Source organism: Felis catus, chromosome E3 (assembly GCF_018350175.1).
Source record: "Felis catus isolate Fca126 chromosome E3, F.catus_Fca126_mat1.0, whole genome shotgun sequence".
NCBI classification, from domain to species: Eukaryota; Metazoa; Chordata; class Mammalia; order Carnivora; family Felidae; genus Felis; species Felis catus.
Genome location: NC_058383.1, coordinates 36,979,486 through 37,467,072, shown reverse-complemented (window position 1 = coordinate 37,467,072; position 487,587 = coordinate 36,979,486). Strand labels below are relative to the sequence as shown.

General features: G+C 50.7%; 17 protein-coding genes, 5 long non-coding RNA genes and 2 other non-coding genes across 95 annotated transcripts; 10 read left to right on the top strand and 14 right to left on the bottom strand.

The window, feature by feature from the left end:
* Positions 1–356: 356 nt before the first annotated feature.
* Positions 357–428, bottom strand: TRNAR-CCU. Its single transcript has one exon. It is a non-coding gene; the product is annotated as a tRNA-Arg (tRNA).
* Positions 429–4,375: 3,947 nt separating this feature from the next.
* NMRAL1 (NmrA like redox sensor 1) lies at positions 4,376–14,545 on the bottom strand. 3 transcript variants are annotated; one of them, XM_019821018.3, is made up of 6 exons: positions 14,015–14,065; positions 13,415–13,487; positions 9,934–10,172; positions 7,327–7,576; positions 6,088–6,278; positions 4,376–4,662 (listed from the first exon to the last, which is right to left on the bottom strand). In XM_019821018.3, the coding sequence occupies exons 2-6, from the start codon at positions 13,452–13,454 to the stop codon at positions 4,483–4,485; spliced, it is 900 nt and encodes a 299-aa protein (XP_019676577.2). In that variant the 5' UTR covers positions 13,455–13,487; positions 14,015–14,065; the 3' UTR covers positions 4,376–4,482. The 3 variants fall into 3 exon arrangements, with proteins under 3 accessions (XP_019676577.2, XP_003998954.3, XP_044904116.1); XM_003998905.6 differs by lacking the exon at positions 14,015–14,065 and adding an exon at positions 13,777–13,937; XM_045048181.1 differs by lacking the exon at positions 9,934–10,172 and having other exon boundaries at positions 14,015–14,545.
* Positions 14,546–17,932: 3,387 nt separating this feature from the next.
* Positions 17,933–48,943, top strand: HMOX2 (heme oxygenase 2). 4 transcript variants are annotated; one of them, XM_045048180.1, is made up of 7 exons: positions 33,852–34,043; positions 41,085–41,165; positions 44,760–44,886; positions 46,103–46,220; positions 46,635–47,126; positions 47,985–48,111; positions 48,202–48,943. In XM_045048180.1, the coding sequence occupies exons 3-7, from the start codon at positions 44,801–44,803 to the stop codon at positions 48,327–48,329; spliced, it is 951 nt and encodes a 316-aa protein (XP_044904115.1). In that variant the 5' UTR covers positions 33,852–34,043; positions 41,085–41,165; positions 44,760–44,800; the 3' UTR covers positions 48,330–48,943. The 4 variants fall into 4 exon arrangements, with proteins under 4 accessions (XP_019676579.1, XP_006942446.1, XP_044904115.1 ...); XM_019821020.3 differs by lacking the exons at positions 33,852–34,043; positions 41,085–41,165 and adding an exon at positions 17,933–17,990; XM_006942384.5 differs by lacking the exons at positions 33,852–34,043; positions 41,085–41,165 and adding an exon at positions 18,210–18,360.
* Positions 48,944–49,778: 835 nt separating this feature from the next.
* On the bottom strand, positions 49,779–74,719 carry CDIP1 (cell death inducing p53 target 1). Of its 7 annotated transcripts, none has more exons than XM_006942377.4 (6): positions 74,592–74,719; positions 53,105–53,182; positions 52,524–52,628; positions 52,267–52,422; positions 51,245–51,518; positions 49,779–51,135 (listed from the first exon to the last, which is right to left on the bottom strand). In XM_006942377.4, exons 3-6 carry the CDS (start codon positions 52,606–52,608, stop codon positions 51,024–51,026), a joined length of 627 nt encoding a protein of 208 aa, XP_006942439.2. In that variant the 5' UTR covers positions 52,609–52,628; positions 53,105–53,182; positions 74,592–74,719; the 3' UTR covers positions 49,779–51,023. The 7 variants fall into 7 exon arrangements, with proteins under 7 accessions (XP_006942439.2, XP_044904118.1, XP_006942440.2 ...); XM_045048183.1 differs by lacking the exon at positions 53,105–53,182 and having other exon boundaries at positions 49,779–50,056; positions 50,999–51,135; positions 74,592–74,685; XM_006942378.5 differs by lacking the exon at positions 74,592–74,719 and adding an exon at positions 74,253–74,375.
* CE3H16orf96 (chromosome E3 C16orf96 homolog) lies at positions 74,543–129,967 on the top strand. 10 transcript variants are annotated; one of them, XM_019821010.3, is made up of 18 exons: positions 74,543–74,676; positions 89,753–90,397; positions 101,089–101,193; positions 102,386–102,466; positions 102,627–102,713; positions 102,822–104,238; positions 106,668–106,753; positions 107,044–107,154; positions 110,335–110,409; positions 110,854–111,018; positions 114,478–114,596; positions 115,295–115,357; positions 117,232–117,324; positions 118,172–118,352; positions 118,478–118,580; positions 124,493–124,573; positions 125,344–125,545; positions 126,899–129,967. In XM_019821010.3, the coding sequence occupies exons 2-18, from the start codon at positions 89,978–89,980 to the stop codon at positions 126,912–126,914; spliced, it is 3,405 nt and encodes a 1,134-aa protein (XP_019676569.3). In that variant the 5' UTR covers positions 74,543–74,676; positions 89,753–89,977; the 3' UTR covers positions 126,915–129,967. The 10 variants fall into 10 exon arrangements, 7 of the variants coding, with proteins under 7 accessions (XP_019676569.3, XP_019676566.3, XP_003999035.5 ...); XM_019821007.3 differs by having other exon boundaries at positions 74,589–74,701; XM_003998986.6 differs by lacking the exon at positions 74,543–74,676 and adding an exon at positions 78,741–79,813.
* On the bottom strand, positions 81,411–89,778 carry LOC123382651. 4 transcript variants are annotated; one of them, XR_006591328.1, is made up of 5 exons: positions 88,904–89,759; positions 88,740–88,789; positions 86,483–86,533; positions 85,488–85,544; positions 81,411–81,901 (listed from the first exon to the last, which is right to left on the bottom strand). It is a non-coding gene; the product is annotated as an uncharacterized LOC123382651 (long non-coding RNA). The 4 variants fall into 4 exon arrangements; XR_006591330.1 differs by lacking the exon at positions 88,740–88,789 and having other exon boundaries at positions 89,666–89,778; XR_006591329.1 differs by having other exon boundaries at positions 85,456–85,544; positions 88,740–89,759.
* Positions 119,551–122,579, bottom strand: LOC123382652. The gene is made up of 2 exons (XR_006591331.1): positions 121,230–122,579; positions 119,551–119,866 (listed from the first exon to the last, which is right to left on the bottom strand). It is a non-coding gene; the product is annotated as an uncharacterized LOC123382652 (long non-coding RNA).
* Positions 129,968–130,422: 455 nt separating the features above from the next.
* Positions 130,423–138,250, bottom strand: UBALD1 (UBA like domain containing 1). 3 transcript variants are annotated; one of them, XM_045048186.1, is made up of 3 exons: positions 137,441–138,250; positions 133,931–133,993; positions 130,423–133,625 (listed from the first exon to the last, which is right to left on the bottom strand). In XM_045048186.1, exons 1-3 carry the CDS (start codon positions 137,708–137,710, stop codon positions 133,272–133,274), a joined length of 687 nt encoding a protein of 228 aa, XP_044904121.1. In that variant the 5' UTR covers positions 137,711–138,250; the 3' UTR covers positions 130,423–133,271. The 3 variants fall into 3 exon arrangements, with proteins under 3 accessions (XP_044904121.1, XP_044904123.1, XP_044904122.1); XM_045048188.1 differs by lacking the exon at positions 137,441–138,250 and adding an exon at positions 136,963–137,180; XM_045048187.1 differs by lacking the exon at positions 137,441–138,250 and adding an exon at positions 135,604–136,899.
* A 5,628-nt stretch (positions 138,251–143,878) lies between these two features.
* MGRN1 (mahogunin ring finger 1) lies at positions 143,879–198,920 on the top strand. 2 transcript variants are annotated; one of them, XM_045047897.1, is made up of 17 exons: positions 143,879–143,972; positions 167,099–167,217; positions 168,848–168,936; positions 169,517–169,663; positions 171,646–171,763; positions 178,347–178,413; positions 179,066–179,115; positions 181,221–181,268; positions 181,868–181,936; positions 183,375–183,534; positions 185,758–185,867; positions 188,525–188,590; positions 190,168–190,394; positions 191,305–191,422; positions 191,690–191,735; positions 193,186–193,284; positions 197,127–198,920. In XM_045047897.1, exons 1-17 carry the CDS (start codon positions 143,879–143,881, stop codon positions 197,237–197,239), a joined length of 1,740 nt encoding a protein of 579 aa, XP_044903832.1. In that variant the 3' UTR covers positions 197,240–198,920. The 2 variants fall into 2 exon arrangements, with proteins under 2 accessions (XP_044903832.1, XP_044903833.1); XM_045047898.1 differs by lacking the exon at positions 188,525–188,590.
* LOC123382582 lies at positions 198,867–201,370 on the bottom strand. The gene is made up of 2 exons (XR_006591165.1): positions 200,400–201,370; positions 198,867–200,368 (listed from the first exon to the last, which is right to left on the bottom strand). It is a non-coding gene; the product is annotated as an uncharacterized LOC123382582 (long non-coding RNA).
* Positions 201,371–201,560: 190 nt separating this feature from the next.
* Positions 201,561–204,263, top strand: NUDT16L1 (nudix hydrolase 16 like 1). 5 transcript variants are annotated; one of them, XR_006591164.1, is made up of 5 exons: positions 201,561–201,839; positions 201,916–202,176; positions 202,901–203,123; positions 203,351–203,413; positions 203,974–204,263. XR_006591164.1 is itself a non-coding variant. In XM_006942375.5 (4 exons), exons 1-3 carry the CDS (start codon positions 201,690–201,692, stop codon positions 203,120–203,122), a joined length of 633 nt encoding a protein of 210 aa, XP_006942437.1. In that variant the 5' UTR covers positions 201,581–201,689; the 3' UTR covers position 203,123; positions 203,974–204,263. The 5 variants fall into 5 exon arrangements, 2 of the variants coding, with proteins under 2 accessions (XP_044903831.1, XP_006942437.1); XR_006591163.1 differs by having other exon boundaries at positions 201,916–202,246; XR_442171.5 differs by lacking the exon at positions 203,351–203,413 and having other exon boundaries at positions 201,916–202,246.
* A 271-nt stretch (positions 204,264–204,534) lies between these two features.
* On the bottom strand, positions 204,535–240,254 carry ANKS3 (ankyrin repeat and sterile alpha motif domain containing 3). Of its 9 annotated transcripts, none has more exons than XM_006942372.5 (18): positions 240,116–240,250; positions 239,872–239,985; positions 236,917–237,088; positions 232,857–233,055; positions 232,540–232,661; positions 230,437–230,518; positions 219,846–219,981; positions 213,847–214,005; positions 210,958–211,095; positions 210,297–210,406; positions 209,826–210,002; positions 207,548–207,672; positions 206,861–207,002; positions 206,224–206,396; positions 205,792–205,877; positions 205,245–205,328; positions 204,954–205,045; positions 204,535–204,881 (listed from the first exon to the last, which is right to left on the bottom strand). In XM_006942372.5, the coding sequence occupies exons 2-17, from the start codon at positions 239,960–239,962 to the stop codon at positions 204,966–204,968; spliced, it is 2,076 nt and encodes a 691-aa protein (XP_006942434.2). In that variant the 5' UTR covers positions 239,963–239,985; positions 240,116–240,250; the 3' UTR covers positions 204,535–204,881; positions 204,954–204,965. The 9 variants fall into 9 exon arrangements, with proteins under 9 accessions (XP_006942434.2, XP_003999033.3, XP_019676553.2 ...); XM_003998984.6 differs by having other exon boundaries at positions 204,535–204,861; XM_019820994.3 differs by having other exon boundaries at positions 204,535–205,045.
* Positions 214,005–226,272, top strand: LOC123382583. Its single transcript, XR_006591166.1, has 2 exons — positions 214,005–215,692; positions 225,831–226,272. It is a non-coding gene; the product is annotated as an uncharacterized LOC123382583 (long non-coding RNA).
* Positions 240,255–240,322: 68 nt separating the features above from the next.
* On the top strand, positions 240,323–253,794 carry CE3H16orf71 (chromosome E3 C16orf71 homolog). 8 transcript variants are annotated; one of them, XM_023246336.2, is made up of 13 exons: positions 240,323–240,663; positions 240,915–241,013; positions 241,191–241,311; positions 243,137–243,310; positions 244,487–244,615; positions 246,663–247,175; positions 248,911–249,025; positions 249,529–249,537; positions 250,344–250,482; positions 251,722–251,865; positions 252,234–252,332; positions 253,110–253,301; positions 253,579–253,794. In XM_023246336.2, the coding sequence occupies exons 4-13, from the start codon at positions 243,188–243,190 to the stop codon at positions 253,715–253,717; spliced, it is 1,602 nt and encodes a 533-aa protein (XP_023102104.2). In that variant the 5' UTR covers positions 240,323–240,663; positions 240,915–241,013; positions 241,191–241,311; positions 243,137–243,187; the 3' UTR covers positions 253,718–253,794. The 8 variants fall into 8 exon arrangements, with proteins under 8 accessions (XP_023102104.2, XP_023102103.2, XP_044903830.1 ...); XM_023246335.2 differs by lacking the exon at positions 240,915–241,013; XM_045047895.1 differs by lacking the exon at positions 240,915–241,013 and having other exon boundaries at positions 241,156–241,311.
* A 1,402-nt stretch (positions 253,795–255,196) lies between these two features.
* ZNF500 (zinc finger protein 500) lies at positions 255,197–269,158 on the bottom strand. Of its 5 annotated transcripts, XM_019821005.3 has the most exons (7): positions 269,022–269,158; positions 265,965–266,101; positions 262,121–262,619; positions 260,297–260,480; positions 260,016–260,080; positions 258,896–259,007; positions 255,197–257,145 (listed from the first exon to the last, which is right to left on the bottom strand). In XM_019821005.3, the coding sequence occupies exons 3-7, from the start codon at positions 262,520–262,522 to the stop codon at positions 256,460–256,462; spliced, it is 1,449 nt and encodes a 482-aa protein (XP_019676564.2). In that variant the 5' UTR covers positions 262,523–262,619; positions 265,965–266,101; positions 269,022–269,158; the 3' UTR covers positions 255,197–256,459. The 5 variants fall into 5 exon arrangements, with proteins under 5 accessions (XP_019676564.2, XP_006942426.2, XP_003999031.2 ...); XM_006942364.4 differs by lacking the exons at positions 265,965–266,101; positions 269,022–269,158 and adding an exon at positions 263,278–263,688; XM_003998982.4 differs by lacking the exons at positions 265,965–266,101; positions 269,022–269,158 and adding an exon at positions 263,278–263,688 and having other exon boundaries at positions 258,896–259,004.
* A 10,883-nt stretch (positions 269,159–280,041) lies between these two features.
* On the bottom strand, positions 280,042–290,355 carry SEPTIN12 (septin 12). Of its 7 annotated transcripts, none has more exons than XM_019820989.3 (11): positions 290,216–290,355; positions 289,631–289,822; positions 286,781–286,906; positions 286,620–286,701; positions 284,818–284,955; positions 284,559–284,676; positions 284,375–284,470; positions 281,483–281,579; positions 281,309–281,388; positions 280,516–280,613; positions 280,042–280,436 (listed from the first exon to the last, which is right to left on the bottom strand). In XM_019820989.3, exons 2-11 carry the CDS (start codon positions 289,791–289,793, stop codon positions 280,226–280,228), a joined length of 1,209 nt encoding a protein of 402 aa, XP_019676548.2. In that variant the 5' UTR covers positions 289,794–289,822; positions 290,216–290,355; the 3' UTR covers positions 280,042–280,225. The 7 variants fall into 7 exon arrangements, with proteins under 7 accessions (XP_019676548.2, XP_006942423.2, XP_044903853.1 ...); XM_019820990.3 differs by having other exon boundaries at positions 280,294–280,436; positions 280,516–280,567; XM_006942361.5 differs by lacking the exon at positions 281,309–281,388 and having other exon boundaries at positions 280,516–280,567.
* On the top strand, positions 290,339–296,704 carry SMIM22 (small integral membrane protein 22). Of its 4 annotated transcripts, XM_045047920.1 has the most exons (5): positions 290,339–290,403; positions 291,510–291,671; positions 296,082–296,229; positions 296,340–296,440; positions 296,590–296,704. In XM_045047920.1, exons 2-5 carry the CDS (start codon positions 291,579–291,581, stop codon positions 296,629–296,631), a joined length of 384 nt encoding a protein of 127 aa, XP_044903855.1. In that variant the 5' UTR covers positions 290,339–290,403; positions 291,510–291,578; the 3' UTR covers positions 296,632–296,704. The 4 variants fall into 4 exon arrangements, with proteins under 4 accessions (XP_044903855.1, XP_044903856.1, XP_044903857.1 ...); XM_045047921.1 differs by lacking the exon at positions 290,339–290,403 and having other exon boundaries at positions 290,411–291,671; positions 296,340–296,425; XM_045047922.1 differs by lacking the exons at positions 290,339–290,403; positions 291,510–291,671 and adding an exon at positions 294,320–295,897 and having other exon boundaries at positions 296,085–296,229.
* Positions 296,705–297,054: 350 nt separating this feature from the next.
* ROGDI (rogdi atypical leucine zipper) lies at positions 297,055–303,595 on the bottom strand. The gene is made up of 11 exons (XM_023246622.2): positions 303,406–303,595; positions 303,258–303,329; positions 302,105–302,193; positions 301,859–301,913; positions 301,083–301,163; positions 300,149–300,244; positions 298,796–298,894; positions 298,327–298,440; positions 298,183–298,232; positions 297,941–298,067; positions 297,055–297,620 (listed from the first exon to the last, which is right to left on the bottom strand). The coding sequence occupies exons 1-11, from the start codon at positions 303,448–303,450 to the stop codon at positions 297,579–297,581; spliced, it is 870 nt and encodes a 289-aa protein (XP_023102390.2). The 5' UTR covers positions 303,451–303,595; the 3' UTR covers positions 297,055–297,578.
* A 476-nt stretch (positions 303,596–304,071) lies between these two features.
* GLYR1 (glyoxylate reductase 1 homolog) lies at positions 304,072–337,978 on the bottom strand. 7 transcript variants are annotated; one of them, XM_003998897.6, is made up of 16 exons: positions 337,854–337,977; positions 336,778–336,814; positions 335,468–335,547; positions 326,796–326,934; positions 326,007–326,249; positions 321,196–321,282; positions 320,223–320,279; positions 319,418–319,468; positions 319,252–319,325; positions 316,653–316,752; positions 312,865–312,975; positions 312,126–312,227; positions 311,339–311,501; positions 310,842–311,021; positions 310,402–310,526; positions 304,072–306,257 (listed from the first exon to the last, which is right to left on the bottom strand). In XM_003998897.6, the coding sequence occupies exons 1-16, from the start codon at positions 337,889–337,891 to the stop codon at positions 306,183–306,185; spliced, it is 1,662 nt and encodes a 553-aa protein (XP_003998946.3). In that variant the 5' UTR covers positions 337,892–337,977; the 3' UTR covers positions 304,072–306,182. The 7 variants fall into 7 exon arrangements, with proteins under 7 accessions (XP_003998946.3, XP_044903847.1, XP_044903848.1 ...); XM_045047912.1 differs by having other exon boundaries at positions 312,126–312,224; XM_045047913.1 differs by having other exon boundaries at positions 312,865–312,957.
* LOC111558308 lies at positions 317,705–317,807 on the bottom strand. The gene has a single exon (XR_002739031.2). It is a non-coding gene; the product is annotated as a U6 spliceosomal RNA (small nuclear RNA).
* A 670-nt stretch (positions 337,979–338,648) lies between the features above and the next one.
* UBN1 (ubinuclein 1) lies at positions 338,649–377,479 on the top strand. Of its 6 annotated transcripts, none has more exons than XM_011290644.4 (18): positions 338,649–338,787; positions 343,089–343,376; positions 347,085–347,171; positions 347,721–347,816; positions 348,171–348,305; positions 349,019–349,122; positions 349,836–350,274; positions 356,600–356,670; positions 358,145–358,274; positions 358,442–358,560; positions 358,838–358,966; positions 359,152–359,298; positions 368,285–368,335; positions 368,430–368,472; positions 369,621–370,844; positions 372,339–372,582; positions 372,865–372,954; positions 375,240–377,479. In XM_011290644.4, exons 2-18 carry the CDS (start codon positions 343,128–343,130, stop codon positions 375,287–375,289), a joined length of 3,408 nt encoding a protein of 1,135 aa, XP_011288946.2. In that variant the 5' UTR covers positions 338,649–338,787; positions 343,089–343,127; the 3' UTR covers positions 375,290–377,479. The 6 variants fall into 6 exon arrangements, 5 of the variants coding, with proteins under 5 accessions (XP_011288946.2, XP_011288945.3, XP_044903846.1 ...); XM_011290643.4 differs by having other exon boundaries at positions 369,621–370,943; XR_002150681.3 differs by having other exon boundaries at positions 369,621–370,938; positions 375,240–375,292.
* A 146-nt stretch (positions 377,480–377,625) lies between these two features.
* Positions 377,626–423,158, bottom strand: PPL (periplakin). Of its 2 annotated transcripts, none has more exons than XM_006942360.5 (22): positions 422,921–423,158; positions 401,702–401,801; positions 396,237–396,391; positions 395,384–395,504; positions 394,711–394,836; positions 394,578–394,616; positions 393,061–393,222; positions 392,846–392,953; positions 391,197–391,292; positions 389,616–389,738; positions 389,369–389,515; positions 388,676–388,827; positions 387,677–387,774; positions 387,327–387,484; positions 386,457–386,635; positions 386,235–386,373; positions 385,239–385,432; positions 383,946–384,096; positions 383,102–383,185; positions 382,326–382,436; positions 381,750–381,842; positions 377,626–381,106 (listed from the first exon to the last, which is right to left on the bottom strand). In XM_006942360.5, exons 1-22 carry the CDS (start codon positions 422,980–422,982, stop codon positions 378,446–378,448), a joined length of 5,259 nt encoding a protein of 1,752 aa, XP_006942422.2. In that variant the 5' UTR covers positions 422,983–423,158; the 3' UTR covers positions 377,626–378,445. The 2 variants fall into 2 exon arrangements, with proteins under 2 accessions (XP_006942422.2, XP_003999028.2); XM_003998979.6 differs by having other exon boundaries at positions 377,626–381,109; positions 422,921–423,156.
* Positions 423,159–424,299: 1,141 nt separating this feature from the next.
* Positions 424,300–429,687, top strand: LOC109495317. Its single transcript, XR_002150682.3, has 4 exons — positions 424,300–424,666; positions 425,170–425,434; positions 425,941–428,210; positions 429,504–429,687. It is a non-coding gene; the product is annotated as an uncharacterized LOC109495317 (long non-coding RNA).
* Positions 429,688–438,240: 8,553 nt separating this feature from the next.
* On the top strand, positions 438,241–483,214 carry SEC14L5 (SEC14 like lipid binding 5). Of its 2 annotated transcripts, XM_003998895.6 has the most exons (16): positions 438,243–438,484; positions 439,250–439,363; positions 454,506–454,655; positions 455,056–455,187; positions 457,890–458,018; positions 458,675–458,867; positions 462,838–462,950; positions 464,771–464,960; positions 467,523–467,611; positions 467,703–467,773; positions 469,184–469,355; positions 473,874–474,008; positions 475,081–475,215; positions 475,576–475,803; positions 476,719–476,897; positions 479,445–483,214. In XM_003998895.6, exons 2-16 carry the CDS (start codon positions 439,301–439,303, stop codon positions 479,551–479,553), a joined length of 2,088 nt encoding a protein of 695 aa, XP_003998944.3. In that variant the 5' UTR covers positions 438,243–438,484; positions 439,250–439,300; the 3' UTR covers positions 479,554–483,214. The 2 variants fall into 2 exon arrangements, with proteins under 2 accessions (XP_044903650.1, XP_003998944.3); XM_045047715.1 differs by lacking the exon at positions 475,576–475,803 and having other exon boundaries at positions 438,241–438,484.
* The last annotated feature ends 4,373 nt before the right edge of the window (positions 483,215–487,587 follow it).

Sequence of the window (487,587 nt, the reverse complement as noted above, 5' to 3'; positions counted from 1 at the left end):
GGTGATGAAGACCTGGGCGCCGGAACTTGGCTCTATCACACCGGCGGGTCTCTGCTCTGATATGTTTCTGACCTGGGCCATTCTCCTGAGGCCTCTGGGTTTAGGTGGACTTGAACTCCGCCTTCCTTGTCATGAAGACGCCCCTCAAAGACGAGAATCCTCTCCAGTCCCACAAGCTTCTTGGCTACTGTGTGTCCAAGGATGGCCCTGCCCTCACTCTGCTCTCCTGCCACCCTGGGGCCTGTCCCCGAATTAAGTGAACACTCGCACCTCTTGCAGAAGGCGTGTTTTAGCACTGGGAAACCCGCACTTTGTATCTTGTAATTATTTATCTATAGAAAGATTTTTAATCTCTACACCCAACATGGGGCTCGAACCCACACCCTGAGATCAGGAGTCGCTCGCTCTACCGACTGAGCCAGCCAGGCGCCCCAGATCTTTTAACCAAAAGTTGTATTTATTTCGCATGATCCTCATGAAGGGTCACAGATGAGCCAGCCGGCAACTTTACATAAAGCGAGTGGGCCCTGACGTGCTTCCCAGTTGTGCAGAACCCAGGAGGCGGTGGGGGTGATGGACACTGGCTGCCCTGTCTCAAGGGGGTGGCTGTTTGGCTCCACCCGAGGGGGCCATGTGGGAATTCAGACCCCGTGCTACCAGATCGTCTGGTGCTCTGCAAGAGAAGCTGGGCTTCCAGATTCTTCTGTGGAGACGTTACCTCATTTTTGGGATTACCTATATTGTACAATTCACCCATTAAAGCATACAGTTTAGTGGATTTTAAGTCCAACGTTGTGCCTCCATCACCACAGTCCATTTTATTTTTTTATTTTATTAAGAATTTTTTAGTGTTTATTATTTTTGAGAGAGAGAGAGATAGGGTGAGTGCGGAGGGGGGCCAGAGAGAGAGATACACACACACAGAATCCAAAGCAAGCTCCAGGCTCTGAGCTGTCAGCACAGAGCCTGAAGCAGGGCTCAAACCCAGGAGTTGCGAGATCATGACCTGAGCCGAAGTTGGATGCCCCAGTTAATATTTTTTTAAATGGGTTTATTATAGACATTTAATTGGATCTTGTGTTTGTTTTGAGAGAGAGGCAGAGCAAGCAGGGTAGGGGCAGAGAGGCGGGGCAGAGAATCCCAAGCAGGCTCCACACTCAGTGTGGAGCCTGACTCGGGGCTCGAACTCACAAACCATGAGATCGTGACCTGAGCCCAAACCAAGAGTTAGATGCTTAGCTGACTTAGCCACCCAGGTACCCCACCACAATCCATTTTAAAACATTTTCATCACCCTGAAGAGAAACCCCAATTCCATTAGCAGTCCCTCCCCATTTCCCCGGGTCCCTCAGACCCTGGCAGCCACAAACCCACTCCCCGTCTCTAGGATTCATCTACTCTGCACATTTCATGTGAATGGGATCATACAATATGTGGTGGCTTGTTTCCTTCTGGTTTCACTTAATACGATGTCTCAGGCTTCATCCATGTTGTGGCACGGATGGGTACTTGTTCCTTTTTACGGCTGAGTCAATTCCATTCTGTGGATAGACCACTTTTGTTTTCCAGCCATTCACTGATAGACATTCGGGTTATTTCCAGCATTTGGCTATCATCAACAACGCTATGGAGTTGTCTCATTTTAAGATGTTGGCAGCGACTTACATAAGGTACTTGGGAGTCATCAAGCTCATAGAGACAAAGTAGAGTGGTTCGTGCAGGGGGAGGGGGAACGGGAAGCTAGTGTTTAACGGAGACAGTGTCAGTTTGGGAAGATGAAAAAGTCCTGGAGAGGGATGCTGGTGAAGGCAGCACAATACTGTGAATGTAATTAATGCCACTGAATTATATGTACACTTAACAATGACTAAAATGGTAAATTTTCTGTATAGTTTACCAGTTAAGAAAACGAAAAATGTTGGCAGCGAACTAATGTATTTCAGGTACCAAATTTCAGAAAACCAGGCACACGTGGCATCCACCCAGCTAGGGACGCCTCCACCAGCAGATGTCGTGGTGCTAGGAGTCATCCCCTCCGTGCGGTGCTGACACAGACTCCCCAGGGCTCATGTGAGGAGATCCACACATGCTTCCTTCCTGTAGTGATGCACAGGCGGGGCAGGAGCACCCTGGGCCAGGCAGGCACCTCGACTTGAGTATCCAGGGTATGGGAAGGGCCAGTTCCTCTCCAGCCCCATTTGGGGATCGATGGGGGCCAAGGGAAGAGGATTGACATGAATGTCTATTACAGATCAGATGGTTTAAATACTAGGACTGTTGTCTTTTAACCCTCTGGCCCCACGTGCACAGCCCCCCCTCCTCCCGTACTATCAGCACCTCCACAAGAGTGGGACATTTGTTCCAACTGATGAACATCATTTTATCTCCGAAGTCACGTTTTCATTAGGGTTTGCTCTTGGTGGTGTATATCCTATGGGTGTGGACAAATCTATTGTGACGTGTGTCCATTGTAATATCCTACAGAATAGTTCTACACCTGGGATCTGGTTTTTGTGTGCAGTGTGGACAGCTCATAGCACATGGAGCATCCTGACTGTTGTCTATTTATTTCACTGGATTTGGGCTGTTCCCACTGAGATCCACTGCTTTGGCCACACTTGGGATGGGGGCAGGGAACAGGCTGAGGGCACTGGAGGCTAGCAGGGCTTGACCATGTGTCTCAGGAGGGGGAGAGTGACCCGGGGATGTCAGACGCTGCTCTGCACAAATGATCTCATGGCATCCTCAGAACAGCCTGGCCAGGTAAGCGGACTGGCGAGGCTCAGCAATGTGCCCAGCTCCTATCCCTTTGGGCGAGGCGCGCCTGGGACCCGACACAGGCTTGCTGGTTTGCTCTGCATCTGGGCACAGTGGATTCCTCCCAGGCTCTGTACTGACCACAGGCCACTCCAGGATCTCATCACAGTGACTCAGCCCCAAGCTGGTGAGTTTCCCAACCTCGGTTTTGGGAGACTTGGGCATCACATAGGGCTGGACGCAGATGGCCTCTCACATTCTATTGCTGATGCTGCTTGCCTTCCCGCCCTATCTAGGGGCTTGCTGCCCTCCCCTTATACCTCAGTCTGTCCCTGTCCCCCTAAAGTAGGCCCTCTCCTCCCATTATTATTTGTGCTTCTTATTAAAAAAAATTTTTTTTAAATGTTTATTTCTGAGAGAGAGAGAGAGAGAGAGAGAGAGAGAGAGAGAGAGAGAGAGAATAAGTGAGGGAGGGACAGAGAGAGACACACACACAGAATCCAAAGCAGGCTCCAGGCTCTGAGATGTCAGCACAGAGCCCAATGCAGGGCTTGAACTCACACACCACGAGATCATGACCTGAGCTGAAGTTGGATGCTCAACCGACTGAGCCACCCAGGCGCTCTCGTGCTTCCTATTTTCTGCAGCCCTATGTCAATCTATAACTATTCATGCATATCTGTATCTGGTTCTCCCACCAACCAAAGCTCTTCAAGGTAAAGACCATAACCTTTTTGATTAACACTGTTCACCTGGCACAGTGGTAAGCTGTCAGATACTTTTTCAAGTCATCAATTCATGGATCAAATGAATTTGGTGGGACTGCTGTCAGTCTTCATAACTGCAGGTACCAAGGCTAAGGCAGGGTAGTAAAGAGCTGTGACGGACGATACGCAAATCCGTACAGGAAAAACATGCCTGCCGTGGAACCTCGGGCATCTGACCTGTGTTCTCTGGGTGTTCCTCCCTCTTCTGTAAAGTGAGCAAGAGAGGAGAGGTTGAACCACCCCTACCTTCCCGGTCCTATGTGGACACTACAGGCGAGGCAGTGCTTTCCCTTCCTTGGCTTTATTCCCCAGCCTTTGCTGTAAGCAGCGTGTTACTTTTTCTCAGTGGTGTGCAATTATGGTGACCTCTGGTCCGGTCTGTCACTGCCCTCCAGATGTTTTGCCTGGCCTGTTTTGAAGATGACCTACTTAGGGCTGCTGCCACTGGGGGGAGGAGAGACAAAGGGAGAAAGGGCCGGTCTTGCCGCCTTCAAGCTTCAAGAAAGAATGTGTGGTTGGCCTCACTAGCTCTCTGGAGATGAAGGCTGTATTTGCCTCGATGTCAAAAGGCATTGCTTATGGTTGGTATGCGGAATCCCCTCTGTCCTCAAACGTAGTACAAACAGTGGTCAGAGCCGCTCCTCTGGGCTGTGGTCACAGCACGGTCTCCCACCTGCCGGACTAAACTTACAGTTGCATTTAAGTTGTGTGTCTTCAGCCCTCGAGTCCCCTGCAAAGGGAGGGGGCTGCGTCTCCACCACTTGATGCTTCCTGTTGGGATATTCATGCCTCAGCAGCTGCCACCCCAACCCCAGTCCCTGAAACAAAGCCCTTTTCTTTTGGAAGCCATCTGTGAAAACAATGGCCTTTATTTAAAAAAATAACTTTTTGCAACACGAGAACGGATCACTGTGACTGTATCTCCTGTGCCCCCAGACAGGGCTGAGAGATGGCAGGGTCAGAGCCCAGCAAAGTCCCCTTTGTGCTGCTCCAGCCACTGGTCCAGTGTCTTGGCCTTGGGGTTGAGTCTCAGGGTCAGTTCGATGTCACGGTCAGGTTTCAGGGCATAGAAACGGAACATGTTGGCAAGGTCTCGGGCGCCAGGGAAGTCATACCTCTCGTAGTCCTCTGGGGTCGTCTGGAAGCAGAGGGGAGTCTTTTGGGTCTGTCAGCATCACTAGCACCCCGGCTGTTGGCAACTCAGTACCAGCCCAGGTCCTTACCAGTAAGTTCATGTGAAAACCCCTCTACTAAAAAGATTAAAGTTCTAGGGGCGCCTGGGTGGCTCAGTTAGTTAAGCATCTGACTTTGGCTCAGGTCATGATCTCACAGTTTGTGAGTTCAAGCCCCACATCAAGCTCTGTGCTGTCAGCACAGAGCCCATTTTGGATCCTGTCTCCCCCTCTCTCAAAATAAATAAATAAATGTAAAAAAAAAAGATTAAAGCTAAAAAACCACTGTTCTAAGTCAACTTAAATCTTGTTCAAGGGGTGCGTGGCTGGTTCAGTCCAAAGAATGTGTGACTCTTGATCTCAGGGTTGTAAGTTCAAGCCCCACAGTGAGTGTAGAGATTACTTTAAAAAAATCATAAATGCTGTTCTTTTGAGATCAAAAGATGGAAACTTCTCAGCCTTTTCCAAACCAGAACTCTGCAAACATCACTTTCTTGCTCAAAAACCAAAGCTGTTCCCAGTTCCTGACCAAACTGAACCTGAACTCCTCAGCTCCTGAAATCCTCCATGGTTGCCTCAGACTTTTGTTTAGATGTAATGCATGGCCATTTAGGGCACATTTTCTAGAGCACCTTATTGCGCTAAAGAAGTGCTTACCTCGATTATTCTGTTAAATTCTGACAACCAAGGAAGGGAATTCTATTCATCCACCCGTTTTACAGATGAGGCTACTGAGGCAGAGAGGGTCAGGGATTGTGCCCCAAGGCCCACATGCTGGTGGGCAGTAAGGGCTGGGAGCAGGACCCCATTCTGGGGGTCTGACCCACCTGAGACATGCCCTGCCATGGCCTCCCCATCACTGCTCTGCTCGTGTCTTGGAACTCTATAGGTGGTTTCTGTCTTTTAATAACGTGGGAGCTTCTCAGACTTTAATAAGTCTTACTTCCATAATGGGAAGGACAAATAAGAAACAAGGCACCTAAGGGGAAGACGGAGGGTCAGCGGGGACACAGCCAGGCCAGGAGGAGGCAGGGATGGGGCCCATCTCTCTGGCCTCCTTCCCTGCCCAACACGCCCTGTGTGTTCACTCCTTGCCTTGGCCCCTAGTGTCCCCTCTTCCTAGAAACCTTCCTTGCCACTTAGTCAATTGCCTAAGCCAAAAACTTCTCTCAGTGGCCACCCGTGGCTCCCAAGAACAGCATGACAAATGCTCACAGTGACGAATTCAGATTGACTTTGCCCAGGAGTGGGGCAGCCCTAGATATCATACCACTTCCCTACCAACCATAGCTCCCTCTGGGGATCAGAACGACCAGACCCGGGCTGCCGGAGCACCCTGGTGGGAGCTGGGACATCACCCAGCCCGGGCCCGGGGGCCAGCAGGGGCCCACCTTGGCACTGTGCACGGCCTTGCCGGTGTGCTTGGAGAGCAGGGCAGCATACTCTTCCGCCGTGTGCCTGCAGGTACTGAGCCCGATGTTCCGGCCGATGTATTCTTCTGGCATCTTCAGCAGGCTTAGCACCACGGGACCCAGGTCGGTCACAGATATGCCGTCCATGGGCACATCACCCATGGGCAAGCCTGGGAGGGAAGTGGGGGGAAGAGGGATGTGCTGGTGTTGTGGCTGATGTTCCCACCAGCCCATCGCCCAGACACGTGCACACGGCAGCACCCTCCGGTGTCTGTGGCGGCAGCAAGGCAGTGCAGCTCAGTAAGGAAACGGGATCCAATCCGAGCTCTGCCACCCTGACGGTCCCCTGTTGACACCCTGAGCCCTTGTTACTCCATTTGTAGAGTGAAGGGAACCCAGGACCTACGACCCCCTCAGGGCTAAGACCAGAACAGGAAGGAAATGGAGGGGCTGCTCCCAAGGCGCTGGACCCAGGGCACCTGGTCATATCTGGAATTCCTGCCGTGGAAAACCAAGTCTGCTAACAGGAGTGCTAGAGAGTCAAGGCCAGGGCCTGGACCAGAGCAGCACATGGCAGGTGCTCCATAAATGTGCTGAATTACTAGTGATTCCACCTGCCACAGTGGTCTGGTGGAGAGCAGGGCAATGTCTAGATTGGCGCCAGGAGCACGTGGGTCCCGCCACATTCCTCGCCCAGGCGAAGGGGCCACCGCAGTTGCCTGTTCAGGTCACCCAAAGACCTTGTAGGGACAGAGCTCCAACCAGAGACGGAACACAAGAGGGATCCCCGACCAGCTTTGCAAACTATAAAGGGCGGTGCCAGTGTGCCAACACTAGGACCAGACTGCTCACCCTCCCTGCTGGGCAGGACTCAAGCGAGGGTGAGCCTGTGTTCATGCAGAGGGTGAGGGGTGGTTGGGTCAGGACACCGACCTCACTGGACCTGATCTTCCCAACTCTCTTACTTCTGAAGGAAAAGTAACAAGTGCGCTCTGTAAAGCATCGCATCACTGCCTCTTGGCAGATTTTCTCAACGCCCCTGCAAAGGTCAGTTATGCCCATTTCACAGAGCAGGAAGCAGAGGCCCAGTGTCACAGGCCTGACACTAGAGAACCAGGGCTTGGACCCGGAACCATCTGAGGACTAGCCAGCTTTCTCCAACACCCACTGCTCCCCTCGGTGACAGCGGATGCTTGAGAAGGGAGGAAGGGCACTCACTCAGCAAGTAGCTCTTTCCATCCGGAGCTTTCTGGGGCAGGAAGTAGGAGAGCAGGTTCTCAAAATAGCAGGCCAGCCGCACGCTGGTCATGGGAACTCCGATGTCCCGGAAATATTCCTCCACCTCCCCTTTGCCGTCAAAGTGGCCCGCTGCCAGCCTCCCGGCCGTTAGCTTCCTGATGTTCTCCAAGCCACTGTAGACCACGTAGCGAAGGCCCAGGCGCTTGGCCACATCGGCCAGCAGCTTTCCCTGGTGGGCAGGAAATGAGAAATCACACAGCTGAGAGGGAAGAAGTGTATCCCCAGCCACAGCCCTGGCTCTCCTGCCCTGGTTGCCACCGTGCCTGATGCAAAGAGGCCAACACCACTTCACCCTTGTCCCTCTCCTGGAACGATGCTCACACGTGGTTCCACACGTGGACTGTGAGCCTTCTACCTTAGCGTCCCTTCTCTAGATCATCTGGGTTGTCCTACTTCTCAATATGCTCAACTGCGGCCCACATGTGTGCATTATGACAGGAGTGGTGGAAGGTCGGGAGAGGCCACACAGAGGTCTCCCAGCTCGGCCTACTCCGTGTAAAGCCATCGTCGATGGAAGGCTCCAGCAGTCCACTAGGGAGGTGGTACAGCTCAGCAATTAGGCACACAGACTGCTCAGGTGCTACCCGGGGCCGTGATGCACTTAACTGTCAGTTAAACAGGGAGAGCCACACCACCTGCTGCATAAGGATCTGTTGGATGGTGGCCTCCAGAAAGATGTGTCCATGTCCTAACCTCCAGAACCTGTGAACGTGACCTTACTTGGGAAAAGAAATCTGCAGATAGAACTAAGGATGATTCCAGGTGGGTTCTCAATCTGATGACAAGCATCCCTACAAGAGACCGAAGAGAACACACAGAGGAGAAGGCCCTGCGTGAAGGCAGAGATTGGGGTGAGGTGGCCATGAGGAGAGCCAGCAGCCACCAAAAGCTGGAAGAGGCAAGGAGTGGAATCACCCTTAGAGTCTCCTTCTGGAGGTTCCTGGATTTTCGACTTCTGGCGCCCAGAATGAGAGTAAATTCCTGTCGTTTGAGCCAGCTGGCTGGTTATGGCAGCCACAGGACATGAACCCAGGCCATCAGGATAATGACCTAACATTCCCTCCATCAACCAGAGAAGCTGTCCTTCTCTACTCTATGGGAAGGGCTCCCCTGTAAGTGGATTCAGAGAAAATGTCAAGGCTGAAAACAACTTTAAAGACCAGTGGGCCCGTCCAGTCTCCCTTTATTTTACAAAGGCCTTTTTTTCCCCTAATAAAGCCCAGGGCAGGGAAGGTCCATGTCTAGAGCAGAGCTGCAGCTGGTCATGGACGAGGGAGGGCTGAAAGATGAAGTGACAGACAGCCGGGGCCTCTCCTCTGCCACCAACAATACGTCCCACAGATACCTGAGTCTATGTGACAGGCTCTGTGAGAGTGTCCCCATCCTCAGAGCGAAAGATGGCTATGTCTCATGTTGTCCGTCCCATATTCCTCCCCCTGCCACCTGGGCTCCATAACTAGAGAGAATGTGGGCGGAAAACAATAAACAGAAACATACAACATACAAAGGGGACATGGGCTTTCTGGGATGATGGAAATGTATTTTGATTAGATTGGTAATATGTGGGTTTATTTAGGAGTGTTTGGGTGGCTCAGTCAGTTAAGCATCAGGCTCTTGATTTCAGCTCAGGTCATGATCTTGCTGTTCGTGAGACGGAGCCCCATGTTGAGCTCTGCAGTGACAGCACAGAGCCTGATTGGGATTCTCACTCTCTCTCTCCCCCTCTGTACCCACCCCCCCCAATAAATAACTAAGCTTAAAAATATATATATGAGTATATTGATTTTCAAATTCCATCAAACTATAGAATTAAAATGTGTGCATCTTATTTCCAGGAAATTATGGGTCAACAGAGTTGTTTTTCTAGAAAGTGTAAAAAGTCAATGGATGACAAAGTAGATTATTGGTTGCTTGGGGCTGGGGGGGAAGGAAGAATGGGGAATAACTGCTTTTTGTGGTGATGAAAACATTCTAGAATTAGGTAGGTAACAGTGATGGCTGCACAATATATACATATATATATGTATGTGTATATATATACATATGTATACATACACATTGAATTATACACTTTGAAAAGGCATAGTGTATAGTACTTGAATGATATCTTAAAAAAAATCAGGGGGCCTGGGTGGCTCAGTTGACTGAGCACTCAACTCTTGGTTTGACTCAGGTCATGATCTCACAGATCATGAGTTCAAACCCCGCACTGGGCTCTGTGCTGACAGCGCGGAGCCTGCTTGGGATTCTCTCTCCCTCTCTCTCCGCTCACTCTCTCTCTTTCAAAATAAATAAATACACTTTTAAAATTAAAATAAAAACCACCAGAAAAGAAAGCAGCTGCCTCCTATCCTCATTAAAGTCCAGGTCGACTGCATGGAAGAGGAGGGGAAAGGTCTGCAGTGGTCAGTGGGTCACAGGCAGGGTCAGTCGCTTTCTAACAAGTTGGAGCTGCCTCCCAGGGAGCTCCTAGTGAGAAGCCCTGCTCCTAGCCCGGCCTCCCCACGCCCTCCCCCCTGCCCTCACCTGCTTGACCTCCTGCTCCTGGCTGCAGTTTTCCCAGTAGTTGGTCACGATGAAGGTAGCATGGGCCCCGGTCAGGGCCAGCTCCATGCTGGCCTCGTCATCCTGGTCTCCCCGCACCACTTCTGCACCCTGCAGCCTCAGCTCCCTTGCTGCCCTCTGCCTAGGGTCTCGAGTGACCACTCGGACCCTGAATGTCCCATCTTCCAGGAGCGTCCGGGCCACTGAGCCTCCCTGAGCACCTGCGAAGAGTCAGAAAGGCCTGCGGGGATGGGCCTGCCTGGGAGTCCGGCTGAGGGGAAGCCCCTCAAAGCCCCTCAGGGAAGGCTCCACTACAGCCAGACGCCCAGGCCCTTTCCACCTGTGATCCTCATGAAGTGCCTTACCCCGTTAAAAAAAATAACAGCTTTACTGAGATAGAATCCGCTCACCTTTTACAGGGTATACGGTTTATATTTATTTAAAAAATATTTTGGCAAATCCATACTAGTGGGCTGATTTTAGCCAGAGTAAACAGATACCTCTATGAGGCAGCTGGGACTTGTGCTGCCGTCCACACACCAGACTTGCCTGGAATTTCACCGGTAAGACTCACTGCTTCAAGTTAAATAAATAAGGAAAGTGTACAGTGCAGTGGGTTTTTGTTTTTTTTGTATATTCAGAGCGTGCAACCATCATCCCAGTCAATTTTAGAATATTTCGTGCCCCCTAAAAGAAAACCCACACCCATCAGCAGTCACTCTCCATTCCCCTCCCTCTCAGCCCTGGCAGACCACTCACGTACCTTCTGTCTGTATTGATCTGTCTCTATGGATCTGACTATTCTGGACATTTCACACAAATGGAATCATATAACATGTAGCTATTGTGTCTGGCTTCTTTCACTCCGCATACGGTTTCCAAAGTTCATCAATGTTTTAGCATCAAACCTTTTGTAAAATGTTTTAAATGGGCGCTTGGGTGGCTCAGTTGGTTAAGTGACTTTGGCTCAAGTCATGATCTTAGGGTTGTGAGTTCAAGCCCCGCAGCGGGCTCGCTGCTGACAATGCAGAGCTTGCTTGGGACTCTCTCTCTCCCTCTCTCTGCCCCTCCCCTGCTCACGCTCACTCTCTCTCTCTAAAATACATAAACATAAAAAAAAAAGATAAAAAATAAAATGTATTACAAGGGCAGCTGACCGGCTCAGTAAGTAAACCATGCAACTCAAAGTCGGGGAGTTCAAGTCCCACTTTGGGAGCAGAGTTTACTTGTAAAAAAAATAAATCTATTACAAAATATTTAGCACATACACAAAGGCATGCCAACACCCATGTACCCACCGCTTAGCTTAAGAAATAAAGTATTACCTACATCTTTTCTCTAAAAGACTGAGGGGCGCCTGGCTGGTTCAGCTGGAAGAGCATGCAACTCTTGATCTTGGTGTAGTGAGTTTGAGCCCCATGTTGGGTACACAGATTACTTAAGAGAAAATTACAAAAAGTAAAATCATCAAAAGGAAGAAAATAAAAAATCATCCATAAATACATGTACGAGAAAAGTGAATGCAAATTGCACTACGTGCAATAGTGGAAATTTGTAGAAACAAGATGTCCTTTGGTAAGAATCTGGTTAAGGAAGTGATCAATCCACGCCAAAGTAATCACTGGCAGATTGGCAGATCTGTGCGTATGACATGGACAGGTGAACGTGACCTATCCTGGAGTGGAAAAGGGAAGCTGCAGAACCACAACAACCTTCACACAGTACTGGTGGGAACAGAAAATGGGGCAGTCACTTTCGAAAAGAGTCTGGAAGTTTCTCAAAGTGCTAAGCATAGAGTTACCCTATGATCCAGCAATTCCACTCTAGATATATGCCCAAGAAAATTAAAAACATGTTCACACAAAAACCTGTGCATGAACGTTCACTACATTGTTCACAACAGCCAAGAGCTGGAAACAAGCCAAACATCCAGCAATGGAAGAGTAGATCAACACAATGCAGTCTACCCATAAAGTGGAATATTATTCAGACATAAAAAAGGAATGGAGTACCGACACCTGCTACAAAATGGATGAACCTCAAAAACACGATGCCGAGTCAAGGAAGCCAGGCATAAAAGGCCACAGAGTGTATGATTTAATTTATATGAAATGTCCAGAATGGACAAATCTACAGATCGAGAGTAGACTGATGGCTGCCAAAGGCTGAGGAAAGTTTAAGAAACCGACAGTAAAGTAACGGCTGGTGGGTGTGAGTTTCTTTTGGGAGTGATGAGATGACCTTGTTCTAAAACTGCCAAGGATGAGCGTAAAGCTCTGTGAATATACCAGAAACCAGTGAATTGCACACTTTATTTTTAAGTTTATTTTGAGGGGCTCCTGGGTGGTTCAGTTGGTTCAGCCTCCAACTTCAGCTCAGGCCATGATCTCATGGGTGGTGGGTTCGAGCCCTGCAACCGGCTGTGTCAGCACAGAGCTCAGAGCCTGGTGCCTGCTTTGGATCTGTCTGTCTGTCTGTCTCTCTCTCTCACTGCCCCTCCCCTGTCTGTCTGTCTCTCTCTCTCACTGCCCCTCCCCTGCTCACGCTGTCTCTCCCTCTCTCAAAGGTAATAAACATTAAAAATTTTTTTTGAATAAGAATATTTATAAGTATTTATTTTGAGAGAGCAAGTGGGGGAGGGGCAGAGAGAGGGAGAGCAAGAGAATCCTAAGCAGGTTCTGCACTGTCAGTGCAGAGCCCCAGGTGGGGCTGGAACTCACCGACCTGGGGATCATGACCTGAGCCAAAGTCGGAGGCTTAACCGACTGAGCCAACGAGGCTCCCAAAAACCAGCGAACTGCACACTTTAAATGGGTGAAATGTATATATGATTTAGATCTTAAGCTGGTACACATATTTAAAAACATACAGTACAGGGGCGCCTGGGTGGCTCAGTCGGTTGGGCCTCCGACTTCAGCTCAGGTCACGATTTACGGTCCGTGAGTTCGAGCCCCGCGACGGGCTCTGGGCTGATGGCTCAGAGCCTGGAGCCTGCTTCCGATTCTGTGTCTCCCTCTCTCTCTGCCCCTCCCCCGTTCATGCTCTGTCTCTCTCTGTCTCAAAAATAAATAAACGTTAAAAAAATTTTTTTTAAATAAATAAAAACATACAGTACAAAAAAGAACAAAACATGATGGCAAGACACTTTGCCATTAAAAAAAAAATCTTTGTACATATCTAATCTGGTAGGATACTCAAGAAACGATGACAGAGATGGATGGGGTTGCTGAGACAGAAGTAGGAGGGAGATTTAATTTTGGTATTATGTGCAACTGTCACTTTTTCAAGAAGTTAAAGTAATTATTATTATTTTTTTAATTCAAACAGAATGTGCTCCCAGGTCCTGCTCCAGGGTCCCTGGCCGGGTCAGGGGTCCGAGCCACAGGACCCTCCTTCCAGCCCTGCCCCACCCCCACCCCCCTCGGTCTCCCAGGCTCTGCAGGGCGGCGCTGGGCTCGCTCACCTGTGGCTCCAAACACCACCACCAGTTTCTTGTCCGCCATGCGGGCCGGAGCGGGAAGTGCGGTCCCTGAAGCCTGGGAACCGTGGGACGCTCGGGTTGGCGAAGAGGACAGGGGTCCCCGCCTGGGACCACCCCGGGAGCGCACTGCGTGGGCCCGACGGGCGGCCAGCCCGGGAGAAGTCGGAGCCCCGCGACCCCCGGCCCGCTCCGCCCCCTCTCCGCGCCGGACACCCCGGCGCGGTGGCCCGGGCCTGCGGTACCTTCTTGCCTCAGACCAAGCGGGAAACTAAGGAGGAGGGAACAAGGGCCCCGGAATTTGCAGCCGAGTCCACCGCCGCGGGTGGGGGGAGGAGGGGTGGAACCTGAGAAGGCGGGTCCCGCCCGCAGCTCCAGCCTCGTCCTGGAAAAGCCACGCCCTCTAGGCCGTCCTGCGTGAGGGGACCCCAGGCCGCGCGGCTTCTGAACTCCCACCGTCCCGGCGCTGTTGGCGCGCGGAGCTGACCCACCACCCCCTTGGCGGGCGCGGATGGTTCGTTCCACCCAGGCTAGAATTCTCGCGGCGAGCAGCCCCACGGGCGTGCAGAAACCGGATTTGCTGACCTCGGGGCTCTTCTGAGTTCGCGTGCGGAGCGGGTTAGCGGGATGCTGGCGCTGAAGCCTGCGGAAGCCGAAAACCAAGACCAGAAACAGAAACGCACGTCTTTATCCTGCATGAACATCTGAACTTGCAGATATAGGTGTCACCTAAGGATAATTAAATCTGCATCTGGGACTCTCAACACCCAAGGCCTGAACTCATGTTTGAGGTTGCTTCTAGTTGTACGGATTTGAATTATTTTTTTACAGAAAAAGTGAGATTTCTTTGTGTTCAACTAAAACACTCCTCTCCTGTCGCTCCTCACCTGAAAATTTATTAATGGATAAGAGCTTTCATTTTTTTTTCTTTCATTCACTCACTCCTTCCAAAACGTATTGACCCGTCCAGGAATGTCCTCTTCATAACATCAGGTACATCTCTGTATTCACTGCTAAATTTCCAGCACTCAGCAGAGCACCTGGCACGTAGGCGCTCAGTAAATATTTGTTGATTGACCTGTTGTCTAAATACCCTGGCACTGGAGTTACCGGGAAACCCAACTAAATCTGCTGCTGTTTCCCCCAATCTACTGGTGGAGATAACTAACCCACAAGGTAATGTGCATTTTAGGCTTCCTTATGTTTTATCATTTTTATTTTTTTTTTAATGTTTATTTTTGAGACAATGCAAGAGACAGAGTGCAAGTGGCCAAGGGGCAGACAGAGGGAGACACAGAATCTGAAGCAGGCTCCAGGCTCTGAGCTGTCAGCTCAGAGCCTGACGTGGGGCACGAACTCACAAACCATGAGATCATGACCTGAGCCGAAGTCAGACGCTTAACCGACTGAGCCACTCAGGTGCCCCTGTTTTATCATTTTTAAATGTTTTTGTAATGTGTAATGTATATGTAAAATATCAGTCTTTATTTATTATAAAATGCATGTATAAAGTTTTGCCTGGCTGGCTCAGTCTGTAGAGCATGTAACTCTTTATTCCCAGGTCATGAGTTCGAGCCTTACGTTGGGCTTAGAGATTACTTTAAAAAAGGAAATAAATAAATGAAATTCAAATGAGATAATGTGGGGCTTAGCTTATGCCTGACACACAGGGGAAGCTCAGAGAAGGATTCCCACTGTTATCATTATGAGCATGTCACTGGGCTGGGTGAATTGGCAAGAACTTTGCAGGAAGTCTTCCTCAGATATAAAGTCCCACAGGAAGCACAGAGTCTCAGCTAAGAACATCAGTCGGTAGCCAAATCTTTCCCCTCAGGCCTCAAGAGACCACTTGGTTGTGGGCTGGGTGGGGCTTCAAGAGACAAAACTTTTGCCCAGGCTACCAATAATGCCCGCTCACTTCCAGAGAGACCCCTGGCACCCGCACCACTGACCAGAAGCCCAGGGGCAGAGACACCATTCTCTGCCACTCTTTCCTGCTCTGATTTCCAAGCTGTAGATTCAGCAAGGCCAAAAGGCAGTGGAGTTCCTTGTATCCTACTGTGGCCCTGTGCTACTCAATTAAACCTGGGCACTAGAGCTGGCTTCACGGGCTTGTAACCTGAGCAGTTGCACAGGATCCAACTCTGAGAAGGACACCCATGCTTGGTTTAAGGCTCTGCTATTGCTTTCTTGAAATTCTTGATAATTTTTAAACAAGGAACCCTGAGTTTTCATTTTGCACCAGGTCGTGCAAATTCTGTAGCTGGTCCTACTGCTTGTTTGGATTTCTTTTCTTTTTAATGTTTACTTATTTATTTTGATAGAGAGCACGAGTGGGGTAAGGTCAGAGAGAGAGAGGGAGTTAGAGAATCCCAAACAGGCTTCGCACCGTCAGCTTGGAGCTTGACCTGGGACTTGACCTGGGACTTGAACCCATGAACCATGAGATCATGACCAAGAGTCTGACGCTTAACCAACTGAGCCACCCAGGTGGCCCTGAGTTTATTTTCTTAAAGAAAAACATCTATAGGGGTGCCTGGGTGGCTCAGTCAGTTAAGCATCCAACTTCAGCTCAGGTAATGATCTCATGGTTTGAGTTTGAGCCCTGCATCGAGCCCACATAGGATCCTGTCTCCCTCTCTTTTTGTCCCCCGATTTCTCTTTCTCTCTCAAAAATAAACATTAAAAACCCCTCATTTATTATCATAGTAATATGCACTTGGGTTCCATTTAATAAGTACTTATTGAGCTTCTAGTAAGTGCTGGGCATTGTGCCAGGAGAAGAGAGATACAGAGAAACAAGACATAGGCCAGCTTTCGGGAAGGTCTCCTATTATGGTAGACAATTATACCAGTGGGATGGAGATGAAAGTAGAAAAGGAATAGTTAGCCTAGCTTAGGGATCAGGGAGGGCTTCCTGGAGGATGTGATGGTTAGGTGGAGTCATAAGGAATGAGTAGGAGTTAGCCCTAATGTGGTGAGCCCTGTCCAGGCAAACTTTATAGTCTGAGCAGAGAGGCATAACATAACAGGGCATGGAAGAGACTGCAAGAGAGTTGTGCAAAATAAACACATAGATAAAAATCTTCATTTATAAATATAAACACGAGTGAAGTATATTAAAATAAATACATGCATTTTATTATTTTTTTACTTTTTAAAGATTTTAAGTAATCTCTACAGCCAGTGTGGAGCTGGAACCCACAATCCCCAGATCAAAAGTCTCATGCTCGCTCTACTGACTGAGCCAGCTGGGTGCCCCTTATTTTTTTTAAGATTTTATTTTTGAGTACTCTCTACACCCAACAAGCGCTCCCCCCCATTATCTCATTTGAACCCTCAGAGCAACCCCTCCTTCAATCAGTGCCACTTGGTTTAATTCCATTTTTTGTGTATGTGTTTGAGGCAGGGGACAGTACAGTGTGTACTTCCAAGTTTTACTTTCTTAAAATTCATTATTTTTAAATTTTGGTTGCTTAAAAAAATTTTTTTTTAATGTTTATTTTTGAGAGAGAGACAGAGACAGAGACAGAGCATGAGTGGGGCAGGGGCAGAGAGAGCCGGAGACACAGAATGCAAAGCAGGCTCCAGACTCCCAGCTGTCAGCACAGAGCCCGACATGGGCCACCCAGGTGCCCCTTAAGTTGGGTTTTGATAGCTAAGGCATGTATAATGTGTTTATGCATCTCATAAAAAAATGCAAATGGTACAGATAAACCACAAGTGACCCTCGACCTCCCTCTGTCATTCTAGTGTGTCAATCTTCCTGGCTTTTGGATGCATTTAGATACCTAAACATGAACGTGTGGAAAGAACATTTTGTAGTTAAAAAAAAAAAAAAAACTTAAAAGAGATCATATTGGATATATTTTCCCCCAATTTTGTGAAAATATGTAGACATATAGAAAAGTTGAAATAACTGTATAATGAACACCCGTACAAATACCACCCACATTCTACAATTCTAAGCATTTTGCTAATATTTATCCATAAGACACCTATTATTCATCAACTTTCTTATTTTTTGATATATTTCAAGTAGATTGCAGACATCAGTGCTCTTCACCCTTAAACAGTTCACATACACACTAGAGTTCAATGTATTTTTTTAGGTTAAATTTACACACTATCAAATGTTATTTTTGTATTTTCGTACATCTGGCTTTTCCTTTCTGCTGAACATCCTAAGGTGGTCTCTGCCCTTCCCTTTTTAACGGAGGCACATCTCCGTTGAACAGATGTCCCCCTGTCAATCCCCACCCCATCTTCCTTCAAACAACGTTAAGATGGTTTCCAGATTTTCACCCAAATGGCGCATGCATCCCTTTACATGGTGCAACGACCTTCGTTGTTGCGTCTCTTTGGGTTCTTGCACGCGTTGCTCTCCAATAGCTACCGAGAAGTGGAATTGTTTGAGCACAGAGAAGACCCATTCTAAACCCTAATAGATCTCAATAAATTGTCTCCCGTTCCCCAGTAACTCCCACGAACACCGCATATTGCGCACATCTTTGTCAACAGCTGACTGCACCGGTCATTTAATCTGCAGCCAGCCCGAAAGGTAAGGAAATGACGAGAAGCCAGTGTGGCTGGAACAGAAAGGGCAAGGTTGGAGTCCAGAGGGAGAGGAGCCTGGAAGGTGGTGACACCGGGCATGGAAAGCATGTACCCCGGATCATCGTCATTAACACCTGCTCTTACCAATGAACTCTCTCGGGAGGTCCCCGATACCCTAGCAGCCGCGGGCCCCGCGAGAAGGGACACGTGTCCGCCGCAGGGGCGTGTCCTCTGCAGGGCCCGCCCCCTCTGCGTGCGCACGTCGGGCCGCACTCGCGCCGCCCGCTTGGCTGCGGCGGCCGCGGCGCCTCAGGGAGTAGGTGACTGACGCGCGGACGCTGGGACCTACCCACGGCGGAGCGGACCCGCGGCGGGTGAGTGGCTGGCGCCCTTTCCGGCTTTTTTTCGGGCTCCTCAGCGAGTCTAGCCCGCCCGGGCTTTCGGAAGCTGGGCCAGGCCGAACGCGGCACTCCGCGTCCCCGGCGCCGTCCTGAGGGAGACCCAGTGGGCCGGGGCGGGGGGCGGCCGGAAGCGGGGTGAGAGGGAAGAGGGCTGGGCTGGGGGTCCCCGCTTCCTGCGCGTCGTTTGGGAGGGCCGGGGAGGCCGAACGGCCGGTCAGCTTTGGTCCCCGTTGGGCCCAGCCCCTCGCGGCGTCACGAGTGCGTTGGGCGAGGTGACCCCAGGGGCGCCGCGTGCGGACTGGGTGTCCCCGGCGGAGGTTGCAGCCTTCGTCCGCAGTGGGCCCGCCGGGACCCGGGCCTGGCCCGGCGCCGGAGATCCGTGTCCCGCGTGGCGGCTGCTGCGGGCTCTGCCCTTCCTCCTGACTCACCTCACTCGGAAGGGCGCATTGAGTCACTGTCATGACTTCATGGGTGACCCGCGGCCGCCAAGCGATCTGGAGGGATCCACGCCCGGGGCAGCCGGTTAGTCTGGGCAGGGAATTTACCGGTCACCTCGTCGGCGCGGTGATGTAGGTGTATTGATTGCCTGCAGTTGCCAGGAACGCCTTGCACGGTCTTTGCAGGAGGATGTCTGCCCGTGTGTCACGCTATTTAAATGGATTCTGAGGAGGGGCGCTTGGGTGGCTCAGTCGTTTGAGCATCTGTCTCACTCTTGATTTTGGCTCAGGTCACGGTCTGGCGGTTTGTGGGTTCCGGCCCCGCATGGGGCTCTGTGCTGGTGGTGCAGAGCCTGCTTGGGCTGCTTTCTCACCCCCTGTCTCTTTCTCTCAGAATAAATGAATAGACTTGGGGGAAAAAAAAAAAAGGATTCTGATGAACCTGTTGTTGTGGCCGGTGGCTGTTCTTGTTCATGGCTCTGTGAACCAGACAAGGCAGGATGGGATTGGGGGACAGCCCCGTATAAGGCTCTGTCTGCTGTTTACTGTCATCCCCTTCCAAAACCTTGCGAATTGATAGGTTTTTCACTTATAAAATGGAATTAGTGATGAAACTGGTTAAGTGACTTCACTTGCATCGCACAACTGACACGATGCCACACATGGTCTTGATCCTGGTCGTCTTGCCTACAAGATCTGATGCTCTTTCCTAAATAGTGTTGTAGAGGTTGGGTTATGTCATTTAAACTCTCGTCCCTCTCCCTGTTAACTGTCATTCCAAGTAGAAGGAAAGAGGAGCTTAGTGGTTTTGTGTGTTTGAGTTTCTGGTATGGTGTTACTGTGTTTTTTTTTGTTTTGTTTTGTTTTGTTCTAATATTTATTTAGTTTTGAGAGAGAGAGAGCACGCCTCGAGAAAGCGTGAGAGGAGGAAGGGCAGAGAGACAGGGGGACAGAAGATCCCAAGCAGGCTCAGCACTGACAGCAGTGAGCTCCACATGTGGGGCTTGAACTCCCCAACCGTGAGATCATGACCTTGAATGGAAGTCAGACACTCAAGTGACTGAGCCACTCAGACGCCCCAACCAGTGTGTTTCGATTAAAATTTTAACTCCAGTAATAAAAATGTTAGTTTTTCTTTTGCAAGGAGTGGATTAAAGAATACACATTAGTAAATCTATGCTTTATTCTTTAAAAACATTTTTTTTAGGGGTGCCTGGGTGGCGCAGTCGGTTAAGCGTCCGACTTCAGCCAGGTCACGATCTCGCGGTCCGTGAGTTCGAGCCCCGCGTTAGGCTCTGGGCTGATGGCTCAGAGCCTGGAGCCTGTTTCCGATTCTGTGTCTCCCTCTCTCTCTGCCCCTCCCCCGTTCATGCTCTGTCTCTCTCTGTCCCAAAAATAAATAAACGTTGAAAAAAAAAACATTTTTTAAAAATTTTTTTAAATTTGTTTTTGATAGAGAGATGGAGCGAGTCAGAGAGGGGCAGAGAGAGAGGGAGGGGGAGAATCCCAAGCAGGCTCTGCACTGTTAGCACAGAGCCGGATGTGGGGCCTGAACCCATGAACCGTGAGACCATGACCTGAGCCGAAACCAAGAGTCAGACACTTAACCAACTGAGCCACCCAGGTGCCCCTAAAAAAAATTTTTTTTTAACATTTATTCACTTCTGAGAGACACAGAGAGAGCGCTAATGGGGGAGGGGCAGAGAGAGAGGGAGACAGAGAATCTGAAGCAGGATCCAGGCTCTGAGCTGCCAGCACAGAGCACAACGTGGGGCTTGAACCCAGGAACCATGAGGTCACAACCGTAGCTGAAGTCGGACACTCAACCGACTAAGCCACCCAGGCGCCCCAATATATGCTTTATTCTTTAGGATCTTTCTTGCTTTCTTTTATTTATTTTTTAATTTTTTTTAATGTTTACTCTTGAGAGAGCGCGCACATGTGAGCATGAGCGGGGGAGGGGCAGAGAGAGAGAGAGAGAGAGAGAGAGAGAGAGAGAGAGAGAGAGACAGAATCTGAAGCAGGCTCCAGGCTCCAGGCTCTGAGCCATCAGCACAGAGCACGATGTGGGGCTCGAATCCACAAACTGTGAGATCATGACCTGAGCCGAAACCAGACGCTTAACTGACTGAGCCACCCAGGGTGTGTGTGTGTGTGTGTGTGTGTGTGTGTGTGTGTGTGTGTGTGTGTGTGTGTGTGTGTGTGTGTGTGTGTCCTTCCTCCCTCCCTCCCTTCCTTCCTCTCTCTCTCTCTCCTTTTCTTTCTTTCTTTCTTTCTTTCTTTCTTTCTTTCTTTCTTTCTTTCTTTCTTTCTTTCTTTCTTCCTTCCTTCCTTCCTTCCTTCCTTCCTTCCTTCCTTCCTTCCTTCCTTCCTTCCTTTCTTTCTTTCTTTCTTTCTTTCTCTCCCTCCCTCTCCCCCCCTCTCTCTCTCCTTCTCTCTTTCTTTCTCTCTCTCTCTCTCTCCCTCAAAATCATCACAAGACAAAACATCACAAGCTGTCCAGAAGCTCATAGCTCATTTGGGCATTTAAAAGTTTACGTGGTGACATTGGAAAAACTTTCAAATACAGTACCTTAAGGCGAAACACTGGTGAGGGTGTGGAAATTAGAGGGGCCTTGGAAACACTCACTAAATAACCCCATTTAACTGGGGAGGAAAATCTGTGGTTCTCTTTTTGTCTTAGTTGCTTTGCGTTTTTCTATTGCTTGGGCCAGTAAGGTGAGATGCTGTGTCACCAGAGTCAGGGGTAGGAGCTACCCTAGAAATGACATTGCCTCAGGAGAAGATGGCATTCATTGCCTTTAGCTAGCCCCTTATTAAGTCTGTTGAAATGTATAACTGGACAGCTGGGGCCTTTGGGCTACCTTGATTTTTTTGGTTTCCCTTTTTTTTTTTTTTAATGTTTATTTATTTTGAGGAGAGTAGGAGCAGAGAGTGAGGGAGAGAGAGAATCCCAAGCTGGGCTCCACAATGTGGAGATCATGACCTGAGCCAAAATCCAGAGTCAAACGCTTAACCGACGGAGCCACTCAGGTGCCCCTGGTTTCCTTTTATAGCTGACTCTCTTCATAGGACAGTTGAACTCTGCATCAGTATTGTACCAAAAACTAGAATATCACTCCTTCAGGAGAAAGATACTTTTGAAAATTGGAATTGTGGGGGCACCTGGGTGGCTCAGTCGGTTGGGCGTCCAACTTCGGCTCAGGTCACGATCTTGCGGTCTGTGAGTTCGAGCCCCGCGTCGGGCTCTGAGCTGATGGCTCAGAGCCTGGAGCCTGCTTCCAATTCTGTGTCTCCCTCTCTCTCTGCCCCTCCCCCGTTCATGCTCTGTCTCTGTCTCAAAAATAAACGTTAAAAAAAAAATTAAAAAAAAAAAAAGAAAATTGGAATTGTGTATTTATAATAAGTTTAGAATTCAGCTTGTAACTCCTTGGAGAGAAAAGAGATGAAAAATTATAAATTACCTACTGGTATGTCATTGGCCACAGTTAACTAGAAAGTTATAAATAGACATTTAATGCAATTTTTTTTTTTGGTAAAGATTTTATTTTTAAGTTATCTTTACACCCATTGTCGGGCTGGAACTCACAGCCCCGAGATAAAGAGTGCTCGCTCTTGCAACTGAGCCAGCTGGACGCCCCCCAATATTTTTTTCTTACAGTAGTCAATGAGAGAATTAAGAGCTCTGGATCACATCTTCTTTTGTGTTCAACACAGTGTGAGTTATGTGCTTTTTAACTAAATGTATTGTATCTGTTAGGTTTGTGCAAAAACATAAGATGAAAGTTTTGTCTTTTGTAATCTGAATAATTTCTCAGGATATTTTTGCAGTACTGAGAAGCGGTGCCATTAGTGATTAGTTTTTGGGAAGGAGGGAAAAGTAGGAAGGAAGAGAGGGAGAGAGAGAGAGAGAGAGAGAGGAGGAGGAGGAGGAGGAGGAGGGAAAGGAGGAAGGGAGGGGGAATTTTTAATTGGAACAGTTAATTGCTTGTACCAATGTCTTTCCTTTTTTTTGAAATGCTGGAAGATATTTCACTCTGGTGATCACTCAGGTGCCCTGTAATATTGTTCACCATATGGTTTACTTCTTTTTTTTTTTTTTAATTTTTTTAATGTTTATTTATTTTTGAGAAAGAGAAACAGAGTGCGAGTGTAGGAGGGACAGAGAGAGGGAGACACAGAATCCAAAGCAGGCTCCAGGCTCTGAGCTATCAGCACAGAGCTTGACGCAGGGCCCAAAGTCACGAACCCCGAGATCATGACCTGAGCCGAAATCAGACGCTTAACCCACTGAGCCACCCAGGCGTCCCTGGTTTACTTCTTTATATTGACTGAGTTTATTTACCATGAGATGTCTCCCGTTGTATTACACATTTTAAAGCCAACTAACAAGGCAGCTAGGTCCCTCAGAAATTTCGTTTCTAAATTTCTAATAAATTTGACACACAGTGTTGAACTACAGCAGCCCATAGCTGATGATCTGGCCTAGGAACGTTATGTGTGTTTATGAATATGCGGTTACATTTATTTATATATATTGCAAGAAATCTTTTCTGAATGACCATTGTCTTTCCATTTAAGAATAACACTGGTTATTGGAGTTCGCTATAGATAATTTAAAGGTGTACACCTATTGTAAAGGTGTACACCTATTGTACAAACAGCCCATCAGAGAACTACATCCAAATCGCAATCATGGAGGACTGAAATGGAGCCAACAATGCTTTCTGGGTAGTCATATCAATGCATCTGTATTCAGACCTTGCAAGGCAATATTCTAAACTCTGAACTCAGCATTTCAAAATAGCAATTAAATTCATAAGGCTCTTATCAGTGAACAGGTTTTTTCTTATTGCTTTGATATAATTTTCAAAGGCTTTTTTATCAAACATGGCTTTGTCTTTGTGATAGATTTCTTTAAGCAGATATTGTAATAGTTATCCAAGAGTTGTCTAGTCCATTTGTGGAGTAGGAGTTTCATCAGAGTGCATGTATTCTTGCTGTTTAATGATGTGATGTTGAGGAAGGTTCTTTTTTCAAATGTGTGCTTGAATGCCTCACTCTATGAACATACACAGATAGACTGACTTTTTGTTTGTACTTCAGAGTGGTTGAATTGTTGGGGTGCTTGGCTGGCTCAGTCAGTAGAGCACATGATTCTTGATCTTGGGGTTGTGAGCTCCAGGCCCATGTTGGGCTTAGAGCTTACTTAAAGAAAAAAAAAAAAAGTGATTGAATTGTTAAGCACAAAATTAAGCTAATCAATTGGTAACAATCTTTTTCACTCACAGCTGTTCAAAATTAGACAATTTTGTTTTGTATGTACATGTATGTATCCAAATACATACATATTCATTTGTATTAGAGTGAAAAATAAATGGTTTGTTTCTCCCAAAAAAGGAAGTTGTGATGATATATTTTTGACCATGAGAAAAACATTTAAATCATTTGAGCTGCAGTTTTTGTGTCTGAAAAATGGGGTTAATACTTAATGAAGTTAAGGTTAATATGTTAAAATACCTTTTGTGCCTTGAATGCTGCTTATGGAATCTAGGGCAGGGGTTTTCACACTTTTCTATTTGGGTAAGTTTGGGGGCCTGGGAATCTGTGCTTTTTAAGGGTTTTCATGTGATTCTTGTTTAGGGCCACCTGTCACAAACACAGGCTGGACAGAAGTGGGAATGGACTGGCAAGAGGGTAGAGAAGTAAGTAAATGGGGTACATGAGGAAGGGGACAGCAGAAGAGGAAAGAAAGGGCTAATTGTTGCCTGGCGATAACTGCTGTCAGCTTGTATGCCAGAGGCCAAGCAAGTAGTCTCTTCTCTCTGCTTAGGGGAAAAATTAATTTTTGTCACACGAACAGATTTGTTTCTTTCCCAGGAGTATCATAGGCCTAATTATTGTCATAGTTCTCAGTAACTTTAAAAGGGCTTTGGAGAAGAATGGCATAACAGAGACAGGTGACTCGCACCCTGCGTGCCTGACTTTTTCTAAGGACTCTCAATGTCCTGCCTTTCTCCTGATGAGCTTTCTCAGTCTCAGAAGACTCAAGTTTCACGGTCTTGTTCTGTGGGTCAATGCCACAATTACCTGAGGGCTGTGGGAAGGCACTGGCATGATTTAAACAATCTGCCATTATGTTTTTGCTAACCTGATTGATTGGCCTGCCTCATCACTTGCTATGATGGGCAGATTTTTTTTATGCCAAACACTGGGACCCATAGTCTGACCATACAGGTGCACTAAGGTACTAAAGGAACTGATGAGACAGGATATTTGATTTGAAGCAGAACTGTCCTGGAAAATGTGGAACATAAGGTTCAGGTTTTTTGGTTTTTTTTTGTTTTGTTTTGTTTTGTTTTTTTTTTTGAGAGAGCTCCAGCTGGGGAGGAGCAGAGAGAGGGAGGGAGGGAGAGAGAGCGAATTCCAAGCAGACTCAGCACTGTCAGTGCAGAGCCCAGTGCTGGGCTCTAATTCATGAAACATGAGATCATGGCGTGAGCCGAAGTCAGACACTTGACAGACTTAGCCAACCTTAGGCTCTGCCTAAGGCTCAGTCTTTAAGCACTGTTGTCTGCACTGTACAATTAATGTTTGTACTGTGGTACACCTTGTGTTCTTTCTCTTTCTTGATTGAAAGGTACTTAAAGTTCAAAACAGGGCCTTAAGGCCTCTTAAGGTCTTAAGTCACAGAGCCCATGAGCATTATAAATGTTTGGTGATGATGCTGTGGTGTGTCACTTGCCCAAGTGTAGCCATCCCCTTCCTTAGTTATTGGATCTGCTCTTCTCTATAGCAGGACCACTACACACTGCTGCAGAGGAGCTGTTGTCACCTGGAATTATTTCCAGGACAGGCTGGAGGAGGGTGGGCAGGTGAAGGGAAAGAATTGGTGAGCAGAATTGTCTTTGGGTTGGGAGAGGAATCTAGGTAGTATTTGAAGGCAGTTGTAGTGAGTTGTCATTGACCTTCACTCCCTTGGTCTTCCACAGGAAGGCAAGGGGAGAGTCAGGCTTTCTCTTTGTTTAGTAATAGGTATCTCACTAATTAGGAAATAACTTTTAAACATTTTTTTAGATTTTTTTTTTAATCTTCTGAGTAATCTCTCCACACCCAGTGTGGGTCTCAAACTCAAAACCCCGAGATCAAGAGTCACATGCTCCACCGACTGAGCCAGCCAGGAGCCCTTGGAAAGTAACTTTTAAAACACTCCATTCCTGTACCACACACTTGTGTTTTTGACAACCTCAGCAAAATTTACAGGTGTCTGTATTCATTGTCATATTTGTCCTGCTTTTTGTGTTTGTGGAGTCATACTAGAGGACCTGAAAGGAGAAGAGGGGTTGATCAGGTTATTCTTTCTTGCTTTTATATTTGGCTTTTCCAGGGCATATGTCCGGTTTTAAAGAAGTTAACGTTCAGGTGTAAATGCCTAAGGTAGAAGGGCAAAGAAGCAGTGGCATCCGCCTCTTTGGCAGTATGTATTGCCTCTGTGGTGTACAGAGAATTGGCACTGAGGGGGTGTGCAAAACAGTAACAAACCCAGCATAGTCCTTGTTCACATGGAGTTGGCTGTCACCTTGGGGAGACTCAAAACTGTAAAATTGTAAGGCTTATGATAGTCCCTTGCACACAGTATTTTGGGAGGTCAGGGAAGTGAAGGGCTGAGAAAGAGAAAAGACAGGAGAACTTGAACTGAACCCATTGGGGTTAGGTAAAAGAATTCGAACAGAAAAGAAGGGAACTAAAGAGAGGGGAAACCCCTCTTTAATAACTATTCAGGGTTTCCTTAAAAACATTACTCACAAAGGGAATGTCTCTCATAAAGAGACTCTACTAGAGTAGGGATTCTTAACCTGAATTCTGGGTCCATGGGTAAACTTTAGGGGCTTGTGGTTGCTCTGGAATGGCATTGACCACATTTTTTATATGCATTTGTCCTGGAGGATTTGAAGCTGTCATCTGATTCTCAAAGGGATTTGCAACCAAAAAAGTTACTGATTTTTCTATTCTGGCAAATACCCTTCCTACCCATCTTTAGAAGTACATGTTTCTGAATTTCTGTCTTCAGATGAGGAAGTAGTTGGGTGGAAGATTAGAGACAGAAACCATAGGATTCCTTTGTAAACAAACAGACATTAACTAAATACCAACTGTCATGGGACTTGCAAGAGTGCACATAGAAAGGACAGTGAGTTCTCACTGGTTCCCAGGAACAGGGCACCTAAGCACTCTCACTTTCTAGTGTGGTTGAGACTCCAAGTCTGGCCTCAGAGACCTTACAGTCAAGTGTAGCTGATACAGAGGTACAGTTAAGTAGGAGTATTGGGGATGGAGTGAATTGAAGACACAGAAGCCACAGGTTTTTGGGAAGGTCAAAATGTTTTCAAGAAGCTGCTGGACTGTTGGAAACAAGGTGTGAAAGAGTATACGGAGCCCTGGCCCAGCAGTCAGAAAGCCATGGGCAGCTCTGAGAACAGTGGCTAATCCAGGGTCAGTTTCCTTCTGTTGCTTGGACACACACAACCTAAGAGACTGTCCAAGAGCCACTGTCACTTAGCACATGTAGCAGGAAATGGAAGCCGTCTGTTTCAAAGCAAGTGACCTAGTTGCCCTAGACCACAGCCGGCAAACTAGGCTGAGCTCAGAATTCCTAAGAATGATGGAGGAGCTGAGCTCCTGAGTACCCGCCACCAAAGCTGCTACCAAGGCTTTATTTTTTATTTATTTAAATTAAGTAAGCTCTGCGCCCAACGTGGGCCTTGAACTCATGACCTGGAAATCCGGAGTTGCATGGTCTACCTACTGAGCCAGCCAGCCACCCTGCACCACCACTTTAACTGTGGATGCTCCATTCACTATACAGTACTTGCTTTCCATATTGGCCTTTTGTGTAGGGTTTGGTTTCGAAAAAGGGTTGAGATACCTCTCAGAGCTGAGGAGCACACAGTCCCTGCCTTTCTTGGCCTATAAGCTGTTGAACATTTGCCCTCCCTATCTTGCCTACCTCTTTAACCTTAAAGTTATTCATTCATTATTGCCTAATCATGTCCTTGGGCAACAGTGGATGTTCTGGGCTATTTGAATTTCTTTTTGATAATGATTAATAGAGACAGTGATGTTTGACCAGTTCTTGGGAACTCTTCAGAACTATAGGTACCTACTTCATGTATCTTTAACTCATGTAGTTTTGGGGGCTGCCTCATAGAAGAGGAACTTACTCAGTTTTATAGTGGCAAACTGCTGCTGTTGTTTTTTTCAGTAAGTTGTGATCCCTGTAGCATTTTGCTTTATGCCCTGGCAATAATGATAACCTAATTCCTTGGTGTATTTCCTCCAAAATGTGCTTAGAAACAGGATATGGGCTTATTAGGAGGTTGTACAGCTATTGCCTTCTTTAGGTTGGCCCCTTTGCTGGAGTAACAAACATGAAGAAAATGCTCCTGTGCATCCCTTCTCTCTAAAGCCAGCTGGAGGAATAAAGCGTTTTTATATGGAGGTAGACATCAGGAAGTTTCAGGTAGTTTGTGCTTCCCTGAGGTGGTGGAGTGCTGGCAAGTGTTTGTTACCTTGACTGTTAAAATTTTGCCTATCATTTCTTTAAAAAGAAGGTGGGGGGGGCGCCTGGGTGGCGCAGTCAGTTAAGCGTCCGACTTCAGCCAGGTCACGATCTCGCAGTCCGTGAGTTCGAGCCCCGCGTCGGGCTCTGGGCTGATGGCTCAGAGCCTGGAGCCTGTTTCCGATTCTGTGTCTCCCTCTCTCTCTGCCCCTCCCCCATTCATGCTCTGTCTCTCTCTCTCTCCCAAAAATAAATAAATAGATAGAAAGAAAGAGGGAGGGAGGGAGGAAGGAAGGAAGGTAGGTAGGAAGGTAGGAAGGTAGGTAGGTCGGGGAGGGGGTGGTGCGGTAAGGCCAAGTGCTCTGCTCCCAGTCAGGCTTTCACAGTCCTTAAAACAAAATCTAAAAGGTGTGTTCTCAGTATCTGTATCCGTGGCATGTAAGGAAGCCGCTTTGAAACCAGTGCAAACCCAACATTTCTCCTTCAAACGTGAAACCATTATTATTTTTTTAATTAAAAAAAATTTTTTTTTATGTTTATTCATTTTTGAAACACGGAGAGACACAGAGCACAAGCAGGGGTGGGGCAGAGAGAGAGGGGGACACAGAATCTGAAGCAGGCTCGAGGCTCTGAGCTGTCAGCACAGAGCCCGATGCGGGGCTCAAACTCAAGAACTGTGAGATCATGACCTGAGCCGAAGTCAGATGCTCAACCGACTGAGCCACCCAGGCACCCTGAAACTATTATTTGAGCACAAAGTATTATATGCTTGGTCTCCCCACATGGCCATTCTCATCTCTCACCATCAGTAGAAATTTCTCCAGTAAAAACACTGCTCAAAAATGCTTACTCACCAGCCATTTTTCTTATTTCCGGGCTTCATTTTTAACTGTCGTATTTGTCATCCGCTCTTTGAGAATAATCTTGATTTTGAGAATACCTCAAATTCTGGAAATCATTCATTGACTCAGCAAACCCTGATTGGGTGCCCTGTGTTGGGTAGTAGGAGGGAAAGATAAATGAACTCTAATCTGGAATGGAAATAAATAAATACTGTCATGGGATACAAGTGCTATGGTAGGTTGTAAAAGGCTTGCTTAGGTCGCTGTTAATATAATATCAGGCCTCCAAGATGATCAGTGCATTGTTTTCTAGGCCTTATTTTTAGAAGTAGCACAACCCCATTTTGGGAGGAAGTATAGCAAGGAATAGGGGAGTTGCTCCAATGGAAACAGATGGGGGAAGCCCACAGCTTTTCCTGCTATGCCTCATGTTAAATGCCATCCTCCCTGCAGCTTCCTGAGGAATGCCTCTCATTTTATAAATGAGGATGTTGGAGTTCTAGGGAAGTCATAAAATGTAGTTAGCCAGTGTGGGCCTGGTCGTAGAACTTTAGTTCTCCTGATTCCTAGCTTACTTGTCAGTCACACACCAGACCGCTAAACAGTCATTAGATTTCTTCCAGTTTTTTGTTCCATTCCACAAAGAAGTCAGTAAACACATTTCTTTCAGGGGCTTCACCTCTGCCTGGCTTTGTTACAGAGCTTTAAAGGTTTTGCCTCCTAGTGATCCAAATACAAATCAGTCCTATTCCCAGGAAGGTACTGTGACCCCTTTCATTGTGATCTGTGGACAGTGCCAAGTTGCCCCATTTGGTAACAGCCTCTTCTGTTTTCTGGTTGAAATTCAGTTTCCCCAGAAATCTCTGTAAAGGATATTTGATAAAGGTGTGACAAACAGTGTGAAGCATAGTGCCAGAATCTCATATGTCTCTGTAAACTACTGAAGGGACAGGAAGAGTATTAGATGCATGTCCTTTCTTGAATGACCTTAGCACTGCTTCTGAGATTTAAGCAGAGTTCCTCGGCCTTGGTGCTGTTGACATTTTGGGCTGGATAACAGTTTGTAGTGGTGGTGGGTGTGTATGTGTACACACGTGTGCATGAATGTACTTGTGTTTGTGCTTTCTGTGCATTGCAGGATGTTGAGCAGCATCCCTGGCCTCTACCCACTTGATACCAGTTGAGTGGCCAAACCCCCTCCCCCTCCCACTTGTGATAATCAAACGTGTCTCCAGACATTTCCGGACAACCCTTGGGCAGGGCAGGCCGGGGGAGGGGGGGGGGGGAAGGGGGGGTGTTGCCAAAATGGTCCCCAAGCTGAGAACCATTGGGTTGGGGATTGAGTGTCATAAGATATAAGTGCAAATCAAGTTGATTACAGAGTCAAGTAAATTTTTCAGTTATCTAAACCTTTATTTATAGTGATGAGCTACTTAAAAGAAATAAAACAATAACATGCCCTTGGCCTCCATCCTGACCCTCCACAGCATGAAGGGGCCTTTATCTAACTCATGTTCAGAGTGTCCCTGAAAGAGTTTGAACTTAGGTGATCATCTTCTTTTAGAGCCTTTGCAAAGTTTATTTTGCTAGAAATTCCAAGATTTTTGTGTTCCTTTCTTGGTATCTAGTGTTGTCAGAATGAAAACAGAGGTTCTTCACAGTGAGCCTTCAACTCAAAGTCTGTGACCCCAGTACAGATTTGATGTTGCCTGTAAGGGTTTTCACGGACAGGGGTATTTCCATTTCTTGTGTAAAAGTATATGGGAACATGTGTTAACTTTAAGTGGCCCTTTCTTCAGTTTGTTAATCAATGCTATATGATATGTCGCAGTTCTATAAGTAACTTATCATTTAATTCTCATTACATACCTTGCATAGTTGTTATTACTATCAGATAAAGAAACTGACCCTCTGAGAAGTTAAGTACCTGGTCCAAGGCCACCCAGCTGGTATGTGGCAGAACCAGGGTTTGCTCTCAGTTGTGCCTGACTAGAACCTGTGCCATTTATTTATTTATTTATTTATTTATTTATTTATTTATTTATTTATTTTTAACGCTTATTTATTTTTGAGAGACAGAGCATGAATGCGGTAGAGTCAGAGAGAGGGAGACACAGAATCCGAAGCAGGCCCCAGGCCCCAAGCTGGCAGCACAGAGCCTGACGCGGGGCTTGAACTCACGGACCACGAGATCATGACCTGAGCCAAAATCGGACGCTTAACTGAGTGAGCCACCCAGGCGCCCCTATTTTTTTTTTAATATTTTTTAAATGCTTATTTATTTCTGAGAGACAGAGTGCATGTGGGGAGGGGCAGAGAGAGAGGGAGACACAGAATGTGAAGCAAGCTCCAGGCTCTGAGCTGTCATTATAGAGCCTGATGCGGGGCTCGAACCCACGAACCATGAGATCATGACGTAAGCTGAAGTCTGATGCTTTAACCGATTGAGCCACCCAGGCGCCCTGAGCCTGTGCCTTAACCATATCCCTACTCTACCTTTTGGCTTGTGTGCCAGTGTATTCTTTCTTGGCTGAGCTCAGTTCAGGTTAACATTTGTTAGGTGCCTGCTACAGGTCAACTCTGGAGATCATGCAATTCAGCCATTGCCTTACCTCCTTCTATGTCATGTCAGCATATTAGCATTGTGCTGTGTAGAAAGGACTTGTATGGATATGTCTGCTATTAGATGTGTCGAACCCATCTTATAGAAACCTCCAGGTGGAGGCATTCAGTCTCCATGTCATAGGATGTATACTGAGATACAGATATTTACATTTGTGTCTAAATTAATAGTATCAACATGGATGGGCCCAGAGGGTATTATACTAAGTGAAATAAATCAGGCAGAGAAAGACAAATAACATATGATTTCACTTATATGTAGAATCTGAAAAACAAAACTAATAAAACAGAAACAGGCTTGTAAATACAGAGAACAAACTAATGATTGTAAGAGGGAAGGAGGAGAGGGGATGGGTGAAATAGGTGAAGGGGATTAAGCAGTACCAATTTCCAGTTATAAAATAAGTCATAGGAATGTACAGTATAGTTTACGAATTATAGTCAGTAACATTGTAATAACTTTGTATGGTGACAGATGGTAACTACACTTAACAAGGTGATCATTTTGTAATGTATATAAATGTTGAATCCCTGTGTTGTACCTGAAACTAACACAATATTGTATGTCAACTATACTTGAATAAAAAGAAAAGAATTAACAGGCACATATGGCATTTATGCAGACATTGAGTTATTGCCACAACTGTTGCATGGGGAGATCGTGTCCTGGGAACTTCATACTAATGAGGAAAAGAAACCTCATGGTTGTAGAAATTTCACAGATAAGGCAGAGTAATTAATGCATGATAATCTGTTACTTTTTCCCCTCTATGCTAAAAGGCTTCGTTGAACAGCAGGAATATCTAGAGTTTAAGGGCATTTTGCTAAGTAACACCCTGTATCACTTTGATTTTTCTGCCTTTTAAAAAAACATGGTTTTGGGGCGCCTGGGTGGTTCAGTTGGGTAAGCGTCCGATTTCGGCTCAGGTTGTGATCTCAAGGTTCATGGGTTTGAGCCCCGTGTTCAGTTCTGTGGTGACAGCTTAGAGCCTGGAGTCTGCTTCGGATTCTGTCTACCTCTCTCTCTGCTCCTCCCTTGCCTGTGCTTTCTCTCTCAAAGATGAATAATAAACATGTTAAAAACTAAAGAAAAATAAAAGAGCATGGTTTTGAGGTTACAGTAAAGTTTATGACTGTCTTGCCTTTTAAGGATTATCCCTGTAAATTGGCTCTTATTCTGAGAGATTTTTTAGGATAGAAGAGAGGGCCACTGTTAGAACTAACTGTGGTAATTTCACATTACTTACAACATGTTTTCTCCATACTCTGGCCCCTGGCTACTCTTATGGGACTTAGTCATTCGTGTACAAATGAGGCTAGGTATACTGAGAGAGGAAAATAACTAGAGCCTCCATTCCAAGGAGCCCTTGTCACCTTGTTCACTAATACAGGGAGCCAGAGTAGGCAGCAGCAGGTTGACTGGTCTGTACCCCTTACCCTTCTACCAGTGGAGGTAGGGCCTGCTGGGAAAGCTGAACTCCTTACTGTGAGAAAGTCCTAGTAGCCACTGTTGCTGGTCCCCTGCTGCCATAGACCAAGCCTTTGTAGGATGGAACCAGCCTCTTGGAGTTAGCAATTCTGAGTGCTTCCTTGCCCCCCACTCCACCCACCCACCTCTTCCCCTGCTGTCAGAATCTAGACAGTCATTGTGAAAAAGCCTGGGAATAATACTTGACTCTGTAGGCCTGTGGAAACATGTTAAAATCCCTTATAGGTCCAAAGTGAGATTATAGGAGCCACCTTGTTAGATTGACCAATACCTTGGCCTATGGAGTTGCTAATCTTATATGAAGTTTATGTTGACACAGTTCTATCCATTGCACTACGTTTTCCAAGTAGACATATATTTTCAGTAGACAAAGATGGGACTGAATAGATTTTAAACAACACATGGAGGACACACTTATAGATTCTTGAAACCAGATCTCCTGTTTTTCTGTAGTTACCATGGCGATGGGTGCTATAGAGATGTGCAGACCTTACTGTGACCTCTTCTTGGTGCAGGGATGCCTGGCTTCATTGTCCACCTGGGCCTGGCAAGTCTGGCTGGTTCCCTCCATGCCCTGAGAGGTGGAGGTGCCGTCTTCCCCTCTGGGACCAGCTGTCTCCAGTCTTGGCCTGCCCTGCTGGTCCATTAAAAGCAGGGCTCGCCAGGGAACAATCTTCTCGGGTTGCCTGTAATCTGAGTGAGCCAAGGTAAGTGTTGTAGGATGGGCAGCAGCAGCTTCTGAAGCTTCCAGTGGGAGCCTGGGCATTTACTTCTCAGAAATCAAAGGATTGAGCTAATGTTTCATACTAAAAACAAAAACAAAAACAAAAAACAAAAACCCAAATGACAATCAGTGGTTTAGAAAACCCCTCCACTGCACACATAAATGCAGTATAGTACAGCCTTATTTTCCATGTTGTTAGTAGTCTGTGGTGACATCATACTGATTTCACATGCATGTTAGCTGGGACATAGGACGAATGACCTTGCATTCAGAAGGACTCCGGCTTGGTCCCAACTCCACTATTAACTTTCTAAATGATGTTGGACATATCACTTAAATCTCTCACTCTTCATTCCTTCAGGGTCAATGGGACCCTGCTTGAAAGTGACTTAGCCTGGTGTGCCCAGGTGTGTTAGACTTCAGTCTGGTGCTTTGTCTGTATCACCCTCCCAGGGTGAACTCAAGGACCTTCTGTGCTTTTTGAGGTTTTGAAGCACTCAAGGGGTGCTTTTGAGGTTCTGTTGAGTCTGTTTGTAGAGAGGGACACATCTGGAAGCTAGTAGCACTTCTAGGTTCTCCAAAAGGGGGATCCAGCAGAATGCACCGTATTGAGCCACTCTCTGCCTCCACCCCCAAATGCTGTTCACAGTCCTCATCCACGAGAGAAGCTGAAGCCACATGTGACAACTGTTGCACCTGAGTGAAAGGGAATATGATGACTCTACTTAAGCCACAGGACACATGCTTTCAAGATTGTTCCAAAGTTAGAATCATTTTCACTTGATAGTACCTAGGGGTGACCCATGGTCATGTCAGCATTTCCTCTGTTAACACCAGCCCTTGTGGGATGTCTGATGCCTGGGCTTTATTCTTACAAAATGTGGTCCTACCCATTTCAGAATTCAGTCAGGGCTTCTGATCCCACCCAGATGCCTCTCATGGGAAAGAGTCTTCTTCCTCTCAGCCCTGAGGTCTGGTCTCTCATATGAGGTGAGGAGACACTCAGAACAGGGCAAGTCTTAATTTGTTTCATTTGTAGTAGGGAGTCTCTTTACCAGGACTTTGGCAGCATTAACAGTAGACTCCTGGCCCGTACTCTGAGCTTTTTTCAGTGCTTCAGGTGTCCTCCCTGGTGTCTGCTTTGAATGCTTGCTCTCTTGTATTTGGACATGCTACAGATGAGCACACCCCTGTCCTCAGTAAAAAGAAAGCCTGCCAGAGCAGTCTTGAACTTCTGAGCGATGTCAGTTGTTGGGGTTACTAAGAGGCCGGTACTCTTGGACTAATTATAGTTGTATTGCATTCTGGTTGCTTATTGTCCAGATGTGCAAAAAATGTGTGTTTAATAAATCTGATGCAAGAATTTTGTGTCCCTAGAGTCTCTACTTTTCCAGGATTCTTTGTCTGAAACTGCTCTTTATCAAGAGGTTAATAGTCATCCAGTCAGTGAACTGTGGGATTGAATTCACCCAGTGATTAAAGTGAAAAGGATGAAGGTTGTGTGTAAGATTTCCTGAGCAGTGGCAGTGCCAGGGTTCAGAGGATACCTCAGGCCATGTATTGTATAAACTCAGAAGCTGTTGACCTAGACAACCTGGTTTCCTCAGAGTTTTGGGGAGGCCCCACTTGCATTCTAGCCTCCCTGAGGTCTGGGAGCAAAGCAGAGCCAGTTAAGTGGCTGTTGACCTGAGGCAGATAGCACTTCTCTGCCTGTCCATTTCCTGAGTGGCATGCAAAACTGGTGCTTGGTGAGGGGCTGGATTTCAAACAGTATTAAGGAAAACAAATTCTCCACACCACATCCAGGAACAGGGCTTCTTCCCCCTGTTGAGAGTTTCCTGGTGTCCTGATAAGGTTTGAAAAGCTCACTGGGAGTGTCTCCACGCAGACCAGCTGGTAAACAGTTCAGAGTCCGTTCTCAATTCCTTTTGTAACGCTTGTTAGGAAGTGGTTTCACGGTCATTATCTTATTTGATCCTCCAAATAGTCTTGTGGTATGGGACACTGGGCTGCAGGTGAATAATGTAGAGCTAGATTTGGAAGCTCTGAAGAGATTTGCCTTCCTGCGCCCGGTTTCTGCCCTCCATAGTAGCTCTACGGTTCTTTGTTCCCAGATCACATATAGGGTTTGTAAGTAGGATGTTAGAATTTATTTATGTAGCACGTATCCAGAAAAGAATTTTTTCCCCCCCGAAAAGAACTTTTGGGTAAACAACCAGTTGATTTATGTCTCCTGAGGCCTGATGGGACTATGTGGAGCCATTAAGAATTGACTTGGCCTGGGGAGCCTGGGTGGCTCAGTCGGTTAAGCGTCCCACTCTTGATTTCGGCTCTGGTCATTGATCTTACAGTTTGTAGGATTGAGCCTCTCATAGGGCTCCACACTGACAACACGGAGCCTGCTTGGGATTCTCTCTCCCTCGCTCTTTGCCCCTCCCCCTCTCCCTCTCTCAAAAAAAAAAGAAAAGAAAAGAAAAAAAAGAATTAACTTGGCCTGATTATGGTGTTGTTTTTAAAAATTTTTAAATGTTTATTTACTTTTGAGAGAGAGACACAGCATGAGCAGGATGGGGGGGGGGGGCAGGAATGGCAGGGGCAGGCAGAGAGAAGGAAACACAGCATCCGAAGCAGGCTCCAGGTTCTGAGCTGTTAGCACAGAGCCCAGCATGGGGCTCAAACTCACAAACCATGAGATCATAGCCTCAATTGAAGTCCGAGGCTTAACTGACTGAGCCACCCAGGCGCCCTTGATTATGGTATTGTTAAGTGGAAACAGGTATTCTCCAGGTGCCTGGGTGGCTAGGGTGCCTGGGTGGCTCATTTGGTTAAGTGTCTGACTTCGGCTCAGATCATGATCTCCTAGCTCATGGGTTCGAGCCCCGCATTGGGCTCTGTGCCAACAGCTCAGAGCCTGGAGCCTGCTTCAGATTCTGTCTCCCTCTCTCTCTCTCTCTGCCCCTCCCCCACTTCTTCTCTCTCTCTCCCCCTCTCCCTCCCTCCTTCAAAAATAAATAAACATTAAAAAGAAAAATTAAAAAAAAAAACAGGTATTCTCTCAAAGGTGAAAAGCCTTTAGGGCATATAAAGAAGGAACAGATCTTATAATCCAGGAAAGAGAGTCTGGGATTCTTGTATTCTGTGTTTATCTAAAATCATTTATGGGGCACACAATGTACATGGTTTCTGTAAGAGGTAATACATTATTTTTGAACTGTGACCCTCCTAAATGTCAAAAGATGTAAGTTGGTGAGGTGGGATCATAGACGAAGATGTATATAATTGAAAGGTATTTATTGAAACCAAAGAGTGGAAGACAGACACACACACACACACACACACACACACACACACACACACACAGAAAACCATGGGCTGCAGAAAAGAAGCTGCACCAATGACCAGAGGTAGACCTTTGGACAAAAGAAACTAGAGTCCTCTTTACTTCCAATGCTGGCTAAGAAAAGTAACCAGAGTCCAATGTAGTGCCTGCCCTTAGAGGCACATGGGTGAGGAGCAGCCTCCCTGGGCAAGGAGAGGATGGATGTGGAAATGGGCCTGTTTGGAGGGGTTGGAGTGGGGCAGGGAGCCAGTGCCCAGCTCTGATGTGGAGACAGCAGCCGAGGGCAGGGACTACAGGGGAGACCTGTAGGGAGGGGAGCAGCAGAGAAAACATAACACAGCCAGATAAACGCAGAAGCTAATCTCACTGGGCCCTAAGGGGTGAGAATGGTCTTGGCCAGCCTGAGGCATGGGAAATACAAACAAATCCTTAGTTAGAAAATCCAGACCCTAAGAGAGAGAGGAAGGGAAAGAAGGAGGGCAATCTGAAGAAAGATAAAACTAAATTTCATACCAGTTAGAGGCATAATACCCAATTAAAAATTTTTTTCCTGGGGCGCCTGGGTGGCTCAGTCGGTTGAGCATCCGACTTCGGCTCAGGTCATGATCTCGCGGTCTGTGAGTTCGAGCCACGCGTCCTGCTCTGTGCTGACAGCTCAGAGCCTGGAGCCTGCCTCGGATTCTGTGTCTCCCTCTCTCTCTGCCCCTCCCCTGCTCATGCTCTGTCTCTCTCTGTCTCAAAAATAAATAAAAACGTTAAAAAAAAATTAAAAATTTTTTTTCCTAATTAAAATTTTTATTGTATTTGGTATTTTATCTATTTAATTTTTAAAAGTAATCTCTAAACCCAACATGGGGCTCAAACTCAGAGCCCTAAAGTCAGGAGTTGCATGCTCTTCCAACTGAGCCAGCCAGGTGCCCCTGGTATTTAAAAAAAGTTTTTTTAATGTTTATTTTTATTTTTGAGAGAGAGAGAGAGAGAGAGAGAGAGAGAGAGAGAGACAGAATGAGAGTGGGTTGGGGCAGAGAGAGAGGGAGGCCCAGAATCTGAAGCAGGCTCCAGGCTCTGAGCTGTCAGCACAGAGCCCGATGCGGGGCTGGAACTCAGGAGCTGTGAGATCATGACTTGAGCCAAAGTCGGACGCCCAACTGACTGAGCCACCCAGGCACTCCATGCCCCTGGTATTTTAGAATTGAACCAATATTTTCTTGTCCCACACCCATTTAAGTTAGCTTTCTCAGTAGGCATTCTGTTTCTGCATCTATAACAGTTGTAGTTCAGGTTGGAGACTCCCCAGGGTGGGTTCTAAGTGATTTGGAACATGGCATTGGACTCCCGAGAAACTGAGCCTACGGGAGTCTTGATGATCTGTCTTGTAGGAAGCTTCTGGTTTACCTGGGGAAACAAGATGACAGCACTTGTGAAAGCCAAAGAATAATCTCTTATTAATGTGATGCTAGTTCTATACAGGAGTAAACTGAGCTGGGAACAGCCTTCTGGTAAGCAGGCAGGGACTCCTGGTGCCCAACCACAAGCTGTTTAGTGGGGAGGGGTGGGAACTGTGGCAGAGCCATACAGATGTCTGAGCAGCCGCTTTCCTTTTCCCTGTGGCTGTTTCCTTCTCTGTGCATGGGAATAACAACACTAGCTCATGTTGTGGGCATCTGTAGCTGGTAGCTGGTCACTGTCAATTCCAGAGTCAGGTGGGAGAATTGTTCTAATTCCAGGGAGCTGGTTGCAGTGCGTTTTCTTCCCCCTTCCCCCACCTTGCTCTTTAGTGCTGGCTGAGCTCAGCAGTCTGCTCCCTTCCTTGGCTTTCCAGGGCAAAGAAGAATCAAAATGAAAAAGAATTGTTATAGGTTAGGTCTTTTTTGTGCCTTTTTGAATCACCAAATGGGGAATGAGTGATAATGTAGTCTGTCTGGTATCATTGCACTGAGCTTTCTGACTTCTGAGGTTTGCAGGATGTGTGTCCATGGAGGAGGATTTAACATCTTTGAACACATGAGTTCTTTCAAAAGCCCTAGTGCCTTGAGCCTGCAAATTACCAGGAGCAAAGGCTTTGAACTGAGTGTTCTGGAACTCCTGGGCAGGTCCACAGGAACGAACTTTGCTGGAAGGAACATTGGTGATAGGGACATTGTTGCTGCTTCTATCAGACCTGATATGGGAGTGAAAACCTTTATCAGTCAGGTGAATAGGTAGTACAGGAGTTATGGAGGTATGGAGGTAGATTTTATAAACAGAGGGTCACAGTTTTCTGGAATTAAAACACAGAGGGCAGGTGGACCTTTCTGAAATTTGTAAGAGCAAAGTAATGGCCCAGGTGACTTCCTGTGGACTCATGTAGTGCAGGATCTTACCTTAGCTGGTTTGCTTGGTCCATTTCCTCTCTCTTTCTCTCTCTCTGTCTCTGTCTCTCTCTCTCCGTCTCTGTCTCTCTCTCTCCTTCCCTCTCCCTCCCCCTCTTCCTCTCTCCCCTGCCTTTCTTCCCCCTTTTCAAGAGAATTTGGCCACTTTATATAAAAGAAGTAGCCAGTTTGCCAAAAAGTCAAATAACAAGTTTTATACTCTTTTGTTTTTATTGATTGATTGCTTGATTGGAACTGGTACGTTGAGCTTTATTTTTTTCTTTTTTCTTTAATATAACTTATTGTGCGTTTTATACTCTTAAATAGCTTTCCTGTTACTGTCAGTATACTTCAGTACTTTTTCTTTTTTTTGCTTACATACTTTTGTGCATGGTTGTAGTCAGCGTTTTGAGTCCTTTATTTAAAACAAGTTTATGTAGACTTTTCCATAGTGGTTGCAGCCTATCAACTTGTCCCAGCTGTGCCAGGATTCTATTGTTTGCTGTTGTTTGAGCAGTCCAACCCTGTATTGTTAGGCTGTGTGACTTTTTTCTAACGTCATATTATGGCTACTTATCATTTTGGTACAGATTACTGTTAATCTTTTGGGATATTTTCTGTTGTTTTTCCTGGTGGAGTGAGGCAGCTTCTTGATAATGAGAGGTTGAAGTCTAGAAAGTCTACATTTATGATTTGACCTCTGATTTTCTAGGGATTCCAGGGGCTCCTGCAAAGAAAAAAGGATTCAGGCATAGAGGGCCAGTCAGACCAAATTTGGACACATAGCTTTTCAGAAGTGAATTCTTTTTCTGACATTGCAAGGTGGCTTCTGAATGCTGTACTACCCAGCCACCCCCTTGAGGAACAGTGACTAGGCCACATGATGGACACAGGCCGCCCTGCCTGGACCCTGCTCGTATGGGTTGAATGTGCTAATTGAGCCTTTCTCAGAGCATTCTTCCCATCTGTGCAGATGGTGCTTTGAGTCCACATTGGACTCCGTATTCTTCCTTTTTTTAAATATATTTATTTATTTTTGAGAGAGCACAAGCAGGGGAGGGGCAGAGAGGGAGACACAGGATCTGAAGCAGGCTCCAAGCTGTCAGCACAGAGCCTGACGCGGGGCTCGAACTCACAAACCATGAGATCATGACCTGAGCCAAAGTTGGACACTTAACTGACTGAGCCACCCAGGTGCCCCATCTGTATTCTTGCTTCTGAGTGAAGTAGGCCAGTACCTATCTTTCCTTCAAAAACGAAATTGTTAAATCATGTTTTGAGTTTAGAAAACTATTGAAGTAGTCAACAGCAGAGTACTTTTTGTTGTCCACAGGTGCCACGTTGTTGGCAGGATGCATGAGATCATTGCCTGCCTGCTTTCTTTCCTTCGGATTTTTTTAAAGTTTTTATTTATGTAAGTAATCTGTACACCCAGCATGGGGCTTGGACTTACGATCCCGAGATGAAGAGTCGCATGCTCTTCCGCCTGAGCCAGCCAGGCACACCCCCCTTCCCCCACCTTTGGATTTTTAATTTAACAAGTGTTTGTTGAGAACTTGTTATTTCCCGGGCTCTGGAGCTCCAGCAATGAAACAGACACCTGTGGCCCTGCCCCTGGGGCCAGAGTTGGACCTCCCTTGAGTTGAGAGGAGGGGATTAGGGGCTCTAGGGCAGGACTGAGGTTGAAGAAGGTGGGAGGAAGGTGTGCCTGAAGACTGGCACAAAGTGCTGATGAGGAGGCATCTGTGGCAGCCTGCTTTCCCTCCCCCTTTCATATTTGTAAGAGAAGCAAAAGGTCCTGTTGGTCGAGCAAGACTACACCCTCCCAGAGTGTGCAGTTATTATCAAACAAAACAATTAATGATCAGATTGAATTACATATATAATGACTGTTGTGCAGCATGATAATTAGGTGCAGAAAGTTTACCTAAGTTACTGCAGCTGGTAACCTAGGGCAGCCCGATTGCACACTTGTTCTTGTGTTGGCCTACTTTCAGTTTCACCTGCAGGCAGCATGGGAGGTGCAGTCCTCAGGTACCTGGGGTATGTCTTCAGCATGGCCATGTGGGCCTGCCACCTGTCTAGAGGCTCTGGGACCTTTTACTCTCCCCTCTTCCCTCTACTGGGTGGCCCATCCAGCACCTTCTCTTAGCAGCCTGAGGGCCGACTGGCCTGAGATAAATCTTGGCTCTGAGGGTCCTCATGGGCATAGAGCTCAGATGTTCTTTCTTAAGTCTGTAAAAGGAGGTCAGCATGGACAAGCTGGTGTGAGGCTTATTCTGCAGCCGACAAAGTCTGCCTTGGCCCTTTGGTAAAAGGACACAGGATGCATAGCTGGGCACCCTTAGGCCATCTCTATGGTCTGTCCCATTTTACTTTGTTTACGTTGTTCCTTGATCCAGAGGCCCTTCCTCTCCTCCACCCTAAATCCTGTATGGTGTTGAGGGAGCTGGGTAAGCACCCCCCCCCCCCCGCCCCCTTCTCCAGGAAGCCTTTCTGAATAGCCTTCTCTCCATGTGATGACCACCTACTTTCACATCCTGGACTTAACGTTAATGAACCATAGCCTTCATCAGCATTATTAGAGATGAAAGTATATGTGATTTGGGAGTCAAGGGAAGGTCCCATTTTCTATATATTTTGTTTTTCTTTTTCCAGCTTTATTGAGGTGTAGTTGACAAGTAAAATTATAATATATTTCGTGGTGCCTGGGTGGCTCAGTTGGTTAAGCATCCGACTTCGGCTCAGGTCATGATCTTGTGGTTTGTGGGTTCAAGCCCTGTGTCAGGCTCTGTGCTGACAGCTTGAGCCTGGAGCCTGCTTTGGATTTTGTGTCTCCCCCTTTCTCTCTGCCCCTCCCCTGCTGGCATTCTGTCTCTCTTCCTCTCTCTCTCAAAAATAAATAAGCATTAAAAAATTTTTTTGTTGAGGGTGACTGAGTGGCTCTGTCGGTTAAACATCCATCTTTGGTCAGGTCATAATTTCACGGTTTGTGAGTTTGAGCCCAGCATCCTGCTCTGTGCTGACAGCTCAGAGCCTGGAGCCTGCTTCAGATTCTGTCTCCCTCTCTCTGCCCTTCCCCAGATCACGCTCTCTTTCTCTCTCTCAAAATTAAATAAACATGAAAATTTTTATTTAAAAAATTAAATTATATGTTTAAAGTATACAATGTGATTTATAATTATGGATTCTCATAATTGAATGAACATCTATCACCTCAAATATTTTTCTGTGACAACGCTTAAAAGCTACATTTCTTACCAATTTCAGTTATGCAGTAAAGTATTATTAACTCTAGTCACCATGCTGTTCACAGATCCTCAGGTCTTATTCATCTTATAACTGAAAATTTGTACCCTTTTACCAACATCTCCCTATTGCTCCCACCCTTATCCCCTGGCAACTACCATTCTACCCTCTGTTTTTATGACTTAAGCCTCTTTTTTTAGATTCCACATACAAATGATACCCTGCATGTCTTTGTCTGGCTTATTTCACTTTCTGCTATTTATTTTCTAAGCATTCTAGGACAACAGCAGTTAAGCCTCAGTCAAAATACAAAGGCATTCATATCTACTATTTAGTGAGTGCTTACCATGTGGTAGGCACTGTGCTAAAAGCCTTATCTTCCCTGTTCTCACTTAATCCTGTCAATCCCACTGTATAAATGCTAAATATAAAGGTTCAGAAAGAGCATGCTGAGCAAACCATGTATTATAATATCCCAAAAGATAAGATGTAATTACATGTCTGGAGAAAACTCAGGATACGTACTAACGTTAACAGTGGGTGTATCTGTGGAGTGAGTTAGAAGTTGATTTTTATTTTCTTCTTTAAGCCTTCAAAGGACCATTACTTACACTTTTTTTGTCCCCCTTGACACCTATTTCTGGGTAGAGCATGTAGAAAATGCTCAGTAAATAGATACTGGTTGAGGTAGGAAAATAAAGACCTCTTCTTTCCTTGGCTTGATTGGGTAGTTCTGGTTTTGTGAGTTACATTAGTAACTGGTGAACTGTGCTGCTGTTCATCTGGAAAGTTTCCCAGATGGGCTGCTCTTTTGTGCTCCAGAGCAGAGGCCTCCAGGGGTGGAGGGTTAGCTTGTCTTGTGGGACCGTATTTCCCTGGTTTAGGAAGGTTCGGAAGGTTCAGCAGCAAAGGGAGAGCGGCTGGCTTGTCTTTCTTCCTTCAGTCCCTCAAAGTCTGGAGCAGGCTGGGGACAGTCCACTTGCTTGGTGACTCTGAATACCTGATGCAGCTCGTCGAGTGCCTTTCCAGCTGCTCTTCTTAGCGTCTTCAAATGGCCTGGCTCACTGTTCCAATTAACTGCCTGCCCCGCGGCTCTGTGCACAAGGCCGCCCTGCCTGTGACAGCTGGGACGGGTTGCTGCCCAACTCAGAGCCGCTCCGCTCGCTGCACCACTGCTTTTGGTTTTAAGCTTTATCTATGATGTTATTTGTTATTTTGTGTTTTAGGTTAACTTCTGATTTTGATATAATTTCAAACATACAGAAAAGCTGCAAGAATGATACAAGTAACTCTTGTGTACCTTTTATCCAAATTCACTGCCAGTGTTTTGTTTCATTTGCTTTGACTTGAGTGTTCCCTCCCTCCCTCTCCCTAACAGGTATGTGCACGCACGCACACTTTCTGAACCATTTTACAGTTAACTTGCAGAAGTGTGGCCTTTAATTTTGAATACTTCAGGATGTCTTTCCTAAAACAAAGACATTCTCTTATATACTCACAGCACAATTATAAAAAAAAAAAAAAAAAGCAAGTTCAGTATCAGTTTGACGCTATTACCTCATCTCCTGTCCATATTAAAATTTTGTCCATATCCAGATAATGGCCCCAGTAATGGCAGAGTTTTATTTTTAAAGAAAACACTCCTGAGGCGCGTGGGTGACTCCTCCGTTATGTTGGCTCAGAGGAGAGCAGAACCAGCAGGTGTCTGGGGGAAGTGATGCTGTGGGCGCCACATCACCAGCTCCTTGTGTCTCTACAGGACCAGAAGAGTGAGAGCAGCAAGAATCTCACTCGGCAACCATGTCAGTGGAACTGGAGACCTCAGAGGGGGTGGATGAGTCGGAGAAAAAGAGCTTTGGGGCCTCAGAAAAAGAAAACCACACCAGGTGAGTGGTGGTGGCTGGCTGTGTTGATTCATGTGCCCGGAGCCTTGTATGTGGGAGGCACCAGGGTGTGGGGAGTGTCGCTGCTGTTTCCCCCGGGACCCCTGATTGGGATTGCAGAGAGAAGTGGCATGCAGCACCCTGGGCTGCTCAGCTTTCTCCCCATTCGTTCCCGAGGAAGCAGGACAGGCACTGCTAGGAGTGCTGAGGAATAGAATTTGATGGTTTTCCTGATCCTTGTTTCTTTTGTGGTGAAAAAGGGTAATCAGGCAAAACTGGCACCTTTTCCAGTGTTTTCCACCCCTTAGGATGTGGGAGCAACTCTGACTCCAGCGATTTTTCTTACTGGGTAGAGACACTTCATGAATTCCCAGAGCCTGTTCTTCATTGTTCTTATCTTATTGAGCCCTGTCATTGACAAAGTGCTTTTTTATATCTCGAAATAATTGCTAGTAAGAAATGATTCTCAGCATGTAGGTGATAGGAGCCCAATCTCCTAAAGAAGCCAGCAGAGGGTGGGCTGTATGGGGCCGCGTTTTTATCTCTTTGGTGGATAGACCGTGTGGACCACACGGGCTACTGCGCGGCGCCTCCCGTCTTCAGGGTCATGGGTTCTTTGTTTCCCTCGCTGGTTGCTGCCTGTGGCACCTGTCAGCACAGCTCCATCCTGTATAATTTTGTTAAGCGGTACAAGCCCAGGTACTGGCTCCAACTTCCTCAGCCTTTGTCTCCTTCTCCTCCTGCCCCTGGGCCAACCCACATGCAGTCCTGAAGAGGCTGTGGGTCCCAGGTGGGAGGAGGGCAGCAAGGCTGCCCCGGGACATCCACAGTCAGTCCATCACAGCATTGTGGATTCCATGAGACACGTTCCCAAAGGCTCGCTGCTCCTGCAGAAGCCAGCACACGCTGTGCTGGGATTAGAGGTGGGCTTTTTATCAGGCACTAGGTGGTCACAGAGGCAAAGCATTGTTCATTCAGGTGGTTCAGACATGGACACTGTTAGGAAGTAGGCCACAGTCCTCCACATGTCATCCAAGTCCTGGGGGCCGACTCACATCTGCCTGTTCCATGCTCCCTAGCAAGACCCTGTATTCAGGCTGGGGTTGAGTTTCTCAGAAGCTCCTGCGTCCATCTCAGCGAGGGGACACCCTGAAACTAGGAAGGGCTAATTCACACATGCACGCGTGCGTGTGCGCACACCTTGCATCTATCTCCACAGGATGGCTGACCTCTCCGAGCTCCTGAAGGAAGGGACCAAGGAAGCACATGACCGGGCAGAAAACACCCAATTTGTCAAGGACTTCTTGAAAGGCAACATCAGGAAGGAGCTGTTTAAGGTTTGTGCCCTTGGTCATGGATAGGGTCAGGTCGGGGGCCTCGATCGTGTCAGGAACATCCCCTTGGAACAGTTCTTCAGTGGAAGCTAGGCCTTTTGCCACCTGCTCTCCATTCTTTTGACAGCAGGCTGTGGTTTTCAGGTAGCTTAAATAGAATAACATAGTGATGGTGTGAAGCAGAAGTATCCACGTTCCGTGTCATTCCTTTAAGAAACATAAAAAGTTGCCTGGGTGTGTGAAATAATCCACTGTATCAAAATGGGCCTGCGGGAATTAGAGGGGGCATGCGACTGGATGGAGCCTTCCTCTATGGCTGCTCAGACGCAAGGGCATTGGGCTCAGGAGGGGTGTTTGCTGGTCAAGGGCTGCCAGAACTGCAGCCCTCCCCGTGGTCTCCCCTGTCACCCTCAACAGCTGGCCACTACTGCACTTTACTTCACATATTCAGCCCTGGAGGAGGAGATGGAACGCAACAAGGACCACCCAGCCTTTGCCCCCTTGTACTTCCCCACGGAGCTGCACCGGAAGGAGGCACTGACCAAGGACATGGAGTATTTCTTTGGCGAGAACTGGGAGGAGCAGGTGCAGTGTTCCCAGGCTGCCCAAAAGTACGTGGAGCGGATCCACTATGTGGGGCAGAATGAGCCGGAGCTGCTGGTGGCCCATGCATACACCCGCTACATGGGGGACCTTTCAGGGGGCCAGGTGCTGAAGAAGGTGGCCCAGCGGGCCCTGAAACTCCCCAGCACGGGAGAAGGGACCCAGTTCTATAAATTTGAGAACGTGGACAATGCTCAACAGTTCAAGCAGCTCTACCGGGCCAGGATGAATGCCTTGGACCTGAACCTAAAGACCAAAGAGAAGATCGTGGAGGAGGCCAACAAGGCCTTTGAGTACAACATGCAGGTACTGCTGAGGTCAGGCAGAAGGGGGCCCCTGACTGTGGGGGCTGATCTGGAGCTGCCGTAACAGGCACCAGTGCTTTAGGCCCGATACGGGGCAGCCTTCCAGGGAGAAAATCGTAGGACCAAATAGGCCACAGAGGGCATGAGCCCATGATGGCTTCGCTTTGATGGACAGCTTTTGTGTTTTTGTTCCGAGGAGGGCAAGGCCCTAGCACGTAGAGGGAGGTCACTCCCTCTCACCACAGGATTCTGGTCTTGAGTGGATTTCCTCCTTTTTAGCAAGGCTGCCCCACTTGATCAGTTCAAGGAGAGAACCAAGCAGGGTGAGAACTCAGGTGACAAGTTTTTTTTAAACGGGGCTAAGCCTGGGGAGGCAGATTCTGTCCTGGAGTCCAGGTTGGCCCTCGGCACCAGGAGGGTGGCCGAGGCAGGGAAAGGAAGCACCAGCCCCGACACAGGCCCATCAGATCAGTCCCGCATCAGTGAGCCTCCGTGGGCCACTTAGGATGGGTCAGCCCTGCTGGGGCCTCAGTTCTCCCACGTTCCTCTCCATCATTCTTGCTGAAAATACCTAGCAACTGCGAATGGGGAAGGACCAATGTTAACGTGGTATTTTGGGGCAGCGCTTTTGTTCTCTCCTCATTGTTTCTGCCCTGGTAGCTCCAGCTGTGGGCTGTGTCTGGTCAGTGCCCAGGGAGGAGCTCCCACAGTCAGCAGCACAGGTGTGGCCCCACCTCTGAGCTTGTGCCAGGGAGCAGCGTTGGGTCCGTGTGGCTGCCCCCGCTGCAGATTCGGGCTGCTCCTTGACTGGTTTGCACTTTGGAGTCCACTGAAAGCTGTTCATCCCCTGCTCCTGCAGATTTTCGATGAACTGGACCAGGCTGGCTTCTTGTTGGCCAAAGAGACCCTGGAGGATGGGCTCCCCATGCACGATGGGAAAGGAGATGTGCGTAAATGCCCCTACTACGCTGCTAAACAAGATGGAGGTAGGTCTTGCCTGTCCAAAACTCTCCTCCAGGGTGGGCGTGTCAGCGTTCTCCACTGATGCCCTGTCCCCTGTTGGTGCCGCCACACAGGTGCCCTGGAGGGCAGCAGCTGCCCCTTCCGAACAGCCCTGGCTGTGCTGAGTAAGCCTAGCCTCCAGTTCATTCTGGCCGCTGGTGCAGCCCTTGTTGCCGGCTTCTTGGCCTGGTACTACGTGTGAAGGACCCATCATACCGCCTTGGCGCCACCCTCCCGATTGACCACTGGCCCATCCCCACCTGTGACTAAACTACCACCTCAGGTGACTTTTTTTTTTTTTAATGCTGGGTTTGAGAAAACAAGCAACCAATAAAAGCCAGACGCTAAAGCCTCTGCCTGTAGCGTCCTCTGTGTGGGCTAGATGCCGAGCAGGGTGCAGGCCCTCCATTCCTGTAGCCGTTGGGCCATGGTACCGGGAGCAGCCAGTGCAGCTCAGCAGGCCAGTCTGAGTCTCTGGAACCAGCTCTGCTCCCAGGGCACCCACACCGCTTATCCTGAGGCTCCTTCCCTTCATCATTCCTTGTGCTGGCATTTAGGTGGGTATTGTTCCCCTAGTGGGAACAGAGCATCCAGCAAGCCTAGGTTGCTGTAGCTCTGTGGGAGGGAGGAGGCCTGTCCTTGGGGGGGGGGGGGGGGGGGGCTTGCATCCTGTCTCAGAGGCCCTGGGAGCTCCATCCTGAGTAGCCAGTCCTCTTCCTGCTCAAGCAGAAACCCGAGAGGGGGGTCTGTTTAGCCATGGCGCATCCCCTTTGACCTGTGTAAATGCTACAGCACTCAATAAAGTGGACTCTGACAGCTGCCTCCCTCTTTCCTGGCGCCAACATTATCCTTCGCAGCCAGTCTTGGCCTTGTGCTCTCAACACTCCTGGTCACCTCACAGCCCTCTGCCCAGAGCCAAATCTATCATCTGGTCTTGTGATTTTCTCTCAGAAGTGCTTTGAAGGTTTCCTACATTTTGAGATAGTTTGTTTATAAATAAGGATCAAGAGCATTATGTAACAATTCATGGTCTAAAATACAGATGTGAATTTAAATACTTTTATTGATAGGAATCTATTTCCTGTTTTATATTTTGAGGATCTGCAAAACTTTTATTCAAAAAAGGATTAAATGGTGGGGAAAACTGGTCTTCAACTCGTGACCAAGCCAACCCACTTCACAGTTAAGATGAGGGGTAGGGAAGGAGCTGGCTCAACCCGGGGGCCGATTGCCTACCTCCCATTAGCCTTCAGACCAGAAGCCTCAGCCCCAGTGGCTTGCTGTCTTGCTTAAGGGAGCGAGGGTATTTGCCTGCAGGGTGGGATGACCCTGAGCTCAAGCCAGGGGGCTCCAGCCTGCAGACCGTGTGGGCAGATGCCATGGTGTGGAGACGGGTGAGACCAGGATCAGAGACAGTAAGGTGACCCTACAGTGCAGTGAAGTGGACTCATATCCCAGCCAGGTCACAGCTAGCATCCCAGGGCTCGTCCACCTCCACACTGGATTCCCAAGTGGCTTATTGTCTTCTCTGGGAAGTCAGTGGGTCATAAGCGCTAAGACCCTGAGGACTCAAGCCCCTGCCCTTTGACCACTTCTAGCCCACCCTCTTTCCCTTGAAGAAGGAAGCCAGGCAAGAGAGCAGAGGCCCAGGGCAGGGGAGTGAAAGGGCCAATTTAATGAGAAACTACAAACTGAGAGCAGCCATGATTCACAGTGACAGGAGGCCATGCAGTGGCAGTGCGAGACGAGGAGAGGGGCGGCGGGTACAGCGGTCCACGTGATCAAGTTCACAGACAAACCAGGAAATACAGTGTGGGCTCAGGCCCAGGGCAGGTGTCCACCAGGGCACTTCCGCCACGTGTGGCTGCTCCTTCCTCATCCCCAGCCTGTCCTAGTCCAGTGCCACAGCTGCTCCTGCTGCAGTACCTGCTGCTGAAACAAGCACAGTGACAGCAAGTCAGCCAGGAGAAGGGGCCCAGCGTTTACTGGGAAGAGGATCCATGAACGCACTGCAAATCTGAGCGTGTTTGCGAAGCGGTCCCTGTCCCCTCCGGTCCTGGCCGGGCTACGCCAGCCCCTGGGCAAAGGTCTTGCTCTCACACAGCAAGGATGTGGTACAGGCAGATGAGCTAGGCTCTAGCTTCCTTCTGGCGTTCCTTCTGGCACTAGCAGAGATGGGTTTGTGGAGGGGTGGCCAGAAAGGGAGCTGGGCAGGGGCCAGAGGCAAGTCCCTTCTTGGCAAGCGGGAGCCTTAACTGCTTACCCCATTACTTGCAGGTGTGCTAACCTCTCTACCTTACCCCAGGTGACTCCTGGGCACTTGGAAAAGGTGTTGAGTTTCTGAGTTCTGAGGGCCAGAGTCATTCCTTCTAATACTCATGCCCACCTCTGGCACCCCAAAACAGAGCCAGGCCTTATGTCCCTGTCCTGCTTGGGTCCACTCCCCCACTCTCAGCCCAGCAGATCAGAAATAACCGTGGCTACAGATACAGCCCCAGTGCAGGCCCCAGTTCTGCTCTGGCTGCTTTTGGTCCCAGGGAGAGTCAGGACCAAATCTATACTTTGTACAGAAGAGGAATGAGAGAGACCCCAGCAGGGAGACTGTGCGAGGAGACCCTTCCCACTTTATCTTCCTCATCACAAACACCAAGCAAACCAGCAACATGCGGCTCAGTGCCATCCCCCTGCCACTCGCTGACCCTTGGCCTTAAATCCAACAGAATTTTTGCCGAAGAGTCAGATGCTCAGGGAAGGGCAAGCCAAAAAGGACAGGACTTCCAGGGGACCGGTGGAACGGCTTCCATCCCCAAATGGGAGCGGGGAAGCGAGCCACTGAGCAAGGGGAGCAGAAGCACAGGGGGCCAGACTGACAGCAGGGAGTCCAGTCCCGGCTCCGTTAGCACAGGCGCTTGTACGTGTAGATGTAGGCTTTGCAGCTGGGGCACGTGTGCGTCACGTCCTTGAAATCGTTGATGAGGCAAGGGATCAAGCAGCAGCCCAGATCACACCTGAATCAGAGACCGGGAAGGCAGGGAGGTCAGAGGAGAAGGCATTGAGGGCACCCAGGGCACCCAAGCTTACTCCAGCCCCTACCCTCTAGGCACCCACACCACCTACCCCATGAAGCAGCAGAAGAAGCCCAGCACGAAGTTCATCAGGCCAATCTCATAGGAGATCTTGGTGGTGATGGCCTGCTGGCAGTGGGGACATACCGTCTGTACAGGCGCACCTTCAAAGATCTCTCCCTGCAGCACCGTCACCGTGGTGGCGGCCCCTGAAGGAACTAGGACTGTGGCAGTGTGGCCCCCAGGGCCAGGATAGGGCCCTGGCGGATAGGGCCCTGGTGGATAGTAGCCCATGGGTGGGTGGGGGCCTGGAGGAGGGTAGAAACCTGAAATGGCACAGAAAACAGAACAAAGACGTGGCTGGCTTGCCACCTGCCCCACGTGAGAGGTAAGCACAAGGCCCCAAGGACCCCAGGACACAAAATGAGGCCTCAGGGACCAGGTCCTGGGCCAAGGTGACCATGACAGTCTCCCAGCCCTTCCTGGTCCCGACCCTGTGAGCACCTCATGTGTGTGCTCCCTGCCTCTGGCACAAAGGGGACAGGGCGCCGTGTCCCACAGGAGGGAAAGCCTCGCCGCACACCAGCCCAAGCCCCTCTGACGCACACAGGGCTCTCCTTCCCACCAGCGTCAGATCCTGCACTGAAATACCTGGGGCCGCCTGTGCAAGAGCCCTGGGACTTTCTCCAGCCTGAGGAGTCCTTCTGGAGAACTGCTGGGTGAGCAGGAGCCCACACCTCCACCAGACTCCACGCCCTGGCAGGGAGAGGCCCCTGCAGCACCCATGAGTCAGTACCTCTCACAGGCCTGAGGAGCCTTCCCAGGAGCTAACCCTACCCCCAGCAGGGCCCAGGGCTCACATGGTTTGCCCACAATACCTGCACAGCAGCGCCTTGCTCTAGGACACTTGTGCCCCACCCCTCAACCGTCCACACTGAGAGGCAGCCCCCCCCCCCCCTTACTAGAGAACACACGGTAGGCAGACCACCTGCCTACACCAAAGGGTGGATGGCAGCCCAGATAACACACCGGGTGCTGGGCAGGGCAGACCCTGTGCTCCCCTATCCTACTTACCTGGAGGCATGTACGTGCCGTCTGCATTCATGTGCGGGGGGATGAAGCCGGGCTGAGGCATCGCGTGACCTGGTGGCTCATAGGGTGGGGGACCGATGTCTGCGGGGGGCATCGACATGCCTGGTGGGGGCTGCATCACAGCTGGGGAGGTGCGGCCTGGACAGAGAAGGGCAGGAAGAGGGAGCTCAGAGGGCAGTGGCTGCAGAGTCAGGCACTAGCTTCTAGGAGCTGGGACCATCAGGGGCACTGAGCCCTACCTGGGGTAGGTGGGGCTCCACTCTTCTCCTCCAGAAGGGGGGCCGTGGGGCCTCCAGGATAAGGAGGGGGTGGCTCGTTGGACATCTCTGCTGCTTCTCCTGGGCCTGGAACAAAAACCCAGACGTGAACCAAGCTCCCAGCCTCTCTCTGCATGCTGGTCAGGCATCGGCCTGTGACCGTCCTCGGAGCCCAAGCACACAGCCTCCCGTGAGTGCTCCCACAGGTGTGCCCTGCCCTTGCAGCTCAAGTCTATTTTACTCCTCCACGTAAATCTCCGTGCTCTGGGTGGGGACAGGGCTTATGGACTAGGACTAATTCCTTCAGGAAGGGGGTTTGGAGTCAGTGGGCTCCCTCTAGGCCCTGGAGATGCCCCACCATTGCCAAGGATATGCCAGGCCCAAAGCCACCATCCCGCACCATCACCCATGCCCCTGCATCTGAGCCAGAGGGCAAGGGTGCCCTGTGAGGGCAGAACATGGTAAGGCAGACCCTCCTCCCTCCCTCCCTCACGGCAGCAAGCTGCCTCCGTGCCGGAGCACTGCGTGGCTTGCCTGTGGGAGAGATCTGGGAGACTTGTTACCTCGAATCCCAGGCAGTCAGAAGGGGAAGCAGGAGAGGCTCCTTCCACTGCCACGCAGACACGCAGGCCTCTGGGGAGCTGTTGGGGGGGGGGGGCGGGGGAGAAGAGGCAGGCCTCAGCCACACTCCCTCCCCCATTCGGGGCTGGTTCCGCCCCTCCCAGCACAGCACCCTCCCACTTGCCCACCCACTCAGGTCCCCTTCCTCTCCGCTGCTGGTCCCAAGTCCCTCCCCAGCAGGCTCAGACTGGCCCCCACAGACCCGCAGCCACTGCAGGAAGAAATGAGAACAGGCGTCTCCCTACTCCCCAGCTCTCACAGCCGCTGTGCGTGCGGCACAGAGGCCCTTGTGCTTGTTGAGGATGGGTGGGAAAGAAGATGCAGAGTGAAACATTTCCCTCACTTCTTTCCCTCCCAAGGCTCCCTGAGCACCTGCTGCTGGGCCCTGGGGAGAAACGGGAAACCTGGGGCCTTCCTGCCCTGGGTTGGCATCCTGTCTCCTTCAGCAAGGCCCCTCCTTTTCACTGTGCCCAGCATAGAAGGCTAGAAATTAGCATTTTGAAGTAGGGCTTCATGTTTTTTTAAGTGAAATAAAATAATAGGAACTAACTCTAAACAGGACAGAGAGACATGCAGTGAAACCATCTCTGTCCTAGAGGCCCACGAGTGAAGTTCAGAGCCACATGGGGATGAAGGGCCCCAGACGACCCCACGGGGGGCAGAGGGAGCCTGGAGCCTCGTTAAATTTCACACATCAGTGGCAGGGCCTGAGAGACCAAGTCCAAGCAGCAAAAGAAATAAAATGGATATCAGTAAAATTAAAAGCTTGGGTTTCAAGGGCACCACCAAGAAAGTGGAGAGACTGCACACGGCACAGATCTTTACACATCCTCTACCCGCTAGAGAACTTGTATTTACAATATCTATATAAAGAACTCTAACTCATTAACAAAAAAACCCAATTAAAAAATGGCAAAGGATCTGAATACACATTTCTCCAAAGATAAAAACAAATGTTCAATGAGTACATGAGAAGCTGAACACCTAGCCAAAAGGAAATGCAAGTCAAAACCACAATGAGGTACCATTTCTTGTTACCACAACGAGAAAGTAACAAGTATTATGTAGAGAAACTGGAACCCCCACACTGCTGGGGGTGGGGCACACGAAAGCACAGCACCTTTACACTGCCTGGTGGTTCTTCAAAAGGTTAATACAGTTAATTACCACACGACCCAGGTGATTCCCCTCCCAGGTGTGTATACAGGAGAACGGGGAAAACACACAGAAACTTGTACACAAATGTTCACAGCAGCATTCTTCATAGTAGCCAAAAAACGTATGCAACTGACAGCATCCAACCACTGATAGGTCGATAGCCCAACTGTACATGTGCTGATGTGTGCCCACAGTGGAATGCTACAACCTGGATGAACCTGGAAAACAGGCCGCTCAGTGAAAGAGACCAGACACAAAAGGCTACATACGGTGTGATTCCTTACATCCAGAACCGGCCAATCCAGACACAAGAATCATATTCATGGGTGTCAGGGCTTAGGAGGTGGGGGTGGGCAGAGAGTGATGAATACGGAGTTTCCTTTTGGTTTCCTTGCCAACACTGGTAGTAATGATGGTTGCAAAATATATTAAAAACCAGTGAATTGGGGCGCCTGGGTAGCTCAGTCGGTTAAGCCTCTGACTCTGGATTTCAGCTCAGATCATGATCTCACAGTTCTAGAGTTCAAGCCCCTATCAGGCTCCACACTGACAATGCAGAGCCTGCTTAGGGTTATTTCTCTCTCCCTCTCTCTACCCCTCCCCAGCTCAAGCTTGTGCTCTCTCAAAATAAAGAAAATTTTAAAAATACAAGAGTGAACCGCACACATTAAATGGGGAAATCATATAATATTTGATTATGTCAATAAAACATTAAAAAAAAATTGCCCGATCTCACGCAGCCAGTCTCTCTGTATATCCCTGCCTGTCTTACGCATAGTCACCCATATTTTTATATAGTTGCTGGTGTGACGGTTTTAATATGTATCACGTGTATTTTCTCCATCTTACAAGACACCACGACCATCAATTTTAACATTCCCTAAAATGGGCCCATCACGGTTTACCAACCATTATTAAGGCATTTAGAAGGCTTCTTGTTACTTTCAGAAAAAAAAAAACAAAAAAAAAAAAAAAAAAAAACGCGAGACAGAAAACCTTTGGCTAACACTCTTTCATTTTCTTGGGTTATTTCCTTTGGTCAAACCTGCCAGAAGTGAAATTATTAGGTCCAAGGGTATGGCCACTTTGTGCTTTTCGGGAAGGATGATGGCAACTTACAGTACAAACTTTGGATACTACTGTTAATTGCTAATGTGTAATGTTAAAATGACAACTTGGTTACTTACTTCTTTGACCACTATGAAGCAGAACATCTCCCAAGAGTTTATATATTATGACCTGTTCTTTTGAGTTGCTACTTCTAATAATCCTTTAAAGACATGGAAACCAAGAAAAGATGGGGACTTATCCAAGGCCATGTGGCATATAAGAAGAGGAGGAGACTTATCTGAGGTCACATGGCATATAAGAGGTAGAGTCAAGTCTAGGACCCTGGCACGACTCTCCCACCAACCAACCCTGCCTGCAGGAGAATTTCAATAGTGCACGGTCAAGAAAGGGAGGCCACAGAGTCTCTAAAGGGCATCACACGAGGTCTGCTTAGGCAGGACTGGAATGTGTGTGCTGGGCCTGGGGATCCTTACCAGCCCACCAGGCGCCCTCCCGACGGCAGGAAAAGGCAGCATTCCTTAAGAGACTTGACTTGCGTCGGCGGAACACTCTGTATTACACTGAGTCTCTCCGATATGGGCCAATACCTGCCTTAAACTCCTATCCTACAACCATCTGGGATGCCCCTGAGGTGGCACCACTGTCTATCTCCAGGTCCCAGCTCACCAGGGACCCGGCCAGGAAGAAGAGCTTCTCGGGTGCTGGGAGAGAGGAACCAGCCTGGGTCTTCCAGGCACCCTCGTGTCCCGGGGCCACATGCGCACTTGTGCCACCTCTGAAGACACAAGAGTGGCCTGCCTTTTCACCATCATCACTAGATCTAATTCCATGGTTTCTGAGAGCACGTGATTCTGCTTCTGGAATTCCACCGTCATAATGATGGCACGAGCCCGCCACACAGGGCAAGGCCCTCCCCTGGTACCCACCTGATTGAGTCGACGACCGCTGTTCCTACAGCAGGCACAGCTGCCAGCCACATGGACACCTGCATTGTGCACAGGGACACTGCCACTCAGGCCACAGACCGTACCACCACCTGCCTCCATGCCTCCCTTGCACAGCAGGGCTCTATTGCTCCCCTGACTCACTGCCTTACCCCTACTCCCTCCCCTCCCTCTACATCCAAACCGAACCATCTTCCAGCTGCCTTCTGGAACTGTGACCTGTGGCAGTAGGCCCCTTCGGTACGGAAAAAGGTTTCTGAAAAACAGATCATCAACTTTTCTGGAATTCAATCTCCACCCCCCAGCGCCTCCCAATATAAAACCAATGTGCATGCCACAAAACTGCATCATGTGAGGTGTAATAAAAACTGTAAGACTGCTATGATCTTAAAAAAAAAAAAAAAAAAAACCCAACCCACATGTCCAAAAGCACAAGTTTTCCAATAAAAATGCACACTGCTCAAATTAAGCTACAAATGCAAACGTGTAATCTGAGATCACACCCTGGTCGGAGCATGTATCACCAGAGGCTAGGGAAGGCCACCAGACCCCGTCCCCATCGGTTTGTAGCTCCCAACAGAAGAAGGGGGTCTGGGGGCCAGGGGTCCTGGGAGCTCAGTGAAGTCAACATGCAGTCCCGGAAACCCAAGACTGGCCTCTCAGTCTCCCAGTCCGGTCCCCAGCAGCGCACGGGTGTGAGGGCAGAGAGATGGGGCACCCAGGACACCAGGACTCCATACGGGAGCAGAGGTGCCCTCCGTGAGCCAAAGCACATCACACAAGAAGGATGATTCTTTTTGTTGTTAAGTTTGTTTATCTGAGAGACAGAGTGAGTGAGCAGGGGAGAGGCAGAGAGGAAGAGAGAGAATCCCAAGCAGGCTCTGTGCTGTCAGCATGGAGCCAGATGCGGAGCTCAATCTCACAAACCGTGAGATCATGACCTGAGCTGAAACCAAGAGTCAGACGCTTAACCAACTGAGCCACCCAGGTGCCCCCCAAAAAGGACAACTCTTAAACGAAGTGGTCATGTCACAGAGTCACAGTGCAGGCACCCCAGTCAGGGGCACGCCCCATGCAGGCTTCAAGGGCAGTGTACTCCAGGAACACAGACTCCCCACACCTTGCACAACCTCAGAAGTCCAAGAGATGTTCCTGAGTGAGGACCTGGTGAGGCAGTCTCTGGACACTCCTGGGGTGCTTGCTATGGGTGTTAACCTGTCCTCCTCGGTCCCACGGGGAAGCCCTCCTACCACCCCACCTTGAGAAAGTAAGCACGCTCCTGTCACACCTAGGGTCACACATCCTTACAATCACAGTGTCAGGTGTTTTCAATGGCTTCTCTTTACCCTTCAGTTCCTGTTTCCCTATTTTCCAGTGAAGGTCTAGGGACACTGAGGGATTTTCCACTTAGTCCTGGATGAAAGTGATGCCCCAGCCCCAACAGCTCCTACTTTACAAGCCAATGACCCTTGGGAAACAGAGCTGCTTTCCAGAGGCTGAAACTAAGCAGGATCTGGAAATGTGTGCAGGGTGGAGGTTAGGTTACTGGTTGGCACCTGGTCACAGGACCCTCGAGTCAAAATGACAGAGGACATCAGTGTCCCCTTGACTGCATTTTCAGGATTGAGGCTGCCCTGGAAGTAACAGTCCTGACCTTTGCTGGGGGAGGGAGGCAGCTTGGGCCAGGTGGCTCATGAATTAGAAGGCTCAAGACTCCTGAGAAGGTGCTGTGGACTGTAAGATACACCCTGTGCTGCAGCACCCCCCGCGCTGTCCACTGTGATTCTTTGCACACTCATTTCCTTGAGATCGGCAAGAAAACCCTTAGAATGGAAAGGGCCATGGCCTGCCACAGGACAGTAAGGCCCTGGGGAGCTGAGGACAGATTCAGGAGAGCCCCAAAGGACGGGGGCAGTATGCCCAGGAGAGAGGTCCCGAGTGGTCGCTGGCAAGAGATGCATGGGCAGGCCTGCACATGCTTCTTGGCCCACTGAGAGACAGGATGGGGCCACCTGAGGCCCAGCCTGGGCCCCACACCCACAATCAACACAGGCTAGGACCCACTGTGTGTCCACGTAGAATGGAATTACTCAAGTCACCCTAAACTGAGATGAAAGCCACCTCCACGTCTGTCTGTCTGTGGACCTATGGCTGGCCTGTCTCTGCCGTGATCTCACTTTCCCAAGGGCAGCAGGTGCTAAGGCTTCTGGGGGGACGGCATGGATCTCCCGGGCACAGAGCCAGGCCCCTTCTGCAAAGCTGCCCACAGCTTCCCTCAGCCCCGTGGCGTCCTGAGTGCCACCTGCTGGACCAGCAGCCACTGGAGCCTGGCCCCACTTGGCACTCAGCGCAAGCCCACTGCAGAATACAAACTTCTGCCCTGCACCCCAAGGTGGGTTCCACCCTAAGCCGTACCACAGAGAATAATCAGGCCTAACGCCCATGGACAGGTTCTTGCTTCTCCTCTGATGAGCTGGAGGGGCCAAGTGAGGCTTCCCCAGGTGTGAGGAAAGAAATGATGTCCTGAGGTGCCTGCTAGGGGTTTTAGCCTGTGGGGCCATGAAACCAAGCAAAACTGTCTTACTGCCTCACCACCCCTACTCCCACCCCACCAATCCCAGGCCCTGTCTGCATCCAACACAATACTTTAAGCAGATGAGGAACGGGATAGCTCCAAGGACAGGACACGGTTCCAATGTGGGGGCAGGAAGGCAAGAACCCAAGACCCCACCCCCTTCTCCCATTCACAGCACGGCAAGGATCTGCCTCATGTCAGTCACCGGTTAACGGGAAAACAGGGCATACATGGAGAGTGTGGAGGTCTGGAGTCCGGAGTCAGCCCTGGCCTTGAAGCCGGTGGCCCTGAGCGAGTCACAGACCCTCTGTGAGCTTTGGTCTTCCTGGGACTAGAACCCCTGCCTCCTGACCAGGCTGCATGAACAGTGATAATGACACGTGCCTGGCAGACTCACTGTGCAGGGGAGCAGAGCCCTTTAGGGTCAAAACACACGTCTGCTGGGGGGAACAATAAGGCTCTGGAATCAAGACAGTGGTGAAGGTGGCAGAGCTCTTTCAACATACTAAAGCCACTGAACTGGGCACTTTATCTTTATTTTAGAGAGAGCCTGCAATCGGGGGAGAGTGGCAGAGGGAGAGAGAGCATCTTAAGCAGACCCCACGCTCAGCATGGAGCCTGACTTGAGGCGCGATCCCACGATCCTGGGATCATGACCTGAGCCGAAATCAAGAGCTGGACATTCAACAAACTGAGCCATCCAGGCACCCCAGACTGTTTACTTTAAAAGGGTGGATTGGATGGCATGTGATATATGTATTTATACATTATTATATGTAATTATAATATTACATCCCTCAAAAGCAAAACCCACCCAGGTGTAGCTATCTGTCTCTGTGTGTGCACCGTTATAAATCAAAGAGACAGAGAAGAAACACCCAGACCAAGATCATCGTCTCTGGGGTTGAAGTCTGGCAGTCACGGTCAAGAGAGGTGAGACTTCTTTCATTACACACATGCGCAAGCACACACACATCTATTAAACAAAGAGGTATCTGTATTATTTGCTTGACTAAAATCTTGAAAAGAATACACTTTTAGGACAGAGCAGCAATGGGCAGCTTTGGTCCCTGGTGACACAGAGGAGGCATTCACCTCCTGGTGCACCGATTTCAGCTGCTTTCCTCTGTCCCCTCACATCACAGGGAGGAGTTACAAGCACAAGACCTCGGGGCCCTGGGAAATGCCTCTGAGCTCCACTGTGCTCCCAACTGTTCACCCTTTGCTGCAGAAGCTGCTGCTGATCCAAGGCGGGCTTCCCACGGGAGCTGGGTGGACCCGGGCCCAGGCCCACAGGACACACTCCTGCAGACCTGAACCGTCCCCCGCACACCGCCACGAGCTACCCAGCCCTGCTCCCACAGGACCCCAGACCCAGGGCAGGGACAGAATGCCTGGTGCAAAGACCCATCCCTGCATGAGAGGGCTCTCTTGGAGGACGGAGGAGGGGCACAGGCGGAGGACAGTGCCCAGGAGGAGGAATTTGTGACCTCAGTCTCCCCAGGGGCCTGCAAGAGCAGTTCTCTAGTGTTGTGAGTCTCCGGACTCCCTCACACTCAATTACTGAGGACTCCAAAAAGGTTTTGTTTTTGTGGTCTACCAATACTTGCCATACTAGAAATGAAAAATGAGGACTTTTAAATTTATTAATTCATTAAAAAACAATAAATGCATTACATGTCAACATAAATAGTTAAAATAACTACCTTCCCAAACAACTACCTTCCTAAACAACTGTAATGAGACAACCGGCATTGTTTTACATGTTTGGAATCCTTTTTAATTTCTGGCCTACGAGAAGTCTGCTGGGTTCTCGTGTCTGCCTCTCCCTCCAGTCGGCTGTGCTATGTTGTTTTGGTTGAAGTACTAAAGAACATCCAGCTTCCCACAGATAAGTATCTGGAATAGTCCTTTCAGATCCGTAATTGTGGACATTCTTCCATACCACAGCCAAACCTGACAAGTGGTACCTTCTCAAAGGTTAGCTACAATATGGAATCTGAATCCTTAGTGAATTTTTCCCATGCCTGGTAACAATTCATTCCTCTACTCTGCATTTCGAATGGCTCTTTTACACATGCATGGCTTCTAACGGCACGCATGGCTCATCTGGAAAACACGGAGCCCCAACTACGTAGAACTAACAGCGGGGACACACCTTACGTTACGTAGCATTCCCCACACTCAAATCACACTGTAACACCTCCAATCTCATCAGAAGAGTCTGTAACTAATGGGAAACTGTCAAGCTCACAGTGGCAGATACAAGTTTCTCATAATTCTAACTTCCCCTTGAAAGTTCATTTTATCATTGGCCACAAACAGAAGAACAAATTTATCACTGGCGACAATTCTAAAAACAGAGGGCAATTGTTTTCCTTGAAGTAGCGGGCTCACTGTTCATTTTGAAGAAAATGCCCACTAAATCTCCAAGCCTAGGTAACCATGGTTTGTATATTAGTCGTTCTTTTTTAAATATTTTTTTTTCAACGTTTATTTTTAGGACAGAGAGAGACAGAGCATGAACAGGGGAGGGGCAGAGAGAGAGGGAGACACAGAATGGGAAACAGGCTCCAGGCTCTGAGCCATCAGCCCAGAGCCTGACGCGGGGCTCGAACTCACGGACCACGAGATCGTGACCTGGCTGAAGTCGGACGCTTAACCGACTGCGCCACCCAGGCACCCCTATTAGTCGTTCTTTTAAGGAAACGTGGAGCACCACGAAAAAGCTAGTTCAGCTCACAAGTCAAATGACTATACACGTGCTTCTTCCTGGGGCATCCATCATACTTGGTGTGTGCATTGATCTGTCACATGTTTCATCATGTAGAATGTTAAAAAGATGTGTAGTCGAGGATCAGCATTATTTAATAAAATTAATCATTTTTACTGCTTTCTCTCGTAGGAGTCATGGGTGTGGTGAACAGAATCCGAACAGCAGTTTGGTGCCCTCGCTGCTTTTGCACCACAAAAGCAAAGCCAGCATGCTGAGAAGGGCGATACCATGTCTTAGCGTCACTGGATTTGTGACTGTCAGACTCCCGGAAGCCTCCAGGAGACCGCACACATCACAGCTTCAGTACTGCTGGGCTAGGGGAGCCCGCAGACTGGAAGGGGCTCCACGGCCAGGGAGAGCTGGGAGAGCCGGAGTGGCCCAACCGGTGAGGCTGCCCCGCCCAGGGACGTGGGCTTTCCAGGAAGCATCTGACCAGCTCATACCAGCTGACCACTTTCCAGCTGTGTGACCTCACCGTGTCTCAGATTCCAGAGTTTGTAAATAGAGGAAAGCATGCCTACCTCGGGGGGTTGGAGCAAGGTTTAAGGTCAACGATGTGTGCAGTAGCTCAGGACCTAGCACAGAACACCGAATAATGGCACCTGCTATTATCATCGTTCACTCTGAACAACCTGCAACAGGAAAGAAAAGGAAACAGGCACCAAGGCCTCTGCCATGCAGCTCCTGCCCCTACAACTGTGGGTGTCCCGGTGCGTGCTCCCCACAGGATCCTGGGGTGACTCGGAATCTCTGCCACACAGCTCCTGCCCCTACAACTGCGGGGGTCCCGGTGTGTGCTCCCCACAGGATCCTGGGGTGTCTCAGAACCAAACCCCCTCTGAGTAGCTCAGCCCCGCAGAGTTCCTTGGTGACAGAGCCAAGTTGAGGCCACTTGCTCCGTGGGACTCCTGAAGAGATGCTATGTACGAGGTACCAGACGGCTGCTCCCAAAGGGCCCACCTTCACAGGCAGTGACGCCCCTGGAAAGGGTGCTCAGCCCGGACACTCTGGGCATCTGCCCGAAAGCCTGGGGCAAGGTGGCCGGGCGGCAGCAGCTGCGGGACCTTTCTGAAGGCGGGCTGGCCTGCGCACTGCCCCCCTCTGGAGGAACCACCTTCCTGGCAGCAGTGGCACTAGGAAGCCAGCTGGCCCCAGAGGGGCTCCTCTGTCCCCAGGATGCATGTTCCAGGTACCTGGCTTGGAGCAGGACTTTGGGATTTGTTGGGGAAACTCAGCTTTCCATGTTGCCCACAGCCTCCCACGTGCTGGACAGATGGGCACCCGCTGCCCAGGAAGGTTAGAGGCCCGGGGTACACAAGCCAAACACCCTCTCGGTGTCCAAAAGCCACCCAGAAAAGGGGGAAGGAGAGCCTGCGTTGCCCCCTGCTGAACCCCCTCACAGGAGGCCCGGCCCACATGTGAGTGCATCATCCCAACCTTACCTGACCTCCCTGGAGGCTGTGTGAGAACTGAGACATGGATGTGGAGAAGCCACGGAAGGACGAGGCCAACGGGAGGTGTCAATGACTGGGGGACTTACTTGCCAGGGACAGTCACAGACTTCCGGGGCAACACCATGCACTGTTCTGTTATCCCAAGCCCCCCGGGCTGGGCTTAACAGTCTGTGTGATCGCCACTTCACAGAGGTCCTTGCAGGGTGGGACGGTGCTTCTTCTGGGAGTAACCAACTGTTGGTTCACAGCGGTAGTTGTGTAGCATGCAGGAAGTGACGGCACAGTCCCTGCCTTCCAGAAGCTCACAATCAACCGGGGGAGGACAGGCATTAAATAACCACACCAAACGCCAAACCTAATTACAAAGTGTGCAGTGTAGTCTAGGGGACTTTGAAAGCACAGAAAAACTGGACACATTCTGGGGGTCAGGGAATGGCTCTCCGAGCAAGCCAGGAGGGGGTGGAGTTAATGAGACCAGCAGGCCAAGGAGGGGATGGGAGCAGTGGCTGGATGGGGAGTGACAGGTGAAGGACAGAGGCCGCACCGCTGTGGGTGGCCAGATCCCAGCCTGGAGCCCCTGTTCAAGCTGCACGGCCACAGGGGGCTGCTCTGCCGGAGCACACAGACGGTGGACCCCCATGGGGGAGCTGCACCAACAGGCAGGGTCAAGGGCCGGGAAGCCCACAGCACTTCCACAGCAGCGCCCTGGCCTCTTCTTTCCTGGCCTGTGATCCTAAATGGTGCCCCGCATCCCCAACCACTCAGTCTTCAGGAACAAAGATGTCAACTTTCTTTCTCAACCAGCAATAAAGTTTTGAGAGCACAGGGTTCAATGGCATCCTGCCCACTATGACAGACTGTAGGACCTTGGACAAGTTACTGAATCTCTCTGAGCCTCAGTTTCCTTACGTGGACCACCACACTCCATTTTTATTCAGGGCAACAACGTCTTAGCTAAGATACTCCCAAGCCTTTTGTCCAGTCACCTGTGACCACACGACTACACTCTGGCCAGTGAGTCATAGAGTAGTGATGTAAGGACTGGCAGGAAGGTGCTAGAGGGGAGCCACCTTTCGTCCTCCTGCCCTCCTGTCCGCTGCCTGGAATATGGATGCAGCAGCTCCCAGAGCCATGCTTGACCACGAGGTGACCCTGGGCATGGAAGCCACACCAAAGACACGTGACGGTGCCCAGGCCGTGGAAGACCAGAGACACCACACAGGCACTGAGATTACCACTTCCCGTCTCTTCCGTGTGAGAAAGAAACAAACTTGCTTTAAGTTGGTTTCTTTGGGTTTCCTCGTAAATGCAGCCAGACCTAATTCCAGTAATCAAAGAGAAACAGAAGTGCTAGTTTTCCAGCAATTCTCATACTACAGTCGGAAATTACTTGTGACTGGTAAATTTCAAGTTGATTATTCTCAAGGAAGGAATACAAGTGTCATTAAAAGTATACAGTGCTGGGATGCCTGGGTGGCTCAGTCGGTTGAGCATCCGACTTTGGCTCAGGTCATGATCTCACAGTTGATGGGTTCAAACCCCTCGTCTGGCTCTGTGCTGACAGCTCAGAGCCTGGAGCCTGCTGTGGATTCTGTGTCTCTCTCCCTCTCTCCCTCTCTGCCCCTCCCCTGCTCATGCTCTGTCTCTCTCTGTCTCTCAAAAATAAATAAATGTTAAAAAAAATTTAAAAAAAAAGTGTACAGAGCTAGGGGCACCTGGGTGGCTCTGTCAGTTAACTATCTGACTTGGGGTCAGGTCATGATGTCACGGTTCGTGGGTTCAAGCCCCGTGTCGGGCTCTGTGCTGACAGCTCAGAGCCTGGAGCCCCCTTCAGACTCTGTGTCTCCCTCTCTCTCTGCCCCTCCCTGGCTCATGCGTGCACTTGCTCTCTCTCTCTCTCTCAAAAAATAAACATTAAAAATGCTTTAAAAGAAGGTACAGTGCTAGTTAGGCTGAAGTATGTCGACAAGTGGTCCATAGCTGAAAAGCTCCCATCGTGGACTTCCCATGGACTTGGCTTTCTCTAGCCTCCGCACAGGTTCACCAAGCAGGCCCTTGAGCTGCCAAGTTCTAGCCCCAGAGGGCCTGGGAAATCCTGCCTGTGGCCCATTTCCATTGTTCTTACCGATGGAGGCGGGATGAGAGACAATCCTTCCCTCAGATAGCATCGCTGGTGGCTGCGAACGACGTATTTTTACACGTGAACAGGGGCTTATCTGATGCCAGGGGAATTCTAAATATTCAAAACAAGCTAAAGACACGGAAAGGACCAGAAAGCAGATCTGGTTTTCCCATCTGCCTCTCTCATCCCACCCAGCCTGCACGCTCCTCCCTGATCACGATCACCGCGCCAAACAGCTAGTACATCAGCCCAAGCCAATGGCCCCACGAGCCATCACCGGTGCCCTTTCACAGGGAGGCCTGTGCCCTCAAGTCCCAGGTCGAGCTGAAAGGACAGAATCCTCACCCGGTGCCCGGGCGCCAGACCCCACACCAGCCGTCTGGTCCCCCAGCTTTCTCATGTGTAACATGGCAGCAGCAGCCCCTGCCCCCGCAGACGTGTGCAGAGGCATAAATGAGGCTGGGAGGAGCACACAGCTCAGAGCCTGTCACACGGTGCTCAACACAAATTCTTGCTCACGTCACTTGTATTTATGGAGCCGCAAGCAGAGCATGAGAAGTCCACAATTAAAAGAGAGAAAATACACTGGTTGCTCTTAGAAGCAAAATCAAAAGGCAGACAGACAGGACTCAAAGAATGGGTCTAAACTAAAAAGCAGTAAGATCTCCAGGAGCTGTGACAATGACAACGGTAATAACTGTACAATTTACATCATGCTGAATTCTTGTCAAAGCCTCGGCAAACCACTCTGAGTCCCCGAGTGTCAGGAGCACGCGGGCCACAGCAGAGCAGGTTAGTAGGGCTTGTCTGGAGGACAATTTTGCTACCTCTTCATTCTATTTGACTAATTCCATTTCAAGGCACTTGTCCTAGAGATAAGTGAACACGTGAGCAAAGAGTCACATGCAAAGTGTTTGTATGTATCAACATCTTGTGTTCCACCAAAGGGACTGGTTACCCACGTGGTTTATCCATACAGCATAATATTTTTCACCCCAGAACATGATACAGACCCATTTCAGAGGTAGAAAGGTTGTCTTTTTTTTTTTTTTTAAGTTTTAATGTTTATTTTTGAGAGAAAGAGAGATGGAGACAGAGTATGAGTGGGGGAGGAGCACAGAGGGAGACACAGAATCCAATGCGGGCTCCAGACTCTGAGTTGTCAGCACAGAGCAGAGCTCGAACCAAGAACTGTGAGATCATGACCTGAGCCGAAGTCGGATGCTTAACCAACTGAGCCACCCAGGCACCCTGTGATTCTACTTTAAAGATATATATTTACATACAAATTACACACCAAATGTGAAGAATTGTTTTCTCTAGGTAAGAAGATTTTGGATCACTTGTTTATAAACAAACACACATACTGAAAGTTTTACCTGTAGTTTCTAATTTTTCTAGGATGAGCGGCTCCTTTGACTGGTTCCTTCCCAAAAAGGCTCATAAATGTAGGCATATTCCTCCTCAATCCTGAAAGATACCTCCAATTGTAATCGAATTTTGCCTACAGGAAAAGCAATAGTCCAAGAAGCACACCCGAGGACTGTCGATTTCCCAGCTCTCCTCTCAGAAGCGGTGTGACGGTCTTCATGCTGGTCCCATAAGAGTCTGCTAGCAGGAGCCGGTTCTCTGGACCAGGGCACCTTGCGTCCTCCAGTAAAACTGAGGGTCCGGACCCGTAAGCTGGAACATAAACGCTATCCAAGGGTGTTCTAACCTCAGAGACCCTGCCTGGGGAGCCAGCAGGTCACGTGGCAGAGGAGGGCAGGAAGAAGAGCCCAATGGACGCATGTAAAACCGAGACGGACAAGGTTACTGGGCTCGCCTGAGGCCAGCAGCTGGGGCAGGCGCTGGTAGTGCAGGCCAGGCCTCTGACCTGTGGTCCAGCATCTCCTCCGCCTTCGAAGATGCCTCCCGGCAGGATGGGCCTCCGGAGCCTGACAGAGGAGGAGGAGGAAACGCAGACCAGAGGAGGAGGAGGATGGAACGAGGGTGGAAAACAGAGCCGCAGCCCCCAATGAATAAACAAGTCATCTGCACCTGTCCGACAGGCAGGGCTTGTGAACTAAAGGGCCAGCTAATTTTAGAAGCAGAAGAATCTACAGAACCATCACTTAGACAACCATGAAGCCCTGAAAAGAAAGAATCCTTACCTGTGAGCTGACACAAAGCAGTCTTTGCACTGACTCCATTTTAACCAGTTATCTCAGATCAAGACATACCATTCTGATCCATGTAAAAGCACGAGGCCCTACGTGCAACCAAGCCACATGGCCACGACAGTCACGGCCACCCGGCTGGAAGAATCTTACTTCAGACACAAATGACTACAGCGTCGTTGCTGGCCCAGCAGGGGAGCTTAACCAGACCTTATCCAGGTCTCCCTGCCCAGAGCAGTGAGGAAGTATTCGTACATCATTTACATCCTTCCTGTTCCAGGGCATTCTCCCAATTATCTTAAACAAAGCACAGCTGGGTGCAGAACAGGAGTTGCAACAACCTCACCAGTGCCAGCGTGACATGCTGCTAGAGGTCGTCTGGATGGCACCAAGTGAAAAAAGCCAAAACCAGTCGACATGTCGCAGATGAGTAATTCTTCCTGGAGACCACTGCAATGGTTGGATGTTGTCAGAGACAAGCATCTCAGGAGCACACAGTAAGAAGCTATGTTGCAGGATCAATGGAAAAAGCTGAGAAACCAGAACAGTCCAGGGATACACTCTCCAGTTGAAGCGTGCCAGTCAGGCGGGGCTGGCGTCCACGACGACATGATGTCCACAAAGGTGAAAGGGAAGAGTGGGAACAAAAGTGCTCCGCACGTGAGTGAGGAATACACCTAACCCGTATTTTGAATTACCTTACAAGAAATAGTATATGGAAGGTTAACGAAATTCCTATCACTGTCAATGGACATCTGGCCCAAAGAGTTTACTCATGCCACTTGGGACAGAAGAATTATTTTCGATCTTCTCCTTGGGAAAATGGGAGCTCACGCTATATCTGGAGTTGCCTTATTTATGGCCATGTGCATACTTCTCTATGAGTCACACATCTAGAGACCACCTTTCAGGCGAGAAATATCATCACAGATCACAAAGTCCAGAGTCTCAGCTGACATTCGTTACTCTTCAAACATCGCCTAAACACCCACCAGAGGCAGGGGGCAGTGCCACAGCCAGTGACGGGCAAGGACAGGCAGCGCCCACCCCCCCGGCTGCTCTCGGACTGCGAGCCGGCCCAGCTTCTGGGAGAGGGGTCCGGCCTCGTGCCCGATGTGCATTCGACGCACCGGTCTCAGCCCAGTCTCTTTTCTCACACGTACTCAAAAGTATGCTCCAGCAGATCCCACACTCCCACAGAGGGCTGCGCACACGGGAATGCCACCATGAGTTTACAAGGATTTCACTCACCCAGAACTGAAGGAGAAAACAACTCAAGTGAGCTGACCAGTCCCCCTGCTTTTCCCTCAGTGAAGGCCGGGCTGGGGAGGACCAGAACGTGGGAGCGTGCGCGGCCTCGTCAGGAGCCCAGTTCCTGCAAGCCTCTGAGCTCACAGACAACTCAAGGCCTCTCCAGGGCAGGTGGGCCATGAGGTGTCTGCTCCACCAGCTGACTTTAGAACCCAGCCACTGAATGTTCAGTTGGGAATTCAACCCTGTATTCAACAATGTATTATTACCTGTACTTCACGGAGCACCAGGGCACACGCAGACCACGGTCCCTACACCTCAGGACTTTACCAGCCCTTACAAAGACAGGACAGCTGAAATGCAGACACACTATGCAACTTTCTTCAATACATAAACACCCAGCACACCTATAAGCCAGGCACTACCTACGCCCTGAAGATGGGGAAAGACATGTCTTAACAGACCTTACATTTGGGGGGAGATAGAACACAGAAACAGGTAAAGATTACAGTTGTCAGACAGTGATGCATGCCATGGAGGCACACAGAGCAGGGAAGGAAGTGCTACAGGGATGCAATTTTAAACAGGGAGGGTTTCTCAGAGTGGGCAGCCCTCAGGCCAAAGATGGCACAGGCCACGTGCACAGCTGTGCAAAGAAGGTCCAAGCAAAGAGGGTTAAGCGCAGAGACCTGCAGTGTGCCCACACCACGCTGGGGGCTGGGGAGCGTGGGTGCCAGGAGAGTGGGAGGAGCTGAGGGCAGAGAGACCGGCCCTCGGGGGGAGGCAGGCCAGGTCCTCAGGCAGCTAGAGGAAATCCACTTTTATTCCAAGTGAGATGGAGGGCTTGGAAAATCAGGTTGTCCGTTTGTCCCACGGCTCTCTACTTCCTGCACGATGCCTGGTGTACTAATGTGGGTCCCCAAAGTCCTGACATCAACAGGGGGCTGCTAGAGGTTGGGAACCCTTAGCACTCAGCCCCCACCTGTAGGAGGCATGCCTTCTTTTTGGCCAGTTTGAGTGGGGCCACAGAGAAATGGGACAGGCAAAGCAGGTAAATGCACACAGAAATACACATAACCACAGCTTGTCTACACAGGACAGAAACTGAGGCCTGAGCCTCAGACAGCAGAGAATGCCCCAAGAGTCCAAGAGGTGAGAAGGGGTCCGAGGGGGCCTTCCAGCCTGGAGCAGTGCGGAACTCTCCCAAGACCGGCAAGGGCCAGCATTACCAGCACAGCTGTCACTATCTAAGTCTGTCTTTTCTTTCTTTCAAGGGACTTAGATTCTTCACTCCTTAATTCAGCCAACATTTCATGGGCCCCTCCATGGAGGTCACTCATCTTGTGGTCCCCGCCCTCAGGGAGCTGCACATCCTGCGACCAAGCCAGCTCACACTCAGGAAGAATTTGAAAAAGATACTGAGCAAAACCCAGATGAGAACCCAGGACAGCAGGTGCTCCAGGTGAGAAGGGGCTTCTGTGGGTCAGGGCACTGGAGAGGCTTCAGGCCATGTGGGCCCTGCAGGAAGGACGGTGGGGATTCCAGGCCTGGGACACCAGAGTCACCATGAGCAGAGGGGAAACAGAACACTAGGGTCAAGGGCTCAGCTTCCCCAGCAGAACCAGCCGCTCCCGGATAGCACGGACAGGGTCTGGGGCCAGTATCTCCACAGCTCTGGGAAGCACGTCAAATACTGGCTGACTCGGTGGATAAGTAATGCAGCCTGGCTGGTACTCTGGGCAGGGGCTCTTCCCCATCCCATAGGCCCTATGTCATTAGCAGTACCCCGTCTCCAAGACGGATGTCTGAGAGGTGTTCCAGACTCTTTTCTGGCCCTGCTCTGGCAAGCCCTGCCAATGTCATGGTTCAGAAAGGTCTCAGATCCACTTTGTCACCTACTGGTCAAGGTCTAAGGGGGAAGAGTCTAGACCTGGCCCCATGTTCCCTGTCTCTCCACTGCACTCTACTGCAGCCACCCAGATTGCAATGCGCTCTTCTCCAAACAAAGCAAACCCCACCCCTACAGAAGGACCTTACCCAGAACCCTCCCTCAACCTCCACACACCTCCCCGGACCCCCTGCCTTCCCTGTGACTCCCTTCACACTTTACTCACCTCCCAACCAGAGCAACTGGGGGGGCTCTCCCACTTGGGTCCCCACAGGCCTTGCCCAGCCCCTGGCATGGGTATACAAAATAAGCGAGTCCATGAGGGTTGAGGTCGGCCTAATCAGGTTTCCTGTGCTATTCCTGGCCCAAATGCCCACCACCCACAGCCACGGGGCCAGAACACAGCCGTAGCAGAGATAGAGTCCCTGATTTCCTGATGAAAGCGCCTTTGTTTATGGTCAAAAATCCAAAAGACCCCTTTTCTAGAGTCACAGGCAATGCCCTGGAGCACTTTTCACTATGAGGCCAGGACAGCCCATGTTCCCCTCAGCATCACCTCCTTCAGCCCTGCTGTGCCACTATCTGGCCATCTTCCAAATCATCCCTCAGCTGTGAGACCCAACACAGGTGAGGACGCTGCCAGGTGGGCCCAAAGCAGGTACAGAGAGAACTCCCTGAAAACACAGCTGCATTCGTTGCTGCCTCCCCAGCCTCTAAGACGTTTGCCCTTAATACTGATTAGGACTGTGACAAGTTTCACTTCCTCCCGGAGGAACAGAGGGTTCGAATTCTCCCCAAACCCCACCCCGGACACACCTTCAGCCCTCTCTATCTCCTCTGCCTTCCCTGGCCTCTATTTCTCCTTCAAGGGAAAACAAAGACATTGAAAAGATGTGAATTCAGACTGAATCAACACTTATTGGACACATCATGTATCCAGCACATCCCCAGTTTTTACTGGACTTTCATGAGAACTCGTGGTAAGAATCAATGGTGCTGGGACTCCCAGTGGCCAGACCACAAAGGGGACACGAAGGGGCTCATAGTACCCATGGATAAGGAGCACCAAAATGACGATGACAAACGCTCTCTAGAAAATTGATCCGACATTCCCAAAAAACATCACAACCACTTTTATGGAAGCAATCAGGTCACTGGACTTCCTTACCCTGCACTGCATGATTCTGTGCTGGTTTTAGTTAGTCTGACATGAGGGGACACTAATCTTTTAGTGAGAACAGACACAGGACTATCTCACCTGGGTGTTGCTTTTCACCTATCACAGACGTAGCAAGTGACGTTCTGGGAGGGCAAATGCCCGGTCACACAGCTTGGAAGCGACAGAAGTGCCCCCAGCACGGTCTGCCGAATCTAGACAGTACTGGCCCCAGAACCCCACCATTGTCACCAGAACCTGATGACTCACAGAGCAGGAGAGGTGCTTGGTCTACAGGCTCAAGAGCAACCAGACCTGCCTCTCCCTGGGTGGGCTGCCCTCTCCAGGGAGACGCTTTGCCACAGGCCCAGGCCCAGCACCCCTCTCCTCTGCAGCACTAAATTGCAGTGCAGTATTCCCATCTCCTGGGGAGACGTGCCTGGGAGAGTCCCGACTGCAAGGATGAGAAGCCGGAAGCCGTCTATGGGGTTCTAGAAACTGGCACGCTCCCCCTCTGTACACTCCATTTCCAAGTCCCTTTGTGGAGGCATAATAAACCTCACGCCATCCCTGTGAGCTTGGCTCTCCTCTCTCCTCCCCACTGAGGGCCAACATTAGCTGCTGAGCTCCCCCTGCATGCTGCCTTCCCACCAGCATGACCGCTTCCATTCATGTAAGGACACAGACATCAATACAAGGTGCCGTGACTCTAACCGCCACAGTCCCCTGTGTCCTACATGGATAAAAAGATGTGCATGCCCTTTGAATGGTGTTTCTGAAACCGGAGACAAATTTCCACAGGACTGGTCACTTGTCTCCCTCTCAGACAACCAGAAAGGATTAAGGGTTGGTGTTTGTGGCTACAGAACAAAGTACTCAGCCCAGGGGACTCAAAGCTTGTCAACTGGGCTATGCAGCGCTGTTCCCTTGGAGCTTTAGAAAATACACCAAACAGGCAGGCTCAAACCAAGCAAGCTTACTCTGTGAAGAGCAGAGACAGAGTATTCAGGCTGGCAACCTATCACTATGGCTGGCATGATATGCCGGAACAATCTATTAGGATACATTTCATTCGTGGCCCCTCAAAACAGTTTTGGTCCCTGACATATTACTCTACGTCCCACACTCCATGTTTCTGCTCTTAGTGATTTTGGAGCCATGGGCCGCTGTTTTCCAAGTCTTTGTAAGAGCACGTGTAAAGTTCTTTCCTGATTCCACGGGTCTATCCTAAGGAAAAACCTCGAAACTCCTTCAGCTCCACAGGGGTGGGAGACAGAGAGATAAACCTTCAACACCCAGGGCTTCTGTTAGTTAAAAAACAACATGCAAGATTCTACGACTCTTTTATATACGTGTTTAACTATTTGGGAGGGACACAGACTGATGTCCACACTGACTTTGACATACATAAACAAACAAGGTGGCCTGTTGCTTAGATTTGTGATAAAATCCAATAAAATATTCTAAATTTTAGGTGGCGGCCTATGGGCATTCAGCGTAAAGTTCTCTCAACTTTTAGGTATCTTTCAAAATCTTCATAATCAAATGTGGGAATTGAGGGCAAGGCAGAGCTGGCACACCTCCTCCCACCCAACTCCTAAGTCAGCCCGGAGATAAGAAACCAAGTGCCAAGGAGAGAGGTCACACTTATCCTGGCACTGCCCGCCTTGCAGGAGGGACCAGGTTACATACAAAGCTGGTATAAATGCCCTGCCCCAGGACCTCCGTCCTTCACTTTGATAAAGCTTCTCAACCCCAAATGTGACTGAGAATTAGCTGGGGAGCTTATTAAACAGTCCTGGGCACATCCCATAACTGCTGAATCAGAACCCGGGGGAGGGGGGGCTGCCCCCAGGAACCAACCCTTTTAACAAAGGCCCTGCCCTGGTGATTCTGAGGCAGAGGATCTCAAACCCACACAAGAGAAACTCAGAGTCGCTAGCTCCTTACCTGACACCTGTTGAGAAGCCTCCTGGGAACATTTAGAGGAAAACAGAAACGCACACCCACGAACAAGTGCCCAAAGCCGGGCTAGAAAAAGCTGTGAGAGTTCAACTACACCGAGGTCCTCGACGGCACGAAGCCGGGCTCAAAGCCAGGCCAGGTCACTGCCTCCGGCCGGGCGCAGACGCGGAGACCTACAGACGTCGGCGAGCGGGGACGGGCGGGGGAGGGAGAGGCGCGCGGGCCCCTCGGGCCTGCCAAGGTCACCGAGGAGCTCAGCAGGGGCTTCCGTCACAAGGACCCTGCCCCCGACACCCTTTCCTCGAGGACAGAGCCGCCGCGTAAAGCTGGAGACGGTATTTCCCCGACCTTCCCTACTGAGGATGTGCGAGAGGTGATGAGCGAGTAGGACCCCGAGGAGCGGGCCGGCAGCCCCCAGGGCACCGGGCCCCGGCGCCCGCCCGGGCCTGGCGAAGCTGGAACCACAGCCCCGCGGGGAGCCGGCCAACCCAGCGACGGTGCGACGTCAAAACCCCGAGGGCCGCTCTGGATCGCATCAGCTCCCGCTGCGCCGCCCCCGGGGACCCTTTACCTCGGGAGGCCGGGCGCCCGAGGCCGAGCGAACGCCAAAACAGGCCGGGGTCCAGGCGCTGGGAGGACAAGACCCTCAGCCCCGCGGGGCTTTGCGCGCACACCGCCCCCCGCCCGCCCAAAGGTCTCTGGGAGATGTAGTCCGTCTGTGCGCCTGAGGCGCGCTCCGCGGGCCGGGGAGACCACAGTGCCCGACATGCACCGCGCAGGCGCCGCAGGCGGGGGCTGGGGGCTCCGCGGTCCGAGGTCATCCCCCCTCCCCCCGGGGGCCGCAAACGCCCAGCCTTGCTCCTGGGGGAGGCTCCCTGGGAAGCTGTCTCCAGTAGCCGAGGCGACTCACCGACCCCGCGGCACCCGCTGCGGCCGCAGCAGCAGGAACGGCCACCTCCGCAGCTCGCCGTCGCGCGTCTGTCAGAAGGAGGCGGGTAGGCTTTGGAGCAGGGCGTCACGGTGAGAGGCGGAGCCATGAGGTCAGCGCGGGGGCGGGGCTTCTGGCAACACGTGACGATCCCTGGTGAAGTCAGGGTGAGCAGAGGCGCTTCGGCGAAGGCTGGACACGTGGGAGGGCCGGGATAGATGTGTCCAGCGAAAGAGGAGCCGGAAGCTAAGGGAAGGACCCAATTAGCGCTCCCTCCCACCTTCCGGGCACCAGGGCATCCGTCCAAGCAAGGTGCACCTTCCTTCCATTATTTAGTCAACAAATGCTTATTGAGAGGAGGTGCTGTGAGTTCTGCGAATGTGCGCAGAATGGGAGAAGCTTTAGATGCCTGGTGTGGAGGGGCCAAGCTGAGGTCAGTTAAGGCAACATTCTGCCCTATTTTAGCTCTCATACCGTGAAGTCGTGTCTTTGTGTATGTTTAGTACCACGTCTTTTGCCTTCTTGCGCTTTTTGTTGATTTTCCTGTTTAAAATGGTGTCTGAGCATAGCCCCAAAGCACTGTCCAGTGTTCCTAAGCACAGAAAGGCTGTTATGTGCCTTCAGGAGAAAATACCTGTGTTAGAAAAACTGTTACGGTTATGTTATAGTGGTGTTGGCTGTTAGTTCAGTGTTATTGAATCAGCAGCATAGAGTAAATAAGATGTCTTTAGATAGAAACATTCATAAAACATGGTTATGTACTGATTGGTTAATGCAAATGTGACCGGATGCTGGCAGGAACCCTACCCTGTATTTCTCCTAGGAGTGGTAGTTCGCTACTCGCTAATCCAGTGTTTACAGTGACTTCATACAATATAACTAGCACTAATAATGAGACTCCAATGTTTATGATCAGTTGACATTTTAAGGAATCATTATGATTGCCATGTGGGAAATGGTTTATACCAAAAGAAGCTGAGAAACAAGCACATATGTAATTCTAAAAGTTCTAACCATATTTAAAAAAAAAGTAGAAAGTGGGGTGCCTGGGTGGCTCAGTCAGTTAAGCATCTTACTCTTGGTTTCAGCTCAGGTTGTGACCTCACAGTTTCATGGGTTCGAACCCCGTGTCGGCCTGTGCTCTGACAGTGTGGACAGAGCCTGCTTGGGATTCTCTCTCTCCCTCTCTCTCTGTCCCTCCCCTACTCACTCTGTCTCTGACTCTCTCAAAATAAATAAATCAACTTTTTTTAAAGTAGAAAGAAACAGGTGGTGTTAATTTTACTAATATATTTCATTTAAGCCAATATGCGTGCAAAATACTATTTTTCAGTATTTAGTCAGTATAAAAAATTATCCATGAGATATTTTATGGGTTTTTTTCCAACCCCAAGTATTGGAAATCCAGTGTGTTTTTAGACTTGAAACAGATCTCATTTGGGATCAGCTAGATTCCCAGGGCTCAGTAGCCACATGTAACTTGTAGATGCCATATTGAACAGTGGAGATATGGAACATTTATTCATTTGCTTGTTCAACCGTGCAAAGTTTTGGTCTCTGCCTGGAGATATACAGAATGGAATAAAGCCCAATATCCGTTCTCAAAGTGCACATAGTCCAGCTAGGGAGACGAATATAATAGTCTGTGTTGAAGACATCGAAGACATCAAAACAAGGTGCTCTGAGAGGTCAGGGAGGGAGCAATCAGATGAGGAAAGCTTCAGAGAGGAGATAGACATTTAAGATAGGACTTGAAGGATGTGTAAGAATTCCCCAGGTAAAAGAAGTTAGAAGGGCACTCCTAGCAGTGAGAGTTGCTTATGCAAAGTCCCAGAGAAATGACATATGGAGGTGCTTCTGGGGAAATGCAAGCAATTCTTTATGGCTGGATTGTAGGGTGTGAAAAGGGAGAGTAGTGGGTGGGAAAAGATGAGGAGGGTCTTATAGACGAGTCTATGGAAAACAGAACTTTATCCACTTCCGTAGTAATGGGGGTTGTGAAGCATTGTATCTTGAGTGATATGACCAGACCTGCATTTTCTACAAATCATCTGGCAATGTGCAAGGGGTGGAAATTGTGGGCAGGAAGAGCCATTAGGAAGAGAAGGGGCTGTAGGCAGGATCCAGAGGAAAATCCAGGGACACTAAGAGGACAATCAGAGAGAAAGGAGGGCAAAGGGTGGTTTAGAGTATCCTGTGTGATACAGGTCAAGTAGAAGATGGCAGGTAAACCTCACTATGCTAGAGGCTCAGGAGAGATGCTCTGACCCTCCAGAGTCCACCCAATAGCAGAGGGGGCCAGTGAGAGCCTAAAATTGAGTAAGATCAAACTGGAGTCAAGTCTTGGACCACACCACTGCATGGCCTTGTTGAGAACACTTAATCTTCTGACCGGGAAGTGGGGATAAACATAATAGTAGCCCCCTGGGACTCTCATAAGGATGGAATGGCTTACTGTAGCTAGGTCCCTTTGCACAGTGCTTGGCACAGGCTGGCACTTGACCCAGATGGTAGCTATTATTATTTGCTCTCCTTAGAGTGCCCTGGGCCCCAGTTCCCCTGCTTACAAAATTGGAACTTCCATCTCCAGCTTGCTGTTAAAGGAATCAAAGAATAAAAGAGATTATTGAACTGTATTTTTTTAATGTTACTTTTTATTTTTTAAAATTTACATCCAAATTAGCATACAGTACAACAGTGATTTCAGGAGTAGATTCCTTAGTGCCCCTTACCCATTTAGCCCATCCCCCCCCCACAGCCCCTCCAGTAACCCTCTGTTTGTTCTCCATATTTATGAGTCTCTTCTGTTTTGTCCCCCTCCCTGTTTTTATATTATTTTTGCTTCCTTTCCCTTATGTTCATCTGTTTTGTCTCTTAAAGGCCTCATATGAGTGAAATCCTTGATATTTGTCTTTCTCTGACTAATTTCACTTAGCATAATACCCTCCAATTCCATCCACGTAGTTGCAAATGGCAACATTTCATTCTTTTTGATTGCCGAGTAATACTCCATCATAAATATATACCCCATCTTCTTTATCGATTCATCCATCGATGGACATTTGGGCTCTTTCCATACTTTGGTTGTTGATAGTGCTGCCATAAACATGGGGGTGCATGTGTCCCTTCGAAACAGCACACCTGTATCCCATGGATAAATGCCTCGTAGTGCCATTGCTGGGTCATAGGGTTGTTCTGTGTTTAGTGTTTTGTGGAACCTCCATACTGTTTTCCAGAGTGGCTGCACCAGCTTGCGTTCCCATGAACTGTATTTGCACTTAAAACTAAAGGCAGGGGCACCTGGCTGGCACAGGGGGTAGAATGTGTGAGTCTTGATCTCGGGGTGTGAGTTTGAGCCTAACGTTGGGTGCAGAGTTTACATTTAAAAAAAAACAAAAACTAAAGGTGGGGTGCCCAGGTGGCTCATTCGGTTAAGCATCGAACTTCGGCTCAGCTCATGATCTCATGGTTCATGAGTTCAAAGCCCCACATCGGGCTCTGTGCCAGCAGCTCAGAGCCTGGAGCCTGTTTCAGATTCTATGTCTTCCTCTGTCTCTGAACCTCCCCAGTTTACACTCTGTCTCTGTCTTTTTCTCTCTCTCTCTCTCAAAAATAAATACATACAAAAAAAAAAAACAAAAACTAAAGGCAAATATTCCTCAGAAGATTAAACTGAGCCACTAACAATTCTACTCCTAGGAATATGGCCAAGAAAAAATGAAAATGTATGGTCACACACAAACCTGTATACAAACGTCCATAGCATTTGTTCATATGCATAGCACGAATGTTCACATTCACTCAAGCCAAAAAAGTGGGAACAACCCACCAACAAATAAATACACCGTGGCTTATCCATACAGTAGATTAGTCATCCATAAAAAGGAATGTAGTGTTGGGGTACCCGGGTGGCACAGTTGGTTAAGTGTCCAACTCTTGATTTGGGCTCAGGTCACGATATCACAGTTCGTGGGTTTAAGGCCCACTGTCAGTACAGAACCTGCTTGGGATTCTGTCTCCCTCTCCCTCTGCCCCTCCGCTGCTCACACGCGCATGCACACACACACACACACACACACACACACACACACACTCTCTCTCTCTCTCTCTCTCTCTCTCTCTCTCTTTCTCTCTCTCTGTCTCTCTCAAAATGCATGAATAATTTTTTTTTAAAAAAGGAATGATGTGATGACACAGGCTACACCGTGGATGAACCCTGAGAACATCATGCATAAGTGAAAGAAACCAGACAATAAGACCACGCATATTGTATGATTCCATTTGTATGAAATGTTCAGAACAGGCTGGTCAGTAGAGATGGGAAGATCAGTGGTTGCCAAGGGCTGGGGGAGTGCAGGGAAAACGGCAGGGGGTGATGGCTAATGGGTGCGGATTTTCTTTTTGGGGTGATGAAAATGTTCGAAGATTGACTGTCCTGATGGTTGTTGCATAATGTAGTGAAGGTACTAAAGCCACTGAATTGTACATTTAAATGGATGAATGCGGATTATATCTTAAAGCAGTTACCAAAACAAACAAACAAACAAACAACCAGGGAGAGACTCTACCCAAAGCAACTCAGGAAGAATCAGACACATCATAAGACACACCTCTGTGGAGAGTGATGTTATCCGTGTTATTTGCTCTCGAATCCTCATGGGGCGCATCTGAGACCAGAATCCCAGGACTGTCCCAGGAAGCGTCAGGAGCTGTCACTTGTGGCCTTGCAGCATAACTGGTGATCTCACCTTTTCCCAGGAGTGTTTGCTTTCTGCTGACACCTGCCTTTCTCACAGATGCACACACGAGGCTGCTTCTACATCACCTACTGCCCCCTCCTCCAGCCCCTGAGCCTCACACCTGTTCTCACACCTGTACTGCAAAGCCAGCAGCACTTTATTTTTAGTCCAGATTATACCCTATCTGGGTCAGCCGGAGCGCATAGCTTCAGTGGTCCTTCTGCTGGCCCTTGCCTCCAGATGGACACCTGTCGGCTTTCAACTGGACTGTCCTCCCCCGCCACCCAGCCCGCCGCGGGTTCCCACGTTTTACAGAATCAGCTCAAAGGTGGGGAAAGTGGGAGCTCCTCTATCCTCTCTACAACCACTGCCATCTGCTGGCCAAATGGTGGTGCAGCGGACATGGTGTCTCCTCTGCTTGCCTTTCCTTCCCGGACTTGGAGCCTGCATTACAGAGTCCTGGAGGTAATGTTCATCCCTCATAGTTCTCTTAGACCAGAGTTTAAGCCAGACCTCATTCTCACATCGAGACCCAGAAAAGTGCCCGTGTCTTACGTGTTGAGGCTGATGCGTTTTCGTGAACCTCACTCTTAGTGCAGCAGACACCAAGTGAAGACACAGAGAGCGACCATCCCCAGCAAGCTCCTCTGTGCCCCCTCCCACCACTCACTGTCCGCCCACAAGGAAGTCACCAGCCCGACTCCTAAGAGTAGATTCGTTTGCATGCATTTGTATCTTCATTGCAAGTTGGAGCCGGTTGGAGCATGCAGTGTGCAGTTTTTGTCATGCAACAAACACTCCAAGTGACCAAGGGCATTTTCAGTGCAGTTCTCTCCAATGGAGCAAACCCCAGGCATCACCAAGGGTACCTCCCTGCCCTTCTGCCACAACCCTTTGCCTCCTCCTTCACCGTCTCTCCCATCATTGGCTCAAAAGCCTCAAACAAAATCATGTGATCGTTTTGGGAGACTCAACCAACAATCACTGAGCACTTACTTGGCGCCAAGTACTGTGCTAAGCACTCTGCACGCACACCTCTCTTGATCCCACAAAGAGCCTGCACACACTTACCTAAACCTAAGTAGAGAGTTGCAACGCCGGTGGCTGGCAGACGTGACTCTAGACCGGTGGTCTCCTCACCACCCAAGCTGCTCTCCAGAGACAGCATGAGCCAGGAAACTGTCACATTTGTAAAAACCTGCCTTTATACTCAGCACAGGAAGGGAAGGGAGCGTGCCACCCCCGTGGAACCCACCTTGTGAGGTCAGTGATTTGTCTGAATGGTGGCGGCTTCCCAGACCTTTGATACGGAAAAGCGCTCTCATCGCAAGTGCACAGCACGGTGCATTTTCAGAAACAGAACACGTCGGCGTGCGTGTTTCCCAGCAGCCCGCCTCACCCTCCCTGGGTGTGAGGTCACCCCAGGGTCACCACGCTGCTGACTTCTAACAGAAAAGACCATTCCACCACGCTCCATTTTTGTGCTTTTTATAGAAAAGGATTCATACAGTATGAGCACCTTTCTATAAGGCTTCTTGTGCTCAATTTTCTATCAGTGAGTCATCCCTGCCGGTGCACAAGGCTGCCAGTGTTCATTGTCATTGCCATATGATGGTCCATTATGTGAACATAGCATGGTTTATCTGTTGTGCTGTTCCTGGGTATCTGGGTAATTCCCAGATGGGAATTCTTAGGGATTGTGAGATTGCTGTCACAGACATTGTAGTGCATGCTATGAGTCTCTTACTTTTGGCTGCCCACTGTGGGGTAGAACGGCTGGGTCATAGGGTCTACCTGTGTCCAGCCCTGCATACCCTGTCACAGACTTTCCCAAAGTCCTTCTCCCAATCTACACTCCACCAGAGGGTGGGAGTTCTGCTCATCATAGGCTCACCAACACCTGGCATTTCCAGACCCTCCACCCAACCCTCCAACGTAAATGCTAAATGATTCTAAAAATTTTTTAATGTTTATTTATCATTGAGAGAAAGAAAGGGAGAGACAGAGCATGAGCAGGGGAAGGGCAGAGAAAGAGGGAGACACAGAGTCCACAGTGGGTTCCAGGCTCTGAGACGTCAGCACAAAGCCCGATGAGGGGCTCAAACCCACGAACTGCAAGATCATGACCTGAGCCGAAGTCGGACGTCTGATCGACTGAGCCACCCAGGCGCCCCTAAATGCTAAATGATTCTAAATGGAAACATGAATGATTTCAGTGTTAGCTTCTGTTTTGTAATATTTCTGTCGTTGACACAGCCTGTGAGAGTGGACCGCTCCTTTGGAGCTGTCATCCACTTAGCAAACATTTACTGAGCCCCTCCTGGGTGCGGGGCTCTGTGTTCTGGTGCTAGAGAGACAGACAAAAGGAAGAAAGGTGTCTGTCCTGAAGGAACGCCAGGGACATCCTCTCTTCAGCTCAGATGTCCCTCCCGAGGCCTCCCTGAGCACCTGCCCGCGTCACCTCATGGCCCGTTTGTTGACATGTTTGCTGCTCTTGTGAGGGCAAGAATCTTGTCTGCTGGGGGTTCTCTGTCCTGGAGGGTAGTTTCTGGCCTGTAATCAACATTCAGTAAATATTTATTGGGTGAATGAATGATTGAATACGTAAGTGATAGGTGGAGTGAGACCTGAGATCTTAGATTCAGATCCTGGCTCTGCCCCTCATTAGCTGTGTGAGGCTGTCAGTAAATTATTTAAGTTTCTGATCCTCATTCCTCATCTATAAAACAAGGGTGGTTGAACTGGCAAAAGAAAGAACAAATGAGCTTGAAGCTAAATTGGTAGAAATTATATAATCTGAAAAACAGAGAAAATAGAATAAGGAAACATGAACAGAGCCTCAGAGAAATGTGGGACACCATGAAGTGCACCAACACATGTGTAATGGGAGTAACCACAGGAAAGAAGAGAGAGAGAAAGGAGCAGAAAAAATAGTAAAAAAAAATTTTTAAACATTTATTCATTTTTGAGAGACAGAGTGCAAGTAGGAGAGGGGCAGAGAGAGAGGGAGACACAGAATCCGAAGCGGGCTCCGGGCTCCAAGCTGTCAGCACAGAGCCCGACACCAGGCTCAAACCCACGCATCATGCGATCATGACCTAGCCAAAGTCGGACGCTTAACCAACTGAGCCACCCAGGTGCCCCAGCAGAAGAAATATTTAAAGAAATAATGCCTGAAAACTCCACAATGTAATAGAAGAAAACAAAAAGAAGAAAGAACAAACCCACATTAATCTACACATCCAAGCATCTCAGCAAACTCCCAAGTAGGAGCACTGTAAAGAAAGCCATGCCCGGATACATCATAGTTAAAAGACGAGACAAGGGAAACAAATTTTGAAAAGAGCCAAGAGAAAAATGACTCATCGCCTACGAGGGAACCCAAATAAGATCAGCAGCTAACTTATCCTCGGAAACAACAGAGGCTGCAAGGCAGAGGGATGATATATCCAAAGTGCTAATAATAATAATAATAATAATAACAAAAAAAACAAGGGTGATCCTTGTCTTGTAGTATTATTGTTTCAAGTAAAGGAACTGAAAATTCAGTGTCTGATCACAGCAGTTTCCTGAACACATTATTAAGGATCATACAATGTCGTTTCTGATTGCCTCTTTTGTGTTATTTAATCCACCCTGTGTGAGCGACAGGAGGAGTTCCCTGTGGTTGTGGCAGAAGGTAGAAATCAGCCCTTCTATACCCATCTGGAGGTTCAGCCAAAGGAAGCAAATGCCTCCTTTGTGGTCCTTCCTCAGAAAAAGGCTTTCTGCAAATGACTCTGTTTTATTCATTCAGTCAGCAAGTATTTATGAAGTATCAACTGTGTACTTGCTAGAAGCCATCTCCCGTTAGAACTCACATCTGCCTCCAGGAACTCAGAGTGGTGAGGGAGAATGGCACTAACCAGATAGCCACACAAATGACCGTGGCCAACATGTGAAGGAAAGACATGGGAAATACTAAGATACCAGAGTATGGAACGTTTATTCCAATCAAGGAGGTAGGGAAGGCTTCCCTTGGAAAATAATGGCTGAGCTGAAGTCTGAATGATGAGTAGGACTTTCGTTTCTCTCATAAATAGGGGCAGGAAAAATGTTTCAGCCACATGCCAAGGACAGGGGAGGGGCTAAGGAGCCTCCAGGTGTTCGGGTCCTGCTCATGGGTCAATTGGAGGTCACATCTTTTTGATCACATTCCTCAACAAGGACTAAAAGAAAGTTAATTGGAAAATTGTATGTCTGATAAGGGGTTAATATCTAGAATATATAAAGAACTCCTACAACTCAACAACAAAATTTTAAATGGGCAAAGGACTGGAATAAACATTTCTCCCGAGATATATGAATGGCCAGTTAGCACGTGAAACGATGCTCAGCATCACCAGTGACCAGGGAAACACAAATGAAAACCACGAGTTCTCGCCTCACACCCACTGGGGCAGCTGTTATCAGAAAATAGCAAGTTCTGGTGAGCACGTGGAGAAACTGGAGCCTGGTAGGAATGGTGCAGCCACCACAGAAACCAGCGTGTCAGGTCCCCAGACACCTGAATTCTCAGCAATTCCACCTGTGGGTTCAAGAACTTACAGCAGGGACTGGAACAGGCGTTTATACCGTCATGTTCACTGGCAGCATTATTCACAGGAGCCAAAATATGAACACAACCCAAAGGTCCATCGCCCATCAGCGGATGAAGGGATAAGCAAAATGTGTATATACGTGCAATGGAATATTATTCAGCCTCAAAAAGGAGGGAAACTGACACAGGCTACACCATGGATGAACCTTGAGGACACTATGTTAAGTGCGATAAGCCAGGCACAGAAGGACAAATAGTGCATGATTCCACTTACATGAGGTCCCAAGAGTAGTCAAAAACCATAGAGATGGAAAGCAGAACAGTGGTTGCCTGAGGGGGGGGGGAGGAGGTAGGGGGGGTTAGAGTAGAAGGAGCTGCTGGAATTAAGGCCAAAGAGGGGAGAGGTGGGTCCAGCCATGCAGCCTACAGACCACGCCATGTGGTTTGGTCTTTGTCCTAGGCAAAGGATTTCAGGGTTGCTGGTGGACAAGGAAGGGTGAGTGACATTGGTCGTTATTTAGGAAGAAAACAGGGCTCAGTGAAGGATGTGATGTGAGTGACTGGGAGAGGAAGACCCCCCCCCCCCCCCCGAGATCCTTGGTCATTTCTCAAGAGGTTCTGGAAACCTCTGGTCTGAGGCCTCATTAAGGAGCAATGCTCTGTCCAGGTCCCTGTGCAAATGTAAACCTACATTTTATGCCCCCCCCAAGAAGAAATGTGGGCACCCACAGCCTGCACTCCCACCTGGACACACCCTCCTGGCTGGGTGGGCATCGTTCAGGCTCGGATTGGCTGTGTCCTCCCTAGACGCACGTCCCCCTGACCTTCACTGAGTTCCATTTGTGGTTTCTCACCATTGCCAGCCTCACAAGTGAGCGCTTTGGATCAGTCGGGGCAACAGAACCTGAGTCTGGTTTCCTGAACAGAAAAGGGCTCAAATGGAAGGTCTGACTGCTCACAGAATTATGTTCCTGACTGGGGAACAGAGCTCACATGGGAACCAGGAAGCTGGGGCTGGTCATGAAGCCAACCCAGGACAGCCTGCCTGGAATCACAGAGTGCACCCAGCCACTGGCCCCTCAACCCCACTGGGGCCGTCCTGAAAGCTTCCTTCCCTTTCCATCTGCTCTTTACCCTAGTGAGATTAGAGCCATTAACTTTAGACACAAGAAAGCTGAGGCCCAGGGAGGTAAGAGGCCTTCGTTAGATCAGGTGTCTTGCCTAATGTGGCAAGTGGCTGAGTCCCCCGACCCCACACGCCACCCCCACGTCCCCCCAGCTTCCAGCAGACCAGTCCACAGGTGACTTGCACTTGAAAATATTGGTCCTGAATTTCAGAACCAGGAGCAGCAGTTGCTTTGTTGATTTTTCACACCTAACCACAAATGAGACAGAGGCGAGTGGGGTGGCAGAGATCTGACTGGACAGACAGTCTCTGAGCAGGGGGCAGGTTGCCTGCACCTGTCATGAGATCCCCCCCAACCCCTAATCCTCACCCCCACCCCAAGTTAGGAGAATGTCCAGATACCAGGCAGCCAGAAATGGCACGCGTTGACTAACCACAAACTCCGAGCCTTCACCAGCAGTACTCGCCCTGGCGTCCAGTTCTTCCTGGAGCTTGGGAGGAAAAGGCACCTGGTTATCCTTCTTAGCCATCTATGCAGCATGAAAAATGGCTGGTCTGGGAAAAATGTATGAACGGCATTTTACAAAACAGATTTAATCATTGATGTTAACTTATTTGGGAGGGAAAAAACGCTAATGGTCATTTCCAACCATGTTAATTGGCTTCTGGCTCCGACCAGCCGCTCAGAGAATGTCCAGTGACAACTTTGTCCTGAAATTGTCTGAGCGACAGTTCTGCTGTCAGAACTCAGCGTTGCCAAATGACTGGTGATGACCGGTGACCCAAGGGCAGGGTCGCTTCCTGGGGACAGCAAATCCTCCAGGAAGCAGGGAACACCCTGTGGAGCAGCATTGTGACCTCTTCCACTCAGGCAGTCTGGTCTTTAGGTCTTTTGATTTTGTAACAAGTGTTCTATCTCCAGACCTAAAATGACATGATATTTAAAGTTTTTGGATCTTCTCTAACACATTGGCTTTTTTCTTTTCCTGCATTTGATCACAACTGTTTTGATTCAGCGGCATCAAATCACCTGCAACATACACAGCTTTCTCAAATCTTGCCATTCTGTGATGTGAAGTGAGTGGATGCATGTGTGTCCATAGATGCAGACTGGGAGTAAACATTCATACGTTGCATCCAGGATACACTGGGGCAGATATACAGGGTTGTTGCTGCAGTGTGGGCGGGGCCACAGAAGGGGGTCTTTGCCAGGGGAGATCTTCGGGGGGGGGGCCGTCTTAGAGGCTGGCTACCCCACCAGCTCGCTTAAATTAGTGCCCCTCCCACACTCTCATTTTGTCCCGTCTTATTATGTTTCTAACTCCTATCCCTCCCTGACTTTAGTCTATTTCTTTCCTGTAAAATAAATGTCTCCCCCGCTAGCCAGCAAGCTCTGTGAGATCAGAGACCGCCCCCCAGACCTACTCACTGTGGTCTCCTCCATAATTAAGCGCAGCATGTGGCGGGGTGCCCATAAATACTGGTTGAAGAAAAGAATGAAGAGTCATTGCCAGGCCCAGTGCTTGGTGCTGGGAAATATATCCGTGTCTCTGCAGTCGGCTTGCAGCCCTATCTTGAAGGCCTGAGACCAGACTGGGTTCTTTGAGATGAGTTTCCACCTCTCTGAACTGTTGCAACCCGGGCTCATTTACTAGCCTCACGTTCTTAGACCCCAGAGGAACATACCCCTCGGGCCCCAGAGCTGCCAAAGCCAAGCACGGGGTCATGACCTCGCTTCAAAGCGAGCCAGGGAACCTGTGAGCTGTGGTCGCCTCCAACCAAGATTCCTAAAGTGGAGGCCTCCCCAGCCACTACGCGGGTGGTTCCGGATGCCGGGCATCCCCTGCAAATGACAAAGCACCCTCACACCCACTTGCCCACCCTGGCCCCCCAGTGACTGAGAATTGCTTCCAATTCTGTCACTCACATTTCTTTGTAAGGCCCATGGGGAACCCCTGGTCTGGCCCCGTGCTGACCTGTCCCGTCTTGTTTCTGTGCTAACCTGCCTGTTTCCTCTTATTTTCCCTTGCCTGTTGAGGAAAGCCTTGCCCGTGGTTCTGTAATAATACAGCTCCTCAGCCCCTTGCCTGCGGTTCCCAAAGCCACGAAACTCTGCCCACTGAAAGGTTTTCCGTTAAGTTCGCAGAATGAACCCCTCCAGCCAAGAAGCCACTGTGTTGAGCAAAGTTGGTCTTGTTGACTTGTTGCCACAAGAGAGAACCCACACAGTCCGTGTCCTGATTACCTCCCATTCACCCCTTTGGTGGGGCAGGGGGAGATGTGTGCCCTCAATAGTACAACCCCCAGGGCTGGCCAGGACAGCAGTTATCAGCCACATACGCTCACTGGTGGGGGAAAAAGAACACCGCCCGCCACATGGGGCCACTCGGGGTTGCAGTCAGGAACACAGTGAACCAGCATGGAGCTCTGGGCTGCTCTTTCTAATGAGGGGGTGGGGTGCCTGCAGGAGGATGTGATTGGCTTGCAGGCTGGCAGGGAACTGAAGCCCTGCATGCTGAGAACAGGGAGGAGCGTGGCCGGTGTGGCCACTGGGGGACTGGCTGGGGGGAGCCTCGCCTGACAATGGGGGTGCACATCTGGACGAGGGCGGGGGGCTGTGTGTCTGGAAGGTTTCAGGGCGGCACTTGAATTTTTGGGTCTTGTAGCACAAGGGGGAACCCACAGGACTCTCTGGGAGGGTTAAGTTGAAGGATTTACAGGACTTGGGTCCATGTTAGGTGATGGGGGAATGTCTTGGATCGGGTGCTGCGGTGCAGAGCCCCCACGTGGGGCTCCATTTCGTGAGCAGCGAGATCACGACCTGAGCCAAAATCAAGAGTTAGACTCTCAACCGACTGGGCCTCACAGGCGCCCCAGGGACCATGGCGCCAGGCCAGGTCCCGATGTCAGGGACCGCTTTTCTCTTCCTCCATCTCTACCCCCACGTAGCCAAAAGCACACACAGTCAGTCCTCAGAAACCTGGCCCACAGAGTCCCCAGCTTCGCTGTCCCAAGTGTTGCTGGTCAGGAGGTTGTTCAGAGAAAGCCATCGCAGCTGGGCTGTGGTTACCACCCCCACCGCTGTCCTGCACAGTGAATCGTCTTGTCCCCTCATAGGACAGCCGCTGCACCGACTGCCCAGAATATGTCAGCCACCCGCCACACAGTTCATTATCAGAAGCAAACCTGTGTCCTGGTTTGCTCTGGTACCAGGTCCTGAACTGGAGCCTTGATTGCCAACCCCAGGCTGTGACTATGTGCCCCAGACTCCAGCTGGTCTTTCCCTAGAGAGCCAGGGGGCTTTTTTTTCTTTTTCTTTTTTTTTTTTTTTAGAGAGGGAGAGAGAGAGAGAGAGAGAGACGATGAGAGCAGGGGTTGGGGGGAGAAGAGCGACAGAAGGAGAGAGAGAGTCAAGCAGGCTCCGCACTGGGTGTGGAGGCTTGATCTCATGGCCCCAAGACCATGACCTGAGCCGAAATCAAGAGTCAGACGCTTAACCAACTGAGCCACCCAGGCATCCCGGTGGCTTTTTCTTTTTCTTTTTCTTTTTTTAAGAGAGAGAGGGAGGGGCAGAGAGAGAGGAAGACAGAGGATCTGAAGCAGGGTTGGTGCTGACAGCAGAGGACCGACACGGGGCTCGAACTCATGAATTGTGAGTTCCACCTGAGTGGAAGTTGGATGCTCACCTGACTGAGCCATGATCATTGACTGGCAAGAGTGGAGTATCAGGTCAGTTCTGAGGGAAAGGAATTCTTTTGAGTCAGAGTGGCTGGCACTTCACATGTGTTATTGCAGCACACGTGCACACACACACACACACACACACTGCCCCTCCCCTCGGCAACCTCACATGGAAGGTTTTGTTTCCAATTAGGCAGCGGGGAAGCGGAGACTCAGAGAGGTTAAGTCATTTGCACAAGGTCCCACAGCTGTTGAGAAAGAGACATGCACACATCTCCATGAACCCAGAGTGGACAGGTGCTCCACCCTTTGTGGGCAAGCTGGGGGAGACCGCCCCTCAGCCAACTATACCCCTGAGCAGGGCTCATGCCGTGCACTGTGCAGAAGCAGCGTGTGTTGTGTGCCAGGGATGTGCCAGGAGTGGGGATCCTGGGGTTAAGCCAAGGACCTTCCCTGCAGACTTCCCCAGGAGACCAGGATGAGCATTCTTGTCCAAGAATTGACACAAGCAGGGCCTGACCACATAGGAGCCCAAGTGGCAGCTGGCTCACAGCCGTGTCCTCGGGGCATGGGGGCTTCTGGAGCCCTGGCTCTAGCGGGGAGCAGAGCAAGGTTTGGCAAGGGTGTCCTCACCCTGGTGGGGATGTCCTCACCGGGGTGGGCAGGGCCATGCAGAGTTCAGACCTGTGGAAAGCCAGCTGCCTCTTGCCCTTCCCACCCCCATCCCCACTCCCCACCAGAAGCCTGAACATCTGTGGGGCCTTTGGCTCATGTCTGGAGACCAGCTTAGCTCTTCAGACTCCTTTCTACGTCCTCTTTTCTCCTAACTCCAAGAACTGTTTTCCTGTCCTAATTCTAAAGGCTTCCGAAGAGCAAGCTTCCTCCCCATCACCTTCACTGCATGCTTCTTAGAAGGGGTCATGGGTCTTACATAACTGAAGGGCTTGACGTGAAAGGCTGACCGTCCTTCTGTTCACTCATCAACCTTTCATTGAACGCCCACCCTGCCCCACTCCAGGCCCCCGGAAGCACGCCGACCTGCCCACGTTCTTTGGTGTCCTAGCAACCAGAAGCTCTCACCTGAGCTCCGGCCAGCACAGAGGCCATTTTCTCTCTGACCGCCATGACCTGCAGCCTCCCTGGGCCTCTGAGGACCTGTCTGCACAGCTCGTGTATCCCCTGAAAGCCACCACTTGTCCCTGTGGACGCCCAGAAGCCCAGCCCAGCCTCCCCTCCTTGCAGAATGAGCTTCTCGCTCACATTCTCTGAGCTGGTCAACATCGCCATCCCGCAGTGCGGGGTGGTGAACTTCAAGGCCCTGCACCTCCTGCTCCAGGGCATCCTGGAGCACATCCACCTGGCTGAGCTCAAGAAGGTCCTCTCGGGAGACGAGGACTTTCTCCAAACCCCGCTGGCCGCGTTCATGCCCCGGGAAGCAGACGCCCAGCCCATCCTGCACCCCATGAAGAGGCTCAGCAACGTCTTTGACCACGTGGTGAGCCGCATCGACAAGATGGAGAGCCAGCTGGCCATGCTGCAGGACCTGCCATCCACTTCCCAGCTGCTGGAGGGCAGCCGGGGCAAGGGCCAGCCCGCCCAGGATCTGTGGCACCTGATAAAGCTCCGGAAGATGGTGGAAAGCAATGAAGAAGCCATCGCAAAGGTAAACCACCTGGTCCGGAAGCTTCCTGCCCTTCCTGCTCTCCACCCAGGCGCCTTCTCCCTCTCTCTTTGTGCCCCTTGCGATGGGCTCTCCCCCACCAAACGGGGGGGGGGGGGGATGGGACTTTGGAGTCAGGCAGAACCAAAGCTCCAAGCTTGCACCCTTTGTCAAGCATTGAGGAAAGAAGCCAGACACAGAAGGCCACCTGTGGTGTGAAACAGGCAGATCCATAGAGAAAGGAAGCCAACAGGTGGTTGGCAGGGGCTGGGGGAAGGGGGAAAGGGGAAAGATGGCCCAGTGGCTATGGGGTCTCCTTTTCGGGTGATGAAGAGAGTTCAGAAACACAGACCAGATTCTGCCATTCCCTCGTCTCCTCACTGTCCCCTTTGCCCTTGAGGCTCTGTTTGGCTCCCTGCCCAGGGAAGGGAAGTTTGGCTCCTTCCCAGTAGAAGGAGCACTCCCCTGCTCCGGGTGAGTTAGAGGCTTACGTCTGTTAACCCCTTTCATTTTCATAGCACCCACAGGAGACAGGTGCGATGATCACCCCCAGCTTAGGTGAGGCATTGAGGCATTGAGAAGTTTAACCCACTTGGGGCCACACAGTGTTAGCAAATGTCCTCATTTGCCGGCGCAAACCTGAGCTGGGAGGGGCAGGTGAGGGGCATAAGAATGTGGGGGTGCTCAGCATGGTGCTGCTTGCCCACTGGACCAGGGGGTGGGGGACGATCATGGTTTCCTCCTCCCAGGATTGCCTCAAGATTGGTACGAGACAAGGTAATGCGTCGGAAGTGCTTAGACAGAGCTCGAGGTATTCTGGGTGCCCAGGCAGCAGTCACTAGGAGCGTTATCCAGAGACTTGAACTGAGCAGGAAATTGGGGTCACCGTGAGCTCAGCGAAGTCAGGCACCGGGAGCCCTGAGGGACAGGGAGAGGGTGAAGTCTGGCCAAGGTGGGCTGAGAGGCAAGGCAATGCGGACCAATGTGAAATCCCATGCTAAGTAAAGCAGCCAGATGCAAAGACCACGTAGTGCATGATTCTGTGTCTCTTTTCTTCCATGTTTTCTTTTCTTCTCTTTTCTTTCCTTTTCTCTTTTTTCTTTCTTTCTTTCTTTCTTTCTTTCTTTCTTTCTTTCTTTCTTTCTTTCTTTCTTTCTTTCTTTCCTTTCATATCCAGGTTAACATATAGTGTAGTGTTGGTTTCAGGAGTAGAATTTAGTGACTCATCACTTACATATGACACCCAGTGCTCATCCCAACAAGTGGCCTCCTTAATGCCCATCACCCATTTAGCCCCTCCCCCTCCCCACCTCCCCTCCAGCAACCCTCAGTTTGTTCTCTGTATTTAAAAGTCTCTTACGGTTTGCCTCCCTGTTACTTTTCCCTTCTCTTCTCCTACGTTCATCTGTTTTGTTTCTCTAAAAAAAATTTTTTAAATGTTTGTTTATTTTTGAGAGAGAGAGAGAGAAAGAGACAGACAGACAGAATGTGAGGGGGCGGGGCAGAGAGAGAGGTAGACACAGAATCTGAAGCAAGTTCCAGGCTCTGATCTCTCAGCACAGAGCCTGCTGGTGCGGGGCTCAAACTTGGGAATGGCGAGATCATGACCTGAGCTGAAGTTAGATACTTAACCGACTGAGCCACCCAGGTGCCCCCATCTGTTTTGTTTCTTAAATTCCACCTATGAGTGAGACCATGAAACATCCAGAAAAGGCAAGTCCGTAGAGACAGAAAGTAGATTAGTGGTTGCCAGGGGCTGGGAGGTGGTGACTATGGGAAGCCACTGCTGATGGGTATTGGGTTTCTCTTCGGGGTGATGAAAATGTTCTAGAAGTAGGTCATGGTGACAGTTGCCAACCTTGTGAATGTACCAAGTGCCCCACTGAATTAATTTTGTTTCGGTATCCTGTGCATTTTACCACACATACACACACACACACACACACACACACACAGCAGAGGTTGGCAGAATCACTTAAAAGAAAAAAGGCGTGATTAACTATGCCGTGTCTATAGGAGACACATTTTAGATTCCAAGACAAATAGGTTGAAAATAAAAGTTTGGAAAAAGGTACTCCATGCAAGCAGTTATCAGAAGAGCTAGAGTGGTCACACTGCTCGTATCAGACAAGAGAGACTTTGAGACGAGAATTGTTGCCAGAGACAAAGAAGGCTGAATGGGTGCCCCAGCGTAGATTACAGAGGCCTCGGAGGCTGGAGAGGTGGACACAGTGTCCAAGCAGCCTGTCCCTGGCTTGCCCTAGTGGGTGGAGGTTTCTAGAATGCACAGTACCCAGAGTGACCCAGCCAGCACATGAAGGGCGCTGCTGGACGGGCTCCAGCATAGCTTCAGAGGACTATTTGTGCATCTGGGATTAGAGAACGTGCCCCTGGCCTGGCCTTGGCTGAGGTTGCTTGGGGTTACCGCAGCGACGGTCCCCATCCTACTCCCTCAAGGGGGTTGCTATGGTAACTGGTTCTGGGATGGTGCAAGCTGCTTACCTAAGTATCTGCAGCACCAGCCAGTCAGGCCTGCAGACCAAACACCGTGTGGATGTCCAGGTCACGTCCCCTGCCCCTGCCTCCCCCCACCCCTTTCTCTGGGGCTGGCCGGATTGGTGTCCTGTGCTGTCCTCTACGAGCGCCTATCAAGGTGCAAAGGCCCAAAGTGTGGAAAGAGAAGCCTGCTGGACCTGGCACCCAACCCGGACAGAGTGAATGGTGCCCAGAAAACTAGGGTCGGCACCAAGGAGGCTTCTTGAGAGAAGGTTTGCGGGGCTCTGCAGGCATGGTTAGCGCACGCCAGGTTTGGGGCTCGGGCACTGCAGGCAGAGATTTCAGCGGCCGTCACCCTCACAGATAATTCTTCCTCGTGAGGGTCAGCCTGTGCGCTGTGGGATGTTAAGCAGCGTCCTCTGGCTTCCACCCTCCAGGTGCCAAAAGTGCCCCCTCGTGGTAACAACCAAAACTGCCTGCAGACTCTGCCAAATGCCCGCTGGGAGCCAACTCGCTCCCCGCCCCGCTCCTCCCGCCCCGCACCTTGAGGACTGCCGAATTAGGAAAACTGTGCTCCCCATGCTCGCCCTGCGTATTGTCCCCGCAGCCCCCCCGGGGAGGCTCTGACCCGGGGCCTCCTGCGCCTGCGGGAGCGCCAGCCCCACCTGCGGAGCTTTCCCAGAATTGCAGGCTCCAAGGCCCTGCGCTCATCTCCCCGGCCGCCGGCCCTGAACGTGAGTTTTAGAAAGTGCACGCTGGAATGAGCCAATGAGCCCAGCCAGATTCTAGAAAGCTGAGTCTGGAGGTCCTTGACTGTGTCCTTGAGACCTCGGTTATCACAGTTGTGATGATAACCCCTGGCCATTAGCCTCACAGGAGAGAAGGAGAGACCGCATCAGCTGTTTATTTAGACTATTCTGGGGCGCATGGCTGCCTCCAGTCAGTAAGTAGAGCAGGCCACTCTGGATCTCTTGGGTCATGACTTCAAGCCCCATGTTGCAGGTGGAGCCTACTGAAAAACAACAACAACCACAACAACAACAATAAAATACCGTTCTGGCTGACCCTGTTTCCATAAATAAAGTCGAGGTCCCTGTAGGGATTGCTACAACCTGTTGTTGCTTTTTCTGATTTCAAAACTCCCTTCCCATTTGACTCGCTGAAAAACTCCTGATGTAGATCCCACAAATTGAAATGATTTTAAATTTATTTATTTTTAAAAATAAAGTTGATTTATTTATTTTGAGAGAGGCAGAGACAGCGCCAGTGGGGGAGAGGCAGAGAGAGAAAGAATCCCAAGCAGGCTCCGCACAGCCAGCGCAGAGCCTGATGCAGGGCTCAAACTCACAACACTGTGACATCATGATCTGAGCCAAAACCAAGAGTCGCATGCTTAGCCCATTGAACCAACCAGGTGCTCCTAAAATGATTTTAAATTTAAGTTAATGTTTGAAAATTTCATAATAGGGGCGCCTGGGTGGCTCAGTCGGTTGGGCGGCCGACTTCAGCTCAGGTCATGATCTCGCGATCCGTGAGTTCGAGCCCTGCGTCGGGCTCTGTGCTGACAGCCCAGAGCCTGGAGCCTGTTTCAGATTCTGTGTCTCCCTCTCTCTGACCCTCCCTCGTTCATGCTCTATCTCTCTCTGTCTCAAAAAAATAAACGTTAAAAAAAAAAAAAGAAAATTTTGTAACAAAGCTGAAAGGCGTGAAAGCACTCTGGGATTTTAGAGAATAGGGTCAAGGTTACTGCAATAACAGTAATGAAGTTTCTATGGGGCCAGCACCTCTTCATGGTGCTGGCAAGTACCTTTGTATTGCTGTTCCCTGGGAAGGAAAGGCAGGGAAGGAAAGGCAGGGAAGGCAGGTGTTAGCCTGCCTTCCCATTTCCCAAAGCTCTGGGGTTTGCCACCTTTTCTGGGTTTGCCCTGGACTACGTGTGTGTGTGTGTGTGTGTGTGTGTGTGTGTGTGTGTGTGTGTGATGGGGGTTGGGGGGGGGGTGACTCCTGCTCAGGTAACTTATAACTTAGGCCCCTGGTTGCCTCCAGGGAGACAGGGGGAGAGGGAAGCATTCCTGCACTGGTGTAAGATCTAGACTTCAGAGATTTCCCTGAAAAATGTTTTCCATCTACAGCAGATAAAGACTCATGAAACCCTTCCTATAATACCATTACCACTCCTGACAAAATTAACAACTCCCAAATACCATCCAATAGACTGTATTGAAATTTCCCCCAGTTTTTTCTAAAACAAAAATGCTATTTTTTGCATTTTTATTGAGATATACATATGTTCATGTGCATACCAAAATATTCATCCATTTAGAGTGTATGGTTCATGGAGTGCCTGGCTGGCTCAGTCGGTAGAGCATGTGACTCTTGATCTCGGGGTTGCGAGTTTGAGCCCCATGTTGGGATCACTTAAAAATAAAAATCTTTAAAAAGTAAAGTGTACAGTTCAGGGATTTTAGTATGCTCACAGGGTTCTGCAACAATTACAATCAATTTTAGGACATTTCCTACAACCTCCTCCCAAAACCCCCTTAACCATTAGCTATCATTCTTCTTCCTGCTCCTTTTTGAGCCCCACTCTTGCACTTACCATGATGTCTTCAAGGTTGATCCATGCTGTCACATGTATCAGTACTTTATTTTTTTTTTTATTGCCGAATGATATTCCACTGGGTGGATAGACCACACTTTTTTCTCAATTGGTGGACATTTGGTTTTTTCCACCTGTGTGTTGTTAGGAGTAGTGGTCACTATGAACAATGGTGTATACATTGTCCTGTGAGTATGTTTTCATTTGGGCATATACCTTGTGGTTTTGATTTGCATTTTTCTGGTGACTGTGCTGAGCATCTTTTTCAGGTGTCTAGCGGCCATTTATAACTCCTCCTGGGAGAAATGCCTATTCAGATTACTTGACCAATTTTAATTGGATTGTCTTTTTTTTTTTTTTAATTTTTTTTTAAACGTTTTTATTTATTTTTGGGACAGAGAGAGACAAAGCATGCACAGGGGAGGGGCAGAGAGAGAGGGAGACACAGAATCGGAAACAGGCTCCAGGCTCTGAGCCATCAGCCCAGAGCCCGACGCAGGGCTCGAACTCACGGACCGCGAGATCGTGACCTGGCTGAAGTCGGACGCTTAACCGACTGTGCCACCCAGGCTCCCCGATTGGATTGTCTTTTTATTGTTGAGTTGTAAGAGTTCTTTATATATTCTGCATATATGATGCCATGTGTGTGATTTATAAATGTTGTCTATCATTCTGTGAGTTGTCTTCACTCTCTTGACAGTGTCCTTTGCTAGGCAAAGTTTTAAATTTTTCTGGAGTACAATTTATGTATCTCTTTTGTCACGCTTTTTGATGGATTGTCGCTTATGCTTTTGGTGGCATATCTAAGAAACCATGGCCTGGCCAAGGTCTTGAAGATTTACTGCTATGTTTTCTTATACAACATGGGAGTAAATGGTCTATAGTTTATCTCTTAAATTGAGACATAGGAGCCATTTTCAGTTAATGTTTGTATACAGTGTGAGGTAAGAGTCGTTCCTTCTTTTGTATGTGGATATCCATCTGTTCAGTACTGTTTGTTGAAGACAGCTCTTCCCCTATTGATTTGTTTTGGCATTCTTATTGTAAACGTGACTATTTCTGGACTGTCATTTCTCTTCTACTGACCTATGTATCTTTTCTTATGCCAATACCACACTGTCTTGATTACTGTAGCTTTGCAGAAAGTTTTGAAATCAGGAAGTGTGAGTCTTCCAGCTTTGCTTTTTTTTTTTTTTTTTTTTTTGAGATCGTTTGGCTCTTCTGAGTCCCTTGCATTAACATAAGAATTTTAGGGGGGCGCCTGGGTGGCTCAGTTGGTTGAGTGTCCAACTTCGGCTCAGGTCATGATCTCACGGTTCGTGGGATCGAGCCCCTCATCAGGCTCTGTGCTGACAGCTCAGAGCCTGGAGCCTGCTTCAGATTCTGTGTCTCCCTCTCTCTCTGCCCCTTCCCCACTCACGCTCTGTCTCCCTCTGTCTCAAAAATAAATAAACATTAAAAAATTAAAAAAAAAAAAAGAATTTTAGGATCCAGCTGTCAGTTTCTATGAAAGAGAACAAACTGGCATTTTTATAAGAATTAAGCTTAATCTGTAGATCAATTTGGGAATTAAGCCTTCTAATCCAAGAACATGGGGTGCTATTTATTTATCAGTCAGCTTTATTGTGATAAAATTCACATACCAGGGGCGCCTGGGTGGCTCAGTCAGTTAAGTGTCCCACTCTTGGTTTCAGCTCAGGTCATGATCTCATGGTTCATGAGTCGAGCCCTGCATCGGGCTCTGTGCTGCCAGTGCAGAGGCTGCTTGGGACTCTCTCTGTCTCCCTCTCTCTGCCTCTCTCTCTCTCTCTCTCTCTCTCTCTCAAAATAAATAAATAAACTTAAAAAAAAATCACGTACCATACAGTTCACCCCTTTAAGAGTGTACAATTCAGTGGTTCTAGTCTATTCATAGAATTGTACACCCATCACCACAGTCAATTTTAGAATATTTTCATCCCCCTAAAATAAACCCTGTACCCTTTGTCACCAATCTATCCCCTCAGGCTCCACTGCAAACCACCCCACCCCCCAACCCTAAGCAACCACTAATCTGCTTTCTGTCTTGTAAATTTTTCTATTCTATATGCTTCATATAAACAGAATCATGCAATGTGCTGTCTTTTGTGTTTGGATTATTTTAGTTAGCGTCATGTTTCTGAGGTTCATTTTCCTTGGAATCAGTACTAGGTTCCTTTTTATGACTGAATGATATTCCATATTGTGAATATATGATGTTTTGTGTATCTGCCAGTTGATTGACATTTGGATTGTTTCTACTTGGATCTGTTATGAATAATGCTGCTATAAACATTCATATACAGGTTTTCATTTCTCTTAGATATATACCTAGGAGCAGACCTGCTGGGTCATTTGGTAACTCTGTGTTCTATCTTATGAGGAACTGCCACACTGTTTCCTAAAGTGGCTGCACCATATCACATTCCCACCAACAGTATGTGAAGGTTCCAATTTTTGTACATCCTCACCAACACTTACTATAGCTGACTTTTGATTGTAACCATCCTAGTGGGTATGAAGTGGTATCTCATTGTGGTTTTGATTTGTTTTTCCCTGATGACTGATGATGTTGAACATCTTTCCTCATGTGCTTAGTGGCCATTTGTATATCATCTTTGGAGAAATGCCTATTGAGATTTTTGAATAATATTGGCCTCATAGAATAAGTCTGGAATTCTTCGACTTTTTTGGAAAAGACTATAAAGAATTGGTATTAATTCTCCTTTAAATGTTTGGTAGAAGTGAGTGGTGAAGCTATCTCAGCCTGGGTCTCTTTTTTTAAGTATTTTTTTTTTTTTTTGAGAGAGAGAGAGAGAGCACAGGAGGGTCAGAGAGAAAGAGAGAGAGAGAGAGAAAATCTCAAGCAGACTTTGCACTGCCAATGCAGAACCTGATGAGGGTCTCGAACTCATAAACTGTGAGATCATGACCTGAGCTGAAACCAAGAGCCGATGCTTAACTGACCGAGCCACCCAGGCATCTCTGTCTCTCTTTTTTTTAAATCACTGTTTCAAATCTCTTCACTTGTCTTAGATCTATTCAAATTTTCTCTTCTTTCTTTCTTTTCTTTTTTTATTGAGAGAGAGAGGGCTCAACTGAGTAAGGGCAGAAAAGAGAGGGAGAGAGAGAGAATCCCACGAAGGGCAGGGAGGGGAAGAGAGAGAGAGAGAGAGAGAGAGAGAGAGAGAGAGAGAGAGAAATGGGACTCACCTGAAGCAGGGCTCATGCTCCCTTGAAGTAGGGCTTGAGCTCACCTGATGTGGGACTTGAACTCATGAACCATGAGATCACGATCTGAGCCAAAGTCAACTGAGCCACCCAGGTAACTAACTTGTAGGCCTACAGTTGTTCACAGTAGTCCTTCATAATTCTTTTTATTTCTTTTAAGTTTATTTATTTATTTTGAGAGAGAAAGAGAAAGCATGAGCAAAGGAGGGGTAGAGAGAGAGGAATGCGAGAGAATCCCAAGCAGTGGGATTCTGCACTGTCTGTGTGGAGCCTGACACAGGGCTCAAACTCAAGAACCACGAGTCCATGACCTGAGCTGAAATCAAGAGTCAGATGCTTAACTGACTGAGCCACCCAGGTGCCTCTCTTTTTATTTCTGTAGGGTAATGTTCCCTCCTGCATTTCTGATTTCTTCTCCTTTTTTCTTGGTCAGTCTCGCTTAAGATCTGCTAACTTTGTTGATGTTTTCAAAGAACCAGCTTTTAGTTTCATTGATTTCCTCTCTTATTTTTCTATTCTCTATCTCATTAGTTCCCACTTTACTCTTTATTGCTTCACTTTTTCTACTCGCTTCAGGTTTTTTTGCGTTGCTTTTTTCCAGTGTCTGAAGGCTAGTTTCAGCTGCATCCCATAAGTTCTAGTGTGTTCTGTTTGTTTTAATTCATCTCAAACTGGATTTTGATTTCCCTGGTGATCTCTTCTTTGACCCATTGCTTATTCAGAAGAGTGTTGTTTGGTTTCCATTTATTGGCAAGTTTCTAATATTTTCTTCTATTATTGATGTATTTGAATCCATTGCAGTCAGAGTACACATTTTGCATGATTTCAGTTCTTTAAAAAATGTGTTGACACTTGTGTTATGGACTAGCATATGGTCTCTCCTATAGAATGTTCTGTGTATGCTTGGGAAGAATGTGTATTCTGCCATTGTTGACTGGAGTGCCCTATAGATGTCTGTTATGTCTAGTTGGTTTATAGTGTTGTGCAAATCTAATTCCTTGTTGATCCTCTTTAGTTTTATTCATTATTGAAAATGGGATATTGAAAGCTCAACTATTCTTTTTTATGTTTATTTATTTATTTTTGAGAGAGAGAGAAAGAGAGAGGGAGGGAGAGAGAGAGGTGGTGAGCAGGGGAGAGGCAGAGAGAGAGAAGGAGAGAGAGAATTCCAAGCAGGCTCCACACTGTCATCACAGATCCTGATGCAGGCTTGAATTCACAAAGCATGAGATCATGACCTGAGTAGAAATCAAGAGTTGGTACTCAACCAATTGAACTGCCCAAGTGCCCCTATTTGTTTTTTCAAGTTTGTTCATTTATTTTGAGAGAGAGAATCCCAAGCAGGTTTCTCTCTGTTAGTGCAGAGCCTAACATGGGGCTCATCCCACTACCATGAGATGCTGAGCTGATACCAAGAGTCAGCACTTAAGCAACTAAGCCACCCAGATGCCCCTAATGTCTGCCTTTAATTTTTTTTAATGTTTTATTTTGTTTTTTTGAGAGACAGAGTGCGAACAGGAAAGGGGCAGAGAGAGAGGGAGACACAGAATCCAAAGCAGACTCCAGGCTCTGAGCTGTCAGCACAGAGCCCAATGCAGGGCTTGAACCCACAAACGTGAGATCATGACCTGAGCCAAAGTTGGACCCTCAACTGACTGAGCCACCCAGGTGCCCCTAATATCTGCCTTTTAAATGGGAGTTTAATCCATTTACATTTAATGTAATTACTGATAAGAAGGATTTCTGCCATTTTGCTGTTTGTTATTTTTGTTAGCTGAATGGCTAACTATGCACTGGGCTCTTTAAATACATCATCACATTTTTGTTTCATCATCACATTTTTTATATTCATTTTATGATTGAGGATCCTAAAACCTGGAAGCATGCAATAACAGCCCCAATGAGTGATGGAGCTGAGCTATGATCCCAGCACTCACTGTTCCCATCAGCTCTTGCCTGGAAGTTTCCTCACTGGTCCTCTGGCTTTCTCCCTTACCTCCGGGAGCCAATCTACACATGCAGCCAGAGGGACCCTTTTAAAATGTATATCCAATCATAACTCCCTTGCTGATGTCCCACCAAAAGGCATGAGATGCTTCCTAATGAGGGACTCCTGGTTACTGAATACATTGAAATATAGAGTTGCCTCCTTCCCACCCGGACCACCTGGGAGCTCAGCACTGTTGACTTTGGTGTCATATGCTAGCCTCTGAGTATGTTCCAGCCTGGGCCTTGGTAGAGCCAAGAGGACTTCTTAGACCATGGGCATCACCAAAGAGCTTCTGCACTTTACATACCTTTCCCCCCAGCCACACCCAACTTCACATTTTCCCCTCTTCTTCCCCTTCAGTCCATGAAGATTCTGCAGGATTTGCTCACTGACATTTATGCACTCAAGGTCTCCACTGAAACTCTCAGAAAGGATATGGACAAACTAAAGGACATACTTGAAAAGGTAGACCCTCTCTAGCATCCTCCATGCTGTCTGGCCATGCTGCTTGGACCTCAGATGGTTGGGGGGGACAAGGTAAATCTAGGGAGCCTGTTCTTAGTCAAAGAACACAGCCCTGAGAGCAGGAGAAGGGGTTTGACATTGACCATCCACTTAGCCCATCCCACTAAACTCTTCATGGCTCCCACCTAGCCCGTGCCACTAAACTGTCTGTGTCTCCCACCATGCTCCTCGCTCTGCTGTGTTAGGAGACCATTTGTAAGTTACAGAAACCTAGTTCATCCTGGCTTAGGCAAAATAAGAGAATGTAGTGTCTCATTTACTAAAATGTCCAGAGTTGCCTTCAGGTACAACCAGATCTAAGTGCTCATGCCACATCAACATCTGTCACTGATGCTCTTCTCTGGACTGGCTTCATTCTCAGACAGGTACTCCCTAAGTCTTGGTAACTCCAGGCTTATATTCCACCAACTTAGCAGGAAGATTACAGCTTTTCCTATTCTATAAAGCTCTGTCCATGCTGCAAAGTGGAATAAACCTAGCATAGGCATACAGTCTATCTCCCCTTGGAGTCACAAGGACATCAATCCAGGTGTATACTAACTCCTTACCATGATGTGGAAGGACACAGCATCCCTGAAGCATGAGGTCACAGCTGGTGAGTCAGAGCTGGGCTCAGAGGCCAGGTCTCCACTCCTGCAGGCTGGTATTGTGACTGAGGTTTTACGACTTGCCCCCAGATAGCATGGTTTAGTGTATTATTCCCAACTCACAGGTCACTGTACACATTTGATTGTTATGGCACCTGTGAAAACTCAGTCTGAGTAGCTCCCATCTGAGAAGAAAGGGCATCACGAAGCGCTAAAAAGATTTCTTTGACCAATCTATGGAGAAAAATAAATGCCTCCTCAGCCTACCTCTTGGAGATTCTTAATGTACTTTTGCCCATTAAAGGCTCTGAGAAGTTCTGCAGTACAGAAACCCATCGAATCCTTTTAAGCCCAGCATTTTCCAAACTTATTTTCCCAGGGAACCCTCTTCTACCCGTTTCCCACTCCCCGGGAAGCACTTGCTTTGGGATCTGTTCTTCCTTCTCCAATTCTGTCACCTAGAGCTAAGTCCTTGTCTTTGAGCTGTGGGAGAAGCAGGGCCAGGACCAGAACCTGCAGGCCCACAGACTTGGCTCATTTGACAGATGCACCCAGAAAGAATGGATACTTTCTTGGAGGATCTGAGAGGACAGACCCAGAAGATAAGTGTGCTGCAGCGGAAAGTGGTGAGGGCCTCGGTGCTGTCCTCCCTCCTGAGTCCCCTGACCTCCAGGCCCAGGGGGCTGGGGGGGGAGGGGTAAGGAGGAGAACACAATCAGGAAAGGCAAGTATGGACCAAGGAGCCACCTGAGGGCCTCGCCCATCATTCCCAACCCTGTCCCCCAGGTTTCTCTCCAGAGCAAGATCCTCACCATCCCCAAAGCTGAGGACATGGTGCTCTGGAGCAGCCTCCATGAAGCCATGTTCAGCCCCGTGAGTGAAGGGGGAAACGGAGGGGCAGCAGCTGAGGGTGCAGGAGCGGGCAGGGGGACCGCTGAGCTGGCCTGGAGCAGCCCTGGCCAGCCTCACCCCTGTCCACAGGGAACTTTAACACAAGGAACCAGTTCACTACGGTTTGATGATTCGGAGCTGTTGCAGATTGTGGATCAGCCCCCAAAGACAGATCATCCCCAGACCACGGAGTACCCTGAAGCTGTTCGTCGTGTCCCGGTCTCAGGGGTCACCGAGCGCCCCAGGTTACCGGAGTCTGCCTGGCATTACGAAATCCTGGAGGAGCTACAGGAGGAGGAATCTGCCCAAGCTGTTCTACTCGCCGGGGCCCAGGGGCCAGGGCAGCCTCAAGTGCCCGAGCCCGGATCTGCGCCCGAGCCTGAGCCTGAGTCCGAGCCTGGGTCTGCGCCCGAGCCTGGGCCTGCGCCCGAGCCTGGGCCTGGGCCCGAGCCTGGGTCTGCGCCCGAGCCTGGGCCTGGGCCCGAGCCTGGGTCTGCGCCCGAGCCTCCGCCTGGGCCCACGCGGAGGCCACAGCCTAAGCCCACTCCTGCACCAGGGCCTGTGGTGGGGCCTAGTCTGACACCTGGATTCCTACTAGCACCTGGGCCTGCCCTCAGACCTGGGGCCGCCCTTGCCCCTGAGGCTGTGTCTGGGCCTGCACCTGCCCCAGGGTTTCAGCCCACACCACCAGCAGGCTGGCGTCTTCCCAGAGGCTGGTCCAGAGCTAGCAGTTGGCCTTCCGGGGTCTCGGGCTCCTTGCAGCTTGGCCCAGACCCATCAGGCCTCCTGCCTGCACAGTCCCAGGGATTCAGGGCCCCCCCACCAGCCACGGAGTTTGGCTCCGCTTGGCCCTGTCCACTGTGGTCACAGTCCAGCCACGCACAGGTACATCTGCTGCCGGCTGTCTCAGAAAATCAAGAAGAATATTTATCCCACGACATGCCAGCTCCTCAGGCCAGGACCCCCAGGGCTGAGGACCCCAAAGCAGCACCCCCCAAGGCTCCCCCATCTTCCCTTCAGCGGTTGAAGACCACCGCCACCATTGCGGCTGCCGCCGCCGCCTCCTACGCAAAGGCCGCCACATTGGCAGCCCGGCAAGCTGAGGCCGCCACCAAGGCCATCAAAAATGCCCCGGCCACCAAGTTGGCCACCATAGCAACATCCGTGGCTGCATCTGGGCCCCTAGGGGTTTTTGCAGACATCCTGGGCGCGGGATCTTCCCGTGGGGCCTTGGCCTCTGTGTCCTTGGCTGAGGACACCAAGGCAGAAGACTTGCAGGGGTACAGCGAAGACTTCTATCCCCCATACTCTGCTGCCAGCATCTCCCCCGGTAAGGCCTTGTCCCAGGCCATGCTGGCTGCCCAGAATGCCGTGACCACCGAGGACAAGAAGGAGGCTGTCAGGTACTCCATGGGCCACATAGCCCAGATGCCCATTAGACACGACTCCCTGAAAGAAGATTTTGCACAGCTGTCGTCCAGCCTTCAGCAGCGCTTGACTTATCTAGGTAGGCTCTGCCTGGCTCCGGGGGAGGTGGCAGGGGCTCAGGCCCTCCCAGTGGCCTCCGAGAAGTCCCTCATCGCCTTCATTTAGCTCCCGCAGCAAAATCCGTATTAACCGTTAGCCATTCTTTCCTTTGGCTTCAGCATTAGCCTCTTATTGGTCTATTCTTTTACCATGAATGTACAGTGAGGTCTTATCATAGGGGAGAGGGGTGGTTAGGGTCTAAAGTTGGCCCCGAAGAAGGAGAATCCCACATCACACTTACTCTGGAAAACTTCCTTTCGACAGCCCATGTGATACAGCACTACTGTACGATGTGTTGATAAGTCTGGATCAGCCAGAATGTCCGAGAGCACAGAACAGGCCCCAGATGAAGTGGTCAGTTTGAGGTTAGGAGCCACTGCCAGGCAAACAAATGTGTCCTTAAAGACCACAGAAACTCTGTGGGTGGCAGTGGTACCTGTAGATTTGTGCTCCCATTTTACGCCCGTGCTGGACAGAGGCTCACTGAGGGGACTGGAGGGCAGGGTAGCCTCATTTACTGCTTCTCAACCTTGTGGTTCCCTCAGCATCCCCAGGAGACTTGTTAAAGCACAGACTGCTGGGCCCCACCCCTGGGGTTTCTGACTCAGTGGTCTGAGCAGGGCCCAAGAATTTGCATTTCTGACCCATTCCAGCAGCTGATTTTTTTTTTTTTAATGTTTATTTGTTTTTGAGCGAGCGAGAGAGAAAGAGAGCATTTGTGTGCACAGCACAAGAAGCAGGGGAGGGGCAGAGAAAGGGAGGGGACTGAGGATCTGAAGTGGGCTCTGCTCTAAGAGCAGAGAGCCCCTTATGGAATTGTGAGATCATGACCCAAGCCCAAGTTGGATGCTTAACTGACTGAGCCACCCAGGTGCCCCCTAGCATCTGATTCTGATGCTGCTGGCTCAGAGGACCCACTGTGAGGCCTGTCGCCCTATCCTATTTGAAGATTTTTTTTAAAGTAATCTCTGGGGTGCCTGGGTGGCTCAGTCGGTTGAGCGTTGACTTCAGCTCAGGTCATGATCTCACGGTTTGTGAGTTCGAGCCTCGTGTCGGGCTTTGTACTGATAGCTCAGAGCCTGGAGCCTGCTTTGGATTCTGTGTCTCTCTCTCTATCTACCCCTAAGCCACTTGCAGTCTGTCTCTGTCTCTCTCAAAAATAAATTAAAATTTTTTTTTAATTAAAAAAAAAAAAGAAGTAATTTCTATACCCAATGTGGGGCTCAAATTCATAACCCTGAGATCCAGAGTCTGACTTGATCTGCTGACTGAGCTAGCCAGGCATCCCAGCTCAGGGCCTTTTCTGAGACTGGAATAAACTCCAGAAAGGCCTCCCTAGGCCTGTGCTGTCTAATATAATACCAGGAGGCACTTGTGGCTGTTGGACACTTGAGATGGGGCAAGTTCAAGTGCAGGTGTACTCCAAGTGTGAAGTGCATGTCAGATATTAAAACCTTGATGAAAACAGGAATGTAAAACATCTCAATAATTTTGTATCATATATTCAAATGATACTTTTATATCATATATTGAGTTAAATAAAATATCAAAATTAATTTTATCTGCTCCTTTTAATATTTTTTTTAATGTATTTAGGGGCACCTGGGTGACTCAGTCAGTTAAGCATCCAACTTCGGCTCAGGTCATAATCTTCAGGTTCGTGAGTTTGAGCCCCACGTTGGGCTCTATGCTGACAATTCAGAGCCTGCTTTGGATTCTGTGTCTCCCTCTCTCTGCCCCTCCCCTGCTCATGCTCTGTCTCTCTCTCTCTCTCAAAAATAAACATTAAAAAAAATTTTTTTAAATACAGTTTATTTATGTTGAGAAAGAGAGAGTGGACGAGGGACAGAGAGAGGGAGAAGAGAGAGTCAGAGTCCTGAGCAGGCTCTACACTATCAACACAGAGCCCAATTCAGGGCTCAAACTCCCAAACCATGAGATCATGACCTGAGCCTAAGTCAGACGCTTAACTGACTGAACCACCCAGGTGCCCCATTTTAAGATTTTTTTTTAAAGACTGTAGCTGCTCGGGGCGCCTGGGTGGCTCAGTCGGTTAAGCCTCTGACTTCAGCTCAAGTTATGATCTCATGGTTCATGAGTTCAAGCCCCACATCAGGCTTTGCACTGACAGTACAGAGCCTGCTTGGGATTCTCTCCCTCTCTCTCTCTGCCCCCCCCCCTCCCGCTTTTTCACGCTCTCTCCCTCCCAATGAATAAATAAACTTAAAAATAAAAAAAGAAAAGAATGACTACTAGAAAAGGTAAATGACCTGGAAGGCCCCAGGCTCACAGTATCTTTCTGGTGGTCAGTGCCACCTCGGACGTCTCCTGGCAGAAGCAAGTGGAGCCCTAGATGAAGGGTCTTTCCCCATCTCTGCCCCTAACAGCCACCCCCTCCTTTGCCCTCAGCTAATCTGGGAGCCTCTTCTAAGCTCGGCACAACAGTGGATGTACTGCAGGAAAAGATTGGGAACCTCCAGAGATCCAGGATGAAGGTCAGTGCCCCGGGGCAGAAAGACACTAGGGGTTGGTGGCTTGAGGCAGGCTGACAGCTGAGTTGCTGACCCAGGACCAGAATTTGTTGTGTAGCTAAAAGGCGGCCTGGGGGAGTGAGTGGGGCAAAGGAGACAGACCTCACAGGTGCAGGAGTCCCAGTGGGTCGTGGCTATGTGGTCCCCCACCAACGAGGGTTCTCGGTACTGGCCTGGTACATTCTTCAAGCCCCTTCCCTGCCATGGTGACCTTCGATGCCGAGGGCTTCATGTCTGTGTCTCCCCCCTTTTAGGAGGAGGAACTTGAAAGAATTTGGGGCCACCAAATAGAGATAATAAAGGATCACCACCTCGTGCTGGACAGGGCAGTGGAAAAGCTCCAGACTCGCCTGGGTGACTTGAAGGTCTGTTTGGTTTTCTTAAATATTTTATTTTTTATTTTTGAGACAGAGAAAGAGCATGCACACAAGAGATGGAGAGGGGCAGGGAGAGAGGGGAACTGAGGATCCGAAGCAGGCTCTGCACTGACAGCAAAGAACCCGACCCAGGGCTGGAACTCATGGACTGTGAGATCATAACCTGAGCCAAATTCAGATTTCTCAACTGACTGAGCCACCCAGGCACCCCAAGTCTGGGGGTTTGGGTGGGGAGGTAGGGGGAGGATTCCATACTAGGATGTTTGGACCGTCCTTTCAAGGGTTCACAGCTACACCCAAGGCAGGGGAACCAGGGACCCTGCACTGGCATTTCATCTTGCATTAATTACACTTCAATTGAAACCAACAAATCTGGTCCCCCCCACCTCCGCCCCCAAACATATAAGCAAGAGGGCCTGGGCAACATCTGTGTTGTTGACCGCTGGGTCACCCGCCCCCGGAAAGGTGCCTGGAGCACAGCCAACACTCAACATGTGCTGAAGGCATCAGCGAATGAGTGAGGGGATTTCTTGCACCAACTGTTAGGTTCATAACATTTCCCCTAACCCAGCTCAGCACCGGTGGGTCTTCCCAGAATGGCAGGTTTACTGACATGACAATTGTGCAGACAGACACCAAGCACCTAGTAGGGGCCCCTTTGGACACCCTCTCCCACGGGCCTGGAGAGTCTGACTCAACTGGCCTGATGACCCTGGCCCCAAGGTCCTCAGGACCAGTCCCATCCATGCCTTGTCTCCAAGGTGTCCCCAGGCTTTGGAGGAGGGCCCGAAGTCCTTCCCAGCAGGAAGACAGGACCTTCCCCCAGAATGAAAGAGACAAAACCCCAAACAGAACCACACAATATAATTTCCATGGGGGCTTCTGATCCAAGTCAGGGGGCTATTGGTGGGGTGCACTAGGATGTAGGGGGCGCAAGAAAAAGGCACATCTGCCCCCCCTCCCCGCCCCCATGCAGGTACCAGGCTAGGACACACACAGGGCAACTTGGTGGGGAAAAGAACTTCTGGAAAGGGAGCCAGTTCCCAGCCCGAGTGAGGGCGGTGGGTATCTGGGGTTGCAGGCTCAGACCTTTGCGAATACCGAGGTCAGGAACGACTTCATCTCCTGCCAACTCTGGACCCTTACTTATCACTGCCCTCCGGAGAGGCTGGGCCGCCACGCCCTGCAGACATATCGATGGAGACCGGAGCCCGTCCGTTCGGCACGTCTGCTGAGTGGCCAGCACCCTGCCCTGCCCTGTGCACAGTGTCTGCCTCCAAGTAGCTGTCACTTGAGGGAAACTCCAGAGGACAAGGCCTGACCAAACGGTGCCAAATGGAACAAGGCAGCCTTTGTCCTTCCTGCCGCTGTGCCAACAGGAATTAGTTGCTTATAAAAGTTAACCCTGGAAAGACCTGGAGCAGACTTAGTATACAACACATGCTTCGCTAAATATTTCCTTTTTTTTTTTTTCAAGTTGTTATTTATTTATTTGCTTGTTTATTTAGGGAGAGTGAGCACGAATGGGGGAGGTGGCAGAGAGGGGGAGAGAGAATCCCAAGCGGGCTCCACACCACTGGTGCCGAGCCCCATGTGGGGCTTGAACTCCTGAACCAGGAGATCATGGCTTGAGCCGAAGTCGGACGCTTAACCGACTGAGCCACCCGGGCGCCCCAAAATGCCCACGTCTTAAGTCTAAGAGCTCAGTCCACGTCTGCCTTGTTCATGCAGCCACACCGCCACCACGCAAGCATGAGGGAGATGTTTCCATCCCCTTGCTGTGCGTCTCTCCGAGAGTTTTCCACTGAGAACCAAGCGAGAACAAAGTGGGGGCAGAACTCTTTCTCACGGGCTTTGTAGAAAACGTGATTTGCCTTTTGCAAGTGGATGAGTGTCTTTTATAAGCCAGAGGCTGCATTCCAGAACCACTCCTGGAAGAGACCATCATATTCTGAGTTGTGGCTCGGTGCAGGAGGAGACCGAAAAGACGGCCAGTGAGTATACCACTTACTGGGTGTATTCGTTTTCTGTGGCTGCTGTAACAAATGATCGCAAACTGGGTAGCTTGAAACGCTAGGTACGTATTCTGTCACAGCCCTGGAGGCCAAAAGCCAGAATGCAAGGTGTTGGCAGGGCCTTGCTCAGACTGAGGATCCTTGCCTCGACCAGTTTCTGGTGACTCCAGGGGTTCCTTGTCTTGTAGTCACATCACTCCAGTCTCTGCCTCTGTCGTCACATGGCCTCTTCCCTCTATGTGTCTGTCTTCACGTCACGTCTTTATAAGGACACCAGTCAATGGATTTAGGGCCTGCCCTGATCCAGTATCGTCTCATCTTTTTTTTTTTTTTAATGTTTTATTATTTTATCTTTGAGAGAGAAAGAGAGACAGTGTGTGAGCACAGGAGGGGCCGAGAGGGAGGGAGACACAGAATCCGAAGCAGGCTCCAGGTTCTGAGCTGTCAGCACAGAGCCTGATGGGGGCTTGAACTCACAAGCAGTGAGATCATGACCTGAGCTGAAGTCGGATGCTCAACCATCGGAGCCACCCAGGCACCCCAGGTATCACCTCATCTTAACCAATTACATCTGCAAAGACCCTATTTCCAAACAAGGCCACGTTCATGGGTTCTGGGCAGGCACAAATTTTGGGGAGGACATTAATCAACTCAGTACACAGGTGATCCTAGCAGAAGTTAGAAGGTCCCAGCTAATCACTCCTCTTTATTTCCAGATTTTAATTAGAAAGAGCCAAGTGGAGATCTAAATATTAACATCAGGCCTGATGACTCCAAAAGGTCAGGGATCCCTGCTGATGTGGGGTTAGAGGAAGCAATGACTTGAGGCCAAAACAGGACCTTCCTTCCACACCTGCATTTCCCATTCTAGACTTTGGGACCCATCTTTGGGGAAGGTGGACTTGGTGGAACTTGGCATTTATTAGAATTAGGTTCAGGGCACCCCGATGGCTCAGTTGGTTAAGCATCCAACTTTGGCTCAGGTCAAGATCTCACAGTTCATGAGTTTGAGCCCCATGTCAGGCTCTGTGCTGACGGCTCAGAGCCTGGAGCCTGCTTTGATTCTGTGTCTCCTTCTCTCTCTGCCCCTCCCCCACTGTGCTCTGTCTCTTTCTCTCAAAAATAAATAAATGTAAAAAAAAATTTTTTTTAGATTGTCCATGCTCAAATTAAAAACCTCGAAATGCACAAGGTGGACAAAAGTGTGATGGAGCAGGAGCTGAAAGAGGTGAGTGATCAGAGACTCCTCTCCCCTCCCACCCCTGCATCCTGAGCCCAGCTCTCCCACCCAGGGCAATGGAGTCATCTAGACAAGACGAGACCAGGCAGAGAGCCTCCCAGGTTCCTTCCACCTGTATCATATAGAAGGGCTGGGGAAGCTTCCCCAAAGTTGTCCCATCAACTCCTATTTTCAGTGACTCAGGGTGAATGACGGTTTGTTACTTGCGCTTAAAAATCAGGCAGCAGCTTCTCCATCACGGGAAAACCTTGGCTTACACCTGATAGCTGTGTCTGAGCCAATTAGACCCCGAGGTTGAATTTCAGCCAAGGCCAGGCGTTCAGGGTCCCAAACTCGAAAACACGGACCAGAGTGGTCTGATCCCGCCCCCCTCCAGCTTCCTTCTTCTGCCACCCCAGCATCGCTGCCGCCCTGAGTCCCCTCTGTCCCCAGAAAGCCGACAGGAGCACCCTGGCAGGCAAGGCGAGCCGAGCTGACCTGGAGACAGTGGCGATGGAGCTGAATGAGATGATTCAGAGCATGCTCTTCAGGGTCGTGACCCACGAGAATGACTGGAAGAAGACTGCGGAGAAGCTGAGCAAGGACCTGAGCACCAAGGTGAGTACCCCTTAGCAGTCGCCTCCTGCTGTGTAACAAGTGACCCTGAAATGTGACAGCTTGAAACGACAAACGCTGTACAGTTGCCGAGGGTCAGGAATTGGGGAGTGGCTTAATTGAGTGACTCGGGGTCTCCCATGAGGCTGCAGTCGAGATGCTGTTGGCGAGACACCTCACGCCCTCACCACACGGACTTCTCACAGAGTGGCAGCCAACGTCCCCAGGGCGGGTGGCCCAGGAGAGCGCAATGAAAGCTCCGTCAGCTTCTATGACTTAGCCACGGCGCATCATCTCTGTAGTAGCCTCATTCCACAGGCCAGCCCTACCCCTTGTGAAAGGGTGTGAGCAGGGACGATCTTGGAGACTGACTGCCATACTCTCATGCCTGGGCAAGCAAGGGGGCAGGGTGGGATGGGGTGGGGTGTCTGCTGATAATTTATTTATCCATGCATCCTTTACTGACCACCTGTGATAAATGTTGCTAACGAGTCACAGCCCCTGCCTTGATTTGTACCATCTAGTAGAGAGACAGGCACAGTCAGACCAACAGTTATACTTCTGTGTGGTTCCTGGAGCAGGGGCTACTGGTATGGCCAGGAGAGCGTGGGCTCAGAATCAGGCAGCCCCTCTGAGCAGCAGTGTGCCCCGAGTGCTACGACCTCGCTGAGCCTCAGATTTCTCATCTACAAAACAAGGATTTGTTCATTCATCAGCTATGCGCTGGGCACATATGACGCTTGTCACTGGGGATATAACAACAATCAAAACAGATATGGGATGTGTTTCTCATGGAGATGCCCTTGTCTTTCTTTTTTTTCCAAATGTTTATTTATTTGTTTTTGAGAGAGAGAGAGCGCGAGCAGGGCAGTGGCAGAAAGAGAGAGAGAGAGAGACATAGAATCCGAAGCAGGCTCTGGGTTCCAGGCTGACAGCACAGAGCCTGATACAGGGCTCGAACTCACGGACCGTGAGATCATGACCAGAGCCAAAGTCGGACGCTTAACCGACTGAGCCACCCAGGCGCCCCTGGAAACACATTTGTCTTAAAAATCACACAAATCAATGCAGAATTGCAGCCGGAGGAACTATGGTCATCTACAGAACAACTGACCTATTTTTCTTCAGTAATTCAATGATAGGGTGGGAAAAAAAGTGGAGACAGAGAGACTGTTCTAGATGAAAAGTGTCTCCAGAGACAAAACAACCCAGTGCAGTCCATGAGGAGTCCTGGCTTGTGTCCTGGTTCAACTGAGCCAAGTCTACAAAAGGGCTGGGAATGAGAACAGTCAGGAATTACTGTTCATGCATTGGGTATCACGTAGGAAAATGTCCTCACGAGTATGACAGTATTCCTGAGTGAGGTGTCATGGTCTTTGTAAGTTTTCAAAAGATACCCCATCAAAAGAATAAGGCAGATGTGGCAATCTGTTAAGAATGATGAACTCCGGATGGTGGGTGTATGGGGGTTAATGATTCTGGTCTTTTCACTTTTCTGGGTGTTTCGATTTCTTCCTAATAGAAAGCTTTGTAAATTTTTGTTTTAAGTGCTTTTTCTTTTCTTCCTGTATTTTTAATTGTGGCAGAACTCACACAACCTAAAATTAACCATTTGAAGTGACTAAATCCGTGGCATTCAGTACATTTATAGTGTTGTGCAAACACCTCACCTATTTAGATATTTCCATCCCCCACAAAGAAGCCTGTGCCCATTTATACAGACACTTTCCAGCCCGCCCTGCCCCCAGTCCCTGCCAACCCCTGGGCTACTTTCTGTCTCTGTGGCTTTGCCTATTCTGGACATTTCATGTAAGTGGAATCATACATCCTGTGACCTTTTGTGACTGGCTTCTTGACCTTAGCATCATGGTTTCAAGGTTCATTTATGGATCAGACTCCCCATTCTTTATCATGGTTGAACAATATTCCATCAGCCGGATAGACCACATTCTGTTTATTCATTCATCTGTTGATGGACACTCGGGTTGTCTCTACCTTTGACTATTATGAATAATGCTTCTGTGAACATACACGTACAAGTTTTTAAATCCTTTTTCAGAAAGTTTATTTATTTTGAGAGAGAGAGAGTGTGTGAGCATGTGAGCAGGGAAGGGGCAGAGAGAGAGAGAGAGAGAGAGAGAGAGAGAGAGAGGATCCCAAGTGGTTTCACACTGTCAACGCAGAGCCTGATGTGGGGCTAGAACTCAAACTGTGAGATCATGACCTGAGCTGAAATCAAGGGTTGGACGCTCTACTGACTGAGCCAGCCAGTCAGCTGCCCCTGGAACGAACACCTTAAAAATTCAAAAGTCTCCCCATGGAAAGCAGTCTGGCAATTTCTCAGAAAGTTAGATATAGAGTCCTATACAACCCAGCACTTCCAACCCCTGTAGCCAACAGAAATGAAAACAGGTCCACGCAAAAGCTCATACAGAAATGTTCAAAGAAGCATTACTCACAATAGCCAGCGGGTGAATGGATAAACAAATTGTGGTCTCTCTGTACAGTGGGCACAATGAGATATTATTCAGCCATAAAAAGAAATGAAGCCCTGATTCATGGTATAACCCATGAACCTTGAAAACATGGTGCTAAGTGAAAGCCAAACACCAAAGGCAACAGAGGATGTGACTCCATTTATATGAAGTATCCTAAACAGGCAAATCCACAGACATGAACGGGATCAGTGGTTGCCTACACCTGAGGGTTTGGGGGGAAACGAGGGGCCATCGCTAATGGGTACAGGGTTTCTTTGGGGAGTAATTAGGATGTTCCAGAACTGGTCGCACTCATGTCACACAACTCTGTAGATACACTAAAAGCCGTTGTAAGTATACTTCATACTCAGTGATATGTGTCGCATGTGTGAATCTCAGGTCTGGGGACTGCTGGGAGAAAGGTATCTTGGGCCTGAGGGCCTCAGTTGAGCAGTAGTGCTGATTTTATCTTTTGGGGGCAGTAACTGGCAGTATTTCTTTGCCTTGGCTACTGGGGAGCTCGCTTTGCAGCTCCATTCCAGCAACGGTGTGCGTTAGGGGTATGAACCGTAACCTAAGCTTGATCGTGTCCCCTTTGCTTGACCCCCTCGCGTTTGCTGTTTACTTATTTATTATTATTTTTTTATTAAATTTTTTTTAACATTTTATTTATTTTTGAGACAGGGAGAGACAGAGCATGAACAGGGGAGGGTCAGACAGAGGGAGACACAGAATCCGAAACAGGCTCCAGGCCCTGAGCTGTCAGCACAGATCCCGACGCGGGGCTCGAACTCACGGACCACGAGATCATGACCTGAGCCGAAGTCGGCCGCTTAACCGACTGAGCCACCCAGGCGCCCCTCGCTTTTGCTCTTTAATCTTGTTACCCAACATTGGGTAACTTTGCTGCAGATCCTTTTCTTGAGCAAGGTGGGGTATGAATTAGTTGACTAAACCCTCTTTTCTTCCCTTTGGCTGTGTGCAGCTGGCCCATAGTGATTTGGATGACCTGAAGAAAGACGTGGATGAGGTCTGGAAAACAGTCAGGAAGCTGCTGATTGAAGGCCTCCGATTTGACCCTGACAGTGCTGCTGGCTTTAGGAAGTGAGCCCCTCCTGGGTGGGGGTGCACCTCCCAGAGGCTGGGGACAATACCCTCTTTCCAGAGAGGAAATGAGATGGGTATCCCAGCAGATTCTGGAAGGAAGGATTCCAGACCTGTGGACACAGGGAGAAGGAGTGGGGCTTCCCAGCTTGGGGGCTGAGGATGGGATGGGGCTGAGGGCACCCCCGAGGGGGGCATCTCTGGTCTTGGCTGGCAGAGAGGCTCCAGGAATGTATCTGCTCCAAAGACCTTTTGCTGCGAATGAGGAAACTGAAGCTCACAGACGGTAGGGGCCATGCAGGGCCTCACAGGGAGCCTGGGTGGATCTGGGACTGGAGCCTGTCACCATTTCCCCCACCCCATCTAGAGAGAGTCCTAGGCAGAGGAAATCAATGTTGGGGGGGCGGTCTCCTGTCCTAAGATGACCCCTCATCCTTCCAAATATCCCCTGTGAAGGGCAGCTTTCCAGAAGGACCCTGGTTTTAAAGACCTCCATTATGTTTGGGCCAGACACATAAGCCGCACACACTTTGTCCCCCACTGCTGCACGTGGCCACAGGTGGGGATCCACAGGGACCAGCAGGGCAGACTTGAGCTGGGCCAGGCCAGCGGGAGTGGGTTGTGGAGGGAAGTCCTGACCCTGTGGTACAGACAGGCCTTCCCCATGGGGCAGCAGCTGATGGCCGGCTGTCTTCCAGGAAACTGTTTGAGCGGGTGAAATGCATCTCCTGTGACCGGCCCGTGGAGATGATGACCGGCCCGTGAGTACCGCCACCAGGGGGCGTCTGGGCCCAACCCCTCTCTTCTGGATTCCCCAGAATCGCCCAGCCCTACCTGCCCGGGAGGGGGGGAGGGGTAGGTACGTGATTTAGATGTTCATCCGGCCCTATACACCATTCTGTACACATCATGTCCTTTGCTCCCTGTCCTGGGCAGGAGCACCGGCATCCCCTCCTTTGCCAGCCCTGCCTGGTGTCCCGTGTGTGTGCCAGGGTCAAGGTCAGCTCCAAAAGCAAAAGGATGGAAGGAAAGTGGGGAAAAGCTGAACTTTGTGGGACTTTGATGCATGTATTTTTAGAGTCTAAAACTTCTGTTTATTGAGGTGAGATTCACATAACATAAACCATCTTCAAGTGAACAATTCAGGGGGCATCTGGATGACTCAGTTGGTTAAGCATCCAACTTTGGCTCAGGTCATGATCTCATGGTTTGTCGGATCAAGCCCCATGTTGGGCTGACAGTGTGGAGCCTGCTTGGAATTCTCTTTCTCCCTCTCTGTTTCTCTCTGCCCCTCCCCCTCTCCCATTCTCTCTCTATTTAAATAAATAAACATTTCTTTAAAAAGATACCTTAGGAGGCGCCTGGGTGGCTCAGTTGGTTGGGCGGCCGACTTCGGCTCAGGTCATGATCTCACGGTCCGTGAGTTCGAGCCCCGCGTCGGGCTCTGTGCTGACAGCTCAGAGCCTGGAGCCTGTTTCAGATTCTGTGTCTCCCTCTCTCTCTGACCCTCCCCCGTTCATGCTCTGCTCTCTCTGTCTCAAAAATAAATAAATGTAAAAAAATAAAAATAAAAATAATAAAAATTTTAAAAAAATAAATACCTTAGGAGCACCTGGGTGGCTCAGTTGGTTAGGCATCCGACTTCGGCTCGGGTCATGATCTCACAGTCCGTGAGTTTGAGCCCCACATCGGGCTCTGTGCTGACAGCTCGGAACCTGGAGCCTGCTTCGGTTTCTGTGTCCCTCTCTCTCTGCCCCTCCCCCACTCGCCTCTGTCTCTCTCTCTCTCTCTCTATCTCTCAAAAATAAAACATTAAAAAAATTTTTTTAAGATTTTTTTAAAAAGATACCTTATAAAATATAAGATGTTATTGTGGCTTAAATAATATGGTAAAGTATATGAATATTTTTGGTGCAACCTGGTGAATTTGTATGTGTGTATACACCTTTATAACCACCTCTCAGATCAAAGTGTACAACAGTTCCCGCTGCCCAGAAAGCTGATATTTTACTTTGTTTTCATTTTTGTTGTTATTTAGGTAAAATACACATAGCGCAAATCAATCATTTTAGAGAGAACAGGCCAGTGGCATTTAGTGCATTGACAATATTGTGTAATCACCACTCCGGCTGGCAACAGGGCATTTCCACCAACTTCTCTGTTTCAAGGATTTACCTATTCTGGTTTTTAGTTTTATAATCAGAACGGTTGTTCTTTATGACATTTCAAAGATCACTGGGGCTCTTCAGAGCCCTTGTGCAGTGGCCCCATGCTGCAGATGTCTCCAGAAAGTAGGCTGGGTTTGAGGTCCCTGGGTGGCTCAGGGTGGTAAAGCATCCGGCTCTTGGTCTCAGCTCAGGTCACGATCTCACAGTTTGTAGGTTCAAGCCCTGCGTCAGGCTCTGCGTTGACATCATGGAGCCTGCGTGAGATCCTCTGTCTCCCTCACTCTCTGCCCCTCCCCTGTTTATACATGCTCACGCTCTCTCTCTCTCTCTCTCTCTCTCTCTCTCTCTCTCTCAAAGTCAATAAATAAACTTGACGGCTGGGTTTAAGGGAGGGCTTCCTGGAGGAGGGAGCCCGGGGCCATCTGCTGGGCACTTGCACCTCCCACTTAACTCTTGTCCCCCAACAGGCAACTCATCACCATACGCAAAGCCCACCTCCTCTCGCGGCTGCGCCCCGCCAGTGCCAACAGCTATGAGTACCTGCAGCGGCAACGGATGAGGTGAGCGGGCTGGGGGTCTGTCCCATAGAGGGGGTCCTCAGGGGCCCGGGAGCCCTGCAGATACGTCAGCTCCAGTCCCGGGATCCAAAGGCGGTCCCAGGGCATTGTCAGCCATCTGCAAGGGAGCCGTTTTGGGACAGCCGTGGCTGGGGCAACAGATGGCCTGGGAGAGAATCGCAGAGAGGGATGGGCTTATTTACTGGGCATCTATTATGGGCCAAGACGACTGGGGAAGTGTTCTCATTTAAGTCTCATGACTCTTACGAGCTAGGATTGAGGTGCCTGCTTCCAGCTGGAGGAAATAAGCGAGGACCATGGCCTCAGGCTTGGTGTGGCCAGGCGGGCACTGCGCTGAGCGCTTGGGCATACCTGACCTCAGTGACTCCTCAAGCCTTCCCTTTGAGGTGTATTCTGTCATCACCCCACTTCATAGTTGAAGAAACTGAGGCTCAGATAACTTAGCCACCTGCCCAGGTGGGGAAATGATGGCTGAACAACTATCACAGCCACGTAAAGGGGAGGGCCATGGGGGGGCCTGTGCCTGACACCCCCCACCTTCCCGTGCCTGATTCCTTCTTGAGATCAAAGGTTCAAAGCCTTCCATTGGCAGGCCAGACTGGGGTCCCAGGGGTAGGTGGGGTCTGGGGGAGCACAGGACTCGATTTTTCCCCTCTGCCCCAACTGTGCATGTCCATATCCATTCGCCAGCCCATAGTGGCCCCTCAAACTCAAGCTGGAAGAAATTCCAATCTTGTCTTGCTATTGGTCAGGCCCTTGGGCCCACCCTGCTGCTCCTCTGGGGCAGAGGGGTCTCCCAGCAGCTGCTGTCCTACCTGTCCTACCCCAGGGAACACCAGCAGCTACAGCAGCTTCAGGATCTTGAAGACCAGGACAGGAGTCTGGATGCGCTGGGACCCCAGCAGGACTGGGGCGACGGCCCCGGCAATGATGCCAACCTCAAGTTCAAGTCCTATGACTTGTCAACATTCTACCCCTACGGGGACCCTGAGGTGTTGGACTATGACACAGTGAGTGCGGCAGAAGCCCTGGGCATGGGCGACCCCCGGGGGAGGCCGTGCTCTGCCTGGCCTCTGTGTGTCCTGGAGAGGCAGGCAAGCACTCTCCCTGACCTGGGGCCCGGGCCATCTAACAGGCCGAGGTGGACATTCTGGGAGTGGACGGGATCCTGTACAAGGGCCGAATGATCAACCAGGATGGGGCACGGCCTTCGACGGGCATGGAGAAGGAGCTGGCAGGTGAGGGGTATCAGGCCTTCCGGGGAGCCCCCACCCTCAATGTCCTGGCTTTGCTGGGCAGCATGAGGAGGTGCAGGTGGGGCTCAGAGCTGGCCCCATCCCTGACTTGGGGATCTTCAAATGGCAGGAGGCCTTCACACGGCTACTTGAAAAAACGGAGCCCTACTATATGCCAGGTGCTGCACCGGGCACCGGAGAGGCAGTGGGGAGCAAAGAAAGATGGGCTGCTCGGGGTCTCCACATGAGTGGGAGAAACAGAATGTAAGCAAATAACCTGGAGGGGAGGATCCATTGTTAGCAATAGCAATGAATAGCTGACCAGAGGGGAGCGCCCTGGTGACGAAGGATGCTGGCCTAGGGAGGGGTGCCAGATGGCCTCCCCACGAAGGATGCTGGGCTGGGGATGGGAGGGTTGTAAGGAGAATGCCAGTCCAAGGAGAGGCATCTGATGAGGGAATAGGGTAAGCTGGATGAAGGGGTCGGGTGGGAAGAAAGTGGTCCAGGTGGGGGGGAATAGCAGGTGCAAAGGCCCGCGGTGGGGAGAAGCCAGGCACAATTGGGAGTCAGGAAGGTGAGTCTCCCTGCGGTTTGGAGACTGGGAAGGGGTTGGGCATGATGAAGAGATAGCATAGACACTGGAGGCCTGTGTCCTAATGTCCCAGGTAGGTGAGGACTGGGTTAGGTGGGGACACATGGATCAGTCACTCTGATTGCTGCAGCATCAAAGCCCCTGCTCCAGCTGGCTCCTACCCGGGACTCCAGGCCTCAGCTCCAGCCATGGGCCGGCAGTGCTAGGAGGGGTACCTCCTCTGCACCACTCTTCAGGGTTTTCTCCTTCCGGAAGAGCCATACACTTCTCCATTGTAGAGGGACCCTGGAGTCCCAAAGAGGCTGGAGGGTTAAATTCTGCCCATGGTTTTCTTCCTCACCCTGCTTTGTCCCCATTGACTTGAGGACTAAATACCAGGTATGCAAGAAAAGGAAATGGGACTGTTTTATTGGGAATGGTGGGCAAAGAAGAGCCCGCGTTAGCGTCCTGGGACACATGCAACAGATGGCCGCAAACTGGGGGGCGTAAGACAAAAGAAGTTCTCAGAGTTCAGGGGCCTGGAAGTCCAAAATCAAGCTGTCACAGTGCTGTGTTCACAACCAGGGCTCCGGGGGAGGCTTCTACCTGTGTCTTCCAGCTCCTAGTGGCTCCACACGTATCTTGGCTCATGGCCGTGTCCCTCCAGCGTCTGCCTCCGTCTTCTTGTGGCCTAATCCCTGTGTTTTCTCCTCTTCTCCTGGAAGGACATTTGTCATCAGGTTTAGGGCCCACCTTAACCTGGGATGAGCTCATGTCGAGATCCTTAATTACATCTGCGAAGACCCTTTCTCCGAATAAGGTTACATTCCTAGGTTCTGGGGAGCATATCTCTTTGGGGACCACCATTCAACACACTACAGGTCCCTGCGCTGGCCCAGGAGGTCAGGACACCATCTGAGCCCTGCATTCCCCCGGCATGGGTCCGGCTCCCCCTGGACAAGCCTCAACCCCCCAGCAGTGGCTGCTGTTGGGAGGGGACTCAGGCTAAGCTTCAGGGGTCACCGGGCAGGGTAATAACCATGGTGGCTAATATTTAATGAGCCCCGAGTTCTTGCCAGGCCTGCACCGTCTCCTTTCAGCTGGCAACAACCCAGTGAGGCATTGCACCAACGAGCAGGTGAGGGCCGCTTGCTGGAAGGTGGGGGAGCCCTTATCTCCACTCAGGCACTAGACAGGGCCCCTCTCCACCTACCTCCCCTGGGCTGTCACCCAGAGGGCAGGGCTTCTCTCCCCATGGCTCAGTCATTCTTGAGACCTACGCAGCAAAGTAGGACTGAATCAAAGGACACCTCAACTGCTTTGTTCTGCTTGCGGACAACAAAGTCTAACTACTTTTAGAAGCTGGTTCGAAACCCGCCTGTGGCCAGATCTTTTGACCAGATTGCTCTTATCACTCATTTATTTACTCAAAAGAACATTCTAATCCAAAACGGACTCAGTATCTAAACCTAAATGAGCCAGTGTGAGCCCTGCCCAGGTCCAGCCTGGCCCCAGATGCATTAGTCTGTTCATATCACTGTCCAGCGTGCCCTGCCATTTACTCAGTTCTTTGCCAGCTGGGGGCCACTGAAGGGCATCTGGCCGGCCTGTGCCCTCCAGGTGCTTGCACTGAGTCAGGAGCTCAGGCCGGGGCAGAGGAACACCCAGTCAGTCCCCAGTGAGCCGTGTCCCCATAGGAGGGTGGTGGACGTGCCGAGGCTAGTGGTTCTCAGGCTTGACTTTTGAAGAAGTGCCCTGGAAGGAAGGCTAAGTTCAGGCAGGACTCAGGACGTAGGAGGAGGCAGGCAGGGGGCGTCACCAGCCTCAGCCCTCCTCACCAGCTTTGGATGAACTGCCTAAAACACGCACAGTGACCGGGCCCTCCCCAGCTCAGAACCTGTTGGTAGGAGTTTCCTATGGATGCTGTAACAAATTACCCCAACCGAGTGGCTTAAAACAACCCACATTTATTTTATCTTAGTTCAGGAGATCAGCAATCTGAAATGAGTATCACAGGGCTAAAATCAAGGGATCAGCAGGTCTAGTTCCTTCTGAGGCTCTAGGGGAGACCATTTCCTTACCGTTTTCACCCCATTTCTTGTCTTGTAGCCCCTTCCTCCAGCTCAAAATGTGTCTCTCTGTCCTTACCTCCCCTTCTCTGACTCTGACCCTCCAGCCTTCCTCTTTAGAACCTCGTGATTCCATTGGGTCACCTGGATCATTCAGAATACTCTCTGTCTTGAGATCCTTAACTTGATCACATCTGCCAAGTCCCCCTCTGCCAAGTCAGGTGACAGTCACAGGTTTTAGGGATTGGAACAGGGACATCTCAGGGGCATTGCCCCCAGAGTCAGGCTCCTTGGCTGATCTGTGGTGGGGGGGGGGGGGCTTGTCCCCTGTATGCCCCTCCCTTCAGCATCTCAGAACTGTTTGCTTGTCTCTCAGTGAGCCCAGCTATCTCCCACCTCTGCCCAGGCTGTGCATCTGCCTCCAAGCCCTGGAGAATCTGTCTCATCTGCCAGAGCTCAGGGTCCCCTCCTGTTGAGAGCCTCACGGCTCCTCAGCTTCTGGCTTATGCAGAAGTGGAAAAGCCACAGAGGAGGGCCCAGAAGGAGCAGGTGTTGGGGTCAGATGGCGAGTTTGAATTCTGACCTACAGAATCCAGGGCATCAGTAAGACCTCAGGGAGAGTGCTGGGTCAGAACCCTGTTTCCAAGCCTCGCTGAGTCTCGATTTCGAACCTGTGCCCTGGGCCCACGTCCCTCACCTTGGAGGGAAGCAATACGACAGTCTCACTGATTGGCTGGTTGGCTGGTCCGGCCTGAGACCTGTGGACGGATCCAGGTGCCACCAGGTGATCAGAATGGGGGCCTGAGAGCGCCCCCTTGATTGGGCATTTGCTTTTATGCAGAACCCACAAAACACATTGGAGTTAGTTCTTAGTACAGGCTCAAGGAACAGTAGATACAGACCTTAAGACATAGTTAGGAATGCAAGAGGTTTGGGGGTGGGGTGGTTAACAAAGAGGAGGGAGGAAAGGGAGGAGGCAAGCAGAGACCCCCCGTGGCCAGGCCCTGTGCTCCCGTCTTTGGCCTGAGGTGCTAACAGTCCCTGAGGTGCTAACAGCTGGACGCTCTTGGCTCCCTGTACCCCTGCAGCTGAACAGTGAGTTGTTTTTTTTTTTCTTCCTTCCTTCCTTCCTTCCTTCCTTCCTTCCTTCCTTCCTTCCTTCCTTCCTTCCTTCCTTCTCTCTCTCTCTCTTCCTTCCTTCTTTCATATAATTTATTGTCAAGTTGGCTAACATACAGTGTGTATAGCATGCTCTTGGTTTCCAGAGTAGGTTCCCATGATTCATTGCTTTATGTACAATACCCAGTGTTCATCCCAACAAGTGCCCTCCTCAATGCCCATCACCCATTTTCCCCTTTCTCCTGCCACCCCCTCCCATCAACTCTCAGTTTGTTCTCTGTATTTAAGAGTCTCTTATGAGTTTGCCTCCCTCCCTGTTTGAAACTATTTTTCCCCTTCCCTTCCCCCATGGTTTTCTGGTAAGTTTCTCAGGTTCCACATATGAGTAAAAACGTATGGTATCTGTCTTTCTCTGACTGACTTAATTTCACTCAGCATAAGACCCTCCAGTTCCATCCACATTGCTGCAAATGGAAGGATTTCATTCTTTCTCCTTGCCAAGTAGTATTCCATTGTATAGAAAAACCACATCTTCTTTACCAGTTCATCAGTTGATGGACATTTGGGCTCTTTCCATGGTTTGGCTGTTGTTGAAAGCCTGCTATAAAGTGAGTCTTTTCTTTTCTTTTTTCTTTTCTTTTCTTTTCTTTTCTTTTTTTTTGACCTGGGTTATTTCTTATTTATTTATTTATTTATTTATTTATTTATTTATTTATTTAAATAATAAATTTATTGTCAGATTGTTTTCATACAACACCCAGTGCTCATCCCAACAGGTGCCCTCCTCAATGCCCATCACCCACTTTCCCCTCCCTCCCACCCCCCCATCAGCCCTCAGTTTATTCTCAGTTTTTAAGAGTGTCTTATGGTTTGGCTCCCTCCCTCTCTCTTTTTTTTTTCCTTCCCCTCCCCCATGGTCTTCTGTTAACTTTCTCAGGATCCACATAAGAGTGAAAACATATGGTATAAAGTGAATTCTTTCTTAAAAGGGAGGTCCACAGAGCACATCCTGCTGCCACACGGCCCTGGTCATTCATTTGGTCATTCCTGAGCCCTCTTTGGTGTCAGGCATATTTTAGATACCACTGGGGAGACCCAATGTGGTCAAAATACAGTTACTGCCCCCTTAGAGTTCTTACCCCATGAAGGACCATAGGATATAAACAAATAAAAAGTTCACTGAGTAAGATGAAACACGGAAGTTGGGGAGAGAATGGCCAGGGAGGAGTCCCTGGTGAGCTCACGAAGCAGGAATTGTCAGGACAGCCAGGAAGGACACAGGTGTCCAGGCAGAAGGAACAATCTGGTGTCCATCGTGGGAAGGAGCTTGGTGCCTATAACTCGTCCTGAGAGCCAGGCCCGGGCCCTCCGCTCACCGCATCCTCACCCTGAGGGTTTCTCTTCTTGTGCAGCCTTTGGTCTGGGTGGCCAGTCATGGGGATTCTCGGCTGGATAGGGAGAAGGAGATGTGTTGGGTTCAAAAGTGAAGGACGGAGCCAGATTCTAGAGGCCAAATGTTGTACAATCCCTGGTCTGTGAAAGGCCCAGAACAGGAATATCACAGAGACAAGAAGCGGATTCGTGCCTGCCAGCGGTTGGGGGACGGAGGAAGGGAAATGAATATTTCATGGGCACAGGGTTTCCTTCTGGTGGGATGAAATGTTCTGGAACTAGCTAGAGGTGGTTGTCGCACACCATTGTGAATGAGCGTTAATGTCACTGAATTGTTGGCTTTAAATGGTTAATTTTGTGGGACGCCTGGCTGGCTCAGTCAGTGGAGCATGTGACTCTTGATCTCGGGGTTGTGATTTTGAGCTCCACACTGGGCACAGAGGTTACTTACTGTGTGTTGTGTGAATTTTATCTCAAAAAAAAATTTTTTTTTCACACACACAAGGTGAGGGATGAGAGGGTGGGGGTGGGGGCATGATGGCTGTGGTCTGGCCCCAGGGAGAACATCTACGCCTCCAGAAATTCTGGGTGGGAGGAGGGATCTTCCACGAAAGAGAGGCTGAGGGGCAGGTGTGTGCAGAAGGCGGGCAGGTCTGGGAAACAGTCAAAGGGCCTTTGCAGGACAAGTGGGGAGTCTGGGGTCAGGCGGAACTCTGCAAGAGTCCTCACCCATTCCTCTGTCTTCTCCTTTCTTTTTCTCTAAGCTGTGAAGGTTCCGCATCCCCCAACTCGAAGCCTGTGTGACCGTGAACGCCCGAGTACCTTGTTTGGTGCCATCTACCCCCGTGAGTACCTGCCCTCCGAACACCCTGGCCCAGCTGGGGTCCTGGCAGGGTCTCTGGGGCTCACCCGTCCCAGCCTGGGGCGCTCCTGACCCACCTCATCCGTCTCTCACCTGCTCTGTGTATGCCAGGTCCAAGAAGTCCCCTCAGGTGTCCCATCCCCCTGCCAAGCACCCAGCTCCCTGGCCATGGCTTCAAGCCATCCTGGGCTCCTGGTTTACCCTTCAGCGGGGCTTCCTGGCCAAGCACCATCCAGGGGGCCGAGACCAGGTGTCTGTCCCCTAGCTGCAGGGGTGGGATGAGGGGCCCATTCACCATCCTGGGCCTCTCTGCCTGGGGCCCCGTGAGCTGGGCTGGGGGATTCCTCTGATTGCCATCACCACGTACCAGGTACCTGCGGATGCTTTACAGCCTGTGCTGCGCTCTCTCCCTTCTCATCCACGCCGTCCTCGGCCCAGTTGGGTGGGTGTGCACTACTCTCCCAGCTCACAGTGCGGAGCTGAGGCACCGCAACCCTGACCCTGGATTCCACGTTCATGTGCACTTGAGCATCCGACTGTGGCGTCATTTATCTGGAGTCATCCCCGGGGAACTTTAGGGTGTGTCTGGGACGGGGTGAGCCATGGGAAAGCACTTCCGGTCTTGTCTACTTAATGGGTATGACCCATCAGGCCAGCCGCCCCCCTCCCCACCCCACCCCCCCACACCCCCCACCCCCCGCCTGCCCCATGATTGTTGCTGGGACACAGCATCGTCTCTCCTGCCTCTCTCAGGCCTGCACCCCCGGAAGAGTGTGTGCTCAGCCACCTCGGGCTCCCAGCCTCCGATGCCAGCTCGGCCTCCATCGCTGCCGCCCCTGCCCCTGCTGCCACCACTGACGCCATCCCAGGGGGACCCCCAGCAGGTCCCGCGGCCTGCCCGGCACACACGACCTCTGCGCCTCGAGTCCCGAGCCAGCACGCAGCCTGCCAACCCGTGAGCCCTGCGTCCCTCACCCCTCCCTTCATCCCTCCTCTCCCCCTGCTGGCAGAGACTGGGCCCTGAGCTCAGCCTGAGGAGGGTGCAGGGGACCTGGACATGGGTGAAAGGCCTCCATAAGGGACTGATTTTGACTCAGTGGCTGTTTTTGTTTGTGTTTTTTTTTTTAAGTTTATTTGAGAGAGAGACAGAGAGTGAGCGAGGAAGCGGGGCAGAGAGAGAGAATCCCAAGCAGGCTCCACGGTCAGCTCAGAGCCTGACGCGGGGCTTGATCTCATGACCGCGAGATCATGACCTGAGCTGAAATCAAGACTCGGACGCCCCTTAACTCTATCCACACACACACAACACAATCCTTTTTTATCCTGCACTTCGTGGAGAACACAGCTCTCTAGATTGAATTTTCCACTGAGCCAACATAATTCCTTGACCAGTCTTCAATACAACAGCTAACATGCTTTTAAAAACAATCACTTTCCTTTTTTATTTTGCTGAAATGATTCTATCAGAATCAGTTCCTAGCACAGCTACTGCCGACGTATGTTTTCTCTGGGGGCCGTTATTTCTGACCAGACCACTTTTCTCATGGGAGCCAAATATTACTGTGTGCCTCCTTTTGTATTTCATGCTGATCCTTCCCACCAGTCATTATAGTCATGCATTGGATATTTTTAAAACCTGATTGTTGATGTTTACGTTTTGGCCAGTCCTCGAGGAGTTGGGAGCAGAGGCCCCTGGAACGCCCTGGGCTGCCCTTTCCCCAGGGCCAGAATCCCGCTCGCCTGTTTGACGGCCTTCCGTTTCTTCCGGGGGGTGACTGCCCACACTCTTGGTGGAGCGAGGAGCAGACTGGGAGGTCATGATGACCTGATCTGGCAATCTAGTGGGCAGCCCAGGACCGCAGAGGGCGCATGCCTGCCTTCCAGCATTGTACACGCCCGGCTTGCTTGCCCTCCTTACCTCTCCCCTTCTCTTCCTCTCCCTGTCCACTCCATGGCTCTGGCTAGTTGTGCCCACTATGCTTTTCATACTTCTGACACGTCTTCCACATTTCACAATCTCTCCCTGTATGGTTTTGGGGCATGACTCCCCCACCCCACCCCACCATGCACTGGAGGCCCTGGGGAGGGCGGCTGAGTGGGCAAGGGAGTGGGGGGAGGGAGCTGCCCAGGGGTCTGCTCTGGGGGAGCCAGAGTGCTGGCATGGAGTAGGAGCCCTGGACCTGGAGGCCATCAGAGTCTGGGAATGCTGCCTGCCTACCCCCTTCGTGATGGTCTCCCGGCCGGCCGTGTCCCCAGCTCCTCACCTGTGACCACTCCCAGCCCCTGACTTCTCTTTTCTTTCTCCAAGGACTGTGTCTAAATGAGGCCAAGCTTTTCCTGACCCGGGTGACTTACCTGTCCCAGACACCTTGGGGGGCACCAGCTGGTGCAGTCCTGGACCCTGCACCCACCCCCGTATCACAGATGAGTATTTTTGGCACGTTCTCCCCATAATAAAATCTTTCACTTTTTTGACTGTGGATGAGGGTGACTGGCCTGGCACCCCCTGCAGAGGGGGCCTTGTCTGCCCCACGTGGGTGGGTGGACCTGCTGGTCCCTACTCAGGCCCCCACCCCAAGGTCAACCTCCCAGAGCCGCTGGCCAGAACCACCCTGGCTGAGTCCCAGCAGAGAATCAACAGCAAAGCTTCTTGCCTCTGCCACGTTTCCCACCACGGCAAAGTGTCCTGAGCCTGCCCTAGCCCTGTGTTCTGGGAAGATCGGAGGTCTGGGGGCAGGGGTAGTGATGTGATTGGCCCAGGTTTGCTCAGGGAGGCCTCAGCTCTCCAGCGCCCGGCCAGGAGCTGTCCTCTTTGGGTGTTGCTCACGGGTATGAGGTCCCCAACTTCCATCACCTCCCACGTCAGGAAAGAGAGGTGCAGCCCGGACTCAGGCAAAGCGTCCCATGCCAGGCTTGTCCCCTGCAGCCCTGACCCTCAGGCACCCACACAGGCAGGATTCTCAGACCCTCCTCTCCATCCCCGCTGGCCCCCGCAAAGCTGTCTTCCCAGCCATTTCTCAGATTTACAGAGGGAATCGTGCCTGAGTTGGTTCCTGTAGCTCAGGCATTGAGGAGTGAGGCCCAAGGAGGTCACGGTGCAACCATTTGCCCCGACAGGCTCCTTGGTGTTTTGGAAGGTGGGGATACCCAACAGCAGCCAGCCGGGAGCGATGCCAGAGGATGACAGTCCTGTCCCCCATAGGGGTTGTGGGGGAACAAGCCAGCTTTTGGTCTGGTCCCAGATGGGAGCTGCAGGCAGAATCCTTGCCCCTCCCCTCTTCCAACCCCAGAGGGTGGGGCCTGCAGGGAACTGGGAGGGAAGTGCTCAGGAAGTAGCCACCCCAGGCCAGCAGGGAAAGGTGCCTGGGGAGCAGACAGAACCAAGATGGGGTCAGCAGAGTGGGAATCTCAGGAGGTCCTGGGTTTGGCCTCCTCCTCTGCCAGGGGGACATGGTTCCTGGCCTGGGATGCAGCGGCCGTGCCGGGCTGGACCAGGAGGAAGGGAACCAACCGTGCCAGTCATGCGGGCTGGCCTGGTGTGGGGCTGCAAAATGAGTTGGGCAGGAGGGGGAGAGAGAGGCCTCTTGCCAAGCGGAGGGTCCTGCTTTGGGGGGCTGCTGGAAAGGAGATGCTGACTGACGACCACCCTGCACCCCCAACACAGCCCACAGCCCACCGCTGCAGGTGAAAGGGTCACTGAACATTTCTACCTTCCAAAGACGACGAACTCCGTAACTCTAAGGTATAAACAACCAACGAGAGCCGGTTCCCAAGGCAAGTCGCCAACAGCGGAGAGCTGAGGTGCTGGAAGGGCAGGCCTTCTGTGCAGGGACCTCCTCCACTAAAATCAGCGCACACCGGTGTCCCTGGCTTGACCCCCGACTCGCTGCGGTTCTAGGGGCTGTAGGCAGAGAACCACCAAACCAACACACAACCGCCAGAGAAAGGCTTCTTTTCGCAGTCCCCCTCATCTTGCTCGTGGCTTCCCCGGGATCCACGGAAAACGACCCCACCAACACGTGCAGCTCTTATCCCCCAGAAGAGGAGAAACGGCCCCCAAGAGCAGAGCAGATCGCTGCCATCGGGTTCCCAGCACCTCGTGCTGTGCCCCCGACACGCCCTCGGCCAGCCTGGGAGTGGGTCTGAGAGGACCCAGCGCCCCCCTCCCCTAAAGGAGCTGAGTTCTCCTAAGGCTCCTATGAAACACATATCGCCCAAACATAAGCTGTGGCTAAGCAACCAGAGACCTTCCCAAAGGCAGGAATTGCAAAGAACCTCGCATCAAGAGATCTCCTTTTGTCCGGCACAGGCGGCCTCCCCAGCACTGGCCCCGGGAAGTAACCAGCCTCAAAGCACTCATCTGTCCTCAGAGGAGTCCTGACGTAAAAGCCCCTCAGAGACCTCCAGGGCCGTGGCAGCCCTGCCCACTGCCGGGCTCGGGGGCCGGCCTTGGGGACAGCATGCTTTCCTGCGGCCGGCCACAACGTGTTCTTAGAGAAACCTGGGAAGACCCTGGGAACATCCCTTTCATCCGAGAATCCGAAGAACAAGCCCCTTTTTTCAGCTGTCTCAAGGAGGAGCCCTGCCTGCCCACAGAAAGCGTTTTAGCGTCTCCATCTACCAGGTGCCCCCCTCCGTCCCCGCGGAGCAGGGCTTTTACTTCTGAAGCTCTTCCTGGTGAAAAACAAGATCCCCTCCAGATCCCGATTTGGAGACAGGAACTGGACACACGTCTGTGGCCAGTGGAGGGGGCTGACTGATGACAGGCAGGCTGGCTGGGTCCCCCCTCTGATGGTCAGCTTCAGCCCGTTGTGACCTCGCGGGAACCCGGGCCAGCTGTTTATTTCCAAGATCGGCCAGAAGTGAGACTTTTTGTGCAGACTCCAGTGATTAAATGTCGGCAGGCCATCCTGAGAGAGATGGAGCATCGTTTGAGCCAAGCTGCACATGTCAGGGGACTATGGGTTTGCAAAGCCCCAAATTAGCATGCCCAGGCGCTTTAACGGCAGACCGGAAAGATGCACCCACTGCTCATCACCTGGGGAGGCTAGACCATCCCACGTGCTGCCATGTCCACTCTTCAGGAATGAGATACTCGGAGCTCAAATTGTCCTTTCAAGCACTTCAAGGATGCAGACAGGGTTTTTTAGAGCAGAACTTTGGAAACAGTCATTTGAGCTCAAGTCTGGCAGGCAGGTAGGGGGTGACCATGCCCAGAAGACGCTGGGCTTTTAGGTGACAAGGCCAGGTCCAAGGAGGTGCCAAGGTGGACAGCCAAGGATGGCTGTGTCTGTTCCCTTCCACTTATGCACCCAGTACCTTTGCTTTTCAGCCAACTTACACTTTGAACATGTTAATAGACGGTTACAGACTCGTTCGACTTTGCTTCTGAGCTTCCAGGCTTGGGAAAGTTGAAGAAGGTTCCAGATTCTGTTCCCACCTCTGGCTTCCCTTTGAGTTTGGCCCACTTTTACAGCCTTTCCCTTGCCCGGGGGGATGTTCAGACCAGGGGATCCTGGCACACCTGACAGGGCCTCTGCATTGCTGGAAACTACTAGAGCCCCCCGCCCTAGCTCCAACCCTGCTCTCTGTCCCCTCCTGTCCAGGTACCCACCTTGGCTGAGGCACTTAGGGAGAATCATCCTGGGCTCTCCTCCAGAACAGTTGTCTCAAGCACCCAGGGGACCTTCACGCCCCACAAACTTGGCGGTCACAAGGCTGGTGGCTCCCAGTTGCTGTGAGGGGGGGCGCGCTGAGGCTCCGCATCCCAATCACTTGAGAGCTGTTTTAGTAACAGCTGTGACGCTCTGTTAAGTTCACCCTTTCAACATGTACGATTAAGTAATTTTTATTCCCAAGCCGATCAACCAATAGCCTGGGGAACGTTTAAAATTATACCGTCGAGCCTTCCCCCCCGAGACTCTGATGCCGTGGGGTCTGGGAGTCTATGGTTTGTCTTTTTACGGAGCTCCCAGGAGGCTCTACTGTGCAGCCAACCATGGGAACCACAGGTCTAGGAGACATTCTGCCATGTCTACAGACGTTTTTGGTTGTCACAACTGGGAGATGCTGCTGGTGTCTAGCGGGTAGGGGCCAAAATGCTGGTCAATATCCCACAGGGCACAAGACACCCCCAGCAGACAGTGAGCCAGCCCCAAATGTCCACAGTGCCCAGGTTGGAAAGCCACGGCCTACAGGAACTCCCAGTCCTTTCTGGCCTGAGGTGACCACCTGCGACCTCCAGGCACAGCCCATGGCAGTCCCCCAGGAACAGAAAAATGCACCTCACCTCCAATAGATCAGCACTGAGTAGATGTCGTGGAGGAACATTTCTCAACGTGGAGCTCGAGGTCCTGCACCTCTAACAAGCTCCCAGGTGGTGCTGCTGGTCTGGGGACCAGACTGTGTAGCCGCCCAGGGTAGAGCCTATGTTTCCAGGAGTGCAAATTCTAGATGGAACCCTGGCTCTCTGGTGCCTCTGACACAGTCATCATTCCCTGGGGCAGCCCAGGCGCACTCACCCCTCCGCAGCAGGTAACCCATAAACACATACTTGTCTCTGCATTTCTCCCACCACTTGAGGGGGGTGTGGCAGTTATCTGAGAATTTTCCCTCATCAAAAAGAACGGAGCAGCAGCAGTAGCGAAGATTCAGGAGGGCCCAAGATGTCCTCACTCTTATCCATCCCGCCCCTCCCTACCCTCCCCACATGCACCCCAGAAACAGCTGTGCCCCGCCTCTGGACTTCAAGAGGAAGGCCCTTAGAAGGGTGGGTTTCAAGATGAGGACACAACTCCAAGACCTAAGCAACAGCTTGGGCGGGGGCCCAGTGGTCAGTCTTCAGTGACACCCAGAGGGTACAGTCAACCAGGAGCCTGTCCAGGGTCCAGCAGGGTGGAGACAAAGCTGGGGAGGCCAGGGAGCAGCAGTGGCGACACCAGCACAGGAGCATCCTCATCCCTGGGCGCAAGGGCAGGACTGCGGTGAGGAGTGCAGAGACATCAAACAGGAGACCTTCTGCAACAGAAGACACTCTCCAACCCAGTCATCATCCGCAGAAGGGGGCACCTGAGGGGCTGGGCGCCAGGTGGGCCATCCTAGGTTAGGGAGTGAAATCTGCCTCTACTGAGGATTGGGCAGAGACCGTGGCCTCCCTCCTTCCCCAAAGCCCAGTCCCTCACAAGGGGTGCAAGGCTGAGGCTGCCCTGGGAACCGTATCCCCCAGCGTGGGCAGCTGTGGGGGGAGGGGGAGGGGACAGACTGGGGCATCCCTGGCTTCTCCCTTGGGGTGAGAGCAGGTGTCTGTCCCAGCCCAGCTCAGGAGCAGCCCGGGATCCCATCTGCTCTCCCTGGTTTGCTGGTCTCCTTAGTGACAAAAGGTCTGAGTTGCAGGTTGGACTCTGCCCTGGGCTTGTCCTGTTCCTGTCACGAGCCCCCACTGGCTCTGCGCAGAAGCCTGCTATCTGACCACGGGCGCTGTGGTCTGCGGCTCCCCAGGGGAGGGCCCTGCCCTACCAGGCATGTTTGCTGGAGGTTGGGCTTGGAGTGTCCAGCCTGCAGCCTGCAGCCTGCAGCCAGCCATTGGGGCCCTAAAGACACACAAAAAAAGGTCCTTATGTGAAACCCAAGCAGACTGGAAGGAGTCGTTAGCCCTGGAGGTCAGGATCAGTCCAGCCGGACAAGGGAAGGATGGGCAGGAGGGCTGGGATTCTGGGAACACTGGCCAGAAATGAACTTCCTGGGAAGAACCTTGGATGGGCAGGAAGATTCCAGAGCCACGTTATGGTTGAAAAGACAGCAAGAGACAGCAGCAGTGTGGAGCCAGGCAGGACTGGGGGGGTGGGGGTGGGGTCTGGGCTCTGTCAGTGCCCTGCCTCTCCACATGGAGCCAGCTGGCAGCAAAGCTTAGGATACGAGGCAAGACCACAAAGCCTGGTGGTAGTTTGAACTCTTTTCTTCTCTTTTGTTAAAAGGGGGAAGGGAAAGGGTGTGAGGTACCCCCGGCTCTGGGGGAGGCATGCAGGCAGCCCCAGCAGGCAAGCGCTGGGGAATGGGTGGGAAGAGTCCTGGAGTTGCCCACAATTCTTTTCTCTGCAGGGAACAGCAAGGCTGGCTGACAAGGGGGTGGGAGAGAGGGGCGGGGCCCTGGGGAGAGGGGTGGCGGGCAAGGGGTTTGGGGGCTCACTCTAACATGCAAAGTCCAGCTGCCCCGTAAACTAGGTTGCGTCTTGAGGAGCGACATACATATAAATACATACACAGCTACACACACACATGCGGAGAAGGCTCTGCATTCCCGAGGGTGGGGATCTAGGCCTGCTGGCCCCCAAGGAGCTCCAAGGCAGGAGCCAGCCAAGTCTCCGCTGCTGTGGCGATTCTCCGCAGCCCCCTGGGGTGGGGCAGGGCGAGCGAGTCCTCTGGGGAAGGCTGCTTGTTCTGTGAAGTTCCGTCCACCAGCACCAAGACGACTCTGAACCACATCCATGCAAGCTGGGTGCCGCGGGCCTGCGCCTCCGTGTTCGCGCGCGGGCGGCCTGTGTGCTGGCACCAGGGTCCGGTCTCTCCCCTCCAGGGCTCCGGGGAACGGGGGTGCAGACAGAGGAGGGTGAAGGGGGCCCGCGGAGACATCCTCTCCCCCGCCCCACAGGGTCCTGGCCTCCGGGAGGGGGGAGGGGCCTCCCTTATCTCTCGGCCTCCATGGCGGGGTGGGCCCTCGGTTCTGAGGCGGCCTGTTGGGGGGCCAAGGGCGGCCAGTCTGACGCTGGGGAAGGGGGTGCCGGAGTCCACAGGGGCGGCTGCTGTGGCTGGTGGTGCTGTGGCCCCCCTGGGGGCGAGGCCGCGGTCGGCCAGCTGGGTGCCGCGAAGCTGCCGGTGGCGGCGTGGGGGAAGTGCGGCGGGGGGGACGTGGCCGTGGCGGCCATTGGGCTGCCACTGCCGCCACCGTGGAAACTCTCAGAAGCCTTGAGACGGGAGAACATGGTGAGGGCATCGGGGAAGTTGGGGGGCGTGGCGGGGGTGTTGGCAGGAGTGCACATCTGTTGGGGGGAAGAACAGAGTGGGGGGTGAGCACCCCTTTCCGGGAGCCCCCGGCCTCCCACTGCCTCCTAGGAGCAGACACACACCCAGCCACCGTTGGGAGCTTCTGTGCCTCTTCCCTGGATGCATCTGGCTCCGTAGGACAGTCCCCTAGCTGGGGGCTCCAGACCCACGGGCCATGTCCCCGGAGGACCCTCTCGTGCGAGCCAGCGGCCTCTCCACTGTGGAGAGCCATGGCGGCTTCCTTCCCCTGCCCTGTACCAGGAGCACCCCCTAGCACCCCGGGGAGTGGAGGGACACTTACCATCTGGTGGTGGTGGTGGCTATAGGGGATGTTGGTCTCCTGGAAAAAGGCGCTGAGGGCCGTCTGTGGGAAGAAAGGGCCCAAGCTTAATTACCCTCCGGCCCCCCACCCCCACCCCCTCCATGGACCTGTGCCGCCCTCGTTCCCAGGATCTCTGGGGCTTGGAGTGGCCCTGAGCCTGGCTACAGAGGGAGAGAAGTGAGTGTAAGCAGTGTGTCTGTCACAACTCAACGCCTGCCACCTCCCAAGGAGGCGCCACAGGCTCCCAGGCCGGTCTGGCAGGCGGTGAAGACCCTCACACTGCCTGCCTCCCTCCAGCTTGCACTGTGACCTCGGGAGGGGAGCAGGCAGCACCCCTTCCTGGTGTCACAGGGAAAGGCCTTTAGCAGAGATCAGCTGTTGATTTGGGAGATTCGAGCCAGACAGTCACCAACTCCATGGGTGGCAACTCCCTAATCTGAGCCTCAATCTCCTCATCTAGGAGCCAGGGAACAGCAAAAGTTCCCAGATGTTAAGTCTGTGACCCACCTGTCCCTCTCCTTGGCTGGCCACAGGAGCCTGCCATGACCTGGGCCTCAGTGTTTCCAACTGCACCACAAGGAGACCGGACCAGGTGGCTTCCACATTCCGGTCCCTTGCCGCAGTAACCTCTTAAGACCCCAGTTCCAGCTGAGAGAGCCAGAATTAAGTAGGATGGCCTGGGTTTTGCACTCGCTGGCCCCCTCACCCAAGCCTCCCTCACAATGTTCTTAAGGTGTCAGAGCAGGGGGATGGCAGACATGCGGTCGGGCACCTGGGGTGGTGCGAAGGGGAGCGGGAGGGGGCAGAGTGTCAGACAAAGGCCCGGGGAGAGGGGGCTCCAGGAGCCCTGAGGGAGGTGCTGCATTTGGTCTGTCCTGGCTGGGGCCCTGCAGGAGGGGCACTGAGGAGAATAAGGGAACCAGCTGCTCTTGCGAAAGTGCTGGGTGAGGGAGTGTGTGAAGGGTCTGCCGGGCCCTGCCCAGGCCCAGGCCCAGGCCCAGCCCCAGCTGCCCTCCATCACCAGCCCCCCCCCCACCCCCAGGCTCACCACCCTCCCCAGCCCAGCCCGGACCCAATCCCTTCCCCCGCCTCCAACACAGCCAGAAACCCAAGCTGGCTCCCAGGGCTTGCCCTGGGGTTTTGTTATTTTTTTACATTCAAATGAATTTTTCTGGGAATTTCCTGCTGTAGATGCCCTACCCCAGTGTCCCCAGACAGGGTGTGGGAACAGGCTGGGGTGGGTGCTGGTCTCTAAGCGCCTCCTCAGGACTCCTTCCCACCCAGGAGCCCCAGGGGACACACCCCAACTACTTCTTCCCAACAGCAAATCCAAAGGCCATTTGAGTGAGGATTCCAGCACCGCTGCTGCCTTAAAGCACCACCACTTAAACACACAGGTCCCCTCCCCCAGCAGCCTCCTGTCCTCATTAACACCTGAATCACAGAGATGTGACCCAAAAACACTGTGAGCCTGCGGGGGAGGGTACAGAAAGAGTAGCCCCGGGGAGCCCCTCACTCACTCTCACGCAAGGACCTAAGGTTTGGGGGTTCACAACCCATTTTCACCTTAAGTAAACCTCCCTAGAATCCATATCCCCCACTTTACAGATGTGAAACGGAAACTCCGCGAGCCCGAAGCATATGGCTCCTACCTCAGGAGGCCACCAAATCTGCAGGCAGCTCCGGCCCCTCTTGGGGACAGGGTCTCCCCCAGGCATTTCAATCCTCAAAGCAACACTTTTAATTCGTGTGGTGGAGCGACACCATCCCGTGCTGAGTGACAGCCCAGCTGGTGCCAGGCTCCCTGCGCTGGGCTGAGAGTCCAGACAGGCCAGGCCCTTCCACCAGACACCTGCCTGCCCAGCCCCAAGCAGGGAGGGAGCCATGTGTGCAGATGTGGGACTCAAGCAAACTGCCGTGAATGTGGTTTTGCAAGTTTTGCCACATCTAGCCCTTGAGACAAACAGGCTGTTTAGGGAGCTTCCTGCAGGGTGGGGCTGCAGGCCCTGGGGGCGGTGGGCACAAGGGAGTGGCCACTGGCTCTAGAGATCAACTCCCACGCTGGAAGTAGGGAGGAAACTGAGGCCAGAGGAGGAAAGGGAATTGCCCAGAAAGAGCAACCTCCCACATTGTGTGAAGACCACACAGGGTCGGCGGTCCCTGCTGAGAGCGCGCGGGTAGAAAGGTGTGAGCAAAGATTCCCCTGGCTGGATAGGCCACTGCTTCCCCAGGCTGTCCAAACCTTTGGGCTGGAATTCTGATCCCCCATCCCATTCTTAAGAAGCTGAGTCCTAGAGTCCTCAGTGTATCCCCTGCAGGCTCGAACACCTTTCCTGGGATGGCTCCCCATCAGGAAACCAGGCTCCCGGCAGGCAGGGCACAGACACCGTCTAAGCTGTGACCTTACACCTGTGAGGGGTGGAGCTCAAGGACTCTGGCCTCTTCCCTAGATACCACCCTGGGTTATTTCTGGGGCAGTTGAGCTAGGCAAAGCCAGGTGGCCTCTTGGCAGCACAAGATGTGGGCACTAGTGTTCTGTGGGTCAGGGAGGCCTGGTGGGTGGGGTCCTGACTGGGGCAGCCCCACCTCCTACCCAGCTGACCGAAAAGCCACCGAACCGTGTAAACCACGCCGTGCACTGTGCAGGTAAATTCATCTGGCAGCACAGAGGAGGCCACCCGAACACGCCTCTAGGGCGGGGTGCACAGATGCACACTCGTAGCTGTAGTGTGGGGCTCCCAGCACAGCACCCGTACACTCGTGTGTGTACACGCGTGGGCACCATCTGCAAAACGGCGACGTGTGTGTACACGGAGCACACAGCCCGCACCCGCGCGCCGGGTGGACTGCGTGTTTACACACACGCCGACATGCCCACACGTAGCGTGGCGCGTGCGTAAATACAAATGCACATGTACGTGGACACACGCGCCGCCGAGCTGCCCACTGGGCACGCAGACCCTCAAACCCACTCGTGCGGGGCGGCTCTGCCCACGGGCCCCAGAGCTCACCGTCCCAGCAGGCGGCTCCCGAGGTGGGGGCGGCGCGCGCCCAACTCGGCCCCAGCCCGGGGCGTCCTCCTTCCGGCCGCCCGCCGACTGTCCGTCCGGGCCGCGGCGACGCCCCGCCCTGGCCGTTACCCGAACAAAAGAGGGGGGACCCCGCATCCCGACCGCCGAGGGACTCGGGGGGGCGGGTATCTCGGGCCCCGGTGGGGGCGGGCCGCCCCTCCCGCCCACCCCTCGCGGGCGGCGTTTCCGGGGACCGCGTAGACGCGGCCGCACCGCCCGGCCGCACCGCCCGGCCGGACCCGCACGCCGCGTGTGCGCGCTGCGGCCCGGCCAACGGGGCGCGCGGACGCCAGGACACCGGGCCGAGTGCGCGGCCCCGGCCCGGGCGGAGCGCGCACCAGCACGTGTCCACACCGACCCAAACACGCGTGGCTGGCGGGACGGACCCCCGGTCCCCGGTCCCGGCCCGGCCGCGCACCTCGAACTGCCAGTGGGCCGCCTGCAGCAGCTGCTTCGCCTGGTCGGCCGCGCAGCCCGCCGTCAGCACGAACTGGTTGATCATGACCTGGTGCTTGAGCTCGTCCATGTTCACGGACATGGCGCCGCCGCCGCGCTGCCCGCTGCCTCCCGCCGCCGCTCTCCTCCGCCTCACGCGTCCACCATTAGCGAGCCGGCTCCGGCTAATACAAATATTTACTGTGCGGCTGTGACTCACCGAGCCTCGCCTGGCTCGGGGCCGCGGGGGCATGCTGGGAGATGTAGTCCCGCGCCGCCTGGCCGGCCGGGGGGCGCGAAGAGGTGTGTCTGGACTCTGCCCCTGCTGTGTGCGGAAGCAGGCGGCCGTGTCTGCGGGCCGTCACGCTCTCAGGGGTCCAGCAGGCGGGCCCGCTGGCGTCTTTGCCCGGTATGCCTGGCATCCCTCTGTTGAGTGGGCGCACACTTGGGGGTGGGGGTCCCCTAGGAATTTTGGCACAAATCGGCAGCTCTAGGACACACAGACCCGAAAGCCTGGCACACAATAGGCGCCAAAAAATACTCCTTCCTTGGATGAATGAATCTGCCCTTAAGGGCTCTGCAGAAAGTCACCGCCTCCAGGAAGCCTTCCAGTCCCCCACCCCAACACCCAGAGCAACAAGTTCACGTCGCCCACTCCTGATGCGGGTCCCTCCCCGGCTTGGCGCTCAGCCACACACACACTACGTCTGGGGATGGGATGGCGCGGACAAAACACGAGGTGGACAGACCCTGGTGCCTCCGGGTTCCCTCCCCGCGGGGCTCCCACTTTCCCACGCAAAATCTCGTGCGCTCTGCCGGAAATCTCGGCTTTGGGAAGCGGGCGCAAGGACCCGGCGGAGCCAGTTCCGGGGCGGCCCCGAACTTCTATTCCCAGAATGCCCCGGTTTATTTGCATCGTTTTGTCCCGAATGACGTCAAGTGAGTGAGGCCGCGCCTTGGCCAATGGACGGCCTCAGAGTGTTAGGACCTGGCCATATAAGGTAAACAAAGCTGGCCGCCCAATGAGGCTGCAGCGGGGGCGGGCGCTGGGCCGGGGCCGGCGGGGGCGCGTCACGTGGCGGGCGGGGGCGGGACTGGAGCGAGCGGGAGAAGGGGGGAGTTGCGGGTAGTGTTTACAGTTCCGCACGCGCCGCTTCCGGGTGACGTCTAGGATCGGGCGTGTGGGACCAGGGCGTGCTCGCAAAGGGATCCCGGGCGGGGAAGCGAGGAGGAGTCTGGCGCGGTTACCCCCGCTCTGACTGACCTTGGCCCGGTTCCTAGAGCTTCCTGGGCTCCAATTTCATCCGTTGGGCAACCGTTGTTTGGGCCCTTACTCTGCCCTGCCTTGAGCCAGCCGGGGTTACAGTGGAGAGCAAACCCGAGAAGGGTCTCCTGGTGGCGAGATTGGGTTGGGGCTGTGTGTCAAAAATCCCAAGGAACGGATGTACAATTGTGGAAATGTAGAAGTGTGAAAAGTGCCTTCTGGAAGCTGATACAGGCCCTGGGGTGTTAGGGTTACAAGTCATTGAGAGGTTTTACTAGATCTGATCAGTTGTCCACTTTAGGCTCAGTTTGGCGTCCAGATGGTGGCCGAAGGGTCCAGTCTGGATCAGGAAATGTTTTGGATGCGTCTGGTTCTAAGGGAGCACCCCGCCCTCCCTACCCAGCGCTTCACTGTTAGAATTGCACTGGAAGGAGGGAGCTATCCCACACCGGAGGGGTGGGGGGATCCCCTTCCTGGATCCTTTCATCTTTCCAGAGGTTCTGTCTTTAGCTGGTGGGAGGAGGATAACGGGAGCCTGGTGGACAGGGCCTGAAGGGATCCAGGGTTGTGGGGGCCTGGGGAGTGCTGGGGCACCAGGATAGCTCCAGGGAGACCTGCACAATGAGAGTGCTAAGCGGCCTCCAAGGGCTAGGTTCCCTGGCCTAGCCTACAGGCAGGGGGTGGACTCTCAGTGTCCTCTGCCAGGTGAGCATCTCAGCCTGGTAGAGGTATCCTGTCCTCATGGGAAATCAGATTTTGGTGTCTCTTCTGCCACATGGGGATCACTCAGGCTCTGCCATTTTTTGCAAACCCTGATAGTGCCAGGAGATTCCTGGTCTTGTTAAGAATGGCCCCTCACTGGGGTGCCTGGGTGGCTCAGTCGGTTGGGCGTCCGACTTCCGCTCAGGTCATGATCTCACGGTCCGTGAGTTGGAGCCCCGCATCGGGCTCTGTGCTGACAGCTCAGAGCCTGGAGCCTGCTTCAGATTCTGTGTGTGTCTCTCTCTCTGACCCTCCCCCGTTCATGCTCTATCTCTCTCTCTGTCTCAAAAATAAATAAACATTAAAAAAAAATTTTTTTTTAATAAAAAAAAAAATGGCCCCTCACCTTAACAAAGCATCGTAAGCATGAATTAACGTGGGTAAAGCACTCAGCAGAAGGTAGTGGGCTTTGGATGTGGTTTCTGCCATCACTATTCCACTGAGACAGAGCGTGATGGACGGTGAGATGGTTCTGGAGCCAGATAGATCTGGTTGTCAGTCTTGACTCCACTGCTTAGTGACTGATGTTGGATACAAGTAGTGCAGCCCTGAGCTTCATTTCATTTGTGGAACCCAAGGTAGGAGTGTGGAGCTCTCCCAGGACTGCTGAAGGTAGATTAATAGCTGTGAAGTGCTCAGCACTATTTCTGGTACTCACCTCTTTGCCTCCATCTGGACCACTCTAGGGAGCCCAAGCCTCATTTTACAGATGAGGAAACTTTTAAGGCTGGAATCCAAACCTCCTTACACTCTCGCCTGTGTTCAGAGCCAGTGGAGAAGAATAGGCACCCATTTGCCCACAAGGGTGTATGTCTGGCAAGTGAGAACGGGCAGTGTCCTGGCAGGGCCTGCTAGGGGATTTTCTTGTTCAAGGAAACGGGAAGTACCTTCACCTTTCCCCCTACCCTTATCCAGCAACACTCAGTTACCTGCCCAGGCTTGTCCAGCTCAGAAGGAGCTGTTCTGGCTGGGGTGGGGCAGATGAGGCTAGCAGGAGCAAAGGTCACTCTTTTGGTCCCCATGGCCCCGCTAGCTTGCTAGTTTTCCCAAGGGCAGCAGGGGAGGAAAAAACAACCTTGTTTTCAGCCAGGATCAGCCTGGCTAAAGAATGGACTTTGGATTTCTTAGCAGGCGCCTGACAGCTGGGACCAGTAGATGGGGGCAGGGGAATAAAAGGTGTTTCTAGCAGTACCATCTTACCTGAAGTTCAGGGAATTGGAGGCTCTGCCAGAGCCTCCCCAGCATGCCCTGGCCTCCTCCTTCCCACCTCCATTTTTTATTTTTTTAAGATTTAATATTTAAGCAATCTCCACACCCAATGTGGGGTTTGAACCTACAACCCTGTAATCAAGAGTCATATGCTCTGCTGACTGAGCCAGCTGCTTCTATTCTTTCAAACACTCCATAGATCATTGGGTGCCTGACTCTGGGAGCACAGGAATGAATAGGCAAGGATCCTGCCCCCTCAGAAGGCTCAGAAAGCTAGACTCAAGGGACTCACCGCAGGTGCCCATAAACGGTGCCCAGTGTCTTTCAAAAGACCCAATGCTATCGCTTTTAGGTCATTTGGCTAAAATGAAGTGTAAAAGACCCAATATCTTTTTGGGACTCAAGTCCCAAAGAGGGGACTTGAGATCTGGCCACTGACTCACTCTTGACCTCTGTTCTTATACTCTACCCCCCACCTTGATTTGGCCTTTGAGTTCCTGGATCCTACTCAGCTCCTTATAGCCTCAGGGCCTTTGCACCTGGTGTTTTCTCTGCTTGGAACCTGGATTGGCTTACTTCCTCAGAATTGCCCCCCCCCCCCCCACCTTTGCTCTTATTTGTATTTCAAGTCCTGGCTTAAATGTCACCTCTTCAGAGAAGCCTTCCCTGACAGCCCTATCAATAAGTAGGTGTCTCTTCTTATTTTTTTAACTTTATTGATTTTGAGAGAGAGCGCACACATGAGCAAGTGGGGGAGGGGTAGAGAGAGAGGGAGGGAGAGAATGAAAATCCCAGGCAGGCTCCGCATGATCGGTGCAGAACCTGATGCAGGGCTCGAACTCACAAACTCATGAGATCATGACGTGAGCCGAAGTCAGATGCTTAACCAAATGAGCCACCCAGGCACCCCTCTCTTATTTATTTGCACCTCTATTCTCCTATAGCACCCACCACATTTTGTTGACCTTTTTAGTGTCTTTCTGCACTAGCCTGTGTGGTCCACATCTAGCATTCTCGCAGTTGATCCCTGTTGCCTGGCTCATAGTCTGGCTCATTGCCCATCACATAGTACCTGAGTAATAAATATTTGTTGAATAAGTAAACGAATCAGCACAGATGTTGACAGGAGAACTAATAACAAATCAAAAAAGGCCTGCCTCCCAGCGGGGCATGGATAAGCACAGAACAAGTCCAAAGCTCTATTAAGAAGGATGTTTAATCAAACATCCAGCCCGTGGAAATGGCTGTCCTGGCCCAGGATGTATAGGAAGGACATGCTCCTAGGATTGTTTTCCAATGAGAACGTCAGGGTCTATGCTATCCCCCAAACAGGAAGGCCAGTAAATTGAATTCAGTTTGGGTATATGTGTGTGTGTATACACACAAGCGTTATGTGATTTAACAGAAGGAAAGATAGGGGAAGAAAGATCACAAAGAGTGGAGGTGTCTTCAGGCCCATCCGGTGGCAAGAGCCATGAAACATCGTACATCTGAATGTTCCTGCCTCTGGAGTAGTAGGGGAGTGTGGCGGTAAAAGGAGTGGCTTTGTTCAAGTTCCAGCTTTATTACCATGTATCTACAATGAAGCCTGAGTTGGGTACCTCACGTCTCCCAGCTTCACTCTCCTCTTCTGTGAATTGGGAATTAAAAGCTACATCAGAGGGGCACCTGGGCAGCTCAGTCGGTTAAGTGTCCAATTTAGGTTCAGGTCATGATCTCATGGTTTGTGAGTTCGAGCCCCAGCGTTGGGCTCTGTGTTGACAGCTCAGAGCCTGGAGCCTGCTTCAGATTCTGTGTCTTCCTCTGTCTCTGCCCCTCCCCCAACTCATCTTCTCCCTCTCTCTCTCTCTCTTAACAATAAACATAAAAAATAAAATAAAATAAAATAAAAGCTACATCAGAAAATTCAATGACTCTGTATAAAGTCCTCAACGTGATGCCTGGCACACAGTAGGTGCTCGGTAAATGGGGATCTTGATTGTGAAGCACAGATTTAATCCGGCTCTTCCAAGATCTGGAACTCTACTCGTAATCATGTAAGTCTTTCACCTCTTCTATTAACTTTGGCTTCCCAGGTTCCCTGACAATAGAAGGTTGTATTCTGGATTCTAGCCACCGGAAATGTGTAGGACTCACTTTAACGTGGAATGTGGTGCATTTACCATTTGAGACCCTTCAGCAGCTGCTGCTCTCCCAGCTTTCTTGATACAGCAGACTTGACTTAGAAAGTCACTTTCTTCTTGAAACCCGTTTCTCAACTGAAAAGTAGGCCAAACAGACCTCCACTTGGCCTGCTTACAGCATTTTATGTGACTCAAAAGCCAGGAAAGTACACTGCAATCGGCAAGCCTTGAATCCTGACCGGTTTTTTAAACTTGCCTTCCACACCTCATATGCGGCCGTCTCTTCTCTATATGTAAAATGAGAAGAGGTCTACTGCCTCGGTGTGGGGCTGTAAAATTATGTTTTCAGAGTGATTGTTCTGGACGTGGAGCCAAAGAGAAGCTTTGAGTTTTGGAAAGGGGCTGAAGGAAGCCCTTGGCTTCGCCAGGGAGCCCCACTCCTGACGGCCTTGGGTTCCACCCCAGCTATTGCCGGGCGGCAGGTAGAGGTATGCCCTCTTCTGGCCGGGGCCGGAGATAAACCCTGGGAAGTGGGGAGAACCATGGTGGCTCAGGGAGATATTTCAGACAGGGGGTAAATGGAAGGCGCTGGATTCCTATGAGGATCTGTATATGAACAGATGATTAGGAGGCTAAAGAGTTACGATGCTAGTACCGTGCTTGGAATGTAGAGGGAAGGTCAGTTTGCGGTGATGAATCCTCCCCTCTGGATTCAGGTCCATTTGGTTTGTTCCTGAACGCTGGTCAACAACTTCACGATGCCGTGGCGAAGGGCATCCTGGGACATGTAGTTCTTAGGCAGGGTGCCCGTGCCGCAGCCCGTCGCCCTGGGCGGCGAAGGGAAGTGAAGGGACTCCATTTCCCGAAGTGCCTCATGCCCGGGGGGCGGAGGGCCGCCGTGGCGTCGGGCCCCCAGCGGAGCTGAGGGTTGGGGCTCGGAGGCCGAGGCGCCCGCGGCCGTGGGCTAGTGTCCGTGTGGCCTGGTCCGGGCCATGTCCGCTTGAGGACGCCGCCGCCGCCCGCGTCCCGGCCCCGGCCGGCCCGGCCCGGCTCGCCGTGCACCATGGGCTCCATCCTGAGCCGCCGCATCGCGGGCGTGGAGGACATCGACATCCAGGCGAACTCGGCCTATCGCTACCCCCGAAGTCCGGTGAGCGGCCGCTCGGCTCCGGGAGCGGAGGGCGAGACCTGGGCCGGAACCCGGTGGGCAGGGCGCGCCCGCGCGAGGCTCTCCGCAGAGGGTGCGGTGGGGGCTCTGCCCGGCCCGCTGCCCTCCCTGCGCCTCCCGGCCCGGGGCTCCGCGCGACCTCCACTCGGGCCGTGGGTGGGGCCCCGGGCTGCCTGCCCCGTCCCGGCTGGGTGACCTTGGGTCAGTCACTTCGCCTCTGGGCGCCTCGCTTTTCTCGTCTGCACACAGGGGAGACTCAGCGGAGAGCCTTAGGGCTGGGATGAGGCTCGGGGCGCGATACTGGTGAGGGGTTAGCACGGTGCTCGGCGCTTAGCTTGCGCTTACAAAGTGGTCATTGTCAAAGGGATTGACATCACACCATCGTCAGTTTGGGCTTTCTTTGGTGGCTTGGTGTGAAGACTGGGCCAGTAGTTCTGAACACTGTCCATGCCATCTGGACAGAGGCTTAGCTCTCCTGTGTGTACGTGAATGGGGGGTGGGAGGAGAGGGTCTGGGCCCAAGGAGATTATTTAATGGGGTAAGGCTTGGAGCCCTTGCTGGAGAACAGGAGACTGGTTGGAGGAGACCTGTCTGGTTCTCTGGTCTCCTTTTCCGTGGCAGGGAGACCTGAGCCTGCAGCAAGGAAGTGACTTTCCCAAGGTCTTAGACCTGGGTGGAAGCACATCTAGGCACAGGACCACAAATCCGACCTCTGTGGACTTGTTTACACTCTGTTCTGCTGCCTCTAAAGAGTGTGGGCCGACCCAGGACTTTAGCTTGGGTTCTTTCCTCTCCATCTCCTCGTGGGGTCATTTGCCTTGGAAAGAAGAAAACAGAGAATTTGGACCTCAGGGGGGTCTTTCGGTTGGATCACCTGATCCTGGCTTCTGAAGAATCTGATCTGCTATCGGGGTCTTGTAGGCCTCACAGTTGGCCTTCACGCACCCACCAGGCCAGGTTTCCTTTGAGTGTAGCCGCGGACCACCCACTCCCTGGTAGGGAAGCTTGTTAAGCATGCATTTCCCAGGCCCTGCCTCAGACCTGCTGGGGCCTAGCAACCTGCGTTTAAACTCATTTGTCAAATGAGTCTGATGTCCACTCAGATTTAAGAACTGCTCTGTGCTGATTTTGGAAGCCCCAAAAGGGGGAGTGTCTGGGAGAATTAGAGGGGTGGAGACTAGCACAGCGTTTTGGGGCAGTCAGAAGGGGATGAGGCCGAAGTGGGCAGAAGCCACTGTTGCCTGCTTGTGTCCCAGGCATAAGCACAGGGCAGCCCAGCCTGGTGTGGGGATCCCTGGAGGCCTGCGGGCTGACATCCCCACATCGCATGAAGCAGTTGTTTGAATTCATTCTCTTTCATCTCCGATGTTCTTCCAGCCAGTCTTTGGCTGAGTGATTGGAGGCAAGTTGCGTAGCCCCCTGGGTCACAGTTTCCTCATCTGTAAAATGGGTTGAGCCCTGTACAGTACTTAGAACAGTGACTGGCACTGAAAGTCCTCCTAAAACGTTAATTGCTGTAAAGGTTTAGAGAAGAAATTAGGGGGACATTTCAGACCCTAATAGCAGTTAGCAGTAGCATGGCAGAGATATCAGAGTTTAATGTGGCATTTCCTATGTTAATCCAGGACGAGGGCCACATACTTGATGTTCCTTCATTTGGGTGTTTGGACGAAACCACAAGTACAAGGCCTTTATAACACAGCTTTCAGATTCTGTGTGGTAGACCTGGCTAATCATTCAGGACACTCTTTGTCACCAAGCCTGGACTTGGTTTCAGAAGCCATTAATGAACACGCCAGTCGGCCACAACTAATCGATTAGGGTGGCACGCAGGTGAATGTCATGGGCTACCTTAGAGCACCATAGCAGTGCTTGCCTGGACCTGTCCAGTCCAAAACCTGTCCCCTGGGCTTCCTTGTCCCTCGGGCCACCTTGCTCAGGGAGGGTCAGTCCGAGGCAGAAATGACCTTAGCAGGACCTTAGTATGTTTCTCCAAGGGTGGACAAGGTTCCCAGGGGTATTTCAGATGATTTTTAGGGGTTGGCCCTGTGGACCATTCAATCGCTTTATGAGAAAGTTATCTTCTCAGGTCTCTGTTAATTTCATCGATAATATTGAGGAGAGAAAAATTGGATGCTAATATATATATTTTTTTAATTTTTAACGTTTATTTATTTTTGAGACAGAGAGAGCATGAACGGGGGAGGGTCAGAGAGAGAGGGAGACACAGAATCTGAAACAAGCTCCAGGCTCTGAGCTGTCAGCACAGAGCCCGACGGGGGCTCGAACTCACGGTCCGCGAGATCATCACCTGAGCTGAAGTCGGACGCTTAACCGACTGAGCCACCCAGGCGCCCCTGGATGCTAATATTTTTTAACATATCTGTAGCACTGATCCCTCCCAGCTTTATTGAGACTTAATTGACATATAACATTGTGTAAGTGTAAGGTGTGCAGTCTAATGATTTCATACATGTACATGTCAGGAAATAAGGTGAGTTAGCATCCTCATCACTTTTTTTTTTTTTTTTTTGTGGTGAGAACTTTTAACATCTGTCCAATTTTCTTTCGTTTGTGGAAGTTTCAGCATGTACTCCAACAGTACCTAGCTGAAATTTAATTACATTTGCTTTGTTTTCGTTGTATTTATTTATTCATTTTACTTTTTAAGCAACTTTATCGAGTTGTATGTCATATGACTCATCCATTGTAAATGTGTGATTTGTTGACTTCCAGTGACTTTATACAACTGTGCAAATCAGTTTTAGACATTTCCATCACCTTCCAGAGTTTCATTGTGCCTGTTTGCAGTCCATCTCTGTTTCCACCTGATCTGGCTTCTGTCTTTAAAATATGCCCTCTCTGGACACTTCATATAAAAGGAATCATACAGGGGCACTTGGTGGCTCAGTTGGTTAAATGTCTGACTCTTGGTTTCGGCTCAAGTCACTATCTCATGGCTTTGTGAGTTCGAGCCCCGTGTTGGGCTCTGCGCTGACAGTGCGGAGCATTCTTGGAATTCTCTCTCTCCCCCCTCTCCCTCGCTCTCCCTCTCTCTTTGTCCCTCCCCTCCTTATGCCTGCTTGGGATTCTTTCTCTGCCTCTCTCTCCCCCTTTCTCTCTGTCTCTTCCCTGCTCATGTGCACATGTGTGCACTCTCTTTCAAAGATAAAAAAGAAAAGGAATCATACAACTTGTAGTTTCTTTTTTTTTTTAATTAAAAAAAAATTATTTCAATGTTTATTTATTTTTGAAAGACAGAGAGAGACAGAGTGTGAGTAGGGAAGGGCAGAGAGACAGGGAGACACAGAATTCAAAGCAGGCTCCAGGCTCCGAGCTGTCAGCACAGAGCCTGACGGGGGCTCGAACCCACACAGGGTGAGATCATGACCTGAGCCGAAGTCAGATTCCCAACTGACTGAGCCACCCAGGTGCCCCTTAAGTTTTTTTTTTTTTTAACATTTTATTTATTCTTGAGAGAGAGAGAGACAGAGCACTAGCAGGGGAGGGGCAGAGCGAGAGAGGGACACAGAATCGGAAGCAGGCTCTAGACTCTGAGCTGTCAGCATAGAGGCCGATGCGGGGCTCGAACTCACAAGCTTGTGAGATCATGACCTGAGCCGAAGTTGGACCCTTCACCGACTGAGCCACCCAGGTGCCCCACAACATGTAGTTTCGTGTGTGGCTTTTTGCACTTAAAACAACGTCTTTGGAGTTCTACCACGTGGTGACAGGTGTCTGTACCTTTGTGTACAGATATAGTACATGTTGTTTATTTACCAGTTAACATTTGGGTTGTTTCCGGTTTTTGGCTATTATGAATAACGCTGCTATGAACACTGAATATTTGTGTGGCCCTTTTTAATTGTCTATAGTATACACGTTGGAGTGGAATTGCTGGGTCATATGGTGATTCTGTGTTTAACCTTCTGATGAAGCGCCAGACTGTTTTCCACAGCAGCTGCTTCATTTTATATTCCCGCCAGCGGTGTGTGAAGGTTCTAATTCTCCACATCCTTGCTAACACTTATTATTATCTACCTTTTTTTTTTAAACTGGGCTCTTCGCCCAGCAGGTAGGTTCTCTGCCCATCTTGGAGCTGAGCTTCAACTCCGGACCCTGAGATCAAGAGTCACATGCTCTACAGACTGAGCCAGCCAGGCACCCTGTTGGCCTACCTTTTTAATTGTAGCCATCCTTGTGGGCATGAAGTGGTATCCCATTGTGGTTTTGATTTACATTTCCCCGATGACTGAAGACGTGGAGCATCTTTTCATGTGCTTATTAGCCATTTGTATACTCTGTGTGTGTGTGTGTGTGTGAGAGAGAGAGAGAGAGAGGCGCACATGGCAGAAGTCTGTTTTTGTCTTTTGTTCATTTTTTAAATTATTATTATTATTTTATTATTTTAAAAAAATTTTAATGTTTATTTTTGAGAGAGAGATACAACGTTCGTGAGCAGGGGGAGGGGCAGAGAGAGAGAGAGAACGAGGCACAGAATCAGAAGCAGGCTTCAGGCTCTGGGCTGTGAGCACAGAGCCCAACGCGGGGAACGAACCCACGAACCATGAGATCATGACCTGAGCCAGAGTCCCAACACTCAACCGACTGAGTCACCCAGGCGCCCTTGTTCATTTTTTTTAAAAAGTGGATTGTTAATCTTACTGAGTAGTAGTTCCATTATTCTGGATACAGTAATACAGTTCGTTTATCAGCTCTGTGATTTAAAGTTTATTTATTTATTTTGAGAGGGAAGGAGTGAGAGAGAGCACATGCGCGAGTAGGAGAGGGATAGAGAGGGAGAAAGAAAATCCCATGCAGGCTCCGAACTGTCAGCAAGGAGTTGGAACTCGCAAACCATGGGATCATGACCCAAGCTGAAACCAAGAAGTCAGATGCTTAACCAACTTAACCCAGGTGCCCCAATTTATCGATTTTTTTTTAATGGTTAATATTTTTGGAGTTATAGCTGGGAGATCTTTACCTTGTTCAAGGTTAGAAAGATTTTCTGTTTTTCCCATACAAGTTTTAGAAAAGTTTCAGCTCATGCATTTAGGTCTATGATCCATTTTGAGTTACTGTTTTCTTGTGTGTATGGTCTCAGGTAAAACTACGAGGTCTTTTCTTTGCATGCGGGGATTCAGTTATTTAATTATCGTTTGTTGAGAAGACTGTCCTTTTTCCATCAGGCCGCCTTTGCACTTTTACAAAAAGTCAGCTCCGTAACTGTGAGGGTTTGTGTTCGGCCTCCCTTGCCGTGACCACACAGCCGGCCGGTCTCCAGTTGCGGGTCAGAGCAGGACTTAGGCCACCACGGCGAGCTCCTAAAGAGAAGGTGCGGACATGCGGAAGCGAGCGCAGGCTGCGGCCACAGAGGACGTGGCCGTGGGCAGCTGCTGCCGCGGTCTGTCCTCCCGCTGTTCTCATTACTGTTAATTGTGTGTCTCAGAGCGCTGCTGGCTGCCCTGCCCTGGTGTCTGAGGGAGGTCGTGCTGGGACCAGGTCACCCATGAGAAGGGTCAGAAGGAGGGACAATCAGACATGTGACCTACCAGCCCAGGCAGGGGAGAGGGTGTGTGTGTGTGTGTGGGGGGGGGAGATATGCCCGAGATGTAAACCTTTTGTTTGTGCGTGTGCTCTCACAGTGTTTTCACCTCCTTTATCTTGCCGGAGCCTTGCCATGTCCTGTGACCCTAGACTTTTGTCCTCTAGTGGAGGAACTGGAAATCAGCCCGGGCCTTCGTCACCCAGCATCTGAGTCTCGTGTACAGTAGGCATTTGACAGATGCTCGTGCAACAGGCCTTGAAGGAAACGAACCTCACCTCCTCGGTGTACGGACTGCTCACAGCGGGCTTCCTCATATCCCTTGGGGTGTCTGGCAGGGGTCTGAGGACTCCTGGGTCTGCTGCCAGGTGGTGGAGGGGCCCAGGGCATGTGCAAGACCTTTGCTGTGAGCCTCGGTCTTGCTGGCAGTGTAGAAACATCCCGAACACTCGTGTCAGGGTCTCCCATTTCCAGGGTGGGGCCTTGCTGACTGATTTATTTGGCAACTGAAGAAACGAACTGAGGCCGAAGTTTGGGATGAAGGCGGACGTTCTCTATCATTAGGGGCATTCTGGGTCCCTGGGCCATCATGTCCCAAGGGAGTGAGCTTGTGCTCTGAGCCCCGTGTGTCCGTGACAGTAGGATAGTGGATGGGGAGAAGGAGACTCTACCTGTCCAGGGCCAGGTTCACCTTCTTGCTCAGAGACCTTGCACCACCGTCACCAGCGTCGTGTGGTTCAGCTGGATTCGCTCATAAGAGAACTAGTTCTGTGTGTCTGCTCATGTGAACTTGGTTTGGGTTTTATCGTTGTAAGAGCTGCATAAACAGGCTGTATTTTCTGAGCTTCCGTTATGCTTTAGGTAAAAACAGTAAAAAACCAACAGCAACAGGAAACAATTTGAACGGGCCATGGTGGGTGGGCATCTGAGCACCCGTTTCCCTGCAGCAGCGACCCTGGGTTACTGGGGTTCAGGAGCCGGCCACTGGGGCCCGGGAGCTGAGGTGTGGCGGGTCCCCCGGTGGGAGTGCCTCCTGCCCTCAGGGTTCTGAGAGGCTTGGAGCTCTGTGTTTGTTTCTGAGGTCCCTGCATCGTGTATTCAGTTCAGGGCACGCGTCAGGGCACAGTGACTCTGGGGACTTGTCACAGTTTCTCTGGGAATTGTTAACACACCATCACTTTTTGTTGACTTGAAAATAACAAGACCGTCAGCTCCTGCTAACCTCGTTGCCAGCCTCGCTGCCCTGGGCTTTGTTGGACTCTCACGTCCGTGAGCCGGCTCCACGTGCCTGTGCAGCCTGGCACTCGGGGAAGAAAACCCAGGCCTGTGCTGGTCTGGCCGCTCGGCCACTGGGCTTTTGATCCTATGCCAGGGAGGTGGCCGCTGCCATTCCAGTCAGCCGTGGCGCTGAGGGCCCGGTAGCCCAAGATAAAAGGGGTGTGGGTTTGTACTGGTGTGTGAGCGCATGCGTGCGTTTTCTTCCTCACAGTTGGGGCGGCCTCTGTTGTGTTTGTAACACACCCATCCGCAAACACGGAAAGTCACGGAAGATCAGTTTAGCACATGAGATCGAGCCTGTGTGGTGGGAGGAGCACTGGATTCAGAGTCCTGAGGCCTGAGTCTGTCCTCGATCTGTGGCCTTGGGCCAGGCGCTTGCTCTCCGGCCCCATTTCCCTGACTCACTGGGGTTAACCTCTGGTTCCCCAGGCCTCCTCCAGTTCTGACTCTGAGAGTCCACGTGAGCTGGCAGGGTGGGACCGTACCCTGCCCTGCTGAACTTTTGTTTTTCAGCGGGCCCAGAAGTTTCCTGGAGGCCGGCCTCCACTTCCTGGATGGCCCCCGTGGACAGTGACCACTGCCGCCTGCCTCGCTTCCCAAGCCTAGTGCTGTCCGGACCAGTCGTTCTCATGGGGTCGTGTTCCATTTGGCATTTCCTGTGTGCGTTTCTGTGTGGTTGTGTACAGTCCCTCACCCTCAGGATTCTGTGTCGCTCCATAAAATGGTGTCCCATAAAAGGGCAGATGGTGTCACATGCACCACCCATGCGGCGCCTGATTCGGCCTCAGTAAATAACAGGGGAATTGTTCAGTTCCGCTCACTGCCCCTGCGTCTGCCCAGCTCCTCAGAGATGGGAGAAGCAGGCTCAGCCCCTGCCTGTGCCTTAGGGGGTGGCCGCCCCTCCAGGATGGGAGTGGGAAGGAGGAAGAGTGAGGCCCACACCCTCTGCTGTTTGCAGAAAAGCTGATGGCATGGAACCGCGTGGGAGAGGGGCCCTCGCTGCCTAACACGAGATCAGTTGGTTTGCTTAGTCATGGAGCCAGGTGAGGAGGCGCAAGCCTCGAGGAATGACTGATGGAACGTCTCCCCACCTCTGTGTCTAAAAGAAGTCCTGGAGCCACTTTCCCTGCCCTTTCATCCTGCCTGATCCTGAGTCGTGCCCTCTCGCTTGGTCCTGGGTGCCCGACCCCCGCAAGTGGGCAGACCGCTGTGCTGGCTCCCTCCAGGCGGCCCTGGCATCCACCGTTGTGATAACTGCAGCCTTCTGTTATCCACACCTGACCCACAGGACATCCCTGAGTGACCAGGCTCCCTGGGGGCCTTTCGGGGTTGTGTTCGGTTGTGCATTGTTTAAAAAATGTGTGCGTATATCCACAATACACAGATCTTCCTCAACTTATGATGGGGTTGTGTCCCCATCGAAAATGCATTGAATACATCGAACCTGCCGAACCTAGCTTCATCTCCCTTAAATGCGCTCAGAGCGCTTTCGTGAGCCTACGGGTGGCCAAATCACCAACACGAAGCTGGTTTGGTGATAGTGTTTGACATGTCATGTTTGTTGAATACCATACTTACAGCGAAAACCAAAATGGTTCTCTGGGCTCAGAATGGTCGCAAGCATGAGTGCTGACCTTGTGACCGCATGGCTGCCTGGACCTGGGGCTCCTGCCCTGCCCAGCATCCCCAGGGGAGGGTCCTACCTCAGATCGTTATCTGGGGAAAAGATCCACATTCACAATTTGAAATGTGGGTTCTGATGAATACATATTGCTTTTGCACCATTGTAAAGTCTAAAACTCATAAGACAAACCATTAAGTGCGGGACTGTCTGCATGTGTTTGTTTAACATCAAAGTAAATAACAACTTAAAAAAAGTGAAGAGTAACACGCATTTAGAAAACGTGTAAATCGTAAGTTTGATGAATGATGACAAAGTGAACATGTTGAAGAAATGGAACAGTAGCAGCCCCCAAACCCCCTTGGTGCCCCCTCCCAATCTTTGCCTCCCTCCTCCCTGGGAAACTCCCTTCGAGTCCACCAGAGGTGATTTTGCCTGTTTTGAGTGTGACAGATGGAACTGGCCGCTCTTTGCTCCTCTGCAGTGATGAGGCCCTCATTCTGTTCATGGGGACAGTAGTCAGCTTGGCCTCTGCTGTGTTAGAGTCCAGTGTCTGTGGATGCCGCCACATCTTCATCCATGGGGAGGGGCGTTGGGGGAATTTCCAGTTTGAGCCCTTATGAAAAGCGCTGCTGTGCACACTTCTGTGGCTGCATTGGTGCCCGTGATCAGATTTCTTTGGGTCCATTTTTTCCCTAATTGTGGTAAAGTACACATAACAGTGCCCATCTTTTTTTTTTTTTTTTTTAATTTTTTTTTAACGTTTATTTATTTTTGAGACAGACAGAGACAGAGCATGAACGGGGGAGGGTCAGAGAGAGGGGGAGACACACAGAATCCGAAACAGGCTCCAGGCTCCGAGCAGTCAGCACAGAGCCCGACGCGGGGCTCGAACCCACGTACCGCGAGATCGTGACCTGAGCCGAAGTCGGACGCTTAACCGACTGAGCCACCCAGGCGCCCCAACAGTGCTCATCTTAATAACCGTTTGAAGTGCGCAGTTCAGCGACATCCAGTATGTTCCCCCTGTTGTGCAGCCGCCCACTGCCCTCTCCCTGTGCGGCTCTTTCCCTCTCGCACAGCTGAACTCTGTGCCCTTTACACACAGACTCACCGGTCCCCGGCACCCACCACCCTACTTTTTGTGTCTGCGAGTTTTCAGTCCCCTCAGGACCTGTCTCTTGGGGGCCGTGGTCCCAGCTGGCGGTGGGTGCCGAGCCGTTGGTTGTGTGTGCTGGGCTTGCAGCAGGTTTTGTGGTGTTGTGGGGCCGCTGCACCAACCTGCACCCTCATCAGCAGAGCAGAGTTGTGATTGTCGTGCGTTCTCTCCTGGGGAGAGTCGGGTGTGTGTATTTGGTTTTCTTTGTAACTTTAGCCATGGTTGTCTCATTGTAGTTTTTTTGTTTTTTGTTTTTTTTTAATTAGAGAACTTTAGCGGGGCGGGAAAGGCAGAGGGAGAGAGAGAATATCAAACAGGCTCTACGCTCAGCATGGAGCCAGACATGGTGCTCAATCCCACGACATTGGGATCGAGGCCATGAGTCTGTATCAAGAGGCGCCCCCCTCATTGTAGTTTTTATTTACTTTCCCTGATGACCAGGGAGGTTGGGCACCTTTGCATATGTAAATTACCATCCATTTCTCTTCCTCTTTTTGTGAGGTGTGGAAATCATTTGCATATTTTTCATATTGGATTGTCTCCCTTCTCACTGATTTGCATAAGTTCTTTCCTAAGTGCTTTGTGTTACGTTTTTAATTCTTGAAAATTGGCTGTCACTATGGCATTGATGCAGACTAGCTTAGGCAAGAACGGAATGTATTGGAAGCCTGGGGGGGGTGGGTCTCTGGAACTTGAGGTTGGGACCCAAGATGTGGAAGCCATCAGAACACAAAAGCCCCTTGTCCCCTCTGGGCTCAGTGTCATTCTGCTGTGCCTTGCTCGTACCTGATTGCCATCCCTCAGGGGTCCTCAAGGACCAAGTTCTCCGGTGTCTGATCCACTTCCACGGGAGAGAGAACCGTGTGTTGGTCCAGCACCGCCGGGTGTCCATCTTGGCCGACGAGCATTGTCGAGGGGACCGGAGCTGGGCCGCTGCTGGGGCCCACCCCTGTTGGTAGAGGCTGTTTCCAGAAGAGAGAAGGACCCCTCCTCTTACAAAAGGTGGCTACAAGCACTTAGTCTGGAACTCAGTGAAACGGTCTTTGCTTAAAGTTGTTCTCAGGTCATCTTTCTTTCCTCTGTGATGTTGGGGACTGAGAGATTTTTGTTTAAAAAAAAATTTTTTTTAACATTTATTTATTTTTGAGACAGAGAGAGAGAGAGCATGAACAGGGGAGGGTCAGAGGAAGAGAGAGACATAGAATCTGAAACAGGCTCCAGGCTCTGAGCTGTCAGCACAGAGCCTGACGCGGGGCTCGAACCCACAGACCGCGAGATCATGACCTGAGCCGAAGTCGGACGCTTACCGACTGAGCCACCCAGGGGCCCCGAGATTTTTGTTTAATATGGTCCAGCTGTGGTAAGGCTTTCATGCTTGGGAGGGGGGTGGGAGGGGCTGGGAATCGAATGTTTCTCAGATGCCTTTTCACATGTGCAAGGCTCCTTTGCATTATTGGCTCCTTTTATCCTGAGGATATCCTGAGCTGTCCTCATCAGTCTGCTCCCAGTGTGTTTTACTGAGGCCTGCGTGTTACTGATGGGGACACAGGCCAGGCCACACTAGGTCACCTAGGCTGCATGTGGCCAGCAGAGAAGCGCTCTTGTCTGTACGTGCATGACTTTGGCTCAGGGGGAATCGGCAGGGTGTTTCAAGAGCCTGAAGATGCTTTCCTGAGATCACTCGGGGACTGTGATGTTCTCATCTCGCATTGGTCAGGCCCAGCTGGGGCCTAGTGACAGCGGATTCGGGAAGCTGGTAACCGGGAACATCTGTCCTGTTAGGGATAGGGAATGAGAGGAATTTATGGCCTGTGGAATCAGTGAACTGTTCCCAGCCCCTGCCCACGCCTGCTCAGCGGCGCCCCCCGCCCTGCCTCTCCGAGCCCCACTGGAGTAGGGGAGACTGGGGCGGCCTGAGATGCACGCCCTGTGTCCCGGGGCCCAGCACCAGGTGTGTTTCTTAGCAGCGGGTTGTGCAGGGTGTCTAAAGTCCTGCTTTACCCGGGGGGGTAGACAGGGGACATTGTGATGTGTTTTCTCTGTTCCTGCCACAGAGCTTCTAAAAAACTCTTGGAATTTGGTATTGATACTCATAACAAGCCCCTTTCAACCACACCCGAGTTTATGCTGATGAGATTCAGGGAAGCACCTAAGGATGGGGCCTGGCTGCGTTTGGAGCCAACTTTGTGGTTAGAGGCTGGACATCGAGAGGGTCGCCAGCAGCCAGTGATTGAATCAGCCGAGCCCACGTAAGACGAAGCCTCCACAAAGACCCTGAAGGGCCGGGTTCAGGGGGCTTCTGGGTTGGTGAGCACAGCGAGAGGCTGGGAGGGTGGAGTGCTCAGAGGGGGCGTGGAAGCCCCGCGCCTTTCCCACCATCCTTGCGCTGGACATCTCTTCCATGTGGCCGTTCCTGAGGCGTGTCCTTTTATATTAAGCTGGTGACCTAGTAATCTGGTAAGTGAGCTGTTTTCCTGAGTTTTGTGAGCAGCTTGAGCAAATTAGTTGGGGGTCGTGGGAATGTCCAGCTTATAGCCGGTTGACAGGTGACCACCCGGACTGGGGATTGGCATCTGAAGGGAGGGGGCAGTGGTGTGGGGCTGAGCCCTTCGTCTGTGGGATCTGATGCTGTCTCCAGGTGGATGGTGTCAGGATAGAGCTGAATTTGTAGGTCATCAGTCGGTGTCCACCGAAGACTGGAGAATTGGATGGCGGTGTGGGAAGAGCACACAGTGGGCTGGAGTAGTTGAGCGTGCAGCATGCAGCTCTGGGGTCCACACAGGTCTTCAGTGAGGACGCCACCTCTGGCTGGTGTTGTGGCTTGAGCGGGTCATGTGACCGCTCTGTGCCTCCTATTTCCTCTGCTGTCAAATCGTAGTAACTGTGTCATCCACCTTCCTCCCTTCATTCAACTGGTTTTTACCAGGCTCCTGTGTGCAAGCCAGGGTGGTGGTCACTGGGATACAGGACAGTGAACATGCATGTGATCCCTGGTCGTGGGCGGAGGAGGACAGAGTGTGAACCAACCAACAAATAAAGAAAAACAGTGATGATCCTACTGTGAAGACTGTTGGGGCAGGAGGATTTGCTATGGAGCGGGCTTGCAGGGAGTTCGTAAGAGGCCTTACTGCTGAGTGGCAGGGTGGGGGCAGCCTCTTGGGTCACAGGGAATGGAGAAAGTGCCTGAATCCCAGAGGATGGCCCAGGAAGGTGGTGCAAGGTGAGGTAGGCAGCACAGAGGGCAGAGCAGAATCACTGGTTCGTGGCCCTGTAAGTTGAGGCATGGGGACGTTGGCTGCTGGGGATAGCATCACTGTCTCTGGTCTGGAACGTCTGGAGTGCAAGGAGGGAGCCTGTGGTACCTAGAACTGAGTTTGCGTGTCCTGCGTTACCTAGAACCACACAGAGACTTGAGGCCAGGAGGTGCGGGTGTGTTGGAAGGGTGGGGAAGGAAGGTGGGCCGCTGCTGAGAATCGCAGGGTGGGGGCTCCCCCCGGCCTGAGTCCCCACGAGGAGCCAGGGTGCGGGCAGGGGCTCTGAAGGAGTCCAGGCTCCCAGGTGTAGCCTCTAGGGGGCTCCCTTCACCAAAGCCCACAGGTGTTGCTTCTTCCTGAGACTGCCAGCTTGCTAGAACATGGCACTAGTCACTTCATTCTCCACATCATTCCATTCTCATCCTCAATGAAGAACTCTGGCCCTAGAGTTCCCAAGGTCCCTTGGGACATCCCAGCCTCCCTCCAGCAGTGCAGAGGCCCCTCGGGGACGACTGGAACAGATGCCTAGGAGGAGGAGCCCTCGCTGCTTCACCTAGTGAGGGCTTTTCGCTGAGGTCTTGGGTGACACCAAGAGTTGATGAAGCCCTGGCGGTGATGGTGGTGGCTGTCCCCAGGTGATCCCGGGTGGCTGGAGCCCGCCCAGCTTCTTTCTGTTGTGAGGATCCCATAGGTTGGTGGGTTTGCTGCACATGCTTCTCAGGGGTCCAGACTTGGGACCTTAGACCCAGTGGGTATGTCCAAGTCTGTCTGCACTGCTGTGTCTACACCACAGTCTGGGTGACTTATAAACAACAGACACTTATTTCTCACAGTTCTGGAGGCTGGTAAGTCCAAGATCAAGGTGCAAGCACGTTCGGTGTCTGGTGAGAGCCTCTTCCTGGTTCATAGACAGTTGTCTACTCGCTGGGCTCACACGGCTGGGTTAGGGGATTCTGGAGGGCCTCTTGTAACGGTACTAATCCCATGCATCACAGCACCTCCTCATGACCTAGTCACTTCCCCAAAGCCCCAGCTCCCAGTACCATCACATTGGGGGTCAGATTTCAACATGTGAATTTGAGGGGGGTGGGAAGTAAACATTCGCTCTGTAGCAGGGTCCCAAACTCTGGTCTCTTGATGAAACTTGGGTTTTGTGAATGTGTAGCTAAGAAGGGTTAGAGTGGAGTGGGTGTTTTGGGGAGAATGTTAGGATCCCACTTTTTCTCACTCCACTCCTCACCCTGCCTGCTGGGGGGCCCTGACAGTTTTGGTGTGGAATGTTCCGGGCTTTGACCTTTACTCTGATCCCAGGGACAGTTTGAGTGTCCTGGTGCCTCGCTCCTTAGCAGGGTTATTAGTTCATTTAAGTAATTTAGAGTGTTGCCTTTTTGGGGTTGTAAATGGTGATCTTGGTACACCATGTGTATATACCACCAGTCATTTGAGAGTGACCAGACAAAACAGCCCCAGGAGCCCTGGGACAGCACCTTCCCACCTGCACCAGCCATCACTGAAACAGCCTCTAACGGGAGCCTCGTGGTTTTGATTTTCCTCATCTGTATTTACAGATGATGAACACATGTGTCCGTCCATGTGTAAAGGACAACAGAGCCGTGTGTGGGAATGCTGGGAGGCCTCCAGGGGAGGGGGTCTCCCTTGGTCGTAATTTTGTGGCTGGTCACCTGTTGGTTATCCAGGTCACCTGGCCACCTGTAAGTAGGGCAGAGTGTGAATCCCTCTGGCGCACAGGAGGTGAAGTGTCTGGGTTCCCCTGCGGCCGTGAGGTCCTCGAGCGTGTCAGTGCCCCGTAGCCAGGGCTTCTGGGCCCAAATCACCTCTAGCGGGCCTTCCACGTGGCCATAGGATTTTCAGCCCTTCTGATGGGGACGGTCTTCCCACGCGGCTCTTTCCTTGTGTGCGAACAGCCGCCCTTTGCAGCCTGCAGTGAGATCAGTGAGATGACCCCATTCACTGGCTGCTGTCCCTGTGTGTGTTGGGGGTGGACGTGGGGGTGGCCTCAGCATGGGGCTAAGTCACGGGGCTTTGAGGGGACCTCTCATATCGTCCTGCATGGAGAGGAGGGGCAGGATCTGTGTCCCCTCCGTGGGTTCCGTATCAGGGGGCATGGAGGAAAGAGCCCGGTGGCTGAGGTGGTGGTTTGTCTTCTTCATCTTCCTGTCTGTCTGCCTTTCCGTTTCTCCCCTTCATGGTGTTTTCTTGCTCTTTTCCCTCCGTCGTCTTTAGAGCTCGGCCTGCTCCTCTGGGTCCTAAACCGTGTCAACACACACACACACACACACACACACACACACACCACGCACGCCCAGACACACACACATGCACGGCACACTCCTGCAGCTGGGTACACCACACACCTGTATGCACGCGCAGACACGCACGAACACACACTCCTTCCCTGGTCCTCTGCGCACACATTCTTCCTTTAAAAGTTCCCTTTTAAAAAAAAAATTTTTTTTAATGTTTATTTATTTTTGAGACAGAGAGAGACAGAGCATGAACAGGGGAGGGTCAGAGAGGGAGACAGAATCTGAAGCAGGTTCCAGGCTCCGAGCTGTCAGCACAGAGCCCGACGTGGGGCTCGAACTCACGAGCTGTGAGATCATGACCTGAGCCGGAGTCGGAAGCTCAACCGACTGAGCCACCCAGGGGCCCCTAAAAGTTCCTTTTTAAAAACGTGAACTTTTGAAAAACCTAGCAAAACACAGAGAATAACACAGCGAACGCCCTTCCTTCAGAACCCATGCTTCCCATTCCTCACGTTGTATATATGTCTTTCCACAGCACCTCCCCTGAGGTTACAGTTTTTATAAATAGTAAACCTAAATACGCATCGAACATAAAATACATCAAAAAGGTGTCTCTTAGGTGAGTGGGCTCCTTTCGTCCCTGATTGCTTCCTGTGGTCACGGTTGAACATAACCCACGGCTAGAGTGAGACCAGGTCAGCACAAGCTCGGGTTCTGGTTTTCATTTGAAGTTGAGAACCCATGTCACGTAAATAAGTAGATGGGAATTAGCAGGGTTTTGATAAAGAATAGCATCTAATTCCAAGTTTTGTGCCCCCCCCAAAATCACGTTAAAGATTAATAGCAAAAAACTTACTGATGAACTCCTAGCTGACAACTCAGGTTCCCCCAATCCCTAAGAATAGCTTTATTGAGGTATAATTCACACACCCTTAAGTCTCCTAGTGGACAATTCATTGGTCTTTCCAGAACATGCTTCCAGTTTTGTGATACTACCACATCTTGTACCATGTCTTTTTTTTTTTTCAAGTTTATTTATTTATTTTGAGAGACAGAGAGAGGAAGTGGGGGAGGGGCAGAGAGAGGGAGAGAGAGAATCCCGAGCAGGCTTCACACTGTCAGCGCAGAGCCCGATGTGGGGCTGGAACTCAGGAACTTGAGCCGAAACCAAGAGTCAGTCGCTTAACCAACTGAGCCACCCAGGTGTCCCTCATATATTTATTTTATTATTTTTATTTTTATTTTTATTTATTTTTATTTTTTATTTTTTTTTTTAACGTTTATTTTTGGGACAGAGAGAGACAGAGCATGAACGGGCGAGGGGCAGAGAGAGAGGGAGACATAGACTCGGAAACAGGCTCCAGGCTCTGAGCCATCTGCTCAGAGCCCGACGCGGGGCTCGAACTCACGGACCGCGAGATCGTGACCTGGCTGAAGTTGGACGCTTAACCGACTGCGCCACCCAGGCACCCCCCTCATATATTTTTTTACGTAATTTTTCTTGGACTGTGTGCCTGGCTGGCTCAGAGCAGGAGGCTCTTGATCTCAGGGTGGTGAACTCAGACCCCACGTTGGGCATGGAGCCTTCTTTTAAAAAAAAAAAAAAATCTTAAATTTGTTTTTTCTTCTTTTAAAAGTAATGTTAATTATGTTAATTGGGGCATCTGGAGGCTCAGTTGGTAGGGTGTGAGACTCTTGATCCCAGGGTTGTAAATTCAAGCCCCACTTTGGATGTAGGGATTACTTACAAATAAAATATTAAAAAAAAAAGTAATGTTAATTGTAGAAAATGTAAACAATATAGGGAAAACCAAAAAAAAAAAAAATCGTCTGTTGCCTCTTCATCAGGAGGTTTTAGATTGTAGCATTTATGCCTCCAGTCACAAAAGCTTAAAACTGGACTAAGATGTTGGGGCCTCCTGTGCACAGTTCCATCGGGTCATGCACAGTGCTGTGGGGGAGAGTAAAGCAGAGAGGGAAAATGGGGGCAGTTTGGTCGGCAAGCAGGGTAGCGCGGGTGGGCCAAAGGCCAAGCAAGGTTAAAGCCCAGGTCCAGGGTCAGGTGCAGTGACAGGCTGCGTGCCAGGCCTTGGGTGCCTTGTTCCCTGCCCCTACAAGGCCGTTGTGGGGAAGATGTCAGAGAAATTACTGCTTGTGCTTTCTTCTAGGATTTTTATGGTTTCAGGTCTCACATTTATTAAAAAAGTCTGCACCTTAAAGTGCACTGATAGTTCCAGTACGTAGGACCCAGTGCAGATCCTAGGTGATTTTGGAAGGGTCCTTGTGCTGCCCCATGTCTCAGTCCTTTAGTTAAGAGCACTGCATGGTTCATGTTCCATGGAAAGACCTAACAGTAAGCAGAATGTCTGCACTTTTGCCCCTGCCGCGTCTAGTCCCAACTGCCGCCTTTTGTTCGTTTTATTTCTTCAGTTCCACATATGAATGAACTCATATGGTAGTTGTCTTTCTGTGACTCACTTATTTCCCTTAGCATAATACTTTCTAGACCCATCTGTGTCATTGCAAGTGGCAAGATTTCATTCTTTATTTTATGGCTGTGTAACATTCCTCTGGCTGTGTGTACACATATGTATACCACGTCTTCTTCTTTATCCTTTATCAGTCGATGGATGCTTAGGCTACTTCCATAATTTGGTCGTTGTAGATAATGCTGCAGTAAACATCAGGGTGCATGTATCCCTCTGAATTAGTGTTCTTCTATTCTTTGGGTAAAGATCCAGTAGTGAGATTACTGTATCGTAGGGTAGTTCTATTTTTAACTTTTTTTTCTTTTTAATTTTAGAGATCGCATGTGAGCAGGGGAAAGGGGCAGAGAAAATCTTAAGCAGGCTCCATTCTCAGTGCAGATCCTGACACGGGGCTTGATCCTATGGCCCTTGGGTCATTATCTGAGCTGAAATCAAGAGTCAGATGCTAAACCAACTGAGCCACCCAGGCTCCCCTCTGCTTTTAATTTTTTGAAGAATTTTCTTTTTTTTTTTTTTTTAATGTGTATTTATTTTTGAGAGAGAGCACAGGCAGAGGAAGGGCAGAGAGAGAAGGAGACACAGAACCTGACGTAGGCTCTAGGCTTCAGGCTCCGAGCTGTCAGCATGAACCTGACGCGGGGCTCGAATCCACGAACCGGGAGATCATGACCTGAGCTGAAGTCGGACACTTAACTGACTGAACCAACCAGGCGCCCTTGAAGAATTTTCATACTGTTTTCCAGGTGGCTACACCAGTTTGCATTCCCACCAACAGTGCACTGAGGGTTCCTGTTTCTCCACATCCTTGCCAACACCTGTTGTTTCTTGTGTTGTTGATTTTAGCCATTCTGATGGGTATGAGGTGATATCTCATTGTAGTTTTGATTTGCATGTCCCTGATGGTGGGTGATGTTGTGCCTCTTTTCATGTGTCTGTCAGCCATCTGTATGTTTTCTCTAGAGAAATATCTGTTCGTGTCTTCTATTTTTAATTGGATTATTTGGTTTTGTTTGGTGTTGAGTTGTATAAGTTGTTTTTATATTCTGGATACTAACCCCTTATCAGATATGTCATTTACAAATTCTTTCATTCAGTAGGTTGTTGTTTAGCTTTGATCGTAATTTCCTTTGCTGTATGGAAGCTTTTTATTTTGGTGTAGTCCCAATAGTTTATTTTTGCTTTTGTTCCCTTGCCTCAGGAGACGGATCTAAAAAACTGTTGCTACAGCCGATATCAGAGAAATTACTGCTTGTGCTTTCTTCTAGGATTTTTATGGTTTCAGGTCTCACATTTATTAAAATTTTCTTTAATGTTTATTTATTTTTGAGAGAGAGAGAGAGAGAGGCAGAGTGCAAGTGGGGGAGGGGCATAGAGAGACAGGGAGACCCAGAAACTGAAGCAGGCTCCAGGCTCCGAGCTGTCAGCACAGAGCCCGACGTGGGGCTCGAACTCACGAGCTGTGAGATCATGACCTGAGCCAAAGTCGGACACCCAACTGACTGGGCCACCGAGATGCCACTCAGGTCTCACCACATTAGAAACTTAATCCAGGGGCGCCTGGGTGGCGCAGTCGGTTGGGCGTCCGGCTTCAGCCAGGTCACGATCTCGCGGTCTGTGAGTTCGAGCCCCGCGTCAGGCTCTGGGCTGATGGCTCAGAGCCTGGAGCCTGTTTCCGATTCTGTGTCTCCCTCTCTCTCTGCCCCTCCCCCGTTCATGCTCTGTCTCTCTCTGTCCCAAAAATAAATAAACGTTGAAAAAAAATTAAAAAAAAAAAAAAAAAAGAAACTTAATCCAGTTTATTTTTGTGTCTAGTGTAAGAAAGTGGTCCAGTTTCATTCTTTTGCATGTCACTGTCCAGTTTTCCCAGAGCCATTTGTTGAAGAGACTGTCCCTTTGCCATGACATATTCTTGCCTCTTTTGCTAAAGATTAGTTGACCATATAATTGTGGATTTGTTTTTGGGCCTTGTGTTACGTTCCATTCTACGTTGTCTATTCTGTGCCCGTACCAGACGTTTTGATCATGACAGCTTTGTCATGTATCTTCAGATCTGGAATTGTGATGCTTTCAGCTTTGTTTCTCTTTTTCAAGATTGTTCTGGCTATTTGGGGTCTCTAGATGGTTCCGTACCAATTTTAGGATTCTTTGTTCTAGTTGTGTGAAAAATGCCATTGGTATTTGATAGGGATTGCGTTAAATCTGTAGATTGCTTTGAGTCGTATGGACATTTTAACAATATTTGTTCTTCTAATCCATGAGCATGGAATGTTTTCCCTTTTGTTTATGTCATCTTCAGTTTCTTTCATTAGTATTGTACAGTTTTCAGAGTACAGGTCTTTCACCTCCTTGGTTAAATTTATTCCTAGGTATTTTATTATTTTGGTGTACTTGTAAGTGGGATTGTTTTCTCAATTTCCCTTTCTGTTGCTTCATTATTAGCGTATAGAAAGCAGTGATTGATTTTGTATCCTGTAGCCTTCCTGAATTCATTTATGAGTTCTAGTAGCTGTTTTGGTGGAGTCTTTAGGGTTTTTAGATATAGTATCATGTCATCTGCAAATAGAGTTTTACTTCTTCCTTAATGATTTGGCTGCCTTTTGTTCCCTTCTCTTGTCTGATTGCTTGGGTAGGACTTCCAGTACTATCCTGAGTAAAAATGGTGAGAGTGGACATCTTGCCTTGTTCCTGATCTTAGGGGAAAGCTCTCAGTTTTTTCCCATTGAGGATGATGTTGGTTGTGGGTTTTTCATAGATGGCCTTTATTATGTTGATGTTTGTTCTTTCTAAACCTACCTTATTGAGGGTTTTCATCATGAATGGATGTTGTACTTTGTCACATGTTGTATCTGCATCTTTTCAAATGATCTTACGGTTTTTATCCTTTCTTTTTTTGATGTGATGTATCACATGGATTGACTTGTGAATATTGAACCACCTTTACATCCTGGGAATAAATTCCACTTGATTGTGGTGAATGATTATTTTAATGTATTGTTGGAGTCTTTTAATTTTTTTGTAATGTTTATTTATTTTTGAAGGAGAGAGAGAGACAGAATGTGAGTAGGGGAGGGACAGAGAGAGAGGAAGACACAGAATCCGAAGGAGGCTCCAGGTTCTGAGCTGTCAGCACAGAGCCTGACAATGTATTGTTGGATTCTGTTTGCTAATATTTTTGGAAGATTTTTGCATCCATGTTCATTGGGAATATTGGCCTGTAGTTCTCTTTTTTGTAGTGTCTTTATCTGGTTTTGATATCAGGGCAATGCTGGCCCCATAGAATGAATTTGGAAGCTTTCCTTCTATTTTTTGTAGTAGTTTGAGAAGAATAAGTATTAACTGTTTTTTAAATGTTTGTTAGAATTCCTCTGTGAAGCCATCTGGTCCTGGACTTTTGTTGGGAGTTTTTTGATTACTGATTCAATTTCATTTCTGGTAATTGGTCTGTTCAAATTTTCTGTTTCTTCCTGATTCAGTTTTGGGAGATTGTATGTTTCTAGGAGTTTATCCATTTCTTCCATGTTGTCCAGTTTGTTGGCATGTAATTGTTTATAATATTCTCTTATAATCCTTCATGTTTCTTTGGTACTGGTTGTTGCTTCTCCTCTTTCATTTCTGATTAATTTGAGTCCTCTCTCTCTATCTCTCTCTCTCTTTTGGATGAGTCTTGCTAAAGATTTCTCAATTTTGTTGATCATTTCAAAGAACTGGTGCCTTGGTTTCATTGATTTGTTCTACTTTTTTTTTTTTTTTTTTTTTTTAGTTTCTATTTTCTTTGTTTCTGCTCTGACATTTATTATTTCCTTGCTTCTGCTGGCTTGGGGTTTTGTTCTTCTTTTCCTTGCTCCTTTAGGTGTAACATTAGGTTGCTTATTCGAGATTTTTCTTGCTTCATGAGGTAGGACTATGTTGCTACAGACTTCCCTCTTAGAACTGCTTTTGCTGCATAGATTTCGGATCATTGTGTTTTCACTTTCATTTGTCTACATGTATTTTTAAGGTTCTTCTTTGATTTATTGGTTGACCCATTCATTGTTTAGTATCATGTTGTTTAACCTCCATGTATTTGTGGTCTTTCCAGATTTTTTCTTGTTGACTTCTAGTGTCATAGTGTTGTGGTCAGAAAAGATATGTGGAATGACTTTGATCTTTCTGAATTTGTTGAGACTTGTTTTGTGGCCTAACGTGATCTAATCTGGAGAATGTTCCATGTGCACTTGAAAAGAATGTGTATTCTGCTGTTTTAGGATGGAATGTTCTGAATATATCTGTGAGATTCATCTGGTCCAGTGTGTCATTCAGAGCCACTGTTTCCTTGTTGATTTTCTGTTTGGATGATCTATCCATTGATGTAGGTGGGTTATTAATGTTCTCTACAATTATTGTATTACTGTCCATTACTTCCTTTATATTTGTAATTAACTTGTGTATTTGGTTGCCAGATATTTACTTCTTGTTAGTTTGTCCCCTTTCTGGTTATATAGTGCCCTTCTTTGTCTCTCGTTACACTCTTTGTTTTAAAGTCTATCTTGTCCCATGTAAGTATTGCTGCCCCAGATTGCTTTTCACACCATTAGCATGATGAATGCTCATCCATCCCCTCACTTTCCATTTGCAGGTGTCTTTAGGTCTGAAATGAGTCTCTTATAGGCAGCATACAGATTGGCCTTGTTTTCTTACCCATTCTGTCACCCTTTGACTTTTGATTGGAGTGTTCAGTCTATTTATATTCAAAGTAATTGTTGATAAGTATGTATGTATTACCATTTTTGTTACTTGTTCTGTGATTGTTTTTGTAGTTGTTTTTCTCCATTCCTCTCCTCTCCTGCACTTTTCTCTCATGGTTAGTTGGCTTTCTTTATGATATACTTGGGTTCCTTCCTCTTTATTTTTTTCATGTCTTTACAGGTTTTCGATTTGTGGTTACCATTCGGTTTGTATGTCACCTCTTCTGCATATAGCAGTCTGTATGAAGTTGCTGGTCGCTTAAGTTTGAACCCATTCTTTAGCCCTCTCCTCCCCATGTTTTAGGTAAATGGTGTCATACTTTATAGCCTTTTATTTTGTGAGTCCCTTGACTGAGTTCTATAGGTACACTTATTTTTACTGCTTTTGTGCTTCAGTGTGACCTCCTCTTGATTACATCTGTAAAGACCCTATTTCCAACTAAGGTCACATGCACAGGTGTAGGTGTGGAACTGAGACATATCCTTGAGGAGCACACAACTCCCACTGCCACAGAAGGAAAGGTTAATGGAGCAGAAGACCTGATATGCCCCAGAGCAGGGAGGAGAGGTCTGGGAGCACAAAGGGTGTTGGGGTGCAGACGTTGAATGGGCCGGGTTGAAGGGCTGAGGCTGGGGCTAGAGCCGAGTGGTAAGGACAGCCTGCGAGGCTTCTCTCCAAATGGAGCTGTTCTCAGGGCTGAGCCTGTTAACCATCACCGGCTTCCCCTGGGTTGTGTCGAGCCTTATAATCTACAATTGTGTTTCCTTTTCTAACCAGGAAACTACTTTGCCTCTCACTTTTTCATGGGAGGTGAGAAATTCGACACCCCTCACCCTGAAGGTTACCTCTTTGGAGAGAACATGGATCTGAATTTCCTGGGCAATCGCCCGGTCCAGGTGGGTCACAGTGGGGTAGGCACGTGGGCAGTGGCAGCGAGGTCCTCCCCTCCGCTATCCATAGCTAGCTTTGAGGATAAGCAGGCACTGAGTCACCTCACATGGGCAGAGCTACTGGCTGGATGTGTGTATGTCTGTGCAGGGGTCATGTCCTGGCACTGTCCCCTTAGAGGTTGGATGGCTGCAGATAGCTCACTGGGGGACAGGGTAGCCACTGCTGAGCCCAATGCAGCCAGGCTATGGGGCTTATGGATAGTTATGGATTTGATCCCAGGCCTCTTGGATGACTTTCTTTAAAAAAGAAAAAACAGAAGCCACACTCTGTAGAACAGTGGGTGAGAGTTGTGACCCAAAAGAGACATGCACATGGCCAGTGAGCATTTTTACAAATGCACTTTCGTTAGTCATCAGGGAAGCACACGTTTACATGCTGCTGTCCATTTGTCCAACACACATTTGGTACCTGCTGGGTGCCTAGGACTCCTCCAGGGGCTGGGGATGGAGGACATATCCTACCCTCTTCCCTCCTGGGGTGCAGGCAGTGAAGAAAAGATTCATGAATGGAGACAAAAGAGACCGAGAGGGACTAGTGAGGGCCTCTGGGGAGGGGGTGCTGACCAGGGATTGGGTCTTGTACTTTAAAATGGTGGGCCTCAGTGTGGGTGAGGAGCCAGGCAGGAGACCCTCTCTTTCAGGAGATGCTGGACTCCATTTCCCAAGGCTGCTGAGTCCTGGGGTATCCCTGGTCCTGGCAGGGGATGAGGTGTCCACTGGCCCGGGAGTCTTTAGGCTGTTTTAGCAGTGGAACAGCTGTTGACATGAAATCTTGATCCTTTAGTGTGTGGGAGGTGAGGAGCTTTGGCCTTGAGTGCTGCCCTCCCCGACCCATGGGACCACTGGGGCTTCCAGGTTGTGCTGAGTCCCCTGCCCTCCTGAGTCTGTGAGAGCAAGAGTAGCAACCTCACCTTCCGTCTTCGAAGCCTCAGCTCGCAGGCAGGGCCTGGCTCTTACAGACCTCCTGTAAATCTCTTATTGTTTAAACTTTTCTTTTGAGGCCATCGTAGACTCCCCTGCAGTGGCGGGAAGGGGTTCCAGTCCTCTGTGCCTCCCTCCCTCGGCTTCCACAAGGACAGAATCTTCCAGAGCTGTGCTGCACTGTCATGGGCAGGAGCTGATGCCGCTGCAGCACATTTCCCAGAGATCTCCCATTTTCTAGTGCTTCCCTGTGTGTGTGTGTGTGCGTGTTTGCGTGCGAGTCCCTTCCAGAGTCTTTCCTGAGCATCATCCTTACCTTGCAGGCCCACTTTATTCAGGACAGCAGTGGGCACCAGGTCCCGCCTCTGGGAACATGGCCTCAGAGCCCCAGGGTCCCTCGGGCCGGGTTATGCTTACTGAGAGTCCCCCTGGAATTGGAGGACCATGGCTGGATCTATGTGGCCAGAATCCTTAAGGGTTCTGGTCCCTGTTGTTTGTCCCTTGTGGCGGCTGCTGGGCCTGAGGTTTCCTTCTGTACGAATGAGCGCAAGGGCTGGGGTGTACAGAGTCGTGCCTGTGCTCCGATTATCCCTGTTTTCTATCCCTGTCACATCCTGGGGATCACCGGGCATGGCTTTGGGTTTCTCCCTTCTAGTTTCCTTACGTCACCCCCGCCCCCCATGAGCCTGTGAAGACACTGAGGAGCCTGGTGAACATCCGGAAAGACTCTCTCCGACTGGTGAGGTGAGCCTTCGCCCTGCCTCATGCTGTGGTCACAGATGCCTGCGAGGGGAGGCAGCAGCTAGTGGCCCCAGTCCCTGCTCCCTCAGCTGTGGAGCCAGAAGGTCACGGACAGTTCTCGAGTCCAGAGGGGCTCCTAGGGTGTGAGTACAGAGGGCTCTGCTCATGGGACTCCAGTCTTCAAACCGGCCGTGCCCCCAGGGATGTCGGTCCGCGTCCGCAAATGCTTTCACTCGGGGGATTGGGTGCCCCTGGCCTGTGGGGGCAGAGACCAGGGATGCTGCTGAGCACCCCACAGTGCACGGGACGGCCCCACGACCGACAGCGATCCGGCCTCGCACGTCAGCAGGCTGAGAACCACGTTAAACCTGGAAGACGTCTGGGGCTGTGTCTAAACCCAGAGGACCCCTCTCTTTCTGTGGGCGGAACACAAGGGAGGGAGGGCTCTGCAGTGTCCGGCCTTATTGCCCAAACAGGGAGTGGGCCTCCACGCGTCTGGCAGCCGCCTCTGAGGGGCCCCGTGGGGGGCGCACCTGCTGTGCTGGGTGGAGGCCGCCACCTCTGTCCCTCTGCTCCCCGGCAGGTACAAAGATGGTGCCGACAGCCCCTCCGAGGACAGCGAGAAGCCGCGCGTCCTCTACAGCCTGGAGTTCACCTTTGATGCCGACGCCCGCGTGGCCATCACCATCTACTGCCAGGCGGTGGAGGAGTTCCTGAACGGGACGGCTGTGTGAGTGTCTGCGGCCTGGGTGGCGGCCGGCCCGGCAGCTGGGCTTCTGTTGTCCGTGCTGTGCGTTTGAGATTTTGGAGGTTTTCTTTGCAATAAGGGTCTCGCTGGCCCCAAAAGTTCGAAATCTGTAACTTCAGCGTGACCATAGACTCAGACAGACGGGCAGAAACGTACCCGCTTGTGTCCTGTTGGAGAAAAACACCTGAAGGCCAGACTGGCTCTGGTGCTGGAGCTTAGGCGTCAAGGGTTGGGACTGCTGGTACCTCAGTTTCCTCAGCTGGGGGTGGGGGTGGCTGGAGCCACCCCCTCGTGGTCGGTATAAGGACCTTGGTGCTGCTGTTGGAGAAAACCCGTAGCTGGGGTTTGTGGGGAGCACTCCCTGCAGGGAGTGAACGCTTTGTCCGTCGGGTCACTGGGCTCGGGGCTCCCTCTCTCGCACCCTCCCTTGCAGCAACAAGAGGACAAGGTGCGCAGCTCGGCTTTGGTCTGTGTCATATTTGGACCTGGAAGACGTGCCCCCAGAAGGATAGTGGATGCGTGAGGAAACAGCTTAGCCGTCCCTGGAGCTTTTGTCCTGATCCCCCGGGGGGCTCCACCACTGGGGACAGAAGACAGAAATGCTGCTCTGTCCCCTCTCTTCCCTTCCTGAGACCTGGTGGGAGTGGCTGGGAGCCTGCTTCCCTTCTCAGTTTGCTGGAGTTGAGTGGGGTGAACATAGAAGTCAACGGAACAAAGACCGTCTCTAGGACCCAGAAGGCTGTGCCCAAGCACCTTTATCCGAGCCTGGAAATTCTGTTTCCATTTGAGCTGCAGTGTGCGTGACCCTCCTGCTCCTTCCCTGGTCTCCTCCCTGCTTCTTGACAAGTGAGAAAAGGGGGCAGATCTGAGGTCCCAGAGAAAATCCCAGGTCTGCTTGGGAGCAGAGTCCTAGCCTGTGGCTTTATCACAGGCTCAGGGCTGGGATGTCACAGGGAAGAAAGGCCCTGTGGCCTCCAGGGGGTGGAGGGGCCCCCTCTCTTTGTGCATACAAGAGCAGCCCCGCCCGCCACCAGTCTGTCGGGCTCTCCAGAGTGTCTTTTGTCCAAGAGGCTGAGGGAAGCCCCAAGAGTGGCTGCTGTGGGGCGGGTGGAGGAAGCAGGTCAGCGCCGTGTGTTGGATTCCTGAATGGGGAGAAGCCCGAGTTGGTCAGAATTAAAAATGCATGTACCCTTTCTGGGAACGTACCTTGGGAACGTGCTCGTATACGTGGCTAAGATGTATGTAGAGAGGGTCCTGGAAGCACCGTTGGGAATAGCGAGATACTGGAGTCTGGTCTTCACCAGCGGGTCGCCTGGTCGGATCAGAGTTAGTGACCGCACAGTGGAGCACATGCAATGTTTGCAGAACCCCGCACCCCTGCGTGTGGCGGTTAGGGGACAGCGCTGGGGGCCATCAGTAGTGAGGGAGCCGGTGTAGGCGGGCCGCCGTGTGAATACTCAAGAACAGACACCGTGCACGCGGGCGTGAACATGCCCTGCTCTTCTGGGAGTGCTTAGTGGGTTGTGGCTGGGACAGAGAAGCCCATGGCAGGGAGCGAGCGTGAGGGTGGGCTGTGGGGACACGGCATGCCGGGCACATGTTTGTACCATGTTTGTTCACTAAAGTAAACGCACCTCAAAAGCCAAATGGAAAAGCGCAGCCAGATCTGGAAAGGCAGTTGTGGGGCAGGTGTGGGCCCCAGAGGACTTGTAAGCAGGTGAGTTACCAGGCAGGGCTGGAGGCAAATAGACCGAGGGCCCTGCCTCGCCGGGGGAGGGTGAGGACTCGCAGGTGAAGAAGGGGGTCCTCACGTCTGATTTCTGCTCGGTCCCCACAGACCAGTGGCTGCCAGCCCCTACCTCACAGGTCCTGGGCTGGCAGGGGACTGAGACTGAGAACCGGGCACAGCAGACCATTTGCTTTGGGCACAGTCTCAGCGGCCTTTCTCTTGGCTGCCCCTTCAGGTACAGCCCCAGGAGCCCTGCCCTGCAGTCCGAGACCGTCCACTACAAGAGAGGGGTGAGCCAGCAGTTTTCCCTGCCCTCCTTCAAGATCGACTTCTCCGAGTGGAAGGATGATGAGGTAACCTGGCCCCCGTCACCAGCCCTCTCCTGAGCACCGTCCGATCGCCACAGGCCTGTCTGTTCACATTCCTCGAGGGGCTGATAAGCCTCAGGAGTGTATGTGTGCTCAGTCAGGCGTGCGCTGGACCAGAGAGCGGGGTGTGATTTGAGTGTTGGCTAGACTGGATGATTGAGGACGGACAGAGCGCCAGCAGTTAGAGGCTCCAGTTAGCGGCTTGGGTGGTGCCTTGTCGGGGCTGTGGGACTGCAGTCTGGCAGGGTCCCTTCCACCTTCTGGTTCTCGGCTGGGGCTGGCAGTTTATATCACATGAAGGATGGCAACGGGAGCTTTGTCTATAACAGCAAAATTTGGACATAACCTGTCTGTCCTTGACGAAGGGATTGCTTATTCACTGATGTTACGGGAACCATATGATCGTATGGGCACCGTGGTCCGTTTCCGTAACGGGATGCCGTGCAGCCCCAGCAGGTGGAAGGGATCTGTGTGTACCGTACACACCGGTGCCGAAAGCCCCTCCTGGGTCTGGAGAAGAGTCTGTTGCAGACAGAGGTGCAGTATAATTTCACGCACGCGACAAGAGAGATGCACAAAGCCATTTCCGCAGGTGTCCGTATGTGTGTATAAAGCTCGAGGACAAACTGGAGAAGATGCCCATGAACTACATGGTGGTTATTTCTGCGCAGGGTCTTGATATAAGGCAAAGAGTCCTGCGTTACACACGCACGAGCCCATTCTGTACGTGAACAGTGTGAGTGCCAGCAGTATATATGTGTCTGAGTTGTTTGAACAGATCTTTTTTTTTTTTTTAATTTTTTTTTTTTCAACGTTTATTTATTTTTGGGACAGAGAGAGACAGAGCATGAACGGGGGAGGGGCAGAGAGAGAGGGAGACACAGAATCGGAAACAGGCTCCAGGCTCTGAGCCATCAGCCCAAAGCCTGACGCGGGGCTCGAACTCACGGGCCGCGAGATCGTGACCTGGCTGAAGTCGGACGCTTAACCGACTGCGCCACCCAGGCGCCCCTGAACAGGTCTTTTAAGGTAGAATTTGCATACCATAAAACTCACCCCTTTTAAGTGTATAATCCAGCGATTTTTAGTAAATTCATGAATTATGCCATGGTCACCACAGTCCAGTTCTAGAATGTTTCCGTCCTCCCAGTAGGGTCCCTCATGCCCATTCTTAGTTAATCCTAGTTTGTAGTCCCAGCCCCTGGTAAGTCCTCATGTACTTTCTGGATGTTTTATATAAATGGAATCATATGATAGGTGGCCTTTTGTATCAGGCTGCTCTCACTTGGCTGAATTCTCTAGTTTTTTAAAGAAGGTTGTCCTGTATTACTGAAGTACATTATGGGGAAGGAGTGGAGGCAGCGCGGCGTGGGATGGTGCAGGAGCTGGGCAGGTGGGTTCTGGGTCATGAGCTGTGTCAGAAGGTGAAGGCCACACCGTGGTGTTTGCTCTCGTTCGTCAGGGCGCTTTGGTGGCCAGCAGCAGAAGCTGCCTCTACTGCTCATGTGAGGAAGTCTTCTGAAAGAAGGATGGGGCTTTTGGAGCCCCAGGAAGAGCTGGACAGCCAGGCCTTGGGACAGCCCCGCCCCCGGCCTCGTTCCAGCACATGGCTCCATCTCAGTGTCCACACACTGCTGGCTGGGATACCCAGCGGCTGCACGCAGTCCTGCCCGCCCTCCTGTGAATGCGGGAGAGCTGCGCCTTAAAGAGAGGGGGGCCGAGAGGGCAGCAAGGGGCTATTCAGACACGTGGGTGCCCTCACCCTGCGGTCGTTGTGGGGAGGACCGGGTTGAGCCCGCATCTGTTTGGTGACCTCTGTGTGTAGTGCGTCCCTTGGTATTTTGGCCGCAGAACAGGTCCTTGTGCGTTTGTAGGTGTGCTGAGTCAGCCAGCACTTCGGGTGCTAGCCCCCAGTGAGGCCAGTTGTCCTGGGGGCACACCTGGCTCGTAAACCAGTCTGAAGCGCCACACACGGGCACCCCCTTTCCTCCCTTAGAGCTTCAGGAGGCCCACATCCCAGGTCATCAGCATGTGGCAACGTGGCCATGGCTGGGGTGGTGTAGGCGCCACGTGGAGTGGTGGTGGCCACTCCGGGCCTGTCCAGTGTGGAGTCACCCCAGGACCTTTCCTTGCCTTTGCCTTCTCTGGTGATCACCGCAGCTAGTGTGTTTTTGAAATCAACTCACTTCGTTTGTGTATTTTTTTTTTTTTTTTTTTTTTGGCAATAGAATACACAGAACAAAGTTTACCATTATGACATTTAGTACAGTCCTGTATGCGTACCTCTGTGCAGTCCCAGGACATTTTCATCACCCCAGCGGGAAACTCTGCACCCATTAAGCGGTGATTTCCATTCTCCCCTCTATTACGTGTATTTATATTTTTTCTTCAAAAAATTTTGTGTAATGTTTATTTATTTTTGAGAGGGAGAGAGAGACAGAGTGCCAGCAGGGGAAGGGCAGAGAGAAAGGGAGGCACAGAATCCGAAGCATGCTCCAGGCAGTCAGCGCAGAGCCAGATGCAGGACTTGAACCACCACATTCTGTGAGATCAGACGCTCAACTGACTGAGCCACCCTGGTGCCCCTCTTCTTCTTCTTCTTTTTTTTTTTAAACGTTTATTTATTCTTGAGAGGGAGAAAGAGACGGAGTATGAGCAGGGGAGGGGCAGAGAGAGAGAGAGAGAGGGAGACACAGAATCCGAAGCAGGCTCCAGGCTCCAAGTTGTCAGCACAGAGCCCAATGCGGGGCCCGAACCCACAAACCTCGAGATCATGACCCAAGCTAAAGTCAGACACTCAACTGACTGAGCCACCCTTGTGCCCCTACATGTGTTTTTAAAAGGAAACTGTAGGGGCGCCTGGGTGGCGCAGTCGGTTAAGCGTCCGACTTCAGCCAGGTCACGATCTCGCGGTCCGTGAGTTCGAGCCCCGCGTCGGGCTCTGGGCTGATGGCTCAGAGCCTGGAGCCTGTTTCCAATTCTGTGTCTCCCTCTCTCTCTGCCCCTTGCCCATTCATGCTCTGTCTCTCTCTGTCCCAAAAATAAATAAATGTTGAAAAAAAAATTTAAAAAAATAAAAAAATAAAAGGAAACTGTATCAGTTATTACCATAGTTGGGAAACTGCTTAAACTTGCCATAGGTAGAAGGTTCTGGAAGTTAAGCTGTATGGAGAGCCAGCTGTTATGATGTCCTGTCACTGTGTCATTGACTGCCGAAGGTGCTGAAGCGGACATTGGCAGGTGTTAGAAGCCTGACAGATACTCGGGCACCAAACCCAGATTTTTCCTCAACCAGGGCTTCTCAGTCTCAGTGCTGTTGAGCCCTGGGGCCCAGATCATTCTCTGTGTTGAGGGCTGTCCTAGGCACTGTGGGATGTTGATCCTTGGCCTCCACCCGCCAGGTGCCAGGAGCCCCCCCTAGTGGTGATAGCCAGGGATGGGATGTCCCAGACACGGCTAACTGCCCTCTCGCCATCCTCCTTTCTAGCCATTTTCCTGGATTTGCCTATTTAAAGATTACAACAGTAATGTATGCTTATTGTAAAATGTGCAAATTATACAGAATTTGTAAGGCAAAACGCGCTCCAGTTGAATCTTCTCCAGAGGCAACCACTTCTGACCATTTAGGGGGTGTATTCCAGACTTTTCTCTCATGTGCATTTGTTTGGCGTAAAGATGCCGTCATGCATAGAAATATTATTCTGTAGCTTGTTTTTTCCCCCCACAATCATTGAAAGTCATTTTCTGATACATCATTACACATAATGAGTTATCTAAATTCAAAAACCTATGTTTTCCCTTTGAAGTACATACTCCTTGAAGGCAAAGCTCTTATCTGAGCATGAATGCAGTGAACAGTGTGTGTGGATACATTTCCAGAGGATAAGTACTCTTGTCTCCACTGCGTTGTTGCCTGCTGGCTTTACCTTTCTGCTTTAATTCCCAGAGCCACTTCCTCTGGTCTTCTCCTTTCTATGTATGTGTGTATGTATGTATGTATTTAAATTTACATCCATGTTAGCATATAGTGCAACAATGATTTCAGGAGTAGATTCCTTAGTGCCCCTTCCCCATTTAGCCCATCCCCCCTCCCACAGCCCCTCCAGTAACCCTCTGTATGTTCTCCAAATTTAAGAGTCTTCTGTTCTGTCCCCCTCCCTGTTTTTATATTATTTTTGCTTCCCTTCCCTATGTTCATCTGTTGTGCATCTTAAAGTCCTCATATGATGTCTCTTGTTTTTTTAAACAGCTTATTGAGGTCTAATTTTCACCCCTTTAAAGTGTACAGTTTGGTGATATTTACCGTAGAGATAGTCCCCGACTTCGGATGGTTCAACCTAAGAGTTTTCGACTTTACGATGGTACAGAAGCAACGCACATTGGATAGAAACTGCACTTCGAAGTCTGTATTTTCCCCTTTCCCTGGGCTAGCAATGTGTACTACGGTCCTCACTGAGGACTCCAGGCGGCAGGAGTCATGGCTTCTGGTCAGCCACATGGTCACGAGCGTAAATGACCACAAACCGGTGGCCATTCTGTTTTCCTCCTTCACTACAGTGTTCAGTACATCATGTGAGATACTCAGCACTAAATTATGAGATCGGCTTTGTGTTAGGTGGTTTTACCCGCTGTAGGCTGATGTTTTTGAGCGTGTTCAAGTTCTGCGAGGTGTATTATTAAGTGCGTTTTTGACTTCTCATACTTTGAACTTCTGAGGGGTTTCTCGAGATGTGACCCCACCGTAGAAGGTCTGTATTCATAGAGTTGTGCAGCCATCACCACCATGTAACCCCAGTCCACTTCTGTCACCCCCAGAAGAAACGCTCTGCCTGTCCGCATTCCTTGCCCAGCCTCCCCCTCAGCCCCTGGCAACCACTCATCTACTTCCATCACTGTGGATGTGCTTGTTCTGGAAGTTTCAAATAAACAGTCATACACTGTGCGACCTTTTGTGACTGGCTTCTGTCACTGAGCGCGTGTCTCACGCAGGTGGTAGCAGTTGTCAACACGTCATTCCTTTCCACGGCTCACGATACTCCGCTGTGTGGTTGGACCATGCCCGGTTCATCTGTTCACCGGCTGACGGCTGCTTAAGTTGTCTCCACCTTTGGGTTCTTAGGAGTAATGCCATTCTGAACGTCACTATACAAATTTTGGTGTGGATGTGTGTTTTTATTTCTCTTGGTTATGGTTTGCTTTTTAATTTTATTTTTTAAGGCTAGTTTTCATAGTAGTTTCAGGTTCACAGCACAGTTGAGAAGAAGGCATAGAGATTTCCCATAGAGCCCCAACCCCACATAAGCATAACTTGTTTTACTGCATTGTAGTGTGGGCGTCTTTTGAGATGTCCTAGTGGCTGGAATGGCTTCTTTGCTGGTTTTCAGGCTCCCTGTACCCTGAGGCTGCCGTGAGCCTGTGGCCTGGCTGGGTCCTGTCCTGAACACGTTCTTCACCGCCCCGCGTGCAGCTGGTGTGCACGTGGCTTCCTGTAGTCCTGCGTTCCTGGGAATCCATGGCCTGTGTCTCTGTGAGGCCTTTCCAGGCCACCGTCCTCCTCAGCTCCTGCTGCCTGAACATGCTGAGCTTTGCATGGCTGGTGTTCGTGGCATGTTTTGTTGACCACCATGGTCACTGGGCATAGCTTATCCCTCTTTTACAGACAGGGAAACTGAGGCTTGGGTGGTGGAGCCAGACTCCATCCTAACACCTGGCCCCTCCCAGTCCCGCCTCCCACTGGCAGCCTGAGACCCACAGGCACCTTCTGGGCCTCCCCTTGCAGCCCTGCTTCGGGTGACCGCAGTGGTCACCTCTGTCGTGTGGCCCTGCTGGTGAGCCCATGTGGACTACGCCCAGGGAGACACATGTGGGGAGGAGAGCGGTCTTTGGCCAGGGGGCAGCTGGGAGCCACGGAGGAGAAGGAAAAGTGAGAGAGGGTTTCTCCTTGAGCTCATCCGCCTGCCACGGTGTCGCCGCTCCCTTCTCCTCTGGTGCCCACCCAGGAGAACGGAAAATGGCTCAGATGGATGCTGTCCTTCGGAGCTCGTGGCACCCAAAGGGGAACAGCCCAGGTGTCCCTTAGCTGGGAGTGGTCGAGTGTGGTCTGGCCGTGTGGTGGGAGTGTCCCTCAGCCTTAGGGAGGGAGCACTGGCACGCGTGTGGCATGGGTGAACCTTGAAAACATGGTGCTCACTGAAGGAGGCCAGACAGAAAAAATCGATGCCCAGACCGGACGTACCTATGGACCCAGTGGGGCTTAGCAGGTGGGGAGGGCTGGGGAGCGAGTGGTGATGGGGACAGGGTTCCTGTGGGGACATGAAGAGTGTTCTGGAAATGGATGGTGGAGGTGGTGAACGTGGCCTTACAAATGTACTTAATGCCACTGAGTTACACGTGTTTGCCACGTCAGTCATTTTTATCTATTTCGCCGAAATGGGAAAAGTGCAGCCTGACGTCTGTCTTCCCTCGCCATTTTGTCTGTGTCTGCGTGAGCTCTGCCGCGACGCCATCCTGCTCACCGCGCCTCCCCCTCCAGCTCAGTCTGACTGTTCTCTCTTCGTTTTCTCCTCAGTTGAACTTTGACCTGGACCGGGGCGTGTTTCCAGTGGTCATCCAGGCCGTGGTAGATGAAGGAGATGGTGAGCGGCCTTTCCTTGTGCACCCCCCTTCCAGGCCGTGGACGCTTCTCTCCTCAATCAGCCGAGGAGTTGATTCCAGACGTGATGAAAGATGTTGGCTCAGCCCACTTAGCACTTTTAAGGCCGTAGGGTTCAAGCCCCAAGCTGTCCGTCTGTCGGGCCCCCTCCTGGGCTGTGGGGCCCTCCCTTCAGCTCCTTCTCCCGACTCAGGAATTGCCGGCTGCTTGGCTTTCACTGTGGTAGCAGCCGCTAGACAGGCCTCAGGTTTTATGTCCGCCCCCAGCGGGTTGATGGAAGACCAGAGAGCGGGGCGGCCACGCTCATTGGCTGACCGGCCCTGTGTCCTCCTGCCGGGCTTGCCACTGCTGTGGGCTGCAGCCCCCCAGCCCCCAGCGTGGGAGCCCTGCCGGCCGAGTCCCAGCTCCTCGGCCCTGCGGAAATGTCCCTCCGTGCAGAGCCAGCTGTAGAGATGTGGCCAGAGGGAGCAGTGGGCCCCCAGGCAAAGGAAGGCAAGATGAGGACGGTCCTCCCTAGGTTTTGGGGTCTCTGGCAGAGAGCCTGGGAAAGCACCAGCTAGGAAGAAGTTCAGGGTGGGGGGCAGAGGAGGGACTGAGGCCAGCTCTGACCACCGGTTCCTCTTTACCCCGGCCAGTTGTGGAGGTGACCGGCCACGCCCACGTGCTCTTGGCTGCCTTTGAAAAGGTGAGTGCCACCCTGCCCCTTAACTCTGACTGTGTCTTGGGAGCACTGGGCAGAGGGGTGCTGTTTTGAAACTAGAAGTTTGAACTTGGGGTCTGGGCCTTGGCCAAATGGGCTTAGTGCCCTGACGTTCAGGGCAGGTGGGAGGCTCTCCACATATTCTGGGCTCCAGGAGGCTGGGCTTTGAAGCAGCATCCCCTGCGGGAGGGTTTTCAAAGGGTGTCTGGTGTGTGGTAAGGGGGCATCTCCTGTAGAACCCCCTGTAACCTGCCAGCATAGGGGCGCAGACACCCCCGTGGAGGACTCTGCTCACAGACCAGCTTCTCTTTGGGATGTGGAGGGGTCACCCAGGGTTGTCACCACCCAGGAACCCCGCCTTTCCCACCAGGGCCATGGGAACCTGTTAGCCTGGCCTGGTCCTTGCATGCCTGCTGTGCCGTCCCTCCAGGTGGCTGTGTCACCCTGGTCCCATGGAGCTGGGTTGACCTCACATCCCACTGCGGCCTTTCAGACTTCTGGGGCAGATATTTGTTGTACTTACTTCTGGTGTCTGTGAGGACAGAACTGGGCCCATTGTTTGTCGTGTCCTTGGGTCACATCTAGGCCCTCCTGGGGTCCCTGAGTTGGGGATGCCTCACATATAAGAGGCCATTTACGTCCAAGGATTCACTTAATGCTACCTTCGGCCTGATGTGTATTGAACTTAAATGTTCGTTCGTCTGTGTGGACCTGAGTTCCCAGTCTCCCCTGCTGTTCATGTGTCGTGGCCACAGTACTTAGGGTGCGGTGGGTGTGTTGGCTGTGGTGGTGGGGATTGTCAGCTTCCCCATTGTCTCCGTGTTAGGATGTCATGGGGTCACTGCTATTCATGGGGGCCAGCAGTTGTGTGTGTGTTCACGCAGCAAGCATGTGCGTGGCTGTGTTGGGAGCAGATCCCTGCTCACCGAGACCCTTTCTGGAGGTGGTGGGGTGAGTCCCTGTTGGAGAAGGCCATGGCTGACAGCCCCACATCCCCAGAACATTGGCCTGCACTTTGAGATTGTAAAGTGTTTTCAGCACCGGCCTGTGGCCTGGGTGGACGAGGATCAGGGACCCCATGAGGAAAGCAGGCTCAGGCTGGTTTTTCTGGGCTTTGCACTGCACATGGGCATCTGCTGACCCCCAGCCTTCTCAGCCCAATGTGTGTCTGCATTCTTGAGAGCATTAAGGGCAGTGCCCAACTCCTCCCTGTGATCTGGGGACGCCCAAGGATTAGTGCAGCTGGGCCTGAGGCCCCTTTTTAAATCATCTGTCTTGTGCCCCCTGCCTCCCCCTGCCCAGCCCCAGGGGCTGATGACACAGAGCGCCCAGGGCAGAAGTTGGGCCTCTCCCTCACCAGCTACGCTCCCCAAGCCCGGCCTTGTCAGAAGGGATGGTGTTTCCTGTGCGTTGCTCTGGCGGAGTTAGGGGCCGTCAATGGCAAACATGCCGTTGGCCTTTCCAGTCTAGAGCCCAATGAGAAACTGCTTTATTTTTGGAGTCCGTCATCCTGAAAATGCCTAGTGTTGGTCTCCGTTGACTCGGAGGGGCAACTGGTGTTGTTGCAAGATCTCAGGTCTTGTCCCTCAATTAACCTCCTCCATCTCCCGGTGGTGTGCCTCCCCAGATACCACCAAACACATCTATCCTCTTTAGTTCTTGGCGTGTTTAGACTTGGGGCCTTCCTGTGTACATGTGCGTGCCTCGTCTCGTGTGCATGTGCATGCTTTATCTTCCTGGCTGGGCCGTGCCCTTTCGGGGTTAGAACTCGGTTGTCTTAGTTCTTGCCATCCAGGTGCTGCTTCTTGCTATTGGGAGGCTCTAAGAACTCCAGCCGATGGTCATAAACCTGAATGTGCTTAAGAGAACTACCCAGAGAAAGTGGGTTACTTGCGTCAGGGCGGACCCAGGAGGTGGTCCTCTAGGTAGTTTCGAGGCCCAGTCAGAGGGCCACATTTGGAGACACTGGCTGGGCTCCGTCCTTCAGCTGTGGGTGTGGAACGGCTGGGGAACGGCCTGCAGCTTGCCAAGCGGAGTGCTAAGTGGTACCCGCTTGACTGAGTTGATCTCTGCGTCTTTCTCCCCTGTAGCACGTCGACGGTAGCTTCTCTGTGAAACCTTTAAAGCAGAAGCAAATTGTAAGTCTGGTAGAAGAAACATCAAGATCCCTTTTGACTCCAGGGTCATCATCTGGGCCCTGGGAAGTCTGGATCTGCCTCCTCGGGTGTGTGCATGTGCCCGTGTCCCAGCATTGACTCCTAGCCCCGAGTCTGGTCTAGCTGCACAGGGCGTGTTTGTGGTCCATAGACCCGTGTGGGAAACACAGCAGCTCAGGCCGCTTCTGAACTTGGTCAGTGTAAGGGCTGACTGGTCACTCTTGTGCAGCTCGTGACTGGTGGGTTCTAAGTAGTTTTTCTCTGGGGAGGGAGATGGTAAGGTGGGCAGAGGGTATGGTTGCCTGGCCCATATAGAGGTTGGCACCATGCCCCCCAGGGGGCAGAACCACTGGGCCTCCCGTCCTATTGCCCGTGCTACTGGTTGGGCTGGGCAGGTAGCAGATTCTCTGCCCTTCTCCTGGCATGGGGCCCATTCCCTGAGGTGCGGGTGGACAGAATTTCAAACCACGGCTGCCCTGGGAACCGGGTCCGGCCCCCGGGAAGTGGTGTTGGGCCAGGTGGGTGCAGAGGAGCCCTTGAGTGGGGGCGGGCAAGTGCCCGGCTACCTCTCTGCTCTCCAGGTGGACCGGGTCAGCTACCTGCTGCAGGAGATCTATGGCATCGAGAACAAGAACAACCAGGAGACAAAGGTATGTGCTTGTAGTGACACCCGCCAGACTTCAGATGGACCTCCCTCCCTAGCTTTCCTTCCACCCATATAGGAGCAGGTTCCTGGAGGGACTTGCCTGGATCTCCCAGTCCTGGCCAGGGCCCGTGGGCTGGTGGTGGATGAGCTAGTCCCCTTGTGCGCCTTCTCCTGGAGGCCCTGGGACCCCAGGCTCCATTTTTCCTTACCTTTTTAACAGAGACGGGTGCCTGGCTGGCTCAGCCAGTACAGCGTGTGACTCTTGATCTGGAGGTTGTAGGTTGGAGCCCCATGTTGGGCATAGAGATTACTTAAAAATAATAATAAGTCAGTAAGTGAACAGGATCTATGGGATATTTTGTCCTTTTTCCAGCAAATTCACTGGCTTGTTAACATCATTGGGTGGCCACCCGTCAGGTTAGCAGAGATAGCCTGGGGCTGTGGGACCCCGTGCTACCCTCCGCCAGCCAGCTCACCTCCTAGCCACGAGCGCCTGCACACTTGTAACTGAAACGTGTGTCTGACAGGGCCGTGGTCCGGCGCAGCCAGGGAAGGGTAGCAGAGAATCAACCTGTGCCTTTGTCATCGTTTTAAAGGCACAAGTGAAAGTGCCATCTCTTAAAAATGTCTGCAAGTCTTGCACCCCAGCTTCTGTGATCTCTGGAACCCACTAGAAGCTGGAAGTCAGGGCAGCTTGGTGCTTGATCAGGCCCTTAGCCTCAAGTGAGTGCCCTGTGTGTGTCTCACATGCTAACACTGGAGGCTGGCCGACTTTCTGTTAAGGTCCCAGAAGTGTATATTTTAACTGTACTGGCCATACCGTGTCTGTCGTGTCCGTTCAGTGCCCTGATTTTACGTGTAGCGCGCAAGTAGCCGTAGCCGTCTGGAAACCAGGGGGCAAGGCTGTCAACTTCCAGTAAAACTTTATTTATGGAAACGGGTGGTGGGGCCGCAGCTTGCTGTTGTGCAGTGTTGCTGTCTTCTGATCCAGACACTCATTTCGATTAGGCGGGTTGGGCATGTCAGTCCTTTTCTGCTTTAACCCAGTAAGTGGGTGCAAGACTTGCTCCGTAGTGTTGGGTCCTTTCGACGTTTTCTTTTTGGTTCTGAGGAATAGAAGGAGAGCAGAACTTTCGGGTTTTGGTATGTGTGTGGGTGGGAGTCCCAGGCTGTCCTCTGTGCTGGGCCGCGCACAGGCCGGGACTGAGCTTGGTGCCCTGTGAGTGCGGCTCTGGGCCACGTGTCCCGAGGGAGTCCTGCTCCGGGGTGACCTTCTTCTGCTCTCTTGGGCTCCCCTCTGCCACAGCAGCCCCCAGGGGAAGCGGGGGACGGCCGGGGGGACGGCCAGGGACGGAAACGCCTACCCGCCCCCCTCCCCGCCCCGGCCCCTTCCTCTGGCCTGTGGGAGCCCACCGACCCCGGGGCCCTTCGTGTCCCTGCAGCCGTCGGACGAGGAGAACAGCGACAACAGCAACGAGTGTGTGGTGTGCCTGTCGGACCTGCGGGACACGCTGATCCTGCCCTGCCGGCACCTGTGCCTGTGCAACTCGTGCGCCGACACGCTGCGCTACCAGGCCAGCAACTGCCCCATCTGCCGGCTGCGTGAGTGGGGCCTCCCGCCCAGGGCACGGCGAATGGGACGTGGAGGTGGCGCGGGTGGTTAGCAGCCACGGCGACCCCGCTCGCGCCTGCGTGGCTCCCCTCCTCAGAAAATTAGACTCGGGGAGTTAACGGCCGGGGAGGGTGCGCCAAGGAGGTTCTTGCAATGAAATTGCAGCTGGACAGAAATCGACCAGTGAATCAAATCTTTATTTATTTATTTATTTATTTATTTTTTAAAATTTTTTTTTTCAACATTTATTTATTTTTGGGACAGAGAGAGACAGAGCATGAACGGGGAAGGGGCAGAGAGAGAGGGAGACACAGAATCGGAAACAGGCTCCAGGCTCTGAGCCATCAGCCCAGAGCCCGACGCAGGGCTCGAACTCACGGACCGCGAGATCGTGACCTGGCTGAAGTCGGACGCTTAACCGACTGCGCCACCCAGGCGCCCCAAATCTTTATTTATTTTTAAAAATACTTTTATTTCATTTGTTTTGAGAGAGTGTGCGTGTGCAGGGGGCGGGGCGGTCAGAGCAAGAGAGAGAGAATCCCAAGCAGGCTCTGCGAAGTCAGCACAGAGCCCAGCGAACTGTGAGATCGTGACCCGAGTCCAAATCAAGAGTCGGACACTTCACCGACTGAGCCACCCTGGTGCCCCTCAAATCTTTAAATGTTACATGGAAAATATTTTGATTTAAAAAACCATCCCGGTGAGGTGGAAAGTGAGCTAGGTGGAAGGTGATTGAGGGATTGGTTTCCTGGAGCACTTCAGACATTTTCTCAAAGTTACCGCATGGAGTGTGATTCTGAATGGTGTTTGTCTTCCAGTGGAGGAATTTAAACATTCTCAGGGCAGAAAATCCCACGGATCAAAATGAGCATCAGGCTGGTGGGTGGGTCCCGGCAGGGAGGGACCAGGGTGTTGGTGAGGAGAGAGCCGGAGCTGCAGGTGTCATCATTTAGTAGGTAGATGATGGCTTTTTGGAGAAAGCCTTCCTGCCGTTTCACACCTGGGTGTGCTGGTCACAGCGTCCTTGGGGCTGGGGGCGGGGGAGGGGGTACTCCTGCTTCACCCCGCGCTCCCGAGTCAGAATGCAGCTGTGTGACCAGAACTGCCATGCTTGTCTTATCATCACTCTCCGGGGCTCAGAGGAAACCTGTGCAAGGTCACAGCTAGTAAGGGGCGGGGGTGGGTCTCCACTGGTTGTCCCCTGAGACAGACAGGTGTGTGCACGGACCACAGGGCAGGCTGAGCACGTGGAGGTAGAGGATGAGGCCATGTGGGTGTGGGGTCCAGAGCCCAGCCCTGATGAGGTGTTGGGGGTTGGGGGGGGAGGCTGCAGGGGGGCCGTGTGCTAGCCCTGGAGGGACAGGCAGTGGGGCCCCCAGCCTGTGCTGGGGCAGTTGTAGCATGGAGGGCCGGTAGCCTCTGCTGTCTGAGCCCCGACCTCCCCCACGTGCCTCGCCTCCTGGGCATTTTCAGGGGTGTGGGGTTCATATGATCTGGAGGCCCAGGGTCTAGACAGCCTAGAGCGAGGGTCCCTGGCAGATGTGTGTAGCACTTGGGGCGGATGAGCTGGACCAGGACCCTCGTCTCTGGGGCCCGCAACCTGGGGTGACTGCTGCTCACACTGAGGATGTGGTTGTCTCTGGTCTTGTTGCAGCGAGTGCTGATGCAGTTTGTGACTGTGTGTTGTGTGTGTGCACTTCTCGTAAACGTAACACTCTTGTTAGTGGGCCTGACGTCATACCGTCAATAGTCTGCCTCCTAACTTATTCCCGACTCTGTGCTGCTTCTCGTTTCCCGGGATAGAGAAGGTGCCGTTGGCGACGTTCACGTACATACGTCTGCCTGCCCTTGGTATAACTTCCAGGAAGACACTGGCCAGTGTCCGGGCCCACTCGGCTTTTAGCTGGTCACCAGGTGTGACCCAGCCACGCTCACCGTTGAGTGCATAGTGGGGGCTTTGGCATGTGAGAGGCTGCCATGCCCTGCCTGCTGCCCTAGCGGCTCTGCCTGAGCTGGGGACAGTGCAGGACCCGGGGGAGAAAGCTCTCTTCTGGGCTATTTCATTATGACTCTGTTTTGCTTCGGATTCGGAAACGTGGCTTGACCCAGGACCACTGTAGGGTGGGTGGCCAGCATCCCCGGAGCCTGGGGAGCCGCAGTGGTGCTGGAACTGGCTGCCCCTTAGCTGATGGGCGCCCTTCCCTCTGCCATAGCTTTCCGGGCCCTCCTGCAGATCCGGGCGGTGAGGAAGAAGCCAGGAGCCCTGTCTCCGGTCTCCTTCAGCCCTGTTCTGGCCCAGAGCATGGACCACGATGAGCATTCCGTAAGTGCCTCTTTCTTCTTTGTTGAGGGGTGTGCAGCAGAGTCAGGAGGGGGTCTGCAGGAAGCCCCTGACCACTTGCAGAGACCCTCAGGCGTCCAGATGCCCTCAGGGCTTACCTTTGTGTTAGTGGCTTCAGGTTCCCAGTGGGGCCTTGCTGGTCAGGGACTCTGAAAGCGTGGCTGAAAGGAAGGGCGGGGCCAGACTGCCTGCCTCCCTCTGTGTCTTCCGCCTCTCTGAGCCTCTGCCCTCATCTGCCTGCCACAAGTGGTGGTGAGGTTGACCAGGGTGATCCAGGCCGGGCCCAGTGAGCCCCGGCTCCGGGGCGTGTTGTTGTTTGCCGAGAGCAAGGGACACCCGATGGCAGGTAACCTTGGAGCGTCTGTCACCATCATTCTACCAGCCATGGGCCACTCTGTGGGTCCTGGGAAGTGAGGTGTCGTCCAGAGGACGGCTGCAACATGTCCGCCACGTGTTCTCTGCCCCTGAAAAGGGGTGTCCGGCCTGGACACACAGGAGGGCACGTTGGCAGGTGTCCACCTTGCTTCCGGGAAACCATAAGGTAGAGCTTGTGCTGGCAGATGAGGGGAGTCGGAGTCAGGCTTTGGGGAGAGAGATGGCTCTCTGGCTCAAGAGATAGGCAGAAGGCAGGGAGAGATGTAGAGACACAGAAAGATAGGCAGAGAGATGAGCAGAGACACAGAATCACAGAGACACAGAGAGAGACACCAGGAGAGATGAAGAGAGACAGGAATGAGGGCAGGAAGGTAGGTATTGAGACATGGGCAGAGAGGCACATCGGAGACAGGGATAGGGTGGGAAGGGGAGGCTGGCAGGGCAGGCAGGGCAGAAAGGGGCCAGGAGCAGGCCAGGGAGCAGGCAGAGGTCTTGAGCTCCTGGGTCCCAGACGGCCACAGCAGTTGTCAGCCAGTGGGTCTATGTTCTTGGCTCTCGGCTGAGGTTGTTGGGATTCATTGATTCTTAGAGGCCCTGCCAACTGTCTACATGGGACAAAGGACCCAAACCCTGTGGTTTGCACACCCACAAGATGGGTTCCTGCATTGGGCCGGTGGGCGTAATGTTTGGCCCATATGGTGTTTCTGTATTGGGCCAAAGTTTGCTTGTTTATTTAAATTTTTTTTTGTTTTAGAGGGAGAGAGAGCGTGAGTGGGAGGAGGGACAGCGGGGAGACAGAATCTTAAGCAGGCTCCACGCTCAGCATGCAGCCCACCACAGGATTTGATCCCACGACCCTGGGATCGTGACCTGAGCCAAAACCAAGAGTCAGGTGTTCAGCCAACTGAGCCACCCAGGAGCCCCTTGCACCAATGTTTAAAAGTCTGTAGGGGCTCCTGGGTGACGCAGTCGGTTAAGTGTCTGACTCTTGAACTTGACGCAGATCATGGTCTTGTGGTTTGTGAGTTTGAGCCCTGTGTCAGGCTCTGCGCTGATGTACGGAGCCTGCTTGGGATTCTGTCTCTCCTCTCTGCCTCTCCCCACCTTGTGCGTGTGTGGGGACTCTCTCTCTCTCTCTCTCTCTCCCTCTCAAAAATAAATAAACATAAAAAAAAAAGAAAGTCTGGAAATTTTCCTTAAGACTCAGATTTCTGGCTTCTCTTTCAAAATATGAACCTGTGGTCTCACAGCTGGAGCAGACACAAGGCCGCCCTAAGGTGGGGTCCCATCACCCCCACTCATCCCGGCCAGCGACACTATGTGTTTTGCCTGCTGGGCCCCTGTTGGCACCAGGGCTTACTACTCCCGGAACAGCCCTCCAGCAAATTTCATGTTGGGCTCGAGGAACATCACATACTTCCTCCAGCAGTATACTTCCGGTAGAGAGAGGAGCAGCGCTGAGGTGTGATTGGTTCCTGATGGAGGAGTCACTGTTCTGGAGGGACGGACACCCAGGGGTAGATGGCGGGTTTTTTGTTGCTTGTCTGTGCCACTCCAGGCTCTGCCCTGGCGTCTGAGCATCAGGCCTGACCTTCCATGTTTGCCCCTCTTATCCCAAGGATAAGTGCAGGGCACACTGAGGCTTGGGTTGTAAGCTTCACCTGCCCCGGAGGGCCAGTGCCTTCCCCTCCAGAGGGTTAAGGTAGGGTACGTGGGTTCTTGTTCTCTGCCACGTGTCCCGTCTAAGCAGTTTCCACGAAGCGCCACAGAGAAGCCAAATTTTCTTCAGTGGGTCTATTAATGTTATCAATGAGTAGGGGTGATTTGGGACCAATTTTTCTCCCCAGCTTCCTCGAGGAGTTGGACATTGGTAATAAGTTTATACAGAGCCTCAAAAACGTGCAGGAGCCTGTCCCTTCCCTGTGCCTAGCCGGGCCCACTTGTGGGGAGCGCCTGGCCACTCTCCTGCTTGTGCTGGCCAGGACCGGCTTCTTGGGGTGACCCAGACCACGGGTGGGCAGTGGGACAGGGATGGGCTCCACCAATGGCATGGCCTCCTGGGAGTTTCATAAATGTCCAGGCCCAGGCCCCTGGGGCAGAATCTGCACTTGGTCAGGTCCCCGAACTTCATGTGCAGGTGCGGTTTGCCAGGCACAGGCTCACGGCTCACCTGGAGGCCGGCAAAGCTGAGAGACCCCAGCCAGCCAGCTCCAGCGCCGTTCGGGGGGTGGCAGTCGTAAAACGTATGATTTTTATCTTGACAGTGTCCCTTTAAAAAATCAAAGGCGCACCCCGCCTCACTGGCCAGCAAGAAACCTAAAAGGGAAACAGTAAGTGTGTTTGGCCCTATGGCTACATCTTTGCCCCGCACCCTAATGATTAAACCAATGACAAGTATGGGAAGTCATTTTCACCCCAGGCTAACGTGTTTGGTTAATTTAATCTGTCAAATCCACTCTCCCCAGTCCCGGCGTCCCTGCCCAGGAAGGGAGTTTTGTGGAACAAGCAAAGCTCAAGGTCTGTCGGCAAAAAGCCAGTGTCTCGGATCCCCGCTGCCAGGCGGCAACGGCGCCCGCCTCAGGCTGCCCCTTCTCGCCAGCTCTGCTTCTGCCCGTGGTCCCCAGTGGCCTCGTTTCCCTTTTTTTTCTTGCTGGCAGTGGAATGATGTCGGAGGTGGAACTCACGTTGCTGCTAGTTTTTGCAAACGGTCTTCCTCGCGCTTGCCTGTTGTCCTGCATCCTCTGCCTCTCCCCCTGGATGTGAGCTCTTTGGGCCGAGGACTTGGTTTTCTTGCATTTTCCCTGCATCTCAGGGAGCAGGCGGGCGGCCTCTGCCTGGAGCCTTCACTGACGCCTGTGGCCCCTTGGCAGAACTTAGAGAGGTGGAAATCCCTGGAGGGCCATCCCAGGGATGGAGGTAGAGGTTTTTCCCATTTGGAGGGTGAGGAGGTTCAGGTTGGGAGCAAATGCAGGGCACCACAGGCCCAGGTGACCAGGGGACTCAGGAGGCTGTGTGCTGAGGGCAGGGAGCCCCCACCCCAGCCTTTCTGCCTTCCCTTGGTCTCCAGGGTTGATCCGTCGCTGCCCTGAAAGGCGGCTCTCCCTCCCTTCCTTCTGGGGAGCGGTCAGGTGGGCGGGGCTTTACCTGGGGCGCGCAGCTGGGCGTTTGCCCTTCACCTCGTTTAGTGTGGCCTGGGGGCCTGACATTTCCCAGCACCTGGGCATCTCCCCACCTTTAACCCTAAAGCAAGTCTCAGTCTGTTGATGTGCTCCTCTCCCAGCACTGGAGGAGACTGGTTCTGAACCAGGGGTGCCCGTTAGAACCACCTGGAACACGCATCAGCCCCTGTGGACGCTTGCTTCAGGCCCACTGAGGATCTCGAGTTGGGCCAGATGCCTGTGTTGGGCAGAGCTCCTTGCGGGGCCAGGCCCTCCCTGGTCTAGAACACACGCGGCTCCACTGGGCTCTCCCGCCTTTGGCATGGCTTTGCTCTACACCCGCTCCTGAGCCCTCCTCTCTCTCTCTGACCCCTCACTCTCCACATGTGCCAGGCAGGAACAGAAAGCCAGGTAGGGGCTGGCCGAGACCAGGGGTGGGGAGGCTCTGCTAGGCGCCCTCTCTTCCTTCGTCACGGGCACCGAGTGGGCCATTTGGGTGTCCAGGGCTGCAGCTGATGACTAAGGGGACCCTCAGAGGGTGTCTTAGGCTGCTCTGGTGTTCTTGGCGTCCCTCTGAGGGAGGTGGATATAGGTCTCTGGAAGGTAGAGTGGACAGGAGATGGTCACAAGGCAGGTTCTGGGGAGTAGAGCATCCCTGGGGCACAAGGCCAGTGTCTGGGGCTTTGTGGCCCAGGGCAGTGGGCAGGGAGCCTGGCCAGCCCGTCCCTCACCTGCTCTTGTCCCCACAGAGCTCTGACAGCATCCCACCCGGCTATGAGCCCATCTCCCTGCTTGAGGCGCTCAACGGCCTTCGGGCCATCTCCCCGGCCGTCCCTTCAGCCCCCCTTTACGAAGAGATCACCTACTCAGGCGTCTCAGATGGCCTGTCCCAGGCCGGTTGTCCCCTTGCTGGGATCGATCGAATCCTGGAAAGCAGCCACCAGAAGGGCAAGCCGAGGAGCAAATCCCCCGACAGGTGAGGCTGGCGCTAGGATCCCCTTGGGGGTTGGCATGTGGGAACCCAGCCAGGTGCTCTGTGGCAGGTGGCGGGGGGTCTGCGGTGTCCGGGAAGAAGTGCAGACACTTGAGTTTTACAGTGCTCTGTTGGGGAATTCACCAGAATGACCCCCGGAACCAAGAACCAGTAACAGGTTAGGTTTTTGGCTAAGGCTGGTTACGACAGACGATACAGCAAAGCAGCAGAAAAGATGCACTGGTGGGGGTGCATCCTTCCCCGTCCCAGGCCACACGGGAGCAACAAACCACAGGATGTAGGAGGGAGCCCCGTGAGTGGCAGGGTTCCGGGACTTTCTGGGGTCTTGTCACATGAGCACGTCCTGCTGTGTGAGCACCAGTGGCAGCCAGACCCGGGCCCCGCCAAACCTTGCTCACGACGTTGCCCTTGTTACGCCCGCCAAGCAGAGGGTCCCGTCACGGTTTACCTGGACGCGTGTGAGATGCGGGCGACCAGCCTTCTGTGTTAAGTGTCTCCACGCGTGGGTGCTCTTCTTTTTTAAGAAAAGTTTAGGCAGAAGTTCTGTAAAACCGGCCACAGCCCCCACGACTTGCACGTGTGACAGGACCACTGCACAGAGCAGCGTGGGGCTCTCTCCTGCTGCTCACCCACACCCCGCACCCCTGCTCCAGGGGTGGACCGTTACGACGCCCTCTCCTCCCGGAGATACGGAGCCCGTGCAGGCCTGCGCCAGCTCGCACCGCGCCAGCCCCTCTCCAGCCGCTGGGCCTGCGGGCGTTCTGCGTCTGCACCCGCCTCCCCTGGGGGCGTCTGTGTGGCAGCCCCCGGCCTCACCCACGGGTGACGTTGGCTTTAGTGGGTTGGTGTGTATCAGCCACTTGTCCTTTACCCCCGTCTTCTCTTTTGCCAGCACCCTGCGGTCTCCGTCGTCTCCCATCCACGAGGAGGATGAGGAGAAGCTCTCCCAGGACTCGGACGCCCCTCCCCCGCTGAGTGGGGCGGGGCTGGCGCTAAGCAGCTCCCCCGAGGTGAGGCCCCCTCCCCGCCTCGCCGAGACCCATCTGTCACCCTGTCCTCACTGCCCGTCTGTTGGCCTCCCAGACCTGTGGCAAAGCGTGCCCTGGGCCGCCTCCACCGCTGCTCACGCGGTGAGCTCAGCTGGTTTCCCCATCTGTGGGGTGGGTCCTGTTTGGGGGGGCCGGCGTCAGCTCGCCCTGCTGTCCCCCGACGGCCTGCAGCCCCGTCCCCCGGTGGCGGCAGCAGAGCTGCGGACACACTTTGTCCTCGTTTCCTAGAGCTTTGTGACGGAGGACGTGGACGAGGCGTCGGCACTAAAGCAAGGTAAGCCCTCCATTTTGAGGAGCGTGTTCGGGGCCTCGCTGCCGGGAGGTCGAGGTGTGTGGAGAGCGTGTGCCGGCTCCCCCGCTGGGAGTCACGGGCTCCTCTCTGCTGGCTGTCCCAGGGGACAGCCTCCGGCCACTTCTCTTTTTCCCTCCGTGCCCAGCTGGCATTTCCCAGTGGCAGTCATCTTCTTTCCTGCCTGGGTCTCTGCACATGGTCAGCTCTTCCTGCTTGTCCTGTGCGGGGTCCTCAGGTGCCACCTGGAGAGGCCCAGGGTCCCCATTGCGGGTGCACAGCTCAGCCGGGCCGCTCCTCTGTGTGCCCCTGTGTCCCGTGGAGAGTGTAGCATACAGCGGCCTGCTGGGACTTGAGTCCCAGCCGCCACCGATGGGCCCTGGGCTCCTCGTGGGGGGATGACCCCCAGCTGACCTCCCAGTGGCTGCAGGATGTGACCAGGTGCTTCCCAAGCCTCCTTCTGCCAGCTGGGAGGTGCTGCCACTCCTTTGTCTCGGTCATTCCTCCCTACTGTTGGACAGGTGAGGAAACAGAGGCTCCAGGTTGGGGTGGTTGGAGGCCCCAGGCCATTTAATGTGGAGGTGACAGAGCCTGGAAGTGGCCCTGGCAAGCTGGCTGGCTCCCAGGCCTACAGCATGGTGAAGACCCCATAATAAGCTGCAGCTGCTCAGTTGCTGTGACCCCCCCTCCTTGCCAGGAGGTTCCCAGCCGGCACTGCACTGGGTGACCCACGTCTCTCCCCAGCGTGACTCCCCACCCACCGTGTGTGGGGCCCGCCTGTGGGTTGCTGGGCCTGGGGCCTTGGGTTTGGGTGTGAGTGTTGGCGCCTGGGGCAGGGGGCCCATCAGGGGTGTCGTCACTTCTGCCTCCCAGGCTGGGCTCCTGGGTGGGCCTCACCCTCTCTCGACCTCCGTTCCTTCCTGCCTGTGCAGAGCATGTGCCCGACCAGGTGGCTCTCTTCTGTGCCCATCACAGGGCCCAGGCCCCTCGTCTGCGGAGGGGCCCTCCCCCTCGAGAGCTCCCTGGGCAGCACCGGGAGCTGCTGTTGAGAGGGAGGGTGGCCACATGCAGGCCCGCTCACTCCCCGCTGTGGGGCACGGGGCCAGCGGGAAAGGTACGGGTAAGCCGGAGATGTTAAATCTATCGCTATTCCTTCTTGTTTTTTTTTTAAAGGGGTACATAATGATTTTATAATAAAAGTCAAAACAAAAGCCCTGAGGTAGAGTTGAGAGAGAAGGGAAGTAAAGAAAAGCAAACCTTTGCCTCTCAGGCCTAGAGGGCAGAGGAGGGAGTCAGAGCAGAGTCTTGGGCTGGGACTGGACTCACAGTGGCTGTAGAGCCCTCAGGGAGGAAAGAGGCTCCCGGGGATCCTGACCAGAAGAGGGACAGTGGCCACCTTCGCCTGTAGACCTCTGACCTGCCCCCTCCTCTGCAGGGAGCCGAGTGCCATCCATCGAGAACGTCCTGCAGGACGGCAGCCCTGAGCCCTGCAGCCGCGGCCAGCCCCGCCTGCCGGCCGATATCTACCTGCCAGGTAACGGCATTTGAGCTCAGCCGGGGTGGGTGGGAGTGGGGGGCGCGGGCAGTGCTGTCACTGCCACACGGAGCTGGGGGCTGATCTGCCTGCTCAGGGAGCGGCTGGCCTGTCAGGAGCCTAGGTCTCCCTCCCTGGCTCTGCCCACACTCCTTCTGTCAACCCCCAAGCACAGCCAGGCCCCGGCTCCACAGTCACCCCTCCTGCAGCCCCTTGCTCTTTGGGGCAGAGCCTGTGCGTGAGGCCCCTTCACACTCCAGAAACAGCTCAGCATCAGGAAGGCAGGAAAGGCCCCTTGTTTAAGGAAGGTTGTGGCCCTTCTCTCTATCTCCTGCTTGGGGCCAGGCAAGCACAGCTAGTCCCGCTGGAATCCCTGACTTTTCATCCATGGGCCTGGCAGCCCCTGTTCGGGTGCCCAGCAGCAGGGCCTCTGCCCCAGGGAGCTACAAGCAGAAAATTACCTGCGTGCCCCGGGCCTGATGCTGGCATCAGCCCCCTACCACGAGCACCCACAGGGCCCAGGCCAGGGATGGAAGGATAGGCTGGGGTGCCAGGCGCCTGTAAGGCCCAAGCACAGTTGGGGAGGGGTCTTGCTTCTGCCCCCCTTTTCTAAAAGCCTCTGTCTGGAGCCTCCTGTCCCCAGCTCCTCTGGGTCAAGATCCTCAGCTTTAAGTTCTGGGCTCCAAAGATGGGGGACAGGAGTCAGGGGTTCTCAGAGACTTCTGCCTGCTGCGTGCTAAGATGCCATCTGAGGATCTGAGATCAGCGTCAGCAGCCATGATGTCCTCGGAGAGTCTGGCTCCTGCCCCATGTCTGGGAAGCACCTTTGCCACCCGCCTATCCCAGGACCCATCGCTGCTCAGTTCCCAGTGACCTGACCTGTGCATCTGGCCTACCTGTGATGTGCTTGGTTTGAAAGGGTCTCTTGTGCCGCCCCAGCATAGGGACAGGCAGTAGCCTGTGCAGACAGGGGGTCCCGTTAGCCCAGAGGGGCCACAGTCAGCAGGTGCAAGAAAGCAGGGGAGTGTGTTTCATCAGCACCCCGGGGCCTACCCGAAGAGAAGCCCGTGGGTGAAAGCCTTGTCGGGGACCAGTGTTCCTTAGAGTAACATAGAATTCCAGTAAGTTCTTTCAAGGAACTTCAATGATTTCATTGTAATTAAAAGCTTGGGGTGCGGGGAGAGTCCAAAGAGGGACTTAAAATTACAAGTGTAGTTGTGATCCTTTGGGTGAAGGGGCACCTTGACCCCACCTGGCGGTGCCACCCCATGCCCCACGCCAGAGTCTGCAGGTCAGGACAGGCTGGGCTCCACCCACAGGGGACACCAGGCCCAGTGGTGTGGCGTTCTCACCTCTGCCCCAGGCCAGTGGCAGGAGGCACTCTGCTGTGGAGGTCGTGGAGAGGCTGAAGTCAGGGAAGGCCAAACCCAGCCCAGGGGCAGGATAGCCAGCAGGGTGGGGCAACACCGAGGCTCTTGGTCCCGTGCCCCACGGGTGTGGGGGAGGCAGCACTGTCAGGAGTTGGGCAGGTCCTCACCGATGTGCCCACCTTCATAAGCACGTGTACCTGTCTTCCTTTACTTCTAAGCCGCACCTTCTGTTCCCATCTGGTGTGTGTGTGTGTGTGTGTGTGTGTGTGTGAGAGAGAGAGAGAGAGAACGTGTGCGCGAGAGAGAGAGAACCGGACGTGCACACACTGGCACAGCTCTCCCGTGGAGGCACGGGCATAATTTTTTGAACCTTAGTGTCCCCTGTTGATTGCAGAGTTAGGAGGTGGGGAAAACACATAAACTTAACTGGTGAACACCTAGCTGCTGGGCGGGGCCCTTCCTGGCCCCGCCCCGCCACCCCTGCCCAGGCCTGTCCTGGCTGAAAGTCTCTGCGTTGGACTGCGGCCCGGTGCTCTGTTCTCCTGTTTCAGCACATCAGTGTGCCCCCCCCCGCCCCATCCTGCGTGCCCCCGGGGACTCTTGTCCTAAAGCAGTGTGTTTGCTGCGGAACGTGCTGGTCTGTCTAGCGCTTTGCTAACTGAGCTTCCATGTCTCTCCTCCTCTGCACAGCCCTGGGGCCTGACTCCTGCTCTGTTGGTATAGAGGAGTAAGCTGGTACGTGATCGCCTTCCTACGCGTTGTGGGGTGGCTCTGAGGGGCATCCTTGACAATGTTGGAGAGAGGACCTCGCCAGCTGGCTCTCCTGCTCCCTCCCTGGGGGGGTTCCTTCCCCTTCTCTGGGCTTCCTCTGCATCCGTGTCTTCCCTGGGGTCCTGGATTCTGAATCCAGAGCTCCCCAAATGTGCTACACCTTTGCCCTTGAGAGGTGGTCCTGGGAGGTCTGGCCTTGGCTGACTTCCGGAGCCAGAACTTTTTCTGTCTGGACTAGATAGCCCAGGCAAGCTCTTCCAGGGCCTCAGGAATGGTGACAGCCCTTGCTGAGACCCCACTGTTGCTGCTCACTAACCTGTCCCCCAGCCTACCTGTGGAACCTTCTGGAACACCAGCACATGCTGAAATCGGTCTGTCAGGAGGCCATGTGAGGTTGACCCCACGTCATCGCCCACCCCCCCACCCTGCCAGGGAGTTGCCCTCTACCTGGGTGACTTTGTCAAATGATTGTTTCATGGAAGGCTGTTCCAAGAGCACCACCAGCACATAGGCAAGTGCTTTGAGGACCCTCTTCCCTTCCTTTGCCTGATGTTAGCGGCTCTGGAAACCTGGTGCCTCCGGTGGCCCAAGTTTTCCCAGACCTGTGTTGGGTGGAGCGCGCCAGCAGGAGGCCCGGCCCAGCCCGGCCCGGCAGCCCCGGCTGGCGTGCGGCCGTCCCCCAGGCAGCTGTCCTGAGCTTCGGTGTTTGTCCACTGGTTTTGACGGCTGCTCTTACGTTCCCACGCGAGCCTTTCTTGCTCTCCTTGAATGTTTCTTCTGACAAATCTTACCCACTGTTGAAATAGGGCCCAACCCTTGCATAAAGTTGGCCCTGCCCTCCGTGTCATGGCTGAGTGCTATGATGGAGGTGAAACTTCCAGAAGTAGAAAATACACACAGGTCAGGCCGAGCTACGGAGAACTGGATGTTGCCTGCAGGCTGCATAGCAGAGCTGAGTTCCTGCGTGAAGCCACAGCCCCTAATAGTTCCCGCACCTCAGGCTGTGTCATGGGTGACATGTGGCAGAAGCACTCCTTGTTTTGCTGTTGGAGGAGTGTCCTGGGGAGCCCGTCCTCAGCAGGCGGGCGGCTGGCAGCTGGTGTTGTGCGGCCCTGAGCGTGGTGCCGGTCACTCGTTGCTGTAGGCCTGGGTCACAGCTCCAGCACCAGCACCCCGGGGGGCAGACTTGGTCCAGGGACAGAGCGCCTCATGGCATCGGAAGGCAACAGTGTGGAAATGGCCAAAAAGGCCTCTAAAGAAGGCTGGGTGGGGTCCTGGGGCTGCTCTGAGCACGGGATGTGCACCCCGGTCCACGTCCACTCCCCTCCGGCTGGGTGTGACTGAGTTCCGGCCTAATCAGTAGTAAAGTCCTGAAGGACGGCGGCTGGTCAGATCCTGAGAAGCGCGGACCGGGCAAGGGAGGAGGCCCAGGGGGCCACGAGCCCACGGCGCCCGTTGCGTTCTGTTCTGGGGCATCGGCTGGTGCCACTGCCTGGCATCTGCTCCCAGAGGGACGGACCCCTCTTTCTCTGTTAGGACCTGGAACTCCAGGTCTTTGTGTGGTCCTGCCACAGACACACAGTAGGGGGTGCTGGGTGGCCCTGTCCTCGGTGGGGGACTCCTGGTTGGTAGATAGACCCTGATGGGTGAGGTGGGGACTTGCCCGGGCATGACCCCTTCTCCCTCTGCTCCTGCCTGCAGGATGGTCCACCTCCGTGGAGATGCCCCGCAGCCTCCGTACCACTGGCCCACCCCGGCCTGTGCTTGGTGGCCCCAGTCCTGATTCTGGGGCCACCGAGCTGACCCCACTCTGAGAGCCTGGCCAGGCTGGCAGCATGGAGCCCTCAGCTCCCCAGACTTTGCCGAGGGGCCACCGGATTCCAGCGTGACCCCTGGCCTCTCCTGTCTTGCACGCTCTGCGTGGCCACTGGCTCCGAGGGGCCGGACGACCCTTGATTGAAGAGCACAGTGGACAGTCTCCTCTGACAAATTCCTTTTTCTATAGTTGATGTATTTGTAAATGGTACAGATGAAGGACAGCAGCTTTCTGTCCTGGGCTGTGAGCTCTGGGGTTTCCCCCAAATGCCCCATTGGCTGAGTGGCCAGGACCGGGGCTTGACCACCCACCTGCGGCCTGGATTGGCTTCTCCCGGCACCCCAGCCACTGGGGACTCAACAGCCTGAACACTCAGCACAGACTCGCAGAAGAACAGTGTACTGGTGGGTGAGGTGCTGTCTTCACAAGAGGTGTTGTAGGGGCCTTGTCGCCAGAGGAGGAAGGGAAGGGGGGTCTGAGTCCCGGTCAGTGAAGGAAACCGTGCCTGTCCCCTGTCCCTCGTGCTCCCGTGTCCTCGGCAGCCTGGCTGTTGCTGCTGCTTCCCCTTCCTGCTCCGGCCCTGGAGGCGGTTGCCTCCCACAGCCGACCTTCCCTGCGGCCCGGCTCAGCCCTGGGCAGGGGGGTGGTGGCCACGCAAGGCTGCCGTGTGGGTCTGATCCAGGGGCAGAGGCACAGGAGCACAGGCCATCTGCAGCACTTGGTGACCGGTGGCCCCTCTGCCGGCCCTGCACCTTCTCCGAAGTGGCTCTGATCACACGGCAGGGCCCTCGAGGTGAAGGGGCTTCCGCTGGGCTAGTGGGGCTGCCGTCCACTCACCCCGGGGAGGGCTCTGAGCAGCTTCCCTGCTTCCTCTTCACCATCATCATGTCACTAGTTTCTCTTGGATTTGACTTGTCTGGGGTCCCTGAGATGGACCTGCCTGGGGGAGGAACATCCCATCCGGGGTGACCTTGTTCTTTTTTTGTTGTTGTTGGTTTTTTTTTTTGTTTGGTTTTTTTTTTTTGTTTTTTTGAGCAAAACTCTCTGGGCAACAGAGGCAGAGGGGGCATCGAGCCCTGGTGCGCCAAGGTGAGAACCGCCTGGGGGGACCTTGAGCCAGGTGGTTGGGTCTGTGCGGCTCCCTGGGGCACAAACACGTTCCTGGCCTGGGGTGTGGCACGCAGAGGGGCCCACTTCCTGGGGATCTGCCCTGGGAAGGATGGTTCTGGGGCAGCCAGCAGCAGTCCGCAGAGCCCCGGGCCTCACTGGCACCCCTCCCGAGGCTCGTCCTGCAGGGCGCTCAGGAGAGAAACCAGCAGTGTGGGATTCGCTTTCTGTGCAGTCGAGCCCGTGAGCAGAGCGCTGCCTTACACACAGCCCTCCGCCAGGCTCAGGCCAACCTGTCCCAGTCGCCCGACTCCCCGGCCCCCGCCCCCCCGTGCGCATGCCTGCACATACGCCAGGGTGCGCACGCGTGAGTGCCGCACACATGCTCGCAGGCTGCCTGCCCCCCGACCCACACCCCGGCCTCGCCATTGGTATTGGTGCCAGTACTCTGTCTGAAGGCCGGGATGCAGACTGGCCTGTCTCGGACTTAACACGTGCTCTCATTTGACGTACCTGGCTGGTTTTTGTTCGTTTTTACTGTATATTTATAGTAATAAAATCATGCAGCAATATCTCGTCCATTCCTTCCTCTGCGCATAGCACCGAGGGACCTCTGCTGTCTCCCGGTCTGGAGGCAGGACAGCTGAGGGGCTCATGGCCGCTCACAAGCCCCGACAGTGCGAGCCGGGGCTCGCACAGCCGGGGCTGTGTGGCCGCAGCCTCCGTTTCCTCGTGTGTGAGGTGTCTGTGACACAGGACTTTAAGAGGGGTGAGGGTGTAGGAGATGGTGTGTGAGGCACGTGGGATCCCGTTGATGACAGCTCCGGTCGTCGTGCCGATTCTGGGTGGGAGCGGGGCCCGTTACGAGCAGTGGAGGAGGAGCCAGCACGTCCAGGTGTGCAGGTCGCTGCTGCAGGTGCCGTCGGTATCGCTGATCCATCCCAGATACTCGGCACCTCCCTGTGTGCCGGGCTGGAGAGGGCCGAGACACGCGAGGTTCAGGCTCCTGGGAGTTAGTGTTCTAGGCTGTGAGGCCCTGCGCGGTTTTGGTTACTGTTGGGAAGAGCGTCGGCTGGTGGTGACAGGATGGAGTCGCATGGGGTCCTTGATTTAACCTGTGGTTGAGGAGGGCTTCTCTGAGGAGGAATTTCGGCTGAGCAGTGCAGGATGGGAAAGAGCTGGTCCTGGAAGAGAGCCCAGGCAGCCAGCACAGCAAGTGCAAAGGCCCTGAGGCCAGAGGGAGCCTGGTGTGACCGCTGAGCAGAAAGAAGCCCGAAGTGTCTCCAGTTGCTGGAGTGTCAGATTTGAGGAGTGTCGGGGTGCAGATGCTACAGGACCTCATAGGGACACCAAGAGTTTTATTCTGAGAGCAGTCAGAGGCTTTTCCACAGGCAGCAACTCTCTCCAGCTGTCACGTGGGATGGATTAGAGGGCCAGCTGTGGCTGCCAGCTTCCCTGCCCAGCAAGCGGCCTCCCAGGAGGGAGAGGCTGTGGTGGCCTGGAACACCCATGAAGCACAGCCACCACACCGCCCCCCGCCAGCAGCTCCTTTGCAAACGTGGTTCCAAGCTGCCTCCCCAGGTCCCCTCTTTGACTCAGGTGCTTAATGGTGGAACCAGTGTTCTCAGCCGTCTAGTCCATGCCCCAGGGAAGGCCTGTCACCCTCGGCCCTGCAGCTGCTCGGTCGTGTTTGGGGCGACGTCTGGGTCGGACGTCTCGCAAGGGGGTGCACTGGATGTCCCTCCACTTTCCGCCAACAGACGAGGAACTTTGTTAACATCTTGTTTCAGGGAGGGGTTGGGGCGTGGGGCACCTTTCCTCTGTGCCCCCTGCCAGCCCTGGGTTTGGGTTGTGCACTGTGGCCTGGAGACACGGTCCTCTCTGGAGGGCCCTTCCCCTCACCAACATCTCTTCAGACACGGTCACTTGCCTTAGGGATCTGGCTTCTCCAACTGTGGTGGCCCGTTTGAAATTGGTAGAGGCCATGGATGGGGAGAGAGAGAGCCTCCCTCTTTAGATCCTTACTCCCCTGTGTGACACGATACCGGCACGTTACTCCCCTGTGTGACACGATACCGGCACGACCCGACGTGTGAATGAGCTCCCAGTGGGCCCTTACCAACACTTGCCTGCCCTCTGACCCCGCTGTCTTCTGCTCAGGGCAACCTTCTGTGCCCCAGAGCTTGCCCTGGCTCACTGCATGGTGAGTGCACATGGTGGTTCCTTCACTCAGCAAATCTGTACCCACCGTGGGAGGAAAACGGAGTGTGGACCAACTAGTGGTCGAGTGGCATCGTTGCTCTCCCCTGGACAATGTTCCCCATGCTCCTGAGCCCCAGCGATGATTCCCTTCAGCAGCAGACACAGGTATGTACCTCAGGGCCTCTTCCGTGAAAGTTGGGAGGTTTTCTGTTGTGGACACTGGTCAGGAGACAGGGTGGAAGTCTGGGGTGAGATCCTGGCTCTGGCACCAGCTGCTGGGTGCTCTTAAGGCCAGTCCTGTTCCTCTCTGCCCCAGGTTCCTCCTTGGTAAATTGGGGAGAGCCCATTTCCTCCAGCCGTCCCTGGCATATGGTGTCTGACTGGGAGGATGCTTGGCAGGCTGCGCCAGGAGGGATTTAAGGTACTTCCCAGCACGCTGGCTGAGTAGCAGCCCCAGGGCTGTGCGTGGACACGGACGGTGGGGGCAGCTCAAACTATGCCAGGCCCGGCTTTCCTTGCTCTTCTGGAGTCGACCAGCAGTGACCTTGGACCGGAGTGCTCGAGCTGGCGCGCGTGCAGGGAAAGGTCTTGCCCACTGGTCGCCAGCCTCCCGTAAGCCCTCCTGGGGGAGTCGCCGGCAGGGAGCGAGAGGCGAGGGCTGGTAGTGGGCAGCCTGCGGGGCGGCGCCCTCAGGGAGGCGCTGGGGGAAGGCCCGGGGCTCGGCGGCTCTTGCTAGTGACGGGCAGTCGGAGCCCCAGCCCTGCAGGCAGCGCTTGTCCGAGGCCCCCCACGACAGCGCTCGGCTCGGCTGGGCTCGGCTGGGCTCGGCTGGGCTCGGCAGGGCTCGGCTGAGCTCGACTGAACTCGGCTGAGCTCGCTTGACGCGGAGCCCCCTGGGCGTTGTGGTTCTCGGGGCCGGTGGGCGGGAGCGCGTGCCGGCCCTGCCTCTGCACACGCCCCTTCCGCGCCCAACGACGCGTCGGGGCGCCGGGAGGGGCTCGGCCCCGACGGGCATCAGCAATTGGTGGAGGGGCGGGGCCCAGGGACGCGACTGCCTGCGGATTGGCCGGACCTGGCGGGGGCGGGCCCGCGCATGCACTTAAGGAGAGGCGCCCCAGTCGAGCCGGGGTAGTGCCAAGATGTCGGCGGCAGTGCCGGAGCTGAAGCAGATCAGCCGTGTGGAAGCTATGCGCCTGGGGCCGGGCTGGAGCCACTCGTGCCACGCCATGCTGTACGCCGCCAACCCCGGGCAGCTTTTCGGCCGCATCCCTATGCGCTTCTCGGTGCTGGTGAGGACGCGGGTGGACGGGCGGGGATCAGGGCGCCGCTCGCACCCCGCGCCCGTGACCCGGCGCTCCCTTGCAGATGCAGATGCGCTTCGACGGGCTGCTGGGTTTCCCCGGGGGCTTCGTGGACCGGCGGTTTTGGTCTCTGGAGGACGGTCTGAACCGGGTGCTGGGCCTGGGCCTGGGCTGCCTGCGCCTCACGGAGGCCGACTACCTGAGCTCGCACCTGACCGAGGGCCCGCACCGCGTCGTGGCGCACCTGTACGCACGGCAGCTGACGCTGGAGCAGCTGCACGCCGTGGAAATCAGCGCGGTGCATTCGCGCGACCACGGCCTGGAGGTGGGGCCGCCGCCCGGGCCCCGCCCCCCGCCCCGGGGTTTGGCTCTGGCCCCGTGGAAGGCACCGATGGGTAACACGTCCCCCTGAGGGTCCCCTGGCCGGGCTGGGTGGGGTGTCGCTGTTTCCAGCATCAGGGTGGGGAGAGGGACCTGGGGGCAGGGGTGGGAGAGGGGGGCCCGGGGTTCCCTCGGGGCTGTGTTCCATCTGCCTTGCTGCCTGCCATTGCCAATCCTGGGAGTGGGGAGTGGGATTGGTGGGGGGATGGGAGAGGGTGGTGGCTCCTGGGGAGGTGGGAAACTAGGGCTGCGTTCAAGGGCCGGGACCTCATGGTTGGGGTGATGAAGGCTCTGAACGGTTTGTGGGTTTTATTTATAGTCTGGAGAACTGGGAGTCACACTTGGGGTGTTTGGGATTCACGAGTGGAAGAGGGAGCATGGGGTGTGAACTGGGGGGGCTTCCTGCCAGTGGATGGGGGCTGGAATTAGAGGACGCAGAGGGTGGAAGATGCATGGGGACAGCTTTGAAACTTGCTTGGGGAGTAAAGGGGCTGCACTGCTCCAAGGGTGCCGCTGGCTTGCGCCTCACTGGACCCCGCCTGGGTCTCCCATTATGTCCTTCGCAACCTGGCTGGCCTTGTCCTGGCCTGGCAGCTCACAGGCCCCTCCTGCTAGGGCTGCAGCGTTGGCGTGGGGCCTGGTCCCACTCTGGTGTCCTCTCCATGCAGGTGCTGGGGCTTGTGCGGGTTCCACTTTACACCCAAAAGGACCGAGTCGGTGGCTTTCCCAACTTCCTGAGCAACGCCTTTACCAGCACGGCCAAGTACCAGCTGCTCTTCGCCCTCAAGGTGCTCAACATGATGCCCGAGGAGAAGCTGGCTGAGGCTTTGGCTGCTGCCACAGAGAAGCAGAAGAAAGCCCTGGAAAAGCTCCTCCCATCTTCCTCCTGAGGTTGATTCTATGCTGCCTGTCTCCTGCCCTCCCCTGGCCCTATCTGTGCCCTGAACTCTTGGGGGAATGACTGCATGGGGTGAGGGGGCATCTCGTCCTCTCCACCACCCCGAACAGCTACTGGGTGGTGGCCAGGTTAGTGGGTGCCCAGCCCACCCCGATCAGGAGGTGGCTTGTTTGCACTGGACCTGGCTCTCCAGGCTCAGGACATTCTCTCCTACCCCAAGGCTCTAACCCTCCTCCACATGAGACACACGGGCTGGTGGAGGGACCACCCAGTTACCCAGTGGGTAGGTGCACACACTCCCTTAAATCCATTTATTCTTGTGGAGGGATGACTTTGAGTCCTGTCACCAGCCAGCCCCAGGGCGCCTAGAGAAGAGCTGGCCCAGGACTGTGAACTTTGGTGGCGGTCGTTAGCTTTGTTTTCTGAGGTGTGTCAACTGAGCGGTGAGGCTTCAAAGCCCCTTTACCCCATTGGGGCCCGGTCCCCCAGGTCAGTTGGGGCCACGAAGCCCAGCTGTAGATGGAGTTGGTGAAAGAAAGCAAAGTCTGGTCTTGGCTGCTCTCTGTGTCCTCTGGTTCTGGCCACAGGCCCAGGGCTGGGTGCATGAGGGGTCCCCCTTCCCCACTGCCCACTGACTTCAGGGTGGGAGCCAGGCCTGAGTGCTGGGCTCCATTCAGCACGGAGCTGATGATATAGGTCTCCCGTCCCTCTGGTCACTGTGGCACTGCCCCCTCGGACCTCGCTGGGCCCTGTGCCTGGTCTGGGGTTCCTGGCTACACCTGGGCTGAGCTCGCTGCCCTTTCCTTGGCTTTGAAAGCCTCCCTTTCTCCATTCCCGTCACAGTCCACAGGCCGCTCCAGGACCTGGTATGGAAGCACTGGCCAAGTGTGCAGAATGACAACAGCAGAGCCACCACAGATGGGAAGGTCACCACTGGCCGTCTCCTAGGGCCCTATGTCTGCAAAGACTCCTCAGTGAAGCTAAACCAGTTTGCACGGCACCTGCTTGGCCTGGTAAGGAGAGCTGTGCTCCGGCCCAGCCTGAGCTGTCTGTTCCACCTTAAAGCCTCAGTGAAGCGGTCAGCACGTGTGGGCAAAGGCACTTCGTTCTGTAAATAAAATACCTGTACCTCGTTCCTCTCTCATTTCCTGGGGCACCGGGGCCACGCGCGCGTCACCCTTCCGATTGCTCTGGTGGAACCGAGGGGGCTCTGAGTGCACGTAGCTCTAGCCCCAGGGGAGGGACAGAACAGGAGAGGGCAACCAGTCCGCCCTGCTCTGAGCGTGGTGGTCTCTGTCCTGGCAGAGGGGGCTGGGTCCCAGTGAGTTGCTGAAGGGGGGAGGGTTGCCCCTTGCTTTGGTTTGTCAGCCAGTACTGCATGTCGCATGACCAGAACAGAGTCCCTCACCAGCAGATCTTAAATTTTATTTTCCAGCAATGACATCCGCTACCCAGGCGCCCGGTCCTTTCAGTGTGGCGCCTGTGGTGTATGGGGGCCCGCTGTCTCCCCATGGCCCTGCCTGCTCTGGGCCTGGCCCCCCGCTTCTGGGCGAGAGGCCCTCGTCCTGCCTCTGCGTGGGCCTCACTGCCCTGTCCTGCCTCTGCCAGCTGCTCCGGGGGCCTGATCCTCTGGCCCCCGCTCGGGCCCGGCCTGCTGCAGCCGCTCGCTCACTGCCCTCCTGTCTTCCAGGCACACAGCTTCAGGGTGGATCAGTCACCCAACGTCAGATTCTGAGAAGGGACAGGGAAGACTGAAGTGGGCACTCGCTGCTGCCCGGTACACCCTGCTCTCCGGCCTGGGTCCTGGGCTGGCGGACACTCACCGTCCCTCCCAGCTAAGGCTCCCGCCAGTTCTCCTTCCCGTTCAGCACTTGCAGCTTCTCCAAGCTCTGGGTCACTGAGCATAGCACTCGCCCTGAGGATGGGAGCAGTTAGTTGCTGCTTCATGAGTGTGGGAGGGTGGGGGAGGTGCCTAGGAATGCGTGACCTTGTGGACAGTGGGCTATGGTAGGGCTGTCTTGGGGGTCTGAGCTGACTAGGATTCCCCGTTTACCCACTTCTGGCCCCAGGATGGGGATGAGGCCACCGGCTGTCGGACACTTTGGGAGACTCACCCATTTCCTGGACTCGATCCTCCAGTGCTCCGGAAAGCTCGGGGAGGCTCAGAGCCTGCAGGGAAGCCTGCCAGCCTTTGGAATCTGTGGGGCAGAGAGCCAGGTGGGCCTAGGGCTTGTGTGGTCACCACACGCCCCGCCGCTTTGTCCTGGGCTGCTGACACCAGGGGACCCACCCACTGTCAGTACCTGCTTGACACTGTTCTATCAAAATGTGTTTGCCTGCTTATTTTTCCAAAGCACTGACTGGAGGGTCAATCAGGGTGCAGCCCCAGAATGAAAGTGTGAGGGTCCCTGGCTGACAGTCAGGCTTGACCCTGGGTAGCTCCGACTGCAGGCTGAAGAAGTCACAACATTGTGGAGGACGTTAAGTCCCACCCCAGGGAGGCACGGTAAGGAAATGGGCGGGGATAGGAAGCCCTCACCCTGGATCTCTTGCAGGGAGGGAGTGGAAGGGTCAGTGTGGTAACTGCTGGAACGGGTGGTAAAACCTGGCCTGGGGCAGCATCCATGAGACCCGGACCCGGGACCAGGACAGCATTCTTACCAGCCGTGGGGAGGGCCGGGCCCTGGGGGAGCCCTCGGGTGGACTCTTCTTGGTTCACTCTGGCTGACAACTCGGCTTGACAAGCTCTGCCAGACACAAGGCCAAGTGCTGGTGAGGGGGAGGGTGTCCTCCCTGGCCCCAGCAGGGCAGCACGTACCCCCACCTCCCTGAGTGGCCAGTGGGGCTCTGCCTTCAGGGCAAGCACACCAGGCACCTTCAGGGACAAGCCCTGAGGGCCCGAGCGCTTTGTTGCAGATGCTTGGGGCCCCCATTTGCTGCTTGGGTCTGCCCTGCGGAAAGGAACAGCCACAATGAAATGGATGATGGTGGCGAGTACTCCAAGAGGCCTTTAAGGACAACCACCTGGTTGAAGAATCTGGAGGAATCAGCGACTCAGGGTCTGGCCTGGGAGCAGCTCAGATGCCCACTCACCGCAGCTGGTCCAAGACGAGCGCAGCGTCCCGGGCCAGGGCCCAGGTCTCCTGCAGCTGGGCGTGCACGTCCTTCCGGGCACCGTCCTGCTCCAGGAGGCAGCTCTCCACCACCGCCCGCAGCTCCTGCTCCTGCGACACCTGGCCTCGCATGGCCTCCACCTCCTCACAGCGCTGCAGACGGAGAGGCGGGGAGGGGGGGGTGGCAAATGACCAGGGCCGCTCAGGCTGGGTCCCCCTCAACCTCTCTGTGCCATACCCACTCGCTCTCAACTCCCACTCCCCTGGGCTGGAGGAAGGGAGCGCCTGTCTCCACCTTGGAGCACCCCCTGCTTTGGATCCCTACTCTTAAGCCCAGTGACATCCATGCCAGCTGCTTGTGCTCTGACCTCACCCTTTCTCTCCTATGTCCAGCTGACCTCCTGTCCAATGTCCCCTGCCTTTCTGAGCCGTCTTCCTGGGGCCTGCCTGTGCATCTCCAGATTTACACACAAGGAGTAATGCTTTCTGTCCCACCGCCCGCCCTGACTGCTTCTCCCTGCTCCCCCTGGGTATTTGTCCCCACCACTCGGTCTCCACAAATGTGTCGTCCCTCACTGCAGGTGGGTGTCCAGGTCCCTGCCCCGCTCACCACATACTTTGTGCAGCTGGATGGCCAGCTCCTGCATCTCAGCTTCTAGCCGGTCGGCATACGCCAGCTCCAGAGCATCGCTGGGTGGCCGGGCACTGCTGTGCCAGCGAGCAATGGCAGAGGTCATCTTCCTCTTAGGCCCAAACAAGCTGCAAGGGTGAATGAGAGAATGAGGATCTGCTGTGTGTGGGGTTGCCACGGAGGCCAGCCTTCCACCAAGACAGCCCCCTAGGAAAGATTCCAATTTTGGAAGGGCACAGTGGTCCCGGATCCTGGGACAGATGACAGAAACAAAGGGTCTTAAGAAGTGACCACAGCAGGGGCGGGCCTGCCCTGTTTCCTTCCCCAGCCTGGCTGCTGCTCTCCCTGAACAGGGAGCTCAGGTCGGCCGGGGCTAGGCTGTGACTGGCCTCCTACCCATCGGGAAGCTCTCCAAAGTGAATGGTAGAAAACGTCTGGGTGCCCTTATCACAGCACTGGCAGCCAGGCCAGCCGGGGGACCAGACCCAGGCCTTCGGCACCTCAGCTAGCTGCAGCCGGAAGACCAGAGAGGACAGCTGGCTGCAGAGAGCAAGGGGACGCCCAGACAGGACAGGTGGTTCCATCGGAACGTTGGGCAGTTGGGAGCTAAGCGACCCCCTCATGTTTGGCTGAAGCGAGGGGGGCGTGGCCACAGAGGCCCCTCTGCACTCACGTGATGCCGATTTCCTTCAGGTCGCTCTCGGTGAGGGTCAGGAAAATGCGGAGGTCCACGTCCTGCTCCTCAAACACCTGCAGGTACTTGAGACACCCAATCTGCTCCAGCAGTGTGGCGAGGTCCTGGAGAGCAAAGGAGCCGGGGTGGGTCAGAGGATGGGCGGGCCACCAAGACACGGGGGCCAGAGAAGACACTGCTTTGGTGCAGATCCTGTCACTGCATCCACCTAAGCCGGGTCAGCCCTGTGGACCCCCCAAGTTCTGCGGTGGGTCACCTCTGACTGCAGCCCCCTCCTCTGCAGCCTCAGGCAGAGCAGGTGGTCCAGAGATACTTCCCACCTGCCTGTGTCCCTGCAGCCATTGTCCTTTCATTACAGCCTGGACACCGTTCGTGTTCACATAGGGCAGGTCTGCAGGCAACAAACTCTTAAGTCTTTTTTTTTACCTGCGGCCTTCTTAATTTCGCCTTTACTCCTGAAGGACAGTTTCTGCTTGGCTATAGCATTCTTGGTTGGTTTGTTTCTTCCATTAATCTGACTCTGTCATCAAATGCCCTCTAGACCCCATGGTTTCTAATGGGAAATTAGCAGTTAATCTCATGGGGGTTCCTTGTATAAAGACTCCCTTCTCTCACTCCCTTCAAGATTCTTTTGGTTTTGGACTAATTATGATAGATCTAGGCGTAGATCTGAGTCTAACCTACTTCAGAGTTCACACAGCTTCTTGGATGTGCAGATTCATGTTTCTGATCAAATCTGGGAAGGCTTGGCTGTTTTGAAACATTTTTTTATGCTCCCGACCTCATTCTGGAACCCCATTATGTGTACGCTGGCTGCTTGGTGGTGTCTCCTAGGTTTCTGTCCATCCTTTCCTCTCTTCTCTGACACGATAATCTCAATGGATCTAGATCATGCTTGTAGGTCCTTCTGTGCACTCCAATCTGCTCTTGAGCCCTCTCTTGGAGCTTTCGTTTCAGTGATTCTACTTTCCATCTACAGATTTTCTGTTTTTATTTCTATCATTTTGTTGATATTCTCTATCTAGATACGGTTCCCTTTAGCTCACTGAACATATTTTAAGAAGGTGATCTAAAGTATTTGTCTTGGGGTGCCTGGTGGCTCAGTCGGTTAGGCATCCAATTCCTGGTTTCAGCTCAGGTCATCACTGCACGGTTTGAGAGGTCTGTGTTTTCGAGCGCTGTGTCAGGCTCTGCCCTGACAGTGCGGAGCAGGCTTAGATTTCTCTCTCTCTGCCCCTCCCTGGCTCTCACACGCATGCTCACTCTCAAAATAGAGAATGAAACCTTGAAAGAGCCCAGCTTCATTTTGCCCCCTGTGGTGGCTGTCACAGCTACCTTGGTACTGGGGGTGAGGATGGGAACAGGGCAGGTTAAAGCGCTACAAAGCTTTCCGTTCTTCCGGACAGTCGGCCACTTCTCGCAAATAAAAATGTTCAAGTTGCTCAAAGCCTTTGGTTGATTCGGTTTTGCTACTCTGACTACTTCTGCCAGTTTTTTGTTGCCTTTAATGGAGGAGTAAATTTTCAAATGTTGTCACTCTGCCAATTTCTTCAACCTACTTTCTAAAACATCCTCAAGAACCTATCGCCCACTCTCCCATCAAGACGCGTTTAAGAAACTGAAAGGTGTAGCCCCTCGGTGAGCCTGGGAACACAGGCGCTGGAGACAGCTCCCGGGAGGCGTCACAAGGAGAAGCCAACGAGATCACCAGCTTGTAGTGAACAGCAGAGCTGTGACGTGAACAAATGGCAAAAAATGCATTCTTTCATCTTTGTACCGCTTATGCTCCCAGAAAGCAAGAGAACCCGGTGAACAGACGTGGGTGGCTATGCCATACCAGTAACCCCTAAGAAGCTGGGGGAGCCACAGCAACCCACGAGGGAGGCAGAGATGGCAGTTTTCATCAAATGCCATTTCATCTCCGCTTCACGTGCATCTCCTGACTCCCGACAGCAGCTCTAGATCAGTCCACTTTTTCTCCTCTCCAGGCTCAGGGAGGCCGAGGAGAGTACGGAAACCAAGGAGAGAGACAGATCCCTCCTATGGAAAGGGATGGAACAGAAACCCTGCACTGGCACTCGTGGCCATGAGGAATCCTCTCGGCCTGAGCAGCCTCACAGATCATCTGGGGGAAACCATCTCCACACTCTCTCTTGACGGGGCCCAGCCCATCCTCAGTGCACAGTAAGGGCCTTGTGAAGCACTACACGTGCCACGTTTCTAACTGCGTGACTGCCAGCTTCACAGACGATCTCACCTGGGGTCCTGAACAGAGGGACCTCTCCGTCTGGGAAACAGATGCTGGGGAGCAGGCTGCACCAGCCGGCCCAGTGCTGGCGGGCCACTGGCCGTCACTGTTGCTGTAACGATTCTTGGTCTTCATGTAACTTTTAGTTTGCTTGCGAACCGAGCTTTGACACGCATGATCCGAATCCTGTGGTGAGAAGGGTGTGTCCAGAGTTAACACCGAGGGGCTCCCGGCTGACGGGGCCGCATCCACTCGACTCTCCGCCCCACGATCCCAGTTGTGAAACGCCCCCAGCAGCCAGAGAGGCTTCACTGGTGACCCGCACCATGGTCTGCATGACCCAGAACCATGGAGGGCACCAGGACTTTGTGTGTCCGACGTGCACAAAGTACCAGTCTCCAGACTTGCCCTCTCCAAGGAGGCAGCCCCTGCAACACCAGCAAAGGGGAGGGAGGCAGATCAAGAAAGGAGAAGCTTCACCTCGTTGCTCTCCAGAGAGGCCTCGCTGCTGACTCCTGGGGCTCTCGCCAGGCCCTCGCTGCTGCTGCTGCGCCTCGCGACCCCCAGGTTGGCACAGAAGGCGTGCTCCTCTGAAAACAGTGAAGATGGGAGAGCCTGACCACAGGTCTCACTCGCGGGGACTCCCCAGAGCCCAGCGTCCACTGCATTCACCAGCTCCTGAAACAGCTCACTGGTGTCTTCTGTTTCACGCGGCTGCCTGGCCCAAGCCCTCGCACCTAACGCGACGGGGGGTTTGCCTATTTCGTTCACTGATAAAGCCAAGCATCTAGAACGGCACTTGGCGCACTTGGCACTCAGTAAACAGCTACTGAACAAATGACAGGTAACACAGCAGATGTTTCCCTGATGGCTCACCAGTCAAGGAGCTAACCTTGTCTGGGACAACTCCCCCAGACACCGCGTGGAGAGACAGTGGGCCAGAAGCTGCACCCTACCTGTCCCCTGCCGGCTTCTGGGTCCTCACGAGAGCCAGGGCCCTTCTGTACCCTTCACCCCACCGTTCTCTACCAGCTGGACCCACCACAGTCCCATGCCCCCAGGGGGGAAGGGGGGGCAGCGCACAAGAGCTCCTAACTCCAAGTGAGCCCTCGGCCGGGGTGCGTGTATAGGGTGCACGTACCCCGACTGCTGCTGCTGCTGCTCTCCACATCCCGGTCATTGATTGGGGAGGTGACGTCCCTGTAGCAGAGGCCGCCCGCCTCCAGGGGGTTCTCATCACTGCTGTTGAAGGTGACATAGCCCCGCGGAGGCACCTGCTCTGTGGACACGAGGGGGGGCCATAAGCCCACATGAGCACAAAAGAGACAAACTCAACCACCCGAGAGGACCTGCAGCATGGGGGAAGGGCCAGGATCCAGGCAAAAGCTGAAAGAAAATTCCTAGCTGGCCTTTCTCCCTCCCGTTCGCTCACCACAGTAACCTGGACACAACCATGCAGTCTGCAGGAGGGGAAACGAACTCTGAAGGTCTGGAGACCAATGTGTGTCCCCGGACAAGCGCATGTGGGTCAGGGCCGGCACCCGCTCCGCCACACCGTGCTGTTGCTTTCCCAAGTGGACAAAGCAGGAAACGGACAGCTGTGTTTACAGATTCCTGAGCCAAAGGGAAACCACAGCACTAGCGGGAAATGTCATCTCACAGGCACCAGCCTTCACACTCCCTGTGACTTTCCAACACAGACATCCAGGGGCTCCTCCTTGGGTCGATCAACCCCAACCAGCAAGATCTGGCTGAGCAGGAAGGTGGCAGGCCCTGGGCTAAAAATTAACAGCAGTAACACCAAGTTACATAACCTCCGAGTGCATCTGCCAGGAAGAAAACGGGAGAAAAGACAATACAAACCAGAGGGTTTAGTTCTGACTTTGCCCCTGCCTCTTCCCCGAAAAAAGTATACTTAATTGCAGAGAAGCGACTGGCTGGTGGCGACATGGGTAACTTACTTCCTTCTTTACACCTTTCTGAAGCGATCAAGATTTACAATCAGAAGAAAGGGAAGGGAGGGAGGGAGGGAGGGAGGGAGGGAGGAAGGGAGATCAGCACATGCTATTTATCATTCAAAAGTGTTTTTTCAGGGCTCCTGGGTGGCTCAGTCAGGTAAGCCTCCCGACTCCTTATGTCAGCTCAGGTTGCAATCTTGCAGTTCTGGGACTGAACCTTGTGTCAGACTCTGCCCTGAGCCTGGAGCCTGCTTGGGATTCTCTTTCTGCCCCTCACCTGCCCTCTCTTTCTCTCTCTCTCTCTCTCTCTCAGAAAATAAGTAAATAAACATTTTTAAAGAAGTGTTTTTCCACTGCTGGTAAAAAGAATAATATGCACTTATAGAAAATTTAAAAAGCACAAAGTGTGGGGCGCCTGGGTGGCTCAGTGGGTTAAGCGTCCGACTTGGGCTCAGGTCATGATCTTGAGGTTCGTGAGTTCGAGCCCCGCGTCGGACTCTGCACTGACAGCTCAGAGCCTAGAGCCTGCTTTGGATTCTGTCTCCCTCTTTCTCTGCCCCTCCCCTGCTCATGCTCTGTCTCTGTCTCAAAAATAAACAATTAAAAAAAAAAAAAAGGACAAAGTGTAAGAGGTAAACCAAAACTAGGAAATGGCATAACCAAGGGACAACTAGCATTGCTCTTTGGTGAAGGTTTTTCTGCCTCTCTGGGTGCATAAAAAAAGACCTGTGTATAAATGGGCTCTGGCCAGATTATTCTGGTATCTGGAACAAATTCCATTTTAAAGAGCATGTGTTATATGGCAACACAGATTAACTGCCACCCCCCGCCTGAGACCTGTCCTTCCTATGTCCCCACCATACCTCAGGTGGGACAGGTAGCACGGACTCCTCAGAAGACACACACTCTGCCACTCAAGGACAACGGCCCAGCCAAATGCCCCAGAGCTCTGTGCTTGTAAAAGCACCGCTCTAGGAGAGAGGAGGCGTGCTCTCATCCTGTAGCAACCTGTCCACAGCTGGGGGGTGGCTTCCCCAGTGGCCCAGTCAGCTTACCCCTCCGTGGGTAACAGGAGAAGGTGGGCCTGGAGCTCCCAGACCAGCGCCAAGACTCCTCTCTAAGGGGCAGAGAAGGGAATCAAGCTACTGTATACTCTTCACTGAAACATGGTCTCCTGTGACTGGAAAAGTTCGTCTCCAAGCCTGGGGGTGATCACTCATGAGAGGAGCCCTCCACCCAGGCTGATGGACCAGCAGGCTTGGCCTGGCCACTGCGGGTGACAGATGCCAAAGAAGATGTAACACACCAGGGTGCCTGGATGGCTCAGCAGGTTAAGCGGCTAACGCTTTGTTCCGGCTCAGGTCATGATCTCACAGTTTGTGGGACTGAGCCCTGAGCCAGGCTCCAGCTGACAACTCAGAGACTGCTTGCGATTCTCGCTCTCTCTTCCCCTCTCTGCTCCTCCCCTGCTCGCATGTGCTATCTCAAAATAAATAAAACAAACTTTAAAAAAAGGAAGATGTAACTAGAAGATGTCACTTACACGGAGTCTGATCACTGGGGCCAGAACAAGAGCACGAGCACCCCCTGCACTCCTCGAGAGCACTGAGCTCAACCTGAGGAGCTGACAATTCGTGAATAAATTCAGGGCTCGGGTTCTAGCCCACCAGGTGCACCGTCCGACAATTCTCAAATCCAGCACTCTGAGAAAAGAGAGCAAGAGCCGGTCGAGCTCTGGCTGGCGATGGGGCAGAGACTGGACTTGAACATTTTCCTGGTACTAGCTGTCCCCCCACGTGATGAATGAAATCCCAGCTCTGCTATATTTCCACTGCTGAAGAGAAAGTTCTATTTGTAATTGTAACCAGTGGAAAGGAAAATCAAAGGATGAACCAAAACCCAGAAACTAGCTAGAGATTAATGTCTTTCTATCACTGTAATCAATCTTGAGTCCTGGAGCTGCAGCGCCCACCGGTGGCCCACATCTCAGAAGGCTGAGAACGGTCCCTTCCGGTCAGGCCGGCCTCTCAGGAGGCACCGCCACAGAGCCATCAGGAAGTGGGAGCGCTCACCACAGCAAGCCTGCTGCATCTTGCCTCCGAGGCCGATGGCTGTGATCCTGGCCAAGGCTCGCGGCCCCTCGTGGATGCTGAGGCCCTTCTTCCGACAGGGCCTCTGTCTCTGGGGAACAGGGCAGGATTCATCTGAAGAGCTTAGATCTTCAAATTTTTCTGTGGGCCAAACACCAGAATTAAGACATTTTGTTCAGTGATGGACTGATGAATCCTCATGGTACACACTGCAAGAAAATCATCGTTATTGATCTTCACAAATTAAGAAGAAAAAAAAGTGTGTTTCCCACGATGTCCCTTGAAAGAAATACCACAATGGGCCAGTCCACTGCTCAGATGGGCCACGGGGACATCTGGGCAGAAAGCAAGCTTGCTAAAGGAAGAGTCTGAACTGAACAAGTTTGTGACGATGAGGGAGTCTTAGTTCTTATTCCTTTTTGTCCACGTTTCCAGAATTTCTTAACAAGCGTCTCTTCACAGACCTATGGCAAAATCACTCACAACTTCACAACTGTATATTCTCAACCTGCACTTTGGGGAAGCAAGTGGCACATGGCAGCCGTGTGTGCCAGGTGTGGGGAAGGACCGCGCATCACCGCCCGTCAGAGCTCGAGGGCTCGGTGCGCTCACAGCCATCTTACAGCTCTCCAGTTTTCTGGATCTCATCACACCTGCAAGGCAAAACTCATGAATGCATCAGCATAAGGTTGCCATCTGGTAAGATTTCACTCTTGGGCTGGTATGCTGGGGCTCAGCTGCTGCAGGAACCCCCCCCCCCCCGCCCCCCGCAACCGCCCTGGGAGCTGGAGTTCATCACAAATGATCCGAGGCCAGGAAGGGAGCCAGACCGAGCCAGGCGGTGGGAGGGGAGCAGTGCAGTCTGGCATGAACGGGGCAGTGATGGCCTTCAAGCAAGGGAGTTACTGACTCAGGATCCAAACGTGACCAGGGACCCCAGGCGGGCCATCGTCTCTCTCCCCGACTCAGCTCACTCCCTGCCTTCTGGGTTCGATGCCACCTGGAGACTATGGTCCCACCCAGTCAGTACATGGAGGAGTTAGAAGGAATAAAAGGACGAGAGAGGAGGGACAAGCAAGGCCAAGGGCGGATCTGTGAATCTGCACCTGCCCCCAACACGTCCTCTCAAAGCTGACAAATCACCAAGGACTACAGACAGAGCCAAGCGATCCCCACGCTGCCACAGAATAGGACGGCAGGGAGCACCGCTGACCCCTTTTCCTTGCTCCGGCCCAGAGGAGACACACCCACTTCTCTTCCCGCAGAGACTTCCTGCTCATGCAGACCTGGTCTCCGCAGGGAGCAAGTAGATCTAGAAGAATACCACATACAAGAGAGAGAAGTGCCAACGCTGCCCCCAGAAAAAGTCCATTCTGTGGCAGGAATACGCAAGAGTCCCGGCGGAGGGGAAGCACAGCCCTGGAGAACGAACTTGAAAATGCACGTGGGACATAAGGGGGCAGAACGGCCCCACTCCTGGAAGGCACCTTTTGGAAACTGAACAGTGAACAGAAAAAGCGAGCAGGTGAAGTTCAGTATCTGACAAGACAAAAACGTATCAAGGACACACAGGCTTGGCCTAACTACATCCCTGTACAAAGAAAACCCACAAGAAACAAACCAAACCCATCCAGTAAGGACTCCTCTCGAGACACTGGGGAGGAGGGAGTCCCGAAGCAGGGCCCTCACTGCAGCCGGGCCGCCAAGCCCTGTAGGTGAAGTGCTCCAGCGATCCATGAACACAACTACTCCAGGGAGGAGGCAGAGACAGGCTGGACACCAGCGATTGAAGACGCTAGTTCCCCAAACCACCGACATAAAGGAGGAGGTAAGAAAACTCTAACACTTTCTGTGACACTCTGAGTGGGTAATTTGTTTAAGTAGGCTCTCCATACAACACGGGGCAACCCTGGGATCAAGAGTTGGATGCTCTATAGACTGAGCCACCCAGGTGCCCCAGAGGCAGATACCTCCTTAAACAAGCATCAGAGGATGGGAAAAAGCACCCTGACTTAGAAATCCAAAACTGAGACCAAAAAGACACAGGCATGTGCACACAACTATGAGAAAGGAAAACTGAACCCAGGAAGTAAGTGGAAAACTAAGGTCAGTGGGGCACCTGGCTGGTCTGAGGTGGTAGAGCATGTAACACTCGATCTCAGAGTTGTGAGTTTGAGCCCCACGTTGGGCACAGAGATTACTTAAAAATAAAATCTTAAAAAAAACAAACATCCAAACACCAAAGGTCAAAATATTAAAATGAAGACTCAGTTACTAGGTGCCCAAGGAAGAAGAGATTTGGATGCAAAAGAAGTACTTCAAGAAGAAAATCACCAAAGAATGAATGAGATAAAAAATGTAAGACAGGACTGAGACAGAAGACAGGCAAGATGGGAAAATGACAGGGGAAAATAACCACTGGAACTTTTTAGAAGGATGCAGACAAAAACAATTTTGCAGACCTAAGTAAGTTTGAAATCCTGAAATGAAAGGATTTCCTAGGAAAGTGCAGTTTACCAAACTTGGCCCTGTGAAATGAGAAAGCTTAAGCAGATCAATTTCTGCAGAAGAAACAGAAAAACTTAGCAGGAGCCACCTCACAAAGAGAGACCAGGCCCAGATGGCTTCACAGGAGAATCCTTCCAAACCTTCCCAAACCACAGGCTACCAAGACACCTGGGTGGCTCAGCTGGTTGAGCTTCCAGCTTCAGCTGAGGTGATGACCTCACGGTTTGTGAGTTTGGGCCCCATATATCCAGCTCTCTGCTGTCAGGGCAGAGCCCACTTCAGATCCTCTTTCCCCCTCTGTCTGTCCCTCCCCTGCTCACACTCTCTCTCAAAAATAAAGTTTAACAAAAATGAACTACTGGGACCTCATCAAAATAAAAAGCTTCTGCCCAGTGAAACAATCAGCAAAACTAAAAGGTAACCGACAGAATGGGAGAAGATATTTGCAAATGACATATCAGATAAAGGGTTGGCATCCAAAGTCTATAAAGAAGTTATCAAATTCAACACCCCAAAAACAAATAATCCAGTGAAGAAAGGGGCAAAAGACATGAGTAGACACTTTTCCAATGAAGACATCCAGATGGCCAACTGACACATGAAAAAATGTGCAACATCACTCATCATCAGGGAAATACAAATCAAAACCACAATGAGATACCACCTGAACACCTGTCAGAACGGCTAACGTTAACAACTCAGGCAACAACAGATGTTGGCGAGGATCCTGAGAAAGAGGATCTCTTTTGCATTGTTGGAGGGAATGCAAGCTGGTGCAGCCACTCTGGCAAACAGTATGGAGGTTCCTCAAAAAAAACAGAACTACCCTACGACCCAGCAATGGCACTACTAGGCATTTATCCAAGGGATACAGGTGTGCTGTTTCGAAGGGACACATGCACCCCAATGTTTATAGCAGCACTATCAACAATAGCTGAAGTATGGAAAGAACCCAAACGCCCATTGATGGACGAATGGATAAAGAAGATGGGGTATATATATTATGATGGAGTATTACTTGGCAATCAGAAAGAATGAAATCTTGGGGCTCCTGGGTGGCGCAGTCGGTTAAGCGTCCGACTTCAGCCAGGTCACGATCTCGCGGTCCTTGAGTTCGAGCCCCACGTCAGGCTCTGGGCTGATGGCTCGGAGCCTGGAGCCTGTTTCCGATTCTGTTTCTCCCTCTCTCTCTGCCCCTCCCCTGTTCATGCTCTGTCTCTCTCTGTCCCCAAAAAAATAAATAAACGTTGAAAAAAAAAAAAAAGAATGAAATCTTGCCATTTGCAATGACATGGATAGAAATGGAGGGTATTATGCTAAGTAAAATCAGAAAAAGACAAAAATCGTATGACTTCACTCATATGAGGACTTTAAGAGACAAACCAGATGAACAAAAGGGAAGGGAAACAAAAATAATATAATATAGGGAGGGGAACAAAACAGAAGAGACTCATAAATATGGAGAACAAACTGAGGGTTACAGGAGGGGTTGGGGGGGGGATGGGCTAAATGGGTAAGGGGCACTAAGAAATCTACTCCTGAAATCATTGTTGCACTATATCCTAACTAATTTGGATGTAAATGTAAAAAAAAAAAAAAAAAAAAAAAAAAAGTAAATAAATTCTTCATCAAAAAATAAGATAAAATAAAATAAAAATTTAAAAACTTAAAAAAAAAAAAAAAACACCACTACAGGGTACCAATACTGCATAAACTGTCCCAGAGCACAAAAAGGAAAACTTTCAGATTCTTTGTATGAAGTACAATACTGATACCTACACCTGATAAAGACAAAACAGAGAATCACAGACCAATACCATTTATAAATGAACAGCCATACAGAAACACTAAATAAAATACTAGCAAACAAAATCCAATATTGCATTCAGAAAATAATATACCACATAGGATTTCTACACAGCAAGTAAAGTTGGTTCGTTATTAGGAAATTCATTAATATACTCTATTACTAGATTTAAGGAGAAAATTAATAATCATCTCCACAGATGCTAAAAAAGCCTTTGACAAAATTCAACACTGATGGCTGTAAACAACACTCAGGAATATAGAAAATGACAAACTCTTTCTCAACATGATAAAATATATGCACACCTTACTCTTAAAATCAGCGTCTTACCTAAGGCGGCATTTCTGCTAAGGTCAGGACCTGGTGAATGCCCACTATCCCCACTCTGTTCAACACCTAACCAAAAGTAGGAGCCAATGTAAATGAATGAAAGAAACCAGATGTACAAAAATCAGAAAGAAGTAGTAAATCTATCTCTATGTACAGATTATATGGTAGCATACCTAGAAGACCCTACAGAATCAATAAATTCAAATGAAAGAATTCAGCGGAATATAAAACTGGTGTACAGACATCAACAGCCTTCATAGTCACAGACAATAAGCAGAGGGTAAAATGGCAGTGAAACCCAACCCACAGCAGCAACAGAGAAAATCAGACACTTGGGAATAAAAAGTTCTATGCAAAATGTCTACGAGGAAAGATTTTAAACCCTCCAATAGACACAAAAGATGTCCCTTGTCTAGAGAGTCCGACTCAACAGCATGAAAAATGCTGTTAAATGTTAAATGTTAAATCTGCCACACTCTCAATAACATGCTGTTTTTAAGCAGCTAGACAAGCTGGTGTTCAAGTTCACACACACAAAACAGCAATAGCTATGGGAACACTGGAAAGGAAAGGCTGCAGGGGGGACTGGCCGGACGAGAGGCAAAAAGCCTCTGCATATTTACAACAGTGGAGGTCTGCTGTATGAACAGACAGACCTGGGGAACAGAACAGAGGTCCAGAAACAGACCTGGACACAAAAAGAAATTCAGAATATAGTACAAAGATAGCTTCTCAGATCACCAGGTCAAAGATGGACTGTTGAATAATTTCATGAAGCCAAGACAATGGGGAAGCCATCTGAAAAAAACCACACGTCACACCATGCATGACAATAAAGTATAAATGGATCAGAGAGCTGAATATAAAAAACGAAACCATGGAAGTACCAGAAGAAAACGGACAAATTCATACACAACCAAGGCACAAAGACCTTCTGTGACCCCAAATCTAAAGGCAGTACAAGACTGAACTTGACTACATAAAATTAAAACATTTCACATGGCAATAAGCACCACAAGCAAAGTCAAGAAACCGTAAGCAATCCCTTTCGTGTGGCCGCCGTGCCACCTCTCCCTGGGCACCCCGGCATCCTGTGCACACCTTCAGCCTGGCAGGAACCACTCTACATTCTAACGTCTCTCCTATCAGACCAGCAAGCCTCAACCTCGACTGTACAGTGGAGTCACAGGGAAAGCAGAGGTCTCCTGTCAAGGCTGCGAGAGCCAAATCTCTGGAGGAGAGGTGGGAGCTGGGGTGGGGGGTGGGGGTGGGGGGGTCTTCCTCCCTCTCCCATCCCGCCCTGCGGAACTCCAGCAGAGGGCACAGAAGCAGATACCTGGGCTCCGATAGAGGTTCTTGGGCAGAGTAGGAGAGTGAGCGTCTATCAACCCCACAATCTTCATGTGTCCATACTGCTTGGCCAGCATCCGGGCTGTGGCTCCACTGTGGTCTCTCGTGTCCACTCTGACTCCCTGTGAAATTCATGAAAGAACGAGTACTAGGAACCTGTCCCGTAAAGCACCCTCACTTCCCTGGATGCAGACTCTGGACTCCAACCAAAAAGTACACTGAATTCTTACCACCCTGGAAAGGTCTTGCCCTGGGCCCTTAATAGCCCCACATCTGTGTAAGAAAAAGGCGAAGGCTCCTTAAGGACAAGGTGGGGGGCGCTGGGGAGGGGCTTGCTAGCAGCAGTCTCCCCACCAGAGAGCCGTGGCAGCTCTCCAACCTCATTCTTGGGCTTTCCAAGCCAGGCAGACAGGTGCTTAAGGGAGAGGCAGGCACTTGCTCCAGGTGGGGAAGGGCGCACTGCAGGCAATGAGGCCAGAGCCTGACCTTCACCCTTTGAATCTGGGCATGCCCAACTCGCTCCACTTCTCTTCACACAGAGAAAACCGCAGACAACAGCGTCACCAGGGAAGCAACTTTTAAAAGTCACAACCACAATGACAGCACCATCCTTCTGAAGAAGAGTCTGGGAGTTTTTATCCAAAGGCCTAAAATGTACTTCTGGTCTTCAGCACAAATGTTTCCAATCCTAGGACTCTCTCCTAAGGAAATTACCCCAAATAACAGAGAAAGCTTGTATGACATAGGTGTTTGGTAGAACATATTTGCAGTAACAGAAACCTGGAGACAGTGTAAGTTGGGGAGGAGTCAGCTATGTTATGGCCATAAACGCTGGTATTTACAAATAATTGGTATAGCCGAGTTTTTGAAAGGACCATAGTATGTCTTTACAACATATAAGGTATCCTTATGACGAAGAGAAGAAGACAGGGACACACTGGGGACACAGCCATGTGAAGACAGAGGCAGGGACTGAATGATGCGTCTACGAGCCAAGAAACACCAGGAGCCACCAGAAGTTCAGAGAGAAAAGGAACCATTCCTCCCCAAAGCCTTTGGAGGGGATGTGGCCCTGTTGACACCTTGATCCTGGACTTCTGGCATCCAGAACTGTGAGAAAATAAATTTCTGTGTTTTAAGCCCCCCAAGTTTATAGTAAATTGTTAACAGCAGCCACAGGAAACAAATACACCCATTAATGTGTGAATGGTTAAATGGATTAAGGCATATCACTACTATCAAGTACTGGATCAGAAAGAATGAGGCAGGTTTCTCTACTGATGTGGAAGTAAGTTTGTGATATTTTGCTAACATTTAAAAACACACTGCAGAAGTCTATGTGTCCCAGTTTACATAGCAGGATTTCACTTATGTTAGAAATCTGTTCAGAGTTATTAACACTCTGGGATGGAGAAGTGTGAGAAAACCTACAGAAGTTTTTTAATGCTTATTCCTAAAATTTCTATTAATTTTCCTGTAAGTTTTATTGTTTGGCTGTTTTTAAGCCTATAGGTTATATTATTTTCATTTATATGTTTTTTTATTCTTTGAGAGAGAAAGAGAGGGAGAGCATGAGCTTGAGGGCACAAGTGGGGCAGGGGCAGAGAGAGAGGGAGACACAGAATCCGAAGCAGGGTCCAGGCTCTGAGCTGTCAGCACAGAGCCCGGCGTAGGGCTCGAACCCACCAACCGTGAGATCATGACGTGAGCCGAAGTTGGAGGCCCAACCAACTGAGCCACCCAGGCGCCCCACCGATTATTTATTTATTTTTTTATTTTTTAACGTTTATTTATTTTTCAGACAGAGAGAGACAGAGCATGAATGGGGAGGGTCAGAGAGAGGGAGACACAGAATCTGAAACAGGCTCCAGGCTCTGAGCTGTCTGTCAGCACAGAGCCCGACGTGGGGCTCGAACTCACGGACCACGAAATCATGACCTGAGCCGAAGTCGGCCGCTTAACCGACTGAGCCACCCAGGTGCCCCCATAGATTTTTTAACATCATGAAAATACGGAGGTACCTAAGTGGCTCCATCAGTTAAGTGTCTGACTCTTGACTCTCTCCCTCTCTCTCTACCCCTTCCCTGCTTGCTCTCTCTCAAAATAAATAGCTTAAGAAAAAAAATCATGACAATATATACATTATACAGGCACACCTCAGAGATACCACAGGTGCAGTTCCAGACTGCTGCGGGAAAGGATCGCAACAAACCAAGTCAAGTGAATTTTTTCGTTTCCCAGTGCATATAAAAGTTGTATTTACACTATACGGTGGTCATATATTAAGCGTGCATTATGTCTAAAAAAACCAACATGGGGGCACCTAGGCGACTCAGTTGGTTAAGAGTTGGACTCTTGATCTTGGTTCAGGTCATGATCTCACAGTTTTGACACTGAGCCTGAAGTTGGGCTCTGCACTGGGAGTGGAGCCTGCTTAAGATTCTCTCTCTCCCGCTCCCTCTGCTCCTCCCCCAGTGCTCGCTCTCTCTCTGAAAACAAAACAAAACAAAACAAAACAAAACAAAACAAAACGAAAAAACAATATATATACCTAAATTAAAAAATACTTTATTGGGAGGGGCGCCTGGGTGGCTCAGTCGGCTAAGCGTCCTACTTCAGCTCAGGTCATGATCTCGCAGTTTGTGGGTTCGAGCCCCACAATGGGCTCTGTGCTGACAGTTCGGAGCTTGGAGCCTGCTTCAGAATCTGTGTCTCCCTTTCTCTCTGCTCGCCACCTCCCCTCACCTCCCAGCTGGCAGTCTGTCTCTCTCTCTCAAAAGTAAATAAACATTTAAAACATTAAAAAACAAAACAAAACAAAACAAAACACTTTATCGGGGTACCTGCTTGCTTCAGTCAGTTTAGCATGATCTCAGGGTTGTGAGTTCAACCCCCATGTTGAGCATAGAGCTTATTTAAACAAACAAACAAAAACTTTCTGCTAAAAAAAAGGTATCAACTGGCTTTCCAGCAAGTCATAATCACTAACTATAGATAACCATAACAAGTATGACAGTAATGAAAAAATTTGAAATACTGTGAGAACTACTAAAATGTGACCCAAGGGGCACCTGGGTGGTGCAGTTGGTTAAGCGTCCCACTCTTGATCTCAGCTCAGGTCATGATTTCACAGTTTGTGAGTTTGAGCCCCACAGTGGGCTCTCTGCTGGTGGCATAGAACCTGCTTGGGACTCTGTCTCTCCTTCTCTCTGCCCCTCCCCAGCTTGTATATTCTCTCTCTCAAAATAAATAAATAAATAAAAACTAAAAATAAAATGTGACCCAGAGACACAAAGTGAGCAAATGCTGTTACAAAAATGGCATCAACAGATTTGCTTGAAGCAGAGTCTCCACAAACCTTCAATCTGTAAAAAAAAAATGCAGCATTTGCAAAATTCAATACAGTAAAACCATAAAATGAGGTGTCCCTGCACATTCATAAGTTATAGGAGGATTTCCACACCATATTGCTATTACTGAGGATTTAAGACAAGTTTTATATTCTAAAATATTTTTCAGACCTTATTTGTTTATGCACTTTTACAGGTTCATGGAAAGGCACAAAGAAGTTATTAAATCATTGATAAAAAGCTATTTAAGGGCACCTGTGGGACTCAGTCATTTAAGTGTCCGACTCTTGATTTCCACTCAGGTCACGATCTCATGGGTCATGAGATAGAGCCCCATGTCGAGCTCTGCACTGACAACACAGGGACTACCTGGGATTCCCTCTGCTCCTCCCCTGCTTGTGTTCAATCTCTCTCTCTCTCTCTCTCAAATAAACAAACAAAAAAAAGCTATTTAACAAGGAAAAAGTTTGTAACTATGAGAGGTGATAGATGTTAACTTACTGTGGTATTACACACAATATACACATAATTCAAATCATTATGTAGCACACCTTAAACTTACATAATGTTATATGTCAATTTTATCTCAAGAAGAATGGAAAAAATATTTTAAAGATAAAAGATTAAGCAAAAAGGAACATGATTAGGGGTGCCTGGGGGGCTCAGCCAGTTAAGTGCCCAACTCTTGATTTCCACTCAGCTCATGATCTCATGGTTCATGGGTTCAAGCCCCGTGTCAGGCTCTGTGCTGCCAGCTCAGAGCCTGGAGTCTGCTTCGGATTCTGTGTCTCCCTCTCTCTCTGCCCCTCCCCTGCTCATGCTCTGTCCCTCTCTCTCTCTCAAAAATAATCTTCCATCTTCCTAATCTTCCTTCGTTTCTAAATTCACTACTCATGAGCACGCTTACTTTAAAAGTATAAAAAAACGAGCTTTCCATTTTAAAAGCTTCAACCCAGCAGTCTGGTGTCTGAGGGCAGAACCATTGGGGCTCAGTGCTCTGGAGGACAAACCAGCAGACATTAAACGTGTACACACCTCTGACCCAGCAATTCCACTTCCAGGAATTTGGCCTCAGGAAATAATTAAGGACATACACTAACATTTGGGATGTTCCCATCAGCATTTAGCATGGTCAAAACCATGAAGACCCTAAAATGAGAAATCAGTGAACTAAGTGAGATCTATAAAGTGGAACACCAGTCCCCCATTTATATGACAGGTCCAAGTATATACGTATTAATATGGATGGGGTGCCCAAGACATCGTGAAGAGAAAAAAAAAAAAAAAGCATATTACAAAACATTTTGTATAACAGGACTCCACTTTAACTTAAAATATTTATTAAAAAAAACAACAACAGGAGGGAGCACCCAGGAGGCTCAGTCAGTTACATGTCCAAACTTGAGCTTAGGTCATGATCTCAGAGTTTTCATGAGTTCGAGCCCCGTATCGGCTCTGTGCTGACAGTGCAGAGCGTGCCTGGGATTCTCTCTTTCAAAATAAATAAATAAACTTACAAAAAAAAAAATCAGGATACTCAATGAGTTATTAACATGTGTGATATCTGGGTGATGAGATTAGGAATAGTTTTGGATTTCTTTTTGCTTCACTGTACTTTCTAATTCTTTTATAGCAGGCATATACCACTGTACAATAAACATTCATTTATGTACTCTTCTGCCTTATTTTGAAAACCCAGGACCAACTGACAAGCTTGGTTGAGCCTAGTATAAAAGGTGATTATCACAGGTCCCCTAGTAGGATGAAACTGCATTTTTACAAGACCTTAACTGAGTTTTACTTTCTATAATCCCCCACTTTCAAGAGCTCTAGTTAGAAATCAGCTATGAAACCTTCAGCCTTCAAAGATCATTTCTAGACGGGTCTAGAAGGGGACATGGAACGAAGGTAGTCAAAAGGCACAAATTTCCAGTTATAAGCAATTTACGATGACTGCAGTGAACATTGCCATATGACATATATTGAAGTTGTGGAGAGTAAATCCTGAGTTCTCGTCACAAGGAAACAATCTGTGTCTGTGTCTACGTAAGATGTGGACGCTCGCCGAATACGTGGTCATCACTTGACAATCCATGGAAGTGAAATCACAACACTGCACACCCTACACTTACAACAGGGATGTTTGTCAGTTCTAGCTCAGTAAAACTGGGGGAGGGAAAGAGGGAGAATTTCTAGTTTCAATTTGATAGAAAGAACCCAAACGTTTCAACCAAAACAAACAACACCATCTTTACTGCAGGGTTTCAACTATCATCTGTTTTTAAGCTTGGAAGACTTCAACCTCAGACTATAGGAAAGGGAAAAAAGCAGTAATGTTATTCCTCAGTGACTAAATGAGGAAGAAAATAGAACCCAGGACAAGGTCCCTGAGGTGAGGGAAGAAAATATGATTTTTTTATCCATCCTTTACAATGTTTTGGTTTTTCTTCCTCTTTTATAATGTACGTAACATATTACTAGAGAAGGACATGACTGGTGGAGCTGTGAGGGCCTGGCCCTCCCAGAAGGAAGGGGAACGGGGTACAAGGGAGGCAGCTACAGCCCTCTCCTGTCCTTGCAGAGCACAGAGTGTCCATCCTCATGCAGTTCTCTGTCTCCAGGACCGGGGACTGGCTCTGGAGGGCCCGCCCTTCTGGCTCCCTGAGATCTAACCATGACTGAGCAGGAGGAAATCTACAGGGAATGAGGAGCAAAGGAGCATCTATGCAGGCCTAGCCACACGGCCTCGCCAGCAGAGGAACAACCTGGTCATCAGCCACAGGCTCCCAGCAGTGCCCACCACCATCAGCCAGAAAGGAATCATGCTGAATCGACCAACACCTTCTACTCCCGATTAGTGCTCTAGAGGGAGAACTCAGAGTTGATTTCCAGAGTTTGATTGCTGCATGTGATTATGAAAGACAAAACTGTTTTTAGGAAATACATACTAAAGTACTGAGGGGGAAAAAGGGCATTATGTCAGCAACTTACTTTCAAATGGTTCTAAAAAGATAATATGTATATAAAGAGAGACTAAATAAAGAAAACGAGATGAAATGTTAATATATGGGGAATCTAATGAAGGCACAGAAATTTTTTGCATTCTTTTGACATTTAAGTCTGAAATTATTTCAAAATTTCAAAAAATTTTCAAAAGAAATCCAATTCAATTTGTTGCTCCTCAAAACAAGTTGCCTACAACAGACAATCTCACACCCAGCTGGGGAATAAAGGTACCAAATGAGGGGCATAATCTGCATGGTAGATAAATTACCTAAAGTCTCTGACTTTCCAATGTGTTTTCCACTTAAAAAAACTATGTGAATGTCTCATGACTTCCAGTTCTACCTTACTTGAAATCAAACTCTCAACTCAGAAGCAGAGGTTATGCTTTTTACAGGTTTGAGCTCATACTCATCTATTCTTCACCTTATGCTAGGTCTTAAGAGTGCAATTACCTTCAGAGAACAATTATTTGCAAAAAGAAAGCCCAAATGGCTGATAAATATGCGAAACAATGCTCAACCTCACCAGAAATCAGAGAAAGGCAAAAACAGGAGACAGCTCATCTGATAGTGTACCAAGTGTTATTGAGGGCATACAGGATGAGAGCTACAACGATCAGAACATCAATCAGGAAAGTCAGTTAACACTGTCTGGTAAAGATTCACCCACCCTACACACAAAAAAATTCTACTTGAAGAATATATTCTGATTTCTTTAAAATCCCTCCACACATGCTCGAGAAGACAAGTAAAAAACGAGAACCACAGCCCTGTCAACAATAGCAAAGTGGAAAAAACTTAAATGTCCACTAAGAAAGGAATGAATAAAATGTAAAATACTCTTATGTTCAACATACACAGAGCTGTCAAAATGAATGAACTGTATCTCCAAGTACCAGAACTCTGTTGAATGACACGTAACAGTCTGACATGTTATTTACACGTCTCTTTAAAATACATAAAACAGGGGCGCCTAGGTGGTTCAGTCGGTTAAGCGTCCGACTTCGGCTCAGGTCGTGATCTCGTGGTCCGTGAGTTTGAGCCCCGCGTCGGGCTCTGTGCTGACTGCTCAGAGCCTGGAGCCTGTTTCAGATTCTGTGTCTCCTTCTCTCTCTGACCCTCCCCCATTCATGCTCTGTCTCTCTCTGTCTCAAAAATAAATAAATGTTAAAAAATAATAATAAATAAAAAATAAAATAAAATAAAATAAAATGAAATAAAATAAAATAAAATATATAAAACAATCTGTGCATTCCTTGAGGTCACACAGTGCGTGATGAAAGTATAAACTCAGGGACAGGAAAGGTACAGACCAACATCTGCAGAGAGGTCACCCTGGGATCATGTGGGTGGTATTAGATTTATCTTCTGTACTTTTCTGTATGTTGACAGTACTTCAAGGGGGGCGCCCGGGTGGCTCAGTCGGTTAAGCATACGACTCTTGATTTCAGCTCAGGTCTTGATCTCACAATTGTGGGATCAAACTCTGCGGCGGGCTCTGTGCTGAGCGTGGAGCCTGCTTAGGATTCTCTGCCCCACCCCCACTCACATGCACTCTCTCTCAAAATAAATAAACATTAAAAAAAAAAAAAAGGAAAGAGGGGATTCTGGGTGGCTCAGTTGGCTAAGCATCCGACTTCAGCTCAGGTCATGATCTCACGGTTCATGGGTTCAAGCCCTGCGTGTCTGGCTCCGCGCTGTCAGTGCAGAGCCTGGAGCCTGCTTCAGATTCTGTGTCTCTCTCTCTCTCTCTCTCTCTCTGCTCCACCCCCACTTGCATCCTGTCTGTCTGTCTCTCTCAAAAATAAGTAATCAAAATTTAAGGTTCATAATTCTTGCTACTGTGGAGAGAATGGAAGCTTGTACAGTTTGTTCTTCAGATGGCAAGTGAGCAACACCTATGTTAAGACTGTACTTACACTCCATGCAAAATTCTACCTTCATTACTCAACCAGACAGATGTGGTCACACACGTGTGCAGAGATGTATGTGCAGAAAGTCTCCACGGCACTGTGTGTGACAGCAAATGGCTGGCAACGACCTAATTTCATCCACAGACCACTGTCAAATCTCTGATCCATCCCTACAAGGGAGTGCTGTGCCGCCATGAAAAGAGAGAGAGAAGAGAGCTTAACATACACTAATATAGAACAATCTCCCCAACAGACAGTTTAAAAAAAAAAAAAAATCAAGCTGAGAAGCAGGTTGCAGCAAAGGGGGCAGGCAGGCTCCCTGTACCCCTGTCTCATGTAAGTGTACTATCCCCAAATTCTTTTTCAAAGAAAAACAGCCTATTAACATTGTATTATGTTCAAGTTTCTACCAATGAGTAAGTAAAACACAAACTATCCAATAAAGTGGGCCCCAAAATAGAGAAAACTCATAAAAAAAATACAAATTGGCCAATAAATGTATCCTTAAATGTTCAACTTCACTGATAAGTACAAACCCAAACGAGATACCACATTTCTGTCACCACATTGGCGGAAACTTAACACGAGTAAGTTCCTGAGCTGGTGAAGACATGAGAAAATGGGCCCCTTCACATACTACTGGTGGGGAAGCAAGAGACCACCCTTCAGCGGGAATTTGTTAGAACTTCTATTTCTCCTGAACTTTTTCAACAACTTTATTAAGATATAATTCACGTACCATGCAATTCACCCACTTACAATGTATAATTCAGAGGCATGCAGCCATCACCACAATCAATTTCAGAACATTTCTCTCACCCTGAAAAGAGATCCTGTACCCCTTAAATACTACCCTCTCTCCAATACTCCCATCTCTCATCATCCCTTCCCACCCGCTGCTGCTGGCCCTAGGCCACCATTAATCTACTTTCTATCTCTACAGATTTGCTCATTCAGGACATTTCAAATATAAAGAATCATACAATATGTGGTCCTTTGTGCCTGGCTCTTATCACTCAATAGTATTTTCAAGGTCCATGTTGTAATAGGTGTCAGAACTTTACTCCTTTTTATGGCTCAATAACATTCCATTGTGTGGAAAGACCACATTTTACTTATCCATTTATCAGTTGATGGACATGTGGATTTCCACCTTTTGGTTATGGCGAAAAAACACTGCTGTGGACATTGTGTGTTAAGTGTTTGTGTGGACCTGTTTTCAATTCTCTGGGGGTAGATACGGAGGAGAGTAGCTTTATGTTTAACTGTTTGAGAAACTGCCAGACGGTTTTCCCAACAGGCTGCATCATTTTACATTCCTGTCAGCAGTGTGTGAGGCTTCCAACTGTCCACATCCTCACCCACTTATTACTGTCTGTCTTTTTATGTTACAGACGTCCCAGTAGTTTTGATTTACAATTCAACATGTGAGTTGGGGCGGCATGGGTGGCTCAGTCCGTTGAGTGTCCGACTTTGGATCAGATCATGATCTCACAGTTTGTGGATTCAAGTCCCACATCGGGCTTGCTGCTGTCAGCGTGGAGCCTGCTTCAGATCCTCTGTCCCCCCCTCTCTCTACCTCTCCCCGACTTGCACTCTCTCAAAAATCAATTAAAAAAAAAAATTAAAAAAATTAACATGTGAACGCCAGCAACCCCTCCTACAGAAATACGATATACAGAAATACCTGCACGCAAGCCAAAGTTCCCTGTACAGAGAGGGTCTCTAGAGCACTGTTTATAACTGTAAAATGTAAGAAACCTAAATCTCAACTACTATGGAACTAATTACACCCATATATACTGTAGAAGGAAAAAAAGGTCTATTGCATATTAAGTGATCTTCTAAAAGCTGCAGACTAAATACACAGTAGAATCCCACTCCGCTCAAAATGGAAAGCACTGTGTTTATAGTTGTCTACAGGTACACCTTCCTAAGCAGAAGAGTCTGGGGCTGCCTCAAACCAAGTGGGCACCTTGGGGAGAAGCAGGGGGTGGCTGAAAAGGGAGGAAGATGTTAGCATTCTTACTCTAATGTTTTTAAGTAATGGGATAAGTTATTTACTTTCTAAAACATATTTTCCACAGTTTTGAAATGATAGCATTACAGGAACAGGTGTCTATTTTTACTCACCACTGTACCTGAGTGCCACACAACACTTGGCATCCACAGATACGATGAAAACGTGCTCAATAAATAGAAAGCGGCTACTTCCGTGCAGCAGAAAACTCTGTGATAGCTCATACTTCCAGGAGAAGATTCCTCACCTGCTGTGACTAAAGTGTAAGCTAACAAACAGGGTCACTTACATGATTGAGAAAATACTGCACAATTATTTCATGGCCAGAGGCAGCTGCTTCCATCAAAGGAGTAAATCCATATACTGGTTCCCTACAAGACAGAGGCCATGGTCAGACAATTATTGGAGAGAAGTTTGCCACGCAGAAGCTTCCCTGCTGCAGACAAGACCAAGCTGGTACAAAGTCACCCTTCCCTAAGCACAGAGGTCTCCCTCTCCCCAGAACCAACAGAGAGATGTGAAAAAGTTCACATTAACACATCAGCCTCATAAATTCTTCTGGTTCTACCCTTTTTTTAAGTTTATTTATTTGAGAGAGACAGAGAGAGAGAAAGGGGGCACTCAGGTGGCTCAGTCGGTTAAGCATCCAACTCTTAGTTTCAGCTCAGGTCATGATTTCATGGTTTAGTGAGTTCAATCCTGCTTGGCATTCTCTGTCTCCCTCTCTCTCTGCCCCTCTGCCACTCACGCTCTCAAAGTAAATAAATAAACTTTAAAAATTAAAAAAAAAAAAAAAGAGGGAGACCGAGAGCAGGAGAGGGGCAGAGAGACAGGGAGGGAGAGAATCCCAAGCAAGCTCGACGTTGTCAGCACAGAGGCCAACATGGGTCTCAATCTCATGACTGCGAGATCATGACCTAAGCCAACACCAAGAGTAGGACGCTTAACTGAATGAGCCACCCAGGTGCTCCCGATAATCACTCCTAAGCTGCTTCCACTTGCCACCTCTTAAATTTCCATTTTAATTACAAGCTGAAAGCAACTGTTGCCCTTCACTGCACACAGAAAGCTAGCGTCTCCCTTCCACCTATCCAGATCCTATGCCTTGAGCTCAACATCTTCCAGAAACCCTCCCAAAAGCTCCAGGACCAACCATCTACCTTGTCCTTAGTTTGCCTAGTATCTGATGTTTATTTTGGGGTTTGCTTACAATTTGCTCAGCACTGCCTACAGCTGCCCTCTGACCCTCACACTTCCCTTCAGACTGGTCTAGAAGACAGGAACCAAGCTAAATCCTGGGTTTCATCCATTGTAAGATACACCATTTTTGCATTTTAACATCTCCCAAGCCAGAATTTATCTTAAAATCAACAGGCAAGTGGCATTTTGATCAGTGGCACTTCTTCCTCAGTGGCATATGAAACGGTGGCATGTATCTTATAAGAGATGGCTTCAGCCAGGGGCGTGCACAGTGTCAGGTGGATGCGGGGCTGGTACTTGCTGTGCTGAAAGGGGATTATCACTGTGACATGCTTTGGACAACAACACCCCTTCCGGCTTACAAAACTCATGACTATTTTCAAAGCATCACCTCACCCAACACAGACAAAGGCAAGAAGGAGAAAGGAGTTAGCATTTAATGCATGTAAACGGAGTGCCATTCACAATGCCAGGCCCAGGCCCCTGATGTGTGACAGAACATGTAATTTTTCTAACAACTCTATGACACCGGTACTGCCATCCCCAGTTTTCAGACTCAGTGGCACCTGGGTGACTTAGTCAGTTAAGTGACTTCGGCTCAGGTCAAGATCTCGCGGTTCACAAGTTTGAGCCCCATCTGACTCCCTGCTGTTAGCACAGAGACCGTTTAAGAGTCTCTGTCCTCCTCTCTCTGCCCCTCACCTGCTTGTGCTCTCTCTCAAATATAAATAAACATTAAAAAAAAAAAAAAAGAGGGACACCTGAGAGGCTCAGTCAGTTAAGCGTCCAACTGTGGCTCAGGTCATGATCTCTCAGTTCGTGGGTTGGGACTCTGTGCTGACAGCTGGGAGCCTGGAGCCTGCTTTGGATTATGTGTCTCCCCCTCTCTCTCTCTCCTTGTCCTGCTCACACTCTGTCTCTGTCTCTCAAAAATAAATAAATATTTTAAAAAGTTAATAAAAAAAGAGAAAGGAAGGAAGGAAGGAAGGAAGGAAGAAAATGAGACTCAGAGCACTTAAAGTGCTGTACCCAATGTCCCCTGACAGATGCAGGAAAAAGCTCAGCCTATCCTCAAGCTCCCCATGCCTGGACAGGACTGTCCCCTCTGCCCAAGGCAGGGGCTACTCTGCACTCTAGCCTCCCCAGCTGCCCTCCTCAGAGTCAGAGCGACCACCAAAGACCTGGTAATCACCTCACGTTGGCATTCGCTCCACTGTCCAAAAGGAACTTGACCATCTGCTGGTGCCCAGCGCTGGTGCAGTGGAAGAGGGCAGTCCAGCCTTGAATGTCCTTCATTTCCAGCTCGGCACCTTGCTTCAAGAGAACACAGAATGCTCGTTACAGCCTCAGCTCCTCTGTGTGGGGCGGGCGCCCTCCAGGCCGTCACACTGCAAGAATCAAAGTGATTACACGAACACGCACACGCACACCATGGTCTGCGGTGGTTCACGTCTCTGCCAGAGCCGGGAGCCCCGCACATTTCTGAGCCTGAGTCCCCTCGTAGCTCACCTGGAGGAGAAAGTAGGCGATGCTCTCGTTGCCACAGCTGGAAGCCAGCATCAGTGGAGTCTGCCCTTCCGGGGTCGGCACATTCACACTCACCCCCGCCTCAAGCAGCAGGTGCACGATGGTATCGTGTCCAATGTAGGAAGCATACATCAGCGGGGTCCAGCCACCACCATTCTTCTTATTCAAATCTAACTCTCTCCTAAACAAATGCAAGATATGCTAGACATGTCCCGCCACCTCACGTGTGAGGTTTACCAAAGCCGGCGGCAAGGCCAGGCCAAGACAAAGAGGGGGAAGTACAGCCAGGAAGCAGAAGTTATCTGCCACGCTGGACATCATAGGGGAGGGGAGGAAGACAGGGGAACAGTTAGGTTTGCTGTACAGCTGCCTCTGCAAAGTCCACAGGGCTATCTTCCTCCTCCAACTGCACATTCTCATTGGCCCCTCCTCCTATCCCAAGGCCAGCAATTCTCTTCTTTCCTACCCCCAGCAACACAGATGGTTCTCAACCGGGGGATTCTGCCCCCCAGGAGACATTTGGCAAAGTCTGGACACATTACTGGTTCACAAGTGCATAAGGAAAAGCTACTGGCATCTAGGGGGTGGAGGCCAGGGATGCCGCTAAATATCCTGCATGCACAAGTCAGCCTCCCAACAGAGAATGATCTGGCTTAGACTGTCAGGAGTGCCAAGGTCAAGAAACTGTGACCCGGAGCCTTGATTGCCTTCCAACAGACCAGGATCTGCTAGTCCGGTGCTGGGTGGAAAGGAAAGGGGAAGGGACTCAGACAATGGGTAAGATTTCTCCCTTGTCACCTCATCCTACAAAAACATTCTTGGAAAATCAGTACCCAGAGGATCCTATCTTTTTCATTGATTTCCACCAAAATTCTAAAGAAGCGTTTCCCCCAGGAAAAAAAAAAAATTATGGGCTTCCTACCCCAGAGTTTGGGCCTGGGGCATGGAAATAACATCTACTTCCAGAACACCCTGCATGGTTCATGCCCCACAGCTTTCCTCTTGCACAATCCCAGCCTCCAGTGGAGGTAGGCGATGCTCTCATTGCCACAGCTGGAAGCCAGCATCTGGCAGTCCAGTCTGACAGTCAACCCACAGTCTGTGCCTCTCAGAGGTTTGGACACAAGAAGCCACACCAGACAATTATGTTCCATTTGCTAGCACCTTCTATTCACTCCGGGATACCCATGCAGCCATTCCAGAAGGTCCTGATCCCAGGAATGCAATGGTAGCCACTGGCTGGGAGAGCGCACAGAGACCAGTCCACCCTGGCCAGATGACCTTCGCTGGTGGCTCAATTCCATGTGGAGAAGAGCCCAGCCCTCCACAGAGTATCTCTGAGGCTCTGACATGTCCAGTTGGGCCCAAGCCTCCCTTCTGATGCCTCTACTCGCTTCAGGTCCCAGTCTGCTTACTGTCAGCAGCCTTGGTGTCAGCTAGGGCTACAGTCCCAACCAGAGCACAAACACTTCCCCTCTCCCCTGTGGAGCCATTCCAGACTGTGGATTTATTAATTTTCGTAATGTTCTATTTATTGAGAGACGCAGAGTGAGAGTGGGGGAGGGGCAGAGAGAGAGGGAGACACAGAATCCGAAGTAGGCTCCAGGCTCCGAGCTGTCAGCACAGAGCCTGATGCGGGGCTCAAACCCACAAACTGTGAGATCATGATCTGAGCCGAAGTCGGACGTCCAACCGACTGAGCCACCCAGGCGCCTTCCTGGACTATGCATTTAAACAGTACACCCATGGCACAAAAACAGACACATAGACCAATGGAATAGAATAGAAACCCCAGAACTAGACCCACAAACGTATGGCCAACTCATCTTTGACAAAGCAGGAAAGAACATCCAATGGAAAAAAGACAGCCTCTTTAACAAATGGTGCTGGGAGAACTGGACAGCAACATGCAGAAGGTTGAAACTAGACCACTTTCTCACACCATTCACAAAAATAAACTCAAAATGGATAAAGGACCTAAATGTGAGACGGGAAACCATCAAAATCTTAGAGGAGAAAGCAGGAAAAGACCTCTCTGACCTCAGCCGTAGCAATCTCTTACTCGACACATCCCCAAAGGCAAGGGAATTAAAAGCAAAAGTGAATTACTGGGACCTTATGAAGATAAAAAGCTTCTGCACAGCAAAGGAAACAACCAACAAAACTAAAAGGCAACCAACGGAATGGGAAAAGATATTTGCAAATGACATATCGGACAAAGGACTAGTATCCAAAATCTATAAAGAGCTCACCAAACTCCACACCCGAAAAACAAATAACCCAGTGAAGAAATGGGCAGAAAACATGAATAGACACTTTTCTAAAGAAGACATCTGGATGGCCAACAGGCACATGAAAAGATGTTCAGCGTCGCTCCTTATCAGGGAAATACAAATCAAAACCACACTCAGGTATCACCTCACGCCAGTCAGAGTGGCCAAAATGAACAAATCAGGAGACTATAGATGCTGGAGAGGATGTGGAGAAACGGGAACCCTCTTGCACTGTTGGTGGGAATGCAAATTGGTGCAGCCGCTCTGGAAAGCAGTGTGGAGGTTCCTCAGAAAATTAAAAATAGACCTACCCTATGACCCAGCAATAGCACTGCTAGGAATTTATCCAAGGGATACAGGAGTACTGATGCATAGGGCCACTTGTACCCCAATGTTCATAGCAGCACTCTCAACAATAGCCAAATTATGGAAAGAGCCTAAATGTCCATCAACTGATGAATGGATAAAGAAATTGTGGTTTATATACACAATGGAGTACTACGTGGCAATGAGAAAAAATGAAATATGGCCTTTTGTAGCAACGTGGATGGAACTGGAGAGTGTGATGCTAAGTGAAATAAGCCATACAGAGAAAGACAGATACCATATGGTTTCACTCTTATGTGGATCCTGAGAAACTTAACAGGAACCCATGGGGGAGGGGAAGGAAAAAAAAAAAAAAGAGGTTAGAGTGGGAGAGAGCCAAAGCATAAGAGACTGTTAAAAACTGAGAACAAACTGAGGGTTGATGGGGGGTGGGAGGGAGGAGAGGGTGGGTGATGGGTATTGAGGAGGGCACCTTTTGGGAGGAGCACTGGGTGTTGTATGGAAACCAATTTGTCAATAAATTTCATATATATAAAAATAAATAAATAAATAAATAAATAAATAAACAAACAAACAGTACACCCAAAGGCTTAAAAACCCAAGAACGCCAAAGGAGCAAAGTTGTAACTGGGGTCTCAGTGACCCTGTGAGGGAATGTGCTGCCTGCATATCCAGCTAACATTCCAAAAGCCACCTGGTACAGGAGTACAAAACATTATGTCTTACCACAGGGCTATACTTGTACTTAACCGGCCACATATTTATAAGTGGCAGTTATGACTTAGGAACCAGAAACCCAGGGCTTATACAAGGCTTTGCTCTGGCTCCCCAGGAACTGAAACAGGCACACGTAGATATAGACATAGATGGTTTCTCCTAGTTGTCAATGAGAAACAGAAACAATGAGGTGGATGTAAGGGGGTGGAGGCAAGGAGATTGGTCCTTTTCCAAAAACTAAATTAACGCACGTGTAAGACTGCAGGTGGCAATCAGGTGGCGATCCCCAGAGAAGAAGATGAATCCCACCTCCTCCTCCTCTATGGTAGAAGCCAGAGTGACAGGAAGGCACAAGGGATAAAAATGAATCTCCTGGGGAAAGGAGGCCACAGGGCATCACTTTCTAACTTTATTTTTGTTTTGTCTGAGCACTTCTGCAATTAGTAAAAACCATAAAATGACTGTAGTTAACAAAAGTCTGAAATGATTCATAAGCTTATGAAAAAAGCCCAAACTGTCGTTTCCTTCTTAAAAACGGACTTATTCGTGTCCAGCCTAAATCATTAGTGACAGCTGTCCGACAGACACAGGGATATATCTCGCTGTGTTCCATGTCTGCGACTGTGTGCAAGGCCCCATAAGCTCACTGACAGCCCTACCTGGGATCTGAAGCCACAGAGACGGTACTCAAAATCTGAGCAGGAACATTTCCCAAGGTCTCTTACCGCTGCACACATTCCTTCACCACTTCATATTGGCCAATGGAAGCAGCTGTGTGAAGATCCAAGGGGACGGCCAGCTCCTCCCGGCCGACCTGAGCACCCAGCCCATGCCACATGGACAAGCTGCAGTTCAGGAGTTCTGGCTCACTGGCTTCATCGCTGAGCTCCGACATCACTGTGGAGGGAGATCGAGGGGTTAGAGCGTTCCTTCCTGGTTGTTCCAGGGAACAGAACAGGATGGTCACACTCCCACCTGCAGTAGGCGGCTGGTCACTATCCTAGCAGACTGCCACTCAATGCAGCCAACTCCTGGGACAGACTTAGAAGATTATCATTAAGTGCTATATGGTTTGGGCAGCTCCATCCTTCTAATACCGGTGAGCTTGTCACCAGACACAAAGAAAGGAGCATCTATGGTGAGTCACACACTGCAGTGGACACTTTCCTTCATCAACCCTCAGGCCCCAGTTCTACCAAGGGAATTCTCCAGGAACTCAGGAAGCCTGACAACCTCTTGGATGGGCAGTTAAGAAACGTTAATTGGGTTATTGGACCTAATCAACTCTTGGGTGTGGTGGGAAAGAAGCCTGGACTTGGGAGTTGTATCAAAATTTAGCTCTGCTATTTACCATCTCCAGTCTTTACTTCCGCGCTAATGGGGGCATAGCTCAAGGGGCTGTTGTTAAACACACGTGGACGAAAGGATAAGTAAACAGTGGCACAGCCGTATATTGGAACGCTACTAATAAGCAGAAGGTACAAACAGTTGACACACACAGTAATAGACACAACATATGAATGAACATCAAACTCACTGTGCTAAAGAAGTCAGACTCAAAGGCTACCTACTTTATGATTCCATTTACAGGACATTCTAGAAAAAACAAAATGGAAGGGCTGGAGGACAGATCAGTGGGACTGGGGTTAGGAATGGGGGGACCACAAAGGGACAGCAAGAGGGAATTTGGGGGGAATGTTTTATATACTGGTTGGTAGATATGTTGACTCTATATGTTAATCAAAACTCATAGACCCAAACACCAAATGAGTGAATTTTAATGTAAACTTTTTTTTTAATTAAAAAAAAATTTTTTTTTAATCCTTGTTTATTTTTGGGAGAGAGAGAGAGAGACAGAATGTGAGTGGGGGAGGAGCAGAGAGAGAAGGAAACAGAAATTGAAGCAGGCTCCAGGCTGTGAGCTCTCGGCACAGAGCCCAACACAGGGCTGAAACCCAAGAACGGTGAGTTCATGACCTGAGCCGAAGTCGGACACTTAACCGACCGAGCCACCCAGGAGCACCCTAATGTAAAAATTTTAAAATCTTTAAAAAGAAAAGACAAGTAAGTCCCAGCACAGAAACTATGATGTGATTGGTGTTTGGCAAAGGTTGACTGAGTAGGAATCCAACCATACATTCCTTGCAAACAGGAGGGATGGGAGAGTGATACACTGGAAAATTTGTGGGGGGGTGGAACGTTCCTGGAGCCACTATACCAGGATGAGGAGTCCATGAAAGTCCTTTATTCTGGGAATCCTAACCAAATCAATGCCAGGCCATTAGCTTCCTATTAGAACCTTTAGGTCCCCAAGTAACTTTTGTCTCCTACCTACTATGGGTGGGAGAGAACAAGGAAACAACTATAGCAAAGAGAGAAAAGGAGGGTCATGTCCATTCAGATGGCCTAAAGGCACTCCAGCAGTTCACAGATGCATTAGGACCTCAGTCTCTACTAAAGAATGCTTCCACACTCCAGGTAACAGCTGAGATGGCCAAACAACTAACAAGCCACCAATCTGAGGGACAAAGAATCTTGTAAGCCCTTGGCCAGAATATGTGTACATATGATGGGGCCTGGAGGTAACCAAGTTCAGAGCAAAGCCCAATGTTCTGGTACCACCACCTCCTCACACTGGCAGGGCCTGAGATCAACCAGCTTTCTCACTCTGCAGGCAAGAAACCCCAACCTGAATAGTCCAAGCCAACAAATACTGGATAAGAACCCAAATAAGCCGAGTGCCAGTTAAGGGCCCCTTTCCACACATCCCTCAAGCCTCCTATAGGTGGGTCTCTTTTACTCCAAATGCCTCCTCCAGAGTGGAGTCTATGCAGTCTCTCATATATTTTTTAAAGTTTATTTATTTACAGGAGTGCCTGGGAGGCTCAGTAGGTTAAGAGTCCCACTTCGGCTCAGGTCATGATCTCCTGGTTTGTGGGTTAGAGCCCCGGGTCAGGCTCTGTGCTGACAGCTCAGAGCCTGGAGCCTCCTTCGGATTCTGTGTCTCCCTTTCTTTCTGCCCCTCTGCCACTCGCAGTCTGTCTCTCTCCTCTTCAAAAATAAATAGACATTTACAAAAATTAAGTTTATTTATATATTTATTTTGAGAGACAGAAAGTACAAGTGGGGGAAGGCCAGAGAAAGGAGAGAGAGAATCTCAAGCAGGCTCCGCAGCCACAGCACGGAGCCCCACGCGGGGCTCGAACTCACAAACCATGAGATCATGACCTCAGCCGGTCATGAGCCGAGACCAAGAGTCGGAAGCTTAACTGCCTGAGCCAGCCAGGTGCCCCTATGTGGTCTCTCTTATTATTAGAGGCTCAGGTGTCTCTCACCCTGCAAGGCGGCAATCACATCCAGGCCCGGCTCTAGGAGCCTATGGAGGGAGAACTCGGATGCCACGGGGCCGTAAAGCTACTGGTACTTCTTTTATCACCATGCCACATGTCACACACTCTACAATGATGGAGTATTTGTTATGAATAAAACGATTACGTTCATCCGTACATTTGTAGACTTGCTTAGTATCCATTACCTTTTCAATAACCCAAAAACCTTAACTAAAAAACAATGACGCTGATAGTCGGCCGCCACGCCCACAGGGAGGAAGTCTGCAAAAGCCCAAAGGCAGCCCGTCTCGTCCTGACGCGTGAGCCGTTCGCGCAGACTGGGGTACCCACCCTGGTTGTCAGGCCCCGGGGTGGGTCCTTCGAGAACACCGCCAGGCCAGACCGCACAGACATCCCCTGACACCTCCTGGTAACCCCACATGGCACGTGGCTCTGCCGTCGCCTCTACAAGGATGCAAAAGCGGAAGCGTCACCAGAAACTCACGCGGCTACCAAGCGGCGGGCCGGGCCTGGCCGCAGACAGGCAGGCGGCAAGTGCCGGCCCCAGGCGGTGTCGGGCCGCCACCGAGCGTACCTGCGCTGAGTCCCGGTGCGCCGCCGCACTCTCTCAGCCCGGCGCGCTCGCCGCCACGCACGCCCGGGCTCCCTCCGCGCGGGCTGCCGCCGCAGCGCCCGGACACCGCGACCCCACTCCCGCCCCGGAAGTGGTTGCGGGAGGCGCGGAGCACGCCGGGACTCTCGCCGGACCGCGGGGCGCTCCCGGCGCTGTGGAATTTGTCCGTCCCGCACCCGAGCCTTCCGGTCAGCTCGCCCGGCTCGCTGTGTGACCCCCGCGGCAGCCAATCAACAGGAGGAGTTCGCCTTGCCCCTCCCCTCCGCTAGCCAGGGAAACCAATCCTATTTCAAGAGAGGCAGGACGCGCCAAGTCCCGAAAGAGGAGCGGGGGGAAAAAGTGCGGTTGGCAGTCCAGTAATGTAAAACTGCCGAGGGGGCATTCCAAAGGCGGTGACAGCCTCAGTAGTTGCGCCGCGGCCCGGGGGAGCGAACGGGTCCGGAGGAACGCACTGGGAACTGTTTATAGTCCTGTCAAAACTGCGCAGAGAGGGGAGGTAGAGGCCTGAGGTGAGTGGCCTCCGAAGGTACATGTCGGGATTTTGATGGGACGGGGGCGGGAAACGGGTGGGTGGGGAAGGGTGGGAAGACGAGCGACGTGTTTTCCTGTTTCCCAGCTTTAGAATTTAAAAGACTGGTCCGGGAGGCTGTTGGCGTCCAGTTGTCAGGACAACGGGGCTCCTAGGCCAGAAGGGCGGGGGCGGGGATAGGGGCGGGGCTAACGGGCTGCAGCGAAGAAACGGATGTGGAATTTGCTCCAGGGTTCGGAGGAGACTCGAGCAGCTCCGCCGCTTAGGCGTTAACCCCAGTCAGCAGGATAAAGTGAACTCGCCGTGGTGTTCAAGACCCTCCGCGATCTGGTCTGTCATCACCGCATATTCTCGCAGCAGATACTTTCTTACCCCAACATGTTGGGCAGTTTTCACTCTTCTGAGCCACTGTACATGTTCTTGCTGCAACCTGTAATGCCTTTCCCTACCTTGTTGCCTTGCCTGTCTGAAGAACCTAGAATATCTGGTGATTCTGTTACGCTACAGTCTGCCCTACAGAGCCCGGTTCCAAAAAACATCCGCTGATGTGTTATGAGCTGCGTCCCCACCCTGCTGTTCACAGTTCAAGGTGCACCAAGCTCCTGCTCCAGGTTCTGTGAGCACAAAAGCAAGTACCCCACCACTCACATCTGCTACTGCTGCCTTCATGGGGGCCCTGACACAGAGTAATAGCCAGGCAGGGCTAGGGTGGAAGTGCTCTCTTATAGTATAGGCACAGTGGGCTATATCTGGGGGCTGCAGGGGATGTCCAGACACTGGCTCTGAAGTACCATCATCCCACATTCCTAAAGCTACCTTGACCCCTGAGGGCCCAGGCCTTCTCCTGTTAGGAGTACAAAAGATGGAAGGGGCTGGTTAAGTGCCTGGGTGTCAGGGGTTAAGTGGTGACTCCAAAAAAACTTTCCTGGGGACTCCTTTGTAAAGGGGGCAGTAAAGTGTAGTGAGGCTTGAAATCCCTTCTAACTTTGCTACAAATTTTGTCTTTGCCATTTACTAACAATGTAACTTCTCTGAGTCTATAAAATGTAGATAGTAATGGGATTTATGTTACTTGGGATATAAATACCTTACATAATCTGTATATCATACACATATATCATTCTATTTATCATATACATATACCTACATATGTATGTATATGGTTACATTATATATTATAGGTATAGATATATACATCTAGATATATATAGATATACATACACACATACAGTTGACTCTTGAACACAGGACTTAGGAGGACCAATACCCCGCGCAGTCAAAAATCCACATATAATGTTTAAGATTTTCTTTCTTTTAGGGGCACCTGGGTGGCTCAGTCAGTTAAGCGTCCAACTTCAGCTCAGGTCATCATCTCATGGTTCGCGGGTTCGAGCCTTGCATTGGGCTCTTCACTTTCAGCACAGAGCCCGCTTCAGATCCCCTGTCTCCCTCCCTCCCTCTCACTCTCTCAATCTCTCTCTCTGCCCCTCCCTGTTCATGCACACCCTCCCCCTTCTCCAAATAAATAAATAAATATTAAAATAAAATCTTTTTTTTAAATGCTTATTTTTTTTGAGAGAGAGAGAGAGAGTTGGACATTGGACGCTTAACTGACTGAGCCACCCAGGTGCCCCCTTAAGATTTTATTTTTAGGGGCGCCTGAGTGGCTCAGTCGGTTAAGCGACCGACTTTGGCTCAGGTCATGATCGCGCGGTCCGTGAGTTCGAGCCCCGTGTGGGGCTCTGTGCTGACAGCTCAGAGCCTGGAGCCTCCTTCGGATTCTGTGTCTCCCTCTCTCTCTGACCCTCCCCCATTCATGCTCTCTCTGTCTCAAAAATAAACATTAAAAAAAATTGTTTTTTAAGATTTTATTTTTAAGTCATCTCTGCACCCAATTTGGAGCTCAAACTTAAAACCCCAAGATCAAGAGTCACATGCTCTACTGACTGAGCAAACCAGGCACACCTCCACATATAACTTTTGATTCCCTAAAAACTTAGCGACAACAGCCTACTGTTGACCAGAAGCCTTACCAATAACATCATTAGACGATTAACACATGTTGTATGTTACATGTATTATATACAGCATTCCCACATAAAATAAGCTAGAGAAAAGAAAATGTTAAGAAAATCATAAGAGAAAATACATTATTGTACTAACTGCATTTATTGAAAAAAAATCTGCATATAAGTGGGCTCATGCAGTTCCAACCTGTGTTGTTCAAACACACACACACACACACCTACATACACACACGTGTGGGCACATTGACTAACAGGAACAGGAACCTGGAGAACCAGAAGGGAAACCAATGGGAGGTCTGGCAGTCTGTTTTCACCCCGAACAGGGTGGTAGACGCTTTGAAAAGGCAGCCCTCTCCCACTGCCCCACCCTGAGCTCTTGGCCCTTGGCCCCTGGAACCCTCTCACCTCACCCTGTGTCCTCTGCAGGGCTGCTTGGATGATGGCACGCTGAGCAGCATCCCTGGAGCCTGGGTCCTCATGGCGTCCCAGGACAAAGATGAGGAGTCCCCACCTCCCTGGGCCTCCCAGACAGGGCCCTGGGATGCCGTCCTTGAGGCCGTCAGGGACCAGCTCCCATCTCTGGACTCCGATTCCTCCTTGGTAAGCAAGCGCCTTCTTCTTATGTTTTCCTGGGCCCCGATTGCCCTTTCTTCCCATGGCAAGCACAGTGTTGACCCAAGAATAGCTTTGGAGCTTATCAGCTCCTGCATTTGTCATAATTTTGCTTTTTGTCCTCCGAATACATTTATTCATACTTGGCATCCTTACGGGCCATTTCAGTGACCTGAAATTATGACCGGAGAATTCCTCCAAGAGCTTATCGTGATGCATTGAAATGGTGGCATGCATTCATTCAACAAACATTTATGGAGCCTACTTTGCCTCTTCAAGAATAAGAAGCCCTTTGTGACATTACACAGCTGGCAGACCCTGCCTCCCCATGATCGTAATTGTGTTTCTAGTTTCTACTGACTGATATCGAACACTGAACTGAGAACACTGGGTGACAAGAGTGACTCTGAATTCAGTCTTAAATGAGCTGTGCCAGCTTCTCCGCCTAGTGAAAAGTGGGCATGTGCACACACACAAGAATGGCAGTGACCCTATCGATGAAGAAAGGTAGACAAGGCCCTGGGCAGCCGCTCCCTAGTAGTGGGTGCCAAACTCACAGTTTGCAGCTAGGCATTTAGAAGTAACCTGACAGGTTTGGGTCCTTCCTGGGATGCCTACAAAGACAAACAGAGCGTCCTGGGCCTCAGGTATCTTCCAGCATGCGACAAAGCTAACGGAGAGTAGATAACATGACCCCAGTACCTTTTCATGTCTTCAGCCTCATTTGTTCTCATCTTCAGATATCCTTGCAAGGTGAGCTGGTGACTCTAAGTGCCCCCTCTCCCCTTAGAGGCGCTAAGACACTGTGTCATTTATGTGATGGCTAAAGGTTACAGGCCAGGGGGAGAGCTGGGCTCTTCTCTCAGCTACCACCTTGCTGCCCTGTTCGTTCAGTGCCAGGTGTTATCTGAGCACCTGTTATGTTCAAGGTCTTAGGGGGTGGCAGGTATGTGCACAACTGGAGCCCGGGATCTCACTTCACGAGGCTGTGCAGCCGAGCCCTTTTCTAAATCAGTGGCAGGAACCAGCCAGGCCAAAGACCTCTGGGAGAAAGCTGGTCTCCCCAGATCACTCTTGAGCAGCAGGGCAAGGGCAGACGGAGGCTGAGGCCCTCCTGGCTCTGCCTGCTGCCCTATAATTCAAAAGTCCTCTCATTTGTCACAGTCGGACTGCGAGGCAGAGGAGCTGTTCATCTTCCAGCGAGATCACACTGCCCTGATCCCAGACCTGTCGGAGGAGCTGGCCGAAGACCCTGCCGGGGCCTGGCTTGCTACGGTTGATGGGTCTTCTGAGGTCTGTAGAAGGCAGGCCCCAGGGATCCACAAAGCTGGGACCCTGCGGGCAGAATGGGGTGTGGGTGTCCGCGCTCTCACCTGACCCTATGGTGTGGGTCAAAGAGGTCAAAACTGCGGCACTCCCTAAACATTTGTTGATTTAATAAGGGTGACAGTGGGGATTCAGAGGTAAGAAGGTGCCCCTCACTGGAGAGGTGAGGTGAACACAAGAAACAATTAGAAATGCCAAAGCACACTCTGTAACCACGTATCACAGTCATCGCCAACTGTCAGAGCAAATTTTCCATCTTCTTTTCTCATTTCCCAGAGCCCCAGGTAAGACCAAAAACTCTATCTAAAATTAATGGCTTGGGGCATTCACTTTCGAATGTCCCCTCTCTGTAAAGAGAGCTTTCCTACTCTTCTTCCTTTCTAATCCTATATTCTAATAAACTTTTGCCTGCTGCTAAAAAAAAAAAAAAAAAAATGGCTTGATGCTTAAAATTAATTGCTGCCCTTATAAATAGAACCCATCAATAGACTTTCATCACCGGGCAGGTCCCCAACTGATCAGGCCTTTTGGCTCTTCTTAAAGGCTCCAGGAGACAGGCCTACCTCTGCTGTAATTATTATGACTAGTTGTCACTCATTAACTAGGGTAAGTGGGTATGCTGTCACAGACCAGCACAGCCAGACATTCGTCAAAGCAGGGGAAGCAGGTTTCATTCGGTAACTGCTGACAGCAGGGAAAGAGCTGAGCTCCCTCCGACTTGTGCAGAGGTGACCGGGGTTTCCAAGGGAGACCGAGGGAGGGGGAGAACAGGGCTCACTAGAGTCAGAGAAGTGAACGATCACAAAGAGCAGGCCAGCGTGGGTGCGACTAGGCCAGGCGTGTCCGCTGGCAGGTATGGAAGTCAGGAGTCTATCTGCCCTGGAAGAAGGGAGACAGAGGCCATGTCCTTCCTGACGAGAACGTTCCAAAGGAAAGGCTCTCAGGCCCAGGACAGATGCTTCTGGGTTGTAAGAGACACGTAGCTCCGAGTCTGAAGCCCTTTTTAGGAAATGCTCTTAAGAAAGGGAGGTCAGGGGCCTCTCATCAGGTGTTGGCTGGAACAAACACTGAATTCTCCCCACAGCACTGAGCTTTCTCAGGCAGATGTTTTCACGGACTGGGGTCATGCTAGCCGTGTGCTGCTAGAAGCCATTCTAGAGTTTGGTCAAGTCTCAGTGCCAGTTTAGAGGCAGGGGTTATGTGCTGAGAGTTCTGGAAATCTCAGTGCAAGCACTGATACAGGGTCATCTTACAGAACGTTCATCATCATGATTCCCTCACTCAGCTACACCTAGAAGAAGGTCTGAAATTCCCAGGCCTGCCAAGACCTCTAGTTAGTTCAGGTGCAGGGATGTCCACGTGAGTTTATCTTGCATTTTCTTCATTTCTACAATTACCTCAGCAACTGTCCTGGAGAATTTTTTTTTCCCAACCTGGGACAGGAAAGTCTGTCCTCACTCATGGGGGCAGAGGCTGTGGGCTTGCTCTGGAGTCAGAGGGCCTACGTTTCATCTTGTCTACCCTTAATAGCTGTGTGGCCTATTTGCAGTGGCCAAAAGGTAACAACAACCCAATGGCCACTAACAAATGAAATGGATCAACAAAACATAGTCCATACAATGGAATATTATGCACTCCATAAAAAAGAATCAAGTACTGACCCACAACCTCCATGCACCTTGGAAACACTAAGCTAAGCCAAAGGACACAAAAGGACAAGTATTGTGTGATTCCACCTATATGAAATATCTAGAACAGGCAAATCCATAGAGACAGAAAGTAGACTGGAGGTTACTAGGGGCCTGGGGGGAGGGAAGGTGCAGTCTCTTTGGGGTGATAAAAAAGCTTTGGAAATAGTGGTGACGATTGCCCATTATGAATGTGCTTAATGTCACAGAATGATAAAATGGTTAAAATGGCAAATCTTATGTTACATACCTGTTTTACTGCATACACACAAAAATTCCCTCAAGTATGTTTTTGAGAACGCTGAGGACACCCATTTTGTCCACAGCCAGGTGCAGTGCCTGTGGAACCCAGCACAGAACCCTGGAGAGAGTGGGGCCCAAGGACAGAGGCTTCTGCCTCTCTGCAAGGTGGAGACCCTGGTGGACCTATAGACAGCTGTGGGGAAACCAGTTCTCTTCTCAGGGTGCCCAAGGACACCCCCAAGTGGCAGGAAGACAACCATGGGGCTGTGTCCCTCAGCACCCAGGGTCCTCACCAAGGGCTGCAGGGGGAAGCTACCCCGTCCCCCTGGGAAGGCGACCTGAAAGCAGAGCCCCTGAGCGCTGCCTCACAAACCGGTTGGGCCGCAAACTATGCAGACCGCAGAGCCCTCCGAAAGGAGAGAAGGAAGATGATTGAGAAGGACATACTCCATAAAGTTACCTGGGATGCCCAGGACCCAGCCTGCAGTGACCAAAGTCAAGTGGAAGAGGCACCCTGTGCAGCGGCAGTGGCAGTTCCAAGACCAGAGACTCCACCAGAGGGGCCCCGGGAAGGACGGCTGGTGCTCTCCCTCAAGGTAGGCATCTTCCAGCCTGTGCTTCCTCAGGGCGTCCCCTGCACGTTGGCCGTGAGCTGGTCCTCCACAGGACAACCTGAGGGCTTGCCCTCTACACCTGGGCTGCCATAACAGATGCCACAGACGGAGGGCTTAAAGAGAAATTCATTTCTCACAGTTCTGGAGGCTGGGGAGTCCAAGATCATGGCGCCAGCACATTCAGTGTCTGGTGAGAGCCTCTTCCTGACATCTGGCTGTGTCCTCTTACGGTGGAAGAGGTGAGGGAGCTCTCTGGGGCCTTTTTATAAGAGCTCCACCTTCATGACATAATCACCTCCCGGTGGCCCCACCTCCAAACACCATCACATTGGGCATTAGGATTTCAACGTGTGGATTTTTGAGGGACACAGACATTCAGTCTACAGCAATGACCTTAAGCTCCTAGGCACATGGTCCTAGGTCCCCCAGCCATCAGTCATGCCTGTCTCAGTGGGTGTGTGGTCCTGACAGACAGACCATCCTTAGGTAGAGTTAACGAGAATAAGGAAGAACAAGGAGACTCCATCCTTCTTTAAAAGGAAGGAAAGAAGAAGGAAGGGAGGGAGGAAGGGAGGAAGGAAGGGCTGGAGGAATACTAATCTAAAGCATGTTTATAAAGACAGACAACCACATATAAGATATAGAACAAACTTTGTTGAAGCACAATTCCCAAAATCTTAAAGCTGTCACTTTCACACAAATAGTGTGAGCACCTGTTAACATTGTATTTCGCTCATTAATGAGGGAACCGGCAGGAAGACAAAGCCAGGTCAAAGAGATTATGAGAAACTGGGATTTTGTAAAACTGCGGAAAAAGAAAGGAGTGCTGAGATAAAATTGCTATACTAAGTACAAAATTGGTCAACATCCTAACAAAAGTAACAACAAGTTTTTGTCACTTTTGGGGTTATCACCTCTACCAGACAGAAAAAACCCACTGTACCTGTTCTCAGTTTACAAAGTTGTAAAACAGGTGGGCCCTGGTCAACTGTGCAAGCCAAATTACTGTCCCCAGAAAGGTGGGCTTGTGACAAAAGCTCCAGCATGACATTTAAACATCACACAATTCCTTTTTTTGCCTTATTTTCAAATTTTGATAATTTTAACAACAGAGAAAAACGGTATCAGGTTGTACATGGAGGTCATTTTTACCAATTTCATTCTCATCGGTTGTGGTTTAAACAAGCCATTCTTTCCATTCTGCTGGTCCCCAAACACTTCTGTCTTCACTCACCCTAGGGCCACAAGGAGCTTCAAGGAACATCAATTCCCAATTACCTTCCTCCCTCCTCTCGCCACACCCGGACGCCCCCAGCGCTCTTTTCCAGGTCCTTGCGTGGGAGCACCTGCCCAGAACAATCTGTTCCTTAAGAGAGCAAAACGTTTTAACCTCCCAACACTCTAAACCTGTATGAACCTAAAGAGTTTTAAAACAACACTGGGGTTTCCAGGTCAAACAGTGTCTCTGTGCCAAAAACAAAAGTGTTGCCTAAAAAAGGCATAGGAAAGAGAAGGCAGGAGACGCTGGCCCCACCCACCTTAATGGAGGTGTGGGTGAGAGAGGGAGCCCGTGCCAATGTGGGCAGGCACCCAAACCCTCATTTCTAACCCAAAACAACCCACGATGGCCTCTGTTGGTCACGGCAGCTGTGGAAGCAGGCGCTCCTGCTGCCAGGACCCTGTGGCTGCATTTTAATCACTCCTTTAATTATTTCAGCAACTTGAAGAGTGGGATTTGGATCACATCCTTCAAAGTCTGGCAGGGCGCGAAGATGACAGGGGAGATCGTGCACCTGGAGCTACGTGGTGGGCAGCTGACCGCCTGGGCCGAGGTCTGATCTTGAACGCCAGGGCCCAAGTGCATCCCCATAAGCAGCTCTTTCCAGGGCCTCTCAAAAATAGGGTCAGCCTGGCAGCCCACCATGTCCTCTCTGTTGCTCAGCCCTCATGGTCCCACACAGGTCAGGTGCCAGCCCGTGGAAATTTCACCCATTCACTCATTCACTCACTCATTCGTTATACATATGACCCCCTGCTGGTGTCTGGAGTGGAAGAGGCTCTGGAGATACCAGGGGGGCCTTCAGACACGGTCCCTACCCTTGACCCACACCTTTTCCTCCTGCCCACCCCCTCAGGCCTTCCTCTCTCTCTCTGAGGGCAAACCAACCTGCATTTTGTGCTTCTTCACCCAGCTCCTAAGCAAACTCTGCTTCCATTCATCTCCCCATTTACCGAGAAAGCCAGGGATGTGATTACTGCCATTGCACCTGTGGGCTCGCTCTGGGCAGTTCTGTAAATAAAAGGAAAGCTCCTCTTCCCTCTTCATCCATCCCAGGCCACAAAGGTGAGTGAAGCAAAGGAGCAAGGAGGTTTGTGGGTTCCGGCTTCCAATTCCGGAGCAAACTCCCTCTGTGACTGAGCCCCTGGTGCTGTTTCAACAAGGTTTTTTTGTTTGCTTGTTTGTTTGTAATTTAATGCCTTACAGCAGGGTGTGGAGAAACCCTCTCTCCTGTAAGGCAGCGGCTGTAATCCACGCACCTGTTTTGGAGGGCAATGTGGCAGAATCCATTCTCTATTTTAAAGGCACTTAAGCCTTCAATCCACTTATTCCACTGCTCAAGTCTATCCTAAATACCCCAGTGGGTGAAGGTGTGTATTCAAGGATGTTTGTTGCAATACTGTTTATAATTGTGAAAATTTGGAAATGACCCATATTCAATATTCTATAGGAGTCAAGCTAAAGCAGTTACAGCACAAAATGCACTAAAACCTAATGAAGGTAATCTATGTATGTTAACATGGAAAGACAATCTATACAGTGAAAAAAAATCTACAGAGGATAATCCTGTTGCCTTTTTTTTTTTTTAAGTGTTAATTGTTAATTATGGTTCCCTCTGACATGTGGGACTGAGGAGTGAGGTAAACTGTTAGTAGTAAGTCACTCCCTCTTTATGGGGATTGTGTACATACCACTCCCCTGGCCCTGCTGAGCTGGAGGTGGGGGTCTTTGTACAGGGCTGAGTGGCAGAGGACGTGTACAAGGTGAGGTGTGTCCACACAAAGGATTCCAAGGGGAATCAGTAACTCAGGCTACTGTAAATCAAACAGGGGCAGTGTCCCCACTAAGCAGCCTCCCCGCTCTGCCCTCAGACCACACCCTGCTCAACACCCAGGACAGGCTCATGGAACGGCTCGCCCTCCTGGGTGCCACACAGTCCAGAGCCTCTTCTGCCTGGAAGGCACCTGCTGACACGCCCCAGGACACTAAGCAGCGGGAGACCAGCCGCAGGTGGGACTTCTTGCTAGCTACAGCCCTGTCCTCTGTGGAAGTGGCCCATGGACTTGCAGCATTTATTAGGCCTACCTGGAGTGGGGGGGGGGGCACTTGATGTATATTTCTCATTTCATCTCAACAATCTGATCAGGTAGGTGCTGCTATTATCTTAACCCCGTGTTATAGATGGGGAAACTGAGGCTCAGAGGTTGGCCTGTCTAGGCCATAGATGGCAGGGCTGGGACTCGAGCCTCAGAGCACCTACTCTTTGCACACTCTATAGGAACCCTCCCTCCATCATCCACATGACTTCCCCAGACAAGGACCTGCCTTGTCAGACTGTTAGGCTAGCACTGGCCTGTGACCCAAGCCAGGCCAATCAGAGCCTTTCCCTGAGAATTCCCAGTCTCAGTGTGTCCGGATGGGGATGGGAGGACTGAGAAAGGCCAGCCGTAGTGAGCAAGACTGAAGCCGAAAGGGAAGAGGTGGGGACAGGGCACCAGGATCCCTTAAAGCCTAGCTTCCCACACTTTGGTTGTTCCACTCTTTTTAGGAATCTGAGAGCCACTGAATCCCCCTTTTCACCTGAGCTACTTGGAGTGGGCTTCCGTTCCTAGCAACCCAGTGTCCAATAGAAATATCTAGACCTGCACTGTCCAATTGATAGCCACTGGCCACATGTGGCTACTGAACCTTTGAAACATGTCTCGTACAAATGAGGAAATGATTTTTTAATATATTTTTTAATGTTTATTTAATTTTGAGAGAGAGACAGAGCAGGAGTTGGGGAGGGGCAGAGAGAGAGGGAGACACAGAATCTGAAGCAGGCTCCAGGCTCTGAGCTGTCAGCACAGAGACTGATGCGGGGCTCCAGCCCATAAACTGCAAGATCATGACCTGAGCCGAAGATCATGACTGAGCTACCCAGATGCCCCAAGGAAATGATTTAATTTTATTTTTTTATTTATTTCAGTTAGCTAACATGTAAATTTAAGTAGCTACCTTTGGCCAGTGGCTACCACATGGGAAAGCACAGACCCTGAACATGTCAGTCACCATGGATGGTTCTGTTGGGCATTGTTGGCCAAATCTTGAGGGTTGTTCTGAAGAGCAAAAAAGAACAAGGGCACTTACAGGGCCTAGCTCAGTGCCCTGTACATGGTGGGCGTCCAGTTGGGGGCAGCCCTGAGCCCAGCACAGGTCACACCATAATCACCCAGAAGTGACTCAGAAAACCCTGCTCTCTTATCTCAGAACTGCTCGGATGGAGCCGGGCTTCCAGGCTGAGCTGGGCCTAAGGCTGGCCAGCGGCCTGCAGCTAAGGGTCCCAGCAGAGCCTCCTACTGTCTTCATCGATTTGCGGCCCACGGAGCCATTGGAACTTGGGTCTTCAGAAAGGTACTGGAAGTGGTGACAGCCCTGTTTTGCATTAGCCACGTTGGCCTTAGGAGGAGCAGGGGCTTCGACAGGTGGGACGGTGTGGGATAGCGCCCATGTGGGCTAGTACCGGTGCATTGCTTGGTGGAGAAGTGCTCGTAGCCAGGAGCTGAGCCTGGCCGGCAGTCCCACTTGGTCCCATCAGCAGGGTCTCCCTGCAGGGAGAGCAGAACCCAGGCAGAGCTTAGAGCCAGCAGTCTAGGCTTTGGTACATCGCCCTGGAGTTTGTCCCTCCACCACTTGGCAGGAAACTTCAGTGGTCTTGGGTCAGTAGGGAGGCCTGGGTGGCGTGGGATACATTCTGTGAACCAAGGTTTCGTCACCTCCAGCTCCAGCTCCTCTGACAGCGAGGAGGAGGAAGAGACAGCGGCTCTTGGAGACCAACAGGGACCAGCAGAGCAGGAGCGTCATTCCTCCCAGGGGCCACGGTAACCACCAAGGGGCTCCCGCCACCTGGGCATGGTCCATCTCTGCTTTCCACAGCAAGCCCTCAGCCTGGCACGTTTGATGTTTGTGCTTTCAGCTTTGTCTTGCACCCACAGGGCCAGCACGTGTGGGCCTAGGGGTGGTCTGGGAGGTGGCCCGTGGGAGCCCACTTGGGGCCCAGCCTGGGCTGCTGTCCTCCTGACATCACCAAGGATACCTCACTTCACTCCTGAGAAGGGATTAGTACTTTCCTTCTAAAAAATAGCTCTCCAAATTGATTTGGTCCCTACTGCTGATAGCATTGGACGTGAAAAGAAGTTGCAGGATGGAATAAAGTGATGGCTATTAGCTAGAAAGGAAAGGCCAGGGTGAATGAAGAAGTGCAATGTTAAATTCAGAGAAGTTTCCACTCCCCATCATGCAGAGGCCCCACATGGTGGCCATGGGGCCACTTAGACTTACATGCTGTATCTATAGTTTTTGGAATTGAAAAGCCTGTGGATCCTACCCTGTGGGAATGTCAGAGTCAAAGGCAGTGTTCCCCCTAAAATGGAACATCATTAGGTGTATGGGAAAAAAGAAGAAAAATCTGAGTTGAGAAGCGTCACATAGGTTTCCTCCCACAGGCCTTTAACATGCTAACATGCCCTATGACCCAGCAAGGGCTGAGAGGCCAAAATCTTAACTGTCTTGAGAACCAGTGAACATGCTTCTGGAAGCACTCTGGATGGGGGGGTCTGGCTCCACTTGGTGTTGAGGTTACTTGTCATATGTCACAGGGACCATACTGGGAAGAGTCAGCTTCTCCAGCAGCTCAGGGCATTTCGGAAGGGGACAGCTCAGCCCAATCTGCCAGCCACTGAGGGTCCCGGTGGCCAGAAGGCTCAAGTCCTTGAAGATACAGCCAGCTCCAGAACTGGGAGGAAGCAACATGTGACACACCGGGCTGAGAAGCAGAGCACCCAGACCAGGTGCTGCCCCAGGGTGCTGGAGGACCCTCTTGGGCCAGGGACAGCCAAGGAGGCCCGGGTGCCTCCTCTGGGCCAGCTGTAGTTGCCTCCAGGACTGGGTCTGAGAAGAAGCTTGGCGGGATGATTCGACTGTCCATCGACATACCCGGGCCCTGGTGGTCCCCTGGCTCTCCCGTGTTTCCATGAGAATGTGCTTATGTAGCCCAGGGACCCTCTGACTGGGGGGCTGTCACCCAGACCTCTGTTAAAATGTGGTGTGATCATTCTATGCCCTCAGAGCAAAGATGCTAAATTTGTACACAGAGCGTGACGACAACTCCTTTGAAAAGCGTCTGGAGGGAGACTCCGCAGACGGTAGTCTGTGCGGACGGAGGGGCTGTCCAGCGTGTTCACTGCTCCTGCAGTCTTCCCTTTAACGTGCATCTGTTGTTTTCCATCATACGAGGTCTTTTTTAAAATTAAAACTGCAATAAAACATATTTAGAGAATTTCACGGTTGAAAGGGTCTTTGAAGAGAATTTAGCCTGATCTTGAGTCCCTGTTTATGTGCTTGCATTAACATACCACACCCCCCCCCCCACACACACACCAAATGGACTTTTTGATAAAGGGGTGAAGACTGGACTGTTTTTTTCTTTAACCAAGATACAAAGGCACACATCTGTCCTAGGGTCCTTCCTGACTTCGGGTGGAGCTGACCTTTATGTGGAGATAGAGTACTGAGTGTCCTAACACCCAAACTGTCCCCATGGAACAGAGCGGGGCCCCACCTCGTGGGCGACGTCCTTCCCTGTTACTTTGCGAACATTATCCTCCACTGTCCTCCATATTCAGTCATTTCTTCCAGTTCTCAGCCCTGCAGCCCCCAATAGGCTGTAGCCCTGATCTCTGGCACCTCTCTTCTCTTACCAACTTGTCTCCAGGATTCTGTCTCTGGCCCTGCTCCCTGGTAAGAGCGTCACCTCGAGTCTCTCCACATCACAGGGTCAGCAGCTTGGCAGGGTCCTTAGCATTTAAGAATGTATTCCAGCATTCAGCTGGGGTCATCACTTGCTGCAGGTGTTGAGGCTGGCCAAGGGTCTCTTGTCATCAAGCCCTGCCCTAGGCAAGGCAGGCTCTGCCTGGCCTCAGCCACAGATAGCCAAGATCGGGGCCACAGACCCCACTTGACGTGGCCCAATGACAAGGGGCCAGGTGCAAGACAGGTTCCACCAAGGCCACAGGAGGCCCCGGGTGGGCCTACCTGCAGGGAAAGTGGCCAGGCTGCGTCACCTGCGCTCCTGGCTCTTCGCACATCCACGGAGACCCCTCACCCTCTGCTCCAGGACACATGCAGTGTGCTCGGGGCTGCGCCACAGAAGCCCAAATGTGACACACCTCCACCCATGCAGCCTGTCAAGTGCAATGGCCAGCTTTCCCCCCCCCCATCTCTATCCTTTCAAATGCCAGAAATTTGGGATGCTTCACAGTGACAGAAAATAACTTCTTTGTTCCAAGTTCAACTCAGTGAACCACCAGTAAGGCAAGTCAAGAAGATGACGTGGTAGACCCGAGCTCAAAACCAGTTCTGCCACCTGAACAGGGTGCTAAAAGCATTCAGGACCTCAGTTTCCCATCTGTAAAAGGAGAGGCACAAAAGCCGTATGTCTCAGGGTTGCTTGAGAGAATGTTCTGGAAGAGGCACCAACAGGCCCAGGTCCCAGGCGAGGAAGCAGGCGGCCACCTCTGGCACCAGCCTGGACACAACAGTAGTGAGCCTGCAGACTCGCAGCTACTTAGGGAAGCTGGGTTACCGGCAGTGCTGGAGCTCTGGAAGCTGGCCTAGAAGGTAAACACCATGCTTAAACTGAGTGGCCCCCTTCTCTAAAGAACACATAGGGCAGAGCACACGAGGCCAGAAGGACCCGCTTTGTTTATTAGGGAAACAGAGAGTAGGTCATGCACCCTGGAACCTGGGTTATGCTGGAAGGTGAAAATATATACAGTGATTGGGTGACAAATAGAATGGAGCACAGCCTGAGGTCCAAGGCCACCCAGCCATGGGAAACTGCCATACTCCCTGCGTGGAATGTTCCAGAACCCAGTGGTTTCAGCAGCTGCCCCCAAGACTTCAGTGATGACTAAATGGAACAAGTACTCTATACTGTTCCCCTCAGCCACTCAGGAGATAGTGGATGTGCACAGATCAGAAGCATGTCCACCGCAGAAGGACAAAGTGGGGCAACAAACGCTGCCTCTGTCCTGGCCACTTGGGGATGGAGCAAGGCGGCCCTGGCTCCTGCTGTGGGGACAGATGTCAGTCATCTCCACAGGCTTCCTCACACGCCTACGGAGGTCGGAAGATGGGCTTTCAGGGAAGTGTACTCACATGAGTCATCTGTCCTTTACAACAGCTGTGGCTCTAGGCAGGTGACCCCCAACTCATCCCACTGCCCGCTGACACCACTGGGATACGGAACAAGTCCCCACAGGCTATGTTTTGAAAATGTGGCAAGGCTGGAAGGGAAAGGGGGGAGACCAGGGAAGGCTGGGGTATGTTAATGCAGTAAGGAGTGGGAGCCACTGAGGTTTCCCTGAAGTGGACTGATGAGTGTCCCCCAACTTCATGTCCATCCAGAACCTCAGAATGTGCCCTGATTTGGAAACGGGGTCTTTGCAGATGTAATTAGTTAAGATGCTGTCATTCAGGATTAGGGGCCCTAAATGGAATGACTGTGCCCTTACAAGAGGACACCAGAGACACGGGAGAGGCAGAGATGGGAGTGTTGTGGCCACAAACCAAGGACACCAGGAACACCCGCAACAGCAGAAGCCAGGAGAGAGGCCTGGGATGGTCTCTCCATCCGGGCCTCCAGAAGGAGGCAGCCCTGCCCACATCTTGGTTTTGGACTTCTGGCCTCCTGAACTGTGACAGTCCGTCCCTGTGGTGCTGAGCCACCCAGGCCGTGGCCATTTGTACAGCAGCCCCAGGACCCACGTACACCCGGCTTGGGGTCTAGCCGCCATTGCCGAACTCCGTGTCCAGATTCCTCCCTGGGCCTGAGCACCTGAAATGTTCCACTGCCACAAGCTGGGCCCACACCAGGGGCAAATGGGATCAATGTGAAATGCCTTAAGGTTAGGATTTTGGTTCCAAAACAGAAATAGCTCCAGCAGCTTCATGAATTGTGACCTCGGAATTCTGAAACGGATCCCAGAAATGGACAGTTCAATGAGTGGCAGCCAGGCTTTGGCCCAGGGGCCTCCCGGAGCCGTGCTGTGGGGGTCCGCTGGCCTGGGGGGCGCTGCTCTCTGCTGTGGGTCCGCTGGTGTTTGTGGAGGTCGGTGCCCCGGCGGAAGCCCCTGCCACAGGCCGGGCACACGAAGGGCTTCTCAGCCGCGTGCGTTCTCCGGTGCGCACTGAAGTGGGAGCTGTTGCTGAAGCGCTTCCCACACTCGGCACAGGCGTAGGGCCGCTCGCCGGTGTGCGTCCTGCGGTGGATGACCAGGCTGGAGCTCTGGCTGAAGCGCTTCCCGCACTCCGCGCACGCATAGGGCTTCTCGCCCGTGTGCACCCGCTGGTGCGTGCTGAAGTTGGAGCGGTCACTGAAGCCCTTCCCGCACACCTGACACTTGTAGGGCCGCTCCCCGGTGTGTGTGCGCTGGTGCTTGGTCAAGTGGGACGTCTTACTGAAGCCTTTGCCGCACTCAGGGCACGCGTACGGCTTCTCACCCCGACGGGGTCCTCCTCCTTCCAGAGACTGCTCAGGCCTGGTCATGCCCCCAACCAGCTCTCGGTCCTGCTCCCTTCTCGTCAGCACGTTCTGCCTGGCGCCCTCTCCATCCTCAAGTTGCAGCCCAAGCCCTGAGACAGAGAAAGCACAGTCCCTGAGGCCTTTGTGGGGCGAGGGGAGGCTCCTGATAAGAAAGAAAGCCAAGGCTGGGCGGAGCCTCAGAACACTCAGCAGGAAGTGCTTGTCAGACCCTGGATGGAGATAATTAACCATGGGCAGCAGCTTGTGAAACCCTCACCACACCAAGGAGGTGGGTGCTGTTATGGCCCCATTTAAGATGAGGAAACTGAGGCACGGGAAGGTTAAAGAACTTACCCAGAGTCACTTGGCTAGTAAGTTACAGGGTGGGCTCTGGAGTCTAGGCTCTTAGCCTCTAAGCCAGGGATTCTAACCCCAGGGGCAATGGTGGCCCTCAGAGGACACTTGGCAATGTCTGGAGACATTTTTGGTTGTCACAGCCAGGCAGTGGAGTGTTGCTAATGGAATCTAGTGAGTGGAGGCCAGGGGGGCTGGCGAACACCCTATGGCACACAGGATGGCATAACAGAATTATCCAGCCCCAATGTCAACAGTGTTTTGGTGTTTAACCGAACAATGGCACCAGAGCCAGGCTAAACAACCTCTTGGGTTGGGACACCTGGGTGGCTCAGTCAGTTAGGCATCGGACTCTTGATCTCAGCTCAGGTCACGACCTCATGGTTTGTGAATGCAAGCCCCTCATCAAGGTCTGTGCTGAAGGCGTATAGCCTGCTTGGGATTCTCTCTCTCCCTCCCTCTCTCTCTCTCTCTCTCTCTCTCTCTGCCCCTTCCCCACACTCTCTCCCCACCCTCTCAAAATAAATATACTTAAAAAATCCTCTCAGGTTGCTATACTCTCTACTTAACATCTACACTCAGCTGTAAGTAAAGCAGATCAGCCTCAGTACTAGTGGATGGGCCTCATCTAATCAGCTGAAGCCCTTAAGAGCAGAACCTGTGGTTTCCCAGAAGAGGAATTCTGCCTGGGTTTCGTGCCAGCTGGCCTGCCCTGCAGACATGAGACTCAGGATTGCATCAATTCTCACTTGAATTTCCAGCCTGCAGGACTGCCCTACAGATTTTAGGCTTGCCAGCCTCTACCATCCTATGAGCCAATTCCTTAAAATAAATGCCTTTACTTACACACCACACACACACACACACACACACACACACACACACACACACACACACACACAATTGGTTCTGTTTCTCTGAAGAAATCCAACTGATACCAAACAAGCACCTCAATTCCTTCAAAACCAGACAGTGTTGGGGGATGAGCTGGGGACAGGGCTGGAAAGGAGAGGCTGTGGATGGCCAAGGCCCTGCCAGGAGCAGCTCTACCCACAGGGGTCACGGGCGGCACAGAGGCTAAGTGAAATTGGATGAGCCGTGTGGACGGAGGAACCCAGGACAGCTCTGGGCACTTGCCTGGGATGAGCTGAGCAGCCATACTCTCCCCACTGCAGCTGGGCCTCTGACGGGTCTCTAGCAACCCTGCCTTTGCAGGCTGCACTCAGCTGGGTGCGGAGCAGGCTCTCCAGGGAGTGTGCCCGGCCCATGGAACCAACCTGGTGCGGGGTGTGAGTTCCTAGTTTAACATGCTCCCCAGGGATTCCTTGGGCCACTGCAGTCCAACAACTGCTGGATTGGCTTCTGTAAGTGGTGGAGAAACAGGAACGGTACTGGGCAGGGAGACGGCCTGGGAGATGCCAAGTGGGCCACAGCCAGCCTAAGGGAAGGAGCCACCCTCCCTGAGACTGGCCCACGTCACAGACATGCCACTGATGAGCACGTTACCCCCGCTGTCGGGCAGCACATCCCAGACGCAGCCCCGCTGAGACGGGTCCAGGCACTCCCACTCCTCCTGGGACAGGTATGCCGCCACGTCCTCCAAGGTCACCGGCACCTGCTGGAGCGCAACCCACTCAGTCCCCTGTCACGGCTCCTTCATGCGGCCGGCCTAGCGGGCTCACCCACCCCCTCCACCTGTAACACAACGGCAGATCCTGCTTGCCTCCCCCACTGCCTCTCTCCTACACCATCCCTCTCCACATGCGGTCATCCACTCCTGCTCCTCAAGTTCTGCTCACAGAACAGCGGAATCCTGCTAGCTGGGAGGACACCGTCACCACCATGCCGTGTCCCACTGCTGCAGGCCCAGAGACACCATGGACAGAGCCACCGTATGGAGCAGCTGGTCCAGTGCGCGCTCAGCCACTGGGGCCCATGCTCCTCAGGGGCACGAGTTAGACATGCCTTGCCTCAGGTCGAACCAGCCCTGGGACCTGAGTCGGGTGTCTTGGGAACTTCAGGATGCCTCCAGGCCAGTAGTTCCCAAATCTAGCACCACGGTGACCTGAGGAGCACATTAAAACCCAAGCAAGCAATGTCTAGAAGAGGCAAATGCACAGAGACAGAAAGAAGACCACCAGGGGCTGGGGAAGGGGGTGGGGAGGGACCACTAACGGGTACCGGGTGTTTTGAAGAGGAGTATGTTTTGAGAACCATCATGATAGTTGCATAACTCTATACGTATACTAAATGTTAAGTACTCTAAATGGCCGAGTTGTGTGGTATATGAATTATATCTCAATAAAGCTGTTATTTAAACAAGCTATGGAGGCTCTGATTCCAGACCAGGGCTGGGGGATGAATCTATATTTTTGCCCAAGGTCCCAAGAATCTAGCGCCCAGCTAGGTTTGAAGCAATTGCCCCAGTCCACAACTAAGCCCTGGAATCCTCTGCGACACACCTAATACCCAGATGGCATCAGAGAGAAGACTTCCAGGAGGTAAAAGTAAGGGTAAAGGGGTCATTCCACAAGGAGCACCTCCGAAAGCTGGACCTGGCCATGGAGAAAGTGTCCCTGTAACAAGGGCGTGGGACACACAGGGATGCAGTGGAACACCCACTCACCTGGGACCAGGATGAAACGAAGGATGTGGCCGGTGCTGTCTCCTGATGCTGGGAGGCCACCGGGCCTGGGGAAAGACACAGAGTGGTCAGAGAAGGCCACACAGCCCAGGTGTGGAAACAGTAGCAAAGGCCCAGACAGGGCCAACTACTCTGCACCTACGCTCAGTCCTGGGCAGGAACCTGTCCTTCCGACATGCAGTGGCCCAGCCTCCTGTGACAACCTCCTCCCTCTGCTTCCTTTCCCTGCAGGGCTTCCTTCATCCAGAGGGATGGCTACTCACCCCTCTTTGGCCAGAGCTGGGGGCTCCTCTTTGGTGTGTGGCTCAGTTGGGTTGGGGGCTGCTGGCTGGAGCATCCAGACCCTTCCTCCAGAGACAGCTCCTCTGGCTCAGCCTCCACTTGGTGTTTCAAGCACTGTTCTCCTGTCCCGTGGGGCAGTACATCATCAGGGAGCACTTCCAGGCCCTGCATGCAGATGGAGATCTGCCCAGCAGTTCCCAGAAGTTTGGGAGAAAACCCACAAGGTCCCCAACCACTTTTGCCTCAGGCACCCCTGGCCATGCTCCCTTCCCAGGCTCCCAGGCTCCCCCCAGCTGTGCCTCACCACAACCACACCCGCCGGCTACCTCCCCAGGTCTGCCCCCACAGGCCTCCCCATCGCACAGAGTCCTCCCTCCAGACTGTTCTGGGAGAAGGAATGTGAGCTGGGAATAGGTCAGGCTCCCAACCTGGACAAACGGAGGCTTGCTCTGCCCCTGAGACTCCACTGTCTCCCCATCACACTGCACTCTCTTACCCCTCCTTCCTTGGTGTTCCCAACAGACCCTGGACCAGAAAGGCCCTGAATCAGATCTCATTTCAGAAGTTCACACTATAGCATGTGCTACATTTCCTGAAGTCAGTGACAAGTGCTCTGAGACCATCTATGTCCCAATTCCAGAACAGGTGAACACGATCAACTTGGGTCTCAGCGTTTACTGAGCTCTGCAACAGTACTTGGGATAAGAAAACTTTAAAACCAGTGCCAGGGATCCCTGCATCAAGCTCAACATCCCACACTTCTAAGAAGAGACAGTCCCCAGAGGTTATGGGGTGCATAGAGACAGAGGAAAGGCATGCCAAAGAACTAATCCAATCTGAGCTAAGAGCTATGCAGTAGGACTAACCTAATCTGAGCAAGAAGAATTTGTTAAGACTTCCCTATTACTCCAATTTGGTTACAAGAAGTTGGGAGCGTGCTCTAGAGTCGTGCTGTCCACAGAACTTTCCATGACAACAAAGTGTCCCATATCTTCGCTGTCCAGTACAGTAGCCACTGGCCACGTGTGACAACTGAGCCCTTGAAATGTGGCCAGTGTGACTCAGGAACTACACCTGACATTTTATTTAGTTTTAATTTAAAAAATCACACGTGGGAGCGCCTGGGTGGCTCAGTCGGTTAAGCATCCAACTCCCGAGTTTGGTTCCGGTCACGATCTCACAGTTGATGAGATGGAGCCCTGTATCAGGCTGTCAGCTCAGAGAGCCTGGTTGGGATTCTCTCCTCTCCCTCTCTCTCTGCCTCTCCTCTGCTCACACTCTGTCTCTGTCTCTCTCTCAAAAATAAACGTTAAAAAAAAAAAATCACATGTTACTGGTAGCCACTGCACTGGCCAGCGCAGCTATGGAAAGGTTGGGGGTGGGGGGGAGCTCTAACTGGGACACCCACCAGCCCCTGCTCTTTCTTCCCAATGCTCCTCTCCTTCTGGAATCTCTTCAACCCCCAGGGCCCTACCTTGGAAGATCTCCAGCCTCTTTCCCATCAAAACCTGTGTAGGACCTATGCTGGGGTGATGTGAATAAACCAAACCACACAGTTCAAAGAGAGCTAGTGGGGCTACATGTGCTTAATCGACAGGTTTACACCCATCGGCCAAGGCTGAGAAACACTTTGCAGTTGCCTTCTTTGTTTCACAGGTACAGGCAGCCCCAGGTCCTCCCAATGGCCAAGGCAGGCCGCGAGCTCCACAGCCCAAGGAATCTCCAAATGCAGATCTTAGGAGCAGAGCCCTGAGGTCTTGGGGCCCCATCTCCTCACCTTAGGGCCAAATTGCCCCCCACCTCACCCGCTGCCTCTGCTTCCTGGGCTCCCGCTGCAGCCCTTCCACGAGGACCACGGCCTCCTCACCACTCTCCGGCTGCTGCTCCCGCACCCGGGCCTGGATCTCCCCAGGCAGCACCATCAGGAACTGCTCCAGCACCAGCAGCTCCAGGATCTGCTCTTTGGTGCGCAATTCAGGCCGCAGCCAGCGGCAGCAGAGCTCCCAAAGGCGGCTCAGGGCCTCCCGTGGTCCGGCCACCTCCTGGTAACAAAAGAGCCTGAAGAGCTGGCGGAAGGTCTCAGGGCTAGGGTCTTCTGTCTCCAGGGAAGGCTCCTCTTCCCAGCAGAAATCCTCCTCCACCTTCACGATCAGGATCTCGTCTTGCTCCAGGGGTGGTGGAGGCTGGAGACCAGGTGTGGTCGCCATTGTCTGGGGCAAGTCTTGCTGTTTCTTGTGCCTGAAAGGTCAAATCTGTCTCTCCCTGTACCTCTGGCCAGACACTGGAAGTGATGTTTTCAGGGCTCTGTGGAGAAACAACATAATCATTTGGGGTGCAGCAGTGGGGCTAGTTAAGTGTCCACACCCAGAAGGCCCTGCCCTAGCCCCAGAGCCAACTCACCCTCATTGGCAAAAGAGCTGAAGTAAATCAAACCGTCCTTGCTTCTAAGCCCCCTGGTAATTCCTAAGCAAGTTACTTAAACTCTCAGGGCATCGATTCCTCGTTCAAAAAGTAGAGATGATGATATTCCTACACACAGGCTTTTGAGAGGACTAACCGGGATATTTGCAAAGGGTTTTGAGCACTGACTGGAACGGGGCCAGAGCTTGGGAAGTGCAGTTTTCATTACTACGGTTGTCCCTTTTAGGATGGGGTCCCCTTGGAAATAGAACCAGGGCCCTCTGTGTCCAAGGGGACGCGGGTTCTGTCACGACTTGACCCTCCAATTCGGGCTCGGCAAGCCTTGAAAGCCCGCCGGGTACCCTCGGTGGATGGGTCACCACGGCCCCTCCAACTCCAGGGTCCTGAGAGAGTAGGGACTCCCCGGCCGAGCATGCTTTCCCCGGTTTCGTCCTCGGGTGTAGGGTGAGCGGTGGCCCAGGCCGAACACAACCCCGGGTTCTGGTGAAGAAGGGCTGCGGGACGGAAGCGGCGTGGGCCGGGACTCCGCGCCCGCACTCACCGGCAGCGCGGCGGGCCGGGCCGGGGGCAGGACCGTGGGCGTGGGGGTGCAGCAGGCGGGCCGGCTAGACCCTACACCGACAACCTGAACAAAGCGGAACCCGAGCTACGTCCTCTTCCAGCCACGGGCTGAGCCCGCTGTGGTACTAGAGAACGAGGCCGTGTGGGCGGGCCCACCGCAGCACTGTGGGTAATGTAGTCCTCGCGCCATAAGCTGAGCCGGCTGTCGAAGGTGGGAATAAGCCTGGAAGGGCAGGCCCGCGAGATGCATTGTGGGCAACGTAGTCCTCGAACCCCTGGCCGACTACCTGTAAGCGCGTGGGAAAGAGACCGCGTGGGCGGGACCATAGGAAGCATTATGGGTATCGTAGTCCTTGCACCTTCAGTGAGTAGGCGAGCGTTTCGAGGTCCCGTAGCTTCTGGGCCATGCTACCCGTGTCGCCTCCATACGCCCTCCCCTAGCCTGAGAAAGGTCCACGGTGGGAGGGGATTTTGTAAATTTACGTTTCTACCTACATAGTACTTTGTATGTACCAGGCTCTGTTTTAAATACTTTGCAATTTATTAACAGTTCATCTTTGAAACAAAGATGGGAGGTAGGTACTATTAGCGATATTTGATAGATGAGGAAAGGAGGCAGAGAGGTTCAGTGACCAGACCAAGGTCACACACACTCAGTAAGTGGAGAGCTGGGGTGAGGTTGGAATCCAGGCATCTGTCCTAGTCCAACTCCTTAATTTTAGAGACTAAGAAGTGAAGACCCAGAAAGTTACTTATTTGGGGCATCTTGGATACCAATGGCTGATTTCTTTTATTTGTTAATTTAATCAACAAATACTGGGCTCTGCTTTGTAACAGGCAGGCACCATGAACAGGAAGTGAACTAGACAAATGGTCCCTGGTGTTGCTGTCCAGACTGGAGAAGACTAAGCCCCTGGCCCTTTAAGCAGGTACAGGGTCTTGGTGAGGGTAACCTGCCTACCACATGGTAAGTGCTCCATCAGCATTATCGCTGACCTAAGGACCAGGCCATTCCTGAGTCCTTTAGTTCTGGCATCCCCAGACCTAGCACCTAACCCCATCTTCCCACTAGCTTTTCTCCCCCTCCTACTCTGCATTCTGTCTCATGTTTCATTTCCCCCGCTACATCCAGCATCCAGTTTTTATTGTGAGCACACCAAGCGGAACAAGGCACTGGGATGCCTATGACTTATTTCTGGAGACAGCCTCTCACCGAGTGGGAGGCATCTTTAAAATAATTTTTTTTTTAACATTTATTCATTCTTGAGAGACAGAACAGAGCATGAGCTGGGGAGGGGCAGAGAGAAAGGGAGACAAAATCCAAAGCAGGCTCCAGGCTCTGAGCCATCAGCACAGAGCTCAAACACAGGGCTTGAGCTCACTGACTGCGAGATCATGACCTGAGCCGAAGTCAGACACCCAACCAATTGAGCCACTCAGGCGCCCCCCGAGTGGGAGGCATCTTTAAGAGCAGATTACAGGACTGCCTTCAAGACCACCACAGCCTTGTGGTGGGGTCTGAAGAAAGGCAGGAAGATATACGCCTCAGTTTCTTCTTCAACATGAGGGTGCTGGTCAGGACAGGCGGGGATGTTAAGAATAAACTAACACCAACATGTGGAGCCATTCAGAGAACTGGTACTTAAGTCCAACACAAGAGGCCTGCCAACTGATTTGCTTTGGGAACAGAATGTGCAAAGGGGAACTTTGAACAAGTCACAGGGAGCATATAGCAGGAGAGGAAGAAGACAGAACAAATAAAATGGGAGAGGGAAAAGGAGGAAAACAGAAGAGGCTGGTGGAGAATCTGAGGGACAGTCAGCAAGTTCTGTAGGGCCGACAACCATCATCTAGTTGCAGAACGTGCTGGGTTGCATCTAGGGAAGGGGACAGGTGTGGGGACGCCAGCATTTTCAAAGCTGTCCCATGCCTTCCCCTTTCTGACTGCCTCCTGGTTAGCTGTGGGAACCAGGCATCTCCTTCTCACAGCCGTATATGCACAGAAGTTACCAAGTCTATGTAGTGACCTTCTCCTGTCTGGGCAATTTTCAGTGACTACAACCGACAGAGATTAAAAGGACAAATTTCTGCTTTGCTCAGGATTTCACGTTTGCTTGTCTGTTTAGTATTTCGGTCTTAATTCTATTAAGGGGGGAGACACAAACAGGCGGCCCCTAACAAACGTGAATCGGGGTGAACTGGGGCCTCCAAAGACGTACACCAAGCCAGTGCTTCGAATCCTGGCTCCACCACTTATCAACAAGGTGTGCCTTGCCTTCCGCACCCGTAAAATGAAGATTGCCGCAGCTGCAGCTTCAGGGAGCTGAGAGACGGGATTAGATGAGATTACGTTTGTAAAACACCCGTGACAATATCCAGCACGTGACAAATGCTCCTTAGGCATCAGCTCTAGTTTCATGACTTGTAGCTACTCTGAGATGGAGGACGTGGTCTCAGTGCGTGGGTCTCAGATGCCTGGTGCCGTGGAGTTCCTGTAAGAGGCCCACGGGGCTACTAAGGTCCCAAGCATTGTTCGTGGTCTGAATGAGAAGTATTTATCGTTATACACATATATCACTATATTTATACTTATAACTGTAGCTTGTTTTCGTAGTGTTTATGGAGTCTACAAGACCGTTTGAATTAAAATGGCAGCCTCCTACTCACAGAAGTTTGCAAGCAACTGAGCGACCCACACATATGCTTCTCGGAAGACAGAGGGGAAGTTCCCTTCAGACTGATGCCATGGTTCCATCATCACAGACAAGGCATCCATTCAGCTCACATTTGCTCTTGGTGTTTAACTGGCAGGGAAAAGAGGGTTTACAATCAAGCTCTCCAAAAGTTGTCATCTTTGGTAGCAATTTCTCAGTATCCAAATGAGTAAGAAACAAAAATTCAATATACAAGTCAAATAGTTTAGCTAATTTGACTAAATTATCTAAGAGAGTCGTCATGGAGCTACCATGCTCCCAAACTGATATATAATGGGTGCTTTGTTACACTTTTTATAAGGCCTCTATGAGCTAATAATAAAACCTAATGTTTTTAAAGCACTTCCTAAGTCCATGGGATTTTCTTACTGTGCTACTGAAATCCTCACAATGACTCTTTTATAGATATCATTATGACCCATGTTTTAGATGAGTAAACTGAGGCTCCGAGAGGTGCAGAACTCTGCCAAGGCCACACACAGCTAGGAAAGTGGCAAAGCCAAATCAAACTCCGGCAAGTCCACTCCAGAGCCTGCTGCCCCAACCACTCACCTAAGGCACTCCTGAACGCCAGCCCGGTAATCAGAGCTCTGCCTTGAAATAAATATCCGAGTGATTTCTTGGAAGATTCTGGTTATCCTTAATTTTTTTTTATTATTTTTTTAACATTGATTTATTATTGAGACAGAGCATGAGCATGGGAGGGGCAGAGAGAGGGGGAGACATAGAATCTGAAGCAGGCTCCAGGCTCTGAACTGTCAGCACAAAGCCTGATGTGGGGCTCAAACTCACAAACCGCGAAATCATGACCTGAGCCAAAGTCAGACGCTTAACGGACTCAGCCCCCCAGGCGCCCCTGGTTATCCTTTAAAGGATAAGGTTAGAGGTTATCCTTTAAAGTGGCTACTTTGGGCCAGAATACCCCCTCTGTTTTTCTAAACATAGTGGGAAAATCTTTTTGGTTCATAGTAGGTGCTCAGTAAATATTTGCTGAATGACTGAATAAATTAATAGGAAGCATTTGTTCTTCAGACACTGACCTGTGCTTCCCAACCTTATACAAGTTTGATTCACAAACCTGATGATGGTGACATAAAGCGGGGTAAACATGAGCTATGCCCCAGAGGAAACTTGCTAGGATTAAATGAGCTAGTACATTAAAATACTTCACACTAGGGGCACCTGGGTGGCGCAGTCGGTTAAGCGTCCGACTTCAGCCAGGTCACGATCTCGCGGTCCGTGAGTTCGAGCCCCGCGTCGGGCTCTGGGCTGATGGCTCAGAGCCTGGAGCCTGTTTCCGATTCTGTGTCTCCCTCTCTCTCTGCCCCTCCCCCGTTCATGCTCTGTCTCTCTCTGTCCCAAAAATAAATAAACGTTGAAAAAAAAATTTAAATACTTCACACTAGGGTGAAACAAAGAAGCAGTCAGTAAGCATTAGTGTTGTCACTGTTTTCACTAACAGAAAGGATGAGAGACAAGCTGTGAATGCTGGGAACCCTCTCCTTGGAGTCTGGCTGTGTTTTGGTTCCATTATTAAATGTGAGACAGACAAGAAGGACACATCAGCTAACAGGAGGCAGGAGACAGCCATTGTTTATACCCTGAATCACCCAGCATTTGAAACTTTATCTTCTTTTTTTTTTTTAATGTTTTATTTATTTTTGAGAGAGAGAGAGACAGAGACAGAGCATGAGCGGGGGAGGGGCAGAGAGAGAGGGAGACACAGAATCTGAAGCAGGCTCCAGGCTCTGAGCTGTCAGCACAGAGCCCGACACAGGGCTCGAACCCACAGACCACGAGATCATGACCTGAGCTGAAGTCAGACGCTCAACCGACTGAGCCACCCAGGCACCCCTGAAACTTTATCTTCTTGTCCCTACAGCCAGCAGGCCAAATAAGAACCAGACAAGTAAGAACAGCCTTGCAAAGCATGACTATTCCTCCGAGAGAGCTGCAGGATAAAGGAGAAAGGCTGGAGTGTGGAGGAAGGGGGATTCAAGGACCACCAGGCATACTTGGAAATCCTTACTCCCAGGGATGACATCTGCTAGACTCTCCTGTGTGTGGTCAGCTCACGCATCACTCAGAATGTGAAGATTCCACACACTCCTTTTGGGAAACACAGTGTCTTCGTCTGCTCAGGCTGCCATAACAACATACCACAGACTTTTCTGTCTTACGGTTCTGAAGGCTGGAAGTCCAAGATTAAGGTGTCAGTGGATTCAGTTCCTGAAGGGAGCTCTCTTCTGGCTTGCAGACTGCTACCTTCTCATTGTGCCCTCACATGGTAGAGACAGTGATCTCCCTCTCTCTCTAATGTTTAGTTATTTTGAGAGAAAGAGAGAGGGATGGGGAGGGGCAGAGAGAGGGAGAGAGAATCCCAAGCAGGTTCTGTGCTGTTAAGTGCAGAGCCCGATGTGGGGCTCGAACCTACAAACTGTGAGATCGTGACTGGAGCCGAAATTAAGAGTCGGATGCTTAACTAAGCCACTCAGGCGCGTTTCTCCCATTTTTCTTAAAACACGTGTCCATCTTGGTCTTCTGTATACCATGTGGGACAGTGACATGGGCATGGAGAACTTCTCCCTACCACAAGAAACAGAGCAGCTCTGGCACAGACAGCTGCTGATGCAAGGCAGTGCCAAGGACATGGGAAGTAGTGGGGGGCGCGGGCCCCATGCCGCCAGCCAGTCTGACTGTTCCTCAGAAGTCTGACATATGGACGTTTAGGTAGAAACTCCTAATTTTGAATGTAGCCTCAAAACTGGCTTTAAGTCCTGTGTGGGGGTCTCCTGGGTGGCTCAGCTGGTTAAACGTCCGATTCTTGACATTGACTGAGGTCATGATCTCACAGTTCATGGATTCAAGCCCTATGATGGGCTCTGCGCTGACAGTGTGGATCCTGCTTGGTTTTCTCTCCCTCTCTGCCTCTCCCCTGCTTACCCTCTCTCTCTCTCAAAATAAATGCACGATAAAAGAATAAATCCTGTGTGAGATAAATAAAACCCACCAACATGCTTCCAGGTCGGGTCTGGTGCACACATAGACGTACATACATAGTCGTAGAAAATGATGCAGGTGCTGATAGCGGAGGGGAGAGAGTGATGCAGTTGTTCCTTTAGGTGGAGAATATTTACACAAAAAGACCCTCCGTTCACCTGGGCTCCACCAGCATCTCCTTAGCTCCAATATTTTCTTCAACAGCTTTCTCCAAAAGCGCATGAGGCCAAAGCTAAAGGTGGAGAAACAGAGGTAAAATATCTGTCTCCCCTCAAAAATCCGTTCAGCCCTACTGAGGGCTGAAGCCAGCCATGCAGAGGAGAGCCAGCCTGTGCGAGAAAGAGAGACAGAGGCAGACACAAAGAGGGAGAAAGGCACAGATGAGGAGTGCACTTTCTCAATCACTGTTTAGGAAAAAGTGACTCATGTGTCACACAATGGTAAGTAAAGCTTTATCCAGACCAGAGGTAGGTGCAGGGACCCCTGCAAGGGGGTGTGCAGTAAGGAAGAGATACTGAGTTCAACTCCAAGTACAACAAGGAAAAGTGGGGCTTTATAGCCAAGGTGGAGGAGGATGGAAAATTAGTAAGAGGAAACATCAAGGGATTCTGACAAAATCAACCTAGTAGGATTCTTCCTGAAGGCAAGCCGGGGTGATCAGACATCACCTGAGGGACGCTGGGGCGTGAAGAACCCGATCAGGTATCAAGGGTTGGGGTATTGGCTAAAGTGACCCTGCTGGATTCTTGCTAAAATTGGGCGATGCATAAATGAATACAGAAGTCCAAAAGCCAAGGCCTTGTTGAGAGTTCAGAGGAACCTAAGCAGAGTTTGGTCGAGGAACCTTTGCCACCACCGCCAGAGTAAACGGATTCTCTCTCTTTCTCTGTCTCTCTCTGACAGGCAGGAAGACTGATCTCCAGAAATAGGAAGTGCCCTTTAGGTTTCTAAAGGCACAAGTTGTTCAAGAAAAGACTGCAAAAGATGCCAAGGGCCCCCGCCCACCGTCTACCTAAGAGATAGAGACCTTCCAGGGCAATGCACAGCCCCAACCCAACTTCCAACCCCAAATATTCCTTGTCCTGTCTGCTTGTTTTTGAAATAATATCAGCCACCAATCTCTGAGCACCTGGCAATACACATTTCTCCGTCTATTCTTAATCTAGTAATAATAGGGGTAGTGTGATCTCTACAGGTAAAACCCCCTGAAGCTCCGAGTTTTAAGTACTAAAACCAAGGAGGGTCACACAGTCAGGAAATGACAGAAATGAGCCTGAAACCCACGTCTTTGATTCCAGAACCCCAGCCCCGAAGCACCAGGTTAGAGCACTCAGCCCGTAATGATAACCCAGGCTCCCTAAGGTCTGACTCGGCTACTACGCTGGACTCTCTCTCCCCGTCCTCTTCGGCTGAACACACTCTGCCGCGTCTGCCTGTCTGGGGCGCGCCCGGACCCCTCCGCCCAGAGAAACCGGGAAACGGCGTCCGCTCAGGTTCGAAACCCGCCTATGCACTAGTGGCGGCAAAGGCGCTGAGCGCACCGCCCGCGCGCAAATAAACGTTGGCGTCGCTGCCAACCGGATTCGCCGTCTCGCGAGTCTTTCGCCAAGGATCGCGCGAGGTCTGTGATTGCCGGAGGCGGAAGTCGCTGACGCCGCAGCCGAAGGGAGGACGAGACTACACGTCCCAGAGTGCCCATCGCCGCGCTGGAAAGGCAGACGCCTGGGCCCTCCCGGCTTATAGTGGGGTGCAGCGCGTCTTTGGGGGTCTCCCCAGGAGGCGGCTCGGCCAGGGCATCAGAGGGTGGGGCTTCGTCTTCAGGGCGGCGACGTCTTGGTTGCTGAGGCCGTGCCAGGTCTTGAGGGGTTCTGAGCCTCAGTTAACACATCTGTGAATGGGGACATTAGCCGTTCAAGGTTGTAACAAGTTCAAAACCATTCAACACGTTTTTCAGAGCATGCTGAGTCCTCCCCTGTGCTAGGCGCAGGGGTTACCAGAGTGGTTAGCAGGCGCTTATTTTCTTGAAATTCAAATTCTACCAAGAGAAGCCTCTTTGATCTTCATTAGCATGGTGCTCTTTAAGAGGTGTTTTTTTTTTTTTTTTTTTAATGTTTATTCATTTTTGGGAGAGAGAGAGCGCGCGCGCGCGCGCGCGCGCGCGCGCGAACGGGGGAGGGGCAGAGAGAGAGGGAGACACAGAATCCCCAACAGGCTCCAGGCTCTGAGCTGTCAGCTCAAACCCACCCACTGTGAGATCATGACCTGAGCCGAAGTCAGATGCTCAACCGGCAGAGCCACTAAGGCACCCCTAAGAGGTGTTCTTAAGTTCATATGATTGACTCACTAATCCTCCTGGGGTATCTAGAAATCTTACATTCCTTTCTAGAAGGAGAAAAGAAAAGCCCTCGCAGGTCACAGAATGGGAGTTAGACCTCTTGCCCAACTCTCAAGCACCGAAGGCTGTAAATAGACACCACTAAATCTGCACAGAAGTAGGAAATATTACAGACCACTGCAGCCCCTCAGTGATGAACAGCCCCCGGTCCCTTTAAAACCCTCTTGGCTAGGCAGAAACCAGGGAACTGGCGTTTGGACAAGAGCCACCTTCTCCCCCAGATGGCTGGCCTCCTGAATAAAGCTCATATTCCTTTCCAGTCAATACTCCTCTCTTGAGTGTTGGCCTTTGGAGGGACAGGCAGCTGAAGTTGGGATCTGGTAACAAGAGGCATACAGTGATGAAATCACTGCACAAGTAAGTTATATCTTTGGTACATCCTGCCATAGGGTATACAAGTGTACAAGCATACAAGGGTATACATCCTGCCTTTGGGTTCAAGTGATAGTTGAGCAGAGGTGTTAAAGCAGGATGGAGTTAACCTAGGGAGTTGGGGGGGAGAGCTCTACACAGAAGGAGCCTCAAGTGTGAAGGTCGCTAGGCCTGAGAGATTGGGGTGAATTTAAAGGACAGAAAGGGGGGCGCCTGGGTGGCTCAGTCGGTTAAGCGTCTGACTTCGGCTCAGGTCATGATCTTGCGGATCATGAGTTTGAGCCCCACGTTGGGCTCTGTGCTCACAGCTCAGAGCTTGGAACCTGCGTCAGATTCTGTGTCTCCCTCTCTCTCTGCCCCTTGTCTGCTTGTGCTCTCTCTCTCTCTCTCTCTGTCTCTCAAAAATAAACAAAAATTAAAAAAAAAAATAAAGGACAGAAAGGAGGGACCCCTGGGTGGCTCAGTCAGTTAAATGACTGACCCTTGATTTCGGCTCAAGTCATGATCTCATGGTTTGTGAGTTTGAGCCCCACTTTGGGCTCTACAGTGACAGTGTGGAGCCTACTTGGGCTTTTCTCTTCCTCTCTCTCTCAAAATAAATAAATAAACTTAAAAAAAAAAAAAAAAAAAAAAAGGACAGAAAGGAGACAAGTATGGCCCAGGATCAGGAGATGAAGCTTGGAAGAGAGGCTGGAGAGGTGAGATCATGCAGGAGGGCCTTGGAAATTCTGGTGAGGATTGAGGCTTTTATCCTAAAAGCAATGCGAAATCAGTGGAGTTTGGGGTTTTAAGTAGGATAGTGTTGCAATACGGTAGGAAGCTTTGTGGAGTAGAGATCTCGGAGAGAACAGAAGGAGCAATGAGACCAGCTGGAAGCTCCTGGAGTGTTTCAGAGATGAGGTAATACTAGCAAAGGTAGTAGTCGCAAGGTGTGGAGCTGAGATTCCTGAAGCAGAAACAGCAGTTAATTGGGCTGGGCTGAAGGAAAGAGAGGGCAAGAAAAACTGATCAGTAAAACAGGGACCCTAACATCTACCAGTATAGGTACCATTTTGATTAAAAGAGGCAAAACGGGTGCCTGGGTGGCTCAGTCAGTTAAGCATCCAATTCTTGATTTCAACTCAGATTATGATCTCAGGGTTCATGGGATTGAGTCCTGCGTCAGGTTCCATGCTAATAGCGCGGACCCTGCTTGGGATTCTCTCCTCACTCTCTGCCCCTCCTCCTGCTTGTGTGCGCATGCTCTCTCTCAAATAAATGCATTTAAAAAAGTTCTTAATGTTTATTCATTTATGTAGAGAGAGAGAGAGAGAACAGTAATACAACATTTCCATAAATTGTGAAAACATGCAGAACATACTACATGCAACTTAGGGATACATGCCTATGTAGCAAAAGTGTGAAGAAATGCTTAGGAATTGGATAAACACCAAATTCAGCCTGATGATTGCTCATGGCAGTGGGGGCAGGAGTTGGAGAGAGATGTGATGGATAAGGCTTGCAGCAGGCAATAAACTGCACATTTTAATGTTTTTTTAAATTTTTTATTAAAAAAAAATTTTTTTTTGAGAGAGAGAGCACACAAGCAGGGGAGAGGGGCAGAGAGAGAGAGAGAGAGAGAGAGAGAGAATCTTAAGCAAGCTCTGCACTGAGTATGGAGGCTCTTTTCCACGATCCTGGGATCACAACCCGAGCTGAAATCAAGAGTTGGATGCTCAACCAACTGAGCCACGCAGGCGCCCCTAATGTTTTTCCCCCCTTAATATGCTTTTTTAAGCAGCATCAAAATAGTTATTATTGGGAATTTGCATTCTTGAAATGTTGAAACCCAGCAAAAGTAATTTTAAATAAATAAGTAATTTAAAATAATTTAAAATAATTTAAAGTAATAATAATTTAAAGTAATTTAAATTATTTAATTAAATTTAAAATAAATTATAATAAATAATAAAAATAAATAAAATAAAATAAAATAAATTTAAATTAATTAAATTTAAAATAATTTAAAGTAATTTAAAATAAGTAATTTTAAATAAATGCAGTGCTAACTTTTAAGCAGGCGTTATTGGTCCTATGCTGTTTCTATTTTAATTGTTTTACATTTCTTCTTACCTTCTAAGATTTTTACTTGAGGCATGACATATACCAAGTAGGGTGCACAAATATCTCACGGTAAAGTGCACATATCTTAAGTGCACGACTCAAAGAATTGTACAAATCTATGTATTTGTGTAACTTCCACCCAGATCAAGGTATAGGTCATTTTCAATACCCTAGAAGTTTCCCTCATGCCCCTCCCCAGCCAATACTCCCAACCCCGACCACAAATCTGATTTCTATCGCCTTTGGTTGATTTTTTCCCCCTGTTCTTAAACTCCATAAAGGGCATCCACATAGTACTTCCTATTTGCTGTCTGGCTTCTTTCACGCACCATTATGTCTGTGAGATTCCTCCACGCTGTTGCATGCACAAGTAATTGTCTCATTTTTATTGCCAAGGAGCATTTCATTGTGTGCCTATCCCATAGTTTATCCACTGTCCTGTCACTGAACATTTAGTTTCCAATTTGGGGCTACTGTGAATACATTCTTCAATAAATATGAATAAGTTTCATGTAATCTGGTAGATGTTTTATTGTACCAGGTACGGTGACATTGATTTTGTGATTCCCGTTGTAAAAAATGCTCCCTACTGGGCGCCTGGGTGGCTCCGTTGGTTAAGCGGCCAACCTCAGCTCAGGTCATGATCTCACAATTCGTGAGTTCGAGCCCCACCCCCATCGTGCTCACTGCTCTCAGCACAGGGCCCACCTCAGATCCTCTGTCCCCTCCTTCCTCTGCCCCTGCCCCACTTGTGCGCTCTGTCTCTCTCTCAAAAGTGAACATTAAAAAAATGCTCACTATTGTTATTTAATATTGTGACTGTATCATTATGACATGAACCTGCTTGGTGTACTGCACCATGCAAACCCCCTCTCCCCACACGCCCAGACACCTACAAAACAAAACAATTTATCCCCACACAACCCTGAGGTAGGAGGTTGGTGTTGCTATTCCCATTTGGCACAGGAGGAAATTTATTCCTGGATGTCAGGTGACTTGTCCTAGGTCCTGCAGTTGAAAAGAGCCAAAGCTTGGGGCGCCTGGGTGGCTCAGTCAGTTAAGTGGCTGACTTCAGCTCAGGTCATGATCTTGCACTGTGAGTTCAAGCCCCATGTCAGGCTCTGTGCTGACAGCTTGGAGCCTGGAGCCTCATTCGAATTCTGTGTCTCCCTCTCTCTCTGCCCCTCCCCTGCTTGCTCTCTCTTTCTCTCAAAAATAATAAACATTAAAAAGGTTTAAAAAATAATTTAAAAAAAAATTAAAGGGCCAGAGCATGGCGAAGTCTTCCACAAGTGGAGATAAAGTCATCCACCGGGAGCAGGAACCAACACTCTGCACAATATCAACACTGGAATACCCCTCCCCGGCCAAAGAAGAAGATTGCCCCAGTGAACACGCAAGGACAGGATGCGTGAGAATACGTGAGAGCAGGTGGTTGGAGCCTGAGGGACCCTGCAGGAGAGCCTCCGGGAGGGGGTCGGCGGAGCCAGGCTAATAGTGTTCCACCAGCGCCCGCCCACTGGTGACCCTGGTTGCAGTAGATCCTAACTTTCAGGGAAGGGACAAGAGCTAATATTATAAATGTATTGATGTTTTCCGAGTAGGTGATATACGCCCCTGTTAACAAGCCAGTACAAAAGGAGACACAGTAAAAATTAAATCTCCTTCCCATTCTTGACCTCTAGGGCAAGTGACTTCCCCGGAAGCAACCATCTGTTCCAGTCTTCAGTACTTTATGGAGACACTCATGCCCCATGAGCTGCCTTCCGCTATACCCTCTATTGCTCCTTGTTTTCCTCTCATCAACATCGTTAAGCAATCAGTCTGTATCCGCCCAGAGTCGTGATGGGCAACTCAAATTCGACAGAGTGTGGGCCCGCCCTTCGCCACCTCTCTGTCCTCACTTCCCCCCTACTCTCTCCCTCTCTTCTGGTTCATGCTGCTCCAGCCACAGAGGCCTCTTTGCTCTTCCATGAACACATCTAACATACTCCTGCCCCAGGGCCTTTGCTCTAGCAGTGGCTTCTTTTCCGTCTGTGTGGAATGCTAGGACCCTAGATATCTTCATGGCTTTTTCTTTGCTCTTTCACATCTTTACTCAAACTTCCCTTCCCAGTGAGGCCTCCCTGACCCCTTCCTGCAATTGTAAACCCTAGATGGCCCTATGTCCCTTAAATGCCATCCTTGGTATCGGGGTACCCATCCAGGGTACCCATCACTATTCAACATGCCCACATTTTACTTCTTTGTTTTGTTTATTTGCATCTTGACCCACCTAGGTGCAGGCTCCTGAGGGCAGTGAGTTAGTTGGTTTCTTCCCTCTCGAACCCTTAGCCTCTATAGCATCATATAGTGGGCCCTAAAAGTCTGTGCAAAGAATGAACACTGGGTGATTATAGCACAGCCTCAACTGTTTTTCTTCCAGTTTTATTGAGATATAATTGACTACATTGTGCGAGTTTAAGGTATACAACACAATGATTTGATGCACGTATATATTGTAAAATGATCACCACAGTAAAGTTAGAGAGCACATCTGTCACCTCCCATAGTTATCTTTTTTTGAACGCGGTTAGAACATGTAAGATCTGTTCTTTTAGGGGCGCCTGGGTGGCTCAGCCGGTTAGGCATCCAACTCTTGATTTCGGCTCAGGCCACGGTTCTTGTGATCGAGCCCTGTATCCTGCTCTGCGCTGACAGCGTGGAGTCTTCTTGGGAATCTCTCTTTCCGCCTCTCTCCCACTCTCTCTCTCTCTCTCAAAATAAATGAACTTAAAAAAAAATCCGCTCTCTTAGTGACTTTCAAGTATAAGATACAGTGTTGTTACCCATAATCACCATGCTGTGTGTTAGGTCTTCCGGAGCTTTGCAGCAGATAACTGAAACTTTGTAGCCTTTGACTTGCGTCTCATTTCCCCCACACCCCAGCCCTGGGCATCCACCATTCTACCCCGTTTCTATGAATCCAGCTCTTTGAGGTTCCCCGTATAAGTGAGGCCATACAGTGTTTGTCTTACTCCATTCTCTTCAAGGACCATATTATATTCTATGCTGTGATGGCTGAAGAATACCCCCCCGCCACGCCCCAAAATATCCAGTCCCTCCTCCAGAACTTATAAATATGTTAAGTATGTTACCTTCTATGACAAAAAGGACTTTGCATATATGATTAAATTAATAATGTTGACCGGTATTCGGCCTGGCCTGGGTGGCTCAGTCAGTTGGGTGCCTGACTCTTGATTTCGGCTTAGGTGTTCAGGTCATAATCTCAGGGTTCATGGGGTTGAGCCCTGTGCTGGGCTCTGAGCTGATGGTGCAGAGCCTGCTTGGGATTCTTCCTCTCTCTGCCTCTCTCTGCCCCTCTCCCACTCACACGCACGCTCTTTCTCAAAATACTTACAAGTTAACAACAACAAAAAAAAGAATGCTGGGACCCCTGAGTGGCTCAGTCAGTTGAGCGTCCGACTTCTGCTCAGGTCATGATCTCACTGTTCGTGAGTTCCAGCTCCACGTCAGGCTCTGTGCTGACAGCTCAGAGCCTGAAACCTGGTTCAGATTCTGTGTCTCCCTCTCTCTCTCTGCCCCTCCCATGCTTGCACTCTGTCTCTGTCTCTCAAAAACAAAGCAAAGCAAAACAAAACAAAACAAAAAAAAGACTGTTGAGGAGGGGAGATTATCACAGATTATCCCAGCAGGCCCAGTGTAGTCCCAGGTGTCCTCACAAGACAGCGGTAGAGGGAAATTTGACTCCAGAAGGCACATGGCACCTGCATCAAGAAAGGGGAGGGGCCGTAAGCCCAGGAATGCAGTCTCTAGAAGCTGGGGAAAGGCAGGGAAATGGATTTCCCCTCAGCACCACCCTGCTGCCACCTCCGTATTGATTTCAGACTTCTGTCCTCCTGAACCGTGAGAAAGTAAACCTGTGTTGTTTAAGCCTTCCAGGGGCGCCTGAGGGGCTCAGTCGGTTGAGCATCCGACTTCGGCTCACGTCACGATCTCATGGTTCGTGGGTTCGAACCCCGTGTGCGACTCTGTGCTGACAGCTTGGAGCCTGGAGCCTGCTTCGGATTCTCTGTCTCCTTCTCTCTCTGCCCATCCCCAGTTCATACTCTGTCTCTCTCTCTCTCAACAATAAACACTGAAAAAAATTAAGCCTTTCCAGTTGGTGGTAATTTGTTACAGCAGCCATAACAAACGAGTGCATGTGGTGTGAATGCCCCATGATTTACTTCCTGGCCCACTCCTGGCAGACGGGTAGGCTGCTTTCTGTCTTTACTATACTGGGTGTCAGGAGCCGTGGTTCTCAAAAGGGGAGACTGTGTCTCCAGGGGGTCAGTGAATAATGTTTAGAGACATTATTATTATTATTATTATTATTATTATTATTATTTAAGAGAGAGAGAGCAAGCATGAGCAGGGATGAGGGGCAGAGGGAGAGAGAGAATCTTAAGCAGGCTCTAAGTTCAGCACAGAGCCTGATGCAGGACTTGATCTCATGACCCTAGGATCATGATCTGAGCCAAAATCAACAGTCAGATACTCCACTCCACTGAATGAGCCATCCAGGTGCCCCAGGAGACATTTTTGATGTCACGGCAGGAGGGACGGTGCTACTGGCATCCAGTGGTGGAGGCCCAGGGCTAAACATCCTATAATGCATGGGACAGCCCCACAACAAAGAATGACCCAGCCTCAAACATCCGCAGTGCTAAGGTTGAGAAACTCTGGTCTATCCCTAAGATCTGTTCCTAGAGATAGAATTTCTGATTACAATGTCTAAATACAACTGCTGAGCCAAAGGGTGTGTGCTGTAGACATTGCCCTATTGCCCAGGGCTAATATTAACCCTAGGAATGTGCTCGGCCCCTATGTAGCAGCACACTGCCTCTGAGATGTTGGCGTGCTAGGTGTGGGTCCCCACAGGCCCTGGGAGATCCTCAAGCCTGGTAGGTAGGTTTGTGAATTTGAGGGGTTAATAGCTGAGGCAGGGGCTCCAAGGGTCATTCATTTAACAGCTGGGTCCTGAGCACTTGTCTGATAGATCTCCATCCTCACGGAGGTCCCAGCCCGATAGGGACACTGACCTGAAAAGAAACCATGAGATACATACAGAGTACGTCGGGCAGTGAATACGTCAGACTTGGGAAGTCAAGGAGGGCATCATGCAGGAGGCAACTTTTAGCTCATGTGATGGTTAGTTTTAAGTGTCAACTTGACTGAGGGGCGCCTGGGTGGCTCAGTCGGTCAAGCGTCCAGGTTCGGCTCAGGTCATGATCTCACAGTTGGTGAGTTTGAGCCCCACGTCGGTCTCTGTGCCGACAGCTCAGACCCTGGGGCCTGCTTCAGATTCTGTGTCTCCCTCTCTCTCTGGCCCTCCCCCGCTCATGTGCTGTCTCTCGCAAAAATGAAAACAAACATTAAAAAAAATTTTTTTAAGTGTCGACCTGACTGGGCCGAGGGATGGCCAGATTGCTGGTAAAACATCATTTCTGGGTGCATCTGTGAGAGTGTCTCCGGAAGAGATTAGCATTGATTCAGTAGACTGAGTAAAGAGGATCTCCCTCCCCGGTACTAGGTGGGCATCACCCCATCTGCTGAGGACTCTAGAAGAGCTAAAGGGCAGAAGAAAAATGGATTTCCTCTCCCTGCGTGAGCTGAGAGGACGATCTTCTCCCCGCCGCTGGTCGGCCAGGGCAGGGCAGAGAGGCTGACAGGAGCGGGGAGCACAGAGCTTGGGGACGAGAGCTGAAGACGGGGAATCGGTAAGTGTTTACGAGACAGGGCCTGACCCTGTGCCAGGAAGGAGGGTCGGCAGTGACAGCAGAGCCTCATTTGGAATGGGGCAGGAGGGGCCGGTTGTCCAAGGCACGAGCTCCCGGGTCCTCAGGATCCCCGAGGGCCTTGGGTCTCACACGGTTATTTTATTTATTTAAAAAAATTTCTAAACGTTTTATTTATTTTTGAGACAGGGAGAGACAGAGCATGAGCAGATGAGGGGCAGAGAGAGAGAGAGAGAGACACAAAATCCGAAACAGGCTCCAGGCTCCGAGCTGTCAGCACAGAGCCCGACGCGGGGCTCGGACTCACGGACCGTGAGATCGTGACCCGAGCCCAAGTCGGACGCTTAACCGACTGAGCCACCCAGGCGCCCCTCACACGGTTATTTTTAAAAGAACCGTACTTTTATTTTGAGGATAGCTCCAAGAACTCATTTACAAAACGCCTTTTGTTTTCAAAGCACAGCTTTTCATTAAAAGCAACCTCCGCCTTTAATACACCCTCTCGTACACAGTCCCGTGTTGGGGGCTGCCGGGTGCCCCCCCCCCCCGCCCCCGCCCCCGTGCTCAGTAGTCATCTTCGTTGTCGTCAGAGTCCTCGCGTGTCTGCCTGCACACCTTGGAGGGCCCGGGGGCGACAGAGGGCCCTGGTGGGGTCGGGGCCAGGTTCACCCAGCAGGGCCCATGAGGCAGCACGTGGCTCTCGTTGAGTCTGCAAACTCGATAGTTCTCGTAGTGGACGTTGTGGGTGATGTCCTTCAGGTCTTGGAGGTGGGAGCTGGGAGATGGGAGGCAGTTGAGCCCAGGCTGGCCACAGTGTCCCCCGCCCCGCCCCCCCGGGGTCCCTGCACCCTCACCGGATGAGCAGGTCTCTCAGCAGAGGAAACTCACAGTGCGCCATGTTCTCCACTGCAAGACACGACCCAGACCGCTGGCCCTGTCCACCTGCCTTGCCCTGGATGAGCACCGAGTAAGCGCCCACTGTATGCTGTGTACCCCTGATACCAACCGCAACCTTTCCGCCCACATTTCTCACTGTCTTTTCTCACGTCCATTTATTCATTGCTGTGCCCCCCACACCTGGTACAGAAGGCTGCTACCAATACTTGAGTCAATGAATCCACTAATCATTTATTATTGTCCACTTAATAATTACTACAGTACAGTATGTGTATGATACCATATATATTATATTATTTTAGTGATTATGTGGATAAATGGGGGGCCCAGGCCCTGGCTGCTCCTCCTTCACTTCCCATCCCCCCCCATCCCCCCCACCCCCCACCCCCGCAGCGAGAGGCCTCCCTCCACCCCCTCAGGTAGCCTAGCCTCCTGCCCCGCCTTCTGCCACCTGTCATTGTCTCATCAGCTCTCTGGGGACAGGAGCCTTGTCTGTCCTGCTTTCAGTGTATCCCCTGAGGAAGCGCATAGAGTATGCCTGGCACATAGAAGGCCCACAACAAATTCTGGCAAATGCATAGGGTATCCTCTGGGTGGTGGGCATCATGCAAAGCAGTGGCCTGCCCTGTCCAACCACCTTCCATGTACAGATGTGCAGTTCGTTGGTTGCACAGACGCAAATGGCCATGCATGAGGTTGATGCCCATTTTACTGTGAGGAAACTGAGGCCCAGAGAGTCAGGTAACTTGCCTGAGTCCTCCTCGCTGCAAGGAGGGACTTGATTTCCAGGTCTGTCTGCTTCCTGGTTGTGGGCTTGCCCACTCTGGGCCCTGTGATGAGTGTTGAGGGTGCCGGAGGCAGCAGGATGCGCCTGGATTTTCAGCCCACCCTCACCTGCGTTCTCTGCAGAGTCCCTGCACTGACCTTCAACGATGCCCCACTTGGTCTTCCGGCCCAGGACACACCTCCCGTTCACCAGGTGCTGTTGGTCGGCCCCGACCACAGCAAAGGGGATCCGGTCCTGGGGGAGGAGAGGAGACAAAAGGGTTGGCCCTGCCTAGGAGGTGGGTAGAGAAGTCACGGAGGTGGGGTGGGGGAGGCACACTGTCCTTTGTGGGGAGACAGTGGTAGAAGGAGCACAGAGATCTGAAGTCAAAAGACACAGGGCACCTGGCCAGCCCAGTTGCTGGAGCCTGTGACTCTTGATCTCAGGGTTGTGGGTTCGAGCCCCATGTTGGGTGTAGAGATTACTTAAAAATAAAATCTTTCAAAAAAAAAAAGTCTGATCAATGCCTCAGTTTTCTCATCTGTAAAATGGGAGTCAGAAGAGTACATACACAGGGCTTTGTGAATGTTTGGGAAGGTTACTCAGAGCCACATTAATAATATAATCTTAGGGATGTCCCATCTCTTACCTGGGTAAGAGATGACCTGCAATCACCTTCATTGGTTATCAAGAGGGTTAAATGACATGACTCTGCAACCCAGGGGTTGGCAACCTATGGTACATGGGCCAGATAGGGCTCCTGCCTGTTTCCCCATATAAAGTCTGTTGGCACACAGCCCCATGCATTCATTTACTCACGTCCAGGTTGCTTTTGTGCTGCAACAGCAGAGTTGAGTAATTGCACTGAGACCAGTTGGCCCACAAGGCCTAACATACTTACCATCCTGTGGCCCTTCACTAAAAAGTTTGCTGAGCCCTGCTGAAAATTCTGGTGGTTCGCTTGCTCATGGCCGGAAGTGGAGACTCAAATTCCTGAACTCCAAACTGCTATTTAGGGGTTTGCTTTTATTTCCAGGAGTTAATTTGTGATGAGGAACAGTAATCAATGGTGGCAATCATAATTATCTGTTCTGCGCTTATCCTACGCCAGCCTGGAGCAAACCCTCGATAAATGTTAGATGTCTGGACGATTTACTGAGATGTTGAGTCAGTATGTTCAGGTCTGTGTCAGTTGCGGCCACGCTGCTGCCTTCTCAGGCCTCAGGACAGAAAGAAACTGGTCAAGGTCAAGGCTCTTTGAACGTTTCACAGGAGATCCTGTTTATTGTGCCAGTGGGGAGGGGAAAGAGGGAATGGTGGAGACATTGGGTCCGAGATGGGAAACGGGGCCATGTCCGGATGTGGTTTGTTTACTGCACAAAGGGAACTGGCCATGAATCTGTGTGGGGCTGAAATCACATGCGGGCCATGTCTGTGAAGGCAGAGTTGTTTGCTTCTAATCCAGGCAACAGCACCGCTGTGCAGGTTAGCACGGTCCCTGAGGGAGTGATCCAAGGCCTGAGGTCAATGCATGATGAATCTCAGCCCTCACCTGAGTCCTTTGCAGGATCCAGACAGACTGACATTGGACAAACCACCAGGATGACAAGGTAGAGGCTTGGAGGTGGAATTCAGGTGATTAGGAGAAAAAGAAGAGGTTAGCTATTTCCCTCTTTCCTTCTCTTTTGAAACAGCTTGACTGAGATGTAATTCACGTACCATAAAATTCACCCTTTGAAAGGTGCAGCTCACAAGACTGTGCAGCCATCACCACAGTCTAACTCCAGGGCATTTTCGCTGCCCCAGAATGACACCCCACACCCATCAGCAGTCACTCCCCACTGCTCCTGACCCCCAGCTCCTGGCAACCACTAATCTACTTTCAGTCTCTATACGATTTACCTATTCCGACGTTTCATATAATGGAATCATGTAATATTTGTCCTCTTGTGTCTGGCTTCTCACTGAGCTTCATGTTTTCTTTTCTTTTCTCTTTTCTTTTTTTTTTTGTTTATTTTTGAGAGAGAGGGAGGGGGAAGGAGAGAGAGAGAGAGAGAGAGAGACAGAGCGTGAGTAGGGAGGAACAGAGACAGGGGAAGACACAGAATTCAGAGCAGGCTCCAGGCTCCGAGCCGTCAGCACAGAGCCCAATGCAGGGCTCGAACTCACAAACCATAAGATCATGACCTGAGCCAAAGTCGGACGCTCAACCGACTGAGCCACCCAGGCGCTTCATGTTTTCAAGGTTCATCCGTGTTGCAGCAGGTGTCAGTGCTACATCCATCCGTTTTTATACCTGGAGGACACTCCATTGTGTAGACAGACCACGTGTATTTATTTAGTCATTCAGAAGTGAATAGACATTTGGCTTATTTCCACTCCTTGGCTATTACACGTATTTCTGCCATGAACATCTGTGTACACGTTTTTATGTGAACATAGGTTTTCATTTCTCTTGGGAGTGGGCTTGCTGCTGGGTACCATGGTAACTCAGCGTTTAACCTTTTGAGGAACGGCTAGACTATTTTCCAAAGTGGGAGCACCGTTTGACATTCCCGTCAGCAGCGTCCGCCTGCCAGTTCAACTTCTCCACATCCTCACCAACACTTGGGATTGTCTGTCATTTTGCAAACAGCCACCCTAGTGGGTATGAAGCGGTACCTCGTGGTTTTGCTTTGCGTTTCCCTGATGACTGGTGATGTCGAACCAACATCTTTTCGTGGGCTCATCGGCCTCTTGTCCAAATTCTTTGAGGGAATGTCATTCAAAACCTTTGCCCATTTCTAAATTTGTAAGGGTTCTTTATTATGTTCAGGATACAAGTCCCATATCAGATAAACCATTTGCAAGCCTTTTCTCCCTCCCATTTCTGTAGGTTGTTGATGTTTGAGTTTATGTATGTGTGGAGATTCATACCTGCCAGAAGTATGTGAACTTTCCCCAAGCTGTAGAGGGAGATGAATCTTTAGACAGAAAGAGCAGGTGGAAAGCAAATCGCCCAGCCGTGGTCACACCAGCCTGCCCCCCACCCCCACCCCGTGGCCTCCTACCCGAATCTTGCTGTTGAGGATCCTGTCATTGATATCCTCGTCAAAGCATTTCTGTGGATACACCTCGATGCAGTGAGTCCTCAGGTTGTGCTGGATCTGGGGACGCAGGTGACCTCGTCTCATCCTGTGCACTTGGCCTCCTCCTTGCCCCCACCGGCCCCATCACCCCGGGCGCCCAGATCACCCTGCGCCTGAAGGCCTCTCGCTCCTCAAGGGTCAGGCTGTCGGCCCGGGCAATCACAGGCACCACGTTCACGGTCCGGCACAGCCGCTGTAGGAACTCAATGTCCAGAGGCCGCAGGCTGCTCAGGCAGGGCAGCAATAGTGGAGGCGGTGGCAGTGGATGAGTGAGGGGGTGCCGGCCTGCAGCCCAGGCCAGGGACTCCTCCTCCTCCTCTCTGCCCCAGGCCAGGGTCCCTCCCCCAGCTGGCTCAGCCCTTTACCAGTGCCCAGTAGGTGGCACGAAGTACACACAGCAGTGCACCCGCGTGTCGGGGATGTGGCGCTGGCGGGTGATGAGGATCTCCTCCTGCAGGTACCGCTCGTACTGTTCATTAATGTAGCCTAGGATGGGGTTCCAGCTGGGGTGGCAGACGGACCTGACCTCAGAGCCGCCCCTGGGAGCCCCACCCGTCTCCCCAGGTCCTCTGGGTGGTCTCCCCTTCGGAAGACCAATTGCCCCAGTTGGCCCAGGACACAGGACCTCCGTTCCTGTACGAGCTGAGACCTGTGGTTAGCTGATCACCCTCCCCCCGCTCCCCTGAATTATCAGAGAGACCCCTGCCGTTCTCAAGCTGAGGCCTTGGCTTCCTCGTTCATAAAATGGAGAGAATAAGAGCACCTACTTTGTTGGGGCGTGGTCTTAAAAGAGATGAATCGCCACAGCCGGGTTCCAACCACCATGGGCACTCACGCCATTGCTGTAAGGATCTCCTGAGTCCTCTCCCTGGGTCCCTTCCCCTGCCAGGCTATTGTCAACCAAGCAGCCAAAAGGACTCCTCCACCCCCCCTTTTTTTTTTTAAGATCCTTTTAAAAACAGGAGTCAGAGTACATCCCTTTTCTGCTCAGCCTGCCCACAGTGGCCACAGAAAAGCCTAAGTCCTTACACTGCCCTACCAGGCCCTACAGCATATCACTGTTTCTTCTGCCTGCCCTCCCCTCCTCGTTTCTCCCTACCATGCACACACCTCCAGCCACACCAGCTTTCCATGAACATACCATTCTGCCCACCACAGGGCCTTGGCACATGCCACTATCCACTTTGAACACTCTTCCCCTGCATGTCCACAATGCTCATTTTCTCATATCCTGGAAATCCGCCCAAATGTCACCTTATCTGGGAGGTCTTTCATGATCACTCTGCTTAAAGTTGCAATCCCTCTACAGCTCCCTATGCTTTCCCTTCTCAGAAATGTCCTCCTTGAATGATAGAGTTTAGGCCCACCTTATGTATAACTGATTTGTTGTGTTCATTGCTCAGCCCCCCTTCCCACGACAATGTAAATTTCACGTAGGCAGAGATGTTCATCTGTTTTGTTCATTGCTGTATCCCCATGTCTAGAACAGGGCTGGCACAAAGCAAGTGCTCAATGAAGCATTGTATGCAGGGCTGGCTTCATACAAGCACAAACAGACCATTTCCACAGAGCTCCGTGCTCTGAAGGGCTTGCAGTTCATTCAATGTCCTGTGGTCAAGGTTTTACAATTCGTAATACCTTTTTGAACAATAGGTCCCACATTTTCATGTCACTGGGTCCCACAAATTATGCATCCAGTCCTGATTGTGTGTGTGCATGTGCGTGCGTGTGTGTGTGTGTGTGTGACCAACTACTGTCGTGGGTTTTGTCACTGAGAGCCTAGAACAACTCTGCAAGGTGGGTGTCATCACCCTCAAGTTACAAAGAAGGAAACTGAGGCTCAGAGAGCTTCCATGACCAGTCCCAGGTTACCTAACTGGAAAGTGGTCTAACTCTGTGGTCCTGACTCTGTAGTGTGGGCTTCTAACTTCTGCTATATCATAACCTTGACTGAACACCTACTGTGTGCCAGGCAGGAAGCTCTGACCTTTATGTACTTGAGTCCCTTCAATCTTGGAGGGCTGGTTGCATGCACCCATTATACAGATGAATAGACTGAGGCTCCAAGATGCCATAGTCAGGTGTTTCAGGGCTGGGATGTTTCCCAGGGGCTAGAGGGGCAGGGGCAGGGGCAACCAGGGTTCGGCCCCCACTGTCAAGGACCCACCATTTGTCATTGTTGATCTGGTCTCCAAAGCCAGGCGTGTCAGTCACTGTCAGCTTGAGCTTCACACCCTTCTCCTCGATGACTGTGCGTGGAGAGTGGAGTAGGAAGAGATTGGCCTGGGTGGGGTGGGGTGGGTGGGGTGGGGGTGGGGGACCACTCACCATGGGTCACTGAGTTCAGCTGCAGCGTCTGGGGTGTGGGCATCGCCAGGCCCGGCGGGGTGCACTTCCACACCTTGGACTTGAAAAGGGTGTTCAACATTGTGGACTTGCCCAGCCCGCTCTGCCCTGGGGGTAACCAGACGACAGCAACAGAGGTGGACATTTTAGGCAGTGCTTCTTAGGCTGTTAAACAGTTTTAGAAAGTGAACTGTTTTCTAAGCATAACATAAATACTGAAAAGCGGGTGCTATCGTCAGTGTCCCCCTCAATCTTTATCCCACCCTTTTTTATTGAGGCAAAATTCATGCAGTAAAAAAATTAACCATTAGCCATTTAAAGTGAACAATTCAGTGGCATTTAGTACATTCACAGTGTTGTGCACCCACCAATTCTGTGTAGCTCCTATTAGAAAGAAATCCACAGGCCGCAAATGGCGGAACTTAGGCCAAGTCTCCAAATGGGTGCCTAATATCTAACTTAACTGCAGTTCCAACCTCCCCCGGAAACGTAGCCTAAACTGGTCCGTCAGGGATTTTCTGGTCAGCACCGGTGAGTCATGTCACATGGGCCCTCACTGTCCCCCAAAGGAAGATGAAGTCATCCACCTAAGACCCTTTGCCTGTCCTTTAAGGGAAAGCAACCCTGCCTGGAATAATCCTTTCCTTTTGCTAATAACTTCTTTGCTCACATCCTCCTTTCTATATAGAAACCTTGCATTCTGTACAACTCCTTGGAGCTCACTTCTTACCTGCTGACCAGGTGCTGCCTGATTCATGAATCATGTCACAATTAGATCTTCAAATGTACTTGGCTGAACGTTGTTTTTTTAACCGTCAAGAAACATGCTCATTGCCCCAAAAGAAACCTCACACTCATTAGCAACCCCTCCCCATTCTCCCTCCATCATCACCTCTGGCAACTGCTAATCCATTTTTTTGTGTCTCTGTGGATTTGCCTACTCTGGACATTTCAAAGAAATGGAATCATGCATGGGTCACCTGGGTGGCTCAGTTGGTTAAGTGTCCGACTTTGGTTCAGGTCATGATCTTGCGGTGTGTGAGTTCGAGACCCTTGTTGGGTTCTGTGCTGACAGCACGGAGCCTGGAGCCTGCTCCAGATTCTGTGTCTCTTTCTCTGCCCCTCCCCAGCTCATGTTCTCTCTCTCTCTCTCCCCCCCCCCCTCTCTCTATCAAAAATGAATATGCGTTAAAAAATTTTTTTAAGAAATGGAATCATGCAATATTTGTGCTTTCATGTCTGGCTGCTTCCACTAAGCATAATGTTTTCAAGGTTCATCCAAGTCCTACCAGGTGTCAATACTTCATTCTTTTTCATGGCTGAATAATGTGCTATTGCATGGAGAGATCACATTGTGTTTATCCATTCATCCTGATGGGCAGTTCAATGCATCTTACAAATTAAATGGCCCATGTATACAGAACCAGATCCAGAGATGGAGCATATAGTTCCCCACAAGCCCAATCATGCCCATCTCAGTAACTATTAACCCAACACTCCAGGGACAGCCACTCTCCGGGCTTCCATCAGCAGGGAGCAGCTCTGCCCACCCTTGATTTAGGGAAGCACACAGCATGTGGTCTCTCGTGTCTGGCTTCTTTGGCTTGACACTACTTGGTGAGATTGACCCAAACTGTCTGTGGTTGTAGATGGTCCATTTTCCCTGCTGTGGGAGCTTCTCAAACTCGGTGGACCACATCTGCAGAAGGGAACACCCTACATCACAATGCAGGGTGCACACGTATTTTTGTATTTAACAAAAATTGTCCGAAGGGTTGTGCTGTCCAATATGGGAGTCCCACTTGGCTCCTGCCATGGGTGATATGGAAAATCTGAATTGAGGTATGCCATCAATGGAAAATACAACCCAGATTTTCCAGACTTGGTGTGTGCCAAAAAGAACTCAAAAGTTCTTTTTTTAAAACTTTCAAAAAAAGTTTATTTACCTTGAGAGAGAAAGAGAGCACACACAAGTGGGGGAGGGGCAGAGAGAAGGAGAGACAGAATCCTAAGCAGGCTCTGCGCCCTCAGCGCAGAACCCGATTTGGGACTCGAACTCGCAAACTGTAAGACCGTGACCTGAGCCAAGATCAAGAGTCAGACACTTAACCGACTGTGCCACCCAGATGCCCCAGGAGTGCAAAAGTTCTCATGGACAATTTTTTTGGGGTGTGGATTACGTGTCATTCAAGATAGTACATACTGAGTTAAGTAACATAAATGGTTAAAATTAATTTCTCCAGTTTCTCTTCCCTTTTTTAAAGGTGGCTACTGGGAATTTTTACAATGACATCATGTGGCTCACATTATACTTCTATTGGACAGCACTGCCTTGGAACAATGCCCTTAACTGGGGTTGCCCACTCTGACATTTTATAGTCTGCTATTACCCAGTTTATTTTGTGAAAGGTGTAGTTTTGACCTACAGAATCAATTTTGCACCCAATAAATGCAATTCCAGAGAACCTCCTGAACGCCAGGACAGTGCTAAACCCAGTGAGGAAACTGAGGCAGAGAGGGGTCAGGGACTGTGCTCAAGGTCACACGTCGGCTGGTGTTAAGGGCCCGGATCAGGATCTGGGTCTGGGTGTTCACCACTTTCTGCCATGGCCTCCCCTTTTATTGCTCTCTTTGGGTTTGGCTGGGGCTTCATGGATGATTTTTGTCTTTTAATGCCTCAGTGTTTCCAGATTTTAAACTATGACACCTGGTGAGGGACTATTAACAGACCCACTGTTGAGACTGAGGCTCAGAGAGGTGAAGTAACGCGCCCACGCCCACAAGTCTGCATGCTTTGGTCTGTCCTCCCGTGAGCCCCTGCCCCTCACTCACCCACCACCATGATGTTGAACTCAAACCCCATCTTCATGGCCTTGATCTTCAGTTGGTCCAGCACGGCCTCAATGCCCACATAACCAAGCATCTCGCAGGGTGGGGTCTTGGGGCTGGAGGGTCTTGACGAGCAGGGGGAGGGGGACTGCCTCAGCGGGTCCATGGGGTCAAGGGCACAGCAATGTCTGTCAACTGGGTGGGTGGGGAGAAGGGGGTTACTGGGGCTCTGGAGGGGGACCCTCTTGAGTTCTCATTTCTGGACCCTGGCTCCTGAGCTCTGCCACCTGGCACTCCCACACATTATACCCCTTGATCTACCCATCCCCCAAGGCCCCAGGGCCTGAGGGCTTTGGAGTAAAGTACAGGGAGGAGCTGCCTCTCAGAGGAGGCTGAATCCCTTCCCAGAGATACACCAGCCCAATAATCTGTTCCTCCCCCACCCCGGTTTCCTCCCTACCCCCACCCCTGGCCCAGGCAGTATCCTTGCTCAGACACTCCCCCCAGAAGAATGTGGCCAGCCTGGTGAAGCCCAGGGTCTGGACCCATGGACCCATGGCGACAGAGAGAAGCAGCTTTGTGTAGCACCTGATGGCCTTGGGTCTCTGACGGAGCTTCAAGGAGCTTCCCTGTCCTAGCTGGTGTGTGTGGTGAGGGGGGAGGAGACAAGGTGACAGTTAACTGAAGAATCTGAACCCCATCCCCTTCCCCATGACTTCAGGGGGAGGGGCAAGGGGTGGGCCTCCTCTACAGCGGGGCGCTGAGGGCAGGGGCAGGTAAGCTCTTCCAGTGTCCTTTTGGAACACTTACCCTAAATCCTTACAATGACCCTGGCCTAGTGCTATAGACAGGAACCCAGGGCCTCTGGGCAGCTCCCTTGCCCAAGGTCACCTAACTGGGCTAAGTGGGCTTCAGCCAGTCCCTCTGACTTCCAAATTCATGACTCTGCCAGCAAAAGCAAACCCGTGACCCGCGGCCAGAAAGCAGAACGTCCATGTTTTCTTTGGTCTGTCCACCGCTGGGGCCACAGTGTTTTCAATGGGCAGATTGATTTAGGAAATATTTACCCCGCACTTAGTCTGTGCATAACATTGTTCTGGGGCCGTAGGAGGCAGCTTGTTTCACGATCATCCCAGTGCTATCAAGCTAGTGCTGTTACTCCCTCCAGGTTACAGAGAGTCTGAACCGGTTGTGCAAAGTCACCTAGTAAGGAAGTGGCGGGCTGGGATCTGAGTCCACGTGCTTACCCTCTAATGCTTTTCTTGTTCACGGGAACATCTAGATTTCCAGTGTGTCTTAGAGATTGTAAGCCCTGGCAATTCTGACGGCTGATGAGCTGCCCTCTTTGGCTGGGCCATGAGTTCTCCAGTTTGCCACAGTCCTCACCCCTCCCCGAAGTGTCCCTGACACGATGTTTCTTATACAAATCCGTCTCACTCACTACTTTCTCACCTGTTTCCTGGCACATGAGGAGTCCTCTGTCTCATGATGCTGAGCATTTTCTCTGAAAGCCAGATAGTAAAGAGTTGTTTTGAGCTTTGTGGGTCATAATATCTCTATTACACCTACTCTTCAGGCCTGCTGTTGTAGTGTGAGAGCAGCCACACACAGGTGAAGGCTGTGTGTAGGTAAAACTATTTACAAAAGCAGGAAGTGGTTTGCCAACCCTGCTTTGCTTGCTGAAACTCACCAAGTCTGCCCTAGTCCATTCACCTCAACTGTCCTGAGCCCCTACTAGCCTTCTGTCCCTCTCTGCCCGTGCCCTTGTGCTTCCCTACCTTCTACCTATCTCACGACAGAGCTGAAACTTCATCTCTGACACTTGAGGCTTTGGGTGGGGCTGGGCAAAGCCTGCCCTGGAACATGGTTCCTTTCCCAATAGAGAAATCTCTCAAGCTACAAGTCCACAGCTCTCAAGGGTTATGGGAGGCTGGCCTCCTCATCAAAGCGAATGGGCACGTTGTACATGGATGACCAAACAGTACTGGTGGCCTGTGGACTGAACTTGAGCGCGAGATTCTGCTTCCTAGGAAAACCATCCCATGTGAGTGACAGTAGGATTCTGAGCAGCTGGGAGAGGAAAAAAAAAAAAAAGAAAGAAAGAAAAGCGAGCCTCAGTGGGTAGCCACTAGGATCACAAGCGTCATGACCGTGCTTGCAGAAAGCAGTGGTCACTTGCATGGCGCTCTTGGCTGTGTTGATTGGGAAAAGCCCAGGGTGAAGTGATCTGAGCAGTGTGAGGACAGCAGATGAGTCCAAATGTGTACAAAGAACAGAAGACTGAAGGGAATCACACCCATAAGTTGGGTGAGTAATATATAGCCATTCAGTGCATGTTTCTAGAACACCTCATTGTGCTAAGGAAGTGTTTTATGGATCATTCCATTCAATCTAACCCAAGAATAAGGGGAATGATATTTATACACCCATTTTACAGAAGACGAAACTGAGGCAGAGAAGGTTTTCAAGGATTGTGCCCCAAGGCCACACACGGGTGGGTGTTAAGGGCTGGGAACAGGATCTGAGTCTGAAGGGGGTCTGACCCACCTGAAATATGCCTTGGCATGGCCTCCCCATCACTGCTCTGCTCCTGTCTCAGAACTCTACAGGTGGTTTGTGTTTTTTAGTAACGTGGTAATTTCTCAGATTTTAATAAGTGTTGGATGCTTAACCAACTGAGCCACCCAGGTGCTCTGGGTTTTGTCTTTTAACAAGTTGGAATTTCCCAGATTTTCCCTAATAAAGAGCAACTGCTCCCCCCCCCCCCCCCCCCGCCATCAGAAAGTCTTACTTTATTATTATTATTATTATTATTATTTTAAGTTTACTTATTTATTTAGAGACCATGAGCAGGAGAGGGGTAGAGACAGAGAGGGAGAAAGACAGAATCTCAAGCAGGCTCTGCACTGACAGATGCAGGGCTCAAACTCATAAACTGTGAGATCATGACCTGAACTGAAACCAAGAGTTGGATGCTTAACTGATTGAGCCACCCAGGCACCCCTAGAAGGTCTTACTTTCATAATGAAAAACAAGTAACAAGGCACCCAGGGGTCTGGACAGGAAGGCTGAGGGTCAGTGGGGAGCAGAGGCGACAGAGGGCCTCTTGCCCACCCAGCCAGGCCAAGTGGTGGGGGGACAGGGGCCACAGTTGTGGACCCCCATCTTCTTCTTTTTTTTTTTTTTTTAAATGAGGTAGAAAGGAGCTCCTGGGTGGCTCAGTTAGTTAAGTGTCCAACTCTTGATTTCGGTTCATGTCATGACCTCACAGTTTTGTCAGTGTGAGCCCCATGTTGGGCTCCTTGCTGACTGCAGAGCCTGATTGGGATTCTCTCTCTCTATCTCTCTGCCCCACCCCTTCTTGCGTTCTGTCTCTCAAAATAAATAAACTTAAAAAAATTCTTAACAAAGTAATAAAATTGCAGTAAAGGGGCACCTGGCTGGCTCAGTCAGTAGAGCATGTGACTCTTGGTCTTGGGGTTGTGAGTCAAGCCCCACATTGGGCATAGAGCCTATTTAAAAAAAAAAAAAATATATATATATATATATATACACACACACAAAATTTAGGTAAAATTTGCATACAATTAATTTGCATAAAATTAACCATTATCCACTCTAAAGAGAACAGGTAAGTGGCAGATCACTATTTAGTACACCTACAATGTGGCTAAACCACCAACTCATCCTGTTCCAAGATATGTTCATCACCCCAAAGGAAATCCCATCACTACTAAGCAGTCACTCCCCTTCTTCCCCCCTCTCCCAGCCCCTGGCCACCACTAACTACTTCCTGTCTCTATGGATTTGCCTGTTCTGGACATCTCACAGAAACAGACCTACACACCATGTGGTCTTTTGTGTCTGGTCTCTTTCATTGAGCGTCACGTTTTGGAGGTTCATCCGTGTTGTAGCGGGTGTCACTGCTTCCTTTTGTGCGGCTGGATGACATCCCACTGTATGGACAAATCACCTGGTGGTGGTCATCCATTCATCGGTTGACAGGCGCTGGGGCGGTTTCCACCTTTTGGCTCTTGTGATCGGTGCTGCTGTGAACACTTGTGTACAAGTCTTTGAGAACTTGTTTTCAATTTTCATGGGTCTATCTATACCTAGGAGTGGAATTGCTAGGCCATATGCAATCACCATATGTAACTTTTTATTTTTTAATTTTTATTTATTTATTTATTTAAATTTTTTTAAATTTTGGGGCGCCTGGGTGGCTCAGTTGGTTGGGCGACCGACTTCAGCTCAGGTCATGATCTCACAGTTCGTGAGTTTGAGCCCCGTGTCGGGCTCTGTGCTGACAGCTCAGAGCCTGGAGCCTGCTTCGGATTCTGTGTCTCCCCCTCTCTCTGCCCCTCCAATGCTCATGCTCTGCTTGTCTCTCAATAATAAATAAACGTTAAAAAAAATTTAAAAATTTTTTAATTTTATTTTTTTAACTTACATCCAAGCATATAGCATATAGTGCAACAATGATTTCGAGAGTAGATTCCTTAATGCCCCTTAACTTTTTTTTTTTTTTAATATTTATTTAGTTTTTAGAGAGACAGAGAGAGAGCAAACTCACAATAGGGGGAGGGGCAGAGAGAGAGGGAGACAGAGAATCCCAAGGAGGCCCCATGCCGTCAGCACAGAGCCTGATGCGGGGCTCGAACTCATGAACCGTGAGATCGTGACATGAGCCGAAATCAAGAGTCAGATCCTCAACCGACTGAGCCACCCAGGCACCGCCCCCGCCCCCCCCACCATGCATGAGTGTTTGAGGAGCTACCTCAAACTGCACCCTCCTCCTTTCCTTCTGCAGTAACACTCTAGTTGTTTCAAAACTCCCCTGCTCCTGCAGCAGCAGTCCGAGATCTGGAATAGGACGGAGGGGTGGTAGGGTGGAAGAAGGGGACCCAGGACAGGAGACCCTAGAATGTGGTGGGGAAGGGCTCTGGGGTCTAAATGCCTGGGCCCCAGTTCTGGCTTCTCTGCTTACTCTGGGGATGGCTGACAGAATCATGGCCCCCAGAGATGTTTCCATCCTAATCCCCGGACCCTTGAGAGAGTATGGTAACTTACTCAGCAAAAGGGACTTTGCAGATGTGACTAAGGATTCAGGGGGTGGGATTATCCTGTGGGCCAATGTAATCACAGGGGTATTTGTAGCAGAGAGGTCAGGCGGGTCAGGGCCAGAGGATATATGAGCATGGACGCAGAGACTGGCATGACCAGTGGGCGTGGCCACCAGAAAGCCAGAAAAGGCAAGGAACGGACTGTCCCCTGGAGCCTTCAGAAGAAACACAGCCCTGCCGACCTGTTATAGACTCTGATCTCCAGAACCCTAAGACAATAAATTTGTATGGTTTGAAGCCATGAAGTGTGTGGTCGTATGTCACAGCAGCGACAGAGAAGGAGCACCTTAGGTGTGCGACTTGAGCTGGTCGCTGAGCTTCTCAAGGCCACACCTTTCATATCTGTGAGTGGAAAGGACAGTGATGCCAGTTGAGGCTTGCCCTGAGGACAAATCAGGAAATGAATGGATGGTGTTAGGTGCGGAGCCTGACATCAGCTGACACGTTCTTCCCTGCTAGACCACAAGCACCACAAGAATTAAGAAATTGTGTCCACTTGGTTTAAGGCCAACCTCAAGTGCTGAGCAGTGTCTGGCCCTTGGTGGGCCTGGACACGTCTGCGCTGAAAGAAGGGAGAGTGAGAGCTGCCTTTCTGGGCGGGGTCGGGGCCCCAGGCCCCAAGTTCCAGGGGAAGAGGTCATTTGAGAGAGGATAATCATCTTTTTGTAACGACCACGCTGAGGATTAGAATAGAGGAGACAAGGACCACAAAGACTCCTAGTATGGTGCCAGGCACATGCCATCTGCCCAGTGGAGGGGAAATGGAAACCACTTTTCCCTCCCTGTCCCTCCCTCCTGTCTGTCTCTCTTCACTCAAGTCAACAGAGGCCCAGGCCATACTGTGTTCCAGGCTGCCTGTCTGGCCTGTTGAGAAAACAGTGAAAAATCCCCGAGCGAAGAGGCTTACAGGCCCGTGGCTACCTCCCTGGGTCCCGCAGCACCTGCTCCTGTTGGGAAGCTGTAAGCACACCTGTTAGGGCACAGGCCCCACCCCCCTGGAGCCTAGCCGCCCCTAGGAAGGGTGGGGCTGGTTGCCAAGGTGCCAAGGCCTCAGGTAGCAGCTATCTTGGGTTGCGGATCCGGAAGCAGGAAGTAGCCTGTGTTCTCAGGACCTGGCAACTGGCTGACTGGGGGAGCCTGGAGGCTGGTAGGAGTCTGGGCGCAGAGTTGCTGGGGGTGGGGGGTGGGGGGCGGTGGGGGGGGACCAGGCAGGGGTTTGGGGGTGTTGGTGTGGGAGGGGGCAGTGGCAGGGGCAGGGGAAGGGCAGGGGCTGGGCTGTGAGAGGTCTGGCTGAGTTCTGAGGCAGCCCCTTGGGGGCTGGTGGTACCCAGAAGGCTGGAGCTGAGATGGCCTTGGCAGAAGACCTGGAGAAGGAGCTGGAGACCACGGCCCAGGAAGTGCTGGGGAAACTGAGGAGCCGTCAGCTGTTCCAGTCCAGGTGGGACACTGCTGCCTTCATCATTTTTCTCATCTTCCTTGGTGAGTGTGGCCGTGGCCTTGGCCTTTGCCCCCCCCAAGCCTCCTGACCCAGACGTGGCCAGGACCCTCTCTGGACACCTGTCACCGCCACCCCCCTCCACCCCCCCCAGGCACTGTGTTGCTGCTGCTGCTGCTTGTTTGCATCCACTGCTGCTGCTATAGCTGCTGCAGCCGCCGCACCTCCAGATCCCAGAAGGTGAGCCCCGATCAGGTGAGCCCCACTGGCCTCCTGGGCTGGGCAGGTGCGAGGGGCAGCCTGGAAGTGCACTGGGGAGATGAGGGTGCTGGGCCTCCTGTGGACAGGGGGCAGGCAGGGGACACATGAGTGAAGCCCAGCTGATTCCTGTGCCTCTCTTGTAGGAACACCGCAGGGGTGTGGATAACTTGGCCCTGGAACCTTAACACACCGAGCCCCCCAGCCCCTCTGCCCGTGTGTCCTGCTGGGCAACAGGAACAATGCCTTGTTTGTCCAGAACCTGAGTCTGGAGTGTGTTCTGAGCCTCCCGTCAAGGGGTGGGCAGTGTGGGAACTCAGTGCTTTATCCAGATGCCCACCTGCTCCCTCACAGCTTCCAGCCTACACGACGGCCACCAGACCCTGAACACCAGCAACTGCCCATGGGAGGGGAAGCTGGGGCCCAACTCAGGGGCCGGAACCCCCAGGCAGAACCCTTGTTCCCATCCCACTCAGCCCCGTGGCAGCCCGGAGGACCCCCTCAAAGGTGGTGTGGGGAGGCCAAGGCCTCAGTCACTGGGTACCCCACTCAGGTCCTGAGTATCAGGGATCCCCAGCCTGGTCCTCACTCAGACAGACAGAAGCTCCAGGTAAAGTGGGGTGATCTTTATTTCCTAGAGGCCTTGTCAGGGATGCTGAGCAAACGCATTCTAGGACACCATAGCTCACGGTGGGTGGCTTCTGTCTGCTCTCCTAACTCACAGCTTAGGGTCGCCACCCACTCCTCACCCTCCATGGAGGGGGTGTGCATGGCTACCCTTCACCATCCAAGGTCAGCTCAGAAAGCAGAAAAAGGAGGCGGAAGGAGAGCCCTGGGGTTGGCCCCACCCAGAGTCCAAAGGTTTCTGCCTGCAGGGAGGGAGGGTTTGGAATGTGGGCCACATCTCTGCTCCGCCTTCCTGACCACCCCCCTCCGCAAAATGAAAAGCAAGCCTTCATCCCTTCTTTTCAGTGATTCCAGTGTTCATTTCCATCTGTGCAAATATGATGGGCAGGATGGGGTAAAGACGAAAATAAATAGCCCATGCTGCCCGGCTCTGGCCAACACTCCGAGAGGGGATAGCTGAGAGGGACAAGGGCCATTTCCCAGGTGGACAGACTCTTGGGGGTTCTGTTCAGAAAGGCCTGTAGCTCCAGTAGCTGGAGAACACGGAGATCTGGAGAGGGAGAGAGGTGGGGGGACATGGTGAGTGCTGGTGCTAGGGAGCCTCCCTTGCTGTACCCTGTGACCCGAGTGAGATTTCAAGGTCATCCAAGGGCAATTTGTCAGGGAGAGGGTACTGTTGCTCAGCAACGTCGTGGCCCATCTGCTGGGTGTGTGTGGAGGGTACGATGGAGATTTGGGGGTGCTTTGGAGGTATGACCAGAGCCCTTGGGATCCCCCCAAGATGAAAAGGCTTAGCAGCCTGCCACCTGGCTGGCCCAATGTGTCTGAGAGGGAGGCCCACCCCGACCCCACAGTCCCCCGTTGGCCCACCTTATCCTTGAGCTGCTGGCAGAGCTGCAGGGAGACCGTGAAGAAGACTAGGGCATCGTTGAGCCATGGGATCACACACTCCACCTTGTGCACATGGCTCACCTCCAGACGCTGGGAGCCCCACTCGCTGTGGGGAGAGGGGAGGGTCTCCCCTGGGTGGGGAGTGCTGACCAGCCTGGCCCCCCAGGCCCCAAGGTGCAAAGGGTTGGGGAGGGCAGGGTGCTCCCCAGCAGCATACTTACAACATGGCCCCAGGGCTGTGGAGCACGGCGCCTCCAGCTGGGCGGAAGTTCTAGGAAAGAAGGGAACCAGACCCGGTCAGGCCCTGGAGGCTGGTCAGGCCCTGGAGGCTGCCAGGCACGTGGGGGCGGGTGGGGTTCCCTCACCTTGGTGGAGTTGGGCTGCAGGGCGTGCAGCTGGTACACGGTGAGGCAGAGCTTGTTGAGGTTGATGTACACGTTGACTAGTAGGTCAGAGGGCAGGGCAGGGGCGAACATCCGCTGGGGATGAGCACCGGGCAAGCAGGTCGGATGAGGGTCGCGCAGGCGCAGGCCTCCCAGAACCACCTGGGCAACCCCATTCCCCAACCCAGGCACTGGGGCTTTTAGACTTTTCCGAGGTGTCCTGGGTGGCTTTCTGCACCAGGCTTGAGAAGCACTGATGCAGACTAGGAGCATTTGGGGGACGCAGGGTGGAAACCAAGGACCTTGTCCCAGAAAACTGCATAGACAGAGGACTCGGACAGCAGTTCGGGGTTTCCAGGGCCCCTTCACACCCGTGTCCCTCCCAGGGGCAAGCTGGGCTCCTCAGTGGGGATTCCCTCTCCTGGAGCAGGGGCTGGACTAAGGTACTGACCGTGAGGCCACTGGCAGCGATCTCAGGCAGAGTAAGGGTAGCCGGGGTGGTGAGCCGGTTGCGGGCTCTGGTCAGCTGCAGCATCACAGCGTCCATCAGCTGTGGGCAGGGGGCTGGTCAGAGCTGCTTCAAGGGCAGCCCCTGCCCTCCCACATCAGAGCGTGACAAAGTCATGGAAGCTCCCAGCTCCTGCCCTGGGTGCTCACGGTCTCAAGGCCTGAATCCCTGCTGTGTGGGGCTTGTTAAAGGTGCAGGTACTGGGGTTCCAGCTGAGGGTGGGGGTAGGACGTCTGCAGTGGTGACCACCTATCCAGCAGGTTCTACTGCATGGCATCCTGGGTGCTGGTCCAGTGGGGAATGGAACATGGGAGATCCTGAGGGTCAGTCTCAGGGGCATGAGGGCTTTGTGGATGGGGGTAGAGGCAATGAAGGAGCTTAGAAGAAGGGGCCTGAATCCACCTTGGGTGCAAGAAGCCAGGGATGGTGATGGCACGGCTAGGTTCAGGTCTTAGCCTGGGGTACCAGCCCCATTTTCACAGTTGAGGAAAGAGAAGCTCCCAAGTGCTAAGGTCACATGGCTAGTGAACAGTGGAACCATCTGGAACTCATCCTTTTCCTTTGCCATGACTAAAACTCTTGCTTGGACTCCTCAGAGCCCCAACTTCCACTGCTTCCAGAAATTGCCATGGGCATGGGGGTGACCTTGCTTCCAGGAAAGGCCAATCTGGGTGGAGGCATGGGGACTACACCCCCTGTCCCCAGGGTGGTCACAGTTCTGGGAGGGACCTCAGGCCATTAGTTGTAAGTTTTCATATGAGGACTCAGAGGTCCAAAGAAGGACAGTGAATCACCTGAAGACACATAGCAAATCAGGGACAGAGTTTAAGCATGAGTTTGGGGCATATGAGCGCAGCTGGTCCCTGCAAACCATGTGGATTCCCTTTGCTAATTATAAGAGTTCCTCTAGTGCTAGTCATGTGACTACTAGCATCTACTAGTAGTAGCTGAGCACTTCCTCAGCATTTGCTAGAGGCTACTTTACCTGCATCATCACAACTGGTCGTCACTGCAGTGAGTCCCCCCTCTATAGGTGAGGCTACTGAGGCATAGAATGACTAAGAAAGTAACCTGAGGTTGCACAGCTTACAGCGGAGGCCCTGGAATCAGAATCTGAATCTGAGTCTGGAACCTGGGATATAAATCATTTGACTGTAGCTGGATGGACATGTGTGCATCGAGAGGTGATGGCTGGGCCATCAGCTGCGCCTGAGGATGTGGGGGCAGAATTCTCCAGGGGCCTGGTCAGGGCCAGGGGTAGGGAACCTAGTTCTCCTGTCCCTTCTGGCTGCTCACCTTGAGGACCTCTGCTCCCGTCCTGAACTGGTAGCTTTCATCCCGGTTGGCAAGGAGGTAAATGGCTTGGCTTACATGGTTCCTGGCATCCTGGATCTGAAAACAGTGCCCATCGAGAGGTCAGTGGGCTGGGCCTCAAGAGGAAGAGATGCCAACTTCATCTCTCGGTGGGCGGTTCCTGCCCCAGTCATCACAATGAGGGGCCATTCTCCTTGGAGGGGTGGGGTGGGAACCGCCTGCCTGCCCTCTCCCCACCAGCTCCCAGCTCCGTGTCCTCTGAATGCCAGGTCCTGGCTGGGTGTTGGGCACGTGGCAAGACTGTGGCAGGCCTGCTGTCACATAGCTCACCTTCTAAAGGAGGGCAGGTGATTGCAGAGTAAAGGCCTAAGATAAAAAGACTGACTTGCACAAGGAAAGAGGGTGACTCTGCAGGATGGGGGAGGGGGAGACTCTTTTGATGGATGGAGGTCAAGGGAGGCCCCAGGGAAGTGATTCTTGAGGATCACCCAAATAACAAGAAAAGCAGAGAGCCGAGCATGGGCAAAGGCCCTGAGGTGGAGACCAGCTGGTGTCCAGTGAGAGGGGAAGGGGCTTGGATCAACCAATCACACAGGAGCTTGTAGGGAACATGGACTCTGTCTCCAGGAGCCATCAGAAGCCCCCTGGAGGCTCTGGGAAGGGGAGTTCCTGGCTCCAGAGGACCCCAGTGGTTCCTGCTGGGGCCCAGGGGCCTACAGACAGGTTTTCCACCTCCTTCCAGGCTAGGCTCTGGAGCCCCAGGCACTGTCTGCCCCAGCTCTGCTACTAGGAAACACCCTTCCAGGCTTGCTCCGGCTTCAAATCCCCATGGCCAGCCTGGAGCCCTCAGTGCCTCTCAGGCCTGCCCCTGCCTGCCCTTGTGGCCTGAGCCCCAGTAGGGGAAGGGCCCAACTACCTGCTGCAGCTTCCACTGCTTGTCTTCTCGGAAGGCGAAGTGCAGCAGCTGGTTGTTCCGGGGTATCTTCAGGTTCACATCCTGACGGGCAAGAGTGGATAAGCAGAAGGATGACACCCTCCTGCTTTTGGCCACCCTAAGCCCTTGAGCAGGGGGCCAGAAATGGGGTGTGTGGGGTGGTTCGGGCCCCTGTCATTCCACAGGGCAGAAGGTCTTCCAGCACAGTGGCCATGTGGAGTGTGAACAAGGAGGTCAGGAAACAGGAACTCGGGCCCAAGAGGAACCACAAAGAAATGAAAGGGAAAACAGAAAGGGGAAGGTGGCCTCAGCCAGGAGGAGCTGTGACTGTGGGCAAAAGGGAACACGGGTACAGGACAATGGACTGAGCACCCACCCACTACTGGAGGAGAGGCACCTTCCCCCACATCTTGGTGCCTGGCACCAACGGAGCTCAGATGCTGGCCGATTTCACTTTGAATTGGGGCCAGCTTAATCCCGCTGCTGCCCACGCTTCACTGGGCCCAGACTCAGGGCTGGGCCGTGTGCAAACATCTCCCTTCGGCACCTCACACAGAAGCCACATGCCAATTCCACGAGGAGGCTGCTGGGGGGTGGGGGGAGTATTTTACAAGGGAGAAAACTGAGGCCCAGAAAGGTCAAGGATCCTGCCCAGGGTCACACAGCCAACTGGTGGCAGAGCCAGCAGGAGGCTCCCATACTCTTTCCCGCTGGATCCTCCAGCAACAGAGAAAGGGGAGAGGGGCTGGGGGACTCACCGCCTGGCTCAGCGCGTCCCCTTGCAGAGTCAGCACGCCTTTCACCTGGTCTGTGCTGCAACACGTGGGGGTCAGAGAAGTGCCTGTGGCTGCCCTCTCCCACCACCTGGCCCTCCCGGCAGCTTGCCCCTGGCTGTCCCAGGATGGCCCGCTGGGCCTTGGCTGTGCAGCCTCTCCTGGAGGGATCCCAGGCGTCCGCCTCACAAGCAGCTTCATCGCCCTCATTTCTGCTCAGCCCCCGCTCACCTACAGCTGCCAAGGATGAAGTTCTCCTGCTTGGCAGGACCCTCCGTGCCGGTGCCAGAGCAGGGCAGAGTGAAGCGGAGAGAGGCCTCCTGGAAGGGCAGAGGGGATTAGGGTAAAGTTCATCCAATCCAGTTCAACGGTCTTTCCAGAAGCCCCATTTCCTAGGTTGGCCAGGGGAGGGTCAAGTGGGTTGGTCTCACCGGAGCACCTTATCCAAGCCTCCAGGGCACCTTCCCATTTCTCAGGCCTTTCCACCCTCACCTGGGTTTCAGGTCCTACCAGAGTGGATGGATAGCTGTTCCTTCCACATTCCCCAGAAACCTGCCTCAAGCCCAACTCCAGGATATAGAACAGAGAGATGGCCTCCTGGCTTGGTTAAGATGCTTGGGTTGGAGGGTATTATGCTAAGTGAAATTAGTCAGAGAAAGACAAATATCATATGACTTCACTCATATGAGGACTTTAAGAGACAAAACAGATGAACATAAGGGAAGGAAAACAAAACTAATATAAAAACAGGGAGGGGGACAGAGCATAAGAGACTCATAAATATGTAGAATAAACAGAGTTACTGGAGGGGTTGTGGGAGGGGGGATGGGCTAAATGGGTAAGGGGCATTAAGGAATCTACTCCTGAAATTATTGTTGCACTATATGCTAACTTGGATGTAAATTAAAAAAAAAAAAAAAAAAAAAAGGGAAAAAAAAGACGCTTGGGTGTGGGGACAGAGTCAGAAAATGTTAGTAGTCATGACAACTCGCAATTTCTGCCCTACCAGGCAATGTCTGGACATTTCTGTGAGTTGACTTATTTCACAATAGCCCTGTGAGGCTGGTACTGCAATCTTTTTGCGAAAGGGAGCCCTCCAGATGTTGAGTATGATGCTGGAGACCTTGAGATAACAGCTTCAATGGAAGCCTTCCTTGACCCCGACTCCCTGCCCGGGAGCTCATTCCACGCCCAACGCACTGCGCTCACACAGCTGCCTGTGATTAAGTGGACAATCATGTGTTGGTACCCCGACTGGACTCCCAGTCCTCCGAGGCAGGGCCTGGTCTGCACACCGCGCATCGCGCCCACAGCAGGCGCTCGGGAGGCAGGGGCATCGGCCCGGGAAAGAGCCGCTGCTGGGCCGGCCCGCCAGGCGACTTACCTTGAGGATGTCTTGCAGCTGCCTGAGGACGGCGTGCACCTCGTCGTGCAGCAGCCAGCGGAACTCCTCCTCCTGCGGGCACAGGCCGACTGTCAGCCTCCCGGGCCCACCGCCCCCGGCTCCACCCTGCCCTGGCCGCGCGCCTCACCAACACCGCTCGCTCCGCCGCCGTCGCTGCCATCGCGGTCGCCATCGCCGCCGCTCGCCGCCCAGCGACCGTCAGGCACCCGCCGTCAGCTCGAGGCTCGGTGCACCGGCCGTCAGTGCGCTAGCAGCACCCGGGCCCACCCCCGCTGCCGATTGGCGGCACGCGCGTCCGCCCCGCCCCCGGACCGCCTCTCCCGCCGCCGACCGGCCGAGCCGCGCTCCGAATCGAGGCTGGCGGCTGCGCGAACCCGCCTGCTCCGGCTCTCCCAGGCTGCCGCTGGCACCCACCACTAGCGCTCTGCGATCGGGCGCCGTGTCCACCGCCCGCTCTGCCGCTGGAGCTCTTCGGCCGCTTGCCCCGCCCCTCCCCGGCCCTGATAGGGCGCCCTGCTCCGCTTGCGCACATTGATTGGCCAGAGGGATGGTTTGCTCTCGCCGCGCCCGGCGATTGGCCGGCGTGGCAGCCTGTTCCTGCTCGGCCTCGCCCTCCTCCCGCGGAGTTCGCGAGTTCCGTTGGTCCAGGAGGAACCAGCCGGATGACCAGGCAGTCCCGGCGCAGTCCCGGCGCGAGGGCTGCGGGGCCGTTCTTGCGCTCCCGGCCCTCCTCCCTCCACCACACAGCGCTCTGGGTCTGGGCACAGGCCACTGCCGAGGTAATCAGTCACAGTTGTGTTACCAAGAAACGTTTTATTTTGCTTGCAGTAGCTTTTTTTGTTAATTGCACAAAATCATGTTTTGTTTTTGCCATTTAAACATCACACAATCCTATTCTGAAAGACAAATGCTCATTAAAAACAAAGCAAAAATAAAAATTCACAACCTTAATTACCTAGAAGATTTGTCATTTAAAGTAGGTTTAAAGGGGAAAAAAAAGGGATGGTGGAAGAGGGGCTTTCTTACAAGCTTTTTCACAAGTGTCACATTTTCTTCTAAAAGGGAAGGATTTCAAAACAAAGATGAAATAGCTTAAACAGAAATAGTCATAAAAAGAAACTTTACAGAATTGTCAACAATATTAAGACAACATTGACTAACCAGTTTCATTACAGCATCTTCCCCCACCCCCACCCTCCCACCCCCAACCCCGAGTGTCCGGCTAGGACTAGAACAGGCTTTGTGTTCAGACAGAAAAGAATTCCAAATCCCAGTGAAATTATGCCAAAAACCCGCAGGCATCTTCCCTGCCCTCCCCCCTATGTCTTCTGAGATCCCCTAGCCTGGGTTCTATCAGTGGAAAAGGGCCAAATTTGTGAGGGGGAGGGGCCCACACCAGTGTGGTCTCCTCATTATATATATTCACTAGAAATGCTGACCTGCAAAGTATAACTTTGGAAAATTCAACCCATATAGAGGGAGAGAACATGGACATCCTTTGGGTGACTTCTCCTTGTTTTTACACCACATCGTAAGTCCCTCTGGTCCCCTATCCAAGGAGAAATGTTAGGGTCTCAAAGATGTCTTAGATCTACCTCTTTGGGTCAGTTAGTTCAGGTTGGGTCAGGTTCAGTTCTCTTCCCTCCCAAAAGACCCTGGGGCCCTGGAAGCATTGAAGGCTATGCTTCTGGCTGAAGTGAAGACACTCGATCCTGTTTCAAGAGCTGAGCCTAAGAAATGGCCATCGTTGGTCAGGCTGGGTTTGGGCCAAAGAAGGGACAGAAACACTGTCTCCATGGGAAGAAGAGGAGGAAGGGAGAATGAAAAGGTAGGCAGGTGGGGAACATGTGCAGGAGCAGGTTGGAGAGGATGGGACTGCTGTGAGGGGACCCAGTCAGAGTGGCTCCAGGTGGAGTCTGCAGCATAACGGAAACAGGAAGGAACCCCACTCTCCTCCCTCTTTGCTCCTCCCTGGTGGCCCTCAGGATCCCCTTCCCAAGGGCTGGAATGCAAATCCAAATACTAAGAGCCTGGTGAGGAGTGAGCTCCCCCTACACCAAAGTGAGGAAGTCTGATCCCAGCCCAGGGCTCTGCAGTGATGGTGACTTCTGGGACAGGTGCTCAAGAGCGGCGAGGAGAGCAGGCTTCTGTGAGGCTCACCTAACGTGCTGGCGATTTGCTGCTCTCCCTGGAGAGCCAGAGCCCTGTGTTCGCTCAACTTTGCCAATCTCTTTTCAGTTCACAAAGGCATTTACGGAGAGTTGGTTGCACATTGGTAGCTTAAATATGACAATCCTCATCAGCTGGTCACCTGAGGTTGGAGGGCCCATGGGGACCCTCTGTTTGGAGTCGGTGCTGGCTCATCTTGACCCAGAGCCTCTCTCTCACATGGGGGATCCAGTGGGGGGACGTGGACGTAACCACAGCCTCTTTGCTCTGAGGGACGGCAGCAGTGGGAAGGCTTCCAGTTCTCACTGCTGATTCTAGTTCCTCTACTGGAAAGGGTCTGAGATAAGACAAGCTCAGGAGGAAAAAAAAGCCAGGCAGCAGTTTCTGGGCAGCTTCTATCCTGGGGCGAGAGCCAGTGTGTGGTGTGTAGGGTGTGTGTGTGTGTGTGTGTGTGTGTGTGTGTGTGTGTGTGTGAACACACAGCCACCTAGTCCGGGGCCAGTGCCCAGCTCAAGAGCTTTCCCAAAGGCCAATCCTGCTGACACCCCTCCCCTCCCCAGGACCTCCAGGGGAGGGGTGACGCTGTGTGCTGTGCTGATGGCAAGTCTCAAAGTCTGTAGAAAAGGAGATGGAGACAGGTGGACTGGTCCAGAGCTAAGTCCCAGGACCCCAACCCCATGTGAGGAGGAGGGGCCAGAGGGAAGACTTGGGGGGCAGGGATGGGGTATCGAGGGCTTAGTGTATATAGGCTCGGTACACGGCAGACATGTCGTTGTCAGACTGGTCCAGTGCCTTGGCTCTTTTGTACACCTGGAAAAAAAAAGGAGATAGGCTCATACTCTGTCCACAGAGCTGACTTAAAAACACAATCTGCTTCCTGGAGGCGGTTCTAGATGTGGTCAGGCAGGCAGGCGGCAGGCGGCAGGCAGCCTTTGGAGTCCAGGCTATCTAGGTACAACTCCTGGCCAACCCCCACACTGATTTTTTTTTTTTTTTTTAAATAAAAAAATGTTTATTTTTGAGAGACAGTGTAAGCAGGGGAGGGGCAGAGAGAGGGGGACAGAGGATCTGAAGAGTGCTCTGTGTGGACAGCAGAGAGCCCGATGCGGGGCTAGAGTTCACGAGATCTCACAGCCGTGAGATCAGGACTTGTGCTAAAGCTGGGCGCTTAAACGACTGAGCCACCCAGGCCCCCCACTGATCTTGAGCCAGGTGCCTCAGTGTTTCTTTGCCGTCACCACTACTACTTGATGTCATGGAGAAGGTGACAAGGTTATCATGAGGTTTAAAGGGACTGAGGAGGTAAAGTGCTTAGAGCATTGTTAGCAATTATAATCACGTCCCTTCCTACCTCCAGGGTCTTCCTGTGTTATGCTCTGGGCTGCTATCCTCGTCCTTCCCTCTGTGTGGGATGCTTTTCCCTCAGCACAGCTGGCCCCTTCCCAGTCAGCTCCGAGGCCTCTCCCGAGCAGCCTAAGACAGCGGCCGCACCGCTTCACTCACTCTGCTGTATTTTACTCATACTTCTGACCTTTACAGACTCTTGTTCAAATACTTATCTGCCTGTCTTGTGCCTCTTTCCATTAAAATGTAAGCACCACAAGGGAGGGAACGGGCTGCTCCTGAACACGTCCCCAGAACCTAGAATAGTGCCTGGCAATCAACAGCCACTCCAGAGACACTAGGTGAATATTATGAACGAGTGTGAAGAGAATTAAAAAGCCATTCGACAAAGGCAGTATGGCATCCAGGCACACTGAGGAAATGCAGTTGAACACAAGGTTCCCCCATACAAGCTGCATTTTTGTCTTTTTTCAAACACAGTCCAGCTGAAGCCACTATAGTTGAGTGTCCATTACAGCTCAGGTGTAGCTGTCAACTCAACACGAAGGCTCCATAAGACCTTTTCAGATACAAGAAAACCAATCATTGCCAGCAGACCTGCACTACAGGGAATGCTAAAGCAAGTTCTTCCAGCTGAAAGGAAACAATCCCAGAGAGAAATTCAATTCTTTAGAAAAGAATGAAGAGCCCTGGAAATGGTAAATAAGGGAAATATACAATTATTTTCTCTCTTCGTTAAAATAAAATACATAAGACCACTTAAAACATTCCAACGTTGACCGTATGTTTAAAACAAAGGCAGATGTAACCCAGAGGACATCTGTACCCTAAAGCAGGGGTTCTCAACCAGGGATTATTTTGCCCCCACTGGACATTTGGCAACGTCTGCAGACATTGTGTCAACTGAGGGGGTGTTGCTGGCCTCTAGTGGGTATAGGACAGGGATGCTGCTAAACATCCTGTAAGCACAGGATGGCTCCCACAGCAAAATGTCATCGTGCCCAGGTTGAGAAACCCTGCCTTAAAGGAGGAGGTGGAGGGGGAGGGAAATGGAAATGTATCTATGTTTTATGTGAAGAGGTACAAGATTAACTCTAAGTAGACGGTGAAGTTTAAGGATATTGCATATTCTTGCATACTGATATCCCTAGAGCAAAGATAAAACAGAAACAATGCGTCATTAAGAAGACAAGAGGTAAAATGGAATTCTAAAAAATATTCAAATAATCCAAAAGGCAGTAAAATAGGAAGCACAGTCAAAAGCCAGAAGAGACAAGCAGCAATCAAATGATAAAACGGTAGCTCCAAATCTGACCATACCTTAACACACTTTAAGAAAAGGACTAAATGTTACTGGCCTAGTTAACCTTAAGATCCTGAACAGTAAGCACCAGTGAGGAGCCTAAATTCACACCATCCAAATGGCCAGATAGCACCACGTTCCATTGAGAAATTAACTAAAATATTTGTTTTCAAGCCAACAAATCCTGTAGACTCAGGGCAGAGGCAAGTCAGAAATCACCTCACAGAGAAACCTGCCAACACAAACCACACATAGAACCCTTCAGAACTGACTTCAGTTAAAGACAAGTTTGTTGACAAAAAAAATTATACAAAATACAAAAATAAGTCCGCTGCTAAGAGAGAATCCAAGGTAAAACAAACATGAGTAACCTGAAATTGTACTGCAATCTGAAAAAGTGAACTAAGTATAAGTACTCTGGCATGTTCAGGCAGACAAGGAAGGGACAGAAAACACAGAATTCAGGGACAGAAGATTACAGATTATGAAAAGGTAGGTCTGAAAAGAGCAGAACCGTGTTTCTTTTTTCCTTTTTTTTAATGTTTATTTATTTTTGACAGAGAGAAAACAGAGAGAGAAACAGAGAATGAGCAGGGGAGGGGCAGAGAGAGAGGGAGACACAGAATCCAAAGCAGGCTCCAGGCTCCGAGCTGTCAGCACATAGCCTGACACGGGGCTTGAACTCACAGACTGTGAGATCATGACCTGAGCTGAAGTCAGACGCTCAACCAACTGAGCCACCCAGGCGCCCCAGAACCGTGTTTCTTTACTTCTTCGCTGGAACAAGCCACTGGAGACTTCTATTTAACTTGAGTGATGCATATCCTTTTTTTAGCACTTGGAAGATACAGCTTCTAAAATAAATGAATTTATGTGTTTTACACAAAATGTAGAGTTTTGTTTTTTGTTTTTTTAAATGTTTGTTTATTTTTGAGAGAGCACATGTGCTTGGGGAAGGGGCAGAGAGAGAGGGAGACAGAGGATCCGGAGCAGGATCTGAGCTGTCAGCAGAGAGACCAACGTGGGGCTTGAACTCACAAAGTGGGAGATCATGACCTGAGCCAAGTCAGATGCTTAACCAACTGAACTACCTGGCGCCCTACAAATGTAGTTTTTATTGTAACTCTACAGTAAAGAAATAGTGCTCAGCTTTTTTAAGGCTACACTTCTAAACAACTTTTCAAAAAGTGCATGTGTAGGTGCTTAATAAAGTTGTCATTCAAAAAAAGGTAAATGACCAAACACCCCAATTAATAGGCAGAATCTTTCTGAATGGGTAAAAATCCAAGCTCCAATGACAGGCTGTATACAAAAGATACAGTATAAAAACACAAACTGAAAGCAAATGAATGGAAAAAAATATACAATGGAGCACATGGGTGGCTCAGTTTGGTTAAGCGTTTGACTCTTGATTTCAGCTCGGGTCATATTTAATGATTCGTGAGTTTAAGGCTCACATTGGGCTCTGCGCTGACAGAGTGGAGCCTGCTTGGGATTCTCTGTCTCCCTCTCTCTCTGCCCCTCCCCTGGCTCGCTCGCTCGCTCGCTCTCTCTCTCTCTCTCTCTCAAAAATAAGTAAATATTAAAACAAATATAAAAACAATAGCACTTATAGTAAAACTGGGCAATAGGCTTCAAGACAAAGACCGGAAAGCGACATTTTATAAAAACAGAAGGGCAAACTCATAAGGAAGATGTGGCCATCATAAATGCTAAGAGTTTCAAAATTACAGGCGTTTCAAAGATAAAAGACAAAATCAAAGGGAAAAACAGACAATCCCACAATCACAGTTAGAGATTTTAAGATCTTTCAGCAACTGAAAGAATCAGAGAAAAAGGCCAGTAAATGTGATCCGAAAAAACTACCAACCTCAACCTAACTGGTATCTGCAGGACATAGTCCTCTTAAGTGCACACAGCACACCCAAAGACAGACCATCTGCTGGGCCACAAAACAAGTCTGATTAAATTTAATGAACCAAAAATCATACAGGATGTGTTTTTTAACCACAACAGAGACATATTAGTAATCAATAATCATTAGATATGTAGGACAACTCCAATTATATGATACACTTTTGAATAATCCACAGGTCAAAGAAATCACATGGGAAGTAGGCATGGCTAAGAAGGAAGTGTACAGTTTTACATGCTCCTGTCTAGAAACAATGACCTGAGATTCCACCCCAAGAGATGAGACACAAAGCAAAATAAAGATGGGCAGGGGGTGGGGTGGGGTGGGGTGGGTAGCGAATAGTAAAGACAAAAGGAAGATGGCCAGGGTTGTGTTTCGCCTTTGGCAGGTACCTCGTTGGCTGCAGCTGCCATAGGAGTAGGATGGTTGACCGCATCACCCAGGGCAATGGCTAAGCGGAGATCCTTCTGGATGTACTTCAGGTAGAAATCAGGCTTAAAGTTTCCTTGCAGGATATCTGAGGAAGGAAAGCCACTTATCAGGCAAATTGAATAAACTCTAACTAAGAAACTATCCGTAGTACTGTCAGGCCTCAACACCTGGCATTTCTTCCCTCTTGGACACTGAAGAGACAAGTTCCCAGCCAGTACCCCCAAATCCCACCTGCCAAGTCTCTGGACCCCCTCTGACCAAGGGCAAGGAATGAATGACGAGAGTGCGTCTTTCACACCCAATGAGCCCTTGAAGAAGAGACTCCTCTGTGAGAGCTGCCTGACTCAGTTTCTCAGCTCCTATCAGAACTAAAATGCAAGAGAGGCCAAAGGCAACTCACTTTGGCACTTCTGGTCCAGGAAGATGCTGGCCAACTGTCCCTGATTGAGGATGTCCAAGAGTGTTTGCTGGGACTGGCCTGTCACTTGGGCCAGGGTCAAGCCCTCAGCGATGGTGGCCATGAAGCTTCCCTGGACCATGTTCACGATCAGCATCATCTTGGCTGCGTTGCCAACCTCACCTGGCCAGGGTAGAGAATGACGGTCACTTCTCAAGAATCTGAGGGCAGGGACTTTCTGCCCACCCTCATCCCTGCTCGGACCCACCTCTACACCCAGGGGAGGCCCCATTCACCTGCCCCTGACAGAACTGGCTCTGACCCTTCGGGCTCTTCCTCCTTCCAGGCACTGACTGTGCAAGTCAAAGGAAACCTTCCCACGGGGGCCCCAGGCAGAGAGGCCGTGCGGGAGTGACGCTGTCATCAGTGCAGTCTAGAGGGGATGTGGCCCACCCAGCCTCCGGGCCTGCAGTGGCCCGACGGGTGGGCAGGCATGTTACCTAGAAAGAAGGAGGTCTTCCCCATTGCCTGGAAGCAGCTGCTGCAGTCCTCATACAAGCCCCTGTCTCCTGCTGCTAAGATCACCAACATCCCGTCATTAGACAGCTGCTGATTCCCTGAGACCGGGGCTTCCAGAAAGCGGCCCCCCCTGGACACAATCACCTGGAAAGGAAAGTCATAGCTTCTGAAGGCCTTGCGCCTCACTGGGGTTTCAAGTGGGAACACCTGGCCCTCCACACCGAGGCCCTAGACAGATGCCTGAATCATATGTTGCATGCAGCTAAGCTGAGGTCTCCCCACCTGCTCCCATTTACTTGCAATTTCTTACAAAGACCAAACATGACCATGCTCATGGCTTGGCTGACCATACCTCCTCCAGACACTTCCCTTCTCTGACTTCAGCCACCCTCAGGGCACAGAGGGGCCAGAAGTCACCACTTGGCCCAGCAGCTTAGTGGAAAGAATACTGCTAGGATCAAATGTGGATAGCTGCTTAAACCAAAAAGGCCCTGCCAGCTGCCTGGAATGCTTCTCACTGTGGGGCTCACAGCTCTGGGACCTAATGCCCATCCCAGCTGGGCAACACCTCTCCTCTCATGGCTATTCAGACTAGCCGTGGCTTTGAAAGTAAAGAGCGAAGACAACCTAGTCCCAAGGCTACAGGCCTTTCTTTCTCTCCCTGCTTTTGTCTTTAGAGTAACCAAGTTGCCCACTCAGGAATGATCAGTTAGAGTCTTGGGCTCCAACCACAAGGATGTTGGAAGGCACCACAAACGAGGCTGCTACCTGGGCCAGCTCAGTGACTGTGTCAGCATCCACTGTTGACATGTCCACATAGCACTTCCCAGGGCGGATCCCTTGCAGTACACCACTGGGGCCCAGCACCAGCTGTGGAGACACAAGGGAGAAGCAATAGCCCAGGCTCTTGGCCAGATGCCCAGGAGCCCCTTAGACCTCAGGTTAGAATTCTGTTGCTTTTTTGGCTCACTTACTGATTAAGAACTGAATATTAAGGCTGAAAAGGGGGAAAGCAAGTGAAATAAGCGTAGGAATGAAAAATACCTCTAGTACGTTCCTAACAATCTTGTAAAAGGGTTTATGTGCTCCTTTTTATTAAAAACCTCCCATTTAAATGATAACCTCAGTATTTTCTTGGGTTTCATTGGATTTACCCGGATTAAACTAGTCACTAGTTTAACAAGATGACTACTGTACTTGAAATGTGAAAACATACAAATAGAGCCACAGCTAAACAGAGGATCTGGGAACATGGACGCAATACGAATACACAGGGCTCATCAGCACAGATCTCAGGGACCCTCGTTTTTATTCTTTGTTCTGAATCAAAGGAAGTCTGATTCAATTTACAAAAATATTTTTCACAATGGGGGATGGCCCCAGATGGGAAATTCAACTCCCCCACATGCTGTAGACACTCACTCATGGGCAGGGGAGATGGGGTGGGGGAGAGGGAGGCCAGACAGTTTTCCTGGCCACACATGATGGGAGAAGAGGGGATCCTTACGTCCTTGGCTGCCTTGGGATCTGACACGCAGGCGAAGGTGATGTCACAAGTTGAAACGACTTCAGCGGGGGTTCTTCCTAGGCGGGCCCCCTCCTGGATGAACAAATCACACTGCAAAAGTCACAGATCCTAATGTGAGCTACAGGCAGTGCACAACCAATACAACAACCAGGCCAGAGACACCCTGCCCAGTCCTCCTGGCTGGCCTCTCAAGGCAGGAGGCTGAGGCTAGGAGCTGGGGACACCAGAGTGGTGGTCCAGCTTTTTGAAGGAAGTAGATTGGGCCCCTTAAGGACCGTCTCATATTTTTGCATAACTGGTGCCTAGAACGAAGTTCTACTTCATAGTAGGCACAAAACAAGTGTCTGCTAAAGGTTTCCTGTTTGAAGAACAGGATGTAAATAGCACCTGTCCGCAACCCTCTGTGGCTGTCTTGGCTGTGGCAAAACCTGCCCAGTGTCCTGGGCTACCCACACTGTGCTGGGGAAGCAGGTCTGGGGCTGGGAGGCTGCCATTCCTTACCGAGATGTTCCTGGGTGTCTAAAAGCTTTAACATTTCTTCCTTGAGAATTAAAATTACCCACCTCATAACAAAACATTATCAATATTTCAGTTTTTTCCTTTTCCAAAATCATTTAAAGAAGTAATTAGAATAACGTGAACCTATTTTGTAACCAACTTTTAATATCATGTGTGATTTACATTTATCCACATTACAGTCTTTCTTAATTATTGTTTATAATGGATGGCTGCAGAATATCCCCTTGAGACACACCTGAATTTACCTAATGGCTCTCCCGAAGTTCAATATCAAACCTGTTTTTAATTATAAATGACTTCAGGGGCGCCTGTGTGGCTCAATTGATCAGCATCTGATTTTTGATTTCAGCTCAGGTCATGATTTCACCATCGTGAGACTGAGCCCCGGATTGGGTTCAGTGGGAAGTATGGAGTCTGCCTGGGATTCTCTTTCCCTCTCTCCCCTGCTCGTTCTCTTTCAAAATAAACAAACTTAAAAAAAAAAAAATGACTCCAACTAATATCTTTATGTACAATTCTTTTCCTTTATGTTTTGAATCTAGGTCCCCGAAAGTAGAACAAACAGGTTCCAAATGGTGTTCAAGTTCTTAATAAATGTAGACAAATGGCTTTCCAGTGGAGCCATGTTAATTTATAATGATCACTGGCAAGGTATCAAATTACCAGCACTGAGTACATCATTTAAAAACAACAAACAAGCATCCGTAAATCCATAAAAGCTCTGCCCTACTTGATGATTTAACCAGCCAAACCCAGTAACTTTTTGTTTGATATGTATGTTGATTATTCTTGATTATTGAACCTTTTACATATTTTTTAATTTCATAAAAAAATTTTTAAGTAGGCTCCATGCCTAATGTGGGGCTTGAACTCATGAAGATGAGATCAAGAGTCACAGGCTCCACCAACTGAGCCAGGCAGGTGCTCCAATTACTGAACCTTTTAAATTTAATATCTTCGTTTATTGTTTCTTTTGTAAGCTATTGTGTGTGTTGAGTTATCATATTTGCTATAAGCACGTTTGGTTGATGTACACTTTAGTCTATTTTCAATTTATTTTAGTACGTGGTAGGAGGTGAGAGTAGCATTTCCCCAAGCTTGCAATCAGTTGTCCTGAACAGAACTTACTGACTGACCTTTCTCCTATCTCACTGATTCCTACAGAGCCACCTCTATCAGTTGCAGCCCCAGCTGTCCAGCCTACCTGATGGGTGTGCTTCTTTATCACGGTACACAACAACTCAGCCTTTTAGTATATCGCTTTATGTTTTAAACTTTGCTTGAGAGAGATCTCATTACTTTCTTTTCTGAAAATACGTTTTCCATTAGCTATTCCAGAAGAACCAGAGAGTAATTTTTTTTTTTTTTGCCAAGATAGTTTAAAACAATTCTACAGGGATGGTCAAAAATTAGATGGCTTTCTAAAAATGTTTGTTTATTTATTTGAGAGACAGAGACTGCCCATGTGAGCTGGGGAGGGGAAGGGAGAGAAGGAGAGAGAGAATCCCAAGTAAGCTCTGCGCTATCAGTGCAGAGCCCAGTGTGGGGCTCAAACTCACAAACCATGAGATCATGACCTGAGCCAAGAGAGCCAGACGCTTAACCGACTCAGTCACCCCAAAGAATTAGACAAGTTTTTAAAGACGACATTTACTACTTAACTTGTGCCAAGCATGGTGCTGAGTACTTTACATCATCTCATTTAATCTTTTGCACAGATGAGAAGTCTGAGACTTAGGGAGATAAACAGCGTTGCTAAAAACGGTGAGCAGGATGGCTGTAACTTGGATTTAGGTCTGTCTGATTCCACACCAGATTCCTAACTGCTATGCTCTACTGCTTTCCCATAAATTAATCTGGAAAGAATGGCCATGTTTACATAACATTTAGGTTTTCCAATCAAGATACAGGATGACAAGAGGCACTTCTATCAAAGGGGAAGGCACTTATAAGGAAAACCCTGACTCTCCCAACTTCTGCAACTGTGCATCTACATTTCCTGGTTACCCTTGCCTCGAATCACAACAAATACTGCCGATGGGACCTGATCACCCTCCTGACTTGGGTCCCCACAGCCCCTACCCAATGCCCAGCAGCTGAAGCCCAAATCCTTCAGTAAGGCTTTCAGGGCCTTCAGTGCCCTTTCCCCCACAGACCCTTTGACTCTCCAACCAGTTCCTTTTATCCTTGAAAAGGCATTTGTTTCATTAGAGTGATTTTTTTTTTTTTTTTACCTTGCCAAGAACATTTCTGTTAATTCTAATCCATTAGGCCTGCCACCTCCTTCAGCAACCACCCTCCTACCACAGCTGCACCTAGCTGCACATGGGGTGCTCATCCAGTCACTTTGTAAACACATGTTCAGCCACACAGGCTCCCAACGGGCTGGTCCTTCCTCAGTCTCTTCCTGTGTTCCTGGTGAGTACAGGGCTTTAGTTTCTTGTACTCAGACTACTGTTCTTGGATAAGAACTTGATGGGAGAAGCCATGGCTTCTCTCCAGTGCAGAGGTGCACATTCAGACCTGGAGTTCCATTTCAGGGCATGCACAGACCCTTGAAGTGGTGGACCACCACCCTAGGTTAAGAACTTCTAAACCTGTCCTGCCTACTTTGGTTGCTGTTAGCCACGGGGGACTATTACATTTAAGTGATGTAAAATTAAAATTTCAATTCTTAAGTCGTACTAGCCATTGATTCAAGTGCTGAAGAGCCACATGTGAATAGTGGGTGTCACACTGGACAAATCTTGGACATCTCCATCACTGCAGAATGCTCTACTGCCAGGTGCTGTTAATACAATCCCAATGACACAATACAGTGCAGCCATGCAAAAGGAAGAAATAAATCTATCTCCACACACTCGGTATCAATGAATTACTAACACACTCACATGTATTTGCACGTGCATGAACAAAAGGATACAAACACCTGATGTGAGCTACCTCAGCTAATGGCAAGGAAGGGAGAATTTCACTTCTTTTTACAGGCCTGTATGTTTTTAAGTGTTTACTTTTTATAAACAGCATCCTAAGCTTACATCCTTTTGTAAATAACATCCTAAGCTTCTGTACCTCCATCTTTACTTGCCTGAACTATAGAGCTTGGCTCTATACTTGGCTACTCTACACATGCAAAATGCTGAGCGGAGACAATAGGAAGATTCCTATCCTCAGTTACTAGTTACTCCAACTCCAAGGGTCAAGGGTTTGTCCCACCCCGTCTGACAAGCACCGCCATGAATGCTTACTTTCTCTGCAGTCCGGTTCCAGACGGTTACCGTGTGACCCATTTTTAGCAAGTTGGAGACGATGCCACTTCCCATGAGGCCAAGGCCCAAAAATCCTATCCTGAAAAAGAGAGACACTGATCGGTTCAGGGTGGAGTGGGACCGTGGTCACCAGAAACCACTCAGCGGCTGGCAGCACCACAGCAGAGCAGGAAGCAGTGTGTGTATGTTGTGCCTTTTCTTACCCTGCCATTGTTTAAGTGTCCCTCAATTGAAATGGGCTTTTCTAGACCTTTGCCTGCCACAGAAAGAGGTGTGCCTCTCATATGGTTTAGGGCAAGTCTCCCAAATTGTTTCCTTACTGCTGTGATAGACGGTCTGAGCTTTGAATTCCATTAGAGCAAGAAAGCAGGCTTCTGTCTTCGGCTCTTGCAACAGCTTCCCGATCGACCCCTCCAAATGCCTGGCTTTCAGATGCCACTTTAAAGCACATCAGCAAACTTCTTCAGCTGTAGGAATCAGGATCAGTCTTCATCTCCCTGTCCAGCTCTACTTCCGACACTACACTTGTGTTCTTCCCGCTACCAGCAGAGACGGGTCTTGACCCTCTTCAAAGCTTCCTTTGGAGCCAATCTTTTCCAGAGCACAAATTCTTCCTATGCCTGCCTTCTCCTGACCCCGTCACGGCTTTCCACTGGCCCGTCCACAGTTCTCCACCACACCCTTCTAACTGTAGGCCCATTCTCATCTTTGGGGACTAAAGTTCAGGTGGACAGCATGCCTGTTCACTTTCACGCCCGGTAGCCTGCTCCTTTGTGCAACCCCGAGAACTCGGGGGCTGTTGGCTACTACTGCCGTTTCTACTGCTTTTACAGGTGATTTTATCTTGCCCCAAGGTCTCTTTCTGGTTCTTGTACTTCACTCCTTGTATGTGATATGGCTAACCAATGCCACTTTCTTCATTTATTATTCCTTGGTGTGCTGGTTTTTGGCTTGGGTTTCTCTCCACAGCTTCTCCACCTCACTTGACCTGAGTTACCCTTTTATTTATTTTTTTTAATTTTATTTTTTTTAAAATAAAATTTTCACGGATTTGCCTGTCATCCTTGTGCAAGGGCCGTGCTAACCTTCTCTGTATCGTTCCAATGCTAGTCCCTGTGCTGCTGCAGTGAGAACCCTATTAGCCTTTTAGTATTCTCGGTCTCCTGGGGTCACATCCACAGCCACCTCTGCAAACTGGCTCTTGTACTGAAAGGGTCCCCTCATCCTTGCTGGGATACAGATTCTCACATGCTCCCCCAGCCTGAATCCAATGATGAAAACAGAATCTACCACCTTCCTCACCGAATGGCACCCTCGCCCACTAAGCTTCAGCCAAAGCTCAAAACCAGGAGATCTTTTGTCATTCACAGTTGTCTGAGTAGTGCCAGTTTCCCCTAGGATTCTAAACCATGGCAGACTAATTCTCTTTCCTTTTCTTGGTATTTGAGGACACCCAGCAGACCACATAGCTGCTTCACCTTGTAGCTGGCTTATCTTCGTGTCAAAAAAGGGTCTGGCTAACAGGGCAACGAAGGCGTTAGGTGGAAGCACTGGACTCTGTCCTCAGCCCTGTCCTTGTCTTTTCGTAAAAAAATCAACACAGTCCTCCTGAAATCAGTGGGTGATACCCACCTCCCCTTTCATTAGCACGTAACGTGCCTGTGTCTTCTCCACTCCACCCACCCAGGGACGTTCACCCAAAATAAACAGTAGGATCAAGCATGTTGTCAGCATGAAAACTCATAAATGAAGTAAAAGATGTACTGTTTTTGTCTGAGAAAGAACTGCATGGGAGATAGAGACGGCAGCTTCAGACCGGGCCATCTTGCTCAAGGGAGTGGTCCGTCTTAGCACTTTCATCACCATGACCACAAACACCGTCAGAGTAAGGGCAGGGGTGTGTGTGGGCACGAGCTAAGCTTTGGGGACCACAGTCAAGGCTCTCGTACCTGCCCAGGCAAGGGAGAGAGGTGCTGACAGGTGCACGAGAAGGACCAGGTGGCGACGGCAGGGAGAGCTGGGAAAGGCAGGACGATGGGCTTTACTCCAAACATCTTCACCTCTCACCCCCCACTTGCCTCCACCACAGCCAATTTCTGGGTTTTCATCACTGTTCTGCTGAGCCAGTGGTTCTCAAAGTGTGGCCTCTTGACTGGCAGCAGCAGCCTACCCAGGAAGGCGTCCAAGACACAAATTCTTGGGCTCTACTCCAGACATAGTGACTGAGAAACCCAGGGGCGAGGGGCCCTAGCAACTGGCGCTTTACACGCAGCCTTCCAGGTGATTCTGAGGCACAAGAAAGTCTGAGAACCACCAAACTGAGTGTTCTTCCTACTCGAAGAGCCACCAGTGAGCTATGAAGCCAACCCCATTGTATATTTATAGGACCAGGATCTACAGCAGGTAAAATTACCCTCAGGCAAAAAAACAGTGTCATTAAAAGTTATGACCTTCCCCCTCTTTCCACTCAGTCCCAGCAATGGCTGGGATACAACCCTTAAAGAGCCCCCTTAAAGAGTCATCCCCAACTCCCTAACAGAACTAGAATCATAAGAAGCATTTTCATCAAAGGTCTTACTTTTTGTCTGTGGGTGTGATGCTGCCATTCACGGCTGTGCTGTCTGCTGCCTGGATGGAGGTGGACCCGGTTTCCTAGGGAAAGGAAGCACAAATCATCAGGTCAGTCTGCCCACGGCAAGGGCCCCAGTGGAAGAAAAAAATAGGGTAATATGGAACCTACGTACCTCTTCACATATTTTCAACTTCTTTGTGATTGCTTGGTAACAGACAGCTGGCTAATAAATGAGGGAAAAAAACCATTTATTAAACCGAATGCTTAACTGGTCTTCGTTATAAATTGCTTAAGAAGCTTGGCCTAAAATGTGGCATTAACACTGAAAACTTATTTGCTGTTCGACTTTATTGATTTCCAAGTAACACATTAGAAAGTGAAAACACATTACCTCATTCAATTATCTACACAACTCTGCAAGGTGCTTTTGCTGCTGATGACATTAAGGATCAGATGTATTAAGTCATGTGCCCAGAATTACAAAGCTAGCCAGTGTAACTAGGCTTGGAACCCACATCTGTCCAACTCCAAAGCCATAGCCTATCAGGTCCCATCAAGACTCAGCCTAACTCATGGCCTCGCAGATACTCTGGGAAGCTTTCCCTCCACAACCCAATGGCCCAGAGAGATGGTCTCCCCAGTTAAACCTGAGAATGTGCCCACCCAACAGTGTGGGCTACCTGACGGGTGCTGACAGCTCATGAGGTCTGGCTTCTGTCCTAGACTCTGAAGGTAACCACAAATGTCTCAACCACACAGCTGCTGAATCTTAAATGCTTTTTTTTATTTTTTGGTTTACTTTTAATTTTAATAACACCTAATTCATGAGTGAGTCTCTATGTGACTTTTTAACTCGTTGCTCTGGGCAGTGGTACAGGCAGAGCCTGACTTTTCAGATTAGTAGGGAGCCGTGGAGCCACATTGTCCCCTCAGGCCAGCCCCTGACCAAGGATCAAGAATGTCAAAGGTCAACTCACCTTCTCAGTTTGGCTGAGCAGGAAATGATGGAAATGAGGGTCTGCATCTTTCACAGGCTAAAACCAGAAAATGATGAAATAAAACAAGTTATTTCCCACCAGAGATCACCTTGCATGGTTAACTGCCTGGTAACTTGACTCTTCTCTGGCTGAAACCCCTTCGGGAACTGGTCTCGACTATACGATGGCCTGGAAGCACCTTCCCACTGTTGGTTAAAGCCTTTTTACAAAGGACCCCTGTTTCAGCTAGAGGGAAACTGACTACAAGTGGAAAAGGAGAGACAATTCTGTCAGGATGGTATACAAATTATTCCAGTAACACTGTAGGAAAATATTTGAGAGGCACAATGCTATTTTTAAAACAGCATTCACCAGTCCCTTTGGATAACCCAGCAGACAGGGCCAAATCAATTCTCAGGACTCTTCCAATTTTAGGGTTTCAGCCTACTTGTGTCTGGTGCCAGCCCCTCGAGTGTCTCGTCTCACGGAGGATCAATATAAACAGAAACACAGTGGCAATGAGTGCAGGCCTTTCAAGGGCTTTTTCACAATTAGGCTCAACAGGAGATGAGGGCATCCTTTCTAAGGATGAAACAATGTGCAGCTACTGAATAGCAGAGTTGCAGTGAAAGATTGTCTATAAAGCATCAAGTGAAAAAAATTTGTGGGCCAATCTCACATTTGTTAAAACCAACCCTATTTCCAACAATAAAAACACCATGTGGGTCTGTAATTCTATAAATGATGGCTGAGTTGGGGGGGTATACTAAAGGGTCTGGAAGAAGTTGCATCAAACCTGACAGTGAGCACCCCCGAGGGTGGAGACTTGCAATTTCCCCATCATACACCTCGGAACTGTCTGGCCATTTAAAAAAAGGGGGAAAGGACAAGTGCCTCACACAGGTCAGGAAACTAACTTGGAGGCCAGGCTTATCTTGGCCTGTGGGCGGGGGGGTTGGGGGGGGGGTGTTACCTCGCTCACAGTTGGCTGCCATTTAAACGCGGCCATCGGTCCAGCCATCACCCCCTTCACGGTACTAGACTCAGGGATGGTGAGATCCTACAGAGGGAAAGGCAGATGGTCAAGACACCGTGGCAACCTCAGTAGATGTCTTCCTGCCCCAAATTGGGAAGCACTTCTTCACTGCTCTGCTTCCTTTAGTCACATGCCACCTTAAACTAAACCCCTACCCAGCTCCATGGTCTCAGCGTCAGTCCCCAGGCACGGTTCTGACTGTCCATTGCAGGGAACCAGGCAAGTTCCCATCGACAGGGAGTGAGCCTTTCTTCTCTGTTGAGATAAGAAAATATCTTCTTGTGCCCAAGTTTCACGAGGATAGATATCACTGGAAAACTCAACTATGGTGTGCAGTGTTATCAGCAAGTCACAGGGAAGATTTCCTTACGGCCAGTAACGAACATTCAGTAAACAGTACCAGCTTTAGAAGGAATCCACTGCATCTCGAAAAGACTGAGAAAACCACATGGTGCTGATGAGGAAATGTGCCCAACGTTTTAGCTACTAAATGACAAAGCCAGACTTCAAACCCAGGGCAACTGGGGGCCAAGAGTTCCACTCCTTCCCCAGGCTGATGCAAAGGCAGGACCCAGTGGAACGGGGTGCGCCCCCTCAACCAACAGTCGGGCCCACACTCATCCTGGGCAGAGGTGCTGCTTCAGCTTCACACCTGCTGTGCTCTCATCCTTTCCACCACTGAGTTTACCTCACACTCACTTTCCACATGTGTGATCTTCCGGCCATAGTGGCCCCCTGACATTTCTACTTGGTATCTAATGGGATTCTTGGCCTGCTGAACTCTGGATCTCCTGCCCAAGCAGCTCCTTACAATGTCTTCGCAATCTTAGAAAAGCAGCTCCGTTCTATCAGGCTGAGATCTTTGTACTCCTTCTTGATCCTGCCTCCTCTTTCCTCTTATCTCTTGGCAACGACTATGGCTTTACAATTGGGGATCTGCAACCCCTCCTTACTGCCCCACTGCTTACACCCACGCTCAGGCCGCCATCACCTGTCACTTGGACAGCAGCAAAACGGATCTCTCTGCTGCTGGTCTGAAACCCTGCAGTGTGGACTGTACACAGCAGCCAGAATGAAGCATGTCACTCCTCTGCCGAAAACTGACATCTGGTCTCACACAGTCAGGCTAAAAGCTTTATTACCATGGGGCGCTACAAGTTTTACAACCCCACTCCACACTGATCCCTGACCTCGTGTCCTATCATTTTCTACCCCCTCACCACTTTCCAACTCACTGGCACCTCCTTGGCCTGCTACCCATTCTCGAAACACACCAAGCATATGCCTGCCCCGGTACCTTTGCACTACTGGGAATGCCCTTCCAGCAGTTATGTGCTTGGCTCACATGCTCACTTTAGATTTCTGCTGAAGTGTCACCTTATCGGGATGCTTTCCCTGACCTCTCTGTCTTCCCCCATTAGAACATGATGCTGATGTGATTATGAGTAAATTCTATGAAAGCAAGACCTTTTCCAATTTTGTTTACCTTGTACCCCTCGCTGGGAGCCATGTCTGGCAGAGAGAAGATGTTCACTGTGGAAGAAGTGAACAAGAGAGAGGCCTTGTCTAACCATCATGCTGCTTTATCTCTAGACACCTGGCCTGTGGTGGAGCTGCACAACATCTGCTGAATGAAGAGCTCTGGGGAAAAAAGAGGCCTAGTGCAATACTGTCCAAAGAAAGTGCCGCCGTGATGGACACGTTCCACGTCTGTCCCCTGTGGGTAGGGGCAACACAGCTCCAGTGACCTGCCTCAGGCCCCAGAAGGACGGTGAGGTGGAGCGCACTGACTCTCTACCTGGCACCAACCAGAGGCCCCGACTCCCAAATCATCACTCTCTGCACTACTCAGGGATTTTAGGAGCCACAGGACTGACGGTTCTGTCGGGCTCGTGTGTGCCTAGAGCTGCAGTTTTACTTCTCGGCTCAGGACTCAGAAATAAGAGCCCCTGAGAGAGGAGAGAGCACACCTCTCAGGCCAGAGTCTAGGCATGAACCCAGCCTTCCCCTGTGTGCACGTAACTGACACCTCCACCGTCAAGGTCAGCCTTTTCCACTAATCCTCATGGGGCAGGGGATTACGGCTCAGAACAGCCAACATCCAGGGCTTTGCCCAGTTATCAGCCTAGGCTACTGCTGTTTCAGAAACAAGTCTGACAGCCAAATGACAATTGTGTAGCAACACACACTCTTTTTTAAACTATAAGACCTATTAGATCAGAAGATGTACCAAAATTCCAAGCCCATTTTCTCTACATCCCTGAAGGTGCTTGATTAAGACCAACAGTCCCAACTAAAACAGCTGTGTCTGCCCTGCACCACTAGCCATGGCTCCTTCCTCTCCAGGCTGACAAATCCTTTACTAGAGGCTGGGCCAAGCAAGGAAGCTGCAGAAAGGACTCTGCTAAAGGTAAATAGTAGGCAGAGCCCTTGCCTGAGGACCTGGCTCGGAGAACAGCCAGCAGCAGTGTTACTACCCCTGATTAATAATTCAGACTCAAGGGCAAACTGCTCTTCCCTGGGAGCCTGTGAGAAGAGTCTCTGCAGTAAGCCAGCGGTGGCCTCTGGTTCAGCTAAAACCACTATGCTCTCACTGTACAACGGGCCACTGACAAAGGTAAAGCTGGTGACCAAATGTGAGTGCACTGCACACGCTCCTCTAGGTACTCTGCTCTTTTTTGCTCATTTCCTTCTTATAACAAAGTGGGGGGAAGGGTATCATGATCAGACCAGGAAAGCAAAGCAAAGGTAGCTGGCCAAGGTCACACAGCGGCACCAGTTAGAGTCACAGCTCTGACTCAAGGCCAGCCTGAGACCTCCTCCTAACCTCTCCTGTACACTTCCCTTGATCCAAAGAGAAGTTGTTTCTGTCCGGGGCTAGCACAGGAATTGGCAGGCTCCATAGCTTTAGAAAGCAGAAAACAGGAATTCGGAGAACAGTATAAAACCCGACAGTTCAGATTCCTCTGGATCCCCAGGAAATCAATCTAATTGGACCAAATTAGATCACACCCCCTAAAAAGTTCTTCATGCACCACAGCTAGTTTCCTAAACCTTCTCCACTTTTGGCTGGTGGTTCCCTGTGCTCACCGTCAGCCAGGGCTGGCACAACCGCCAGTCACTCTCTCTACTCTCAATCACAGGTTATTTGACAGCAAGAAGCACCCTCTGTGATGCAGAGGTCATCGAGTAGCAGCCCACAGGCTCAGTCTAGCCCCGAGATGTTCCTTTGGACCTAAATGTATTTTAAAATCTTAAACTGGTTTGTAACATGTAAAACTGGAATGTTTCACATAAAAATCTGTATTTGCAGCTTCTCTTGAGAAAAAGCAGACAATTTGGCAAAAGTTGGCTGGAACCCCATGGATGGGGCATGACCTCCCCAGAGAGCCAGCTGCCACACCTCATGCTCTCAGCACGGAGGCAGATCGGGGATGTGGACCCTCTGTCAGCTCCCCTTGCTTCCTTCTATTACCTGTCTGGTCTCGCTGGTGTCTGAATTTGCATGCCTTGATCTGATGATGTCTGGTGTTTCATCATGGCCTTATCACCCAACTGTTTCTGCCAGACATCTGGCTCTTGTCCCCTCGACTGTGCTCTAACAATCCTCCCCTGTGTTTTGACAGACTACCTCCTCCATCTCGAATTCTCTTCCCTTGGCTTTCAAGACTTGACCCAAATCTTTTCAGGAAGGTGGAAGGTACATTATTTCTGTTTCACTTCAGTATGAGGCTCCTCCGACCCCTCGCAACTCTGACCTATGGACAATCTCACTGCAAAGCAGACTTCTGTCCTTCTCTCCTTACTTTCCTTGAAGACAGATCCCGCCAGGCCTCACCAATACACACCTACATATTCACCTTCCACATCTGTGTTCCATCCTGACATTACTCCAGGGTTCCTCGACGGTCTCAGCATCATCTCTGATTCATCACGCTCAAAACAGAACCAAGTCCTCTTGCTCCAAGAGCCAGCCCTACTCCTGACTCTTCTGCTCTTGAGAAGGGCATCACCATTTCCCAGGCAAACACCTGAAATCCTTTCCCATTCCCTTTCCTCACTCGACCCTATGTATCCAGTTGCTAAATCTTATGAGCCCTTCCTCTTAAGTGCCTCTCAGGCAGTTCTTTTCAGTATTTGCTATCAAGATAGCTCTCGATAAATGCACACCTGGGTTTAACTTTCCAACCGGCTTTAGCCTTTCTTCTCTGGCCTCCACCACTGCTAACACACAGCCTGGAGCACGCTGCCACACTGATACCCAGCTCAGACACGTTCATGGCCCCCTAATTCCATGACAGTAACTACTGCTTTAGTAGACCTCAAGGCCCTCCACAATCCAGGGACAACCCACTTTTATCTCTCTGCTCTCTCCCCTGTCCCCTACCTATAATGAGAATATCCACACCAACATCAAGCCCCATGTGGGCTATGCCCTTTTTCTCTGGAATGACTTCCCCTCTTTCTTCCTAAGCCCCGTCCAGTGCCAGCCCTTGCAGGCTGGCCGAGGTGGACTGTTCTCCTGCCTTGACCGCCTGGTTGAATGCGACACCTTTCGCTGACTTTTGCGCATATTTCACGCCTGTGCATCCAGGCTGTGTCCCTCCCCTGGTCTGCAGGACTCTTTAGGGCAGCACTTAGCATGGGTCTCTGTGTCCACTCAGTGAGCTGAGGCACACTGTGGAGCTCAACTCTGCCACAGACAGAAGGAAGTCACTAATCCCAGAAGCTGCAGAAATAAAACAAACCTTCTCATCCTTTGGGGGCCGACCCCGTTTCCGGGGACTCTGCTCTTGGGCTCTTTTCAGAGGGGACTTGGAGCCTCTCTCTGAAGAGCCTGAAGACACCCTCTTCTTTCCTTCTCCCATGTTCTTCTTCACCTTCCCTTCAGACAGGCTAAGCTTCCGCTTCTCATCACCTGAGTTTGGCCTACTTCTCTCCTCACTGGAATTACGCCGATTCTTGTCATCAGCAGAATTGTGGGACGATGTCTGAAAGTTTAATAATAATCATGATAGCCACCCAAGCAGCCACTGCCATCACCACTGCCATTTACACCAGCCACACCTTATGAGAAGCACTTTACATGGGCTATCCGCACAACTATCCTACGAAATAGATTCTGCTATTGCTCCCATTGATATTTGGAGAAGCAGATAAAAAAATCGTATCACTTGCCTATAGTCCCAAAGCTAAGTGGGATTTACACCCAGGCAGTGGATATATCCTAGAAGCTGAGCCCTAATCTTTAGGATATAAAAGAAGAGAGAAATGGCTTAAAATACTTAAAAGCTGAGATTCTTCTCCTGAGTCCAAGTGACTTTCCTAAAAGCAGCAATCTATTTCAGAAAACTCAGCCGCATGCATGGAGTTTCAAGGTGATTGGCAAAACAAGGATACCTTAGAAACAAAGTGGTGTTCTCTCCACTGGCGTTTCGTAAGAATAGAGCTTTGGGTTTGGGCAACAGTTAATCTGTCAGTTACTATGCCAAAACAACCAGTCTGATGTTGGCACAAAGCGAGAATCAGTCTCTCACCTGGTCTTTCCCTTTGGCTCTCCGGAGGAACTCTTCAACGGCATCCACAGCTTGCTGGAACCGTTTTCCCTTGTTAATCTTTATCATTTCCTCCTTGTGTGCATGGTATGGCTTTAGCTGTTCCACTTTGATCCAGGCACTAGCAGAAAACACACACAGAAAGCATATGATTCACAATGCCTATGCCAGAAAGTATCAAATACCTCATCTCAACAGAATGCAGATATCGGTTTGGTTTAACTGGACTTTGAAACAGGCCTGCCATTTTTTTTTTTTAAAACAAGTTATCGACCACCCCAAACTCTTGGGGTGTTATAAAAGCAAGTTTCCTGAAACAAGTCAAGCACAACCACCACCACAAACAAAACCAGAACATCCTCCACACAAAACTGCAGGTTATTTATGTGCACTCTTGTTCACCAGCCTACCACACTGAACCACACACTGCCTGCCACTGGTGGAGGGCAGAGGTGGCCCGGAGATGTTCTTCCATTCTCATCACAGAGCATCAGGAAGCAATATCAACCACAGCGACATCACCACCCAGTCGACACTCACACCAGAACGACAACCTGCCAATCAGCTGAGAATCAGCGATGCTCCCAAGGCTAAAGAAATGCAGCATCTGGAATTTGCTGCTCTTACAGGTACCTGTTCATAAATGACAGTGTCCATGGCTGCTAAACCACACAAAATGTGTGACATGTGATTTGGAATGAGGGCAGCATTCGTAACAAGGGGTCTTTAGAGGCCAGATTTTGCTCGTGATTAAAGGCAGAACATACCCTTATGATATTTAATTTTTAATTCCCACCATCAACATAAAGCACATGAAAGTAAAAAAGCCATCTATCGTCACTTCTGGAATATCTAGCCTGCCACACTAACCTGAACAAATCTGTCCCAGCTGGCTTTCCTGTGGTTTCCCTAGATGACATTCAGCTTCCAAGCACAAAGGAAATGATTTTTATGGGCTTGGCGAGGTAACAGTAACTTAAATGTTTCTTCTGTGTAATGCTCATAGGTTTCATGGTATAACCTTCTGAAAAAGTAGGTTGGGTTAAGGAGAAACTGAGCTATCACTCTGACTTAGGGGCCTCTCCTTTACCGAAAGCTAGAGAATATTCACTAGCAACAGTAAAAGGGCTACCTCTGTACATAAAAATAGTGTGACCAACACACCAACAGCCACCTATGCTTTGAGGGTCATGTTAATAACTGTGACAATAGACCTGTAAAACACAATAGCTGTCGGGCCATCAGCCTGCAAATATGGCAGCAAATCAGGACTAAGCAGGGTATCTATGGCCAAACCCACAGAGAATGGAACGATAAACAAGGACTCAGACACGGTCTTGCTGTATAGAGCTCCAACCAGGTGAGATAAGCAGATACCTTCCAGTGACCAACTCAACTTAAAGTCTGAAAGTTGACATGATAGAGCCAATTGGTCTAAACTATGGGGAGGAAAAATGGAATTAAATTTTGCCCTTACTTTACCTGGCAAATAAACTACCGAATAGACCCTCCTGCTTCTCCCCCCTTTTAGGGTTTCTAAGGATAGAGCAGATGCAAAGCCAGACAAGCCCTGAAAAGCAGGTTAAACTGTCATACTGAGATGACACAAGTGTCAGTGATAAGCTTAAAGAGCCTCTGTGCTCTGGACATGCCTCTTCCTTCTCCAAGCCTCAGGTTAGAAGCTGAGACCTACACAAGTTCCGATGTAAGACCAATGGGGTGGTTTTTATGGAGCCCCTTGAGATAAGACAGTATGCTCCAGGCATCCTAATCCCTGCCTCCCTCTACCCCGCATGAACCTCCAATTCACAGAAATGGAGAGGTAAGGACATCTGGAGGAAGCACCAATAACCTATGCCTATTTTTTTCATTGAAGCATTTTAAGTGGATTACTGATTTCTGCCAGAATGGCATGGTGAAAATTCCATTCATCCTGAAGGCTGGCATTTGAACACTAAAATGAAAATTTCCCGACCATTTTTGAAAGTGAAAATGGTTTGCTAAATGAATGGAGAGCATAAACATGACTTCAAAAAATAAATGCAAGAAATATTAATCTAGTTAAGAAATTAGTCTGTTGTTGAAGCGTTGTGTCCCATCAGAGAAACCGTAAATAAAACTGCAGCTCACCCGAGCCCTACGAGGATTACCTCTTGAAAGCAAGCCAAATTGAAATCACTTTAGTCATCTGAATAGAGTTTTTTCTCTAAAGGCTGTATTGCAAAACCCTCTCTCCTTAAAGAGTATGCTTTTCAGCTGGAACTTCAATAATGTGCCATTCTCCAATACACTGAGGCCCATCAGCTGGGCTTGGCATGCAACTGGTGCTCAAGAAATAATCACTGAGGAAATGATGCCTTCCTGGCACATTCAGAGGGGCTGAAACGCTGGCCTCTTGGTTAAATGCTGTCAGGCTTTGGTGGCCCTTTGTGGTTGTTGCTGTTGTCTGTACGTATTTATTATTATTTTTCATGTTTATTTATTTTTGAGAGAGGGAGGGGAAGGGCAGAGAGAGGGGAGAGAGAATCCCAAGCAGGTTCTGTGCTTTCAGCATCGAGCCTGATGTGGGCCTCAAACTCATGAACCGCAAGATCATGACCTGAGCCAAAATCAAGAGTCGGAGGCTTAACTGACTGAGCCACCCAGGTGCCCGTTTATTTTTAAGAGACTTCTGTTTCTGTGACATAAGCTATGACTTGTGATTTCTTTCCCATCATCCTCCCAATGCCTAGATGGAGTAGGACCTTTTCTGCCTGATTTGCTTATAGGCTGGAAGTCAGAAAAATCAAGCTTAGTCAAGTGGTGTGTCAAGTACAGGCCTTCGCTTTTTATATACAAAGGAGTTAATTACGTTGTTTGTAGCGGCCATCAGTGAGGTCATTACTAAGAACAAAACAGAAAGTCTCTTAAGACATGCGGCTAAGTGGAAAAACCAAGGGGCACAGCACTGTGTGTAGTATGCTATCACTTACGTAAAAATAAGGAAAAAGTAATCTGTAACCTCTTGATTTTGCACACAGTACTTCTGGAGGGACATGCCATAAGAAACTAGTATAACTGGATGCTCACAGGCTGATAACTGGGTGGCTGAGGGATGGAGATGAATGGAACCCTTTCACAGTTTATAGCTCGATTTTGCGGGGGAACCATAAACATGTATTATCTTTTTTTAAGTTTATTTATTTTGAGAGAGAGAGAGATGGAGAGACAGAATCCCAAGCAGGCTCTGCACCAGCAGCACAGAGCCCGACACGGGGCTTGAACTCAGGAACTGTGACAGCATGACCTGAGCCGAAACCAAAAGTCAGACGCATAACAGACTTAGCCACCCAGTCTCCCTAATCATGTATTACCTTAAAAAAACAAATCAATAATAAAGGTCACTACTATAAAATATTGGCTACTTTACTCAGGGGGTTTCCCCCACGATTTCCTTGTTTGTAGGTTTGCTCAGGTAGGTAGCTACTGCCTGGTTGCAGGTGTAACTGTCACTGTACCTGTACCACGGCCAGGAGCAGCAAACTTACCCTGGTATTCTGATACGCCTCCTATAAATTCTTTTCATTTGCAAATATAAACCTTCCACTACAAGCCACCCTCAGATTACACGCTCCATTGAAAATGAATTTAAACACCTCACGTTTTCAAAAACTTCTGTAATTCTGACCTGCTTTACTCTTAAGTTAAAATCACATCATGTAGATATCATATTAAACATGTTGCTCTAGGACCAATCTCCAAAACTCTCACCTATGTGTCTCAGACTTTGCAAGACACGATGACTTGGGTGGGAGTAGGGGTGGAGAGAGAGAACAGGTACAATGGTGAGCACAGTCCAAGGTGAGAACAAAGATGGGGTCAGAAGACGTGGGTCTGCTTCTCCATCTGGTTGGGTGTGTAGTACTGAAAAACCAGTTCTATGCTTTCCCCCCAAACACCTTACACCAATGAAAGAGGCTGAGGGTGACTGGTAGCTGTTACAGGTCCAAGCCTAAGTTGCTCCAAAATCACAAAGAAAGCAAATAAACAAAAAAACCCCACAAAGAAAGTTAGAGCTCCTCAGTTAATTTCAAGTAACGCTTATCATACAAACATCAACAAAGACTTGCAGATAAGACAGATTTAGAAGATTCTGTTTTCAAACCTTGACAACATTCCCAAATGCTAGATGAGGCTTTCAAGCTGCGCTGCCCATGCCAGTATGGCCAGATGCTTCTTTTGTGCCAGACTCTTAAATTCTGGTGCATGACACCTGCTCCTGGAGTCGACTGTCTCAGCCACAAAGGGAGTCACCTGCAGGATGGATGCTGGTGCTGGGAGAGGAAAATCTACTCAATGCTCTCTAGGATAGGGACTGTCCAACCCTGGCAGAGGGACAGTGCCGGCTCAGTCCAAGTGATACCCGGAGCAGAGTACTCACTATCCTCTTGGCTCCGTTCTCCAACTATGACACAGTGTTGGATGTAGGGAAAGTGGGCCAATCAGGTGCCAGGCAAAAAGAAAAAGGGATGCTCAGATAGTTCCAATATGCTATGCTTTTAATGACCAGCTACGGGTTTTTCTCCAAAACTTACTTTCATACTCACACACTTCATACCTTATATCTGGCTTGATGTAAAAAGTACCTCAGGTTGGGATCCTGGACATCTTATCACTTAACTCCACAAATGTCCTGCCTCTCAGTATCTATGTCTGTTAAAAAGAGAGAACCAGAACAAACATCCTATTCATTTCTTGAAAGGGCTGTTGTAGGTTCAGATACGAAAACTGCCACAGAAACTCACAGGTGGTCATTTGGGATCTACCCACTTTTGCTGGCAGTATTCTCCTGAACTGTTTGTTTCTGGGGATTTTTGAGTACCCACAAACTGAGTGAGCTCCCTCCATTCTGCCATCCATGGCAGCTGATTAAATTTTTAAACCCTGAGCTCGGTTTCTATTTTGATGGGCAACCATCTGTCCAGGGTGGGCCTCATGAAGGCCTGAGACTTCATCTTTGGGAGCGGTCACCTGGTGGAGTTGTCAAAGTTAATGCTGAAGGGATTCCTCCTTCTGTATTTCCGTGAAACAGAAAGCGACCACAGGTAATTCCCATAGTGGCCATCCAGGCTCAGAGAGCTGAACCTACCATCTTACTAAGTCCTTCCCCTTACAGGGAGGCTGGTCAGGAAGGTCTGGTCCTCTCTTTCTAATGGCATGTCAACACAATTTGTTAGATGTTTTGACGGAAGTAGGGAGAGAGAGAAATTAGTTTTCTAAAAGATTGAAATCTTGGTTTAAGGGGCTACCCTTCTTACTCTTTAATAAAAATCCTTGCTAATAAAAAAAAAAAAAACAAACAACCTCATCCATGAATATTTTTTCCCATATGTAGTATGTCAGTTTTGAAACTGAACATCACTGACTGAATCCTGTTACTCTTTAGGAATTTAGGAACAGCACCATGGGGTCAGACCCTATCCACCAAAGTCAGGCCCAGTAACCAACAGAGTCTCTAGTCCAGGTTGTGCCAGGAGACTATGGATCTCTCCCTGACATCAAGCATTAAAGGTGAGGTAGATAGAGCCCAATTTCTTCTGGAGCCACTTATGGCCCTGCCCTGTACAAAGCAGTTCTCATCTCTAAAAATCCACTCGTACTTCCTGTCTAAACCACTTCTCAAATGTCTGTTTCCAACAGCGCTCCTTATGCATGCCCTAAACACAGTCACCACAACACTTGTTCTACTCACACTGCCCTTTGTTGAAATGTCTGATGATTGATGAACACAACAGGGTTTACCTCCTGAAGGCCATTCATCATTTGATCAATTCTGATTGTGCTCTTTTTCCAACTTTGCTTTTTCGAATTAAAGAATCCTACTCTTTGATCTGATTTGGTCCCCTTTTCTGATCTTGATGAGATCCATCAGATCCCTTTGGGAGCGTGGACTGCACTGCACACAGTACTCCTGGCAAGGCAAACTTACTGTTTTGTGCTCGAAGCCTTTTGACCGAAAGAGGAGACCTGGCTGAAGTCCTTAGGAATTTCCAACTCTTAGATGCCTTTCTTTTCAAATAGATTCTCTCTCAGTTAAGTTTCCCTTACTTAAAGCCACCCACTTTTTACCAGCTTGTCTCTTGTAACACATCTCTACCCTGACCTGAAGTTTACTAAACACTTGCCGTATGCCAAACCACACTATGAGCAAGTGCCACTCCTTCTCCTTCGTGACTGCAAGGTAGGTAGCATCACCCCCACATGTGGGCAAGGACACAAAGGCTTGGAAAGGTGAAAACAGCTTGCCCAAATTGTAGGGCAGGTACAACTGGCATGTGAAGGCAGAGTAGGCCAGCATCAAATCCAAACTCCAAATACTTTCCCCAAAGTAATTCCCTGGTACCCAACGGTCTGGACACTTCACCTTCAGATAACGTAAAGACACTAAATAACATTTGCTGATCACTGATCACTAAGAACCCTTCTCCCTTCAAAAGTGCTTGGAGATCCTTACCCTTTGTTTCCTTTCATTGTCAACTGTCTGGCCACAAAAAGGTAACATGTTAGCCTGTGGTAACATAGTCTTTAAATAACATTTTAAAAAATAACAACAACAACAAAAAATTATTTTGAGATAGAGGCTCACAGAAAGAGAGGGAGACAATCCCAAGCAGGCTCCACGCTGTCAGCACAGAGCCCAACACAGGGCTTGAACTCACAAACTGTGACATCATGACCTGAGCCGAAATCAAGAGTCAGATGCTTAACTGCCTGAGCCACCCAGGTGCCCCTTTTACGCGAATCCTACCAAGGGAGTCTGAAAAGCTTAAAGATATTATAGCTAACAGTTGCCCCAAATCCACTTGCTCATGAATCCCCTCAAAACACTTTAGTTAGAAATCATATGATCTCCACCACTACTAACACCATTAGATTATTTTTGTGTTTGGTAAGTGTATCCTTCTCACTGGCTTCACTTGTATACCTGGTTAAGTGCTGAAATACACTCAACTTCAATTTTCTGTCTTATCTGTAGTATTTGTTATACAGAAATATCAGGTTATTCTTCTGACCTTCCAACATTTTAAAAATTGTAAGAACACAAAGGCTTTCGAGCCTCTTGTAATTTCATCAAGCCCCCACTTTCCATGAGTTTCCACTTTTGTTCTAGACTTGTGTGCATCTTCCTTTAGTTAACCAATTGGACCAACCATACTGCCTCGGTTATTCTCAAGTACCGTTCTTCACTCCAGGTGGGGGCCTCCCTCTGCCCACACATCCGATTTAATACCCAGTAGTTCATGGTCTTCCCACTGCCTGCAATGCCTGACTGCTTGCCTATTTCAGTTCTATCCATCCTCCATAGGTAGATTCTAATCCCATCTCTTCCATCAGCCTTCATTGATTGACCTGCCTGTTCTCCACTACTCTTTCCTTGTTCTAAAACGCTTTAATAATCAATCACCCTATCACTCATTCCGCACGTATTCCCATCTGAAATGTTTATGTCTTGTTACTTAAGTTCCTGAAAAGCAAGCGCCACAACATTCACTTTTCTCCAGAAGTTCCCTTCGGTGTCAGAAACTCAAATTTGCTAAGAGAACAATTAGCACTTGTTTTATGCATCAGGACAATCTTTCTCATCAATTCAATAGCATTACCAGAACATTCCTGCTTGCAGAGTGTCTCTGGCTCTCACAGCTCTGGGCCAGTGACTCCCTTAAAATATTGTCATCAAAAGGTTGTTAAGTTGTTTTGTGACAGAAAACAGGGGCTGAATATATGCGTAGATCTGCATGGTGAAGGTATACATACCATTTAAACTCTCAACTGGGATAAGCACCCAGCATATAAACTCCAGAAAGAGTAACACTTTATAAGAGATTTTGCTATAGAATATCATATATCGTTTTGTAGGAATGTATATTTTAACCACTGGTATTAGATTCCTTAGGTCATACACACACACACACACATTTTTCAAAGCCAAAGCTAAACTTTTCTCTAAGAATCTTAAGTGGAAATACAGCTACTTAAATCAAACCATCTAGCTAAATCCAGGTAATCAGACCCATGTAATAATGAGAAAGCTAAATCACTGGAAACTCAAGTTCCATTTTCCCCCTCACTGTGACCTCTACTGACTATCAAAGAATCTCAAAAGAATGCTCCTGATTTCAACTCTAGGACAGATCTGGTTAGAAAAGCTCTACTGCTACAATATTAGAGAAAGTCATCTAGTTTTACAAATGAGAACAGAATCAAACAATTACTCCTCTTAGAATAAACAAGATTTTAGTTTCCAGTGTATACCTCATACATGAACCACAATGATAAACAGCCATTAAAAGAGAACCAAACGTGGCCCTTATAAAAGGAACTGCCTACGGAGTTGGATAAAAAGATGTGAAAAATTATCTTATTGTGGTTACCATATTAAGAAGATGGTGAATGCTATTTCTCACTTGACTGACATTGTTATTGGCCCCAGAACAATTTCTATGAGCTAAGAATAGCATCTTTTATTTAGGTATTTAGGTATGAAGCCAGAACGATATGCCATTCTGACAGACTACAGAAAAAATGAACTAGGGTCCCTAGAATATTCCTGCAAGTAGCTGAGATCCAGGATAATGCCCAAAGGGAAAGTGAAACTCTTGATAAGCACTACTCACTGATCTTCTGTTCCAAAAAACTTTACAAAGAAGCATTTCTTTCCACGCGGTTTCTTCAAATCTTTGGGTGGATTAACAATCTGGGGAATAAAAGGGAGGAAAAAAAGGTTTTTCCGTACCTCTAAGTTGGTAAGAAGAAAAATGAAATAAAAGAAAAGGAATATGCTTGAAAAGAACCCAGGGCCTAGTGCATGTCCAAATCTGGCACTTACCTATTGAGATGTATGGAAATGTGCAAATATTCTAGGAACTTCTAGAATACATCTACCATGTAGTAGGGTTTGGTAGACAGAAAATCCCTTTCACTGCAATGGCCCTGTTTTAAAAGCAGTTAAAACTAACATCAATGTCAACTCCCCCAACCATGTGACCCTTAAATCACTGAAGAAATGCAGACAACGTTCTTAAAAACACTTCTGTGAAGTAATAACGTCAAGTGATGATTACACTTCTCATGGTAAGCATCGGGTATAGAACTGTTGAATCAATACCTCGTACACCTGAAACTATTGTAACGTTGTATATCAATTATGCTTCAAAAAATAAAAATAAAAAAGCCTGTGTAGGAAGAGGTGAGACGGGTAATAATGACAATGAAGGACAACTGAGGCAATGAATATGCCATATTGCAAAGAGATAGTCTAAAGACATTTCCTGGGCTCCTAGCAAGAATATAAAAACAGAACATTTGGAAAGCTATGACGGATCGCCTCATGCAAAATCTGGAATGCCAACTTCTGCAAAGAGGCACTGGAGCAGCACATATGGTAACATGGAAAGAAGATTTAAACTTAGTTGGGACAAAAATACTTTGACTTTTCACTAACCTACATTTAGATTTCTCTCTTCCTGGAGAATTTATTTTCTTCTCCTTTTGTTACATTTAAGTGTAAAGCTAAATTCAAATTAAAACTGATTTCCAGGATTAAAAAACTTCACCAAAACCATCTCTGATTCAAGAGATATGCATTTACTGCAGATTAAATAACCTGGTTTATATTATATTGCCTTTTCTAAACAATCTGAGAGTAGGAAGAGAAAAACTCTGAGTGTTGATTTAAATAAGTCCAGTTCAGGGATGCCTGGGTGACTCAGTCAGAAGAGCATGGGACTCTTGATCCCTGGGTGGTGAGTTCCAGCCTCAGATTGGGTGCAGACATTACGTGAACAAGTAAATAAGTAAATAAATATTTTTCCCCCCAAAGTAGGTCCAGTTTAACTAAATGCCAAAATTTGAGGGGAACACATCTTACATTCTCACCTCCACGCACCCAACTTCAGATGTCTTCCATTAATAGCAAGACACTCACCTTTCCTGGCCAAGGAGGATACCGGCCGAGTTTCCCCCTAGAGAAAACACAGAGTCAGCATTTGCCCTGGAAAAGCCAGTCCATCTCCTTCAACCCACTCAGCATGAAATTTATTTTCCTAACTCTCCACCTGCACCCTCAAGTGCCAAAACAAAAGCTGGCAAACAGGAGTTCTTAATTTGGCTTCCACAGCTGGGCCCAAGAAGCCCAAACTCTTCAGAAATAGAATGCAAAAGTGCCTAAGATTTGTGCATTCTTTTGGTGACAAGGAACACAGAACAACAAAACCAATCAAGAGTCACTTGTCTGAGAGCCTCCCCAGGACGGGGGTTGGGGGGCAGTTTGCTCTGTAAACACAGACTTCCCCTTACAAAGTCTGGTTTAATTCACCGCGAGACCAGCCCGACTTTGACAAACGCTAATGGAAACCTTCCTCTGGGTCGAGAAGAGAGCTACGTCGCTCGAGGGAAGCGGCGACGATCAGTCTTGGTTCGAGCGGTAGTCTGAGACACAGAAGCACACCACGAGAGGCACCCAAGAAGGCACTGGTCACTGCCAAGCCTTCGGTCGTAAAGGAGAAGTCTCCCTTCATTTCTTCACGGGGCAGCGCCAGCAGTCCGGTTTTGACACCCGTGGCCAAGGCGCCCGCACAGGTCGATTCCATCGCAACGGGAGTTTTGACGGGCTTGCCCAGGCGAGATGGCCCCGGTGGCTCCCCGGTTCTCCCGCTTTCCGGGAAGCCTCCGCAAGACCCCAAGAACCCGGTGTCCGCGGGAGCTGTGCGGCGCCGGAGACTCCCTTCACGGTGTCCGCCGGCGTGCAGGTGCGGAGCGAAGCCCTCCCCCGGGCGGCCTTGGAGCTCAGAGCCCGGCCCGCCGTGGCCACTCTCGGCCTCAGTCCCCCGGGGCCGGGCTGCCCCTTCCGCCCGGCGTCGCTCCCAGCGCCGGCACCTCGTCTCGCCCTCTCTCCGCAGCCTGGAGTGCATAGAAAGGCAGCTCCGGGGCTGGCCGCGAACCCCGCGCCCAGTGAGGGAGCTCCCCGGCGCACCTCGCTTTACCCTGGCCGCCCGGACTCACCACACCAAATCGCCGAGCCGCAGACTCACAGCCGCCATCTTACCACCCAACCACCGCCGACGCACGGGCCGCCGGGAACATCAGGTCGCCCCGGCGCCGCCCATTGGAGTGCGCCCGGCCACGTGACGGGGACCGGCTGTCACCGGCCACGCCGCTGCTCTGACGTCACCGCGCCCGTAGGGGTTCATTGGCCGGCCGAACGGCACGTGACCCGGGCGCCGCGGTCTCGGCGCGCCGGAGCCCGGAGACTCCCGGCTCCTTCCCCCTCCCTCCGGCTCGTGACAACGAAGCGCCCGCGGTCTGAAGCGGCGGAGGCGGCGGTGAAGGTGCTGCCGGCCGAGTGCGCGAGGGAGCCGGCCCTGCGGCCCGCCCTGCCCCTGGGCTCCGGCCTCCAGCCCCCTCCCGTCCGCGTTTCCGTTACGGCCGTTAGTCCGGCGCGGGGGCCGGCCGTGTCTCCACTCCGGGAGCTGCCCTGACGGACCTCGGCGCGGCCTGGAAGCCAGCCTCCGCCCGAGCCCGGGGCCCGCACCCGGCGGGCTCTGCGTGGCCTCGCCCGGGAGGGCGGACGGGTCCTTCCGTGCGCGCTTTCTAACGGCCGGCGTCGGAGGAGCGGACCAGAGCCCGCGTCCGCCTCTCAAGTTCTCCCGGGGTGCCCGAGCAGCCCGCCGAGGTCCCGAGTTGCCCGACCGACGTGGAGCCGGCGTCTCTCCGCTTCCTCCGGGGCCGGCGCGGCGGCACGGCCGGCGAGGCTCCCCCGGGCGCGCGAGGACCCAACCATGGGCCGCGGAGCGGGCCGGCCGCCCGCCGGGAGGCATGGCTCGGGGGCCGGCCGCTAGCAGCGCCGCAGCCCGGGCGCCCGGGCCGGCATGAGGACGGCCGCGGGGGGACGAGTGCGGCCCGTGGGGCCGTAGCCTGCGTCGCGCCGGGGACAAAGGTGCGTGTCTTTGTCGGGACCGGGCTCTCACGTAAGCCTTGTTGTAGTTTGACACTTTTAGAGAAGTTGGGAGTGGCTGTTGTGACAACAGGAAGGCAAATGCTCGCGTAGTTTCAGTATGTGAAAACCAAGTCATTGAATGGGGAACTTGTTCACATCAGTTCAGCACAGGGCCCACACACACATCCCGGGGAAAAAATAAAAATGTTTAGAAAGGTCCCAATCGCAGTTGCAGACTCCGAGTAAGTCTTAAGTGTCTATTTAAGAGTTTTTCTTGAGTCGCCCTCTGCTTGAAAAGGTGGCGGATCCACACGCACCTCCTGTAGGCGTTTTTGTCCTACAGACTTTGGTTTCACGAGTGTTTCGTTTTTTTGTTTTTTATTGAGTTGGCTTGTCCACAACCTGGTATTTTTTTAGACTTCGGTTTCCCTAAAGTGCCGACAATTAGTTTCAGGAGCTGTCATTTACTGTTTTGTCCTAAGGACAAACCGATAATTGGAAGCACATTTAAGATTCCAGGAAATGATTTCATAAAATTCAACATATGTTCTTAATTTAAAAACTCTCTTAATTTTGAGGAATTGAAGGAGATCTTAATGATTTGATAAAATATCCGAATTTTAAGTCAACATCACATTGGACCTAGAAGTATTCCCATGAGAGTCAGAACATGGTGAAGAATATATGTTTAATATTATTATGGAAGTTTTAGCCAATGCAATAAGACATGAAACAAAAGTAAATACTTGAGAAAGTAGACAAAATTCTTATTTCTGGGGATGATAGGACAGCCTTTTGTGAAGAAAAAAAAAAGTTAGGGAAAGCCATTAAAGTAAATGAGTTTAGTAAAGAGACTAAAAAACTAGCAGAAAAAATTAAGTTTTTCTTCACTGATAATCAGTTTGAAAGTACAATAGTTATAAGGATGCATATTAAAAAATATATATTTTCTGAGAACCGAGATGCAGCAGTTAGCATTTCTTGGATAATTGCCAGTTGAAGTTTTTTAAGAAGGATGTTTGCGTGTGTACAATATTGTGCTTTTATTTAGATTGATGTTCAACTTGTTAAAGTTGACTATTTAAATACTTAGTTTTTCTTAAGCCTTTTAAGTTTTACTCCCCTGAATTATTCTATTTACAAATTTAAGAATAGAGATGTAAAGAGTATTTGATCCTTGACAGAGTTTCAGTTAAGGTACCAGTTTAACAGATTATATTCCCCTAAACAGTGAACTTTTTACAGTGTTTTAAACTACACTTAAAGTCCATATGTTCTCTCAAGTACTTCAAACTTCTAAAATGGTGAACTTATAAACTTAATAGTAAAATCTTCCCAAAGACCCAAGTCTTGTATGTCTGATAGCTGTATAAATCAGTTTTAAATGAACACTTTTAAACTTTTGTTTAGGCATTTCAAATTAAAATTGTAAGTCTAACATTTCAGTCATTATGTCTGGTTCTCTTAAATATTTCACATAATTTAGTAACAACTAGCAAGCAGTTGTCATGATTATAAAATATAATCCAAACTCTAACTTCAAAGTGTTAATATGCTATAGGTTTGATTTACTTTAGTCTTATTTCTGTAACTTCTTAGGCCTGCAAAGTCACACAAGTGAGAGAAGCAGTTTTACCATCTAAGTGAATGAAGTTACAGTATGTAAAATGTGGATCATGATAAAGTTACATTTAAAAATTACTGCCTGGGGGCACCTGGGTGGCTCAGTCGGTTAAGTGTCAGACTTCAGCTCAGGTCATGATCTCACTGTGCATAAGTTCGAGCCCCACATCGGGCTCTGTGCTGACAGCATCGAGCCTGCTTTGGATTCTGTGTCTCCCTCTCTCTCTGCCCTTATCCCATTCATGGTGTGTCTGTCTCTCTCTCTCCCTCTTTCCCTCTCTCTCTAACATTAAAAAAATTTTTTTAAATTATTGCCTGGACAGGGACCTGGTTGCCCTTTCCAGAGTTAACTTCCTATATCCCATGTGCTACTTGACAGATTGCCTCCCTATAGTGAGACGCCAACTGCTTGTGTCAGTGGGGGATCTTTAAGCCTCAGCTTTCAGCTGTGATTTATTTTTACAACCCAGTCCATGATGAATGTCCTGGGAGCCTTGAAAGTTTCTTTTAGGGGATTTCTTTTCAGTATTTTAGTGCACAGTGGTTTTTTGCACTGCAAACCTGTTTTGCTGCTAATCACTTGGCTGTCTACTTAGAATTATTTTAACTTTTTTTTTTTAAGTTTATGTTGAGAGAGAAAACATGAGCACAAGTGGGGGAGGGGCAGAAAGAGGGAGAGACATAATCGCAAGCAGACTCTGCACCATCAGCACAGAACCTGATGTAGGGCTGGAACTCACGAACTGTGAGATGATAACCTGAGCCGAGATCCAGTTGGACACTTAACCAGCTGAGCTACCCAGGTGCCCCTTAACTCTTCATTTTTGGATATTTTACTCCCTGGTCTTAGAGATCACAATTTTTGGCCATAGTAGAAAGAACAAATGCTGCCTATGGACTAGTATACATTCCTATGTGTGGATGTGTATGATATGTGTAAATCTTCCTGAATTAGTCACTACTTACTCGTTACTGTCAAAATATAGTGAGCTTTTCTTGGGAACTTGTCAAAATGATTCTAAAATTGATCTGAAATAATAAACAGGCTGGAATAGCTAAGTATTATTATTTTTTTAATATGAAATCATTGTCAAATTGGTTTCCATACAACACCCAGTGCTCATCCCAACAGGTGCCCTCCTCAATACCCATCACCCACCCTCCTCTCCCTCCCAACCCCCATCAACCCTCAGTTTGGTCTCAGTTTCTAACAGTCTCTTATGTTTTGGCTTCCTTCCTCTCTAACCTCTTTTTTTTTTTTTTTCTTCCCCTCCCCCATGGTCTTTTGTTAAGTTTCTCAGGATCCACATAAGAGTGAAAACATATGGTATCTGTCTAAATATTACTTTTAAAAGAATAATAATAAAGATGAACTTTGGATTGAAGATATTAAAATACACCATAAAATTTTTCACAACAGTGTAGTACTGGTTAAACAGTGTCCGGTTTTACTGTACTAATCTAACAGGTTGGATTTCAGTAATAGATCTTAGGATGTCAGATACATTTCTACACACTACATGCCAAATCAGCATTGGAAAGAAAGGTTAGTGATAGATGCTGGGAAGAAGCCAAGTTAGAATTCAACATGTAAAATAAGTTTTTTTTTATCATACCTCACTCAAATAAAAAACAGTAAATAACATCAGGAAAAAGTATGACAGGCATTATATATCTATGAGATACCGAAACGCTTACAAATCAGTTTTTAAAAATCACAGTTTTGACAGCCATTCCCTTAATGCTGGATATTGAGGTGGTTTTTATCATTTTTCCTAGTCTGCAATGAATATCCTTACTTATTATCATGGTAGAAAGTTCACAGAAAAAAAAAGTTCATACTAAAGTATGAGTGTGAAAAAGGAAGACATAAGGTTATACAACAAAGTACACACAGAAATCTCTACATATACATGTGTTTACGTACATACATGCACCTATGTATACTTATATATATTTATATAGTATGTGATTATATTCTGCAAACCCTTACAATTCTGGGCTTTACAATCTGTTTTGACCATTCCCAAGCAGCTTTGAAAGTCTTTGGCATGTGGTAATTTTTCACTTTGCCAAGGCCCAGTTTTGGGTGGAAGAGGCTGGTGTATTAGGAAATGAGCTGAGCCAGATTTCTCCTGAGACACTTGTTTTTTGCTTATCCCAGAGGAGGCAGTACCTTCTGTGAGCTGTTGAAAACTTTGTCATTGTGAAGAGTGGTTTTTAATGAAAGTATACTGCTGGTGATGAAAGTATAGAGATCTTAAGAAAGAGATTATTCTCAGCCAGAAAAAAAAATAAGTATTGGATAAATTAAATGAAAAATATTCTATGGTGGTCTTTGCAGTTTTAAGGATTCTTTAAGGCTCTCTCAGCATGGATTCTCTAATAGCAAGGATCCTTTGACTAGGTACAGAAAAAAAGAGTGGAAGGAAGTATGCTGAACACTGATTATCTCTGAATGATAGGATTTGGGGTGATTTACATATACATATAAAAATGTTAAATTTAAGATGAATAGTAATTGAAGCAGAAAAAAGCACTAAGTGGTAATTAAGGTCAATTTAACAATGGATTCTTCTTGACAATGAAATTCTTTTAAGCTTAAATCTGTATAGTTGAACAGGAAAAATCATTTTTATCATCTTGGTTTGACCTGGCCCTTCTTTTAATGTTAACAGAAGCCATGCAGTGACACCCGCTAAGACTTGTTGGTAGCCATGTCGGAGCCCCACAGGGTCCAGTTCACCTCTCTCCCAGGTTCTCTGAATCCTGCATTTTTGAAGAAATCCCGGAAAGAGGAGGTTGGGGGAACAGAACAGCATCAGGACTCTGAGCCGGCTGCAGCAGCTGTTCGGATTACACTCACCCTCTTTGAGCCAGATCACAAGCGCTGCCCAGAGTTCTTCTACCCAGAGCTGGTGAAGAACATACGAGGGAAGGTGAAAGGCCTTCAACCCACAGACAAGGTACACCCCAGCAGCCTCAGACTCCATCTGCAGATACAATGCATGGGACATCCTGTGCAAATGGGTCTTCTGGAGGGTGGAAACAAGACTTGAAAGGCTTTTGCTGCCCCTAGATGACGGCGTTCAGCCCCCAAGCAGTCACAGGTGTGCTCGTTTTGCCTCTGGGTAAGAAAGGATAGAATTCTTTGTAGAACCATGACTGTTCATTCACCGACTGTTCATTGACTGGAATTTTGTGCTGGACATTTTTCTTTTCAATGAAATCTCACTCTGCCTAGTTAGCATAAGGACAGACAAGAAAAGACACTGATAGCTCATCTCTTCTGAACAGTGATATTCTAGATAGTTTATTTACCTGGATGAATGGAAACCTATTTTTGTGGGAGTTTTTTTAATTGTCATTTTGTTTTATTTGCCAGAATTGGGTTGTAGCCTTCAGGTCTTGTGAGAATCAGTGCGGTTTCTTAAATGTTATTTATTTATTGATTGATTGATTTATATTTATTTATTCATAAATGTTTATTTATTTTGAGAGAGCTAGAGAGTGAGAAGTAGAGGTACAGAGAAAGAGGGAGACAGAGGATCCCAGGCAGGCTCCACACTCACCACAAAACCTAATGTGAGGCTCAAACTTGCAAACCACGAGATCATGACCTGAGCCGAAATAAAAGCGTTGGAAACTTAACCGACTGAGCCACCCAGGTGCCCCTCTTAAATGTTTTTTAAAAGACCTGTTTATTTTCCTGGCAGATTTGTTTTACTTTTTAGTATGAAACTTCTCAAATAAATACAGAATAGGATAATAATGTAATAAGGCCCATGTACCCATCACCAGTTTTAGCTATTACTAAAGTTTTGATAATTCATTAACATTGTAAAATTTTTTAAAAAGTTTTTACTGAATTATGTATATAAGAAAAATGCATATATGATAAATTCACAGCTTGGTGCATTTTCACAAACTCAACACACCTAAGTAACCAGTACCTGGATTATAAAATGTACCATTTTCCAGGATACCAGAAACCACCCTCCTGCCCTTCCAAAATCCTAGCTAAAATACATGGCCCACTGCCTTGATTTCTGACAGCTTAGATCAGTTTTGCATTTAAAAAAAAAAATTAACTTTAACTTATTTTAATGTTTATTTTTGAGAGAGAGACAGAACGTGAGTGGGGGAGGGGGGGAGAGAGAGAGGGAGAGAGGGAGAGAGAATGAGAATCCGAAATAGGCTCCAGGCTCGGAGTTTGATGCGGGGATCGAAAGTGGAAATGGTGAGACCATGACCTGAGCTGAAGTCAGACGCCCAACTGACTGAGCCATCCAGGCACCCCAAGTTTATTTATTTTTGAGGGAGAGGGAGTGTGAGCAGGGAAGAGGCAGAGAGGGGGGAGACAGAATCCCAAGAGGCTCCGTACTGTCAGCACAGAGCCTGATGCAGGGCTCACGCTCACAAACTGTGAGATCATGACAGCTGAAACCAAGAGTCAGTTGCTTAACTGACTCAGCCGTGCAGGTGCCCTTGGGTGTGCACGTTTTGTATTTTATGTAGATGGAATCCTACAGTGTGAGTAGGAAGTAGGTGAAGATCACAAGCACCTACCCTGGTGCACTGTGCTAGGCTCTGAGGCAAGGGTTAGTGGGGTCCCGCACTTGGAGTATTTTGATCTCTAGAGTGGCTCTTAGTGAAATAAGGATTAGCCTAGTACCTGGCTCACAGGGTATTTGAGGATAGAATGAGATCATGTAGGCAAAATTTCTAGCAGCAGAACTTAGTGGCCAGTGCTCCTTCAATTTGATTCACTGTTGTGTTGTTTGGGTTGGATGCCTTTGGTTAGGAGCATTGTCTACTTTCTTTGCTCAGATAAAAATGTGTTTCCTTGATTAAGATCAGCTTCCATTAGCTGAATGAAGCCAGTAAGTTTGTGCCAAAGGTCAACCTTTCGTATTTGGGCTAGTGGGCAAGATGAGGAAAAATAATTTCAAATCTACACAAGCTTCCTTTTCCAAAGTAGGAATTGGATGATCTTCCTTGAGAGGAAGAGACAGTAGCAGAGATTGATTAAAATCTTTATTTATGGGCTCAAACCAAATTAGTAGGTCAACTGAAATTAGAATACCAGTACTGTGATTTCACCTTTCTTGGGGGTCCAAGTGCCCTTCTCTATTAGAGAAAAATTTATGGAGCATACACAGAGAACTTTGGATTCATTTTCAGGGGGTTCACTCTCCTGGCCTTCAGATACAGAACTCCTGAATCATTGTGTCTACTCTGTGGTGTTCAAAATATTACATAACCTGACAGATTCATGTATTAATTCATTTAGCATATGTTTCTTGTAATGTAAAACTATTGTGTTAGATACTGAGGAGTATATAAAGGTGGAGAAGCCACTATCCCAGCCTCAAGGGAACTTTCAGTCTCGTAGGTATTTTAGAATTATGCCAACACAGGTAACAGGTGTTACAATGTGGTAATTGTTTAAGTCTGGTACAAATAAAGCACTGGAGGGCTTGGACAGAGGAGAGCTTACATCCCAGATGCTGTGTTTGGACAGAGCTGGACTTTCATATGTTCAGGAAGTAGTGCTTTTGGACAACTGTTGGCAAGACATGAAAGAGTACACATTGAATCCAGGACTGCTCTATATTGGTAGAATTTATTAAGATTATTTTAACCACTTAAGTTATATGTGATCATTATAGAAAATTTAGAAGATACAAATGAGTGCATGTTTTAAAGACCACTCATTTGTGATGCCTGCATCATATGTATGTTCCCTCTTATCTCATTATGCACATATACCCTCTATCATTTAACTGATCTTTTATGGGTGGGTTGGATTTCAGGAGGCAGAAATGGGAGACTGAGGCAATTGAGTTTTGTCTTCAGGCAGGCATCCAATCTTTAGTGATTTTGGTCTACTCTGAAGGCTTAAATGTACTTGATATGAGAGACTTTTATTAAAATGAAGGTTCTTTGCCAAAGAAACCTAAGGTCCCAACTCTGGAAAACGTACTTAATGAGAAAAATGCAACAGTTTACAGAGTAGAATTAAACTTTGGAAATTCATGTGAAAATATTTGGAATGTATATTGATATTGGGAGGAAAGATGAGATTACTGATCCATCAAGATAAGCTTCTAAGGAACGGGAATGCTGTGAACCTGGGTTTGACTTCTGGTACCACTGAGGGAAGTGCAAGTTCATACCACTCTTCCAACCAGTAAGGCAGAATAGCTCTCAAGAGCTTGCACTATTTTCAGTGGGTTCTTAACCTTTTTGAGCCATTAATTGCTTTGGAAGTCCAATGAAGCCTATGGACCTTCTTAGAATAATGTTTTTAAATGCATAAAATAATTTTTAGGAGTACCGAGGAAACTAGCTATATTGAAACACAGTTCTGTGTAGGTTGAATATCCCTGAATATAGGCCCTTTGCCATTTTTGGAGCCCTCTGGGACCTAGTGCTATGGTGGGCCATTGTAGTCATTCAGTTAAGTTCCATTGAATCACATGAATGGAAACTTGACTTTAACAACTAATTAAACAGTGATGGGACAGTAGCATGTTTTTCCCTTTTCTGAAAAATAGTTGTTTTTATTCAGTTTATAGGTATTGAGTAGTCAGTACTACAGTCAGGTATTACAGATAGGGTTGTGGGAATTTTTTTGTGACTCTTATTTTTCTGAAATGATCTCTTTACAGAAGAAAGATCTCTCAGATCCTTTCAATGATGAAGAAAAGGAAAGGCATAAAGTGGAGGCCCTTGCCCGGAAATTTGAAGAAAAATATGTAAGATTTCTCTCTTGGGCAACAAAACAACCTCACTGAGTGGGAGAGGTTTCCAGACATTTTTATGTTCCTTTAGTGGATTATCACCTAAACAAGTGCAGAGGTTGGAGAGAACAAAATGCGATTATTAGATAAATGCATTAAGGTACAGAAAATGCATGTGGCAGGCACTAGTGTATGAAGCTAAATGGATGAATGAGCAAGAAGGGCCTTTTACTCCTAGAATTTATGCTTAGAATAAATATTATGATACAAAGCATACAAAGCCACTTAGTTCCTTCTTCTGTCTTAGGCCATTTTGTGCAGATAGAAATCTATTTTAAAAGGTCTTCAGGGAACGGGGTGTGGGGTGGGTGTAGGTGTGTGTGTCACTGTTCCACGCTTTACAACCTTGAGTCACTAGTTGATGGAGTTCAAGGCAGCAATTAATTCTATGTATCAAAAAAAGCATGTGACCTTAGAATTAAACATTAAGAGGGTAGGCCTCATGTTATATGTTCTTACCACAGTTACACATGGAAAAAGCGCATGACCTATTTTAAATTTTAGGGTGGAAAGAAACGTAGAAAAGATCGGATACAGGACCTGATTGACATGGGGTACGGTTATGATGAATCGGACTCCTTCATCGATAATTCTGAGGCGGTAAGTCCTTACTGAAAATGTCATTGGAACCACCTTAGCTCCTACTGAAGACCGCCTGGATGTGGGAATGGGGTCAGTGTGGGCATGCCTTCAGTGTGAAGAAGAAAGAGCTGGACTGGTGAGAGAGGGAAAGTGACATCCTCGATCTGGCCTTGATTCCCTCACTGAAAATGGCCAGATTGATCCAAATACCCTTTAGCTTGGACATTTGTGGTTGACCAGAAGCAGGTCTTAGCATACTGTCTGAAACGTGACAGAACACCACAGTCGTACCTGCTCTGTCAAGACCCACTCTGCACCTTTGGACTTGAGTACCAGAACGTGTAGCTGACCATTTGTTTTCTCCCCCTTCAGTATGATGAGCTTGTTCCTGCTTCTTTGACTACAAAGTATGGAGGATTTTACATTAACTCGGGAACCCTGCAATTTAGACAGGCATCAGAATCTGAAGACGACTTCATTAAAGAAAAGAAGAAAAAATCTCCAAAGGTTAGAACAATACATGATTTTGGATTTCGGAATTGCTTTTTTCTACATGACTTTATAAGATCAGTAGGCGACTTACCAGAACATGTGCTGGTTTAGGTTGGCTCGGGAGATTGGTGGAAAGGCTTGAGCCGTGCCAAGGCCGACAGGTCACTTCTCATACCTGTAGTTGGGCAAGGTGCTGTGAACCTGGAGCTGTCTGTGCCTGTGTCCCAGCGGGCTCAGCAGCGATTCATTTCTCAAGGTGGTTTTAGGACAGGGACTAGGGCAGTGAAGAATGTGGAGTGAGGGGAATTTGTACCAGCCTTGCTGTGTCTCTTCTGTGGACATGTAGAGGACTTCAGTTCCCAGGGCTGTCACCCCGACAAAACAAGTGAGCCTTAAGATAAGTTTATTTTGAAATCTACCTACCACTGCTTGTGTGTTTACAACAAGATGTAGGGCCTGCATACAGCTTACTTGAAGTAGAAAAGTTTCAGGCTACAGAATGGCCTCTTGCCTCAGCCCTGGGTGCTTCCAGGAGACACTGTCAGTGGGAATGCTGTGTTGACCTGCTGCAGGTCTGTGGTCCAGGGACTGGTCTGAAAGCTGTTGCTCTTGAAGGAGGTGAGGCAGCTCTCAGGATGAACCCCGGGCGGAGCAAGGCCAGTGCTGTGTAGTGCACTTGCTCCCTGAGTTAGGGAGCCGTGTAACTGTGCCTTGTCTTTAATTCTCAGAAGCGGAAGTTGAAGGAAGGTGGTGAGAAGATAAAGAAGAAGAAAAAAGATGACACTTATGACAAGGAGAAGAAATCGAAAAAGTCCAAGTTTTCCAAAGCCGGGTGAGAGGCAGCAGCTTCTTTGCTAGGACGAAATATGAACTGTTAGGGCAGGACACCTGGGAGCTGACGTGCCCTCCTCCTCACAGCTTCAGAAGAGGCAGCAGGGCTTGGCCTTCCGTTCCCCGTCATGCCTCCCACAGTGCCACCGTGGGCAGTCAGTGCTCTCACATCTCTGTGTGTCAGACATCGGAGTTCGCTCTGTCCCTTTGTTGGTGTTGGCAGCTATTTCTGTCACTGTGTGACTGCTGATGTTTCTTGTTCTCTTGGGCACCCCTCCTCTGCCCCAGTTCTCCTTCTGTCTCTGCCACTTCCCTTGTCTTCTTTGGTCCTGCTTTCTTCACCTCACTCGGTCTCACCCCAGCTACCCTTCAAGTTGCTGCTGTTCTCTGCTGCTCCTGCTTTTTCCCTTTAAATATTTTTCTTGCCCCCCACCACTTTTTTGCAACCTTTTATTTCAGCCTGGCAGTGGTTTTTAAAAACACATCGGATATTTAGCATTCTGTGACATTGTTCTGCTAACCTGTATTAAATCTCAAGCTTTGGTCCCAGCAAGAAGGAGCTCCATATGCCAAGAGGAGGGAGGAGGACTAACAGGGTGGCCCTGTGACTGAGGTTCCTGGAGACAGTTGCGCTGGGAGCAGGGGCAGTCTCTCGTGAATTTCCCTGTTGAGGTGTGCTGCAGCTTTCGTAACCAACTTCTTCCTTGCTTGCAGCTTCACAGCCCTCAATGCCAGTAAGGAGAAGAAGAAAAAGAAATATTCTGGGGCTTTGAGCGTTAAAGAGATGTTAAAGAAATTTCAGAAGGAGAAAGAAGCTCAGAGAAAGAGGGACGAAGACCATAAGCCCGTAGCGGTCTCGTCGGCGGAAGCTCAGGGCCTGCGGGAATTGGAGGGCACCTCTGACCCCTTGCTCTCGCTCTTCGGCTCCACTTCTGACAACGACTTGCTCCAGGCGGCCACTGCCATGGACTCGCTGACTGATTTGGACTTGGAGCAGCTGCTCAGTGAGTCTCCAGAAGGAAGCCCTTTCCGTGATATGGATGATGAGAGCGATTCCCTTGGGGTGGGACTGGACCAGGAATTCAGGCAGCCCTCTTCCCTCCCCGAAGGCCTGCCCGCGCCCCTGGAGAAGCGCGTTAAGGAGCTGGCTCAGGTATGGTGACACAGAATGGCCGGGCTTTCCTGGAAGCAGTTTGGGCAGATTGACACTGGTTCTGCACCACATGAAGCTCGCTGCCCAGAGCAACCCTTAGTGAGTTGGCAGTTTCGGTGTAAGCTTTTCCAAGCTCTCTTCTCCCGAGTGAGGAAACTGTGTAAGCTCTGACCATCAGGCGTCATTTTTAGGGCTTTCATGGTTCTTTCACTCACGAAAAAAAAAATCTTTCTCCTAGGGGAATTTCTTTCCATTTCCTGCCTGTCCGTTCCTTCCTCACAAATGTCTTTCCTTTGGTGCAGTAGACGCTAATGTTGGCAGCAGGCAGCTGAGGCACAGATCTGTCATTTTAGTAATTAGGTTTTGAAAAGTCACAAAAGTTTGCAAGTGTATGTTAAACCTAGGGTATGTGCTTAATTGCCACTGGGTTTCGGTTGCTCCCTGGACTTGCCCATCATTATTGTTAGGTAGCGATCACAGGACTACCTAATGAACGAGAAGGAGCTGAACCTTCATACTGTCTATGAACCGTTAAGAACAACAACGGTCTTTGGGCTATAGCAGCCCTTGGCAATTGGGAATTGATTTCTAGAGTGTTAAGAATTGTCAGTTCAGTTGTGTATTACTGACTATGAAGCAAACATAGATCATGAGTTATGATGACTTGTAGTTAAGGAACATTTTACTTTGGGCATCCTGACTTATAATGTAACTGGTGGCATCAGACCCTAGCTTAAGTATTAAACTAGTGGTTCTCATAGCATTTCAGAATTACTCTTCTGTGTAATATCCCTTGTGTTTTATGGCAGGGTAAAATGTTAACCACTGGTACAATGATTTCTTGTTTTGAAAAAGTTTTTTAGCACAACAGATGAAGTAAATCAAATGTCTTACTCAGATCCCTAGTTCTTCCTCATTCACCTGTGTGCAGTGTTCTCTCTGAATGTGATGATTTAAATGAATTGTGTCATGTCAGCGTTTCAGAGAATATCTGAATAGGACGTGTAGGTGGAAGTAGTCGAATCTGAATTTGAGCATACTGTTCTGTGTTTGCTCTCAGAATTTATGTTTAAAAAAATTACTCTTGGTCATTCTCAGCCCTCTGGTTTGTAATCTAATTCTTTTGTAGCTTCTGAAAGTCTTGTTAAGTAAGTTGAGTGAGGTATAAGTGGCAGTAGCCAGTCGTGTTTTTAGAGAAAAGTCAAAAACATTCTTGGATGTGCCCCTCCACCCACCATAGGTAGTGTTCTAGTCTGATAACTTAGACTGATTATATTGCTTTCTTGGAAAAAGATGGACAAACTCCATGGAAACAAAATGGCTTAATATGAAGCAGCATTGGGTTGTGATTCAAGAAAGCCTCACTTTCTGGAGTCCATTGGATGGACCCTGAGCAAGCTGTCCTTCCTCAGTGACTGCCAAGTTCTCTCTTGGGACAGTGGAGACAGGGTTCTGGACCCTATAGATACGGTAGGCTTGGTTGGGTTTTGGTGGGGAGGTGGTGACCAGGACAAATTGACATACTGAAAATGAGCATTCATATGTGAGATTGATACTTAAGTCATCACCTAGCTCTTCTACTATAAGAGCGTTAAGAACCTTTGGGAAATGGGATAGAAAATGGGGATTACCCATCATTCTGCCAATCTGAAAATTATTCTCAATTTGCATATTCCTTTCTAGCCTCTGTGTGTATGTTTTTATGCAGTTGTAATTATAGTTGTGAATAATTGTTTCCTGCTTTCTTCACTTAATAAATATTATTATAAAGCCCTCATTTACTTTTGATGGTTGCATGAAAAAGAAGGCTTATTTTTAGAAAGTTACTTAGTGCCATTCCAGAGGACCCCCAGGTGGTCCATTCTCACCAGGGTCCTGTACTCGGGCACTTGGAGCCTCCTACATGTGTGCTGAGTGCTCTAAACCCAGACCTCACTGAGACTCTGCTGGGAAAGCTATTCCTCCCAGGGAGAAAATGCCTATGTACACAAAAGTTGCATATAATTTCAAAAGCCATCCATGGATATTTGGATCCTTAATAAGGAGCCCTGTCCTCAATCTTGAACTGGACATTGCGTTTTTAAATTTACATTGAACTTGATGTACATAACTGTAACATTAGTAGTGTTACGTGTTCTCGCTTTATTTTTCACTCCCCTTGTTATCTCTTTTCCTTTTCTTTATTTTTATAAGATTATTTAGTTTTAAAATTTTGGCCTTAGACGAAACATGTATCAGTTTCTACTGTTACCTAAACAAAACTGCCCCAAAATTTAGGGCTTCAAAGAGCATTTCATTTCTCCTGACTCTGGGTGCCTGGGTGGTTCCTCTTCTGGTCCTACCTGGCTCACTCTTGTGGCTCTATTCAGCTGACAAGTTGGCTGGGTGCTGGGACGGCTGGGGTGGCCGAGGTGGCCAGGACATCCGGCCTGTCCCTCCTTATAGTCTTTCATCCTGGGTTTCTTCAGAGCATGGCAGTTTCAGGGTGACATTTCAAGAGAATGAAAGTGGAAGCTGCAAGGCCCGTGAGATCTAGCCATAGAAATTCTGTGTTCACATCACTTCTCCCGTCTAATGGTTACGCAAGTCAACAAACTAGGTTGGAGGGTTGGGAAGTTAGAGGCCATCTCCTTGTGGCAGAATGCATATCCTGGGAGAGAAGGGGTCTGGGATCCTGTTTGTCACCCACCACGGTCCTATAAGCAGATCCTAATCTGGTATGTATCCATCCCTTAGGGAATAATCTTTACTCTGAGAAGGAAAAAGTAGACTTTTAAGTTTATTTTTGAGAGTGAGCACGCATGTGCGCAGTACACACCTGAGTGGAGGAGGGTGGAGAGAGACAGAATCCCTAGTGGGCTCCGCGCTGTGGGGCCTCAGACTCACTAACTGTGAGATCACGACCTGAGCTGAAATCAAGAGTCGGATGCTTAATTGACTGAGCCACCCATGCTCCCCGCCCCCCTTTTTTAAAGTTTATTTATTTTTGAGAGAGGGTAGATTTACTTTCTAACTAGATGTGATGCTCGAAACTTTGAAAAAATATATTTGAAAACTTAACTATATTAAAGAGGTACCCCAAGAAGGCCGCCCTGGTGGATGCCCAAGCAATGTTCACTGTGTTCACTATTTAGCCTGTTTTTCATTTCCTGTTTCTTTGTACTATACGCTCTTATGGCCCCAAAGAATCCAGTGATTTGATCTGATGACTTTACCTTGTCTTCACTGAATAGGCCTTGACTGTGCCTTTTGTCTTGGTTGTTGGAAAGTTCACGTGTGTTGCCCCCTCAGGTTACTGTCTTGATGTAGTCTGGCAGCTACTCAGCCTGGTCCAGACAGATGAGCAGCTCTATTGACTAAAGCATAAACTGGGAACAATACTGAGAAAAGAAAAACAGAGACCTCATGTCTGTCACCCTTCTACTCTACCTGCTCACAGCTTACTCTGTTGTAGACTTAGAACCCCTGCCTCACAAATCAAGGCAGACCTGGATCCAAGGAGAAAAGGGTAGGAAAAAACCTAACCTGTTTTGTCTTTTTTAAAAAGAAAATCATGCCAGCAAAAACAGGTACAGTATATAAGGCTCTGACCTAGGTGCTGAGAGGCTGTAAGTGACTTTTCTTATAATTAAAACAGCTCATTAAAAGGCTTTTGGAACTGTTGTAAAATAGCATGACTGGACTGTTTCCATTTAATTTCATTTCTTAGTTAATCTAGGATTGATGGATTGAAACAACTCCTTAAGCAAGGGTATCTCTTCTTAGGGTTGAGGAACCTCTCTTATTTCTGGAAGAGTATCAGATATAAATCCAGTTGTTCTTTTAGTTGGATTTATTTAAAAATACAGCCCTTGACTAATTACCTTCAGTATAAAACCAGACCCTCAGAGATATTATCTACACAATTGAAAAGGCATTGGAAACATATCTTAAAAGTTATATAGCCAGAAAACCTCCGACATACTGAAGAACTGCCTGATAATCTAAAAGTAAAATTTGAACGTAAACCGAAGCAGTTGATAGGTCTGCCAAATGGTGGGGCATTTGAAATACATGTTACAGTGATTAGATTGAATGAATACGAAAGCGCTTCTGGATCTTAGAAGTAGCAGTTTGTAAGCTTAAACAAAAGAATGACTCCTGTTTATTTTCTCTCAAACTAAAATCATACTCTCAGTATATTAGAAGTGCTAAGACTTCTGAATACTTCTGAAAATGTAAGAAATCGTCAGGTGAATGGATTAAAAGTTGCAACCTTTCTTTCTTTGATTTCCATCCATCCATTTCACCCCCTTTCATCCTGGGCCTTTGCACTTCCCTCCCTCCAGGGGTTTGCAGAGGCTTGAGTTTTGTGTATTCTCTGCAGGTTCTGTTTGTTGGTACCAAACTTTTTTCCTCTGGTTGCATTCTTTCAGTAATACCTGTTTGTTCCTTCATCTATGCACTTAGGCGACATTTACTAAGCTCTTTACGTAATAGGCAGCTGTGGGAAATATATTGACAAATAAGATTCAGTTCTTGTTCTCCATGAGCTTGTTCTCTGTAAGTGGACCAGTAGACATGTAAACAGGTGGCTGTAGGACAGAGCAGAATGAGGTAAGCTCTGTGATATTTGTGTGGCCAAGCAGATGGTCAGGTGGACAGCCAGACTTGAGGTAAGAAACAAGCTCCTTGGGTATGTAGGAATCAGACTGGAAACCACAGGTTTGGCCTGGCACAGTGGAGAGATGGCCTTACAGGAAGCCCAGGCATAGGGCTGAGGTGGGACAAGGGGTTGTTGAATTGTTGGATGGTGGGGACCCCCTGGAATGTAGTGGAGAATGGGGACCATAAATGCCACATAAAGGAGTTTGGGTTTGATTCTGGGCTTGGAGAGAACTACCTAAGGGTTTTAAAGAAAGGAGTGGAAGGATTTCAGGAGGATGGAGTGTAGTTATTAGAAGTGGGGAACACAGGAGGAGGAGCAGAAACTGGTGGGTTTGGTTTTGGGTAAGTTGTGTGTCCATACCAGCAGATCATCCATTGACAGAAGTAATTGGAAATTCTAATCCAGAGCTTAGAAAAAAGGGTTTAGAGCTAGAGTGTTAGATTTGAGAGATCTACATGGGTTATGTGTTATTTTGAAGCTATGAAGGTGTAGAAGGTATTGGGAGAAGATAGTTTTAGATAGAATCTTGGACTCCATCTATTATTAAGGAGAGCTAATGACAGAGAGGGAGCAGCCAGAGGTAGGAATGGGTTGCAGAGGATACAATGAGGGGAAGGCACGTGAGGGGACAGGAAGGTGGAGGGTAGTTCTCAGTGCCTGTAGTCTCAGAGGGGTTGATTAGGGTTGATCGTTTGTCGTAAGACGAGAATCTCACTGCCTTTGTTTGCCATCATTATTCTAGATCAAGCCTGATTTTAGATATTTTATTTTACCTAAAGCCTTTGGACCAGCAACTCTTGGGTTTAGGTCAGTGGTTTTCAATCCCCTCTGCACATTAGAGTTACCAGGGTTACTTTTAAAGAGTGCGCATTCCTGGGCCTCATCCCCAGAGATTGTGATGCGATCTGGACCAAAGGTCTAGGGTGGGGAAAACTGCCAGGTAATTCCAAGATGCAGCCAAATGTGAGAATCTATGGTTCAGACTTTTGCTGTGATTGCTTTCCTGACTTGTGCACTTAGTGCCCTGGCGGCCTGCCGTGGCTGACACGCAGGGTGCGTACTGTGTTCTCGTGGGAAGCAAAAGACTGTATAGGAGCCTGCTATGCCTTGGGTCAACAGGTAGGAAGGTGTGTTAGTGGTTAAGATGGTCTGGTAATAGAGTTTGTGATAAACTGTTAAGTGGATTGTGAGTTTCCCAAGAATTGCAATGTCCTTAAGTGCTAAAGTAGCACATTGTTATTATTTAGGGGTGCGGGGGATAAAGGTTTTCTAATCTTGCGGGTTTGTTGCAGTTATGATTGTTTTTGTACCGTGGAAGTATGGAAATTCCATCTCACAGTTGAGGTGATAGGGTGCTGGTCACAGGAGGTAACCAGCTGGTCAAATGTGTGATGATTGCTTTGACTCTGTATGATTGACTTTTATGTGACTGCTGCTTCGAGTTCTGGAAGAATGGACAGTCCATAGATGCTTCAGCAGCATTTGAAAAAAGCTGGATATACCAATTTGGGAGCATAGGGTGATCGTAGGTGAACTTAATCTGGGATTAGGGCTGAGTGAGGATTTTATCAAATCGGCAGGTGTTCTGTAGGGAAGGACTGGCCTTGTGCCTGTGGGTGAGTGTGTGGTTGTTTGAGGAAAGTGCACTAACAGATGTTACTGTCTGCTGTGAACCAGGCTGCCAGAGCTGCTGAAGGAGAGAGCAGACAGAAGTTCTTCACCCAGGATGTTAATGGCACCCTCCTAGAGTGAGTATCTTTTGTTTCCATGTGTCTGCTGCTACCATGCCTGGGTTGTGCAGGTCAGGGAAATGGGTGTGGATGGAACTGCCTAAAGATGACTGCTTCTGAGAGAAAAAAACAGTGATTATTTTCCTTTAGTTTATTTATTTATTTTTAAGTTTACTTATATGTATTTTGAGAGAGAGAGGGAGAGCACAAGCCAGGAAGGGGCAGAGAGGGAGAGAATCCCAAGCAGACTCCGCATTGTCGGCGCAGGGCCCGATGTGGGGCTTGAACCCACGAGCTGTGAGGTTATGACCTGAGCCGAAATCGAGAGTCAGACGCTCACCCGGCTGAGCTGTCCAGGCGCCCGTATTCTTTTTTTTTTTTTTTTTTTTTAAAGGGGGTTGTTTACACCAAATATCTGTTTCCAGGAAATGGTAGGTCTTACTAACTTTAAGCAGCAGGTATTAATAGAACACTGTATATAATGATCATGGGCAGTTGGAAGAGGATTTCTTGGCAAGTATGAGAGAGAAAGTGTTGCTTGCTTGTGCAGAAAAGTAAGAGGTAACTTGGTATAGTCTCAGGAGCCTGCTCTCCTGGGGTCATTCTCCTCTCCCAAGGCCAGGGTATGTACATATCATCCCATGACACTTCTCCCGCATGCCTGATCCTCTGAAATATTGCACTGTATGAATTGGATTAAAAAAGCAGAAAAACCACACGTAGAAGTCCAAACCAGGTTCTTGGTATCAGGTCCTCCAGCCTTGCCAGCTTCTCTCTCTGTTCCATTATGTAGGAGAGGAAGCTTGTTGCTTAACAACTGAGGATTTTACACATGCAAGAACAATTGTCAAGACTTGGGAGTATTCTAGCAAATGAGCAGGATTGGAATTGGCCTCTTGGGTCAGAAAGCCTGGACTGTAGAGAGCACCTGAGGGTCAGCATACATGAGAAATTTGTGTGAACGGTAGCCTGCTGGAGCATGCCACATAAAGAGAGCTTGAGGGATTGAAGACAAATATTTTTTCTGCTGATCTAGATGGGGACAGTGGGAGGGGTGAGGACTTCCCTGACTTCCTAATCAGGGATAGAACTGGGAAAAAAGGAAATGCTGTTGGAAAGTATTTCCTGGCCACACCAAGTAACTCAATCACTTTCCATTTTGAAAGCTCTTAAGTTCTTGTGGTTTGTGATATTTAGTACTTCCGAGCTTGTTCTCTCGGGTTCTGTTTTCCTGACTACCTTTGACTTGGTCTTGTCTTTGACCTCAGGGTTTTGTCCCTCTTTACCTAACCGAGTTCATCAGGTGTGGAAGTTCTGATTTGGTGACTACTGGAGATCTGTTGCACTGGTCACTTAGTTACATTGTGTGACTGATGACATAAGGTTTGACCTGTTCTTGGCTCTTAGTTTTCCTCTCTGTGGTAGGGTGACCTAATGATGAGAGAAGCTCCAGTGAGCTGCGGACCCTTGATGACTCTGTTCTGTTCTTCAGCATAGAGGTACAAACTCGGGAGCTGAGTAGCCAAATCCGTTCTGGGGTATATGCCTATCTTGCTTCATTCCTGCCCTGCAGCAAGGACACCCTGGTTAAACGTGCTCGGAAACTTCACCTCTATGAACAGGTGGGTGACTTTGGAGTGGAGCCCCTTGGCTTTAGGGCCCAGCAGAGAGGGTAACTGAGTCTTCACAGATGCCACCTCTGCTGTTGTAGTGCCCTTGTGCAATAGTGTGTCCTCAGTATAAGACGTGATACAAAAACCAGTCTTAGACTACGTTCTGTTTTCTGCAGGGGGGGCGTCTAAAGGAGCCTCTCCAGAAGCTTAAGGAGGCCATTGGAAGGGCAATGCCAGAGCAGATGGCCAAGTACCAGGATGAGTGCCAGGCACACACACAAGCCAAGGTCGCCAAGTAAGTGTGTTCCATCGCTCTCACGGGACATCATCCTCTTGACTTTTCTCTTTCTTGTGTGTGTGTGTGTGTGTGTGTGTGTGTGTGTGTGTGTGTGTGTGTGTTTTCATTATTACATTTGTGAATGAGACTCTTGGCTCTTCTGCAGCATTTGCACCTTTTCTTAGAAGCCCGGGGTCGGGATGGGCAAGTGGGGGAGGGGGGTGGTGGGTGGGAGAAAGTAGTTCTTTTGTGGCCGTGACCCTTAGGGTCCCACTGATTTCTTTCCATGCTATAGGATGCTGGAAGAGGAGAAGGACAAGGAGCAGAGGGAGCGGATTTGCTCTGATGAGGAAGAAGATGAAGAAAAGGGGGGCAGGAGGATAATGGGACCCCGGAAGAAATTCCAATGGAATGATGAAATCAGGTGTGCCCAAACTGGGACCTTGCCTCATTGGAGGGTTTGTGGGGCCAGTGTCTGAGCATGTTCCCGTGTTTCTAATGAAGGTTAGAATCATTTACTTTAATCAGGGCTGCTGAAAGCACATAATTGAAACCTTGAAAGAAGGATTTGGGGTAGTTTGAAGTTTCTGACTTTTGCTTACTCCTCAGGGAGCTGCTCTGCCACGTGGTGAAGATAAAACTGGAGACCTACGATCTGGAGAGGAACAATAAGACCCAGTCTTGGGAGGACTATGTGAAGGCCTTTCTGGATGCTGAGGTCAAACCTCTCTGGCCCAAAGGCTGGATGCAGGCCAGGTGAGGGCCATGAGCAGCCAGTATGGTCAGTGTGGTGATGAGGTGGAGTGTTTTTGCCTTAAAGACATATATGAGTGCTTCTGTTGTGCCAGGCCAACACGGTCCCTTCCCTCAGGGAGTCACTGTCTAGCTGACTCACCTCTGTTCCCACTAGAGGAGTTGGGGGCCATACTGGTTGCTGTGAATGGTTCTTACTCTTCCCTTGGAGAGCAAAGTTACCTGTGGGGTTTTGGCTTTGTTATTCTTTGTCACATTTCAGTTTGGAGTTGGCTGCATGTTCTTCCCACATCACCGTGCTCTTACCTGTTTTGAGATATTGGCTCTTGGTAGAAGTAGAGAAGTAGATTCATCTTGGAGACATGTTCCCGTTCTGAACAGAAGTCTCATTTGCAAGGAACAGTGCTGGCTGATTATTGGAGTTAAGTGCTGAACTTCTGTGTTCTGTAGCTTCCCATGAAAATGGACTCTGCAATACTTGGACAGGAAAGTTAGCTGGAGCTAGTGCTCTGTTCTTTTTTTTTTAATGGGAGAAAATATACTTTACATAAAATTCACCATCTTAACCATTTTTAGGTGCACAGTGCAGTGGTTTTAAATACATTCACATTGTTTTTGCAGCCATCACTATCCATCTCCATAACTCTTTTCATCTTATAAAACTGAAAACTCTGTACCCATTGAACAATAACTCTGCATTCCCCCCGCCGCCCAGATTCTGTGACCATCATTCTACTCTCTATGATTTAAAAAACATTTTTTTTAAATGTTTTTATTTATTTTTGAGACAGAGACAGTGCATGAGCAGGGGAGGGGCAGAGAGAGAGGGAGACACAGAATCTGAAGCAGGCTCCAGGCTCTGAGCTGTCAGCACAGACTCACGGACTGTGAGATCATGACCTGAGCTGAAGTTGGATGCTTAAATGGCTGAGCCACCCAGGTGCCCCAACTTTCTATGATTTTGACTACTACGAGTACGTCCTATAAGTGCAGTCATACAAAATTTGTCTTTCTGTAACTGGCTTATTTCACTTAGTATAGTATTTCCATGAATTTGTTTGTATTACACATTACAGAATTTCTTTCCTTTTTAAGGCAGAATAAAATTCCATTGTATGTATAGATCACATTTTACTTATCCATTCATCCTAAGCTGATACTTAGGTTGCTTCCATGTTTTAGCTATTGTGAGCTATGCTATTATGAACTAGAGTGTATAAATATCTCTTCGACACCCTGCTCTCAGTTCTTCTGTGTATATGCCAAGAAGTGGAGTTGCTGGATCACATGGTAGTTGTGTGTTTAATTTTGTCATTAATGTTAATTTATTTGAGAGAGTGTGAGTAGGGAAGGGGCAGAGAGAGAGGAAGAGAAAGTCTCAAGCATGCTCTGTGCTGCTGGTGGAGAACCCAACATGGGGCTCGAACCGATTAACCGCGAGATCATGACCTGAGCTGAAATCAAGAGTTGGACTCTTAACCAACTGAGCCGCCCAGGTGCCCTTGTATGTTTAATTTTTGAGGAACCATCAATGTTTTCCATAGTGGTTTTATCATTTTGTATTTCCACCAATAGTTCATAGATGTTCCAATTTGTCTACATCCTTCCCAATACTTGACGTTTTCTGGGTTTTTGATAGTAGCCATTGTAATGGATGTGATGTGGTATCTCCCTATATATTTGATTTGAGTTTTCCTGGTGATTGGTGATGTTGAGCATCATTTAATATATAATATTGGGCCATTTATATACCTTTTTTTAAGAGAAATGTTTAAGTCTTTTGCCCATTTTTTAATCAGGTTCTTTTGTTGTTTTAGGAGTTCTTTTTGTATTCTGAATATTAATCCCTTAACAGATGTGATTTCCAAATATTTTCTCTTATTTTGTGAGTTGCCGTTTTACTCTGTGGATAGTATCTTTTGATGCACACAAAAAATTTTTTTAATGTTTATTTGCTTATTTTGAGAGAGAGAGTGTGAGTGGGGGAGAGGAGCAGAAGGGGGGGAGAGAGAGAGAGGGAGGGAGGGAGGGAGAGAGAGAGAGAGCGAGAGAGAGAGAGAGAGAGAGAGAAAATGAATCCCAAGCAGGAGTCACACTCATTGTGGAGCCCAATGTGGGGCTCGGTCTCAGAACCGTGATATCATGACCTGAGTGGAAGTCAAGAGCAGATGCTCAACCGGCTGAGCCACCCAGATGCTCCTCAGTATGCAAATTTTTTAAATTTAATGAAGTCCAATTTGTCTACTTTTTGTTGCTTGTGTCTTTGATATCATATGTAAGATACCATTGTCAGATCCAGGGTCATGAAGCTGAGTTAATTTTTGTATATGGTGTTAAGGGTCCAACTTCATTTTTTTTTTGCATGTGGATGTCCAGCTTTTTCAGCACCATCTGTTGAAAAGGTTGTGCCTCCCTCATTGGTCTTTGCACCTTTGTTGAAAAATCATTTGTCCGTATATGTGAGAACTTATTTCTGGGCTCTCTGTTCTCTTCCATTGGTTCATGTGTCTGCTTTTATGCCAGTTGCACACTGCTTGGATTACTGTAGCTTTGTAGTAAGTTTTGAAATCAAGAAGTGTGATTCTCCAGCTTTATTCTTTTTCAAGATTATTTTGACTGTGCAGGGTCCTTTGAAATTCCCTATAAATTTTAGGATGGGTTTTTCTACTTCTGCAAAAAACAGTCATTGGGATTTTGCTAGGGATTGCATTGAATCTGTAGATTGCTTTGGGTAGTATTGATATTTTAGTAATATTAAGTCCAATCCATGGTGGGATGTGTTTCCATTTATCTCTGTCTTTAATTTCTTTTAGCAGTATTTTGTCATTTTCATTGTGCAAGTCTCTTACGTGCCTAGTGAGGTTAATTCCTGGTTTTTGTTTTGTTTTCGGATGCTGTTGTGAATGGAATTATTTTTGTAATTTTTTTTTTAGATTGTTCATTTTTTGTGTACAGAAATGGAGCTGATTTTGTGTATGTTGATTTTATATCCTACTACTTTGTAAAATTTATTCTGAAAATTTTTTGGAATCTTTAGAGTTCTCTACATAAAAGATCATATCATCTGCAGAGGTAAGCTTACTTCTTCCTTTCCAATTTGGATGCCTTTTGTTTCTCTTTCTTGCCTAACTGCTCTGGCTAGAACTCCTAGTATCATGTTGAATAGGAGTGGTGAAAGCAGGCATTCTTACCTTGTTCGTGATCTCAGAGGAAACACTTTTAGCCTTTCACCATTGACTATTATGTTCACTGGGGGTGGCAGCGGGGTTGGGTGGGATTTCATACATGGCTTTTATTATGTGGAGGTAGTTTTCTTCTATTCCTAGTTGAGTGTTTTTGTCATGAAAGAGTGTTGAATTTTGTCCTGCGTCTTTTCTCCATCAATTGAGATGTCACGTGGGGCTTTATTCCTTCATTCTGTTGATGGGGCGTGTCACACTGGTCAGTTTTCGTATGTGGAACCACCCTTGCATTCCAGGCACAAATCTCACTTGGTCATGATGTATAATCTTCTTAAATCTGCTTCTGAATTCTCGTTACTAGTATTTTGTTGGGGAGTTTTGCATCGGTGTTAATAGGGGATATTTGTCTGTAGTTTTCTTACAGTGTCTTTGCCTGGCTTTGGTATCAGGGTAACGCTGGCTTCATAGAATGAATTTGTATGTATTCCCTCTTCTTCAGTTTTGGAAAAGTTTGAGAAGGGTTGGTAGTGCTTAAAATACTTGGTAGAATCCACCCATGAAGCCATCAGGTCTGGGCCTTTCTTTTGTTGGGAGATTTTTGATCACAGACTCAGTCCCCTTGCTAGTTTAGCTCTAGTCAGAATTTTTATTTCTTTGGGAATTACTTGGTAGGTTTTGGGTTTCTAGGAATTTGTCCATTTTAAGTAGGTAATCCAGTTTGTTGGTGTGCAGTTATTCATAGCCTCTCTTACAGTCCTTTTTATTTGTAGAATCAGTAGTAATGTCCCCACTTTCATTCCTGATTTTGGTAATTTGAGTCTCCTCTCGTTTCTTAGCCCATCGAGCTAAAGATTTGTCCGTTGTGTTGATCTGATTTTGCTCTATTTATTCTCTGTTTTATTTATTTATGCTCTGATCTCCAGTGTTTGCTTCCTTCCTGTTGGCCTTAGGTTTAATTTGTTCTTTTACCAGTACCTTAAGTTGTAAAGTTAGGTTGTTGATTAGGGATTTTTCTTGTTTTTAAATGTTCATAGCTGTAAGTACCCTCTTATCCTTTTGGGTGTGTCTGTAAGTTTTGGTATGTTGTATTTTCCTTTTCATCTGTCTTTCAAGTATTTTCTAATTTCCTTTGTGATTTTTTTCTTTGCTCCACTGACTGTTTAAAAAGTATGAGGGGGTGCCTGGGTGGCGCAGTCGGTTAAGCGTCCAACTTCAGCCAGGTCACGATCTCACAGTCCGTGGGTTCGAGCCCCGCGTCGGGCTCTGGGCTGATGGCTCAGAGCCTGGAGCCTGTTTCCGATTCTGTGTCTCCCTCTCTCTCTGCCCCTCCCCCGTTCATGCTCTGTCTCTCTCTGTCCCAAAAATAAATAAAGGTTGAAAAAAAAAATTTGTTAAAAAGTATGTTTTCTGATTTCCACAATTTTGTGAATTTGTCAGTTTTCCTTCTGTCGTTGATTTGTAGCTGTAGCCTCTTGTGGTCAGAGAAGATACTCTGTATAATGTCTATCTTTTTAAATGTCTTTAGACTTAATTTGTGGCCTCTGTCCTGGGAAGTGTGTCGTCTACACTTGAGAAGAATATGTATTCTGTTGTGGGGTAGAGTGTTCTGTGTATGTCTGTTAGATCTAGCTGGTTTATATGTTAAGTCTTCTGTTGTCTTATTTGTCTTGTTTCTAGTTGTTCTATCCATTAGTGTGAGTGGGGTACTGAAGTCTCCAACTCTTAATGTAAAATTGTCTGCTTTTCCCTCTAGTTCTGTCAGTTTTTGCCTCAGTTGCAGGAATGTTTATGAGTATTATATCTTCCTGCTGTATTGAGGTGTTTATTAGTACATAATGACCTTTTTTGTCTTGTAATGTTTCTTGATTTAAAGTCTCTCTTATCTGATGTCAGCACAGCCCTCCTTGCTCTCTCTGGTTACTCTTGGTGTGGAATATATTCTTCCACCTTTTCACCTTCAACTTGTTTTTGCCTTTGGATCTTAAGTGAGTTTCTTGTAGACAGCGTTGGGTTGTTTATCCATTCTGCTAATCTCAGTGTTTTGATTGGAAAGTTTGATCCATTCGTATTTAAAGTAATTAATGGAAGGAAGGGCTTGCTTCTATAAATTCAGTGACCTGTGAACTCTGCTCCCCTACAGTTCTGTCCTCACCCCTTTTGGTTGTTGATGTCACAAAATTACATTTTTATACATTATGTGCTCTAAAACATAAGCTGATAATTCTTAGAGATACATTAGTGTGTTAAATTAGGTAGAAAACAAGATTTGGAGTTACAAACCAAAGTGATAGTAATGCTAGCTTTTATACTAATAATTACTTTTTTTCCTTAAAGTTTTAGTCTCTTAAGTCATGTAGAAATTAAAAAGCACAGTGACAAACCATTTTCATGAGAATACTAGCTGTTATAATTGCCCTTGTATTTCCATTTCTGAGATCCTTATTTCTTTGCATGGCTTTGAACTACTGTTGGTTGTTCTTTTATTTGACCTCACAGGGCGCCCTGGAGCATTTCCTTCAGGGCAGTTTAGTGCTCACGATTTTCTTCAGCTCTTATTCATCTGGGAGTACCTTTTTTTTTTTAAATATATATATATATATATATGTATATATATATATATGTATATACATGTATGTATATGTATATATACATACATATACATATACATACATATATACATATATGTATATATACATATACATACATACATACATATATGTACATATACATATACATACATATATATACATATATATTTTAAAATCTTTATTTATTTTGAGAGAGAGAGAGAGCGTGCGCATAAGCAGGGGGAGGGGCAGAGAGAGAACAGGAGACAGAGAATCTCCAGCAGGCTCCATGGAGCCTGACACAGGGCTCAGTCTCGCGACTGTGAGATTGTGACCTGAGCTGAAATCAAGAGTTGGATGTTTAACCAAATGAGCCACACAGGCATCCCCATCTGGGAGTATCTTAATATTTCTCCCACTTTTGAAGGACAGCTTTACTGGATTTGGATTCCGGTCTGACCTTCTCTTTTAGCACTTTGATGTTTATTTTTATTTTTAAGACAATGCGAGAGACAGAGTGCAAGCAGCGGAGGGGCAGACAGAGGGAGACACCAAATCTGAAGGGGCTCCAGGCTTTGAGCTGTCAGCCCAGAGTCCGACGCGGGACTCGAACTCACGGACCGCGAGATCATGACCTGAGCTGAAGTCGAGACGCTTGACCAACTGAGCCACTCAGGCGCCCCCTCTTTTAGCACTTTGAATATATTAGCTCACTATCTTCTGGACTCCCAAGTTTATGATGAAAAATCTGTTGATAATTTAAATGATGATTTACTTCTCTCTATGGGTTTTGAAGATTCTGTCTTGTGTTTTAAAAGTTCAATTATAGGGGCGCCTGGGTGGCTTAGTCGGTTAAGTGTCAACTCTTGATTTTGGCTCACGTTGTGATCTCATGGTTCAGGACATTGAGCCCCCTCATAGGGCTCTGCACTGACGTCATGGCTCTTGCTTGGGATTCTCCCTTTCCCTCTCTCTCTCTGCCCCTCCCCTGCTCATGCACAGGCTCGTGCGCTCTCTCTCTCTCTCTCTCTCTCTCAATAAATAAAACTTTAGAAAAAAAAAGTTTGATTATATTGCTTTGTGTGGGGTTCATCTTGGAGTTCTTTGAGCTTGGATTTGTATGTTCATCTCTTTCACCAGATTTTTGGAGTTTTTAGCCAGTTTTTGTCCACTATTCTCTCTGCCCTTTGCTCCCTCTTCTTCTTCTGGGACTTGTACAGTGTGTGGTGTGCATTCTCCAAGTGATGGTGTCCCACACGTCTCCTACACCCTGTTCACTTTTCTTCAGTCTTTTTTCTCTCTGTTCCTCAGCCTTGGCGATTTCCATTGTCCTCTATTCATATTTGTGGATTTTTTCTTCTGCCTGCTCACATCTGTGTTTGAACATCTCCAGGGAATTTTTTGTTTCAGTTATTACACTTTATTTATTTATTTATTTATTTATTTATTTTTATTTTTATTTTTATTTTTGGGACAGAGAGAGAGCATGAACGGGGAAGGGGCAGAGAGAGAGGGAGACACAGAATCGGAAACAGGCTCCAGGCTCTGAGCCATCAGCCCAGAGCCTGACGCGGGGCTCGAACTCACAGACTGCGAGATCATGACCTGGCTGATGTCGGACGCTTAGCCGACTGCGCCACCCAGGCGCCCCTCAGTTATTACACTTTAAAGCTCCAAAATCTCTTTTTGATTTCTTTTTAGGTTTTCCATCTCTTTATTTCCATTTTGTTCACACATCCTTTTTTTAATTTCTTGGGAACATCCATCACCTCACATAGTAACAATTCTTCTTTTCTTTGATGAGAACTCTTATAAGATCAACTCGGCAACTTTCAAATTTACAATTCAGTATTGGTAACTGTGGTCACTGTTCTGTTTATTGATTTTATTTTTGTGAACGTTGTGGGTGGTCTTGATGCCAGGGAGCAGCCTGTGGTGTGAAATTTCTTCCCAGGTCTTGGCCAAACCCTTCCTTGGACTTGTATAGTCACTTTCTCATTTTTCCCCATATATGCAGTTGTTTTGAATGTTCTGGTTTTTAATGTCTGTCTCCTAAAAGTGGGAAAGTGAATAAGTGAAGCGGGGACAAAGGGCACTGGTTTTTCAAATCCCCTGGAAGTCACCTCAGCCAGAGGGGCAGGGGCGTGCAACAATGGTTGGTAGAAGGGGACAGCAGTGGCTGCCCACCTCTTTGCACCTCTGTGATGAAAAGCAGCAATTAGCAGCCGAAGCAGAGATTTCGCCGTTAGTTGAAGGACAGGGTCCTTTTTGCCTGCCCTACTTCCCGCAAGCTGCGTGCAAACTGCTGCAGGAACATGTGTATACCTCCCTGCCGTGGGGCTGGGGTCAGGAGGCTGCATCCCTGCTAAGGGCTGAAACTGACAGCAGTTTACCCTCCAGGCCTTTCCCGTCCCCCCCCACCCCCAGCCCCCCATGGTAAGCCTTCAACACACTCTAGCGTTCCCAAATAGTTCCTTTAGACAGCTTGTATTATTAGTGCAGTTGCTGTCCAGGAGGGTAGACAGTTTCTGGTGCTTCCTACTCCACCACCTTCCCAGAGTTCAAGTCATGGAACTTTCTCTCCTTGTCTCTGTACCTTCTTTAGGTGGAATTGCTCTTCTCTCTTTACAGATTGAATTTCTTTCTTTTCTTTTCTTTTTTTTTTTTTTTTTTTAATGTTTATTTTTGAGTGAGAGAGCGTGTGCATATGCAGGGAAGGGGCAGAGAGAGGAAGACAAAGGATCCTGAGTGGGGTTTGTGCGCTGACAGCAGAGAGCCTGACGTGGGCCTTGAACTTACAAGCCAAGGTCACTCATGATCCATAAAGTCTGATGCTTAACATACTAAGCCACCTAGGCATCCCTGTGAAAGTGCGTAGGGAGGGTCACAAAGAAAATTTTGTTGTGTTTTCCTGGGAAAAGACATGCTGTGGGTCACTCCACATTTGACCTTTGGAAGGGGTAAGAATCAGCAATAAGGAAAGCACTGCTGTCTCTAGGGGAAAAATCCTATGAGAAATATTGGGGCAGAGCCATAGCTTTTTTGGGTCACTCCTAGACTCTTCGCTTTTGAATGGCCAGTGCGGCTACTTTAGATTCTCTCACTAGGAATCAAGCTCACCGGTCCACTGATATTTAAGGCGTAATAGCCACTGAGTACCAGAGGTGGTAGGAAAGCTCTAGAAGAAGAGTGCCTGCTTTCAGGGAGTTTGCGCAAACCATCCAGTGTTCTCTATTTCAGGACTCTTTTTAAGGAGAGCAGACGAGGCCATGGGCACCTGACATCAATCCTGTGAGTCCGTGTTTTCTCTTCCCAGGACTACTATTATTTTCATCTCCTTTGTGGATCTCCTCTAAACCTTTTCTGTGTTCATTCCTTTTACTAGGGCCAAGAAGAAAGTAATGGCCTCATCCAAAATCAAGATGAAGGTGAGTCAGCCTGCTCTGGTCATGTACCATTCTCCATCTTCCAGCCATGCACGTGAAACCTGTCAGTTGACCATAGCAACTCGTCGAGCTTTGCTGGACTGGGAGGCAACTCTCCAGGATGGCATTCTTGAGGTTATACCAAGAGGCAGCCTGCCCCACTACAGGTGCCTGAGGTTGGCAGGGTAGAGACCTGAGCTGGGCTTCCTGCCTTAGTTCTAAGAGATCGTACCCACCGGGCCAGTTCCTGGGGGTGGTGGTGAGATTTAAGTGAGGTCTCCCGACCGCCCTCTGAGGAGTGAAAAGCCCCTGCAGATGCTCAGGTCTTGCAGCGTGGCGGTAGATTTTTCATGGAAGAACACTGCCAGCTAAGTGGTGAGCCTAGAGGAAGCTGGCTTTGTTGCATTTGCCTGGCAGAGATGGAGGGAAGTACAGTGGGTAGAGAGCAGAGACCGAGAACCATCTCAGGCATTGCAGAAACCTCTCAGTGTAGTAAAAATTGCTATTGTGCCAAAATTTTTACCAGTTGCTGTGCCCTTAACACACCTAGTCCATGGGAGTAAGCTGTGCAGATTCTGTATTCCTAAGTATCTGTTGAGCTCCTTCGGTGTCTCAGACACATGGCAATAAGCACTCAGGATGTGGCATTAATGAGGTAGACCCTGTTCCTGCTCCCGTGACAGGACTTTTCCTTTGCGCCCAGCTGAAGAGACAGGTGCTAGAGAAGATCAGGGAGGAAAAGAAAGCTAATTCAAGGCAATTCTCATGCCATGCCTCATTTTCTGAGTGCAGCTGGGAGCACTCTGAGACCATGTGAGGCCAACAGGGAGAGAGCATCTCTTGCTCAAGTGTTACACTTTTTCAGAAACAGAATAAGAGTTTCTTTGTGGATGGATGTGTACTTAACAAGAAAGCATGCTTGGTAAGCCAGTCCCAGCCAGCCAGACATGAGCCAGAGAGGGCGAAGGGGTAGCAGCATTTTCAAGTGCAAGCAGGCATGGCAGCTACTCTGCTCCTCCCCTGTTTTGTGACCGTGCAGGAAAGCCTGGGTTTTGGGGGCCTGTGGTGCTCTTACATTTGCATCCTCACCACAGGGCCAGCGTTGGCATCTTTGGACATTTCTAACCATTGGAATTTCTACTTTCCTTTAGGAATCCTCTTCTAAGCCTGACAAAAAGGTTTCCGTCCCATCAGGTCAGATTGGTGGCCCCCTGGCTTTGCCTTCAGAACACGCGGGAGGAGGCCTGAGCATTGGGGCCACAAACAGGGAGCTCTCATCCCAGGCATCTGGCAGCCTTGCTAATCCTGCTCCTATCAACCTTGAGGACTCATTGGACGGAGACTTGATCCGTAATTCAGCCTCCTCATTGGAGGTTGTGTCCAAGGAACTGGCTGTGCTGAATAGCAGAGCAAGTGGGAGCTCTGAGTTCACATTGCCTGCACCCTCGAAAGCACCCGCAGAGAAGATCGTAGGCGCCGTATGTACAGACGAGAAGAGGAACTTTCCGAAGCCCAACCCTTCCGCCCCATCGCCTTCTAGTTCTCTGCAGTCTCCCCTCAATTTTCTAGCTGAACAGGCTTTGGCACTGGGGCAGTCCTCTCAGGAGAAAAAACCGGAGAGTTCTGGCTACAAAGAGCTGTCCTGTCAGGCTGCGCTCAGCAAGGGCCTGCCGGAAGCACACCAGTCCAAAGCAAAGCACCACGGCTTGCCACGGACGTCTCACACACCCCAGGCGGCAGCTCCTGTGCCCGGCCCCCAGGTGAAAGTGTTTCACGCGGGTGCTCAACAGCAGAAGAGCTTCACCCCCCCAGCTCCTTTTGTCAATAAGCTCCAGGGCCCAAAGCCTTCCTCCCCACAGTGCCATCGTTCCCTCCTCCAGCTTGTGAAGACAGCAACCAAAGGCCAGAGCTTCCATCCCTCCACGCCGGCCTCGTCAGGAGGCCCCCCGGTCTCCAGCAGCACCTCTCATAAGACCCCAGCCTCATCCTCCACTGCCCCGAGCCATCCAGCAAAACAGCACTCCGCTGGCTCTTCAGGGCCGTCTTACAAGAATAGTCCCTTTGCCAGCTCTGTCTCTAAACATGGGGTTTCTTCTGGCAGCAGCTCTTCCTCTGGAGGAACACCAGTCCAGACCTCTACTTCCGGGAACCTGCTCCCCGGCGTACAGCCTCCCTCCGCAGGACAGTCTGCCAGCAGACCCGTCCCAGCCTCTGCAGTGAAAAAACCACCCGTTTCCCAAAAGCTGACCCTGGTGGCCCCTCCGGGTGGTCCAAATGGAGACTCCAGTGGTGGGACCCAGGGAGTGGCAAAGCTACTGACCTCCTCCCTGAAGTCCAGCGCAGTTAGCAGCATGACATCGTCTACCTCCTTGCCAGTGAGTGTCCTGGCACAGCAGTCCGCCCCTCGTGGGTCTTGTGGACAGGGCCGCTTGCCTTGCCCTGGTCGGAGAGAGAGATCCGACACTGAAGGTCAGGTAGGAATAGTGAGCCCGGAAACTGGAAGGCGGCCTGGGCTTCCTGTTTGTAGGTTTTTGCTTTTCTAGTGGTAGGAATCCCGGGAGAGCTGGAAACTTCTCCTGAGGATGAGCAGAGGGAAAGGACTGGTTTGCCAGAGGTGCTGTGATCCTGGGTGGCACAGAATGAGCCACAAAACTCCTTTCACATTTCATAGCCTCCTATTTGTCTATCTCTCAAAACAAGTAAATGAAAATGGCGTCATCTCTCAGCTCATCAGTTTTGTGGAGATGTTCATGCCCCAGGAAATCAGTAACTTGTAAGAGTGATTCCCTTTTGGTCGGATTTTAAAGGACTCTGCAGGTCAGATAAAGGCAGTTTGACAGAGTCCAATGGTTGATGAGGCTTGCCGGTAGGTAATTACAGGAAGTTTGTATGCAGGCTGGGGAAATGAGAGAGCAATTGTTTCCATGTTTCCAACATAGAAAATGACTCTGTTGTTACAAAGACAAAACTATAGAAAGGTATGTACAGCAGGATCTCACCTACCTCTACCCTGGCACCACCCCTGCAAGGTAGCTGTGTTGCTTAGTTTCCAGGGTTTTCCCATCTCTTTGTAAAGACAAAGGTCAGAACATACAAATATTTATGTGTGTGTATGTTTAATGTACATAAATACGAACACACTGGTGTTTGTGTGTACCTACATCTGTGGATATTTGGGTAAGATGGTCTTCCTTTCTTACACAAAGGAGTAATTTATACTTGGTTTAAATTTTTTTTTTTTAACGTTTATTTTTGAGACATAGAGCATGAGTGGGGGAGGGTCAGAGAGATAAAGAGGGACACATAGAATCCGAAGCAGGCTCCAGGCTCTGCACTGTCAGCACAGAGCCCGATGCGGGGCTCGAACTCATGAACTGTGAGATCATGACCTGAGCCGAAGTCGGACGCTTGGCCGACTGAGCCACCCAGGCACCCCTATATTTGGTTTTTTAAATGAACATGGTCCTGGGAGCCATTCCATGCCAGTTTTTAATTTTTTTAAATTTATTTTTGAGAGAGACTGAGTACGAGTGGGGGAGGGGCAGAGCGAGGGGAGGACACAACCCGGAGCAGGCTCCAGGCTCTGAGCTGTCAGCACTGAGCCTCATGTGGGGCTCGAACCCACGAATCGCGAGATCATGACCCGAGCCGAAGTCGGACGCTTAACCGACTGAGCCACCCAGGTGCTCCTCTCCGTGCCAGTTTAGAGTCCATCCTCTTCCTTCCTTTGGGGGCAGCAGTGCAGGGGCTGCCTTCACAAGGGGTGGTGTACAAGCGGGTCCCTGCCCTGCACGTCCATCCCCAGCTTTGGTTTGTGAGTGAGCTTTGAACAGTGCTGGTGCTCTGACCGTGCTGTGTTTCCTCCCCAGAAAGGAACGAGTGGGGCTGTGCTGCTGGCCAGCTCCTCGCCCTTAAATCTGCTGTCTGCGTCCTACAAGTCTGGCAGCCCGAAGCTGCCTGGAGCCATGAACTCCAACTCCCTAGGGATCATCTCCCAGTTTCCTCTCCATGTGGTATCCTTCAGCGCCGAGTCCTCTGCCAAAGCAGGGGTTTCCAAGGATGCCATCGTCACGGGTCCTGCCCCTGGGACGTTCCATCACGGCCTCAACCATAGTAAGTGCTTCTCTCCTTGTCTCCTTGTGCTGGATGGACAGAAGGTTCCCCACTGCCTGTGCTGATTGATGAGTTCTGTTGTTGTGTGCTGGGTTCCTGTGTTTGTCTGGTGTGTGACCCTGGGCAGCGTTCCTGGGAACCGTGCTGAGCCCCCTCCCCTTGGGGTTCTGACCCAGAACCAGTCCAGGAGGTTGTCTGGGCTCTCAACCGCTGAAGCATCTTTTCTGTTCCTGTCTTCAATGTGTGTGTTTTGTTCTTTTCTCCCCTCCTGTTTTCTCTCAGGTCTCCTGGCTGGCTTGCACTCCAGCCCGCCCCGTGCAGCGCCTCTCCCACACGCTGCCGTGTCCACTCACGTCCCGCAGAGTCTGCCAGGTAATTGCCAGGTGGTCAGAGTGCCACATGCACCACGCGGCATTCTGCTCTCCACTCGTTCAGATGCCTTGTCTGCTGCCAGGGAGTTCAGTGTCTTCTACTCGTTGTCACTGTGTTGTCCTGGTTTGTCCTTGAAGGCTCTGGCTCTTTGGGGACTCCAAGAGATCAACATAGGCTTCCACTTTGGAATTTCCCCTCATTCCCCACTTGGGATTGCCACTGGGTCGGCCTTACCCTGTGTGCTCACAGGGGAGGCAGTGATGGCCTGTATTCAAAGCAGGAATTCCCTTAGCGAAACTTGGTGCTTACGTTGGTGCTCATTTCCAAGGGTTAATTGGGGAACTCAAAAGTGTTCAGTTAAGTTGCTATACCTTCCAGGTGCTGCAGCTAACAGAAAGCTCTCAAGGCTTTATTTGCTTGTTTGTTTAGAGAGAGAGAGGGAGGGAGGGAGAGTGTGAGGGTGAGAAAGTCACCTGGGGGAAGGGCAGAGAGAGAGGGACAGAGAGAATCCCAAGCAGGCTCTTTGCTGTCAGCATGGAACCAGATGCGGGGCTTGATCCCATGAACCCTGAGATCATGACCTGAGCTGAAATCAGGCATCAGAGGCTTAATGGGGTGCCTAGGTGGCTCAGTCAGTTAAGCATCTCCCTTTTTGGTTTTGGCCCAGGTCATGATCTCATGGTTAGTGAGTTTGAGCCCCGCATCAGGCTCTGTGATGATGGTGTGGAACCTGCTTCAGATTCTCTCTGTCCACTTCTGCCCCTCCCCAACTTGGGCTTGCTCGCTCACTCGTTCTCAAAAAAAAAAATAAAAGAAAATTAAAAAGAGTGGGACCCTTAACTGACTGAGCCACCCAGGCACCGTAAAAAGTGCTTAAAGCTTTATGTGAAAGGGAGAGCCCAATGGTGAGGTTTTAGGAGGGACCCTTACCTGTGCTGCCACAAAGTATGCCCAAGGGAGCAGCCTTCGGTTGAGTTCAGGGGTGAAAGCAGACATTCAGGAACACAGCTGGGCAGTGCTCCTTTTTTTTTCCTGCTTTTCATCTCCATAGAGCAGTGGTTTTCAGAAAAGGGTGTGGTATTGCTGTGAGAAGGCAGCTGGAACCTGATTCTTGAGTACACCTCATGGGACCCTGGTGCGCAGGCTCACCAGGTCTTGGTTTTGGCTTCCTGCTCTTACTACGCTAGACCTGCTCCAGAGGGGACCAGGGAGGCTGCACCGGTCAGGCGAGAGCCATTCTGCAGGATGCTGAGGCTGGGGTAGCCCTGGTGTGCGGGTACCGGGGTGGGAGTTAGGGAGCTGCCTAGCTGGGCATGCCTGTGGCCTGATGTTTCTGAGTGTAAGCTCCTCCACGCTTGCTGTGGGTCCCTGACCCCCTGGCCTGAGGCTGACATATTCCTAGTGAATGCTGGAGGCCTTTTGCCTGTAAGAATGGATTGAAGATTTGTAAGGTGGAAATTTTGCTTCTTTAGAGAAAAGAACTGAGGGGCTAAGCCTGTGTGAACAAGGGCTCTGTTTTCCTCTAGGGAAGCTGCAGGGGACTCACCTCACAAACTGGTGGCTGCTACTGTAGCTAAGAGGGTAATGCGGGGTCACAGAACCACCTAGGCAAGACCTAGGTTTGAAAGATAGTCCTGCCTCTGCTTGCTTTCAGGAACGTCACACTTTGAAACAAAGAAAATAATTTAAGAGCCATTGGAAGCATGACTGTTGGCCTGTGGTATTTTTAGTGCCAAAAAAAAAAAGGGAAAGTGCTTTTTTGTACCATTTCTCCATTTCTGTCTCCTTTACACCTTCTTCAGGTTGGAGGATTCCATTGAGTGGTTGTAAATGGAAAGCTGTGTGACTGTGTCTGCTTTTTGCTCTCTTTCCCGTGCAGACTCAGAACACTAGCTTCTTAGCACCTTGAGCTGGTTTCGTAGGACCTGAGGATTCTGATGGTGAGAGAGTCTCATAGCTGTTTGAGTGCAGCATGGTCTTGGGACCTCACACAGAGCCTAGCCCGCCAGGGGACTTTGGTGGCGGCCGAGAACACACGCACTCCCGTGGCAGGCATGCGTCGGGCCCCTGCCTTCTGGTGCTCCGAGTGCCGTGCACACTGCAGGCTACCGCAAGCAGCAGTGCACTCAGCCTCCATCAAGGGTTTTTGGGTTCGTCTAAGCCTTGGAACTCAGCTTTCAGGGGCTTTTGCTAGTTAAGTGATCCCCTTGAATTTTTGTTACTGCCGCCTTAAAGGAATCCGAGATCCTGAAAGACTTGTGTTGTTTTTGCTTATTTTTTTCCAGATGCTTCTCAGCTTCATGGAAAAGGGCCTGGTGTACCACGGAAATTGTGACCTCTTCAGAGGAAAGGCCCGACTCACTTAGGTCTGGGTGGAAGCTGACCAAGTAGGTCTCAGAAACTGGATAATCACTATGCTCTTTCTGCCAATTGGTTTCCTTCTGGCGAAGGTGTGAGTGCTGAGTGGAGCATCTCTTGGCACTGTGATGTGCCTTCAGTGAGGGGAGCAACCCTGGGCTTCTCTGTGGAGGCACTGACTGGCCTGGTGCCCCGGGCCCCGTGGCTCTGTCATGGACAATCGTTGGAGGGGCAGCTCTGGGCTGGGGCGCGTGGTGGGTCTTGTACGAAGCTGTGTTGTCAGGGCAGAGCAGGGCGCACCTGTTTGAAACCTGCCTGACCCCCTGGCATTTGGTCAGAGTACCTCCTGGTGCCCTACTGATCAGGGACCCCTGGCCACAGTGGGATCCCCGATGGTCATGGTGTCCGTCCCATCCTCAGGCTGTGTGCTCAACAGGACAAAAACCCAGGCTGACACACAGCTGGGAGACTTACCTTGTCTTTTTGAAAAATACTCAGAACACCTAACGTGTGCTCATTGTGTTGGGGGCCAGCTTCTCTGCTGAACATGACAATGAAGCTCTTTCAGAGAAAAGACTTTTGTAGATTCAACAGTTGTGACAGGATTTTTAAAGACACTTATTTTGGTCCAGATTTCATCATTACCATTAATGCATTGGATAGAATGCATGTCATATTATAGTAAGACATAATTCCAGTGCCTTTATGGTGGAGCAGAATTAGACACATGTCCATTCGGCCTTCTGAGTGGATTTCAGATGAAGACTTTTTTAAAAGATATGTCTGTATTTAAGACATAGCCAGTTTGAGTTTTTTACAGTTGCACATCCTAATCTGCCATCCTGACTTGAAGGTCATCTGGGCCCCCAGACCCCAGGTCCCAGTATAGCCAGGGCCCCCGTTTTGTTTTTTCAGAGTTCATTCAGGTGGACTGAAGAGCCCCAAAGCCCTTCATCTCTGAGGGCCAAGGATATGAGGGGCTCCAAGTCAAAGACATTCCAGTTTGTTTTATTTAGAAACCATTCTCAGGCAGAGCTGCAGGAACAGGCCCCTGTGAAGCATCTGCCATGTAGAAACAGGCCTTGACGTCCTGGGGCTCTCCGGGCAGCAGGGCTGTGCGCTGACTTGAGGGCGGTGCGCTGATGAGCTGGGAGAGCGCGCCGGAGACAGGCCAGGACAGCTGCCCTGGAGCGCATTCAGCCAGCGGCTGCTTCACACGGATGTTTAGGGCACTTGCCTGTCCTGTGAAGTGTGTCCCACAAGACCTATCTGAACTGACTGCTTCAGCTAAGTGATTGCAAATATGTTAAGAGTCAACAGCCTCCTCAGAATGTACACCTGTGTGGAGACACAGGCAGCTCTCTTGGTTCCTGCCTTCCAGGGTACAGTGCTCAGTAACTCACAGTTATGCAGAGGTTTGCCCCGTTTCCAGCGGGGCAAGACCTCACTCAGTTATCCGGCTAGGCCTCTGCTTTTTTTTTTTTTTTTTTTTTTTTTTTAATGTAAGAACCAACATGTGTTTCACATCTGGCTAAAGTGGATAAGTGGATTCCTTATCCCTTCATTATATCTTTTTTCTTTTTTTTTTCTTTTTTTTTTTTTTTTTTGCAACTTGGGTTTCCAGTTTGTTTACAGAGTAGTCTTAGGTAGTAGCAAAAGAGCCAAAGAAGAGATTTGTATTGCTGAGCTCAGAGCCGTGCAGAGGCCTTCCGTGAACACTGAGCAGTGGGAACTCTCCAGGCTTCTCCGCCCAAGAACACCCAAGGTCCCTTCCCTGCAGCGCTCGCACCCTCCTCCCCATGTACCATTGAGTGTGCAGCTGGAGCTGAATACCCTCATTTTTAGGAATCTAGTGATGCCTCTTGCCTCAGGGAAACGTTTCTTTGATGGGGAGTTTATGAGATTTCTTTTTCTTCTTTATGCTTTATTTGTGGTAATGAAAGAGTGAATGACCTAAACAGCCATGGCTGGGCAGACGGGCTGGCAGAGCGGGCTCCCCGGGGTCTGGGGCTGCGGCGCTGCGGGGCTTTCCTTGGAGCAGCCGTTCCTTAGGTGTGAGAGGGGCTGTGGCTTTTGTGCGGCGCGACGATGTTGGTGTTGGGGGGTGGTGTGAAAATTGTTAATCTTGTATAAAGCAACTCAATAAATTGTTTCAAGGTTTCCAAAACATCATTTCTCCTTCTTTTTACCATATTTGAGCCAATTTTTCCTCCCCTAGGAGCTGGTATATGTGGAATATCCCTTTTGGCCAGAAGCCAAGAGGAGCAGGGGAAATAACTAAGCTTCGCATGCAAAAGAAGAAACGCCATGAAGTTAGAATCAAGCCACCCAGGTGTTTATTTTGCACTAGAAATAGAATCCCTAATCCCATTTTCTTCCATAATACGTGAGATAACACAGAACATAAAATTCATCTGGTGAAAAATCAAATGTGTAGCATACCCAAATACCAGTGAGCTAACACACAAGACTTGTAAGGCACTGAAACTAAGGCTAACAGCAACACAGCCCATCATGAAAATATTTTGAGAACCACAACACATTTTCTGATGGTGGACAGTCTGGCTGACAGTTAACCTTCACTCTAGCACCGAAGGCCATACACTGTTCTGGTTTCTTTGCGCCTCTTCTGGCACAGAGCCCAGATCTGTCACCAGGAGGCTTCTGACAGAAAGTGGGCTCTCAGCCAGAATCCTGGGGGGGCCATGAGTGCAGGTTGGCAGCCCTGAGGGGCCCAGTCCGTTGGTATACCTACACGTGTGTGGAAGGGAGGCCTTTCTGCCCTGGGGCGCCTCCACGTGGGGTGTGAAGGCCGGAGCGTGGAGTGGCTCGTCCTCCTCGGTCGTCATGGCTTTAGTTTTTTGGGTCGTTTCCAGGTGTCACACGAAGAGTCTATTGATGGAAAAGTATGGGAAAAGGGACAGAAGAGGGGCATTGTGGTTGTCCGATCATCAGAGGATGAAGCGGGTCCCTCACCCAGGGTGAATGACCATGAGACGGGCTTGGGTGATGGGCTCAGCTCTGCACAGGTTCAGAGCCCGCACAGGGCCACAGAGGAGAAGACCCAGCGGTTCTGGGTGGGAGCCAGCCGGCCAGCTGGCTGCTTCCAAGAAGGTGGAGGGCCGGGCTGGGCCTACTTCTGCCCGGACACCAGGACGGCCAGCTCCTGGATGGACATATCCTTGTTGACGTAACGCTCGTACTGAGCCGGGGTCAGCCGTCCTTTCTGCAGCGCCTCTTCAATGGAGAACTTCCTGCCAGACTTCCTGTCGTGGATCACGGAGGACTCCCCGCTGGGACCCTTCACCGAGATTTCCTCCCAGTCACACTCCTGGCTCCTGAGTTTCACGAACATGTTCCAGTCGATGAGGCCGGCCCGATGGGCTTCCTCTGGGGACAGCTCCCGGCCCGTGTCGGGGTCGATGACCACGATGGAGCGCCGCAGGTGGTTCTCTCTCTGCTCCCTCTTGACGGCCACGGAGCCCAGGCGCTTCTGCAGCTCGTCGATCTCCAGGTCTTTGTCTTTGGAGAGCCTCTTGAGGTCATCCAGCTCTCTCTCCAGGGACCACAGCCTGGAGTCCAGGTTCGTCCCCGAGTCCGCCGTGCTGGTGGTTCTCAGGTCTCGGGTTTCTGTTGCTGCCATTTCCATTTCTGACTGGAGCCTCCGGGTCTCGAGCTGCAGGCTCTGCCGCTCCAGCTGCAGCCTGTGGTTTTCCTCCCTGAGGAAGTCCAGCTCCTTGGACGACTTGGAGTTACAGAACTCCAGCTCCGACAGCTTGGCTTCCAGCCGACTCACTTCTGCATCCAGTTCCCTCTTGCTCCGGCTCTCCTCCTCCAGGCTGCTCCTGAGCTTCTGGATCTCTTGTTCAGTGTCGCCCTTCTCCACCTGGACGCTTTCAGAGAAGACCACCTTCTCCTTGACCTCCATCTTCTCCAGGTTGACGAGCTGCTGCTTCAGGGTCTCGAGCTCACTCTCCAGGACCTGCCGCCGGTGCCTTTCTTCCTCCAGCTGGACTTTGAGCAGAGAGTGCTCCCGGGCCTGCTGCGGGTCCTGCTGCAGCACCACCTTCTGCTTGAGGGTCACCTTCTCCCGGGCCTCCGCCTCCTCCTTCTCCAGGTCGGCCAGCCGCTGCTTCAGGCGCTGCACCTCCAGCTCGGCCTCCCTGCGCGCCTGCCGCTCGCGGTCCAGCTCCTCGAGCTGGCGCTCCAGCTCTGCGCGCCGGCGCTGCAGCCGCCGCAGCTCCCCACGGAGGCTGTCGATCTGCCGCAGCTCCACCTCGATGCTCTCGGTGAAGGCGTTCACCTCGGCGCGCAGGCTGGGCTCCTCCTCGTACCTGACCACCTCCTGCTGGACCACCTTTTCCTTCACCTGGGACAGCTCCTCCTCTTTCTGCCTGATCTTCTCCTCCTGGGAGGCTCGCTCTCTTTGCAGATCCACTTGCTTCTTCTGTTCCTCTGAGAGCCTGGCCCGCAGAGACTCCACTTCCTCCTTGGTTTGGGGGTCTTCCTGGAACTGGAGGATCTCCTGGACCACCTCCTTGGTCTGCACCTGGGGTTTGGTGTCTTTCAGGGACTGGATCTCTTGCTTTAACTGGTAGATTTCTAAGTCGCACCTTTCAATAAGTCTCGTCTTGTCCACAATCTCCTCCCGGAGCCTCCGGAGCTCTTTCTCCATCTCGGGGTCAGTCTTGTACTTGATGACTTCCTTGGTCACCTCTTTGACCTCTACCTGGGGGCCCCTCCTCCTGAGCGCCTCCAGCTCACTCTGGTAGCTCTTCAGCTGCTCCTCGGCCCCCCGGTACTTGCGTTCCTGCTCCACGAGCTCCAGGCGGAGGTTGGCCACTTCCCTCTCTGCCTCGGGGTCCGGCCGGACAATCTCCCGCACTTTCTCCTGTACCAGCACTCGGGCATTTTCCTCCTCCAGGGCCCAAATCTTGCGAAGCAGCTCAGTCTTCTCCCTCTGGTTGGTGCGAGCCTTGGCAGCCTCGTCCTCACACTGGCGCTTGAGGTCACCGACCTCCCTCTCGGTCGCCACATCCCTTTCCACCTTGAGCACCTCCTTCACTGTGATCTTCCCCTCTGCCATGGCCCGCTCCTTCTCCAGCCTCTTCAGCTTGTCCTGGAGGAAGCTCAGCTCCTCTTCGTGCTCCTCCCTGAGCTTGCCCTCCCGCTGCCGGGCCTCCTGCAGCTGCCGGTACTCTGCCTCCAGCTGGGGGTCGTTCTGCAGTTTCACCACCTCCTTCTCGGTGACCCTCTCCTGGGCCCGCTCCTTCTCCTCGGCCAGGGCCGCGATGCGCTGCTGCAGGAGGGCTGCCTCTGCTTCCCGGGTGCCCTTCTGCCGCCTCAGCTCCTCCAGCTCCTCCCTCAGCTTCAGGACCTCGTCCGCCTGGGCTCGGTCCGGCTCGATGCGCAGGACCTCCTTGACCACGTACTCCTGCCCCCCGTCCCTGGTCTCCTGCTCCAGGGCACGCAGCCGCAGCCGCAGCCCCTCCAGCTCCTCCTGCAGCAGCTGGTTCTTGTGCCGCTCCTCCACCAGGGTCCGCTGCATCTGCTGGAAGCTCTCCTCGAGTGCGGGGTCCGGCACCTTCTTCAGCACTTCCTTCTGTACCACCGCTTCCTGCGGGCTCCGATTCTGCAGGGTCTGGATCTCCTCCTGTGCGCTCTTGACCTCCTTCTCCAGCTGCTGCCTCCTCTCAGTCTCCTCCTCCAGCTCCTTCTGTACCTTCCACGTCTCCTCCACCGCGGAGCCCGGGGTGCTACCTTGCGGGGTCTCGTGGCTCGCTCCCACCTCCGGCTGCTGAGAAGGAGAAGACAGTGCATGGTTAACGCGCGGCCTGGCCTGTTCCCACCTGGTCGGAGCGCACCTCATTCCCCCATGGAAAGGTCAGACCCTGTGACGCCCGAGGCTCCCTCGGTGTCGAGTTCACTGAGTTCCTGGGTTACTTTAGAAGATGGTGAAACAAATAGTTTAGGTTTTTTGAACAGTAAAGTAGTTGACGACCATGGCAGAGCATCCCACCTCCGGTCCTGTTCCCAGAGGCTGTCGTCTTTGAGACGTACGTTTTGAGTGCATGCCACATGTTTCTTTTTCTGCAGAAGCGGTCGTCCCCTGTTCTGCACCCTGCTTGGTGCACTCGGTACAGACAGAGGCTTCCACGGTGGCCCTGCTTCATTTTCCACTGTATGGACGGACAGACGTGGGCTTCTGAAAACAAGCTACCTGCCCTGGGGACCCAGCAAATATTTGCTGGATGGAATACGTGCTGCTTTTGTGCTCACAGAAGCGCTGGCTGGGCCACTACCTGCGCTGGTGCCGTCCGATAGCCAGGGACACTGCCACCAGCTCACGGACTGTTTTGTGGGAGCAGAATGAGCCTGATTTCTTACCTGCTGGAATAGTGGGAAGTAGAATGTCTGACCTGTAGGAGATCCATTACCTGTCTCAGGAGACTCAGGGCAAACTCCAGATTGTGAAGCCTCTGTCTGTTGATGGCGTTAACTTCAGTGAACTTGGCAGCAAGAGCCGCTTCCTACGGGAGAGCAGTCAGCAAACAGGAGTCAACAGGCTGAGCAGCAGCGAGGTGGACCGTGTTTGAAAAGTCTGGCATTTGGGGATAGAGGGTAGCTTTTGGTCTCTTGCTACCTGGAATTGAACTATAGTCTCAGCTGCTGGAGGAACTGGATTTAGAGCATGAAGGCGAAAGTCTGCATGACCCTGAGCAGGTCTTCCTCTCGGAGCCTTCACTTACTCATACGTGGAAGGAAGTAACCCCAGCTCTCCACGTGTACTTACTTAGGAGGAGTCCTGTGGGAGCCTCCCAGATCCCTGCAGCAGGCTGTCTTTCCAGGTATATCCACATCACTGCCCGAGAACAAGTCTACCATCTGTTCTTAACCAAACCTGTCTTACCTTACCGAGCACCCAGGAGGGCTCTCGGCCCCGTTTCCCTGTTGGGGTGCATCTCAGAGGCCTGTGTGCCGTGCCTCCCCCAGGGCCCGCCTGCACCACTCACCTCTTCCCTCACTTTGGCAGCAGGGGACTGGAGCCTGGCTCTCTTGGTGACGTGGCTTCCATTCTCCAAGTCAAGAAGGGACCTTAGTTTCTCTGCTTCTAACTCATAGTCCTGGGTGAGAGAGAGACATGGTGGAGGGCAGACAACCGCAATAGAGACAGAAGTGTTCTTCTGCCCCTTGTAGCGGACTGCGGAGGTCTGCACGGCTGTGTACTGTAGTCACGGCCAGGAGGTGCTGAGAACCATCTACATGCCGGCTGTCTAGAGCTGTGTCCCTCAACAACCCAGGACACGACAGAAAGGAGGTGCGCAGTGCCCTCCCGCCCCAGACAGATCCCCCTCGGGGCCCCGAGTGTGGTGCTTTGCTCTCTCCCCACAGCACTTGACCCGGTTCTCCTGCTGCCTCGGATCCCCTTTATTCCTTTGCTGACTCCGTAATCCATCGGCCGTGTAGGATATTTCTAGTTTTTTTCTTTTGCTATTGTGAATAATAGCTGCTGCTACGAAGATTTTTATTTATCCTCCATTATTGTTTTGTTTTCCCTCTGGGATAAATTCTCCCTGTTTACTGCTTCAAGCAGTAGCAATCCCTTCTCTGGTGTTCAGCATCTGGGACACACTGTTTTCCTAAAGGGCTGTGCCCGCTCCCAGGGCTGCCAGCAGTGCCTGAGGACGACACCCCCCCCCCCCCCCCCAGGTCTAGCCCTTCTCTGTCCAGCCCTCCTGACAGGACGAGGCCCTGCTGTCTTGCACTCGGCAGGAACTTCCCGGCTCACCTTGACAGCTTGCTGGTACTGCTGGGAGGAGGTGCAGACTTTCTGGACTTCCTCTTCCCTTCTTGCGATCTCATCTAGCAGGTTCTGTAAAACAACAGAGACTTTTAAAATAAAAAATTAAGAAACAAACCAACAAAAACAACCCTTGACAGAGTAGCTGGATTCCTCAGAATCTGAAATTCAACTTCTGTAGTACAAAGTTTCATGAACGGCTTCCTTGTATACAGTTGTTGGTCACAAAAGGCAATTCTCTGACCCTGTGAAGGAGGGCCAGGAAGATCATCGTCTTTGCCAGGAAACCAGTATTTACGGAGTGCTTCGAAATGTCAGGCACTCTTCTAATATCTTCAATCTCATTTTATCTTGAAGTTGTCCTGTGAGGTAAGTGCTATCATTATCTCCAGTCTACGAGTAATGAAATTGAGGCATAGTCACCTTCAGTGACTTGCCCACAAGGACATGGCCATTAGGGTTGGAACCTGAGTTTGAATCTAGGCTGTTGGGGTCCTGTGTCCCTCACTCCCAAGACACTGCTGCCTTCCAGCCAACCAGGACTCTGAACTTTGGAAACGGGATTTTTTTTTTTTTTTTTTTTTTTTTTTTTTTTTTTTACCACGAGGGCTCCTCATGTGTTGCTGTAGCCATTTGCTCATTCAGCCAGCCTATGTGGACTGTCCACTCTGGGCCAGGCCCTGTGCTGGGCACTGAGGCGGGAGCGAGGCCATTCTTGTTCTCAGAGTTAGGTGCTGGCAGCCAAGCAGGGCCGAGGTCTTAAGGGACCTTGCCGACCTCCGACAGCCCCCATGCCACTGTAGACCTGTGAACACGGAGGCAACCGCCTTACCTTCTGATTCTTCAGCTTGGTCTCCATCTGGCTGAGGGTGTCTGTCTCCTGGGGCTCATAGCTGGGGATGTGGGACAAGAACTGGAGCATGTGGTCGTAGCCGCTGCGGTAGTCGTCATATGCGGCCCTGGCGTTCTGCAGGCTCTGGGCCCTGCGGAGGAAAGCCTGTCAGGCCTCTGCCGCAGTCCGAAGATGCCTCCTGTCTCTTTTTAAAGAAGTCCTCTTTGCTCATGTTTTAAAAGCAGGAGGGATCAAATATAACCTAATAAAATAACCTAAACATTGCTCGAAAAGAGAGCAGTTGAGGCACCTAGGTGGCTCAGCCGGTTGGGCATCCCACTTCGGCTCAGGTCAGGATCTTGTGGCTCGTGAGTTCGAGCCCCGTGTGGGGCTCTGTGCCGACAGCTCAGAGCCTGGAGCCTGCTTCAGATTCTGTGCCTCCCTCTCTCTCTGCCCCAACCCACTCTATTTCTGTCTGTCTGTCTCTCTCTCTCTCTCAAAAATAACATTAAAAAAATATTTTTTTAAAAAAAGAGCAAACCTAAGCAGCAGTAGGAGATAATGAACAGATGCACATGAAAGAGAACAGCAACAGAGAGCAGTGAATTGATAGACCTCAGAAGAATCAGGAAGGAAAAAGAGGATGTATATACAAATAGAATGAGGAAAGGTACAACATCAGGAATGGGGGCGGGGGACATCCCCTCAAAAAATCAGAGAATATTAAGGACAATTTTATGCCACTAAATTCAACTACGTGATGAGATGGACAAGTTCCTTGAAAGACACAAGCTACTGGACCTGCCTCCCAGGGCAGATGGCCCAGAAACGTCCAATACCAATTAAAGAGGCTGAATTTGTAGTTAAAATGCAACACACAAAAGCCGCTTGCAGGCCTGCATGGCTGCTCCCCTGGTGAACTGTACCCAGCACCGAAGGAAAGGGGAGCGGGATCTGTTCTACAGGAGCTCTTCCGGAAGACACAAGAGGAGGTCACACTTAGGGACTCCTGAGACCAACAGGACGTAGGACAGGAACAAGCAAGGCGCGGTGTATGTGCTGTGTTGTCACTGATGTCACGGCCCCCACCCCCTGCCCGCCAGCTCCTCAAGAACATTTCTGGAAGTGTGCACAAAATGGTAGCCACGCCTGGTCGTTGTAATCACCTTGAGGTTTTTACTTTGCAGATGGATTGCTTTTTCCAAAATGAGAAAATCTAGAAAGCAAACCACTTGCGGCAGCTTCACAGCACATGAGCTAAGGGGAGGCTGCCGCCTGGCCACGATTGCTCACCTGAGCTCCACCTGCTGGCGGAGGTTCTCGGAGCGCTGGGCCAGCCTGTGCGCCTCGGCCTCCTGGCGCTCCAGGTCCGGGCAGTGCTCCTGGAAGCGGCTGGCCAGGGAGCTGGAGCAGCGCTTGGCTGCCTGCAGATTCTGCTCCACGTCACTGAGCAGGGACTCCTGGGCCTGCAGCGCAGAGGCCAGGGCCTGTCGGGGCGGAAAGGCAGAAGGTGGGCGCTGCGGTCAGAGCCCTGGGGTGGGGGTCAGGGCAGCACCACCCAAGCTGCCTGAGGCCTCTGGCTTTGGGGGTGGGAAGCCTGGGTGGGGAGGAGAAGGACGGGGGTTTTGCCTCTGTGTTTCTCATTAAATGTGGTGGTCATCTCTGCAACGTTCTGTTCCGTCGCCGGGAACACCAGCCGGAAAAACTAACGTGTAAAAACCCTGCAGGAAGCAGCATGTGCCCGGGACGAGAGTGGCCACCTGCTTTCCAGCTTTAAGGCCTGGGCAGAGGCTTTCTGTCTGAGCCAGTTTCCTTGGCTCTGAGGTGAGAATCTCAGCACAGAGCGAGGATTCTGTGGACTGGTGTGTGAATAAGCAGCCTCCTAAGGGCCCACGGACCCGTGTGCCCTCAGGAGTCAGGCGGGCAAACATGTGAAGTGGCCCCGTGGCAACTGTGCAGGTAAAGTAGACGCTGGGGGTGGGGGGAGCCACGCGCTCCCAGAGCATGCGGGCCCCGCAGGCTGGATCTGCTCTCCCACAGATCCTGGAAATCTGGGCAGATTATGCAGATACTGGCACCTGATTTCCACAAGCCACGCAGGTCCCAGGAGTAGCTGGGATTTCTGCCACAGCTCTCCAGCCGCAACTTCTGACTTGGCACACCGCAGCCTTTCAAAACCTGGGGACTCACTGCCCTGAGACTCGGGGCCTCCGTCCTCATCTGTTCAGAGCTGGCAGCCTGGGGGCACCTGGAGAGAAAGGCTCCCGAGGCCCCGGTCCCCAGACTCACCACCAGCTCCTGCCTCTTGCTGTCTAGGGCCCGGCCGCCCTCGGGCACCGTGTCGTCCTGGGTCAATCGGGTCTCATACTCGGCCAGCGCCTCCCAGCCCTGCCGCAGGCTCATCTCCAGGCGGTTGGCCACGTCCACCCTGACGACACGGGTCAGGAGTGAGGGGTGCCCATCTGGCTCCACGGTCCCACCCGACCTGCCCGCCACCCGCCCGCCACACACTTCTCCTGGGCCAAGTCCAGCAGCTGCACCAGGCGCTCGTATTTGCGGTTGGTGTCGTCGACCCGGGTCCTCAGCAGAGGTACGCTTCCGCTGCCCGGGAGGGCCTGCATGAAGTCCTGGCACTCAGCCGTGCTGCGTGCCTTCTCGGGCTCGATCCGCAGCAGCTCGTTGGTGATGTTCTGTGGGGACCAGAGCCCCTGGAGTTGGCCACAGCCCAGCAGCCCCCTTCCCTCCAGGGGCCTTGTGGGACAAAGGAAGCAGCTGAGGAAGCCTGAGCCCTCCCTGGGGAGCCAGCCCGTAATGAGCACCCCGGGGAAATGGGACGCAGGGTGTGTGACAACAGACCTCCTGTTCCGTGCACGTCACGGGGATGATTTCATCCATCTTTGGGGGCGACCCCATGAGGTGGGGTGCTTTTTCTCTCCCCATTCACAGGTGACCCTATGACCGCTTAAAAAAGGGATGCGGCATGACATGGCCACGCCCCTACCCCGTGCCCGTCGTCCTCTGGCCTTGACTGTCTCTGAGGAAACTGAGGCCTGGGCTTGAATAGCAGGTCTGCGGTCAAGCAACCAGCACGCGGCTCCGGAACTCCAAAGCGGCGTGTGGCCCCGTGCGGCTGGGGCCGGTCACTAGTGTCGTCAACACTGCCACAAGCCCACGAGCGGCAAGCTGTGTGGGGGCAGCATGAACCTCGCCTGCCCTTTCTCCTGGGGCGGTGTCTGGGGCACCAGGGCTCTGGCATCTCCTCGGTCATCAGCCTAGCACAGCTCCCCTCACCGCCATCACTCAGGACTTCTGGTGACATGTGGCAGGTGGTCCCCGTCGAGCACCAAGGCCCCCGTGGGGATGAGACCAGTCTGGCAGTACCTTAAGGTCCTTGGCCCGTTCAGCGCTGTCCTGCACAGCCCGGCCCTGCTCCAGCGGCGGCCGGAGGATCCCCGTGATAGCCTTCTCCTGCTGGTCCAGATCTCTGGCCACCTTGTCCAAGCCAGCCAACAGATGCCGCCCCTGCTGGTCAGAGGCATCTGCCGGAAGGAAATCGCAGTCAGGTGGCAGCGGGGGGTTGGGGGGAGCAAGGCGCAGGGACAGGGCCTAGGAGACCAAGCGGGGACTTCTGGGACTGCCCCAGCCTCCCTCACCCCTGCCTTGCCTGTCCCCTGCCCTTCCAACTGCAGCACAGACCGCCCAGAGCCTGGGACAGTGGCCCTGGCACCCACCTCCAGGGCTCTCTGCCTTCAGCACCTCATGCCGCTGCTGGAGTGCGTTCCTGCTCCTGGCCGCCTTCTGCCGCACGCTCCGGTACTGGCTGCCCAAGCTGTGGGTGCAAACAAGGGCTGGGGGCCTGGGGCAGCCCACTGCCCCCTGTGCTTACAGACCCGGGACTCCAGGTTGTGGCTGGGTGTGGCCCAGAGAAGTCACGAGGCTCGTGGAAGTGGTTTGAAAAGTTAAAACCGGCAGACATGGAAAATTTGCTATAATGCGGCTCTTTGCTTCTGGAGGCCTGGCATCGTGACTCAGCCTCTTTTCTTCATACCAGGTTTTACTACCTAAAGTCATCATTTGTTCCTTTGTCTTCCCCACCAAGACATTACTCCTGAGGTAGCAGTACACAGTAGGTGCTCAGTAAATACGTGCCGAATGGATAGATGAAGGCATTCCTGAATCACTCATTTAACAAAGGGTTCTTGGGTCATACTTTGCATGCACCAAGTACTGAACGAGGCCCTAGAGACAGTTAAGTCCCCAGGAGCCCCTCCCCACATGAGACTGACACACAGGGTGATGATAAGGGGCAGAACGTGCAGTGGGAGAAGGTGCTGGACCCAAGAGTTGGCAACGCTTTTCCTGGAGCCAGGGTGGAGGGGAGTAAGCTCTTCACAGAAGAGGTAACCAAGGAGCTGTCTTAATTCAAGAGGCCTGAGCCAACCAGACCTCGAGCAGGTGTCTGGGCAGAAGGAACAGCATATGCAAAGGCCCAGAGGCACCTGCAGAGAAACTGCTCGCTGGCTATGCCGCCTACAGCCTGACGTTCACATGTGGAAGGTCAGCCTGGCCAAAGGGGTCTGCTCCTGTCCCACTTGAGCCCCCAAGGGGGTGCAGGTGGGGGGGTGGTAGTTGCCTCCTGAGGCTGAGTCAGGATGCCAGGGCTGTGAACGGGCGTGAGGGGCCCAGAGGGCGGGGCCAGTCCACGCTGGTTCCCCGCTTGGCCTTGTTACCTCTCGGCCAGAGCCAGGGCCTCGGGGTCAGTTGGAGGGATCACGAAGCAGACGGCGGGGGCGGTCAGCTTGTTGCCTGTGCTGTCCGTGAGGTCCCAGCTCTCCCCGTTGTTGCTCTGCAGGGTGTAGCTGTAGCCCCGTGAGATGAGGCCCTGGCAGGGGCAGGCCAGTCAGAAGGCATGGAGAGACCTGCCCTGGCCAGTGACCAGGGGCCCAGTTGCCATCTTGCCCCACCACCCGGGTCTTAGCCCATCTCTGTGGCCCTCCCCAAGACATTTCAGCATAGAGACTAGGGAGGGTGCAGCTGCACGGGGATGTGTTAAATTTGCTGTCTCAACATCTGCCTGGGTTTCCCTTTGGGGACCCCCACTTCCCACAGTCCCCGACTACTCAGGCTGGACATGTGGCTCAGGCCCGGCCAATGAGAGAATGGCACCTGCCAGCCACAGTGACTGGTTTAGGCAGGACGCAGGACTTAAAGCTGGTAGAACAGAGGAGCAGGGCAACTGGTGGGGTTCTGCGGGGGACTGGTAGAGTGACCCCAACCACAGAGATGGACACAGGTTCCTAGAAAACACTGGTGTGAGGCCCTGAATCCAGCCTTACAACTCCTAAGACCTTTCAGTGACACGAAAGGGGCAGCTCTGGGCCCAGCCCGCCCAGGGCTCCAGGGGCACCCGTGCAGCAGCTCACCTGGTCGCCCTCAAAGTCACAGAGCGCCTCCACGGGGATGGGCTTGAGCGGCGTCTCCCGGCGGTACTTGAGCGGCACCACCTGCTGCCCTCGCTTCTGCAGGCCCCGCACCACATGCTCGTACTTGTCCAGAGCCTTCTCCTGGTCCTGAATGCAGCAGGGGGAGGGCTGGGGTGAGACACCGCCTTCCCCAGGCCAGACGTGCAGGGAGGGGCGTGGGGAGGCCCTCGCCGGGCCCGTCACTCACATCCAGCTCCCGCAGCAGCAGCTCAATCTGGTACTGGTCCTTGAAGTCGGGGCTGTATTTCTGGTTCAGGTCTGAGTCCACCTTGCACAGCAGCTCCTGAGCGGCCTTCACGTCCCTGTGGAACTAGGGGACACCAGATGGCCCTCTTACGGACACAATCCGGCTATGGCTGCAAGCTCGCGCCCAGACAGGGCCGTCCCTGCCCCACTCTCCACAGCTCAGAGACCCCCCTCCCCCAGTCAGCTTCTGGGTGGCCTCTTGGACCAGGGCCCCTCCCACCAACCCCCATGAGGCCACCTCCAGGACGTACTAAGTTTTCATATATACATACCGTTAAGCTTTCGGTTCTTTTCTGTTACATTCCTCTCTTTGGGCTAGGGACACCCTGACTTAAATGCTACACTTTTTAAAGTCCCGATACACAGAAGACAAGCCTTGCCACTTTGCTCTAGAAATTTCTCCTGTCCATTTTCCAGTCCATCTGCTCTGAAACCGCTCCTGGTCAGCTGTCCCCTGGGATGTGACCACGAACAGGACTTAGGGATCCCTGTGAAGCTCACAGCCCAGTGGGGGTCTAGACACTGAACCAGGAGTTATAGGAATACCACCTGAGTTCAAGAGTCCCCAGTCCTCAGAATCAGGTGACCAGCTCTTGTTAAAAATACACATTCCTGGGGCACCTGGGTGGCTCAGTTGGTTAGGAGACTGACTTCAGCTCAGGTCATGATCTCACAGTTTGAGTTCGAGCCCCGTGTCAGGCTCTGTGCTGACAGCTCGGAGCCTGGAGCCTGCTTTGGATTCTGTGTCTCCCTCTGTCTCTACACCTCCCCTGCTCACGCTCTGTATCTGTCTCTCAATAATAAAAAAATGTTATAAAAAAAACAACAACACATTCCTATGGAAATCAGACAGTATCCACCAACAAGGAATGGGGCGAACACAGTGTGGTCTGCCTATACAATGGAATACAATTGAGCCATAAAAGGGAATGAAGTTGTGATTCATGCCATGACATCGATGACCCTCGAAAACATGAGGTTCAAGCGAAAGAAGCCAAAGACACCAAAGTCCACATAACATGTGACTCCTGGTTCAGTGTCTAGACCCCCAATGGGCTGTGAGCTTCACAGGGATCCCTAAGTTTCACAAAACGTAGACTAGGAAAATTCAGAGAGAAAGAGCAAGGGGGCTGGAGGAGGGAGAACGGAGGGGTTGTTTCATGGGTGCAGATTTCTTGTCTGGGGGTTCTGGAAACCTTTCCAAGGTGAAGGCTGCCCAACACTCTGAATGTTAAGCCACTGGACTGTGTGCTTAAAAGCGGCTAAGATGGCAAATTTCACATTATATATATTTCATCAAAATGGAACCCCCACACTCATTCCTGGGCTGGTCGATCAGATTCTCCAGCCCTGTCCTCCAGGGAAGACAGACCAGGGCCCAGCAAGCTCGGAGGCACACCCACGTATGCCATCAAAAGCAGGGGCACTGGGAGGCTCCCGGAGGAATCAGAGCTGAGGCCACGAGTAAGCCAGGTAGGCACTGAGTGCTCCCAGCAATGGTGCTTCAGGGCTGGCGGGGTACCTGGTGGTAGTCTTCCATGTATTTCAGGTGACTCTCCTCACAGATGAGCAGGTTCAGGTACTCCTTCCAATCTGCGTGCACAGCCTCCATGTGTGCCTGCCAAGACAAGGCGGGGTGGGGGGGGGGGGTGCCAGGTCACTGCCTGGCAGAGTTCTGGACCAGAAAAGGGTGGGGAAGGGGGCATCTCCCTGGATGTGGCTCCCACAGAGGCACCCAGCTTCTTCTTGGGCATGGGAGGAGAGGGGACATGGTGAGGAACCAAGCAGGGTTGCCGTGTTCGGGTACTTGGGCTGTGCACTGCACAAGGAATAAGTAGGGCCTGCATCTTCCCAAAGTGGTGCTCTTAAAAATTCTCACAAAGGCACTGTAGAAAATTGAATGGTGTCCCTCCCCTCCCCAAATTCATGTCCACCCAGAACTCAGAATGTGACTTTATTTGGAAATAGGGTCTTTGCAGGTGTAACTGATGAAGGATCTCAAGATGAAATCGTCCTACATTTAGGGTGGGCCCCAAGTTCAATGACTGGTGTCCTTATAAGAAAAGGAGATGAGGGGCTCCTGAGTGGCTCAGCAGTTAAGTGTCCAACCTCGCCTCAGGTCGTGATATCACGGTTTGTGAGTTCAAGCCCCAAGGCGGGCTCTGTGCTGTTGGCTCGGAACCTGGAGCCTGCTTCAGATACTGTTGTCTCCCTCTCTTTCTGCCCCTTCCCCACTTGTGTTCTGTCTGTCTGTTTCTCTCTCTCTCTCTCAAAAATAAACATAAAAAAAATTTTGTTTTAAAAAAAGTAAAGGAAAGGAGATGAGGGGAGCCTGGGTGGCTCTGTGGGTTAAGCGTCTGACGTCAGCTCTGGTCACGATCTCATGGTGCGTGAGTTCAAGCCCTGCGTGGGGCTCTGTGTTGACAGCTCAGAGCCTGGAACCTGCTTTGATTTGTGTCCCATTCTTTCTATCCCTCCCTCACTTACACTCTGTCTCTCAAAAATGAATAAATGTTCAAAAAATATTTAAAAAAAAAGAAAGAAAAGGATATACAGACACACAAGGGAAACAGTTATGTGACGACAGAAGCAGAGATATGAGTGAAACAGCCCCAGGCCAAGGAACCCCAAGGACTTCCAGCAAGCACTGGAAGCAAGGAGAGACACAAGAGGAGTCTGTCCTTGAGCTTCCAGAAGGGACAAGCTGCTTGCCAGCACCTTGACTTCAAACTTCTGGCCTTCAGACTGTGAGACCATAGGTTTCTGTTGTCTATTCTTTTTAAAGTTTTTTTTTTTTTTTTTTTTTTTTTTTTTCAGTAATCTGTACACCCAAGGTCGGGCTTGAACTCATAACCCTGAGATCAAGCGTTGCATGCTCTTCTGACTGAGCCAGCCGGGAGCCCCAGTTTCTGTCATTTAAAGCCACCCAGTTTGTGGTGATTTGTTAGGGCAGCCCCAGGAAGCTAGTACAAGGCACACTGCATGGGCTTGAGAAGTCCAGGGGCCAAGGGCAGGACGTGGTAAAGGGGAAGACAATGAGACCAAACATGGTCAGACCGAGCAAGTAAAGACAGCACGACAGAGCAACAGAGACACAGGATTCAGGACCCTCATCTTGGGGACTGCCTGAGGCCACCCTGGAGGAAGCACCCCTTCCCAGGGCACACGCACCTCAATGGAGTTCCTCCCAGGGTGCTCGGCGGCCAGCAGCTGGTCCCCCTCGCTGTGCAGCTTGTTAATTCTCTCCTCTTTGGCCTCCAGGTTGCGGTTGATGAAATTCTGCATGGGGGGCGGTGGGGGGGGGGGTGGTCAGCACTCAGGGCCCTGCTGGCAGCCCTGCGCCCCCTCCCAGCCCCTCCCCAGATGCCCCAGGCCGCTGGGCCCACCTCATACTGGCGCCTGCGGCTGGGGTAGTCAAGGTTGCGGTCACTCCAGTCATACTGCATGCGGCCCTTGGCCTGCTGGTCCAGCCAGTACAGCTCGTTGGTGCAGCGCTGCATGTAGTCTCGCAGCGTGCTCAGGTGCTGCTGCCGGGCCTGCGACGCCGCCTGCGGCAGGGGGTGGGGGACAAGGACGGGGCTGAGCCTCCCTCTGCACCTCCCCCAGGGCCCAGCTCTGGCCCTCGAGCAGACAAGCCTGGCTCAACGCTTCCTGGCCAGACCCCCTCGGACCGGTGCTCAAACAGTTGGTGCTCAATAAATGTGAGCATTAGCAGCTTCCACTTTTGTCTTTGTCACGATCCCCGTTACAGAAGGCTGGGAGGACAGTAGCAAACTGCCACCACTTTCCACGTGAGAAGGGGTGGGTGTGGGGCCGGGAGGAGGGGGAAGGGGGAGGGATGTTTGCTCAGCAAACAGGGACAGTAGCTAACATGTCCATGGGGCCCACCCTGTGGCAGGACTGTGGTAGGGCCTTCTCCCCAGCTGAGGCCATCCTAGGAGACAAGGGCTCTAAGGAACTCCGTTTTTGTACACGTGAGGAAACCGAGGCTCCAAGAGGCTAAGTAGCTCTCTCCAAGTGTCCCCACCAACACGGGATTGGAAGCGTCTGCCCCAGAGCCCCGGCATCCTCACATCTGAGGTGTCTGAACCCTTGCAGCAAGGAAAGATTTATGCATAACTTGTGCAGTTTTATTTCAATTTTTTTAATGTGTTTTTTTTTTCTTTTTTGAGAGAGAGAGAGAATGGGCACGAGCAGGGGAGGGGCAGAGAGAGGGAGACAAAAGATCCAAAGTAGGCTCCATGCTGATGGCAGAGCCCGATGTGGGGCTATAACTCACAAACTTCAAGATCATGACCTGGACTGAAGTCAGACACTTAACCAACTGAACCACCCAGGTGCCCTAACTTGTGCAGTTTTAAAAAGAACACATTCTTGGGGAGCCTGGGTGGATCAGTCGGTTGAATGTCTGACTCTTGATTTCAGCTCAGGTCATGATCCCACAGTTTGGGTTCGAGACCCGCATCAGGCTCTGTGCTAACAGTGCAGAGGCTGCTTGGGATTCTCTCTCCTCTCTCTGGCCCTCTCCCGCTTGCTCACATGCATGCTCGCTTTCTCTCAAAATAAACATTAAAAAATAAAAAGCACATTCCTTAAGGATTTTGAAGAGGGAAACAGGAAACTTTTTCTCAAGCACATGGCATCATACTTGGTGGACACAGAAGGTGCTTAATAAAGAAATAAAGCAGCAGATTGTAGGATGGGCCATATCCGTGGGCTCCATCAGGGTTTTCCGTGAGCACAGAGCAAGGTGGGATGCTTCTCAGGTAGGGACTCAGGGTACCACCTCCTTCCCACTTACCCCTCTTGTTCTGTTTGAAACGTTTCCTGCCCACGCCTCCTGTGTCCACAGCCCTGACTGCCCAGCCCTCCTCCCTCCCCATTCCCTGGGGGCCTCGCTCACCAGCAGTTTCTGGTACTTGGCCTGGAGGTCGCTGTTCTCCTGCGGACAGAGTCGAGGGAATGGGTTGAGGTGGGGGCTGCAGCCGTGAGCCCCTCCCTCCCCGGGTCCAGGCCCGCTCCACCACTGTGCACACCTTGCCCCCGTCCTTGGCCAGGTGGGGCCCGATGGCCTTGACCTCGTTGTGGAAGATATTGTGGTGCTCCACCTGGTGATCAACCAGCGGCAGGTCTGTCCCAAAGTTCTGGCTGCTCAGTTTGTCCTGGGAGGGTGGAGAGGACCGGCAGAGGGTGGGCGAGGGCCGGGGGACTCACAGCCCTCCCCTCCCCCCCCAAGAACCAAGGAGGGAGCCAAGGGTCCCTGGGAGAGATGCAGGGAGACACTGTCCCTTTTACCACAGTGTCCTCTCACTGAATCTCACTGTCACCTCCGAGGCCCACACGGTTGTTTCCATTGCACACGTGGGGAAACAGAGGCCTGGCCCAGGTCAGCCCACTGAGAGAAGACCACTGGCTCCAGCAGCCACGCTTCTCCGTGGCGGAGGTCATAGGAAGGACAGCAGCCGGCCACTCCTCCTAGCCAGCCAGGAGGACCCCAATGACCAGAGCTGGAGAACAATTGCAGGACGGTCCCCATCTCCACCACTTCTGCTGGGTGACACTGGGCGAGACGCTACACCTCTCTGAGCCTTGCCCTTTTCCCCGATACAGACGTCGGGAAACATCAGGAACACCACCCTCAGAGGCAGGACCGTGGTACCCATTGCATGGCGGGGTCCACCCTGCACACAGCTGAAGCCTGGGCCGTACCAGCTTTTCATCCACCAACGCCGCCCAGTTGACCTGGGGGTCTACCTCCTTCACCACCAGGTTGTATATCTGCTTGTGTTTCCCGCGGAGGTTGGTCACACGCTCCTTCAGCTGACGGATGCTGAGTGGGGAGAATGGCCATGCTAGTCAGCGGGGCCGGTTGGCAGGCCCTCCGCCCATGTCCCTTCCCCAGCAGGAGCCTCATACCCCAGACCCCGGCCTGGGGCTTTCTGCTTAGTGGCCTGGAAGCACAGGATGACCCGGCAGCCTTGGGTTCCAGTCACTAATACCCTCCCTCATCCTTCCTTCCCCTATCAGCATTTCCCCAGGGCCTACAGTGTGCCCAGAACCATAGAAGGTTCTGGAAGAAATGATCAGGTTCACTGCTCTCTGGAGCCCCCCAGCGAGCGGGAACCACAGGGGTGGTGTGGACCGTGACAGGAACAGCACAGGGGGTCGTGGGGGCATCAAGAGACCCTTGCCCCTGCCAGGGTGGGGAGTCCAGAACAAGGTGGGAGGCACCGGTGGGTGCCGACCTATCCACATCTGAGCTGAGGGGAGAGCCATGAGCATGGGAAGCTGGCTGGGGCATCAGGCAGTGTGACAGAGTGCTCAAGAGCTTGGAGGTTAGACAGCATGGTGGTCAGGGAGCTGTGGTCACACTACGACCAGAACAGCCTGGGCCTCAGTTTCCCTGACTACAAAATGGGTTGTCATGAGGATAACACAAAGTGTTTGGCATGTGTGTGGCACCCACTTAGCCTTCAGTAAACCCTGACTTGGGCTCTGGGATGCTGAGCAAGCCTGCAGTCCTCCTGCCCTGTGTCAGGAACGCAAAGCGGAGGGGACCTACTCTTCGGCAATCATGTCTCCTTGGGGATGCTTCATGTGCTTGGCGATGGCCGCGTCTGCCTCCAGCACGTACAGTAGCTTCTCGGAATCCGACACCTTCTGCAGGGTCGTGTCCCGGTGCTCAGGCTGTCTGCCCTCCTGCAGCCGGGCCAGGTCCTGTGACAGTCAAGACAGAGAGGCAGACAGCAGATGGGGATTCAGTGGGTGTGGTGGGGGTGGGAGGATAAGGAGGAGAGAGCCAGCACGGGGCCCCCTGGTCCTGCCTCGCCTCTCCTCTGCCTCTCAACAAACAGCCCAAGTGCCCACTTTTGGGGGCTCTGAGACATAGCTGCGAATGAAGAGGCACAGCCTTGCTCAGCCCCGTCAGGGAGACCACCAGGTAAACAGATAAACCTCACAAAGGTGACTACAAGTTCGAACATGTCAGTGTTTCCCAAGGAAACATACCAGAGGTTGAATAGCGGGGACCTGCTTTTATTTGTTTTTTAGTTTTATTTTTGCGAGACAGAGAAAGAGACCACACATGTGCACACGGGGGAAGGGCAGAGCAACCTACATTCAGCTCAGAGCCCCAAGTGGGGCTCCATCTCATGACCATGATATCATGACCTGAGCTGAAATCAAGAATTAGAAACAACTGACTGAGCCACCCGGTGCCCTGGGGACCTACTTTAAGATCCAATGGTCAGTGAGCCTCCTGGGAGGTTAGGACACCAGCTAAGAACTAAGGATGAAAGAAAAGAGTGTTCTAGGCAGAGGGAACAGCCTGTGCAAAGGCCCTGAGGCAGGAAAGGGCAAGCATGTGGCTGGAAGGCAGGCCGGAGGAGGAAGTGGGAAGGGTGCCAAGCAAAAAGGCCACTCTGTATCCTTAAAGGCAATGCCTTAGGGCTCTACAGGGTAGGAGCGGAGCCTAAGAGGGCACTGCAGTCAGGAGTTGTGACAGGGCCAGGTGGGAGCTGAGGGTGGCCGATGCTGGGGTGGCATCTGCAGAAATGGTGAGAGTAAACAAAGGGTGGATATTTGGAAGGTACAATCAGTGTCGCTGATGAGCCCAGGGTCTCTGCTTGTTTAGGGAAGAATAACGAACTGGCAGTCAGGACAGCAGGTGTCTAAACATAGCCTATGAATTCACTTAGTCAACATTCCTGAAGCCCAGCCACATGCTGTGTGGGGCTCCAGAGACCCCAGGCCAGCGGGGAACGCCTGTGCTGAAGACAGACCGGAAGTAACACGGGGGGCCCCCAGAGGAACCAGGGCCCTCCCCAGCTGGGCCTCAGGGCCCCCGTTGCTGCCACGGGGATAAGGAAGAGGCATCCAAGTGAACTGAGGAATTTCTCAGTTCTCAAAAGATGGATCCACCGACAGGCTCTGTCAGGGATGAGCCTTGGGGACTGCAAAGCAAGAGAAGCCAAAGGCCACATGGTGTGGGGCTGTGCTTGTGTGAACTGTCCTGGATCGGCTAATCCATAGAGACAGAGAGTAGCTGAGCGGTTGCCAGCGGCTCAGGTGGAAATAGGAACTAACAGTAAATGAGCACAAGGGATCTTATTCGGGGGTGAAAATGTTCTAAAACCCATTTATGGAAATGGCCGCACCACTCAGTGAAGTTACTAAAAGTCGCTGCATCGTAAACCTGGAACGGGAGCATTTTGACATGTAAACTCCGCCTCAGATCAGCCTGTTACAGAAGCAAAAGTGAGTGGAGGTGATGTGGTGCCTGGTCCAGAGGGCCCTCGGAGGAAGGAAGAAAAGGTGTTCAACCCACGTGTCCCCGCCCAACTCCAGGAAGACTGAGGGGCGAGTGGGGCCAGGCGCCCGGAGGGGCTTGGGTCTGGCCAGTTAAAAAAAAAAATACAACAAAACATCACGGTTCTTGGCTTGGATGGAATTTTATCCACTCTATCATTTGCAGCAGACCTGCAGCTCTCCTGGGCACTTTCAGTGTCAAAGATTAATTTTGCAAAAGGGGGAAGTAAATTAATCATTACCTCATTCCTGCAAGTGCTGTGTGGGAATGCAGGCCTGCTTGAAACATGGCAGCTGGGATGAGAAAGAGAACATCTAGCTGAGAGATGCCATGTAGGAGTTCAAGAGTTCACAGTCGGGCAAAACAGATCGATGGTGATAGAGGTCAGCCTGGTGGTTACCTCTGGGGGATGTGGATTGGGAAGGTCACAAGCCAGCTCTCCGGGACATGTTCTCTATCTTCACCTGAGCAGTGGTCACACGGTTACTTTCTATATACCTTACAGAATGGATAGCTCAAGTAAAAGGTTTTTACAAGTAAAAACAAATTATATGGACTGACGTATCTAATAAATTACACAGGGCGCCTGGGTGTCTCAGTCGGTTAAGCATCTAACTCTTGATTCGGCTCAGGTCGTGATCTCACCGTTCCTGAGTTCAAGCCCCATGTTGGGCTCTGTGCTGACAAGTGCAGAGCCTGCTTGAGATTCTGTCTGTCTCTCCCTCTCTGCCCCTCCCCCGCTCATGCTCTGTCTCTGTCGAAAATAAATGTTAAAAAAATTTTTTTATTAAAAATTATTATTAAAATTATTTTAATTTTTTAAAATTTTTTAAAATTATTTAATAAAATTATTTATTAAAAAATTATACGCGTGCTGATGGTCAGATGAGTGATAAAGCAAATCTAACATGCTACTGGTGGAATCTGGATGCTTTCTGTGAAACTCTTTCAACTTCCTCCACTTTTAGAAGTTTGGCATAAAAGGTCACATGTGGTCATGTTGTACGATTCTGTTTATATGAAATATACAGAAGTAAATCCATAGACACAGAAAGCAGATTAGGGTTTCTGGGGGCTGCAGGGAAGGGGAACAGGGAGCGACTGCCTTTGGGTATGGGATTCCCTTTGGGGGAACAGAAATGTCTTAGAAACAGACAGACGTGGTAGGGGTCCAAATACCACTGACTTATATCCTTTAAATGGTTAATTTTACGTTATGTGACTCTCACTGCAATTTAAGAAAACAGGAAAATTCAAGAGAACTTTTGGGTAATTAAACAGTGATGTTTTCTTCTGAGAAATGATAGGAAGGAAGGAAAGAAGAAAGAAAAAGGTTAGTTTCTATGGTCATCAGAACACAGTTTCTTTTATCAGGTCTGTTCATTTGAAGTTAAAAAACAGTTCAAAATTATCCCCCAAGCTCATCCTTGTTACCATGAGTCATTAAGCAAATAAAGTCAGAGCACTAGACCCTCCTATTCACACACGCACGCCCGCGTGCACGCACGGGAAAAGGTCAAAAGATACACCAAAATGTTAATAGCTGATCAATTTCTCTGGTGGTGGAATTATACATGATTTTAATTTGCTTTGTTATACTTGTTTGTTGGTTCTGAAATATTTGTAACAAACCCATATTCCTTTTATTAGGACAAAATTAGGACACACCCAAAAAGCTGTTTTCATTTAGGAAATAAAATAGCACGACACCATATGAAGAGAGGAGTAAAGATTCCTGGGTGGCTCATTGGTTAAGTGTCTGACTTCGGCTCAGGTCATAATCTCAGGGTCCTGAGTTCAAGCCCCATATCGGGCTCTGGTGCTGACAGTGTGGAGCCTGCTTGGGATTCTCTCTCTCCCCTCTCCCCCTCTGTCCCTCCCCTGCTCTGTCAAAATAAATAGATAAGCTTAAAAAAAAAAAAAAAAGATGAAGGGGCATCTGGGTGGCTCAAACTATTAAGTGTCCGAAGAGTTCTAGCTGTGTCTCCCTCTCTCTACCCCAACCCTAATGCTGTCTCTCTCTCTCCCTCTCTCTCTCTCTCAAAAATAAAACAAAAGGGGGAAAAAAATTAAAAACAAAAAAACAAACAAAACAAAAACGACAGAGGAGCTGGGACAGAGCTGCGGCCTGAACAAAAAGCTAGCAGCGGGGGAGGGGAGGCACTATGGCAGGTAAAGGCGGTGGACAGGCAGGTGAGCACAGGAGAGGAGCCAGGGGAGGCCCCTGGCAGGGAGCAGAAAGCTCCACTTGCCTTTCCTGCCTTCTGTCCCCACACCTCCATCTCTCACTCCCAGCTGCACCACCCCTAGCCCACCCCGTCCCTCAGGTGTCTGGGCTGCCTGTGGATCAGCCCTTGGGTGGGTGGACAGCTGCATGGTCACAGGGGGGGACAGCTCCCTCATGACCTGTCCACCTTCCATCCCCAACTCCGCTGGAACCGCCTCTTGGTCACGCTCCTGGGTAGGAATGCAGATGAAATACAGACCATCCAGTTAAGTTCAAATTTCAGATAAATGATGGATAACTTTGTATTATAAGTATATCCCATAGTGTTCTCAAAGTCAAATTTAACTGGATGTTCAGTATTTTTGTTTTCTAAATCTGGCAACCAGACCTCTGGGATGCTTCTGGGGCTAGCTCTGTCACTGACTAGTCACCCTCGCCCTCTCTGAACGAACCTCAGTTTCTCCAGCTACAAAATGGGTATAAGCTCTACCACACTGGGCTGGTGGGGGGCTCAAAGAGAAGATCATTGGGGGCGCCTGGGTGGCTAAGTTGGCTGAGCGTCCAACTCTTGATTTCGGTTCAGTTTATGATCCCAGGGTTTTGGGGATCAAACCCCACATCGGGCTCTGTGTTGACAGCATGGAACCTGCTTGGGATTCCCTCTCTCTCCCTCTCAAAATAAATAAACTTAAAAAAGAGAGAGAGAGAAGATGATCATCTTGGCAGCTCACAGGTGTGGGGGCAGCTCCAATATCCCACACAGTACAGACTCCTCAGAAGAGTATGGCTCAGAGCAGTTGTTAGCCCATGTTACAGACGAGGAAACTGAGACACAGACAGGGAACATGATTTTCCCAGCTTTCTCTCCTCTGCAAGAGGAGGATCACATGCAACTAAGGAGTGGCAGGTGTAGTACAAGAAGAATAAGGATATGATGATAATATTGAGCCCTGAAGTACACCTGTTTAATCTCATCGAATCTTTACAGCAGCCCGGAGGTGGGGATGATCCCTCTTACCCTCTCAGAGGGAATCACATGCACAGAGAGGTAACATGACTTGCCCAAGGTCACACAGTAAGTGGCAAAGCTGGGATCCCAAGCAGGGCCTGGCTCCTGAGACCACGATTCTCCTCCAGATAGGGTTTGTAAACTGCAGGAACTTGACCCCCAGGGTGGGGGGCACTGATGTGTGCCCATTATCAACAGCAATAATGACGTTTCTCCATCTCAGCACTATTGACATTTGGGGCTTGATCACTCTGTGTGGGGGGCCATCCTGTGCCCTGTAGGGTGTTTATCGGCATCCCTGGCCCCCACCCACTAGATGCCCAACCACCACACTCCCCCAGTTGTGACGGCTAAAATTGTCTCCAGATGTGTCCACGTGTTCTCCGGGGGTGGGGGACAGAATCCACCCCACCCCCACCCCCTGGTGAGAACCACTGGATCAGACAAGACTGGCGGCACAGGGGGACACAGGGGGGCACTCACACTTTGCATCTTGGCCTCCGTGTCTACGATGTTCTTCTCCACCTGGTCGGCATTCTTCTGCAACTGCTCGATCAGATCGGACAGCTCCTTGTTAGAGATGCTGTGGGCACAAGACAGGAGGTGGGCCAGGGTCCCCACCAGCCTCAGAGGGAGCCCCCCCCACCCCCGCCCTGGGGTGACATCACTAAAGCCACAGAAATGAGGCAGCGTGGGGCAAGGGCTTCTATTTTTCCATGTTGGCAGAACACCCTCACTGTGTTCTTTTTTCCCCCTTTTACTGAGATAGAATTCACATACCATAAAATTCAACCTTTCAAAACCTCTAATTCAGTGGGTTTTAGCGTACTCACAAGGTTACACAGCTATCATCGCTCTCTAGTTCCAGAACATTTTTGTCACCCCAAAAGAAACCTCATTAGCAGCCACTCCCCATTGTCTCTCCCCCCAGCCCCCACTACTCTACTTTCTATCCCTATAGATTTGCCTCTTCTAGACATCTCACACAAATGCGATCGTATAATGTATCTGGCTTCTTTTACTTAGCATGGTATTTCTGAGGTTCATTCAGGTTATAGCACATGACGTTCCTTTCTATGGCTGAATAAGGTTCCACTGCGTGAATAGATCACATTTTGTTTATCTAGTCCTCAGTTGATGGACATTTGAGTTGTTGCCACCTTTTGGCCATTAGGAATCATGCTGCTGTGAACATTCGGACCCAAGTTTTCACGCAAGCTATTGAGGATTAAATATCTGGCACTTTCAATCTATGCACTTGGAATAAACTCTACGGAAACACAATGACATTACGTTCTACCTGGACACTTGGTTGCCTGCACACATCAAAGCCTAACCCTGCCCTCTCTTGCTGAAAAGCGGGCCTTGGCATGTATCATGGTCAAGTCGGAGCTGGGTTAGCACCAAACTGAGACTTGAAATCGGAAGAGTTTTCTGATTCCACGTGGCTTTCTGGGTGGGGTGTTAGAATGGGAGGGAGGTTGTGCAGGCAAAGAGCTGGGCACCTATTCGGTCCCAAAGGTTTGTGGTTATAGTTGTTAAGGAGCATTACTGATGTGTGCCCAGCCCCGCCTCTATTGTTGTTTTCTTTCAACAAAGGAAGAAACAAAAAACAGAGAGGGAATGCAACTTGGCCAATGTCACCCAGCCAGTCAGTAACGGTCAAGATTAGCACTTAATTCCCCAATCTCCATCGAAAACCCTTTTGTAATGACTCCACAGAGGAGCCCAGGCAGCCCAGAACCCAGAAGTTTCATTCCACCTGCACACATTAAGCGCCTACTGTATGCCAGGCCCAGCACTGCACACAGACAAAGCTTCACCCTCTGAGAGGTCACCCCGCTAGATGGGGGTGGGGGGGATCAGCATTTACAAAAATAGTCACAAGATTGAGATAGAGGGCTAGGGATGCTCAGAGGAGCCTCCTGGCCAGTGAGGTGGGGATGGGACTGGTCACTGAAGGCTTCCTGAAAGAGGTATGGGGGCTAGGTTCTGAAGAATGAGGAAGAGTTTGGGGTCTAGGCATGTCCCTCGAGGTGGGCCAGCCCAGGGCAGGTCAGGCCACCCCCTCTTCAGAGTGGAATTTCCAAATCAGGCCTGGGACCCACCTACTGTGGCATGAAACATTCAGATTCCCAAGCCCTAACCCAGACCCTCTGAATCTGCATCTCCAGAGCTGGGCCCAGGAAGGTGTATTATTATTGCTTTTGCTTACACAGGTTCTCCAGGGGACACTGATACCCCCAGATTTCAGGGTCCGCCACTGCAGGTATTACTGGTATGGGTGGGGGGAGAGCCGAGGAGGGGGTCAGAGACTGGCACCGCAAACAGAACCTGTGAGCCTGTCCATCCATGCCTCAAACCCTGCCTGAGAGCCTGCTCTGTGCCAGGCCTGGACACACAGGAACCAGGGGAAAGAAACAAGACCCAGGCTACACCCTCTGCCAAGTCAATCAAGGAGGCAGCCTTTCCTAAAGTAGGGTCCCAGAAACTCCAGTCCTGTAAATCACTCCTAGAACAAAGGCTTTGTCAGTCAAGGCAGTTAGGAAAACCTGGCCCCTCTAGAAGTCCATGAGCCAGTAAAGGCTCTGAGCAGTCCTGCAGCACAGAAAGGTGGTATTCAGCGGAGAAGGCAAGGAAGGCTGAGAAGAAAGGAGTATGTGTAGAGGATCCCAGTAAGGAAGGGCTACCAGGTCATGGGCTGAGCCCAGAACCCCCACGGCCTGGCTTGTCAGACCACGTGGGGAACATGAGCATTTCCAGGCCCCTCCCCACATAGAATCACTGATCCTCAGCCTGGCCTGCTGCACTCAGATGGAGTGAATCTGAACCCAAAGATTTAACCCATGACTGCTCGAGCCAGCATGGGGAAGGTGCAATGTGGAGTAGGTGGGAGCCTTTGGCCTGGCCCAGCCCCACCTCAGGATATGCGGCCAGCTCCCAAACCAGGCCCTTCATTGACTGGGCAGTGTGAGGAAAGCGCCTCCTGGACCCTGCCTTGGGCCCTGCCTGGACCCAGCCAAAGCCCAGCACCACAAGGGGACAAAGGAGGGGGTCGAACAGCCAGTCCTGGGAACCTGGTGTTCCTGGCAGAGAAGAAAGGAGGGTTCAGTGGGAGCTTCTGTCTGGCCAGACAGGCATGAGTTCCAAGTCCAGATAGGGCATTTTCTGCTTGGACCATCTCAGGCAAGCACCTTTCCCTCGAGGTGCCTCAGTTTACCCATCTGTTAACAGGAGATGACCACCAAGGCATCACGGTAATTTGACGATGCACATGCTTCACCAGACATCAGGCATGTTCACAGGTACCGCCTCGACAATACCCTCACCCCAAGCCCCTGGGAAGGTTTGTGTGTCACTTTATGGATAGGTTATAGGAAACCAAGGTTCAGAGATGTCAAGGTGCTTGCCCAGCGTTACACAGCTTGTGAATGAGGCTCCCGGACTCTGTTCTCAGGCAGTCTTGCTCCACAGGCCACTTCGTCAAACACTGGGCTCACAGTTCCTCACAGGGGCACTGGGAAAAAAGTCACAAGCCAACCTCCAGCAACAACTGCTGTCCCCAAAATACTACGAGCTCAGAATTTACTTTCCACACGCCAGGCTCTCCACTCATTTCTTACTTAATTTTCATGACAACTCGGGGAGGTAGGTGTTGGCCCAGTGGGTAATCATCTTATTATCCCCACTTTGCAGATGTGGAATCTGAGGACCAACGAGTTTCAGGAACTTTCCTGAAGTCACACGGTAATTAAGTGTTAGAGCCAGAATTCCAACCCAGGCAGGCCCCCAAGTCGATGCCTTTAATGACCCCATGTGACAATCCTACAGGACTGCCAGCACATCCTAGGCATGTAACAGATGAACTTACAATGCCAAGTGCCCTAGGCCACAATGGGATATCACTTCTCACCCACTAAAAAGGCAATAATCAAAAAGACCATAACGATTTGGTGACAAGGATACAGAGAAATCAGAACCCTTGCTCACAGCTGGTGGGAACTGTAAAATGGTGGGGCTGCTTTGGAAATTCTGGAAGTTGCTCCCTCAAAAAGTTAAACCTATGGGCGCCTGGGTGGCTCAGTCAGTTGAGCATCCGACTTTGGATGAGATCATGATCTCACGGTTTGTGAGTTCGATCCCCGTGTCAGGCTCTGTGCTGACTGCTTGGAGCCTGGAGCCTACTTCCGATTCTCTGTCTCCCTCTCTTTATCTTCCCCTCCCCCGCTCATGCTCTGTCTCTCAAAAAATAAATAATCGTTAAAAAAAATTTAAAGAACAAAAACGAAAACAAAAGTTAAACATAAAGTTGCCACATGACCCAGCAATTCCATTCCTAAGTATCTTCCCAAAAGAAATTAAAACATAGGTCCACACGAAAAGTTGAATCAAACACAAATGTTCATAATAGCACTATTTACAAGAGCCCCCAGATGGAAACACAAATGTTCATCAACCGATGAATGGATACACAAAATGTGGAAGATTCATACAATGGAATAGTACTCAGCATAAAAAGGAGGCACAAACTGACACCTGCTAGAGCGTGGATGAACTGCAAAACCATCACACTGATAGGAGATAGACACAAAATGTCACATACAGTATGACTCCATCTATATGAAGTATCTAGAATAGGCCAATCCATAGAAGCAGAAAGCGTATTAGTGGCTGCCCAGGCTGAGTGGGGGCGAGGGGCTGGGCAGGAGGGCCGTCAGATAAGCTCTGAAGGGTTATGGCGTATCTTTTTGGGGTGATGAAAATATTCTAAAGCTGGTTGTGGTGACAGCTGTGTAATTAAAAACCACTTAATTGTACACCTTAAACGAGTAAATGGTACAGTATGTGGGTTATCTCTCAATAAAGCTGATACCAGGGCACTGGGTGGCTTAGCTGGTTAAGGGTCCAACTTTGGCTCAGGTCATGATCACACGGCTCATGAGTTTGAGCCCCGCATCGGGCTCTCTGCTGTCAGCACAGAGCCCGCTTTGGATCCTCTGTCCCCCTTTCTCTCTGTCCCTCCCTTCTTCTCTCTCTGCCCCTCCCCCACTCTTGCATGCTCTCAAAAATAAACATTGACAAATAAATAAGTAAATAAATAAATAAATAAAGCTGAAAACAAAAATATTGTCAAGTGCCATTTTGAAGTGATAGGGACGTGTTTCTTCTTCTGCCAACCTCTGAGCCTTCCTGCCTTTTATCCTGTTTTCCATGAAAGCTAGACCAGTTCCAGCCTATGCTCAGCTGTCTGGAAGATACTAGTTAACACGCAGAGTCCACCACTTGCCCATCGGTGCTAAGCAAGTCACATATAGATTCGTTTCTTTAATCCTACCAGAGCCTCCAGTAGCAATGTTCTCCAACTTTACAGATGGGGAAACTGAGGCACAAAGTGATTCAATAACTTGGCCACAGTCTGATTGCCAGAAAACAAGGAGAGTTGGGGTTCTAATCCAGGCCTCTGGAACACAGTCCTAGCACTTTTGCCTTGTGGGTTTGGATCCTGAATGAGAAGCCCCAGAAGATCCTGCATTTTGGCCAGGAGAGCCCAGGGCAGTGTTCTTCTGAGAGCTCAAAGCCTCCTGCCAGGAGTGCAGGAATGTGGGCAGGTCAGGAACTTGCAGGGAGGGGGCACGGATCCCCAAAGGGCTGGGAACTGGCCTGGCAGGTCCAGCTTTTCATCTCACTAATAAGCCCCAGCGGGGCAGCCAGATGGGGCATCAGCCTGACCGATGGAGACCAAGATACAGCCCTTCCCCACCACCCCCGTCCAGTCCTGTTGCACCCACAGAGATGACAATCACCGGCTGAGCCAGGAAAGCTGAGGTGCCCCCACCCCGGAAAAGGGAGGCAGGTCTGACTGACAGGCTTAGAGAGGGACACACCCAGCCTCCTTCTACTTACTCAGAAGTTTAACATGGACACAGGTTCTCAGGGCAGTGGCCTTTGGCACTAGAAGGTGTCTGGGAAGCCATCCAGCCCCACCTGCTCATTACACAGATGAGCAAACCGTGGCCCTCGGAAGCAAAGGCCCCTACCCAAACTCATAGAGGAGGTGGCCGGTATCTGGAGCCAGATAGGGTTCAAATCCTGACTGTGCCAACCACTGGTATAACCTTGGAGAAACTGCTTGATGTTCCCGAACCTCTGTTTCACCATCTGTAAAATGGGAATAGTCCATCCTCCCTAGCTGAGTGAGGTGGGTGGGGGAGGGTCAGGAACATTTCTAGAAACACCTGAATCGAGTTTCAAAGACCATTTTGGGGTTCATGGACCAAGCTAGAGGTTCAGGGCAGCCTCTGGAGTCCCCAAAGCAGATCAGAGATCATTTAGGTGCACGAGTGGGGTGTCCCAGGTTTCACCAGTGCCTAATCAGTATCTGGTGCCTAGGAGACGTTTAAACAGTACTCGTTCAGTGAAGGAACTCAAATTATCCAGCACATCGTAGGGGCCTCACGAATGGTGAGGATGACCATTCATTCACACAACACGTGTTCATTGCACTTGTACTCCCCATGGTGGGGGTGCCATTCACAATGCACCTGAGCCCTCACACTGCTCCCCGAGCTGTGCACACAGACTCCTGCTGCCAGTGGCACTTGGTTCTGTAAAACAGGTTCCTTCTGAAAAATCAGTAAGTTCACAGTGGCAAGGACGGAAGCCATGTGGACAGGGTAGAACTCCCGACACTGGGTACCAAGGAGGACACAAGATTGCTTCCAAGGAACCCTTCCCAATATATGACCTCCACCTCATGGCTGGGAGCCGGCAGACAAGCCCAGACTGCGGGACGGTCTACAAAACACCTGACCAGCCCTCTTCAAAAGCATCAAGGTAACGAAAGACAAGACTGAGGAAGTGTTAGCCCGAAGGAGTCAAGGAGATGTGATTTTGCTAAATGCAATGTGAGGTCCTGGAACAGAAAAAGGACATTAGGGGAAAACTGGGGATTCAGAAATGAGTCTATAGTTTAGCTTTTTTTTTTTTTTTTAGTTTATTTATTCATTTTTGAGAGAGAGACAGTGTAGTGTGAGCAGGGGAGGGGCAGAGAGAGAAGGAGAGAGAGAATCCCAAGCAGGCGCTGCACCATCAGCACAGAGCCTGACATGGGGCCCAAACCCATGGGCCTGACCCGACCGAGCCACCCAGGCACCCCTAGTCTATAGTTTTTAAAGAAAAGTTTCCTTCTAGATTTCTGGGTTTTCTGGCAAACCCCTACAGGAGCGGATGCTTCTTGGTGATGGAAATGGCATCCGGGACAATCCCCTATGGATAGGCAGAGAGGAGGTGGGGTGCCGTGGCCCAAGACCCCACCTGGTAAAGGCTGGTGGGACTCAGGATACAGCTGTCTCCACAACAGCCCCCTCAGCCCAGCCCAGGTGCTGCTGTGAGGGCTGCACAAGCAGGTGGGGGTCACTGGCAGATTGGGGCCCATTTCTCCAGAGAATGGGCCCTCATTTTCTTCACCTGGGCTGAGGAAGCCAGAGTCTGGCAAGGGCCCAGGAGGGCGAGGGTCCTGTCCAAGGTGCCCCATTTATATGGCCTCGCCTGCGAATGAGACTCCTGGCACAAGGAAGGAAAAATGGGGGGCAGGCTGGTCAGGGGGCTACCTGGCATGTCCTCAGAGCCCTGGGCCAGGTTTGAGGACACGCTGAGGGACAAACAAGGGCTTTTTGGGTCTGAGCCGCAGGCGCCAGCCTGGAACAGGTACCTCTTTGTGTCCAGGATGTACTCAGAGCATTAGAACTGCAGGGAGAGAGTGTGAGAGCCTTAAATGGCATCAGGTACTCCATTCTCTCACCAGGAGTTAGAAACTCAATAACCACAGTCCAACCTGCTTTACAGGTGGCCACTCACAGCCCAGTAGGTCAGCAGCAATGTGGGGAGCTGGTCAGCTGGCCAGCAGGGGTGCTGTCCAGAGAAATGGGGACAGAGGTGGCACCCAGGTCACCTAAACCCCGTAGATGGAGTACATGGGCAGGAAAAGAGAACACAGGCATCTCAGGAGACACTCAACCACCCCCCACCCCCCCCACCCACCTCTAGGCCCCTCTTCCCACTTTAATTCTGTGCAGGTGTCCCTCACCCTTTTCCACAGCTCAAGGGGCAGTATGGCCTAATGATTAAAGCACCCAGAAAGAAGGCAGCTGGCCTGGATTTGAATCCTGTCTCAGTCCTTACTACATTGTGAATTACTCAGCCTCTCTGAGCCTCAGTTTCCCCATCTGTCAGTGGGGGTCATCACAAAACGCATGCCACCGAGCTGGGCCAGGGGTTAAATGAAGAAAATGCTGCTGCATGGGACAGCCCGGGCTCTCTGCTTCCACTTGGGGTCACTGTCCAGAGACCTGGGCTCCTTTTAAGGAGCTGATAAAAGCCAGCAGCCCAGTCCCAATGTCAGAACCCGCTGGCACCGGGAAGCTAAAGAAAGCTACCGTGCCATTCACGCTGATCCTCGTACAAGCCAAGACATGCTCTGGCTCCTCCTTGAGGATGTCGCCTCGCCCAGGCACGGGAGCTTCTCAGGTAACTTCAACATTTGGACATGTGTCCCCCAGTCCATGCAGGGAGAGAGGCTGGTGTGCATATACGGGCAGTGAGGCTGCTGGGAGGGTGTGGGTCCCAGGCCTGGTGGGGCCGAACTATCTTGGGATTGGGCTTAGAATCAGATGTGGGATTTGAAGGCCGTGGGTGTTTCCACCACAGGGTTTCTGTTGTTCTCAAGACTTTCCCCTGTCTGCAGGAGGGAAACCACACAAGCGGCAAGATGGGCCTGTCTACCTGGTTGTTCAAGCAGAACCCCAGACGCCCGCCTTCCCCTCCCCTGGTTCCTCCTGGGAACCAATCTCCTGTGCCTCCACCCTCCCTGTGCTCCACGGTCTCAACCTGATCGAGGCTGCTGTCGCTCACCTGGACCACTGTCCACGCCCAACCGTCTCCCGAGCCAGCGTCAGGGCATTTCAACAATGCAACCAGATCTCACCACCGTCCGGCCTCCAACTTGCCAGGGCGCCCAAATGCTCTGAGACCAGAGCTCACGCTCCTGCCCACAGCCTACAGGACCCTCAGCCCTCAACCTGTGCCCAGCTTTTTCTTCCTCAGGGCTTTTGCAGCGGCTGTGCCTTCTACGGGTCTCTGTCCCTAGATCTCCTCCGGGACCATCCTGGCTAAGACTTGGTTTACTGGCTACAGGCCCATTGGACCGCTCAGCCTCTCTATCTCCTTCCCGAGCCTGCTTCCCAGCCTCCGCCCTCCACGAGAGACCCAGGCCCTCCAAGGACACTGCGAATGACCAACCCTCCAGCTAGCAGTGACAGCTACCCTTGCTGTCTTCAGCCCTCTGTGCCCAAGTCACGCTGAACCAGCGGGCCCATTTTCCTCTCTATCCTGCCTGCAGGGAGGAAAACTGAGTCATCTTGATGCAGGAAAACAAACGTGGACTCTGGTGTTGGTCTGACCTGGGTGCGCTCCTTAGCCTCCCTGTACCTGTTTTCTGTGAAATGGAGCTAAGACTCGGTCCCACCCCAGAGGGCTGAGACACTTCAAGGAGACAATCCCGGTAAAGCACCATGGGAATGGCTCAGAATTTCTGGGCTTCGGTCTGTTTTGTCCATTGCCATGTGTACAGGTCTCAACACAATGCTGGTCCCAGCAACGCGTCCATGAGCTGTGCCAGCGTCTGGCGAAACTCAACGTGCCATTTCCTCTGCCCACTTCAATTTCCTCATCCATAAACAGGGTTATGGTATCTACTAGCAGAGTGGCAAACGGAAAGACACATTTAATAGGTAGGAAACGCCCCCAAGTGAGGGTTTGGTACTATGTCCCTTTGCGTTCAAGGGCACTGCTGTGTAACAGAAATAGGCTGCGAGCCATGTTTGTAAATTTTTCTCACAGCCACATGAAAAAAGTCAAAAGAAATAGGTGAACTTAATGTTTACACAATATTTTATTTAACCTAATATATCTAAAAAATTATTTTGACAGGTAGTCGACAGAACATAATTTTTTTTTAATGTTCGTTTATTTTGAGAGAGAGAGACAAAGAGCATGTGAGCAGGGTAGAGGCAGGGAGGGAGGGAGGGAGGGAGGGAGGGAGGGAGAGAGAGAGAGAGAGAGAGAGAGAGAGAGAGAGAGAGAGAGAACACCAAGGAGAGTCTGACATGGGGCTTGATCTCACAACCATGAGATCACGACCGGAGCCGAAATTAAGAGTCAGAGGCTTAACCAACTGAGCCACCCAAGCACCCCCAGAACATTATAAATGTGATATTTTACAAGCCTTTTTCATATCATGTCTTCCAAAGCCCAGCATGTAGTCTTAACCTGCAGCACATCTGAGCTAGTTCTAAGCACACTTCATGTGGGCAGTGGTTCCCAAGGAGGACGGTGCAATTTTAGGTGATTCTGTGCCTTCCGGGCCACTTGGCTCTAAGCCCGTCAGTTCTTCCATAATAAAGCTCAGGACATCTAGTGGTCCTGCTCAGAGCCTGGTACCTAGGGACACTTAGTAAATTATCATTCCCTTTGCTCTCTGCCACTATCCCACCAGACCAACTCAGGCTGCCCAGGCACCTGTCCCAAGGCCAGGCCTTATCTACAGGTTCCTGGCTGTCTGACTTCAAAACAATCCAGGTCTCCCAGCTGTACCCAGCAGAGCATGGCACCTGGGTGTAGAGTGCCAGGGCACATAAACCACAGCCCAATGACCCTTCCAGGCCCCCAGAGCTGCAGCATCCTTGGCCATAGGCCACGAGTCAGAGTCAGGGGCATTTGGCTAGCTTCCTAGCCATCCCTCCCTTCAGGCAGGCCTCTTTCCTGTCCTGGCCTCTTTCATGACCTGCCACTCTGGGAATAGATCACACCCCCAGAGACAAGAAGTGCCACAGCCCTGCCATAAGCCCCTGCCCCAGCTGTCCCTGCCTGCCTATAACTGCTCTGTCCCCCACTGGTCACAACCCAACTTTCTCTTTCTGTGTGTAGAGATGGGATGTGGTAGGCACAGGTCACATCTAGTGGGAACTGCCCTCCTTTCTTGGCCAGGACCACCTTGTCTTCCAGCCCGAAGTCAGCCCCCCATGTTCCCCTTGGTCACGTCTACTGTCCCTCCCTTTTGGGGTTAATTCTGTCTCAGTGGGTGTGCACAGGAGTACGGGAAGGGTAGGCAGGAGGCATCAGCTTTGGAATGTCTGGAATGCATAGGAGTGCACACCTCTCCCCAGAACCAGCCTCACCCATCCCAGAGCCCAGAGAAGTTACCTGGCTGCCTGTTGGCAAGGGTCATCCTCGCCTGGGTCCTGCCTGCCTCTAGGGCCAGCCAGGGCATAAGCAGCTCCCTAGGAACATCCAGACCTGGTGGAAGGCTTATTTCTGGTGCTGGGAGTCCTTCAGCCCCCGTTTTCTTTAAATACTGCCTGGCGGATTGGGGCACCTGGGTGGCTCAGTCGGTTAAGCCGCCAACTTCAGTTCAGATCGTGATGTCAGTTTGTGGGTTTGAGCCCCACATCAGGTTCTGTGCTGTCAGCCCCGAGCCCGCTTCAGATCCTCTGTCCTCCCCCACCTCCTCTGTGCGTGCACTCTCTCAAAAATAAACATTAAAAAAAAAAAAATCCTGCCCATTAAGCTATAAACTTTTGGACAGAAAGAATGTAGTCACCTTTTGGGGGGCCCTTTGTTGCCCTTAATTCCAAGCCTTGCATAGGCTTGGGCTCAATAAATAGATATTGAATTGAGCAGATGTTTTATTGCATGGCTGCAATTCCTACACCCCCATTTTCCAGATGAAGATGATGGAGGCTTGGAGAGGATGAGAAACCCACCCTACATCACACAGCTGGGAAGTAGCAGTGCCTAGATTTGAACAGACTCCAGAGCCACCTTCTCAGAACAAGGGGGACATCAATACCAAACCACAAAATGACAGGGAGACACTGGGGATCTAGGATGAATCAACAAGGTGTTCACCACTCAGGGAAGGCCTAGTGATTTACATCTCGTTGGCGTCTTCCTTGATACAATGAATCCTGCTGGTTGAGTAACAGTGGTGGCAAATGAGTCTGAGAACTTCTCCCAAGATGCCACCATGAGGGGATCCCAGTCTGTCTCTCTGAGCAGGCCTTTTGGGAGGAAGGAGTTGGCGCAGAAGGAACACCTCCCTGGGCCACACCCTACCCCAGTGCCTGACACACGTTTCCACTCTGATTCTCCTAACAACCCCTCAAGATTGGTACTAAGTGCAATTGCTCCCAGTGTATAGACTGAGCCTAGGGAGGAGGGGCAACTTGCCTGGGGCCATTGGGCTAGTAAGCATCCAGAATGGTGACTACTGCGACCCCAGTCAGTTTTCCAGGGAATCAGTCATTGCTGAATAAACTTTCACCACCCCCTCCCAACTCCTTGTCATCTCTCCACCCCCAAATAGGCCCTTCTCCATTACCAGCCCCTGAGACAGGAATTATTAGCATGCTATCAAACATCTGCTCAATTCAATACTTATTTATTGAACCCCAAACCTATGCAAGGCCTTGAATTAAGCCATCCCACCCCCCAAAAAATATGTAAGCTCAAAGTTTTATAACTTAATAGGGATGATTAGAAAAAATACCCTGATGACTATAATTGCCTGGGCCAGGGTATTTTCATCCACTCTGTCCCATTCGGGTCTTCTATCCTATCTTAATTGTGAAAATATAGCTTGATCCAATAAAATGCAGAGAAGGGCCAAAAAGAAACAAAGAGAAAGCATGATAAATAGGAAATACAAACTAACATGGCAGGGATAGGTCCAAACACATCAGTCATTACAATAAACATGAATGAGTTAAACTCTCCTGTTAAAATAGAAGACTCTTGGGTGAGAATACAAAAAACAACAACAAAAAAACAAAACAAAACAAAAGCAGTTCTGTGCCATTTTACAAAACACACACCTGAAACGGAAAGATGCAGGAAGTTTCAGAGTAAAAGAATACAGCACAACAGACCAGGCAGCTGCTACTGAAAAGGCAAAGGAAAGCAAGGTGTGCATACCTCAAGGACAAGAGGGGTGGAAGTAATCAGTGTAAATGTGTGGTTTGTGCCCCTGGCTACCCAACAGAAGACTGAAGTGCGAGCTCCACCCCAGAGATTCTGACTTCATCAGTCTGCGACACGGCCTGGACATCACTTTTAAAAGCTCCCGCGATGATTCTAATGTGTAGCCAGGACTGGGAACCAGGAAACAAACCACAGCATTGTGTCGCAGTGTTAAGGGGAGCAGATTGAGGAAGAATCCCCAGATCTCTACAGGAAGGAAGTCTTGTAAGAAGGCAGTACACAGGAAACATCCAGTAAATACCAGATTGATTGGTCAATTGACTGATACTCTCCTTACTAGAAACTGCCATGGTAATTAGGCAGTAAAATCCTATACACCCATCTATTAATCCTGGGGAAGTATATCCTAAGCTGAGAAGATTGCTGGTATAGTAACTGTGGTTCCCTTTCTTGGTGACCCAATCTGTTTCCACCCAGTGAAGGCCACCCTACCTCCAGGCCCATGTCAGGCATGTGCTTTCAGGCTCTCATAACCCCACATGTGCAGAAGTTCAAGCTGCCGCAGGTAATACCAAGGCAAGTCTTGAAGATTTTTACAAGGTTTAAACAGGGCTTCAGGGAATCTCAGTGCACCCAGGTGTCAGGACATCATTCCGGGTTCAAGACCAGTGGTCAAGGAGTACCAGTCTCCATTTATTAAGCACCGACTACATGCCAATCCTCTCCACAGTCTTACACTCCTACAATTCAGACTCAAAACAGATCTTCCACCACCGTTTACTGAATACCTACTATGTGGTTGACACCGTTCTTGGGGGGTATGGAGTGACTGTACAGCATGAAGTCACTACCTTCATCAAGCCCAGAAAGGGGTGGGAATGTGGCCAGCGGCACAGCTGACAAGCAGCACACCCAGGCCTAAAGGGCAGGTCTGCGGCTCCCAAACTCAGGTTCTTTCTACTCTACTCACCATGCCTTCTGTCCCTGCCCATGGGCCTCAGCTTCCCCCTCAGGAAAAGGGGGGCATTGGTTGCCCATTTTATACTTGGGAAGAGTCAAGCTGCTTATCTGGGGCAGCCCTCTCAGTTCTTGGCACAAACTCTGAATGCTTCCTCAACTCTCAGTTGGAACCACAATGTCCCTGTGCCCAGGATGGAGGGGGAAACCATAAAAGTTATGAGTCTGAAATCTGAGCCCAGGCTGCTGGGGCAGCAAGGAATTCTGCACAGGACTGTTTCCCTGCAGCCATGCAGCTTTTCAGGGTCAGCAGACAGCAGGTGGGGCTGCTAGCCAGTGAGCAGCCGGGCGCGAAGTTAGACCTGACACACCCCTCGCCCAGCAAAGGGTGGGCCAGGCGGCCAGCTGGCACACTCCAGCACTGCTCCCAGCTCAGAATGCCCATGTTAGAGCAGCTCAGATCTTCAGACAGCTACTGAAACTCTGAGCCTCACCTGGAAGACAGAGATCTGGGTACTATTACCTCAGAAACACAACATGATCATAATTTAGAGCAGCTCAACCCCAGAGCCTCTTGTATGTTCCCACCTGTGGGGCGAAGGTGGGGGACGGTGGGGGGGGGGGAAGGGTGAGGCATCACGTGCATAAGCCTGAAAGGTCACCAGTGAACAAAGTACCCTCCCCACTTCCTGAGACTTTCCATTTGTGTCTCCCCATCCAGAACCATCCTGCTTGCTCTCCATTCTTGCTCCTCTGGCCTCAGCACCCGTCCCTCCTGAGGTGCCTCCTCCTCTTCCCTGAGACCCCTTCTCCCACTATTGACTGGACTCTGAGACGCTCTCACACCTCACTTTAAAAGACCTGAACTGGGGTGCCTGGGTGGCTCAGTTGGTTAGGCATCTGACTTTGGCTCAGGTCATGATCTCGCGGTCCGTGAGTTCGAGCCCCACGTCGGGCTCTGTGCTGACAGCTCAGAGCCTGGAGCCTGCTTCAGATACTGTGTCTCCCTCTCTCTCTGCCCCTCTCCCATTCATGCTCTGTCTCTGTCTCAAAAATAAACATTTAAAAATATAAATAAAAAAATAAAAGACCTGAACACTCATGGTCTAGCTCAAACAGAGAAGTACAGAAGAGAATCCTACCACCAAGTCTTAGCTGATGTTCTCACACTACCCTATTTGCTCTGGGTTTTGTTTACAAGGAAATATGATGTGATCACCTCTTATGCCTTCAGCCCCCTCCTCTGGGGTAGGGTCATTTTAAAGCTGCTGGTTTCCTCCTAAGCCTGTTTTAGGTTTTCACTACATATCTGTGTCTGCATCCAGAAACATTACATTGCTTTGCATGAATGTTTTTTAGAATGTACACAAACATACTCTTTGTATCCTTCATTAACTTTGTCCACTGATGACTTTTCATGCTTACGCGAGTGGGAGTGGATGCGTACCTCCTCTGCCACATCCCCACCCCTCTCCCCAGTGCTCTCCTGTTCCACCTACCTCCTGGGGGGTCCTCCAGAAACCCACTGGCTGGGCCAGGGCCCCTCTGCCTTCACTATCTTAGCACTTACCACCATGCATTGTTGCTGCTGCCTGTTTACAGGGCACACAGAAGGTGTCTGGACAGGGACCACAGTCAGAGCTGTGCTCTCTCCAGGCCCTCATTCTGTTCCCCCCCTGACTTTCTTGGTCAGTGAGTGTGTGCATGCACACGCCACTGTGTGCTCTGTGACAGGTTTAAGGAGGGAGAGAATCTTAGCAGTCCCCCATGGCTCACCCTCAATCATGCATTCAGGACATGTGCTGCACCAGCCAGTCTCGGGGAGGGGGACACGAGGAGGGGAAGGAGACAGAGCTTCATTGCCATCTGCCCAAAGGGGCAGGGTCAAATGGCTACTGAGATAAGACCCAGGAGATGGGCAAGACAAAAAGTTAGGGAGGGCTTCCCTAAGGAACAGAGACCAACCAAGAGAGAGGAAGAGAAATGAGCCAAAAGGGGTGGGAAGGGCATTCCAGGCAGGAGGAACAGTGTGGGCAAAGGCCATGTGGCTGGATGCAGTGTGGAAAGGACAGGGTGAAGGGCACACATTTGTGCTATGCAGGGCTGCAGCAACCAGGGCCTGGGAGCAAAGGGAAGCCTGGGGCAAGGGTTAAGCTACGGGGGACAAGATCAGATTTGCATATCGCCAAGAGCTCCCTGGCAGCCATGGGGAGAAGGGACTGAGGTGTCAGAGTGGAAGCACAAACTATGAAGAGGCTACTACTCCAAGGACGCCAGGCAAGAGGGCCTGGGCTTCCAGCTACGCTGGCAGGCCAAGCGGATGAAAGTGCAGGGCTGGCCCAGCAGCCTCCTGCCTGGGGCCCAGGGGACTCCCTTCCCAGGCTCAGGAGGCTAAACGCAGGACCACCAAAAGCAGAGAGAACAAAGACCGGAGGCCACTTCCTTCTTCCCCCTCCAGAGACAGGCTGGGGCAGGCAGGCTGGGAGACTGGCAGGTAGCCTTGCCTGGAGTACAAGGAGCTGGGAATCCCAGGTCCTTGCTTTGAAATGCAGCTTCTTCTCCCGGGGGGCCTTCTGGGTGCCCCTCACCCCTCCTTAGGGTGTTGCCTAAATGGTAGGAATTGAGCTAAGCCTCTGCCCCAAAACTTCCTGTCCCTAGATGGTTGCCCCTGACAATGCTTGAAACGCCACAGCAGCCATTCTAAAGGTTCAGTGCTGTTCTGTTCTGAATCTAATTTATCAGGTCTCCTTCCCTCTGCCAAGAAAAAGGACTGGGCAAGTGAGGGCAAAGCCAGAGAGAGGAGAGGTGTGACAGGGTTGCTGGGGCGGAGTCAGGGAATACAAAAGCCAGTGACTCCACCATCTGGCCTGGGGCAGTCCCTGGAGACAGCTGCCACCAGACCCAGGTGTGGGTGGGAAGACCTAGTTTCCCTTCCCAGGGGCTCCTGGGCCCCCCAGCATCAGCCACCTGTGAACTATGAGCCCAAGATGAGCGCCTTTACTCTTGGTCTCAGTGTCATCCTTTGTGAAAGGAGCCACAAACACCAGCCTGGCTGTCACGGTGTCAGAATGAGAGGCTATAATACCCATGGCCGTGCGGGGCACACAGTAGGTGCTTGAGAAATGGCTGGGCAGATCACTCCAGTACAAGTCTCCCATATGGCTGGAGGTGGGCTTTGCTGACAGAACCCTCTCCAAATGGCTCCGGGCTTTCCAGCTGTCACTGATCAAGGTGTGCATGTGTGTCTCCAGGGGTCTGCTTGAAGTGGGGGCCACGTGAATGTTAAGGGGACTGGATGACAGTCAGCTGAGCGCCTGCCCCACCCAGGGAGAGGAGACCAGTTAGTTGCATGGGCTCAACACTGTCCTTGCCCTTAAAAGTGTGTATTGTATTATTGAGTGCTCACTGTGAGTCAGGTCTAGGGCAGGGCACCCAGGAACTTCACCAGCTGGGGGTTGCTATCATCAATCCCATTTCACAGATGAAGAAACTAAGACAGAGATGTTAAGTGACCTGCCCAAGGTCACACAGACACAAGGGGCAAAACTAAGGTTTGAAGTCACATCTGGCTGACAACAGACTCTGTGCTCTTAACCACAAAGAGACTCAGGGCACCGTAGCCAGTTTCCAGGAGGGCATGCACCCCTTTCACCAGCCTTTAAAGCCTGGGCCCTGCCTCCCACACAGGGACCTCCCCTTTAAAACCAGATGCAGCCCCGGTGAGGTTGAGAAGCAAGGCCAGGCTGCTGGGTGCTTACTGGGACACAGGTCTGGGTGGAGGGGCAAAATTAGTCCCATTTTACAGATGAAGAAGGTGAGGCTCAGTGAAGGTAAATTTCTTTGCCAAAATCAAACAGAGGCAGAATTCAGTTTAACTCCAGAGCTGAATCTTAACTATTCCACTCCTCCCCATGACAGGTCAGACACCTCCCCAGGAAGTCCTGCCAGATCTCCCAGGTCTCCACCCTAATGCTGACAGCTCTTACTTCAGACCCATCAGGGGCACCAGAGCCGATAGGCTACAGACCTCGTACATCCAGCTTTCTGTCCCACCACGAAGACATGGTCCGGTAAGGCACACTTGTAATTAAGCTTAACTCCATCAGGTACAGGAAGAACGTCAACATCTCCTCCACGGCCCCGCCCCACCCCACCCCACCCCCGCCAGGAATGGCAGACCTAGAGTTGTGAAGTGCACAGCCTGTCCATCAGCATCCAGTTCAATCCCAAGCACACGGTAGGTGCCTTATCTGCACTTGCTCAATAGTTAAAATCACCACAGCTATGGTACATTGAGGCCTCCTACACCTTTCAACTCTTTCCCTGTGTCATTTCACTTAATCTTCATGCTAATGATATCATCAGGTACGACCTATGCTTATGCCCATTCTACAGGTGAGCAAACACTGACTCTGAGGCCAAGCAGCTCACCCCAGATTGCATAACCAGGAAGGGGCAGCTGGTAGGGGCTGCACTCTCTTTTTTTTTTTTTTTTAATTTTTTTTTTCAACATTTTTATTTATTTTTGGGACAGAGAGAGACAGAGCATGAACGGGGGAGGGGCAGAGAGAGAGGGAGACACAGAATCGGAAACAGGCTCCAGGCTCCGAGCCATCAGCCCAGAGCCTGACGCGGGGCTCGAACTCACGGACCACGAGATCGTGACCTGGCTGAAGTCGGACGCTTAACCGACTGCGCTACCCAGGTGCCCCAGGGGCTGCACTCTCAACCAGGGTTCAGGACAGTGGGAACAGGTCCCCTCACACCTTCCCTACTGGGCTGGATACCCATCCTCAGCGACCTGCACCATCAGGTCTGACCCTGTCATTAGCTCAGGTGTGAACATCAGCTCCCACACCTGTTATTAGGAACCAGGGTGACAGGAGCAGCGGGGTTCCCCCATCCTGGCCCTCCCCAGTTTCAGACGCTAAAAGGCTGACAAACAGGGAGGGGCGGGTTTTCTCCAGGAGGGCTCTTCTGTGACTGCCTGGGTGTGAAGGTCACAACTCCTGGCTTCTTGGTCCTGGGTCCCCTCAGCTGGCAAGCGGTGATGCTGAGTCCCTGTCTGGGTACTTCCTACGTGCCAAGGGCATTCTGTCTGTTGTCACATTTGCTCCCCCTAGGGCCCCATGCAACAGACACTTAGTTGCACCATCCCTGCTTTGCAGATGAGGAAACTGAGGCTCAGAGAGGTTCCCTGATTTGCCACGGCAGCTGTAGCTGAGCTGGGATCACTAGGGAGGCATTCTGCTCTCAGGGCGAGAGCTGCCACACACTTTTCCATGCTGAATTTTGCTGGCAGCCCCACCTTCCCTCAAAGGAAGCCCCCCAAAAACTCGGGGTGAAAGAGTAACTTGAGGGTCAGTGCCCCATGACCAGAGACCACATCTGAGAGCTACAAGGAGAGTGCCAGGCACCAGGTAACACTCAAAGATTCTTGCTGAGACAACGGGGCAAGAGGCTGTCTCCCAGCCCACAACTCAGTCCATGAACTTGTCCCCATGAATGGGAAGGGGCAGAGGGGATGCACTGGTCTGGTGAGACCATGTACGGAAGCACCTGGCCCCTACTCAGGACTGTGTCTCTTCCAGGCCATGGAACCCAAAGGCAGAGTCTCTCCATCCCATCCTGGGGAGAGAATCAGGAGGGCTTCCTGGAGAAATAAACCTCAAAGCTGACATCTGGGATCAATGGCTGTCAGCCAAGGGCAGAGGGTGGCTGCTTTGGGCCAGAAGCATGCGGGGAGGGGGACAGGGTGGGGGATAGAGAGGTAGGACTTAATCCTTGCCACCCCAGGCCCTCAGAGGCCACGCAGCTCTAAAGGGTGGGAATCCCTTCCTTCCTATCCTCTGTTGGGAAAGCCAAGCCCTTCCCAGCGTGTATGAATTCATCCTAACCTTGTTAGGTCCAACCTTCTATTAGGGGCACCAGACAGAGGGCTGGAGGCATTGGGGTCCGGAGAGATGGAAGAGGCAGAGGGCAGGGTGAGGCCTGGCCCGTCTCCTGGTGTGTGGGTGTGTGCATGTGTGAAGGATTGGAGGGGCCCAAGTCTTGGTGGGGGGAGAACAGAACAGTCCTCTGTGGCTGGCACAGAGTATGCGATTGTGCAATGCCCCAGAGAACAGCTCGGGGACTGGACGGGACCCCGGCGAGGTTTGAGAGCCAGCTGGACCTAGACACAGAGAAACAGCATGCAGGGCCCTGCCCAATCTCTGGGGTTGTGAAAGTCTGGGGAGGCTGGGGAGTGGGGGACTTTGGAAGGGGAGAAAATAAATGTCTCTGAGCTTGAAGCAGAACATAGGAGAGATGGGGACCCTGAGATCACAGGCTGGTGCAGTTTCTGAAAAGGCTGGAATGCAAAACAACGGACTGCCCACACTCCCCTGCCAGTGCCCAGGCCTGCCTGCACCTGTCTTAAGGGTCTGCCTGGGCTGGACCACAGGGGTACTGTGACAGCCCTGACCAGAGTCTTCTCACCTTTAGCTGGTCCTGGAAGGGGGTGAGGATACCTTGGGGGTGGATAGTCCCAGGCAGGGGGGCTGTGCAGTTTGGAGTCTCCCACCTGAATGAAGCCCTTTGTCAGGAGAAGCTTGGTGAAGTGTACCTTCCTGGCCAGGAGCCCCCACCTCATATTTGCTAGAGAAGGGAAGAGGAAGGGGTCAAAGTCCCGCCCCTTCTCTCAATCTCAGTATCTCCAAGAGGCTTCCCTAAACCGGTTATTAAGTGAATACATCAGGCTTATCAAAACGGACGTGGGCTGCACGCTCAACGCAAACACATCAAGACAGGTCATTCCCTTCCCAGGCCGCCCTGGGAACCAGCGGCTCAGAGACGCCGCCAGTTTCTGGGCTGGGGGGGTGGGGGTGGGGCACACCCCTGAGAAGTCATGCATCGGCGAAGGAGGCCCCGACGCCGCCCAGCCACCGCGCAGACCCCAGCACGGCTGCCAGAGAGGGGGGAGGAAAAAGGGGTGCCTCAGCCTGTGCCCCCCATCCACTGACCCCACACACACCGGTTTTTCGTGCTGAATCTCGGGAGGGCCGGGTGGCAGACACCGGCAACTGCTGCGGGAGGTAGCACACAGACCACCACCCCACCCCCCACTGTCCCGCCACCCCCAAGCCAGAAGCACCTGCCCGTTCTCCAAGAAGCGCTAGTGACGCCCGCCAGCCCCCGTCCAACTCAATTTCCCTTCCCCCGTGAGCCCCTAGACGAAGCTTCCTGAGTCCCTGTGGCACCCCTACCTTGGGTGTAGGGTCCTCGGACACACCATTACCCACCCCCGCGGTGCTTCCCCGTCGCAGGAGAACCCCCAGCGCAAGGGCGACCCTGGGACACGGAGGTCCCCTCTACTTCCAGCTCAGTTCCCCGCCCTCTAGGTGCCCAACTGAGTGCTCCTCGGGGCTCCTGCAACTCTCCGGGGCCAAGTATCGCGTCTCTCTTCGGTCGCCCCCAACCCATCGCCATCCCCACCCTGGCAGTGCTTCCCAGCTCAAGGGGGGGGGGGGTCCCTCGGGAGCCGCGTTCCCGCACGTCGCGCACTCCCTGCTCAGCTCCCCGCCTCCTCGGCCGTGCTTTCTGGGCCCCCGGCAGCTGTCCAGGCCCGGCCGTTCCCCCCCGCGCTCCGGGAAGTGCTTCCCCGCCCAGGGCTGCCCACGGCGCGTGGGTTTCCAGAGGGCGTCCCGGGAGCGCCATGCGGCGCCTCCTCACCTCCGGGTCTGCACGGTGGGGCTGTATTTGCCTTTGTTTCTCTTCCTGAAGAGCGAGTTCATGGTGGCGCTGGGGGTGCGCGGGCGGGGGCGGCGGGTCGCGGCGCCGGGCTGGCAGTGGGCGGCGGGCGGGCCCGGCGCGCACCGAGGGGCAGGCAGCGGACACAGGTGAGCGAGCGGCGGCGCAGGAGCCCCTAGTGCGGCGCGGCACGGGCGACCGGTCACTACTCACGGGGGGCGGGGCGCCCGCTGGCCTCCGGCTGTCCCGGCCGCTCCCCGAGAAGGTGGCGCTTACCTTCCCGGAGGAGGGGCCACCGGGCGGGCGGGGCTTCCAGTCCCCTGGGGCGCGCGCCCTAGGCCTGGTGCGAGCTAGTGGGGTGCCAGGCCAGGGCTGGGGGTGGGACACGCGGTCCAATCCGGACACCGCCCACCCACCCCGGCCCCCGCACGCTTGTGGCTGGCAGGTGGGCAGGGGCGCTCGGCCAGCTTTCCCGGGCACACCCAGCCCCACCCTCACACCCCGTCCCCGGGGGCCCCGGCGCGCCCCCTGGCTGAGTGCCTTCACTTGGCTCCCGGCTGCCCCTGGCGCGCAATGCTCGCCTCTCCTTGGCTCACACCCAGGTGTCCCCCGCCCAGACAGGTGTGGCAAAGACCTGACGGGTCTCTGTGCCTTGGATAGCTCGTGAATGACACTCAGGTGCTAATAGTGTCGATGACGATTGAGAAAAGCACGCACCTGTCGCGCATCAAATCCCCCAAGACTTCCGCCACAAACGGTCAGCTGACACCTGGCAAGGCTTCTGACCGCTCCCAGCCTCAGTTTCCTTATTTGCAAACAGTGATAACAACTGCCCCCAGCCCAAAAAAGGTTAGTAGGAGAGTCCTGTTGAGATTTCACACAGAGTACGTAACACGGTGCCTGGCCCAAATGTGCAGGAAGTGTGGCCGTCATATCAAGCTGAATCCTTTGAAACTTGAATAACTCCAGGCCCTGGCATGATGGAACCACTTCGTGGCTGGTCATAAAAGCAGCTGGGTTCTGGTTCAAAATAGCCATGTTACACAATTCTGCCAGCATGTACCCAGGTTAAATTGTGTGCCACCGTGTGCCTGGGTTAGACAGTGGGCATCTGTGCACCCAGGTTAGGCATGTGCTACTGGAGAAGCCTGCAGTTGGGCAGTAAACAGTCCGGCAGTGAGCTCACATGGGGCCCAGACAGCTGGGAAGGAAGGTTCACGCCACTTTAGAGGGTGCTGGGGCTAGGGTCTGAGCCCAGCTGGTAAGGAGAAGCAATGAGGTCTGCAGGGCAGGGAGGCAGGATCCCCCACTGGGGATCCAGAGTCCTCAGGCTAGTCCCTTCCCCAGATGTTTTTCTTTATAAAATAAGGACATTGGTGGGGATGTTGATCCCCAAGGGCTTTTACTGCCCCAGACCTCAGAGCATCTGAGAAACACAGGTTCCTTTAGGCCATCTCTTGTCCCTACCATTTAAAGACTTCAGTTTTGAAGTGTTACAGAGACGCTAGGAAAAACTAACTCTTTTTTGTTTGTTTGTTAATGTTAATGGCAGAGAGAGAGAGAGAGAGGACAGAGGATCTGAAGCAGGCTCTGCACTGACAGCAGAGAGCCTGACGCGGGGCTCCAACTCACTAGTCGTGAGATCATGACCTGAGCCAAAGTTGGATGCTCAACTGATTGAGCCACCAGGCACCCTGGAAAACCTTATTCTTAATGAGGCATCTGTGGGTGAGCTTAAGAGGGTCTGTGCATCCTTATAGCTTCTTTCAAAATGTGCCCATTTGTGCATTTTTCTTGGGGAGGGCCTACTGCTTTCAGTGAGTTTCTTCCTTCACTCATCCAGCTGATACTCAGTAACACTCTTCCGGCTGCGGCTGCCTGGTTCCACTACAAGATAAGAAAAGGAAAAGACAAAACACAGCAAAGGGCCTTTCTCTTAAGGGATGGGGCCTGCAGGGCACCAAAGGACTCAGGTCCAGCCAGCTAACATTGGGAACAGGTGTCAGGGAGAAGCCAAGGTTTCAGATTACAGGTGTGGGTGGAGGCGGGTGGACTTGGGGCCTGAACACTAACTCAGCAGAGTTTACCCGCCCACAACCCCTTCGCCACGGCCCAAGTGGGCCTCAGCCGGGGCCTCAAGAGGAAACCTTGTTGATCCCTCTGCTTTTGCCCATGTGGCAACTCTGCCTGTAAACCCTTTCCTTACTTCTCTCTCTTGCCTATCCCTACAGGGTGGCTCTCACATGGGAGCTCAGCATCCCTTAAGGGATGTTCATGGAAGCACTGTTGCTATGGAGAAAGCTCCGGAGACAACCTGATGGTCATGGGGAGAAAGTGGTTAAATAATCCACGGTGTATCCACACTACGAAACTATTCAGCTGGAAAAGAATGAGGGCCTGATGTGGACACACTTAGCCAGGCACCAGAAGTACAGTGCGAGGAAGAGAATACACATACGTATATGCACAGAAAGCTTCTGGAAGGATCCACAAGCTGTGAGTCCCCTTAGGGAGGGGTGACAGAGAAACCTAAATTTTCATTGTATACCCTTTTACAGTATTTGGATTTTATTTTTTATCTATTTTTATTTTATTTTATTTTTTTCAACGTTTATTTATTTTTGGGACAGAGAGAGACAGAGCATGAACGGGGGAGGGGCAGAGAGAGAGGGAGACACAGAATCGGAAACAGGCTCCAGGCTCCGAGCCATCAGCCCAGAGCCCGACGCAGGGCTCGAACTCACGGACCGCGAGATCGTGACCTGGCTGAAGTCGGACGCTTAACCGACTGCGCCACCCAGGCGCCCCTCTATTTTTATTTTTAAATGTCTCTTGATTTTATTTTTTTTATATGTGTTTGAATTGCCTTTTCAGTTACTTTTCAAAAACTTGTTTAAAAACGACTGAAGTCTGGCATTCCCTCCTCCCAGAGCCTTCCCTGATGACCCTCTTCTGCTTCACCCACCACCACGCTCTAGTGAAGTAACCTCTTTCCTTTTCAGACTTTGTTACTGGACCAGGAGATACTGAGGAGTAAAGATCATCAAAGATAGGAAACTTGGGGGGAAAAAGACCCTGTGCTGAAGCAGGAAGCTGCTCTCCCCTCAAGTTGCTGATAGTCTAAGAGCTGAGACAAAGATACACCTGCCAAGTTCACCTGGATGAGTCTGGGAGGAAGAAGAGCCTTATCAGAGCTCCAAAGATGGGGAGGAGCAGCCTGGGAGACCTGGGTTGGGGTCCTCGCTTGGTCTCTGTCAGCTGTGTGGACGTGGGCAAGTCATCTTGCCTCTCTCGGCCTCAGTTGTCCTCATCTGTGAAATGGCCACACAATGATAGCATCAACCTCAGAGAGCGAGACCCCATGGGTTGTCACCCACTTAGCACACCCTCTGTCTCTAGTGATGGCTTAACAAATGGGAGGACATTACATCCATAGCTGGAGGCTGGATGCTTGTGGCACTGAGGGGTACAAACAGTTACAGGAAGCGGTGACCAAGCGGTGTCAAAACTCTAGACTTCTCCCAATTTCTGAATCTCCTTTCCCCATACTTCTTAGAAAGGTGAAGGTCGGCTTTGGGGAGGAAACTGGGCTGGGGGCGCTTCCTGGTTAGCCTGCTTGTAGCTCAGCTGCTAACAGTCATGACACTGATTATATTAATGCCGTGTCTCATTTATTGAGGATGGACTCTGTGCCAGGCAACATGGCATGTGCCCAAAATGCCTCAGCTGATTCCTTCTCCCCCACGGACCCCCACTGGGTGAAGCTGGGGGTGGGGGGGGGAGACCAGCCCTCTCCACCTGGGGCAAAGCTCTCTTATCTCCTGTTCCAGGAAAGAGCATCGAGACCCTGCGAGGCCCAGTGCACAGCGGGGCTGGTTCCTGGGTGAGCCTGCTCCAGCCCTGAGCTCGGACCCCCACCCACCTCCACCCTCCCAGCCTCCCGCTGACTCAGCTGGGTCAGGCCCAGGAGCTTCGGGGAGAATTAGCAGATTCAGGGAGGAATTTGGGCTGTGCTTCACCATCCTCCCCCTCCGTTCTCTCCAAGCTGGGCTCCAAGCTGGTGCAGCTCTGTGTGCGTGCACACGCGTACACACGTGTGCACGACACTGGCTTGTGGGCAGGCCGGATGGGGTGGGAGCTGTGTTCTGGCCCCGTGCATCCTCCTCTGGGCAGATGGGATTTGTTTGGTTCCGCAGAGCCCTCGTATGCCAAGTGACTCATCCCTCTGCCGACCGGGGGTGGGGGCTCGGGGGAGGGTGTTTGCTTTCCTCGGGTTTGCTTGATGGTTAAACCCACGGAGAGGGCACCTGTGCGGCCATCCAGTTCTCTGGCAACCAGGCCACCCTCGGCCCCTGAAGCCTGTCCCCTCTCTGCAGCTGGGCTAGGCTGCTGACCCCTGGAGGCCACTACCTTCTGAAGGGTCACCCACCCCCTCCTTGTTTGCGGTCATTGTTTCCCCAGCAGCTGGAGAGTTGTTCACTCACTCGCTCACTGGTTTGGGGTGTTCCTGCGAACCAGTCTGAAACAAGAAGGGCAACATTCCCCCAGCCCCAGAAAGAGGGGTGTGATGGCCCAGCAGCCTGTTCCTTACCACAGCCCCTTCTCCTCCCATCCTCCCGTGGACAGCCATCTCCTGTCTCCAACTGTATGACCTCACCTCCACCTGAGGAGCATTTAAAAATGCAGATTCTAGAGTCCCCTTGTTGGGCGGGTCTGGAAGGGCCCGGGAATCTGCATGTTAACAAACAACTTCCCCCAGGTTACTGAAGCAGGTGGCTTCTGGGCCACCCTGAGAAACAGCTGTGAACAGAAAGATGCGGTACATGCTCAGGCCCTGGTCTACACCCACCTGGGAAGAGCCCACAGGCTGTAGCTTGAAGCCAAACTGGGTTTGAATCCTGACTCTGCCACATCCACCTGTGTGTCCTTTCAGAGGTGGCTTACCCTTCTGGAATCTTGGTTTCCCCATCTGTAAAATGGGGAAGATCCAGGGTGCCATGATGCGTGCCAAGCACCTGGCATGGGATCCCCTCTTCTCCCCACTCTTCAAGGGGACAAGAGGGGAATGGCCCGGCTTCACCCTGTGTTTTGTAACATGTATTTACTTTTCTTGCAGAACAATGCAAGGGATGGAAAAATCACGCTGGCTCTCCAGCCCAGATGGGCTGACTCACACTCAGTCCTGGGCTGGGGGCCTGGTGAGCTCCCCACAAAGCCCATGGGGCCAGATGGGAGGTTGGACCCTGGCAGCAGAGGCAGGAGAGGGTCTATGGTGAGTCACCCACTCTGCCTGCCCCTTGAGTCATCCCCCAAGAATGTGCCTCCGGCCCCTACCCGCTGGGGGCTCCTGGCAGACTGCCCCATCCTGGCCACCTCCCCACTGCCTGCCAGGCAGCCCCACCCTGCTGCCCTCCCAGAGAGCCATTGCTCAGATGACCATCCTGCCAGCCCTCTCTGGATGCAGGTGTATACCTATAACAGCCGTGTCTATTGTCCAACTATTGCAACAGCTCCTGACAGTGGTTGAGTAGTGGCCACTCTGAGGCCCTGGTGTCCCTTGGCAGCCCTGGCCCTTCCCCCTCAGGACCCAGTCACTGAGGGGTTAACCCTTGGCTCTGCAGGGGACCTCTCAGCCCCTGCCCCACCCACAGGCTGGGACCCACTCTGACCCAGCATTACTATCCCCTCAGTCCCTCTTGCAGATCCAGGCCTCATACCGAACCCTGGATTGCTTTCCAGTACAACCTGCTCCCTCTCTCCAGACACTTCATTTCCAGCCCATCCCTGGGCCTCTCAGCCAGGCTGTAAGGGCCTCCCAGTGAGGAGGTCATGCCATCAGGGCAGAGAGAGGAGCTGGGTGGGACCAGACAGGCTCTGCCAGGCCTGAGATCCCCGCAGGACAGGCTGCCCAACCCTACCCCAAAACTGCTATCCTCCCCTAAACACCCAGCCTTTCTTCCTTCTACCCCGCCTTGCGGGGCCCTGCCAGGGCTCATGCTGCCCAGACCGGTAGGGCTGCATTTCTGGGGCCAGTGTCCAGGGTGTGACAGCCCCTGGGAATGGCCAGGTCAGAAGGTCAGAACCCCATTTCCTCCAGAGTCTGGGGGCCTGAATGATGGATAAGCGAGGCCACGAGTGGCAGAACACAAAATCCAATCAGGTTTTAGCTTGAAGCCAAGCTGGGTTTGAGTCCTGACTCTGCCAGGTACCCAGCTATGTGACCCTGGGGAAATGTCTTCACCTCTCTGAGCCTCAGTTTCTCCACCTGAAAAGTGGGAATATTCTGGCACCTGCTCCATAGGGTCTTGAAAAGCTTCAGTGAAGTAAGACATGTACTATTAACAATCACAACTTTTGCTGCACTATGTGCTAGGCCCTGTGCTAAGTGCTTGGGTTAGGGAGTTGGCCTATGTATTCCAGCTTAATTGACATGTGACAGCCATATAATAAAGTGTATATATTTAAAGTATACCATCCAGTGGATTTTGACATCAGCACCCAGTGGTAAAATTATGGCCACAACAAAGATGATGAAGTGGCCTTCCTTCCTCTCCCCATTTTTCAGATGTGGAAACCAAGGCTCCAAGATGTTAAGTGCCTACTCAAGGTGGTCAGGAAGGAACTCAGGATTTAAACTCTGCAAACTGAGGGGCGCATGCATGGCTCAGTCGTTTAAGTGTCTGACTTCGACTCAGGTCGTGATCTCGATGTTTGTGAGTTCGAGCCTCACATCGGACTCTGCTGACAGCTTGGAGCCTGGAGCCTGCTTCAGATTCTGTGTCTCCTGACAGCTGGGAGCCTGTTTCGGATTCTAAGTCTCCCCCTCTCTCTGCCCCTCTACCACTCTCACTTGGTCTCTCTCTCTCTCTCTCTCTCTCTCTCTCTCTCTCTCTCTCTCAAAAATAAACATTAATGGGGAGCCTGGGTGGCTCAGTCGGTTAAGCATCCGACTCCGGCTCAGGACATGATCTTGTGGTTTGTGAGTTCGAGCCCCATGTTGGACTCTGTCCTGACAGTTCAGAGCCTGGAGCCTGCTTCAGATTCTGTGTCTCTCCTCTCTTTGCCCTTCCCATGCTCATGCTCTGTCTCTCTCGGTGTCTCAACAATAAATAAAGGTTAAAAAATTTTTTTAAATAAAATAAACATTAAAAAAAATAAACCCTGCAATCTGAGCCAGGGCCCTTGTCCCCCACCTCTGCCACCATTCAGCAGGGTGCCTGGCACAGTGTAGGTGCTCAATGTCATTATTGAATGAACAAATGAATGAATGAGAGGGTCAATGCATGATAATGTTCACAGGGAAGGTCCACAGAGGAGGTCCAACCAAAGGTGAGTAGGTCCTGAGTCAGAACTATGGTATACAAAAGGTGTTCAGATGAACAGAAAGCGTTCGTTCATCAAATATTTATTAAGCACCTACTATGTGACAAGGCCTGTTTTAAGCACTCAGGATACGAGGTCAAGTACAACATATTCAGGTTCCTGTCCTCAGGGAGCTCACTGCAGAGGAGTGGGGATGGAGGATGGTGTAAGTTTAATGCCACCTGTGTGTGGATGATGGCACCTGTCCTGTGTCCCCAGTGATGGGGTACCCCAGACAGACAAAGTTGTGGAGGAGGGGCCTGGAGACACTGTGAGGAAAGCAGTCAGACCCAAGGATGAGGGTGGTTGGAGCCCTGGCAAGGAAGGGGAGGGAGATCCTTGCTTGCAGGGACCCTGGTTCCTTCATCATACTGCCTCCCAAGCATCACTGACATTTCCAGAAATATCAGGCTTCCCCTAACTCCTCAGGGGAGGATCTTGACTTCTTGCCTCCACAGTGCCTCCTACACATTCACCCATCCATTTATTCGGCCCCTATTGTATGCCTAGCCCTGGGAATACAGCAGCTAACAAGATACAATCCACACATTCCCATCCTGAGAAAGGAAAAAAATAGAGGGTATGGCTGATCAATGCTGAGATGGACAGGACATTGGGTGGAAGAGGACACACACATGGGCGGGGGGAGGGGGGTCCCGTAGCCTCACAGGGAGGGAAACAGAGGGTGCATTAAGTGAAAAAAGAAACTGACCCACCACTGTTCCATTTTTGCCATTTGTGATGTAAAATAGAGCTGACCCCCTGTATCCCTCCTGCCTGCCTGCCTAGTCTGAGTTCGCCTGGGCTCTTTGTCCACTCTCTCTGCTGAGGTCTAACATTCCTGCCAGGGAGCTGGGTGGCCAAGCCCCCATGCGCTGCCCTCCCAGGCCATTCTCTGGTCACTGGCTCAGGCTTAATCCCTTGCCCGGGCCCAGGCCTCGGAGACTGATGAGTCAACACCAGTTGGCTCTGGACAAACACTCCCCCCCTTTTCATCCCCCCTTCAGTCCATCCTGTTCTCCGGAAAGGGCCCAGCCTCTGCTGGTCCAGGGGCGACTCTGGAGAAGCCATGTTCAATGGAACTTCCTGAGATGATGGAAATATTCCATATATATGAGAGGCACAAGCCACATGTGGCTACTGAGCAGTTAAAATGAGGCTAGTGTGAGTTTTTAATTTTATTGCTCATATTTATATAAATATGATATGTTAATATCCACGCGATTAATTTAAACAGCTGCATGTGGTTGGTGGCTATTGCTTTGAGTGGCTCCAGAGAGTCAGACTGGGCCCGGGTACAGAGGATGAGTGGCCAGCTCAGGACGCTGGCTTTCTCCCCCAGGCAGGGCAAGCTTGGGGAGGCACTGGTGGGTCAACTGGGGCCTCAGAGACTGAACTGGGCATGGAGGGGAGTCCCTTGGGGTCTGCTCTGTTGATAGAGCCAAACTAGGTTTTGGTGCCTGTGACTACCCTTCCACCCGTCTAGCTCTTTGGTCTGACCCCAGCCTGGCAGGCAGAATCATGACCTGAGCCAACCCCTTAATATTGGGGTGCCCAGCTCCGGCGCCATGGTCCAACCTCTCTCAGATCTGGCTGACCACATCACAGCCCCACCTCTCTCTCTCCCCATCCCTGCCCTCCCCCTGCACTATTCCAGAGGAACCTAGGATGAAGGGATGGTGTTACACCTAATTTGCTGAAAGGCAATGGGAATGCATCCTCCTTCCAAAAGAGAGGAGTCAGAGACCATAGCTGTCTTGGTCCTGACCCCCCAACCAGAGCTTGGGTGCACAGACCCTGGGTGCAGGGACTTTACTTTTGCAGTGACCTCAGGCCACGGAAACAGGGATAAGAAGGAAAATGCACAAGGAAGAGGCAAACCAACCAAAGGTGCAGTCACAAGGTGGGCCCTACTGTGGGTTCAATGGTGGCCCCTCAAAAAAGAGAAGTGCAAGTCCTAACCCCCTGCAACCTAGGAATGTGATCTTATTTGGAAAAAGTTCTTTATAGATGTAATTAAGTTAAGATCTCAAGATGAGATTTCCTGGATTTAGGGTGGGCCTTGCATCCAATGACAGATGTCCTTATAAAAGAAAGGCAGTGCTACCAGCACAGAGCCTGACGTGGGGCTCGAACTCACAAAACTGTGAGATCGTGACTTGAGCTGAAACCAAGAGTCAGTTGCTTAACTGACCGAGCCACCCAGGTGCCCCAACTTCTGGGTTTTTAGAAGCCACTAAGTGTGTGGTAATTTGATAGAGCAGTAGTGGGAAATCAATACAGAAGTTTCCTTCTTCCCAGCCCCACAGGGGGACTTTGTGCTGCCAGCAAGGTAAGTTGGGGCCTATGGAAGGTCATGGGTGAAGGCAGGAGAGTAGGGGCTGGGGAGTGCCCACTCCGCCCCCTCCTCTCCCAGGCACGTCCACCCTGGACACTCTCCCATCTTAGTGACCCATAGCATAGGGCAGCCTGCGGGTGGCCTCCCACAGGCCAACAAGGCGATGCAGCCCCAGGGAGAATTTCTTGCACGGTACTTCCTGACTTGTGGTGTGTCCAGGCAGTTAGTATCAGAATCGAGTTGAATTATAGGACACCCAATTGGTGTCCAGAGATTCGGAGAACTGGTTGTTGAGCAGAAACCTCCCCGGCCCCCCACGTTTGTTGTTAGAAGCGTCGTGACTAAAAACAGTTCAGCCATACCGACGCCTGCCACAACGCGGAGGAATCTTGAAGACATCATGTTCGGCGAAGCAAGCCAGGCACAAAAGGCCATGTTGTGTATGATTCCATTTATATGCAATGTCCAGAATAAGTGAATCCATAGAGACATAAAGCCAATCAGTGGTTGCCAGGGTAAGTTAGTGGGGGTGGGGAATAGGGAGTGACTGCTAAAAGTTATGGGATTTCTTTTGGGGTGAGGAAATGTTCTAAAAATTGGTGGTGGTTGTTGCACCATTCTGTGAATATATTAAAAGCCACTGACTTGTATGCTGTAAGTGGGTGTACTATATGGTGCGAGAATTATGTTTTTTTTTTTTTTAATTTTTTTTTCAACGTTTATTTATTTTTGGGGACAGAGAGAGACAGAGCATGAACTGGGGAGGGGCAGAGAGAGAGGGAGACACAGAATCGGAAACAGGCTCCAGGCTCTGAGCCATCAGCCCAGAGCCTGACGCGGGGCTCAAACTCACGGACCGCGAGATCGTGACCTGGCTGAAGTCGGACGCTTAACCGACTGCGCCACCCAGGCGCCCGAGAATTATGTTTTAATAAAGCAGAGTTATCATTTTCCTACATTGCACCCTCTCAAATGCACCCCTCTCAAAAACGTTCCATGGAAAATGGTCCTTCTCTTCTGACATGATTTACCCCCCCCTTTTTTTTTTAACTTTTCCAATGTGATTTTGTTTTAAATGTTTACGTATTTATGTTGAGAGAGAGAGCATGTGTGTGCAAGCAGAGAATCCCAAGCAGGCTCCACACTGTCAGCACAGTGTCTGATGTGGGTCTCGAACCCACAAACTGTGAGATCATGATCCGAGCCAAAATCAAGAGTCAGACGCTTAACTGACTGAGTCTCCCAGGCACCCCTCCAATTTGATTTCTTTAATTATTAAGGTCAGATATACATAATAAAAACTTACAGTGGCATCTGGGTGGCTCAGTCGGTTAAGCGTCTGACTCTTGATCGTGGCTCAAATCATGATCTCACGGTTCGTGGGTTCAAGCCTCTCTCTCAAAATAAATAACCTTAAAACACACACACACACACACACACACACACACACACACACACACACACACAAAACACCTTACATTTTACTAACTGGAATTAAAATAAAAACTTGAGAAAATGTACCATTTTAATCATTTTTAAGTGTACATTTCAGTGCCATTAAGTACATTCATTGAGGGGATGATGAAAATGTTCTGGAACTAGATAGTGGTGGATAGTTGCACAAACTTGTGAATGTACTAAAAACCACTGAATGGTACACTTAAAAATGGTTAGGATGGTAACTTTTATGTTATGTGTATTTACCACAATAAAAAAAAAAAAATGCCCCACCGTCTCCAGCTTCAGCATTGTCCCGGGGCCCTTATGTATTCCAGGGCCCAGATCAAGGGCCACTTGTGTCCCCACAAGGGTCTGGACCTTGGACCCTCTCACTCCCAATCCCCTTCTCACCCCACCTGTTCTTGGTGTCTTACTGAGCTATTCAACTGAGGACATTTCCCTATAGGATGCATTCTGAGGACATCTGCAATTGAGCCCAGTGTTTTTTTACTCAAATAAATGCATTACTAATGGTTGAATTTCCTGTGGCAGTGGCCTATCTGTGGGGGAGATATTCAGAGTTGTGAGGTGGTTTCTGACATCTTCAAAAATTACCTCACAAAAGGCAGCTTTGGTAGGAAGCAGCTGATAGAGGCTGAAGCTCCTGTCCCTGAGACTAACTTCTCAGAGATTCCATGGAATCAGTCCACCCTTCTGGTACCCCCTTAGTCCAGAGCCAGATGCCTGGATATCTTTGCAATTCAGGCTGGAAAACCATATCTTCTGGGTAATTCAGCTATAGTCCCAGGCAGAAGAAGGCATGGGAGAACCAGAATCCTGGGTCTGAAGTCCTTAGTAGCTGTGTGACCTCAGGCAAGTTACTCAGTCTCTCTGTGCCAAAGTTTCCTTGTCTTTAAAAGGAAGATTAAAATAGTTTTGATCTTAAAAGTTTTTTTTTTAATTTTTAAATTAACGTTTATTTATCGGGGTGCCCGGGTGGCTCAGTCGGTTGAGCATCTGACTTCAGCTCAAGGCATGATCTCACAGTCTGTGAGTTCAAGCCCCGCGTTGGGCTCTGTGCTGACAGCTCGGAGCCTGGAACCTGCTTCAGATTCTGTGTCTCCTTCTCTCTCTGCCCCTCCCCTGCTCATGCTCTGTGTCTCTTTGTCTCAAACTTAAATAAAAACATTAAAAAATATAAAATTTAAAAATTTAAAATAAAAAATAAATTTTAAAAAATTTAATGTTTATTTATCCCCAAGACAGAGAGTGAGTGTGGGAGGGGCAGAGAGTGAGAGGGAGACACAGAGTCTGAAGCAGGCTCCAGGCTCTGAGTTGTCAGCACAGGGCCTGATGTGGGGCTTGAACTCACAAACCTGAGCGGAAGATCATGACCTGAGTGGAAGTCTGACGCTCAACCGACTGAGCCACCTAGGTGCCCCTTAAAGGTTCTTTCAAAAAAATTTAGGTGAGGTGGCTGGCTGGCTCAGAGCATGTGACTCTTGATCTTGTGGTCCTGAGTTCAAGCCCCGCCTTGGGTATAGAGATTACTTACATAAATAAAACTTAAAAAAAAAGGTTAAAAAATTAGGTGATAGTCATATAACATAACCATTAACCATTTTAACTTAACATTAACCATTTTGATGCAAACAATTCAGTGGCATTTAGTGCAACCACCACCTCTATGGAGTTCCAAAGCATTTTCATCACTACAGAGGTTGTTTTTGAAGATCTAATGTTTGTAAAGCCTTAGAACGGTGCCTGGAACAGCCCGTGCCAAGTGCGTGCCCGATAGATGGTAGGAATAATTAGTAAACAGTGCTCACAACAGGTAACACGTGCTGGGAGGTGCTGTTATTAATTAATTCTCTTCCCTTGAGCTGGAGGAGGAGGGAGTTAGGTTCTCACTCCTCTTTGGGCAGCATTTTCCACTTTGAGCTCTCCGTACCCAGCCGGCTGGGCTGTCGGTTGTCCCCCACCCCGGGCTCAAAGTCTCATGCTCGCTCACCGATTGGAGGCAGGGGAGGCGCTCATGGTAGCAAGGAAACCTGGGGTCTCCCCCGCAGTCTCAGGGCCTTCCCTCTGCTCCTGTGGCTCTTCCTGGCCCGCTCCCTGCATCTCCCACGCCCGCTCCTGCTCCCCCAAGCTGTCACCTTCTGTGGCAAAGGAGACACGTGTGTGGGTGGGTAGCCGGGAAGATTCTGCCGAAACGGAAGGGAGTGAATTGGAGTGGAAACACGCCCACGTCTGGGAGGAGCTCTGGCGAGCGGACCTCCCCCGCTTATGAGCGCACCACCTCCCCCTTAGGGTTGGCATTTTAGTCCGAGCACTCTGGTATACCTAAACACTTGGAAGGACACCCCCTCCCCCCCCCCCCAACTCCAAGATCTGCCAGTCAGCACTGCCAGACCTGTCGACTTTGAACAATCGCTTGGGGAACTTGTTAAGCAGGTACATTCCTAGACTCCTCTGAGCGATGCCCGGGAATCTGCCTTTTAACGTGCACTCTGCTGTAAGGAGTCTTAGGAGCTGGAAAGTTTGGGACAGACTGCTCGGCCCCATCCTTCCAGGTGCAAGCATCCCACTCTGTGAATACTTAATGCCAGCCTAACGCTTTCCGTGCTGTAACAACTACGTGCTAAGGCTCACTACGCGCCCGGCACTGACGCCCAGGACAAGCATGCTGGTTTCCTTGCTGAGTGCGAGGTACAGCGAAACATTTCTGGACCCCATCTCCCCCCCAAATTCCCCTCGGTGTGCAGACCCTGGAGCCGTGGATTGTCGTTTGCTGCCACCTTGTGGCAGAGATAGCAACTTTGCGCTCCACGTCCATTCTTGTTAATCTTAATTGAGAAAATGCACTGCACACTAACTATTGTGTGCCCGGTACCTAGTAAGATCATGGGGACCGGGGGGCAGATGAATAAGACAGACACAGTCCCTGCGTCACGGAGCTCACAGCTCCCGGGATATTTAATAACGCACAAATAAATAAAATGAGTGAATAAATGATTACAGAGTGTGGCTAGAAAGGAAACAAACAAGGGCTGGTTATCATAGGATGTAAAGACCTATGTATTTGCTAAACAGAGCTCTGTCTGTCTCCATGCACACCTTTTCCCTGCCCAGGACTGTGGGCCACGCGAGGGCAGGCGAATCTGTTGACTTCCCCTTGTGATGGGTGAAGTCACCCAGTGCTGACACATAGTAGGTGCTCAGTAAGTGTCCAGTGAATGAATACATGGGTGATAAGGCTGTCCAGAGCCAGCTTGTTGGCTCTTCCAGGCCGAACAGATGGGGAGCGGGAAGGGAGGGCTTTGGAAGGGAGGCTGGTTCTCTAGGGATCTTGGGAGGGCTAGACGGTTTGGGTGTGAGCCAAATGTCACCCTCCCTGGGAGGCGCCAATCCACCCTGTCTTAAATTGTACACTCACTCCGTTCACTTCTTGGACCCCTTCCCTGCTTATTTTTATTTATTTATTTATTTTGTCCTTGGTGTTTTTCACCATCTCACATACGGTATATTTGCCTTATTTACCTCACGTCCGGCCCCCAGGAATGTAAACTCCGGGAGGGCAAGGATTTTTGTGTTTTGTTCACTTATGACTCTCCAGCACTTGTAAGAACCTGACACTTAGGTGCTTTGTAAACGTACACAGAGTGAATGAATGATGCATGGGCGGGGCTTGGGGCAGAACCAGAAGGTCTCTAGGTGCGGCCCATGGGAGGCGCGGGGCTCTGAGACTAGGCAACCAGGTCTGGATGGGGTTGGAGGTAAATCTTACGGAGAAGGGAGGGGCTGGGAGGGGCAAAGGTCCGCGAGAGGGCAGAGCAAGGCTCGGGGTGGGACCTTGGGGCGGGGTCTTTCCGGGGCTGGGCCGTTTCCAAGGAGGGGTGCCTTAGGGGCGGGACCAGTACAGGGGCTCGGCCTACCTGAAGCGTGGCCAATCTGGAGAAGGGCCGGGCAGGGGCGTAATCAAACAAGGAATATATATATATATATATATATATATATATATATATATATATATATGAGAAGGGCGGGCTAATGCCGGGGCGTGGCTAGGGAGGGACCAATCAGGGGCAGAGTAAATCTGGGCGGGGCCGTAGCAGGGAGGCAGGGGCGGGACCAGATCGGGGGCGGGGCCAGGCCGGATTCTCCGCTGTCCCAGGTCCTGGAGCACTCCCGCCGGGCAGGTCTGGCTCCTGCCCTGCAGGCCCCTCCCTGGCTGGCCCGGCCCCAGGGTGAGCACGGCCGGACGCCCCAGGCTGGGCGGCCGCGGTCGGGCCTCGCCCCAGAAGCTGCGCTCCGGGCCAGGCGTCCGCGGGGGGCCCCCCCGGCGGACTCAGCGCCATACTGACCCCGGGGCTGCCTCCCGGGAGGTTCCGAGGTCGAGGGCGAGGGTGAGCAGGGTTGCGGGGGCCTGCGAGTTCGTACGTGTGTGCGTGCTTGTGTGTGTGTGCATATGCATACCAGTGTATGTACAAGTGTGTGGACGTTTGTGCTCACCAGGGGAATTGTGTGCGTGTGTGGAATTGGGTGGCGTGAGGTCCAGGAAGCTGAGTGTATGGGCAAAGTTGCATGTGTGTGCAAGGGTGATCCTGTGTGGGAGGTGGGTCATGCATGTGTGTGTGTGCGTGCGTGTGTGTGTGTGTGTGTGTGTGTGTGTGTGTGTGATAGAGACATTGCATGTGAAATTTAGTGAAGACTGTGTATGTCAGGGTATCTTGGAGGAAAATGGAAGGGCAGGTGCAATGATACTTGGGGGGGGGTCTATAGGGGACGTCTGTGGCAAGCTGTGGGGTGTGTGGGTGGATGGTGAATTGTAAGAGTGTAAGAGTTGCAAACGTGGGTTTCCATGTGAGTAGCAGTGAGGGGTGCTTCTGGGGGCCTCAGTGTGAAGGAGTGGAGACCAAGGAAAGTTTGGGAGTACTGATTGCTCTTGGAGGGATGAGTGTGGCCTGGAGCAGTGGGTAATGGTCAGGGCAGGTGTTTGGGGCATGGCCCAGAGAAATTTGGTGATCACATCAGCCCTCTTGCTTTGAGGGCTGGGGAGATGTGTGGGCAGAGCATGAGAGGGCGGGCTTGTCCCTTGTTTGGGGAAGCAGTGGGCAGGGTTATGCTTCAGCTGGAGGGAGCTGCTACCTTACCAGTCACCTGTCACCCAGGTTTTGTGCTCACTCCTGCCTGGGTGCTTCTGTTGGCGCTCCTGCGAGAACATGGTGCAGAAGTACCAGTCTCCTGTCCGCATCTACAAGTACCCATTTGAGCTGGTCATGGCGGTGAGTGACCCCTGGTTCTCCAGCCCCTTGTGTGATGGTGAGAGGGACACAGGAGGTCAGCTGTGCAAAAATGGGAGGGAGCCCCTCAAACTCCCAGATGAGAAGGAAACTGGCGAGTCCAGTTTCTCCCTAGTGACCCTCCACCCAGCCACCCCAGCCTTCTCCACATCTCCACAGTGGAATCCTTGTCCACTGACCACATCACAAGATCTTTCTTTCTCCTTGCTGAAGCAGACTTGTTCTCTCATCTCAACCTCTTCTGACAGAAAACAAGAATATCTTGGGCCAAACCACTGCTGTCACTTTGTGTAATGCTAATAATAGTAATAGTAAATGTACTAATGATGATGAGAGTAGCAGCCATTCACTGAGTCTTTACATATATTGTTTCATTATTCTCATTTTACTTCCGCTAAACTGTAGCTTGGAGAGGTAAAGGTGGCCCCAAGTTCTGCGGCTGATAAGGGGTGGAGCCAGGGCGCAGACCCATGCAGGGGAGTACTCTGGAGCCATGATTTTTTTTTGCCATATCCCCCTCCATCCTGCCCAGGGTCTTCCTTCAGTTTGCACATCCCCTCTCCTTTCCTTCAAAGAAGCTGACAGGGGGTGAGTGGGCAGCAGGGGTCCAGGAACAGCCATTTTCAGGGTAGCTTCAGACTGACTGTATGTAAATCAAGTAGCCACTCAGTCGAGGGACTAGAATTGGCTCCCAAGCTCTTAGCCTCCTGGATCAATAATCTTTGCACCATGGGGCAGATGCTGGAAACAAGCAGATGTAGCTTTTCTCCTGGAGCCATCCTTCTGCCTCTCAGAGGTCCCCTTCCTTGGGAAAAAAAGGGCAATGCTCTGGGGTTGTGTTAGGAGTGAATGAGATAATATGCAGTGCCTCTCGCCCAGTGCCTGACACACAGTAGGCACTCACTAAATGTGGTTGTCCCTGTTATCACACCACATGGTGTTATAAATGATTGTGTTGAAAGTGTAAGAAACATTGGAATCCCCCCACATCCTCCCTATCCTAACCTATTACTTAATTTCAGCTTTTGATCCAAGAACTTTCATGTCAATTGGTACTTCCATGGATATGTGTCCCGACTGGTCTTATTCTACAAATCTACTTATATATGTGTTTATAGTCACATAATGGATTAAAAAAATTTTTTTTAACGTTTATTTATTATTGAGAGACAGACACAGAGCATGAGCGGGGAGGGGTAGAGAGAGGGAGACAAGGAATCTGAAGCAGGCTCCAGACTCTGAGCTGTCAGCACAGAGCCCGACGTGGGGCTCAAACTCACGAACATGAGATCATGACCTGAGCCGAAGTCAGTCGCCTAACCAACTGAGCCACCCAAGCGCCCCCTTAATGGGTTTTGAAACATCACTGGAATCATTCATACATGTTGTGCTGTTATGTGCAGATGGTTCCAGGGCAAGAGGCAGGGGCTAGTATTGACTAGCTGGGTGACCTTGGGCAAATTATTTAACCTCTCTGAGCCTCCATTTCCCATCTGTAAAATGAGGAGTACCAATCCTGGTTTCCAAATCCTGGCACTGTGCATGGATTAAACGAGTCAATATACATAAAGCTCCCAGTGCAAGGTCTGGTACAGACCAAATGCTGTTACTGTTATTGTTGCTGCTGCCTGTGGCTGTGTGACTTTCCTGTATTTGTAATGAGGGTCAGACACCAGGGGATGGCGAAGAGTCAGAAATGCTGGGTCCTTGCTACTGCTCTGCTCTGCTCTGGCTGTGTGCTATTTAAAAGCCACTGAATGTATCTGAGCCTTGATTTCTTCATTCATGAAATGGGGATGGTTATATGCACTTCATAGGGTTGTCATGAGGATTAAAGATTTTATATATATATAGGTGATAAATACATTTATATATATATTATAATGTGGAAGGAATAGGGGGGTGAGGAGCAGGTGCCCCATGCAGGTCTTGGTCCATACCAAATAGACAATAAATGGCAGCTAAATATAAATACTTGTCCTGTAAGGTTCCAGGCACCCTACTTAGTCTAAGACCCTAGGGTTCATTCATTCATTCATTCATTCATTCACTCATTCATTTAAAAAAAGAGAGATACTATCCCAACCCTTTTGGGACAACCCACAGTCCAGGGACCTATGGTTCTCTACCATGAAGCTGAGACAAATAACTGTAAAATGGAAGACTAATCCTTTTTTTATAATTGCATGAGCTTAATAAATGTAAATTTAATTTAGCATATTTAGGATTCTCCAAAATATTTACAATCATTACACTTTAAAACATGCCCGCTAAAGGAGCACTGAAGGCTGTATTAATAAGGCTGGTAAAGTATTCACATTGAGTTTACTGGAGTATGTTAGCATATTTTGTAAGCGTCCTGTTCCATAAATGGATGCAGGACTCTGCTTACTCCTCTACCTGTTAACAGTCCCTAGATGTTGTTGCATAGAGGCTTGTGGGTACAGCAGGAAACAAGGTTTTCAGATATTCATTTCCTGTATCTGCATTAATTTAAGTTATTTGGGACAACCATGCCCAAGTTTCCTTATCTTCCATACAATCCTTATTGGTGAAAGGGCCTCAAGGCTCTGCAATGTTAGCGACAAAGCCACTTTACCGACTGTTTACAAAACATCATTGTCCCAAAAATAGCTGCATAACTCAACATAACTTGCATGCTGTGTGGGCACAAAAGGGTTTTTCTGCACTTAATGTCCGTCTTTGTTTCTCAGCTAAACACTTGCTCTCAGTTTGGGTCAGATGCCAGGGAAGTTTCGGATGAACTCAGCTATTTTCACTGCATCCGAGTGACTAGATGGGCTGGCCTTTGGTTTTTCTGTTTAACAAAACTGACTTGAGAATTAAAACGTTGCTTGTTTCAGAAGTCCACCAGCAACAAGCACAAAATGACTAAAACTGGGCTCAAGGAATTGGTCATAAAATAGCACCGAGGCAACATTTCCAGACCCAGATTAAACAATTAAAAAAAATTTTTTTTTTTCTCTTTCATCTCAAAAATGTAACTAATCCAGTGAATGGGCGTCTCTCTCCTTGGGCCAAATCCCCTGGCAGGAATTCTGTTTCGGAAGGGTGGGATTCCAGGGACCTTTGTTTTCTTCTTTCTTGACTGTGTTCTGTATTAATTTGGTTCAAAACAGTCAGCTCGTATTATCTTGGTAAACAGAGGGAAACAGTTAAGACAATGGAGGCAGCTGGTATAAGATTGGAGAGGGTCTTTGGTCCCTTTGTATGTGGGGTCCCTGAAGGTGGTGATGGGGTCTTTGTACATAGAGCACAAAGGCCGTGTCTTGCACTTCAGACTGTGGTCGCTCGAGCATCGAAGGCCACTCTCTGGTCAGCCTACAGCCTGTTGTGAATGGTTTCTGGGTTCTGGCCTCTTCTCCCAGACGGATGGTTGCTAAGAGGCAGATCCATCATCTGGGTCCCTGCCCTAGTTTCACACCTGGAAAATGGAGGTCATAAAGGCTCCTGTTCCTCATAGAGTTGAAGTGAGGATTGACTGAAGGCACAGGGATGCCCGGGCAGGGCCTGGCTCATTGTTAATGCTGGTGAAATATTGTTTAGGCTTATTGTTATTATTTATTGTTTTCATAACTTTATTGAGCTATAACTCGTATACCCATTTGAAACGTATGGGTCAGTGGTTTTTAGGATTCAGAGAGTTGTGTAACTATGACTACTGTCAGTTTTAAAACATTTTCGTCGACCCAAAAAGAAACCCTGTACCCATCAGCAGTCCTCTCCGATCCCCACACCCCAGCCCCTGACGACCACTAGTCTACTTTCTGTCTCTGTGGATTTGCCTGTTTGGGACATTTCCTATAGATGGAACCATACAACATATGGCCCTTGGTGACAGGCTTCTCTCATTGAGCATCATGTTTTCAAGGCTCATCCATGTTGTATCGTATCAGCACTTCATCCCTTTTTATGGCTGAATACTATTCCATTGCCTGGATTTGTTTATTCATTCATCATTGTGTCCTGTGTTGGTCTGTTATGAATAACACCACTATGAACACAGATGCACAAGTTTTTGTGTGGATATATTCTTTCCAAAGAAATCCCTGCCATGAATTATAGTGATTATTTGGCAGGTTTAAGCAAATTTTATTTTTAAAATTTTATTTAACAAGCATGTTCACGTCCCAGACACTGTTCTGAGCCCATCCAAATATTAAGTCAAGTACCTCTCCTAAGCATCCCATGAGACAGGTTCTGTGGGTGGCACCATTCTACAGAGGAAGAAACGGAGGCACGGGAAGGATGAATGGATTACCCAAGGCCACAAAGCAAACATGAGGTGGCTGGGGACTTCACTGCAGGCAGTTTAGCTCCAGAATCCACATTCCCAATCATGAGCTCTGCCATTTGTCAGAGCTGAGGATCTCAACTTTTTGAGGTAGATCTGGGCCCAGGGAGCAGTCTCGTGGGGATGGTTACCACCAAAACTGTGCCCCGAATGCCTATATTCCATCAGGACACCACAAAAGGGAGCACAGCCAGAACCCACAGACCCTGGCCTCCTGGGGGGCAGCAGATGCTGACAGAGCCTGGAAGCAGTTACCGACCCAATGCTCTGTGTGTCCAGCCCTGAGACTTGCTCAGAGTCAGGTAGTTTCATAGCAGCCTTAACTGCAGAGGAAGGAAAAACAAAGGCTTTCAGAGCGTAAGGCAACTGTCCCCTGGTCAGTGTATTCATATGCTAGAGCTGCATAACAAAGTACCACAATGGAGGCTGGCTTAGAACAACAGAAATCTAGAGGCTGGACATCCAAGGTGAAGGTGTCAGCAGCACTGTGCTTCCTCTGAATGAAGGTGCTTGGGAGGGATCTGTTCTGGGATTCTCTCCTGGCTTCTGGCAGTTCTTTGGTTTGTGGGAGCATAACTACAAACTTCACCTGGCATATTTCCTGTGTGTGTGCCTCTGGGTCCAACCTTCTGTTTCTATAAGGACACTAGTCGTACCAGATTTATAAGTACCCTCTACTGACCTCAATTTTAACTTGATTGACCTCTGTAAAGACCTTCTTTCCAAATAGGCTACATCCTGAGGTACCTGGGGCCTAGAACTCCAACCATACCTTTTTTAGGGGGACGCAATTCAGCCCATTTATGCTCACTAGCTCAGTAAATGGCATCATCAGTAAATGGCAGAGATTTTAATTTAGGGAAATCTGACCCCATAGCTTGCACTCACAGCCAGACCACTCCAGATTCTGGCTCTGACGTTCAGTAAACACCTGTGCACCAGTGGCCGCGGCAGCTTCAGGAATGACCTGGCTGCCTCTTGTCCGGGCACTGCCCTGGGATCCCAGTGGGGCTCCAAAGCCCCGTGACTTGAGCTCATCTCAGATTCTGCAAATCTAAAGAAGGAACATGGCTCGGGGTAGAATTTCTTCAGCAATAGGCTTTTCACACAGAGGAAGGGTTATGGAGGTGAGGGCTGTCATCAGCAATTAAGTGTTAAAATATTTAAAGACCTGGCCTTTTGTATTGATAAACAGCTTGTAATTTAGCAAATGGGTTATTAATAAGGAGCAGCCTCTGGAGGTAAATCCTTGCAGCTCAGGCCAAGGGTAGTTACAGTTGGACTGGTTGTTATGGACGTAGTTTTAATAAAGCAGCAGGGGCCTCATTTAAATGAGTTTAAATTAGTTCCCTGGAGCCCATCATATGATCCTGTTGCTAACAGATTAAGGGAAGCGACATTTTCCACCCTGGATTGCTTACAGGACCTGGGAGAACAGGAATGATCCATCAGCCAGCAAAGTGATCTTCTGTTTTCAGAAGTACATTTTAGGTCCTTACTCATTAGTTAATGCAAATATTAATTCACACACATGTTCGTGTATGCATCCTACAAATATTTTTTTTATGTTTATGTATTTTTGAGAGAAACAGAACGTGAGCAGGGGAGGGTCACAGAGAGAGGGAGACACAGAACCAGAAGCAGCCTCCAGCTCTGAGCTGTCAGCACAGAGCCCGACACGGAGCTTGAATGCACCAACCATGAGATCATGACCTGAGCCGAAGCCAGACGCCTAACCGACTGAGCCAGCCAGGCGCCCCCCTACAAATATTTTTTAATGTTTATTTATTTTTGAAATGAAGAGACAGAGTGCAATAAGGGGAGGGACAGAGAGAGAGGGAGATACAGAATCTGAAACAGGCTCCAGGCTCTGAGCTGTCAGCACAGAGCCCGACGCAGGGCTTGAACCCACGAACCACCAGATCATGATCTGAGCTAAAGTCAGGTGCTTAATGGACTCAGCCACCCAGGTGCCCCTGCATCCTATAAATATTTATTGAGTTCCATTGTATCCCAAGCAGCATGCTGAGTGTAGGGGCTACAACATAGTTGATTCCTAGCATTTGTTGAAATGCATCATGATTCTGTTGGTTTCCTTCCATGTTTATTTATATGGGCCTTTCTCATAAAAGTAAGTTTCAGGAAGGTGGAGACTATGTCTATCTTGTTCTGGTTCTCCCGACATAATCCCTTCCTGCCCTCAGAGAGCTTGCAGTGGTGTGGTGTGTGTGTGTGTGTGTGTGTGTGTGTGTGTGTGTGTGTTTCCGAGAGAGAGAGAGAGACAGAGAGAGACAGAGAGAGACAGAGAGAGACAGAGAGAGACAGAGAGAGACACAGAGAGAGAGAGACAGAGGAACTAGGCAAATGCTGTGAAGCTATGTATGTAGCTATGTATGCTAATTCATAATAGGGAATGAACAGAGTATTGTAGGAACAAGGGAAGGGGCCAGTTAAGGGTCTTTTAAGTCATTCAGGCTGAGCCTTGCCAAGGGGAGGAGGGCCCACTGTGTGCAGAGAAGGAGCAGACCTTCTCTCTGAAGCAAGAAATGTGGCTCATATGAGCTCCAGTGTGATTTAGAAAGTGATTGGCAGGGTCAATTCAAGTCTGTTCAAGGACCTCGGGAGCTTTGGAAGGTTTAAGCATGCGTGACATGGTCAGATTTCGGGTTTAAGTAGATCGGAGGGGGTTTTCCATCCCAGAGGCCAGGAGAACATGGAGAAGCAGAGGTGACGGAGGCTGGGCACATTCCTGAGACACTTGAAAATCTAAAATAGCGTTTCCCTCCCATCAAGATCCTGACATACCGCTAAATGTCAGGACGCTCTAGGCGGGCGTCTGCCTCTTTGTCCCTCCCTGAACCACCAAGGGCACCAGCTGATCCTAGAAATTTGTGGGCACAGAGTGTGTTCGGAGGAGGAGAGTTTCCTCCACCCTGCTCCCCATGCGTGGGTGAGAATCCACAGCAGGTTTTTGTGCAGTTGCTGGGCGGGGCGGCCAGGCTGTGCGTTCCCCTCGGTGCTGCAAGAGACTGGGCGTTCCGATGGTGTGAGCTCACGACAGAGGGACACAGTCCTGGACAAAGTGACATCCAAATCCAATCCGTGAGAAGAAGGGATAGAATTGGAGCAAATAACACCTGGGCCCTACTAACTGTACCCATGCTGCAGCCTTAGGACCAGGAAACTGAAATACAGGGAGAAGTGTTCCCTGGAACCTCGTTGAGGGCTGATTCTTCGGCCAAGAGCCATGGCTGTACCCCTCTCCATGACTGCAGAGGGGAACAACTCAGGGGCTTATTCATCTGTGTGAGAGGCACCTTCCAGGACTCAGCTTTCTGCCGGTGGAGCATAGACAGCAATCCACAGGCACAGGTTACCCTCTGGGCCTGTGGCAGTGTCCTGGCAAGTGTAGACAGTAGCGGGGGGCCCTGCACTGCTCCCCCTACTCTTCCAGGTAGAGATACATGTCAGTGGTTCCAACTTCCTGCTTTCATTCTCCAACACCAGCTCCTCCCTCCTCCTCAGCCTCCTTTCCTTCCTTCCTTCCTTCCTTCGGCAAATATTGGCTGGGTGTCGACAGCATCCCAGGTGTTGTACAAGGCACTGGGGAATCCAGGGGTGAAGAAAACAGACACACAGAGAGAGGCGTTGACTATAAACAAACACAACATACACACATAATATCCTATTTCAAATCACAGTCAATTCTCCCGGTAGGGCTGATAAACCATCCAGGAGATGGCTTACTCTTTTTTTAAATCTTTTAAAAATGTATTCATATTTGAGAGACAGAGAATGAGCGGAGGAGAGGCAGAGAGAAAGGGAGACACAGAATCTGAAGCAGGCTGTAGGCTTTGAGCTGTTAGCACAGAGCCTGAGGTGGGGCTCGAACTCACAAACCGTGAGGTCATGACCAGAGCCAAAGTTGGATACTTAACCGACTGAGCCGCCCAGGTGCCCCTCTTTTTTTTTAATTTGTGGTAAAATATATATAATGCAAAATTTCTCATTTATCCATTTTTTTAAAAACAGCTTAACCTTTTTTAAGTGTACTGTTCTGTTCAGCATTAAGTGCATATACACTGTTGCACAAATGCTCACCACCACCCATCCCGAGAACTCTTTCAGCTTCTCAAACTGATACTGTACCCCCATTAAACACTAACTCCCCATCCCTCCTGCCCCGCCAGCCCCTAGTACCCAGCCTTCTACTCTCTGTCAATGAGTCTGACTACTTCAGGAACACATACAGGTGGAGCCATATAGTATTTGTCCTTTTGCGTCTGACATCTTTCACTAAGCGTGATGTTTTTGAAGTTCATCCATGTTGTAGCATGAATCAGTGCTTCCTTCCTTTTTATGGCTGAATAATATTCCACTGTATGGACGGACCACATTTTGTTTGTCTATACATCTGTCAATGGACATTTGGGATGTTTCTACTGTTTGGCTATTATGAATGATTCCGTAAAAGTATCTGTTCAAATGCCTGTTGCTTTACTCTTGTCCATTTAAAAAAAATCTATGACGTGGGGCACCTGGATGCTTCAGTTGGTTAAGCATCTGACTCTTGATTTTGGCTCAGGTCATGATCTCACATTCGTGGGTTCGAGCCCCATGCTGGGCCCTGAGCTGACAGCATGGAGCCTGCTTGGGAGTCTCTCTCTCCCTCTCTCTCTCTGCCCTCCCCCACCCCTCTAAATAAATAAATAAAATAAACTTAAAAAAACAACTGCGATGTGATGTCTGGCACTGTGCTAAGTGCCTTAAACATGTTACCTCCCTTTAATCTTCACTGTAGTCCTTACAAAGTAGATATCATGATCTTTCTCATTATCTTCTCTCTCTCTTTTCTTTCTTCTTCTTCTTCTTCTTCTTCTTCTTCTTCTTCTTCTTCTTTGAGGGAACTGAGTCTCAGAGGAGTTAAGTCGAGGTTGCCCAGCTAGCACAGTAAACCCTGTGCTTTGACTCTGCTGTCCCACCACACTGAGGCTTGCCCCTTTGCTATGTCCACATGTCTTGGCTGCAGGGTCCTTGTGACCCTTTGTCTCCATCTTTTGTGTCTCCAGAGCTAGCTGTAATTAGAATAGCAGCAGCTAGTTCAGCTACAGGACTGTCCAGGTGTACCTGTTTTTATAAATTGTATACAGCCCTCATTTCAAAAGGCTCCAGAGTCACCTTGCCCAGGTTCTCCCATGCCCGCTACCCCTTATCAGCTGGGACGACACCGCTGCCGTAGGATATCTCATTCACCAAGCTCTAGCTCAGCAACTTGGCCAAAGTTGAGGGAACCGATACGGTGGAACGTTATTCAACTGTGAAAAAGGAAGGAAACACTGACGCATGCTACAGTGCGGTGAATCTCGTATACATCATGCCGAGCAAAGGAAGCCAGATACCAAAGGTCACACACCGTATGATTCCACGTACATAAGATGTCCAGAAAAAGCAAATCTACAGAGATCGAAAGTGGATTAGTGATTGCCTAGGGCTGGGGTGGGGGCAGAGGGGACAGACTGTAATCGGTAGCGAATTTCTTTTTGGGGTGATGACAATGTTCTGGAACGAGAGAGTGGTGATGGTTGCGCAACTCTGTGAATGTGCTAAAACTCACTGAACCGAACACTTTAAAAGGGTGCATTTTATGGTATGAGAATTAGATCTCAGTTTTTAAAAAAAAAAAGTTGGGGGAGCTGAGAGGATAGATTCTTATCTGTCATGGGGTCTCCCAGGCTTCAAGGGGGCAGGTGGGGTCTTCAAGGAAGGCTCCTGAGGAGTGTGACAGGGGAGGCAGATGCCTTGCCTGAGGTCACGCAGTGGTCAGTGCCCCGAATGCAGCCTGCAGCGTGGAAAGGGAAGACAAAGTTAATGTGGTCCGGATCTTCTCTCCACTCTCTTAGTGGAAGGTTTGGGATAAGCAGCTTCCAGCTTTTTTTGAATTTGCATGAGGAAGAGCAGGAAGGAAGGGGGGGGGGGGAGGAGAGGAGGCAGCAGCTGTCAAGTGATTAGCAGAAATAGCTTTTCTGTACTTTATAGAATCTCACTCTTTTTTAAAATTTAAATTTATTTAACAAATGCTTATGTAGAACGAACCATGTGCCAGGCACTGTTCTCAGCACTTTACAAAAACGGACTCCTTTATTCCCCCCCACACATCCCACAACACAGCAAGGTAGCTACTTTTCTTATTCTCCTTTTAACAAATGAATGCATTAAGGAGCTCAGAGCTTGAGGACTCCTTCAAGGCCACACAGCTGGTAAGAGGCAGAGACTTGGACCCAAGCCCCAGAGTCCATGTTCTTAATGGGTATGCAATGCTGTCATTCATTCACTCATTCATCATGTAAATGTCTACTGAGTGTTGACTATGTCACTTTGACAAGTTGGGGAGGGGGGGTGGGAGGGGAAAAAACTCACTGCCAGGGGCCGATGACTTCTGATGTCAGAAACGGGTACAACGGAGGGCTCATTGGGAGTGGATGACTCCACTTGACAGATGAGGCTGAAGGGAGAGAGAGGACATGCTGTGCTCAAGGAGGTAGGTTCCTGGGTGTAGGCAAGTCTGGCTAGGAGGCCAGCCGCCCATCTCCACTTGCTAAGTGTGTCACTGTGGAGTTTTGCAGGATAGAGGCCCACGGGAGGCAGTCAACGGAAGTTTCCACTGGTCTCTGCCTACCCCAGCTGTGGCCCTGCATGGGCGGGTTCTGGGCCTTGGACCAGCTTCCTTTCTGAGCCAGGAGGCTTGGGTGTCCTTCTCCAGCCACCTGGCAAAAGAGCTGTAACTGAATCCCTTCTGCTACTTTGTGTCCCTGAGGGGGCCAAACCATGTGTGTGTTCGGCACAGAGAAACCCAGGCCTGATTTGTGGGAACAGGAGTCCGCAGAGAGGATCCTGTGGGCTGTTTCATCCTCTAAGACCCTATCATGGGCCAAAACCAAAGGTGCCCCTGACTCACAGGTTTTAGGCCAGCAGGACTCAGCATTTCCAGACTCTTGACGCTTGTGATGTAGCTAAACTCCCCTGAGGGGCAGGGCAGAGTGGTTCAGGGCTGAGGTCTGGGTCAGACCGGTTGCGCTCCAACCCCACCACTTACTGCCTGTGTGATGCCTTCCCAAACCTCCACCTGCTTATCTGTAAAATGGGGAAATTCGAATTCCCATCTCGGGGCACTGCAAAGAAACACAGTTAGCGCCCTAAAAATATCATAGCAACAATGTCTGACACTGGACCTCACAACCCCAGGGACTCTCTGGCTGGAGGTATGCCACTGGATGGACCCTGTATTTTGGGGCCCCCGCCTTCTGGATGGAGCCTGAGTTCTGGCCATTCCCCTCACCAGTGCCTGGCATGTCTCCATCGATGCAGCAGCCATTACTTACTTGAGGAAGGTAGCACCTTCCCTTTCAGGGTCAGGGACAGTTGTGCCCACGCACCCATCTGCTGCCGCCCAGCCCTCTGCCCTCCGCTGTTATCTGGGGGCTCCAGATGGAGCTCTTCTGACAAGAGGTTTGTTACAACAGGAAGTCAGCCTTCCTTGGATGCATGCGTTGAATCCATGGCCTGTCACTCCCCTCCCAGGACACCTTTCTGGGGCTTTTTGGATCACCAGCAAGTTTAAGTTATTTTTTTCTTTGCTTGTGAGCATTTATTAGCCCTAGTGTGTCCCAAGAACTGAGACAGGCATGTGTGAGGTCAGTGCTGTGGAAAAGCATGTAGCCCAGGCCTCTGGCACACAACACACAAGCTAGTACATGGCTAAAGGATGTGATAAATGGTATTGAGGAAATGAATGGGCTAAAAGGACAGAATAGGGAAGAAGACAGTCTTGCAGGGGAGAAGGTGGGGGAGGATGTCCCACAAAGAAGGACCAGCACAGATGAGTCCCTGAAGCCAGAGTATCTCTTCAGCCCCCCGGTCCAGGTGTCCTACCTCTCTGGAAACCCCAGTTACTCAAGCCTTCTTCTTCCTTCACTATCAAGTAAATTGATTAGTGGTCCAAGCAGACGGAACGGCCAGTGCAAAGGCTCTATGGTAGGAACAGGTGGTGTGCACATGAGTGTCCCGGGGCTGACATTAAAAAGTACCACAAAAAAAAAAAAATAAATAAATAATAAAAAGTACCACAAACTGGGTGGCTTAAACAGCAGAAACTTTTTTACTCCATAATCTGAAGGCTAAACGCCAGAGATCAAGGTGTTGGTAGAGTAGGTTCCCTCTGCAGGCTTGAAGGAGAATCGGTTCCAAGTCTTTCTCCTACCTTCTGGTGTTGCTGGTAATCTTTGGAGTCCTTGGCCGGTAGAGGAATCACCCAAACCTGTGCCTTCATCTTTACATGGTGAAGACACTATATGAGTGTCTGTGACCAAATGTCCCTCAGTCATATTGGATTAGCAGTCTCCCCCCCACCCCCACTCTAGTATGACATCATCTTAACTAATTACATTTGCGACGACCTATTTCCAGATAAGGTCACATTCAGAGGTACTGGGTAGGACACATGAATTTTGTTGGTGGCAGGAAGGGGGCACAAGTGAACCCATAAAAATGTGTTTTAGAAAGAACAAGGTCGGGGGCACCTGGGTGGCTTAGCCAGTTAAGTGTCTGACTTTGGCTTAGGTCATGATCTCACAGTTTGTGAGTTTAAGCCCCGCATTAGGCTCTGTGCTGACAGCTCAGAGCCTGGAGCCTGCTTCAGATTGTGTGTGTGTGTGTGTGTGTGTGTGTGTGTGTGTGTGTGTGTCCCTCCTCTGCTCACACTCTGTGTCTCTCTCAAAAATAAATAAACATTTAAAAAAGCAGAAGAAAAGAAAAGAAACAGCAAGGCTGGCGTGGCTGGAGCGGAGTGAAGGTGGCTAGTGGGAGAGATTGCCTGGAGCCTGGCTGGCCACAGCAAGGAGTGTGGGACACATTCTGAGCATCTAGGCCTGTTCTGACTACGTCATTTCATCCGGGGAGAAGGAGAGACTGTAGAATAGTCAGAGGAAGTGCAGAAACTCAAGGGCAGTGTGGCCGCCGCTAGTAGGAGTTGAAGTACTAAGTGTGGAGAAGGGGGAAATTGTGACCACAGGGCCCCAGGGACAATGCCTGGCTGTTTCCCAGCTGCCCAGGAGAACAAGCGAGCTGCTGAGCAACGTGTTCCTGAAGGAGTGGGGTACTGGGCCACAATGGGATTCAAATCCACATTCACCAGTTTTCATCGTGTGACCTTGGGTTAGTTACTTAGCCTCTCTGGGTTCCAATTTTTTCATTTGTCAAATGAGGATGCCATTCAGAGGACGAAATGGAAGAAAATGCACAGCTGGAGGAGCACAGTGAAGGCTCCTTGAGTGCCAACTGCTCTGAGACAACATCTGGTGACCTCCTCACCATCCCATTTTACAGATGAGGAAATAGAGGCTCAGAGAGGGCAAGTGACTTGCCCAAGGTCCCTCAGTGAGAAAGTAGAAGAGACATGAACTGAGCCCGTCCAGTTCCGAAACACGCACCCCTTTCCTTCCACATGCTTTCAAAAAAGGTCAACATCCCTCTGCCTGTCACAGAGGTGGGCCCAGGCCAGCGCCTCTGGCTCCCTCCTGCATTGGATCCCAAGGAAGTACTCAGATAGGGCTGGTCAGGAGCAGTTTTTGCAGACCTGTGTTCTGCTTCGTTTGAGTCTTGTTGCCTGGGGAATGAAAATTCTGGTTGTCTTCAGTGAACCGCCCGGCGAGCTTGAGCTTGGGTTTCATACTCTGGGAGGCAAGCTTGGGATATACCCATTTTCCAGGTGGTAAAAGAGGCTTAGAGAAAGAAAGGATGTGCCTCTGTCAGGAGGAAGTAGAATTTGCCCAGCACAGAATTTGCCCACTTCACTTTGTCCACCAGGCTATGCAGGCTTCTGATAAGTGCCTGCCTACTGCACACTCTCCCCTGGGGAACAGAGGCTCCTTATTCTAACCCTGGTGTGTCTGCCGTGTCTGTACAAGGCAAGCAGCTTCAACATATGGCCGGAAGATGCACTGGGCCGGCCTTGTGGGGCCTGGGGTGACACTAAGGGCACCAGGCACAGTTCCATCTCTTCCTTGCCCCTCCCCCGCCTCTGCCCTTCTGAGCTGGGAGGAGCCGGGAGGGATGGGGGAGGAGGTGCATGTCCTCAGATGCCTGCACTATTTTTGGAGCTGCTTTGATCCTGATTCCGGGGCACGTGGACTGTGACAGGCTCTTGGAGCAGACCCCATTTGCATACAGTCGGCTATGGATGCCGGCTTACCCAGGAGGCTCCTACCCTGGCACTTCTGGAACCGGGCACAGACTCTCGTCCTCCAAACTGGATGCCTTGTATTTCTTTTGCTTTCCTAACTGCCAGGGCTGGAACCTCCAGGACAATGTTGAACAGACGTGGCCAGAGTGGACATCCTTGCCTTGTTCCTGATCGTAGGGGGAAAGCATTCCATCTTTTGGCATTGAGTATGATGTTAAACTGTGATTTATCAGGTTGAAGATGTTCCTTTCTATTCTTCATTTGTGGAGTGTTTTTATCATGAAGAGGTGTTAGATTATGTCCAGAGTGTTTTTCTGAAAGATGCCTTCTTTTAAAATGTTCCAGGCAAGCTCACTTTTTCTTCTGAGGGTGAAGTCTCAAATGCAAATCCAAAGAGTGAGTTGCAAACCATTGCTCAGGCACTGGTGTGTCACAGCTCTTAAACAGGTGTCTGCTCTTGTAAATGAGACCACAGCCCAGCAGGAGGGAGGAGGCTAGAGCCCCCAGCCCAGCAGGAGGGAGGAGGCTAGAGCCCCCAGCCCCCTTGACACTCACTCCCCCTCTGCCCCTAGGCCTATGAGAAGCGCTTCCCCACCTGCCCGCAGATCCCCGTCTTCCTGGGCAGCGAGGTCCTGCGCGAGTCCCGCAGCGCAGACGGGGCGGTGCACGTGGTGGAGCGGAGCTGCAGGTTGCGCGTGGAGGCCCCGCGGCTGCTGCGCAAGGTGGGTGGGGAGGGGTTCCCAGAGGTGCCGGGGGACCCCACGGAGGAGGGGACTGGAAAGGGGGGGATCTGGGGGCGGGCTCAGGTGGTGAAGCCAGTGAGTATGCATATGAGTGTAGGTGCTGGTGGTACACGTCCTGGGGTTGGGGTTGGGGCCTGAGGAAAGGGGGGGTCGTTCTAGGTCGGAGGGCCGGTCTGGGAAGGACAAAGGCCTAGGAGCTAGGGACTGGGGCTGGGGCTGGTGGACAGGCTCCGGGTGGGGCACAGGGGGTCTTGGGGTTTTTGGGTGTTGGGCTGGGTACGGGATACTGCTGGCTGGTGGGCAGGCGCGGGGTCTTGGGGTCTTGGTGAGTCTCGGTATCCAGCGGCCCCCACCCCCTTCGCTGCTCCTTCCCTTGCAGATTGCCGGCGTAGAGCACGTGGTCTTTGTGCAGAGAAACGTGTTGAACTGGAGGGAGAGGACCCTCCTCATTGAAGCCCACAATGAGACCTTCGCCAACCGCGTGGTGGTCAACGAGAACTGCAGCTACACTGTAAGCCTGCGTCCCGCCCCCTTCCTGCGTCCCGCCCCTTTCCTGCGTCCCGCCCCCTTCCTGCGTCCCGCCCTCTTCCTGTGTCCTGCAGTCCACGCATCAGCCTAGCTGCCTCTCCCCTGCCCCCAGGGCCTTGTCGGATAAATTGCAGGACACTCACTTACATCTGCAATTCAGATATACAGCTGATACTTTTCTGTTTGTTTAAATAGTCTCAAATACCGCTTGGGACATACTTACCAAAATATTATTCGTTGTTTATCTGAAATTCAAATATGTCATCCTGTATTTTATTGGGGAAAGCTGTCAACCTGCCTCCTCCTCCCTCTTCTCTCTGTCCTTTTCTTCCTCCTTGAAAGGGAGGCTCATTTACGTTTGTTTTTTTTTTTAATTTTTAATGTTTATATATTTTTGAGAGACAGAGAGACAGATCATGAGTAGGGGACAGGCAGAGAGAGAGGGAGACACAGGCTCTGTGTCCCAAGCAGGCTCCAGGCTCTGAGCTGTCAGTACAGAGCCCAACGTGGGGCTCGAACCCACGAACCATGAGATCGTGACCTAGGCCAAAGTCAGACCCTTAAATGCCTGAGCCATCCAGGGGTCCCTATAGTTTCTTCACTGTAGAATGGGGTTAATGATGACACCTCCCACAGGGGTTATGGTGAGAAGTAGGGGAAGAAAAGTATCCGAAACCCCTTAGAAGAGGGCCTGGCACATACCAAGCCCTGTATGTGTGTTACCTTTTCAGGTCATTAATAGTCATTATTATTATTCTTCAGTACACACTGACTGAGCATCGACTATGTGCTGGGCACCCGGCCAGAGCCCGGACTAGTCCCCCTGACCTTTGTTCTCACAAGGACCTCCATTCCAGTGGCAGATACAGACAAGAAAAAAGGTCAACATAATCTTACAACTTCACGAATACTAAGAAGGGATCCAGAAGACAGGATTAGGGAAAATAAGAGGAGAGGCACTCTGTTAGGTGACAGTGTCCCACTGAAGCCACCAAGCTGAGAGCTGGTGGATGAGAGGGCTGGGAACAGAGTTCTGGAGTGGGAACAGCATGTGTGAAGACCCAGAGGTGGATGAGTGAAGTCTGGGAATGGGGGCTGCTGGGGCAGGGTCCTGCTGCCCCCGGGTTGGAGTGAGGGAGGAGTCTGGAGGCGTTTGCTGGGATGGAGCCCAGCTCTGCCACCTCCTTGCTGAATGATGTTGGGCAAGTTGCTTCCCCTCCCCAGGCCACCCCTTGCATACCTGTCAGCAGAGCCCGCCTCATCCGGTGCTGGCTGGAGTCTATGAGACAATGTAGGTAAAGCTCCTTTAGCCTGTGCTAGATCCCCAATGCTAGTTTTCATGATGATAACTCCAGTGTCGTAACTATGGTTCATTAGAGCCTTCCCTATGGGGGGAAGGTGGGGAGGGTGGGGGCATTGCCTTGTGTATCTGTCCCATCCCCAACATTTGGCATGGTGCCTCGTATACAGCAGGTGTCCAGTAAATGCCCATTGCTTTTTCTTTCCACACCTCCAGCTCCTCTGGGAATTGGACCCAGAATATTCCAATGCTTACCTCTAGGGAGTTGTGTGGGTGGCAGCTTTTTATAAATCACTTTTAGTGCATTTATAATATGTATTTAGTGCATATTTCTCAGCATGAGTTCTACCAACCGCTGAATTAACGTCACTGAGGCTGCTTGGGAAATGCAGGTTTTCAGGCCCTGCCCTGGACCTATTTGGCCCAGGCATCTGCATATTTACATTTTTTTTTATGTGTATTTATTTTTGAGAGAGAGAGAGAGAATGAGCTGTGGAGGGGCAGAGAGAGGGAGACACAGAATCTGAAGCAGGTTCCAGGCTCTGAGCTGTCAGCACAGAGCCCAATACGGGGCTCGAACTCACAAACTGTGAGATCATGACCTGAGTCGAATTCGGATGTTTAACCGACTGAGCCACCCAGGTGCCCAGCATCTGCATGTTTCACACACTCCCTGGTAATACTTCTGCCCGGGAAAGTTTGAGAGGGACTAAGCCTGGATCTGCATAGAAGCTCTGTCAGCAAAGTTTGTCCGTGTGTGTGTGTGTGTGTGTGTGTGTGTGTGTGTGTGTATTTGTTTACAATAAATATGTAACATAATAAATACTTTAAAATATATATTTAAAATATGTAATAGTTATATATAACTTACATATAATTATATATTAAATACATTAACTCATTTATAAAGTTTATTTTGAGGGAGAGAGATAGAGTGAGAGATAGTTGGGGAGGGGCAGACAGAGGGAGAGAGAGATTCCCAAGCAGGCTCCACACTGTCAGTGCAGAAACTGACGTGAGGCTCGAACCCACAAACCATCAGATCATGGCCTGAGCAGAAACCAGGAGCCAGTCACCCAACCGACTAAGCCACCCAGGTGCCCCTAAATATATTACTCATTTAAATATATCATTATAGAACAGTTTTTAAGGGACAGGCTTGCAGATGCCAGACCCACTTCCTTCCAGCCCCTCATGAGAAGGCTCTTTGTTCTCTAACACTTGGCATTGTTCTCCGGGTGGGGTTGCTGCCCCCCCCCCCCACTCCGGTATTGCCATGCTGTCTACGGCATGCTCTGGTTGGGCCCAGATCACCAAGAGAGCCCTGAGAGAGGGCACTGCATCCCCCACAATGAGACTTGTCACTGCGGCTGCCTGGCTTTCAGGTCCACCCCGAGAATGAAGAGTGGACTTGCTTTGAGCAATCCGCCTCGCTCGACATCCGGTCCTTCTTTGGCTTCGAAAGTGCCTTGGAGAAGATCGCCATGAAGCAGTACACAGCTAACGTCAAGAGGGTAAGGGGTGGGCTCCATCAGTCACAGGGAGGAAGGTACACAGACCTCAGAGCCTGGTTCAAAACCTGCTCTGACACCTGACAACCCAAGTGACATCGGGCAAGATCGATCCTTAACCTTCCTTGGCCTCAGTCTTTTCATCCATAGAGTGAGTATCCTAACAATGACCATAACACACAAGATAATGAGTGGAAACCACCTGGCCTGAAATGGGGGCACCATAATCATTATCCAGATGCTCCCTGATGTTTGAGGCTTGTGTAGTGAACTCTGGACAGAGGAGGGGCATTCTGTGGTGCTTTTTCCTGGTTAAAATTGGTTGCTGTGTAAAGCTCTCAGACCTGTCCCCAAGAGGCCTTTTCGCATAATGAAACGGGTGAAATTCATTTCAACAAAGTATTTTAACCCACATGTTACCTATAGAAAACCTACCAATGAGCTATTTTACATTCTTTGTTCCGTCCTAAGTCTTGGAAATCTGGTTCATATGTGATGCTCACAGCACATCTCCATTTGGACCAGCCACATTTCAAGTTCTCCGTAGCTACGTGTCAGGGGTGGGGCTGCAGCCAGGTGGGGGTGACTCCCAGGCTGATGAGGTTATCCCTGCTCTCCTGCCCTGCGGCTCATATGCCTCTGGTCTCTCTGGCTTCCAGGGGAAGGAGGTGATTGAGCATTACCTGAACGAGCTTATCTCCCAGGGCACCTCTCACATTCCCCGGTGGACGCCTGCCCCCGTCCGAGAGGAGGACGCCCGCTCCCAGGCTGGGCCGAGGGATCCGGGCTCCCTGGAGGTTGACGGCCCCATCGGTGCTCCAGGCCCTGCGCCTGAGGTGGTGGTTACAGACGGTAGGTCCCTGTGGCTGAAGCCAGCCGGCCAGGCCTGTACCCTTGTGCCCCCCACAACCGCCCCAGTCCCTGGAAACCTGCTTTGTGTTTGCTCACTCCGAGGGGGAAGAGTTGCTCCGGGTCCCCTTGGGAATGGGTCTACGAACTGGAATGACTCAGCTTCCGCCCTTTCCCGCTGCTTTACCCTCTCTTCCTTCCTTCCGGCCCAAAAGCCAGAACTGGTTTATTTCTAAATCAGGAATTGACCTGATCTGGTGCCTCAGGGCTGCCCTTTTCTCTGATTTTATTACTATTTTTAATTATATGAGTAATGTATGGAGATGGTAGAAAGAAATATTCAAACTTCTTGGAAGATGTAAATGAGGAAGTAAGACTCTTTTCTTCTCTCTGGAGGCAATACTAATTTTGTGGTCGTATTTCGTGAAACTACCTAGGCATATATATGTACATACATATACACACATGTGTATATACAGGCATGCATACCTGTATAATTTATGCTGAGCCAACATTACACATTCTACTTGATGTTTTGCTTTTTTTCATTTACTAATGTTGCTTGAACAGCTTTCTATGTCAGTGCATCTGTTTTAGCACTTTGCGGTATCTCATGGTGTGGCTGCACCATAACTTATTTATTCATAACATTTATTGTTGGGGCGCCTGGATGGCTCAGTCAATTAAACGTCTGACTCTTGATTTCGGCTCAGGTCATGATCTCATGGTTTGCAGGTTCAAGACCCATGTTGGGCTCTGCACTGACAGCATGGAGCCTGCTTAGGATTCTCTCTCTGCCCCTCCCCTGCTCGCTCTCTTTCTCTCTCTATTTCTCTCTCAAAATAAATAAATAAACTTAAAAAATAAACATTTATTATTATTTTTGTTAGTTTATTTATCTAGTCTTCTCTTTATGGACATGAGGTTTCCAGTTTTTAAAACATAGAAATAATATAGTGTATCTTTGTACTTAAGTTTAGTTACTTGTTTTGAGAGAGGGAAAGCCCCAGCTGGGGAGGCACAGAGAGAGAGGGAAACAGAGAATCCCAAACAGGCTCTGCACGTGAGTGTAGAGCCTGATGTGGGGCTTGAACTCATGAACCATGAGATCATGACCTGAACTGAAGTCGGACACTTAACGGACTGAACCACCCAGGTGCCCCATTAAGATTTTATTTTTAAATAATCTCTACCCCCAACATGGGGCTTGACCTCACAACCCTGAGATTAAGAGTCACATGTTCCACCCACAGAGTCAGCCAAGCAACCCTATAGCATAAAATTTTTACAGTTGAATTGCTGGGTCAAAGGTTATATGCAGGTAAAATTTTGGCAGATTTACCAATTAGGCCTTCAAAGATTGGTTGTGCTAATCAATGTTCCCCCAAAAGTGTGTGGCTGTATCTATTCCTGACTTCACTCTGGCTCCCCACGAGACTATTATTAAATGTTTTAAACTTCTGAAAGCAAAAAGTGACCTCTAGTAAATTAGTGATTAGGCCTTTCCTCATGAATGAGGCCAAATATTATTTTCTCATGCTTAGTGACTCCATATGGCTTTTTTGTGAATCTCTCTGTTCTTGTACTTTGTCTATTTTCCTGTTTGCCCATTGATTTCTTTCTTTTTTTAATTAAAAAAATTTTTATTTATTTATTTTTGAGAGAGAACGAGACAGAGCACGAGTGGGGGAGGGGCAGAGAGAGAGGGAGACACAAAATCTGAAGCAGGCTCCAAGCCGTCAGCACAGAGCCCAATGTGGGGCTCAAACTCATAAACCGTGAGATCATGACCTGAGCCGAAGTCGGAGGCTTAACCAACTGGGCCACACAGGCATCCCTGACCATTGATTTCTCATTGCTTTGTAAGAACTCTTCATATGTAAGGCAATTAGCCTTTTGTCATATTTTCGATTTTTATTGATAATGGGAAATGTTTACAATATAATTTTAAATAAATTAAAAAAAAACCCTAGGACACAAAAGTACACATACTCCCTGAGTTCAGTTTTAGCTCTGTGCATTTGTGCTCATGATGATTCATTCTTTTGGGGTCACTGAAATGTCAGGCTTGGCTTTCTTAGAGATATGCCACATAACCAGTAAATTACATCTGGGGCATTGTGTAGGGAGAACAAAATTCATTCATTCACAAATATTTATTCTGTACCAACTCTGTGCTAGCTGGCTGCTGCTGTATGTGAACTTTTAAAATATTTAAAAAATTAGGGGCGCTTGGGTGGCTCAGTCCGTTAAGCGACTGACTTCGGCTCAGATCATGATGTCACAGTTCGTGGGTTTGAGCTCCACGTGGGGCTCTGTGCCGATAGCTCGGAGCCTGGAGCCTGCTTTGGATTCTGTGTCTCCCTCTCTCTCTGCCCCTCCCCTGCTTGTGCTCTGTCTCTGTCTCTCAAAAGTGAATAAACGTTAAAAAATTTTTTAAATATTAGAAAAATTAAAACTTCTGCCTCTTCTTGCACACATTGTCTGGTGGTCATGACTTTTACCCTAATTTTGCACCAGGCTTTTCCTTCCTTCGCCCTCTGCACTGTGCTCAGGATGGCTGGCAAGAGGCAGAGTCACCCCCCTTCCACCCTGCTCTGAATCACTGAGCCTTTGTGCTCAGGAGAAAAGGGCCTTCACAGCCGCATAGAGGCCGGAAGGATGCTGGTATCTCCTGTCTCCCTTGTGTTCTCTCTCTCATCCTGTCCACTCCCCCTTACCGTCTCCAGCATCTCCCTTTCTGACCACTCTGTTTGGGGGGTCTGGATGCCACCTGTCCCCATACACCACCAGCATCCCTCCTGCTTCTGTTTACGCAGATGCCTGCTGACCTCCAGCCCTGGACTTTTTTTGTTTTAGAGGGAACCATTAGGTCCTGCTGCTGGAGGTACACACATTCCATTTGTTTTCTTATTGTGCCACCTGAACACAAAGAACGGGCTATACTCATGGGGGCTGCTCTTTGTGGACCGTCTACCCACTGCGGAGATGCTAACATGCTGGTGTGCCTCACCATGCCAGCATCTGCCACCTCAACAGTTAAGAGTGGGCAATGGGTGGGGCGCCTGGATGGCTCAGTCGGTTAAGCTTCTGATCTCGACTCAGGTCATGATCTCATGGTTTGTGAATTCGAGCCCTGTGTCCGGTTCTGTGCTGACAGCTACAGCCTAGAGCCTGCTTCAGATTCTTTGTCTCCCTCTCTCTCTGCCCCTCCCCTGCTCACACTCTGTCTCTGTCTCTCAAAAATAAATAAATGTTGAAAAACAATTTTTAAAGAGTGGGCAATGGGACCTCAGGTTGAGCCCAGCCTCTAAATGCCCACACATGCTGACCCCCAAACAGCCCCATTGTGCAGGACAGGACTGAACAGTGTTTGGAATGATCCGTGCAGCTCCCAAGCTGTATTTTGGGGTCAGGGCTCTGTCTATAAAAGGCCTCAAGCCCACAGAGGGGCTGGGAGGTGGGAAGGCAAAAGGAACTGTATTTACTGACCATCTCTTGTATGCTTGGTGCACCACATGCATCCACTCGCTACTTAACCTGTCTTGGCCTCAGTTTTGTCTTCTGTGAAGCGGGGACAGTAGTGTGCCTGCCTCACTGGGGCGTCGGGACAGCTCACTGAGATGGTGCATGTCTAGAAACATGAGTGCGTATTGTTAATAATCTTCAGAGATTGGGTAGCTCCAGGGGGTGGGAATTAGCTTGATGTCCGAAGTCAGAGGAGACAAATCACTTGCCACTGTGAGATCCAAGCTGGCCCCACCATGAGTTTTCAGAAACCCCTTGGAAAGGGCCAGCAAGACCGGAAGATGTGGAGCCCATGTGGCTGTTCTTGGGTGAAAGGGCCACCGTACGGCTTGGAACTGCATTTCAGATCTGAGGCGGCCAATGCGGTGAGGGTTCCAGAAAGGGTAGACCATGTGTAAAGAGAGTGGCATCGCCCTCTGGTCCTGAACGCCTCAACCTTCTGCAGGGGACAAGCTAGATGCAGACTACATTGAGCGCTGCCTGGGTCATCTCACACCAATGCAGGAGAGCTGCCTCATCCAGCTGCGACACTGGCTGCAGGAGACCCACAAAGGCAAGGTGGGTGCAGAGCTGGGGCCTATCAGACCATGTTCAATGACAGCCACTCACCCCAGGCACTGGGGGAGGAAGGGCCAGGTAAACAGGCTAATGTAATCAGCAGTACTGAAAACTTGTATTTTGCCTTCTTTTTATCATGTATCGTCTCATGTATCTGTAACGCATGTTGTGCATACCGTTGATTACAGGGTTTCTCATCCTTTGCACTGTTGACATTTGAGGCCTGACAGTTCTTTATGGGGTGAGGTGTGCCCTGTTGGGTGTCGCGGTATCCTGGCCTCCACCACTAGATGCCGGGAGCTCTTCTTCCCCAGTTGTGACAACCCCAAATGGCTCCAGACTCTAAGCCCCATAACAGGAATGTCCACCATGCATGTAGGTCCCAAGCATGGACTTGACCTTCAGCTCTGTTGAATGAGAAATTTGAGCTTGCTCTTCCTCCCTATCCCCTCCCCATGCTGCGTGTGTATGGGGTGCAGACAAAGAAGTTGCTTTCATGTTGGGCTGTGATTTAACCTGTCTGCCCATTTTCTCATCTGTGAAAGGGGGATAATGCTAGCATACATCACCTAGACTGAATTACAAGGGACGATCCACATAAAATGCCTAGAGTCATGTCTGGCTCGGATGAGCACTCAGGGCAGGGGAGCCTTTACTGGGGCTGGATTTCTCTTGCCTGTCAATATTTGCCCGAGGGAAGGAAGGAGAGCTGGCAGGGACTTGTCACTTCGGCCTATGAATTAGACTCTGGGTTATATGTGGTAGGAACACAGCTTGAGTCAAGGCAAAAAAAAAAAAAAAAAAAAAAAAAAAAAAGAGGAGGGGGCTATTTATTGGCTCATATAACAAACTGTTGAGAGGGATGTATTAATTTCTTAAGGCTGCTGAAAGAAAATGCTACAAACAACAGAAACTTATCCTCACAGTGCTGGAGGCCCGAAGCCTGAAATCAAGGTGTGGTCAGGGTTCTGGAGCCTGCCTTTTCTCCAGCCTTCTGGAGGCTCTGAGAGACAGTCTGTATCATGCCTCCCCCTTCCTGGCTTCTGGTGGCTGCCACAGTCCTTGGCTTGTAGATACGTCATTCCAGTGTCTGCCTTCACCATCACGTGGCCTTCCTTCCTCCATGTGTCCTGTGTCTGTGTCCAAACACAGGAGGGCCCACCTACTCCAATATGACCTCACTTTATCTAATTATATCCGGATAGACTCATTTCCATATAAGGTCCCATTCTGAGGTTCTGGGTAGACATGAATTTGGAAGGGACATCATTCAGCCCAGGGGGCCTGCAGCCTGTCTCAGGGATGTCCCGAATCAGGACTCCCATGCGGTCGGGGCCTCTGAGCTCTTGTATCTGCTTACTTCTGCTTCATCCCCGCCAGACTTACTTCCTCGTTGAGCTTGGAGCTGGGGCTCCCCATAACCTGCAGGCTCACCTTTAGCACCACAGAGAAAGGGCTTCACGTCCCGTTCTTCTGATTTAAATTGTCTAAATGCTCTGATTGGATTGTGCCACCGCTGAGGCCATGGGAGTGGAATGCTGACTGGCAACATCAGCTAAAACCGGCGCTGGTGCTGGGGCGTGGGGAGGACACGTAGCTCCCCAGAAGCAAAGAGATGCCTGAAGAGGGAGAAATGTCTGGCAGCCCAAACTCACAGATTTTCACTACAGCCCGCCCCTTGGCTGTGTCGTTCGCGGTGGAGTGTGTGGTCCTTTTCCCAGCTATATATTTTGCAGAGAAGACAGGAGAACTCATTTTCCACGGTCTTCTCTACTGGGTGAGGGACTACCGTTCTACAGGCTTTACCCTTCTTGTCTCAGATTCCCAAAGATGAACACATCCTTCGGTTCCTGCGGGCTCGTGACTTCCACCTGGACAAGGCCCGGGAGATGCTGCGCCTGTCCCTGAGCTGGCGAAAGCAGCACCAGGTGGATTTCCTCCTTCAGACCTGGCGACCCCCTGCTCTCCTGGAGGAATTCTATGCGGGGGGCTGGCACTACCAGGACATAGGTGCGTCCCTTTACCTACAGAACGCATAGGGGGCCACTTTTCACATTGGGATCTTATTATTTTTCCTTTTGACTCTCCTGGGCATCTGGAGATGCCCTTGGGGTTCACCCAGCCATGAGGAAAGTAGGGCTGGAAGAGACATGTGGACTCAAGGCAACATTTCTCCATGCAGAGGCAGCATTAGCCCACCCTTACTTCTGATCATGGGGACCCCCACACATAATGGCTGCATGGGCACGCATCAGCGCCCTGGGGATGCCATAGCAAATTACCAAAACCCGGGTGCCTTAGAGATGTATCTGCCCACAGTTCCGGAGGCAGAAACCCCAAATCAAGGTGTGGGCAGGGCTGTGCTCCCTGCGGCGAATCTCTCTCTGCCTCCTCCAGCTCCTCGTGGCCCCAGGCGTTCCTTAGCTTGTGGCTGTATACCCACACTCTGCCTGTCTTCACATGGATTCCTTCTGGGTGCCTGTGTGTCCTCTCTTCTTATAAAGACCTCAGGTCACTGAATTTAGGACCCATACTGATCCAGTAGGATTTCATCTCAAGGTCCTAAACAATTTGATCTGCAGACTATTTCCAAGTAATATCACATACAGAGGTTCTGGGTGGATGTGAATTTTTGGAGGACACTATTCAACCCGCTACAAATAAGTTCTCTCTCAGTTTTTTTTTTTTTTAAAGATAGGTCTTCTCTGTAGTTTTTTTTTTTTTTAATCTTTATTTATTTTTGAGTGAGAGACAGAGTGTGAGCAGGGGAGGAGCAGAGAGAGAGGGAGACACAGAATCTGAAGCAGGCTTCAGGCCCTGAGCTATCAGCACAGAGCCTGACGCCGAGCTCGAACTCACGAACCATGAGATCACGACCTGAGCTGAAGTCGGATGCTCAACCAACTGAGCCACCCAGGCGCCCCTCTCAGTTTTTTATTAAACTGCCCTTGATGTAAAAATTTGTATATATTGATTAGGGTGAGAGGTGGACTCTCCTAAAGGACCAGTTGGAACACTTTACTATATAGTCAATTCTCATTATTCATGGATTCCATATTTGTGAATTTGCCTCCTCACCACAATGTATTTGTAACCCCCAAGTCAATACTTAGGGTGCTTTTGCGGTCAATTATGAACACTTTTGGAGTGGTGAAAAGTCAGAGTCATCTGACCTGTATGTCCCCTGCTGAGGTTGAATGAGATGTCCTTCATTTTTTCAGTTCTTACACTGTTAACAAGAGTCCTTTTTAAAGTCTACTTAGTGCTACATTTTTTTTTTTGCATTTTGGGGGTGATTCTGGTGCTTAAAATGGCCCCCAGGCATAATGCAGGAGTGCTGGCTAGTGTTTCAAAGCACAAGAAGGCTGTGACTCATGGAGAAAATGTTAGATAAGCTTCCTTCAGGCTTAGTGTGATGCTGCTGGCAATGAGTTCAATGTTAATGAATCAACAACATATACTCAATAAGGTGTCCTTAAATAGAAACACACAGAGAACAAGGTTATGTATTGATCAGTTGACAAAAATGTTGTGTCTAGAGGCTCGCAGGGACCTTACCCCATATTTTTCCTGGAAGCAATGCTTTAGTACTTCCTGATTCAGTGTTCAGGGTGACTTTGGAAACCATCACTACCATGAATAACAAGAATCGGTTGTATTAGTATGTAATTCCTTATTTTTCCTATTTGCTTTGCCTGATAGAAAGCTAAGAACCAATGTCATCCACTCTCTCCATACTCCTTCATAACATGGTTCATATTTTCTTTTTTAAAAAGCTTTAGGGGTGCCTGGGTGGCTCAGTTCATCCAGTGTCTGATTCTTTTTTTTTTTTTTAATGTTCATTTATTTATTTTGAGAGTGAGAGAGCCTAAGTGAAGAAGGGGCAGAGAGAGAGGGAAAGAGAGAATTCCAAGCAGGCTTTGCACTGTCAGCGCACAGCCTGATGCGGGGCTCAATCCCATGAACTGTGAGATCATGGCCTGAGCTGAAACCAAGAGTCGGTTACTTAACCAACTGAGCCACCTAGGCACCCTAAGCATCTGACTCTTAATTTCAGCTCAGGTCATGATCTCACGGTTCATGGGATCGAGCCCAGCGTTGAGCTCTGCGCCGACAGTGTGGAGCCTGCTTGGGATTCTCTCTCACCCTGTCTGTCTCCCTGCCCCTCCCCAACTTGCACGTGACCACGTCTCTGTCCCTCTCTCTCAAAATAAATAAATAAATAAACATTAAAAAGAATTAAAAAAAAAATAAAAAGCTTCCAGATAAACGTGTAATGTTAGGACAGGTTTTCAGAGATGTTGCTAAGGCCATACAGAGTTCCCACATGCCCCTCACCCAGTTTCCCCTGTGATGTCAGTCTGTGTCCTTGACTCTTGGACACGTTGCTTCTATCACCATAACTGGCATCAGTCCCTCTTGGGAGTGGGTAGAGCATTCGCAAATAAACAGACAGGAGGGGCAGGCTGAGCCACAGCCTGGCACCGCCTTCTCCGAAGAGAAGTTTGGGCCTGCCCTCTCACCAGCACTCCTGAAAAATGTCCCTTCTCTTTATGGGGCCTCCCTGCAAAGACGGCCGCCCCCTCTATATCCTGCGCCTGGGCCACATGGACACCAAAGGCTTGATGAAGGCTGTGGGGGAGGAGGCACTGCTGAAGCATGTGAGTAGGGGTCCTCTCTCCCCGGACCCCAGGGCTGCCTGTGGGGGGAGCAGCCAGGTGAATGTTTGCCAGCACATTCTCTACTTTCCAGGTTCTTTCCGTCAACGAGGAAGGACAGAAGAGATGTGAAGGGAACACAAAGCAGTTTGGCCGTCCCATCAGGTAAGAACCCCCACCAGGAGCAAATGCCCCTGAAAGAGTAAAAACAGCCAAGCTTCACTGGGCATGGACTCAGCACTTTACAGGAATGTCCTCATTTAATTTGTTCAGTGATCCTGTGAGGCAAGACCTGTTATTGTCCCTGTCCTTTATGGAGGGGGAAACTGAGGCTCAGAGTGGCTGTGCTCATCCCAGGTTGTTGCTAAGTGGGTAAGTTACTGTCTGCCTCGGTCTCAAGGATGTTACGCCCGGGGCCTTGCTTTTTGAGGCCAACTCTGCCACCCCAGGTAGCACCTTAACTCTGCCTCCCAGGTAGGCGGACTCAACAGGTGTCATGGCAATCCGGTAACCCTCGTCCAACTTCCCCAGACTCCTCAGTTTCCCACATGATTACTTAGGGTGGCAGGAACCTTCTGAACTATAGCTTGCTCGTCTGTAATGTGGGAATAACATCATGAGTCCCAAGGCGTCTTCGTGGATTATCAAAAGCCACGTCTGTTGAGAGAGAACACAAATGTGTGTGTGTAACACTTGCTGTGCAGCAAGTGCTCGTTGAAGTACCTGCCTCACATCCTCCTTATTACAGTCTGGGAGGGAGGGGCCAGTGGGATGTACATTTCCTAAGGGGATGTACATTGGCTGGGCTGGGAAATCGATCAATAAATCAGGGTCCTGATCCAAAGTGGAATTCACCTGAGATGGCTCAGATGACAGGGTGTCAGGAGGGACTTCTTGCAGCGGTGTGGATGGAAGGATCAAAGGCAGGATGGAGGGGCTCCCAGGGATTAGCCGCTGCAGTAGAACACTCATTTTCCTAATGAATTAGTCCTGAGGAAATGGAGGCACAGAGAAGTTAAGTAACTTGGCCAAGGCCGCACAGCAAGCGGCAGCGCTGAGATTTGAATCCAGGCCGTCTGGCTCTGGAGCGAGTGAGTGCTCTTGGCGCTTACACTCTATTTAGCAGTCGGAGCCTTTTCAACGATTGGTAGCAATGACTTGCTTTGAAGGAGTGCACTCTATGGCCTGTCCTTGCAGAGAGCTTCACATATACTATCTCATTTAATCCTAACAATTGCTCGAGATGTTACTGTCACTGCCACTGCCCTGATGAGGAAGCTGCCTGTGTCACACAGCTCTCGGGGGATGGAGGTGACACTTGAATTTGGGTGACTAGCCTTAGAGGCCATGCACTGAGCCTCCTCACCACATGGCCTCCCCAGCCTAGGGTTGGGGTGGGGGGGTAGGATCCACGAGAGTGTCCTACGGCCTCCGCCCCTCTACTCCCAGCCCTGGCTTCCTGAGCCTCTCTGTCCTGTCTGCCAGCTCCCGAGGCCCCCCCCCCCAACCGAGGCTGTCGGGGGGCCCTGGGATGTGGCAGAGCAAGCTGCAGTGAGGGGGCCATCTCTGCCGCAGCTCCTGGACCTGCCTGGTGGACCTGGAGGGTCTCAACATGCGGCATCTGTGGCGGCCGGGGGTGAAGGCCCTGCTGCGGATGATTGAGGTGGTCGAGGACAACTACCCTGAGACCCTGGGCCGGCTGCTCATCGTGAGAGCCCCCCGCGTCTTCCCGGTGCTCTGGACGCTGGTGAGAGCAGGCGCCTGGGCCAGACCCCTCCCCCGTGCAGGCTGAGATGGGGTGGGGGAGTTCCCTCTGCCTGCTGGTTCAGTGTCATTTCTTCTTCTTCCTTCTTCTTCCTCCCTCCTCCTCCCTCCTCCCCCCTCCCTTCTACTTCCTCCTTCCTCCTCCCTCCTCTTCCCTCCTCCTCTCTCCTCCCCCTCCTCCTCTCTCCTCCCCCTCCTCCTCTCTCCTCCCCCTCCTCCTCTCTCCTCCCCCTCCTCCTCTCTCCTCCCCCTCCTCCTCTCTCCTCCTCATCCCTCCTTCCTCTTCTTCCTCCCCCCTCCCTTCTACTTCCTCCTTCCTCCTCCTTCCTCCTCCCTCCCCTCCCTCCTTCCTCATCCCCCCTCCTTCTTCTCCCACCTCCTCCTCCCTCCTCCCTCCTCCTTCCTCCTCCTTCTTCCTTCTCCTTCCTCCTCCTCCTTCTTCCTCCTCCTTCCTCCCCCCTTCTCCCCCTCCTTCTTTCTCCCCCATCCTTCCTCCTCCTTTTTCCTCCTCTCCTCCCTCCTCCTCCTCCCTCCTCCTCCCTCCTCCTTCCCCCTCCCTCCTCCTTCTTCTTCCTCCTTCTTCCTCCTCCCCCCTTCTTCCTCCTCTTTCTTCTTCTTCCTTCTTCCTCCTCCTTCCTCCTCCTTCCTCCCCCCTCCTCCCCCCTCCTCCCCCCTCTTCCCTCCTCCTCCTTCCTCCCCCTGCCTCCCTCCTCCTCCTTCCTCCTCCTCCTCTCCTCCCTCCTTCTCCCTCCTTCTTCCTCCTTTTCTTCCTCCTTCTTCTTCTTCCTCCTCCCCTCCTCCCTCCTCCTCCCTCCTCCTCCCTCCTCCTCCCTCCTCCTCCTTCTTTTTCCTTCTTCTTTTCTTCAACATTTATTTATTTCTCAGAGACAGAGAGAGACAGAGCACGAGGCAGGGAGGGGCAGAGAGAGAGGGAGACAGAATCCAAAGCAGGTTCCAGGCTCGGTGCTGTCAGCACAGAGCCCGACGCGGGGCTCGAACCCATGAACCGTGAGATCATGACCCAAGCTGAAGTCAGTCGCCCCACCGTCTGAGCCACCCAGGCCCTCCTGGTGGCATATCTTCTAAATAATAGCTTTGCTGAGATGTAAGTCATCAGGTTCACTCTTTCCAAGTGTAGAATTCAGTGGTTTTTAGTATATTCCCAGAGCTGTGCAACCATCCCACCTTCTAGTTCCAGAACATTCTCAGCACCCCCAAGGGAAACCCTGTACCTTCAGCATTCCTTCCTCTCCCGGCTTCCGAGCTCCTGGCAACCATCAGTCTGCTTCCTGTCTCTATGGATTGGCCTGTTATAAATATTTCACGGAAGCAGAATCATACGAGGCATTTTGCATCTGATTTCTCTCACTGAGCATAATGATTTCAGGTTCATCGTGGTGTAGCCTATCAGTACTTCATTCCTTTTTATGGCCGAATACTATTCCACCATATGGACAGACCATGATTTATGTATCTCTTGTCCTGCTTTGTGGACGCTGGGTCACACTAAGAATTGTATAGCATTCCTGGGGCTCCTGTGAGCTGACTCTGAGGAGTGTTGGGATCCTGTGCTGCAGGGATTTGAAACCTTTTTGCCCAAGACCCACAGTAAGAAATACATGTTATGTTACAACCCAACGGAAACACACACACACCTGAAACAGATCCGCAAGTGAGGTTACATTAACTATGTGCAATGTCCTCTTTTCTCTCTCTCTCTCTCTTTTTTAATGTTTTATTTTTGAGAGAGAGACAGACAGAGCATGAGGTGGGGAGGGGCAGAGAGAGAGGGAGACACAGAATCCGAAGCAGGCTCCAGGCTCTGAGCTGTCAGCACAGAGCCCGACGCGGGGCTCGAACTCATGGACTGTGAGATCATGACTTGAGCTGAAGTCTGATGCTTAACCCACTGAGCCACCCAGGCTCCTCTCTTTTTGCTCTTTTATTCCATTCCATTAAAAATAAGCTAATCATGGAGGTGCTTGGGTGGCTCAGTTGGTTGAGTGTCCAACTCTTGATTTTGGCTCAGGTCATGATCCCAGGGTTGTGGGATCAAGCCCTACATCAGGCTTTGCAATGAATGTTGTGCTTGCTTAAGATTCTCTCTCTCCCCCCCCCCACCCCTTTCTGCTGCTTGCACGTACTCTCTATTAAATTTTTTTTTCTCAGATCTAAAAAAATTGGCTAGCCACACGTGCTAAATTGATCTCACAACCACTATCAGGTTGTCACTGACAGTTGAAAACCACTGCCTGGGGGCTTTGCTACTGGTCCACAGGCCAGTGCACAGTGCCAGCCCCCCACCCCTAGTCCTGCAGACCCTGAACATACCCGGTGCCCCGAGGATTCAGTGCCCAAGAAAGCCTGGAAAGAGCTGCTATAAGTTGAGGTTCAATCAGGATAGAGATTTGAGAGTTAAGTGGATTCAGTGTTTCACTAAGCACCTACTGTGTGTCAGACACCTTTCCAGGCCCTGGGGATTTGGAGTAAACAAGCCAGCCACTGCATCTCTCCCCAACTGTGACAGGGCGGGGAGAGATAAAGCAGATAACGTCACACAAGGAAATGCTTCATGGTTCCCTATGACTAGGGCGTGAGGCCTACAGGGTTCGTGGAGAGGCTGAATCAGGCAGGGGGTAATGCAGGTGGGCAATTTAGACTGGGAAACTGAGGAAGGTCCCTCGGAGGAGGTAACAAGTGGCTGAGACCGAAGGAAGGAGCAGGAGTCCTTCAGGGAAGGGTGGGGAGGACAGGTGGGTCAGGCAACCCACAGAGTAAGCACAAAGGCCTGGAGGCAGGACTGTACGTGATGCTTTTGAGAAACTGAAAAACCAGTGCAGGGTGGCTGGAACAAAAAGGAGCAAAAAGGCCGGTGGCCCTGGCAGAAGCTGGGAAAATGCTCAGGGACCAGTGCCTGCTGAATCCAGGCTGTGGCAAAGGTGGGACTTCATCCTGGGGCAGTAGGGAGCCATGGAGGGTTGTCAGCAGGAGACGATGTGAGCAGACTTCTGGGACAGAACGTTCTTTGGCCACTGTGGCTACGTCAGGGCCTTGCTGGGGCTGGGATGGAGAGCAGGAGCTGCAGGAGGGACAGGCAGGACCTGCCACTGAAGCTTTTTATCTTGAAATATCCTGAACTTTGTGAAAATTAAATTCTTGCTGTTGGGAGCCTTCTAAGATGATGTGTATTGGGTAGGGGTGGGAGCCAGTCATTCAGGGTGCTGGCCAGAAGTGGGATTCACCCCAATGGCTTAATGGGGACATAACATAAAAGAACTCCTTGCAGAGGTATGGGCAGGATGGAGAGGCCCCAGGGAGTAGACCCTGCAGTGATCCCTGACACCCGGGGGTGGGGGTGGGGGGTTGGTGGTGCCACGGGAGGGGATGGCATTGTTACCAAGCCTCATGAGAGCCAGAATGTGGCAGGGGATGGGGGGGGGGCCCAGGGGCAGTGAGGCAGCAGGGAGTGGGGGAAGAAGTACCCTGGCCTCTCTCTTTGTTCCCACCTCCTGCTGCTGTACCCCCTCCTCTGCCCAGTGGCCACACCAGATGGAAGCCAGTGGCACGGAGCCAGGTTGCCGAGGACGGCAGGTGACTGCTTCCCCGGGTGGAGGCTGAAGGAGAGTGACCACACAGGTGGGATTCCCAGTTCCTGTAGCATTCCTTGCTCAATTGGCTTGTACCTTGCCAATACTAAGTCCTTCCTTCCTTCCCCAACTGTGTGTTGAGTCAGACACCACACCAGCATCGTGGGGGGGGGGGGGTAGGGGTTGCCATGAAAAAAAAAAAGGATTGACATGCAGTTTCGAGTTCGGTGTTAAAGTATTTTCCATCTGGGGCAAACAAAATAGGATCCTCCAAAGGGTAGAATATTATTCAGCCATAAAAAGGGATGGAGTAATGATCTGTGCTACAAGGTGGATGAACCTAGAAAAAACATCATGCTGAGGGAGAGAAGCCAGGCACAAAAGGCCACATATTGGAGGATTCCATTTCTATGAAATGTCCAGACAAACAAATCCATAGAGACAGAAAGCTGACTGGTGGTTCCAGGAGCTGGGGGGAGGGGACTGGGGCGTGACTGCTAATGTGTATTAATGTGTAAAAGGAATGGGGTTTCCTTTTGGGGTGAAGAAGAGTCTTGGAATTACAGGAAAGTGGTAGTCATACAACATAGTGAGTGAAATAAAGCCACTGAATTGTTCACTTTAAAAGGGTTAATTCTCGGTTGGAAGAGCATGCGACGTTTGATCTCGGGGTTGTGAGTTCGAGCCCCATCCACGCTGGGTGTAGGGATTAGTTAAATAAAACTTGAAAAGAAAAGAAAAAAGAAAAGAAAAGGAAAGGAAAGGAAAGGAAAGGAAAGGAAAGGAAAGGAAAGGAAAGGAAAGGAAAGGAAAGGAAAAGAAAATGGTTAGTTCCTTGCCACGTGAATTACATCTCAATAACAAACAAAAAACCAAAAATACCTTTCCATCTTGTCTCATCTCCCCCACTTCAGATCAGCCCCTTCATCAATGAAAACACCAGGCAGAAGTTCCTCATCTACAGTGGCAGCAATTACCAGGGCCCCGGAGGCCTCGTGGACTACCTAGATAAAGAAGTGATCCCCGACTTCCTTGGGGGAGAGTGTGTGGTGAGTGTGTGGCTGCAGGCCCTGGGCTGTGGCCTGGGGGTGGGGGTGGGGGAGCCAGGGATTGCTGGGGCAGGGCTGCAGAGGGCCACGGAGGCTGGAGTGGGGCACTCTGTCATGTGTGTGGGTGCTGGTACCTGGAGAAGCCATGCTTTCTCTTTTGGGGGGCAAGGCTTGTTTTAGACGCTTCCCCAAAGAGAAGTGAGTCCTATCCAAAGGAGGGGCCTTAGCTTGGTTTTTCAAACATAGTGATCCAGATGGAAGTTTCTAGAAGACCAGAGACCAGGCCAGTCAAAAGTTTACCCCGGTATTCCCTATGCACTTCGTCGCTAGGCAGCAGTCAGAGTTTACCTGCTGACTTTGCGCCCTCTGCTGCTGAGAGAGGTGACTCAAACATCCCAGTGGCCTGAACCCCGGAGCCTGTGTATCCAAAGGGATTTATTCCCAACCCACATCCTCACGGAATGGTTAGATGGGCCAACTACTTCAAGGAGAGGCAGCCACAGACCCCTTTTACTGCCTCCCCTTGGGGCTGAGATGACACAGGCAGGGGTGACCCTGGGTCACAACTGTCTTATCTCATCTGGCCATGGGATGAGGGCAGGCCCCTCTTCCTTGTCTAATAGAATACCAAACTCCAAGCATACGTGATTTCTGAGTAAAAAAAGGCATTTCCTAGGAATTCTGCCAATTTGAATCTCTCCACTTGTTGAGGTACATACATGTGATTTATGTTTAACAAATGGGCCTGTAAGAACCAGCATGGTAATAAGAGACTTGAGCCTGGGGGCCTGATAAACATGGGTTTGTGCCCAGGCTCAGACACTTTCTGCTGTGTGATCTCAGGCAAGTGGCTTGACCTCTCTGGGCTTCCATTTTCCTCCTCTGTGAAATGGAAATAGTAAGAGTTCCTACTGCATTGTGGTTTTGGAGATGAGGTCATGGGAGAGCCCCTGTACCGTTCTCACTTTGGGGTTGCTGTTGTAAGTGCAGTTTCAGGGGTCACAAAATACCCTTCTGTGGGTCAGCCAGGCCGGCTGGGTCCTGACCTGCTACTTTCGTCTTTATCCCCCAGTGTAATGTCCCCGAAGGAGGGCTGGTCCCCAAGTCCCTCTATCTGACAGAAGAGGAGCAAGAGCACACAGACCAGCTGCGGCAGTGGAGAGAGACTTACCAGTCGGCCAGCGTTCTCCGAGGGGCCCCCCATGAGGTGCTGGGACCTGGCCCGGAAGGCCCACCGGGTTGGGGTGGGGTCTTAGGTCAGGGTCCCCCGAAGCAGACCCTGAGACAAGAGTTCTTGTGCTAGCGATTTGTTGAGGGTGAGCTCTGAGGAGAAACCTGTAAGGAGAGGTGGGACAGGATGGGTACGGGGAAGGATACAAGCAAAGGGGCGGTGCAGCCAAGTCCCCTGATCCCAGGGGAGCACTGGGCTGTGCAGAGCATGGCAGATGGGCAGATGAAGACCCAGGTGGGCACCCACAGCACCTACTGCAGCTGACCTCCCCATCCCGGCTCCCCACTCCTGGTGGGATTCCAGGTCGGACCCTCAGACCGTGCCCTCCCCATGCAGGTTGCCGTGGAGATTCTGGAGGGCGAGTCAGTCATCACCTGGGACTTTGACATCCTGAGGGGGGACGTGGTGTTCAGCCTGTACCACAGCAAGCAGGTGCCCAAGCCTGGACCCCAGGAGCCTGGGGCCAGGGCCGGCGGGCAGCTGACGGACAAGGGCTGGGTCCTAGGTGTGGATTACAGCCGTGTGGAAGCCCCCCTTGTCTGCCGGGAAGGGGAGAGCATCCAGGTTCGAATTCCTTTGTTCATTCATTCGTCACTCAGGATTGAGTGTCCACTGTGTGCCAGGGTTCTGGGAGCACCCAAGTAGATGAACTGCATATGGACTTTGGCCTTGGAGCCCCTGTGGGATGGGTGGGGAGAAAGACAGAATCAGACAGATCCAGGACTCTGGGGACCTCCCAGGACCCCAGCCTCAGAATCCCTGGGACTCTTGTCAGAGATGCAGATTGCCAGGGCCCATGCCAGGGAGGGGTAACTCAGACCCTCTGGGTGTGAGGCCTGGACCCTGCATCCCTCACCCTCTCCCAGTGATTTCTGACGTGTGAGCTTCAGAAGCTATGCAGCAGAGACATACTAAGTCTGGGAACGGAACTCAGATGCGTTGTGGAACATGAACACGAGGCCCCCTGCATTCTCCACTCTCCAATGCTTGTAAGTCTCACATCGCTGGCCTTGCTCGCTCTCTCACCCGTACCGCACACACAAGCTCTGATGAGCACTGCAGATCTCTCTGAAGGTTCCCTGAGCAGCACACTGTCTTGCACCTCACACACCAACACCCCTAGCCCTCATTCTCAGCGTCCAGGCCCTCAACTAGCTCTAACCAACCTGCCAGCTCCCTGCCTGAATCCCTGCCTGGACCCCATCTGCAAATCACGCTCAGCAGAACAAAAGCCCAACAAAGTCCAGGCATTTAATTAAACCGCACCTGTTGCCCTGCAACTACAGCCCTCCTCTCCAGGCCTCCACTCCCACCAGATTAGAGGGAGGCTCTCAGCCCCCAGGGATATGGGGGTAACAGCAGAGGGGCCAAGGATGACTTCGGGAGGCCCTGAGAGGAAGACTGGCTGGTGGATCCATTTAGTAAGGGGCTCCTGTCCCCAGGAGGACCAGAGCCTCAGGCCCGGCTGCTGTGTTTCAGGGCTCCCATGTGACCCGGTGGCCTGGCACCTACTTGCTCCAGTGGCAAATGCACAGCCCCCCTGGCAATGTGGCCTGCAGCATCCCGGGTGTGGAGGATGTCCTGACGGCCCTGCACAGCCCTGGCCCCAAGTGCAAACTCCTCTACTACTACGAGGTGCTGGCGTCTGAGGACTTCAGGTAGGAGGGGCTGGGGAGGGAGAGCCTGGGCAGGAAGGGTCCTGACTCCCCTCTAGGCGAGGCCCACAGCACTCCTGAGGCCCCTTCCTTCTGGGCTGGGGGCAGTAGATTCACCTTCCTCACTTGTCTTTGAGCTTATCCAGGGGCAGGTCCCCAGCATTGGTATTGTTAAAATTCTCCAGTGGTTCAGCACGTGTGTGAGCAACCAGATTGAACAGTGTGTCCAAACTCTGCCTCAGCTGCAGGATCTCCCTTTAAAAAAATTTTTTTTAATGTTTTTATTTATTTTTGAGACAGAAAGAGACAGAGCACGAGCAGGGGAGGGGCAGAGAAAGGGAGACACAGAATCCGAAGCAGGCTCCAGGCTCTGAGCTGTCAGCACAGAGCCCGACGTGGGGCTCGAACTCATGGACTATGAGATCATGACCTGAGCCAAAGTCGGATGCTCAACCGACTGAGCCACCCAGGTGCCCCATGGATCTCCCTTTTAAATGAAATCCTGGACAAAAGCCAAACATACCAGATTGATTGGTGGGGGAAGGGGAGCCCAAGGCCCTCCTATTTGGACCTCCCTGTATTCCTAGAAACCCATAAAAAAAGGATTTGGAATGTTCTAGAACATTCTAGAATAGTGTCGCACAGACACCTCTCTCCAAGTGTTGCTTTCAGAGAGGCAGGAAGTGTAGTGGTTAAGGCCTCCAACACTTCCTGATTGCTCTGTGACCTCAGGCAACTCACTTAAGCTGTCTGAGCCTCAGGCTTCCCATCTGTTACATGGGGACTACTGAAATCCTAGGTCATGGGGTTGTCATGAAGATGAAATAGCTGGGGGAAGCCTGCCCTTCACCGAGGCATACAGTAAGCCCTTGATAGCAAAAATGAAACTGAGGGTGAGGACATGGAGAGTTTCTTCAGGGCCTTACATTTTATCTTTTAAAAACGAATGTGATTTTGCATCCTGCTTCATGACCTATCTATGCTTGTGTCCTTCTAAAAATAATGCTTTATATTCTTTACCATGGAGTCAAATTGAGGCTCCAGGAGGGTGTCACGTCTGTATCCATATCCTGGGTGGAGCTCCAAGTATTGTAGGGGCACATACAGCCCCCTGTGAGAAATACTGGGCCACTGTCTTTACTCCAAGAGAGCCCCACAGCCTGGGAGGGCTGGTGATTTCCTCTTTGGGAAGTGGCCTGCTTTGGCTGCTGGGCACCAGTGCAGGGGAGAGACATGCAGACACAAGCATTGGGGGCTGCTGGCCTCCAGGAGGGCAGGTGGAGGCCTAGAGGGGGGCAGAGCAGATGCTGCTTGCCAGCCTGTCTGGTCAGCTTGGGGTAGCCTTGCTGCCCTACCCTTCAACAGCCTCGCAAGAAAACCAGTTCAAGGACTATTTCCTGGGTGTCCTCAGTAGGCAGGCATTGGGCTGGGCCCCGAGGGACCAGACAGATAGGGCCTGCCATCGTGGAGCAGGAGACCATATGATCACACCTGTGCATAACAGGAGCAGCAGTGGATGCCATGAAGGCATTCCAGCCTGGGGTCCTTGCCCAAGGTCAGATAGCTAGGAGGTGTCAGAAGCCTCAACACAGGGTGTTGTCAGAGCCTGGCACAGGCTTGGCACAGAGCCTGGACAAGGGGCCTGGCACAGGGTGGGCATGGGATGTGGGGGAGGTACCTGGGAAGAGACACTGGAGTTGAGACCTAGGTGGCATGCACATACATCATCTGTGGGGGGGGGGGGGGGTTGTCACAACGCAGATTCTGCAGCTCTGGGGCGCAGAGAGTCTGCAGCTCTAACAGGCTCTAGGAGGGGCTGGTGGTGCTGGTCCCCACACCACACTTGGAATAGCCAGATCCTAAGGCTTCACTGGCCAACCAGGTAACTACCAGCCACAGGTAGCAATTTAAACGTAGCTGTTACAGTTCAACAAAAATAAAAAAATCAGTTCTTCAGCTGCACGAGCCACATTCTGAGTGCCCAGTAGCCCCATGAGGCTGATGGCTGCTGCAGTGGACAGCACAGCTGTAGGACATAACTGTCATCACACAAGGTTCTCCTGGAGAGCGCTGCTCTGAAGTCTGGAGTAGAAGTTAACTAGAGGAAGCAGGGGGCAGAGAAAGTGCTTCTGGCAGCAGGTGGAGACCTTCACGGGTTCCCAGACAGGGGAGGCGAGTGTCGGAGATGCTGAAAGGAGGCTGCAGGGGTGGGGTGGGGTGAGGTGAGGCTAGAGATAGGGTCAGAAACTTCCCAGGCTATGCTAGATCCCCAGGTCAGGGAAGCCCCTAAATGGCGTGTAGCAGGCTGGGCTCTGTGTGTGGGGGTTGGTTGGGGGTGGGGCTGGAAAACGGGTGGAGCCTCGTTTCTCACCATAACTCCGCTTGCGTTTTGCTCTACACTTGCCCTGTGCGCCTGGGGTGGTTACCAGCCTGGTAGAAAGAACCCTGGGGCCTCATTTGCAGCATCACCAGCTTTTCCACTGCTGTGCGTGGGCCCCAGGGCCGTGTCACCCCAGAAGGTAATGTGCACACAATGCCCTTCCTCCCCAGGGGCTCCATGTCCAGCCTGGAATCCTGCACCAGCGGCTTCTCCCAGCTCAGTGCCACCACTTCCTCCTCTTCTGGCCAATCCCACAGCAGCCCCCTGGTCTCCAGATAGCTGGGACTGAGCCCTGTGGGGCAGCCCGCTCGCCTCCCACGTTTCAAGTGTCCGTGAGGTCTGGGACCACGTGGGCTTCAGCCCTGGGTCTGGACACTAAGTGGGGGCATCTGGAGCCGATGGCAATGATCCAGCTCATGCACTCTTCAGGATGCAAGACAGAACCATCTCCTTTGGGCTTCGTGTGAGGAAAAGCCAAGGAATGGTTGGGCCACCTTTGGGCCTGCCTGGTCTGGGAGCTCAGGGATGTCATCAGGCTCAGCACCCCCTCTCCACCTCTGGCTCTTTCCCTGGGGCAGCCTCCTTCTCAGGTGCCTTCCCCACGCAGAGGGCCCCATCACCATTAGGCTCCCTCTCTCCTCCCAGCTCAGCTGTGGAAGAGAACCTCTCTCCCCCAAAGTTCGATCCAACCTCCCAGAACTGAGTCTAATCAGTCCGTCTGGGTCCCACACTAGTCCTTGAACCAATCACAGTTGCCAGGGGAACAAAGAACACAGGCTGGCCAGTAGGTTTCTGTCTACGATCTGGACCAATCACCATACAGGGATGGGGTTTCAGTGATTGGCCTACCTGGATCACATGCCTGTTCCCGAAGCCAACCACCTGGTTTGAAAATCATAAGGAGGTTGCCTCTAGGAATACTGGGGTACCCGACAGGAAGAAGAGGGAAAGAATGCTGAGTAGGCAGAAATGATTGGCGTTCACATCTGATTCCCTAGCAATGCCCTGTGTCCCAGACATGCATGGTGAACAGTTATGTGAGTTACAGGCTCCACTGTCTGTGGGGAGCAGCCCACCCTGGATCTGAAATCCATTTTCCCAGAGCTTGGCTGGGAAGGAAACCTGACCACCATTGACTTGAGGAGGGTGGAGAGGCCCAGGCAGTGATGAAGTGGCTCTAGCTGTCTTTAAACTCCTCTGGAGGTTCTTTTCTTTCTTCGGAGCAGTTTAATTATGGGTTTTTTGATTGTGAGTCACAGAGACCCACACAAAAGGGTAACCAGTCATGAGCACATGTAATTGGCCAGTCCAGGATCTCTTGCTTCAGGTAAGGCTGGATCCAGGACCTCAACATGGCATCAGGACTCCCCTTACGGGGAGGAGGAGGCTGTGACTTTGTTGTGTCTGCCCTATGGCAAACCCGACCCCTGGAACCTGCTACTGATAGACAGACGTTCCTTGAGTTCTGCATGGGAGAGTTTTGGGTATGCTCGGGGCTTGAGGACACTTCTCCTTTCCTTTCCTGGGCTCCCAAAAAGGTAACAAGTCACAGGTTACCAACTGGCCGACTGCAGTCTGATCTGGCTTTTGTTTTTGCCTATAGAGAGATTGAAAAATTAGAGCATTTCACACAGAGATCAGGATGTCTAGCTTCCCTCAGGCATTTGGGGCTATTGGCAAAATGGGGCCACTGTTGCCATGTAAAGGCAAGACAACTGTGTCTCCTGGACGGGGGCCTCCCCAGTCCTCACCCGTCTATCAACCTCATCCACATCACTCACTCACATCAGCCTAGGAGGGACCTCACTGATAGGGCTCCTGGGGGGGGGCCAATGTGGGGCTGAATGACTCAGTGTTACTCTTCTCTCATAGCCTTGCTTATAGCCCGGGGGGGGGGGGTCATCTCTGGCCAACACCTGCAGTCACTGGGCCTTGCCTAAGGGGTGGGTGTACAACCATGGGGTCCACGCCTCCGTGCAGTCTCAGCGTGACAGGGCAAAGAGCAAGGACTTCCTTGCATACCAACCTCAACCCCAAACCTGGAGCAGAGGGAAGGAGTCACTTTCTAGAGACATCCTTCTCCCTGCAGGGAGGGAGGGTTATCCACTTCTGTTTGCTCCTCAGGTATAGGAACAACACCCAAAACTGCATCCTGCATCCAGGTGTGTGTGCACATGAGGGAGAGAGGTAGGGGGAGATTGGAGACATTCTCATAGCTCCCATGTCACCAGACATTTATCACTGAGCATCTGTGATATCTTCACCTGTCTTGAGATGAATTTCTAGCTTGCCTCTAAAACCCAGGTGTGCCCTAGAAGCATTTTTGAGTAGGCTTCCCTGGCATTCCCCACACATGAAGTGTCTAGGAATGGCACCAGGGAAGGATGGAGAAGCCTTTCCTTGACTTGGGGTTATATGTGGCTTGACAGCTGTTACCTGGATCTGCTCTGAGCAGTCCAGCCTTGACAGAAGGGATGGGACTCAGACCCTCTCATTTCTCCCCTTGAGAGCTCCTTCTTTCTCCCTTGGGAAAGCTGCAGCTCAAACTTCTTAAGCAACAAAGGGAATTTTCCCTGGGTCCTGTAACTGGGATGGCTAAGGATGTGCCTGCTGAAGGTATTGCTGGATCCAGGAGCCCAGTGCCCCCAGGCCCACGTGTTCATCCTCACAACCTCACCCAGGCCGCCTGGCTCTGTATCTCTTCTCACGCTGGCCTCATCCTCTCTTCCACCTGGTGGGAAAGGTGGCTGCCAGAAGCCCCAGCCTACAACCACAGGGCTCACAATCTCTAAGGCTGAGAGAGACGTTCTCTTTCCATCTCATCCCACAGAAGGCTCTGACTGGCCCTGTTCCAGTCGAGTGCTTGCTCCTACGGATGTACCAGCCACGGGGCTAGGGGTCCTGTGATTGACATTTCCTCCAGAAGCAGCAGTGGGATACAGGTCACCCCAGGACAAGGGGAGCTGGGCCAAAGAAGCAGCAGACGGCCATGGTGGCATCTTCTGCAGTGCCCCTCACTTGCTGGAGGTCTCTGGGGTCCATGCTGGAGCATCATTAATCAACAGGTTTCTCCTACCTTTGGGAGGCTTGAAATTAAAAGCCTAAGGACGGGCTGCTGAATTCCTGACTTCTGTATTTCCCTAGACCCCAGGGCTAGAAGCTCCTTGGCTTGGCTTCTTTATCTTGTTCATTAACCTGTGGTGAGCAGGACAGAAACAACCCACTAGCAATAGGACCCTGCCCATGCACTGTGTTTAGAAGCCTGGGTCTTAAAATTTAGACATGGTGAGGTTCAAGCCCCAGCCTTCTTTTCAGTAGCTGTGTAACCTCCGGCAGGTGACTTAACTCCCCTGTGCCTCAGTTTCCTCATCTGTAAAATGGGGGCATGCCTACCTCATTCACTGGGCTGTAGTGGAACAAAAAATACCAGCTGTGGAGTCCACAACCCAGTGCCCAGCACACAGAAAGCACACGGTAAGTGTCAGAGGTTATCCTGATGATTTAAGGCTTCTCGTCCAAACACTCCAGACTCCTTCCTGAGGATGCCCGCCTGTCACTGTTTTTCATGGGACAGAAGGCTCAGCACCATGTGCATCCGGAGGAAAGCGGGTGTCAGGATATTATTTCCCTCATTTCCCATTTAGAAACTGCTTGCGTTTTCTGGGCAAATCCACTAAAATGGAAGAGCATCATTTGGAGTGCTATTTCCCCCAACTAGCTGGAGAACGTTCTCTCTACAGGCTCAAAGAAGGGGATTCTGAGACATTTTTCCCCCCTACCCTGCACTCTGGAATTGCTTCTCCTGTAAAACGAATTGTTTGATGAGAATATTTTTAATTCTGTTATACACACTCTATTTTAGTCAGTAAAACCTGATGTTCCTTGTTTGCCTGATCATTTGCTCTAACCAAAAGCATTAAACGTTTTAGATTTGGATATACCTCAATTGTCTACTTCCTGAAACCCTAGAGGTCTCCCTGGGCTTGTTCAAGAATTACTCCTCTGTTGTTTATAAGACACAAAAGCATTTTCAACACGGGCGATATCACCTTCAAAGTGTTGCAAGTCGGTTCGTGGTGGTGGGGGAGGGTGCACACATAATGTCACATTTTTATATATAAAGCACAGATATACAGTAGTTTTCTAAGGCTGCTGTAAGAAATTGCCACAAACTTAGAAGCTTAAAACAGCAGAAATTAATTCCCTCACAGCTCTGGAGGCCAGAAGTCTGAGATCAAGATGTTGACAGGTGTTCCCTCCTGACACTAAGGGAGGATCCTTCCTGTCTCTTTGAGCTTCTGGGGGCTCCCAGAACCCAATGGCTTGTGGCTGTATTGTTCCCATCCCTGCCTCTGTCTTCACATGGCTTCTTCCCTGTGTCTCCTTTCTTATAAGGACACTAGTCACTGGATTTAGGGTTCCCTCTAAATCCAGTATGATTTCACCTTGAGATCCTTAACTGATTATATTTGCAAAGACTGCTGTCAAAGAAAGTCACCTTCTAAGGTTCTGTGTGGACATTAATGCTGGGGGGACACTATCCAAACCAATGCATATGCATAGGATGCATAAACAGATAAATGTGCAGTTCATCAGTGGTATGAAATGCAGATCCCTGGGCCCACTCAGCACTGCCAACTTGCAATCTCTAGGATGGGTTGCTGGATTCTACCTGCCAGCTGTCCAGGTGAAGTTGAGGGCCCTGCTGTCCATCTTTCTGGGCCACTCTGCCCTGTTCTCTGGGGTTTGACCCAAGTACTAGCGTTATTTCCAAAGACATCCACAGTCCTGGGGTTGGGCATGGGTTTGGGGCCCTGACCAGGGCACCACCTGTCTTTCCTGTGAGCTTCCTTGAGATACAGAGCTGGGGTGCTGGCTGCCACATACATCATGGGATTCTGAAAAGGCTCTCTTGTTTTGGAGCAGGAGACCAAAGACTCACTTGGGAGAGCAGAGGAGGTGTGGCTCTTTTGTGTGACTGAACAGGGCCCACCTGTCTACACCGGCTTCAGTTACCCAGCCCTGCCAACACATCCAGTTGAGGGAGAGGAAGCAGCCTTTGCCTGCTTTGGTACAGTGAATGCATTCATTCTCTGGGACTTTTCCATGATTTCTCTTTCCATGGGCGAGAGCTCTCAGAGGACCAGCCAGCTGACTCCTGCATGCATTGGGTGTTGAGAAAGACAGAGGTCCCTGGGGCAAGCCAACTGGGATCAGATCTGAGCCCTGAATCACTGCTGACGTCTGTCCTGGGCTGAATCGCCTCCCAGGAAGCCCCCTGGGGTTTGGGTGACACCCAGAGAGGGCAAAACACACCAGGGCTTCCTTGTGGCTCAGAAGCTGCCTCTGGGACCCATTCTTCCTCTGAGGCCAGGGGCCAGGTCCAAAGCAGACCTCTGAGGTCTCCATAGAGGCAGGTCTCAGGGCACCAGAGTTGGGAGTTGGGGCAGGGCCTGGAAAGAGCTGGAGGAAAAGCACCAGGTTACTCTCAGGGACACCAGAGGTGCCTGCGGCTTTTAAACTTCTCCCCAGCCCATTTTCCCCTCCTCCACTCAGTGCTCATCCCCAAGGCATTCCTGAGGAATGTGGGTAACCAAAAAGCGTAACTTGAGACCTCTGACTTAAGAATTCCCTGGAGCCCAAAGTTTTCTGGGACACAAATCCCATTTGCAAATACAATGAAAGCTGTGGGCACACTTGAATGGTTTCCATTTCAGGGCTCCTAAGAGCCCTTGAAAGCCTACCCACTGAACCCAGGATTGGAACCTTTTTCTGGAGTCTTTCCCGATGCTCAGGTTTTATACAGAGCATCCCAGCAGCCACATGTCACCATGGCAACTTGCCCAGCACACAGGACTCTGGGGGTTCCAAGTCAGGCCACCAAGATATCTGGTCCACATTCTGTGCCCAGGGGCCTTCCATCACTACCATGGAGGCAGATGGGGAGGAGATCCTTGCACTGCCATAACTAGTCCATGTTAATCCCCAACCAGCAATCCCAAAGCTAGAGGACTAGAGCTCTTGTATATTTGTGTCAACACATGTCCCTACCCACTGCCAGAGGAAGGCATCAGAACCTCAAACACTTTTCTGCCTCTGGTCCATGTCCCATCTAAGCTCTGCAAATGCCAGAGTCCAAAATGTGCCTTTCCTGGAACAGTACTTATGGGTGTCAGACTCTTTGGGTTGCCAGAGACCCCCCAAATCTAACACAAATTGCCTCAAGCAAAACAAAACAAAAAACACAACAGTGCCTTACTGGTCCATGTAATTGGCCCCAAAATGAGACTGGCATCAGGTATAGCTGGATCCAGGGGCTTAAATGATGTCCTCTCTCTCGACTCAATTCAGTTTTTGTCCGTGTTGGCTTCACTCTCTTTCTCCATGTGGCCCACACCATGGCAGGTGGGCAATCTCAGCAGAAGTGTCTTTCCCCAAATTCTAGCATTAGTTCCAGGGTGGGCTGTCATGAGTTGACTGGGATAGATGTCTATCTCTGACCCACTGATGCCATCTGGGACTTGAAGGGAGGGGATGGTACTTGCCAAACCACAAGGATAGAGCATGGGGGAGAGGTAGTACTCTACAGGCAATGAGAGGGAGGCTCACAGCCATGTCTCTCTGTGTCCTGCCCACCTTCCCAGGGCATTCTCATTACCACTGGGAGGCATCTGGATGCAAGAAGCTGCAAGTTTCTGATGGCTACCTCTGGTTGAAGCATACTCAGCCCCTGTGTCGGGCAGGCTGGAAGTGCCAGGGAGTTACCCCCCAGAAGGAGCCCCGGACCCATGATGAGTGTCGGCTGACAAACACCCCACAGGAAGCCCAACTCCAAGATGCCCTCTGCATGCTCCCCGAGTCTCTGGGAATCAAGCCTGGCTGTCCACAGTGGGGGGCTGCTCATTAATGCACTGACTGCCTTTCCTTCCCCACCTCACTTCCCTGTCCCCCATCAGGGCTTCTTGGGGTCACCTCCCAAATAGACTACTTCCCCTCACATCTTTGTCTCAGGTTCTGTTGCTGGGAGGGATCCAGCCCAAGACAGGGCATTTACTAAAAGGACAGGCCTAGATGTTGGGCAGGCATGATAGATATCCCTATACAAACAGGGAGGGTGAATGTATCCTAGTCACTGAGCCAGGGACCCCTCTGGCTCACCACGACGGACCCTCTTCAGCTCCCTCTGGCCTGAAATCCACCAAGCCCATGCACAGTACTGTACCTTCCCAACTCAGCTGCCAGCAAAGCCAAGGACAGATGGAGATGCCCTCTGAAGAGGCCAGAGCTTTCCGGACTAGGGTTTCTACAGCCTGTTGCCTCAGAACCCCTGGAGGTGCTCCCAATAGATTCCCAGACCCTCTGCCCCCAAGATTTTGATTCGGTGGGTCTGGGACAGGATCTGCAATCCTAGAACATTCCTGGGGACTACCCTCTGACCTGCATCCATGCTTGGGAACGGTCTTAGGAATATGCCACTGTGATGCAAAGGTGTCTGGGAAGTCCTCCTTTCTGTCACTACTTCCTACCCTTGAACACTGGGAGCCAAACATCCAAGTGGCCCAGGGGCCAGCTGTGCACTGAAAGAAGGTAAAACACACAATGAGACTTCCAGGTGGAGTTGAAACACACGGGCCCTGGAGGAACATGTCAAGTTGGTTGTTTACATTTCTGGAAGGAGGTGTTAAAACTTGAAGCTTCCTTCAATTTGCCTGCTTCCCTGGATAAGCAGCTACCCTCGAATTCCTGCACATGCTGTGAATGCCACCCCTCCGTTCCCTCCAACCTGGGTCACAAACCCAGAAGAGGGGCTGAGCTAAGAGGGAGAAATTACAGCAGCCTGGTCAGGGGTACCATGGCCTTTGGGTGATGGTTCACTAGGTGTGGGTTCAGCTATGCCCAAGAATACCAACAACTTGGTCTGTGGCTCCCACCATAGAACCCAAATGTAGCATCTTGGAAGGAGTATCACAGGCTGGCACAGCGGCTCTCAACTCGTCCATCCCTCCATCTTTGGGGGAGAGACAGAAATACACACAGACCCACAGACACATCCCTGCAGGAACTTGGGAGTCTGGGAACTGGCCTGTGATACTTCACTTCTCTGAACCAAATTCTTCCTTTCTAAAGTGAAACTAAACCAGCAGTACAGTAGATGGACTGCAGGATGGGCTCGATTAGCCCCCTGGACTCACGTCCCTTGGTATCTCCTCTAAGGGGTGGAGTCTGTCTCCTTTCACCTTGAATCTGGGGACTGACAGAATGTGGTGAAAGTGAGGTCACACCAGTTCCGAGCTGAAGCTTCAAAACGCCTTG

What these genes read in the sequence shown, in the direction of transcription:
- NMRAL1 (XM_019821018.3), bottom strand. Translation starts at nt 13,454, where the DNA reads ATGGCGGACAAGAAACTGGTGGTGGTGTTTGGAGCCACAG. An exon ending in AGGAGCAGGAGGTCAAGCAG is followed by an intron (nt 7,577 to 9,933) that starts GTGAGGGCAGGG and finishes CCTGCCCACCAG; the next exon opens with GGAAAGCTGCTGGCCGATGT. An exon ending in AGGCCGTGCACAGTGCCAAG is followed by an intron (nt 4,663 to 6,087) that starts GTGGGCCCCTGC and finishes CTCTGCTTCCAG; the next exon opens with ACGACCCCAGAGGACTACGA.
- HMOX2 (XM_019821020.3), top strand. Translation starts at nt 44,801, where the DNA reads ATGTCAGTGGAACTGGAGACCTCAGAGGGGGTGGATGAGTCGGAGAAA. An exon ending in GAAAAAGAAAACCACACCAG is followed by an intron (nt 44,887 to 46,102) that starts GTGAGTGGTGGT and finishes CTATCTCCACAG; the next exon opens with GATGGCTGACCTCTCCGAGC. An exon ending in TCAGGAAGGAGCTGTTTAAG is followed by an intron (nt 46,221 to 46,634) that starts GTTTGTGCCCTT and finishes CACCCTCAACAG; the next exon opens with CTGGCCACTACTGCACTTTA.
- CDIP1 (XM_045048184.1), bottom strand. Translation starts at nt 74,502, where the DNA reads ATGACCTCGGACCGCGGAGCCCCCAGCCCCCGCCTGCGGCGCCTGCGC. An exon ending in CGGGCGCCCGGCCTCCCGAG is followed by an intron (nt 66,733 to 74,252) that starts GTAAAGGGTCCC and finishes GGTATCTTTCAG; the next exon opens with GATTGAGGAGGAATATGCCT. An exon ending in AGAAAAATTAGAAACTACAG is followed by an intron (nt 64,459 to 66,641) that starts GTAAAACTTTCA and finishes TACTGGAATTAG; the next exon opens with GTCTGGCTGCATTTACGAGG.
- CE3H16orf96 (XM_019821010.3), top strand. Translation starts at nt 89,978, where the DNA reads ATGAGCTTCTCGCTCACATTCTCTGAGCTGGTCAACATCGCCATCCCG. An exon ending in CTGCAGCGGCAACGGATGAG is followed by an intron (nt 117,325 to 118,171) that starts GTGAGCGGGCTG and finishes GTCCTACCCCAG; the next exon opens with GGAACACCAGCAGCTACAGC. An exon ending in CATGGAGAAGGAGCTGGCAG is followed by an intron (nt 118,581 to 124,492) that starts GTGAGGGGTATC and finishes TTTTTCTCTAAG; the next exon opens with CTGTGAAGGTTCCGCATCCC.
- UBALD1 (XM_045048186.1), bottom strand. Translation starts at nt 137,710, where the DNA reads ATGCCCCCGCGGCCCCGAGCCAGGCGAGGCTCGGTGAGTCACAGCCGC. An exon ending in CGGCCCACTGGCAGTTCGAG is followed by an intron (nt 133,994 to 137,440) that starts GTGCGCGGCCGG and finishes TTCTTCCCACAG; the next exon opens with ACGGCCCTCAGCGCCTTTTT. An exon ending in GCCACCACCACCACCAGATG is followed by an intron (nt 133,626 to 133,930) that starts GTAAGTGTCCCT and finishes TCCCCCCAACAG; the next exon opens with ATGTGCACTCCTGCCAACAC.
- MGRN1 (XM_045047897.1), top strand. Translation starts at nt 143,879, where the DNA reads ATGGGCTCCATCCTGAGCCGCCGCATCGCGGGCGTGGAGGACATCGAC. An exon ending in TGGGCAATCGCCCGGTCCAG is followed by an intron (nt 167,218 to 168,847) that starts GTGGGTCACAGT and finishes TCTCCCTTCTAG; the next exon opens with TTTCCTTACGTCACCCCCGC. An exon ending in CGTGGTAGATGAAGGAGATG is followed by an intron (nt 178,414 to 179,065) that starts GTGAGCGGCCTT and finishes TACCCCGGCCAG; the next exon opens with TTGTGGAGGTGACCGGCCAC.
- NUDT16L1 (XM_006942375.5), top strand. Translation starts at nt 201,690, where the DNA reads ATGTCGGCGGCAGTGCCGGAGCTGAAGCAGATCAGCCGTGTGGAAGCT. An exon ending in CTATGCGCTTCTCGGTGCTG is followed by an intron (nt 201,840 to 201,915) that starts GTGAGGACGCGG and finishes GCTCCCTTGCAG; the next exon opens with ATGCAGATGCGCTTCGACGG. An exon ending in CGCGCGACCACGGCCTGGAG is followed by an intron (nt 202,177 to 202,900) that starts GTGGGGCCGCCG and finishes CTCTCCATGCAG; the next exon opens with GTGCTGGGGCTTGTGCGGGT.
- ANKS3 (XM_019820994.3), bottom strand. Translation starts at nt 239,962, where the DNA reads ATGTGGGGTTACCAGGAGGTGTCAGGGGATGTCTGTGCGGTCTGGCCT. An exon ending in CAGCAGCAGCAGCAGTCGGG is followed by an intron (nt 210,407 to 210,957) that starts GTACGTGCACCC and finishes CACTGTTTTCAG; the next exon opens with AGGAGCACGCCTTCTGTGCC. An exon ending in CCCTCTGTTCAGGACCCCAG is followed by an intron (nt 207,673 to 209,825) that starts GTGAGATCGTCT and finishes TTTGCTCTCCAG; the next exon opens with GACCTCGCCACACTGCTGGA.
- CE3H16orf71 (XM_023246337.2), top strand. Translation starts at nt 243,188, where the DNA reads ATGGCGTCCCAGGACAAAGATGAGGAGTCCCCACCTCCCTGGGCCTCC. An exon ending in CGGTTGATGGGTCTTCTGAG is followed by an intron (nt 244,616 to 246,662) that starts GTCTGTAGAAGG and finishes TTTTGTCCACAG; the next exon opens with CCAGGTGCAGTGCCTGTGGA. An exon ending in GAACTTGGGTCTTCAGAAAG is followed by an intron (nt 251,866 to 252,233) that starts GTACTGGAAGTG and finishes CGTCACCTCCAG; the next exon opens with CTCCAGCTCCTCTGACAGCG.
- ZNF500 (XM_019821005.3), bottom strand. Translation starts at nt 262,522, where the DNA reads ATGGCGACCACACCTGGTCTCCAGCCTCCACCACCCCTGGAGCAAGAC. An exon ending in CCAGGAAGCAGAGGCAGCGG is followed by an intron (nt 260,481 to 262,120) that starts GTGAGGTGGGGG and finishes ATCTGCATGCAG; the next exon opens with GGCCTGGAAGTGCTCCCTGA. An exon ending in CCAGCTCTGGCCAAAGAGGG is followed by an intron (nt 260,081 to 260,296) that starts GTGAGTAGCCAT and finishes GTCTTTCCCCAG; the next exon opens with GCCCGGTGGCCTCCCAGCAT.
- SEPTIN12 (XM_019820989.3), bottom strand. Translation starts at nt 289,793, where the DNA reads ATGGACCCGCTGAGGCAGTCCCCCTCCCCCTGCTCGTCAAGACCCTCC. An exon ending in GTTCAACATCATGGTGGTGG is followed by an intron (nt 286,907 to 289,630) that starts GTGAGTGAGGGG and finishes GGTTACCCCCAG; the next exon opens with GGCAGAGCGGGCTGGGCAAG. An exon ending in TCCTCAACAGCAAGATTCGG is followed by an intron (nt 281,580 to 284,374) that starts GTAGGAGGCCAC and finishes CTCCTCCCCCAG; the next exon opens with GACCGGATCCCCTTTGCTGT.
- SMIM22 (XM_045047920.1), top strand. Translation starts at nt 291,579, where the DNA reads ATGGGCACGTTGTACATGGATGACCAAACAGTACTGGTGGCCTGTGGA. An exon ending in TCCTAGGAAAACCATCCCAT is followed by an intron (nt 291,672 to 296,081) that starts GTGAGTGACAGT and finishes GGTGGTACCCAG; the next exon opens with AAGGCTGGAGCTGAGATGGC. An exon ending in CATTTTTCTCATCTTCCTTG is followed by an intron (nt 296,230 to 296,339) that starts GTGAGTGTGGCC and finishes CACCCCCCCCAG; the next exon opens with GCACTGTGTTGCTGCTGCTG.
- ROGDI (XM_023246622.2), bottom strand. Translation starts at nt 303,450, where the DNA reads ATGGCGACCGCGATGGCAGCGACGGCGGCGGAGCGAGCGGTGTTG. An exon ending in GGGACGCGCTGAGCCAGGCG is followed by an intron (nt 301,164 to 301,858) that starts GTGAGTCCCCCA and finishes CTTGCCCGTCAG; the next exon opens with GATGTGAACCTGAAGATACC. An exon ending in CGGGAGCAGAGGTCCTCAAG is followed by an intron (nt 298,895 to 300,148) that starts GTGAGCAGCCAG and finishes CCCTGCCCACAG; the next exon opens with CTGATGGACGCTGTGATGCT.
- GLYR1 (XM_003998897.6), bottom strand. Translation starts at nt 337,891, where the DNA reads ATGGCGGCTGTGAGTCTGCGGCTCGGCGATTTGGTGTG. An exon ending in CGGCTCGGCGATTTGGTGTG is followed by an intron (nt 336,815 to 337,853) that starts GTGAGTCCGGGC and finishes TGTTTTCTCTAG; the next exon opens with GGGGAAACTCGGCCGGTATC. An exon ending in ATCACACCCACAGACAAAAA is followed by an intron (nt 316,753 to 319,251) that starts GTAAGACCTTTG and finishes TCTCTTTTTCAG; the next exon opens with GATAGGATTTTTGGGCCTTG.
- UBN1 (XM_011290643.4), top strand. Translation starts at nt 343,128, where the DNA reads ATGTCGGAGCCCCACAGGGTCCAGTTCACCTCTCTCCCAGGTTCTCTG. An exon ending in GCCTTCAACCCACAGACAAG is followed by an intron (nt 343,377 to 347,084) that starts GTACACCCCAGC and finishes ATCTCTTTACAG; the next exon opens with AAGAAAGATCTCTCAGATCC. An exon ending in ACACAAGCCAAGGTCGCCAA is followed by an intron (nt 358,561 to 358,837) that starts GTAAGTGTGTTC and finishes TCCATGCTATAG; the next exon opens with GATGCTGGAAGAGGAGAAGG.
- PPL (XM_003998979.6), bottom strand. Translation starts at nt 422,982, where the DNA reads ATGAACTCGCTCTTCAGGAAGAGAAACAAAGGCAAATACAGCCCCACC. An exon ending in GCCGCAGGCGCCAGTATGAG is followed by an intron (nt 392,954 to 393,060) that starts GTGGGCCCAGCG and finishes CCCCCCATGCAG; the next exon opens with AATTTCATCAACCGCAACCT. An exon ending in CCCTGAGTCTCCTGAGACAG is followed by an intron (nt 381,110 to 381,749) that starts GTAATGGATCTC and finishes TCTCCTTCTCAG; the next exon opens with CAGCCGGAGGTGGGAGCGAG.
- SEC14L5 (XM_003998895.6), top strand. Translation starts at nt 439,301, where the DNA reads ATGGTGCAGAAGTACCAGTCTCCTGTCCGCATCTACAAGTACCCATTT. An exon ending in CATTTGAGCTGGTCATGGCG is followed by an intron (nt 439,364 to 454,505) that starts GTGAGTGACCCC and finishes CTCTGCCCCTAG; the next exon opens with GCCTATGAGAAGCGCTTCCC. An exon ending in CTGGCGTCTGAGGACTTCAG is followed by an intron (nt 476,898 to 479,444) that starts GTAGGAGGGGCT and finishes CTTCCTCCCCAG; the next exon opens with GGGCTCCATGTCCAGCCTGG.